The sequence below is a fragment of the Rattus norvegicus genome, chromosome 7, assembly GCF_021556685.1.
Source record: "Rattus norvegicus strain SHRSP/BbbUtx chromosome 7, alternate assembly SHRSP_T2T, whole genome shotgun sequence".
NCBI classification, from domain to species: Eukaryota; Metazoa; Chordata; class Mammalia; order Rodentia; family Muridae; genus Rattus; species Rattus norvegicus.
Genome location: NC_141540.1, coordinates 58,564,260 through 59,140,975, shown reverse-complemented (window position 1 = coordinate 59,140,975; position 576,716 = coordinate 58,564,260). Strand labels below are relative to the sequence as shown.

At 36.9% G+C, this 576,716-nt stretch overlaps 1 long non-coding RNA gene and 1 pseudogene across 1 annotated transcript; one reads left to right on the top strand and one right to left on the bottom strand.

Annotated features, from left to right (window-relative positions):
• Positions 1-13,102: 13,102 nt before the first annotated feature.
• On the bottom strand, positions 13,103-18,102 carry LOC108351454 (uncharacterized). Its single transcript, XR_015626122.1, has 3 exons — positions 17,921-18,102; positions 13,855-13,955; positions 13,103-13,461 (listed from the first exon to the last, which is right to left on the bottom strand). It is a non-coding gene; the product is annotated as an uncharacterized LOC108351454 (long non-coding RNA).
• A 26,881-nt stretch (positions 18,103-44,983) lies between these two features.
• LOC148004680 (igE-binding protein pseudogene) lies at positions 44,984-46,102 on the top strand (annotated as a pseudogene).
• Positions 46,103-576,716: the final 530,614 nt, after the last annotated feature.

The following is a 576,716-nucleotide window of genomic DNA, read 5'->3' as shown; positions in this document are numbered from 1 at the left end:
GGTTTTGTAAGCCTGGCTAACAACCCAAGTCAGGAGCAGTATTCCACTGGAGAACGTTTCTGATAACTAAGTGGGCACAGCAATAATCGATGCTTTAAATGGGCACAGCAATAATCGATGCTTTAAATGCCAACAAACAAAACCGGCTCTCAGTGTTAACCAGAGGAGTCTTTCCTACCCATATGTAGTAGCAAATGAAGAGATTCATGGACTCCCAAATGAAAAGACTATGAGACAGTTTGGGGCTCAATCCTGACCAAATCACTTATACTACACATTCCCAAGGCTCAGGAAGCACCGTGAGAGAGAAGCAGGATGCATAGAAGAGCAAGTAGAAAGGGTGATGGTCCATGAAACTTCATTCATTAGATTCTGTATAGTCCTCAAATAACAAGTGCAGTTAGCTTGTCCTGGGCCCCCATATAACCAGTTCTATCAATAATAGGTAAAGGGAAGAGACTTAGAGTTTATAGGGCCCTGCTCTTTATTTCTAAATTATTGGCTATTAATATACTTAGGGAGGAGCTAGAATCAATGTGCTTACATGTACACCCACAGGTGAGTCCATCAGGCTGCAGAATATAACCACAAAGTCAGAGTCACACAGATGATCAAGTAAGTAAATCAAGACATGTATTGCCAGGCAGTGGTGGCTCATGCCTTTCATCCCAGCACTCAGGAGGCAGAGGCAAGCAGATTTCTGTGGTCTACAGACTGAGTTCCAGGCTAATCATGGGAAAAACTGTCTTGAAAAATGGAAAAACTAAACAAACAAAACAAAAGAAAACAAAAAGACGTGTGTGTGTCAAACAAATAAAGTTGAGGGAAAAATATTTGTGGTAAGAAGGAAAGGTAAGGGGTTGGGGATTTAGTTCAGTGGTAGAGCGCTTGCCTAGCAAACACAAGGCCCTGGGTTCGGTCCCCAGCTCCGAAAAAAAGAAAAAGGAAAAAAAAAGAAGGAAAGGTAAATGTGGACTATAGAGAGGACAGGGGCATGGTCAGTATTCCTCGCATATGTGCTGAAAATTGCAAAGTGAAAATTTTAAATAATACACTTCAAGATGGCCTCAGTGATCAGCAATACTTTCCTCTATTGTTTTCTCACATGCCCAACTTTTCCCTCACCTTTTCATATTGTAAGGTGGAACAGGACTCTGAAGTTCTCCAATTCTACAAAGGTATTCTACCGAGTTCACTGTTCCCAGTGTTTCCCTCTTATTACAAGCATCAATTGTAGTGGAAGGATATATAGGGGGAATTAGAGACTAAGTACAAACTAAATCGGAGTCGTGTAAAAGAAGGATAAAGCTGTATTCCGTCTATCTAGACTTAGTTCCCAGCAGCATACTTTTATCTTCCCTAGCAGTCTGCAGTCCCCTTGAACATAGAACATTTTCTTAAGCCACAACTACAAAAGACATTTTATGGCAAATACAAAATAGTAGGTGATTTTCATTCATAGGAGTAAAACAAGCATCTATCACTTCCCTATTATCCTTAAAAATAGAGGTTTAAACAAAAATAGCCTTGAGAAAAAATAGGATGATGGATGAAGTCACTTTTCTTCTATTATTCAGGCATTCACTGATCATTGTAAGTGCTCATCGAGAAATCAAATTACAAATTAAACATTATTAAGTTTGGACCATTATCATACATTCGATGCCTGGAGTTCCCTAAGTCGTGGGTATATATCTGAAAAGAAAACACATTTTTTTTTAACTGTAAGTGATTGGCTCTTTATAGAAAAATAGATCTGGAGTAGTAGTACAAACTGAGCGGCTGAATATTCATCCCTGTGTTTCGCTAGCTCCTTGTTGTTACAACAAACTATAAGTACCATAGGAAACTTAGTAGACTAGTGAACAAAATTGTGTGTGCTTGATCTTCTTGGCAAGGGTAAGAGAGCTGTAGTAATTTTGTGGGAGTTCTATCCACTGAGAACACTGCCAATATCTTTGTCGCCTCTCAGTGATAAGTCAATGGACTTTGGCAACCACAATACACAGCTTGACAGTAAGATACTGTTCAGAACTATGAAGATTCCATATGAGGATTTTCTCTGGAGAAAACTGGAGGCCATATTGAATGAGGTAGACAAAGTGGCCTGAAAGCCAGGGCCACTTTCTTTCACTCTTTTAACTTAGATGACGCTCTTCATGCTGGCCTGCTGGCACACCTACTCTATTTTAAGGGTCTCAGAGGTTTGAGTGACTTTTTTTAGAAAGAGAAAACATTTTGCTAAGTAACCTTTATAGTGACCATTTTGAGGATTTCGCATTTGAGTTTCTTTTCCATTCTTCTTGACTTGCCTTCATTTTGACATTTTAAAATGTAAAACTGTTTCCTAGCACTGTACAACAGGCACAAGACCTTCTTCATCCTCTCTCCACCATGTTGCTAAAGCTCTCTGAAAGTGTGAGTGCCATTTAATATTGTCACTCTTTCTATTGCTAGGTGTGATGGGTTTTTTTTTCTTCTATTTTTAGTAGGCACAGAAAAAAATAACAGGGCGTTCTTGGGACAATTATATATTTGAGGGAGAGTTAGGCAATATTCTGAGACTATGACCCATATTAGTGTACTGTCCATAGCAAAGGACAATAAAAAATCTATCTTTCTATATTAGCAGGTGTTTTCATTTTGATAGTTCCACATGTTCTCTTACAGTCACAGGTAGCACTTACATTCTCTCTCATGACAGATACTCTCAGCTACAATAATAAGTATTATTTTTATTGGACAAATAGTTTTCATAATGGCAAACATTGATTCTCTTTGATTACATAGAGCTACACAATATCAGATATCTGGGATAGAAAGGTGAGTTAAATACACATTCACACACACACACAAACTATTTGGCTCTATGTTACTCACTTGTAAAGTAAATAAAAATTAAATATGAGGATATAGACATGAATAAAAAATACAAGGACAATGTGACTATAAGATATTCCAGATGTTGAATTAAATTCAAAAGTAGAATCATGTAAAAGTTATCTCTCATTTTAGTTCAGGACTGATGCAGCCTATGTCTATTAAGTCTCGGTGCTGCAAAGGAAGATACCTTAGATCTTGTACTGTCTACTCATCATTAACCTTAACTTCTTTTAAAGTCATATTACTGTTATATACTTTTCATTTGTTTATGGTCACTAAATTGAATGCCAAGAATAATGAGTTATTTCATTTTTATTTTTTTATAAATGCACGATTCCCACAACAATGGCGTAATTCAGCAAGGACTTACTCTCTGCCATCCAGTGAGAGTCTACTGTGATGGGTAAAGACTACTCCATTTAAGGAACTGTTATATTGTGGAAACATATAGCTAGCCAATCTTGTGGCATTTAAAGTGTGATTCTATTATAAAGTCCAGTAGATGGTGTTATCTGAGAGATTAGGAAAGTGCATTGTTCTTTCTTGGGACATGGAGCACGTCTATAGCAATTGCATTCACTGGACAGCAGCAACCACGTTTTATTTTCACTTGTAATTTATACACAACCTTTAAAGAAATGCCATTGAGCATCCTCATTTAGAGTGCTTAGTGGAAGTTCACTGGACACATTCCAAAATCTAATTACTTGGCTTAATTGAAAAACTTTTAGATTTGTACTAGGTGTCATTTTCCTACACTGCAGATAATAGGACACCTCCTCCCTAAACTAAGCACACACCCACAATGGGTAACTGAGCTGTGACTACCTCCTGCTTCTAATTACCAATGAAATAGAAAGAAAGAATGAAAAAATCTCCTCTGATTCTCCCACCTGCAGTTCTCCTGACGCAACACCTCGATCGATCCTGGAAAGGATAAAAGAAAAACTGCTTTCAGGAATCAGAACTAACAAATTGTCAAGATACCACAAATAAATTAAAGTAGGTTCTTACTGCATTTCAAAATATTTTAGCACTCTTTGTTAGGTCTGTTCACAAGGATAGGGTAAACCTTTGTGTGCATGTGTGTTTGTGTGTGAATTCAATACATTCATTTGATATTTAATAGGAGATACAATTAAAGTATAAGGTAGGAAGTAAACTATCTGGGTATACATGACACTAACTCTGGCTAACATTCATATTTTAATTTTAAAGTAACACTAAACTTTTTATAAGAAGGCAGGAACAGAGAAAACACGAAATTCTAACTAATTAAACATACCTTATATTTGATGGAACTTAAATCAAGCAAGAACCAAGTGCAATAGGACCACAAGTATTGATCAGTTTCACAGGCTCTTTTTGTCTAGCTTTAAGGTGATTACGAAATTTAGACTGTGCAGCTAGTGTGTTTGCATATGGATGGTGTGTAATGTTCACCACCGCCAAGCCAATTAACATAGCTTTACATACCCGGTAACTGGATTTAGTCTGAACACACCTAGGTAGTTAAGATCAATTCTCCTAGAAAATTACAACACTGTAAGGAATCACTGTTAACTAGCACCACATTGCTATGGTGCTATCTCCAAAAACTCGTTCACCTTGAAACTCTGAAATTCTGTCCACTTGACCAATGCCCCGCAAACCCCATTGTCCAACTCTCTTAGACCTTGGACCACCACTCTACATTTCACTTTTACAATGTTGAGTTGCATTTTCTTTCCTAGTTTATCCACTCCAGAAGTACTAGTCCATGGTATGGTACCACCCATGGTCAGGATGGGTGTCTTCTCCTCAGTTAACACTGAGAGATGTTTCTGTAGAACTCTATAGTAAGCCAAGTTGGTAATGAACTTTAATCTTCACATGTACTTAAAATTTTAGCTCCCAACGGTGCATTAGGAAATACTGTTTCTTGATGCTTCTGGTTGTATGGCTTGCTTTTGGATGTAATCCACTGCTGCTACCCTTAGTCATGAGAGTATCACATTCCAAACTGCTGTCCTGGCAAGAGCCCCCAATTCAAATACTGATGCACACTTTCTCCTTCAATATAAGATCTAGTCTACGGTATGTGCTTATTATACTTCAAACACAGTAGACGCAATAGCAATGAATGCTTATTTTCCTATTAGAGATTTTATTACTCAGAATAATATGCATGTGGTGCATAACATTTTATGAATCAGTAATGAACCCATCACTTTAACCTCCCTTGCAAACTCATTGTGTTATTCATAAGTAAGCATCCGTGATATTATGACCAAAAGGAAGATACTAGATATTAAGAAGTTGAGAAATGGCTGAGCAGTTAAGACTACTGTCTGCTCTTTCAGAGAATCTGGATGTGTTGGGTTCCCAGTACTCACGTCAGGTGGTTCACAACTCTCTGGAACTCCAACACAAGGATCTCTGTTGGCGTGCACACACGCGCGCGCGGGTACACACACACACACACATACACACACACATACACACACACACACACACACACACACACACACACACTTAAATAATACCAAAAATTTGTGAGGGAGGATATGGATTTAGCATGTAATACAGGAAAGCAGAGGGAAAAATCTCCCCATGCAAACTACTTTCTGAATAGCCATGCTCCTCTTGTTCCTGCTGGGGCTACTACCTGCCTTGCCAAGACTGACCTTTCTTGCTGTACTGCTGGATTTTTCATTCTATTCTAATTAGAGTAAAGGCCATTGGATTGATTTGACTATTTCTGTAAAACATAGAAAGAAAGAAAAGGAAAAGTAATCAAAGGTTTTATTATATTATTACTAACAGAATCTCTCCTAAATGTATCATATAGAATTTTCCAAGCTACTGAAAAGAAAACTTATTTCAAAATATAATGCTTCCCTGCTAGTTGTATGGAATATGTTGTTGTTGTTGTTGTTGTTGTTGTTGTTTTTCCATTCTTCCTGCTCTGTCCTAGAATCTAGAGTTGCCGTCTAGAGACAAGGGAACTGGTGAGTGAGAGGCAGCAGAAGAAATGGCTTCATCTTACAAGATAACCACTCAGAGTGGTTGCAGAAAATTCAAGTCAGCAGACAGAGGAGGTGAAATGTGCAGCTACCTACCCTCTCTCTAATCTCACACACATCCTTTGAAAATCATAGGGTTCCAACTCTTTCAACACACACAGGGGTGCAGGAAAAGGAGGAAAAGCACTTTTATAGTACATAACATAGTAAAAGAATCTGCTATAAGAGGTTATGTAATATAAAAGTAAATAAAATTATTTCTCATTTTTAGTTTCCTATACAAAATTTAGAAGGTATTCCTTGGGCCCATTTTAAAGATACGCATAGAGAGTTTACATTGCAGCCATTGCCTTCCACTGGATGAGAATTTTACAGTCTTGTCTATTATTCACTCTCTTACTATTTAAGAGCAATAAAAATAAAAAAAAAGATATGTTCCTTAGCTGTTCTTACTGTTTTATGGAAGTTGACTCTCAGATCTTTATTGAAGAAAATAACTGTCACTCAATGTGGTGATGGACACCATAAACCCAGCATGTAGGAGGCAGAGACAGGCAGATCTCATATTTCTAAGCCCGCCTTGTCTAGAGAGTGAGTTCTAAGAAATCCAGAGACATGGGGAAATCATGTCTCATAAAAAAATCTGTCTCTCAATTCTAATCAGCTATTCATTCTTGCCAGTCCTAAGCAGAGCAAGAAAAATCTCAAGTTTCCTTAATGCCATGGAGGTCTGCTCTTAAAAATAAGTCTGACGAATCCTCAAGTCTGAGCAGTTTGTAGTTACAAATATCTGGAACAAACTAAGCAGAGAAGTTTTACTTAAGAGTTGTTAGTCAATCAGAGATGTAATGTATAAACAAGCTAGAAAACAAAGCCTGAAGGATAGCTTCTGAGGCAAGGCACAGCCACCATCACCCCACAGTGGCACCATTTACCCCTTACACTTTGACAACTTCCACTGGTGCCAACATACTGCACCACCAAGCTCCCTGACAGTCACTCTGCTGGGGCCCTCCTCAATTTTACAGTATATGGTTTGCAAATCTGATTTACTTAAGTAACACTTCATTTTGGCTTTCTATATACTTTCCTGTGAAGAGCAGGTATCTTTTTGGCTTAGAGCCTAATCTCCACAATAGTTGATATACGCCTCCTCTTGTTGAACATAAAGAAGCTTGACTCACAATTTTCAGAAAGTACACCTATGTGAACATGACGTAGCTGTATAGAATATAATCAAATATTATCAGGCTTGTACATTCATGAGCATCTTATTCCTCCACCTCTTTGTTGTTCCCGGTCGTGTCAATTTTTGCTTTGCTGTTAAGCAAAATTTTCAGAAAGTTAATTTTACTGTACTATAACCTGAGAGGAATGGCTGTGAGCATTTTGGGCTTGGCTCAACCCTGCTTTCATCCAATTGTATTTCTTCAGCCTCAGTTGGCTCCATCTGTGTATATATTATGAATGATACTGTGTTGACTCCCACATTCTATTGTTATGGGAGAAGCTAGTTTGGAAAAAAAACTTCAAGCACAAAAAAGTAGGGTAGATTGAGCAATTAATACTGTACTTTTTCCCATTCTTTTTTAACTTGTTCTCCTGAGTACTGGTGAAATTGTTGAGTCTGGTTTTACTTCCTTACCATTATTACATCTTTTGTCAATTTGCATAGCACTTTAGAAGAGATGGTCCTCATGGAGATGCTTCTAGGTCATTCCTTGAAGGCCTGTGGGGTTCTTTAAATTATAGGGTCTAACTTCCTTTCCCGTGCGCACCTAGGGTCAATGGCAATTGTCTATGTTATTTGAACATTCCTGACCAACAACTCTAAAGGAAGATTCCTATGCCTGCCACTAAAGATTTTGTTGCACAGTCTTGATTGGTAAAAAAAAGCACTGTTACCACAGGCGGTGTAACTTCATTATCTATAACTATATCTTTATCTATATCTGTATCTGTATCTGTATCTGTATCTGTATCTGTATCTGTATCTGTATCTGTCTATCTATCTATCTATCTATCTATCTATCTATCTATCTATCTATCTATCTATCTATCTATCTATTTATCTCTCTCTCTCTCTCTCTCTCTATATATATATATATATATATGTATGTATATATATTGAAATGGCCCTTCTTCAAGGAATGACCTAGGAGCAGAGGACCATCTCTCCTAACGTGATTATGTGCTATGCAAGCTGCTGCCAAGAGAGGGAGGAAATCATTAATACAATCCTATCCAGATCATCCATCCGCTATGAGCTACATCATGGCCAGAATTGCAAAATATTCGAGAAAGTAGCACATACATATGCACACATGCACTCACACACATGAATGTTGCCGGATTTTCACACTTATGAACTGCTATTTTATTATTCCACACATTTTCTGTTTCCTGGGGGGTTATATTTTGTTTTGGACGTAAGCAGGTATTCCTGACCTTACTATACTTTAATCTCAGAGAAATGATTATGAGGATTCTTCAGCCCTGTGTGTGACATAAACACTGCCCCCTAAAACACACACATGATTCTTATTAACCTTAAAAAGATATGACTCATTTTGGCCTTTTCAAACATCCTTAGTGTTATTTATCTCTTATCCCTTCTTCTTCTTGTTTATTTCCCTGAATCTCCTTTCCTCCGCCAAGTTTCCCCATTTCCTCTTCCACAGCAACTTTCTATCACTATCCCACTCTTTGCTATTCCTATTCACCCACGCACAAAATATTCACTTTCTGATTTTCCTAGTATCTGATCTTTTTACTCCAGGTTGTATATTGTCATCTGAAAATATGAGGTGTCATCTACTAATAACAGAAGAAATGCAGCATTTGTCTTTCTGGGTACGAGTTATGCCACTCAATATACTGTCACTCAATGCCAGTTTTGTTTGCAAATTAAATGGTTTTACTTTTTATAGATGAATAATATTCCAGAGTCCATATTATCCATACTTTCCTTCTACATTCACAGCTGCAGGAAATTTACTTTGCCTCCATTTTCTTTCTATTGTGAATACTGCGGGAATGGACCTGGCCAAGCAGGTATCTCTGGAGCGGAATATTGAGTCTTTTGGGAGTACAGTGAGAAGTTGTATTACTGAGTCTTATGGTATTTTTAATTTTAGCCTTGTAAGGATTTTCCACATCGATTTTGAGATAGCTGTACCAGTTTGCTACCCCACCAATAGCGAATTAGAAGGTCTCCCTCTTCTCACATCCATGTGACCTTTTCTTGGACTTAGACATTCTTACTGGAGTAAGGTGGACTCTAAAAGCAGTTTTGATTTGCATTTTTCTAATTCCTAAGGATGCTGAGTAATTCTGAGATATATCTTAGCCGATTTCATTTCTTCTTTTGAGAACTCCTGTTCGAGTCTGTTTCATATTTTAATTGGGTTCCTCATTTCCCTGACTTTAGTTTTTAAATTTTATTTGGTTACAAGAAAAGGTTTCTATTCCATGGTAATCTTTACATGGCATTTTAAGCAGTACTTAGGCATAAATACATTTCCCTGTCTGTTAGTCGATTTTTCCTATAGATTAGAGCTTTCAAGATGTTTATTACTGGATAAACAGTGAGGTGAACAAGACCACAAGCTGTTTGTGTCAGGGAGATCAACAATTCTACCTCCACCTGTGAACTATCGGATCCCAGAGCATCGTCCAAACTGTTAGCTTTTGCATTATTTCACACAATAGTAATAGTAAGGTCATATAGCACATACAAAACAGTTATGTTGTTTCATGGCACATAGTTTGGCCTTCTCAACAAATTCTAGCTGTTATAGTGATAACATCGAGCACAGAAGTGCATAAAATAAACTGTGTTTTACTTAAAGCCAACATGAGCATTGGATATCAAATCACTAAAAATGAACATAGAAAAACATCTCCCTTCTTGTTCTTCTTTGTTTTTGTAACTGTGACATAAAAATTTTGAGTAAAACCAGCAGGGGTGAAGTGCTTTCTCCAGCTATTGATTATTTTCCCTCACAAAGGGGATCCAGGGAAAAGTCAAGGCAGGATGCTGGAAAAGGAAATGTAGTAGAGACCATGGAGATATGCTATACAGTGGTTCATACATCATAGCTTTCTCAGTTTGCTTTCCAATTCTACCAAGGATCACTGGCCCAGGGATAGTACTGAGCATAGTGAGTTTGTATCTCCCACATCAGTAAAATGTCCCACAAATGCTGACCTGCCAATAAAGGAAGTTTCTCAATTGATACCAGGCATCTCTAGTTTGGGTCAAGTTGGCCAACGCTAACCAGTACAATTCTCAGGAGCTCGGATTTGGACAGGAAACAAAAGTGGACATCCTAGTCCTTAATGCACTAGTGCCATTATAAGAAAGAATAAGATTAATTATCTAGGAACAGAGGGTGAATCAAAGGGACTAATTTCATGGCAGATGACATTGGTTGTCTTGTTCTTTCTTACATATTATTAACGTAGTTAATTTTTATATTTCAATGTTTTGCCTGCATGAGTGTATATGCACCCAATACATATCTTTTGGCTCAAAATGGTCAGTAGCAGACATGGGATCATCTAGAACTGTAGTCCAGGAGAGTTGTGAGCTGTCCTATTGGATCTGGTGAGTCCCATATTAAAAAAAAAAAAAAAAAAACAAGCACACTAGCCACAGATAACTTACTTTTTCATCCTTTATTCCTTTGAGAAAGGCCCTGTCACAGAACTTAGAGTTAGTCTACCAGCATCCTACCATTGAAGAAATGGAAAACAAATATCTGAACAAAACGTATTCATTTTCTGAAACAATCTGGACGTGGGGCATGTGGCACACTGTATGTTTGGTCAGTAGACATCTTGAACAAGTTGGCTGTCTTCTTTACTCATGTGTATTCTTATGATCAAACTCATGTCATTTGGCTTGGTACAAAAAGCTCTTAGCCACAGATCTTCTCTTGCTTGCACATAAGATATATTTTTACACAACACCAATGTACCCCAAGAAGGTTTATCCTCTTTTATCCTTGAAAGCAATATTTGATGTCTGGCTACATTCTTTCTAGAGTATTTCCAAATGTCTAAACATTATGTTCTCAGAATGAAATGACTTTCTATTATGATTTCTTTTTTATTTGTACTGAGGGTAAGGCATGTTTTACATATTTATTGGTTATTTCTATGCTGTGAAATGATACTTCTTTGGGCAATTTAGTATTTCAATGGTCTTTTTTTTCCTCGTTACTTGATAGGAAGCATTACCTATATTCTTAACTATTTTATTGAAGCATAATTTACATGTAGTAAAATTTACCCATTTAACAATTTTAAATATACAATGAAATATTATTATCTAATTATGTCCTGCCTTAAATTTTATAACTGTGACCACAAGCTAGTTATTTAGAAGTTTTACAAAATCCAAATGTTATAAAGCTATAATATTTTGCTACTAATAGTTTTTAAACTATTTTATACAAAGGGCAAAATCTTTAATGTAATAATACTGCATTTATTACTGTGATTTTTTTCTTTAATAAAATGACATGAATAATTGAAAGAAAATCTAATTTCTTATTCTTACATGAAACATTTTATTTATGTTCACTAAATAAGGTTTGATAATTGTCTTTTCATGACTTTCATATTCTCATTGATTTTTTTTTCAAAATTGAAGGATCATTCGAAGGAGTTGAAATAATGTAAGAGCCTGAGGATTGAGAACAGTATAGGAAAATGATGTCTCTTAGATAAGAAATTAGCTATTGGAATTCTCAACTCACTGAATTTGTTCTTATCTTCGCAGACCCTGCATAAGCCTAGGTTCCTCCATATTTCACCCTCGATAGAGGAGGGGACAATGTGGTATGATCTTCTCTGACACACCATAGACACTTAATAGAAGTTGGTAAGTAGTAGTCACTGTTAAGTTGCCTTTGTTCCAGTAAATGACCCCCAACAATTTCTGGGGTAAGAAATGCTGACTCCATTAATTGAAAAGTAAGCAGAAGGAAGACGTGAAAGTAGGTGGGGCTTTGTGGAGAAGAAAGTCGCCAAAGTGTGGAGGGAAAGGAGAGAAAGGATTGTAGAGTTGAAAATGACTAGATTTCCTTATATAAATATATGAAACAGTACAATTAAAAACTTAGTGGGCGTGTTCTAACCCAAGATGAACTTCTGATTCTGCTTGTAGTTATAATAATATTTACTTTACTTTCATTAGAGTAACATTTTCAGGTATTTAAAAAATTAGAATAGGCACACTTTTTGGGCATTTGCCAATATTTACTAACTTTTCCAATACAAACACACCCTGACTTACATTAGGACTATATCTTCCATAACTCACACTGAGATTAATGTAAAGTCAAAATGTGTTACTACATCTCACCTACAAAACATTCAGTCTTTGCCACATAGGACACTATGAAGTGTGGTTTATTCATCCTTCTTATCTTTCGGTACCAGTGTGTTACAATTTGCTGTCATCAACCAGCAGCATAGCAAATGTAGGCATAAATTGTGAGCATGAGAAAAAGTGCACAATTCAATATATTCAATGTACAGTTTCTGCAAAATGCTAATTTCTTCTGCAGTGACTTGAAAAATAAAACACTATGTCAAACCATCCTTAGTCAGAGACATCTGTATGACACATGCTCCATTATTTTTATCACATTATGTTGAACTTCGCATTTATAAATGATGCATAACTTTGCAATAATCTACCTCCAGTTTCCCAATGTTGGCATTGTCTGTTCCAAACAAGAGATAACAAGGGTTGAGGAGCAGGGTCAGTTGATGAGGTGACTGTGGTGCAAGCATGAGGTTCTGATACTTCAGACCCACAGCAACCATATAAAACCTGTAATCCCACCCTTAGGGAGACAAAATTAGGAAGACTGTTGCAGCTTATTGACCAGAAAGCTTAGCCAAATTAATGAGCTTCAGGTTGAGTGAGAAAGCTAGTCTTCAAGAAAAAGAAAAGGAAATATTTGATTACACGATTTGATTGTATTGATGATACAATGCTACCATTGGCCTCCGCATCTTTCCTTACACACATATTTACACAGATGCACACTAACCCAAGTACACCTCCCACCCACAATGAGTGAGGCTGTGCTTTGTGCTCTTTGATAGATGTGTCTTAATTAGAAATTTAAGATAATTTGTATTCTTACATGGCCAATCCTATTTAGATTTATGTTATTTAAACTTACCACTTTCCTTTGTCATTTTCTCTTATATTTTTTTCTGTTTAAAAACTAACAATATTTGTCAGTTTGGAGGTTATTCTAGGGAATGGTAACTGTGCTATTACTTTTAAAACCTTGAGCCTCTGCCATTGCAAGCCATCAGAGAGGAACTGGGAGAAGACGGCAGATCCTTACAGGCAATGAAACAGTTAATAATAATGGCAATAATTATTCAGTCTAAATGATTCACTGTACGTAGCCAGATTCCACCAATTTTCCACAAATGAAGACATTTCTTTGACTTTAAAGTAGACGGTGCTCTTCCCAGAGCACTTGCTGTGGAATCATGGAGCCTTTGACGGTGCTGTGATCAGTAAAGATAGAGTGGGTCTCTGTGACAAGAGAAAAACTTTGTAAGTGCTAGCACATGAAGACTAATAATATATTAAGAAGTTCATGAATATAGCATAAATATCCCAGCTTCTATTCTCCTCTATTGTTCTCTTCTATTTACCTAACTTCTGTTAAAGATTACCAGTGGCTTTTCAAAGGGATGCTGTGTGCTTTTGGTGAGGGATTACGCCAAGGATTTGGGCTGATGATGTCATTTATTATTTTTAAGTGATTTATGTCACCACTTCTCCTAACTTTGCATGATTGAAGTGCTATCCTAGAAACACTTGAAAACTTTAATGATTTCAATATATTTTTATTAGACAGATTTAAATTATGAAGAGAAAGAAATTTTTAAGAACAATTAATTGAAAGAAAAGATGAGATCTCACCTTGAAATATTCTTCTCGTTATTTCTTTCTTCTAAGGTTCATTATTAAAAGTTTGATTGACAGTTTTTCTCATAATAAACCCTCTCAGGACAGCATTTAGCCTGTGGAGGGAAAGATATTTTGAAGTATAAAAGCATTAAGTTCAGTGTGTTCAAACTTTCCCTAATTGAATCCTTTGTTCTTCTTGTTCTATTAATAAAAACGAGGTAGAAGAATTTTAATCCAACAACCCAGTTGCTCTGGCAAGAGATCATAACCAAAGACCTTCTAGTTCTGTGTATTATGGCTATAATAACAAACCTTTAATCCTTCTGGCTGGAATACAGACGTACCCTTAAAATACATCTATAATCCCAAACAATGGAAGTAAGGTTAGTTTACAGAAAGAAACATCCATGTTTGAAAGTATCATTTAATAGAGGGGCAGAAAAAAGTGATCCATCAGAAAAGAATTGACAAAATGAGTCAGAGTTAGGATTCACCCAGCACTCATGGGAATAATACAGAAAAGAGAGGCTCCTGAAGAGTAGCTTAGAAATTGGGAGCGAAGAGCAGAGGTTGTTGAATCAGTTCCATCAGTGTAGTTCTGGTGCAGTTGAGTTCAGCTGAGTTTTTTTTTTCCTGAGTTCCAGTCAGTTTGTACAATTTGCAAAGTGCAGGCCAGCAGAGACAGTGAAGCTCTGGGACAAGAAGGATCCAGCATTAGAGTAAATTGCTAAATTATTTTGAAGCAAAGCAGAACAGTTCAATAAGAATCTGAGAGAAGTCAGTTTGAATCAGTTAGCTTGGAGAGGTGTTTGGGCCAGCAAAGCAAATTTGAACTAGCCAATCAGAGTTCAGAAAGAACTAGAGAAGGTGAGCTTGCTTAGCAGTAAGGCTCTGCTGAAATGACAATAACTTTTACTAATTACTTTTATATAATCCAAATCAGCACTGATTTCAATTACCATATTTTAAATGCAATGTTTTTTGTCTAAAATAGCATTTATTTATGTTTTAGGAATAACCAAATAATCTAAAAATTACTAATGTCATTAGCTATGGTCATACTAATTATGAATGTTGGTGTCAAATGTAGTTTTAAATATTTGCCCTGCTATTCTGTGTTGAACTAAAGAGATCTAAAGTAATTAAGCCACCATTTCAAAGAACAAAACATAAACACTGGTCCTATTTTTATAGACTAATAACACATAAGGACACATGTAATCCAAGCAAAGTGTATGTCAATGAAAACCTTAGCTTAGTCTTAATTATTGGGAAGAATTGAATAGTTTACAATTATCAAATAATTCCCTTAGTTTGCCCTCATTTTATCAAAATTACATTTAAAAAACTACCCATTTATTAGTGAGTCATAAATTGTAATGAAATCAATCAAATGAAGTTGCAATTGAAAATCTGTATCCAGTGTGTTGACAATCTAGAAACATTAAATAATTTATCTATAATTTTAAATATATTTTTAAGTATTAACATTTTTATGTCAAGATCTTAAAGTAAATCTGATAGCAAAATTGAAATCTCTTTAAGATATGCCTTTACTCATGCCATTAAGAACTTGCTGAGAGGAGCCTGGTGTAACTGTCCACTGAGAAGCTCTACCAGCATCTGACCAATATAGATGCAGATACTCAACAACCAAACTTCAGACTGAGCCTGGGCATCCCAATGGAAGAGTTACGGGAAGGACTGAAGGGGTTTGCAACCTCTTAGGAAGAACAACAATATCAACTAACAGGACACCCAAGACTCCCATGTACTAAACCACCAACCAAAGAGTACACATGGACCAACCATGACTCTAGCTGCATATGTAGCAGAGGATTGCCTTATCTGGTCCTTGATCCTGGGAGGCTTAATAGACCAGCATAAGGGACTGCAAGAGCTGTGAGGCAGGAGTGGGTGGGTGGGTGGGTAAGGGAGTACCCACATAGAGGCAAAGGTGAGGAGGGGATAGGATAGGAGTTTTGTAGAGGGGAAACATTTAAATTGTATATAAATAAAATAACCCATAAAAAGAAAAAAAGAATTTAAAAAAAGAAAGAGGAATAGTTTGAACTTCTTTGGTTAAAGATTTCTCTTTGTCTTATCTATCCCATAAACACATACATTTTTTTATCAATTGCAAAATGCAATGTTAAACTTGTTTCAGAATTCTGGCATCCAGTGGAGGATCACTGTGTTTTGGGTCATTCTATGTCAGGCATTTTTGTTACACTACTCATAGGCACTATGTAGTTACATAAAAGCAAAAACTACAACAAAATTTGTTTGCTTCTGAGTTAAATGGCTATAAACGATGGATGGGAAAAGGGGAATGGAAATAATGTAATTACATTTTATTTTTAAATTATTAAAAACAAAAAATAAATCATTTTAAAATGATCTATATATATACATTATACGCATGATCTTTATAGAGAAAAACTGGTGTGTTACTCAGGTATTTGACCAGTGTAAAATTGATGATTAATCCACAGCAGAAAGATTGGGTATTGTTTTTCTTTTTATCTTTTATTTAATTGGAAAGGAAAACATAGAACATAGGGACTGCTGTGATTAGTGGTGCATGCCTAGAGCTTCCTATACTGATGCTGGAGTATCAAGAATTCCAACCCAGTTATAATTTTCTATATACTTCATAGTAGTGTTACATTTATTGAAGATATATTTTGATATCTTTTATGGTTTTTTTTTTTTGGAGCTGAGGCCCGAATCCAGGGCCTCGTGCTTCTGAAACAAGCACCATACCACTGAGCTAAGTCCCCAACCCCTGATATCTTTTATATATGTGTATAATTCTTTAAATTGTAGCTTATGTCTTTTTATAGACTCATTTGATGGTAAATAATATGTTATATGTGTCTTGTGACTTTTACTACTCTAACCAATATACTGAAAACTTGTACATATTCATTTGTAAAGATTCACTTTGGTCTTAGCAAAGGTTTCTATATTGATTACATAATTCACTTATTTTACATTTATTTTCTTTCTTATTTTTATTGTTGGGTATGACATCCATATTCCTTTGAATATAGGGCTTTGTGTGGGATAATTCTAGAAGTGAAACTACTGAGTACAAATGCTTGTTTAAAATTTTGATGAGTTCTGCACTAAATTGTCCTTTGAGAAGATAACAATTTACATCAACTATTTATGAACCATCCATATCTGACATTTTAAAAATATTGGCTTATTTTCCATCTCATGCATGAAAATTTTATCTCCTGTCTATTTAGTTAATTTTTCTTGTTACCCTATAAACCTGAGCATTTTTCATAGTAAAATACAAGTAATAATTTACATTGTTTTAGGATTTGGTTTTTAAATAATGAGCATCATGGACGTCAGAGAATGGAAGTAGCTATTTGAAGCGCTACATGAATTTCCATGTTTGCTTAGAATAGTTTCTTTCAATGTCTAAATCCTGGAGATAATCTTATAATTATAAGAAGATAATCCTGTATCAAAAATATTTTGGTTATTTGCCCAACAAAATCTTACAGTACAAGTACAATGAAATATTAAACATAATCATGATAGCCTACTTGCAGAGGAATGTATTAACTTTCTCTCCTTAAACTTTCTTTTTTTAAAAGTATAGAATAGAGTTTATTCAGACCATGGGGAGGGGAGTTAAGAGGGTGGTGGAGACAGAGAAAGGCAGATTGAGAGAGAAAATACAGAAGATACAGACGTAGAGAGCCACGAGCACACAGCTGGTGGAGGGGAATCGGGAGAGAGTGGGGAAGGGGCGAGGAGACAGAGCAGAAGCCAGAAGAGAAGAGCGAGAGCAAGAGAGCAAAGGAGCATCCTCAAAGGAGCATCCTCAAACGTTTATTGTATTATGCCTGCAGCGAAAATAAAATAAAAGCAATGTGGGAGAAAAAGAGAAGAGGGGTGTTTTGCCCATATCGAGAGGTTCCCACAGACATCCAGAGACCACCAGGAGTCCAACTCCTATGCAAAAGCAAAAAGTCTTTATTCATCGAGGTAGGTTCCTCCAAAATATCCACCAGAGTGTATGGTGTGGAATGTCCTGAGCTGATATAAACCCTACCTTTATCGTGGTAGCAGGGTGAGGGACTTTCCAACTTGGCAGTGACCATTGGTTGACATTTGCTTGGCCTACTCCTATTGGCTAGTAATGATTTCAGCTTGGTATGAACAATGGTCGCTGGCTTAATCAATCTGCTTTATATTGATTTTCTTAAGGACTGATTGGCTGTTGCCAGGCGTGGAATGGCTATTTGCTCAGAGGAATTGTGACTGTTGCCAGGGTGACATGACTCCTGGAACAGTTTGGCTTTTTTCTTGTGGCTGAGTTCATTCAGAGGATAGGGAATTGTAAAAGTCCATCTGAAAGTAAAACGGAGTTTAGTACTAAGCTGAGTCCTTCTAGGGGTACGAATAAAAGGAGGATACCTGGGTTAAAAATGGTGAAGAACATGCAAACCAAACCAAAAATGTAAAAGTCTTGAAACCATCACTATGAAACAAAAAGAGAAAATAAAGAAAAATTCACCAATAAATTATTATTTAGATGATAGAACCAAATCAAAATACTCACTTTGAATTAATAGGTTGGGAGATTGTAAAATTTCGAGGATCAGGGATTTTGCTGTGAAATTATATCTCCTAGTAACATCAGAATTTACACTTGTAATGTCTCACCCACCTGATAATACAAGCAGAAGCTCAACGCAGATAACACCAGTGAGTACACACTGAAGTTACAAAATCCTTCCAGGACTCTGGCAACTCTGGGCAAAAAATGATACTCAAACAAACAAACAAAACCTGAAAAACAACAACAAAACAACAGGCATCCATGTTAACTTGGAAATTGGAACAGTGACCCTCTTCAAGGAAAAACACAACTCTTTGTTGTCTGTTCCCAGATGGTCAGCCCTGAAAATATGCACACAAGTTATAAAATGTGGTTCTGAAAGTTATATTTAGGAATATAGGAATACACACACACACACACACACACACACACACACACACACACACACACATATATATATATATATACATATATATATATATTCAGTGACAATAAAATTAGAGGACATGTATTTGAAGGACAGCTGGAGGGATAGATATATGGGAGGTTTGGTTTTTCTTTAATGGAAAAATGTGTTTTCTTATGTAGTATACCCTGATTAGAGATTTCTCTCCCTGTACTCCTCCCAGAACTGCCCCACCTCTGTTGTCTTCCAGGTCTACTCCCTTTCTATCTCTAGTTAGAAAAGATAGACTCCCAAGAGATAACAACCAATCATGAAAAATAAAATAAAAGAAAATGAAGCAAACTATTATACTGAAGTTGTACATGGCAACCCAACAGGAGGAGAAACATCCAGAGAGTAGGCGTAAGAGTTGGAGATCTCTTCAGGATGAGGCCTGCCTCATGTATGTACATACAGAGGCCCTTGTGCTTGATGTAACTGTGTCTGTGAGCTCATTTTTGCCTTGCTTATTTCATTCAGAATTCCTTGTTCTTTTGGTGTCCTCTATCCCATCTGTTTTTTGCAATTTTTCCTGCCTCCTCTTCTTCCCTGAGATCTTGGGAGTGGGGATATAGAATACAGTGAGCCATGTAGACTCACTCCTACTTAATGATTGTATCGCTTCCTAATCTGCTGCCAGGGCAAGACTCTATGATGATGATTTGCTTAGATCTATGAGTATAGCAGAAAGTTGTTAGGAATCATTTTATTGACAATCGTTTTCTTAACGCCTTTGGCTCTCCCTTTCCTTCTCATTTTCTTTGCCTACCAGGCACTTCACTTTTCTGTCTGTTCTGGTGAGAGATCGGTATATCCTATCTCTGACGCTTTTTGTGAAACCTTTCCTTGATTCATCAGTTTGTCTGCTTCTCAGTCAGACTTCACTTTCAAACTTGGCTTCGTCCTTCTACAAACTAACCTTACCTTCATAGTCAAGTCTGAATTCCAGCCAGAGGGATTTAAGGTGTGTGATTCCATCAGGCTCACACAGACCTAGAAGTTGTATGGATGTACTCCCTTGCCAGAAACACCATATTGCTAGATTAAAGTCCTCTATTTAATTGCCTGAGCATATTTTTCAGGCAGAGCATATTGTAAGTCAGAGGGTTGCTGTTGGGTTGGTGTCCACATTTCTCTTTCAGTAGCCTACAAAGTACCTTCTGACACGAAAGAGATTAGAATGTAGCAGTAAAGGTTCTATATAGGTATCAGCTCAACTTCCCTATGCTCAACAAGTTCTATGAATGTTGTCTGACTCCACTGTCAGTATGAGGAGAGCAACTCTAACAGCAGTGCCCTGGGTTGTTTGGAAACTTCCGTGGGACCCATTTGGCTAACAACTAAACTGAACGCAACGTACTTCCACTTGTTTCCTCCCAGTCCACTGATAAAATATACTCTATTTCTCATTCCTAGGGAAACTCGTGTGTCTTCCCCAGAGGAGCTAGAACATTCCTCTTGACCTCACCATTCAGAGTCTAAGGATTGTAGCTTGGGCATCATTTATTTAATGACTAATATCCACTTAAAAGTGAAAATATATCATACTTATCTTTCTGGGTCTGCGTTACCTCACTCAGGATGATGTTTTCCTAGTTCCATCCATTTGCTTGCACATTTCATGATGCCTTTCTTTTTAATAGCTGAGTAATACTCCATTGTGTAATATACCACATTTTTTATCCATTCTTTAGTTGAGAAAATCAAGGCTGTTTCCAGTTGCTGGTTATTATGAATAAATGCACCATGAACAAATTTGAACAAGCGTTCTTGAGGTAACATGGAACACCCTTTGGGTATATGCCCAAGAGTGGTAGATCTGGGTCTTGAGATAGATTGATTTCCAACTTTCTGAGGAACTGCCATATTAATTTCCATAGTCACTGAACAAGCATGCATCCCATCAGAAATGGAGGGGTATTCCCCTTGCTCCTCAGCCTGACATGTCACTTCTGTTATCGATCTTAGTGTAAGTGAGTGTGTAAGAAGGAATCTTGAAGTTGTTTTGATTTGCATTTCCCAAATGGCTAAGAATGTTGAGCATCTCTTTACGTGTTTCTCAGCCATTAGAGTTTCTTCTATTGAGAATGCTGTTTAGACCTGTACCCCATATTTTAATTGGATTATTTGCTTTGTTGATATCTTGTTTATTGCGGTTTTTATATATTTAGATATCAATTTAGATACTGTAGTTCAAAAAGTATTTTCCCATTCAGTAGGCTGATGTTTTGTCCCAATGACAGTGTTCTTTGCCTTACAGAGGTTTTGAGGTCCTATGGTCAAGTAGTTTTCTGTTCCAAGAGCCACACTCAAGGCTCGTCCTCAATTTCTCTTTTATTATGTCCAGTGTATGTTGAGGTAGCACAATTTATTGAAGATGCAGTCTTTTTTCTACTATTTTTGGTTTCTTTATTAGGTATCCATAGATGTGTGGATTTGTGTTTGATTCTTGAACTCAATTCCATTGATCAAAATCTGTTGTTACGCCAATACCATGTGGTTTTGATTACTGTAGCTCTAAGTACAGCTTGAAATCGGGAATGATGACATTTCCAGCAGTTCTTTACTGGGCAGGATTGTTTTAGCTATCCTGTTTTTATAGTAGTAACTGTTTGTTTCTTTGTTTATCTTTTCATATGAAGCTGAGAATTATCCTTTCAATATCTGTAAAGAATTGAATTGGGATTGAATCTATAGATTGCTTTTGGTAAGATGAAAATTTTAAATACGTTAATCCTACTGATCCATGAGCATGGGAGATCTTATCATCTTTTGATATCTTCTTCAAAAACTTAACGTTTATATCATACAAAACTTTCACTTGTTTCATTAGAGATACTCAGAGATATTTTATACTATTTGAGGCTACTGTAAAATGTGTCATTTTCAACATTATTTAGTCCTTCTGTAATTTGTGCATAAGAAAGCTACTGAATTTTTAAAAGTAATCTTGTACCCACCCTTTTTTCTGAAAGTGTTGATCAGCTGTAGGAATTTCCTGATGCAATTTTTAGGGTTTCTTATGTATACTGTCTTATCACATGCAAATAATTATACTTTCATATCTTCATTAGCAGTTTTTATCCCCTTCATTTTCTTTTCTTTATCTAGAACTTCAAGTGTTATACTGAGTAGATGTAGAGCAAGTGGACAGTCCTGTCTTCTTCCTGATCTTAGTGCCATTGCTTTGCATTCTTCTTAATTTAATTAGGTGTTGGCTGTAGACCTCTATCTTTTGTATCCCTCATCATTCCACGAATTCCATCATGAAGGCGTGTTAAAATTTTTCAAAGTTCTTTTCTGCATTTAATGAGAATATTTCTTATTTTTTCTTCTGGTTTGTAAATATGGTGAATTACATTTATTGATTTTCATATATTGAACATGAAGAATGAACCTTAGTCAATTATGGTGGATAATCTTTTTGATACGTTCTTGGACTTCGCAAGTATTCTATTGAGTAATTTCACATCCACATTCATAGGGGAAATTGGTCAATAATTCTTTGTTGAGTCCTAATGTAGTTTATGTATCAGAGTAACTGTTCCTCATAAAGCATTCCTTCTATTTTGATTTTATGGAACAATTTAGTGGTATTAGTGCTTACTCTTCTTTGAATGTCTATTGGAATTTTGTGCCAAAACAATTTGAACATGGACATTTTTTGAGGGGGATATTTTATTGATTGTTTCTATTCACTAGGTTTTATAAGTCTATTTTAGTTATTTATCTGATCTTGTTTTATTTAACTTTAGTAAGAGGAACTTACTAGGAAAAATTGTACATTTCTATTAGATTTCTAAATTTTTGGATTAATACAGGTTTTTAAACTATGACTTTATAATTCTTGGGGTTTTTGTCAGTATCTGTTATTATTTCCTGATTTTCATTTCTGACTTTTTTCATTTGAGGAGTCTTTTTATGGATAAGTGTCTCTCTCTCTCTCTCTCTCTCTCTCTCTCTCTCTCTCTCTCTCTCTCTCTCTCTCCTTCTCCCTCTCCCTCTCCCTCTCTCTCCCTCTCTCCTGAAAGAACCAGTTACTTGTTCCATCAATTCTTTGTATAGTTCTCTCTGTAATTTATTCATTACACTATCTCATTCTTTCTTTCTGTTTACTCATTTTAGGTGAGCTTACTTCCTTTGGTTCTAGAGATTTTAGATATGCTGTTAAGTTGCTAGTATGAAGTCTTCCAAATATTTTACGGAAGCACTCAATGCAATAAAGCCACCTCTTTGGACTGCTTTCATTGTGTCCCATAAGTATGGGTAGGCTCTGTACTTGTTTTCATTGAATTCTAGAATGTCTTTAATTTTTTCTTTATGTTTTGATCCATACTTCTTTAATAAAGAGTTATTCACATTCCATGATTTTGTAAGCTTTCTGTGTTTTTTTTTTTAAATCTGGATTTAATTATGGTGGTCTGATAGGATAGAAGGAGTTATTTCACTTTTATTTTTTCTGTGGAGACTTGCTTTATGTGGTCAGTTTTGGAGAAGGTTCCATGAGTTATCTAGAAGAAGGCATATTCTTTTTCTGTTTGGATGAAAAACTCCTGTAAATATTTCTGAGTGCAATTACAATCTCAAAAATATAAAATAAATGAATATAAAAATGAACATTTTCCAAAATGATGTATCTTATTATATAAGTATACTTTTTAAAAAAGACTTGGGAAAACTGCGATGGTACTAGAACTGTATCTAAACTTAGGCAACAGTATAATTCACTGCCATTATTGAGGTATTCACTTTCCTTCACATTACCCTATGAATATCTTTTCTTCTTCTTTTCTTCCTTTTTATTGGATACTTCTTTATCTACATTTCAAATATTATCCCCTTTCAGGTTTCCCCTCCAGAAACCCCTCATCCCATCCCCTCACCCCCTGCCTCCATGAGGGTGCTCCCCCACCCACTCACTCACTCCCTCCTGCCTCCTTGCCCTGGCATTCTCCTACACTGGAGCATCAAGCCTTCACAGGACCAAATCCTCTCCTCCCACTGATGCGCAAAAAGGCCACCCTCTGCTAAGTAAGTGGCTGGAGGCTTGGATCACTCCATGTGTACTCTTTGGTTGGTGGTCTAATCCCTGGGAGCTCTGCGGTTCTGGTTGGTTGATGTTGTTATGGGGTTTCAAATGCCATCAGCTACCTCATTCTTTTATCTAACTCCTCCACTGGGGACCCCATTCTCAGGTCAATGGTTGGCTGCAAGCATCTGCCTCTGTATTTGTCAGGCTCTGGCAGAGCCTCTCAGAGGACAGCTATATCAGGCTCCTGTTAGCATTCACCTCTTGGAATCCCCAATAGGGTTTGGTGACTATATGTAGGATGGTCCCCATGTATTGCAGTCTCTAGATGGCATTTCCTTCGGTCTCTGCTCCACACTTTGTCTCTATAATTCCTCCTGTGAGTGTTTTGCTCTCACTTCTAAGAAATACTGAAGCATTCATACTTTCGTCCTTTTCTTGAGCTTCATGTGGTCTGTAAATTGTATTTTGGGTATTCTGAGCTTTTGGGTTAATTTCCATTTTGGTATACCCAAATAAATTGCTAATGATTAATCATTAAGTGGAGAACTTAGGAAACTAATGTTCTCAATGTCTGAAAAATCAGACTGAAACTAAAGTTTCAAAACTAAAGAGCCCATGACCTACTATTAAGTCCTTATTCTTGATTCAGTGCTGTAAACAGTTTTCTCAGGTCACTGGAGAGGATAACTGCTTTCTGAAGACCATTTCTTAATGGGTAAGCAATAGAAAAACCAGGGTAACTTGTGTCTCTGCAGCTATCATTCCTCATAAGTTCCAAGAAACTTAGAAAAATTTCTAAAAGTATGTTCCAGACATGCTAAATAACTTTAAATTCTATAAGAAAAAAATCCTCCAATATTCCCTCTTAATTTAACCATTAATGTGCTATTAAAAACCAAAGAGTATACATGTTTTGGGGTACGTGTGCATGCATGTTTGCTTTGGTGTATGTGTGTGTGTGTGTGTGTGTATGTGTGTGTGTATGTTTATGTGTGTGTGTGTACATGTGTCACTGTCTCTCTCTCTCTCTCATGTGTTTGTGTGTGTTAACTTTTATGTTTTTAATTTCAGAATTTCTCTATACACTTGTCTTGGGATCAAAGATAAATTTTACGATTGCAAATACCAAATACCATCTTTTAGAAATTTAGTCTTATGTTCTCATTGCATTTGTTGCTTACTTAAATAACAAATATGAGAATGTAAGTTATACTTTTTAAAAGATGAATTCAATATAGTCTCTTCTATTTCTTCTAAAAGACTGCTAATCACTCTCAAAATAGTTTATTTTCTTTGACATGTAACATAGAAAGTTTTCCTCAACTATCTCAAGAGTATTTTAGAGGGGTTGGCAAGATGAAATGGAGTGTCTGTCATTAATCAAACTGCATAAAATATAATAATTATCATCACACTCTTCATTAGTCTGTTGAAGAGGCAAGGCTTCCATTGCTTTTGCTGGCTTGCACACTCTAAGCATACTGGCCTGGGGATTTCTCAGTGATTCTCCTGTTCCCTCTTCTCATCACATTGTTGGACTGTTGGATGCTACGATTACAGACACAATCCACTGCATCTGCATTTTGTTTTTAATCTCCACCCCCCCCCATTTGACAAGCTTAAATCTTCATGCTTGTTCTTTAAGTACTTGTAGATGCTGAGCTATGTCCCAGGTCTGGGTAAAGCATTGTGAGACTTGAGTTTTATGGCAGTTTTGTCATTGGATTGCCGATTCTATTTCTTAAGTTAATCAAAACAACAATCTTTTCCTTCTTCCTAAGGAAACTTTTACTCCATTGCAGAACTTTGTAAGATGTCAGTTATCTATGTTTCAGTCCAAGGCAAACCAGACTTTCTAGACAAGTTCTATGCTCACATGTAAAAAAACTCATGTGTTTTGTAAATCTCCCTGTTTGTTTGTTTGCATTGGACACTTATAGATAGAAAATTTCAGGGCAGCAGTTCAGCTGGACACTTACAGAAAGAAAATTTCAGGGTATGGGTGCAGTTCCTTATACTTAAAAAGAAAGGGGCACAGCATCTAATTCTCCCTGTGCTACATACAAAAGTAAAATAAATAAAAAGAAAGAGACAGTTTATTTCCATGATGATATAGAAAAGAAATCCTTTGAGGATTTTATCGAAAATACTAAAATCTGGAGTGACACACTAATATGTTTTGGTTTCCTGATATGTATCCATATTGAGAATCAAAGTGTGCTTTGATTCTGTGAATCAGTCAGATGATATATTACTTAAATCTGTTATCTCTAAGATGTTGGTAGATCTAGTCAGTATACGACTGAACGGAGGCAGGATGAGTTAATATCTTATGTCTGTAGTTGGCAGCTTCTGTGTTTCAAGCTTTCTACATGAACATGTAACCAATAATTTCAGAATTTATCTATTTATGCAGCCTGAAGAGAGCAGGATTTTTTCATATCCTATTGAAAAGGAGAAGATGACATGTCCATTTTTCTCTCAATAAAACAATTAAAATTCGAATGTTAAATTTTCATACCTTTGATTGCACAAATTCCTGCTATTTGAGATATATGTCCAGAAGGAATAATCAAATGGTGAACTACAGAAAAGCTAAGCAGGTACTGCATGGCATTCATAAAATACTGAATTTCAATTATAATTGCATAATTCAGTTAAGAATTTGTAGGTTGAGTGTGGTGTAGTAGCTTATACTTTAATCACAGAACTGGGGTTGGGGGACAGAGCACACCAATCTCAGTGCATCTGGTTGCAAAGCAGCCAGAGTTACATCATCTGTCTAGTGGTTTGGATAACAACATTGTATAATAATGCACATTCTTATGAAGTGCATATAAATACATAATTATTCAAATCATTAAACAAAAATAAATCAATATTAAAAACTGTATTAAAGCTGACCTAGGAATAATTTACAGTGAACCTGAGTGGTTTTTGTCTCTTTATACTGATTGCCTTGCTGTAATTCACCCAATAAAAACTGAGGCATTGAGGTCTAATAACTTCTGTGCTTATAAAATAGTTTTTGTTTGTTTATTTTTTTGTTTTGTTTTTATTATGTTTGTTGAGATCATGTTCCACTATATAGACATTTTTGTCTGGAAACTTGAGAGATGGACAAGCTGACTCATAAAGTTGCAAAGATCCTCCTTTCTCTGCCTCCAGAGTACTGTGATTCCAGGGATATGCTACAGTCTGGCTGAACATTTTAGTTCTTTGTTCATTGTTTTGTATTTTAGATATTGTAAAAAAAAACTCCCTCATACATAACTGATTAAGGTTCTGTTGCTTTTGGATGCTGCTCTTGGGTACTAGAATAAGAAGATGAGCCCAAATGACAAAGATATATTTTATTACTGTTGCTTGCAGTCCGGTTAAAAAAGCCTTTCAGTGACTGACGGGCTATATAGTACAAACAATCGCCAGTGATTCTAGTCAGTAACCTGATCACCATGTAAGCCATAGTGACACACATCAGGAAAAGTAAACAGTCACAATTCATCCCCAGCAACTTGTTCCCTCCCATCTGTGGCAAAGGTTAGGTGCAGAATAAATGACTGACAGAAGTCAGATTGAATTGCAGAATAAAGGTGAAAGAGAAAATAGACCATGTGGCCACTCAACTTGACACTGAATATGACATTTGTACTTTTTTTTACTCTGGTAATTTCATAGCAGCATCTGTCAATACACAATTACTCTACTTCTTTGTGTGCATATGTGTGTAAATATATACATATATGAATTACGCAGATATATACATGTGAGGAGGTTTACATGTGTGTGTTGGGGGCGGTGACGTGTTTGTAGCACATACTTCACGTAAGCAGGCCACTTGTCTTATGGTCCAGGTCAATTACAAAGGATGGAGGTAGAGACAATGAATATGTGGAGTTGACATGGAGGGTGAAGGGAAACATCTTTGTTATTGGAGTTGTGATTCATTCTTTCTCAACTCTATCCTATTCCCTTTGGCTTAAGTTAAATACATCTAATGGGATATTGCCACTAAGGTAAAGCTTAAGGACTGTGGGTCTCCATGCTCGGATTGGCAATATGGCTAATTTGTTAATTAATTAGATACATCTTTGTGATAAAATATGATAGCATAAAAAATCAGCTTTTGTAGATCACCAGCCAATAGAATTTCTGACGGTATTGATTGCTCTGCCAATGCTCTCCTCTACTCTCCTAATTTGAAGGAAAGGTTCTTTGGAAAACCAACTCTGCTCTAAAGCTTAGTGGTCAAAATTTATAGCACGTACCCTTGAGCTGAATGTCTTTGAGAGGAAGTGAGGAAGCAAGTCTGGGGTAATAGGGAAGTACAATGAAGATGTTCTTCCCAGAGCCTGAGTTCAGCACTTGAGGATCTCGGAAGGTCTCGGCTTTTCACAATTTATTTCCATGGCAGGTCAATAGATTTTTGTTGTTCTGGTTGTTGACATTTTTAAGTCTTCTGAATATTATATGCCCTAGCAAAAGAAGAAAGAGAGAACACTTTTCAGCTGAAGTGATTCTTGAAGGCAATGACCTCAGAGGGAAAGGGTCTTTGGGAGGAGGTGGGTGCACATCACTGAATCCTACATGTCTCTTTTACAGAACTCTGACTCTTCTGGGATATTAAGAAGAAAACATGATGATGGACAGTAGATAATTCTAACCCTAATTTTTCTACCCATATGCTTTTTGCCAAAAGTTCTGTCCTATTCTTATTAACTTTTTTTCAAGAAACAAGGTTTGTTTTGTGAAATAAGATTCCTCTGTGTCACCCTGGGTGTCCTGGAACTAACTCTTTAGAGGAGTCTTGCCTGGAACTCAAAGAAGTGCCTACCTTCATATCCCAAGAGCTGGGAGTAATGGTGTGAGCCACCACCAATATAAAGGCTACTATAAAATTTCTTGTGATTACATATTATTTCAGAAAATATTATGTGTAAGCATACACATGCAAGTGTAGTTCAAAGAAGTAAGATAGTGCCTGTTTTACTCAAGGGTCCAGGATCAAAGCTAATAAAAGCAATTCACATTTTTGTACTGGTTAATCCATACTGGTGATTTCACTCCAATAACTCCAAGTCAATTATGCACAGAAGAGTAAACTAATATAATAATAACTATACTTTATTATTTTTGAAGTACTTGGTTTTTTAATTTTATTTTTCATGGATATGTTATGTATTTACACTTCAAATATTATCCCATTCCTCCCCTCTACCATACTCCCTTGTCCTTCCTCTGCTTTTTGAGGATGCTCTAACTCCCACCTACCTACTTTCTTATCAATGCCTTGGCATTAAACTACATTGGGGAAATGAGCCTTCACAGGACCAAGGACTTTTCTTCCTATTAATGTTGAACAATGCCATCCTTTGCTATATATGTGGCTGGAGTCATTGGTCCCTTCATGTTAGTAGTTTACTCATGGTTTACTTCATGTTAGTACTCATTGGTTAGTAGTTTAGTCCATTGGAGCTATGGTGGGGTCTGGTTGGTTGATATGGTTGTTCTTCCTATAGGTTTGCAAACCACTTCAGTTCTTTCAGTCTTTCTCTAACTCCTCCATTGGGGTTCCCATGCTCAGTCCAATCATTAGCTGCAATCCTTTTCATCTGTATTAGTAAGGTGCTGGCAGAGCCTCGCAGGAGAGATCTATATCTGGCTCCTGTCAGCAAGTACTTCTTGGCATCAGCAATAGTGTCTGGGTTTGGCTGCATATAGGAGAGATCCTCAGGTGGAGTAGTAGAATACACATGGTATAAACTTGATAAGCGATTATTAGCCCAAAAGAAAAAAAAATCACAGCCGTGTGAAGCCAAGAAGAAGGAAGACCAAAGTGTGGAGGTTTAAGTCCTTCTTAGAAGGAAGAATGAAATACTCATGGGAGAAAATACAAGGATAAAGAGTGGTGCAGGGACTAAACTTTATTTTAAAATACATTTCTTATAAGACCTACATCAGTTGGTTAGTGCTACACTGACTAGACAGAGGCCCATATATTAATGTGCTATGCAATATCAAAGTAGTCAGCAGATCTTTTGGTAGTTCATAGCTTTCTTAATAAGTATTGCTGAAAAATAAGACACAAATTACTAATGATATTGCATCATATGTAAAATTTCATAGAAGGAAGAAGACTGCTACAGAAGGCAATATTTCTATTCTTTTATTTACATTTGGCTCATGATCAGTTCAAGAATTGTAGTGAATTTTGTATTTTACATTTTGAAGCATCCACAACTAAAACAAAGTCCAAAAATAATTTCAAAACCGAGTTAGCAGGAAGAATGCTCAAAATCCTCCCTCTCCGGCTTTACTCCAGCATTCTGAATGAAGCAGATCACCTCTCCAGTGTGTGAGACAGTCTACAGCACTAGCATCAGTTTTGAACTTGGGAACAGATTTCTAGAGAGGAACTCAAACAAATCGAATTGGAAAGTTTGAGTGGGAAGTCAAATTGCCCTCACACAAACTGCCATGCTAATACATCTTAAAATATAACAACAAAGAATCTCATTACCGAGATATTTTTAGATTGATAAAATATTGATAAAAGCACGTAGTCAATACCATCCAAATTATAAGGCATTAAGGAATGCTTATGAGATGCACATGAATACAATTTGTCAGGAACATCGTCTTAAATTCACTTTCAAAGGATCCAGTCATCTTTGTAAACCTTCCAGATAGACAGGCTCTAAGTAAAACCCAGCAATAAACATGCTTGTCCACCAGGGGGCAAGAGTGGAACAACAGCCCCAAGTGTCATTGTGGCATGACAGTATATTTGTTTTCTTGGGTGTGGGTGTAACTTGGGCATTTATTCTGGCTAGAGAATTGATGTTTATTCCAAGATTTCAGTCATTTATTGATTTAGTTGATAAAAATGAGAAATGTTGGCAAAGTCCTTTTTGTTTATATTTTAATTTATGTTGTTATTGATACAGCTCTGCTTTTAGTAACTGAATAAATCATGACTGAATATTAGTAAACTTTCACAAAACATACAAATGCCAATGTAATTTATCTTTGTTTTTCCCCAGGAAATATTTAATAGTCCTTTCATTATTTTAAATGCTACACATCTAAGCTTTATGGTTTAAGTATGTGAGTAAAATAATCTCCAAATCTCTTCATCTTGACTTGAATATATTAGACTCTCTTTCATTTGAAAAATAAGATACCATTTTCTGAAATTGCTACTATCTCTTTTGGGTTGAATACTGATAGGATATGAAGGTTTTAACAAAATCATTTTTTGGTGTGAGCACATGGAATTGTGCTAAATATTAATTGAGTCATAAATATTTTCAGTAGAAAGAGTCTCATGACTTTTGGGAAGTGGAAATAAAAGGCGTCACTTTGTTTGCTGTGTTTATTTAATGAATTGTATCTTTTTTTTTTTTTTTTTGGAGCTGGGGACCGAACCCAGGGCCTAGCGCTCTACCACTGAGCTAAATCCCAACCCCTAATGAATTGTATCTTAGTGACTCCACATAAACATTATTTTTCAGCCACCATGGTCATACAGAAGAGAAAAAAATAGCAATTTTGGGTATAGAGGACTCCTCATGGTCTTTAGCTAGCCCTAAAACATCTCCCTGTTTTGTAAAACCCATGTTGCTGAAACAAGACATTCACACTGATCTGATCCCTACATGTTCCAGGGAAATTGTAGATCAATGTTTTACAATGTGTCATTATCAGGTAACACATTCTTCACAGTAGGTAATTAGCAGGTGATAATGAGAATCAAGTCCAATATTTCACATATGCCCTGGAAGCTACACTTCCAGCAGGTGGAAAGAGCTGAGAAAAGGAGTTACAGAAAATAGTTTCCCAAATATAACTTCACTAAATGCAACTTTTTAAAGATATCAAGATATCTTTAAAGATATCACACAGGTGGAAAACATTAAAAAATATGAGCCTACCCACAGATAGGTAGGAGTATAGATCATTAATATTACAGAATCTGTACCATGCAATATGTTTGGATAGAGTCATGCTAACAGAAACAAAAATGAGTAATGTTAACTGAGCACAAACAAACTACATGTCTCATTCATCTTTCTTTTCTTATGCTTCTAATTTTTCTTCCCTTTTCACATGTCAAATGTTGAGAAATTATAACTGTTGAACACGGAGCACAAATGATGCTGTTATATATGAATATTACATGTAAGGATTGAATAACATTAACATGCCCCTTAGTCCCAACAATACCTTGGAAGGTAACAGTTACTAGAAATTGAGTAACAGTCAAACCTGCTGAAGCATGCTGGATAAAATCTATGCCATGATTCTCCTAACAACGACTTTGCCTCTGAATCTCCATCATTAGATTACCAAAGCCCTCTAAGGGATATTAAATCTAGGGGAATTATAGAGACCAGAAACAAAACACTTAGGTTCAATCAGAGTGATGTGAGATTTTTAGGTTTCAGACTTTCATGCTGAGTCAAATGTTTCATGCTGTGCAATCAAAGTAGGCAAACTTTTTATCCTTACATTCATTTTTAATTAATTAATTAATTAACTTATTTACATTTCAAATATTATCCCCCTTCCCGGTTTCTCCTCCATGAACCCTTATCTCCTCCCTCTCTTCCTGTCTCCAAGAGGGTGGTCACCCACCTGCCCACCAACTCCTGCCTCAGCATAATCCTTTTGTTAAAATTTAGATATTTTATTTACTTACATTTCAAATGTTATCCACTTTCTGGAGATAGCACAGCCCCTCCACAAATCTCCTATCCCCACTCCCCCAACCCTGCTTCTGTGAGGGTATTCCCGCACCCACCGACCCTCTCCTGATTCCTTGCCCTGGCATTCGCCTACACTGGGGCATCAAGCCTTCAGAGGACCAAGGGCCTCTCCTCCCATTGATGTCTGACAAGGCCATCCTCTGCTACATATGCGGCTGGAGTCGTGGGTGGTTCCGTGTGTACTCTTTGGTTGGTGGTTTAGTTTCTGGGAGCTCTGGAGCGTGTAGTTGGTTGATATTGTTGTTCTTTCTATGGGGTTGCAAACCCCTTGAGTTCCTTCAGACCTTTCTTTAACTGCTCCACTGAGGTCCCCATGCATAGTCCAATGGTTGGCTGTGAGCATTCACCCCTGTATCGACACATGAAACTTCATAAAATTGCAAAGCTTCTGTAAGGCAAAGGATACTCTCATTAGGACAAAATGGCAACGGACAGATTGGGAAAAGATCTCTACCAATCCTAAATCTGATAGAGGGCTAATATCCAAAATATCAAAGAACTCAAGAAGGTAGACGCTAGAGAATCAAATAACCCTATTAAAAATGGGGTACAGAGCTAAACAAAGAATTCTCAATTGAGGAACGTCAAATGGCCAAGAAGCTACTAAAGCAATGTTCAGCGTAATTGTAAACTTCGACTGTCTTGCTTTGAAGACTGTGGAACAAGAGTGAGAGTCTCAAAAGGAGAGATGGAGGAACAGGGAAGAACTTAGTACAGTACTTACTATACTGCTGGGTAATGAGGACACAAAACTTTGTTTTTACTCTTACACATTTCATGATGCTTTCCCAAAGCCTTGGTGGGATTTACATACATGTCACCTTGAAATGGCAGTTGATTAAACCAAAAATGTAACCCAAAATGAATGTAGAATAGGACATTGAATTAGATAGACCTTACCTCACATGTAGGGAGATTTTAAGTTATGGAACATGGAGCAAGTTCAAGAGGAGAGTTCAGCAGGGAGTGAAGAAAATCTCACTGTACATATAAATTCCTCCAGGGCAGTGAGATCTAGATATTAAATACCTTCCATCTCTAAATGGGCTGTCAAGGATAGACTCTATGAAGGCCAGAATGTATGATGATCAACAAGGAGTGACGAATTTAGAGAAGAAACATGAAATTGTCCATATATTGATAATTGACTGATATTTATTATTTGAACAGAAAGTTCAGGTGTGTGTGTGTGTGTGTGTGTGTGTGTGTGTGTGTGTGTGTGAAAGTTCACATTTGATCATGATTTTAAGCATTCACTAGTGGTTTGGGCACACACCAGTGGATAATGGAGATACCTCTCTTCTCTCTCTCTCTCACACACACACACACACACACACACACACACACACATGTTGGTTAAAAAGGTGAGCTATGTAAATTCAATAGTCATAGGTAATATTTATGCTCTTTTTATATGGCTAGGCAGATTATTTTACTACATAACAATGAACCGTATATTTTTTAGCATATAAAAGTCCATAAATGTAACTATTTCCTTCTAGACAGCTCTTATTACTTTTGCTATAATAGATTATGACATACCCAATGAATTGCATCTATGACAAGGCAACATGACCTTCTATTGGATTCTATACTCTACCTGTGAAAGCTACAGTCCTACATTTCCCTTAATTGACCCACTATAATAATAAAAAAAGAAATAATTACCTTTTTTAGCCACTCAGATTGTTCACTATGAATGTGCAATTGTTATAGAAGCTGCCTATACTGTGATAATGCCAAAGGCATTAACAGAAATCTAGAGTTCATGAAAAGGTTCTGCTTTATTAGTCTTTGCTGTTGAGTAAAATTATGCTTAATGAGAGGGGAAACAAAGGTGGAGAGACAGTACTGTTTTTTTGCATAACTATGGAAACAGTTGCTAGGAGGCATGCACAGCTACAAATTCATTGCTGGGACTCACTTCTGCAACCTTGGCCCCAGTTGGACAGTTTGTATGGATATTCATTGCTGCAGCTGGTCGGTGAGAATTTTCGATGATGGCTATTTTCTCTCTTAAAATGTTTGAGTTTGAAGGCACATATCATTTTGACAAGACAGGCTGCTAATGAGAGAAGAGGCAGATGTTAATTTCCAGTGATATTGCTTTCTTGTGTTGAATTAAACATTCTTATTTCTTAGTGCATTTCTAGCACCTTTGACAGGACATGAAATGAAAGATTTCAAAAATAATGCAGCATATCTTCACCTATCATTCCAAGTCTATCTTTTTAACAGAGATTACAAGCAAAATTAATTTTTAAGACTAGTGAGAATCTCCTTTCCTCAAATCATTAGATTGTATGGTGCTGGATGACACACTTTGTAATAGATTGTTTCATGTTTACTCGTTCAAAAGATGCCTTTGAAAAAGGACAAAAACACATTGATAATTTAGCCAGACAACGAACAAATCTGTATTATTAATTACCACTGTCAGAAAGTAGTTTGGTACCTGATTACCAGCAATGGCTCTTGCAGAATGAATTCATGGTAATAAGATCCTCAAATCTCTGGAAACATTTCCTGACAGATTAACCAATTTGTGATTTATCCAATCAAGAGTACTCTCAGGAAGATTTGTGTGTGTGTGTGTGTGTGTGTGTGTGTGTGTGTGTATGCGCACGTGCGCACGTGTGTGTATCCATGCTTTTCTATTGTAATAACAAAGCTTACTGCTTGTAAACATGATAGGAATTTTTTAAAAATATATAAACTACTGGAAGGAACAAGTTTTGCTTACTTGGATATAATACACCAAACCACTCTCTTCAACAAAAATTTGTGAAACCAACCAACCAAGCAATCGTCAATCCAAACAACCAACCACCCAAAGGACCAATCAACCATCCAAACAACCAACCCTCAAACAACCAGCCAACCAATAAACCAACCAACCATCCAACCAACCAAACAACCAACCAACTATCCAACCAACCAACCAACCAACCAACCATCCAACCAACCAACCAACCAACCAACCAACCAACCAACCAACCAACCATCTTGGTTTTATGAAACCAAGATAGCCAATGTCTACTAATTAAAAACACTGTTCTTTTTGTCTCTTTTTTAAAAATATACTTTCTACTACATTGTGGTCACTCATAATATTCTCAACCATATCCTTTTTCTCAGGCTTACATAGTTAATAACCATCTTCTATGGGCAACCTCAGTTTTCTCTTACTGCACAATACAATGCAGTCATAGGTTCTGAGGATTAGGGGGAGGCTCTATATGGGGAACATCATGCCACATAACTCAGAATATAAACTAAAATTTCAGAGCCTATAGTGAAATTGGCATAATCATTTTCACCATGGTATACAAATATTTTTAAACGAAAGCATCAAAATCTTATTTTACTATCTTACTTTAGTAAGGTTGTCAGTACAAAATACTTGCTCACGAAAGCAATCTCTATTATTGCAATCTGATTTCTGAAAATAGATATGAGAATCTATGTGATAGAATAAGTGTTGTGCAGCAAATAAGCAAGTTACATATATTCCATATAAATATATTTATATATTATATTGTGATATATATATATTCTTTTTTGAGGATAGTGAGTGGAAAACACGTTCACAAACACACATACCTATATATGCAAACTGTAAGTTGAAAAGTTTTAGGCTAGAGATCAATTATAAAAAGTTTCAGTGGCATTTTAACAGCTATAGCTTAAGCAAAGAAGATCCTAATAGTATTATATCTAATAAATCTCTTACAATAGTCTCTAAAGTGAATGCAGTGAAAGTTAAAGGAAGTACAAATTACTTTCAGTAGTATCGTCCCTTCTTCCTTAGTGTTACCTGAGTAATGTTGCTTCCTAGTGAGAATATATTAGCTTCAGTGAAATAGCTATGACCTTTTGACAATTTAGCAATCTTACCACTCTTACAATAGCCAGGAATGTTACAAATGCATGGGAATCTTTATTCAGCATAATGCTGACAGGTGATCATAACCTTAAAAACAGCAATAGGAATAGTATCAGCTTCTCATCTTATAGGATACACTTAGGACATAACATTTCTTATTAAGTACAAAGATGAACAGTGATACAAATAAATAACTTAGATGATTCCATCACACTACATATTTGGTGCAAGAGTCACAAAAATTCTGATGTCAGAATTAACATATCTCAATAATATCCAAAAATTCATAAGTTCATAAGGAACCACAAGACCACCAATAGCCAAATCATTCCTGAGTAGAAAGAACACAGTTAAAGATATTCTAATGTCTGATCTCACTCCATTATAGAGCTTGAACAGCACAACACACAGTTACTAGTGGGTCAAATTAGAGGACTTGCAAATAAATGGAAAAAGCAATGGATCTTTAACAAAAATGACAGAAATATATAGAGGGAAAAGGTAGCCTTTTCTATAAATGGTGCTGGTGTAGCTGAACATCAATGCAGAAGACGAAACAGAGATACTATCTTTTCTTTTCACTGTCTTTAAAATATCAAGCTGAAGACATTCAAAAATTTATAACATGAAATGCCAAGGCCTTAGAGGAAAACATAGGCAATGCTCTGGAAGACAAGGAATATGCAGGGATTCCTAAGCCAAATTTCTGTAGCCCAGCAAACAGCCCCAAGAATAACAGATGAGACTGTGTGAAATTGAAATGTTTCTGCATGGAAAAATAAACTGTCAGGAGAACTCAAAGAATTGAAGGAAATCTTTATGAGTTGTATTTCAGACAGGGGATTAATATCCAGAAATATATATATATATATATATATATATATATATATATATTGCCAGCCAATACATAGGTAATGAAATGGACAGTTTAAAAGATGAAAACCAAAGGGTAAATAACTATTTTTAAAAGCTTTGACATCACTAGACTTCAGAAAGGTACATTAAAACTTTGAAGAGATACCATCTTATCTAGTCAGAATGACTGTCATCAAGAATTCTGACAACAAATGTTAGAATTATATCAGGATAGCGAACCTCTTATTCACTGCTGATGGGAATGCAGATTAATATAGCCATTATTGAAATCATTTTGCAGATTACTCACAAAAGACATTGATTGTGAAAGCCAGGTTTGATTTTTTTCTTTGCACTGATCACTAGCACATTAAGCACACGTCACTGAGTACATTTGTCACTTTGACCTATGTAGAAAATGTTAACTACTTTTTCAAATTTGTCATTTGTTAACTAAGTTTTTCTCCTCTTCTCTTGGATTTAAAAATATATCAAGCAATCCTGCACTAGTGATAATTAACTTGGGCGTTAACTTTCCATGCAAAAAGTATATCCTTAAAACAAAAATAAACCCACTAACACTATTTATTTATGGAAGGAATAGGAATGTATTTAGGATCAACGACATCTTTCTTGAGCTATAGTATGTTGATCTTAAAACAGTTTATGTTACTAAAATCAAAAGCAATTTAATTACTTTTGGTTAGATATTATTGAGCTCATTTTCTTTAAATATGTGAATGGTGATAATTAGACAATTAGATATCTACATGTCTAAAAGAAGAGCTACCAAATATGGAAGAAAAGTAATAGACCATGTGAAATTCAGTGATTTATTTTTTTAATCTAACCAAGCTAAAGAAGACATGATATTAGATTTTTCTATTTTTTAAAGGAAGATGACTTGTCTCCTTCACTGTACAAAGCAGAGTAACATAATAACTGTGATAACTTATATTAATGATTATTTAATTAATTTCAAAACAGTGTTGAAAACAATGCCCATCTCAATGATGAGAAAAAATTAAAGCAAAGCAAAAAAAAAAAAAAGACTGAACAAACATCAAAAAGACTACTGAAAGAGTGAGAGACATCTCTAAGCCTTATTTTCCTTCATATTTACAAATTTACAGGCTCAGCAATATTTCTAGGTTAAATCAAAAATTTCAGTTGAGTATGTATAGCTATGGCTTTCTTATAATTTCAACTTATTCTTTATGACTTGTCTTTTGTAATTTTGTCCCCAGATCCTAAAATGTTCAAATTCAGCTCAAATAATCTGACTAAGTCTTGTGTTTAGGGAAGTCTTCCTTAATCCTATAACATTCAACTAAGAAATAAATTTAGAGTAAGAGGATTTATTTAAGAAAGGTAAGATATGCTGGAGAGATGGCTCAGCAGTTAAGAGCACCGACTGCTCTTCCAGAGGTCGCGAGTTCAATTCCCAGCAACCACATGGTGGCTCACACCCATCTGTAATGAGATCCGATGTCCTCTTCTGGTGTGTCTGCAGACGGCGACAGTGTACTCATATAAATAATAAATAAATCTTTAAAAAAAGGTAAGATATAAGAACATGATATTAGAGACCTTAATGTGAGAGAAATTAAGTTCATTCCTCAAATAAATGCCTTTGGTTACTAAGATGGACATGGATCTACATCATAGAAGACATGTTAATTGAATGAGTATTTTATAAATTAAGTATAGACACCAGGAAGAATCCATCCAGCAGTATTAAAAAGCAGGTCAGTATATTTATGCTTTTAGAATTTTAAATCTAAGCATATTTGAGAAAAATATTAAAAGTCATGGTAGATGCCATAGTTTGTTTCTCTTTGATGTGGTAAAATATGCCAACAACAGCAACTTTACAGGAAAAGAATAATTTATCTCATAATTCCTGACTGCAATCTATCATTGGGAAAGAAGTAATATAGCAAGAACTTAAAACAACTAATCATATTACATCCACCTTCAAGAGCACACAACGATGACTCAATGCGTGAATGGTAGGTCCTCTGGCTGTCTATATTCAGCCCATGAAATGTTGAATGGAAAAACAAACAAACAGACAAAACCTCCATATCCCACAACATCTTTCTGAGTGATTGTTGTGGTCTTGCTCTTCAGTACTCATGATAACATAAAGATTGAAGGACTGTATGAGAGCATGCTGGAATCAAAAAGGGGGTGATTATTTATTAATATATTAATGCAAAGGTGCCTATGGTTTTGGCAGTTGTTACTGCTTTTTTTTTTTTTTTTATACGAACAAAACCAGTTGCAATGGAAGAGTGGTCTTTAGTTTTGTCATGGTGATAGATGAAATCAGGAAAAATAATGGATTTCTTTTTCAGTTAAAGCAATAAAAGCCCAGCTATTTAATTGATTAAAAATGTCTCAGTTTAAGAAAAGACAATAACAAATGATGCTTTGATAAGATTCCATGGGAATGAAATTATTTAATGATTCATCACCATTTATAAAATGACTTTTAATCCTAAAATTCCTAAGCAGCATTTATGTTCATCAGCATAATACGCTGCCTTCTACGCCTCTGCTTCTGCAACAGTAGGCACTCATACCTCCGAAGGTCTGCTTACCACCTCTTTACTGTGGTAATGATACTTGAAGGCATAATGTCCTTCTCTTTTGTGGAATGAAAGTTTGGAATAAATACTGGATATATTTTATATTTAAATGGACTTTAAAGCAAGGTTAATGATAAAGGCTAGTATTTTTTCCATGCAGTGACCCACATTTTTCCTTATCACATCTTATGGATCCATTCATCTAGCAATAAATTCCACACCCCAGTATTGTGATTTAAGATTCCAGTATGTTTGAGATTAATTCATTGAGAGCTCTTATTCTGTTTGATTTATCTTTCCATTTTTTCTTCACATTGGGAGATTTTATTTTATTTTTTAGAGCATTACTCTTTTTTTTTCTTTTCTTTTTCTTGGCCCTTTAATCTTTTTTTACAGTCTAGACTTGATCCCCATCCTGGTACACTATCCAACTGTTTCACATACCACACCTCCTCTCCTCTACCCATGTTTTCAAGAGGATGTCCCCACCCTCCACTCCATCACACCTCTCTCTCCCTGGGGCCCCAAGTCTTTTGAGGATTAGGTGCATCTTCTCTGACTGAACCCAGACCTGGCAGTCCTCTACTCTTTATGTGTTGGGGTCCTCATATCAGCTGGTTTAGGCTCCCTGGTTGGTGGCGCAGTGTCTGAGAGATCCCAGGGGTCCAGGTTAGTTGAGAATGCTAGCCTTCCTAAAGGGTTACCCTCCTCCTCAGCTTCTCATTGGAAGATTTTAAATAGTGAAGTGAAGTATGTATATTAATATCTAATGTCTAGTTAGGGTAATTAATTCAGTCAAATTATATAAGTATATATGGAATAAATGAATATGTAATGATTACACACACACACACACACACACACACACACATATATATATATATACACACACACATATGGAGAGAGAGATTGCATAGTAAGAAATATTGTATTGTTCTGTTGACTATAGTGTTAACAGACACGATGACTCTATATTCCTTGGGTAATTCTCTTAGCGACACATCAGGCACTGCATTCAACTCTTCCTTGTTGCTACTTGAATACTTTTCACGTCATTGTAGCCAGGGATTTTTCAACAATGTTTAGTGGCCCAAAGCGTAGGTTGGAGGATTAGGTTCCACTGAATTCACATGTTCCTTTATTTGAATATTTTAAACTCCTTTTTCTCAATTTCAAACTCTAAAATTATTTTTAGAGCATAAAATGTTTCATTAATTCTTATAAAATATGATCATGTTTGAAGGTGTATATGCATCATGAAGTGCTATCACGGGGTAATTAGCAAAGACATGAAAGTACATATTAAAGTATTTTCTAAGAAGAATATTTTAGTATTTGCTGTAGATTTGTAAAATTAATATATTGGTATTAACTGTATAAAATAAAATAAAATAGATGTTTAAACTTTGTCCTACTATGCTGGGGATTAGTTCTAATGCTTTGAATTAGTCAGGAATTTGTGTGTCCAAATGCAGAAGTTCTTAGTGTCCCATTGAGTTTTGATCAATAAGTAAAGAGCCAACGGCCAATGGCTGGGAGGGAGAGATGGGTGGAACTTTTAGATTGCACGGGCTAGGAACTGGAAGAGTGGAAAGGAGAATTGCCATGTTTAGGAAAGACATGGGTCAGATTTAGAGCTGCAAAGGAAAATATTGCAAAATGTAGGTGAGAAGGAATGTGGCTCCCCAAAAAGGGCTGCCCAAAAGCATCTTGATCAGAAAAGACTACAGGGCCAACCAGAAGGAACAGGCAGCAAATACAGATCATAGATTTAGAAGGTGTTGAGTCAGGAGTACTGCAGGGAATTCTATGATAGCCTGGCAGAAGATAGGAATTGCCCAGCCTTTGAGCTAGCTAAGATTTTTCAAAAAGAATGTTTGTGTGTGTGTGTGTGTGTGTGTGTGTGTGTGTGTGTGTGTGTGTGTGTGTGTGTGTGATTCACCGATCCAAAGAGCTTCTAGGTAGGTAGCTGGAAGCCGGTGACCCACAGGGAGACCAAACAGTGTAGCTAAACTTGCTCCTAAACTACTATTTCAATGTAGTAATGTGATATCCTTTGATCAAAATGTCCCTCTTCGAAACTTCTTAGCCCCTGGCTACAGACTTTCTTCACTCTACAACTATGAGATGTAACAACTGACATGGACTGTGAATGAAATTCTGCCACAATTATCTTTCAATATCTTATTTATGTCATTTGATATGGAACATTCCCCTTGCATCCATATTGTTTTAAGGTCCACAGAACAACTACTGAAATAATGAGAATACTGTGACTATAACTTCACTTTAAATTTTTCTCTTCCATTATATACAATAGACTCCAAACATTAAAAGTTATTCCTTCTTTCTCTGAGAAGTCTGGCTAGAAAAGACAAGGCTCACTTCACATTCTTCAACGTTTCTCCATGTTTCTCTGAGGCCCAGAATACCGTTGGAACTTCTCGGAGATTTTCTCCAGAGAGAGGTCAGACTGCATGGTAGCTACTCTGCTTGTGTTCGCTTGAGTTGTTTGTATTGTTCTCTGTACCTATCCTAATCTTCTTTTGCCTTCTCTTGAAAAAGTGTTCTGATTTATTCTCTTTTGAGCTCCCAGGAACAACAGATACTTCTTTGGAAAGGGCAACAACTTTAAGGCCCCAGTTGAAGCACCCAGGTTTCAATCCCAATACCAAAAGGAGGGGCTTTCCCTGCATTATTTTGCTCATCTATTTTTGAGCCTTGATAGGTGAATGTTTGCTCTGTTCCACAAACAACTTGTGCCTATGATTGTTTATCATGTGGTTGACAGAAAACTGGAAAAGGTAAAGTGTAAACTAAGTGCCACAGACTAAATCCCCTGGTGTAATAGACTAATAACAGTTTTTTTCTTCTTACCTTGCCCTCCCCTCCCCTCCCCTCCCCTCCCCTACCCTCCCCTCCCCTCCCCTACCCTCCCCTTCTTTTCTATTCTATTCTTTTGTTTTCCTGGTACTCTTGTCTTAGAAACAGTGTTAGGTCAGAAAATTGCCCTGGAAGAGTCCGTGAGGAAGGAAGGGTTTAGGAGTTAGTTTCCCTGAGGCAGCTCTCGCAGAGCTTAGACGTGAAGGCACACTTCATTCCCCAAAGCTACATTAGCGGTTTACCATCCATGACTTCTGTCCTACTCTCCCTTTCTCTAACTAGTTTCTGAAAGCATTCTTTAAGAAGTCACGTGGAAGGGCAAGGCCCTGGGTTCAGTCCCCAGCTCCGAAAAAAAGAACCAAAAAAAAAAAAAAAAAAAAGAAGTCACGTGTAAATTAGTCACCATCTCACAGGTTGCTTCTTGGTAATTTGAACTAATACCATGCCTTCTTGAAAATTTACTAAGATTTTTAACCTTCCAACAGAATCTGCCAGTGTTTTTTATGATTATAGTTTTTCAAAGTATTTTTGTAACTTTCATTTATTTTTATAAATTTTATCTCTCGCTCTCACCCAAGGACACACACTCAAAGAGACCCCTCTGAAATCAGGAAAAAAAATTGAAAATGTGTATATTGATTATGTCTGGCTTGACCCATAATTAGCACAATTTGTAGGGATATATTGGATATTAAGAGTTTTATATATAATAAATTAATTTGGTCCTTTTGTAGTCATAGTGAAATTGAAAACCAAGATAACAAAAACAATATTTTCCTCAGGATGGTATTAATCTGAAAAAGTCATTGATAAAATTTCACGAAAATTTACCATATACTAACTTACATAATGTTATATTTGTCAACTGTCATAAAAATAAATACTTAATTCCTTATCTTTTTAAACACATATAATAGATTCTAACTTGGAAAAATATCTGAGATTAACAGAAGAAGAAAAGTTGAAAGAATATATGTGGAAGGCATTCTAGGTACTTTATTGTAAAGGGCCGCAATAACATCCGCCACCACTAGTTGGTGCTGGCTTCCACTGCGCCCCACGTGGAAGGCCAGGTCAGACAAGATGGCGCTAGCCTTCTCCGCGCCAGCCGACTCCCTATCGGAGATTAACTGTGTGCGCATGTGCAAGAGTGCCTTCGTGCCAGGTCTTTGCCCATTCCGGGGCGTGCCTGATGAGATCATGAGTAAACAACCAATCAGGTGTGGATGCGTGCGCGAGGGTTAAATAGGCGCGCCTGGCTGAGGGTTAAATAGGCGCGCCTGGCCGGCGCGCGGGGCTTCCCCCTTAAGATAGAAATAAAGTTTTACATATAGCAAGGATTTCTATGTCCGCGTGCTTCTTTCCGGCGGGAGGTCGCGCGCGGGATATTTGGTGCCGAAACCCGGGAACAAAGGCCACACCATCGCATCGTCGGCGCTACGGGAAGCCTCCGTTTCACGGAAGAAATCCAGAAGCTATAGAACGCAGGTAAAACTCTGAGAGATCTTGTTGAGCCTTGACCTACTACGGCTCAGTCCCCTGCCGGACGCGGCAGGTGCCGCTGTGGTTGCTCTGGCAGCCCTCGGGTTGTTTCTATTGACCTTTGAGTTTCTAGTTATCGCCAAACGGTGTCAGAGGTCGCGTGGGAACTGCCCAGCCGTAACAGCAAAGCGGAGAGCGTTGGGGGTAGGGCAAGACAGTGCGTCAGAAAGAGGGTTAGATAACGAATTAAAGAGTTTTAAGGGAAAAAGTGCACTTAAGAAAGGAGACCCTCTCGAGGACTTTAGATCCGCGGGAGAGAGAGATTGGGGAAAAAACGCCCCAGGTGAGATAAAACAGAGGAAGGAGAAAGAGATCTTGAAAAGCGGAAGTCTTTATCTGGTAAAGGACTCAAAGACTTCAGAGCTTGATAGCTCAGGGAGCTTAGCTCCTCTGAGAGAGAGGATTTAGAAGATGAGGCAGCTCGCTGTGAAAAAGAAAGATGCTACCCAGATGAACAACGAGCTAACAGCTTGGGTAAACAAAAGGAAGTGGGAGGCGGAAACCATGTGGTTTCCCGGCCTATAAGCCCCAGCGCCTCTCCATCTTATATGGAGAGATTCCACTCAGATTCCTTCCTCACTAAAGAGGAACGGAAAAAGATGCAGCTGACATTCCCGGTGTTTGAGACCGCCGATGGAGACCGTGTTCACGCACCAGTAGAATATATTCAAATTAAAGAACTTGCCGAGTCGGTCCGTAACTATGGAGTTAGTGCCAATTTTACTATTGCTCAAGTCGAAAGGCTTGCTACTCTGGCCATGACTCCAGGAGACTGGCAGACAACAGTGAAGGCTGCACTCCCTAATATGGGACAATACGTGGAATGGAAAGCCTTGTGGTATGATGCCTCTCAGGCACAGGCCAAAGTCAATGCCATTGCTGAAGGCAATCAGAGAGACTAGACGCTTGATCTCTTAACAGGACAAGGGCAATATGCCAATAATCAAACTAACTATGACTGGGGAGCATACGCTCAAATTTCCGCTGCCGCCGTTAAGGCATGGAAGGCACTTTCCAAGAAGGGAGAGTCCGGGGGACATTTAACGAGAATCATACAAGCCCCCCAGGAACCATTCTCAGACTTTGTGGCTAGGATGATGGAGGCAACAGACAGGATCTTTGGAGACCCTGAACAGGCAATGCCTTTAGTGGAACAGCTGGTTTATGAGCAAGCCACACAGGAATGCAGAGCAGCTATTACACCTAGGAAGAGCAAAGGATTACAGGACTGGCTGAGAGTTTGCCGAGAACTTGGAGGCCCGCTTACTAATGCCGGCCTTGCGGCTGCTGTCCTACAGAGCCAAAAGTGCTCAGGTACAGGTGATCGCAAGGTCTGCTATAACTGTGGCAAACCAGGACATTTGAAAAAGGAGTGTCGAGCCCTCACTAGAAAGAGAGCACCAGGACTGTGTACTAAGTGTGGGAAAGGCTATCATTGGGCTAGTGAGTGTCGTTCAGTTAAAGATATCAGAGGCAGGCTTATTCAGCCCGGGCCTCCCCAGGCAGAAGAGGGTGAAAACATTCCAAAAAACGGGTATCTGGGCCCCAGGTCTCAGGGCCCCAAAACATATGGGACTCCAGCTTACAACAGACGGACACCACGGTTCGCAGAGCCACTAGAGGCTCAGCAGGAGTGGACCTCTGTTCCACCACCCAATTCATATTAATGCCACTGATGGGTGTGCAACCTGTCCCCACTAACTACAAAGGCCCCCTACCCATGGGAAGTGTTGGCCTTTTTATGGGACGGTCCTCCTTAACTTTAAAGGGACTAATTGTTCACCCTGGAATAATAGATCAAGATTACACGGGAGAACTTCAAGTTCTCTGTTCGTGCCCTCAAGGCGTTTTTTCCATTTCCCCAGGTGACAGGATTGCTCAGTTGATTATTCTTCCAAGCTTACATGATCATTTTCCTTCTTCCGGGGTCCCTAGAGGAACCGCGAAGTTTGGCTCTTCCGGGACTGATTCTGCTTATTTAATGATGGACCTTAATTCCAGACCCTCTTTAGAGTTGAATGTAGAAGGGAAAACTTTTAAGGGAATTCTAGATACAGGGGCTGATAAGAGCATTATCTCCTCTAAGTGGTGGCCTAAGGCATGGCCTGTCACTCAGTCATCCCATTCCTTACAAGGACTAGGGTATGAGGCCAGCCCCACTGTCAGCTCACGCTCCTTGATTTGGCATGCTCCAGAAGGCCAATCAGGAAGGTTTATTCCTTATGTCCTCCCTCTTCCTGTTAACATTTGGGGGAGGGATGTCTTACAGGGTCTAGGTCTGACATTGACCAACGAGTACTCTCGACAAGCTGTCGAGATTAGAAAGGGATTAGGAAAAAAGGAACAGGGAAAATTAGAACCGGTTCCACAAGAAGGTAATATAGGAAGGCAGGACCTGGGTTTTTCCTAGGTGCCATTGAGGGTTCCATGCCCATACCCTGGCTTACAGAGGAAGTGATATGGGTTCCTCAATGGCATCTATCCTCTGAAAAATTAGAAGCTGCCACTAAATTGGTTAATGAACAATTGCAGCTTGGTCATTTAGAACCGTCCATTTCACCATGGAATACTCCTATTTTTGTGATAAAGAAAAAATCAGGAAAATGGAGACTTCTCCATGATTTGAGAGCCATTAATGCACAGATGCGTTTATTTGGCTCGATCCAACGAGGCCTACCCTTACTCTCTGCTTTACCTAAGCAATGGAAGATAATAATTATAGACATTAAGGATTGTTTCTTTTCTATCCCCTTGTGTCCACAAGACAGACAGAGGTTTACATTTACTATACCAGCTATTAATCATCTTGAACCTGATAAGAGATTTCAGTGGAGGGTCCTGCCTCAAGGCATGGCCAATAGCCCCACTATTTGCCAACTATATGTACAACGAGCTCTTGAACCTATAAGGAAGCAATTTCCTTCCTTGTTGCTGGCTCATTACATGGATGACATCTTAGCATGTGGCAAAGATTTAACCACCTTACAGACCTCATATCCCATATTAATCAAAACATTGGGACAATGGGGACTACAAGTCGCTACAGAAAAGGTTCAAATTGCAGAAATTGGCTCATTTCTGGGAACGGTCATTTATCCTGAAAAAATAGTTCCCCAGAAATTAGAGATTCGTAGAGATCATTTACATACCTTAAATGATTTCCAAAAATTATTGGGAGATATAAATTGGCTGAGACCATTTTTAAAGGTTTCCTCTGCTGAGTTGAAACCTTTATTTGATATTTTGGAGGGGGACTCTCATATCTCCTCTCCGAGAGCATTGACGCCAGCTACAAACCAGGCCTTACAAGTTGTAGAGAAAGCCTTACAGGATGCTCAACTGCAGCGCATTGATGAAACCAAACCTTTTGACTTGTGTGTTTTCAAGACTATGCAATTGCCAACAGCTGTCTTATGGCAGGATGGGCCTTTATTATGGGTCCATCCCAATGCATCTCCTGCTAAGATTATTGACTGGTATCCTGATGCGGTTGCTCAGCTTGCACTCCGCGGGTTGAAGACAGCTATTACTCATTTTGGGAAAGAACCCAAAACTTTGATAGTACCATATACAGCCATTTAGGTTCAAACATTAGCTGCTACCTCAAATGCTTGGGCAGTGTTAGTTACTTCCTTTGCTGGACAGATTGATAATCATTATCCAAAACACCCGATCCTACAGTTTGCTTTAAGCCAAGCCATTGTGTTTCCACACATAATGTCTCAGAAACCACTTGTTGATGGGGTTATAGTGTATACAGATGGGTCAAAAACTGGTATAGGTGCTTATGTGGTCAATAATAAGGTAGTATCTAAGCAGTATAATGAAACCTCACCTCAAGTTGTGGAATGTTTAGTGGTGCTAGAGGTCCTCGAGACCTTCCCAGGCCCGCTTAACATTGTGTCAGATTCCTCTTATGTGGTTAACACAGTTAAGGTTCTTGAGGTGGCTGGATTAATCAAGCCTTCCAGCAAACTTGCTCAAATTTTTCAACAAATTCAATCTAACCTTCTCAGCAGGAAATCCCCTGTATTCATAACACATATTAGAGCTCACTCGGGCCTTCCTGGGCCAATGTCTCGCGGAAATGACCTAGCGGACAAAGCTACAAGAGTGATTGCAGTTGCCTTGTCCCCTCAATTAGACGTAGCAAAAGAATTTCACAGACGATTTCATGTGACGGCTAAAACTTTACGCCGCCGATTTGCTTTGACTAGAAAAGAAGCTAGGGAGATAGTTACCCAATGTCAAAATTGTTGTCAATTCCTGCCTGTACCACATGTGGGAGTTAACCCACGAGGAATCCGACCGCTACAGGTTTGGCAAATGGATGTTACTCATATCCCTTCTTTTAGAAAACTTCAGTATTTGCATGTTTCTATTGATACATGCTCTGACATTATGTTTGCTACACCTCTAACAGGAGAAAAGGCCTCACATGCAATTCAACATTGCCTCGAGGCGTAGAGTGCTTGGGGTAAACCCAAACTCCTTAAGACAGACAATGGACCAGCTTATACTTCTCAAAAATTTCAACAGTTCTGCCACCAGATGGAGGTGACTCATCTGACTGGTCTCCCGTATAATCCTCAGGGACAGGACATTATAGAACGTGCCCATCACACTCTCAAATCCTATTTAATTAAACAAAAAGAGGGAGTCGAAGAGGCTCTACCCTCAGTACCAAGAGTAGCTGTTTCCATACCACTCTTCACCCTTAATTTTTTAAATCTTGACGCCCAAGGCCATACTGCGGCCGAACGTCACTATTCAGAGCCTGATAGACCAAAAGAGATGGTAAAATGGAAAGATGTTTTGACTGGTCTATGGAAAGGCCCGGATCCTATTTTAATAAGATCCAGGGGAGCGGTTTGTGTTTTTCCACAGGAAGAAGACAATCCATTCTGGCTACCGGAACGACTGACACGGAGAATTCTGACGCCTAGAAATGACTCCCGGATGGACCCCTCGGAAACTACCTCTAGTCCTCACACTACCTCTTTGGATTTGAATTCCTAGTACTTCTAGGAATGGGTGGGGGTGGCTCTGTTTGGTGCAGCCCTATGCTGTGGATTAGTATTCATGCTATGGTTGGTTTGCAAACTCAGATCTCAACAAAAACATGACAAGGCCGTTATCACTCAAGCACTTGCAGCCATTTGAACAAGGGGCCTCCCCTAAAATTTGGTTATCTATCTTCAAAAATTAGTTGGTATCTGAGTTCTCTGCTCTTGCACCCCATGGATCTGTAGATCCATTACACTGGGATGAGAGAGACTCAAGATTCCTTTGATCAGCCCTTCTACATCGCTGAGGTTTCCTCATTGCACGCGATAGGGTGATCACGATCTTCCCACTAACTCACCTTCTGGCTGGCCTCTTTATAGAGTTTGCCCTAGGTCATTATTCAGTTACTGTCACACAGCACTGTGGTATCCAGAGACGGGCAACTTTCCTCATGCACAGACCGATCTAAGACACGGGGCCCGGTGGCGATAGGGTTACCCTTCGACGGATAAGGCTGTGACATAGAGGAACGACCTAAGACAGGAGCCACAGCAGATGGACATAACTGCGGGGACCTAGACCAGCCTAGACAATAGTTTACCGCTGTTAATAAATAAAAAGAAAAGGGGGAGATGTAAAGGGCTGCAATAACATCCGCCACCACTAGTTGGTGCTGGCTTCCACTGCGCCCCACGTGGAAGGCCAGGTCAGACAAGATGGCGCTAGCCTTCTCCGCGCCAGCCGACTCCCTATCGGGAGATTAACTGTGTGCGCATGTGCAAGAGTGCCTTCGTGCCAGGTCTTTGCCCATTCCGGGGCGTGCCTGATGAGATCATGAGTAAACAACCAATCAGGTGTGGATGCGTGCGCGAGGGTTAAATAGGCGCGCCTGGCTGAGGGTTAAATAGGCGCGCCTGGCCGGCGCGCGGGGCTTCCCCCTTAAGATAGAAATAAAGTTTTACATATAGCAAGGATTTCTATGTCTGCGTGCTTCTTTCCGTTGGGAGGTCGCGCGCGGGACACTTTATGTGAGTACTCATTCATATTTTCCATAATAAAAAGAAATATGTGAATATGTGCTCTACTTATTAACATGTAAAAAGATATAATGGATCAAGGGAGTTAATGCACTGGAGCATATATGAAATATCAGAGTAAATATTCAACTTGAATATACATTTTTAAAAAAAATATAGCTCAAAAATTAAAACTTTAGATTGTGAAAAAAGCTAGAGAAGACATACAAACTTAAAAGTTAACACAGAACCAGAATAGTCCACAAATTGATATTGTGACAATTGGGAATACATAGTTAATTGTTAATTTGTGTATATATATATATATATATATATATATATACATTTATATATATATATATATTATAAATTAGAAAAAATTGGCAATTTGCTGTGGGAGATGAAAACATGATGAAACAAAATACAGGCTATTGAGTCAAATAAATTATATAAAAGAACATGAGAGGGAAGATATGAGAAAAGACAGGAGCAATGTGGCAGAGTGAGCTGAGCCAGACTCACTCCAGCCTCATGACCCATCTCCTGCAATTTCTCTTAAGCCATTAGACCTATGCCTTGTTTTTCTCATGTGTAAAGTGTAGATGTTCTAATAATGACTTCCTTTACAAGTCTGTAGGGAGTATTAATTAGGTAATGTTGTCTATGAGCTTTGAAGATTAAAAGGCTCAAATAAGTGTTAAGTATAAATACAAAACCAAAGAGATGCAATCAGGAAGTACACAAATCAGAAAGATGAAAGCAGAAAAAATATAATAGAGGTGATAAAGTCTAGACAGACAGCGAGGAACACAGGTGACATCCTGGGGAAAACTGATCATCCAGTAAACACAAGAATCTATGTTGAAATCATAGCTTATATGGATTAATTTATGAATGCTTTAGCATTCTGAAAAAATATACATTTTTAATGTATGTTTTTATGCAGGAAACTGCATATTTTCTTTGCAAGGACACAAAAGTCACCATACTCATTGTGCCTGTCACTTCCTAAGATGTCCATTAATTCATGTCTACTCTGTTTTTAGGTATTGCATGCCTATTGAATGTGAGGTCTTTGCTTTGAGATGCCACTTCTCTCCACACAATACTTTAAGTGTATGAGATTCACAAAGTCAAACCAAAATAAGATAGATGAAACTCAGTGACCACAAAGGGCTCCAGTGAACCGTGAAACAGGGAAATGAACCAGGCTCTAGACAGGGATGATTGGGTGGACTATGAAACTAATGCCAGTTACTGTATCAAGCTTTACCCTCTGATCTCAAGACAATTAGAATTTTCAAGGAGAAAAAGAAATCATGACTCCATAAGACAGAGAATAGTAGTACTCTGAGTTGATTGCAATTCGCATGGTGAACTTAACTGAGGTATGGGTGTGAAATAGAAGGAAGATGCTTAACCAGTGACATTCAAGTTTGAAGGGGAATCAGAATATTGAATGACTACCACAAAGACAATGACCAGTCACAGCTGGTCCTTAAAACAAAACCTGGTGCATCTCCTGTGGATGCAGTCCTGAATTGTGTCAGGTGTAAAGAGAACTATAAAATTCCACAGTTTAAAGTTTAGGGACCTCCTCTGTCATAGTTTCTGCTAAATTTCATAGTCTAGTCTTTTGTGTGCTCACCCACCCTTAAGGTTCAGTGATCATTACCTGCACAGTTGTGATGTAATGTAATGACCCATATTGTAACAAAGTACCTCAGGGCTTTCTTTAAAACGTATGTTGTTTTTGTGTCAAATTACTTGCATTGAACAGATGCAATGTGACAAACCAGTTAAGTTAAGGTAAAAACGAACTGGTCAGCATTTCATTTTGTTATCAGTCTCAAATGATATCCAAGTACAAAACCCTACTGTAATTGAAACACATTAAGATGTCTTAGTAGACTTCACTGCTAAAAGGCAAAGTAGAACTTTGAAAATATATCAGCAGGGGACATAGAAGTAAGAAGTTAATATAACACTTCTCAGATAAAATTTCAAATATATCCTATATATACACTTCTCAGATAAAATTTCAAATATATCCTTAGGATAGCCTATAAATTAATATTTTAATGGCATAACTAAATTTAGTTCTAATGCTTAGGCCACCTTCTCATACCCTAGTTTCTTTCTTTCTTTCTTTCTTTCTTTCTTTCTTTCTTTTTTGTTTTTCTTTCTTTGTGTTTTCTTTCTTTTTCATGTTTACTCTATATTTTTTCTGTATTTATATAAACTCATGTTTCTAAGGTATATATAGGAAAGCACATATCAAATATGTAAGATATCACATACTTCCTATATAATATAATATATTCCTATATAGAGTACTAATAGGCAAACAAATATTTGGATAATAGAGTAAATGAAATAACAGAAATGAAAAGATATGGCCATTTTTAGGAAGTTTTGTGTTTTTAAATGTCATAAACAAATAAGAATATTGTTTATAAATAAGAATTTTCTCCTAAATAACCTCACGATGCCCACTAAATGCTAATAGGCAATCTTGTCAGTGAGGCATTGAATACATTTCAAGGTCTGAGTTCAAATATGGGCTTCTTTTTTATTTTTTTAAATCAGTTATTGTTGGCTTCTTCAGAGAAGAAATTGAGTCAAACCAGAATCTCAACTTTTTGACGGCATTTCTTTGAATGTCTTATGTTTACTACAGCTTTATCACACTTACCACACTCTCCTCACATTTTTTTGCATAAAATTGCAATGCTGGGAACATGTCTGCAGAACATTTCATTTCTTTCTTAATGCACTGCTAATAAAATTCCTCATAGTTTTTTTGGCATGTTTTTGTGGAAAGTATTATGACATATTCATTCTTCATCTTTAGTGGGAGTTCCTGGACACAGACATCTTGCAGGTTAGCATTATAGAGTCCTTCTCGTAAAGTCAGTCACCATATATCAAGCAGTAAACAGACTAAACCTACATCTACTTTGAACAAATGACTGGTAATAGTGTCACATTGATTCTAAAAGACTCCGAAAATACTTCCGTGCAAAAGTGAAAATGGCTGATCAATGTATAGTAAACTTTTAGAGGCATAAGTTACTCTGTGAACAAGAAAATTACAATTTAAACAGGAGAGAACAAATGATTTATACATTTAAACTTGGTTTGGGAATAAGGTGTTGGGTGCCAAGGGATTCTGAATTATATTACAATAAACAGAGTCAAATACTCAATTAATATATTTATCTAAACAGCTAATTTCCTCTGTAAGGAAAATGGTATTTAATTAATTTGGCTGAACAAGACTTCTAACTGTGAATTCCCAGCAATTTTGCTAAAGGAGGTCACTTGAACAACCAACTAGAAAAGAAAAACATATTGGGAGGATGAATTGGAAAATTATGTATATTAATGCCCTTTTAATTAGTATCAATTATTCTATAAAACTCATTTTCTTACATTTTATGTTATTAGATCATGTCTTTCTCCTACTTCCACACCCTCCACACCATTCCCCACCTCCTTACAAACACAATTTCATATTATATTTCCTTCTTTACAAAACCTGAGCCAATAAACAAAAAAGCAAACAAACAAACAAGCAAAACAGGATTCTTCATTGGTTGCATCCAAAAACATCAGGGATAAACCTCATTTTTGAGTAAAACAATGGAAAAAGATATGCCAAGTAAACTGACCCAAGAAACAACCTGGGGTAGCAATTTTAATATCTAACAAAATGGATTTCAAAAGAAAATGAATCTGATGAAATAAGGAGGGCACTACATACTAATCAAAGAAAATATCTGTTGAGATGATCTTACAGTTCTGAATATTTATGTACCAAACACAAGGACACCCATATTCATAAATGAAACAGTAGTACTGCTAAAAATACATATTGATTCGCAAGTTGTGACAGTTGGTGATGTTAATATGCCACTTGCCGATAAACAGGTAACCCAAAGAAAAACTGAACAGTGAAACAGTGAAGATAATGACCATACAAACCAAATGATCCTAATGGATATTCATAAAACATTTCATACTAGAGAAAAGGAATATATCTCCTTTAGAGCAGATCTTAAAATTCTCTCCATAATTCTTCAGGGATATGGATACAACGTAAATCTCAAAAGACACAAAAGAATTGAAATAACACGCTGTGTCTGATCTGCCATTCCCCAGTAAAGCTGGCTATCAACAACGACAGCTAAAAAACCCTACAGAATCATAGAAACTGCACAACTCACTACTAAGTGAAAAATGGGTTAAAACAGGAATAAAGAAAGATAATACAAACTTTCTAGAGTTGAATGAAAATAAAAACACAATGTATACAAACTTACGAGACAAAATGAATGCATTTCCAAGATGAAACTTCTTAGCACAAGTTGTCAGCAAAAAGAAAGGAAGGAAGAAAGGAAGGAAGGAAGGACAACTTGAAGAGATACTATATTACTAACTTCATAATATACCTGAGAGTTCTAGAAAAGAAAGAAAGAAAAAAAAGAAGAAAGAAAGAAAGAAGAAAGAAAGAAAGAAAGAAAGAAAGAAAGAAAGAAAGAAAGAAAGAAATCCCAAAAGGAGATATGAATAACCACATGAAGGGCTAAATTCAACAAAGTAGAAACAAACAAACAAATGAAAAGGAATGCAAAGGATCAATGGAACAAAGAGTAGGTTCTTTGAAAAAATCAGTAAGATTGGCAAACTCTAAGGGAAATGAAATAAAAGACACAAAGTGATGATTTAAAGTACCCTATATTTGAAAGGAGGGACATAACAACAGAGGCAGAGAAAATCTAGAATACCATAAGGACATAGTTTAGAAAACAGTGCTCCACCAATTTGAAAAAAATAATACAAATAGATACTTTTCTTGACATATACAATCTACTGAAAATAAATCAAAATGAAATTAGCAATTTAAACAGATTTATAACCCTTAGTTAAACAGAAAGAGTAATTCCCAGCCAAAAGAACCAGAAAGACATTCAGTTTCTGCACAGAATTATGACTTACTTTGAAAGAAGAATCAATGCCGATACTTCTCATTTTACTTTAGAAAATGAAAGAGAAAAAAAATGCTTCCTAATTCTGTCCAAGAGGCCACAGTTAACATGATACTTAAGCTCAATAAAGGGAATTATACACCCATTTCCCTTATGAACATAGATGCAAAAATTCTGAATGATAGACTTGCAAACCAAATAAAAAGAACACAAGAAAAAGATCACCCACTACTATCAAGCAGGCTTCAGAGCAGAGATGCAGGTTTGATTCAATAAGTTTAAATCAATATATGTATTCTATCATATAAACAGACTAAAAGACAAAAACTACAGGTTCATCTTATTAGGTAAAGAACAAGCCTTTTACAAAATCAAATCAGCTTCCTGATAAAAGTCCAGCAGAGACTAAAATCACAAGACACATATAATAATAATAATAATAATAATAATAATAATAATAATAATAATAATAATAACAATAATAATAATAATTTGCAACAAGCCCACAGCCAATATTAAATAAGAGACAAATTCAAAATATTTCCACTAAAACCAGTAACAAGACAAGGTTTTCTACTTTATTTATACCTACTCTATATAGTACTTGGAATCTTCAAGCAAGAAGAGAAATAAATACATGAAGGATACAAATAGAAAGTGAAGCAGTAAAAATATTGTATTTGATCTTATTTATAGATGATATGAAAATATGCATAACTGACCCTAACAATTACACCAGGATATGTCTACAGATGATAACCTTTTTAAGCAGTCCTTCAAGTTACAAAATTAATACAAAAAATATAGACAGCAAATGACCTGAGGGAAAAATACATTGGGATAATTGTAACAAAGCAAGTAAAAGTATTATATAATTAAAAGTTTAAAACATGGAAGAACAAAATTGAAGAAGATATCAAAAGATGTGAAAGATCTCCCTAGCTCATGGATTGTGAAAACCAATATACTACAATGATCCTAATAAAAGTAATCTGTATATTAAATGCAATGTCCATCAAAATACCAATACAGACCTTGAAAAGATGGATTTTAGCTTCACATGAAAACATACTCACACAGACACACAAAGAAAAGAAAAGAGAAGAAAAGAAAAGAAAAGGAAAGAAAAGAAAAGAAAAGGGAAAGAACAATAAGATATCTAAAGCAACCCTAATGAAATAAGTGCTGGATGCCACCATTGACCTCAAATTTTATGACATTTCTTTAGTAACAAGAACAGCATAATATTGGCATAAAAACAGGTATGTTGATAAATGGAATTGAAGACCTTGACATGTGTCAACATAACTATGGATATCTGATTCTTTTTAATAACAAAGCCTAAAATACACACTGGAATAAAACAGACTCTTCATCAATGGTGGTAGTCAGTGTAATTTACATCCTGTAGAAGAATGCAAATGTAGTTGTACCTATCACCTTGAAAAAACTTAAGTCCAAATGAATCAAAGATCTTGGGGATCCATCCCATATGCAGCCACCGAACCCAGTCATTAATGCTGATGCCAAGAGGTGCTGGCTGACAAGAGCCAGATATGGGTTCCTCCTGAGAGGCTCTGGCAGAACCCAAATAATACAGATGAGGTTGCTTGCAGCTAAATATTGGACTAAGAAGGGGATTCCCAATGGAAGAGTTAGAGAAAAGACTGAATAAAGGAGTTGAAGGGGTCTGCAAACCTACAGGAAGAACAAGAATATCAACCAGACAGACCCCACCAGTGCTCCCAGAGACTAAACCACCAAACAAGAGTAAACATGGAGGGACCCATGACTCCAGCCACATATGTAGCAGAGAATGAAATTGTCCAGCATCAATAGAGGTAAGAGCCCTTGGTTCCTTGAGGCTCATTTCCCCAATGTACGGGAATGCCAGGGTGTTGAGGTGGGAGTGGGTGGATGGGAGTGGAAGCATCTTCATAGAAGCAGGGAGGTGGAGGAGAGGGTACGAAAGAAGAGATAACATTTGAAATGTAAATAAATAAAATATACAAGAGTAATAAAATTTAAAAAAAGTAAAGTGAATCTGATAGAAATGAAAGTGGGGAACATCCCAGTAAAATACATTTTGCTCAGAACACCGAGAATACAAGCACGAAGGATAATAGTTAAGTGGAATCTCATGGAAAAACTTCCGAGTTGCAAAGGACACAATAATTTGGATATAACAGAAGGCTACAGAATGGAAAAATGATTCTTTATCAACAATACATTCAGTAGAGGGCTGATTACAAATCATTAAAGGTACTCACTAAAAATGAAAATCATAAAAATGCATTTTAAATATAGGATACAGCTCTAAAGAAAATATTCTCTTAAGATGAAATACAAACAGCTGATAGACACTTAAAGAAATGTCAAACGTCCTAAGTCATCAGGAAAATGCAAATCAAAATGTCTTTGAGATTTGATCTCATTAATCAAAAAAGGCCAAATCAATCAAACAAATGATAGCCCATGTTGGTGAGAATATCATACAGGAAATGCAACACTCATCCATTGATTATAGGGATGAAAACTTTTATAGCCACAAAGGTAATCAGTGCGATAGTTCCTCAAGAATCTGGGATTATTTTTGCCTCTAGATTTTATAATATTATTATTGGGCATATATCCCAAATGCCTACATTCTACTACAGAGATGCTAGCTCAAAAATATTTACTGTTTCTTTAATAGTAACGATCATATATTAGAAAAAAATCTAGATGTTCATTTATCAATGAATGGATAAAGGAAATGTGGTACATTTATATAATGATATATTACTTTGGTGTTAAAAATGACATTATGAAACTCACAGGTAAATGGACTGGGTTAGAATAAAATCATATAGAGGCAAATATGGTCTGTACTCCATAATGTATGTAGATCTTCATAGATCAGTCTTTGATAGACAGGATACAATCCATTGAATGATAGAAGGTAGGTATTAAGTAAGATACTGAAGGGGAGATTGAATATCCTAGGAAAGAAATGAAGTCGATAACTACTGGTAGGGAAGTATTCGAATACAAGGATCAAATGGGCAGGGAGAGAAAAGACTAAAGTGAAGGAGGGAATAAAAGGGAAGACAACTAAACTAAGTGCTATATGAGTTGTTGTATGTAAACCTAACAGAATAGAGGCTTCCCAAATTATATACATATATAATATTGGCCTAAATAGATTTGTCAAATAACAGGGAGAGGGAAACCCCACATGGACATCTCTTGATAGCAAATGAAAACTTTTAAGTTCAAAAAATGGTTTTCATTTAAATGAATTTTTGCCCAAATGGGCCTCGTGGGAAACACAAAACAACCCAGGGTATTGCCAAGGTTATTGGTTTTTCCCCACAACTTGATGGTAAGGTCATATTACTGAATATACCTGTAAAAGTAACTTTTATTCACCAGATATAGTTGTTGTTTCAGAGCTTTACTGCTGAATAAACTCATCCTTTCTAGCTCCTTCTGAACTCTCTGGCTGGTTTAACTCAGCTGTTCTGGTTCAAACTCCTTTCCAAGCAGCCTGATTCAAACAGGCTTCTCTCAGGTTGTGACTGAATTGCTCTGGTGCCTCCAATTAAGTCTGGCAAGCTGTTTGAATCTTCTGGCTCCTTCTTATTCTCTGGATCATTTTGTCTATACTTGCAATCTCTCTCTGTAAAACTGTCCCAGTATAATTGCATGCTCTCTCTCTCTCTCTCTCTCTCTCTCTCTCTCTCTCTCTCTCTCTCCCTCTCTCTCTCGTGCTCTCTATGGTTAACTATTTCCTGTCTGTTATCAGGAGAGTTTGGCATACTCTCTGATTCAGTCTCTCAAATCTTTCTCTGATTAGTCACTTTGTCTGCCCCTCAATTAGATGTCACATTCAAATATGTCTGCTTCCTTCTACAAACCAACTGTATCCTCTACATTTTGGATTATAGATAGACTAAAAGTATACCTGTATTCCAGCCAGAGCTATTACAGGTGTGTCAGTCAAGTCATATCACAGAGACCTAGAAGGTCTTTGGATGTGATCCCTTGTCAGTAACTGTGTTGCTGAATTCAATTTTTCTACAGATGGCAACTACACAGTAATTGAACATAGAGGATTTGAGTCACTTCCTACATAGCCCTTTCATTCCTATTGCTGATGTTAACATTACTCAAAGGTATAGTGCATGCTGTCAAAGGAGAAAGGTAAATAAATATCAACCTATCTACAAACCCTTGGATCTAATATTGTGACCTGTATTCTAAGATGAGCTGGTTCAGGAGTCGCACAAAGACTATAAGGGATAACCAACCAATATTGGGTTGGATTGAAGGCCCACTCAATGAGATGGAAACCAAGCCTGACATTTATCAGAAATCCAAGTACTTGAGACTAGATAGGCCAGGATTCTAGATGGAAAACAAACTCTATTCTTCTGCTAAAGGAACATAGCAACAAAATGACTCAAGAACACTCTGGTAGACTCATAGAGCAGTGTCATGCTCAGCTACGTCATAGAAGTTTCTTATTGCAGAAGATGAGAATAAATATATTGTCTCATGGGTGAACAATGTTTAAAGAGTGAGATGTTTAGTACACTTGCTCTTAGATGAGATGTCTCCATCAAACCGTTCAGGGAGTTCTGTGAAAGAGGTAGCAGGGTGACTATAAGAGTCAAGAAGGATGAAACACAAAAGGCCTTCTAAACCCAGGAGGACCAAGACACACAATGTCATAAAGAATGCAGCAGCCTACACAGGGCCTAGCCCTGAGATGGAGTCCCAGTGCTGAGAGTAGAAGTCGTCACAAGCCCATATCTTTATCCCAGAAGATGTATCCAGTTGATCACTACTCACAAATAAAAAATACCTTCTCAAAAAAAGATTCACTTTACGTACAAACCACTCTTAAGGCCAGGGCCCATGCCCAGAAGTAGGTAGAAAACAGAAAAGAGACTGAATGGTATTTCTGAGGGATTTTATCTGTCATCTATTTACCTAATCTATCTAATCTATTGAATCTATCAGCTCTATCTAATCTATGTCCATCTATCATCTGTTTTTTGTGTTATAATCCTTTGTTTGGTCATTGTTTTCTTTCTTTGTTCTTAAACTACATGTCTTTAACTTATATAGTATGGTTTCTACTTTTCTGCTTTTAGGGGATTAATGTGTTGGATAATACATATGTCTCTGTGTTTATATATGAGTTTTTTTGGTACTTTATCTTTCCATTTGTTTGTTTTATCTTATTCAAATTTCTTATTTCAACCATTACTATCATTTTTCTTTTCTTTTTAGATACATGCACGACTTCTAAGGAGAGAGAGCAAGAAAGACTGTGAATTTGGTTGGGTGAGGAGGTGTGGATGGGAGCTTGGGAAGAAGAAAGCATAATCAGGATATGTTGCGTGAAAAGAAGAAAACTTTTGTTATAAAAAAATAACAAAACAAACCAACCAACCAGCCAGCAAACAAAATTGTATGAAATCTGATTTGTGTTGGCCATAGTTTCTTAGCTAGGATTAGAACTTTGTATTTAGCCTCCTCAGTGGAATTTTTTATGGCTTCCACTAGAGTAGTTCTTATGCAAGCTGCCAAATTTACTATGAGTCAATGGACATAGGCAGTGTAATAGAGAAATCCTTTTATAGGTCTGAATACTCCAAAATACTCTTTCTTTCTGCACATTGTTCCGTCATGAGAATCTGTGTTAATTGCCATCTACAGCAATTCGGAAGCTTCTCTGACAAATGTCAAGCAATGCACTGATGTCAGAGCTCTTCAGTAAAGCATTAGAAGTTATTGTATTGCTAATTCTATTTAGAAGAACAATATTAGTTGGTTTGTAGCTAGGGTCTATAGTCTATCTAATCTCAGGTTTTTGTCTCCACTAATATGTCAAGTATAAATTGCATATCATATAGAATGCCTTGATCCAATAAAAAAGTGGTTTGTCACCCCCACACTATTCCCAATACTATTATTTCTGTAAGCTTGTTTTATAGAAAGGTCACTATTGTAGCTCACCAGGTTCATAGTTGGGTGAGACTGGTAATCAGTTTTCTTTCCCAATAGTATTGGTAATGACTTCTAATACTATGAATCCCTATTTGTAGGAGTGAGGCTTCTAATTAAGAACTAACTAGATTTCTCTATGTTCTATGGCATAGGTATACTGCATTTTCATCAGTAAGCTCTCTGTCATATTATGGAATGGTAATAAATAACATTGTCATAGCCTATAATGTTTGCTAGAGCCTATAGGACCCATTTGGCCAACCACTCAGCAAGATGTAGACCATTCCTGTTACTGGGAGTTTCACTTGCTAACACATGGTGATTAACTGGGGCATTGTCTCCCCCGTTATATGTTAATTACCTTTACATACATTTTATATATTAAGGATGCTTCTAGAGTAGTATGTTAAAAGAAATTATAATAGCATAGGATGGGAAAATATTAAAGAAGAGGAATAATGGGGAAGGATAAGTGACAAAAAGGCCTTGTCTTATGACTTCGCTATTGCTATGATAAGATGCAATTACCAAGGCAATTTATAACAGAAAGAGTAATTTTTAGTTTTCAGCATATGAGTTTATGACCACAATGCCAGAGAGCTTGGCACCAGGCATGAAATCATGACACAATAGCTGAGACGGAGAGCTCACCTCTCATCTACAAACATAAAATGGAGAGGAAGGGAGGGAGGGAGAGAGAGAGAGAGAGAGAGAGAGAGAGAGAGAGAGAGAGAGAGAGAGAGAGAGAGAGAATGTCAATAGGTCCAAATGGGAATGGCATAGGGTTCCAAATCTTTAAAACCTTCCCTCCTCTAACATAACTCATCTAACATGGGCATATCTCCCAATTCTTCGCAAAGAGTTCCATCAATTAGGAACTAAATATTCAAACATGTGAACCTTTGGAGCCATTCTCATTCAAACCACTATACCCCATTTGAAAAGCAACTAGCATCTTTTAATTCCTTGTTAGATTTTAGAATTATTCACTTCTTTATAATTCACTTCACTTAATTATTATTCTATAATAATTCACAAAAGCAACTAAGGGAGAAAGGGTTTACTGTAGCTCACAGTTCTGTGTTTTTTTTTTTCCATTTTGGCAAGGTGTTAAGTTTTCAGGGAACTGAAGCAGATGGTTATATACTGTCTACAACATTAAGAAATAAAAAAAAAATGATCGCATGAATTAGCATCATGGTTTATCTGTTTGTATACAGTTTAGGTCTCAAAACCAATAACTGGGTAATCTTCAATTACCATAAATAAATTTATCCTTCATAATGTCCTATCAGGAATTTCTAGATTGTTCCAATTTGACAATTAAAAGCAACAATCACAACTAGAACATGGGAAATTGTTGAAAAGAATTTGGGTTAAATGTAATATGTAATGTTGAATTATCTTGGTTTGGGAAGAACCTAATAAACCTTGGCCAACATTCACCCTACTTCTTTTACTAAATAGAGAGCACCTTACCCCTGAAACTTCTCCTTTCTTCAACAGAAAGTAATATGTGGATTTGGGTTCAGAGAAGCACAGAAACAGAAAGAAAAATCTGCTTCCGTGTTCAGGAGCTAGAGCAGTTGCTTGCTGATTGTGCCGTTTTAAAACGTTCCAGAGGGATCTTTCGAAAGTGACTGCAAGGGTTCTACTGTTATCTTAGATTGGAGCGATGCTTCACTGCCAATTTTATTGAACATCTGGATAAAGCAACATATAACATGGAAAACATTATAAATGGAATCATTCCATGTACGAAGTTGGGCTAGAGTAGCATCTATGGGTATTTCTGCCAAAGGAACGTGCTGTTTATCGATGTCTCATGGAAACATGTTCAAATTGGTTTTACAAATTCATGCCTAATTATTAGCCTGACCAATTATCTGCACTATCCTATGTTTTCTTTGGGATACTGATGCTGTTTTAATCTTATGCCACATAACATATTTTTAGAACATAATAAGAGGTTAATAATCATTAAAAGAAGTCAGGTGTTTAGTAGTGAAAGGAAGTGATGTTTTTAACATAGTAATTTGCACAAAGGGATGTTCTACCGCTATAAAACCTTATCAGCAAGCAAACAACTGGCATATTTTCCAACATCCATTATCATTTGAAGCAATAAATAGCAATATATTGTTCATCATGTGTCTAAGTGTTGTTGTGTAGGTTTAATGTTTTAATCCATTATGTAAAGTTTACTCTTGTGTTATTCAATTCTGGTTTTATGCCTTCATATCTTGTTTTAATCTGGACATGGCATTCCAATGCTCATACCAAGACTCTCTTGTTTCAAGTTTATGCAAACAACTCTTATCATTTATTCTCTGCCTTGTCAATAATACTAATCAATCAATGGCTGGGCAGAATAGAGAATAGGGTGGAACATCCACCAACCAGAGAAAAGAGAGGAGAGGAAAAGATTCCAATCAGCAAGAGCAGAGCATTTGGGATCATAAGAATGGGTACAGAGAGATCACTGAAACATCCCTGAAGTCTACAGTGACAGATAAATAATAATATGTGAGTATCACGGGATGGGGCTGGGAGGTGGCCATATTACTGTAGAAGGTAAAGCTAGATCATTTAACTGCTCAATGATTGAGATGCAGTTTTAAATAAATATCGGTTTTATGTGTGATTGTTGGAGAATATTATAAGGTGAAGAAATACAGCTGCTCGATTAATTCAGTTTGCATTTATATTAAGATTAATTCATTTACGTTGTTCTTTCACTATTCCTGTTGAAGCAACTAGAGGATATGTTTCAGGGATGTGGGGGAATAAACAGTGTTAGAGAAAAGCAGAAATTCTCAAATCAAAAAGGAGAGGGAGAGAGCAAGAGAGAGAGAGAGAGAGAGAGAGAGAGAGAGAGAGAGAGAGAGAGAGAGAGAGAATTTTGCTTATTTGTTTTAGGAGAAAAGCTAAGGTATTCTCTTATTCTCAACTTCAACTGTAGCATCTTCACACTTGGAAGTGCTCTAGTCAGACAGACAGACAGACAGACAGACAGACAGACACACACACACACACACACACACACACACACGCACACCAGAAAAAAGAAATACATGCATACAAGTGACATTGTGCTTACCTAAGTATTCTTTTTCTCCTTCAGTGCTTAACTCTAAACAATTGAGTCAGTATAATCGAAATCTGATCTGACTTTAGAAAGTGTTCTCAACATTACTTTGTTAAGGGTCAGAGTTAGCCATGGCAGTGGGCACAGAGTTCTCTAAATGTTTCTCTGATAACCATGTAAACTTACCTTCTTACCAGGTACAAATAAACATGTAAAATGAAGGAAACTGTGAAATATGAAACATGACATTTTAACCATAAGGGATATGTATGATAGTTAATGTTTATCCATTAACAATGAAAATATCTATAGTAGTGCTTGTGCTAAAATTTAAACCAATATTGGTTTAACATGCAACCCCCCTAGTAGGGAGTAGTAAGCCAAAGTGTTTGTACCTTGAGTCCTAACCGTATTAGTCATTGCTCTGTGGTGATAATCTCATGTGAGTGCTGTTATTATAAGAAAACACACATGAAAGGGAAATCATTATTATTTTTTTCTTTTTGCTTTTCAAATATGTGAATTTTAACCTATGGGATTTAAGAATTTTCCTCCATAGGAAATTTGGTAGGAGTTTACTAATTTTATTCTGTTGTAACAATGTCTTTTTGAGCATTCCCAGGAGGAGCATAATGCTGTTTTGTTTCCTTTTTTCTTTTCTTTCTCTTCTTTTTTTTTTTTTGGTTCATTTTGTTTTTTTGCAGGGGACATCTCCTGGTTGTGAATTTGTCCTGTCAGAGGTTATGGGCATCCTAGAATTGATGTTTGCATATGGTGAACTAGCTCCCTAAAAGGAATCAAAGCATAAAGTCTCCATTTTGTTCCCTTTAGACATAATGGACATGTTTACTTACAACTCATTTGCTGAGTTAAGAGTTTTAAGTATTTCCTCTGTGACCTGGATCCTTATGTTGTCATTTCAAATTCTGCTTTTTCTTGCATGCGTATCCTGAATGGAACAACCCCATTCCTCATGTGCTCACCAGTCCTCCTTATAGAAGAATAAGTGAGTGCTTTAGTTTCATGCACATTTATCTTCAGGTTCATCTCCTAGCTCCATGCTTTTTTAAAAATTCTACTCACTTAACAAATGTTTGCTGTATTAAAAATTAGGTTTAATATACGGAAAACCATCAACATAATCCATTATATTAACAAACTGAAAGAACAGAACCACATGATCATTTCATTAGACGCTGAGAAAGCATTTGACAAAATTCAACACCCCTTCATGATAAAAGTCCTGGAAAGAATAGGAATTCAAGGCCCATACATAAACATAGTAAAAGCCATATACAGCAAACCAGTTGCTAACATTAAACTAAATGGAGAGAAACTTGAAGCAATCCCACTAAAATCAGGGACTAGACAAGGCTGCCCACTCTCTCCCTACTTATTAAATATAGTTCTTGAAGTTCTAGCCAGAGCAATCAGACAACAAAAGGAGATCAAGGGGATACAGATCAGAAAAGAAGAGGTCAAAATATCACTATTTGCAGATGATATGATAGTATATTTAAGTGATCCGAAAAGTTCCACCAGAGAACTACTAAAGCTGATAATCAACTTCAGCAAAGTGGCTGGGTATAAAATTAACTCAAATAAATCAGTTGCCTTCCTCTATACAAAAGAGAAACAAGCTGAGAAAGAAATTAGGGAAACGACACCCTTCATAATAGACCCAAATAATATAAAGTACCTCGGTGTGACTTTAACCAAGCAAGTAAAAGATCTGTACAATAAGAACTTCATGACACTGAGGAAAGAAATTGAAGAAGACCTCAGAAGATGGAAAGATCTCCCATGCTCATGGATTGGCGGGATTAATATAGTAAAAATGGCCATTTTACCAAAAGCAATCTACAGATTCAATGCAATCCCCATCAAAATACCAATCCAATTCTTCAAAGAGTTAGACAGAACAATTTCCAAATTCATCTGGAATAACAAAAAACCCAGGGTAGCTAAAGCTATCCTCAACAACAAAAGGACTTCAGGGGGAATCACTATCCCTGAACTCAAGCAGTATTACAGAGCAATAGTGATAAAAACTGCATGGTATTGGTACAGAGACAGACAGATAGACCAATGGAATAGAATTGAAGACCCAGAAATGAACCCACATACCTATGGTCACTTGATTTTTGACAAAGGAGCCAAAACCATCCAATGGAAAAAAGATAACATTTTCAGCAAATGGTGCTGGTTCAACTGGAGGTCAACATGTAGAAGAATGCAGATCGATCCATGCTTATCACCCTGTACAAAGCTTAAGTCCAAGTGGATCGAGGACCTCCACATCAAACCAGACACACTCAAACTAATAGAAGAAAAACTAGGGAAGCATCTGGAACACATGGGCACTGGAAAAAATTTCCTGAACAAAACACCAATGGCTTACGCTCTAAGATCAAGAATCGACAAATGGGATCTCATAAAACTGCAAAGCTTATGTAAAGGCAAAGGACACTGTGGTTAGGACAAAACGGCGACCCACAGATTGGGATAAGATCTTTACCAATCTTACATCAGATAGAGGCCTTATATCGAAAATATAAAAAGAACTCAAGAAGTTAGACTGCTGGGAAACAAATAACCCTATTAAAAAATGGGGCTCAGCGCTAAACAAAGAATTCACAGCTGAGGAATGCCGAATGGCTGAGAAACACCTAAAGAAATGTTCAACATCTTTAGTAATAAGGGAAATGCAAATCAAAACAACCCTGAGATTTCACCTCACACCAGTGAGAATGGCTAAGATCAAAAACTCAGGTGACAGCAGATGCTGGCGAGGATGCGGAGAAAGAGGAACACTCCTCCATTGTTGGTGGGATTGCAGACTGGTAAAACCATTCTGGAAATCAGTCTGGAGGTTCCTCAGAAAATTGGACATTGAAGTGCCTGAGGATCCAGCTATACCTCTCTTGGGCATATACCCAAAAGATGCCTCAACATATAAAAGAGACACGTGCTCCACTATGTTCATCACAGCCTTATTTATAATAGCCAGAAACTGGAAAGAACCCAGATGCTCTTCAACAGAGGAATGGATACAGAAAATGTGGTACATCTACACAATGGAATATTACTCAGCTATCAAATCAACGAGTTTATGAAATTCGTAGGCAAATGGTTGGAACTGGAAAATATCATCCTGAGTGAGCTAACCCAATCACAGAAAAACACACATGGTATGCACTCATTGATAAGTGGCTATTAGCCCAAATGCTTGAATTACCCTAGATGCCTAGAACAAATGAAACTCAAGACAGATGATCAAAATGTGAATGCTTCACTCCTTCTTTAAATGAGGAAAAAGAATACCCTTGGCAGGGAAGGGAGAGGCAAAGATTAAAACAGAGACTGAAGGAACACCCATTCAGAGCCTGCCCCACATGTGGCCCATACATATACAGCCACCCAATTAGACAAGATGGATGAAGCAAAGAAGTGCAGACTGACAGGAGCCGGATGTAGATTGCTCCTGAGAGACAAAGCCAGAATACAGCAAATACAGAGGCGAATGCCAGCAGCAAACTACTGAACTGAGAATAGGACCCCCGTTGAAGGAATCAGAGAAAGAACTGGAAGAGCTTGAAGGGGCTCGAGACCCCATATGTACAACAATGCCAAGCAACGAGAGCTTCCAGGGACTAAGCCACTACCTAAAGACTATACATGGACTGACCCTGGACTCTGACCTCATAGGTAGCAATGAATATCCTAGTAAGAGCACCTGTGGAAGGAGAAGCCCTGGGTCTTGCTAAGACTGAACCCCCAGTGAACTAGACTGTGGGGGGGAGGGCGGCAATGGGGGGAGGGTTGGGAGGGGAACACCCATAAGGAAGGGGAGGGGGGAGGGGGATGTTTGCCCGGAAACCGGGAAAGGGAATAACACTCGAAATGTATATAAGAAATACTCAAGTTAATAAAAAAAATTAGCCTGGGAAAATACATGCTAATACACTGATACATGTATTGATATACGTGGATACGTATACATTGACCCACTGTTTAATGTATTTATATGTACATATAGAGTTTAATACAATGAAATGTTATTACTTCTTTAGCTTCAGCCTGAATATTATAGTTGCTTATACTGAGTTATCCAATCTAGGAAGCCTAAACCACTCCTTCTCTAAATCAGCATAGACAAGCAACACCATCTGGCTTATGCATCTCTCAATGGGAACCTTATTTGGATGGATGGATGTGGATGAGACAAAAATTTAGAGTGTACTATTAGAGAAAGCAAGTTAGGTCATCATTATTCCCTTTCTGCAGACTTTTCTTGATGTTGCCCAATAATGTTTGTCCTCCTATAAGGTTTGCTGGCTCTCCATAGCAAGGCAGAGCCTGAGCGCACCTCCTTGGCATCATCTTTGGTCTGCTCAGAGTACAACTGTGATTTCTGTAGTATTATAATTGATGGGTGACAGCTAATCCTAATGGGAAGCCAAGACTACGTTTGCTAATCCTGACACAGGAGCTGAACCACTTTCAATTTCAATCGGAAAATCCAAAATCTGATGAGTTATTTTTACTTTTATTTTTTTAGAGGAGATGCCACTCTGAATTTGATCCAAGCAACTTATCTGTGGTCAAAACATGTCACATCCTGTGCTGCGTTTGAGGGCACTTGCAGTTATTTAAAAATTTTGAAAAAAAAACAATTTTCACAGCTCTACTTATAGGTACCAAGAGAGTTATCACAAACTAATAAAAACAAGCAACTACTTCCTTACTCTATGGTGTTTCCTTTTTTTTTCATTCCTTAAATTTTTGTATTAAATTCTATTTAAATAAAGTTCATTTGTAGCTTTCAAAAGTTTTCAACAAAAGACATTATAACTAAACAAATACACAGCTATTTCCTCAAATTATCCGTGAAAGTAAGAAGGAATTGAGATTTGAAAATTTCATTTTATAAAATAATTTTTCTACATATTACAGAGAGATCTGTCAATGAGGAATTATTTTTATTAGGAAGTGAATTTGGACATGGCATATGAAATTGCCTGTTATGAACATCTTGAGCCCCCAATTTTACTGGTAAAATTAATTCATACAACAGAGATAGTGATTGTAGTTTTCTTTAAATTGACAAGCTTGAAACATGTTTGCGGTGTATAATAGAAAGGCTGAAATATTTGTACCCTTGAAGATATAAAACAGGAAAAATATTCTGCCCAATACTAATCAATGTGATTTTAAGCATTTCAAAGCACACCACTGAATCACACAACTTTCTGAAATCCCTACCAAATAAAAATGATGTAGTTAATTTAATTCCTAATACTTTGTATGAAACATGATGTGATGGTTTTCAAGCTCAACTTTACAGAGAGTACCCAGTGTTGAAAAGCAGTTTATATGCATTTTAAGTGTTCAGTTTTTTCTCATTATTTTATGTTAAATTATCATATTAAACATAAAAATAAAAATAAAATGAAGATAAAAATATCCTAACGTTGCCAACTGTCAGTATCAGATCTGCTCTATACAAAGTTAAACTTTGTTTCTTGCTGCTTCTCCCAGGATAACTAACCATAGCCTGCTACCACAATGACCACCTCTGCCAACCTGCACCATATTTACACAATTTTAGGTCAAAACAAGCCTGACTTGACACTTCTTTGTGCCACAGTAAGTCTATATATTTTTTCAAATGGTACAAGTTACTTATATATGGGGCAAGTAGACTGGGCCCCCAGACAGAAGAACTGGTAAGGTTGGCCCAACCTAAATCTCAAGAAATCTCAGAATTGAGGACAGTAGGGGTGAGGCCAGCTCCCTGCAAACCTGATCTGGAACAGATAACTGTGACACCACACTGACAAAACCATGAAAATAGGTCACTTAGCATAAAAACCGGAAGCTTTCTGCTCTACCTATCTACATAGGCCTGAGTGTTCAGTCAATGAGCTTCCCTTCCTGGACTACCCTTCTTGATAAGGGTATTTAATCCCTGGTTCACTCTGAGTAAGATGTATTCATTTACATCAGCCATCAAATGAAGCAGTTTGGACAAGCAAGGACTATCTGTTCCCTTTATAAGATTCACTGAGTGTGTGGGTACATGTCATACAGAGCTGCATCTAAATCACCTGGAGAAGGCCTGTTCTTTTCCAGTCCCTCTATTCTGTCAGCACTCAGAACCAAACTGAATTCTGTCCCCCTTCCTGGGCTCAGCTATCCTCACTCTGCCTGGCACTTCGAGGAAGTGTGGACGCACAAACCTGGTCCCAACTACCAGTGGTCCCCAGCAGCATCTGGGTACATAGGAATACAAGAACCACAGCATCTGTCAGAGATCCTGCTGTTTCTCACACAGGAAAACGCAGGCTGGACCACCTATCACAGACTATTCTGCCTCCCCTGGGCTGCTTTATGACAGTGATTGGACACCCCAGTAGTAAGGCAGATATGTAGCCCGGCATTTTTATTTGTTTATAAGTTTTTTTTTTTTTTTTTTTTTTTTGTGGGAGACATTTTCTTTTTTTTTTTTTTTTTGATTTTTTTTTTATTAACTTGAGTATTTCTTATATACATTTCGAGTGTTATTCCCTTTCCCGGTTTCCGGGCAAACATCCCCCTCCCCCCTCCCCTACCTTATGGGTGTTCCCCTCCCAACCCTCCCCCCATTGCCGCCCTCCCCCCATAGACTAGTTCACTGGGGGTTCAGTCTTAGCAGGACCCAGGGCTTCCCCTTCCACTGGTGCTCTTACTAGGATATTCATTGCTACCTATGGGGTCAGAGTCCAGGGTCAGTCCATGTATAGTCTTTAGGTAGTGGTTTATAAGTTTTAAATTCAAATTGAGCTCTTCCTTTTTCTCATGATCATCAGTCCATTTGGTGCCAAGTGAATGATGGTACTTACCTTGTATTTCCATAATACAAAATAAAATAAAAGCCATTAATATAGTCTGTTTTTTCCAAACATTTTATGAGTGTATATATGGTGCATGTGTCTGTATGTGTGTGTGTGCATTTTCCTGTGTGGGAGTGGAATGTTATGACAGGGTACGTGTGTTATGTGGAAGTGAGAGGACATCCTCAGGGTTGTTCCTCCTTAGCTACTTTGTTGGAAGCAAAGTTGATGAACTTGTGGTTCATGACTGGGTGTGGTAAGCTATCTGACCTGAATCTCTGAGGATTCTTCTTTCTCATCCAATAATATCGCTACAAGGGCACCGAGATTATAGATGTTTACTACCATTATTGGCTTCCTTCCACACATTCTGGGCATATGAACACAGGTCTTCACATTGGTGTGGGAAACACTTTACCCACTGAGCCAAGCTCCTTCCCAACATTGTCTAGTTCCCAAAAGAAGGCGTTTGATTCACATTGGCAGTTAACCACATATTTCCTTTCCAGATAGTGTTTTGTTTGTTGTTTTAAGTTTCGGTATTTGTAATGTAATGAATACCTTAAAAAGGCATTGAGGGGATGAAGCAATGGGTAAGTGCGTAAGGGTATTTGCTGCTTTTACATAAGGCCTTAATTTAGCTGGCAGCATTCATATTAGGCAGCTTACAAGAACCGTAACTCCAATTCCAGGGGCATCTGAAAGGACCCCGGTGGGCGCTCCCACCCCTACACACATAATTGCAGATATGTGTGAATAAACACATTTTATAAATCTCTTTCAAAGATTTCAATCTGCTGTCTTCAAGGGGCAAATTCCTAACTATAAATGATAGTATTTGAGATCAATATGAACACATATTCAAATTATATGATCATCTGGGAATAAATTTCAACTCTTCTTAATGCTGAAATGTATTGCCACATTTAGTTTGGTTAAGATGGGAGATGTTTAAAAGTGTAATGTCTCAAAAATTGTATGTGAGACGAGCAAAGCAGTTATAACACAGCCAAGCATGCAGAATTGATGAGGGATGAGCGTTCACTTGGTAGATCCATTAAATTGATAACAACTATCATATGTCACTTGCACAAGTAAGATTATATCATATCACGTTAAAACATGTAATTGTGATATGGCGGGACATTATCGTACTTAAAAAGATAATCCTTTTTTAAAAGTAATGTTTGATTTAAAATGTTAATGAACTGTACTAACTAAAGCAGACATCGCATAGGGACCTGGCAAGGCAATTAAAGATGACTCAGGCATCATTGATGATGAAAGGCAGAGACTGCTTATAGCAAATATTATTTCTGCATTTATTTTGTTTAAAATAATTCTTCAAAGAAACATTTCATATCCATGTGCTGTTCCACCTTAACTCTTTTTTGGTATAAAGTTTGTCTTCAACAAAATAAGTCACTTTTCATTAAAAGATTCTTTAGTTAATAGTTACTGAGGTCAAAATAGCTAACTGTTCCTTAAAGGTTACTAAAGGTGTTGTTTTAATTTGGTTTTGTCATGGAATATCTCGGCTTCTTCATCTATGGTGATTAAAAGTGTTGTTGGATATAGTAGTCTGGGCTGACATCGGTGGTCTCTTAGTGTCTGCAAGACCTCTGCTCAGGCTTTTCTAGCTTTCAGTCTAGGTAGGGGATATCGGTCCAGAAGTGGCCACTTCTCTTTGCTAGGTAAGCCCACCTATTGAGGGATAAGGACAGCAATAAACTTTCAATCCAAAATGTGGGGGTGGGGACCTAGGGGAGGGTGTAGCAGTGATAACAGCTGAGGGGTATTACCTAGAGGTGTCTTTCCCTTCTCAAAGGAGAAGGGGAGTGAGGAACAGGAGTGGGTACTGGGAAAAGATGGGGAGCTGATAATGGGATATAAAGTGAATTTTTTTAAATACAATAAATTCAACAAAATACCATTAAAAAATAAAGTAGCAAAAAAGATTAACAAAAGGAAATTAATCCTATTCTAAACATTCATGTGTAAATACATCTGATCTTGTATTGCATTTCTTTAAATAGATGCATTTGCTGTCTGTCTTTCGAACTTGTCAAATTTTCCAAAATTTTGATTTATTTACCCACGTTTTACATTTGAATGAGTAGAACAATAGTTTTATTGTAATCTTTTAGGATAATTAAATAATTTTGATTTGTGAACAATTTAAAAAGTCTATTACTTGAAATTCTTTCGATAAATAGTCATATAACCTATAATGCCTAAATAATAAGTCATATTTTAAAGCAACTTTTTGTTGTTTGCTTGTTTCCTTGTTTCTTTTTTGTGTGTAGGATATTTTGTGTTGAGGAAGAAGTGATATTTTGGATTTAATCTCTCTATCTCTCTCTGAGCTATAGCCTTGTTTATTTATCCATTGATCCATCCATCAACCTATCTACCTACCTACCTACCTACCTACCTACCTACCTACCTACCTACCTACCTATTTACCTATCTACCAAGCTTCCTACCTATCTAACTATTATTTGTTGTGACAGGACCTCACTAAGTTGCTTAGCATTATCTTTGATTAATTGTAATATCACAAGCTAGCCTTGAACTCAAGATCTTCCAACCCTAGAAATCTAACAAGGATTATAGACTATGGAATCAGAAATGGCTTAGATCATTTTTCTTTTTATTTCATCAACAAATCTGTTGTACCCTGTTTGCCACTAATGTAGGCTATTATCATACAAATGAAAATAAACATGTGTGTTTCTAATATATATATATATATATAATTACCTTGTATTATTATTTATTTATTTTACATTATTAATTAAAATATAATTATACCACTTTCTCCTTTGTTTTCCTCCTCCAACCCCCTGTCATTTCCCTCCCTCCAACCTTGCCATTGTCTCCCAACACTCTCAAATTGATAGCTTTTACATTGATAATTATTGTTACAAATATACATATAATATACACATATTATATTACACATACATATTATAAGTATGTTTATTTATACATGTACACATATAAACATATGCCTATAAACATATAAGTATATACACACATATATATGCATATATTCATATAGAAATCTATACACACATATATAATATACACAAGATACATATGTGAGCTATAGTCTATATAAATATACACATATACATGTACATATAATATATAGTTATGTATTTCATATATTTATTCCATAATAAAGTATATGTAATATAATATATACCATATACATGCAATATATGTTGCATATATTCAAATATATGTATACATATATGTATATGTACATATGTATGCATGTAAATATATACATATGTGTATATATTATATATGTGACATATATGTGTATATACATATTAACCACATCTATATGCACAAATATTTTAATATAGCCTGATGAATATAATTTATGCTTTATGTATACATTGCTTCAGAAATGACAACTTCATCCAAAGTTAACTATTATTATTAGAGTAAAAGACATTTCCAAAATTTAATATTCTAAAAAGTCAAATCAATAAAAATTTACAGTGGCCTACCAGTAGAAATTTAACATCTGAACATCAGGTGGTGGTGAGTCATCCTATTTGGTTAAAGGGATTTAGACAGAGATGTTTGCTAGACCGTATTCAGCTTGTAAGTTTAAATATTAATGTATAAATTTTGCAACCAGAAGCAAACAGAAAACCTATTGGTATTAAATCTCACAAAGCTCTCTAACCATAAGGTTTCCTCAAACTCCTTCTATTCCTGGTGTTCTGCTATACTTGTTGTGGCACATATTCTACTGTCAAGGTTCTGTACTGTGCATTAAAAAATGAAAAAAGAGAATATTTGAATGTTCTTATCAGAAAGAAATGATAATGTGTTAGAAGATGGCAGATATGCTCATTACATGTGTTTGCCATTATACATTGCTCACGTATCTCAAAAGAACACTATTTAAACATTTTTAATCTTTTTCTTAACACTCCAGATTTTATTCCTCTCACAGTCCACCCTTAACTGTTCCCCATCTCATACCTACTCCCCCACACATGCCTCTTGGTGATGTCCCCATCCCCACCCCTCTACCCTACCAGGCCTCTAAACTCTCTGTGGCCTCAGCTCTCTTGAGGGTTAGGTGCATCTTCTCTGACTGAGCCCAGACCCAGGAGTCCTCTGCTGTATATGTGTTGGGGGCCTCATATAAGCTGGTATATTCTGTCTGGTTGGTGGTCCAGTGTCAGAGATATTGGGGGTCCAGTTAAATGAAGACTGCTGGTTCTCCTACAGGGTCACACCCCTCCCCAGTTTCTTCCAGCTGTTCCCTAAATCAACCGCACATGTCATCAGCTTCTGTCTATTAGTTGGGTGAAAATATGTGCATCAGATTCTTTCAGTTGCCTGTTGGGTCTTTTGGAGGGGAGTCATGTTAGGTCTCTTTTCATGAGCCCTCCATAGCCTCAGTAGTAGTGTCAGGCCTTGGGGCCTCCCCTTGAGCTGGACCCCACTTTGGGCCGGTTGCTGTACCTCCTCAGGCTCCTATCCATTTCTATCCCTGCATTTCTCTTAGACAGGAACAATTATGGGTCAGAGTTTTGACTGTGTGATGGCAACCCTATCCCTCACTTGATGCCCTGTCTTTCTGCTGAAGATGGACTCTACAAGTCTCCTCTTCCCACTGTAGAGCATTTCATCTAAGGTTCCCAGCCTTGAGTCCTGAGAGTTTCTCAATCCCCAAATGTCTGGTACATTCAGGAGGGTCCTGGCAACCTCCTACCTCTGGAGGTTGCCTGTTTCATTCTTTCTGCTGGTCCTCAGGGCTTCAGTCTATTTCCCCACCCAATACTAGATCATGTTCTTCTCTCCACTCCCCATGTCCTCTTTCCCACCCAGATTCCTATTCTGTCCCCCGTTGTGATTGCTTTCTTCTTCTTTTTTTAACCTACAAGCAACTCCAGTTATTTTGGGGAAGAAAATTTTTATAAAATCAGTTTTTAAAACATTGAGGGCTGCTCTGTTTGTCCTGTAGAACAGAATATACTCTATCCTATTTCCCCTCTCAACTCCCTATGTATTGTTTTTATTTCATGTTCATAGAAAGAATTATGATATTTCAGCAACCACAATCATAGCTTCTGAGTTGTGCATCTCTGTCTAACTCAATTCAGTAGAGAAAAGGAACCCCAGAGTCAGTTGAGGGGAGAGTAGTTGAAATCTCATTTTTGAATGAAGACTGGCTCCCACTGACTGGGAAGGTTCTGAGTGACAGTCACACTTCCTGCTGTTCAGGTTACAGAAACACTGACATTTCCATCTCTTTGAGTCTCCTGGTTCTCTCAGAAGTTTAGATTGCGAGCCCTAGGCAGCAAGAACCTCACCTCTGTTGGCATACTGGTAACTTCAAGACTGGGCTTATCTTTTTCTTATAAAATTATGCTAGCAGTCACAAAGAAGAGAATTATCTTTGTTTTTCTAGCTTCTTCCTCTACAGCTTCATGTTCAAAAGTGTGACTCCCAATTACCCTTCGTTACTACATGATTTTCTCTAGGACAACAAATCTCTTAAGTATACCGGCATGGAATACACTTTTTTTTTTATTCCTTATGTGCAAGTCCCAAGAAAGTTTTGAACTTTGTTGAAGGCCCTGCAAGTGTTCTTCTTGTTTCATATCCTTAACAGCAGCATTCATAATAATCAGAGAAATGCGAATCAATACAACTCTGAGTTTCCATCATATACCTGTCAGAATGCCTAAGATCAAAAACTCAAGCAACCACTCTTGGTGGCAAGTGTATGGAACAAGAGGAACACTCCTTTATTGCTGGTGGGAGTGAAAATTTCTAATCCACTTTGGAAATCAATTTTGGGGTTTCTCAGAAAAGTGTGAATAGTACTACCTCAAGGCCCAGTTATTCCACTCCTGGACACATACCCAAAAGAAGCTCAACCACATCATAAGAAAGCTTGCTATTCCATGGTCATAGTTAATTTATTTTAGTAATCAGAAACTGTAAACAACCCTGATGCCCCTCAACAAAAAATGAGTAAAGAAAATGTGGCACATTTATCCAATGGAATATTACTCTGCTATTAAAAATAATGACATATTGAAATTTTCAGGCAAATGGATGGTATTAGAAAATATTCTTGAGTGATGTTACCCAGAACCAGAATTACAACCATGGTTCTTCCTCATGTATAAGTAGATTTTAGTCAGAAAGTACAGGATAACAATGCTTCAAAACACTGACCTAAAGAAGCTCAACAACAAGGAAGGAGGTTTGAATCTGAGAAGGGAAAATAAATTATATATTGGGGATGGAGGGAGGGAGAGGACTGTGTAGAGAACAGGATGTAAATGGGAACAGGAGGAAAGGGTTGGAAGAAGATAGATTGAGAGAGTACTGGGAGAGACAACTTAATTGGGTTGGGGGCATCTCTTGGATGAATTAGAGACATAGAACAATAGAAACTCCCAGGATTCTATAAGTATGATCCTAGACAAGACTTTTAGCAATGGGGCATAGGGACCCTGAACTGACTATCTCCTATAACCAGGCCTGACTTCCAAGGAAAGGGCTAGGACACAAACCCAACCACAAAACCTTACAATGTGTCTTGGCTACAAAATGTGCAAGGGTGAAAAAATAATGGAGCAGAATTTGAGGGAAGGGCCAAACAATGATTGGCCAAATTGAGAACCATGTTATGAGAGGGAGCCTACCCCTCACACTAGTAACAATATTCTGCTATAGTTGTAGACAGAAGCATAGCATAACTTTCACTAGAGAAGCCACACCCAGCAATGACTGGAAACTGATGCAGACAAACATTAAGTGGAACTTGGGGAATTCTGTTAGAGAGGAGGAGGAAAAATTGAAAATATCAGAAGGGTCAAGGACACTATAAGAATGCCTATATAATCAACTAGTCTGGGTCCTTAAGGGCTCATAGAGAATATACTTCCAACCAGAAGGCATGCATTGGATGGACATAGGCCCTGTGCACATACTTAGTTATGCAGTTGTGCACCTGTGTCTTCATTTGAGACTTGCCATGTGGGATCAGGGACTGTCTCCGACTAGATTGTCTACTTTTGAAGCCCTTTGCCCTAGTTGGGCTTCCTTGTCTTGTCTTGATAGAAGTTGTGTCTTGTCTTATTGCATTTGATTGCCAAGTGTAGTAGATATCATTCAGGTCTCTCCTTTTCTAAGGAGAAGGAGAGGAGGGGTTGATGGGAGAATGAGGTGAGAGAGAGATGGACTAGGAAGAGAGGAATCTCTATGCCCTCTGGGCCCTGATTCCAGAGAATTTATTACTCATCTTCCTTCCTTCCTTCCTTCCTTCCTTCCTTCCTTCCTTCCTTCCTTCCTTCCTTCCTTTCTTTCTTTCTTTCTTTCTTTCTTTCTTTCTTTCTTTCTTTCTTTCTTTCAAGGTATATTAACCTAATCATGAAAATCCCTCAAAATTTTACTCAGAGTCTAGACTAAGCTTAATAACCCCATGAGAACAGATGTGCCCAGAGATTTGTTTACTAAATGTTTCCAGATCTTGTAAGTTGACAATCTATACTAGTCAGAACACAAGATATATTTTTAAATTTAATTTTACTTTTATTTACTCAATTTACAATCTACTGTCTGCCCCCTCCTGGTCACCCCCTCCCACAAAGTCACTCTGCTTTTCCTATGGGCACTCCCTGGGTATGCCCCTGACTGACTTTGGCACTTAAAATCTTTGTGAGGCTAGGTGCTTCCAATCTTGAGGCCAAACAAGGCAGCCCAGCTAGAAGAATATTTCTGACACACAGGCAACAGCTTGTAGGACAGCCCATGCTCCAGTTGTTCAGGATGCACATGAAGGCAAAGCTGCACATCTGCAACATATTAGCAGGGAGGCCTCGGTCCAGCCTATATATGTTCTTTGGTTGGTAGGTCAGAGCCCCAAGGGTCCAGGTTAGTTGATACTGGTCTTCCAGTTAAGTTGCTATACCCTTTGGGTCCAAAATCTTTCTTCCTATTCTTCCATAAGAATCCTCAATCTCCATCTACCCTTTGGCTGTGGGAGTATTTATCTGTCTGAGTCAGCTGTTGGGTAGTGCCTCTCAGAGGACAACATGCTTCTGTATACAAACATAACAGAGTACCATTAATAGTGTTAGTGACTGGTGCTTGACCATGCGATGGGTCTCAAGTTAGGCCAGCTATTGGTTGGTATAAGTCAGTCTCTGCTTTGTCCCCTATGCCTGTATTATATACAGACAAGATAAATACTGGGTTGAAAGTTTTATGGGTGGGGTAATGTCTCTATCATTCCACTAGCGATCCTGTCTGGATATAGGAGGTGACCACTTCATGTTCTATATCTTCGATGCAGTAAGTCACAGTTAAAGTCCCTCCCATTGTTTCTTTAGTGTCTCCATTATCTCAGGTCTCTGTCTTATTCTGGAAATGCCTCCCACCTCCCCATCCCCATCAGTTCCCTCCCTCCATCTGCATCTTAAGACTAATGCACTCCCCCCCTTTTTTTTATTAACTTGAGTATGTCTTATATACATTTCGAGTGTTATTCCCTTTTCCAGTTATCGGGCAAACACATCCCTCCCCCCCCTTCTATATGGGTGTTCCCCTCCCCACCCTCCCCCCATTGCCGCCCTCCCCCCAACAATCTAGTTCACTGGGGGTTCAGTCTTAGCAGGACCCAGGGCTTCCCCTTCCACTGGTGCTCTTACTAGGATATTCATTGCTACCTATGAGGTCAGAGTCCAGGGTCAGTCCATGTATAGTCTTTAGGTAGTGGCTTAGTCCCTGGAAGCTCTGGTTGCTTGGCATTGTTGTACATATGGGGTCTCGAGCCCGTTCAAGCTCTTCCAGTTCTTTCTCTGATTCCTTCAATGGGGGTCCTATTCTCAGTTCAGTGGTTTGCTGCTGGCATTTGCCTCTGTGTTTGCTGTATTCTGGCTTTGTCTCTCAGGAGCGATCTACATCCGGCTCCTGTCGGCCTGCACTTCTTTGCTTCACCCATCTTGTCTAATTGGGTGGCTGTATATGTATGGGCCACATGTGGGGCAGGCTCTGAATGGGTGTTCCTTCTGTGTCTGTTTTAATGTTTGCCTCTCTATTCCCTGCCAAGGGTATTCTTGTTCCCCTTTTAAAGAAGGAGTGAAGCATTCACATTTTGATCATCTGTCTTGAGTTTCATTTGTTCTAGGCATCTAGGGTAATTCAAGCATTTGGGCTAATAGCCACTTATCAATGAGTGCACACCATGTGTGTTTTTCTGTGATTGGGTTAGCTCACTCAGGATGATATTTTCCAGTTCCAACCATTTGCCTACGAATTTCATAAAGTCATTGTTTTTGATAGCTGAGTAATATTCCATTGTGTAGATGTACCACATTTTCTGTATCCATTCCTCTGTTGAAGGGCATCTGGGTTCTTTCAAGCTTCTGGCTATTATAAATAAGGCTGTGATGAACATAGCGGAGCACGTGTCTTTTTTATATGTTGCGGCATCTTTTGGGTATATGCCCAAGAGAGGTATAGCTGGATCCTCAGGCACTTCAATGTCCAATTTTCTGAGGAACCTCCAGACTGATTTCCAGAATGGTTGTACCAGTCTGCAACCCCACCAACAATGGAGGAGTGTTCCTCTTTCTCCGCATCCTCGCCAGCATCTGCTGTCACCTGAGTTTTTGATCTTAGCCATTCTCACTGGTGTGAGGTGAAATCTCAGGGTTGTTTTGATTTGCATTTCCCTTATTACTAAAGATGTTGAACATTTTTTAGGTGTTTCTCAGCCATTCGGCATTCCTCAACGGTGAATTCTTTGTTTAGCTCTGAACCCCATTTTTAATAGGGTTATTTGTCTCCCTGCAGTCTAACTTCTTGATTTCTTTGTATATTTTGGATATAAGCCCTCTATCTGTTGTAGGATTGGTAAATATCTTTTCCCAATCTGTGGGTTGCTGTTTTGTCCTACCCACAGTGTCCTTTGCCTTACAGAAGCTTTGCAGTTTTATGAGATCCCATTTGTCGATTCTTGATCTTAGAGCATAAGCCATTTGTGTTTTGTTCAGGAAATTTTCTCTAGTGCCCATGTGTTCCAGATGCTTCCCTAGTTTTTCTTCTATTAGTTTGAGTGTATCTGGTTTGATGTGAAGGTCATTGAACCACTTGGACTTAAGCTTTGTACAGGGTGATAAGCATGGATCGATCTACATTCTTCTACATGTTGACCTCCAGTTGAACCAGCACCATTTGCTGAAAATGCTATCTTTTTTCCATTGGATGGTTTTGGCTCCTTTGTCAAAAATCAAGTGCCCATAGGTGTGTCGGTTCATTTCTGCATCTTCAATTCTGTTCCATTGGTCTGTCTGTCTGTCTCTGTACCAATACCATGCAGTTTTTATCACTATTGCTCTGTAATACTGCTTGAGTTCAGGGACAGTGATTCCCCCCTGAAGTCCTTTTATTGTTGAGGATAGTTTTAGCTATCCTGGGTTTTTTGTTATCCCAGATGAATTTACAAATTGTTCTGTCTAACTCTTTGAAGAATTGGATTGGTATTTTGATGGGGATTGCATTGAATCTGTAGATTGCTTTTGGTTAAATGGCCATTTTTACTATATTAATCCTGCCAATCCATGGGCATGGGAGATCTTTCCATCTTCTGAGGTCTTCTTCAATTCCTTTCTTCAGAGTCTTGAAGTTCTTATTGTACAGATCTTTTACTTGCTTGGTTAAAGTCACACCGAGGTACTTTATACTATTTGGGTCTATTATGAAGGGTGTCGTTTACCCAATTTTTTTCTCAGATTGTTTCTCTTTTGTGTACAGGAAGGATACTGATTTATTTGAGTTAATTTTATACCCAGCCACTTTGCTGAAGTTGTTTATCAGCTTTAGTAGTTCTCTGGTGGAACTTTTGGGATCACTTAAATATACTATCATATCATCTGCAAATAGTGATATTTTGACTTCTTCTTTTCCGATCTGTATCCCCTTGACCTCCTTTTGTTGTCTGATTGCCCTGGCTAGAACTTCAAGAACTATATTGAATAAGTAGGGAGAGAGTGGGCAGCCTTGTCTAGTCCCTGATTTTAGTGGAATTGCTTCAAGTTTCTCTCCATTTAGTTTAATGTTAGCAACTGGTTTGCTGTATATGGCTTTTACTATGTTTATGTATGGGCCTTGAATTCCTATCCTTTCCAGGACTTTTATTATGAAGGGGTGTTGAATTTTGTCAAATGCTTTCTCAGCATCTAATGAAATCATCATGTGGTTTTGTTCTTTCAGTTTGTTTATATAATGGATCACGTTGATGGTTTTCCGTATATCAAACCATCCCTGCATGCCTAGGATGAAGCCTACTTGATCATGGTGGATGATTGTTTTGATGTGCTCTTGGATTCGGTTTGCCAGCATTTTATTGAGTATTTTTGCGTCGATATTCATAAGGGAAATTGGTCTGAGGTTCTCTTTCTTTCTTGGGTCTTTGTGTGGTTTAGGTATAAGAGTAATTGTGACTTCATAGAAGGAATTCGGTAGTGCTCCACCTGTTTCAAATTTGTGGAATAGTTTGGATAGTATTGGTATGAGGTCTTCTATGAAGGTCTGATAGAATTCTGCACTAAACCCGTCTGGATCTGGGCTCTTTTTGGTTGGGAGACCTTTAATGACTGCTTCTATTTCCTTAGGAGTTATGGGGTTGTTTAACTGGTTTATCTGTTCCTGATTTAACTTCGGTACCTGGTATCTCTCTAGGAAATTGTCCATTTCCTGCAAATTTTCAAGTTTTGTTGAATATAGGCTTTTATAGTGAGATCTGATGATTTTTTGAATTTCCTCTGAATCTGTAGTTATGTCTCCCTTTTCATTTCTGATTTTGTTTATTTGGACACACTCTCTGTGTCCTCTCGTTAGTCTGGCTAAGGGTTTATCTATCTTGTTGATTTTCTCAAAGAACCAACTTTTGGTTCTATTGATTGTTTCTATGGTCCTTTTTGTTTCTACTTGGTTAATTTCAGCTCTGAGTTTGATTATTTCCTGCCTTCTACTCCTCCTGGGTGTATTTGCTTCTTTTTGTTCTAGAGCTTTTAGGTGTGCTGTCAAGCTGCTGACATATGCTCTTTCCTGTTTCTTTCTGCAGGCACTCAGCGCTATGAATTTTCCTCTTAGCACAGCTTTCATTGTGTCCCGTAAGTTTGGGTATGTTGTACCTTCATTTTCATTAAATTCTAAAAAGTCTTTAATTTCTTTCTTTATTTCTTCCTTGACCACGTTATCATTGGGTAGAGCATTGTTCAATTTCCACGTATATGTGGGCATTCTTCCCTTATTGTTATTGAAGACCAGCTTTAGGCCGTGGTGGTCTGATAGCACGCATCGGATTATTTCTATCTTTCTGTACCTGTTGAGGCCCGTTTTTTGACCAATTATATGGTCAATTTTGGAGAAAGTACCATGAGGAGCTGAGAAGAAGGTATATCCTTTTGCTTTAGGATAGAATGTTCTATAAATATCTCTTAAGTCCATTTGGCTCATGACTTCTCTTAGTCTGTCTACGTCTCTGTTTAATTTCTGTTTCCATTATCTGTCCATTGATGAGAGTGGGGTGTTGAAATCTCCTACTATTATTGTGTGAGGTGCAATGTGTGTTTTGAGCTTTAGTAAGGTTTCTTTTACGTATGTAGGTGCCCTTGTATTTGGGGCATAGATATTTAGGATTGAGAGTTCATCTTTTGGATTTTTCCTTTGATGAATATGAAATGTCCTTCCTTATCTTTTTTGATGACTTTTAGTTGAAAATTGATTTTATTTGATATTAGAATGGCTACTCCAGCTTGCTTCTTCCAACCTTTGCTTGGAAAGTTGTTTTCCAGCCTTCCACTCTGAGGTAGTGTCTGTCTTTGTCTCTGAGGTGTGTTTCCTGTAGGCAGCAGAATGCAGGGTCCTCGTTGCGTATCCAGTTTGTTAATCTATGTCTTTTTATTAGGGAGTTGAGGCCATTGATGTTGAGAGATATTAAGGAATAGTGATTATTGCTTCCTGTTATATTCATATTTGGATGTGAGGTTATGTTTGTGTGCTTTTCTTCTCTTTGTTTTGTTGCCAAGATGATTAGTTTCTTGCTTCTTCTAGGGTATAGCTTGCCTCCTTATGTTGGGCTTTACCCTTTATTATCCTTTGTAGTGCTGGATTTGTAGAAAGATATTGTGTAAATTTGGTTTTGTCTTGGAATATCTTGGTTTCTCCATTTATGTTAATTGAGAGTTTTGCAGGATACAGTAACCTGGGCTGGCACTTGTGTTCTCTTAGGGTCTGTATGACATCTGTCCAGGATCTTGTGGCCTTCATAGTTTCTGGCAAAAAGTCTGGTGTGATTCTGATAGGTCTGCCTTTATATGTTACTTGACCTTTTTCCCTTACTGCTTTTAATATTCTTTCTTTATTTTGTGCGTTTGGTGTTTTGACTATTATGTGACGGGAGGTGTTTCTTTTCTGGTCCAATCTATTTGGAGTTCTGTAGGCTTCTTGTATGCCTATGGGTATCTCTTTTCTTAGGTTAGGGAAGTTTTCTTCTATGATTTTGTTGAAGATATTTACTGGTCCTTTGAGCTGGGAGTCTCCACTCTCTTCTATACCTATTATCCTTAGATTTGATCTTCTCATTGAGTCCTGGATTTCCTGTATGTTTTGGACCAGTAGCTTTTTCCGCTTTACATTATCTTTGACAGTTGAGTCAATGATTTCTTTTTTTTTATTTTATTTATTATATATAAGTACACTCTATCTGTCTTCAGATTCACCAGAAGAGGGCATCGGATCTCTTTACAGATGGTTGTGAGCCACCATGTGGTTGCTGGGAATTGAACTCATGACCTCTGGAAGAACAGTCGGGTGTTCTTAACCACTGAGCCATCTCTCCAGCCCCGAGTCAATGATTTCTATGGAATCTCCTGCTCCTGAGATTCTCTTTTCCATCTCTTGTATTCTGTTGGTGAAGCTCGTATCTACAGCTCCTTGTCTCTTCTTTTTGTTTTCTATATCCAGTGTTGTTACCATTTGTTCTTTCTTGATTGCTTCTATTTCCATTTTTAATTCCTTCAACTGTTTGATTGTGTTTTCCTGGAATTCTTTCAGGGATTTTTGCGATTCCTCTCTGTAGGCTTCTACTTGTTTATTAATGTTTTCCTGTGTTTCTCTAAGGGAGTTCTTCATGTCTTTCTTGAAGTCCTCCAGCCTCATGATCAAATATGATTTTGAAACTAGATCTTGCTCTTCTGGTGTGTTTGGATACTCCGTGTTTGCTTTGGTGGGAGAATTGGGCTCCGGTGATGCCATGTAGTCTTGGTTTCTGTTGCTTGGGTTCCTGCGCTTGCCTTTCGCCATCAGATTATCTCTAGTGTTACTTTGTTCTGCTATTTCTGACAGTGGCTAGACTCTCCTATAAGCCTGTGTGTCAGAAGTGCTGTGGACCTGTTTTCCTGTTTTCTTTCAGCCAGTTATGGGGACAGAGTGTTCTGCTTTCGGGTGTGTAGTTTTTCCTATCTACAGGTCTTCAGCTGTTCCTGTGGGCCTTTGTCTGGAGTTCACCAGGCAGGTCATTTGCAGCAGAAAAGTTGGTCTTACCTGTGGTTCTGAGGCTAAAGTTTGCTCGTGGGGTGTTGCTTATGAGCTCTCTGCAGCGGCAGTAACTAGGAAGATCTGCGCCACCCTTTCAGGGAGCTTCCGTGCACCAGGGTTCCAGATGGCGTTTGGTGTTTTCCTCTGGCGTCAGAGATGTGTGCATTGTGCAGTCTCTTCTGGTTTCCCAGGCGTGTCTGCCTCTTTGAAGGTTTAACTCTCCTTCCCATAGAATTTGGGTGCAGAGACCTGTTTATCTGGTAGGTCTCTTCAGGTTTTGGCGGTGTCTCAGACGCAGTGGTCCTGCTGCTCCTGGGCCCTCCTCTACAGGAACCCAGAGGCTTTATACAGTTTCATCTTGGGCCAGGGATGTGGGGAGGGGTGGGCAGTGTTGGTGGTCTTTTCTGCTCTGCAGCTTCAGGAGTGCCCACCTGACCAGGCGGTGAGGTCTCTCTCCCACAGGGTTTGGGAGCAGAGAGCTGCTGCAGGCTGGGATTCACGGGTTTGGGACTCCCGGTAAACCTTCACTCCCCCTTTTAAATGAGATTGTAGCATCCTAGTTCTTGCTTGGGCCTTCCATCTTGTTTTTATTCTTTGGATCTGTGGAATGTAACATGTTTCCTCTATACTATGTCTAACATTCACTTAAAAATGAGTACATACCATGCATGTCTTTTTGGGATTGCACTACCTAACTCAAGATAGTATTTTCAAGTTCCATTCATTTGCCTGCAAAATCCATGATATTTTGTTTTTTTAAAGTTAAATAGTATTCCATTTTTTAATGTACCATATTTTCTTTATCCAATCTTCAGTTGAGGGGCTTCAAGTTTATTTCCAGTTTCTGGCTATTATGAATAAAGCTGCTATGAACATGATGGAACAAATGTCTTTAGGAGATATTGGAGTGTCTTTTGGGCATATGCCCAGGAGTACTATACCTGAGTTTTGAGGTAGAACTTTTCCCAGTTTTCTGAGAAAATGCCAAACTGATTTCCAAAGTGATTGTACAAGTTTGCATTTCCACCACTAATGGAGGATTGTTCTCCTTGTTCCACATCGTCACCTGAAAGTGCTATTTCTTGATGTTTTGATCTTAGCCATTATGATGGGTCTCAGAGTTGTTTTGATTTTCATTTCTCTGATGACTAAGAACCATGAACATTTCTTTAAGTACTTCTTAGTCATTTGAGATTCCTCTGTTAAAAATGCTCTGCTTCATCTTATAGACCATGTTTTATTTTTTATTTTTACTTTTTACTTGGATATTTTCTTTACTTATATTTCAAATGTTATCCCCTTCCCCAGTTTCCCCTGTGGAGTTCTCCTATTCCTTCCTTCATCCCTCTGCCTCTATGTGAGTGTTCTCCCACTTATTCCTGCATCCCTGGATCCCAGGGGACCCAGTAACTCTGGGTGTTTAGACAGATATTGTGTCCTCGACTTTGATCCTAGGCATATTAGAGCACCTGGATGATAGACATCCTCTGGGTGCTGCGGGAATAAGTGCAGAATCAATGCACAAGGTCTGCTCAATTTCAGACTCGAACGGACCTTTACCATTGGCTGGCTGGAGTCTCCTGTGTTTCTGAATCCTGGGGGACCCAGTTTCTTTACGAGTAGGGGCAGCTGTTGTATCCTTTTCACCTGTTTTCTTCGGCATATTAGAGCACCTGGGTGACAGGTTTCCTTTGGGTGTTGTGGGAATATGTGCGTAACCAGCACCCAAGTTCTGCTCAGGGCCCAAGTTCATACTGGATAGGACCTCCTTGGCTGCATTTAAAAAAAACAACAACAACAAAAAAAAAAAAACAAAAAAACAAAAAAAAAACTGGGTTATTCGGGTTGTTGGTGTCTAACTTCTTGAGTTCTTTGTAAATTTTGGATCCTAGCCTTTTGTCAGATGTAGGATTGGTAATGATCCTTTCCCCACAGTTGATCCTATGACAGTGTCATTTGCCTTACAAACACTTTGAAGATTCATGAGGTTACATTTTTTATTTGATCATTGAGCCTTAGCCATTGAGGTTCTGTTCAGGAGCTTGACTCCTGTACCAATTCAAGGATATTTCCCACTTTCTCTTCTATGAGATTTAGTGTGTCCGGTTTTATGTTGAGGACCTTGATACACTTGGACTTGAGTTTTATGCAGAGTGATAAATATGGATCTATTTTCATTCTTCTACATGAATCCATCCAGTTAATCCAGTGCCATTTGCTGAAGATGCTTTCATTTTTCTATTGTGTGGTTTTGACTTCTTTATCAAATATCAAGCAACCCTAGGTGTGTGGGTTTATTTCTTCATCTTTGGTTCGATTCCATTGATCATCATGTCTGTTTCTGTACCAGTACCATGTAGTTTTCAGCACTATTTCTCTATAGTACAGCTTGAGGTCTGGTATGGTGATTCCTTTCACCAAATGTCATGTGATATTTATTTCAAATCTGGGTAAGTTATATTAAAGATGGACTGAGCATCTGATTAAATCTCAACATTGATCAAAATGAAAATATACCTTATACTAATTCAAGGTGTAGAATTAAAGTAGAGATAAAATCATACTTTTCAAATGTCTAGGTTTTAACTTTCAGATTCATTACTCTTAATGATACAGAAAGCCTCATAAATGAGTCACCCAGTGTTGATTGAAATGAAACAGTTGATTACTAAGCACTGATACACTTCACCTTATATTTAATCTCCTACTTTGCCCCCAAGTCTTTGCTTTCATCCAGGTTGTATTTTAAATATACTTGTCCGTCAGAAAGGAAAACATTTTTCTTTACAACATGAATTCTTTCTTTCTTCTTAAAAAAGTTAGAAAAGAAATAATTTTACAGCCATAAATTATTTCATTTTGTGGTTTATCTCTGATTTTTTTTTTGGTATTAGACCCCTGCGTCATAATCATAGAATATCTGCCCTACAGTTTTCCTCAGATATGCATTGAAATATGTATCTCCATGCCATTAAGTGCAGCACTGAGTTATAGTAGCGGACATTTCAGGAGTTTAGACAGAAAAGATGAGACAAGCAGTAGCTATAATAGTCAGCAATCTCACTGCTCTCAACACTGGGATAGAACACATTCTTTTTAATCAAAATACTTTACATCTTGAAATGTTTCTAGCTTCTGTCATATTTTGATTCCAGGCAGATCTCTGATCTTATGCTTCTTACCTCTGATAATGTGAACATGAACATCTTTCTTGCCAGTATCTTTTTTTTATCATTAATGAATTGCATCGAATCAGATAGATATACCTTTATGTATGTTCAAACTTCTGTTTGAAAGTATCAGCTTTTAAATCCAAAGGTAAAATATTTTTCACATCTCACCTCCAGAGACCCCCTTCCTTTTTATCTAAATGCTGACAGGGTTTCATTCTGCAAAGTTAATTTTACATCTTCCAAATAATTCTAAATCAAATACTTTTTTATTCTCCTCAAGGTTTTATGTGAGATGCTCCAGAGAAAAGGGAAGATGGATTAGAGGAACAGCTCAATTACATACGTTGCTGAAATATTTTTACTTTTTTTTTTTCAGAGCTGGGAACCGAACCCAGGGCCTTGGGCTCGCTAGGCAAGCGCTCTACCACTGAGCCAAATCCCCAACCCTGAAATATTTTTATGTTGTGATTTTCACTGTTGCAATGATTACTGTACTATGGCTAAATGTAGACTAGTATTCTGCTCACAATTCTTCCTGACTATATACATATCTTAGCCTTACAACTTAGAACTATGTGACCTTGAATAATCTAATGAATCCAGAATTAACTTCTTCAGGCATAATGCAGGTATTAATAATATCTATCTTTTTTGTGCAAATGAAATGTTTTAATATATACCTGAAAGTAGAAAGCCTAGAAGATTTTCTGGAATACTTTAAGAATTCAAGAAATTTGACCCATGATCAAAAAATATTATTGTTTTGTTGTCACTGTTCTTGTTATAATCTGAGTACTGAATTTTCAGGTGCCATAAGTTATTGTGAGGAACCCCCACACTAGTGTCAAAATGAGTCATGGTATCTAGTGAATTGGTTATCATATTGGTCAATACATGAAGTATAGCCTTACAAATGTTTCCTGCCAATTTAATTCACAATTTTCAATGCTTCATTCCATCTTTAAAAGGGGAACAAGATACCCTTGGGAAGGAATAGGGAGGCAAAGTTTAGAACAGAGGCTGAAGGAACGCCCATTCAGAGCCTGCCCCACATGTGGCCCATACATATACAGCCACCAAACTAGATAAGATGGATGAAGCAAAGAAGTGCAGGCTGACAGGAACCGGATGTAGATCTCTCCTGAGAGACACAGCCAGAATACAGCAAATACATAAGCGAATGCCAGCATCAAACCACTGAACTGAGAACGGAACACCCGTTGAAGGATTCAGAGAAAGGACTGAAAGAACTTGTAGGGGCTTGGGACCCCATATGAACAACAGTGCTAACCCACCAGAGCTTCCAGGGACTAAGCCACTACCCAAAGACTGACCATGGACTGACCCTGGGCTCCAACTGCATAGGTAGCAATGATTAGCCTAGTAAGCGCACCAGTGGAAAGGGAAGCCATTGGTCCTGCCAAGACTGAACCCCCAGTGAACGTGATTGTTGAGGGGAGGGCGGTAATGGGGGGAGGATGGAGAGGGGAACACCCATATAGAAGGGGAGGGGGAAGGGCTAGGGGATGTTGGCCTGGAAACCGAGAAAGGGAATAACAATTAAAATGTAAACAAGAAATACCCAATTAAATAAAGATGGAGGGGAATAAAAAGAAAAACAACCCCAAAGACTTTGTTTTCTATATTTTCTATAATTCCACTTAATTATTTACAAGAAAGTATTGAAGCTTCCTCTTGTATAGGACTTGATTTTAAAAATCAAGTACATTATAAAAAAATCTCAACATTGGACTTTGGAAAATTTCATGATTCTCAACTTAATTAAGACTTGAGCACCTTGTGAACAAAAGACCTTCATCTAGTGGTATTCATTCTCCTTGATGAGTTAGAAGGGAAATAAACATGAAGTATCACATTATCCATCTCAAAGATGTCAATTTTTACATATTATAATACTTAGCGCCCCTGCCTTTATGTGCCCTTTATAGATGAATGTGTATTACTTCCACAAAAGTGGTATACATCATAGTATGGTTCAACGAGTGAAGAAATTGAAGGGATGCCCAGTTCAGTATGTCTTATGAAGAGAAGTGATGTACACCAAAATGGAGCTAACTAGATGGGACATTTTGGTTGGTGGGTAATTCAAAATTGTCTTTGTTACAATAAAATGCTATGGGAAAGGATATATTAAATGTATAACTGGCCATCACACCATTGAAGTTGTACATAAAAGTAAATTATAGCATCATGCAAATGATTAACTTTCTTTCCATTTTAATACAAACATTTCTATCGTGCCCACATATTTAGAAATACACTGTACTGTAGAGACTTAGCTAAGAGAAATTAAGTTTCTGCTGTTTGTTGTTATTGTTGTTTGGGTGCTTGCTTACTTCTTTCCTTGCTTTTAAATTCCTAATTCAAGAGCATTTGCATTGTCCCACAACATTGATAAAAATTCTTATTTCCCTGAAATATATATATATTAGCTATTTTCAGCCAGGAGAGGGAAGATCTCTTTTTAATTAAGGGCTTCTCCATCATTCACTGGTAAGTGGGAAGTAGACTCATGACCAAAGATAGGAGGAAGTAGAATGGCTGCATTTTTGCCATAAATTTTTGATAGCAATCTTCATTTTTACCTACTTACTACAGTATGAATTTATCTGATTTTGAAGTTTTGAGAGTAAGACATGTATGCCTAGTATAAGAACAAGATTCTATGGTGTGGAAGAAGAGTGGCTTAATGAAGAAATGGAGGATGGACTTGTTTAAAGCACTGAGCCAAGGAATGTGTGTGTGTGTGTGTGTGTGCGTGCGTGCGCGCGCGTGCGCGAGCATGCAGATATTATGGAATTAGCAGCCTCTCTGTATGCCCAGAGCCAAAATCTACCCAGAACTTTGGGAAATGATACAAAATACATATCTCAAAGACTTGTCAGAAATAAAATAGAGACATAGAGAAACTAATAGAAGTCATGAAACAAATGGACTTAACATATACTTATAGAACATGTCATAATAAAACAAAAGGATCTACCTTCTTCTTACCACCTCATGGTACGTTCTCCAAAATTGAACATATATTTGGCCACAAAACACGCGTCAACCAATACAGGAAGATAGATATAATCCCATGCATTCTATCAGATCATCATGGACTCAGACTGGTCTTCAATAACAATAAAAATAACACAAAACCAACATATACATGGAAGTCAAACAATGCTCTTCCCAATGATAACTTGGTCAAGGAAGAAATGAAGAAAGAAATTAAAGACTTTTTAGAATTTAATGAAATTGAAGGCACAACATATCCAAACTTATAGGACACAATGAAAGCAGTCCTAAGAGGAAAACTCATCTCTGAGTACCTCCAAAAAGAAACAGCATAGAGCATATGTTAGCTGCCAGACAGCACACATAAAGCTCTAGAACAAAAAGAACAAATACACTGAAGAGGATTAGAAGGCAAAAATAATCAAACTCAGGGCTGAAATCAACCAAGTAGAAACAAAAAGGACTACACAAAGAATAAAAAAAAAATAATAAAAACAAAAACAAAAAAACCCAAAAACAAAACAAAAAAACAGAAACTGGTTATTTGATGAAATCAACAAAATAGATAAAGCCTTAGACAGACATACTAGAGAGCACAGCGAGTGTATCCAAATTAACAAAATCAGAAATGAAAAGGGAGACATTACAACAGAATCTGAGGAAATTCAAAAACTCTTCAGATCCTACTACACAACATTATATTCAACCAAATTAGAGAATCTGGAGGTCAGGGAAATTTTTCAAGAAAAATACCAGGTACCAAAGTTAAATCAGGAACAGAATATCAAGCCAAAACTCCTAAAGGAATAGAAATAGTTACTGAAAGTCTCCCAATCAAAAAGAACCCAGTCCAGATGGGTTTAGTACAGAATTCTATCAGACCTTCATGGAAGACCTCATACCAATACTGTCCAAGCTATCCTACAAAATATATCAGACAGAACACTACCAAATTCCTTCTATGAAGCCACAATTGTGCTTATTCCTAAACCACACAAAAACCCAATAAAGAAAGAAAATTGCAGACCAATTTCCCTTATGAATATAGACACAAAAATACTCGATAAAATTTTCACAAATGAATGCAAGAAGAGATCAAAATGATCATCCATCATGAGCAAGTAGGTCATCCCTGGAATTCAGGGATGGTTCATTATACAGAAATCCATCAATGTAATCCACTATGTGATCAAACTAAAAAGAAAAAAAAAAACACATGATCATTTCATTAGATGGTGAGAATGCATTTGACAAATGTTGACACCCATTTCTGATAAAAGTTCTGGAAATATCAGGAATTCAAGGCCCATATCTAAACATAGTAACAGTAATATATAACAAACCAGTAGCCAACATTAAAATAAATGGAGAGAAACTTGAAGCAATCCCACTAAAACGAGGGACTAGACAATGTTGCCCACTCTCTTCCTACTTATTCAATATAGACCTTGAAGTCCTAGCCAGAGCAATCAGACAATGAGAGGAGGTCAAAGGGATGAGAATTGGAAGGGAAGAAGTCAAATTATCACTATTTGCAGATGATATGATAATATACTTAGGTTAACCCACAAGTTCCACCAGAGAACTACTAAGCCTGATAAACAACTTCAGCAAAGTGGCTGGGTATAAAATTAACTCAAACAAATCAGTAGCCTTCCTCTACTCAAAGGATAAACAGATTGAGAAAGAAATTAGGAAAATGACACCCTTCACAATAGTGCCAAATAATATAAAATATCTTGGTGTGACTTTAACCAAGAAAGTGAAAGATCTGTATGATAAGAACTTCAAGTGGCTCAAAGAGAAATTGAGAAGAGCTCAAAAGAAGGAAAGACCTCCCATGCTCATAGATTGGCAGGATTAATATAGTAAAAATGGCCATCTTGCCAAAAGCAATTATAGATTCAATTCAGTTCCCATCAAAATTCCAACTCAGTTCTTCATAGAATTGGAAAAAGGAATCTGCAAATTCATTCTGAATAACAAAAAACCAGGATAGTGAAAACTATACTCAACAGTAAAAGAACTTCTGGGGGAATCACCTTCCCTGATATCAAGCAGTTTTACACAGTAATAGTGATAAAAACAAACAAACAAACAAACAAACAAACAAAAAATGTATGGTATTGGTACAGAGACATGCAGGTAAATCAGTAGAATAGATTTGAAGACCCAGAAATGAACCCACACACCTATGTTCAATTGATCTTTGACAAAGGAGGTAAAAACCATCCAATGGAAAAAATGTAGCATTTTCAATGAATGGTGCTGGTTCAACTGGAGGTCAGAACTTAGAAGAATGCACATCAATCCATTCTTACCACCTTGTATATAGCTTAAGTCCAAGTAAGTCAAGGACCTTCACATCCAACCAGATACACTCAAAACAATAGAAGATAAATGGGGGAATGATCTCGATCACTTGGGCACTGGGGGAAATTTCCTGAACAAAATACCAATGGCTTATACTCTAAGATCAAGAATTGAAAAATGGGTCCACATAAAACTGTAAAGCTTCTGTAAGGCAAAGGACACTCACTCATTAAGACAAAACAGCAACCAACAGATTGGGAATAGGTCTTTACCAATCTTATATCTGATAGAGGGCCAATATCCAAAATATATAAAGAACTCAAGAAGTTAGACTCCAGAGAGCCAAATAACCCTATTAAATTGGGGTACAGAATTAAATTATTAATAAATAATTCTCAACTGAACAATATCTGATGGCTGAGAAGTACCTAAAGAAAATCTCAACATGCTTAGTCACCAGGAAAATGCAAATCAAAGCAACACTGAGTCACCACCTCACACCAGTCAGAATAGTTAATATCAAAACTCAGGTTACAACAGATGCTGGAGAGGATGTGGATCCTCCATTGTTGGTGGGATTGCAGACTGGTACAACAACTCTGGAAATCAGTCTGGAGATTCCTCAGAAAATTGGACATTGCACATCCCAAGGACCCAGCTATACGTCTCCAGGGTATATGCCTAAAAGGTCCTCCAAAACACAACAAGGAGACATGCTCCACTATATTCATAACAGTCTTATTTATAGGAGCCAGAGGCTGGAAATAGCCCAGATGCCCTTTTATAGAGGAATGTATACAAAAATATATGGTACATCTACACAGTGGAGTACTACTCAGCTATCAAATGCAATGGCTTCATGAAATTCATTGACAAATAGATTGAACTAGAAAATATACTGAGTGAGGTAATCCAATCACAGAAATACACAAATGCACTCACCGATAAGTGGATATTAGCCCAAAAGCTTGAATCACCCAAGATACAATCCACAGACCACATGAAGCTCAAGAAGGATGACCAAAGTTTAGATGCTTCACTCCTTAAAAGGGGGAACAATAATATTCATAGGAGGAGATATGGAGGCAAAGTTTGGAGCAGAGATAAAGGAATGGCCTTTCAGAATCTGTTCCACATGTGGCCCATACAGCCACCAAACTAGTTCAGAGTGATGAAGTTAAGAAGTGCATGCTGACAGGAACTGGATATAGATGTCTCCTGAGAGCCAGCGCATGTCAAAAACAGGGGTGAATGCTAGCAGCAAACCATTGTACTGAGAACAGAACCCTCTTTGGAGGAATTAGAGAAAGGATTGAAAGAACTGATGGGGCTTGCAACCCCTTGAGGACAACAATGCCAACCAACCGTAGCTCCAGGGACTAAACCAGTATCCAATGACTACACGGGAATTGACCCTTGGCTCCAGGCGCATATGTAGCAGAACATGGCCTTGTTGTACACCAATAGAAGAAGAAGCCCTTGATTCTGCCAAGGTTGGACCCACCGTGTCAGGAGGTGGGAAGGGGGAGTGTATGGGGAGGGGAACACCTTCATAGGGGAAGGGGAGAGGAATGGGATAGGGGGATTGTGTCTGGGAAACTGGGAAAGGGAATAACATTTGAAATGTAAATTAAAAAATAACCAAGAAAAGGAGAAAAAATAAAAATAAAAAACAAAATAACAATAAAGACAAAAAGAAAACAAACAAACTAAAACCCCCAGAGTCTTAGACCTGCTCCTACTATCAGATGTTGTTTTCCTACTGTTTGGTTGCCTTGTCCAGAATTGATATAAGGGGTGTTGCCTTGTCTTACTAAGATTTTTGTTTTTGTATATTTGGCTGGTGTCTCTTAGAAATCTGATCATTCTGAAGAGAAATGGAAAAGGAGTGCATCTGGTGGACAGGGGAGATGGGGAAGCTTGGGAGAAGGGGTGAGAGGGGGAACCTGTGGTTGGGATGTATTATATGAGAGAAGATTATTTTCAATAAGGAAAAAGAAACAAATCATACTGAGAAGTTACATATAATAAATATGTACTGGGAATGTCAAAAACAAACACATAAATAAAACAACATCAACAATCATAGTTATTTGAGTCATGGAGCACCATGACCATTTTTGCCTTTTTTTTTTCTTATGCCTTTTTTCCTTTCTACATACTTTTCCTGTCACTCTGTGGCCTTCCTTAATTACAATCTCATCAGAAATTGAACTAGAAAAATTCCAGTAACATCTCTGGCTGTTTCCAGAAGTTGAGAATAAGTGCATTGAGCACCAGAAGTGTGGGAATGTGATTGCATAAGTAAATGTGAATTTTCAGCTAAGTGCATTTTGCAGGGTTGTTATGAAATTTACAGGAGACTGGCTACTCCACGAAAAGGGGACAATAGTTTTCTGGTAAGATTTTAAAGAAGTGAGAAGTATTCTAAACAATTTGAGAATGCTTGCAAAACATGATTTAAGTCCTGGCCAGATGGAGTAGTTCACAAGGAAGAGATGGAAATGTTTCCATTAAATTCTTGTTCTTCCTTTCAGTGCACACAGTGACACACATTAATAAAATAATTATATACTAACTGAAGTGTGAATAGTATTTAATTAGGTTTACATTTCCATTTTTAATTATTAAACATTATTCTACAGATTAGTATTAAATTGCTATTTTTAAAAGCATAAGCCATAGTTATGACAAAAATATTTCTGTCATCTGAATGCAAAGTACTAAAATATTTTAACATTTTTACCTTGAAATGTAGATGGCTTGTTCCCAAATGTACATATATGGAGGTGTATAGACACACACACACACACGCACACACACACACACACACACACACGCACGCACACACACACAAAACCACACACAATATACTATTTAATTAAATAAATTTATTTTTGATAATATTATGCATTCTTTTAATGCATTATATTAGCCACATCTCATCTATATTCTCTGCCTTCCTATATGTCCCTTCCCACATTCATGTCTTGGTGCTCACTGGGTTTGACCTTGAGTGGCCTAAATGACTGTGCGTATGGGACTACCCAATGGAGTATTGTTCAGACATAACAGAAAATGACATTTTACCATCTGTCATGATATGAATAGACCTATAAGATATTATATTTAGTAAAAGTCTCAATAACAGAGAACATACATTTTATCATTCCACTTACATGACATGCTTATATGAATAAAAGGCAGAAACAAGATTTTGAAGCCAACGGTCCCTTTGTTCTGGTGAGTAGGAGGTCCAAACAAACCTGAAAACACATAGCAAAAGGGAACACTAGGAGAGAGTAGTATGTAGCTCCTTAGTCAGGTTTTACTCTGTTTGACCTACGTTAGTCATGGTTGAAAGTAATAAAATCTGTCTTTAATATTTTTTTCTTCCTTCGATTCCCCCTTTAAGCTAATTATATACTAAACCAAATAAGTCAAATTATACAGCTTTTGAGACCAATACCTATAATATGGGATCTTTTCTCTTTCCCAATTTCTTTTCATAATCACATTAATACACATAATACAGGACCTTCTAAGATTAGGATCCTTTTGATCTTGTTCCATTGAGAAACATTCTCACTTTTTATTTCAGGCCCATATGGAACCCACTATGTGAACCAGTCTGGTCACCAATGTGTGATCCTGCTGGTTTTGCCTACAAAGGGCAAAGTTTGTAAGAATACCCCAAGACACTCTCTTGGCATAATCTGCAAATCTGAAAGTCAATATTCCGTTAAAGTTTCCATTTTGTATGTAAATCTTGAATAAGATAATTCAAAATTCCACCATTAATTAAATATTGTCCAGCAGCTTTAGAGTAAGAGAACATTCTGAATTTGGTTGAGAAAAAGCACATAGAAGCCAAACCCCTATAATTCCTTAATAACTATCCCAGGGACGTCTCAGGTACTTAAATTTATTTCTAAGTATTATAAAACCCGAACCACCTTCTGCCACAACTGAAGACAAAATACATATAGTTTGGCAAATATATTCCATTGATGTCCTCTGCCATGTGGCTTTTTGAATCCAGCCTATTTTTCCTTTGATAGACTATCATCTGACCTCTTTTATTTTTCAGAATGTTCAAGATTCATATCCATTATTCTTGATAATAATACTGCCATAATACATTTAAGATAATTTAAATATCCTAAAAAATTTAATGTGTTTTTCACAAGTTAAAGAGTACTACTGGGAGATTGCATTAGCTTTCGGAGTGCCAGTCCCTCCTTACTATTACTTAGTCTTCTTTGATCTTTCCACCCTCTGCAAGACAGTAAGCAGACGCTCCTTACCCTTCTCCTTTTTGAAATTCTCTATGCAGAATTTCTTCAGAATAGATATGCCAAGACAGTATGGGACTTAGCAATTTGATGTAGTAAGTTGAGGTGGAAACATAACATTTCAGAACACAAGCTTTCTAGAGTGTACTTATTTGAAATTAACTCACCTATTGTCAAAACTGCTGGTTTATCTCAAACTACATTTTTTTCCCTTAACATTGCTGATGACTTGTTTGTCACCTGTTTATCTTTCAGCGCATGTCTAACCTCCCAAACTTCTTGCTACAGCTAATGTAAGCGTTAAACTTATTCCTCCTTAACAGATAGAATGCCTCAGCCTGACATTTCAGTTTATGTCTCCCTCCAAAATAGAGTTCCATGTAATATTCCTGTAAGTGCTGACTTCAAGTCAAAAGCAACTTCTTTATACAAATTCTGGTTCATGACAGACAAGTCCTCTGTGACTGGCCATTCAAGGAACACAGACATTCAGCCATGTTACTTGAAAAGATTATGTTCTAGGAAACAAGCTTCTTAACAAATTATTCAGAATGAATCCAAGGTCAGTGCTTTCATGATATCAGACCTTTTCTGTAAGGGGCCTTATTGTATCAGACAGTTTTCAATGGGAACTAAAATAGTCCTTTAAGTATTATGTGCTCCGTGCCAGTCTTCCTCTATCTGACAATCAGATATTAGAGATTTATGCAGTCGTGTGTCTGGAAGGGATGTGAAACTCTTTTACTTCTTTTCCCCGAATGCTTGAAAACTAAGTAGTCTCTGAAGTGAACATTTATGTTATAGGTTTTGAAATACACTGATCTTAAAATGAGAGAAAATTATTAATCTTCCTCTTCCATTTTTATCAGGTAAAACACCATCTGAAATGAAAGGATTGATCTAATTTGTTCTTTGGACAGAAGTGCATGGATTGAGGGATGTTTTCAGCAAAGGAGCAAGATGGTATTTAGTATTCTCATATAAGTATGTCAGTTTAATGACTGTATTTCTATATGATAAGTAATTAAATATTATTAATCTAGGAGCTATTGAGACTGAGACAAAAATTAAATAATACAACAGCAGTTTAATACTTTAAAAACAATTCATTTCAAAGAGACATCTATTTCAGATTAATTTTGATGATATAACTGATATTCTTATCAGACAGAAGACTGTAGCCTGAATACACACACAAACGCACACACACGCACACACACACACATGCACGTATGTGTGTATGTGTGCATGTGCTTGTGTGTGTGTGCATGTGTGTGTCTGTGCATGTGTGTGCATGTGTGCATGTGTGTGTGTGCATGTGTACGTGTATAAAACACAAGTTGTACTAGAACTGTCATACATTGATACACAGAGCAGAGAAATGTATAGCTTTTGGTCCTTTGTGTATTATGTAAAGATAAAATATAAGAATTATAATAAGACACTGTGGTTAGGACAAAACAGCAACAAACAGATTGGGAAAAGATCTTTACCAATCCTACAACAGATAGAGGGCTTATATCCAAAATATACAAAGAAATCAAGAAGTTAGACCTCAGGGAGACAAATAACACTATTAAAAATGGGGTTCAGAGCTAAACAAAGAATTCACAGCTGAGGAATGCTGAATGGCTGAGAACACCTAAAGAAATGTTCAACATCTTTAGTCATAAGGGAAATGCAAATCAAAACAACCCTGAGATTTCACCTCACACCAGTGAGAATGGCTAAGATCAAAAACTCAGGTGACAGCAAATGCTGGTGAGGATGTGGAGAAAGAGGAACACTCCTCCATTGTTGGTGGGATTGCAGACTTGTACAACCCTTCTGGAAATCAGACTGGAGGTTCCTCAGAAAATTGGACATTGAACTACCTGAGGATCCAGCTATTCCTCTCTTGGGCATATACCCAAAAGATGCCCCAACATATAAAAAAGACACGTGCTCCACTATGTTCATCGCAGCCTTATTTATAATAGCTAGAAGCTGGAAAGAACCCAGATGCCCTTCAACAGAGGAATGGATACAGAAAATGTGGTACATCTACACAATGGAATATTACTCAGCTATCAAAAACAATGACTTTATGAAATTCGTAGGCAAATGGTTGGAACTGGAAAATATCATCCTGAGTGAGGTAACCCAATCACAGAAAAACACAAATGGTATGCACTCATTGATAAGTGGCTATTAGTCCAAATGTTTGAATTACCCTAGATGCATAGAACACATGAAACTCAAGACGGATGATCAAAATGTGAATGTTTCATTCCTTCTTTAAAAGGGGAACAAGAATACCCTTGGCAGGGAATAGAGAGACAAAGATTAAAACAGACACAGAAGGAACACCCATTCAGAGCCTGTCTCACATGTGGCCCATACATATACAGCCACCCAATTGACAAGATGGATGAAGCAAAAAAGTGCAGGCTGACAGGAGCCGAATGTAGATCTCTCCTGAGAGACACAGCCAGAATACAGCAAATACAGAGGTGAATGCCAGCAGCAAACCACTGAACTGAGAATAGGACCACCGTTGAAGGAATCAGAGAAAGAACTGGAAGAGCTTGAAGGGGCTCAAGACCCCATATGTACAACAATGCCAAGCAACCAGACTTCCAGGGACTAAGCCACTACCTAAAGACTATACATGGACTGACCCTGGACTCTGACCTCATAGGTAGCATGAATATCCTAGTAAGATCACCAGTGGAAGGGGAAGCCCTTGGTCCTGCTAAGACTGAACCCCCCGTGAACATGATTGTTGGGGGGAGGGCGGCAATGGGGGGAGCATTGGGAGGGGATCACCCATAAAGAAGGGGAGGGGGGAGGGTTAAGGGGGATGTTTGCCCGGAATCCGGGAAAGGGAATGACACTCAAAATGTAAATAAGAAATACTCAAGTTAAAAAAAAGAATTATAATAATAACTTGGAAGAATTACCTTATCTTAGAGACATCCGGATATCATAAAATATATAAAATTATAATATTCTACTCATCTTGATTGAACTTTGCATGTTTCATTTAAGTATCAATGCTTAAGTATCAAATACAAGGGCATTAATTAAGAAACAATATCCTATTTAAATCAGTCAATAGGTAAATTGTCACACACATAAGGAAACGAATGCATAAACCTTATAAGAACCTATGAAAATAAACATAATAGATAATAGAAGTTTATTGTTTTGGTAGCGTAGTTCTTTGTTTATGATGTTATACGTTTTCTTTAAGCCAAATTACCTGTTGTCAATCACTTGAATACTTTGACATTCCTTATCAGGCAGACATTTTATTTAACCTTTCATAATAATATTTTTTGGGGTTGAGTGTCCCAAGTGCCAGGACAAACAATATATATTTACGATGATGCATGTCAGTGTTTGAGAGGGCAATTAGCTTACAGTTCAATCACTTTGCTAAGTAGTACCCTGCTCAGGAATGATAACGCCCATGTCTTTCCATCTTTTTCATAACTTTATCATTGTAAGTCAGAATTTCTAGAAAAATATAAAATGAAATGTGATATAGAGAGGTTGGATGTTCCTGCCCTGCAGATTATCAATTAGAAACCTAACACAACTGTGGGATGTTGTAATAATTTGAGATAAGTAGAACTCAAGCATGACTGACATGAGCATGAGCATGGGAGATCTTTCTATCTTCTGACATCTTCAATTTCTTTCTTCAGAGACTTGAAGTTCTTGTCATGCAGATCTTTCACTTGCTTGGTTAAAGTCACACCAAGATATTTTATATTATTTGGCACTATGTAAAGGGTGTCATTTCCCTGATTTCTTTCTCAGTCTGTTTATCCTTTGAGTAGAGGAAGGCTACTGATTTGTTTGAGTTTATTTTATACCCAGCCACTTTGCTGAAGTTGTTTATCAGGCTTAGTAGTTCTCAGGTAGAACTTTTGGGGTCATGTAAGTACATTATCATATCATCTGCAAATAGTGATATTTTGACTTCTTCCCTTCCAATTCAAATCTCTTTGACCTCCTTTCATTGTCTGATTGCTCTGGCTAGAACTTCAAGGACTATATTGAATAAGTAGGGAGAGAGTGGGCAGCCTAGTCTAGTCCCTGATTTTAGTCAGATTGCTTCAAGTTTCTCTCCATTTAGTTTGATGTTAGCTACTGGTTTGCTGTATATGGCTTTTACTATGTTTAGGTATGGGCTTTGAATTCCTGATCTTTCCAGGACTTTTATCATGAAGGAGTGTTGAATTTTGTCAAATGTTTGCTCAGCATCTAATGAAATGATCATGTGCTTTTTATCTTGATTTTGTTTATAGAGTGGATCACGTTGATGGATTTCCCTATATTGAAGCATCCCTGCATCCCTGGAATGAAGCCTACTTGATCATGATGGATGATCATTTTGATGTCTTCTTTGATTTGGTTTGCAAGAATTTTGTTGAGTATTTTTGTGTTGATATCCATTAGGGAATTTGATCTGAAGGTGTCTTTCTTTTTGGGTCTTTGTGTGGTTTAGGTATAAGAGTAATTGTGGCTTCATAGAAGAAATTTGGTAGTGCTCAACTGTTTCTATTTTTTGGAATAGTTTGGCCACATTGGTATGAGGTCTTCTATAAATGCCTGATAGAATTCTGCTGTAAACCCAACTGGTCTTGGGCTCCTTTTGGTTGGGATACTTTTAATAACTGCTTTTTTTCTTTATGAGTTATGAAGTTGTTTAGATGGTTTATTTGTTCGTGATTTTACTTTGGTACCTGGTGTCTGTCTAGAAAATTGTACATTTCCTCCAGATTTTCCAGTTTTGTTGAGTAGAGGCTTTTGTAGTAGGATCTGATGATTTTTGAATTTCCTCAGATTCTGTGGTTATGTATCCCTTTTCATTTCTGATTTTGTTAATTTGCATACACTCTCTGTGACCTCTGGTTAGTCTTGCTAAAGGTTTATATATCTTGTTGATTTTCTCAAAGAACCAGCTCCTGGTTTTCTTGATTCTCTGTATAGTCCTTTCTGTTTCTGATTGATTGATTTCATCCCTGAGTTTGATTATCTCCTTCCTTCTACTACTCTTGGGTGTATTTGATTCTTTTTGTTCTAGAGCTTTTACATGTGCTGTCAAACTCCTGACATATGCTTTCTCCTGTTTCTTTTTGCAGGCACTCAGATCTATGAGTTTTCCTCTTAGCACTGCTTTCATTGTGTCCCATAATTTTGGGTATGTTGTATCTTCATTTTCATTAAATTCTAAGTCTTTAATTTCTTTCTTTATTTCTTCCATGACCAAGTTGTTATTGAGTAGAACGTTGTTCAATTTCCATGTTTATGTGGGCTTTTGTCATTTTTCTTGTTATTGAAGACCAGCCCCAGTCTGTGGTGATCTGATAGCATGCATGGGATTATTTTTATCTGTCTGTATCTGTTGAGGCCTGTTTTGTGACTGATTATATGGTCAGTTTTGGAGAAGGTACCATGAGGAACTCAGAAGAAGGTATATCCTTTTGTTTTAGGATGGAGTGTTCTATAAATACCTGTGAAATCCATTTTGTTCATAACTTCTGTTAGTTTCTCTATGTCTCTGTTTAATTTCTGTTTCCATGATCTGTACATTGATGAGAATGGGGCGTTGAAATCTCCTATTATTATTGTGTGAGGTACAATGTGTCATTTGAACTTTAATAAGGTTTCTTTTAAGACTGTAGGTGCTCTTGCATTAGGAGCATAGATATTTAGGATTGAGAGTTCATCTTGGCGGACTTTGACTTTGATGAATATGACGTGTCCTTCTTTATCCTTTTTGTTTACTTTTGGTTGAATGTCAATATTATTCGATATTAGAATGGCAACTCCAGCTTGTTTCTTTGGACCATTTCCTTTGAAATTTGTGTCCATCCTTTTACTCTGAGGTAGTGTCTTGTCTTTGTCCCTGATATGTGTTTCTTGTATGTAGCAAAATTAAGGGTACTGTTTACTTCTCCTGTTTCTTTTTAAAGGTACTCAGAGCTATAGGTTCCTCTTAGTACCGCTTTCATTGTGTCCCATATGTTTGAGAATGTTGTATCTTCATTTTCATTAAATTCTAAGAAGTCTTTAATTTCTTTCTTTATTTCTTCCTTGACCAAGTTGTCATTGAGTAGAGCATTGTTCAACCTCCATGTATATGTGGGCTTTCTGTCATTATTGTTGTTATTGAAGACCGGTCTTGGTGCATGGTGATCTGAAAAGGTGCATGGGATTATTTCTATCTTCCTATATCTGTTGAGGCCTGTTTTGTTTTGTGACCAGTTATATGGTCAATTTTGGAGAAAGTTCCATGAGGTGCTCAGAAAAAGGTATATCCTTTTGATTTGGTATGGAATATTCTATAAATATCTGTTGAATCCATTTGGTTTATAACCTCTGTTAGTTTCTCTATGTCTCTGTTTAATTTCTGTTTCCATGATCTGTCTATTGATGAAAATTGGGTGTTGAAATCTCCTACTGTTATCATATGAGGTTCAATGTATGTTTTGAGCTTTAGTAAGGTTTCTTTTAAGAATGTAGGTACCCTTGCATTTGGAGCATAGATATTTAGGATTGAGAGTTCATCTTGGTGGATTTTTCCTTTGATGAATAATGAAGTGTTCTTTCTTATCTTTTTTAATGACTTTGGTTGAAAGTCAATTTTATTTGATATTAGAATGGCAACTCCAGCTTGTTTCTTTGGGCTATTTGCTTGGAAAGTTGTTTTCCAGTCATTTACTATGAGGTAGTGTCTATCTTTGCCTCTGAGGTGTGTTTCCTGCATGCAGCAAAATGCTGGGTCCTCTTTATGTATCCAGTCTGTTAGTCTATGTCTTTTTATTTGGGAATTGAATCCATCGATGTTGAGAGATAATAAGCAATAGTGATTGTTGCTTCCTGTTATTTTCATTGTTAGAGGTAGAATTATGTTGGTGGGTATTTTTCGGTTTCATTGCAAGGACATTACATTCTTGCTTTTTATATGGGGTTTCTTCCTTGTGTTGGAATTTTCCATCTATTATCCTTTTAGGGCTGGATTTGTAGAAAGCTATTATGTAAATTTGGTTTTGTCATGGAATATTTTGGTTTCTCCATCTATCTTAATTGAGAGTTTTGAAGGTGTTTTCTTATAGAAAGAAGTTTGTTTTTAGATACACATGTACAAACATACTAGAATCACAATATAATAATGAAATATAAGTAAAATCTGCCTTTCTCCAAAAAGAGAAAAAAAGTGAACAATCAATGAAATAGGAAGAGGAAGATAAAATAAATCAACCAAGAAAAGGATGAAAATCAAATCTGTTCAGCTGTCTACTATGTAGGTTGTTATGTCAGAATTCACAAACACACAGAATAAATTTACACTCTTACATTTTAAATGACAGGATTAAAAGAGGTCACTGATAGAAGAAAGACTGTACCAAAATGTAACAAGATTGTCAAATTTCTGAGAATATTTCTTCATGGCCTTAGGTCAAAACGGAATAAGCGATATTGCTCAGCTTGGCCTGTAATTATGGATGTAAAGAAATATCCTGCCTCTGCCTTCAGAGTGCTTGAGGACAGAGGTATATGTTACAAGTTCTGATCCTAAATATGTTCTATGAAGTTCTATTGTGTCATAATAATAGGCTAATATAAGAACAATTACAGACAAAAGAGGGCATGCTTCAACTGGTGAATGACTGCAAAAGAATGGTGCTGGAATTACATCGCAGAGGACCATTGGAGCCATTCCAGTTTCTTTGTGTACATCCTTCAAATCCCAGCAGCAGAAGTAATGTCCTAGTTTCTAGAGTAACTTCTCCCACCTGAGATAGTCATGACCCTCAGAGCAATAGTTTGACAAGTGTTCAGAAATATTTTAATTTTTGCTTTTGTAGTCAGTTAATCAAAAATGTAACTGTGGTTAAATGTGTGTGGTCTTCTGTATTGGTTAGCACACATATTGTCACTTAGGAGGAAGAAAAAACTTTCAAGAATTTTATGTGTCACAGAGTCTTTCTCATGTACCACTGTTTATTTAGCCACCATACTGCTATCAGAATCCACAAGTACCATTCAGAAAATGGAAGGGTAATATGTATTCTCATCCAAATGATAAAGTTTATTTTGTGTTCTCTTGTTGTTGTTGTTGTTGTTGTTGTTTTTCTTGTTGTCTTGGTCTTCTACACCATGGCTCTAGTTCATGGAAACTCTTTATTCATAAATAGTTCACCTAAAATTTTTCTTTCTAGGCTTGGTGGCATGTGCCTTTAATATCTGTACTCAGTAAGCAGAGACCAGATTCAATCTCTATTAGAATGAAACTAGCCTAACCTACTAGCAAGTCCTAGGCCAGCCAGAGTTACACAGTGAGACTTGTGAGAAATATTATTTGTTTTTGAAATTGCTAATTCATGCATTAACTTACTGAACTTATCTAAAAGTAGAAGAAATAAGACAATTACATTACAAATGTATGATAAGATAAAAATCATTAATAACAACAATAAAATAAATATTGATTTTTGTTGTGGTTGCTATGTATGAACGTTAACTGGGTTGCTGAATAAAATACTTTATTTGAAAAAAGTATAAGAAATCTACTATACTTTTATTTTCACATGTTTAAATACCTGTATCTCCTAAGATACTTATTGTCATGCAGTTATACATACAATATTAATATTACTTAGGTACAGTGTATGATAAATAATGATCTATATTATTTATAAGCCAATACATTTCAATACATTAACACAATTGAAAGGTACAATTGAAGGTATGTTAATGTTTCTCAGCCATATGTATTTAGTTTTTGAGAGTCCTGTTTAATTCTATTCCTAATTCATTAATTGCATTGTTTGAATTTGATAATCTTTGAAAACTGTTTTAAAAATCTATGAATCTAGAAATGCTAAATGACAAATATTCCTCAGCTACATCAAAACAAAACAAGACCACCTAAACCTGCTAACAGACCCCATAGGAGAAATACAGTTCATATTGTCTTTAATGGTGATTGTGATGGCACGTACTTATAATTCCTGACTCTACAGACTGATGAAGAAAAATTCCATGCTATAGACAAAAGATCATATATGACAACTTAAATTTGGAATACATATTTTGAATATTACAGAGATGATAAGAAGAAAAAATATGGAAGTGACAAAGTGTTGTTGAGTGAGCCACTTGAAGTCTGAGGCTGGACTAGGATGAACAAAAACTGTGAGAAACGCATTGCAGCCATGACAGAAGTTCTTTAAAGCATCCACTGTATAACTATCTCATAGCCGTTTGTCTGTAAATAATCAAGATAACAGAGAGCACATTCTGACTCAGAGACTGACATGGGAATGTTTGTAACAGATTTATTTGTATCAGTTGAGAACTGAAAACAACCCAAAGTGACCAACTGTTAAGTGTCAAAGTAATATTGTGAAATTCTTCCTGACAGTAAAAAGAAACTAATTTTGATAATGTGTATGTACCTTAGAAAGGTTTTGCTATGTGCATGAGTTTAGATGGAAAGAAGCATATGTGACATGAGATTCTGGATCATGTAAACAAAATCTCTAGCCTAAAAAAAATAGTAAAAGAAAATCAATGTTTATATAAGGGATGGAAGAACAGGGGAAGTGTTTCTAAAGTATCTAATAGAGTAATGTGATGATCGAAAATAGAGATCACTAAAAAACAGTGAGTACTTAACTATTAAGGGCAAAATGGCTGTTGGCTTGGGGCCAGGTAAGGGTAAGAAATGGAAGGGATTGTGTTACTTGTATTATATAGTTTTATGACAAATTGAGACAAAAAGTGTTAGTTCACAATCTCCATTGAGAAAATGTTTCTGGTGTTGTTTGACTTTGTTTGTTCTTGATTCATGATTGAGGCAGGAAAGCACAGATCACTGCATTGTGACATTGTTGCATCAGTGCACCACTGTATCACTGTGGCACTGCATTGATGCACCCTACGGGTAGGTGGTCTTGACTGCTATAAAAAAGCAGTCTGAGCAGGCCATGATGAGAAAAAGCTGTGAATGGCACTTTTCCTTGGCTTGAGCTTCAGCTCCTACCTCCAGGTTCCTGTCAGAGATCCTGCCCTGATTGATCTCAGTGATGGAGTGTTAGCTGAGATCTATTCCCTTCCAAAATTGTTTTTGTTCTTGATATTTTATCACAACAATTGAAATCCTAATTAATACACTATTTGATTTTATTTTAAACAGAATGTTACTATGTAATTCTGGCAAGCCAAACTTGGCATGTAGACCAGAATGGTCTCAAATTCACGGAAATCTGCCTGCTTCTGCCCCCATAGTGATGGATTAAAGAATACTACCACACCTGGGACCCTGGTAATTACTGTTTAAAAATCACAAACATTTTATCACCACCTTAAATTTTTGAATAATTATATATATTGAATGGTGTTAAAAATAGCTAATATTGATATTTTGGTATAAATGGAAGAAGGTGAGGCTATGATAAATAAGTTCGCTAATAATTTCTAACTTTGGTATGTAGTTTCTTATTAAAAAATCCAGGGCTTGTGTCATTATCAATTCTTGTCTGTATTTACCATGAAGGGATACTGATAGTTTAGTGATAGTCAGTGGGCTCTAGGGAAGTAAGGCATTGAAAAGCAATGACTGCTGTGATGTAGTCTTTGTATACAGAGGAAGAATTAGGGAAAATCCGTTCATAGTCAAATAGTGTTAGAGTCATTAACTGGGGCTCATTTAATGCACCTGAGGAGAAAGCTACTTTGTTAATTAAGAAAAATAGCAAGAACAATCATGGGATATGAGAAACATATAAATATCTCAATAAAATATTAAGAATACCTGACAAATGAATGAGAAATTGTTCTACTTAGGGATTTCATCTATGAGTGGAAAAAGAAAACAGAAATGAACACAATGAATAACTTTCAAAGACAAAAGGATAGTGAAGCCTTAGGGCTCATACTAGATTCAAAACTTGCACATCTATTTACATGTAAATATACACATACACGTATATTACTAATCAATGTGTCTATCATCTATCAACTTTCCATCATCTACCTATTATCTACCATCTATCACTGTCATCAGACAATGTATAAATCATTCATAATCCCATGCACAATCTATTTATCATCTATAGTCTGTCTACTATGTTTGTTTTAGCATATGCTAATTATATGTGTGACTAGATTTCCTTATGGGATTTTCATATTTATAATGTGTTTTGATCTTATTCATCCCCACTACTCTCTCTTGTTCCCTGTCCGCTCTTATTCATCCCCTTCACTTTCCACAAAGTCCTAATTCCACTTACTTGTCTCTTTCACATGAACTATGCAGCTTGATAAATTTGTTCTTCTTCATGGCCGTAGTAAAATACAAAGCATCGTAATATTATCCACACTTTAGGAATTAAAGTTGGGACAAACTGCAATGCTTATAAAGCACCTACTTCATAAAATGGCTTGACTTATCCAATAGGAAAGGATTCTAGCTCGGTAGCTCTGATTACATTAACTTCTTCCCCTTAACTTGTGGGACTGATTACCCACAATAAGGTGTCATTAAGTTGTTTCCTGAATTAATATTTGATCTTTCATTCAATAAAAAACGTGTATAATATATGTTGGTCTCTCTAAAGTCCTTTCATTTACAGGTGCCTTTCAGTTGTGATTGCTGTTCCTTAATTTCTCAGCCCCTATTATTATGTGGAAGCACATATCATTGCTGCTAGACTGGTTTCAAAGCAAGCTAGTGTTTTTCACTAAAACCTCTATAATTTAATATTGTATAAGGTGTGAAAGCTAGTGTTACGTGGCAGGGACCTCTGAGGTATTTTATAATTTAATTGGCCTTTTCTTGTCCTTTTTTTAGAATTCACTGCAGATTAAAGTAGGCATTGTGGTTTCATGGAACAAAAGAGTTATCTTAAAAACATGTCACAACTGCCTGGGAGAGCTAGTAATAAGGACCCGTTAATAAGCAGCTCAAAAGTACCTCAAAAAACCTTACCATGAACATCCTCCTTCCCTAGGCCAGCCTGCACACATCAAAGAGAATGATACAGAGGAGAATTGCATATTGATTATTACCTGCACTTTTGTTGTTGGGATCTTTTGTTGCACGCTGTTTGAGAAGCTTAATATGTATGGAAGAAGGGGACTAGCTTAAGTGTAATGAAATGTGTAATGGCATCCTGTTATTAATAAAGTGCTTCTCTCTTTATCTCATGGGCTGGGAAAGATGAGGGGATGCTTTCATCTAATTATTCTCTGTTGTTGCCAACATAAACCTAAATTTGATTAGATCTGGATAGACCTGCAGAATCCACAACATAAGAATGCCTTCCACTAACATCGCATCTGTAATAGACATATGGGGGACCTAAGGGTGTCCAACACTAACCAAATTGAAAGCATAGCAAATGTTAGTTATGCTAGGTGTCCCTGCAACAGAGATTCATCCCACCAACTTGTTCCAAAAAAAATAGATATAATCTATGGTGAAAATTATATTCTATTAGAGAGATACTAAAATTAGAAAGAAAGTTCTAAATTAGCATTATCTAACAGGTAAGCAAGTTGGTTAAGATTCAAATGTGCATACTTTAACTAACTCCTGTTTCCCAGACTGCATGCACATGGGCCCTAAACCACAAGCAGTCACTTGGAGTGAGGCCAGCCTCAGATTTCACAAATCAAAGTTTTAGTCAAGTAAAAGGGTATGAGAATTAAACATATAAGTCATAAAAAATAAGAAATTAGAGAAAAGGATCAATTAAAATTAATCTATAAGTTTACCAAAAGTCATGAATTACTCCTAAGTTGAACATTTGAGATGGAGATTATAAATAAAATGTAAAATAGAAGACATAAGGAAGAACTGCAGGATCACAAGACTATTGTGTGCAAAATGAGGAGAGTATATATGCACATATTAAATACACATAATGTATGTATGCACATATTAAATACATATAATGTATATATATGCACACATTAAATGCATATAATATATGTGTGCATATTAAAATTAACAAATAAATATAATAACAAAAATGATTTGGAGATGAGATGCCAAGGAGAGATTTCAGCTTCTTTCAAAGCCAGGGTGATCAGGGCAGTAGGGTTTGCAGTTTGAATGCTGTCAAATTAGAGTAGTTTTCTGAAAACCTTGGACCATGGTTTCAATTACAACAAAGTACAGCCAAATGAATGCAAACTCGGTATGAAAAGACAAGTTAACTAGCTGATCAGATAAAAAAATAAAGGAGATACCTAAAAATTAAAAAAAAAACTGTACAAAGTAGTACTTGGAATGACCAGAGCACAATGAAACAATGATAATGTGCTAATAAATAAGATATTATGATCACTCCTTAGGAAAACAAGACCTTGAATAAAAGCAAAAGGAAAAACTCAGATGTGTCAATTGTAGACAATCTTTGTAGAGTACGTATTCAAAATAGTGACAAAGAAAAACTATTATCTTGAAGGAATATGTTATAAACCATTAGCAGTCTGTGAAAATGAAAATTCCAGAAGAAACAAACAGATCAATAAATAAATCTACCGTATTTATCAGGGGAAAATGACATGATTGAGTAGATATAATATCAGGTTTAATAAAAGGCAATTAAGATTTCAATTAATATGGAAAATCTGTAGTAGACACTATTCCTTAAGAGTGGAGAAAATGTCATAAGAATAATGAATGGCAACAAATAGCCTTGCATTGCATTCAGCAATAGAGAGGAACAGGTACAAAGACCTATGCCCATCTATTTTGTAGACCTCGGGAAGAGGGTTAGTATTGTAGTTTAAGGACTTCACAAGAAAGGTGCAGCAGAATCAACTAGTCAGGGAATATAGGATCTCACAAACACTGAAGAGACAATCAAGGAGCCTGTATGGGTCTGACCTAGATCCTGTGTATATCTGTTACCTTTGTGGAGGTTAGCCTTCTTGGAGGACTCCTAAAAGTAGGAGTGAGGGCTGTCTTTGACTCAGTTTTCTGCCTCCTGCTAGGCTGCCTGCAGCAACCTTGACAAAAGATATGTACCTAGGCTTATTGTAACATGTTATGCCATGTTTGGTCAATATCCCAGGGAGGCCTGCCCTTTTTCTGAAGAGAAATAGCAGAGGAGTGGTACTGGAGATGTAAAAAGGTTGGGGCAGGAATTGGGAGGAGAGAACAGATGGGAAACTAAAGTTGAGATATAATATGTAAGAGAAGAATAAATAAACAAATACCTCAAATATCACATAGAATGCACATATGCATATGATTATATAATTTTAAACTAATGCTTTTTAATGTATAAAAACCCAAACATTTAGCATCTGAGGTCTACAGATTAGATTTCTACATTTTACTGTAATGCACCTCTCTGACATTGCCACCAAGGTACTTGAAAACTGTCTTGATTTATGACTTTACCTATTACTATGAAAACTTCATAAAATTGTTTCTCCATGAAAAGAGCATAGAATCTGGTGTAACATAAATCTGTGTCCCTGGGACATGGTTGCTCACCCCTATTAGACTCCTAAATAAATGTTCTCTTATCCTCCTTGAGGTAAGACCTGTGCTTTTGCACTGACCTAAGAGAAGCAGGCCCAAGCTTCTTCCTCTCAGGGATTCCAGCACTTCAGGTCCACACTTGACTCTTCTCTTTTTAAAGACAGGGTTCCTGTGGCTCAGGCTGGCTCACATACAATTTATTCTGTAACTAAAGATGACCTGAACATCTGATCCAGTTTGAAAGCCTGGCTTTTTGATCATCATGTTGAAGTTCTTAGCATTTGGGTTGGTGGAAGCTAGTAGTCTGCTAAGTTAATACATTCTAGAAGGTTTTTAATCTGCTAGTCACAGAATGTCAGGTCTGACACATAGATGGATAAGGAATGACTATTTAGGAGGCTAGCTAGTTCAAGATAATTTGTAATTAGTCTCTAGACCTGCAACGTTCCAACATTGGACCTTCCAATGTTTCAATGCCACATCATTTGTTTCTAATCTGTCAATCAGCCTTGCAGACACAGCTTTATACTGCCTGGCTTTGTGTGTCAACTTGACACAAGCTGGAGTTATCACATAGAAAGGAGCCTCCCTTGAGGAAATGCCTCCATGAGGTCCAGCTGTAAGACATTTTCTCAATTGGTGATCAAGAGGGGAGGGCCCAGCCCATTGTGGGTGGTGCCATCCCTGGGCTGGTAGTCCTGGGTTCTGTAAGAAAGCAAGCTGAGCAAGCCAGGGGAAGCAAGCCAGTAAGCAGCATCCTCCACAGCTTCTACATCTACTTCTGCCTCCAAGTTCCTACTGATGAACATAATGTGGAAGTAAAAGCTGAATAAACTTTTTCCTCCCCCCCCCAAAAAAAAAACAAAAAAAAAAAAACAAAAAAAAAACCCAAACATTTCAGAGAGTAAAGAGGGATACATTGAGTTGGGGGTTATTGAAGAGAAGAAAGGAAAGTAGTATAATTCTATAATAATTACAAAACAATAATAGAAACAACTTAAATAAAAGAAACTAAGAAAATTTGAAAAAATACTCACAGATGTTTGAACGAATACAAAATGTTCAAATATGTAGAGAATACACACAGGATAACACAATAGTAAAGAATTATGATGTGTTTTACCAACTGGGATGGAAAACATGTAGCTGAGTTTAAAAACTCAGCAAACCCCAGAAAAGAATTAACAGAGACAAACTCAAAAATAATTGGCTGAATTATTTCAGTTAAGGCCACTGGCTCCTGCTAGTGAAAAGCTAGTTAACAAGATCTCTGCTCACTTGAGTTACCAACGTTAGCAAAGCATTTTAGGAACATTGTACTCTAGTCATGTGAGTAATAATAGTCAAAGAGTAAAGAAGTTATCACGTTAAAGCCATCAAAGAAAATCAGCATGTTAATAGAGTAAATTACATAAGTTAGCATAGTGCACTGATAATGACTCTACATATTGGAAGGAGAGGAGCACTTGTTCTGATGAGAGACATTTTGATTAGATATTGTCCTGTTTTGTTGTTCAGGCTGGTATTAGCTTAGGATCATGAAATAGAAACACACCGTATTTCTACAAATGTGATAGTAAGGCTTGTACTAGCATGCCAAGTTTAGAAGTATACTAATGATACCATGTTCAGTCGTTTCTCCTTAAATTTTGAGATGAATAAAGAGATATCTGTGTTGCCAACTTTCCCTCCATTTTGAGGGAAATGACTTGATCTGTGCTATGGGAACAGTAGACATGGCAGTCTCTGAATGGCCATTCTTTCAGTCTCTGCTCCAAAATTTGTCTCCATATTTCCTCCTGTGAATATTTTTGTTTCCCCTTCTAAGAAGGACTGAAGCATCCACACTTTTGTTGTCCTTCTTCTTGAGCTTCATGCGGTCTGTGGATTGTATCATTAGGTAATTTGAGTTTTTGGCTAATATCCACTATCAGTGTGTGTGTGTGTGTGTGTGTGTGTGTGTGTGTGTGTGTGTGTGTGTGTGTTGGTGTTGTTGTTGTTGTTGTTGTTGTTGTTGTTTTTGTGATTGGGTTACCTCACTCAGATTGATATTTTCTGGGTTTTGCAACCCCATAAGAACACCAATACCAACCAACCAGAGCTCCCAGGGACTAAACCACCATCCAAAGAGTATACATGGACAGACCTATGGCTTCAGCTGCATATGTAGCAGAGGATGGCCTTGTTGGGAGGATGCCCAATGGGAGGAGAAACTCTTGGTCCAGCCAAGGCTTGACCCCCCAACCCCAATGTAAAGGAATGTCAGGGCGGGGTGGCAGGAAGGAGTGGGTTCATGGGTGGGAGAACAACCTCATAGAAGAAGGGGGAGAGGGATGGGATAGGAGGTTTATGGACAGGAAACCGAGAAAGGTATAACATTTAAATATAAATAAAAAATATCCAATAATATAAAAAAGAGTAGATATGTCAACTGAAACACTTTATTTTAAAAGTTTAACATTTTATACTTACAAATTGTAATAATTGCTTATGCCTACAATCAAACGAAGTTTAAAAACTCCTGAAACTATCATGGGACTTTAGCTAGAATAGTAGAGAGTAATTAGAGAAAACAGAATTCAGCAATAGTTGTGTCAAAAATTCATAAAATGATATATTTAATAAATTGCAAAAACTTTATTGAGTAACTGTAAGATTTGCTATAAAAATTAAAACCGTATTATATTCAGGAATCAAAAAAATATTCCCAATATTTCAGTTAACATGAATGATAAAATTGGTTTAAAGTATGAACTTAAGCATGATGTTTATGATAACAAATGAGTTGCAATTGAAGTAGATGTAGATATTTGAACTATTTTAAATAATAATAACTTTTAGCAAAAGTATTACAACATAGTGCCTGTTTTCAAGTTTCAATATTCTTCATTATGAATTTTTAATGATCAATATGTTGTTTATTTTAATTACACAGGGAAGTAAAACAAGCGAATTAGAAATTACAGAACTCTACATACATGCAAGGTACTGTTTGACAACATATAAAGCAATAACAACTAGAAAAATAATACATTCCTTCAAAAAATTTACATAAGGGGTTGGGGATTTAGCTCAGTGGTAGAGCGCTTGCCTAGCAAACGCAAGGCCCTGGGTTCGGTCCCCAGCTCCGAAAAAAAAAGAAAAAGAAAAAAAAAATTTACATAAACCTTCCTAATAACTAAACTGACAAAAGCAATTAACTTCCATATCTATTTCATGATACACATAGAAGTTTTATGAAACATGAGACAGATTAGAGAAAATGAATAAGCGAAAATTACTTAAAGAAAAAGTAGGGGATGGAGATACAGCTCAGAGGTTAAGAACACTGATGGCCTCTTCCGTAGGTCCTGAGTTCAATTCCCAGCAATCACATGGTGGCTCATGACCATCTGTAAAGGGATCTAAAATTCTCTTATAGTCTATCTGAAGACAGTGATGGTGTACTCATATGCACCAAATAAGTTTTTTTTTCTTTTTCTTTTTTTCGGAGCTGGGGATCGAACCCAGGGCCTTGCGCTTGCTAGGCAAGCACTCTACCGCTGAGCTAAATCCCCAACCCCAATAAGTTTTTTTTTTTTAAAGAAAAGGCAGAAGAATCCATCAACAAATGTGTCCATAGCTGAAATATTTGTTTTGTGTTTGTTGTCTGTTTTTTTGTTTCTTTTTTGAGAATACCTAAAATAGACCAATATTGAAAGATGAAGATATTGGAAATCATCAGGGTTAGAATATGTATTTGTTACTGAAAGCACAGATTAGCCAGTACTGTATAGACTTCGACATTTCCCACCCCCCCAAACTTGTAGAAAACAAAGCTTCTAGAACTGTCTAATGGTGATTTTCTTGATTTATAATATTTCTCTTGCTACCGGAAGCACTCTGGCTTGCTGCAGTGAGTTCAGGGCATTCCTAAACCACAGCTTGAAGGTGTCTATAGATTCTTTCCTGCCCATATGCTGCATGGCGTGGCATGCTATGAACACTGGGAATTATAGCTTTGTTAGCAAAGTGGTTTTGTACATCTTCCTTCTTCCAACCCAAGCAACACAGAATGGAGGGTAAATTCCAGCTTTCCTCAAAGAAGAAGGAAGTAGATTCCAAGTTGCTATATTGACATCACAGTCCACTTGTCCAAATGGTAAATCCTGGACCTCAACCCTCTGCGATGCTTCCTGACTGGAGACTGAGGCTTGTTGATGAAGCACTGGGGTGAGCCTAGACTCCGGATGATGCTTGATGGCCTGTGAACTATACACATACACCCTCCTGGTTCATTACCATCCACAACCACACAGGTGATAAACTCTTAGACCTGAAGCACTAGCTATTGCTGAGAGAGAGAAAGCATGCTAGCTGTAGATTTATAGCAATGTAAACTGGAGGTGTCAGGCAGGACCAAAATAGTGGAAGTAAATTCAGTAGACTCTGAGAAAGAAAGCAACCCACATAGAAATTCTGGCACACACAGAATTATATCAGAAAGATGGGCATATATACTTAGTTTTTCACTATCCCGGCATTTTACTCAAATATTGAACATTTTCAGATTCCACAGCTCTAACAGACAAAATAAGATTCCAATATTCATCTATAAATTAATACGTTTAAACTATTGCACATGGGCCTAAAATCATTAAAGATACAAATGCCATTAATAAAATATGTAGAGATATTTCTATATTTTGTTTGAAAATAACAAAGACATTGCACTAACTAAAAGCAGCAAGCAAAAATCCTTAACCTAAAAATGTGTGCTAGAAGGAAGGAAAAGAAAGCAGGAGTAATATAATTATGTTATAATCTAAAAAAATAATGAAAAAGAACCAATGAAAGAAAGGATATAAAAGGAATAAATAGAAGAACGGGTGAAACAGAGAAATAGTCAGTGACCTATACTACAGATCATGTGAAAACATTAAAAGAAAATATGATGAAAGTTAATCTCAAAAATATTTTTGTCCACAATAATATAAGTATTCAGAATAAAGCTATTCACAAAGGAAATGAAGATACAAGTGGGAGAGAAAGCTTACTGAAAACACACACACACACACACACACACACACACACACACACAGAAATGTACAAAAAGATTTCTCTCTCTCTCTCTCTGTGTGTGTGTGTATGTGTGTGTGTGTGTGTGTGTGTGTGTGTGTGTGTGTGTGTGTGTGTATGTGAAGGTGAAAGGGCTCCAGCCAGAAAAGTCAAGTTTCAACCAACTATATATTGTAATTAATCTCTAAAAAGTAAAAAAAATAAACATAATAAATGACCAAAGCTACAGTAAAATAATGGTAAGAATGTTCTATTTTCATTGAATTTCTCATTAGATAATATATAATCTACAGTGCAGGAGAGGAAAGCTTACAGAGCTCAAGGAAAATAACATTGCCAAACAATGAAACTAGACTCAGCACAGTTATCCTTTAGCTGTGAGAAAGCAAGAACAAAAGAGAGAGAGAGAGAGAGAGAGAGAGAGAGAGAGAGAGAGAGAGAGAGAGAGAGAGAGAGAGAGAGAAGCAGCTGTGGAAAGTGTCATGCTTCTACCAGATCTGTCCTGTCCTGTAGAATTATTATAGAGGATATTGGTGCAGAAGCAGGATTGTGTATAAAGTCTTCTGATGCCATGGTAATGACCAGGAAGACTCAGTAGAACCTCTTTTCTAGCTCTTTCATGGTGCCTTTGCCTGATATTATGCAACTAGGTGTAAGGCAATATACCTGACACAGGAAAATTTCCAGGGGTGAAAGGAGATTAAGAGTGAGTTTTATACGATTTCTGGCTAGCTTTTGCAGACATGAATTCTTAACAAAGTGAAGGGAGGAACGGAGCTTAGAATTGAGGAAGAAAGAGAATGACTTTGAGTTCTCAGTTTTGTTTTGTTAGTGATTTATGAGCCCAAGTATGAGTAAATTTGAAAACTCTTTAAATATTTAAATTAATTTTAAATATAAGTGTATGGTATATATTTTTAGATAAAGCTTACTACCTACCAACTTTAATGTCAATGTGTATGTATAAAAATAGTATTAACATGTGTTTATACACCGATCTATATTTTAATATTGCATTATATAACATGCTGAAATTTATAAAAAGTTTTCTCTCATTTTAGGTGCTAGTAAGATATTTAAATCTCTATTAATGAAGTTTAGACTTATCATTGCTTAGTGAACAATTTTTTTTCCTAAAAGTAGTCTTTTATTCATGTTTATTTGCTGTTATTTTCATCTTGGCTGGGGCTTTTTATGACACACGGTTTCTAATGTGAACATATTAGAACATGGAAGAGCAACTAGAAATACCCATTTTTTTCATGTCTGATATAACATCCATTCTTCAGCAGCCAAATATTTGGAAGCCACAGAGTAACAACAGCTCAAGTTTGTCCATCATATTTGTCCCTTTGGAACATGATTTCTAAATTCAAATTAGAAAGGAGATCAATTTAATAGTGTCAAATTATTTCTCTAAGGAATATAATATGATGTGATTAGTTTGTCATTGATAATTGCCATGTACTTCGGTGAGTGCTTTCCAAAGCTTGGTAAATGTTATTAAAGTATATCCATAATACTTTAATTCTGTGTCTTACAATATACGTAAGACAGGGAATAAAACAGTAATGCTATGTCGTATCTTTGTGCAAAGAAAATCATGTGATTTTTTATAGTATCAAATGAAAAGTCCCATACCCAAACTGTGATCAATTTTAGAACAGATGAGCATTTTGTTTTATAAAATATGCAGGACTATAATACAGAATTATTAAGAATAATTTTTACCCCATATTTTAAAATGTCAGGACTATTTGGTTATATCCTAAATCCCTGAGCTATCTTGTCACTGTTTCCTGGCCATTCAAAGTGTTGGGTATGGGTTACATCTCCTGGAGTAGCCCTTCTGTTAATTCAGACACTGATTGGTTACTCTCACAAGCCTTTTGTTACCATTGCCTTAGAAAATTTTGTAAGCAGTGAGTGTTGTAGATCAAAGGTATTGTGGGTGGATTATGTATACATTTCTATTTTTGTAGCCTGTGTAGAGTGCCTATCCATACCAAAGACACTAAGTCATAGGGGTTAGAGATCTATGTATGCACCATTTTGACATTTCCATGTTCAATGAGTTGCGTCAGTGTGGTCTTGAGCAATGAAGGCTTGCTGTCAATTTTTGGAGAGCAGCCTCTTGTCTCCTCTATAGCCCTTGTTGTCTGGGGATTTTAATGGGACACCTTTTGCCAATGACTCAATTGGATACAGCCCGGTAACAGTCCTGGAAGTATCATTTGATGACAAGGGATGGGATGACAAGGGATGGCCAACTGGGACTCCATCGCCTTAATTATTTGGAAACATCATTAGAACTGCCACCATATATTTCTACTACAGTGAACTTCTTTGCTAACCATTTAATGACTCTCAATTCTAGCTGTATTTTCCTGAATTTGCCTCTGCCCCCCACAGGTTCTCCCATTCCAGTCCTGCATGTACAGATCTGAACGAGGCCCTCAGTATGTTTATTATGACTTTCAGTTTAGGGTGTTTATTAGTCTCCTTAGTGCATGGATGAGTGGCCCTCTGACCCTTGTGCCTTGCCTTGGACACTTCCTTTTACCAGTTTGCCTTGTCCAAATGTGATGAGTTGCTTTTATTTTATTACATTTTAATTTTTCATATTTTGTCTTTATCTCTTTGAATTATGTTCTTTTCTAATTAGAGACAGGAAATAGTTCCTGATGAGTGGAAATGTGGGGAAGAACAGGAGGTGTAGAGGGAGAGCAAACTGTAATCAATTATTATTATTATAAGAGAAAGAATTTTATTTCTAATAAAATGGAAAATATTCAGAAAATTACTCTTAGTAGTTAACAGTTATAGACTTTAAAACAGTTTGGATCAACATACTATCTCTATTAAAACATCTCAGCAACATATCATATTCAAAACTACACAGTGAGCTTTGCTTTGCTGCATAGCATTTATAATTGACTCATTTTATAACTTACGTTTTCTCGACTTATCAGTTTTCAGAGGATCATTCTGATATTGCAAATATACTACATGCATAGTGAATCACTCTATTTCAAAAGTTAATAACTGATCTAAATTCTCTAATCTATTTAATCTGAATTATAAGGACTCCAAATTTTCATGGGTGTTATGTGCTATGTTTAAGAGATTAGAGTTTAGTACTGGAAAAATAACTGATTAAACATGAGCATCTAACAACGGGTAAATTAATCCCTAAGTCTAAAGTAAACATCGGTATAGAATATCCACAGGGCTTGTAATAATTCACACATACATAAATTAATCTGGTCACAGATATGCCTATGAATGATCATATGGCTTTCTAAACAAAAAAAATGTAGAGTTCTGACATCATTAATATTTCTACAAAATAATAAATATGAATATACTTTGTCACAGAAATAATAGCCAAAATTTATTATAGATATTTTAGGTTACATAATTTGATGTATTTTGCATGGTTTGAGAAACAGTGCAGACATTTGTACATTACACATTTTAAAATCAAGAATAATGGTTCTTTTTAGTTATTATCTCCCATATTTTATTAGAATCCCACTTGTTCTGATAGAACATCAAGCATTGTAAACATTCTATATATGATTATCTTAGAAAATTTTTTAAAAATTTAGTTTACAAATCATTACTTAGTGTCTATTTTGAGTAAGTTGATTGTATTTAATGTATTTTAAATCATATATTATTCTCATTTCTAGATCACTTCCAAAAGGCTACAGATATAACATAATATGAAACTTGAGTTTGGATAGCAATTTTCCATTCAAAAGCATGTGTGCTATGTCATTCCTGTGTTGAACAACAGAATAAGTGGGATACAGGGGACTCATTGGTTAGCTTGCCTACTCAGTTAGTGAATTCCAGCTTCAGTGAGAGACTCTGGCTCAAAAACTTATAAGAAGACACCAGAAATCAACCTCTAACCTCCATACATGTATGCAGGGGTGTATGTACCAGCACATAGAACACAAAAGCCAGACATCAATCTTTGATTCAAATATGCATTCAGTAGTATACAGAAGCACACAGCACACACATATGCATACATGCATATATTACACACATAAACTCAAAAAAATTTAATTCCTTTTTATTTCCTTTCTTTTATACTTGCCAAGCTTAACTCTCTATTCATACAGATTGTAGAGTGTTCAGTCTTGTCCTTTTTTATGTTAGTGGTTCCAGACCATGAAATAACAATTCCAAGTCGTTAATGTTGGTAATAACTGTTTTTGTGTGCCAGCTTGCCCCCCACAATCCGACAGCTGCTAGTCTTCTCATTACTACCTTTCTCGTGTTTTCATGATATAGGAGTTGGCCTACAAACCAAAAAGAATCAACCTTTTCATCAAATTTTTTGTTGGGTACTTGCCAAACACTGTGGCCCATGTTCTTTCCTTTGTGCCATTTCATGAGCTCGAATAAGCAGTGATGTGTTCTATTTAATATGTTCTGGCAGAGGTTACTGGAAATAGCTATGCAATCATCTTTCAGCAACACTCTATTCTCCATTGTGAAAGATGCCCTGATGTTCCCATATGTCCATAAGGATGGTTTAGTTTCTTTTAAGTTTTCTGCCAACTGGCTCATAATAATATTAATATATTAATATCAGGTGCATGGCTATTTCCTATGTCATCCATCTGGACCTGTCTTCTATAATAGGCGAGATTTTATGAATGGTTATAATCTGTTTTCCAAAATCTAAAATGTCCTGAATAACAATCCTAAAGGGAAGTGTATTCCCAAATTATTGAACATATTATTAAACTTGAATTTTAATATCATTTACAATACAGATGTAATCTGATAAACTTTCCAGATAAATCCAATACTTGACAATCCTTTCAGTCTATAATCATACAATTACAAAGACTATTTTCAAGTGCCTCCAGAAAGAATATGACAGCTACAGTTACTATTGTAACCTTAGTCTCCCTGGAACTAGAGAGGACACATGTGCAAAATGAGCCTTTCGGAGAACCTCAAGAGAAAAGGAATAAGAGGAGAAGTAGAAACCTGATAAAAATTCAAAGAAGAATGCAAATGTTGACTAGTGTTCAGTAAACTGTCTATGTTTACTCTGTAGACAAACTGAACCATTGTTATGTGCATGAATTTTGACCCTAAGGATCAGTGTTTCCATAGAAGTAGATCTATAGATATGACCAGTTTGAAGAATTGGACCTTTTTGTTTAACAATAACATGACTTCTGTTTGAACATCAAAAATTATTCAGAAAAGATCTGTCCTGGAGATAGCTTGGAGTTAAGAATCATAGCGACTAGCAACATGTCTGTGAGATGTGTGTGTGTGTGTATGTGTGTGTTTGTGTGTGTGTGTATACACGTGTGCATGCATGAAAGTGTGTGTGAATACTATATATGCAAGTATAAGCAAACTTATATTTTAATATATAAATTATATATAGTACATTTATAATGTAAACTATCAATGTTACTACATAATGTTTGTATATAGGACAGTTTCATATGAAGTTAAATAATGAGCTTTCTCTAAATATGCCCAATCCTTTTAAATCCCCACCAACAATTTCTGACCTACTTATTTGACTAGTCTACCTACCTTACTTTATAGAATCATAGCCTATCCCATTTTGTTAGCAGTCCTGTATTTATTAAATGTGATTTTGTTACCAAATATTTGTCATTTATTTTTAAGCAATAGCATATGTCAAAAGGAGAAACAACCATGGTTTCTAAAATACCTTCTCTAATTGTCAGAAGCTACAGTAGCATGCCTAACGTTCTGTCAGTATAGAAGAATCCGATGGCGTTTTGTGTGGATGTCATGTGTAGACACCTGCCTGACATTTCCCCAGTATACTTTTGGAGGCAAATTTTTAATTGCTACCAGGTGAAGTTTATTCTGTAGTTTCATCTGTTTTATAATATTTCTTCAGTAGACATGTTGATATATTTCACAGTAATTAAATGCATTTTCTTTTACTTTATTTTTTCTTCAACAAAGAAAACAATGATGGTAGCGAACTGGGATAATAAAAGTGTTGACGTTACTTTTAATATGCACAACATTAACAAAAATAATCAAGGAATTTCTGATATATATCTTAATCAGTAGTCATCTGACCCCTTCTCTTTCTTCCTAATCAGTCATATTTTAATATAAAAGGATTAGAAAAAAACATTGCAATCATAGGGAAAAAAACAAACTAATGATAAAAGCATCACATAATTAGTTTCATTTTATAATGAAATTAAAATTAGCAACTCAAAATATAATTTGCTTGTTTTCTTACTTCTTATTAAACGGTGCAGCTTTTCAAGGATAATCTTTAAGCAGCACATTCTCTAATCACCAAAAGTGATTTGTTTGGGTTGATTACAGAGAATAGATGCTCAGTTTTGTTCTCAGACTGGGCAGGTGTTCTTCTAAGACCTACAAGTTTTAAACACAATGCTCAGCCATGACTTATGAACCACCCAGTCTGATGAGTGCTGTCAGACTCCTTCAGTATTTGAATTTGCTGAAAGTCTCATTTCACTGCAGTCTGTGAAATGTTGCATATAGATTTTACTGTTTGCTAAAGATTTGGGGATTTCTATCTGATTACCTGTCATAATCATTCTCCGAATGAAGTGTCATGTGCATTGATTCTGGGAAAAAGATTTCTGTTAGCCTAGCTTCAAGGCAGACATCTCTTACATTTATAGATCAGTGAAATTTGACTCAGGCAAAACTGGGTCTTACAGGGTTGATAGACATGGAATAAATGCTGCAGTAAATGAAGGCCGCTTAGGGTCAGACTAAGGTGAACTGCTATGATTTTAGTCCCCACAGAGGTAGCTAGATTGGAGGCTTCTTCACATCTAGGCAACTGATGAAATCTGAGACTAGAAGAGGTGGTCTTCCCAAGGGAAGACCATGCAAATTTGTTGTCCAGAGCCAAAAGATTAGGTCAACATAGAGGTAACATTATATGGATTGAACAAGTTATGTTTGGAGTATATATGTATATACATGATCATGTATTCATGCTTGTAGAACAGTACAAAAAGAGACCACAAACTTGAAGAAGAAAGGGAAGGAGCATATGGAATTGATTAATGCAGCAGTTTTTAACCTAAGGGTGATGACTCCTTTGAGGGAGTCGAACTACTCTTTCACAGGGCTCACATATCAGATATCCTGCATATAAGATATGTACATTATGATTCATAACAACAGCAAGACTACAGTTATGCAATATCAGTGAAAGTAATTTTATGGTCATGGTGTCACCACAACGTGAGGAACTGTATTAAGGAGTTATAGCCTTAGGAAGGTTTAGAACCACTGGTTTAGAGGGAGGAAAGAGGAGTAAGTATTGTTGTAATTAAAATATAATATCAAAAATAAAAATAAGAAGCAAGAAACACTCTACTGTTTATAGATTTCAAAGGAGCACAAAGATTTCAATCTTGATAAAAGACGTCCCTTCTCCCTCTTTTACCTCCTCAATTTATTATTTCTTTTAGCAACAATTATTAATTCAAACAATTAAATTTCACTTCACATTTATAATTTATTTTTAACTTTTAAATTTTTCTAAATTTCACTCCCATTTTTTTTTATTCAATTCAGAGCCGGTTATTTTTTGTCAACTCATCATAGTCTAGATTCACCTTCAAAAGGCGATCCACAGTTGAGGGAATGACCCCATAAGAGTATCATGTACAAGCCCAAATTGGGATCCAGCTCAATGGGAGGCCAGGGCCTGACAATATTACTGAAGCTATGGTGTGCTTACAGGCAAGAGCCTAGCATGGCTGCCCTCCAAGAGGCCCAGGAAACAGCTAAAAAACTCAGATGCAGATAATTACACCCAACCAATGGAAAGAAGAAGTTGCTGAACCCTGTGGTTGAATTAGGGAAATCTGGAAGAATCTGGGGAGGGCAACTCCATAAGAAGACCAGCAGTTTCAACTAACTGGACCCCTGAGATCTCTCAGCTGCTAAGTCACCAACCAGGTAGTATACATCAGCTGATATGAAGCCACCAAAACATATACAGCAGAGGACTGCCTGGTCTGGACTCAGTGAGAAAAGATGCATCTAACCCTTAAGAGACTGGAGGCCCCAGGAAGTGGGGAGGTCTGGTGGGCTGGGGGTGAGAGGGTGGGGGCATCCTCTTGGAGATGGGAGTGTGGGGGAGGAGGTATAAGATGTGAAACATTCATGGTGCAAACTGGGAAGGGGATAAAGACTGGAATGTAAAAAAAGATTTAAAAAAATAAATGCATATTATACTTTTGTACAGTTTTAAAATAAAACATCCAAAAAATTAAAATTGTCATCTAGATATTTCTGTGGGACATTTCCTAGACTGAGACTGAGGTGAGAGAGATCACTGTGGACAAATTATCCTGAGTAGTGTAAGGGAACACAACAAGCAAGCCATGGAAAGCAAACCAGTAAGCCTTATTCCTCTGTGGTAAGTCCACGTCTTCAGATTCCCGCTTCGGTTTCATGGCCTGACTTCTTTCAGTGATGGAATTTAACCTTGGAGTTCAAATAAATCCTGTCCTTTTTAAGTTGGTTTTGTTCAATGTCTTAGTTTCTGTTTTATTTCTGTGAAGAGACACTCTGATCAAAGGAACTCTTACACAAGAAAGCATTTAATTAGGGGCTTGCTTACAGTTACAGAGGGTCAGACTATGATCATCAAAGCAGGAAACAGACAGGCAAGGCGATGGAGGTACTAGATGAGAAATTTACATCTTGATCTTCAAGCAACAGACAGAAAGACAAAGTCATATAGAGAAACATCAACGGGAGAGAGAGAGAGAGAGAGAGAGAGAGAGAGAGAGAGAGAGAGAGAGAGCCTTCAGCAAGGCCAAACCTCCTAATAATTCTCAATCATTTCACCCCCTGGTGATTAAACATACGGGAGCCATTATCATTCAACCTACCAACAGTCATAGTGCTTTGAATGCAACTAAAGGCAATAATTCAAAAGAAATCTTCTGATATCTCATGGAGTTAGCTAACAAATATTAGTCTGGTACAGTACACTTAATTACATAACTGACATATGTGTGTGTTCTATAGTGTAATTACATTTCATAGTAAAAGCACGATAATTTAAGGTTTTCATTTATTAGACAGAATGATTTATGACATATCAATATTTTATATAAAATTTGTAATAATACATATGATTTACTCTAATTGGACACACTCAATTACTTTCTTCACTACTTTTAAAAGTAAGTTTTATTAAGGTTTTGGTTCTTATTGAATGAGGTTTTTAGAACTCCTAAAATATAAAAAATATTTTTGAAATAACTGGCAAATTATTTGCTACTTGCATTAGGTTTTTTCTTTAAGTTTCATTAGATTATGCATTTGTGCACAAATGTGTGTGCATGCATGTGTGTCTGGGTGTGTACTCAATTGTGTATATGTGTGTGCCTGCATGTGCAAAAATTCACGTGAAGGTCAACTTTGGGAGCCATGTGTTCCAAGGATTGAGCTTAGATTATAAACCTTTTACCAAGTGCACTTACCCACTGAATCATATTATTTGTCTACTAATAATAAACTAAATATCCAATATGTCTTAGGTCTATACGATGTTGCATTAGACAATTATATGTTAATCTGATTTTCCAGTTTTGAGTGAGTGACCATCATGTAAAATACTTTAGTAGGTTGAGTATGATTCTATCTTCCTTTCATATGTTAGGGCATTCTGTAGCAGAACAGGCACTGTAATTATCTTTGGGAAAATATTACTTTATAGTTCCTTGGCTTTTTTGGAAAATCAGCTTAGACCTGGTGTCTCCAATTATTAAATTTTCATCCACTTGCATCCTATAATCATTATATTAATTAACCTCTTAGTTCTTTGCCATTGTTTTTATTGCGTTTCGAAGTGCCTGCTAATTCGCAAAAATAAACAACCTATGGCAGAGTAAGATTTCTCCATCGCTTTCCCCTCAAAATAAATGAAGTGTGTATATTTTATCCATTAGAGCTATATTTCCTTAATAACGATGATGATACTTACTCATAAGAATATCTTATACCAGACTCCTCATCGTCTGCCGTTCCTGTCTATGTTTTGAGAGCTCACAGTGAATGCACAGCAAAACAACCGTGCTCAGGCTGTAGGCCAACCATAAGACACTTGGCTAGCATACAGGAAATCCTGTGTTACATTCCCAGAAATTCAAATCAAAAGCCAAACTACAAAAACGTGCTTCATGATTTCCAAACAACTGTGTTTGCTTAATTCATTCTTTTGTTAATGTTAGCAATATTTATTCAGTCATGCAATCAAAAACCTTGCTTTTTATGACTCCTCCATTTGTTATCAAATGATATATATTTTGTTGTCTGAGTGCTTATTATGCCTTTTTCATTCTGTTTTTACTCATTCCACTATTTCATCTGTTGCTCTTAGAGTGTGTTAGTATTCAATTAAAAAGGCAGGTAAATCTGGGTGCAACCGTCTTAAACTTCCAATACAGAAATGCAGGTAAGAAACAGTCATCTATGGCTTATTCCCTTCCTTCTCGCTTCAGGAAAGCAGTACCATAAAATGAGCTCTGTAACAGTGATGCTTTCACGCACACAATTGTGGATCCAGTGGAGAATTCAGATATGGAGGCTTCTCTTTTCACAGGACACCGTGAATAGCTGGGGAGGTATAAGATACAAAACCGGGCCCTGTATTGAGGCTTTGAGACTTCACTTGCTAATGCTGAAATGTTTAGAAAGGTTTTTTCATGTTAGCTGGGCTGTTTATCTGCAATATTTCTGTGTGTCCTCAACACACAAACAGATTTGACCTCAGAGTAAAGCATTCAGACTTTCTTTCGCGTATTAAGTTTATTCATCATATTCCCGGGGATGCACTGTGCAAGTGGCTGGTTCTCTTAAAGACAGACACGAATGGGAACAGAATTGTTTTCTGAATTACTACCAGACAGAGCAGCTACATGGTAGTCTGGGAGCATATGGTAGAAAATTTTGAAGTCTCTTAGGAGACACATGCACCAACTCGACTGGCTCAGAATTCTGTGTATGCTTATGTTTTTGCCATGATGTCTTTAGTTCTGTAGGAATACTGCCTTTGTTTAGCCTCTCTTGCCCTCTTTTCTCGTGTTAAATTAGCTCAATAGCCAGATAACACATCTCTTCCTCTTCTTTCCACAGCTCTTTTCTTTTCATACTTCACGCTGCTCACAATAAAATCTTTGAAGTTGAGATTGTTCTATCATTGACTTTTTAAAATTAAACTACTCAAAGTTTCTGAAAAAGCTTTTATAAAAATGGTCAAATATAAGGCACCTTAGTACTTGGTATACAAAGTATTGAGTGTGTTCTATGGAGAAATCTTTCTCTATTCTTTACCTCTAATCACACACAGCCTATCCATCATCACAGTCTCCGTGTGTCATGTTGACTAATACCTACATTAAATTATTCTACCCTATATTGATATAAGGCTAAAATCCTTCCTTTTTGACTGCAATTTCGTCACATACCCTTCATGTCTAGTCATCGCCAGACTAGCTTGTGTGGCCAACTGCTTGAACTTTCAGACGTGTCAGATGATGATACCAGGGAATGTATACTCATTTTTCTATGCTATATGAGTTTCCCCTTGGAGACATTTCTCTATCATACACAATGTATAAATTATCCTTTTTTTCCCCCGCTAGAGTCCCATATTCTCTTTGTACATGTGTGCCTTTATTCCAAACTCCAGTCTTACTATTTTTCTAATTATGTGTTATCCAACCTGGAAAGACTAATGTTAATGGAGAAAAATCTTTTGTTTCTTTACATATACATCCCTAAGATCTAATGACATTCTAGGAATCCAGTCTCTCAAAGGAGCACATAGCATATGTAATGCGTTAATTGTTCAAGTAATGCTTTGTACCTGTCGGCTTATGTAACACAAACAAAATATTATGATACTACAGGTACTCCTATTCTCTCTGCTTACTCTCTGTCTTTCTCTCTTCCTCTCTGTCTTTCTCTGTGTGTGCACATTTCTCTGCCTATGCCTCTGATCCTTTCTCTCTGTCGGTGTGTTTTTGTCTATATATCTGTTTGTCTGTCTTTTGTTACTCTCTCTCTCTCTCTCTCTCTCTCTCTCTCTCTCTCTCTCACACACACACACACACACACACACACACACACACACACACACACACACACACACTGCTTGAACTGTCAGATGTGTCAGATGATGATACCAGGGAATGTATACTCATTTTTCTCTGCTGTATGTGTTTCCCCTTGGAGACATTTCTCTATCATACACAATGTATAAATTATCCTTTTCCCTCTAGAGTCCCATATTTTCTTTGTACATGTGTGCCTTTATTCCAAACTCCAGTCTTACTATTTTGCTAATTATGTGTTATCCAACCTGGAAAGACTAATGTTAATGAGAAACACACACACACACACACACACACACACACACACACACACACAAGATAAGGTCATTTGCTAGAGGTAGAGTAAGAAATGTTCATATTTTAAGTTTGACTCTTTGACATCAGACTGAGAATGTAGCCCAGTAGTTCAGGACTTCCCCAGCATGTTTAAGACTCTCAATCCATTGCACTTGTAAAAGGAAAACAAAAACAAGAAAAAAAAGCAAGAAGATAGCAGATATCTGTATATACAGATCTATGTGCACATGCTCTTATGTGTGGCTATCATGGGTGCATCATTTTTAAACGTGTAATTACCACGATTGCTTAAAATGTTAGCAAAGCATGTTTAGGCAGCACTACTTTTCACTGACACTGACTAAAATCTCGAGTAAATGGTGTCACTAAAATAAATTTGTTAGTGTTTGACCTGCTTTTGAGACCTACCTCCACTGTGGGGCTATAGCAAAAGCAACCACTTCTGCTGTGATTTCCATGGTTCCCACAGAACATGGGTCTACTCAGAATAAAGAACATGTCTTCGTTCTTAGACTGCACTTGACAAACTACTACTTCAATAGGTCCACAATATTATGAAAGATCCACTGCTCTTCAAAACTTTTATAAATCATCTTAAAATTACAGGTGACAATGGGACTATTTGGCAGAAAGAACAGAAGAAATGTGGTTTGTGGACAAAAGAAGACAGTACACATCAAAATACAAGATATTAGAGCATAGAGAATCCAGAGGAGGCCTTATTAGCATATGAGTCTATTCTAACCCGGAGATCCATAAATTGGTCACAGTTCTACAAGGAAGTAGTAAAATGAGTTTATGTTGGGAAGACTAGTAGAGTTTTCATTGTACAGAGGTATGGGATTGACCTTATTTTATATGGAAGAGGAAAAGGTACAGATATGAGAGAAGTCTGGGTATCTCTACAAAATTTTGAAATGTCACGGTAAGTGATAAGAAATAAATTGTAACAGTGTTGTTGGCAAAATGTCGTACCTTTTGACTAAGGACTAGCACAGCAGTTAGAGGAAATGGCTGACTTCTGCACATCTCCATAAGATGTTTGAAAAACAGACTCCATTGAAATGCTTTCTGGATTGTTATTTCTTCCATAAGTCACTTAAAAATGAACCACAAGATGGAATATACTATTTGATTTAGTTACCATTCATGGTTAAGAAAACTTTATTTATTTAATGTATTCTGTATATATGCATGTGGATACACAGACACACACACACTCACACACAAGGGAGATTAAAATGACTATTTAATATGTGGTAAATATGCATATATGTTGTTGTAAAAATATAAAAATAAAAAGTAGTACAGATGTCTTTTACCCGCTTGGTCTGCACCACAGTGCCCCAAGATATCTGCTAGATATCTTGATGGAAACACAGCCCAGCTGCACACTTTCCTACACTCAAACCCTCACATAAAAGAACACACAACACAATAATCTTACATCCAATTGGTAAGATATAATTGCCCACTTAAACATACAAAGCCCGGTACCATCCATCCCTTGAGAACATTAATAACAACCTGTAAATACACAGAGCAGATCTTAACATCACCTGCCATCTTGTCCTGCCACGGCTTCTCACCCTCTCTCTCTCTCTCCTGATTCTTCTTCTCTGTCCTAGTCTCCTCCTCTTCCTTCAAACTTCTCTCCCGCCCATCCTTCCTCCTCCTCCTTCTATCCTGTACCTGCCCCTCACCTGTACTTTACAAATTCAATGGGGAGAAGGTTCTGGTGAAGCCACCTGATTCCTGAGTACAAGACAGAGCAGCTGTCCTTGGGGCAGTGGAATTAGCATCAAAATACAGATAACTCCAGGGCAAACCACAACACATATATACAAATAATATATTAGACATATATTATATACTATAAACTTGCTATTCTGAAAGGGACCCCACATCACAGCTCTCTCCCTGCCTCCAGAAGTCTTTATGATGGAGGAGTCCTGGAATGAAAGTTTTATAAGTGGTTAAACGAATATGTACATATATACATATATACACATATGTGTGTGTGCTACCAGATTTATTCCATATATGGGATTCATTTATATATGTAATTTTATAACTATACTATAATCAATTAATGAAATTATTATAATTATAATGTGTTAATATAAAATGTTAATAAACAATTAAATTAAGTGCATATAAATATGAATATAAAGATTAAATATGTATAAATGAATACATATATCATATTTATAAAAATTCATTATAGGCTCCTTCCAGCTTTCCCAACAATGATTTGCACCAATGGAGTGTGAAGAATTCAATAATTGTTTAGGTCCTAACTAAGGTTGGATGCTTTAGCTGGTCTTCAGTATATTCCAGAATCCGTAAGTAGTAGGCGCTAATGCTGCTGAGGAAGAGAAGCAAGAAAGCAGAGAGAGAAAGCTTCTTTCTCTCATCTATCTTTCCTTTCTTTCTCTCTCTTCCTTCCTTTCTTCCTTTCTTCCTTCCTTTCTTCCTTCCTTTCTTCCTTCCTTCCTTCCTTCCTTTCTTTCTTTCTTCCTTCCTTCCTTTCTTTCTTTCTTTCTTTCTTTCTTTCTTTCTTTCTTTCTTTCTTTCTTTCAGGCTGCCAGCAGAAAGTGTGGCCAAGATTAAAGATGTATTTTCCCACCTCAAACATATGGATTATAGGTGGAATGTCCCACTATAAATAATTTAATAATTAAAAAACAGCTGACACGTGTGCCTATCTGCCTGAGTTAAGTTTTAGTTAATTTTAGTTTCAGTCAAGTTTACAGCCATGAACAGACAGCAGGAGCACTAAGCTCTCCGACCTGCTCAGTCACATCTCCAGGCTCATATTTATTTTTAAAGAAAACAAAACAATACAAACCAATACAATAGAATACATAACAATTATTATCATCATTGTTTAGGATTCCTTTCATTTCCAATGATTCACGGCAATCTCCTTGATTTCCTCATTTCAAACAAATTCTGCTTTGCCTCGGTTCTCACTTTCAGTCATTACCCTAAGCCATTTCATTCACCTTTGTGACTGACACATAATCAGTTATGTAAATCTTAACATTGGGTGCCCAGATTTGTATGTGCTGTTTCTTTTAACTCCTGCATTTCTCCCATATACAGAGTTTTCAAAAACCCTTCAGCCATCCTAGCACCTCCTATTTATTGACCTCTCGGTTTTCCATATCCCTATGCACATCTACACCTTCTCTTGTAGATAATGTAGTTGAAAGATAGACTGGGTGTAAGGAGGGCTTCTTATTATAATTCATTTTGCTTTTAATTATACAAATGCCTTGAACCAGATAATTTTTTTTGGTTAATAGCAAAATGTAAACAAGGGCCATAAAAGTCCCTTTTATTTATTTTTATTTGCTTTATAACCCTTGTGGCTCTATGTGTTTTCTATTCTAGTAGTGATGATGTTCATAAATTTAATTGAGGTGAAGTGTCAGCTGTCTCGCTGCTTCTAAGTTCCTAAACCACATTTTCTAAACTAGCATGTCTGATATATCTATTTAAATTTGCCTGATTTCCACATCTCTCATTTAATTAGTTCTTAATTCAAGAAGACAACAGGAGTTTAATACTGGGACCTTTCAAACTATACACATAGCAATTGCTTTGGAGTGCACTTTGGGATATCCACTTTTGCTTTTTAATTAGGGCGGTCACCTGATTTACCTTCTGAAAAATATGCATGCAATTAGTAGCACCGGCAACAATTTACTAGTTTCCAGCAACCATAGAATTTGAGTGGGCCTCAGAAGAGGCCCACTGAGTAAAACAATTCCTGAGTGAATGTCTGCTGTCTTCATGGGTACATCCATGTCAAGGATTCCAGTACATTTGCCCCATTTGTGTGACAAAGCTTCCTAGGATAAGGTTCAGGGTGAGTTTTGACAGTATATGAAAAACTTGTTACCATAAATTTCTTCTCTCCAGATATTTATAGTCTGACAACTGCTTTCCCCAAAGACTGCTCCTACTGGGATTATTTTAACCTCCCTCCTTGATTCAGCTGTATGCAATAAGCCTGCCTCCCTGTTCAACAGTAGACAATAAATGCTCTTAAATTCTGGGCTTTACATCTTCCCCCGTTTGAGGCCAATTGATTGATCCCAGCATTTCTGTGTCTGTGTGTCTGAATGTCATTTTTACATTTTCTTCCCATCTCCATCAGATCTGTTTCTTTAGCCACGCAAGAACACAAACATACCATCACCTAACTTAATATTAAATTAATTAATAATATTAAAACCCGCTTTCAAATATAGTGGACTGAAACAATGATCTTGCAATATCTCTTCATATGCGGGGTAGCTAAATAAATCTAGAATCATAGTTTTAATTATAATTATGAAAATTGTAAGATTTTTTTAATCTGGAAGTAAATTGTAGACGGATGATATATCTAATGTATAAGCCTACAGGATATATGGGCCTTGCTGTTTTCACACACCTTACATCATGTTTTGCATTATGATATTCTAACCATTTTCAGATATTTATTCCCAAGCTCAGACACTTCTTAGATCTGCATTTCCCTCAGATTGTTAGGTAATTGGACAAAACATCTCTCAGAGAAAACAAAGTTCATTAGGGGCCCCTCTGAGAAGAATGTAGAGTTGTGAGGTCACTAAAACAAATCTAGCCCAGTAAAAATCATCCACATCTGTTCTCTCCTCAACCATGTGCCCAGCATATTAAAATATACAGTCACTTCTTTAAATATTAACCCATTCAACTGAATAGGGGTGGGGATAATATCATTGGATCAGAAATAAAACCAAATGCTTTACCTTGTCATAATTATGGTTAAATAGAATTGTCTTGTGGAAAACATACATTTTATTTGGTTTTCTTTCAGCATCAAGCATTTCTTTTTAAATTCAGAGCCTCCAATAAGAGAGGAATTTGAAACACATGAATTCGTTAGGGTCCTGGAATTCTACTAGTACAGAGGTATATGGGTCAAGGCTACCTTCTCTCCTCAGAAAGGCCATCCCCAGTATGATCTTAGGACTCCTGGTTATACTCTGAGTTCTTCTAAGTTGAGGTTGATGACTTTTGTGGCTATAATCTCTTTTCTTTTAGAGTAGATTCTGGACGTTTTTACTCTGAGTTTTGTTTGTCCTTGGAGGCTCTCTGGAGCCATGGTTTTCAACTTCCTTAATGTTGCAACACATCAATCAATTCTTCACCTTGTGATGACATTTTAACCAGAGAACTACTTATTGCTACTTCATATCTGTAATTTTCCTACTGTTAGAAATAATGTTTAAATATCTGATATGCAGTATATCTAATATGTGATCCCTGAGAAAGTATCCTTAGATCTTAAAGGGATCGTACCTCACAGTTGGATATAGAATCAAATAAACTTATTTCTCCAGGAACCATGACTTTTGCCCCTTCCAAATTGAGAATATTTAAGTTATATTTCTGAAGAGGAATTTTAATACAGCAACATGGCTGCTCTGGAAAGGAGTCAGATCCAAAACCTTTTAGGCCTATGTATGATCCAGCTGGAATGATGCATTCTTATTCCCTCTGACTGGAAGATAGACATGCCCTTAGTAGCCACCTTCAATCCCAAACAATATAAGTAAATTTAGTTTGTAGGTGGAAGCAGCCATGTTTGAAAGTAACCTCTAATTGAGGAGCAGACAAATTGACAAGTCAGAGAAAGATTGGACAGAATACAATAATGTCCAGCTTTCAAAAAAGACAGGAAAGAGAGGATACTTAAGAGCAAGGCGGGGTGAGTCAGAAGGTAGGGTAGTTTAGTGAGTGCAGTTCAGATGACTTCAGGCAATGCAGTGGAGTTCAGTCGAGTTCAGTTCAGTACACTTTTGTGCAGTTCAATTGAATGCAGTTAAGTTCAGTTGAGTTCATGAAATTCAGTTCGGTTCCATTTGATTCCTGAATTCAATACAGTCAGTTAAATCAGTATGATTCAATACATGGAGACAGAAGGTAGTTTTACTTGGGAAATTTTACAGAGATTGCAGAGAACAAGCTAGACACAGGTAAAGACAGAATAAGCAAGAGAATGCGAAGGAACCAGATTAGAACAGATAGCCAAAGCTCATAATGCCAGACGGAGCATTTCAATAAGGAGCTGAGAGAATCTAGGTTCCATCAATCAGCTTGAAGAGGAAGAGCTGAGGTGAAACCGCCAGCCAGAGCTCAGAAATAACTAGGAAGTGTGAGCTTACTCAGCAACAAGTCTCAGAGGCTGAAACATTCTAGGCCTTGGTCAGTAGATGGAGGCTGTGAACTGAAGGCTTCAAGGTCCAGACTTGCAGAAGGTTAGGTTGTGTGGAACGTAGAAGCTTTTCAAGACTTGGCTTATGCATAGATAGCTAGAAACCCTCTCAACTCGGCCCAAGTCATATATTTATAAAGCTTTTGTATGGCTCTCATCTCATCCTTTACTCTGAGGAAATTAAAACAATGTTTACATTTCCCCATTCTCAGTCTGTGCAAGCTCAGTTCTGTTGTGGTTTGCCCAGCTGTTATCTGTATTTTGATGCTAATTCCACTGCCCCAAGGACAGCTGCCTAGTCACATACTCAGGAATCAGGTGACTTCACCAGAACCTTCTCCCCATTGAATTTGAAAAATACAGGTGAGGGGCAGGTACAGGATAGAAGGAGGCCTGTCATTGGAGGAGAAGGAAGGATGGGCAGGAGAGAAGTTTGAAGGAAGAGGAGGAGGAGACAGAACATAAAGGAGGAGACAGGAGAGAGAGAGGAGAGAGAGAAGCTATGGCAGGCCGATAGAGGCTGACGTAAAGATCTCGCTCTGTGTATTTACAGGTTGTTATGTTCTCAAGGGTTGGATGGTACTGGGCTTTGTATGTGTAAGTGGGCAATTATATCTTACCAATTGGGTCAAAGGTTATTGTGTTGTGTGTTCTTTTATGTGACGGTTTGAGTGTAGGAAAGTGTGTGAGCAAGAGACACTGGGCCGCCGAGGAGTTGGGATGTGTTTCTGCCAAGATACCTAGCAGATATCTTGGGGCACCACGGTGCAGACCTAGCAGGGTAAAAGACAACCATACTTTTTTATTTTTATATTTTTACAACAACACAGTTCTTTGCAACAAGCTAACAGTCTACTAATAGATATGAGACAGAAATATTAAAGACTATTTAAAATTAAATTCTGGGCATACATAAAGAGATAGAGCTTCCTACTTGATAGAGGGGTAAAAAATATATAGAAGAAATTCCCAAGTGAGTAAGTTAAATTATACTCTTTTTATATGGTGATTTCAAAATAGGTGATTTCTTTTAAGGTACAAAAGTTACTTTCCATTAATCACTTTTGATTATAACAAATTTTTGGTAGTTTTTGGTAGTTTCCCTATACTTTTAATTAATGTATTTGTTATGGTCCCAGATACAAGTAACATTTTGAAAAGGAAGAGAAATAAAGGCAAAAGGGACCACTTTATATATCTATATTCCTAAGTTAAAAGGTATCTGAACATGATAATATTCGCAAAAAGGCATACATCATTTTTAAGTTGAACAGCTAGGAGAGAATCATAAAATGCAGAAGAGACATATATATATATATGCGAGATCGAGTATGTTCTCTATGTGTAACAGAGAAGAGATGCCTTAAAATTAGTTGAAAACTTGAGGAAAAGTAAGATTAACCTGTAATAAAAATGGTTACCCAGGAATAGGGGATTGATGGATACTAGTTAGCCAACTGTAAGTGTGGAAGAAACAGATCATCTCCCCAGAAATTAGGAAACACAGTGATATTTCAAGCAGTCACAGCAAAGACAATAAGCTCCTGACAGCTTAGAGTAAGGTAAAATATCAATTACCTGTGACATTTATATCACTCACAGTACTAGTAACTCTGGGCCATTAAGTTAAATTACTTTGGGGGGGAGTTTGCAAACTTGATTCTATTTTAACATGCATAAGATGTTTTGTAAGATTGTGTAGTTTTATGACTTGAATTGTCCCAATTTAAACAATTATTAAGACTGTTAAGCACCCATAGACAAGTTTAAGGAGATTCTAGTGACTTGATTAATTTTTTCTAAATTTAAAATGAATGTATAGCTCAGACCCAGAAAAATAAATGTGATATGTATCCATGGTATGATAAATGTGGTATGTAGATATTAGCTCTCAAAAACCTGATAACCAAGCTATAATACATATACCAACAAAGGTCAGGTATAGAGGAAGGGTATATGGGAGGCCCATGGTTTCCTTGGGAGAGGTGAATACATTTGATTTTTTGGGCAGATTGGTGGCTGGAGGACTGGAAAGAAAGGATCAGGTGTGAAAGTGGAATGAATGAGGGGAGAGATAGGATTGAGGGGTATTTGGAGAAGTGGTATGGAAACTTAACATAGTGAAAACCTTCTAAAATACAAGAAGGGCATCCTAATGAAGGCTATAAATAATGAAGGAGACCAAACAAAGTTTTCAGTACTGGGACTAGGTTACATCTAATTGAGATTTGAGTTATGGAAATCCCCAAACCACACATCTCCTTGACAAGACAAACTGACAGCAAGTCCCTATTCTTGAAGACAACACTCATAGGACTCAGTGAACATGGAGAGGTCAAACTGGTATCTGCACAGAACCTTTACAACCTATGTTCTAGTTCCTATGGTGCAGGGAGTTACTCTGGAGGCTACCAACGATAAACAGTAACACCAACCCAACCAGAAAACCCTTCATAGAAAATACTGTCCCACCTGCAAAATACCTTAGGGAAATGGAGGCCCAAGTTTTGTGCAATTAGCCAACAAATGTCTTATTTGTCCTACTGCATGAGATGGAACCCACACAGGATACTGCCTGGTCAGAATCTAATTAGAGATTAGATAGCCCAAACACAAGGTAAATCCAAATTCTGCTTTTTAAGAAAAAAAAGTAATGCAAAGGTGAATTCTAATTGTGTTTTGCTATACTCAAAGATCAGCATCTAATTCAGTCATCAACAAAGAAACTTCCTCCCACGGTAGGTGAGAACAAATAGAGACTCACAGCCAGCCATTTTACACACACACACACACACACACACACACACACACACACACACACACACACACACACGCACAGAGAGAGAGAGAGAGAGAGAGAGAGAGAGAGAGAGAGAGAGAGAGAGAGACACAGAGGCACAGAGACAGAAACAGAGACAGAGACAGAGAGGTGGTGTTGGCGAGATGTTAGAATCCCCAGTTTTAAGTGGGATGTCTTCATCAAATTCTCCCCATTTAGCTCTGGGAATCCAATGGAAGAGAATGTTGAATGAATGTGTGAGCCAGAGAGGTTGGAGGACAGCTAGAAACAAGGCCTCTCATATCAAATGCATGAATCTCTTAGGAACACCCAGATACTGAAACAGAAAACACAGGGCCTGCATAGATCTCCACCAGGTCCTTGGTGTATATTTTATAGCTTTTACTTTTTCTGGAAATCCTGTGTGTATGAATTACTGGGTGTCTGATTCTTTTACCATCTCTCTTACTTATGTTGGTTCGCCTTATCCAACTCTGGGGTATGTTTTATATTATTCTATTTTAGTCATTATATTTTTATATTATCTCTTAGAAACCTGTTCTTTCTAATGAAAGATGGGAAAGGGGTGATTCAGATGGGAGAGGAGACGAGAAATAACTGGGAGGAAGAGAGGGGGGACAAAATATAATCTGGATATATATTGTATGAGAAAATAGCCTATTTTCAATAAAATGAAGAACAAAACAACAGAACTTCAGAAATATTAGTTTAACCTGTAGCTATAAATACATTGACATTTAATTGAGATATTAAAGTATAATAGTAGATGAGAATTTTGTGAATGTGGTCAATTCTGGAGTTTTGCTCAGGTTGTTTTACAAGTGATCTCCTTTCTCATGCAAATGTGAAGTGATTTGTTTTAATTTGGTAATCTCTCTCTCTCTTTCTCTCTCTCTCTCTCTCCTTCCCTCCCTTCCTCCATCTTGCTTTCTCTCTCATTCCCTCCCTTCTTCCCTACCTCCTCTTATTCTATGTAAGTCAAATCAAATCTCACAGCATGTAACGAAGTTTTTCAGCTAAAGTTCATAATTATAATTTGTAGGTTCATGAATTATTTAACTTTAATATAACATATACTTATTTCTTTCTATAATTTACCATAGTTTGAAATCATTCAAATATATTATCCTTTATGAAATTAGCATGTGAAATTTAATTCTTTATATTTTTGGTTTATACTTTTTACTTTTCTTACTAAGTTATTTTATTTACATTCCAAATATTGCCCCCATTCCCAGACCCTCTTCCCAGACTTCTTCACCCCCTCCCCCTCCCCTTTTGCCTCTGAGAGGGTGCTCCCCTACCCCCATCTCACACCCCCAGCATCCCCATTAGCTGGAGAATCAAGTCTGTACAGGGTTAGTCACATCATCTCCCACTGAGGCCAGACAAGGCAACACTATGTGCCAGGGGCCATGGACTAGCCCATGTTTGCTCTTTCATTGGTGGCTAAGCCTCTGGGAGCTTTGAGGGTTCCAGGATAGTTGATACTGTTGCAATTCCTGTGGGTTTGCCATTCCCTTCAGCTTCTTTATTCCTTCCTCTAAGTCTTCTATAGAGGTCCCTGACCTCAATCCAATGGATACCTGTAAGTGTCAGCATCTGTCTCAGTCAGATGCTTGTAGAGCTGTTCAGAGGACAGCCATGATAGGGTCCTGTCTGCAAGAAGAACATGGCATCAATAATAGTGTCTGTTTGATGCCTGCCCATGAGATGGATCCCAAGTTGGACTGGTCACTGAATGACCTTTCCTTCAGTCTCTGCTACATTTTTTTTCCTGCATTACTTTTAGACAATAACAATTCTGGATCAAAATTTTTGAGATGTGTAGGTGGCCCATCTCTTTACTGGGGTCTTTCCATCTATTTGAGATGGTCTTTTTAGGTTCCAGCTCCCTGTTGTTAGACATTTCAGCTAAGGTCATCTCCACTGAGTTCTGGGACTTGGTAAAGTTTCACCTTCTCTCCTCCCTCCTCCCCCACAGCTAAATATTTCCATTCCTTCTCCTGGCCCTCTGGGCTTCTTGAATTCCCCACTCCCTCATACCTTATCCCACCCAGGTTTCTTCCTCCTGCCTCCCATGATTCTTCACCCTTCTAAGTGGGATTGCAGCATCCTCACTTGGGCCTGCCTTCTTGTTAAACTTCATACAGCTTGTGAGTTTTATAATGGATATTCTGTACTTTTTGACTAATATCCACCTTACAGTGAGTGCACACGATGCCTGTCCTTTTAGGTCAGGGTTACCTTGCTCAAGATGATATTTTCTAGTTTGATCCATGTGCCTGCAAAATTCATGATGTCCTTGTTTTCACAGTTGAATAGTATTCCATTGTATAAGTGAAAAACATCTTTTGTATCCATTCCTGGGTTGAAGGATATCTGGATTAATTCCAGCTTCTGGATATTATGAATAAGGGTGCTATAAATATAGTGAAACACGTCTTTGTGGTATGGTGGAACATCTTTGGAGTATATGTCCAGGAGTGATATAACTGGGTCTTTGGTTAGAACTATTTCCAATTTTTGAGGAACTGCCAGATTGATTTCCAGAGGGATTGTACCAGCTTACACCTCAGCAACAATGAAGGAGTGTTCCTCTTTCTCCACATCCTCCCTAACATGTGCTGTTACTTGAGTGTTTGATCTTAGCCATTCTGACTGGTGAAAGGTAGACTCTCAGGGTTGTTTTGATTTGCACTCCCCTGATAACTAAGGATGCTGAATATTTCTTTAAGTGCTTCTTGGCCATTTGAGATTCCTCTGATGAGAATTCTCTGTTTAGCTCTGTACTCCATCTTTAATAGGGTTATTCTGCATTTTTGTTATTGTTGTTGTTGTTGTTGTTGTTTTTGAGTCTAACTTCTTGAGCTCTTTGTACATTTTGGATATTAGCCCTCTATCAGACATAGGGTTTGTAAAAATCTTTTCCCAACTGTAGGTTTCTGATTTGTTCTATTAACAGTGTCCTTTGCCTTACAGAAACTTTCAATTCCATGAGGTCCCACTTTGTAATTATTGATCTTAGAACCTGAGCCATGGGTGTGCTGTTAAGGAAACTTCCCCTGTTCCAATGTGTTCGAGGCTATTTCCAAATTGTTCTTCTATTAATCAGATTCAGTGCATCTGACTTTATGTTGAGGGCCTTGCCTTTGGGCTTGAACTTTGTACAAGGTGATAAAGACTGACCACTTTACATTCCTCTACATGTAGACTGACATTTCTTGATGCTTTCTTTTTTTGACTGTATGGTCTTGGCTCCTTTATCAGATATCAAGTGACCATAGTTGTGTGGGCTTATTTCTGGGGTCTTCAATTCTATTGCATTTACGGACCTGTCTGCTCTGTACTAATTCCATGATTTTTTTTTCAAATCACTATTGCTTTGTGATACAGCTTCAGGTCAGGGATGTTGATTCCCCTTTTATTGCTGAGAATTGTTTTCACTATCCTGGGCTTTTTGGTTTTAGATATGAAGTTAAGAATTGCTCTTTCCATGTCTGTGAAAATTTGAGTTGGAATTTTGATTAGAGTTTCATTGAATCTGTAGATTGTTTTTGTTAAGATGGCCAGTTTTACTGTGTTTATCCTACTGAACCATGAGCATGGGAGATCTTTCCATCTTCTGAAGCCTTTGATTTCTTTCTTCAGGTACTTCAAATTCTTGTCATACAGATCTTTCACTTGCTTGATTAGAATTACCCCATGGTATTTTATATTATTTGTGACTATTATGAAGGGTGTCGTTCCTTAATTTGTTTCTCAACTTGTTTATCCTTTGAGTAGGGGAAGGTTGCTGATTTGTTTGAGTTAATTTTATATTTATAGGATCATATTATCTTCAAATACTGACTCCTATCTAACTTGTATCTCATTGACCTCCTTTGTTTTCTTACTGCACTATTTAGAAATTTGAGTACTATATTAAAGAGGTAGGGAAAGAGTGGACAACCTGTCTAGTCCCTGATTTTAGTGGGATTACTTCAAGTTTCTCTCCATTTAATTTGATGTTGGTTGTTGGTTTGCTGTATATTCCTCTCATTATGTTTAGGTATGGGCAATGAATTCCTGATTTCTCCAAGACTTTTAACATGGAAAGGTGTTGTATTTGGTCAAAGGCCTTTTCAGTTTCTAATGAGATAATTATGTGATTTTTTTAATGGATTGCATTGATAGATTTTCATAAATTTTAAACCCATTTATTTATTACAACTTTGTAAATGTGTGTGTGCAGTCTCTTACATACTTCATAGAAATAGCCTAAAAGATACACATTACTATTGAAGAGAAGAATACATTTTTGATAGGAATTATACATCTCATAATCTTAGAAACCCCATCTTTTAAGTAGTGGGTAAAATAAATATTTTCCTACTCAGGATGCTTGAATGTAAAAGCAAAGACAACTTCAACTTAATGTATTCGGTCTAGAAAAACAAGGAACATCTGGATTCGGGAGCTATTACAGTTAGCAAATAAAATACATAATTGTCACTTTACAGAATTTGTGTGTTGAAATTATATTCCTATCCAAGTATTAGCTGAGTTATAATTCATCATAAAATGAATTTAGCTTAATTACATTTTGAAATGGTAAGTCATTGTAACAAATTTTAAAAGGAGAATGCTTCATTCTAAACAAACAAACACAAATAAAACAAAATGAATATTTTGGAGAATGAATGGCATAAGTCACTAAAATTATTTTTCAGTCATGCTGGCCATTGGGCACTACCAAATGATCTCAATGAGGGAAAATTGAAAATGAAGTAAGAATAATTACACATGAAAATGTTTGTAAATAAATCTTTTATTTTTTTTCACTTCTTTAATATCTACCATGAAATAACGTCTGGGATTCAGCATCAATTCTGCCAAACAATAATCAATTCATAAGTAAATAACCTGAATATATTTCTAATGTATTTATTAAATTACAAATGCAAGCATATTAAAATCCAGAGGAAATTACTTATTTATGATTTTATATTAAATGAAAACTTCCACCATATATTTATCTTTATCCAGCCATTTTAAATATTACCCTTATCACATCATTATGCCTACTGGTTACATAGACTATATTTATTTAATATAAAACTATTCATTGAAATCATTAAAATATCTTCCAGAACATTAAAGATATCTTGTCAACTTCAGATCTGGTAGACAGATTTTGTTTTATTTTTGTCAAGTTTAAGGTTTCAGTCTTCTACTGAATTTCCTCATCAATGAAATGCTGTGTTCCAAATCATCAAAATATTATTTTAAAGTAGGCAAAAGTAGACAAGCTTTCTTGAAGAAGGAAATTTAGGGGTTTTTTTAGTATTTAGTTGTATTTTTATTTATGCATGTGTATCTGCGTGTGTGTGTGTGTGTGTGTGTGTGCCTTGTACATGTTTAGCAGCTGAGGAATCCAAAAGACAGTGTCAGTTACTCTGAAGTTGGAAGTTGGATTGTTGACAACTGCCTGACACAGGTGATGACAAATGGGCTCTTCCTGGAGAGCAGTATGCACTGTTAACCAATGAACCATCTTCTCCGGTCCCATATGGGATACAGTAACTAGGCTGTGTGTCTGAGAATTTGGTTGAATCCATCCATTCATCTAAAGATTAATGCCAAAGTGTTACATTGACTTTAATAAAAGTTTATTGCAGACATTATATTGTATACTGCCAAAATTATAATGAAATGAATAGTCAATAGATGTGTGTGACTTACATGATAATTTTATAACATTTTAATTAAAAGATTCATTTGAATTTATTACTTATTTAAAAATAGCTTTCTAACCTAGTTGGCCAGGCACCATATCTATATCCACCAGGACTTTTATTATTATAGAAAATGAATCACACTCATGGAATGGTGTTATATCATTACCAGTGGATTGATTGTGCTTTGTATGTCTTGAGAATTTAATTGAATTTGCTGATTTATTTCTAACAGTATGTAGGGAATCTTCTGCGTCCATGTTCTATGTTTTGTAAGAGATGAGAAATGGACATCTCAATGATTTAACATACTCTATACTTGGGCAGATTAGGTATGCTTTGAATAAATGTGGAAAGTTTAAAACCCTTATTATACAGATTAAGAAAAAATAGTAAGTTTAAGATCAAATCGAGGGACAAAAAACATGTTCTTTCCCATTGTGTGTGTGTGTGTGTGTGTGTGTGTGTGTGTGTTTGTGTGTGTGTGTGTGTAATCATATTGTGTATACAAATATATAAACTATTTTTGGTTGTATGGTACTGATATTCTATTTTTGGAATCTTTCAAATTACCAATGTAGGTGGATATGCATCATTTTTGAAGTCTCAGTTCTTTTCTGTAGCGTTCTTCTGAAACAACAAATATTTTTTTTCCACTTCTCAAACAGCACCCTCCTTAGTCGATAACTCTTAAGTTCTACAAAACCCATTGTCCATTCCCCATCTAAAATGCCCATAAATATTAGCTTGTAGCTTTAATCAGATGATTATCTAAAATAGAATAATTCATAGTCATATCATTGCCAATTTTCTTTGCATTAACAAGATTTTTCTGAGTATTAATATTTATACTATTAGTTAATAAATGAAAATTAGAAAATAATAATCACATTTTCATTAGGTCTATAGAACTGTACATGCTAAATGCATCAAGAGATTAGAGAAATCTTTGAATAAAGAACAGTTTGAGAGAACCTCCCTAAGCAAATTATTATTAAAGACAAAACGAGTTTCCAAGAGAGGAAAATGCAGAATTCACATATTTTTAATTCAGTACATGATGGCCATTTCTTTTGAGAGACCAGAAAAATGGTACAATTCATACTAAGCTCTTATTAGTTTTGTCTACTTCAAAGGATTTTCAGTAATCCTAGGAGAAGTCCCTTTCAAAGTATATAAAGACTTGTAGAATTTTCCATTATTAATTTTTATAATTTTATATATACACAGTATTTTATTACATTATGAGAATTCCATATACTTTTATTTGTTCATGATTTTTCTATTTGTTTCATTATTACCATATTTCTAAGTCTTAACACATTACTTGGTAGGTAACAGGAAAATATTTAATATTTTCAGTGAAAATTAACATATGTATTATTTCTCAATAACTCAAAATTGACAAATAGGATGGATAGGTTCATACATAAAATAATGGGTCGATACCACATGGAATAGTGAATGCAACAGGCAGCAGTCCTTTCTCATTCACTTTCTGTTTTATGTTCAATTCAAATATGTGGGGCCAAATTTCTCTGATTATTTTCGCCAATTATTTCCCTAATCATTCCATGCTACATAGTAGTAGCATATGAGACAACAACAAAAACCGAATGATGTGTTGTCTATTTTTATGTCGTACTGACACAGGCTGATATAGCATGTAGTGTTGTCTACACCTTTTCTGGCAGTTCCCCTCTCAGAAGCTATCTGGGATCTGTGGATAGAAAACACACTGAGACCCAGTACCACAACACTCACAGAAAGAGTACTCCCAGGTGCTCTAACACACCCAGGATCACAAGTGAGGAGGCCACAACAACTGTCCCAACACTGGGAGTAACTGGGACCCCCAGGACACAGGGATGCAAGAAACCCCACTTGACTAGTGGTACAGGTTCCTTATAGTTTGTACCTGCACTCAGAGCAGACCTGGAGCGCTAGCTCTGCACCCACGCCCATAACACCCAGAGGGACGCCGACTGCCAGGTGCTCTGAAATGTGATCACAGGATCACAGAGGGAGCTCAACTCCTAGGAGATCAGATATACCCAAAAGCACTGGATATCTGACACACTCAAGATCACAGTTGAGAACACAGCATCTTTCCCAAACCCAGGGAAACGCAAATCCCTGCCCAGCCAGAGGCAGAGGTTCCTTCCACATGCATCTATGCCTTGGGCAAACCCAGGGCTCTGGGTCCCCACCCACTCCTGTAACACCCTGAGAAACCTTGACTCCCAGAGGCTCTGACAAAACAGGATTTCAGGAGCTTGGTCACACTAGGATTTCAGAAAACCAGACGCAGCTTGAATCTCAGGAGCTCTGAAAACACCCAGGATCTCAGGATTACAGGATCACAGAATCACAGGATCACAGAGACAACAGGACTCTAAGGGCTTCTGATACAACCACCATCACAGGAGGAACAGGCTCCAGTTAGAGACAGCAAGGGCAGATAGCACTAGAGATAACCAGACGGCAAGAGGCAAGCATAAGAACATAAGTAACAGAAACAAAGGTTAATTGGCATCATCAGAACCCAGTTCTCCCACTATAGCAAGTCTTGGATAGCCCATCGCACTGGAAAAGCAAGATTTGGCTTTAAAATTATATCTCACGATGGTGATAGAGGAGTTTAAGAAGGACATAATAAAGGCCATAAATAATTCCCTTAAAGAAATAGAGAAGAACACAGGTAAATAGGTAGAAGCCCTTAAAGAAAAAAAAAAAACACAAAAATCCCTTAAAGAATTACAGAAAAGCACAACCAAACAGGTCAAGGAATTCAATAAAGCCATCCAGGATCTGTAAATGGAAATTGAAACAATAAAGAAATCACAAAGCAAGACAACCCTGGAGATAGAAAACCTAGGAAAGAGATCAGGAGTCACAGATGCAAGCATCACCAACAGAATACAAGCAATTTTCTCTCAGAATAGAGAATTTCAGGGGCAGAAGATGCCATAGAAAACATTGGCAAAACAGTCAAAGAAAATGCAAAATTCAGAAAGGTCCTCATCTAAAACACCCAGGAATTCCACAGCACAATGAGAAGACCAAACCTAAGGGTAATAGGTATAGAAGAGAGCAAAGATTCCCAACATAAAGGGCCAGAAAATATCTTCAACAAAATTATAGAATAAAACTTCCCTAACCTAAAGTGATGCCCATGAATATACAAGGAGCCTACAGAACTTTAAGTAGACTGGAATAGAAAGAAACTCCTGCTGTCACACAATTATCAAAACATCAAAGGCACAAAACAAAGAAAGAATATTAAAAGCATTAAGGGAAAAAGTCAAGTGATATATATATATATATATATATATATATATATATATATATATATATATATATATATACACTTCATCAGACTATGAAAGCAAAAAGATCTGGACAGATGTCATATAGACCATAAGAGAACACAAATGCAAGACAAAGCTGCTACATCCACAACATTCTCAACTACCATAGATGGAGAAACCAAGATATTCCATGACAAAATCAAATTTACACAGTATCTTGACACAAATCCAGACATACAAAGGGTAACAGAAAATCCCAACACAAGGACAGAAAGTAAACCCTACACTGAGCAAGAAGGTGAGCGTCTTTCAATAAACCCAAAAGAATATACCCATACAAACATAATTCCACCTGTAAAAGCAAAAATAAGTGAAAGTAACAATCACTTTTCTTTAATATCTCTTGAAATCTATAGACTCAATTCTCCAATTAAACGACATAGGCTAACTGACTGAATACATAAAGAAGACCGAACATTTTGCTGCATACAAGAAATGCACCTCAGTGACAAAGACAGACACTACCACCTAGTAAAAAGCTCCAAGAAAATTTCTAAGCAAATAGTTCCAAGGATCAAGCTGGAGTAACAATTCTAATATCGAATAAAATTGACTTTGAACCAAAAGTTATCAAAAAAGATAAGGAAGGACACTTCATACCCATGAACAGAAAAATCTACCAAGATGAACTATCAGTTCTGAAGATCTATGCTGCAATGCAAGGGCACCCACATTCATAAACAAAACTTTATTAAAACTTAAACACATACTACACCTCACCCAATAATAGTGGGAAACTTCAATACCCCACTCTCATCAATGTATAGATCATGGAAACAAGCTAAACAGAGTCACAGTGAAACTAAAAGTTATGAACCAAATGGATTTAACAGATATTTACAAAACATTTCATTTATAAAACAATAGAGTAAACCTTCTCAGCCCCTCGTGGTACCCTCTGCAAAATCAACCATATAATTGGTCACAAATAAGGCCTCAACTAAGTAGAAACAAAGAGAACAATTAAAAAAATCAGTAAAACCAGGAGCTGGTTCTTTGAGAAAATCAACAATATAGATAAACCCTTAGCCAGACTAAGAAGACGGCACAGAGACAGTATCCAAATTAACAAAATCAGAAATTAAAAAAAAAAAACGGAGACATAACAAAATAATGAGAAAATTCAAAAAATTATCAGATCCTACGGCAAAAAGTCTATACTCAACAAAACTGGAAAATCTGGATAAAATGGACAATTTTCTAGACAGATAGCAAGTAACAAAGTTAAGCCATCCAAACAGTTCCATAACCCCCCTAAAGAAATAGAAGCAGTCATTAAAAGTCTCCTAATCAATTAACCCAAGGACCAGATTGGTTTAGGGCAGACTCCTAATACCAATATTCTTCAAACTATTCCACAAAATAGAAAGAGAAACAACACTGCCCAATTTGTTCTATGAAGCCACAATTAGACTTATTCCTAGACCACACAAAAACATAACAAAGAAAGAGAACTTTAGACAAATTTCTCTTATGAATATTGATCTAAAAAGTCTCTACAATATTCTTGAAAATGGTATCTAAGAACATATCAAAATGATCATTCACCATGATCAAGTAGCTTTCATTCCAGGGATGCAGGAAGTTTCAATATATAGAAATCCATCCTCATAATCTACTATATAAACAAACTTAAAGAACAAAAGACATATGACCATCTCATTAGATACTGAGAAAACATTTGACAAAATTCAACATCCCTTCATGTTGAAAGTCTTGGAAAGATCAGGAATTCAAGGCCAATATTTAAACATAGTAAAAGCAATATACAGCAAACCAGTAGTCAACATCAAACTAAATGGAGAGAAACTTGAAGCAATCCCACTAAAATCAGGGACTAGACAAGGCTGCCCACTCTCCCCCTATTTACTCAATATAGTTCTCGATATCCTAGCCAGAGAAATCAGACAACAAAAGGAGGACAAAGGGATACAAATTGGAAAGGAAGAAGTCAAAATATTTCTATTTGCAGATGATAAAGTATACTTAAGTGATCCCAAAAATTTCACCAGGGAAATCCTAAACCTGATAAACAACTTTAGCAAAGTGTCAGGATAAAAAAATAACTTAAAAAATCAGTAGCCTTCCTTTCCTCAAAGGAAAAACATACTGAGAAAGAAATTAGGGAAACAACAACCTTCACAATCATCACCAATAATATAAAATACCTTGGTGTCACTCTAACCAAGCAAGTGAAATATCTATATTGCAAGAACATCAATTCACTGAAGAAAAAATCAAAGATCTCAAAATATGGAAAAATCTCCCATGCTTATGGATTGGCAGGATGAATATAATAAAAATGAGCATCTTACCTAAAATGATCTACAGATTCAGTGCAATACACATCAAAATACAAACTACATGCTTCATAGAATTAGAAAGAGCAATTCTCAAATCCATTTGGAATGGCAAACAACCCAGGATAGATAAAACTATTCTCAACAATAAAAGAACTACGAGGGGAATAACCATTGCTAACCCCAAGCTGTATTATAGATCAATAGTGATGAAACTGTATGATATTGATACAGAGACAGGCAAGTAGATCACTTGAATAGTATTAAAGACTCAGAAATGAACCAACACACCTATGGTCACTTGTTCTTTGACAAAAGAGTTAATACCAACCATTGGAAAAAAGACAGCATTTTCAAAAAATGGTGCTCGTGTAACTGGAGGTCAGCATGAAGAAGAATGCAAATTGATCCATTTTTATCTTCTTGTACAAAGCTCAAGTCCAAGTGGATCAAGGACCTCCACATAAAACCAGATACACCGAAACAAATAAAAGTGGAAGTAGCAAATGCCTTGAGTATATTGACACTGGGGAAAATTTCCTGAACAGAACACCAAGGGTTCATGCTCTAAGATCAACAATAGAGAAATGGAACCTCATAAAATTACAAATCTTCTGTAAGGCAAAGGGGCACTTTCAATAGGACAAACCAGCAATGAACAGGTTAGGAAATGATCTTTACCAGTCCTAAATCCAATAGAGGGTTAGTACCCAATATTTCCAAAGAACTCGTGATATTAGACTCCACGAAATCAAATAACCCTATTAAAAATGGTGTGGCAAACTTAACAAAGAATTCTCAACTGAGGAATATTGAATGGTTGAGAAGCACCCAAAGAAATGTTCAACATCATTAGTCATCAGGGAAATGCACATAAAAATAACCCTGAGATTCCACCTCACACCAGGCAGAATGGCTGAACTCAAAAACTCAGGTGACAGAAGATGCTGGTGAGGATTTGGAGAAAAGGAACAGTCCTCCATTGTTGGTGGGATTGCAAGCTGGTACCATCAGTCTGGAAATCAGTATGGAGGTTACTCAGAAAATTGGACATACTGCTACATGAGGACCTAGCTATACCACTCCTGGGCATATACCCAAAAGAGGCTCGAACATACAAGACACATGCTCCACTATGTTCATAGTAACCTTATTTATAATAACCAGAAGTTGGGAAGAACCCAGATGTCCTTTGGAATGAATACAAAAATTGTGGTACATCTACACAATGGAGTAGTACTTAGCAATTAAAAACAATGACTTCATGAAATTCATAGGCAACTGGATGGAACTAGAAAATATTGGAGTAAGATAATCCAATCACAAAAGAATGAATATGGTACATACTCACTGATTAGTGAATATTAGCCCAGAAGCTCGAATTATCCAAAATACAGTCCACAGACCACATGAAGCTCAAGAAGAAGGACAGCCATAGTTCAGATGCTTCAGTCCTTAGAAGAATTAATTCAATACTCACAGGAGTAAAATATGAAGACAAATTGTGGAGCAGACACTAAAGGGAAGGCCATCCAGACACTGCTCCATCTGGGGATCCTTCCAACCTACAGACACCAAACCCAGATGCCAAGAAGTACTTGCTGACAGGAGCCTGATAGAGGTGTCTCCTGATAGGCTCTGCCAGAGCCTGACAAATACTTATGTGGATGCTTGCAGCCAACCATTGGACTGAGAATGGAGTACCAAATGGAGGAGTTAGATAAAGTATTGAAGGAACTAATGGGTTTGCAACCTCATATTAAGAACAACAATATCAACCCACCAGACCCCCCTCCCAGAGCTCCCAGGAAATAAACTACCAACCAGTGACTACATATGGAGGGACTCATGGCTCCAGCTGCATATATCATAGAGAATGGCCTTGTTGGGAATAAATGGGAGGAGAGGCCCTTGGTCCTGTAAAGGCTTGATGCCCCAGTGTAGGGGAATGCTGGGGTGGTGAGGGTGGGTGGGTGGGTAGAGGAGCACCCATATAGAAGGAGGGGGAGGAGGATGCAATAGGGGTTTCTGGATGGGAAACTGGGAAAGGGGATAGCATTTGAAATGTAAATAAAGAAAAATATCCACTAAAACACAGAGGGAGGGAGGGAGGGAGGGAGAGAGACAAAGAGAGAGAGAGAGAGAGAGAGAGAGAGAGAGAGAGAGAGAGAGAGAGAGAGAGAGAGAGAGAGAGAGAACAGTTATTCTCAATGACTGGGCACTCCTAAATCTTCCTCTTCTACGCCAGGCCCAGTCAGCAAAGTCACCAGAGCCACTTAACTGAAACTTAAATTTACAAGGCTTGTTGGCTTTTTCTTCTCCACCCCTTTGTCCTCTTCTACTCTCTCTTCCCATTCTGATTCTCACTGTGTCCTACCCTCACAATTCTCAGTGTCCCATACCATGCTGAGTAATTGACTACTGGCAACTTTATTGATAGATCAAAATATTGAGAACAAGGATCTTTACTGTCAGTAACAGCTTCTTCATCAACCCATCAGAACCACTGTCTACAGGCTGAGGGGATTTTAGAGAGTTAACCTCGTTTGAGAAAATAGCCCCACTACATTATTATATTGAGCATCCTTTGAAAGGCATTTTATGATTATAGTGGATGGGCCCATCCCAAAGCAGCCCATACCACTTCTGGTTGGGTGGTTCAGGATGAGCAAGTCATAAAGGTGAGCAAGTCTTGAGAAACAAGCCAGTAATCAACACCCCTTCATTACCTCTGCTTCAGTTCTTGTCTCCAGGAATCCTATTTGAGGTCCAACAGTGGCAAGTTTTGATGATGTCTATGAAGTGAAATTGTAAGCTGATAGCAACTTTTTTGACCCCAAGTAGCTTTTGGACATGGTCTTTAATGATAAGAATAGAAACTCCAACTAAGATAAATAATATACAACAATCAAAATCTAAATTTCACTTAAAGCTTATATCTTACACATTGTGAAAAATATATTCATTTATTTAATATGAAAAGCAGTATTAAATTACACCAATAGTTTAAAGTAGAACTACAACAATATCAAGAAAATCTACTAGTTGATTATAACTAGTAGAAATGAATATTTGTCTTCACTCTTTTATAAAAGATTTATTTATTATTATATTTATATGAATGCGCTGTAACTGTTTTCAGATACATAGAAGTGGGCATCAGATCCTGTTACAGATGGTTGTGAGCCACCTTGTGGTTGCTAGAAATTGAGCTCAGGACCTCTGGAAGAGCAGTCAGTGCTCTTAAACACAGAGCCATCTCTCCAGTTCCCTGGGTCTTTACTCTCTTGTTCATTCATATAAGAATATCTAAAAATGGGGAAAAAAAGAGCCCATCAAATTTGAAGGCATGAAGAAACTGTGATGTATTTACAAAGAAATACTATGAACACATAAAAGAATGGGGCATCCTGGTATTTGCAGGGACAGAGAACTCAAGATCGCTACCTTAATAATGAATTAGGCGAGTGTTGAAACACAAGAACTTTATGATCCCAATTCTATATGGAATCTAAAATGTTGACCTCATAGAAGTTGAGAGGATAGAGAGATTTCTAGCTGCTAGAGGAGCATGGGAGATGTATGGATGAAGAAGAATCAGTGTGCTTCATTACATTTGCAAAATACTTCGAAGAAGCTCTGATTTATTAATGTACATCAGGAAGAAGATTTTAAATACAATGCTCTAGCAATTCCATGAACTAGAATTCAGGAATCTTGGTCTTCACTATGACAAAATGATTACTGTTTAGAGAGACAAATTATGTGGAAATTTATTCAAATATTACAAATATATATATATATATATATATATGCTCAAACATGTCATGACAACATATTAATGAGTTCAGTTTAATCTGTTTTAAAATGTCATATGCAGATATATTTTATCAGGATTTTCAATTCCTCTATAGACTCATATAAGCTGGGATAGAAAAATGAAACCAGTGTTCTCGTTGACCATTGTTTCTCTTTGTGTTTCACCTTTCTCTTTCTTTTTTATTTGTTTTATTCAATTTTATGTTTTTTTACCTATTCCCACCCTGATCACTGCTCCTGTCCCAGTCACTCCCTCCCACAATTCTTCCTTTATCCCCCTTCTCCTCTGAGCTGGTGAGGGGCCCCTGGGTAATCTCTCCTACCCTGGCACTTCAAGTATCTGTGAGACTAGTTGCTTCCTCCCCCACTGAGGCCAGACAATGCAGCTCAAGTAGTAGAACATATCCCACTTATAGGTAGCAGCTTTGGGAGAACCCGTATTTCAATTGTTCAGGATCAACATGAAGGTGAAGCTACCCATCAATTACAGGTGAGCAGGTAGGCCTCGATCCAGTCCATTTATGGTGATTGGTGGTTTAGAGTCTCAAGAGTCCAGGTTAGTTGACTCTGTTGGTCCAGAGAGCTGTATGCGACCTGACACTTATTAATCAGTTTTCTGTTTGAGCTTAGAATATGTTTGAACAAGCTACACAATTCTCAATATATTAAGGAATTATTTGTGTACGAAAGAGGGTATGATATAGAGCTATTGATAATGATTTCTGTCTTGGATCATTTTTGTTTTATAAAAAAAAATTCATCTTCTGTAACTGGCTCACAGCGACTCGTGATAAAGTTTCTTCCTAAACTGTTACTCTTTCCCAGGAAGCTTTCTCTGAGAAATTTCCAACTGAAGTACTCCGGGCCATGTCTCTTCCATAGGTTCCACTTCTGATTCATGCCAAGGCATTCACCGCTATCACATTGTTTACAGAAAATGCGATAATTTATCAAATTTTAGCTATCTTTGCCTTTGGAGAGCCTCTGGGCATTTTTTAGAAGACTAAATGTTGTCTGCCTCTTTTTGAGCCTTTTGGGGCTCAGGGACAGTTATTTTAACAGCCTGCTCAAAACCTTTCCATGTTGTGAATAATTGCATATTCTTCTCCATCATTTCAGCAGTGAGCATCTCTAATTTTTCTCCTCATAGTTCTCTTATTCATGTTTCCTTTAGTCAGTTTAAGGTATTCGTCATCTCACAATTTTGTACCTAATTTTATATCTTCAGTGCTTGTTCACCGTCTGCTTCTAAATTCAGGCAGAATTGCTTCACAACATCATTTTAACATATACATATCAATACATATACATATTCACATATATACATAGATACTCATGCATATACATAAAACACACATTAAAGCATAGAATTAGGAAGAAAACTATATATAGAAGAAAAAATCTCTACGGGACCATAGTCAGGCAAAGATAACAAGATATGGTTTAAGTTTTGCATTTATTTTCTTCAAACTTGAAAGAGTCAGAAAATTATTCTCACTTATTTCTTTTGTTTTACTTGAAGTATTATTCAAATTATATACCTAAAGAGCAACCATGCCACAAAATGTCACTTTGTATAATCATTTTTAAGTATTGACTTTTATTTTCAAGTGATGATTATCCTCATTAATATATATGATAATAGGAAACTTTTAACGATTATGTTATTGACATTATATTTGTCCTAAAATGTTCAAAACATTGACTTTTGTTCTTCCATTACACTGAAGTCATAATAAAAGACCAGAGCAGTGATGGACTCAGCTTATAAATTACACTGGTGTCATAAGTAAGGTTCTATTGCTGTGAAGAGACACCAGAAAGTTCAAATATACAGCTAAAAGCTGTCTTAAAATAAAAGAGTGACTTAATTCATATTACCAGCAGGTCAAACAATATACTGAATATAATAAACTGTAATTTGCTAATTCAATTCATGATTCCTTCTCTCCTGTATTATATGAAGATAAATACTCTGTGAAGGGTCATGCAATGACAGATTTCAACAGGCAAATTCATTCATCAAAACCTTGGAGGGAAATTTTCCACTTTCCAAAGTGTTAGGGGTTCTTTCCCAATTTCTCTTCTGTTAGTTCAGTGGATCTGGTTTTATGTTGTGGTCTTTGTTCCACCTGGACTTGAACTTTGTACAAGGAGATATGAATGTAGCAATGAATATCCTAGTAAGAGCACCAGTGGAAGGGGAAGCCCTGGGTCCTGCTAAGACTGAACCCCCAGTGAACTAGACTATGGGGGGAGGGTGGCAATGGGGGGAGGGTTGGGAGGGGAACACCCATAAGGAAGGGGAAGGGGGAGGGGGATGTTTGCCCGGAAACCGGGAAAGGGAATAACACTTGAAATGTATATAAGAAATACTCAAGTTAATAAAAAAAAATGAATGTATCATTTTTTCATTATTCTACATGCTGACTGCCAGTTGAACCAGCATCATTTTTTTAAAATGATGTCTTTTTTTATTTGATGGTTTTGGCTTCTTTGTTAAATATCAAGTGAACACATATATGTGTGTGCATTCATTACTGGGTTTTCAACTCTATTCTATTGATCTATCTGCTCGTCTCTGTACCAATGCCATAGTTTTTATCCTTATTGCTTGTAATACAGCTTGAGACTAGAGATGGTGATTCCCCCAGAAGTTCTTTTATTGTTGAGAATACTTTTCACTATCCTGAGTTTTCATTACTCAAATGAATTTGCAAATTTCTCTTTCTATAAAGAATTGAGTTGGAATTTTGATGGGGATTGCATTGTATCTATAGATTGCTTTTGGCAAAATGGCCATTTTTACAATATTAAAATTACAATATTGTCAATCCATGAGCATGGGAGGTCTTTCCATTTTCTGAGAACTTCAATTTTTCTCTTCAGGGACTAGAAGTTCTTTTCATACAGATCTTTCACTTGCTTGGTTACAGTCACACCAAGGTATTTTATATTATTTGTGACTACTGTGAAGGGTGTTGTTTTCCTAATTTCTTTTTCAACCTGTTTATCCTCTGAGTAGAGGATAGTTACTGATTGGAGTTAGTTTTATATCCAGTCACTTTTCTGAAGCTGTTTATCAGGTTTAGGATTTCTTTAGTGATCTATTTATTTATTAATCTATCACTGATCTATCTAAATCTGTCTATCATCATCTCCTTTTCTATCATCTGTGTATCTAGTATATCTCTCAATCATCATCTATGTATCATCTCACTATCAACTATCTTCTATTTGTGATCAATCTATCATCTGTCTTTGATCTAATCTATTATCTATCTTTCCTTCTATAAATCTATCATGTATCCATGATCAACCTGTCATATATATTCAATCTAGTCTACCACCTATCATCTATGTATTTATCTATGTATCTATCTACCTATCATTCATTCATTAATCTATCTGTACCTATACATTGGTCAGTCTTACATATCTCTATCTTTCTACCTGTCTCTTCATCCATCTACATAATTTTTATGTCTATGACATTACTTTAATTGAGATGACAAACCTTTGAATATAGACATTTTGTCATGTAACTGTGGGTGATGAACCTTTCAAAGGAAGGAAAATGGAACACAGAGATAAAGAGTAGGGAAAGGAAATAATTGAAAAATAGAATATATAAAAAAAGTTAAAATGGATTTGCCCTTCATCATGGTACATCATCATCCAACATGTAAAATTCCATTGTGAGGAATATGTTACTTCAATTCATGTTACCAGCCTTCAACATCACCACAGCCACTGTATTTGGTTACTCTCCAGAACTTAAGGACAAGATCCCATTGTCTAAGGGTCCACTTACTAGGCTAACTTTCATTTGTGCCTAAATTGCTCTATAAATTACTGGGGGAACAAGATGAGCATCAGTCCTACAAAACTTAATATTTAGTTCTATAGTGAAACTATCCTATATTGATATTTCTATTGGTGCAATAGAGACATGAACATAGCTAGGGAGGCAGAAATGGGATGTCAAGGACAGTTTGATAGAAATGGGATCAAAATATATTATTTGAAATTCTCTTTTTTTCAAAGCATTAATATGTTATTAATTAATAATATTTACAATAATTTCTCTATATAAATATATACTGGCTGACATGCAATTTATAACACTTATGCTACAAAAATTTACTTATTTTGTAATTATAATTCATAGAACCACATATCATAAGCATAAATAAAATTCTATATATAACTATATATACAATCTTGTGATATGTAACTTAGTAATTACAGTGAATGAAGTCAGAAGACAACAGAAATGGCAAAATAAGAGTGAATATAAGTACAAAATGTGCCTCTCATCATAGGCATTTTTGTATTTTAATTAACTAACAGGAAATGATTTTAATTTTTAATTTGCACAGGAAAATGATTTTAAACCAATGCGATCATCCCTCAAAAAATGTCATACCAGAAAACCAACAACCAAAAATTACATGGAAGAAATATTGTACTATGAATTCTAGAGCTGAAAGACACTAAGTTGAGCTCTGCTTTAAAAAGCTGAAGTTGAGATCTCATGGTGCATTAACATGTATGAACACCACTTTGTGTGATAAAATTGATAGTAATTGAAGCTGGCAATACTTGAGCCAAAGAGTGAGAACTTACGCACATCGCTCTTGCTATGTTTACACTGCATTTGTGGCCTTGACTTCAATAATTGCACCATATTTACAGTTTGTAATCAAGAAAGATGCTGGATGCTTGTGATGTGAAAGGAAGAGGAACCAACAGCAACATGGCAGTTTCCCTAGATCATATTCTTACTAACCACATAAAAATACTCTATTCTATCATTACTTTGCCAACTAAATTCATCTTAAACTTTTTAAACAATACCTTCTCTTTTGTGGAAGGGCAAACAATTAAGTAAGCATGGGTCCTCCTAGGCGGTTGATTAGCCACCATGTGGAGGGAGAAAGGAGTAGAGGGTAGGTGGAAGAATATTATAGGCTAAATTAAGAAATACTTGTAAATCCTAATAAAACATTGCCTCTCTGGATAGACTCATAATTTAAACACAATACTTTCAAATTAAGCCAGCAAGAAAGGCAAAGATACATAAAAGAAATATTTTATGATGCTGGAATAAAGGGATTTTAGTAAAAGATCACAAAAGTAGAAAAGTTAAGGATTATATCTTATGAAGAATTTTCTGCCCCAATGTAGGGTGGTCACATGAGAAGAAAACTACAAAGAAGGAGAAAATATAAGCAAGTGATAGAAGTGGCAAGGGGTCAATATTTTCTTCCATGACTTGAATATTACTCAGGTCAATGATCTTGGAGTTAGCACATACAATAGTTAATATTTGTAACATGATTAAAACTGGATAATATCTCTACATAGGTATTAGTCATAAGTAGACCTAAACCTAGCCAAGAACTCATGTATGAGTGTATAAAATTCTCAAAATTGAAAATAAATAAAATTAACAATATATGAATAACTAAAAAGTATACAAACATATATCTTTGTTGAGAGAGAAGATGATCTAGATTAGAAACATGAATATATATGCAAAGGAAACAGACCAGAGAAGGAAGTAATGAAAGTTAGCTCCTTTAGAATGTATGTGTTTGGTGTTAGTAAATTAATTACCATGTGGATCCTTTTTAACATGGTGCAATTTAGCAGTTTCCTCCAAGGTAATACATTGCACCATAAAGGCAATCTCCTCAAGACTCAGCATGTTCTAAAGGGAAGTGAAATCTTGCAGACAGTTCAGTGAAGCTCAGGGAGTTTTCAAGGGTTCCTCCATAAGAATTAGCAATCGAATATCTGAGAAACCTTAGAAAAATCTTGAAATTTATCAGAAGCCCAATGCTCCCTCCCTCCATAGGTTAAATAAGGATAGAAGTCATCTTAGCCGTATGGCTGAGAGTAGCTGAGCTGCCTGAGACATTCTTAGATCTGTCAAGACACCTACAAAGTCATTCACTGACCTCCAAGTTTCTAGCTTTCATGAGTCTTCACCCATGATTCAGTGGGCTTTGGAAGATTCCATTGCCTTTATATTGTCTCTCCTATCACAATTCTTCACTCATATTACCAGAGCAAGACTAATAAACTCATGAGTTCATCAAGTTGCACTATATAATATCATACTGGTCTTTCCTAGGTTCCTTCAAAGACGAGGAGACATTTGGTTATTTCATTCAGAAAAAGTGTCAAACAACCCATGGTAAAGTCATTGCTTGATAAAAAGCATTTTCACATAGTTCACATAAAGAAAGGAATAAAATAGACATGCTATTTTATAAAGATAAATAAATTCAAACTGTATTTTAGATTTTTGACAAAGTTGATTTCAGAATAAGGATGGTTATAAGAAATAAATTTCATAAAACAAAAGAGTGAATTATCTGGGAAGACGAAATAATGATAAATACAGGGAATTTCATAGGAAGGCAGATTAATATTTTTTCTCTTTCTTTCTTTCTCTCTCTCTTTCTTTCTTTCTTTCTTTCTTTCTTTCTTTTTTCCTTCCTTCCTTCCTTTTTTTTTTTGCCTCAGAGACACAAGGCAAAAGCTGAACTGAAAGAGAAATGCATATAATAGTGCTGCAGATAGAAAAGTTAACAATTTTTTCAGTAATTGTTAGATGAAGCAGGTATGAACTCTGAAGGAGTATACATCACTTGAATAGCCTTGCCAGTCAATCTGGTCTATGTGGCATATACGGAATACATCATCACACAGAAGCATACGCATTCGTTTTAGCCTTACCTGCAACATTCACCAAGACAAACCAAACTGTGAACAGTTGTGGGTTTGGTCTAATGCTGCATGTATTATGTTAACTGTGTGTGTGTGTGTGTGTGTGTGTGTGTGTGTGTGTGTGTGCGTGCGTGCGTGCGCGCGCGCGCGCGCGCGTTTCAATCAGGTAGTGAGGAGCACAGCTGCAACCACCAGAACGATTTGAGTAGAGTTAATTGGGTTCAGCAACACTGGTCTATGTAAAATAACTGGGTCTTTTGCAGAACTCAGTATGCCATGTATATTCTCATAACAACATGAGGCCCAATTAGACAAAGATGAAGAAAAATAACTAGATAACACAAAATGCCTACAAATTATAAGTGCTTGCTGACAGGAGCCTGATATAACCGTCTCCTGAGAGCTCAACATCGTTCAGTAGGTGATCCTATTCCAAGTACATAAAGCCAAAAAGTAGACTCAATGTGTTTAAAAATCAGGAAAGTTGAAGTTGGAAGGAGAAAAATGTCCTCGCAGAATAGGAGAATTGACACTAAAAATACATACTCTTAGCTGCTGTGCCATTTCTCTAAACCCTAAATGATCTTTCCCTTAATATATATGTTTTTCCTTTTGGTGGGAACATCTCTGCTCTGCCACAGAACATTTCTCTAGGTTACTTATAAAAGTACGTTCTGTCCTTGTATCATTGTGTACGTCCTGGAAGTGAAAATAAGATCGGCAGATTGGTGACAATCGTTGTTTTCTACTGAGCCATTTTAACAGCCCAATATCAAGTTTTGAAAGTGGACAAATGATCTTTATAATATTTGTGTCTTCTTCTCAGAGCCTGTGATTGATATGGCTTTGTAGTTCTACTCGGGTCAATGATCTTGGAGTGAGTACATACAGTTTGTCCTTTGAGGAAATTTAATATAATTATTTTTATTAGTGATAGGCAGAACTGTATTTCGATTATACCTTATTGTGGAAATAGTGCAAAGTGACAAATGTTTTATTAGTCATCACTAGCTTTGAAGTTTGAAGAAGAAACCCTGACCAAGGAAGACACATGGTTCTTAAAAATTGGAAGAAGTGGTTCGCAGCATTTCATTGCAATCTTTAGAGACAATGACCCTACAACACTGTTATGGCAGATAAAGAAACAGATTTTCAATTACAGTGGCTTTTAACCATTTGTTACAGCCAAAAGTAGAAAATAAAAATATATAGGGGCACAAATATGTCAGCCTTTCCTTGATAACATAAAAGACTCATTCCTTGGATTCCAGAAATTTTGCTTTCCAAGCATTTAATATAATATACTGTAGTGTTTCCATATAACTTATTCACTACTCTACATGGCATGTCTAAGGTAATGGTAATACTACTATGTAAATACTGTAACAATAATGTTTTAATGCTCTGGAAATAATGACAAGAATAATATTTAGTAGAGATAGAATAGGTTTTCAGTATTTGAAATCATGTTGACTGAACCTGAGAAAGTGGAGACCATTAAAGTGGAGGTTCAGCTGTGAATCTGTGCATATAAATTCATATAAATTGAAGGCCTGAATGTGCAAAGGTTCTAAGTAGTTTTGATGCTATTTCATTCCATGACTTGAATAGTACAAATTTCACTATGTGATATCTAAAACTATATATGGTGGTGGTTAGGCTAGAACTGGGTGGCTCACCATAACAGGCACCTTATGTTAAAGGAGTGTTAGTATTTGCTCCAAAATTTACTACCTCATTTGTGTGTGAGATTGCAAATGGTATGTATAAATGGTGAGTGGAATAATAACTAGTATAAGTCCTTTTGTGGGAGACAAAAGACAATGATTTGATAACAATATTGCTTAATCTTTAGAGTACATGGTCATTTGTTATAATTCCCCATAATAACTCTATTCCACCTCCATGTGGGACACATATTTGGGAGTATGACTCTCAAAATCTTCCCTTTGTACATAACTGCACCAGTGTTCCTTTTACAACAAATATCAGATAGTTTTCTATACTTTATTTCTTGACACCTGCTTCTTGGAGCACTATACATTCTCAAAGCACACACACACACACACACACACACACACACACAAACATATATATATATATATGTATGTATGTATATTACATAGTATACTTTTTACTTTTGCCTCACAATTTGTGCAGGCTGTAGAATTTTGGATGCTTTGCACTGGACATATTAATTTAAAAATGAATTAAGCCTACAAGATTATTGGACACTTTCTTCAAGTCAAATTGTCATAGTTATATTTCTTTCACATTTACACTCTGATGGGTGATAGCTGGTTTTAAACATTATTTCAGTAGGACACATGATCCTACTAGAATAGAGGCTGTTGCTAGGTGTGTCAGTATGGTTGCTTTTGGAGAAGAATAATATTTGAATCTGTAGACTCAAGAAAGAGTGAGTGAATATAAATTTCAAATAAATCACTTAACTTTTTGTTTTAAAAATGCTGGCAAGGAAGCATGTATTAGCAGCAGGCTTTCCTTAAGCTTCTCTTTAGGATAGCATTTCCTATACTGCTTGGAAAATAACAAGGAGAAATACGGAATTTGAGTAGTTATACAAACTTGATTTTGAAGATAAAGATGAAAAGAAACTCTTTAGAGTAGAGTTGAAGTATGTAAATCTAGCTTCAGTCTGGAACAGAGATTCTTGTGTGTATTATCAGAGCATCAAATGTTGAAACAAGAGTTCATGTTCATTTTGGATTACATAGCAAAGACCTTAGCCTGCTTTAACTAGATTTTAAAGTCTTCAATCAAATAATACTAACAATAATAAACCAAGAAAACATAGTAAATATAGCTGTATGGGAAAAAAATCAAGATGGCTGTGGGATTATTTTGTATGTGAATTTTCTATGTATTTATTCTCAAAATCTCTTATACATGTCATAGAACTAACACTGCACAATCAATGTACATGCAATTTTCTTTATGCAAAGTCTCTTACTTTGATCATTTCACTGGATATTTTCAACTATAAAATATTACTACATTGCAACTGATTTCTATTTCATGAAATAATCTTCAGTTTGATAATTTAGAATACTATGTCCTTTTATAACATACGGTATTTGACTGAACTTAATCTAGATGTTAGACATATTTAATGTGAATTTACTATCCACTCCAAATCTGTATCCACAAAACTGACAATACAGGTATGGAGGTGATTAGTATAATTTAGTAACCTCACCCACAAAAACATCCATCCATTGTGAACCATGTTATTGAAAACTTTGAATTGGCAACTTCTATCTTCAACAATGTATATCAAGTTTATGGCCTCAAAAACAGGAGGTGTCAAGTTTATTGGCATGTGATGTTACTAGGTAATAATGTATTTTCTTCTCTGTATCCAACTTGTGGCTTGCTATCATAAGAGGCCTGGTCTATACATCAATTTCCCACAACATTTTTATAATAGCATTTCTGTTATCTCCCCCAGAGAAATGTCTTGGGGTTTTTGTTTTGTTCTTGAAAATTATTGCTTATTAGTTTAATTTTGACCTTTCAGATATATGTAGGTAGCCATAACTTTATAATATTATATAGGCATAAACAAAATAAAGCAGAAAATGTTTTTTAAAGACCATGTACATCACTCTAACTCTCAAAGCACCAAAACCAGGAAGGCTAAATATGTAACTATTTTTCTTCATTTCCTGAACTAGCACATCTCATGTGCTTTTTCCCCCACTAAGCCTTCTTAGGCTTCTATATGTCTCAAATGTTTGGTTTAGACTGAATCCCACAATTCTTATGAGAATTCTTCCAACCTTCCTGGACATATAAGTGTGAACCATAGCAATCCACTATAGAGATAAGATTTTTCTGTTATGTCTTAAGAATTGAATCATTTTCTCTATGTCCTTCTGATGGAAGAATCATCAAAATAATTTCTTAGAAAGATAATGGAAACTTCTGGATATTTATAAAATACTGTTCATATAGAGATATCCTAAAATTTTAGGCTTCTATTTCTATGCTTTTTTGAACATTTAATTTAGAAAAACATTGACAAAACATAAAATTATTATTTTGTCTTATGTTTTGTCATATTTAATATTATATAGCTTGTGATGTCTGAGCCTGAATGCAGTCTTAGTTCCCATGAGAAACTGCAGTAGTAAAAAGTAACAAGACATAGTGAACAACAAAACCAGGACCTGGTTATTTGCCAAAATAAAAAAGATAGATAGACCTTTACATGAACTAAGAAGAGGCCAGAGAGACATTATCCAAATGAACAAAATCAGAAATGAAAAAGGAGACATATAGAATAATAGAATCTGAGGAAATTAAAAAAAGTCATCAGACCCTACCACAAAAGCCTATATTTAACAAAACTGGAAAATCTGGAGGAAATGGGCAATTTTCTAGACAAATACCAGGTACCAAGTTAAATCAGGAACAGATAAAGCATCTAAACAATTCCATAATTCCAAAAGAAGTAGAAGCAGTTATTAAGTCTCCTAACCGAAAAGAGCCCAGGACCAGATGGGTTTAGTGCAGAATTCTATCAGACCTTCATAGAAATCCTCATACCAATATTGTCCAAACTATTCCACAAAATAGAAGCAGATGGAGCACTACTAAATTCCTTCTATGTAGCCACAGTTACACTTATACCTAAACCAAACAAAGATGCAACAAAGAAAGAGAACTTCAGATCATTTACCCTTACAAATATCAATGCAAAAATACTCAATAAAATTCTTGCAAACTGAATCCAAGAACACATCAAAACGATCATCCATCAAGATCAAGTAGGCTTCATCCTAGGGATGCAGGAATGGTTGAATATGTGAAAATTCATCAACATAATCCACTATGTAAACAAATTCAAAGAAAAACCCCCACATGATCATTTCATTAAATGCTCAGATAGCATTTGACAAAATTCAACAAACCTTAATGATAAAAGTTCTGGAAAGGTCAGGAATTCAAGGCCCATACCTAAACAAAGGAAAAGCAATATACAGCAAACCAGTATCTAACATTAAACTAAATGGAGAGAAACTTGAAACAATCCCACCAAAATCCGGGACTGGACAAGGCTACCCACTCTCTCCATGTTTATTCAATATAGACCTCAAGTCCTAGCCAAAGCAATCAGACAATGAAAGGAGGCCAAAGAGATACAAATAGGAAAGGAAGAAGTCAAAATATCACTACTTGCAGATGACATGATAGTATACTTGATGACCCCAAAAGTTTCATCAGAGAACTACTAAGCCTGATAAACAAGTTCAGCAAAGTGACTGGGTATAAAATTAATGGAAACAAATCAGTAACCTTCCTCTACTCAAAGGATAAACAGGCTAAGAAAGAAATTAGGGAAATGACACCCTTCACAATAGTCCCTAATAATATAAAAATCTTGGTATGACTTTAAGCAAGCAAGTGAAAGATCTGTCTGACAAGAACTTCAAATCTCTGAAGAAAGAAATTGAAGATCTCAGAAGATGGAAAGACCACCCATGCTCATAGATTGGCAGGATTAATATAGTAAAAATGGTCACTTGACCAAAAGCAACCTACAGATACAATGCAATCCACATCAAAATCCCAACTCAATTCTTCATAGAGTTAGAAAGAACAATTTGCAAATTCATTTGGAATAACAAAAAACCCAGGATAGTGAAAACTATACTCAACAATAAAAGAACATCTGGGGGAATCCCCATCCCTAACCTCAGTATTACAGAGCAATAGTCATAAAAACTGTATGGTATTGGTACAGAGACAGGCAGATAGACCAATGGAATGGAATTGAAGACCCAGAAATGAACTCACACAACTATGGTCACTTGATCTTTGGCAAAGAAGCTAAAACCATACAATGGGAAAGGGCATTTTCAACAAATGATCCTGGTTCAACTGGAGGTCAGCATGTAGAAGAATACAAATCGATCCATTCTCATCATCCTGTACAAAGCTTAAGTTCAAGTGGATCAAGGATCTTCACATCAAACCAGATACACTCAAAACAATAGAAGAAAAGGTGGGGAAGAGTCTTGATCAGCACTGGGGACAATTTCCTGAACAAATCATCAATGGCTTATGCTTTAAGATCAAGAATCAACAAATGGAACCTCAAAAAGCTGCAAAGCTTCTGTAAGGCAAAGGACAATGTCAGGAAAAAAATGGCAACCAACAGATTGGGAAAAGATCTTCATCAATCCACCATCTGATAAATGGCTAATATCCAAAATGTACAAAGAACTCAAGAAGTTAGGCCCCAGAGCCAAATAACCTTAGTAAAAAATGGGGTACAGAGCTAAACAAAGACTTCTCAGCTGAGGAATATTGATTGAGTGAGAAGTACCTAAAGAAATGCTCAACATCCTTAGTTATCAGGGAAATGCAAATCAAAACAGCCCTGAGATTCCACTTCACACCAGTCAGAATGGCTAAGATCTAATTCAGGTGACAACAGATGTTGTCGAGGATGTGGAGAAAGAGAACACTCTTCCATTGTTGGTGAGACTGCAAATTTTTACAAACACTCTGGAAATCAGTCTAGAGGTTCCTCAGAGAATGGGACATTGCACTTCCTGAGGACCCAGCTATACCTTTCCTGAGTATATACCCAAAAGATACTTCAACATACAACAAAGACACATGCTATAATATGTTCATAGTGGCCTTATTTATAGTAGCCAGAAGCTAGAAAGAACCCAGATGAATGGATAAAGAAAATGTGGTACATCTACACAATGCAGTACTACTCAGCTATAAAAAAACAATGACTTCATGAAATTCATAGGCAAATGAATTGAACTAGAAAATATAATCCTGAGTGAGGTAACCCAACCACAGAAAAGCACACATGGTATGCACTCACTGATAAGTGGATAATAGCCCAAAATCTCGAATTACCCAAGATACAATCCAGAGATCACATGAAGCTCAAGAAGGATGACCAAAATGCAGATGCTTTACTCCTTCTTAAAAGGAGTAACAAAAATATTCATAGGAGTGGATATGGAGGCAAAGTGGAGCAGAGACTGAAGGAACGGTCATTCTGAGCCTGCCCCCACATGTGGCCCATACACACACACACACACACACACACACACACACACACACACACACACACACACATACATACAAAAAGTACATAATAGTACCAAAAGTACATAATAGTGTTAAAGCTAAGAAGAGAATGCTGACAGGAACCGAATATAGGTGTCTCCTGAGAGACACAGCCAGATCATGTCAAATACAGAGGCGAATGCTAGCAGGAAACCATTAAACTGAGAGCGGGACTCCTATTGGAGGAATTAGAGAAAGGATTGAAAGAGCTGAAGGGGCTTGCAACCCCATAAGAACGACAATGCTAACACACTAGAGCTCCAAGGGACTAAACCACTACCCAAAGACTATACATGGATTAACCCATGGCTACAACTGCATATGTAGCAGATGATGGCCTTGTTTTACACCAATGGAAGGAGAATCCCTTGGTCCTGCTAAGACTGTACTCCCATTGTAGGGAAATGTCGGGGTACAGGAAGGGGGATGAATGGGGAGGAGAACACCATTATAGAAGAAGGGAGGTGGATGGGATAGGGGGCTTATGTCTGGGAAACTGAGAAAGGGAATAACATTTTAAATGTAAATAAAAAATTTACCCATTTAAAATAAAAAGTGACAGGCCACAGTGAACTCAATGGTTCTTGGGAAGAACAAGGCTAAAGAACCACATCAGGACAGAAAACAAATGGCACAGATTAACTTTCCTGAAATAAGATAAAAGATGAGGAATGTAGGAGGACTGCTCTAAAGGAATGACTAGAGTGCTGCATGAAGACTTACTAAAAATTCCAAAGCATTGTCAATAATTAATAGATTTGCAAATGGAAGCAGGGCATTAAGGATTTAAAAGTTATACTTGCTAAATCACAAGGTCAAACGTACAAGACTGATTATCTACCTATCTGTCTGTCTGTCTATCTATCTATCTATCTATCTATCTATCTATATCTATATCTATATTTATCTATCTATCTATCCATCCATCCATCTATCTATCTACATAAGAATTATGTCTATATTTCTCTTTTAAATATAAGAAATTTTAACATAAAGTGTAAAATTTGTTATTTCTTCAGTCAAAAAAATCTCAAATTATTTTTATTAAGCTCACTTCTTCTGTTTTTAAAATCTACAACCTAACATAACCAACAAAATAACACTTTCAGATCTACATTTTATAGAGAAAAAGTAATATCAGAATTTATTGAATATATTCTATTACATAACTAATGTTTTCTAGTATAAAATAATCACTCCAGAGACTCTCACATTTTCATAAACCAGTTTATAATTTATTAAAATATAAATTGTTGAATAAAAGAATGGTTGACCCAGTGAATAATGAATTTAAATGTTAAAATTTCCCTACTTGGAAGAAAATGTAGCAAGAGCTTTGACTCTGCCTTGTGAAAATAATCACCTGAAAGCCAATCATTTTACTTTAATAGTTTATTATGAAGTGATGTTAAAAGTTTTCCATCTGGAAATTAAATTTCCAGGAGAATAAAAAGTTTGTGAATTTCGATGTCCCCTCTAGAAGTTGTCTTGCTAGAGTTAAGAAACTCTAGACATTCCTGAGCCTTCTGACTTTAATGCTGGGTAGAACAATTTTATTTGTATTTAATGCATTTTTATCATCCTTACAAACAGGTCACACTCTCCCTCCTTCCTTCTGGCAAACTAATTAAGAATTCAGTTGACCAGAACAGGGATCTCTTCAAAAGAGCTCTGCGATTTTTAAAATGTTCAATGAATTCCAGACTTCAGTAAGACAACAAAAATGTGTCAGTCTCAACTCCAGCATACAGGCATAATTCATATAATTTCGAAAAACTTGCACAGTTTTCTATCCATAATCCTATTCTTCAAAGTGAGAGCTCAGCAAAAATAGATCCTATTTTCAGGAAGAGCTGTAATGATTATGGAAAGGCTTTGATTGAGTCGAACAGCTAATGCCTGGGAGTGCTCTATTACTGCATATACTCCTTCAATGAAGTCCTTTCTGTCTTTTATTTTTGAACTTAGACTTTCTTTTCCTCATAATAAAACAACAAGATTAAGCAAATTTTCCCTAAACTTGTAACCTTTGGTAGCTGACTTTACTACTGCTTCCCCAAGATGATTTATGTGAGTCAAACACCATCTCAGACTCGCACTTCATCATAAAGGATGAGAAAAGAAATTCTTCAGATCAGGTAAGGCATTAAAAATTGTCATAGTGACAAAATGGACATCTGATAAATATTTGCTGAGTGAAAATATTTTTAGTGATAAAAGATTGTGGAGACCCTGGGCTCCAACTCCAGTACAGACCTTATTGACTACCACAGTTAGTACTAGGTACATCTTGAGCAATGATGGTTTTCTAAGACAAAGGAGCAGATTCTGGAAGCAGCGATTGGTGTTTGTACAATTTAAATTAACATTAAATTTATATATATATATAAAATGGGGCATATATAAGCATGGTATTGAACATTTTACTAAATGGAGACAAGTTTTTTCTGCTTTAATCTTTATTTGTCTCATTTTCAGTTTTCCAAAAGAGTACATATGCTACCTTTCCATGACATCAAGTACAAAGAATTTCTTGAACCTACAAGAATTTAGGTTTTAAAGTAATTTTTAAGACACAATGTAGAAAAGGGGAAATAAGTTAAAAGAAATATATTTTCATTTGTTCTTGTCTCTTTTTACAGTCTAGATTTCATCCCCTACCCGGTCCACCCTCAGTCTCCAAGAGGATGTCTCCCCTGCACCACCACACCTCACTCCCTAGGGGCCCCAAGTCTCTCGAGGGTTAGGTGCGTCTTCTCTGACTGCAACTTACTTATTAAGAAAACTGATAGATTAGACAAAACAATTGTACTTAAAAACAGATTATTTATCTTAACCCATTAATGATCAATCTTGCCAAAGGATTTACCTTATTAATATTTCATCTCTATAAAGTTCAAAGTAATTAAAATTGATATTAAATCCAGTAAGTTATACAGGGGTTGCAGACCACGTGGGAATGTCACTGGCCAGTGGGGATTTAACACTGATCTTGAGACTCACGTTATTATTAAAGTCTATTAAATCTATTAATTTTGGCAACATGGTTGCTGTCTGACCAGTACCAAATAGGCAGGTATAGGAATTGGTTCTAAAACACATGAATATATCAGAATATTTGTGGCAATTCTGTTTTTTATAATCATCTTTGATTTTAACAGCCATGTATGTCAGTCTTTGTAGGCTGCCAAATGGTGTATGATGTGTGTGTGCCAAAGGTGATGGTGAAAGCTGTGTGTATGCTACCACAGAAGGGAGATTTAAGGCTAGCAATTTATTTTGACATAGTATAGGAGGCTGAAAATCCAAGATGGAGATGCCAAGAAGATTCACTCTCTGAATTTCTTGTTTATTAAAAGATGGCTGCATACTTGCAAAGACCTTTTGTGAAGGAGATTACAGGGGAATATGGAGAAAGGAAGGAGAAAAATAGACTAGTTCTACTCCCTATTTTAGTCAAAGTTCTGTTTCTTCAAGAACTACCTGTATCATTTCATTTAACCACAATTACAAGACAAGGCCCGACTGGAGATTAGAGCTTTGGTGTTTTTAATCTGAGGAGACCCATTCCTTCCATATAATTTTGTTATACATCATTAAGAGACAACTTCTGCTGCAGATTATGCTGCAGGTTCATCCCAAGGAAAAGAGAAGTTCCCAAGTGTGCTTCACTATCTGTAAATATCAAAAGTGTCTGAACTTCTATCATTAAAAGTCAGAGCAGGAGTTAACTGGAGTAGGACAAGGAGGCAGGCATAGAGTATAGGAACTTGATGAAGTCTGTGAACATATTTTGCGTCTAACAGTGCAGCCACGAAATACCTGTGTTTATATACAAAAAGTAAACTGTGTACACCTGATTGTACGAGAGTATTTTCTTAAAAAAATGTCATTTTAATACTGTCAATTATATGTTGGACTTTACTTTCATTTCTTGTAAATGAAACATGAAGTATGACCATCTTTAGATAGTGAACATTTAGGAACCTCCCTGCAATAATGCGAGCTTCCTGATTTTTCATATTTTGCAATTCAAAAAAAATGTGCAGTATCTTTTAAGAAAAAGAACCTTAAAAAATCAGTATTTCCCAATTTTTTCCTTATGACAAAATCTTATTTACAATAGAGTTGGTATAATTCTGCTAATGAAAATAAGATCAAAGTGTATACTGACATCATTGTGTACTGTACACAGGACATTGATAATATTATTTTTATATGCAAGTTAAAAGACAGCCAACTCTAATAATGATATCCGTTTCATCACAGTGAGTTTTAACAGCAGTTGTTTGCTTTGTTTGTGAGATAGGATCTCAGGTTTCCTAGTCTATCCTTGAATCTGTAAGGTAGTGGAAGATAACCTTAAAGTTCTTCCTAGTCCCCCCGTTTCTGAAGGGATGTACAAATATAGATAGTTTGGGGTAGTGATGATGCTTGAACCAGAGCTTTGTGCATGATAGACAAGAACTCTAACCACTAAACTGTCTCTCTCATCCTCATACTATGGATCATTTTTTCCTTATTTCAATATATTTCAGCTTATCTCATATGTGCTTGGATTGGAACAGTTACCTTACAATCTGATCATCAAAATAGTATGAACTGTCTCCTTACAGAGAACCTATATAATTGGTCGAAGAATGTACACACACACACACACACACACACACACACACACACACACACACACACACACGTGTGTGTGTTTGAGATGATGTTATACTTTAAGGTCTTTCTTGGCACCATCGTTTCAATTGATTTCTCTTCTCTGGTGCTTTATTTACCTTCTCTTTCAGAATGATGTCATATCTCGGTTGATCTCTTTTCTAAAGGAAATAATTCCAGGGACTGAAATCTTTGATTTGATGTAGAATTCTGTAGTGGTGGAAGTATTGTGGGTGGACCAATACTTTAGATACATAAGTGCAATCAATCTTTCTATTTTTTTTAAAGCAATGTCAAAAAGCGATAAAGGAAGAAAAAATTATAAAATCAGAGATTGTGCTAGTAATCCCTGTTTTCAACTGTATATCCTTGCTTTAGTAATGCATTCTATTGTACTTTATGGATATTGTAGTTTGTGGTTTGTCCTTGCATAGCTGTATTTCCGAATAGATTCTTAAATATTTCCCACATATTATTTCTCTGGATTATAATATACAAATGTTTCCATTAACGGAAAATGAATATAAGAATAACCAAGTCAGGACAAATAGAAAAGGGGAAATGATGGGTAAATCACAAAAAATATTAAATATATCCTTGAGAAAGTATTTCATGTTCATTGTAAGTGTTCAGTAGCTATCCCCTTGGGAAAGTGCAGTTAAATGGTGGGAACAATTTTATTTGTAAATCTTGAAGCTGATTTTTTCTTTTCAATTAGTACCAGTTATTTTAATATCTTTTCTGGTGTTAATTCTTAGGATATGTTTTGAAAAACTAACATACAAAGTCCAGAACAATAAAGGAATTTAAAAAACAAAAAAAAAAAAACACGTGTTAGCAGCATTTAGAAAAACAACATCATTAAGAAATTCAACAATGTGCCTGAAGCTGGCCATGAGTATGGTTAAGGAACAATCTCAGAAAAGGTTTGTCAACCTGAGCCTTTTGTGTAATGCTTAGCTATAACAATGATTATGGTGTTGTCAATCTAGTCTGACATCATTGTCAGCCTCTATTGACTCTGTATATCTCTACCCTTGACATGCTCTGGCACAAGCCAAGGCAGAACACAGGAATTTCAGAAAGTTTTCTGATTTCTATGGTGTCCACACATATGAACTGAAATGCAATTGAAACAGGTTAATAACTATAAAGTCAAACTTTTTTGTATTGGCTTCTTTTTCTATTATTTCATTTATTTATTTACTTATTCATTCACATTCCAAAGGTTGCTCTCCTTCCTAGTTTCCCCTCCATTAGTTCTTTCTCCCTCCCCCAGCCCTTTGCTTCAGAGAGGGTGCTCCCCCATCTACCTCCCCACTCTCACCTCACCCACTAGCATCCCCCTTCTCTGGAGCATCAAGTTTCTACAGGATTAAGCACATCCTTTCCCACTGAGGCCAGACAAGGCAGACATCTGCTATATCTGCTGCAGGGGCCAAAGACCGGCCCTTGTATACTCTGGTTGGTGTTTTTGTTTCCTGGAGTTTGGAGGAGTCTGGATTAATTGATATTTTCGTTCTTCCTATGGAGTTGTAATATCCTTCTGCAAAATTCAGGATGTCTTAGTTTTTAATAGCTGAATTTTAAATAGTATTTCATTGTGGAAATGAAGCACAGTTTCTGTATATATTCTTCCATTGTGGGACATCAGGGTTATTTCCAGCTTCTGGCTGTTACAGACAAGGTCACTATGAACATAGTAGAGCATGTGCCCCTGTGGCATGGTGGGACATCTTTTGGTATATGCTCAACAGTGGTGTAGCTGGGTCTTCAGGTAGATCTATTTCCAATTTTCAGTGGAACCTCCAGATTAATCTCCAGAGTAGTTATACCATTTTGCAATCCTACAGCAATGAAGGAGTGTTCTCTTTCTCCACATCCTCCCCAACACGTGCTGTCACTTGAGTGTTTGGTCTTATCAATTTTGATTGGTATAAGGTGGAATCTAACGGTCAATTGATTTGCATTTTCCTAATGACTAAGGATGTTGAATATTTCTTTAGGTGCTTCTCAGCCATTCGAGATTCCTTAGTTGAAAATTCTGTGTTTAGTTCTGTACCCCATTTTTAATAGGGTTATTTGTTTTTCTGGGGTCTAACTTTTTGAGTTCTTTTTGTATCTGCTTCCAAAAATAAATAAATAAAAGATTGTATTTCATTGCTATATGCCCCTAACTTTTATATATTTTATTCTGAAACCATTAGAAAGCACTAAAAGTACCATTGGCATTGGATGTGAAGTTTTGGGACAATTGAACAGTACATTTCTCCAGAAAGTTGGCATCAATGTCTTTAACTTCGCTCTGTGTTTTATAATTTGATAAATAGGGGAACATTTGGTGTGTAATAGCCCTCAAAACTTTTACTTACATTTAGATGGCAAGCCGTAACATGAAATTTTCAACAAGACTGAGTGAGATCAGTTTAAGAGTCTCCTGAGAAAAGTGTGTGCACAACTGTGTAACAGAAATAGGGTACAGTGTATCCTACCTAGAAAGTAGGTGAAAACTACCTTTTAAGGAGAGTCCTCTACTGAAAATGTAAAACCATACACACTGATTACCTGCAGATTTGGGGGCTTAGAGTAAAGGTGTATCCTTTGAAAGAGTTAGGAATTTTCTTATTTTAGAGACTATAACCCCCCAACAAATCATTAATAGGGAGCAAATTGCAAATCAGTGCTGAGTCCTAATTAAAACTCACCTCCCACAACTGTCCATCTGTTAGCTGTTCATCCTGACTACCTACTTCTCTAACATTGGCTAAAAAAACAAAGTAAAACTCTTCAGTTTGAGAGACACATCTTCCCTCTGTGTTCATATTATGATTTAACTCTGCTTTTTAAATATGGTTCAAAGATCACCTTCTCTTTGTAATTCAGTTCTCAGGGTCAGGTAGGGAATGTGCCGACCTCTCTTCTGGTCCATCTGGATGTGTATGAGGATGATCTCCCTAGAGCTCTCTACATTTATTTCTCTTCAGAAAATCTGGAATGATGTTGCTAGTCTCACTTTTCCTCCTTTTTAACTGGATATTTTATTTATTTACATTTCAAATATTATCCCCTTTCCCAGTTTCCCCTCTGGAAACCCCCTAATCCATCCCCCCTTCTTCTATTTTAAGTAAGTGACTGGAAATATTAATGATTGTTTAAAATTCACCAAATTAAAATATCAAGTGGATATGCTTTTCTTAAGATATCATAGAATGTCCAAATCTCCTTCTTTCTCACCTCTTTGTCTGTTTCTAAATATCAGCAGCTTCAAGTTATTACTCCGTCATATTAATTATGTAACTCTATGCTATAGAAGATTAGATTCAATTGTTTTAATTATTTATTTGAAAATGATTTTTTCATATGATGTATTCTTGTGAGCGTTTCCTCTTGCTCATCTACTCCTAAATCCTCCATTCTTCTCCACCCATCCAACTCGACACCTTCTTTCTCTTTCTTTAGAAACCAAACAGAAAAATTATAAAATAAATAGCTAATACAGAAACCCAAAAACAAAAACAAAAACAAAAAACCCTGGAAACTCAAACATACAAGCAAAATACCAGAAAGGTAAAAAGTGCCCAGACAAACCATTATTAGACAAAACAAAAAAATGTAATAAAACCAGCAAACAACACCTGCTAACATACAGAGAGAGCTTGCTTTGAACTAGTTATCCATTGCTGGAAACGGGGCCTGCCCTTAAATATGGTTTATATACACTGAGTCTCTTTTGTAAAAAAATGTCTTCCTTCACAAGAAGTTGTCTATTTGTGGCATCTTCCCAGGTAGCAATGGAAGACCACAGCCATTTTCCCATCTCAATGCTGGAACCTTATCTGCTTGGACCTGTCATGCTGTATCCATCTCTGTGAGATCACATAACTTCCTTGCCCTGTTTTATCTGGAAGACAATATGCTTGCTGTTTTCCACCTCCACTGACTGTTACAGTCTTTCGGTCACCTTTTCTGCCATGTTCTCTGAGCAAGCAGAGAGAGGTTTGAAGGATGCATCCCATTTAGGATTGGATGTTTCAAGGTCTTTCATTCTCTGCATATTATCTGGTTGTGACTTTCGGTATATGTTCCTTATTTACTGGAAGAAATGATGGTGGCTGATAAATAAGACACAAACATCGTAACAAAGGAGAAAGAAGTCATATTATTTGTTTGCTGCTGTTGTTTGTTCATTTGTTTTTTGGCAGAAAAATAGGTTTTGGATGTCATCTAGGTTTGTGGCCTATGAAATCTCAAATCCTTGGCCTTCTAAGCAGTGCTAGTATAGATTGCATATCATGGAACAGATGTTACATCAAATAAGTAGTTACTGGTTATCCCACACCTTTTGTGCCACTTTTGTGCCAGCATATCATACAGGATGGTCACCATTTTTGATTTAAAGTTTTGTCACTGGGTTCGTGTTTAGTTTGCTCCTCCTGGAGCATTCAGGATATTTTATAGCACTTTGAACACTAGTTAGTAAGGTTGAAGGTTCTAGTTAGTTACCAGAACAAATTCTCCATGTTTAATAAAATATATAGCCAATTAAAATGGGATATGAGTCAAACAGAAAGGTCTAAATAAATGAAACACAAATGAATGAGAAACACTTAAAGAAGGGTTCAACATCCTCACTCCTTGGGGAAAGGCAATTCAAAACCACGCTAAGCTTTCATCTTCCACCAGTGAGAATGGCTCAGATAAATAAAACAAATGTCAGCAACTGCTGGGGAGGATGTAGAGTAAGGCGAATGCCCCTTCATTTCTTGTGAGATTGCAAATTTGTACAGTCAGTATTAAAATCAGTTTGACAGTTCCTCACGAAAAAAGTTAAAGTTGGGAGCATATAAAACATATATTTTCCTCTTTAATATAGATTGGTATAAAAGCCCCAACACTAATGACTTTATGTTTTAGCGTATATTTATTCCACAATTATATCCAGGACATTCATCATGCATCATTAATTCTATTTCAGAAAATGATCAAGGTCATAAGAGTTTATGTGTATATTCTAAAAAATAAAACATTGTGTGCCATCAAAAATTATACTACACCAATAAAAGCAGCTTGGTGCTAACATAAAACAGATTCATTGATCAATGACATTTTGTTAAAGAAACATAGGCTCATCTATTTATGAACATCTGGTCACTAATACAGAATTGAGAAATACATATTGTAAAATGTCAATATCTCCAACACATGGTTTTGTTCAAACAGGTTGGATACATACAGTAGATCCATATTCATGATACTGTACAAAACACAACTCCAAATGGATCAAGGACCTCAACATAAGGTCAGATACTCTGAATCTGATAAAAGAGAAGGTGGTGTTCAAGGATTTTCAGAGAATACGAAACAGCAAGTAAACATTTTTGTATACCAAATACTTTAGTCCCAAGAAGGAGTGACACTTCATTGAGTTGCTAGCCAAAGGGTCCCTAGAGAAATATCCAAAGTCATGCGTAATAATATTCTGAAGAAAATGGGATTAATGAAATGAGATGAAATATGTGTTTAATACAATCAGGAAATAAATATATGCTAACGCTGAAGTATTATGGTATTAAGTTTTTATACAATGTATTTTAAAGAGCAAAACGTATGTTCTACTGTGCTTCCAAATTTAACTTTCTTTCAAAGAAGAGTAATGGGCTGTCAATCATGCCAAATAACATAGCCTATCACATTTGGGTAGTAAAAACTTACTTAGGCAAATGTTAAGAGTTTACTACCTGTGAATATAATCTCCAAGGACTCGTAATGATGCAAATTTGATAAACCTAGGACTTTATAAGTTCCTGGACAAACATCATGGACTGAGTCTCTGTTTTTATACGTTAGTTCTAACATTTCTGGTACACATCATACTCTATATATTCCCTTAATAAAGGAGTAAATGAAATTATATGCAAATGAAAAGCAGATTGTGAAAAACTATAAGGAAGAGAAAAGATTTGAGGGTCAGGTACTTTTGCTAATATTTCTTGTTACTCATGATTTGGTTGTGAACACTTCGATGGATGCAGTATCTGGTATGCGATATTTTGATTGATATCATTTTATTTATGTCTACATTTATTAATCTATTACAGATTTGCAAAGATTAATGCTGAAGTTTGGTTTTTGAGTAACTTTGTTGTGGACATTCCTGGTGCTATTTGTGTTTTGATGCTAATTCTGCTTCCCCAAGAGGGGCTGAGTGGGATGAGGAGTGAATCCATACTTCCTGTGACTCTTCCACTAATGAATAAAAATTTCAGAGAACCAATCACTGGACGAGGAGTAGGCTGAACTTCTGGGTCACAGAGGAAAAGAGGGACAGCGGGGGCGGGGGGAGCACTTGCTTAGGGGCAGTAGATGGTCTGGAGACAAAAATGTAGATAGGGGAGGACCCCAGTTCAGGTGGAAGATCCATTGGCATCTGTTAGCTGAAGATTTAACTCTGAATGGCTTACAATTAGGATGCTACTTACTGTGCCCACCGATTGAGTTACCTGTTGATTCTAAACCAAATTTGTGTGGTATTTTCCTTCATATGGGTGACTCAACTGAGTTCCAGAGAAGATAAGGTGGCTGGGCACCCCAGCCAGCCTTGGAAATTTGAATGCATGGCAGCAAATAGCCATGGGAACTTACTGAGTAGGGTGGAGAGATTTCAGAACTACAGGTTAGAGAGTCTGCTTAGAAGAGAACAAAAGACAGGCTGCTGCCCTGAGGCAATATTGTGGGTGCTTGGAGGCCATAGAATTTGTGAGAACAGGGGTTTAAAGAGTAGCCAGCACAGCAAACCAGTTGCTAACATTAAACTAAATGGAGAGAAACTTGAAGCAATCCCACTAAAATCAGGGACTAGACAAGGCTGCCCACTCTCTCCCTACTTATTCAATATAGTTCTTGAAGTTCTAGCCAGAGCAATCAGACAACAAAAGGAGATCAAGGGGATACAGATCGGAAAAGAAGAAGTCAAAATATCACTATTTGCAGATGACATGATAGTATATTTAAGTGATCCCAAAAGTTCCACCAGAGAACTACTAAAGCTGATAAACAACTTCAGCAAAGTGGCTGGGTATAAAATTAACTCAAATAAATCAGTTGCCTTCCTCTATACAAAAGAGAAACAAGCCGAGAAAGAAATTAGGGAAACGACACCCTTCATAATAGACCCAAATAATATAAATTACCTCGGTGTGACTTTAACCAAGCAAGTAAAAGATCTGTACAATAAGAACTTCAAGACACTGAGGAAAGAAATTGAAGAAGACCTCAGAAGATGGAAAGATCTCCCATGCTCATGGATTGGCAGGATTAATATAGTAAAAATGGCCATTTTACCAAAAGCAATCTACAGATTCAATGCAATCCCCATCAAAATACCAATCCAATTCTTCAAAGAGTTAGACAGAACAATTTGCAAATTCATCTGGAATAACAAAAAACCCAGGATAGCTAAAGCTATCCTCAACAATAAAAGGACTTCAGGGGGAATCACTATCCCTGAACTCAAGCAGTATTACAGAGCAATAGTGATAAAAACTGCATGGTATTGGTACAGAGACAGACAGATAGACCAATGGAATAGAATTGAAGACCCAGAAATGAACCCACACACCTATGGTCACTTGATTTTTGACAAAGGAGCCAAAACCATCCAATGGAAAAAAGATAGCATTTTCAGCAAATGGTGCTGGTTCAACTGGAGGGCAACATGTAGAAGAATGCAGATCGATCCATGCTTATCACCCTGTACAAAGCTTAAGTCCAAGTGGATCAAGGACCTCCACATCAAACCAGACACACTCAAACTAATAGAAGAAAAACTAGGGAAGCATCTGGAACACATGGGCACTGGAAAAAATTTCCTGAACAAAACACCAATGGCTTATGCTCTAAGATCAAGAATCGACAAATGGGATCTCATAAAACTGCAAAGCTTCTGTAAGGCAAAGGACACGGTGGTTAGGACAAAACGGCAACCAACAGATTGGGAAAAGATCTTTACCAATCCTACAACAGATAGAGGCCTTATATCCAAAATATACAAAGAACTCAAGAAGTTAGACCACAGGGAAACAAATAACCCTATTAAAAAATGGGGTTCAGAGCTAAACAAAGAATTCACAGCTGAGGAATGCCGAATGGCTGAGAAACACCTAAAGAAATGTTCAACATCTTTAGTCATAAGGGAAATGCAAATCAAAACAACCCTGAGATTTCACCTCACACCAGTGAGAATGGCTAAGATCAAAAACTCAGGTGACAGCAGATGCTGGCGAGGATGTGGAGAAAGAGGAACACTCCTCCATTGTTGGTGGGATTGCAGACTGGTAAAACCATTCTGGAAATCAGTCTGGAGGTTCCTCAGAAAATTGGACATTGAACTGCCTGAGGATCCAGCTATACCTCTCTTGGGCATATACCCAAAAGATGCCTCAACATATAAAAGAGACACGTGCTCCACTATGTTCATCGCAGCCTTATTTATAATAGCCAGAAAATGGAAAGAACCCAGATGCCCTTCAACAGAGGAATGGATACAGAAAATGTGGTACATCTACACAATGGAATATTACTCAGCTATCAAAAACAACGAGTCTATGAAATTCGTAGGCAAATGGTTGGAACTGGAAAATATCATCCTGAGTGAGCTAACCCAATCACAGAAAGACATACATGGTATGCACTCATTGATAAGTGGCTATTAGCCCAAATGCTTGAATTACCCTAGATCCCTAGAACAAACGAAACTCAAGACGGATGATCAAAATGTGAATGCTTCACTCCTTCTTTAAATGAGGAAAAAGAATACCCTTGGCTGGGAAGGGAGAGGCAAAGATTAAAACAGAGACTGAAGGAACACCCATTCAGAGCCTGCCCCACAGGTGGCCCATACATATACAGCCACCCCATTGGACAAGATGGATGAAGCAAAGAAGTGCAGACCGACAGGAGCCGGATGTAGATCGCTCCTGAGAGACACAGCCAGAATACAGCAAATACAGAGGCGAATGCCAGCAGCAAACCACTGAACTGAGAATAGGTCCCCCGTTGAAGGAATCAGAGAAAGAACTGGAAGAGCTTGAAGGGGCTCGAGACCCCAAAAGTACAACAATGTCAAGCAACCAGAGCTTCCAGGGACTAAGCCACTACCTAAAGACTATACATGGACTGACCCTGGACTCTGACCTCATAGGTAGCAATGAATATCCTAGTAAGAGCACCAGTGGAAGGGGAAGCCCTGGGTCCTGCTAAGACTGAACCCCCAGTGAACTAGACTATGGGGCGAGGGCGGCAATGGGGGGAGGGTTGGGAGGGGAACACCCATAAGGAAGGGGAGGGGGGAGGGGGATTTTGCCCGGAAACCGGGAAAGGGAATAACACTTGAAATGTATATAAGAAATACTCAAGTTAATAAAAAAAATGTTTAAAAAAAAAAAAGAGTAGGCAGAATACAGCAAACACAGAGGCGAATGCCAGTAGCAAACCACTGAACTGAGAATAGGACCCCCGTTGAAGGAATCAGAGAAAGAACTGGAAGAGCTTGAAGGGGCTCGAGACCCCATATGTACAACAATGCCAACCAACCAGAGCTCCCAGGGACTAAGCCACTACCTAAAGACTATACATGGACTGTCCCTGGACTCTGACCTCATAGGTAGCAATGAATATCCTAGTAAGAGCACCAGTGGAAGGGGAAGCTCTGGGTCCTGCTAAGACTGAACTCCCAGTGAACTAGATTTTTGGGGGGAGGGCGGCAATGGGGGGAGGATGGGGAGGGAAACACCCATAAGGAAGGGGTGGGGGGAGGGGGATGTTTGCCCGGAAACCGGGAAAGGGAATAACACTGGAAATGTATAAAAGAAATACTCAAGTTAAAAAAAAAAAAAGAGTAGCCAGAGTTAGAATTAGCAAAGATTGCTGAGTCTGTTTTAGTACTTAATGCAACAATATTTTTTGAGCAACAAGTGTTAGCAAGGGTATCTTTAGCACAATACCATTTCATCAGGTGCTTTCAGGCACAGACAGATATTTTTTATGTTCCCAATGATTGGACATTTAAGATTGAGATGTCTTCCAATTATGTTTTAGGATGTGTATACTCTGCCTCGTTTTCAGACGGTGGCATTCTGCTCCTGTGGATGGATCCAAAACCATATCTCTGTGTCTTTTGTGATAACAGCAGATGCTGTTGATGGAAACCCCAAATTCATGATATGTTTTCCAAGTATCTCCACATCAGAAATTTGAGAAATACAAATCCCATGTGGATATTTATTGGCGAAAATTCTTTTAAATCAAAGCAGAGAAGCAAAGTAAGACAACCCATGTTTATCTTAAAGCATACAACACATCTCTGAATATCTGGTATTATACAATAATATGGTTTCTGTATTAAATTTTAGAAGAAAATATTCTCAGAGCATTTAGAATCAGTCATTGCAGCATACAAGCAATACCAATTTGGTTGGATTCAAAGTCACTCAATGTCTGTTGGCATCTGCAATTGTTTTGTGTTCTTTTCAGTCCTGTCCTAGGGCTAATTTTGAGAAAACAGCAGTCGGATGTCGATATTTACATAATTTTTGTAGAAAGCGGTATTAGAACGCTGAACTAGAGGTTGAGAATGCAAATGAAAGTAAACATTCTATAATCATTCTTTAACTTTTAATGTCAATGATCTCATTTGCTTTCCACTACAGCCCATATATTTCAGTGTTCTGACATATAATAAATGTTGTCAGTCTCTTATATCTATTAACTGTTGGTTCAAGCCCGTCTCTCCAGCACTTGTAAGTACCAAAGTCAATGAATACACAAGTCTCTAATGTATATGTTGCACGCACTGTAGTCCTTTCTTTCCATGTGCTTTAAATAATCTTGATTTCATTTATAGCATTTCATTCCATGCAAACCTATAACTTTAATTGTTTGAACACAACATGCCCAATGCTATACTCTAAATTCTAGACTCCCCCACCCAAATTCCTGGAAATAAAATTATAGTTTGTATAATAGTTGACTGAATCAGTACATGCAGTACCATAACCATAAAATACCAAATGTATATTCATTCAAAAGATTGGCTCAATATGGTGTAATTTTGTAAGATACTTAAACAAAGACAGCTTTTCTATCACAAAGGATTAGACTGTTAGACATTGTACTGTGGTCTGAATTGCTTTGCAACAGAAGTGTGTTTTCAATTTCAGCCTTTAAAAATGTTTTGACATAATTGTGTTATCCATATTTTAAAATATATAAATCTTTATTCATATTTAATAGGCTATCTTGAAGATGTGATCCTCATCCAAACATAAAATTTATTAGCTTCCCGGGTACTTCTCTGTCTTTGTTTGGATCTTTATGAGAGTGAATGTATATTCTTGGTTTACATGGATTAAGTATTATTTAAGAAAATTCTTTGTAGAATCCAGGCTTCACTGTGACAATTTTCTTTTGGGTATTATGTGCATGTTCTAAATGTTTTGTTTTGTTAATGGTTTGCCTTTTGGACCTTCAGACGAAGGTTCTCCAACCAGTTGAAAAGAATGCTTAAGAATTTCATGTGAGGTATTTAAACTCTGTTCGTCTATAAAAAACTTTATTCCAATAAAAACTCTATCGACTTTTCATTTTAACACTGGAAAGCTGCTTTTTTTCTTAGGAGAAGAAGAAGTAAGCTTGCACACACAGTTTTCTCTCACAAGATCTAACAGCTCTAATTAGGATAATAATCTCTCTTCATGGAAATTGAAAAGAAAATGGGGACAATGAAGCTCCAAAGAAGTATTATTAAAACGTCAACCACAGAAAAGCCACACGTGTTAAAATCACTCAGGCTCCTTGTCTCCGCACACTTCCTCCTATTTGTCTCTCTAATAGGACTTTCTGCTGCTTATTTATAGCTGTATAATGACAGACATATGCAAATCTAATGTGTTATTTGGTCGACTTACTATTTTAAGTTCATACTTTCAGCATAAGAGGAGTGATTGACAGATGCCACATCAACATTATTGTAATGCTGATATAATATGAAGAAATAATTAATATTTCCCACGTTTGAGTATCTGCATTTACAGTAAAGAAATACAAAGAAAATGAGGTAAAAGATTTTTGAAATATACTGCTAAAGAGATAAATATAGGGAAAAGTTAAAAAAATAGTATCAGATCATTTGCAACAAAATATCACTGCATAGAACTATAGTTTCAATGTAAACAAATATACAGGGTTAACAAAATTTAATACAATTGCAAAAATTTATCACTGAGATTGGTCTAGAGAAAAGACACTTAAAAGCCAATTTTCTGAACACTTAAATGAGAGAAAAGGTAAAAATAAAAGGAGAGAATTAGCTTTGAAGTATCAGAGGGAGGGAGTATCAGGCTTCATAAATAAGATTGGTTTGAAGAGAAGATGGCTTTATACGTGAGAGTATGAGTCTCTGTCATGTATAAAAATCACTAATTTAATTACTATAATGTATGAACATCTTCCTCCTCACTCCGTTGTTGCTTCATAATGGTACTTTGCTTCTTCAATGAAGCACATGTAAATTGAGTTTTCACATAGTGATGGTAATAGGTGTTTTCTGTGAAGTGTAATTTGAATTCTCAAAGGGGTCCTAACCCATAGGTCGAGAACTTCTGATTGAAGCTATACTTCTGTATAAACTCTAATACAAAGTCCTCAAAGGAAAAACAGACAGACAGACAGACAGACACAGCATTGCATTCCTTGTCCAAGCCCTGTGACTCTCTTCCATCTCTCCCACACTTGATCTGGTATCACCTCCTTCACCTTCTCATCTTTTCTCCCCTGCGAATCCCTTTCTCCATCTGTCTCCTACACATGACTCTTTTATTCCCCCTCCTAAATGAGACTCTAACATCTGGCTTGGGCCTCCCTTCCTGTTTAGTTTCTTTGGATCTGTGGAATGTAGTGTTGTAAAGTGGCTATTATACACTTCTCAGTGAGTTCATAACATCTGTGTATTTCTGGGTGTGGGATTCCTCACTCAAGATGATATTTTTAAGTTCCATCCATTTACATGCAAAATTTATAATGTCCTTATTTTTAATAGCTGAGTCTTATTCCATTTATAAATTAACCACATTTTTTGTATCCATTCTTTGCTTGAGGGCAACTGAGGTGTTTCCAGTCACTGGCTAGAATGAAAATCATCAACTGACAGGGGTGGGAATTGGGGGAATCTTTAGGACATGCCAGAAACCTAGGAAGGGGGATGACCAGGGATGGGGGATGACCTGGGATGGGGGATGACCTGGGATGGGGGATGACCTGGGATGGGGGATGACCTGGGATGGGGGATGACCTGGGATGGAGGAGGCTCACAAGATTCTATAGTGGTGACTTTAACTGAAACACCTATCAGTGAGGATGTAGAACCTGAAGTAGGCATCTTGTAGCTAGGAAGGGCCCCCAGTGAAGGCTTAAGGACAGCAACCAACCTACAAAACTTTCAAACCAAGACGAACAAAAACAGTGTTGCTCACAATAAGGTTCTTGTCCACAAGTTGAAATTGACCTGCTTATCTGACAGTCTGAGATCAGAATTAGACAACAGATATAGTTTTCAAACAGGCCAGTTTAAATTCACTGATAAGGAACTTCTTAACACAGTAGAAGTTGCCTAAAATCCTGATAATTGTAAACCCCTTAATCTGATATTGATTTATTCACTGTTCTTTTCTTAAAATGGACTTGACATAAACTGAGCAGCCCACTCTGGGAAGGCTGTTAATGTTCTGATATTTTCTCTCTCCAGACTCCATAATTTAGAATTAAAATTAAAGCCAATTATGGTCTTTAAACTAAACAGTTACAGTTTTGGGTTTTGAGATTATCCACTCATATTCTTCTAATATAGTTCTACTGTGTATGCTCTACATTCAGACATTTAAATGAAATGCCTGAAACCAATATCTTACATGACATCTCCTAATTGATATTTTTTAAATGTCTTTCGAACCCAAGAGTTGAACAGCAAGTCATGTGAATTTCTCTTTGCAAATAAATCTACAACAATTAATGTGTTACGGACAGTAGTATAGACTACATCTAATATTATAAGGACACATAGAATACTATTCTGGTTAATTCCATTAAAACTTAATATTTGCGATTTTCAGAAATGTTTAGAACATGTAGATGGGTGAAATAAACCTGATATTATTTGTATTATATATTTATCAGCAACATCAATAGCAAAGGGAAAAATGCAATTGTTTAGGAAGTGTTTTATACCACAATGATTTTTCCTAATATATACTGAATTATACTTTTATATATTTAAAGATGCCTCTCTGAATATTGAATAGCCTTCTCCACATAATTTGTCATTTCGTCAAGTAGACTACCCAAACACACACACATATGTATATGTACATGAATATGATTATGTGTATGTGTATGTATATGTATATTTGTACCTGCATGTTCATATGTGCACAACATGTGTGCAGATGCTCACAGAGGCTGGAAGGCATTAGATCTCCCTGCAACTAGAGGTACAAAGTAAGATGCCTGATGTGGGTGCTTGGAAGCAGTTGTACGTTCTTAAAAGAACAGTATTACTAACCACTGATTTATCTCTGTAGTCTTTATATATTCATTCCTAAAAATATGTAAGTCCGTGTTTCTTAAAAGATTAAATTTTATCTTTCATTTTTATACACACATGTTAATTGAAAGTAACCACGTGTCAAACTTTCTATACATTTCTTTGAAGTAGTGGCCAGAATATTTTGATTCAAACAAAGTAAGGTTAAATAAGTATATATTAGGAGACGAATTCAGTAGTCGGATAGTATGGGTTACACATGGAATTATGTAAGTGCATAATTTACTTTTTATGGTTTTTCAAGACATTTTTCAAGTCTCTTCTTTGTATAAAAGTCCTGGCTATCTTGAAACTTGCTTTGTAGACCAGGCTGGTCTCGAATGCACAGAGATATGCCCACCTCTGTGTCCTGAGTATTGTGTTCTGGTGAAAGGCAAATACCGTTATGCCTGGCCCTAATTTTCATAAAAAGATAATTTAAAATATAAAAGACAAAAAATATCTTTTATAAAAAGATAATTTAATTGTTTTCTATGCTTTTTTGTTAATTGATTTCCTTTTTAAAAAATTTGTTAAATAACTTTCAGGACAATGTGAGCTAATGATTTGTAAATATCATGCTTTTCTTTATAGAGAGGCAAACAAACACACATGATATAAAGAAAAGCTTGCAGCTGCATGTATTAAAAGGGAAATCTCCTTTCACATGCTTCAGCCCATTTTCTGTCTGTGTCTCATGAAGGAACAAACCCCTGCTATTATTTATGTATATTTTCAAAGATATAATTTATATATAAACATATTTTAAAAGTTATGGTATTTTATTTATATCTTAAACTATAAATTATAGTAGTATATACTTTGAGAGAGTTTTGCATTTTACTCAGAAAGCAAATCTCATAAAGAGGTTATCTTAATCACTGTTCTGTTACGGTGATGAGACACCACAACCATGGCAACTTTTAAAAGGAGAGCATTAATTGTGACCTGCTTAAATTTTCAGAGGTTTAGTCAAATCCCATCATGGTGGGAAGCATGTTGTTACACGAGTAGGCTGGGTGCTGGAGAAATTGAGAGTTCTATATCCAGATCTGTCCGCCAAAGGAAGACAGGATATCTGGGCTTGGTATGGGTTTCTAATACCTTCAAGCTTACCTATAGTGACACATTTCCTACTACAAGACCACCCTTCCTAAACTTATTAAATAGTTCCTTTTCATAATGACTTCGCATTCTAACATATAATCCTTTGGTGGGGGAAATTCATATTAAAAACCACCAGAGTCTTCAATCATTTTAAATATCTGAGTATCTTTTCTTTGTATATACTTTCTTATCACAGTAATGTAGCATCAGAAACAATGAGTCAGTTTCTCCCCGTTTTAATCACATCATAGTTTAAATCTTCCCAAATAGACTCAATGTCTTCTTGTAGTCTGTGCTTGTATGTATGTTACTCTTAATGATCACAGAGTTAGTTTTGGGGACAGGTAAAACTACTCTACTGACACAGATTTGAAGATTGAGGAATTTGGAAAGTGTAGGATCACATTTTTGGTACTAAGATATCTTGTCTTGGAGTACTAAATAGTGGGACTTAAGCTTCTTTTGTTGTTCTGGTTGTTTGGTATGTTTTTTAATTGAAAACATTTTATATAATCTATTCTGAATATGGTTTCTGTTCATACAACTCCTCCCAAATCCTCCATGCTTCACTGCACACTGAAAACCATATTTTTCTTTCTTTCATTAGAATACAAACTGTCATTGAACTAATAGTTAATAATAATAATAAAGATAAAATAAAAATAGCAGAATAAACAAATAGAAGAAAAAAAAACAAAATCAAATCCATGAGAAACACATACATGTCAAGACATGCCCTTTTCACACAGGATATCAATTTAAAAAATCAGAACTCGCAATATATAAGCAAACCATCTGGAAGAAGCCCCTCATCTTAGAAAAATTTCAAAGATATTAAAGTTATTCTTCACACTGCCACGCTAGCAGGAGAAAAGTAAGCACAAATACATATTTACAACCTTCAATCTGCTATTATGATCAGCTCTGAAAATAATCAGATGCAGTAGTCACATAAAACTTATGGGAGAAACCAATTACACGACAATGTTTAAGGTCCATTACATGAGATGAAACTCATACTTGACACTGTTTGCATGGCCAAATCCCAGAGACTGCATTAGGCCATGGACCAAGGGGAAAACCAAATATTACTTTTCCGTTAAAGGAACATAACAATAAAACAGAGCCTAAGGACACTCTGTGCTACTCATAGATCAGTATTTCACTCAGCCATTATCAGAGATGGTTCCTCTTCTACTGGATAAGATCTCTCTCTCTCTCTCTCTCTCTCTCTCTCTCTCTCTCTCTCTCTCTCTCTCTCTCTCTCTCCAATGTAGACCCTATGCCCAGCAGTAGATGGGCAACACAAAAGAAATTCAATAATATCATTGAAGTTATTTTTTCCTCTTAATATTTTTTCTTTTTCATTTATAGTCACAGATCATTTCCATATAGTTTATGGTTTCAGATTTTGTGCTTTTATTGGATGTGAGTGTCTAAAGAGTAGTTTGTTTGTATCCCCAGTGAGACTCTTTCTGAGAAAACTAATTTTTCGTTGCTAAGTGGTTTTCAATTGGACATAGCTTCTGTTTAAGGATGGGAGCTTGAATCCACTCTCTTCACACTGGCCTTCTGCATGCTCCTCCATCCTCTGTGATTTGATACGTGAATTGGACCACTTGTCCAATGCTATGCTTGGGGGCCACTTGTTTCCTAGACATCTTCCAACACCTCACAGCCTTCCATTCTTTTGTCTGTTATGTAGGGTTCAAAATCCAGAGGGGGAAGGATTTGATGGAGTCCTCCAACTAAGGACCGAATGTTCCAAGGTCTCTAAGTCTCTAAGTCTCTACACATTGTCCAATTGTGGATCTCATCTGCTACAGGAGCAAGCTCTCTGATGATGGCTGAGCAAGATACTGATCAACGAGTACATCAGCACGTCATTAGGAGTCATTTTATTATATGTCCCTTTAGCAGAGGTTGTATTTGCTTTTCCACTAGCTCTATGGTCTAGCCTCAGGTTCTTGTCCACTAAAGATGGCATCATAAATAGATAACATCTCGTCGAATAGACCTCAATTCCAATCATATACTCACTACTTACTTTGTGCTACTATTGCATTAGCGCACCTTGCAGGTAAATTACAAGTGTAAATCAAACTACTGTTCATGGCTGGCTTGGTGTTTTCCTCTCTTCTTTGGTAGCAAGCACAGTGCCTTATAGTATAGTAAACAATATTCAATGGTAAGAAGGCTGTTTGTAGGAAGGCACCACCTTCACTTCTCCATGTTCAGTGAGTTCTGAAGGTGTCATCCTCACCAATAGGGCCTGATCAGCACTTTGAGCAGAGTAACCAGTAGCCTTGACCGTAGCCTGGTTTATTTGGGAGTTTCCTGTTAGCCAAGAACTTGATGTTCTAATCTATTCTTTAAGGAGACTGAAATAGTTCTATAGAAATTATTTTGTTTGGGAGGATCCAATTACCTTATAAACAACAAATTCTCTCAAGTTCTGCGTTCAAATAACAAATTGGTTAGTGCGAATGGTTTTTGCTGGTTTATAATCTCATTGTTTTCATATGAGGTTTTGATATTAATCTTTTCACACTTGTAGCTAATATGGATCTTTGACTGAAGACACTAAGAATACCTTATTCACTTTTACATAAGAATGTTAATGATTTGCATGGATTTTGTCCATTTGATGTTTACAACTCCTTGCAACTACAGATTCACGTTTGTTTGGCCCTAGAAGGTATTTTTTTATTAAACTGTAATTATCTAAGTGTTGAAAGAGCTCAAAAGTCCAGAAATCACAACTTATTGCAAATGAAGATGAAACATTGATCGTTCAGTGTTTCTTACTCCTCCAGCTACTTCTCCCTGATATGCAAGTCTACGTTGCTTGCTTTCTGCCATGGCAAATTTAATTTTAGGCAAGAAACGAAGAGTAGGAATGAATAAAACCCATATTATTTTTCAAGGAGTGCTCATTTTATTTCTTAAACTATTAATAAAATCAGGATTAGATTTTAGGCCTGGCTTCCCTTAAATATATTGTGACTGTTGACTTTACTCTAGTAAAAGGTTTTTTTTTTCTTTTGATGGTGCAATAATATTAGATGTACTTTGAGGCTAGAACAAACTGTGTTGTTTTTAAATAAAGAAAATATAGTTCTAAAAGTTACCAGAGATATCTACTTAACACCATATATATGAACAGAGTGATATATTTCCTGTCTGAGCTGCATTACAACCTGTGTTGGAGAATAGATTCAATGTGAGATTTAAAAACCTTTTCTAAAGGCATCAGAGAGAGAGAAAAATCTCATATGTAATCGTATACCTCGAGTCATGTGGGCTACCCAACACCTGAGTTTACTGAAGCCTTAGACATTACAACTTCTCCATCATTGTAGCATTAATCATGGACATAATTTTAGAAAAGATGTATCTGTTAAGTGATATGTAGTCCAATTTTATATTCTACATTGCCTAGAAGACATACATAGGTAGAATGAAATACAGCCTCAGAGTATATTATGAAAACTTGTATATAAGACAATTTTTGAAGAGCATTATAAAATTCCATATTCCAAAGCTTTGTATCAAAGTTTAAAAAACCAAATGTGTTTCTTTAACTAATAAGTAATTCAAATGAAGTTTCACCTATGTGATCCATCTGTTAATCAAATATATGCCAGTTTATATAAGGTCCTTCTTTCTTGGCTAATTTTCCATTATGTAATTGTGAATTGCCTGTTTTTTTTGTTTTTCTTGATGCACACTGTTAGTGATTAGACTCTCCACTGTTCACACTCCCACCAGTGTGGTAAGTGCACAGTTGGATCCTTCTGAGCCTGTTAACAAAGTTGACTTTAACAGACAACGGTATATATGGTCTTCACTTATGCTCTTGAATTTACATAAAAGCTTTCATTTATTTCCAGCACAAGATTTGGTAGATTTGTTAAATATATATGCCCTTGAATGCCTCCTAAGAGAAAGAATTGTTATTTCAGATATACATTCCTTCGTATTATAAGGAAAGTCGCTCTGAGTAGGCATAATGAGTTAACATCTTTTCACACATCTTATCTCTGTTAGATTTTCTTTTCCTAATAATATACAATGTTAATTAAATAAGGATTATTACTCAGAAATGATTTCATTTTATTTAATAATATACCAAAAATCTGTTCTAAGTTAATCAAAGTGGCTGTGTCCCAGTACTAAGACTATTAATGACTTAATTAGTGATTATATGTCACTTTCTAAATAAATTAGTATATGTATATAAAAATTAACCTTAAGCAAGTAAAACTATACATATAAATAAAAACTAACTAACCTCATAACTGCTACTGTTCTTTCGGCACAATTTACCAATATAGCACTAGCCTTGTTTCTTTAAATATTGTCTCTATAGAATTAATGGTCCTTCTTATCCCTGTTTAATATGCAGAACGCAGTGCAGCAGGTAAAAATAACAAACACACTAATGAGCATGCCATTTCACACCCATATTTACACTTACCCTGTATCACTTAAAATTGGCAATCTTTGCAGATATATAGTCTTCCATTATCAGCAACTATCATACATAACGTTAATTGTTTACTTCCAAATTTCTGGTTATTTTATGATTGTAACTTTGAAGAACAGTGAAGATGATATTTAACATGGCTGACCATGTGTCTTCATGCCCCTCAATCAACCTCTCAATATCTTAAATAAAATAAATATGTTTAATACACTTCTGAGATCTGACGAGATCGGGCATGTTCAAGGTGGTATGGCCATAGAATAATATACTTAACACATTGGAAACTATAGTTTACTCTATTTTAAATGGGATCTTAACACTTAACCTTAGCTCACAATTCTGTGTAATATTGTTAAGTTTACTTTATAATAATTTCCTGAATATTTTACCTATTTGATGAATATTCTGAGTAAAACAACAGTGAAGGCTACAAGGATAGAAGTTAGAGTGACTTGCCTCCACTAACCAGTCGCCATTACCATTAAAGAATATCTTAGCAGCAAACCACTGAACTGAGAATAGGACCCCCATTGAAGGAATCAGAGAAAGAACTGGAAGAGCTTGAAGGGGCTCGAGACCCCATATGAACAACAATGCCAAGCAACCAGAGCTTCCAGGGACTAAGCCACTACCTAAAGACTATACATGGACTGACCCTGGACTCTGACCACATAGGTAGCAATGAATGTCCTAGTAAGAGCACCAGTGGAAGGGGAAGCCCTGGGTCCTGCTAAGACTGAACTCCCAGTGAACTAGACTGGTGGGGGGAGGGCGGCAATGGGGGGAGGATGGGGAGGGGAACACCCATAAGGAAGGGGAGGGGGGAGGGGGATGTTTGCCCGTAAACCGGGAAAGGGAATGACACTCGAAATCTATATAAGAAATACTCAAGTTAATAAAAAAAAGAATATCCTAATGAATTAGCATAGAAAAAGAAAATGAGAAATATGGGGCAATAGTTTGGAAAAGCCAAAAATTTCAGGTATGAAGGCATGGACCCCAGCTGGTGTCATTGCTGATATGTGGTTAAATAGTGAGAGTATTATCTTCCTCAATGAATCCATTTACTGATTGGCTTAAACATGAATGGACTCTTACAAAGTGATGCCTGGATTAAGAAAGTTAGCTGAGGAGAAGGGCGACCCTTGAGGAGGACCAGCAGTCTAAATTAACCTGGCCCCCGAGATCTTCAGACCGTGGATCACCAACCAGGAAGCATACACCGGTCTGGGTTCAGTCAGAGAGGATGTATGTAACCTTCAAGAAACTGGAGCCCCAGGGAATTTAGAAGTCTGGTGGAGTGGGTAGGGTGGGAACGTCCTTGTGGAAACAGGGCGGGCAGGAAGGATGTGGAACAGTCGGAAGGTGGACTAGGATGGGTATAAAATCTGAAGTGTAAAAATAGAAAGAGAAAATAATAATAATAATGATGATGATGATGATGATGATGATGGTGATGATGATGATGGTGATGGTGATGATAATGATAATGATAATAAAGAACGTCTGTCACTAGGAATGTGACTTTGAAGAGTATAACTTGATCTTTTTATTTCTGTATCCCTCACCCGTTTCAGGCCACCATAACTACAGTGTCTTCCTGCACTATGACCTATGCCAGGATATGATGCCTCACCACAGGCTTCCACAATAGAGCCAAGTAACTGCCAATGACATCAACTGAAGAAACTCTTCTCCTTGCAACCTTTTTCTCCCCCTTGTATATTGTCACAGTGATGTAAATCTGATGAACACATGATTTTTGATATTTACTTTTATTTTCATCTTTTATTGTTATCTTGTTGGATTCATAGTCGATAAATTCGGGGCATTCTCCTTGCAAGGAACACACTTTAGCACTGACCTGCATCACTAGCATAGCCAAGTCTATGAATTATTTTTTGCTTGTTTATTTTATTTTGTTTTGTTTTGATTTTGAGCAGGTCATCTAACTATGGGCCTGTTATCTGTAAATTTCAAACTTTAGGCACATATCACATTATCTTCTGCATAGCAGATATCTATAGCAAAAAAATCCATAATGTTTCTACTATGCATTTACTGCATTTTCACCTGGAACATAGCTTTTTAAAAAATGAGAATCAATCTATTTGTGCACACATACCTATGTCCTTATCGAACATTAGTATTGAATGTATCTTCTACCTTACTAATATTGAAATTAAATACTTCTACATGTCCACTCTTCTATTTATTAAACAATTATACTTTCTCAGTATTAGTTTTAGAAGTGACCCGATTTTAGGTAATTATAAAAGTCATAGCTTTGTATAAATTGATAGACGTGGGAGAGGATGTTAGATCTATTAATCTCCAAGCATAAATAAAAGCTACAATGCATTATTGTGATCAAATTGTGGGACAGGAAATCAAACATTCTGCTCTGTACCAAACCAAAATGTGGGTAACCTCAAGGTGTGCATTTGAATCTTCACCCCAAAGATAGAAATGTTGAGTTGTCTTGGTTACATATATTTTGAGCTTATTTATTCTGCCGAAAACCTTTTCTTTTTAAGTCTCCGGGAAAATGGAAAACATTATAGTGATTACAATTGTCTTCTTTTGTACATTGATTTATTCCTCACTGAGTAGGCAATTATGAGACTCTTCATAAACAGAACTGATCCTGGAATTATGATGAATTTCTGAGTAACTTTAGAGCAAGGCAGAAGGAATTTTAAGATCAATGAATTTCAAAGATTCCAATCATTAGTGGCTATGCCCTAAATTCTTTTAACAAAGATTTCTGCACTAATCATTCTGTCATGAAATCCATATAATTTCTAGAAAATCCTTACATACAGGTGAAAGAATAAGTTAGTACATAGTCTTTTGATTCTTATGGTCTTTTTAAGAAAAATTAAATGGACTGAATTGACAGTTTTACAGATTTTAGAGGGATAATTATTTACCTATAGTTTAGTCTGTCTTCATAAGAGGTACAATAATCCATCATGTACAGTATCCCTCAATTAAAGTTCATCTTCGTATTCAAAATATAAATGATATAGCAGTAAGAAGTAAAAATGAAATTATAGTACTCTCAGTCTAGCTTGAGATATTGTCGAATGAATAATTTCTTTTTTTTTCTAATTCAAATGATTTCTTTTAAGGAAAAATTCTTCACATATGTGCCCCGCTGTGCTTGGGTTTTAGTTAATACTCAATGTAGACAAATTGATAACCAATAGTAGCCATTACATGGCCCCATTACATTTTTATTCTTCATTTATTCAACATGAGTCTTATTAATCTCTAATACATACATAAGCTAATCACCGAGAGAAGCCTTTCCTAGTTGTCTGATATATGCATTCCCAGATGGGCTCTGCTACAGCATGCAAATTATTGTTCATAGAAGTTCTTGTCAAATTGTTTCTTAAACTAAAGGACAATGAAATTGAAAATACAAAATACATAGATATGTTAGAATTACGTGAATACATTTCTTTTATTAATTAATTAATTAATTTATTAATTTATTTATTTATACACTCCGGATTTTATTCCCCTCCCAGTCCACCCTTCAACAGTTCCATATTCCATAACTTCCTCCCTTGACCCCTCAAACCCCAGTGTCCACGAAGAGGTCCCCACCCCACCCACCCCCCAGACCTCTAAACTTTCTGGGGCCTTCAGTCTCTTGAGGGTTAGGTGCATCTTCTCTGATTGAACCCAGACTTCGTAGTTTTCTGCTGTATATGTGTTGGGGGCCTCATATCAGCTCGCGTATTCTGCCTGGTTGTTGATCCAGTATGTAGATCTCAGGGGCCCAGGTTAATTGAGACTGCTGCTCCTCATACATGGTTTCTTTCCTCTTCAGCTTCCTCCAGCTTTTCCCTAGTTCAATACAGGGGTCAGCAGCTTCTGTCCATTGGTTGGGTGCACATATCTGCATCTGACTATTTCAGCTACTAGTTGAGACTTTCAGGGGGCAGTCATATTAGTTCCTTTTTTGTCAGTTCTCTACAGTATCAGTAATGGTATCAGGACTTGGAGCTTCCCCTTGAGCTGGTTTCTTTGAGCCTGTCGCTGGATCTTCTTTTCCTCACGCTCTTCTCCATTTCAATCCCTGAAGCTCTTTCTGACAGGAAGAATTATGGGTCAGAGTATTGACTATGGGATAGCAACCCCATCTCTCACTGGATGCCCTGTCTTTCTGCTGGAGGTAGGCTCTACATGTTCCCTCTGCCCACTGTAGCACATTTCATCTAAGGCCCCACCCCTTCAGTCCTAAAATTGTCTCATTTTCCAGGTCTCTGGTACATTCTGGAGAGCCCTCTAGAGGTTACCTTTTTTATTTCATTTTTTTTTCTGCTGGCCCTCAGGGCTTCCATTCTTTTCCCTATCCAATACCAGATCATGTTCCCCTCTCACTCCCATGTGCCAGTCCCCTTTCACTCCCAAGCCACTCCTTCCCTCCTCCTTCTGGTTACTTTCTTCTAGCTCTCAAGGGAGACTGAGATGTCCTCACTTAGTACCTTCAACTTGCTAAACTTTTTGAGTTCTGTGCACTGTTTTTTTAGGTGTTCTGTACTGTACTTAGCTATTTCTTGGGAGGGGGGAGGGTGCTAATATCCACTTATTAATGAGAACATACCATGCATGTCCTCTTTGGTCTGAGTTACCTCACTCAGGATGATATTGTCTAGTTCCATCCATTTGCCTGCAAAACTCTGGATGTCTTTGTTCTTAATAGCTGGATAGTATTCCATTGTGTAATTGAACCACATTTTCTGTATCCATTCTTCTGTTGGGGGACATCTGGGTTGTTTTCCAGCTTCTGGCTATCACAAATAAGGTCGTTGTGAAAATAATGGAATACATGCCCCTGTGGCATGGTGGGGCATCTTTTGGGTATATTCCCAAGGTGGTATTGCTGGGTCTTGAGTTAGATCTATTTCCAATTTTCCGAGGAAACTCCAAATTGATTTTCAAGGTAGTTGTACCAGTTTGCAATCCCACCAGCAATTGAGGAGTGTTCCTCTTTCTTCACATCCCCATCAACATGTTTTGTCACCTGAGGTCTTGATCTTAGCCATTCTGATTTGTGTAATTTTAATTAAATTAAAGTTGTTCAATTATCTTGGATGAATGTTGATATTACATTTATGTTTTATAACCAACAAATTGCATACATTATTGATCATGTAAAACAAGATGCAGTTTTAATGGTTTTTTGTCGATACGATGTGGCAGCTGTGGTAAGAATAGACTTCAGATTCCATAAGGCAGTGTTTTACCAAAAAACCTGAGATACTGTGTGGTTTTGACTATTTAAAAATGCTAAATATCCTAATGTAACTAATAGAGTGAAGGAATTGCATTCATTTTATCACTCACTGCGTATAATTACGAATGACTTTCCATACAATTCAAATGATACTTTTAGTGCATTTCATTAATCAGTGAAAGTTTTAAAACATTAAACATTTTCAAAGTATTTAGGTGACCATGTGTCTGTAAAATGACATGTGAAGAACAGGATGGCCATATGCTTATCTGGACTCTGGAATCACATGAGTTATTGTATAAACATTGTCTCATAAGTAGTTCTCTACTGAACCTGATATATCAACAAATCAGAGCAGAGTTTGTTGCTTTATTTTTTCCTAAGTAGGCAATTTGGGAAAATAAAATCTCTGGACAAATCCTTCAAAGTATTTCCAATTACTTGGTATGTCATTGATGGATTTTTTATTTCTCTCTTGAAATTAGTAACATACACAATTTGAACCAACAAATAGCCCACTCTTTATGGGAAAAGTGCCAGCCACTAAATTGAAGAATATTTATTTTACCACTTGGGGAATTGAAGAATGAACAATTAATCATGGGTCTTCCTTTCCTTCTCCTAACCTTTGATGGATGTTCTTGCATATATCATGTCATTGATGGATATTTATTCCACTTCTGTAAATAGCATTGCATAAAAGTTTAACTGCAGATTCATGTCTCTTCCACTCCATGCATAAAAATGTAATTGTCACATTGCTGAGAGATAATGGACTCTGGCACTTTAGGACCTAAGTAACTCCCCATCACTTCCTCTTTACAGACATTCATTAGCGCAAGTAACCATTGTTTTTCATGGGGAAGTACAGTGAAAACAATCAGAAGAGCTCTTTGGCCTTCATGTCATTAAGCAATTTAGAGCTTGAAAGTTGAAGTTTTGTAGTGTGTAAATATATTCCCTATATAGCTCCTGGCACCAGTATCTGCTGACTCACTGGGATGCATTGGCATCAGAAAGATTATCTGTTCATCATTTCATTTACCCACTTTTAGAATCATTTTTATGAGGTGTTTGAATAATGCATCAATGTAGACAGTTGACTTTGGACACCCAGAACCTGCTTGGGTGCATTCTTACAGTCCACATGCATTTTCATTTCAAAGTCCGTCCTTGGTTTCTGTACAGCCTATGATGTTTGATTCAGCAAGGGCCACATTAAATTCCAATCTCTGTTTTGTAATAAGAACATGCATTTTTTCTCAGTTTTTTTTCTTTTTCCTCTGCTTTTATTGTTTTACCAATACATCAGCTTGTATGTAGATAGCATCTCTTTCAATCTTAAACCACCCATTTCATTCTTAATAGTCAGTAAAACATAAAAGGTTATTCTAAAATGAGGCTTGTTTGTTAGTGTCTGCTTAAAATATTTTAACACTGATCACCTCGATGAACTCAAATTTTAGTGTATTGTAAAAATTATTGATAAAATGATCTATGAGTGTTCCTCTTCTATAAAAGCAATTCTCTTTTTTTCCAGAACTTAAAGGATTAATCAGTCAAAAATGATATTGTGAGGAAATTTATAAAAGAGTGATAAAACAGATTTTTCTAAATGAAAATAATAATAGCATTTTTCAACAAAAAGTAATACAAATTCAATGTATCAAACAATGTCATTGCGAAATGTTTACTGTCCCACCTAGCATGTGACTTGTAATCGAAATGAACACATGCTGCCAAGTATTTGAAAATATCTAAATCAAAATGGAAGCTTCATTTTTTTTCTTAAAATTAGCAAATATGATAAAATATTACCTGAGGAAACCTGTGTTCTCTTCCTAGAACTAAGGGAAAACAAAGCTATGAATGTGTATTTTAATAATGCAAATTTCTCTACTTTCATATCCTCATTCTTTACTGTGTGGTTTACTGATTTCAAAGACTCTACCACTGAAGGAAGTGATAATCTAAGGAAAAAGAATTACAGCAACATATCCTGAGGGATGTCTGCATTTCCACTAATGCCAATAAGTGACTCAGTAGCCACACTATATTAAAATCAATCATAAAATGAGCAAGTACAAGCTTGTAGCCAGAAGTGGTAAAAAGTTTGAAGAGAGCAATCTTGAAATCCTGTGACAGGTCAGATTTTAAAGAATCTGTAAAGCACACATCCTTTAATCTCCTGCTGATAGAAATCAGTCTGTCTGCCACACTTCACTGTCAAAGTCTGGAAGTTAAATATTGTTTCAATGTTCTGGGAGGATACAGACCAAATGTCAGCCATATGATTCAGAAGACATGGAAGGGAAGTGTCCCGTTCTATCAGTGTAATTTCCTTGTGTTCTTTGGAATATTTTATGTTACAAGATTTAATTTGTGAAAATTTTAGTGTCTTACAAATGATGGCTTAATATCCACAAATGACAGGGCAAAATTGGTATATTTATTGAGACATAATATGGAGGTTAATGGAATTATATATTTCTCTTTGGAGTTACTTTAAAATTGTGTGGTGTGTGTGTGGTGTGTGTGTGTGTGTGTTTGGATTATGTGGATGTGTGTAAGAGGACATATGGCTGCATATGTGTGGATATACATATAGAAGCCACGAATTAGCATTACTCATCTTTCTTTGATTAATCTTCCCCTTATATATTTAATTTTTATTATGTGCAGAGGTATTTTGCCTGCATGCACGTCTGTGTACCACATCGGTACATGGGAGGCCAGATGAGGTCATTGTATCCTTGAGAAGGAGAGTTACAAATGGTTGCGATTCACTAGGTAGGCACTAGGAATCGAATCTCAAATTCTGGAAGAGCAGCCAGTGCTGCTCTGATCTGTCTCTCCACCACTGTCCATCGTGGTTTGAGAGACAAGGTCACTGACTGAACATATAGCTCAGCAGTTCAGTTAAAACATATAGCCAGTGACTTGTGGGATCTACTTGTTTGCCTCTGTAGCTTCCTTACCTCCTCTGAGCAAGACAGTTATAAATTCCCACTGCTCTTGGTTTTAAATAGGGTTCTTAAGTCTTTATGCTTATGCAATAATTGCTTTCCCAGCTCAACCCTCTTTACAAATCTTTTGCAATTTTTCAAAAATTAAAATATTTCTAGGGATTAAGAAAAAAATGATGGCTTGTTTCAAAATGACTTTCTATTTGTTCTGAATAACAAAGACAGGGCTATTTGGATAATACATTTTTTTCTCCTTGAAAACAAATATATTCCTTGCATGGCTACCTTGCATCATCCATGAGTGTTGTAGGAATGTTTCTAAAGCATATGAAGTTCTTTCATTTTAAGCAGCACATGTTCATGACAAGTAATGGAGAAACTAAATTTAATTTGGTTGCATGTCTTATTCGGATAGGAATAAGTCATAGGGAATAAAGGTTTAAAGAGAAAATCAAGTTTAATTAGACTTCATAGGATCATAACTCTCAAAAGTTCATAGGACTTTCTGTCTTTCCATACATATTTTAAAATGTTGTCATAAAAATTATACTTATTAACATACATTAAAATGCATTATGTGGATTCACTATACTGCATATATATAGTATCTTGTATATTATATCTTGATCAGATCCATCCACCTTCCTAATATTACTCCTTTTATTTACTGCTATAATTCCTGGTACCCACCAGAGATTTTCCTCTCCTGTTTTGGAATGAACACTCATATATTTTATTAATAATTAAAATAAGCCTAAGCCTTTTTTTAATGATTTTTTTTATTTTCTATCTAAAACTGGTACAGAACATTTGAAGATATAAAATACACAATTAATTATTTATATTGTCCTAGAAAGGTATAATATTCAAATACTTTCCTTCTTTGTTCTTTGTTTTGGTTTTTCTTTCTTTTTTTTTTTCATCTTTATTAACTTGGGTATTTCTTATTTACATTTCTATTGTTATTCCCTTTCATGGTTTCCAGGCCAATATCCCCCTAACCTTTCCCCCTCCTCTTCTCTAGGGGTGTTCCCCTCCCATCAACCCCATTACCGCCCTCCCCCAACAATCACGTTCACTGGGAGTTCAGTCTTTGCAGGACCAAGGGCTTCCCCTTCCACTGGTGCTCTTACTAGGCTATTCATTGCTACCTATGATGTTGGAGCCCAGGGTCAGTCCATGTATAGTCTTTGGGTAGTGGCTTAGTCCCTGGAAGCTCTGGTTGCTTGGCATTGTTGTTCATATGGGGTCTCAAGCCTCTTCAGCTCTTTCAGTCCTTTCTCTGATTCCTTCAACGGTGATCCCGTTCTCAGTTCAGTGGTTTGCTGCTGGAATTCGCCTATGTATTTGCCGTATTCTGGCTGTGTCTCTCAAGACAGATCTACATCCGGTTCCTGTCAGTCTACACTTCTTTGCTTCATCCATCTTGTTTAATTGGGTGGCTGTATATGTATGGGCCACATGTGGGGCAGACTCTGAATGGGTGTTCCTTCTGCCTCTGTTTAAACTTTGCCTACCTATTTCCTCCCAAGGGTATTCTTGTTCCCCTTTTAAAGAAGGAGTGAAGCATTCGCATTTTGGTCATCCTTCTTGAATTTCATGTGTTCTGTGCATCTAGGGTAGGTCATTTGGGGTAATATCCACTTATCAATGAGTACATACCATGTGTGTTTTTCTGTGATTGGGTTACCTCACTCAGGATGATATTTTCCAGTTCCCTCCATTTGCCTATGAATTTCATAAAGTCATTGTTTTTGATAGCTGAGTAATATTCCATTGTGTAGATGTACCACATTTTCTGTATCCATTCCTCTTTTGAAGGGCATTTGGGTTCTTTCCAGCTTCTGGCTATTATAAATAAGACAGCCCTCATTCTTAATAGCTGAATAGTATTCCATTGAGTAAATGAACCACATTTTCTGTATCCACTCTTTGTCATGGGACTCCTGGGTTGTTTCTACTTTCTGGCTATCACAAATAAGGCTACTATGAACATAGTAGAACATGTGCCTTGTGGCATGGTGGGGCATCTTTAGGGTATATTGCCAAGAGGGCTATTTCTGTATCCTTAGGTACGTCTATTTTCAATTTTGTAAGGGACCTCCAAAATAATTTCTAGAGTGGTTATATGTCAACGAGGGGGCTGAGGGTACCTGGAAGAGAATGGGGGACAAGAGACATGAAGAAGGACGCCAAGACAAGAGTCTGATCAAGGCGACAATTTTATTTTTTCCCCAAGGCTGAATTTATACTGTAACAGGGTTAACAGAGGGAGGGGGGAAGGAGGAAACATTTATGCAGGCCGAGGACACCATATTTGTGTGGTCAGCGAATCAGCTGATGTTGACAGGATGTCAGAAAATTCACAGGTTTGTCATATCATTAGTCAGCAGGATGTTGGTTTTTCAGAAAGGTTACAGGTCATCACATTGGGTATCTTAACGTCAGATGTATTTCTCAACAAGGTCAGAGCTTTATCTTATCATTCATCCTGACCACCAGGTTTGTATTAGTCTTCTGCAGCTGGCTAGGGATTTTCCATGAACCTAGTCATACTTAATTCTAACCATAATAATAACATCAATAATGGAGGGTTTCAAGGGCATCGCTCCCAACACTTTTACCATTTTTCAATCCCACCAGCAATGGAGGAGTGTTCCACTTTTTCTACATCCTTGCCAACATGTATTGCCACCTGATGTTTTTATCTTAGCCATTCTGACTAGTATAGGGTGGAATCTCAGGGTCATTTTGATTTGCATTTCCCCAATCACTAAGGACATTGAACATTTCTTTAGATGCTTCTTAGTCATTTGAGATTCCTTTGCTGTGAACTCTTGGTTTATGTTTAAATTCTCAATTTCACCAAGGCTTTAATATTTTTAATTTAAATATAATAATATCACCCTTCACCTTACCTTCTTTTTTTCTTCCAGTCCCTCTCAGTTACTCTCTTTTGAATAACAGTTCAACATATTTTTGACATTGCAAATTGTTTGTAATCTTGATATCTGTCATCTGTTGATTTTCTGAAGTTGTGATATAAAACGTGGTTTCATATTCATATATAATTTATATTTTGCAATTAAGACAATCATTATAAAATGTAGAGAGAGTATAAATCTGAGATAACCTCCTCCAGAAGAAAGGATGACAAATTCCTGAGTGTGACAATTTTTCTTTCTCCCCTTTTCTCTTCATCGTTTTCCTTTCAATCATTTACTAGATTAGCATTTTTAGGACGGAATAGATATGAAAAATGGGAGTAAAGCCATGCTTTTGAAAATCCTCATTATTTAATAAGGTCCTTATGGGGAAGAAATCAGTACTTTCCTATAAACTCTTACTGGATATATGTCAAAATATAGTTCTTTTATATTTTTGTCAATATAATATTAAATCTAATTTATTCTCAAGAATGTCGTATACGGATACATTAGTCCATGAACATAATGTTAACATTTCCCAGTTCCAAATTCCTGCAAATATTTTTCTCCACACTGTTCTCTCCCAAATTCATGTCAGTTTTAATTACTTTAGTCATTCAATATTTTTTTTTATAATCCACTAATACCAAGTAGTACTTTCCTTATAGGCATGGCCATAATCTTTAGAGCAAGCACTATTTTCTTCACAGGCATGTCCAGAGTCTTTAATCATAGTTAATTCTGTCAACCTGTCAATAACAAGATGGTATTATTGTTTGTTTTCTATGGTACAACAGAAAATGAAGTAGAGGACAAACTGATTCTAGAACATTCAAGGATGCTGTGTCATGCAAATATGTACAGGTTTTATTTTGTAGCTGAAGGGGCTGACCTCAGAAGCTTGGGACTAAAAATAAGGTGGAGAGCTGTGTTAGGTAAACCTGGTATGATTGTTCGGTGTGTTGCGTTGAATAAGCTTGGCACAGGGAGTGGCACTAGTTGGAGGTGTTGCCTTGCTAGTGTAGGTGTGGTCTTGATGGAAGAAGTGTTTAGCCATAGTGGTGGTCTCGAAATCCTCCTTCTAGCTACCTGAGGACATCTATCTTTTCTTGTTTGGCCTCTGAACAAGAGGTAGAACTCCAGTAACTCCAGGACCACATCTACATATACATACATACATATATATATATATATATATATATATATATATATATATATATATATATATATATTCACAGTCACACTGGTCTCTTTGATTTTTCTCCCACCTGCTGGGCTAATCCATCATTTAGTATGTTTTCACTTTTCTCCAAAATACTTCACGGCTTCAGTCAACTGTCAACTTCTGGATCTAGTCTTGCTGTTAAAACATTTAACTTAAAATATCTCTGTTTCCTTTATTTTTATATTTTGTACTTTATGAAAATGTGTCTTCTCATCATATTTTCCCTATCCTATGATATACCTCCTATACCTGTTATTAACCTTTATTCCAACAGTGCTTGACAGGCATTAATGATGGACAAACTGATGGACTTACTACATGAGAATTTTGGAGGTCTGAATGGAAGATGCCTCACTACTGACAGTTCCACATGCAATAATATTTTCTTTGAATTCTATTCCCAGAAACCACACAAATCATAGATTTTAGCAGAGAATGTTGACCAGTTAGTAGGAACACTTGTTGAGCATCCTTGGTATATGGACTAAGCACTGCTTGCAATATGGGAATAAGACAGATTCACCTACTTACATGCACAAAACAGTCAGATGAGTGCAACTTTGTGCTCAAATTTGTTGATTGATGATTTGTAATTTATGATATTTTTCCTCTCCTTTTTTAAAATATGTAACAATCTATAAATGGAGCCCTGCCTTTTCCCCAGCTGTTATGGCTCTTGGGACCAAAAAAGATATTTTCTTCCTACATATTTGAATCACACTGTACTATTTCTACACTAATAAAAACAGCAGTGATGTTGATTAGCTTGACAGATGCCCACATGAGGGACTAGAAGTAGTGAAGAAATTTACTAAGAAGACAATGTGTTTAATGGTAAAAACAGTGTGTTTACAAATTGAATCTAAATTTGTAAATGACTATTTTTGAAGTTGTAGAGAAAGAAAGCAGCAGCCAGGTGAATGAGTCAATGAAGAGGCAGCAAAATGGATGGCTGGACATATATTTTCATTAATTTTTTTATAACCTCATGTTTTATTTTGTTAATATTTAATATAAGTACCATCATTTTCCATTGTAATTCTGAATGCTTTTTCCATATCTCACTGTAAAACTCATGCAGACAGCACATATAGTTATAGTGTGCTATTCTAATGTATGCAACACCATAAATAATTGAAACAAGAAAGTTCATCATCTTTGTTTTGAACACAGGCTTTTTTTCCTACTTGGATTAAATTATTATATTTCATTCTACCCAAGCATCAAGGATGAAGATGACTGCTGTGATACTTGAGATTTCCAAATGCAAAAGTGTCAAAGGACATCGTGCGTTTATCAACTTTCCCTGTTCAGACACTGGAGGCTTGCCTTTCCATCAGGTGAGCAGAGTCTTATGTAATGAGATTTGGGAGAATGTATTTGAGAAAGGGAGTGATCGGGCATTCTGTTGGCATATTCAAGTGTGGCAATATTACAGGACAGAGAGGAGATATAGTGTGAAATGAATCAACCCAGCATGTTGTTTCATAATTATATTTCTGTAAAATGTATTACTCTCCAGGGCACTGTGAGAAAATAGCTCATTTACTGTGTGTTTATTCAAGACCTCAGCCTCTGATCTCCAGATTGGCACAGGTTGTGAAGAGCTGCAGCCACTGAAATGAGGAGCAGCCCAGTGTTATTTCCAAATAGAGCTAGGACTTGAGGAGTAATAAAAGAAGTGTAATTTAAAAGGTTGTGCTATACTAGTTTCTCCTGCATTCCTTATGAATTTTAGTTATGTATATGTATATATATGTATACACACATATATACGTATGTATGTATGTACATAGGTATGTATGTATACACACATGTCTGTCTGTGAGTGTGGTTTATTTTGTTATTTATTTGGTAACAATGCCCAATTTTTTGTCTTCCTCTTTGTTGTTTTATTTTGATTTGCTTTCAATTAAACTTTCAGTGGAAAACAAAGTAACTGGGCAAAGAAATTAAACAGAATAATAATGTGTGGGAGCCTGGTGTTCCATGAAAGATTTGAGATGGAGAGGAACCATGAATCACTGAATACTAGCAGTCTGTTAAGGCTGGGAAATGCAAGTAAACAGATGCTCCCAAAAGCTCTCCCAGAATGGGTTCCTGCCCATGCCTGTCACGTAATGAATCTGATGAGGACATTTAACTGTTGAGGACTGTAAGATAGTACATCCAAATTTCTTTATACCATTTTTAACTACTATAAAGGTGACAGAAATTGTATACAGTATCATATTTTAGTAAGTGTTTCAAACTATGTTATCAATACTAAAGAGCAACAATCAAGTGGAAACATTTATTCTACTTTAAATCATTTTCACTTTACTTTAAAAATGACATGTTATTAGAGTATATTTGGGTAATAAATTTACATATAACACTTGTGCAAACCTGAAAACATACATGTGAGTATTCTACAGACTGTGGAATTCATATTTAATGATAATAACTATATATACATGAAATATATGTGTATCTACGTATACATATATATGCATATGTATATATGTATATTCATATATATATATATGAAGCTACAATTAATGAAAAAAGAGGTCATGAATTTGAAAGAAATAAAAAAGGAGTATATAAGTTCATTTCTAAGCAGGAAAGGGAAGTGTTCAATGTTGTAATTATATTATCAGAAAATGAATAGATATAAACACATTTCTCCATGTATGTAATGCAAATCAAAACAACCCTGAGATTTCACCTCGCACCAGTGAGAATGGCTAAGATCAAAAACTCAGGTGACAGCAGATGCTAGCAATGATGTGGAGAAAGAGGAACACTCCTAAACACTCCACCAACACATTGTTGGTGGGAATGCAAACTGGTACAACCACTCCAGAAATCAGTCTGAAGGTTCCTCAGAAAATTGGACATTCTACTACGTGAGGACCCAGCTATACAACTCCTGGGCATATACCCAAAAGATGCTCCAAAATACAACAAAGACACATGTTCCACTATGTTCATAGCAGCTTTATTTATAATAGCCAGAAGCTGGAAAGAACCAGATGCCCTTCAACAGAGGAATGGATTAAAAAAAATGTGGTACATTACACAATGGAGTACTACTCAGCTATCAAAAATAATGACTTCATGAAATTGATAGTCAAATGGAATGAACTAGAAAATATAATCCGGAGTGAGATAACCCAATCACAGAAAAACACACTTGGTACGTATTCATTGATAAGTGGATATTAGCCCAAAAGCTGGAACTACCCAAGATCAAGATGCAATCCACAGACCACATCAAGAAGAAGGATGACCAAAATGAAGATACTCCCACTCCTTTTTTTTTCCTTTTTCTTTCTTTTTTTCATCTTTATTTAGGTATTTCTGATTTATATTTCATATGTTATTCCCTTTCCCGGTTTCCGGTCAACAACACCCTAACCTCCCTGCCTCCCCTACTATATGGGGGTTCCCCTCATCATCCTCCCCTCATTACCACCCTCCCCCCAACAATCACGTTCACTGGGGGTCCAGCCATGGCAGGACCAAGGGCTTCCTCTTCCACTGGTGCCTTTACTAGGCTATTCATTGCTACCTATACAGTTGGAGTCCAGGGTCAGTCCATGTATAGTCTTTGGGTAGTGGCTTAGTCCCTGGAAGCTCTGGTTGGTTGGCATTGTTGTTCATATGGGGTCTCAAGCCCCTTCAGCTCTTTCAGTCCTTTCTCTGATTCCTTCAACAGGGGTTCCATTCTCAGTTCAGTGTTCATCCATCTTATCTAGTTTGGTGGCTATATATGTATGGTCCACATGTGGGGCAGGCTTTGAATGGGCGTTCCTTCAGCCTCTGTTCTAAACTTTGCCTCCCTATACCCTCCTAAGGGTATTCTTGTTCCCCTTTTAAAGAAGGAGTGAAGCATCCACATTTGGGTCATCCTTTTGAGTTTCATGTGTTCTGTGCATCTAGGATAATTCGAGCATTTGGATTAATATCCTCTTATCAATGAGTGTGTTTTTCTGCGGTTGGATTACCTCACTCAGGATGATATTTTCCAGTTCCCTCCATTTGCCTATGAATTTCATGAAGTCATTGTTTTTGATAGCTGAGTAGTATCCCATTGTGTAGATATACCACATTTTCTGTATCCATTCCTCTTTTGAAGGGCATCTGGGTTCTTTCCAGCTTCTGGCTATTATAAATAAGGCTGCTATGAACATAGTGGACCATGTGTCTTTGTTGTATTCTGGAGCATCTTTTGGGTGTAATCCCAGGAGTGGTATAGCTGGTTCCTTAGGTAGTGCAATGTTCAATTTTCTGAGGAACCTCCAGAATGATTTCCCGAATGGTTGTACCAATCTGCAATCCCACCAACAATGGAGGAGTGTTCCTCTTTCTCCACATCCTCGCCAGCATTTGCTGTCACCTGAGTTTTTGATCTTAGCCATTCTGACTCGTATGAAGTGGAATCTCAGGGTTGTTTTGATTTGCATTTCCCTTATGACTAAAGATGTTGAACATTTCTTTAGGTGTTTCTCAGCCATTTGGCATTCCTCAGTTGTGAATTCTTTGTTTAGTTCTGAACCCCATTTTTAATAGGATTATTTGTCTCCCTGCAGTCTAACTTCTTGAGTTCTTTGTATATTTTGGATATAAGCCCTCTATCAGTCATAGGATTGGTAATGATCTTTTCCCAATCTGTTGGTAGCCATTATTTCCTACCAACAGTGTCCTTTGCCTTACAGAAACTTGTAGTTTTATGAGATCCCATTTGTCGATTCTTGATCCTAGAGCTTAAGCCATTGGTGTTTTGTTCAGGAAATTTTCTCCATAACCCATGTGTTCAAGATTCTTCCCGACTTTTTCTTTTATTAGTTTGAGTGTATCTGGTTTGATGTGGAGGTCCTTGGTTCACTTGTACTTAAGCTTTGTACAGGGTGATAAGCATGGATCGATCTGCATTCTCCTACATGCTGACCTCCAGTTGAACCAGCACCATTTGCTGAAAACACTATCTTTTTTTTTCCATTGGATGGTTTTGGCTCCTTTGTCAAAAATCAATTGACCATAGGTGTGTGGGTTCATTTCTGGGTCTTCAATTCTATTCCACTTGTCCATCTGCCTGTCTCTGTAACAATACAACACAGTTTTTATCACTGTTGCTCTGTAATACTGCTTGAGTTCAAGGATAGTGATTCCCCCAGAAGTCTTTTTATTGTTGAGGATAGTTTTAGCTATCCTGTTTTTGTTTTTGTTTTTGTTTTTGTTTTGTTATTCCAAATGAATTTGCAAATTGTTCTGCCTAACTCTATGAAGAATTGGATTACAATTTTGATGGGGATTGCATTGAATCTGCAGATCGCTTTTGGTAATGGGGGGAAAATATCCATAGGAGGGGATATGGAAGCAAAATTTAGAGCAGCGATTGAAGGAACGGTCACATATGTCGCCCATATATATACAGCCACCAAAACTAGATAAGATTAATGAAGTTAAAAAATGCATGGTGAAAGGGACCGGATATAGATCTCTCCTCAGAGACACATCCAGAGCATGTGTAATACAGAAGTCAATGCTAGCAGCAAACCACTGAACTGAGAGGAAGACCCCCTTGGAGAAATTAGAGGAAGTATTGAAACAGTTAGAGGAGCTTGTAACACTATAAGTACAATATTGCCAACCAGCCAGAGCTTCCAACTATTAAACCACTACCAAAAGACTATACATGGACTGACCCAGGGCTCCAGCTGCGTATGTAGCAGAGAATAGCCTTATTGGAGCACCAGTGGAAGGGGAAGCTCTTGGTCCTGCCAAGGTTGGACCCAGAGTGCAGGGGAATATATCCCATAAAAAATAAAAATTAAAACACAGAGAAAATTACTGAATCTATATAAGACACAATGAACATAATGTATGCTACTGGCTTTCATGGTATTGTCATTAGAATAACACTGGAAAATTATAGCTTCTAATAAAATGATTAAGATAAAAATAATTGATATCATCAAGAAAGATCTAAAAATTTCCCTATAAATCCCATGTCCATTTTGTAGTAGCTCCTGATTCTATATGCTTTGTCTTAGATGGGAAATGTTCTCAGATATCTTTCTTATTTATAGGAAAAACAACATTAATGAAGCTATATAGAACTGACAGTAATTCAGATTATTTTTCGATGAATTATTTTGTACTGGTCCAATTCACATTTCTTTCTTCCTGCTTCTGCCACATTTATAAAATGTGGCCAATATGAAGCATTGCACGGCACAGGCTATATGACATATATTAGTCTATCAATTAATGTTAATGATATTTTGTCTAAGAGTTGTATACTGTTTTACAATATTTATCACTTTTTGTTGATCATCTACATAGAAGATGTTTATTGGTGGGTTTATTTTGATGAATTTACAAAAAAATCAATGAGTAATCCTTTATGCCTAAGTGTTAGATTTGTATGAAGTTATAATTACATCTAAAATATGGATATTGGTAATTGATTTGTGTAAACTGTCAACTACATAGGTTGGTATTTAAGTAAATATACATACATGTATCTGCAGGTCTAAATACAAATAAATCATTGCACATAATTTTCATTCCAAGTACACATAATATCAAACTACCAAGATTTAAATTTGCATGTGTTTAAATTCCTTGTACCATGTCCTCCCTTAGTGAAAACGAAGAGGGGGGGGGCTGGTACTTGCCTACAAAATGAAAACTCAAATTTATTTATGAGAGAATCACAGAAGATGAATAACTATCCCAGTGACATGATACTGCATTGTTGATTTCCTTAGGGTGACAGACTCACTACCATCTTATTTCATCAAGACCTAAGCCAGATTGTTCATTGTATGGACATGGGCTGGCTGTAAACTGTTCTGAACAATGTTAGACAATCTCATACACTAGACTCACAAAACAGAAAAATACCTAATGTGAAGGTAAAGCCATAAAAGCCAAGCCTTTTCTGTGTTGTAGTTTTAATTATCTACATAATTATGATAAGGTTTATTGCCTATGAGCAGAGGACACTGTTAAAGTCCTTAGGGCACCACAGTAAGTTAAATTATTTTTATGCTTGCTTTTCATTTTTATTTCTCAAGTCTTACACTTGACATTCCAAGGACATGTCCCATTCAGCTTGTCCACATGGAAGGATGTTTAAGGATGATATAAACATACCAAGCCTATTAACTTTTGTACTTGATAATTAAAGGGTAAGTAAACATGGGCTTAATCATCAGTTTGTTTATTGCTAATCCTCCCTTACACTTGCCAGGTACCTTGACATTAGGCTTTCACATAATTTGAGCAAGACATTAGACATAATCCACTAATTTAGAATTTATGGATTATATGATGACATTAGATAGATAATCATTGAAGAGTCATAAATAATATAAAACAGTGTACAGATCTTACTCAAATTCAAATTAAAATTAATTTATAGACTAATATATAGAATATAGCCTCTGAAATATAGACTTTCTATTCCATTTATAACACATACAGCAAAACATTTACAAAAGAACATTATTTAATCACCTGAAAACCTGTTGGCTACTATTTTTTAAGCAGTGGTGATCATAGTAGCCATCTTGTAGATCCTACAAAGGTCACTATTGCTATTAATATAAGGATATATATATTTACTCTGAATTTGAATGTGAAACATCTTTTTTACTGTATCAGCTCATTCCACGTTAAAAAATGATAGTTATAAAAATGGGAGCTAAACATATCTTGTTAGCGGTGAGCTACATGTTGTAGTTCAGGGTATTTGAAATGAATACTTTATCAGTGTGGGTTGCATTAATTCAAAAGACTCAAAGCACCATTTTTTCTAGTTCTAGTGGCCAAACCCTAATACTTCCTATCCTTTCTGCTACCATACTGCTTAATTAAAATGACAACTGAGTCTGGATGCTGCTCATGATGTGAGAGAGAAATGAAAACAAGACAAAATCATCTTGTTCCCCAGATAAATGCTAGCTCATATCCTGGCAGTGATTATCAATCCAAACAAATCCTTAGAAAGAAATGTGCTTCTAGCCCCTCTTGTAATTTCATGTATGTGATAGCATCTTATACTGCACAGTATGGTTTTCATACCGTGCTTAAGATATTTTATTGTGGTTGCGCAATAACATACAAATGATCTTGCCAGTGGTTTTGACAGTGACCATTATACTGTTGAAAGCATGGAAAGTTGATGTTCATAAGTAATACTTTATAAAATACTTGTTTTTGCTTTCAGACTTTACTCTATGAGCTTACACTTTATTTTTCTAGTATACTGGCCTCCCATGAAGGGAGGGAGGGAAAGGCGAGAGAATAGTTCTTAAAAAATGTTAATCTCTGTCTGTCTGTCTGTCTATCTTTCTATCTATCTAATCTATCTAGATCTATCTACCTGTTTTTTTTCTTTTTTTTTCTTTTTTTTTTCGGACCTGGGGACCGAACCCAGGGCCTTGCGCTTCCTAGGCAAGCGCTCTACCACTGAGCTAAATCCCCAACACCAATATCTACCTGTTTTTAATGAATATCAAAAAATCTGTTTTTTAAGTTAGTCATTGCAGTTATACTATGAAAATGAAACAGTGCAGATGGAGTTTAGTAGAGAAGTAAATTAAACACATTCATTGAAAACTGCCAGTTATTACACATTAAAAAAAAGGTCAAACCTAGATATTTCTTCTCTCCACTAAAGGGAAAGTACAGCTAATGGAGCTCTATGTGCTAAATTTCACTTGCAAAATTAAGTATTTTTGACAAAAATACTAAGAATGTCTATAATTGTTGATCATGGGTCATTTAACAGTATCAGAAATTATGATAGGATATAAGTGCACACATTCCGTTAACTGTCACATAAGTGAGATCACTTTATTATCTCTGCTTTAGATATTTAAAGAAATTGATTACACAGTTGATCTTAATAACTTAGACATTCAACCCACATATTACATGAATCTCACGTGTTAAACCAAGTTTGCCCACATAGGAAGATCTTGTTCGTAACTGTTGTTTTCCTTTATACTTATTACAGACATAAGTAATATGATGGTGCGGCTGAAGGTTTGTTTTTAAGAATTTACAGATTAACTGGATGTTAGAACAGTTAACACCATCTTACTTGATTAATGTAATTTAGAGTATATTCTAATTTCTATTATTTATATGTCAATAGCTTTGTATTTAATTGAATTAATATCAACAGCAATTATAAAACAGAATTAATTTAAAATGTATTTATTGTTTGATATTTTTGTAAATTTATTCCTTGCATGTATGGATATACACCACGTATGTGCCTGGTGCCAGTAGAAGTGAGAAGAGGGCATCAGGTGCTATGGAGCTAGAGTTATAAATGGTTGTGAATTACATTATTTCTGCTAATAATTAAGCCTGAGAGCTCTGTAAGAGCAACCAGTTGCCTAAACTTCTGTGACACCTATCTAACACCAGAATCATTTTGTAAGCCATGTTTTTATTTATTTGTTGACATAAACCATTGATGATGTAAACATCATAAAAGCAAAATGACTCAAACTTACACAGGTATGTACAACAGTCAATTGTTCCTCAGCTAGGAACTGAGGTTTGTGAACCCTCTCCATTTAGGGAATATTGAGTAATAACAGTGGCAGTGAGTCTATAAGGATCACGCTCCCATCCTGGTTAGAAGTCCTGCATCATCCACCTGTTGCTTCCTGTTGACTGAGATTTAGAGAACAATAGTAGGATCTATGGTCTCCCAAGCTACAGGTTTTTAACTGTACAACATTTAAAATGGTGGAATTCTGAACAATTACTCTTTTCGTTGAGAATCTGATCTCATTCATAGTAGCTTACATTGTCCTAGTTACTGTTCTCTTGTTGTCAACAGACAAGCCAAGGCAACTCTAAGAACAGAAAGCACTTAATTGAAATCTTGTGTGCAGCTTTATAGGGTGAGTGCATAATCATTACGATTGGCAATAGGAAAGTATATTACTGGAACAGTAATTGAAACTATCAGACCCTGACAGTCAGGCAAGAGACAGCTTGACTTTTAATATCTCAAAGCCCAGTGACATGCTTCCTCCAACAAGATCATTCTTACTACAACAAGGCTATACCTCCCAATCCTTTCTAAGCTGTTCCACCAACTGGAGACAGTTATTTAATTATATGAGACTATGGGGACCATTTTCATTCAAACAATTAATAAATTCATTTTAATTCTACTAGTTATAAAGTATTACCGGACGTGATCTTATTGAAACAAATTTACATTTCTTGAATACTTGACACAAGAAACTAGAAAAGTTTTGTACACATTCATAAGTATGTAGACCATTTCCATCATTAACATCTTAAATTAATGTACTGAATTTTCTTCAATAGGAAAAGAAAGTGTTGATAACTCTTGTAAACCAAAAAAATCACCATTTTGCCACTTTGTTTGAAGTGCCATCTTCACACAATCTAGAATTGTAAACGTAGCCTTTATTTGCCTGATGAGATTGTCATCTCAGAGATTTACTGATGAATAAACTTACCCTTTGTTGTTCTTTCTGAGCTACAGCTGATTGGTTCAACTCAGCTGTTTTAATTTAAACTCTTCTCCAAGCTCACTGACTCAAACTGGCTTTTCTTAGCTTCTGGCTGAATTGCTCTGCTTATGCTCAAAGTAGCTCTGTCAATCTGTACTAATCTGGTTCTATCTCATTCTCTGACTGCATCCTGCAGAACAATAGTAGGATCTATGGTCTGGCAAGCTACAGGTTTTTAACTTTACAACATTTAAAATGGTAGAATTCCGAACAATTAATGTTTGCATTGAGAATCTGATCTCATTCATAGTAGTTTACATTGTCCTAGTTACTGTTCTCTTGTTGTCAAGAGAAAAGCCAAGGCTGATAACTGAATTAAGCAGAACTAATGGACTGAACCAAACTCAATAAAAAAACTTACAAATGACCCCAACCCCACTGCACTGCACACACTGCACTCCCAACTGACTGTCTTTCTGTCCACTGCTCTTAAATAGCTTCTTTCCCCTCTGCTTTTCTTGTGAGAATAGGGTGCATCCTATCTATGACTCATTCTGTCAAATCTTGATCTGATTCATCACTCTTGTCTGCTAGGGTTATGTCTGTATTGCAACCAAAAGAATTAAATGTGTGTGTAGTGTCTTCATTCCAGACAAATCATATTTTTAGATATTATCCTTTGCCATAGCAGCCATGTTGTTGGATTAAAATCCTTCTCCACAGAATCACCAAGAGAATGTCCATAAGAATTTATCTAGATTACCTTGGTCTGTAGGAAGGCTCTGGGGAATTATCTTCATTTTACCCTGCTGTAGAAAGCCCATTGTCAATGACAAGATTCCCTAGACTGAGTCACCTAGACTGTATGGGAGTGGATCAAAATACATTAAGTCTCTCTTGTCACTTGCCTGAAGATGGGAAGTGACTAGCTGCTTGAGTTATTCCTAAATTGACTTCCCTAAAATGATGAATTGCAAAGTGAAATTTTAATCCAAATAAGCTCGCAACTGCCCTCCCCCATGCCATGTTTCTTTGTGTTAAAATATCTGTTACAGCAACAGAAATAAAACTAGGACAACTGTGTCCAGTAAGGCTTATTGGTGTGTTGTATGCTCCAGGGGTTTTATATAATGTGGACTATTTGTGGTTACCATTACAGTACCATTCAACAGAGTTTAAAAGCCCTAAAAATCCTCCCTGCTTCACTGAGCCTGCCTAACATACTCATCTTGAAGTCTGAAAACCACTGAATGATTTACTATCTCTATAGCAATTCCTTTTACCGTGCATCAAATCATCAGAATTTAAGTTAGACTTTCTTCTTTTAGCAAAATAAATCATTAAAATTACTTTAATGTTGTTTTGTTACTTCAGTTACTAACATTTGTTGAAGAATAATCCATGTGATAGACACAGTGACATTGGTTTCCTTTCTTTCTCTCTTTCTTTCTTTCTTTTTTCTTTTTTTCTTCCTTCCTTCCTTCCTTCCTTCCTTCCTTCCTTTCTTTCTTCACTCCAGATTTTATTTCCCTCCAGGTTCACCCTTCAACTGTTCCATATTCCATACCTCCTCCCCTCTCCTCCACCCCTAGTCCCATGAGAATGTCCTCACCCTCCCACCCCATCCACCCCACCAGACCTGTAAACTTTCTGGGGCCTCCACGTTCTTGAAGGTTAGGTACATCTTCTTTGACTAAACCAAGACACAGGAGACATCTGCTGTATATGTGTTGGAGGCCTCATTGCAGCTACTGTTCACTGCTTGGTTGGTGATCCAGTATCTGAGAGATTTCAGGGTCCCAGGTCAATTGAAACTGCTGATCCTCCTTCAGGGTTGCCCTCATCCTTAGCTTCCTCCAGCTTTCCCCTAATTCAACCAAAGGGGTCAGCAGCTTCTATTCATTGGTTGGATGCACATATCTGCATCTGACTCTTTCAGCTACTTGTTGGGTCTTTTGGAGGGCAATCATGATAGATCATTTTGGTTAGTGCCCCATAGACTCAGTAATGATGTCAGACCTTAGGGCCACCCTTTGAGCTGAATCATACTTTGGGCCTGTCAATGGATCTCCTTTTCCTCAGGCTCTTTTCCATTTTCATCCCTTCATCTCTTTCACATCGGAAGAATTATGGGTCAGAGTTTTGACTGTGGGATAGCAACTCCATCCCTCAGTTGATGCCCTGTTTTTCTGCTGGAGGTAGATTCAACAAGTTTTCCCTCCCTACTGTAGGGCATTTCATCTTACCCCCCCTTTAATCCAGAGAGTCTCTCACTTCCCACGTCTCTGGCACATTATGGAGGATCCTCTGAACCTCTTTCCTCCCAAGGTCACCTGTTTCTATTTTTTTTTTCTGATGGCCCTCAGTGCTTCAGTCCTTTCCCCCACCCAATACCAGATCATGTTCCTCTCTTACCCCACTCCCATCGCCTTTCACTCCTATGTCCCTCCCTCCTAATCCCTTGTGGTTGCGTTCTTCTCCCTCCCAAGTAAAACTGAGATGTCCTCACTTAGGCCCTTCAACTTGTTGGCCTTTTTGAGTTCTGAGGACTATATTTTGGGTATTCTGTACTTTTCCCCTATTTGAAGATGATATAATAGTATATATAAGTGACCCCTAAAACTCTACCAGATAACTTCTCCAACTGGTAAACAACTTCAGCAAACTGGCCAGTATAAAATTAACTCAAATCATTAACTTTCCTTTATACAAATGATAAACAGGCTGAGAAAGAGTTTAGGGAAACATCTCCCTTCACAATAGCCACAGATAATATAAAATATCTTGGGGTAACTCTAACCAAACATGTGAAAGATCTGTGTAAGAACTTCACATCTCTCAAGAAAGATATCAATAATCTCAGAAAATGGATAGATCTCCCATACTCATGGTTTGGCAGAATTGCACATAGTAAAAAGGGCCATCCTACCAAAGGCAGGCAACAGATTCAATGCAATCCTCATCAAAATCCCAACACAATTCTTCAAAGACATGGAAAGAAAAATTCTCAAATTCACATAGAAAGGCAAAAAAACCAGAATAACAAAACCAATTCTTAACTATAAAAGAATGGTTGGGGAAATCACCACCCCTGACCTCAAGCTCTACTACAGAGCAATAGTCATAAAAACCGCATGGTATTGGTACAGAGACAGACAGGTTGATCAGTGGAATAGAATTGAAGACCCAGAAATAAACCCACATTTATGCACACTTGATCTTTGACAAATAAGCGAAAAATAGATAATGGAAAAAAGAAAGCATCTTCAATAAATGGTGTTAGTCTAACTAGGTGTTTGTATGTAGAAAAATGAAAATATACCCATATTTGTCACCATACACAAAGTTCAAGTCCAAGTAGATCAAGGACCTCAACATAACCAGGTACACTGAATCTAATGGAAGATAAAGTGGGAAAGAACCTTGAACTCATTGGCACAGAGGGAAATTTCCTAAACAGAACTCTAATGATCATGCTCTAAGATCAATAATTGATTAATGGGACCTCATGAAACTAGAAAGCTTCTGCAAGACAAAGAACATGACCAATAAAACAAATCAGTAACCAAAGATTGTGGAAAACAAACTACACTAACCCCATATCTGATAGAGGCCCAATACCAAAGTATATAAAGAACTCAAGAAGCTAAGTACCAAAAAAATATCCAATCAAAAAAAAATGAGTTATACAGAATTCAGAACAGAGAAATTTCAAGTGTCTGAGAAGCACCAATGTCCTTAGTGATCAGAGAAATGCACATCAAAATGACCCTGAGATTCCACCTTACATCAGTCAGAATGGCTCACATGTTGTCAATGATGTGGAGAAAGGGGAACACTTCTTCATTGCTGGTGGGATGGTAAACTGGTACAACTACCTAGGAAATCATTTTAGAGGTTGCTCAGAGAATTGGAAATAGACCTACCTACTCATTAATACCACTCTTGGGAATTTACCCAAAAGATGCCCCATGATGTCACGGGTGCATGTGTTCCACTATGTTTACAATGACCTTATTTGTGATAGCCAGAAGCTGGAAATAACAGATGTCACACAACACAGGAATGGATACAGAATATGTGGTTCATTTATGCAATAGAATATTATGCAGCTATTAAGAACGAGGACATTCTTAGTTTTGCAGGCCAATGGATGGAACTAGAAAATGTCACCCGGAGTGAGGTAACTCAGCCCCAAATGTGACATTCATTTTCTAATTCACCCACAGAAGGTAACTTTCATATAGACATGCAACAAACATTTGTGTGAACCTATTTTTTCCAAAACATTAGGTAAATACATTAGATCATGATTCCTGGATCATATGATTAGCCAATGTTCAGTCTTATGAGAAACATCAAACTGGACTCTAAAGTGAGTGTTAGTTACTTGTCTTATTTGTCTGACAAATACCAACAAACCAAGTTAAGGAAGAAAGAATTTATGATGGCTCACATTCTGAGAGTACAAATCCATCTTAACACAGAAGACATAGTAGTAAAAGCTTGATAGTAGCTGGTTACATTGCATCTGCATTCAGATTAATTTTGATATTTGGTTCATTTGCCCTCCTTTTATTCAGTCTGAGATTTAGCCTATAAATTAATATTACCCAAACTTATTGGGTCTTCCCATATCAGTGTGTCTAGTTTTTCCTATAATACACAGACATACATAGAGAGAAGGTAGTCTCCTACATGATTCTTGATCCTGTCAAGTTGACAGTCAAATCTAAGCGTTGAAATTGAATGGTGTTTTTTATTTATTTATTGTTATTATTATTTCCACTACCAAGGAATGAGGGCTGACTCAGACCTCTCTCTCCCTCAGCTCCTGGTACAGTTGGACATTTGTTTTCTTCTAAGTAGGCCTGAACTGATATTTCATTATCGATTTAACAAGAATTCTATTACTCACAATATTTGTCATTTCTTCAGTCTACTTGCCACTCATGGGATTCCTTTGACTGTTTATAAACTTTTGGATTGTTTGACTTTTACATTGTTGGGCATTTTTATTTTTTCAGGATTTATAGTAATATTTACAATATTTTTCTTTAACCCTCCTAATTTTCAAGAGCTTTTAACTATATAAGTTTTCAGGAACATTTTTCAATCAACATATTTACGTATGTGGATGTACTTGCCAAAATTTTACCATAATACAATTTTAAATAAAAGTATTATTGTGTGATTCACATATAACCTAAAAGATATGGCTATTTTTATATCTTTTTTACATAAATCAAACATTGGGCAAATTGTACTAAACAAGATCTAAATCAATTAGTGAAATTATAGTTTCTAGTTTGTAATAGTTCTTACACCAATGATTAATAATCTCCTTAAAATATGTACTATATACATTATGTAATATATACATATATTTCTAGACAATTATGCATGCATGATGCTCTAATGTATATCAAAAGAATACCATCTTTGTTTGTCAGTTATTTGATAACCAATGAAAGAACCTAAAACACTGAAATAACTTCAACTATCTTTCAATTGTAGTGAGTCATTTGTTGTTTTGAAAACAAACTAAACAAAGTGTTGTACAGATGTGTGTCGGGTGACAATTCTTCATTCTTAAATTTCAGATCAAATTGAAACCACTGTAAAAAGACACTGATTTTTATTTTGTTCATAAAATAAATGATGCCTAATCTCTCAGACTGCAGAAATATGGTTCAGAGTCAGAATCTCAGGATTAATTATCATTGTGATTTTATACAAGTCTGTACTAGCTATGACACTCCTCTGCACTTCAAGTCCATTTACACTTAAAATGTAAAATAAAATGAGCAACTAATGGAAAGAATGCTATGAGGAATGCTGTGAAGCTGCTTTGCACCCAGTGCTAGTAATCTTATTAAATTTGTATATGACTATTAGATATACACAGCATATATTAAATAAAATAAGCATTTGATTAGTAACAGTAATCATATATATTTGAAAATAAAAGATTTTTACTTCTTTATCTTACTTATGTGGGTGATATTTTATTCTAACTTTTCTCCTGACATATATTGAGGTAGGTACATACTCTTACATACAGTAAGAATTTATAGATTTATCATTTTCATTAGATTTTTTATTTACATTTTAAATGCTATCCCCCTTTCCCTCTTCTTCTATGAGGGTGTTTTCCTACTCATCCACCCATTCCTTCTTGCCTACTCGCCCTGATATTCCCTTGCACTGGGGCATCGAGCCTTGGCTGAAACAAGGGCTTCTCCTCCCATTGGTGTCCAACAAGGCCATCCTCAGCTACATATGTACCCGGAGCCATGGGTAAGCCCATGTGTACTCTTTGGATGGTGGTTTAATTCCTGGGAGCTCTGGTTGTTTGGTATTGTTGTTCTTATGGGGCTACAAACCCCTTCAGAACCTTCGATTCTTTCTCCAACTCTTCTAATAGGGTCACCATTCTCAGTTCAATGGTTTGCTGCTAGCATTTGTCTCTGTATTTGTCATGCTCTGGAAAAGCCCCTAAGGAGACAACTATATCAGGCTCCTGACAGCATGAACTTCTTGGCATCAGCAATATTGTTTGGGTTTGTTGGCTGTCTGTATGTGGGCTGGATCCTCAGGTGGGGCAGGATTTGAATGGCTATTCCTTCAGTCTCTGCTCCAAATTTTGTCTCCATCTCTCATCCTATGGATATATTTGTTCACCCTTCTAAGAAGGACTGAAGCATCTGTACTTAGGTTGTACTTCTTCTTGAGCTTTATGTGGTCTGCAGAATGTAACTTGGATAATCCGAGCTTTTGGGCTAATATCCACTTATCAACGAGTGTACTCCATGTGTATTTTTTTTTGGATTGGGTTACTTCACTCAGGATGATATTTTCTAGCTAATCCATTAATTGCCACTGTTGTTGCAAAACAAGAGTAACACACACCTGAGAACAACAGGACATCTGACTTCTCTCCTTAGCGTTCATGAGATTTTTTCCCTCCACTGAATTACGAAAGTCAAGAAACTGAGCACCTATTGGCTTATTTAACACAATCAAAACAGAACATGTTAGGTTAATAGATAATTGGAAATACTCTTTAATCATCTATTTATATTAACATTTTACTTATTACTTGTACATAAATATATTGAAGACAATTGGTTTATGTAGTTGATAAGATTACAAGAAACTCATACCATGGCAAAGGAAGCATTACTGTATTTTTTTTCCTGTATGGGTACTGAAGTTTTGTTGCTGTTATTGTTCTTGTTGTTGTTCTTGTACTTATGATTGCTCAAACATTTGACTAGGAATTTGGATAATTTTTCCTTATTATTTTGTTTTTCTTTATTAGGCTGGTGAAGAAAATTTCAACATTTAGCATCCACTGAAGTAAATAGTGGGAGTCCATATCAGGCAATGTGAGAATCTCAAAGTTAATAAGGAGGAACAGCAAGTTTTGATTTTAGAAGAATCAAAGAAGTATCCAATATGGACCAGTGAGTTTGAAGCCTGCCAGAAGTATTGCCTTCTGCACAGAACCTTATTCTAACCCAATTCTTACCATGGACACATTTTCTTAATCATAAGCTGAGTTGTTTTAGAAATGAAGTGTCCTCTAAGTAGCTTCTAGTTTAACAGTGCATTTTATTCTGTGATTATAAATCTACTCTTAGTTTAGCATGTTAGCATTTGTAGTTCAAGTAGCTTCTCTGTATATTCCCAGCCTTCAAGCAGACATGTTTTTAACTTTTATAGAGTGAAGATAGGCAGGAGTTTGTATTATTTTACCTAATACATTACATGAGGTATCTAGATGTACACTTTAAGCAATTTTTGCAGGCAGTCTTTTTTTTTTCATTTTTATTGGCTATTTTAATCATTGACATTTCAAATGTTACCCCCATTTCTAGTCTCCCTTCCACAAACCCCCTCTCTTTTCCTCCCTGCTGCCTCTATGAGGGTGCTCCCACTCACTCCTGCCTCAGTACTGTAGCATTCCCCATTTAATATGGGAGACTTAGCTCAGGTGTACAGATACTGAATAAAGTTGCTACAAGGCAACTTTTACAGTACTACTGCCCTAAGTCTGCATATGTCAAAAAATCTGGCTCTCCAAGGCAGACAAAGAAGCAGGCACAGTGAATGAATTCATACACTATGGGAAGAAACGTTAGGAACAACTAATTCTATGGGAAAGGTTAAGGCAAAGACTTTATTAATGCTCTGCAAAGGCAATTAGCCATCAGCTACATAAACCCGCATGATTGAAATTTGTCCATGTTATCTTATTTTGAAACAAAATAATTTAGCAGAGCTAAGTAGGGTTTAGAAATGTGGTCATCATTGTTGCTCTAAATGAACAGGCAAGGGAAGCAACACACACACACCCGAAGGAAGGCAGTATTAAGACACTGGAAGAGACTAGCAAGACGAGCACCAGGATAGCCACCTGAACCTAGTATAAATATGAAATAAGTTCCCTATAGTAATTGTTCCATGGGAGCATAGACCCTTAGAATGCCAAACTTCTGCTATCTAGGACTTTTGATACATTGATTTATTCATGGCCTTCATTTGTGTTGTTTCATTAAAATAACCAGGTAATTAACACAATTTAGGTTTAGAAAAAAATATTTAGGAAAACATTTCCCCCACTTAAAAAATATAGCTTTAAATGGAAAAGAAATATTTAAATCAAATAAGGTATTAGTTACTGAATCAGAAAATGATATAATACATTTTCAATGAGATGAAATGAAACATCCAAAATATCACACAGCTTCCAGAAGTTCATAAAGCAGAGGAAGCTGAGACAAACTTCAAATTATAAACTTTTAAGTCAGAGGAAAAGCAGCTATGAATAATTGGATAAATGGTCCAGAAAACTCTAACAAACAAATGGGGAATTTCTACTGAATGGAAATGGGATTGTGGAAACCATATCATCCTGATTCAGGAAGGACTGCTCTTCAATATTGTAGAGTGGAGAGTTCTATTTTATAAGAATATTCTAACTGGCGCCCAATGCTTAGTAGAAGACTAGTGAGCGATTAACTATCTTCATTAATGATTTTATTAAACCTACTTAACAATCATGTACATTTTACTCTTCAGATACATTTTAGATATGAAAGCAAAACGAGGTCTAGAACTTTAAAATAGCATGCCTCAGGGCACCACAGCCAGGTAGAAACCAGAGTTGAAATCCAAATAGTTAATATTGAAGGTTGGATTTCTCAACTTCAACTCTCAAAGATGGCTCTGCTTAAGACTATTTGCCGCTCTTGCAGAGGACAAGTTTGGCTCTGAGCACCAATGTACGAGGCATCTAAGGCTTCTTGCCACTGTCAGCACTGTTTGTGTCTATGCATACCTATGGGATGCATAGACACAGACATAGACACAGACACAGACGTAGACAAAGACAAGACACACATTCTCTCTCTGTCTCTCTCTCTGTCTCTCTCTCTGTCTCTCTCTGTCTCTCTCTGTCTCTCTGTCTCCGTCTCTCGCTGTCTCTCTCTCTGTGTCTCTCTCTCACACACACAAACTCATATACTACAAACTTCTAATAAAAGAAAATATTTATTATATTTATTAACATAAGTTGCACAGAATCTTCTGAGTTTAATTCTAGAATACCCTTTTGTTCCTGGAGTCAGAATTACCTTTTTCAATGCTAGGACCCAGGTTTAAACATCTACTATACAGAGTCCCTCGGGAGAACGCAATCTTTCCTGATGTTGCCTACTGATATTGTGTGGATTAAGTAATTGAGAGCATATTCTTCTTGTTCAAAGTTCACTAGGAGGCTTTTACCATCTATTTCTCCTGCTCTTTTTGAGGAGCTATTTGATCCTGCAAAAATTTAAATGATAGTCGACATTAAGTCATCCTATACACTATGATGATTGCTATGCGAAGAATTTTTAGATGTAAATGATATAAAAGCAGACTCTATGGAGACAGAAACCAGTTTGTTGAGCTTACTGTATTTTGTGGCTTATTTTAAATTCTTCAACTAATCCTTTTTGTTTGTGGGCTTACTTTCTGTGTGCGTTCTATTTCCTAAAATCTTAGACAAATCATAACCCTCACTGAGCAGCATGACATCCATATTGAATAGTCAAGTGGAAACTTCTGTTCCGGATTCACTTGAGCCAGATCTTGGCTGACTTCCCATAATTTTCTTACCTGAGCTTTCTAAAGTTTATTTGTAAAAGAGGAATTTTAAAAATGCAATCCTAGAAATTGTCTCTCATCATGATTTTGATTTGATTTTACATCTTGAAAGGCCATTCACTTTTATGAGGTTTTGTAGACTAATCTGTTCTTTACTTAATCCTTACCCTACATATATCCTACATATATCCTGAGTTTAATTTATATTTTACTCTGTGGATTACCAGTAGGACCCATAAAGCAGATATTTATTTTAAAGAGAATATATTTGTTCATCGGTATTTACCTATGGTATTCCATGGTATTTAATATGCTAGTACAATTCCATTATTCTAGAATGGATCCTTGAACATTTTATGGAAACTAACATGCCAATTTAATAGGTTCAGTTTCTTTGAGCAGTGGCTTGTTAACTTCTGCTTGTAACATAGTAAGCCATCCCCTGTTAATGTCCTTCTGGGATCTCTGTAGGCCAGAGTTGTTTCACTTCTAATATACATCTGACCTGACCTGACCTGAAGCTCTGTTCCTGGTGCCCCTCGTGGCCTGTGGATGAGTCTTTGTTTGCTCTCGTTCTATCTGCCCACTTTATCTATCACTCACACTTCTGCTCTTGCCAAAGTCTTAATCTCCCTTCACCACAGCATAGAGCAAAGCCTGAAAGCATGATAGAGGTTGTTTTTCTCATCTTGCTGTAGGTAATCTTTTCTCTTACTTTAAGGTAATCTTTGAATATTATCAGGGAACTTTACGAATTTCTGAAATTAGGGCGGCACTCTGAGTTTTTCTTTTAACTTGATGCTTCCAGAGTTTTAGTGGAAGGGATGCATATTTAAGTGGCTTGTAAAAAGTTAAAAAAAAACCCACCTATTTCTTGCTGAACTTATTTTTTATGACCACCAAAAATGGAAGGACCTGGAGAAGAATCTGGATCCATGTCGGAAGTGGTTACTTCCTGCAAGCAAGAGAGGCAAATTAGATGGCTTTTGTTTGGTATTATTATGGAGTCATCATTTACGTGATGTATTACTTATAACTTGATTTGACTAGACTGTCTGGTCTCACATATGGAATATTATTTTGGCTTCTTCTTGTATTGCTGACCAAATATGCTAATGTAAACATTATGACCTGATCATGCTATGCTATGATCTCCTTTTTGTGCTAATTTGGTGTTTTCCCCTTCTGCACTGCTACATTTAGTTACATAGCATGATTCTTAGACTCCAGCTGCCTTCCTTAGTAAATTCTCATGATGGAGAGGAAGTTGTCTTCACCACTACTCAGTATGTTCTACATTCGATAAAAGACTGAAAGAGTGAAGAAAGTACTAGAAACACCTGTAGAGCATTGTATGTAACTATTCTTTTAATTTCACTGCAAGTAATCTTACCTCAAGGATTGTATAAAACTTAAGAGGCCAGTCCTCAGGAATCAAGTACAATGGTACCTTTTATAATTCCTAAAATGCTAAACTTTCTAGACCCTTTCATAATAGCAGCCTCTCATTGTCTCTGTCTTTGTCTCTCTGTCTCTGTCTTTCTCTATCTCAATATTTCTCAGTCTTTTGATCCTGTCAATTACCTAATTTTCATTAGGATTTTATTTCTTCTTTTAAAACCAAGTTTATATCTAAATGTTGTAACAAGGATTGCCTTCTTATCTAAAGAAGTCTTGAAAACACATCAACTTAGGAAATATATAACAAGAAAAGGATGGAAAATAGCATATAAGTGAGTTTCTAAAATATACAGGTTCAGAAGACCATATGATATTGATTTTGAGAATGTATTATTCATTACAGAATTACATTAGAAGGACAAGCCATACTCTCATTCCATCAGAAGGATAAGAAGGCATCAGTGCTACTTTCAAGGATTTGAAGAGTACAGGGTGGTAGTTCCCAGCACATCTCTCTTGAACTCTTATATTTGGCCTATTCAGAAGCCAAATGGCTTATGGATAATGACACTGAATATCTAAAATGAATCAAATAACGATTCCAGTCTCAGTTGCTGTACCAAATGCAGTATCCTTACTTGAACAGCTTAACACATCTCCTGGTACATGAAGTATTGATCTAACATAGGCTTTTTCAAAGTACTTGTCTATAAGGTCCATGAAAAGCAATTTAATTCAAGTTGACAATATATAACCTTTATTGTTTTACCTCAAGGGTATGGTAACTCTCCAGTCTTGTGTCAAAACTTGGTTCAAAGGGATCTTAGGACCTTGAGGATCTTTACACAAAATAGTACACTGGTCCAATATAACGATGTTATTGTTCTGATTGGATCAAGTAAGCAAGAGGTAAGAGTGGCATTATGTGCCGTGATGACATATATGCAAAATAGAGAACAATTCAAGTCCCTCTACCGTAGTGATTTTTTTTTATGATTCTTTATGTCAGAGGCATGTAGATATATTCCTTCTCAAGCGAAGGATAAGATATTGCTTCTAGTTAATTTGACCACCAAGAATGAAGTATAATGCTTAGTGAATTTATTCAGATTCTGGAGATAACACATTTTTCAACTAGGTATGTTACTGTAGTCCAAATACCAAGTGGCTCAGAAAGCTGCTAACTTTGTGTATGCCTTGGATCATGATAAGGCTCATCAGCAAGTCCAAGCTCTATTTTGGAGATGTGAGTGGGAGATTAGGATGCTCTTTGTGGCCTTTGACAGGCCACAGTAAGTGAATTTCAGGGAAGATGCTTGGGGTTTTGCAGTAAGTCTTTACCTTTATCTGAAGACTATTTACCCATACTTAATTTGAATTGTTGAAGGTATCTTACAAATTCATAATATGTCTATGCTTTTCAGAGGACATCTGGTCCATAGGGAACATATTTTCTTATTCTGTTTGAATTAGTTATTTGATTTCTTTAAGGCTCAGTTTCTCATTCTGCACAATGGAGATATTAACCTTACTTATCTCATAGGCTCGTTGGGAAAACGTTAGAAAATATTAAAATGCCATATGTATCAAACATATCATAACAATAGTTAATACTTTCTAAGAAGTTTCAGTTATGGTGGAGTCTAAATAGTAAACAAAAAAGTGACTACAGTCAAAATGCACTGCAGACTTTTATGTAGGTAGCTAGTGACACATGAAGATTTTGAGAGACATTGTACAGAAAGTGAAATACATTCTCAACTCTATAAAAATTATTAGTTAACAATAATGTTTTTATTTAGATAACATAAACTTCACTACATCCAATAAGGCTCAAAACAATAGGAAATTTTGCATTATATAACTCAGCATCCAAGAATGTATTTCATTTATAATTTGTATAAAAAGTATTAAATATCATCAAGCCACTATACTATCAAGTAAGATATTTTACATGGCATATAAAATAGTTTTGGTTATGTCCTCCTTTAAGAAAATATTTTAGTATCATATGCTATTTATATATAAGCTATAATTAATAATATACAATGCAGTAATAGTATATAGGTATATAAACATTGTAAAGAAATAATTGTATATAATAATTATACACAATAGGTTTATTATATTTCGATATATATGTATTTATTGTATTGGTATCACTCCCAATTAATCTTTCTTATCTCCTATCTCAATGTGTCTCCTTCAGCTTCTTCATGCTTTTCCTCTGATTGTTTATATCCAATTCTTCTGTTTTGTATTTGTCTATCTTCCAGAAGAGATTAAAGATCAAATATTGTTAATCTATTAATAATGTGAAAGATTTAAAAAAAAACTATCTCCTTTCAAAATACAGTTACATTTTGTAATATATGACCAAGTAGAGAATGTAGTACACAAAATTTACCTATCTGAGGTTGTGAATCTAGCACTGAAGAAAGGAAGGAGGTGATGACCCCAAAGAGAAAGAAGTCAAGCTTAATTAAATGGAGATGGGGAAACATGAACACTGAGACTTCCCATTATGAACCAATCAATTGTTAAAGATTGTAATGTTCTAACAAGGAAACTTTCTAGAGTCTATGAAGTTTTGTTGTCATCCCTTGGATTTGGGTTGCTTGGTATTTCTAATTAAGAACATATTTCTATAGGATATTGAAAAAGTCATATCTTGGCTTATGAGTAACATTAAACATTTATCTTTTAATTTGTGTCATATCTTCAAACGAAAGGTAAGGATTCTACTCTTTGATTATTTTTATGTGAATTCTATTTATTAGGAAGAAATATATTTATGTAATAAAATACAAAAATTCTAAAGAAATAAATGTGAAACCTTAGAGTAGTTTTCCAAAACTCTATGGTCAAGGGAATATACAAAATTCTAATCACATTTTCTTTGCAATAAACATTGAAGGTCTATTCTGAGGAAGGGGCTGAGAAGAGCAGCCAATGTTCATTGATCAAGCATAATAGAATAAGAAAGTTTACAAAACCTTTATTCAGCCAAGGAAGTGATCAGAAATCAAATGTTTGCAAGCAGAGGTTAGGTTTTACAATGAGTTGGACATTAACTACCAAAGACATAAACTTTACTTGTCAAAATCATTGGTCACATGGTAGACAGTAGATGTTAAAGTGACATGTGTGTTTTCATATATGAAACTTCATTCATAAAACAAAGATTTTATTTGCAATCCATGTATAACTTTGAAATAATGGGTCAGACTAAAACAACTCTATATTCGTTGCAGATACATTATAGCACTTTCAATAGGTTACCTTCTCATCATATTTAAAATGAGAAAATATATTAAGTCAGGTCATTTACAAAATCAAAGAAAGAAGATATATTTGAGTAAAAAGAAAAAAATCTGTATAGTTATTTATTGTGAGAGGGTCTAAAGTAAATATTTTATTGTTCCACAATCGTTTTGAACATTCTTTTAGACAATGGTTAATAGTGCAATACTTAAGCAGTGATTTCCCACTACTGAATTTACATTCACAAATAAGATTTTAAAATGTTGTTAACAGTAAGAACCACAAATTGACACAAATTACTAGGACATCAAGCAGCATGGGGTTTTAGCATGTAAATAATATTTAACTGACTTAATGGAAATTTTAGATGCATTAACTATAAAATAACATCCTGATAATGCAAGCAATTAATGGGCAGAAAGGAACACACTAAATGTGATTATTTAAAATAAGAGAAGTTATACTAGAGCACTTTTCCTTAGAGAAGAAATTTGCCTTCTGAGAGAACAGAACATTGGAGTCTTTTAAATAAAAACCTACTTCATTCCTTCTAGACCAAAGAAATTGACAAACTTCTAATTCGGTACTTGTTTAAAGAAAATAGTTCAATTTACTTTACTTCTCATAATGATATTTGTTTATATCTTCAGTTTTATTTGAAACAAAATACTTATTCATGCTGAAGAAATGTGCTTATAGCACACATTACTAAGTGACTAATATATTTTTTAATGTTTATTACTCCAAACTTCAGCTTCATTTGACATAACTGCTTATTAGAATGTTCTTTCAGAGTATGATTGTCTCATAGATCTAGCTAATGGCACAAAAGCTAAAACAAAGTCTACAAAAATCCTATTATCTGATATACACTTCCAATAATTTATATTTTCTACTAAAATGAGTATAGATGGCAAGTTATTACTGTCAGAACTTGAGAGCCATAAAGTAGTAAGCATAAAAATAAAGCAAATATACTATGAAAAATAGAGACAAAATCCTGTGATTATTAATGATTTGAATTTGACAAGATCTGGATGCAACCAGGAGACAAGTCTGGAGGACTCCTATGAGAGAATTTCTTGGTTTCAAAAATATATATTTCCTAAATATTGTAATTATGTGCATGTATGTGGCTGTGTTTGAGTGTAGGTGTCTGTTTGGTCTAGGAGAGTGAGTCAAACTCCTGTTGCTAATCTTCAGCCTGGCAGCTTCCTGTTGTGGATGTTTGAAGAAGGAATCCAACTTCCGGAAGATTAGAGGACCAGCCCTGACTGTAGCAGTTCTTTCCAGAGGTGTCTTAGGGATAATGAGGTTCAGGAAAATACTTTTAATCTTCCTAAATATTTTGCACACAATGTAAACATGGTGTAGATATTATCATGGAAATCTAAGAAGGAAACTTATTCTAAAATAAAGGAAAAATATACTTAATCTCAACAAATAACTATTTCTTTTTCCCCCCATCTTTATTAACTTGAGTATTCCTTATTTACATTTTCATTGTTATTCCCCTTCCCGGTTTCTGGGCCAACATCTCCCTAACCCCTCCCCTCCCATTCTATATAGGTGTTCCCCTCCCCATCCTCCCCCCATTACCGCCCTCCCTCCAACAATCACGTTCACGGGGTGGGGGGTTCAGTCTTGGCAGGACCAAGGGGTTCCCCTTCCACTATTCATTGCTACCTATGAGGTTGGAGCCCAGGGTCAGTCCAGGTATAGTCTTTGGGTAGTGACTTAGTCCCTGGAAACTCTGGTTGGTTGACATTGTTGTCATATGGGGTCTTGAGCCCCTTCAGCTCTTTCAGTACTTTCTCTGATTCCTTCAAAGGGGGTCCCGTTCTCAGTTCAGTGGTTTGCTGCTGGCATTCACCTATGTATTTGCTGTATTCTGGCTGTGTCTCTCAGGAGCGATCTACATCCAGTACCTGTTGGCCTGCACTTCTTTGCTTTATCCATCTTATCTAATTAGGTGGCTGTATATGTATGGGTCACATATAAAATAAAAAATTCACTTGTGATTGGTTTTCCTCACAGTATTTATTAAAACACTAAACTTAATGCATTAACAAGGTAATAGTATTTTCTAATTAGTAATTTTAAACTAACTTAATTTCACCAAGAAGACAAAATATATGGGGTATACATACACACACACACACACACACACACACACACACACACACATTCCAAGATATAATGGCTTTTACAGCATCTCATATTGGCTCTTACTCTTTCAGCTATGATGTTAAACATGATCAGCTAATGTATCATATTTATATATATATATATATGTGTGTGTGTATAGAGAGAGATATAAAAATAAAATATATAACATATAGCCATATGTATAACATATGAGAATATATATATATATATATATATATATGAGAGATGTTACATAACAATATTCTCTAATCTGGGACTGGGTGAATCAAGAATGCAGATTCACTTTCAGTCCTACCCAGAGGACATACATACAGATAGTGACATGAATCAAGTGATCTAGGATGCTACTGGATCCTTCAGAGTCCTCTTTGAAAGATAATACCATTGTGGCTCAGCTCCAATTGTCTTTAGTGAGAAAACACAAAGACAATATGATTGGTGCATTGCTCAGCCATTCTCAGAGAAGCTTCCTCCTGATGCAGATGGGAGAAATCACTGATACCCGCAGCCAGACATTATGCAGAAAATGGGAGATTTTTTTTTGGAAATTTTGTACATAAATATAATGCTTTTAATGAAACCGACAGACATGCATACACATACTGCACACTATTCTCTTTCCCTCCAACTGCTAGCATACACCTACTCACTCCTCCCACTGAGAAGTCAGTGTGTTTAAGAGATGCCACTCGTTATTTGGACAACATATTCATATGCTAATGGTACAGGGAGACATAAATGTCTCATATTGATACTATTGTATCAGTCTTTAGAACAGAGTCATTATTCTAGCACATAAGGAGGGAGAACAGTGGCTTTCACACTTATCTATAAACTTACTGACAATGGATGGCTTCTAGCACAGAGAAAGGTACATTTTCTCTAAAGATGAGCATTTGGAATGTTAAATATGCTCAAGTGAGTGATGACCTTTCACACATGAACATATGGGCAGCAGGAACTGGACTTAAAGTACAACTTCTACAAAAGAAAGATACATGAGTTTCAGAGGGTGGAAGGTAGGCAGAAGCTGTCCATGGATAAGAGGGCTGAACATTGTATCCATGTATGAAGTTCTCAAAGACTAACTGAAAATCTTTATATTTAATATATAGATATTTAACAGTATGCCTGGCTTCTCTCTTCAATCTCAGGAGTGCACAGAGCTATTTGACAGAGAATATCAGAAGGCATATGCTAATGTATGAGTGGGAATTCATAGTAAAGAGTAGTAAATAGTAGTAAAGAGTGTGTATTCTTGGAAGGTGGTAGTCAACGGCATTTTGAAACAGTAAATACCATAGCCATAAAATTCATAAATAAATTTATATGTCATTGGACAGATCTTGCCTTCAAATTGAATAGGCATTATTCCATCATTATGTTACTTATAAACAAAAATATTCTAAATTCATGTTATTTATAAGCAAACTGCACTTTAAAAAAGGCTCATTAAAATGACACAAAAATAGCTAGTTTTCATTACACACTGTATTTCTGCAAATGAGTTTCTAAAAGTTATTGCAACGAGAAAGTTTCCTGTGGCAAAGAGCTGTTGGAGCAACATCTGTTTAATCAACAATTTTTAAATTCCATCTTCACCTCTCTATGCATTAGCTATTCATCTGGAGGTTAAAAAAATAAAGCCCATCTGTATTTTTCCCCCTGCCCAGTACTAATTTTGTATTTCCCGATGTGCCTAACTCTACATTAATAGTTGCATGTCCTCAGAGTCACAGACTAGGTGACAGATCTTCCACTTTGCTCAGTTCTTATCACCTCTATTCCTCCTGAGAAAGCACTCTTTGAAGACACAGCCATATGGTTTCTCTCACACTCTAGGGTAGCAGATTGGCAGCTTTCATTCTGTTTCAACACTTGTTGAGTGGCTATTTCCGCTATCTCCCACAGGTTAGGATGCCAGGTATATTTATGGCCCAAAACATACACAGGAAATAACTTCTCAGTCTGTTTGTCCTCAGCAAGTCATTATGCAGAAGTCTGGCAGACTGAGTTCATGCACTGAATAACTCCTCAGTACCACAGCAATGCTTTACTACACTGCTTTATTTGCTGCAATTGAAATGGGGCCAGGAAGTCCCCTGAATTCATCATGCCACACCAATTACTTCCATTCCTTTTCTAGTGCTGGCTAGGTTGATGCAATTAGCAAGCCAGAAAAGGCACGATTTCTGAGGTCATTTTCACACTCTTGTAGCTGGAGCAATTACCACTATACCGAGCTTCAAATGAAATTCCTTCTGCTGACCTTTAGATCTCAAGTCATAGCACATTTAAAATAAAATGAAATAAAATAAAAATCTGTATCTCCTTCTACCCCGATTGCAAAACTCACAGATAACGATGCTTCAGCAGGTCTTCTTGCACTGTCAAATGTACAGCCATGCTTAGGACCTCCTGCTTCTAACCTTTCTGTCATTAGTCTTTGACTAGTTGTGCTGATCTGTTTACTTTTCGTATTGCTAAAGCTAAAATAATGTCGTAACTGTAGGAAGTCATTATGACACTTCTGCTTCTGTTGCAATGGACTTCTCAATTATAAAAAAAAATAAAAAATAAGAAGTTAAAATGTATTTATTTTGCTGACTCTTTCCGAGTTTTGTTTCACTTCAGCTTGCTCTTATGAATTGAGAGTATCATTTTCGTGCCACAGCTATTTCAAATTCTCACTTGAATGTTAACCAGGTTCAATTTGACCACTAGTCCAGATAGTTCCTTAAATAAAGAAAGGAAAATGTGTGTTGCTGGAAGTTCTCACAGGACCATCTTTTCATTCTAACGATGCCTGTATGCCCATCGTCAGATTGTATAAATGTAGACTACCTTGCATTAAGGAAAAGAAGTCTTAAAGTATTTGTTGGAAGTTATCTATCTGATTACTGGGTACCCATTTGCATTTAGGTGGAGCATTTTTGTTCAAATAAGTTCTTAGTAAAAACACAAAATGAAATAATCAATCACCAAGTGGAGAGGAAGTACAGAGATTTTGAACATGTTAAGACTCTGAGGGTAAAGTTTGCCTGATGAAAAGGAATACAGTTGGCTTTGGAAGGGAAGGGGGACTTTGCTATAATAACGGTAAGGAAAGAGATAACGCTAACCTAGAAATCTGAGTGATAGTGAGAGGAATTATCAGACCTTCTAGAATGGAAGGAAGAGTGCAGTTTCAATGATCTGGTCTCATGCGTGGAGCAGAGGACACACCTGTACCATGTTAGGCCTGATCACAGAAGAACATGAAATAATATTGAGTGTCGATTTAAGCCAGACAAGTATAAACACCTGTTTCAATCACAATATAAATTGTTTACGTTCCAAATGCTGAAAGAAGGATAAGAAGTCTCTACCATATGAAATCAGTAAGCAATGGGCACGGTGGCACTTCGAGCCATTTTTGCGTGTAGTAAAGGAAGGCTGGAACTACATCTTTGAATTGGTGTATAGATAAAAGACGAAGTGACTTGCTCATCTTCAAAGGGTATGCGAGAAGACATAGCAAGTGGTTCTGTGGTGATTATTTAAATGTAGAGACCTTAGGATAAAAATATTTAACGTGGTTGATATGGGTTTCTATGAGCATACATTATTCTTCAGTTTGTCGCAGAAAGACCAGAAATGAAAATCATGGAGCCACCATTTTTTGTTGCTGCTTTTGAAGCTGGGGAGAGAAACATGGCTTAAAATACAGGGTGAATTATGGCTCCAAGGGTATAAAACACAGAGGTACTTTATCCTGTTGTCACTTGCAGGTAAATTCTGAACACACACACACACACACACACACACACACACACACACACACACACACATCAAAAAACTAAATGGACCTGAAATAGAAAGAAGAGAGTTCACAGAACGAAAAGATTAAAAAGTCTTCTAAGGAGTAATGAGTAAAGACCATGCTCAGGATCTCAGTGTGAACAGAGGAGCAGGGTCAGCACCCTCGTTTCATGAAGTGCATCCAGAGCCATTTCTCGGTGTTCAGGATTCAGAAACTTTATCCATTTTAGGACTTATGAAAAGTTCTGAGACAGAACATGATAGTGACGGTGGATAACTGTGATCACAATTCTCTTGCTTTAAAATTAGGTCGGACCCCTGTAAGGTTCCCCTTTATAACAGCCCAGAATGAGCTACAGCTCAGAGTGTGTACATAGTGCTGTGAGGGCTGAAAGCGTGGCTGAGGTGTCGACTGAGTGCCTAACATCTGTGAGGTCATCTGCTTGACTCCTAGCATGCCCCAAACACAAAGGAAAAATGCTGCTAATACCACAATGAGATGTTAATTAGGCAAATGTTCAAGAGTTGTGGTGCCTATAATTTCTTAGCAGGACTCCAATGTAACCTAGCTGCACATGCTAATACTAGTCTTTGTTACTCTGAAACTTAAAATGGATTCATTTTTCTGAATAATTTGTATTAGATTTTTTATGTATAATTATTAAACTTCTGAAAACAGATGGGTTACTAACTTAAAAACAGTTAATCGGTATTAATGCTATGCTTTATCTGGTTGAATGTAGGAAATATTCATGTTTGTCTGCTTGGGCATTGCTCAATTTTTTGTATATATTTCACAACACACATAGGATGACTGAGATAAATATAATTTTGTAATAATGTAAAAATTATATTTTTCTTCTATTTCTTGAGGGGCTGGAACAAAATCTGGGGTCTCGTGCAAGTTAGGCCTACACTATCTATCACTGAGCTACAATGCGAGACTTTTAATTTTTGGCTTTTAGAACTAAGGAATTCACTGGATTAGCCAATTTATTTTTGAGCATTTTCTGTAGGTCAGCAAGAGTGATCCATTACAGTTGGATAGCTGAATAGCTAGGTATATAGATTTGCTTCACCAGCCTGCAAACATTCTCCTTATTTCCCAGATATAATAACCAACAGCTTCTATTTCCAGAAAATAGGAGCTAACAGATTATTATAGGTATCTAATTTTGTTATATATAATATGTATATGCATATATATTTGTGTGTGGGTGTGGGTGTGGGTGTGGGTGTGTGTGCAATGATGCCTGACATTTCAAGTCTCTGTAAAACTAGGTGCTTCCTATCCCACTGAAGCCAGACAAGGCAGCTCAGGTTCTAGAACACATCCTACATACAGGAAACAGCTGTTGGCATAGCCCCTGTTCCAATTGTTCAGGAATACATGAAGGCCAAGCGGTGCATCTGTTATATATGAGCCAGGAGGCCTAGGTCCAGCCTGTGTATGTTCTTTCATTGGTTGTTCTGACTCTGAGAGACCAGGTAGGTTGATTCTATTTGTTTTCCTATGGGGTTCCTATCAACTTCAGTGCCCACAATCCTTCCTCCATTGCTTCCCTAACAGTCCCCAAGTTCCATCCTCTGTTTGGCTGTGGGGGTCTCTATTAGTGGGAGTCAGCTGCTGGGTGAAGGCTCTCAGAGGACAACATGCTACTGCCTGTAAGCATAGCAGACGATCACTAGTAGTGTTAGGGATTGGTGCTCGCCCATGGTATACATCTCAGGTTGGGCCCGTTATTGGTTGGGCATTCCCTGAGCCTCTGTTCCCTACTATGTGCCTGCATTTGTTGTAGACATAATAAATTTTGGACTGAATGTTTTGCGGGTGGTTTGACGTCTTTATTGCCACACTGGGGTTCCCGTCTGTCTTAGAGTAGGTGGCCTCTTCAGTTTCCATATACCCAGTGTAGTGAGTAATAGCTAAGATTACCCCAATTGACTCTTAGGTGCCCCCATTATCCCATATCTCTGTCTCATCATGGAGATGCACCTACTTCCTTACTCCCATCAGTTACAGATTTCCACTCATTTTCATGTCCATCTAGCTATGACTCCTGTCCTTTCTACCCCTGATCCTGAATCCCCCCATTGCCCCTCCCATCCTCCCTCCCGCCCATATCCCTTCTTTCATCTGCCTCTTATGACTATTTCATTCCATTTTCTAATTGAGATTCAAGCTTCCTCACTTGGACCTTCCTCTCTGTTTAGCTTCTTTGGGTCTGTGAAGTGTAATATGGAACCTGTGTAGTTATTTTTTTCATGTTTTTATTGGTTATTTCACTTATTTACATTTCACATGTAATCCCTCTTCTCAGTTTCCCCCCCACAATTTCCCTATGCCCTCTTCCCTCCCCCTTCCACTATTAGAGCACTTCCACACCCTCTTGCCTCACTGCCCTAGCATTCCCCTATCCTGAATCATCAGGCCACCACAGGATCAAGGGACTCCCCTCCAAGTGATGCCAGATAAGGCAATCCTCTGCTACATATGCAGCTGGAGCCGTGGGTACCACCCATGTACTCATTGGTTGATAGTTAAGTCCTTGGGAGCTCTGAGGGTTCTGGTTGATATCTGGTTGTTCTTCCTATGAAGTTGCAAATCCCTTCAGCTCCTCTCAGGGGACAGCTATACCAGGCTTCTGTCAGTAAGCACTTCTTGGCATCAGCGATAGTGTCTGTGTTTGGTGTCAGCAGATGAGATAGATGCCTAGGTGGGGAAGTTTAGCATGACCTTTTCTTCAGGTTCTGCTCTACTCTTTGTCCCTGCATTTCCTTTTGACAGGAGTATTTTGAATTAATATTTTTGAGGTGCATGGGTAGTCCCATCCCTCAACCTCAAGCCTATCCACTCGATAAGATCTCTACAGGTTTTATCACCTCTTTGCTAGGAATTTTGGCTAATGTCCTTCCTATAGGATCCTGGGAACCTCTTTATGGCAAATATCTACTTATAAATGAGTATATGCCATGAATGTTCTTTGGGGACTGGGTTACCTCACTAAGGATGATATCTATAAGTTCCATACATTTGCCTGCAAAATTCATGATGCCTTGGTTTTTCAATAGCTGAAAAGCACTACTTGTATAGAAGTACTACATTTTCTTTATCCATTCTTCAGTTGAGGGACATCTAGGTTGTTTCCAGTTTCTGGATCTTATGAATAAAGCTGGTGTGGACATAGTTGAGCAGGTGTCTTTGTGTGATATTGCAGCATCTTTTGGGTATATGCCCAGAAGTGGTTTAGCTGGGTCTTGAGTTAGAATTGTTCTGTTTTCTGAGAAAATGCCAAATTGATTTCCAATGTAGTTATACGAGTTTGGATTCCTACCATAACAAAGAAGTGTTCGCCTCACTCCACATCCTCACCAGCATGTGCTGTCTATAGATTATCTTAGCTATTCTGATGGGTGTAAGATAGAACCTCCTAGTTGTTTTGATTTGCATCTCCCTGACAATTAAGGACTATGAACATTTCTTTACCTGCTCCTTGGCCATTCAAGATTTCTCTGTTGAGAATTATCTGTTTAGTTCTGTACCCCTTTTTTAAAATTTGGGTTATTTGGGTTGCTAAGTGTCCAAGTTCTTGAGTTCTCCGTAAATTTTCTGTATGAGCCTTCTGTCTCAAGTAAGGTTGGTGAAGATAAATTCCCAATCTGTGGGCTGTCAGTTTGTCCTATTGACAAGTGTCCATTGCTTTATAGAAGCTTTGCATTCCATGAGGTCCCATTTATCAATTGTTGATCTTAGAACCCCAGACATTGGTATTGTGTTCAGGAACTTGTCTCCTATATCAATGCATTCAAGAGTATTTCCCCTTTCTATTTTATGAAATTTGGTGTGTCCAGTTTTATGTTGAGGTCTTTAATCTACTTGTACATGAGTTTTGTACAGGATGATAAATACGAATCTATTTTTATTCTTCAATATGTGCATATCCAGTTAGTCCAGCTCCATTTGGGGAATATACTTTCACGTTTCCAGGATATAGTTTTGATTCCTTCATCAAAAATTAAGTGTGCATAGGTGTATAGTTTCCTTTTGGTGTTGTCAGTTCTAATCTGTTGATCAATGTGTCTGTTTCTCTACCAATACCTGATAGATTTTATCACTATTGCTCTGTAGTATACCTTAAAATTAGGGATGGTAATTCATCTAGAAAGTTTTTTTTTTATTTTTCAGGATTGATTCAACTCTCCTGAGATTTTAGTTTTTCAATATGATTTTGAGAATTGCTCTTTTGAGATCTATAAAATTGTGTTGGGATTGTCATAAGGATTGCATTAAATCTGTAGGTTATTATTGGTAAGATAGGAGTTTTTACTATGTTAATCCTACCTAACCATGAGCATGGAAGATCTTTCCATCTTCTGGCATATTTTTCAGTTTGTTTCTTCTCAGACATCCAGCTTATTCATGAATATTGTAAAGGGTATTTTTCCCTATTTTTCACAGCCTGTTGATCATTTGCATAAAGGATGGCTACTGATTTCTTTGAGTTAATTTTGTAATCAGACATATTACTGCATCCCTGGGATGAAGTTTTCTTGACCTTGATTGATAACGTCTTTGATGTGTTCCTTGATTTAGTTTGTGAGTATTCCATTAAGTGTTTTGCCTTCAACATTCCTAAGAGAAATTGGTCTGAATCTCTTTATTTTTTGAGTCTTTGTTTAGTTTAGGTATCACAGTGACTGGGATCTCATAGAATTAGTTGGCAGTGTTTTTTTCTGTTTCTGTTTTGTGGAATAATTTGAAAAATATTGGAATTAGGTTTTTTCTAAAGGTCTGGTAGAATTCTGCACTGAAACCATCTGGCTCTGGGCTTGCTTGCTCGCTCCTTCCTTTCTTCCTTCCTTCCTTCCCTCCCTCCCTCCCTTCCCTCCCTCCCTCCCTCCCTCCCTCCCTCCCTCCCTCCCTCCCTCCCTCCCTCCTTCCTTCCTTCCTTCTTTCCTTATGTCTCTGTCTCTGTCTGTCTGTCTCTCTCTCTGTCTGTCTCTCTCTGTCTCTGTCTCTGTTTCTCTCTCCTCTTCTCCTCCTCCTCCTCCTCCTCCTCCTCCTCCTCCTCCTCCTCCTTCTTCTTCTCTCTCTCTCTCTCTCTCTCTCTCTCTCTCTCTCTCATTTTGGAGACTTTTAATTACTGCTCTTCTAGTTCTTATGGATTATGGGGATGTTTAAATAGTTTACCTGATCTTGATTTAGCTTTGGTAAATTTTATCTGCATAGAGAAGTCATTGATTTCATTAAGATTTTCCAATTTTGTGAGTACAGGTTTTTGAAGGAAGAACTAATGATTCTTTGAATTTCTTGTCAGTTGTTATGTCCCCCTTCATTACTGATTTTGTTTACTTGGATACTGTCTCTCTACTTCTTGGTTAGATTGACTAAGGGTTTGTTAATCTTTTTTGATTTTCCTGTCAGTTGTATACTTTTAAGAGACTTTAGCCATCTGGCTGGTTTTGGTCCCTGGATACTCTTCTTTTAATAGGTATTGGGATGGGGGTAAACTTTGATGGTACTGGTGTGGAAAGTCTCTGATGGGTATTCTTGGGCTATGGTATGGTTCCAGGCCTGCAGTTCTGTATGGTTCAGGAAACTCAGGTGTGATGAAGGTGGGCAGAGAGGTGGCAGAAATATGAATGTCCCCTTGGGAGGGCAGTCTGCTTAGGGTAGTTTGGCTTGGCCTGGAGAGCTCAGAGAGCAAGTAACATATGTTGGGGAAAGGAAGCTTGCCTTTATGGTTCAGGAATCTGTTGGACCATCTTCCCTCTAATAATGGTATTATTCTTTTGGCCTGAGTTGGCATAAGATACGTGCTCAAACCCTAGTATATTGATCATGATACAGTGGATTCCCATATACTCAAGCATATTTAAGCAGCATGAAATAATAAAAATGGTGATATAACAGTAAATGTGCAAAAGCTGGGAGATCTATCTGGGAAAAATTTACAGACAGAGAAAGACAGAGACTCAGAAGACACACACACAGAGAATACAATAATAAGAGAGAATGAATACGAGAGAAGTAAACTGTTGAAATTCTGCAAGAATTGGAGAAAAAATAAAACCAAGAAGCTCTAAATGAAAAGCAATATGTAATTTCAAAAAATATATCTTTGTTCTTGAATGATGATAAAGGATGTCAAGCTTTCTGGAATTTATTCATATATAGTTATTAGTTAAAACATTGAGGAAATCATTTTTTCTAATTAGAGTTTTTAATGAATCAAAAGATTCATAAAAATCATTAGCCCAATCAAGAGTTTGAAAATTATGGCAGTATTATAGTCTGCACTTCAGATGTACTAGGGACAATCTATATGTGGTTGCTATATTTCCTTCATTGACTTAATTCATAAGATAGCAATCTTGTTAATGGCAAAATCATGAGGGTTATAAATATGAATGCATCTACAGTCTGTAGTATATGGCATTTAAAGCTAATTTTAAACTTTGTAGACTATTAATTATTTTAAAATATTTATCATTTTTGATAGGGTTTACAAGAAGTATGCAAGTATGAGAATTCTTGCTTTGATATGGTTCTTACTTCTAAAATGTTTATTCTCCAGTTTGGGGTAAAGGCTATATGATCCTGAAAACCCAGAAATTTATTATCTACTGTATTTGATTTACTGTATTACTACAGTCTTGGTAGCTCAAACAATCAATGTTCATATTTTCATAGCTATGACAACTGAACAACTTGATGTTAGGAGGGTAGCAGAGTCAGATAAGTTTGAAGCTCTTTTCCTGGATTTTCATTGGTATCATTTGGGGAAGAACAGAAGAAATAAGAGTGAAAGGAGACAGAGATTGGGGAGAACAGAAGGAGAAAGAGAAAGAGACTGTTTACTCATGTGTCTTTTCTCATCAATTCAGTAATTCCATAAGAAAAACTCTCTTGTAATGGCTTATGACCCAACTATCTGACCATGGTCCTATTGTCAAATGCTATTACTTTGGACATTAGGGCTTCAATATATGTTTTTTGGAGGATACAAACAGGTATGAAGCCATAAATTGTTTTTAAAACTCTATACCAATACAAATATAAAGTAAGAATTTCCATATAAAATTAACCTGAGTCTTCTAGGCATATATTGTTTGGATGTAAGTATATGACTTTAAAAGAAATTAAGTTTAATAAATGTTCTAGTGATGCAATGCAAATAAATTAGGTATATATATGTATATATTAGATACATATCTAAATTAAATACATATACATGTATATATGCATATACATATACATAAACATATACATATACATCATATGCACATGCATATGCATATACTGATCCATTCATTCTATGTAATGATTATGCATACATATAAGAAATTATATAATTAAATAGTATAAATTTACACATAGCATATATGCCTATGATATATAATAATATTATATATATTAATAAAATTAATGTTACTTAATATAATCTGAAGCATAACTATTTTAACTTTTCTGAAGTTATGTATTCTAAGAATTTAGAACATCCATCCACTGCTTCCAATTGCTATTTTATTTTATCTATCATCAATATAACAAAATAGCAAATGTAATCTACTTTAATAAATGGGCATTTATTACAGTACATATATTTGTATGTGAAAGGTTGATGATCTAAATGTTCTGAGGAAATTGATGGCACATTTCCATGACATGTCAGGGCACAGGAAGTGAACAAAGGCAGCAGCGTGGTGGCAGGTGTCCCTGTGGTTTGTGGTTCATTGCTCTCTCTCTCTCTCTCTCTCTCTCTCTCTCTCTCTCTCTCTCTCTCTCTCTCTCTCTCTCTGTCCTTTTTTACTGAAAACAGATTAGTTTCACATATAATATTTCCTGTAGCAATGGATATCCTAGTAAGATCACCAGTGGAAGGGGAAGCCCTTTGTCCTGCTAAGACTGAACCCCCAGTGAACGTGATTGTTGTGGGGAGGGCAGCAATGGGGGGAGGATGGGGAGGGGAACACCCATAAAGAAGGGGAGGGGGAGGGATTAGGGGGATGTTTGCCCGGAAACCGGGAAAGGGAATAACATTCGAAATGTAAATAAGAAATACTCAAGTTAATAAAAAAATTTCCTGATTATAATTTACCCTCCCTCTATTTCTCCTAATTCTTCCCCACCTCCTATTCCTTGCAGATCTAATTCCCTTCTGTCTTTCTATTTTTCTTAATGGGATAATTTTTAATTTACATTTCAAATGCTATTCCCTTTACCAGTTTCCTATTCATAAGTCCCCTGTCCATTCTCCATCCCCCTTCTTCTACAAGGGTACTCATCTCCCCACCCACCCCCCTAATACAGCCCCCCTGACATTCTCTTACACTGGAGGTCCAACCTTGGCAGGACCAAGGGCTTCTCCTTCCCTTGGTGCCCAATAAGACCATCCTCTCCTACCTATGCAGCTGGAGCCATGGATCACTCCATGTATAGTCTTTGGGTAGTGGTTTAGTCCCTGGGAGCTCTGGTTGGTTGGCATTGTTGTTCTTATGGGGTTGCAAGGCCCTTCAGCTCTTTCAATCCTTTCTCTAATTCCTCCAAGGGGAGTCGTGTTCTCAGTTCAATGGTTTGCTGCTAGCATTTGCCCCTGTGTTTGACATGCTCTGGCTGTGTCTCTAAGGAGATGTCTATATCTGGTTCCTGTCAGCATGCACTCCTTAGCTTCATCAGTCTTTCATTAGAAAAGACCATGTGGAAGTGACATGTAGCTAACCAATGTTTGTTTAAACTTGATCCCACCCTCTGAGAAGGAACCATTGCCCTCCACTTCATGGGTAACCGGGAATAAGAGCCTGGGTAGCCCAGACCTAGGGTAGAGCCTACCTACTGGCCAAAGACTGGAAAAAAAGTTAGGGAAGTGATGCTAATGATATTTTGCTATACTCATAGATTAGTATCTTCTCTGGTCGTCACCACAGAGACTTACTCAGGCAGCAAATGAGAGAGGGTGTTGAGACCCACAGCTAGATATTAGACAGAGAAAATATCTAAATTGGAGGTCTCCATAAGATCCCTCCCCCTTGAAGATAAGAGGGTTATCTTAGAAGGGAGTGGGGTGAAGACTGTAGGAGTCAGAGCGAATGAAGGAAATCAGGAGACCATTAATTCCAAAATCATTTAGCAGAGTACAAATGGGCTCACAGAGACTGAAATGGCAAGAATGGGGCCTGCATGGGTCCATAATAGGTCCTTTGCATATATTTATGGATCTTATCTAGGTGTTGTTGTGATACTCTTATCAATGGGAACAGGTACCTTTCTAACTCTTTTGACTGCTCTTGAAACATTTTCTCCTATTGACTTTTGCCTTGTCTTGCATCTCTTGTTATCCTGTTTGGTTGTCATCTCTTGGAGACCTGCTCTGTTTTGAAGAAGCAGAGGGGACATCTATCTCGGGGATAGCTAGAAGAAGTGATGGAGGAAAGATGGTATGTGTCATGTGAGAGAAAAAAATCTATTTCAATTAAAATCAAAAATAAAAATAAAGTTAAGAATGGAATATTAAAAATAATATGCAATAAGGTGAAGCAAAAACTTTCACTTTAAAGTTGGACACAGAAATCAAACATACACACAGACTACCAACCCCCCCCACCCACACACACACGAGTTCCATAAAAATACTGTCACTTTAATATATAAGGATAAACCTGTGGCAGACCCATGCAGACCTTGTTCTTCCTGCCTCATGCTCTGTGAACTCATAGACACTTTGCTTAGTTGACTCTGACGGTAGTGCTACCCTGCTGTCCTCTACTTTCTCTGACTCTTGCAATATTTCTGCTTCCTCTTCTGTGGGATTTGCGGGAGTCTGAGGTAAGGGATTTGATGAATACCTCCACCTTAGATTCTTTGTTCCCATGATGTCTGATTTTGGGTCTCTGCATCTGGTCTCATGTGCTGCTGGATGACTAGACAAGCCACAGATCTATGTGTGTAGCATATTATCATCATTTATTATTAGAAATAATTTTATTGATTTTTTTTGCCAGTAGCAGTAGGTTTATCCATTATCTTGGGATTATTTAATGCCTGACTCTTGCTTAGCAGAGCAGTATAGGGAATGGGTTCCTTCCCGTGGAGTTTGCCTTAAGTAAGTTGAGATGATCCTTGGTTAGATACACAAGTTCTATACCATAGCTGTCCTAGCATATTTTTCAGAATGTACAGATTTTAGGTCATATGTTTTGTGGCTGGGTTGGTGTCCAGGTTTATTTTACGGCCTCCTATAAAGAACCTTTCTACACCAAAAAGACTAAAAATGGAGTAAAGGCTTCATGAGTGCTCCAACTCAGTTTCTCCATGATCAATGAGTTGTGTGGTTGTTGACATTGGCAATAGAAACACACTGTCAGTTTTCAGAGAGCGACATTTTATATTAACATCAGCCTGACTTATGTTCAGATTTTCACTGAACCCCCTTGGCCAACAACTCAATTGACCGTAACCCTGACCTGGCACTGGAAACCTTGCCTGGCAATTAAAGATGGACAGTTAAAACTCCATATTCCCTTGCGATGGCTTGTATATGCCCTGCCAACAGAATGGCAGGATTAGAAGATGTGGCCTTGTTGGAGTAGGTTTGTCTAATGTGGGTGTGAGCTTAAGACCCTCACCCTAGCTATGCGGGAGCCAGTCTTCCACTAGAAGCCTTCAGATGAAGATGTAGAACTCTCACCTCCTCCTGTACTATGCCTGCCAGGATGGTGCCATGTTCCTGCCTTGTTGACACTGGACTCAACCTCTGAACTTATAAGCCAGCCCCAATTAAATGTCGTTTATATGAATTGCCTTGGTTATGGTATATGTTCACTGCAGTAAAACCCTAACTAAGACAGATTAACTAGGAATACCCATGAGAATCACTTTTATAGGAATTCTAGAAAGATTACACTGCACTGATTTTCCATACCACTTTCTAAAGAACCCCAATTACAGATGCCTTTCTCTACACTCTCTCCCTCTATCCCCACACCTGATCCCTCCCATTATGATCCCCACCAAGGCCAGTCTACCCAGAAAATTAATTCTATGTCTTCCTTACAAGGAGATTCATGTGTCATCACCCTATCACCCCATGGAACTCCCAGATGCCTCTTCGTTACCTAACCTTTCTAGGTCTATGAATTTTAGCTTGGTAATCATTTATTAAATCACTAATACACACTTTTATATATGTGGTCCATATATAACAGGTTTGCCTTTGTGAGCTTTTGTTATCTAGTTTTTGTTTTCTAGTTTTATCTATTCATCTGAGAATGCCACTATGTCAATTTGTATTAATTATTTTGTATATTTACATCCCAAATGCTGCCACCTCCTGTTTCCCCCTCACAGCTTTTCTCCCATTCCCCATCCCTTTGGCCTCTGAGATAGTGTTCCCTGGAGTATCCCCTCACTCTGGAGTATCAAGTCTCTACAGGATTAGGCACATCCTTTCCATGGAAACCAGACAAGGCAGCCCTTTGCTACATATATGCTCAGAACCTTGGACTAGCCTGTGCATACACCATAGTTTGTAGCACATATTTTTTAAGCTGTACAATACACCATTTTATAAGTGTACCACATGTTATTCATTAATTCTTCTGTTGAAAAACATCTAGCTTGTTTTCTTTTTCTAGCTATTATGAATAAGCCAGCAAAGATAATGTTGGAGCAAAAGTACTTGTAGAATAGAACATATTATCCTTCCGGAATGTGCCAAAGAATGGTTTAGCTAGTTCATAAGGTAGATAAATTTGTAATTTTCTAAGAATCTGAAATGTTGATTTCCACAGTGGCTGTACAAGTTTGCACTTCTACCAGAGTAAGAGTATTCCAGTTATTCCATATTCTTACATTATTGAACAGAGCCATTTAAACAGGGGTAAAATGAAATTTAAAAATAGTTTTGATTTGCATTTGACTGATGGCTAGTTACCGTTTTTATGTTTTATGTATGTGTGTGTATTTTAAATTAGATATATTTCTTTATTTACATTTCAAATGTTATTCCCTTTCCCAGTTTCCTGTCCATAGCTCCTCATTCCCTCCCCCTACTCCATAAGGGTCTTCCCCTCCATCCACTCCCCCTTAGTACCCATTCGACATTCCCCTGCACTGGGCGTCCAATCTTGCCAGGACCAAGGGTTTCTTTTTCCACTGGTGCCCCAACAAGGCTAGTCTCTGCTACATATGCAGTTGGAGCCCTGGGTCATTCCATGTACAGTCTTTCGGTAGTGGTTTAGTCTCTGGAAGCTCTGGTTGGTTAGTATTGTTGTTCTTATGAGGTTACAAGCCCCTTCAGCTCTTTCAATCCTTCCTCTAATTCCCGCAAAGTGGGTCCTGTTCTCAGTTCAGTGGTTTGTTGCTAGCATTTACCTCTGTATTTGACATGCTCTGGTTGTGCCTCTCAGAGAAATCTACATCCGGTCCCTATCAGTATGCACTTCTTAGTTTCATCAATTTTACCTAGTTTTGGTGGCTATATATATATATGGGCCACATGTGGGATAGGCTCTGAGTGGCCATTCCTTCAGTCTCTACTCTAAACTTTGCCTCCATATCCCCTCCTGTGGATATTTTTATTCCCCCATTTTAAGAAGGTTATTAGCCATTTGAGATTCTTCTGCTTGGAATTCACTATTTAGCTCTGTGCCCTACTTTCTAATCTTATTATTTGATTTTTTGATATCTAGTTTCTTGAGTTCTGTATATATTTTAAATATAAGTCCTTTAACATTTTTGCAGCCCGTAAAGAAAACAAACAAACAAACAAACAAACAAACAAACAAGAAAACAAAAGCCACTTTTCCCATTCGGTAGGCTGCTGTTTTGTCTAATTGATGCTTGTCACTTGCATTACAGAAGTTTTAGTTTTATGAGGTTCTTAGTGCCTGTGCTGTTCAGAAACTCATCTCCTGTGCCAATGATTATGAGGCTGTTGCCCACTTTTTTTCTTCCTGGAAAAATTTCTGCCAGGTTTTGTTAAAAATACATCCTCAGTCTTTGAGCTGAAATTCTTGTCATCCTCTGTTCTTAGGTTTGGTTCTTTCAGAGTGTCCATTTTGCTTGCACATTTTGTGTCAGGATTTCTCTCTCTCTCTCTCTCTCTCTCTCTCTCTCTCTCATTATCTTTGATAGATACATCTATTTTCTCTATCATATCTCCAATGTCACAGTTTTATTCTTCTATCTATTGCATTCTGTAGATGAATCTTGCCTCTGTAGTTCCTGTTCAAATTTCGAAAATTTTCATTTCTAGAATTCCCTCAGTTTGTAGTTTCTTTATTGCTTCTATTTCTATTTTCTGTTCTTGAACAGTATCATTGATTTCTTTCATGTGTTTGTTCATATTTTCTTGATTTTCTTTAAGGGACTTACTCATTTCCTCAAATAGTTGGTGTTTTCCTGGGTTTCTTTAAGTAATTTATTCATTCCTTTTCAAGGACCTCTGTCATCTTCAAATATTTGTCTTTTTCTTATGCTTCAACTCTGTTCGTCTATTCAGAGTCTGTTGTGGTAGGAAAACTGGGCCCTAGTGAAAACATATTTTCCAGGCCTTGATTGTGTTTTTATTCTTGTGTCTAGAAAAGTAGGTTTGGGATGGTTATATATCTAGGTACTGGTTTCTGGGTTTGTGCTTTTGGGTAGGTGTTCAGTTTCTTGGTTTCTGTTTCTACTATAGATTTCAGAGTCTGTTCACTTTAATTCAATTGCTGTGCTAGTGTGTCCACATGGAATGCCTGCTGGTAACGACAGCTGAGATTAAGTGATGAGTAGGCTAGGAATATTATGAGGGATGGTCTGTGTGATCCACAGGACATGTGGACAGGAAGGAAGTGAGGCTACAGGTGGTATTCTGTTGTAGTTCTCAGGAAAAGTCTAAAGGTTTCAGTCTGGGGAGCAGTTAGAATAGAGAAGGTCTAGTAGCAGCCTACTTGGTTTTTTACAGCCTGTGCTTGAGAAGATGGTGTCTGGTTGAGTTGGTGGCTGGGATATAGCAATGAGTTGTGAAAAACGAGTTGGAAGGGATGGTCTTTGGAATCGACAGGACATGTAAGTGGTGTTAGGGAGAATGATGGTGCAGTTGGTATGTTGCTGTTTTAGGGAGGGAGGAGACTGAGAGATTGATTTGGGAGGAACTGAGAAAGCATCAGTGGGTAGGTAGTCTACCTGGTTTTCTAGCAGGCATGACTTCCCTACTTCTTTTTACACACACACACACAGAGAGAGAGAGAGAGAGAGAGAGAGAGAGAGAGAGAGAGAGAGAGAGAGAGAGAGAGACTTAGTCATATTTAATGACTTTTATTTAATTATTTCTCAATAGTCCTAAATTTACAACCGGAGGAAGATTAAGTTTCTGTTCCCTTAATGCCTCCCAAAGCGGATTAAATTTAGCATAAACTAGAAGAAGCACCATATTCAAACATTACATTAGCTATAAAATTAACATTTATTGAATAAATGTCTCAAATTAATAAGTATGGTCATATATGCTAGCAATCCCAGAATTCAGTCGTTCAATGCTAGTCTTGATTACTCTAAAAGAAAAAGTATCTAGAAAAAGTATAGTCTTCATTTTGGGCATATTTTGCAATTTGTATTTTTCATTTGCAAAGTAATTTGGTTAATTTTTATTGAACTGTAGTATATATTGTTCACTGAAAATTTTGGAATGTCTAAACAAAACTATTAAATAAGCATACAATCTTTGATAAAATTGGACCTTACGATGTCATTAGAATGTAAACATTGGACTTATTACTAAACAAATGAATAAATATAAAATATTATCAATGAAAATATAAGCATAGGGCCCAAAGAAAATATATAATTTCTTCATTGTGAAATAAAATACTGTAATAAAAGAGAAATAAAAGCAACTATAAGGTAGACAAGGGTGGGGGACATTTCAAATTGAAGAAATGGTAAGAATTGTTAGAAGTAGCAACCAATTCTGAAATTAGTACTTGGAGTTCGTGAATAGAAAGGTCTTTAAAATGATAAACTTTGAGGATAGGGTAGTTTCAGGATACAAAGAAGTGTCAAACGTCTTGTTACAGAGATGAAAGACTAGGTATGATCTACAATAGTTGATACCACATATTCAGGAGCCAGTACCTTTCTTCTTGGAGTGATGACATAATATTCTGGTTATGTAAAGGAAAGACAGTCAATCATTGTATAAAGTAATTTTGTAGACAAAGAGCCAAAAAATTCTATATATAATTAAAACTCTGTTTTATGATACATAATTAAAGGAAGACCAAATAATAATACAATGAGTTGAAGCTACACAGGCTTATGGAGTTAATCCGTAGCTGAAGCCTTACTTCATGAGAAGGCCTATTGAACAAATTGAGACCTTGTGTTTCAGTTGGCAGTTGCATGTGATCTGTAACTAGAAAGCACATACACATGACATATTTTTTGGCAACTCAATGCTATTATTTCTGTATTGATGCAAATAACTTCTCTTTAATTTTCATGTGGAGCAAAGTAAATTCTTTTAACTTACATTGTAACTTTTCTGCTAGAATTTTTGCATAAATTATAACTTACAATAATGTGCTTAATTCTGATGTCTCCTTAGCTTTCTTCATATGGTCACATAGTTACAAGTAAGACCTTATGTATGTTTCTTCTTTATTTAATTCAAAAGTTATACAAATGTAAGAATATTCTTAAATGTTTCAAGCTATTTTACCAGAAACAGAAAGTTCAGCATCACTGCCAAATGCACAGAATGCCAATGGGCTACTATCATTTAAATTACCAGCAACACCCTCCACATCACTTTAAAAATGCCCCTAAGAGGTAGAGCCATCTGTGAAGAGCACAGATTTACTGGATCGATTTTAATTTTTAAGTTAAACTATTTAAAATTCCAATCCATTACTAAGATTGAATAATTTAATTGTCCACTTGAAAATTCTGGTAGAATTGAAGCAATAAATCTTCACCAGAGACAACCACATACTACCACCAGGCTCTTTTGAGTGTCCAGCTTCAAGTGCCCAGCCTCAGGTATTTTCTTGTGACTGCAGATACCAAATTAACATATTCTGCCTGTGTGGGGGTGATAAAATGAATCATATCTATGAAAGCTTGAAGCTCAGACGATTCTAGGAAAGAGGCCATGTCCTTCTGCATGTATGATATATTCATGGTGATGACTACATTTCATTTCCTGTGTCATTAATTATAAGGCAAAACCCATAACAATTAGGGAAAGAATTCTTATGCCAGTACCCAACTGATGTAGATGCAGTTACAGCCAATCATCAGGCTGAGCCTGGGAGCCCAGTGGAAGACTTAGGGAAAGGACTGAAGGGCTGAAGGGGATAGCAACTCTAGGAAGGACAGCAATATCAACTAACCAGACCCGACAGACCTCCCAGAGGTTAAACCACCAACCAAAGAGTACACTTGGAGGGACCCATAGCTCCAGTTGCATATGTAGCAAATAATTGTCTTATCGGGTATCGTTGGGAGGGGAGGTCCTTGGTCCTATGGAGTCTTGATTCCGCAGCACAGGAGAATGCTAGAGTGGTGAGGCAGGAGTGGGTCAGTGCATGACAGAGTACCCTCTTAGAGGTGAAGGTGAGGGGTGATGGGAGGGAAGGTTTGTAGAGGGGAGACTGGGAAGGGAGGCTATATTTGAAATGTAAATAAATAAAAAACAATAAAAAAGAATTGTAATTGATATTTAAATTAATAAGATTTCACCATACAAATTTGAAAGACATTGGCTAAACTACTTTGATAGCGCAACAGAGACATTTCAGTTCTCTTTCTCTGTGAACATTCCATACCCAGCATCATTGCCATCAGGAAAAACCTATCAGGATGTGAGTGGTTGCAAGCAGAACTTACGTACTGAGAGCAAAACTACTTCTTTATTCACCATTTTTACATTTTCTCCATTTTGCATATAGTGGTATCTTAATTGAAAATGTTTCTATTTCTATCATCTATTTATCAGTCTATCTAGCAATCTATACAGCGGTCCATCTGTCTATCAATATATCTATCCATCCATTTAAGATGGGACTTATTGGTATAGCAAGTAAGCTTCAAGTTTTCCATCTTCTGACCTCTGGCTTCTGAGTGTTGCAATTATAAGCATATGTAACCATACTTGACTAGATGTTTTGAAGATGCACCTAACCCTTGAGAGACTTGAGGCTCCTGGGAGTGGGGAGGCTTGGTGAGTTAGGAGTGGAGCGGTGAGGACATCCTCTTGGAGACAGACAAAGGAGATATGGGTTGGGGAGCATTTGAGGGGCAGACTGGGAGGGGGTTGAAGACTGAACTGTAAAACAGAATTAAAGAAAAAAATAAAAAAAGAGGAAGATTTTTACAGAGACCGTGTGTGTGTGTGTGTGTGTGTGTGTGTGTGTGTGTGTGTGTATCACATTATATGTATAGAAATGGAAATGAACATATGGGAAGTAATTCTTTCCTTCCATTATGCAAATCCAAGTTTTTAGTTCAGTTTGCCAGGTTTTAGTGACATGATTTTTTTGTTACGCACTCACCCATCTTGCTAGCCTGTAGATATGCTCATTTAAACTTATTTCAGATATTATTACAGTTGCATTACTATTACCATACTTTTTTGGGGAGCAAGTTCAGGGAGGATATATTATTTTGGTTCACCTTTTCAGTTTTTCCTAGAGTGGAAAGCATTGCAGAATGGCTTCTAAGACACGAGCAGTAGTGATATAACTTTCAAAGACCTGACCCTAAAGACACACACCTATTATAACTAATCAAATCTCAGAAAGCACCACAGCTTTCAAAATAGTACCAACATTTGTCAAGTGATTTTCCCAAGAAAGAATCTGTGGGGATATTTTATGTTAGATTTGAATTATAACATTCAGATCTGATTCTTCACACTGAAGGCTTATAGCTATCTTAATGTAAAATGCATTTAGTCTGACTTCAACCACTCTGCACACCGTTCAATTCCTCCATGGAATTCAAAATTTAAAGGTTTTATCTTACCACTCAAAAGAGGCACATACTTCCAAAACACACAAGCTGAACGTAAACATCGCCATTTCAAAATGAAGGAGAACAAGAAACAGTTGGTCCAAAGCAAGAACAAATCCTTCCATGATAGGCCTTAATTCCTGTATGTCCATGCCCCGCATGTGCATGTCTACTTATAACTCAAGAAGCCCATCTTGCTTCGCCTTTGCGTTCCTCAGCAGATATTACATGTTCCTGCAATCTTCAACATTTTCAGAATGCTGTGTCATTTAGATTGCACACGTATCTACACATATACTCTATCGAAGAGTTGGTAGCAAGGAAGAGGTCTATATAATACCTGGTCTCAGAGACATTTACCTGGTAACTTGGTGAAAGCTTCCTCACCCACAACTCTTTATTATTATGCTTTGCACATTGTTTTCTGGTCTATGGTTTTGGCTATGGAATTAGTTATTGATTAGTTCTTGATCAGCATTTTAGGGTCAGTTAATTGTTTCTGTTTGACATAGAGATTTTCACTTACTTTTCCATTCTGAGATTTGATATTATATGCTGGTTGGGATTCCTTTGAATTTATCTTTGTTGAAAATCTGAATTCACAGTAGGAAGTGAAATGTGTACTATTAAGTGGATATACTCCTGAAATGCAATTTGGAAATCATTGAACTCGTTTTTTTTTCCAAAATATTTTATGTCTGTGTTTACTAATGTTCCCCTTTCTGAAACTGGGATTATGCATGCTCTGGGTGAATAATAATCTAAAGAAAGGAGCTAAAGTCTGTTCGTTAAAAAAATGACTGGTGCTGTAATGGTTGCTCAAAAGTTACAAGCATGGGGTGCTCCTCTAGAGGACATACTTTAGAACTCCTTCACCCAGGTGGGTGATTATTTCCCACTTTAGTTCCAGGCTACCTAATGTCCTATTCTGACATCTGTAAGCACTGAACCCATGTAGTATGTAGACATATATGTTGTAAAACATCAATACACAACTAACTGATATATGATGCAAGCCAGAGAAATGATTTTCCTTAGGGAAGGACACATCAGTTGGTTATCCAATCCTTTATAGTCAACACTGCCAGCATGGGTAGCATTATATGTGTGCATGCATTTATGTATGTTTATATTTATGTACATATGTTTATATACATATATGTGCATATATGTGTATATCTAGGCATATGCATGTATTTATGTGCCAGAAAAGAAGGAAATGATATAATTATATTGTATTCTTATGTTTCAATTATTTAATAAAACACTAATACACATACAATTTGGGAAAAAATTGTGTTCATTGCATAAAACCTAGCAACAGACATGTTGACAATTCTAGAAAACTTTGAAGAAGAATTTAACAGGATACCTCATCAAATCATTCCTCAAATTGGAAAGAATGAGAAACTTTAAGCAAACAGTGGCACCAGTATTATCTCATACCAAAACGGAGCATGGAACAATAGCAAAATAAGAAAATCATGAAATTATTGATTTGATATACATGATGAAAATATGATCGATAAAATACATTCAAACCAAATTAAGATTACATTAAAAATTATACACCAGACTAAGTTTTTAGTTGTCACATCTCTAAAGAGTCACCCAATATAAAACTGGATATTCTCTCTCACAGTGCAAGCCTTCATTTTACTAGATTCAATGATCACTTAGAGAAGAAAAATTTGCCTCTTTCTTCACTGTTATTGAATATATTACACAATGATTGATACCAGTTCATCTGTCTAACTTAGTGAAGTTAGTAGGGAAAAACATATGTGTATCAGAAGAAAAAAGGAACAAAAAAATCCCCAAAGGAGACAAGTTTTAAAAGTACAGAAATCAAATTCAGCATTAATGGGGATTTAAAATGCTTTTTGGTATACGTTGGAATTTATAAGTTCATAAAAACATTCAAAGATGTGCTTATACCTTGGAAATAGTTGTGAAAGGAATACATCATTTATTTCTTGTTGACATTGAGGATTTATGTAAGGCTGGAATAATGCAGGCAAAGGGTTGTAACCTAATCTGCCTGAGCATTAAAGTTTTGTGTCAGTATACATATAGAGCCCCACAGCAGAGGATAGAAAACCATAGTTGAAGAAATTGGAAAATTATTTTCTAAGCCTTAGCTGAATTGAATGTAAACTACACAGGTCTCGTCTGGCCATCGGTAGCAAATAACACAGGCTAATCACAAGCCACTTCTCAAAAACAAACTACAATGTCCTATACATCAGTGACAGGGGTCTATGTGTAGCCATACTGTATTATGAAACATGTCCAATTTCCAGTGCAAGGCTCTAAAACAGAGAAATACACCAAAAACCTACAAAGTACATGCACTCAAAAGAAAATTGGCAACACAGAATTTTCTTCAAGTACGAAATTGTTGTACCTAATAGAAATATATTCTATTATAATATTATTAAAGAAGTAAAAGAAAGAAGTCATAACAAGTAAAAGAATATAAGGTTGCTAACTCACTGAAGAGAAAGCATTAATATTGAAATGCAAATCACTTCAAAAAAGACTAAATCGATGTTCTTATCATGAAAGATATAATAATAAAATATTTAATGGATTTAACTACAGATCTGAGTATACGGAAGACAGAATGAGAAAAATCTGAACAAATGTCAGTTGAAACTAATCGTTGTGAAAAAATGATAAGAGAATGCTAAATAGTGAATGGAATCTTGTTAATGTGTCAAGAACATGCATATGTACCAGCACAGTGAAGCAAGAATTCCACAAGTGGAATTGTGAAAAACAATGTTTAGAAATTTTTCAAATTTCGTTAAAAACATTGAATTATTTACAGTGGTCAGTAGACAAATTTAAAAGAACCATATTTAAATGTAATATAGGTACTATGAGCAATCAATTAAAATAATTAAGAGGTTTTTGAAAGCAGTAAACCAAAAGAAATGTGTAATAGATCAGTGGTCATCTCTATAGAACATCATGTGGGTTAGAAGTCAAAATGATAACTTCAAAATTTAGAAATAATTCATATATACATATTTTAAACCAAATATGCCACAAAATTCAGAAAAAAGATAGAAACCCTGTGTATGTCAAATACTCATTTTTTAAAAGACTCAGAGAAAGAACTGGGAGAGCTTGAAGGGGCTTGAGACCCCATATGTACAACAATGCCAAGCAACCAGAGCTTCCAGGGACTAAGCTACTACCTAAAGACTATACATGGACTGACCCTGGACTCTGACCTCATAGGTAGCAATGAATATCCTAGTAAGAGCACCAGTGGAAGGAGAAGCCCTGGGTCCTGCTAAGACTGAACCCCCAGTGAACTAGACTGTGGGGGGGAGGGCGGCAATGGGGGGAGGGTGGGGAGGGGAACACCCATAAGGAAGGGGAGGGGGGGGATGTTTGCCCGGAAACCGGGAAAGGGAATAACACTCGAAATCTATATAAGAAATACTCAAGTTAATAAAAAAAAAAAGAAAGAAAGAAAGAAAAAAAGACTAATTGTATAGAAAATGTATTATAACCTTTCTAAATTCTCATTTATTAATGTGTTGAGAAGTCTATTCTCTTCAAGAAACTTGAAGATAAAAATTACTTATGTGTTAATTCTTTAACTTATTGTCTTGATTGGAAAAGAGTTGATAGTCGTATCTATGATTTTATCACTTAATCTAGTCAAACAGATGGAAAACAAAACCAAAAGCAGAACAAAACAGAAACAAAGCCCTAAAGGCAGGATTATCAAAAGACCTTTAGGTTTTTTTTATTTAATATTGTTTTTGTTGTTGTTGGTATTTTTGTTGTTGGTTTTTTCTCAATGATAATAGCAGAAAAAAATGTGCCCATGTTTAAACATAGGTAGGAAACTTATTTTGTATGCTCAGCATCAGATTTTTTTTTCTTTTCTACACTGCAGATTTTGTTCACCTCCCGGTCCATGCTCTTACTGTTCCCCATCTCATACCTCCTCTCTGCCCTCTTCTCCCCATTCCCTTACCTGACAAGACTTCTTAACTCCCTGCGGCTTCCAGTCTCTTGAGGGTTAGGTGCATCTTCTCTGACTGAATCCAGAGTAGTCCTCTGCTGTATATGTGTTGGAGGCTTCATCTCAGCTGGTGTATGCCGCCTGGTTGGTGATCCCGTGTCTGAGATCACCGGGGTCCAGGTTAATTGAGACTGCTGGTCCTCCTACACAGTTGCTGTCCTCCTCAGCTTCTTCCAGCTGACGGGGTCAGCAGCTTCTGCCCATTGGTTGGGTGCAAATATCTGCATCTGACCCTTTCAGCTGCTTGTTGAGTCTTTCGGAGGGCAATCATGTTAGGTCTCTTTTTGTGGGTGCTCCATAGCCTCAGTAATAGTGTCAGGTGTTGGGGGTCTCCCACTGAGCTGGACCCCCACTTCGTGCCTGCTTCTGGACCTCTTTTTCCTCATGTTCCTCTCCATTCTATCCCTGTAGTTCTTTCAGACAGGAACAACTATGGGTCAGAGTTCCGAATGTGGGATGGCAAGCCCATCCCTCACTTGATGGAGGTGGGCTCTTCGTACTGTAGGGAGTTTCATCAAAGGTCCATCCCTTTGAGTCCTAAGAATCTCTCACCTCCCCGGCCTCTAAAGAACAAGAAATTAGACATTTCTAAGGTCACGTTTTCCTTCCTTAGGTCTCTGTGGCCTCTCCTGGTAGCTACTAAACTGGCGCCAAGGAACACCTGATTTTCATTATTTTCACATATTTTGGATCAACAAGATCTTGAAATTATGTTCTCCTCTGTAAAGCTGTGAGTTTCTTCTCACAAACTTTCCATGTTAATAGCTTAATAATAAATCATTCTTTTTTAAAGAGAATTATTTTTGGTTATTGTTGAATCACCCACTTCCTCCCTGAAGCTCAGCTTGTTTTTATTTTTGTATTCTACTGATTGGTAGAAGTATACTTTCAATTTTATATCTTTTTTCTAAATTGTGGATATTTTTTGGTCACTTCATGGTTATTGACAAATTATAGACATTATTCTTGTATGTTTTGATGACATAAGAGCCTGTTAGACTTCTTTGTATGTTGGTATTCCCTCTCGATTACTTTGAAGGTCTTTTTCTGTTACTAATTTAATAATTTCACTGCATATTAAGTAGTTCACCACTGTTTTTGCCTTATAATTCACTCACCACAATTAAAGTTTTATTTAGGAAAATATTATTCTGAAGATGCTGAAACAAGACAGGGTATTTATTTGAACAGCTTTAAGAATGAAGTACCAAGATGCTATGGAATTGAATGTTCTTTCAATAAAAACATTTAGAGCTTTATTTTGAAAATATTTTAAGTTATCCACAATTTCCAAAAATAACAGATTTTTTATGATACTTTCTGAGTCATAAATGCTAGCATCTCAGATATCCAAAATAAATTTAAGTAGAATACAATCCTCATATTGCTATGGCATTAGTGACTCAAGTATGGACATAATTTGAATTCGATAATTATCTTCTGTTAAATAGGTTTGTATTCATATTTATACTCTCATAATATTATAAGAATATACCACCCCCACACCTCTTAGATGCTACATACCCTTCAGTCTCATGCTATACCTCCCTCCCATGCCTTTGGCTAAATATAAACTTAGAAGGAAGAAAGCAAGCAAACCATAGCGGTGTACATACATTAAGTTTAGAGAAGATTATCATATGTTGTATATTACCCAAATAGAGGTTTTTCTGTGAATATTTTAAATTACTTTGGTGTCATTGAAGAATAAAAAATAGATTATATGGCAAGTGAACATCAAAAAATAAAGAATAACTATCTGATTTGATCCCTTAATAATATAATTGATTAGAAAGAAAACAACTGAAGTGGGTCATACTTTCATGCCAAAAAATAAAAAGAAACTGGTTAAATGTCCCTGATTTGTAATGCCTGGACATTTAAAGAGGGGCTTTTTGTATTTTGGTTTTGTTTTTGTGTTTTAAATGTGGAGTATCGGGACCATGCACATTATCTAGCTGGAGCAAGGTCATATAACTGTGAGATATGATTAAAGTATCACACACAAGTCAAGTTTCAGGTCTTCGGTTCATATAGATTGGTAGAAGATTTGGGAATTTTTGAAGCAATACAGCAAATCTATCCTAAGAAAGACTCTTCTTTGTAAGGGCCCTAAGCATGAAATGTGCAGATTTGCTGTTGACATTGTAGGCTGTGAGGCCTCACCATTATTAGGGGAATGGGTCTACTAAACCTTGTAGTGATCAGACACTCCTGTCCAATAAAGACTTACCTATTGACCGTCAAATTCTTTTAGATTTATAAACCCTTAGCTTCCTAAGCAATGAAACACTGAAGAGGGTAATGGCCTCCAGAAAATGCCAAGAACACTGTACTAAGAACCACTGAACTTAAGTGTCTTTGAAGTCTCTTATAGTTCCATTCTTCATGGGTCTATGAACGCAGTACTTTATAGTTATTTAAATTTTATACTTTGGTTGTTTCACTTTTAAATCCATATCCTTAATATCCTTTGCTCAGCAAAGCTCTAACCAAGAGTAAATGATCTACACTTTAGAGATTTTTTTTCTGTATCTTTCCCAAGAATTTCTAATCAGTGGCTAACACATAGGAGATTTTGAATTATCAAATATAACCTGCCTTGTGTTTTAGCTACTTACTTCATGAACATGCTATGAAAAAATATCAATTTATTTCTAAAATGTATTTTCCATGAGTTTTAAAGCCATTTTGAAAATACCTTGATTATGTAATTTTAGAGAAACTAACTTGATGTTAGCTTAACATTTGCCAGGCTAGCAATTTGTCTTTAATCAAAATTTCTGAAATAATTGTAGAAAACTCTTCTGAGACGCCAAAGTTTGTGATGAGAAAAACAACAATTTCAGATGAAAGTAATTTAAGACTAGAACTTCTCTTGCATATAGGCTATAACTTAATGAAAGAGGACTTCTAATCTGAATTTGTTTTCTCACATTAAAAGTGAATATTTTGTAAGTTTGAATAATATCCTTTGTCAGTTTTTTCTACGTATAGTCACATGATAATGAAAACTTAACTTTTCCACTTTGACAAAATGTCTCAGTTTTCATTCATACTCAGAGTGCCCTAGAAATAGTAAAGTTGATAAATTTGTAGTTTGATAATGATACATTCTTCATCATAGATTGAATAAAAATACATATGAAATAATTTAATGTTATATAGCATAGAATATTTACAAATCACTTAATATTATCACTACATAAACATAAAATATATATTCTATAATTATTTGTGCTTTTGCAGAAGAGAGAGTTTAGCAGTTAAAGTTACTTGCTGCCTTTTCAGGAGAGCTGAGTTGAATCCCCAGCATTCGTATAACAGATAGAACAGCTTACATCATGTAACGACTCTTCTTGACTTGGTGACACTAGACCTGAAGGTATTTCATAGACATATATATATATATATATATATATATATGAATGTATTATGAAGTTTTGAACAATGGGTATAATATTAGATTTGTAAACTGAATTCATATTTAAATTTATATAGGAAGTGTCCTCTTTAACCTCACATCTCTTCTCAAAACTTATGAGTTTTTCTCCCTCAGTGAACATTATATGGAACAGGAAAGAAAATAATAATAACTACATTGGTGTCCTGCACTGTTGTAAAATGCAGTGGTCTTCAGGCAGCTACCGGGTAGTAAGTGTGGCTGAGTTTCAATTAGTACTTGTGTAAATGTACATTTAGAGAATGGACAGGATTACAGAAGAGGATTTCTCTCAATTCACATGCCCTGCATGGTCTCTGGATCTAAATTCTTCAGACTGTTATTTTCTAAGTTAATTGCAATGTTCTGTGACATCCATCTATTTTAAGTCCACTTTGGCATAATTTACATGAAAATTTCTAGGACTACAAAAATGAACAATATAGGAATTGAGTTTGCCACTAAAATGTTTTTATTTTTATCTCTCCTTAGATTAAAAAGCATAATAAAGCATTTCTAAAGAGACCAGATAGCTTAGTTTGAAAATGTAAATAATTTATGACATGTTGGCATTATGTGGGGTATATGTGTTTTTTAATATAATTATCTGCATTGTTAATTCAGTATCAATAGTAAAATAAATGCATAGTTGAAAATGAATTAGTTTCACACATATTATGCATCCAGTAGAATTACTTATAATTTATCAAAATTTAATAGTACATCCTTCTGGAGATGAATTTATAGTTGTTTCTGAGCTGCTTGATGTAGGTTAGTACATGCAGGCAACTCTCTGAGTTCATGGCCAGCCTGGGCTACGAAGCAAGTTCTAGGACAGGCAGGGCTATACAGAAAAATATGTCTCAGAAAACAAGTAAAAACAGCCAACCAACCAATTAACCAACCAACCAACCAGAGTACTCCCTTTATATTGGATGTTATCACACATTAACATTTAATTCAACCAGTGTGTACTACCACCATTGACCTGATATGCCAACTCAGTGTTTTTGGTTAACTACAAAATTTACCATATCAAGTTCTTAATTAGAGTCACCGGAAATATATCTCACTTACTACCAACCTTATTCTCACTGACCCATATGTTTGGCAACCAAAAACTATTACAAATCTTTTTAAAGCTTAACACAATGGAGATGTGATGCTACTGGCGCCCTATTTCATGCCATGCTACTTTATATTCACATTTATCCACTGAAGGCCATATGATGCCCTATCAGGGAGAAAAATGAAATGGGAAGAAAATTCATTGAACTCCACTAGAGAAAAACAAGAGTGCAATTTGCTACCCAGCATGCTCTCCAATATGCACAAAGGAGAACTTGTCATAACCATCTGTAGGCCTGTTTATAAGAGCATGCAAGCAGGACAGAAACCAAAAGAAGTCTGTCTGATTTAATAAATGTGTAGGAGCTTGCAAGAAATATATCTTTAGCAGATAATGGGCCAGTCTGTTTGCAAGGGCAAGCAAACTTGAATCAACAAAACTTCCCTGGTGACTCAAGTTTGATTTCAATTTTGATGTTCAGAAACTTGCCATGACATTAAACAATGTGCCACATGGATAAAAAGTTACAGATACTGCTTACATGTTCTGTGTTTTCCAGTGATTTTATTAGGTAATAATAGTGATGATATTATGATGATGGTTTCAATTAAAAGGTGCCAACTCCTTTTCAGTCAGATTTAATGTTTATTGCTGTACATCAAGTGTTAATGTTTTTTGTTTGTTTTACAGATGAAATTGAAGTCCTTAAAGTGACATGGTTGGGACACATAAGCAGAGCTGAATGACGGGAATCAACACATTTTTGTCTAATGGTCTCTTCTAAAGGTCGAGAGTCAAGTGGCATGTCAACGAAAGAGTTCTGAGTACCATCTATACACTGTTGCTCAATCACTTACTGAGTTACAGGCAGTAAGTAAATGTAGGAAATCCGATATTAACTACTTTTAGAGAATAACAGGGCATTTAAAAAGAGTAATCTTTATAACAAATCAAGGCTAGTGTTGTTTCTACGGCCCAGAAAAATTCATGGGTATTTTATTCAGTTTATTTTTAAGTAGCAAAACATTGGTTCTTTATTGGTGGTTTCTAGAATTAGATTGTAATGTCCATGATGATAAGAAGCTACTTCCTCTCTCAGCATGACCCCTTTGTCTCCATAGTCTCTTACATTTCTATTTGGCTTCAGATGCAGGCTTCTATCACAACATCTGCACATATCTGTGGAGTGCTCTCTAATTCTAAGATCCTTTGGTTCTTAGCCCCAGCGTTTTTAGACTAGAAATTTAGTTTATAGATATTTTAGTAAAATGCTAAATACTATGATGTTTATTATATTTCTAATATCAAATGTAAAAACTGTCTAAATTTGTGTCAGATCCTGTATAATTCAAGAAGAACCTAGCCCTCTACAAAATGTCTGTTCCCACCATCTAAAATATTTTCACCACAGACAATCATTTCTTAAACTCCATGTTCATTTACATGTTTTTATCACTAAGTTTTCTATTGGATATTTTTTATTTACATTTCAAATACTATTCCCTTTCCCAGTTTCCTGTCCATAAGCCCCCTATCCCATCTCCCTTCCCTTCTTCTATAAGGGTGTTCCCCTTCCCAAACCACTCCCCATTCCCAGCACCCTGCACTGCCCTGACATTCCCCTACACTGGGGCAAATTGAATATTTTTTATTTACATTTCAAATGTTATTCATTTTCCTGGTTTCCTTCCCATAAGCCCCCTATCCCATCCCTCTCCCCTACTTCTATAAGGGTGTTCCCCTCCCAAACCATGCCTCCTTCCCGCCACCCCCTGACATTATACTACACAGGGGTTGAGTCCAGCCTTGGCAGGACAAGGGCTAATCCTCCCATTGGTGGCCCAACAAGGCCATTCTCTGCTACATATGCAGCTGAAGCCATGGGTCTCTCCATGTGTAATGGTTTAGTCACTGGGAACTCTGGTTGGTTGCTATTGTTGTTCTTATGCGGTTACAAGCCCCTTCAGCTCCTTCAATCATTTCTCTATTTTCTCCAATGGGGACTCAATTCTTTATTATTATTATTATTAACTTGAGTATTTCTTATTTAAATTTCGAGTGTTATTCAATTTCCTGGTTTCCGGGCCAACATCCCCCCTCCCCCTCCCCTTCTTTATGGGGGTTCCCCTCCCGATCCTCCCCCCATTGCCGCCCTCTCCCCAACAATCACATTCACTGGGGGTTCAGTCTTAGCAGGACCAGGGCTTCCCCTTACACTGGTGATCTTACTAGGATATTGAATGCTACCTATGAGGTCAGAGTCCAGGGTCAGTCCATGTATAACCTTTAGGTAGTGGCTTAGTCCCTGGAAGTTCTGGTTGGTTGGCATTGTTGTTCATATGGGGTCTCGAGCCCCTTCAAGCTTTCCAGTTCTTTCTCTGATTCCTTCAACGGGGGTCCTGTTCTCAGTTCAGTGGTTTGCTGCTGGCACTCACCTCTGTATTTGCTATATTCTGGCTGTGTCTCTCAGGAGAGATCTACATCCGGCTCCTGTCGGCCTGCACGTCTTTGCTTCATCCATCTTGTCAATTGGGTGGCTGTATATGTATGGGCCACATGCGGGGCAGGCTCTGAATGGGTGTTCCTTCTGCCTCTGTTTTATTCTTTGCCTCTTTATTCCATGCCAAGGGTAATCTTGTTCCCCTTTTAAAGAAGGAGTGAAGCATTCACATTTTGATCATCTGTCTTGAGTTTCATGTGTTCTAGGCATCTAGGGTAATTCAAGCCTTTGGGCTAATAGCCACTTATCAATGAGTGCATACCATGTGTGTTTTTCTGTGATTGGGTTACCTTACTCAGGATGATATTTTCCAGTTCCAACCATTTGCCTACGAATTTCATAAAGTCATTGTTTTTGATAGCTGAGTAATATTCCATTGTGTAGATGTACCACATTTTCTGTATCCATTCCTCTGTTGAAGGGCATCTGGGTTCTTTCCAGCTTCTGGCTATTATTAATAAGGCTGCTATGAACATAGTGGAGCACGTGTCTTTTTTATATGTTGGGGCATCTTTTGGGTATATGCCCAAGAGAGGTATAGCTGGATCCTCAGGCAGTTCAATGTCCAATTTTCTGAGGAACCTCTGGACTGATTTCCAGAATGGTTGTACCACTCTGCAACCCCACCAAAAATGGAGGAGTGTTCCTCTTTCTCCACAGCCTCGCCAGCATTTGCTGTCACCTGAGTTTTTGATCTTAGCCATTCTCACTGGTGTGAGGTGAAATCTCAGGGTTGTCTTGATTTGCATTTCCCTTATGACTAAAGATGTTGAACATTTCTTTAGGTGTTTCTCAGCCATTCGGCATTCCTCAGCTGTGAATTCTTTGTTTCGCTCTGAACCCCATTTTTAATAGGGTTATTTGTCTCCCTGCTGTCTAACTTCTTGAGTTCTTTGTATATTTTGGATATAAGCCCTCTATCTGTTGTAGGATTGGTAAAGATATTTTCCCAATCTGTTGGTTGCCGTTTTGTCCTAACCACAGTGTCCTTTGCCTTACAGAAGCTTTGCAGTTATATGAGATCCCATTTGTCGATTCTTGATCTTAGAGCATAAACCATTGGTGTTTTGTTCAGGAAATTTTTTCTAGTGCCCATGTGTTCGAGATGCTGCCCTAGTTTTCCTTCTATTAGTTTGAGTGTATCTGGTTTGATGTGGAGGTCCTTGATCCACTTGGACTTAAGCTTTGTACAGGGTGATAAGCATGAATCGATCTGCATTCTTCTACATGTTGACCTCCAGTTGAACCAGCACCATTTGCTGAAAATGCTATCTTTTCTCCATTGAATGGTTTTGGCTCCTTTGTCAAAAATCAAGTGACCATAGGTGTGTGGGTTCATTTCCGGGTCTTCAATTGTGTTCCATTGGTCTATCTGTCTGTCTCTGTACCAATACCATGCAGTTTTTATCACTATTGCTCTGTAATACTGCTTGAGTTCAGGGATAGTGATTCCCCCTGAAGTCCTTTTATTGTTGAAGATAGTTTTAGCTATCATGGGTTTTTTGTTATTCCAGATGAATTTCCAAATTGTTCTGTCTAACTCTTTGAAGAAATGGATTGGTAGTTTGATGGCGATTGCATTGAATCTGTAGAGCGCTTTTGGAAAATGGTCATTTTTACTATATTAATCCTGCCAATCCATGAGCATGGGAGATCTTTCCATCTTCTGAGGTCTTCTTTAATTTCTTTCTTCAGAGTCTTGAAGTTCTTATTGTACAGATCTTTTACTTGCTTGGTTAAAATCACACTGAGGTACTTTATATTATTTGGGTCTATTATGAAGGGTGTCGTTTCCCTAATTTCTTTCTTGGCTTGATTCTCTTTTGTGTAGAGGAAGGCTACTGATTTATTTGAGTTAATTTTATACCCAGCCACTTTGCTGAAGTTGTTTATCAGCTTTAGTAGTTCTCTGGTGGAACTTTTGGGATCACTTAAATATACTATCATATCATTTGCAAATAGTGATATTTTGACTTCTTCTTTTCTGATCTGTATCCCCTTGACCTCCTTTTGTTGTCTGATTGCTCTGGCTAGAACTTCAAGAACTATATTGAATAAGTAGGGAGAGAGTGGGAAGCCTTGTCTAGTCCTTGATTTTAGTGGGATTGCTTCATGTTTCTCTCCATTTACTTTAATCTTAGCAACTGGTTTGCTGTATATGGCTTTTACTATGTTTAGGTATGGGTCTTGATTTCTTATTCTTTCCAGGACTTTTATCATGAAGGGGTGTTGAATTTTGTCAAATGCTTTCTCAGCATCTAATGAAATGAACGTGTGGTTTTGTTCTTTCAGTTTGTTTATATATGGATCACATTGTTGGTTTTCCGTATATTTAACCATCCCTCCATGCCGGGGATGAAGCCTACTTGATCATGGTGGATGATTGTTTTGATGTGCTCTTGGATTCGGTTTGCCAGAATTTTATTGGGTATTTTTGCGTCGATATTCTTAAGGGAAATTGGTCTGAAGTTCACTTTCCTTGTTGGGTCTTTGTGTGGTTTAGGTATAAGAATAATTGTGGCTTCATAGAAGGAATTCGGTAGTGCTCCATCTGTTTCAGTTTTGTGGAATAGTTTGGATAATGTTGGTATGAGGTCTTCTATGAAGGTCTGATAGAATTCTGCACTAAACCCATCTGGACCTGGGCTCTTTTTGGTTGGGAGACCTTTAATGACTGCTTCTATTTCCTTAGGAGTTATGGGGTTGTTTAACTGGTTTATCTGTTCCTGATTTAACTTCGGTACCTGGTATCTGTCTAGGAAATTGTCCATTTCCTGCAGAGTTTCAAGTTTTGTTGAATATAGGCTTTTATAGTAAGATCTGCTGAGCCTCTCAGGAGACAGCTTTATCAGGCTCCCGTCAGCTTCCAATTCTTGACTTCATCCATATTGTCTAGGTTTGGTGGATATATATATATATATATATATATATATATATATATATATGTGTGTGTGTGTGTGTGTGTGTGTGTGTGTGTGTGTGTGTGTATACACACACACACACACATATATATATATATATATGTATATATATATTATTGTAAAAATATAAAAATAAAAAAGTAAAGTTGTCTTTTACCCTCTTGGTCCGCACTTCGGTGCCCCAAGATATCTGCTACATATCTTGGCGGAAACACATCCCAGCCACACACTTTCCTACACTCAAACCCTCAAGTAAAAGAACACACAAAATAATAATCTTTGACCCAATTGGTAAGATATAATTGCCCATTTAAACATACAAAGCCCGGTACTATCCATCCCTTGAGAACATTAATAACAACCTGTAAATACACAGAGCAGAATCTTAACATCACCTGCCATGGCTTCTCACCCTCTCTCTGTCTCGTCTCCCTCCTGTCTCTCCTTTCTCTGTTCTAGTCTCCTTCTCTTCCTTCAAACTTCTCTTCCAATGACAGGCCATCCTTTCTTCTCCTCCAATGACAGGCCTCCTTCTATCATGTACCTGCCCCTCACCTGTACTTTACAAATTCAATGGGGAGGCTCTGGTGAAGTCACCTGATTCCTGAGTATGTGACTAGGCAGCTGTCCTTGGGGCCGTGGAATTAGCATCAAAATACAGATAACTTCAGGGCAAACCACAACAAACATACATACATACATATATACATACATACATACATACATACATATGTGTACATATATATATATATATATATATATATATATATATCCCTTTCTCATATCTCAAATGTTATCAAAACTTTACAAGTCCTTTCCTTTCCTTTTACTTTTCTCTTTTCTTTTCTCTTTTTTTTTTTAGGTATAAAAACAGGTATATTGGGAGCAGCTCTCAAACTGGTTCACCAGTCTCAAGAAACAAAACCAGGGAAGTAACCATGCATACAGGGAGAGGGTGGGGTTTGAGGAGAGAAAGTAAAGAAACAAAGAGAGTGCAGAAAGGCAGAGAGAGAGAGAGAGAGAGAGAGAGAGAGAGAGAGAGAGGGGCAATAGAGAGAGGGAGAGGGAGATGGAGAGGAAGAGGGAGATGGAGAGGGAGAGGGAGAGGGAGAGCTACAAGTCCTTTTCTAAACTCTCTGTTTTTCTGTGTCTCTGTCTCTGCTTCTGTCTCTGTCTCTCTGTCTCTTTGTCTCCCCTGCCCCATGTGTGAATGTGTGTGTGCATATGCACACATAAATTAATCATGAAGACCTTTTATCACATATATAGCAAGTTATCTGGCTCAAGCTTTGTTGACAAACACAAAGAACCACAAAGATCTATCCCTTCATTCTTGTTCATCATTCTATTGCCATCTAAGCCTTTGAACATAATTGATGTAAAGTTTAGTTCAGGTCACAGAGACAGGTAAAGCTTGCAGCCACTTCTTTCTCATCATGAGGACAATGCCCAACACCTGTATGTGTTGGCTGAGGACATCCTTTAACTACTGGGAATCCAGTGCCCTCTCCCAGCCTATGTGAACATTCACATACATTTGCATACTCAAACACAAACACACACATTTACACATTGAAATACTACCGGGCTTCCATCTGAACCAGTGAGAGACTAGTTACAGCAGCCCTATGTTCTCATTTTCAAGTAAAGAAATTGAGGCTTTTTGAAGTGATTTTAGGACATGCAATTTATGATGGCTTTGCACAAATCACACAAGTGCACCAGAAGTAAAGCAAGTTCTTTCTGATTTATTTTTCTTTCAGTCATTATTTACTTGACTTGCCACTGTAATAGATTATTAAAAGAACATGCATTCTTTGTTAATTGATAAAATAATATATGTTTAGTTTTGAAAATAAAGAAATCACAGAGAATATAGAAAAAGAAATACTAAATGCTTTTGTTTTTAAAAAAGCAAAATTGGAACTTTATTTATTACAAAGGAAATAATATTTCTTCAGTTATTACTCAATTTAAAATTAAAATTTAAATTTAAAATTTAACAGGGTTAGAGATTAGGAACTTTAGCTTTCCAATTCTTAAAAATTAAACAAATAGCTCATATGAAAGAATGATTAACTTTGTGAACTTTCTTAGTTACAAAGACATCACTTTATTCTGTTTTCTAAAACCATTCTCCGAATTTAAGTACCTATTTCTACTAAATTATTTGGCATTTCCCTACTGGAAGTGTCTGTGATAAAAAATTAGGTAGATTACTTCTTAAACGCTACAAAAAATAACATTAATCAGTGTGGGTTCTGAGAATTGTTTACAGTTCCTCTTAGTAGCTACCTAAAGTGCCATGTAGGAATTTGCTATTGTTACTTATTAAATAAGTCTGTCGATATAAACTTACCTTTTGGAACTCTTTAGAAGGATATCTTTCTCGTGTTCTACTTTTCTAATAGAGATCCATTCATTTTGTAATAATCTATGATGCTCTCTTGCACACCCTAGAGGGGTTACAGTTTGTCACCTCTCAAGTTTTTAGCCCTTTACGTTAAAAGTACTCAGTAGTATAAAAATATTTTAAAATGGTTTAATCTTGCTTTTAAAAAATGAAGTATACATTATTATTACTATTATTTTTGTTATTAATTATTAAACCTTTTTTACAGTCCAGTCATTATCCTCCCCCTGGTCTGCACTTTTACTGTGCTTTGTCCTGTTCCTCTGCATTCCCCCTGTCTCCAAAAGGATGTCCCCACCCCCTACCCCAACTCCACCAGACCTCACCACTCCCTGGTGCCTTCAGTCTTTAGAGTATTATTTGCATCTTCTCTCACTGCGGCCAGATCAGACAGTCTTTAATTGTTACATTTTGCACATTATTTTTATTAAATGACTTAACTCATATTCCTGATTTTATTACAAGACCTTTGAATTGAAGAATGAATGAAGACCATGTCTAACTATGTAACATACAGAAGGATTTTGATAAAGCTCACATATGCATTAAAAGTTTGTCTTAGTTCGGTTTTACTGTTGTGAACAGAACCCATGACCAAGGCAAGTCTTATAAAGAACAATTAATTGGGGCTGGCTTTCAGTTTCAGAGGTTCAGTCCAGTATCATCAAGGCGGGAACATGGCAACATCTAGGCAGGCATGGTGCAGAAAGATCTGAAAGTTCTACATCTTTATCTGAAGGCTGCTAGCAGAAGACTCACTTCCAGGTAGTTAGGACAAGGGTTCTAAATCCATACTCACAGTGACACACCTACTTCAACAAGGGCACACCCCCAATTATTGCCACTCCCTGGGCCAAGCATACAAACCATGACACAGTTTTATGTCATTTTATTTTCAATGATATGCTCTTTATCACTCTAAGTAAGGATGGGCTTGATAGAGACATCCACATACTCTATTTATTAAAGAATGGAATTCTGAAGTTTATAAGTGAATGTGGCATTGGCTGACATAATGCCACTTGGAGAGACATGTGAAATTATCCTACTGTTTGTAATGAGTTTGCCACAGACTCAGACTCTGAGAGTGAGGTTTATGTGTGCAGGTCAGTTAGTGGCTATTGGATTCTGGAACAGTGAGTAAAGCCAACACCACCTGCTCGATGGAGAAGTCAGTGCCTGCCATGTGAGTGAACAATCTGTGTTGGCAGTGTGTACCTCTTATGTTAAAGTGCATATATGTCCTAAGTTGTATTATTTTCTTACATGGTGTTATGTTTATAAGCTTTTATTAAAATAGTTAAGGAATTAAAAATCTCCACATTTAACTTTCATGTATACATGAAAGATTTTTTTTCAAATTAACACAAAATAGGTTTAAGAAAATCTCATTATTTTCTATTAAAATCTTGTGAGCATTACTAGGAGTTTGGAAACGATCTGGTTTACAGAGTGAGATCTTGTGTCAGAGACACAAAAACCAGTCATTCATTAAAACAGGTAGCCAATTAATTTTAAAAATTCACATCTATTTTACATCCTTTTTTGTAAACCTTTGTTTCTAGAGCCGAAGGGTCACTACTTATCTTGGGTGAGTCTTGCTGAGCTGATATAAGCACATACTTCTCTTGAAGTCAATGTATATTATATATTTTTAAGGTATTAAGCAATATGAGATTTCAGTATATGTCAGGAATATCATTGCACAACACCATCTTAAACCATACCTTTATGTATTGTCTAAAATGAGAATCAATTTTGTCTGGTTGAAAAAGATACAATCTAAGGATAAACAAATGCAGCCTTAGGAAAAAGAGTGCTTATATACATGTGCATACATGTGCCTAGTTCTGCATGAATACATGTACTAACAGAGGCCAGAGGTAGTGGATTCCCTGAGTTCTGGAATTACAAGCAGTTGTGAGCTCTTTCATGTAGATCCCAGGAACCAAACTTGTCTCTTTTTTACCATACAATGATTTTAAATTGATGCAACAATCTAAATACATTTATATGCAAACAAAACAACTTAAGTACTCAAAATCAGATTAAGGATGACCTGTTGATAAAAAAGATATAGACAGAAAAAATGTATTCTCAGGAATTAACCTATGGGAAAAAAATATTGGGTCTTGGTTCCGGTATCTCAAGACTCTTGTGAAGCTTCCTACATAGTTTATTTTAAGAAGGAAGCATTTTACCCTCAGGCTTTTATTCTATATTGAAGTTGGAATTTCATAATATGAAGTCTCTGAGTGGCAGGGTTTTTGCCTTAGGATACTTTTTCTATTGTTCCAGTGTGACCTAGGGCATTTTTCTTGAGTTGCTGATCCATTTACCAATGGATAAATGTGTGTGGCATGCACACTTTGTTATCCGGAAATGTTCTATTCTTGTTGCTGTGATAAAATATAACGTATGAGAAAAAAAGTTTATTCTGACTGTGACTCTCCTTTTATAGGACATTATATTATGGGAGTCAAGGCATCAGGAGCTTGAAATAGGTGGTATCATTTTAAGGAAAGTGACGAATCAGAGAACAGTAACTGCTTCCTACAGCTCAGCTTATTACCCTCTTGCCAAAGTTGAGTTGCTGACAAGGCAATATAGGCCAGCCCATAGTCACATTAATTAGCATAATCAATAATCCCTCCTATATACACGCAGAGACTTATCTCTCTAGGTTTTGACAAGCAAGCAATTATCCCTAACCCCACACTTACGAATTTATATGTAATCAGAAAATGAATGAATGACTATTGTGTACAACAAATTTTTTCTAAAACTTTACACCTTTGAGGATTTTTAAATATTCTGGATGTTTTAATATAAGGTGAAACATTCTATCTTTCAGGGAAACTCTGTAAGACTCAGAAAGTACTGAAAGGAGCATCCTTAAGATGCCAAACAGACTGAACTCATAAATCTCAGGAAATTCCTGAAACTGCCCACATACACAAGGTTTGTCCAGCAATCAAGTTTATATAAGCAATAACCACTGCTTGAGAAATACCCTCAAACAAGCTCAGCTACCTGAAAACAATGCTGAGATTAAAAAAACAAACAAACAAACAAACAAACAAACAAATAAGTAAATAAATAAATGGTCGGCCTAGAGGTGATATTCTCTAAATTTTTGTGTTTCCTACAAATTATATAGCTAGATTTAGGGTACAAGCTTTCATGTACTCAAGCTGAAGTAGAGTTTCATTGATACTAGGTTATTTCTACATATAAATTACCCACAACATGTCCTAGTGTAAGTGACCTTGGTAAACAATTGACTACCTCTGTTGGAATTTGGTGATATCCTTAATTTACTGTTCCATATCTGGGATCGATATATTTCTATTCACATCTCCCTAGAAACAGTGTCAAATATCAAAGACATGTGAAGGGTTGAGTAAAAAGAGGAAGTATATATTTTAACAAAAATATAATGTTTGAAATTTAGTTGTGATTAATGTAAATTGGGCAAGGTATTTTCAGCATTTCCAAATTTAAATTTAGAGACATGCCTATTATCACAGCATTCAGGAGGCTAAAAAAGAATATTGTGAATTATATAGGAAAAAAAATTATTGGCCCGGGGAGTCAGAGACAGAGAAAAAGAGAAAAAGAAAAAGAGACAGAGAGAGTCAGAGAAAGGGGGTGAATGGAGGAGCAAGACAATGAGAACAAAATAAGGTAAAAAATAAAAAGTAAATTTCAAGTTTTACATTTATGGAATTTTATCATTGCAGCTCAATAGAAGGATGGCCAAAGTGCAGATGCTTCAGTCCTTAAAAGGGGGAAAAGTATTTATAGAGGGGATGTGGAGGCAGAGTTTGGAGCAGAGACTGAAGGAACGGCCATTCAGATCCTGCCCCATATATATACAGCCACCAAGAGTAGATAAGATTGATTAAGCTAAGAAGGGCATGCTGACAGTAGCCTGATATAGATGTCTCCTGAGAGACACAGCCAGAGCATGTCAAATACAAAGGCGAATGTTAGCAGTAAACCACTGAACTGAGAACGGGACCCCTGTTGGAGGAATTAGAGAAAGGATTAAAAGAGCTGAAGGGGCTTGCAACCCCATAAGAAGAACAATGCCAAACAATCAGAGTTTCCAGGAACTAAACCACTACCCATACATGGACTTATCCATGGCTCCAACTGCCTATGTAGCAGTGAATAGCCTTGCTGGGCACCAATGGAAGGAGAAGCCCTTGGTCCTGCCAGGTTTAGACCCCCAGTGTAGGGGAATGTCGGGTAGTCGGGAACTGAAGATGTATGGGGAGGGGAACACCCTTATAGAAAAAGGGTAGGGGGATGGGATGGGATGGGGTTCTTATGTCAGAGAAACTGGGAAAGGGAATAACATTTGAAATGTAAATAAAAAAATTAAAAAAAGAGTATTGTAAAGAATACAGATATAAAGTAAATGTAAAGAATAATAATAAATGTAAAGAATACATAAGCCAAATTTTTAAAAAGAATCAATTAATGTTACCTAATATCAAAATTATGCATTGAAATATATAATTTGAAGGCTTAGAATGATTTGCTACAGTTTGTCTTGTTATATTGAATTCAGATTTTAATTGATAAAATGAACAGTGAAAAATATTTAAAAAATCTCATTTTTCATACTTTTTTACATAGAAATATCTTTTTTAGTTTTGATGGAGCTTTAATGAACTATTTTCTTAAATTGCCAAATTTATAAAATTGCAGATCCTTACCTTGATGAGAAGAAAACATCAGCAATTACTCAAAATAACAGCATTAATCAAATTAGTAGGCTCCAAGCCCTGCTGTGAATTATATTTAAAAACGAGGCACAGATTGCCAATCTAAAAATTATTTTCTTCTAAATATCCTTTTAATAGAAACTGCATTCTGAAATTTGCAGATCCCCCAATTACTTCTATCTCCTCCCAAATGGAAGCCCTGATAATGAAGTCACCAAGGGTACTCTTTACGTATGCTTGGGTATTCTCAGTAGTTCTGCCTCACTTTTCTTCTGAATAATTAACAATCACACAGCACATTTATTGACTGGATGCTATTCCCAGGAACCATAAAGTGTGTAGTTTACAGTTGCGAGGGAGTAGGACAAAAATGTGATGAAAGTCGTCCAAGTAAACCCCAGAGTCCAAGAACAAACCTTAAATTTGGTGTGGGATCAAACAGTTCACCAGTCTGTATGTCTACATGGATGTTTTTGTAAAAGAATAAAATTGTCAGGAGAAAAAAGACAGGTGAAAAACTTGTGTCTGGAAATACATATCATACTTAGAAATACATTTGTGAGAAGGCTACACAGTGGTAGATATAAATGCATTTTCTGTGGCAAAGACCTTTTATTCAAGGTTTCTTTGCCATAGACTCCTGCCCAAATCCAAGTAGACTCTATTTTTTTTCCATCATTATTAACTTGAGTACTTCTTATTTACATTTCGATTGTTATTCCCCTTCCCGGTTTCCAGGCCAACATCCCCCTAACCCCGCCCCCTCCCCTTCTCATGGGTGTTCCCCTTCCCTTCGTCCCCCCATTACCGTCCTCCCCCCAACAATCACGTTCACTGGGGGTTCAGTCTTGTCAGGACCAAGGGCTTCCCCTTCTACTGGTGCTCTTACTAGGCTATTCATTGCTACGTATGACGTTGGAACCCGTTGGAGTCCAGGGTCAGTCCATGTGTAGTCTTTGGGTAGTGGCTTAGTCCCTGGAAGCTCTGGCTGGTTGGCATTGTTGTTCATATGGGGTCTCAAGCCCCTTCAAGCTCTATATATTTTTATCCTATTGAAAAATGCACCAAACTTCACTTTGGGGATAAAGGCAGTTAAATCAAGTGCCTGTCAGAAGACAAGTTCCTCTCTCTTCTTGGTAGCTCTTCAGGGAACATGCCCTTTCTCTATTTCAGTCTGTCTCTCTGTCTCTCTGTCTCTCTCTATCTCTGTTTTGTTTGTGTGTATGTGAGTGTGTTTTCTCAAAGAACTTTAATTGTTCTGTGCTTCATTTATCATTATACATTGATATTAGCTTTCAAATCTATTTATAAACTTGTATTTCATTTTCAAAGGTTCCCACATCACTACCCCATCTCTACCTCCTCTGTATGAACTTCCAGCCCTATAAACTATAAATATGTTTTAATTATAACTTTCATAGAGGATGGCATGCATAGCAACATGATCATAAGGTAGAAACATAAACTACTTATATTTCTGATATCAGATACTGCCTGTATGAATTAGGGGTTGAAAATGCCCACGGCCAGTTTTTGTATAGCAAATAAAGCTAAGAATCATCTCCATAGTTAAATTAATGTTTTTGTCTACATTCTGCATAATTGATTTCCATTCCGAGGTCTATTTTCATCAAATATATTACATTTAGATGTATGTCATAACAAAACAAAAGAAACTAACACTCAATACTCTTTTTTAAATATTATAGTAACTTAAATTTTATCAGAAAATATTTACAGAATTTGTCTTTATCTTACATTATATGAGTACATCTTGGCTTGGAATAAAGTACCAATCCTTCATTTTATAATGGCTGTTCAGATTCTTTCCAGAAACATGATAGTGCCTGAGCATCCTGGGTAGATAAGATGGTGACTGGATGGTTATAGCAATGGTTCTTTTGATGAAGACATTACAAGGACAACAGTTACAGGAAGAATTTAAATAATAAAGAAAAATACATATTAATAATACAATTTTTTTACAAACTCTGGCCAGTAGCAAGAGTTAAATATACATTAGTACTCTTCTTTTTTTCCTTCTCTTGATTTTTAAGATTAAATACAAATTTTAATATTGTTGTTATAATTGCATTGTTTTATTTGTTTTTTTTATTTACTTATAGCATGTGTATTTATGAGAGAAGCACAGAGAGACAGACAGAGAGAGAGAGAGAGAGAGAGAGAGAGAGAGAGAGAGAGAGAGAGTTAGTCCCTGCACATGCTTGTGCACATCCTACTGCATGCTTGTGGAATGCTGAGCATGATTTGTGAGAGCCTGTTTTTTCCTGCCATGGGAGTGCCAGGGACTGCACTCAGGTCTCTAGTTTGGGCATGTCCTGCTTTACAATTTCCCCATCACCAATGGATTTGTGATAAGGTAAGATGTTGATTCACAAAGTGCAGCACCATTCATTATTCAGGCTGCTCTAAGAGGAAGATTTATGACTCATTCAAATCGTGTCTTTTGTTAAACTCCTGAGTAAAATTGGTCTTCTGGAACTCAACAGATGAGAAAACACTCGAGCAGCTGTTTAATGACAGCAGTTTCCAGGCTTCTTTTTGTAGAGTTTAGTGATCCAGGGTAAGAATTGTTAAGTCTAAGTAAATCAGTGTCGTGTCTGTGCTGGAAGGGAGGAGAGAGATCACTCAGAGGTGAAAAGAACACACAGATCTTGCACAGGACCAGAATTTATATTCTAGCATCCAGGCTTGACAGATCCTGCCCTCCTTTAACCCCAGAAGATCGGATGCCTGCTTTTTGCCTCCTTAGCCACTACACTCATGTCTAAGTAGTCACACAAAGATACCCATATAAGAATAAAACAGATATTTAAAGCGGAAAATACATAAGCTGGATAAAAGAATTAGAGACTTGAGACACAAAGCACAGGAAGTCTACAAAGCATATATTCTGACGGATACTAGTCAGGGTCTCAGAAAAACCAAACCAAACAAACGAAAACAAACAACAACCATCACCTCTCTCTTCCAAGACTATCACACTGTGGGATGAGCATTTTATTCTTTTTGAGGACAGTGACTAGGAATGGGTTAACCTATCTTTTGTCTATACCCTTCACAAGTATAGATTTAACCCATTAAGTAGCTCCAAAATATCTGTTCAACTAATCAATTCAGACAATGCTGCTTAGAGGGATATTGTAAGAGTCATTGCCCTGAAGGGGACAGTGACCTAAATCAATGCAAAGGGAATAAGGGGAGCGTTTCCCTATCATGGAAGTTCTTGGTGATAAACTGGGGTAACTAAGTTAAGGAAGAGAGAAACATGCATTCGAGCTAGGGGCCAATGCTTTATGGAGAACAGTCACTCTTCATCAAAGACATACAGATGGGAAATAAAGGGCTACGGAAGTGTGGACGAGTGAAATACGGAAAAAGAACAAGCCACGAAAATCAAACCTAAGTGCCACAGTGCACACATTTACAGGGTGGGGGTCGTCCACCTTAAAGACTGACTTATTTCCTATTCCACCTCATCCAAACCTCTGTTTCATTTTTTTTTATTAACTTGAGTATTTCTTATGTACATTTCGAGTGTTATTCCCTTTCCCGGTTTCCGGGCAAACACCCCCTCCCCCCTCCCCTTCCTTATGGGTGTTCCCCTCCCCATCCTCCCCCCATTGCCGCCCTCCCCCCATAGTCTAGTTCACTGGGGGTTCAGTCTTAGCAGGACCCAGGGCTTCCCCTTCCACTGGTGCTCTTACTAGGATATTCATTGCTACCTATGAGGTCAGAGTCCAGGGTCAGTCCATGTATAGTCTTTAGGTAGTGGCTTAGTCCCTGGAAGCTCTGGTTGCTTGGCATTGTTGTTCATAAGGGGTCTCGAGCCCCTTCAAGCTCTTCCAGTTCTTTCTCTGATTCCTTCAAAAGGGGACCTATTCTCAGTTAGGGGTTTGCTGCTGGCATTCGCCTCTGTATTTGCTGTATTCTGGCTGTGTCTCTCAGGAGCGATCTACATCCGGCTCCTGTTGGTCTGCACTTCTTTGCTTCATCCATCTTGTCTAATTGGGTGGCTGTATATATATGGGCCACCTGTGGGGCAGGCTCTGAATGGGTGTTCCTTCAGTCTCTGTTTTAATCTTTGCCTCTCCCTTCCCAGCCAAGGGTATTCTTTTTCCTCATTTAAAGAAGGAGTGAAGCATTCACATTTTGATCATCCGTCTTGAGTTTCGTTTGTTCTAGGGATCTAGAGTAATTCAAGCATTTGGGCTAATAGCCACTTATCAATGAGTGCATACCATGTATGTCTTTCTGTGATTGGGTTAGCTCACTCAGGATGATATTTTCCAGTTCCAACCATTTGCCTACGAATTGCATAAACTCGTTGTTTTTGATAGCTGAGTAATATTCCATTGTGTAGATGTACCACATTTTCTGTATCCATTCCTCTGTTGAAGGGCATCTGGGTTCTTTCCAGCTTCTGGCTATTATAAATAAGGCTGCGATGAACATAGTGGAGCACGTGTCTCTTTTATATGTTGAGGCATCTTTTGGGTATATGCCCAAGAGAGGTATAGCTGGATCCTCAGGCAGTTCAATATCCAATTTTCTGAGGAACCTCCAGACTGATTTCCAGAATGGTTGTACCAGTCTGCAATCCCACCAACAATGGAGGAGTGTTCCTCTTTCTCCACATCCTCGCCAGCATCTGCTGTCACCTGAGTTTTTGATCTTAGCCAATCGCACTGGTGTGAGGTGAAATCTCAGGGTTGTTTTGATTTGCATTTCCCTTATGACTAAAGATGTTGAACATTTCTTTAGGTGTTTCTCAGCCATTCGGCATTCCTCAGCTGTGAATTCTTTGTTTAGCTCTGAACCCCATTTTTTAATAGGGTTATTTGTTTCCCTGCGGTCTAACTTCTTGAGTTCTTTGTATATTTTGGATATAAGGCCTCTATCTGTTGTAGGATTGGTAAAGATCTTTTCCCAATCTGTTGGTTGCCGTTTTGTCCTAACCACAGTGTCCTTTGCCTTACAGAAGCTTTGCAGTTTTATGAGATCCCATTTGTCGATTCTTGATCTTAGAGCATAAGCCATTGGTGTTTTGTTCAGGAAATTTTTTCCAGTGCCCATGTGTTCCAGATGTTTCCCTAGTTTTTCTTCTATTAGTTTGAGTGTGTCTGGTTTGATGTGGAGGTCCTTGATCCACTTGGACTTAAGCTTTGTACAGGGTGATAAGCATGGATCGATCTGCATTCTTCTACATGTTGCCCTCCAGTTGAACCAGCACCATTTGCTGAAAATGCTATCTTTTTTCCATTGGATGGTTTTGGCTCCTTTGTCAAAAATCAAGTGACCATAGGTGTGTGGGTTCATTTCTGGGTCTTCAATTCTATTCCATTGGTCTATCTGTCTGTCTCTGTACCAATAACATGCAGTTTTTATCACTATTGCTCTGTAATACTGCTTGAGTTCAGGGATAGTGATTCCCCCTGAAGCCCTTTTATTGTTGAGGATAGCTTTAGCTATCCTGGGTTTTTTGTTATTCCAGATGAATTTGCAAATTGTTCTGTCTAACTCTTTGAAGAATTGGATTGGTATTTTGATGGGGATTGCATTGAATCTGTAGATTGCTTTTGGTAAAATGGCCATTTTTACTATATTAATCCTGCCAATCCATGAGCATGGGAGATCTTTCCATCTTCTGAGGTCTTCTTTAATTTCTTTCCTCAGTGTCTTGAAGTTCTTATTGTACAGATCTTTTACTTGCTTGGTTAAAGTCACTCCGAGGTACTTTATATTATTTGGGTCTATTATGAAGGGTGTCGTTTCCCTAATTTCTTTCTCGGCTTGTTTCTCTTTTGTATAGAGGAAGGCAACTGATTTATTTGAGTTAATTTTATACCCAGCCACTTTGCTGAAGTTGTTTATCAGCTTTAGTAGTTCTCTGGTGGAACTTTTGCGATCACTTAAATATACTATCATGTCATCTGCAAATAGTGATATTTTGACCTCTTCTTTTCCGATCTGTATCCCTTTGATCTCCTTTTGTTGTCTGATTGCTCTGGCTAGAACTTCAAGAACTATATTGAATAAGTAGGGAGAGAGTGGGCAGCCTTGTCTAGTCCCTGATTTTAGTGGGATTGCTTCAAGTTTCTCTCCATTTAGTTTAATGTTAGCAACTGGTTTGCTGTATATGGCTTTTACTATGTTTAGGTATGGGCCTTGAATTCCTATTCTTTCCAGGACTTTTATCATGAAGGGGTGTTGAATTTTGTCAAATGCTTTCTCAGCATCTAATGAAATGATCATGTGGTTCTGTTCTTTCAGTTTGTTTATATAATGGATCACGCTGATAGTTTTCCGTATATTAAACCATCCCTGCATGCCTGGGATGAAGCCTACTTGATCATGGTGGATGATTGTTTTGATGTGCTCTTGAATTCGGTTTGCCAGAATTTTATTGAGTATTTTTGCGTCGATATTCATAAGGGAAATTGGTCTGAAGTTCTCTTTCTTTGTTGTGTCTTTGTGTGGTTTAGGTATAAGAGTAATTGTGGCTTCGTAGAAGGAATTCGGTAGGGCTCCATCTGTTTCAATTTTGTGGAATAGTTTGGATAATATTGGTATGAGGTCTTCTATGAAGGTTTGATAGAATTCTGCACTAAACCCGTCTGGACCTGGGCTCTTTTTGGTTGGGAGACCTTTAATGACTGCTTCTATTTCCTTAGGAGTTATGGGGTTGTTTAACTGGTTTATCTGTTCCTGATTTAACTTCGATACCTGGTATCTGTCTAGGAAATTGTCCATTTCCTGAAGATTTTCAAATTTTGTTGAATATAGGTTTTTATAGTAAGATCTGATGATTTTTTGAATTTCCTCTGAATCTGTAGTTATGTCTCCCTTTTCATTTCTGATTTTGTTAATTTGGACGCACTCTCTGTGTCCTCTCGTTAGTCTGGCTAAGGGTTTATCTATCTTGTTGATTTTCTCAAAGAACCAACTTTTGGTTCTGTTGATTCTTTCTATGGTCCTTTTTGTTTCTACTTGGTTGATTTCAGCTCTGAGTTTGATTATTTCCTGCCTTCTACTCCTCCTGGGTGTATTTGCTTCTTTTTGTTCTAGAGCTTTTAGGTGTGCTGTCAAGCTGCTGACATATGCTCTTTCCTGTTTCTTTCTGCAGGCACTCAGCGCTATGAGTTTTCCTCTTAGCACAGCTTTCATTGTGTCCCATAAGTTTGAGTATGTTGTATCTTCATTTTCATTAAATTCTAAAAAGTTTTTAATTTCTTTCTTTATTTCTTCCTTGACCAGGTTATCATTGAGTAGAGCATTGTTCAATTTCCACGTATATGTGGGCATTCTTCCCTTATTGTTATTGAAGACCAGTTTTAGGCCGTGGTGGTCCGATAGCACGCATGGGATTATTTCTATCTTTCTGTACCTGTTGAGGCCCGTTTTTTGACCAATTATATGGTCAATTTTGGAGAAAGTACCATGAGGAGCTGAGAAGAAGGTATATCCTTTTGCTTTAGGATAGAATGTTCTATAAATATCCGTTAAGTCCATTTGGCTCATGACTTCTCTTAGTGTGTCGACATCACTGTTTAATTTCTGTTTCCATGATCTGTCCATTGATGAGAGTGGGGTGTTGAAATCTCCCACTATTATTGTGTGAGGTGCAATGTGTGTTTTGAGCTTTAGTAAGGTTTCTTTTACGTATGTAGGTGCCCTTGTATTTGGGGCATAGACATTTAGGATTGAGAGTTCATCTTGGTGGATTTTTCCTTTGATGAATATGAAGTGTCCTTCCTTATCTTTTTTGATGACTTTTAGTTGGAAATTGATTTTATTTGATATTAGAATGGCTACTCCAGCTTGCTTCTTCTGACCATTTGCTTGGAAAGTTGTTTTCCAGCCTTTCACTCTGAGGTAGTGTCTGTCTTTGTCTCTGAGGTGTGTTTCCTGTAGGCAGCAGAATGCAGGGTCCTCGTCGCGTATCCAGTTTGTTAATCTATGTCTTTTTATTGGGGAGTTGAGGCCATTGATATTGAGAGATATTAAGGAATAGTGATTATTGTTTCCCTTTATATTCATATTTGGATGTGAGATTATGTTTGTGTGCTTTCATTCTCTTTGTTTTGTTGCCAAGACGATTAGTTTCTTGCTTCTTCTAGGGTATAGCTTGCCTCCTTATGTTGGGCTTTACCATTTATTATCCTTTGTAGTGCTGGATTTGTAGAAAGATATTGTGTAAATTTGGTTTTGTCATGGAATATCTTGGTTTCTCCATCAATGTTAATTGAGAGTTTTGCTGGATACAGTAACCTGGGCTGGCATTTGTGTTCTTTTAGGGTCTGTATGACATCAGTCCAGGATCTTCTGGCCTTCATAGTTTCTGGCGAGAAGTCTGGTGTGATTCTGATAGGTCTCCCTTTATATGTTACTTGACCTTTTTCCCTTACTGCTTTTAATATTCTTTCTTTATTTTGTGCGTTTGGTGTTTTGACAATTATGTGACGGGAGGTGTTTCTTTTCTGGTCCAATCTATTTGGAGTTCTGTAGGCTTCTTGTATGTCTATGGGTATCTCTTTTTTTAGGTTAGGGAAGTTTTCTTCTATGATTTTGTTGAAGATATTTACTGGTCCTTTGAGCTGGGAGTCTTCACTCTCTTCTATACCTATTATCCTTAGGTTTGATCTTCTCATTGAGTCCTGGATTTCCCGTATGATTTGGACCAGTAGCTTTTTCCGCTTTACATTATCTTTGACAGTTGAGTCAATGATTTCTATGGAATCTTCTGCTCCTGAGATTCTCTCTTCCATCTATTGTATTCTGTTGGTGAAGCTTGTATCTACAGCTCCTTGTCTCTTCTTTTGGTTTTCTATATCCAGGGTTGTTTCCATTTGTTCTTTCTTGATTGCTTCTATTTCCATTTTTAATTCCTTCAACTGTTTGATTGTGTTTTCCTGCAATTCTTTCAGGGATTTTTGCGATTCCTCTCTGTAGGCTTCTACTTGTTTATTAATGTTTTCCTGTGTTTCCCTAAGTGTGTTCATGTCTTTCTTGAAGTCCTCCAGCATCATGATCAAATATGATTTTGAAACTAGATCTTGCTTTTCTGGTGTGTTTGGATATTCCATGTTTGTTTGGGTGGGAGAATTGGGCTCCGATGATGGCATGTAGTCTTGGTTTCTATTGCTTGGGTTCCTGCGCTTGCCTCTCGCCATCAGATTATCTCTAGTGTTACTTTGTTCTGCTATTTCTGACAGTGGCTAGACTGTCCTATAAGCCTGTGTGTCAGGAGTGCTGTAGACCTGTTTTCCTCTCTTTCAGTCAGTTATGGCGACAGAGTGTTCTGCTTTCGGGTGTGTAGTTTTTCCTCTCTACAGGTCTTCAGCTGTTCCTGTGGGCCTGTGTCTTGAGTTCACCAGGCAGCTTTCTTGCAGCAGAAAATTTGGTCTTACCTGTGGTCCCGAGGCTCAGGTTTGCTCGTGGGGTGCTGTCCAGGGGCTCTCTGCAGCGGCAGCAACCAGGAAGACCTGTGCCGCCCCTTCCGGGAGCTTCAGTGCACCAGGGTTCCAGATGGTCTTTGGCTTTTTCCTCTGGCGTCCGAGATGTGTGTGCAGGGAGCAGTCTCTTCTGGTTTCCCAGGCTTGTCTGCCTCTCTGAAGGTTTAGCTCTCCCTCCCATGGGATTTGGGTTCAGAGAACTGTTTATCCGGTCTGTTTCTTTCAGGTTCCAGCGGTGTCTCAGGCAGGTGTCCTGCAGCTCCTGGGCCCTCCCCCACGGGAGCCCAGAGGCCTTATACAGATTCCTCTTGGGCCAGGGATGTGGGCAGGGGTGAGCAGTGTTGGTGGTCTCTTCTGCTCTACAGCCTCAGGAGTGCCCACCTGACCAGGTGTTTGGGTCTCTCTCTCACCGGGTCTGGGAGCAGAGAGCTGCTGCCGGCCGGGATCCGAGGGTGTGGGACTTCCACCTCTGTTTCATTTTTAAATAACTAATATAATCACATGTAGAGAGTTTCAAAACTATAGGTATATCTTTAGGTTATAATAAAATCTTGTCATATATTTAATGTATAGAGGTCATGACTACTTCTGCTGCTGAATAAGTGCAGCATATAGGTTTAGTTTATTATTTTCTTCCTGGTTAACTAAAGTTAACTTTGTCCACTATATCTCTCCTCATTTTACTTTGAAGTCTGTTTTGTCAAATATCAGCATAGAGATGTCTGTTTCCTTCCTAGACTCATTTTTCTTGGACTTCTTTTTTTTCCCTTATTTTTTATAGGATATTTTTATCTACATTTCAAATGTTATCCCCTTTCTTGGTTTCCTGTCCATAAATCCCCTATCCCATTCTCCCTCCCCCTGCTTCTACGAGGGTGTTCTCCCACCCAACCACCCACTCCTTCCCACATCCCGCCCTGACATTCTGCTACACTGGGAAATCAAACCTTGACAAAACCAAGGACATCTCCACCCATTGGTGCCCAAAAAGGCCATCTTCTGCCAGAGTAATGGGTCTGTCCATGTGTACTCTTTGGATGGTGGTTCAGTCCCCGGGAGCTCTGGTTGGTTAATATCATTGTTCTTATGGGTTTGCAAACCTCTTCAACTCTTTCAATCCTTTCTCTAAGTCCTCCAATGGTGGACCCTGTTCTCAGTTCAGTTATTAGCTGTGAGCATTCACCTCTGTATTTGTCATGTTCTTGGCAGAGACACTCAGGAGACAGCTATATCAGGTTCCTGTCAGCATGCACTTTCGGCATCAACAATATTGCTACCTATGCGGTTGGAACCCAGGGCAGGTACAGTCTTTGGGTAGTGGCTTAGTCCCTGAAAGCTCTGGTTGGTTGGCATTGTTGTTCATACGGGGTCTCAGGCCCCTTCAAGCTCTTTCAGTCCTTTCTAAGATTCTTTCAATGGGGGTCCCGTTCTCAGTTCAGTGGTTTAATGATGGCATTCGCCTATGTATTTGTTGTATTCTGGCTGTGTCTCTCAGGAGAGATCTACATCCGGTTCCTGTCGGCCTGCACTTCTTTGCTTCATCCATCTTATCTAGTTTGGTGGCTGTATATGTATGGGCCACATGTGGGGCAGGCTTTGAATGGGTGTTCTTTCTGCCTCTGTTCTAAACTTTGCCTCCCTATTCCTTTCCAAGGGTATTCTTGTTCCCCTTTTAAAGAAGGAGTGAAGCATTCACATTTTGGTCATCCTTGAGTTTCATGTGTTCTGTGCACCTAGGGTAATTCAAGCATTTGGGATAATATACTTCTTTGTGGTGTAATTCTAGAATTCTTTTCTAGTTCTAAAAGAAGTGCTACTGGTATTTAATCTAGAAAAAAATGGAAAAATACTGCCAATCCTTTCCAAAATGGATAACGAATGTAGAACACTTCAAAAGAATACTAATGAGTAACCTTACAGAATCAGTTATAAATTGATATTCATTAAAATAGCAATACTACATGGCTGCAGTACTCTATTCTGCCAAGCATTTGAAAAATAATTAATATTTTGTTTATAATTATTGTATATATTTAATCAGGAGGGAATTCTTTTGAAATTCTATGAAACAAAGATATCCTAATATCAGCAGTACAAAGGAGCATAAGAATGTCTTAGTTTGGCTTTTTATTGGCAGCATAAAGTCCTTGAATAATTTTGTGAAGGAAATTCTTTATTTATATGTCCCAGATGGGACCATCATGGAGTAAAGCTAAGGAAGGAATTCAAGGAAGTAATGAAACAGAGGTCATCAATGAATGCTACTAACTGCCTTGTTCCTCCTGGCTTGATCAGACTCTATTCTCATACTATCCAAGATGGGTGGCAGCACTCCAGGTGAGCTGGATCCTCCCCCATCAAATCTGATGTAGGTATTCTCCTGGTGGGCTGGGTCCCCCAAATAAATCATTAAGTAAGATTGAAGGACGAATTCTTTTAAATTATATTCTTCATCCCCTGTGTCAAGTTGACAAAAAACAGGAAAAGAAGAAATATGTGGGACAGTATCTCAGATGACTATAAATATAAAAATTTGTCATCAACATATTAGCAAACCAAATCTAATAGTACAGCATGAACATCAATTACTATGATCAAGTTGTATCCATACCAAAGATCAATCCGTAAGTTTTATAAATAATATTCACTAAATGGAAGACAAAGCCATGGTTATTTCAATAGATGCCAAAAATGTATTTGATAAAATCTAATTCCTTTCTTGATAACAACTGTGAAAACATGAGTTATAGAAGCAAATCCTTCAACAAAGGCCATGGTTAAAGAGAATTTTAAATGTCATACTTAAAGAGAGAAATTAAAAAAGTATTCTACTTCATGATTGTGCTAATTTGAATGAGAATAGTCCCCAAGATGAATGCTTAATTCCCAGTCAGCAGCACTATTTACAAAGGATTCAGAGGTGTGGCCCAGGAGGAGGTAGAGTAGTCACTGATTATTAAACTCTCATGGCATTCCCAGTTAACGTTCTCTACCTAGTACTTGTAGATTGAGAAATAAATTCTCAGCTACTGCTCTAGGGCTGTACCTGTCTGACAGCTGGCAAGCTCGCAGCCATGATGATCACAAACTTTAAGCATCTGAAATAGTCTGGCTAATCAGCGGTAAATACTCTTGGTCCTGGTATCTTACTATAGAGATAGTAATAAAGACAATTATCTTTTAAAATACAAAGATTCTAACTTTTATCATCTCTGTTTCCTTCCATATTAGAGTAGTCAGAATTACCAGACATTAGAAAGGAATAATTGTCCATCATATTGAGAAAGTAGAAGTCAAACTGTCACTGTTTCAGGACTGTATGAAAACATATATAACTCTAAATGAAAGATTGAAAACATAGATGAATTCAGCAAAGTCACAAGATTTAAATAAACATTAATATTAGGAAGTTTTTAATTAAAATAATTTCAAAAAATGGTCAAATCAATATAATAAATTGTGTAATTTATTTGTGTTTTGAACCACTAAAAGTTGTCATATTATCTAAGTGAACATGTTTATTGATAAACATAAAACTAAAGTATTTTTTCAAAACTAAATATGAAGCTAGCAATCTAATACATTCTATTTTATGGATATTAGGTTTATGTTGAGGAAAATTGCAGGCTTTTATGCTTACAATAACAAAACTATATTATAAATAATGGATAACTAAAATCCAAAAACTGTTTTCCAATGCTGGAATCTGGGTGGAGTCTGTCTATGTACTGTCTATGTACTTCTGGACTCTATTTTAACTGAATCTTTCTTTCTAAAACCAAAATATGAGATGTCTGCAAGAATTAATTCAAACTTGGTAACGTTCTGTTAATTAAGAGACCTTACAATCTGATCGACACCATTTTATTACTTTTGCATTGACAGAACATTCAAGGGAATTGAACTGAACCCTGCTGGGAGAGTTCTGTATGTTCAGTTAGTCTGTGATTTTAAGAGGAAAATGTTGAATTCTATCATATTAATGAATAATTAAATTTGTATCCATTAAAACTATAATCTATAGCATTTCATGTTTTACTTGTCCTTAGAGAGCTAAGGTTATATCTTAATAATACATCACTCATGGGAATCTAGCAAGCAACCCTTCAAAAACTCCAACATGAAAAGAAACTTAAGACTTTGTAGATGTGTGACTTAACCTTTGGCAAGAAAAGCTGTAATTGCTAAATAGCAATGGATCTAGCTCTCAAGAAAACAATATAATTATAAAACAATAATTTAAAGAAATTAATTTTTGAAAGAAGACCCAGCACTAATTCAAACTAACCTTGACTTTCTTGCAATCCTTTACCTTATACTCTTGAGTACATTGACTACAAGAATAAATAGTAATTTAATTTGTTCTATTATTATATAAATTTTAAGAAAACTCATTAGTAATGCTCTTTAGTCTGTTATCTATTTTTGATCATGACACTTAATAATTGTTGATCATCTATGCCAGAGTGAAAAGACCTTCATGTTAGATAGAATATTAATGAGGGATATTTTAGACATGCATAGGGAATGGCTAAATCTTTAAGACATTTTCCCAGTATTATTAAATAAAATAGTTTCAATGGTTTTTGTGGAATGTAATTTCACAAATTTCTGCATTTATGTGATGAAAAGAATACTAAAAAGCAAAAGAATGGAAAGTTTTTCTTGTCATTGCACAAATTAATCAGATTTTAGCCTTCCCTACAGAACACTTTTGATAATGATTAGCATGATATGGGTATAAAGTACAAGCATATAAGACATTATCAAAATATGTAATATAAAACTTATATAAAGGGTCTAATGGAAAATCAATGAAATGCCAGTATATTACATTTCATTTAGGGTAAACAATTAAACTTGATTATTGAGGATAAATAAACTTTTTACTTCTAAAAAGAAGTGAAGCCCATAAGAGAAAAGAAACATCATCTTAAAAGCTTAAAATTTTTGAAAGTTAATACTTTATTTTAGATAAAGGAAGTAAATGATATTAACATCAGTATCTTTTATTTCAATATAATCATGGAATTATTTTAAAATTATTTTCAAAATCTAGGCATACTACCAGTTAATATGAATTAATTTCTCCCTATTTTTCTGTTGGAAAAAGTAAATATATTCTCTGAGCTATAACAAAGACAATACAGGGAAATGCAACTGAATGGATATAATGATTCATTGGCTTATTTTTCTTTATTATTTTTACTTATTCACTTTACATTCAGCTCACTGAATCCTCCCCCCCACACACACATGCACGCATACACACGCACACACATGCATACACACACACACACACACACACACACACACACACACACACCCTTTCCTTCCATCCCCCACTCAGATTCTCCTCTGAACAAGTCTCCTTCTGGCACGTCAAGTCTCTGTGAGCTTAGGAGTCTTCTCTTCCACTGAAGACAGACAAAACAGCACAGCTAGAACATATCCCACATATAGGCAACAGCTTTTCACATAGGCCCTGCTCCAGTTGTTTGGGACCTACATGAAGACCTGGCTGCACATCTGCTACATATGTGCAGGGAGGTCTAGGTCCAGCCCAGGTTTTTGGGTAGTGGTTCAGTTATTTTCAATTCTTAGCAGTTAGAAACTATCTGAAGACTTGATTGCTAATGTAGTCCTACATAATAAAATTCCACATGCTTTCTTGTTAATGTAATTCTGTAAACTACTTTCATATTTTCATTGTTGAAATGATGTAATAAAATCAGCTACCAAATTAAAGAAACAATTCATGATTTATAATATACTTGACATAGTTAATGTAGGTTTTCATGAAAAGGAGATTTTTCATTAAATGTCAAATGAAACTAACTTTTGGAAATATAGCTTTACTTACAAGAGAGTAATTATCTTGAGGTAGTACTTTTTAAAATTATCCAAATTTTAAATGGAATAGAAGCTGAAAAAGATATCAAAAACATATATCTAGAAATTGTTTTGACAGTATGTCCAAGGTTGACAGGATTCTGGAGAGAAGTGGCATATCATTTGATGTAAAGCTGTGAGACCATTGAAAACTGTGAATTAGAGTATCATCAGGAAATCACTGAATCCATGCTTTACTCTGTCCCAGTTAATGATATTTTTTTTGAAATTGTCTCCACCATTGACTGTCCTTTCAGTATAATTGTATGCAACACATGATTGAATGAGGCCAAAGGTTTCTTATCTTTCCTTCACACTAAACTAAAAACTGTTATTTTTAAATTGTCAAAATTTAATATATGTTATAAATATATGAGGCATTTAAAAAAAACAAGAGTAAACTCCACCGATTAGACAATTACTCTAATATAATCATAGCCTGAATGTTTTTGAATGTGTAGGGAATTCTATTGTGTGACATGAGAAGCTAGAATTGAAAATCCTCAAATTTCAACAATTGACTAAAGATGACTTAATTATTCTTGAGGCCACAGAAAAATATATTTAGTGTGAAAAATCATAGTAAAACTAGTGGTGAGCCTCCTGATCACATTCCTATACTGTCTGACTGTCTAGACTCTGTCTCTCACCTATCTATCTACGTAGCTATCATCTCTGTTTCTATCTATGTATGTGTGCGTGTCTGTGTGCATCATGACTATCTATTGTATATGTCTGTCCAATCATCATCTATGGATCTCTCCTCTATCTATAGATCTCCTATTACTCATTCATCTGTCTTCACTTGTATTTTTAAGTTCCAATGGCTTTCATAACCTCTGTCACTGTTCTATAAACCTAAAGACATCTGTAATACTCATTTCACTGATCATAAAAGATAATATTTACTCTCCAGTTTACACACACAAAAAAGAAAACCACAACTAAACAAGTATAAATTGTGCAGCAGAAAACAGCTCTAAGGGCTCACACAAGCACAGAGGATTTGAAGCTAACAAACGACATGAGAACTTTTTGTCTTAAATACAGGAAAACATTTCTAATGCTGCATAGTTCATCTATGTATGAAATATGGGAACTCATGCTTATGAGTTCATCATTCATCATGGCCATCAGAATCTAACATTAATAGAATGTATGTACAATGGTCATATGTGATTAAACATTGACTTAGAATCAAAATATAAACAATATACAATGTCAGACTCACATGTGCAGTGATATTTTGCTATTTATAAGGCATGTATTTAGAAAAATATTATATGATCAACATTTTAAGTGTACCTTAAATTTGAAATCTTAAAAAAAATAAGCAAAGCTTATTTTGTCTCATGGGCCTTATAATGTGACAAACACAGCATTATGGATGTTTATACAATATGTGAAAACCAACCATACTATAATGTATTTCACGAAGTTGAGCAACATTGCAGTTTCTGTGGGCAAATTAAAGACTGAGAATATTAGGTTCTTCCTGTATAATTCTGATCCATTTTCATATTACACAGAAATTTGAGTACTTTCCACTCCATTAAATGCCTGTGCATGCCTTGCCTGTATATTTTATGATGTATATTTAGTTCACTTTGAAAAATAAAGAAATTAAAAGCATCAAATTAAAATAACAGGTTATCTTGAAATATTACATGGAATTTGAGCTCTTTACACTACATTAAATTTTCTATGCATGTCTAAACTCTTCATAATTTTGTAATCTATGCTTATTGCAGTATGAAAAAAGTATTAAAAGCATCAACTTTTAAAACAAAAGCAAGGTAATTTATAAGATTTTAGAGAAATTTAAACTTTCTATTACATTAAATTCTCATGTGTATTTAATCTGTGAATATTTTTATGATATACATTTTATAATATAAAATAAAAAATTTAATGGCATCAAAGTATACTTGTAGGTTAGTTTTAAAGCATAACAAATCTAACCTATGTCCTACCAGACAAAACAGGGATACAAAAACCGATTTTACGATTACTAGTTAATTATAATAGATCCAGGCAAATACATATTATTTAACCACAATATGAACCACAAATTAGGAGACTGCCTCAGAAGTGCACATTACTAAGTGGAAGGAGGCAATCTTAGAAATAAATAAAATTAGGGCTGCTATGGTGGTTTAGAAGATGTTTGACCTTGTTGGACTTGACATGCAGCCTAAAACCATGAGTTTGATGCCTAGGTCCCACGTCAAAATGGGAAAAGAGAATCAGCTCTATAATTTTGGTCTCTGATTTCCATATATGCACACAGCTTCATGTACACCATCATACATCTCTCTCTGTCTCTCGCTGTCTCTGTCTCTCTCTGTTTCTCTCTCTCTGTCACATACACACACACACACATACACACACACACACACACACATACACACATTTATACACCAACACACAGAAATACACAGGTATATATTTATACACAAATGCACACAAAGACACATGCAGACACAAATACACACATACGCACACACACACAGACACACAGAAAAGCACACATGCACACATTCACACACAGAGAGACATACACACTGATTACACACATGCGTACACATATGAATTCACAGACACACACATGCACACACAGAGACAAATATAAACATAAATACAACATTAATAAAAACCCCAGATATTCTAGAATTCCATGAATACAACAATGTGCAGAAGGTCTGAGTAAGTTTGGTGCTTATGAAGATTATATTAAGTAAATGGAGTGTGGTGAAATACTAACAATTATAGATATCAGGCCCCCCAAAATACTCTATGTTATACAATATGAGCATATACCTAAAACTTATAAATTGCTCAAAACTCAGATACCCCAATAAGGGTAAAATAAACCCTAAATTAAATTATGTATATTGATGATTATGATATGAATATGTGATATTGTTAACGTTAGGTAATGTTTCAACTCTACTGAGACAGACTGCATTGGGGCAGTAATTTTGTATGAGAGATTGTAACAGAACTTCAGAAATCTGTATGCTTTGTTTTCTGTCAAAATGAAACTGATCATTTTTAAGAATCCTTATATGAAATAGAAAAGTGAGTTAATATATTTATGTTTTACCAAAATTTTAGGTATATTATTTAATAAGTTTTCTCACTAAATTTTACCTTGAAAATTAGTCTAATTGAAGTTGAAAATACAAAAGATAAAGGAATGCAGCGTCTTCACAGTGTAGTCAACCACACCTGGCTTGGGAATGACCTGTCACTTCTGATTTTCAAATATTCATGTATTTGAAAAAAATCACTCTCAATACTTTCATTTTCTTTGTTCAAGATAACAAGTGAGGTATAGTGAGTGGTTTGGGATACAGCAGACAATCAATGACTGATTTCCTAAATGGATCTGAGTTAGGGTTCTAAAGCAAATGGCCTTTTTAACTTTAGATTTATAGAATTTCAGCAAGGATACTTTTATCATATTCTATTAGATCACCAGAATTCCTTCCCTTTCCCCTACCTGATTTAATTTACTTTCTCTCTCTTATAAAAGTGAAAAAAGTAGACAAAAGAAAAAGCTACTGAAAGGTATGGGCTCTAAATTGAGGTGAGCAGCTTCTCTTGAACCTGGGTCTGGGCTGTAGTTTTGTTGATAAAATAAGTATCACTCTTTTGGAGAAACATGATTTTCCTTCTCCCAGCATCTGTTATTTGGGAATATGTTCTTCCCGAGGGACTGACCTTTGCCATCTCTGCTGGGATTTTACCTGACTTAAGGAAGATTTTCACCCCTGTTATTTAATATGTGCATCAGTCCTATTCGTGTCTGATAAATGATGTCCCCTTGAAATAATCCACCACCTTTGGGTCTTAAAATTGTTCCACCCCTTAACCTAAATAGATTCTGACCCCTGATGGGGTACGTGGGGCCATGATATCCCCTTTTGAGTTAGCACTCCAATGTCTCCCAGTCTGCATGTTTCCCAGTTATACATAGCTATGTGAATTTCCCTTCTCTTCACAAAGAATCTTTTGGATATAGGTTGAGTGATACACTGACTAATGGGCATAATGATATGTTATGGGTCATTGGCCAAGTAAGTCTTTCAGGCCTTCAAACATCATGCTATTTCTAGGAACATTGGTTTACCTTCATAACCTGAAAAGAAACCCTATTGCTGAAGGTACTGTAACCTTATGATATAAAACATGGACGAATCCATTTGCTGTTCAACTGGCAGATTCACCTCTACTAGGTAGTGTTCTAATTTGTAGATGGTGCTACACTATGGGACTGAAAAACCGATTGCTGGTAATGCCATGGGTTCTAGAAGATATCTGGATGCAGACAGAGTTAAGCCAGCAAAATATTCAACTGCATTATCAATACCAATCCTTATATACACAGAAAAAGATTGCCTTTGTAGTCATCCCTCATCAGAAACTCTTCATTTTACAACAGCACCCGTTAAAGAAAGCCACATGTACTCAACACGAAGAGATCAACTGACTATGGAGTTCTTATCCCTATGTGTACAGCTACAAAGCAGTTTCTGAACGTTAGACTATTGTGGGGGTAAAATGGAGCAAAGATTCTAATAGCCAGGGAAGCAAGGTGCCTGCTGTGAGATAGTCACTTCCAGATATGACAGGGATGCAGTGGCCATGAAGTCTCAGCAACATGGCTCCCTAAACAATGTGTGAACAATCTCACCAGTTTAAAGTTTTCAAACCTGATGAGAATAAAGAAAACTTTGAAACTTTTCTATGTAATGTGATTCCATCCCATTGTCCTCAAAATACATTTTATTATACAACCTCAACTTTTCCAGTGCAAACTAAATATTCTTGCTCAAAATTCTCAGAAAAAAATAACAGACAAAACACATGATGCATACATTTCTAAAATTGTAGGAACATGCAGAAGAACAAAATGAGACAATTTAGATACAGCTTTCAAACTTTTCCTGACTACAAAGGAAATGTGCAAATTCAGAATTATAGCTTCTGAAGCAAGTCTGACACGTGAACAAAGAAGCTGCTGATTTGAGAAATTCTCCAACGACTTTGTTGGATGAACTGGATACTAAAAACTTATTGCTGTGTATTAAGGGAGTACTATGGAATGACATATCACTCTCCCAAATATAATAATATCCAAATTTGTATTACTGTTTTATTTTTAAGACACACAAGAATCCAGGAGCAATCAAAATTAATGAATGAACAAAAGTGTACTAACCCAGCCTCTTCTTTTGGAAGAACCCCAGATTCAGAAAGGAGTTACCTAGCAATAGAGCTAACGGTTCATTCTTGCTCACTAGCATAGTTACAATGTATAAGATAATTTTTTTAGTTTTCTTTCATTATGAAAAATGGGTGATAGCAACCCCATCTCACACTTGATGCCCTACTTTCTGCTGAAGGTGGACTCTGTAAGTTTCATCTCCCCACTATAGGGAATTTCATCTAAGGTCCCTCCCTCTGAGTCCTTAGAGTCTCTCACCTCCCAGGTCTCTGGTACACTCTGCAGGTTCCTCTCAACCTCCTTTCTCCAGAGAGGTCACCTGTTTCCATTCTTTCTGCTGGCCCTCAGGGTTTCAGTTGTTTTTCCCCGCCCAATACTAGATCATGTTCCCCTCCCCCATCCCCTTTCCTTTCAAGGACACTCATTCTTTCCCCCCTTCTGATTATGTTCTTCCTCTCAAATGGGACTGAGGCATCCTAACTTGGGTCCTTCAGCTTGTTGACCTTTATTTTGGGTGTTCTGTACCTTTTGTTGTTGTTGTTGTTGTTGTTGTTGATATCCACTAATTTGTGAGTATATACCATGAACATCTTTTGAATCTGAGTTACCTTACTCAGGATGATATTTTCTAGTTCCATCCATTTTTCTACAAAACTCAAGATGTCCAAGTTTTTAATAGTTGAGTAGTATTCCATTATATAAATGAACCACATTTTCTGTATTTATTCTTCTGCTGTGGTATATCTGAGATGTTTCTAGCTTCTGGCTCTCACAAATAAGGCCTCTATGAACATAGAGGAACATGTGTCCTGTGACATGGTGGGAAATCTTTTGGTTATATTCCCTAGAGTGGTACTGCTGGGTCTTCAGAAAGATCTATTTCCTATTTTCTAAGGAAACTATAATTTGATTTTCAGAGTGGTTGTACCAGTTTCCAATCCCAACAGCAGAAAGTTTTCCTCTTTCTTCATATCCTCCCCAGCATTTGCTGTCACCTGAGGTTTTGATCTTAACCATTCTGATTGGTATAAGGTGGAATCTCAGGGTCATTTTGATTTCCATTTTTCTGATGACTAAGGACTTTGAATATTTCTTTAGGTACTTCCCAGCTATTTGAGATTCCTCTCCTGTGAATTTTGGTTTAGTTCTATACCCAATTTATTGATTGGGTTGTTTGGATTTTTAATGCTTAGCTTCTTGAGTTCTTTATATATTTTGGATATTAGCCCTCTATCTGGTATGGGAATAGTGAAGAATTTTTCCCAATCTGTAGGTTGCCAATTTGTCTTATTGACAAATAAGTCCTTTACCTTACAGAAGCTTTCCAGTTTCATGAAGTCCCATTTATCAATTCTTGATCTTAGAGCATGAGCCATTAGAGTTCTGTTTAGGAATTTCCCCCCTGGGTGCCAATAAGTTCAAGGCTCTTTCCTACTTTCTCTCCTATTAGTTTGAGCATATCTGGTTTTATGTTGAAGTCCTAGATCCACTCGGACTTGAACTTTGTGCAATGTGACAGATATGGGTCTATTTTCATTTTTCTACATACAGACAGCCAGTTAGACCAGCACCATTTATTGAAGATGTTTTCTGTTTTTTATTGTATATTTTTTGCTTCTTTGTCAAAGATCAAGTGTGCATAAGTGTGTACTTTTATTTCTGGGTTTTCATTTCTATTCCATTGAACAACCTGCCTGTTTCTATACCAATACCATGCAGTTTTTATCACTAATGCTCTGTAGTAGAGCTTCAGGTCAGGGAGGGTGATTTCCCCAGCCATTATTTTATTGTTAATGTTTATGTTATTCTGTGGGGTTTTTGGTTGACTTTTGTTTGTTTGTCTTTTGTTTTGCCATTCCAGATGAATTTGATTATTGTTCTTTCCATGTCTTTGAATAATTGTGTTGGGGTTGCTATCCAACAGACAAAACTCTGACCCATAATTGTCAGATGCAGATATTTGCACATAACTAATGAACAGAGGCTGCTGAGCCCTATGATTGAATTAAAGAAAAGTTGGAAGAAGCTGAGGAGGAGGATGACCCTGTAGGAGGAAGAGTAGTCTCGATTTAACCTGGACCCTTTGAGATATCTTAGATACTTGATTACCAACCAGGCAGCATACACCAGCTGATATGAGGCCCCCAATACATGTACAGTAGAGGACTGCTGGGTCTGGGTTACATCAGAGAAGATGCACCTAACCCTCAAGAGACTGGAAGCTCCAGGTTGTTTCGAGAATTGGTGGGGTCAGGGGTGGAGGAGTGGGGACATCATCATGGAGAGAGGGTGCTGGGTAGGAATTATTGGATGTGAAACAGGTGGAGGACGGATGGAAAGGGGAATAAAATATAGAGTGGGAAATAAGTAAGTGAGGAAATAAATAAACAAACAAATAAATAAGAAAAACAGAAACATGAGATGAATTAATGATTATAGGACATTAGACCAATATAGTCAGTGGCTAATCTATCTGAAATGCCTTAGAAGAACCTACTTATATAATGAGAAGCATTCACCTCAGGTTAATTAATACTTTCTCACAAAACACTGATTCTAATCAGGGAAATGATACCAAATCACATGACATAAATATTTATTGAAAAAACACTTAAACTTTTTGCATCTATGTAGATTATAAATCCTGTTAATACTCAGGTGAAAATGACTGAATTAAATAGTTGTTTAAAAATCAAAACAGCAGGGTTGGGGATTTAGCTCAGTGGTAGAGCACTTGCCTAGCAAGCATAAGGCCCTGGGTTCGGTCCCCAGCTCTGAAAAAAAAAGAAAAGAAAAAAAAGAAAAATTTTAAGGGGTTTGGGATTTAGCTCAGCAGTAGAGCGCTTGCCTAGCGAGCGCAAGGCCCTGGGTTCGGTCCCCAGCTCCGAAAAAAAGAAAAAAAAATCAAAACAGCAAAATAGAAGGAGCCTTTTAAAATGAAAATCACTAGCCTTATATTTCTACAGTTCTGTCAGGGCTGCCATAAAGAGTCAGTTTGTGAGATGGTACCTTTTCTCTGCTATATACCTCAGTTTTAGAATGAATTGTATATTTTTTCAAGATTCATCAACAGTGTATCCAGTTCTCTGGTTGTGTTTTGAGAAAAACTAAAAAGAGTGGTTCTCGCATTTCAAACACACACACACACACACACACACACAGGTAGCCCAGACTGGCCTCAAACTTGCTATGTGATGACCTTGACAATGACCTTGAACATCTGAATCCTGTTCATTGTACTAAGATTTCAGGCAAGTATTCATGTTTCTTTCTTTAATGTTGGGTGGGCTTTATTTATTTATTTTTTGCATTTGCTTTAATTTATTAATTTGAGATTACAACATAATTCTATTTTCCTACTCTTCTTCTCTTCAAACTCTCACATGTATACCCCTTGTTTTCCCTCAAATGTATGGTCTCTCTCTCTCTCTCTCTTTCTCTCTCTCTCTCTCTCTCTCTCGTGTGTGTGTGTGTGTGTGTGTGTGTGTATGTGTGTGTATGTACACACACTAGACAAATTTTCTACCAACAGAGGTATCTCCCTCTCTTAAATCACATATTTTAAATATTCATTTAAAGCTTATATTACATGTATCTGGAGAACTGCTGAAATTGTCCTTCATTTGATTGATAAGTGTAATATTACTGAAGATAAGGTGAAAATCAGGATGTGTATGTCAAAGTATGTGATATCATTCTGGCTGTATTAAAATAAAGTAAAATATGCTTTGAATGAGGAGGTCTAGTTATGTGTGTTTTATCTTTCTTCTATTGAAATATAATTGAGAGTTAGTATAGATTGAAACATGATAGAAGCAACTTGTCATTTATCATTGTCCAGGTTTTCCATTCTCCTGAAATCCATCATCCCTCTCTTAGAAGCCTTTCAACCAAATTGAATTGGATAAATCATCTACAAAACTTGATATAGCTTGACATACAACTGCCTTTACTTAAATGTTGATAAAAATCTAACTTTTACAGCAGCCAGGTAAGTATTCTAAAAATGTCACTAAAATGAAAGCTGGAAGCTTATTTTGCTTTATAGTTAGGAAAGGGCTATCCTGTTCAGGGTTTTCTAGAATTCACTTAGAGCCCAGGTTAACCTTGAGCGTGTGATTCCCCAGCTTCTGATTCCTGACTGATTGCATTACAGATAATGCGCCAGGACACCAGGCTGTGGTTTGTTTCTGGACTGAGTATACCTACCAAGACTAAATGAGTTAAGTGTTAAGTGCAATTGTGCTGTTTAAAGGGGTATAACTTTAATCTCTGATGTTCAGAGGTGAGATCTTAAACAGGTGGTTTGTACTAAATAAGGGCATTAGATTAAATTATGGATGATTGAAATCTGCTGGCTTTATAAGAAGCAGAGGACAAAGAAGCCCTAGATACCTACATATACTTCCGGACATTGGATCAATGATGCTTCCTTCCACTTTGGACACTGCTGGCATGAAGGTCATTACTAGATATGGAGAGGGATTGTCTTAGATTTTTTTTAATCTTTAATTTACCCAGCCTGTATGTTGTTTTGTTACAACAGACAACAAAGTAATATACCTCAAAGTATATACCTCAAAGTAATATACAACAAAGTCACATACCTTTAATACTGAGTTAAACTACATATGTGGCTCCAGGCTAACATTACTACCAATTGTAACAGTTCATGAAAATACAAAATCAAACACAGTGCCATGGTTGACAAATCACTACCTATAATGTTATACTGACAAGATTTTAGCCACATAATTTTCTATAAATTGAAGAAAATTTCTTAGAAGTTAAAATGGAAAACTGCAACTTGAAGTCACTAGAATAAGAAAGTCATTGCAGAAAACAGCAAATAAACTTGGTGTTTTCTTTACCAGAAGTATATAGTATAATCTAGAAATCAAAAGGTCATATGTGGGAGTTTGATTAGATATGGCCTCCGTAGACTCATGTGTTTGAATGCTTGGCCCAAAGGGATGGGTGCTATTAGGAGGTGTTGTCTTTTTGGAGTAGGTATGGAGGAAGCGTATCATTGTGAGGGTGAACTTTGAAGTCTCCTATGCTCAAGCTATGCCCAGTGTGGCACACAGTCTCTTTCTGTTGCCTTCAGATCAAAATGTAGAACATTCAGCTCTTCTAGTACTGTGTCTACATGCATGTTGCCATCTTGCTTCCAGCCATGATGATAATGGACTAAACACAGAAACTAAAGGCAACTGCAATTAAACGTTTTCCTTTATAAAAGTTGGCTTGGTTATGGTATCTCTTCACAGCAATAAAACTCTAAGACAGTAGATACTAATAGAGAAAGAGAGAGAATAATTATATCCATGTTACTTTAGGAAAACCCTTGTGTATTTTGCACTAAAGTTTTCAGGAAGTGAAGTGAATCAGATTAAAGTCCTCATTCTGCATTATTTGTAAATGGATGCAGATTTATAGTTTTCATCAGAAGCATTTGAGACAACTAGCTCTAACTGAGAATACACCAGTGCATTTTGGGAGTTTGGGGTTTGGCAATAGAAAATCCTCTTTATGTATATAACTTCTCCATTGTCACCTCTGAGTATGTTACACATTTATTATACCATTTTCTCCCAATCCATATACATGTAACCTTACAGCCTTTTACATGTAGACTTCAGGCGATAGAGTCAAAACTGTTATGTGAGTTGGACACAGTTTGGAATGCTTCGGCTGATGTCTAAAATGTATAAATAACCAAGCAAAAACTGTTATATTTACACAAAGACTAGGAATCTTGAAAATTGTGAGTTCCAATGGCCGACATTCAAGGGCCCTGTCGTAACTTTATGAACTGCTCTTGTAGACACAAAGATGTAAGCTTGCTGATAGTCAGCAGAAGTATTTCCATAAGATAAGACATTAATAAATGATTTGTTAGGGCAGAGTATATTGCACAAGCCTTTCCCAGTGAGAACACACATAACATTTTTATTGTAGTTTGTGACACACATTACACATACATTACCGATTCTCTTTTACTCTCTGCCTTCCCGCATAAAACACGTCAATGTTGACTATAGAGCTCTTCAGTAATGACATGTATGAGACAGAGAGGTCAATTATATAGTCCAGGATATATAAATGGACTTTTTGAATGATGTTAATTTTCAGGTTAAGGACTTCTTTTAAATTGATAATATTTCCTTATTGAGGTAAGTTCGAGAACAAAAACCTACAAAATAGTCCACTTCTTAAAGCAAAGTTACAAGTATCTCCCAGAGAACTCTTCAAGTTCTTAAAGATAGTAAGGTTTTTATCTGAACTCTACTTAAAAATGATGATTAAACAAATGGAGGGAAATGTCAAGTGTAGATCTCAAAGAATAAAACGAGAGAGAAGGAGTAATCAAGAGCCCAGCAAATGTCTCTGACATATAACTGTGGGACAAACATCATGTAATGCTAAGAGCAGAAAGTGGCTTCAAAGATATACAAGGGTTCCACAAAGAGAGTCATTAAAGTCACAGGCATTTCTTCATGAACATCAGAGTAGATTTTTTTTTCAAAATAAACTCTTGATGCTAATGACTTCTAAGAATGTAGCTTTGTAAATGATCAGCTATATTAGGAATGTTTTCTAAGATTGAAAGATTGTAGACAAGGTAATAATCCAAAACTAAATGTGTATAGAAAAATAATTTAGTAAAGTTCTGATGACTCCAAGCAATTTGTGTACTTGGGACTAGCATTGTAAAGAGCAAATTCAGGAGATAGGGTAAACATGAAACAACTCAATGCAACATTGCATCTCATAGTGTTAATGTGCCAACCTCAAGTACATTTTGGGTACAAGTAAAAGTGAAATTGGTCCTCCCCCCACCCAAGCCAATGACTGGATAGAGTGAAAGCTTCTGTTTTTCCTGAGCAACATAATATTCTCAATCAGACTGCTTTTAGGTTGGAGTTGACATCAGATTACCGCGAGTTGGTTTGATAGGGCATGTAGGTGCTGATTTGGGTCTTTCAGCCTCCATTGCATTGTGAAGCATGTGTGTGTGTGTGTGTGTGTGTGTGTGTGTGTGTGTGTGTGTGTGTGTGTGTGTATTATGTTTATCTGAGGAGCATTAGTACATCAAACAAAAAACAAAAGCATGAGGTAGGGGTTTATAGCTCAGTGGTAGGGTACTTGTTTATGATACATGAATTCAATCCCCAATATTGCAAAATTAGAAGATTGAATAAATAAAGTAATTAATCAATGCAGGTTTACACTAGAGAAGAAAGAAATAATGTAAATCTGTCAGGAAGAGGGGGTTGGAGAGATTGTTTAATAGTTAAGAGCATTGACTGCTCTTCCAGAATACCATGGTTCTATCCATAGCACCTACATGGATGTTTACTACTAATTTTAAGTCCTAATTCAGGGGATCCAACATCCACTTCTTCTAGCCTCCATGTGCACTGCACATGCAGGGAATACAAGACATACATGTTAGGGAAGTATTTGTATACAGTGAGCATAAATTTAAAAAATATTTTAAGATATGAGACCACTAAAACAAACTCTCTGGAATTAATTGTATAAATACAAGGGGACCTAGAATCATCTGGAACAAAGAAGAGTTGGAGAAAAACTATTATAATTCAATTTTAGTAAATCATATTTGTAAAAAGGATTAAAATAAAAAGAAGTGTGTAGCAAGAATTAATGTGGAAAGAAGAGAACATATTTATAGTCATAAGTTATATAATATACCCAAAACAATATTAATAAAAAGCACATGACAAAGGCAATTGCACCAATATGCTAGAAAAAAGAAAGAAATATCAGAGGAAGAAAAGCATTTTATTCTTATATTTTTGAAGGAAGACCCATCTTTACAGACTAGGCTATACCATGGCCTGTGACAGTTAGAAGTATTGGCATCCTAGTGGAAAGAAGTGAAAGCATCCATATCTGCCCTTCAAAGGTACTGTAAGTCCCTTGTCCATTCCTCTCTTTCTTACACTTATAGCTTCTAAATTCCAAAATGAGTATTTCTTTCTCATAAATTAGTTATCCCAGAAATTTTATTACAGAAATACAAGAAAAATACTCATTAAACTATTACATTTGAAAAATGCTTTATTAATTCAACATTACTAAAATTTTGATAAATACATATATAAATAAATTACTACTATCATCACTTTTACTTCTGTAGTTTGATAGTTAAGGTAAAGAAATGTATACTGAACAAAAGTAGCATGGACTTTTCGAGCAAATCCTCAGTAAAGAAGGCACTTCTGAGACTTTGGCCTTGCTACTCTAGCTCTGTGGGGTGTAGTGTTCAGATGCCACTGAATGTCCTATGATGGCTGCGAGTTGAGAAAGTAAGAATGTTAAAGACTTTTGCTTCCCACTCTCTAGCTAGAGGCACTACAGATGGTGCAAGGATGGAGACTGAACCAAGGGAATCCAACAATGAAGTAGTCTTTGGTACCTTTGGCTGATATTGACTTCCCAGTATCACCTTAATACCCTGGAAAATAGGAGGGGCACTGGTCTAATCTACTATAATCTGCTTAGTCGCTATAGGTATCTTGATCCACCTGTCAAGGGCTCTAAATGCTGATGCCTAAGGGCACCTGCTGCAGTTTACCTACCACATGGATGCCAAAACGTCTAATTGAGGAACAGAGAAAGTGAATAATGAGAGAAAGATTGGGGAGGGTAAGTCAGGATTGAAGGGCAGTTCTGTAACTGTAGTTGAGTTGAGTTTAGGCAATGCACTGGAGCTCAGGCTATGTTAATAGATTTCAGTTGAGTTTAGTTCACTTTGATTCGGTACAGTTCAGTTGAGTGCAGTTGAGGTCAGAGCAGTTCAGGACAGAGAAGTTTTTGGATTACAGAGTCATTTTTTTTCTCCCAAGAAGAGCAATTCAGTTAGAAGTCAAGAAAGCCTATTTGAATCAGTCATCTAAACTTTCTGGGGCATTCAGTCTCCTTAAGCTTAGGTGCATCTTCTCTGACTGAACTCAGACCCAGCAGTCCTCTGCTGTATATGTGTTGGGGGTCTTATATAAGCTGGTGTAAGCTGCCTGGTTGGTGATCTAGTGCCTGAGAGATTCAGGAGAGTAAGTTAATTGAGACTGCTGGTCCTCCTATAGGGGAACCCTCCTCTTCAGGCTCTTAGACTTTTCCCTAGATCAACCACAGGGGTCAGCAACTGCTGTCCATTGGGAGAAATTTCTGCATCTGACTCTTTCAGCTGCTGGTTGGGTCTTTCGAAGGACAGTCATTATAGGCCCCTTTTTGTGAATGCTCCATAGCATCAGTAATGGTGTCAGGCCTCGGGGTTTCCCTTTGAGCTGGATTCCACTTTGGGCCTGTTACTGGACATTCTTTTCCTCAGGCTCCTCTCCGTTTCCATCCCTGCTATTCTTGCAGACACGAACAATTATGGGTCAGAGTTTTGACGGTGGGATGGCAAGCCTATCCTCACTTGGTACCCTGTCTATTTTCAGGAGGTGAGCTCCACAAGTGTCCTCTTTCGACTATAGACGAAACTGAGAGTTTCTCACCTCCCAGGTCTCTGGTACATTCTATAGGGTCCCCCCAACCTCCTACCTGCTGAAATTGCATGTTTCCACTCTTTCTGCTGATCCTCAGGGCTTTAGTCCTTTTCCCGCATCCAATACCAAATCATGTCCCCCGTTTCCCCCGACTCCAGTTCCCTTTCTATTCCAGGTACCTCCCTGCGTTCCTCTTTGTGATTGCTTTCTTCTACCTCCCAAGTGGGACTGAGGTGTCCTCACTTGGGCCCTGCAGCTTCTTTAACTTTTATGAATTCCGTGGATTGTATCTTGGGTATTCTGTACTTTTTTCTCTGGCTTATATCTACCTATTAGTGAGTTTTTGAGTTTTGCAGGCAAATGGGTAGAACTAGAAAATATCAGAGTGAGATAACATTTTTAAATTAATCATTTTATTCATTTACATTTCAAATGATATCCTCCTCCCTGGTTACCTTCCCACAGACCCCAATCCCATTCCCCTCCCCCTTGCTCTTTGCCTCGGAGGGTGCTCCTCCACCTACTCCTGCCTCATTATTCTAGCTTCCCCCTACTCTGGGGCATCATACCTCCACAGGACCCAAGGCTTTCCCTCCCACTGATGTCAGATAAGACCATCCTCTGCCACATAAGTATCTAGAACCATGGATTCCCTCCATGTATACTCTTTGGTTTGTGATTTATTCTCTGGGAGCTCTGGGTGGTCCAGTTGGTTGATGCTGTTCTTCCTTTGGAGTTGCAAACCCCTTCAGCTCTTTCAGTCCTTCCCCTAGCTCATCCATTGGGATCCCCAGGCTGAGTCTTGTGATTGACTCTGAGTATCTGCATCAGTACTGTTCAGGTGCAGGTAGAACCTCTCAGAAAACAGCCATAGCAGGCTCCCATCTGCAATAGCTTCTTGGTGTCAGCAATAGTGTGGGGCTTTGGTCTCTGCTGGTGCTTGTGTTTGCTTAGCTTGGTAGTCAGTGTCATAGGGACTGCAAAGGGGATTCAGTGGAGCAGACAGACACTTTACACCAAACCATTCTCCTGAAGGGTATTTCTGTCTTATAAGTCATGCATTGATTCTTTCCTTGGGTTATATCCTATAATGTAATTTCTTTCTATAAGTCACCATTTTTTTAAATGTTACACTAACTCAACCCAGCAATACTGGGATCCAAGCTTTTTCCAAGTGAGTAGAGGGTATATTCAAATCCTACCCAAACACTGGTCATCAAAATATCTATTTTATCTCATTAGTTTAGGGCAAGCATTTATTTGAACATGAATGATGAAGACAAGAAGACTCAGAGACTGAGATAAGAAAAGATTCCTCAGGCTCTCATAAATGATTTTGTCCTAATGAGAACAAGCTCTATAAATTTAGACATGTTAAAGATGTCACAATAAAGAAAGTTTATTAGGAGATTAAAGTTTTAGAAGTCTGCATTAGGGTAGGAGATTAGTAATAGTAAAATTTAGAGAATTTCATTGGCATATTGCATCAGGGGAGAAATTTAAAAAGACGCAACACGAAAAAGAAAAGTTTAAGGTTGATATAACTCAATATTGATTGTGCTGGTTATAAATTAGACTCTGTAAGCTATTACTAACCCTGTTTTAAAGTTAATGCTTTCAATCTACTTCCTGGAAAACAAACCCTAGTTTGAATCACTGGGACTTGTAGAATCATATGGGGAGAAAGCTAAATTAATTATCAGTGTTTTGGAGAAAACATCATTATACATTCTGGTCAAGGGAAACATTCAGGCTCAAAGTACAAGAAGCTAAAATCTACTCATTATTTGCAGAATAATTCCTGCTTTCAAACACATTGATGCCTATTGTCTCAAGGTAATACAACAATGTGTTACTATTGATTGTTTTTCTTTAAATCACTTTTTTTTTCAGATACAAACTTATTCTTTCAAATTCAGCTAAAGTACTAACCCAAGTAAACTAAGTCTTACGTGGGGAAATACAATTAAGAAGAGCATACAGTATTGAATTTTTTTTGCAAAGTTATGATCATAAATATTTTTCTTTGTGGCTCATGCTATTCTGTCTTTTTCACACTTCTTGGCCCTTATTATGAGAGATCTGTGGTTTGAGGTCTCATGGTAGGCAATTAAAATAGTTTTTGTACCATTAACATTGTGTTAATAAAATTCAGAGGGAGTAGGTGCATGAGACAGCTAAATATTGTGTGTGTGTGTGTGTGTGTGTGAGAGAGAGAGAGAGAGAGAGAGAGAGAGAGAGAGAGAGAGAGAGAGAGAGAGAAAGAGAGAGTATGGGCTTGCTGGACTATGAATGTATGTGATTTGGTATTATTTAATAATTCTTAACCTAGAAAATATCTAAAGTCCTTGAAAATTGTGGGTTGTGGGTCATAAAATAGTGAAATTCATTTACTGTTGGAATTGTTTTGTATCAAAGATATCTTCAACAAATAAGTGATATTAAGTGACTAGAAACACAAGAGACAAGATGCAAAGGATTACTTGATGATTCAAAAAACACTATGAATGTTCTCTATTAGAACTGTAATCTCAGCTAGTTATGAAGGTACATACCTTTAATCCCTTCCTTTTGGAAGAAGATACATCCAGCTTTCTACAAGTTCAAAGTCAACCTGGTCTACATAACATCTTCCAAGACTAACCAATCCACATAGTGAGACCCTGTCTTAAAAAGAAAACTAATCAAAACAAAAAAAGCAGGCAAACAAATAAAGAAGCAAACGAAAATAATCAGGTCATTACACCATAAAAAGGAGCATTGATTTTTGATACAAAAGCAGACAGGGATCATGAATTGTTCTCATTAATATTCTAAGAATCATAACCTTTCAGTTGGTAATAATAGGAATTGCCTTTATAAATAAAACAAAATTGTGTGATTGTATATTTTGGGTTAATATACACTTCTATGGCAAAAATTACATGACTTTATTTATATGGAATATAAACACATATGTTCATTGCTTTTTGGGAGGATAGGATGGCTTGCAATGGAGGAATATAAAGTGTTTTATTTTCAATAACTTTAGTGACATAAAATATGTTAAATATGGTATTATGTTAGTAAGGTTATTAGTGTTAAAAGACTGCTTTTTATTTAAACAACTCACATTTCGAAGTCATTGTTCTCAGATTTAGTAGTGTGTAACAAGCAAATCAAATGGAAGAATCAGAACAACTTGTTATGAAACCTAAGAGAATCATTACACAAGCATTGGCATATCCAGACTCAATCTACAAATTATTCTTTTTTTTTTTTTGGTTCATTTTTTCGGAGCTGGGGACCGAACCCAGGGCCTTGCGCTTCCTAGGTAAGCGCTCTACCACTGAGCTAAATCCCCAGCCTACAAATTATTCTTTACTGAACAACTAGACAGTTACCTAGAGAGTCTTTCATCCTTGTACATATGTAATTCAGCGATTAAAAATTCTATTTGTATACATACATTTGAACCAATTATTATTTTTCAAATATCTGACCTATTGAAAAGCATTTTTCAACATCTTTTTTTTTTAAATTCTGAAACTCTTCATGTATGACAAAGAGTCTCATATGACTAAAGTGTGATGTTTGTGACATAAAACAAAATGATTCCAAGCCAGTTGATCAAAAGACAAAAATAATGGCTGGGAAAGATAACCAGAACTCAGATCCATAGCATGGACATAAAACTGAGATGTTGTGTCATGTACCTCTTACCTCAATGCTTGGATATGTTGAGGAAGAAGAACGAGGTCCCTAATGCTGACTTGCCAGAAAGGCCAGTCCCAGATTCAGTAGAAGAGACTGACTCAAAAGTAAGAAAACACCAACATCAACTTCTGGACTCTGTTCCTGCAGCTACAAAAAATATATGTACACACATGAACATACATGCACATAAAAAAATATCAGAGAGATGGAGGGGGGAAGAGGGCTGTAGGGGGAGAGAGAGGAGAGAAATATGAATTGTCTCTATTTGTTGGTGAAGACAGAGATGACTATCTTCTCTTTGCAGAAGGCACACTTCTAGCTTTCTGTTTCATGCTTCTCTAGCCTCTGTTCTTCAATAAAGCATCACTTGTAGTTAGACATGACCATTTTAACTTTGAAAAAAGTAGTCTCCAAAGTTAATTTTTTAAATTTCACTTATTTATTATTTTTTAATTCATTTATTTCATTGCTGGGGATTGAACCCACAGCCTCTCATGTGCTAGCCTTACCACGAATTTACCGGTTCTAGCTCTACAGTGTTCTAAACTAGAGCATGCAAAATATGAGATATCATGACAGCAATTTTGAGCAAAATTCACTTTATTTTTTTAAGTTACATTTCTTAATTTTACGTAATCATATTTCACTGGTATACCTCATCATATAATTTTAACATTTATTTATTTACTTACTTATGGTTACAAGTGACCAAATATGGGGCCCTTTACATGCTAATCCAGTTCTCTACTGAGTGGACTATATTACTAGTCTCCGTGTATGTATTTTTTATTAATTATTTTATTGGTTTACATTTCAAATGCTGTCCTACTTCCCAATCTCCCTCCCTGCACACCACATACCCCCTTCGCCTCAAAGAGCATTCTTCCCCACCCACACACCCACCCACTCCCACCTCACCCCTCTAAAGTCCTCCTTCCCTGGGGCACTAAGCTTGCACAAGAACGAAAGCCTCCCCTCTCAATGACACCAGATAAGGCAGTCCTATGCTACCTATGTAGCAGGGGCCATGGGGAGATGGCTCAGAGGTTAAGAGCACTGGCTGCTTTTCCAGAGGACCTGGGTTCAATTCATAGCATCCACTCAGCAGCTCATGACTATCTATAACACCAGTTCCGGGGGATCTGACACCTCACACAGACATACAAGTGGGCAAAACACCACATTCCCCTCCCATTTTCTCTCACTGTCTTACTTCACACTCACACCCGGTCCCCTGTGTCATTTCCAGGCTGCATTTGTCTTTTTCTGTTTCTCATCTCTTTTATGCTTCCTTCATTTCTTTTCTAATTTGTTTTTTATTTGTCTAAATGTATGTATGTATGTATGTATGTATGTATATATGTATGTATGTATGTATGTATTTATATGTGCATGTATGTTTCACAAGTTAGGATCCACAATTGAGAGAAAATATGTTTTGTTCGTTCGTCTTTCTGGGTTTAGAGCACTTCTTTCAATATAATAATTTCATGATTCACTCTAGAGCTGGTAGCCTTCATCATTGTACTTCCCTTTAGAGTGCAATAAGATTCCTTTGTGCGTGTGTCCCCATCCATCATCTACTGATGGACATCTAGGGTGAATCTATTTCCGGGCTAGTGTAAGCAGCTGTCTGTAAGTGTTCACCATAAACTTTAAAACATATTTAACTAAACTAAAAATTATATGTATGAGGATAGCTTCTTCCCTAGAAGAAGAAATTATAAGTATCTGCCAATGTAATGTCTCTTGATTCTTATTTACTTCTTGACCTATCATCTGGCACTTTTTATCACTTTCTTAAATTTTCTTTTCGAGATGATAATATAATTACATTTTCTCTCCCTCTAAACCATCCTATATACCTCTCTATAATTTTAAATTCATAGCCTCCTTTGTTCCCTAACTGTTATTGCTAGAATATTAGCATACACATATATACTATTAAATTTATCTTTAGGTTTTTGTAGACGTGGCCTCATTCAGTCTAAGTAATCTTTTCTTTTTATTCCAATAGTCAAAACATCTTTATGTACTTAGAAATGAATATCAAAAGATAAATAAAGTAGGGGCTACATTGATAGGATCAAGGAATATTACATATTCTGAATAGAAACAGCAGGCAGGAATACTGAGATCTCCACAATGAGAGATTGACAGGCACAGAAAGAAAAATAATAATCTTAAAATGGGAAACACACGATCAATACGGGATTGTTTGTGTGCGGGGTAGGATAGGGCAGGCTTAATGGGAAATGCCTGGAATCAGTGCACTAGGAAAGCAGAGGCAGGGGGATTGAAATCCCCTAGAACTAGGAATCCAGTCTAGACACTCTTTTTTTTATTGGATATTTTTCTTATTTACATTTCAGATGTTATCCCTTTTCAGGTCCCCCCCCCCCAGAAACCTGCTATCACATCTCCCCTCCCCCTTCCATGAGGGTGCTTCCCCACCCCACCCCCAAATCCTTCAAACACCCATCCTGACATTCCTCTACACTGGAGCACCAAGCCTTGAAAGGACCAAGGACCTCTCATCGCACTGATGCCCTACAAGGCCATGCTCTGCTACCTATGCTGCTACCGTAGGTCTATCCCTGTGTACTCTTGAGATAGTGGTTTAGTCCCTGGGAACTCTACAGGGCCTGGTTGATTGATATTGTGATCTTCTTATGGGGTTGCAAATCCCTTCAGCTCCTTCAGCCCTTTCTCTAACTTCTCCATTGGGGACCCATTCTCAGTTCAATGGTTGGCTGCAAGCGTCCTACTCTGTATTTGTCAGGCTCTGCCAGAGCCTATCAGGAGACAGCTATATCTCCTGTTATAGGCTCCTGTTAGCATGCGCTTCATGCATCAGCAACATTATCTGAGTTTGGTGTCTGTATATGGAATGGAGTCCCAGGTAGGGCAGTCTCTGGATGGCCTTTCCTTCAGTCTCTGCTCTACACTTTGTCTCCATATTTTCTCCAGGAGTGGTATAGCTGGGTCCTCAGACAGTACTATGTCCAATTTTCTGAGAAACTGCCAGAATGATTCCAAAAGTGGTTGTACCAGTTTGCAATCCTACCAACAATGGAGGAGTGTTCCTCCTTCTCCACATCTTTGCCAGCATCTGCTATCACCTGAATTTTGGATCTTAGCCATTCTTACTCATTTGAGGAGGAATCTCTGGGTTGTTTTGATTTGCATTTCCCTGATGAGTAAGGATGTTGAACATTCCTTTAAGTGCTTCTTGGCCATTTGATATTCTTCAGTTGAGAATTCTTTGTTTATCTCTGTACACATATTTAGTAGTGTTATTTGATTCTCTGGAGTCCAACTTCTAGAGTGTAGGTACTCTTATTGAAGATGGTAATCTTAAACTGATTTTCCTGTCAATCACCTAAGATAAAATTTAGGATTCCATCCACTTGCCTCCTTGTCTAGCTAGCTATACTTCCTTCTAATAACTCAGTGAGCTGTGGAAAACTGAGAGGTACATAAAGTATGTTTATGGCTATGTGAAACATTATGTCTTAAAAGAGAAATCTCTTTCGGTCCTGTGCATTCTTTTTCTGAATATCAACATTCATGCTTAAAAAGAAAATTTTCCTACCTTTTGATTTCTTACTTTCAAAATCCATCTCCTAAAGTTTTCAATTTCTCCGTGTCTCACAGAATTAATTGTTCAAATAGTCCCACAGACCTTCTAATTAATGCCTTTTTGGATGGCTCTAGGGATTGCATGGGCAAGACAAATAATTTGAGGCTTTTTCCCTCAACACAGCTGCCTAAGCCATGCAGGTTTTACAACAAATTGAGATCTAAGAAAGATTCTTCAGTAGTTCTCTGGACACTGTGACCTCTTCCATAGCTCACTTGCTTTATGAACATCAGAACCCACTACTGTATATTGGGTTTACATAGGCTTCAGCAACTAGGCTGCTCTACAATCTGCACTGACCACAGAAACAGCTCTTCTCTTTCCTATCCAGCCACACCCATCACTTCAATTCCACATGGCAAATCTAAAATTATGATGGAAGTCTAGGAACTAGTATGTTAGCTTGCAAACAGCTTGAAACATTAGTTTCTCTACATCTGGGGAAATTTTATTTTTTTTCATTTTTTATTAGTTAATTTATGTATTTACATTTCAGATGTTATCCTCCTTCCAGGTTCCCCACTGCAAGTCCCCTCTCCCACTCACCCCTGCTTCTGTAAAGGTGATCCACCACCCACCCACCCACTCCTGCCACAGTGCCCTAGCATTCCCCTACACTGGGGCATCAAGCCTTTACAGGACCAAGGTCCTCCCCTCCCTTGATGCCAGATAAAGCCATCCTCTGCTATATATCGAGCTGGAGCCATGGCTCCCTCCATGTGTAGTCTTTGGTTGCTGGTTTAGTTCCTGGGAGCTCTGGGATGGTTTGATTGGTTTTTCTTCCTATGAGGTTGCAAAGCCCTTCAGCTCCTTCAGTTGTCTGGAGAATTTTCTAAGTATTCTGTTTATAAAGTATTCAGGTAAAATGACCTCAACATTCTAATTGATGAAGGCTGTTAGACACTTGTTGGAAGCAGAAATATCTCGAGAGCAAATAACAGGTTCTGTGTATAGTATACAATTAGCAAGAGTTTTGAGCAGTGATTCTGTAATAGTTACCTGTCTGTGCCTGAGTGGGAGTCAACCGCACATAGACACATCACACACAAAGTGGGCTCCATTACTCCACTGAAAACAGTAGCTTGACAGAACCTGCCATAGTGTACATGAAGTTTAAGCCTGAAACACATGCATGTGGATATGTGGGTAGGTAATCTCAAGGTATCTTCACAAGGAGTAGCATATTACTTAGTTCTGAACAACTGAATAGGAAAAATACAGAGGGGTGTTTTCTTTGTTGTTTTGTTTTGTTTCCTGCTCTTGTATGGCTGTTTTTCATGGTCAAGGCAACTAAAGAATGGAAGGTTTATTTGAGCTTATACTTGAGAGGAAAGGCAGCTGGACCATCATGATAAGCTGAATGATGAAATTTTAAATGATGAAAACATTCTTCCTGTCTTTTGTGGCCAGTTAGTGATAGGCAGAAAATGTCCAGAGAGACAGAATGTTACTAATCAGATACCTATACCACTTGTAGATCGGGGGGGGGGACTATACCCTCAGTAATATGACGTACAGTGTTCAACATATGTCATTCCAGCCCAATTTCTAAGTGACATGCAAAGACTCAAAGACTTTAACATGCTTATTTTTTTTCCTTTTGAAACTTTCATTCTTTGCATTTCACGAAGTCTCTTCTCTTCGTCTTGTTTTTTCTAAACCCACCACTACTTTGTCTGTACTTCATTTCCAAAGCTCATATTTGTATATTTCAAGTTTTTATCCTACATTTCCTCTTTTCCTTCTCTTCTAATATATACTTGCCAATCTTGGATTGTTTCTTTACCTCTCTTCCCTGGTCACTTTCTTTCTCTTCTCTCTTTATCTTTTTCATCTTTTTGAGAATTCATTTCATATACTTCATTTCTTTATGTTTTTTTCTCCATGTGAACACATCACTGTTTAATACTCTTATTCTTCTAATACACTGAGCAAATATCATAGATGCTGGGAATATACATACAAAACATCCATAAAGTATGTTCTCTTAAATAAATATGTATTAACTCAACATTTGAAAGAAAACAGAAATTAACTTAATGCATAGCAGCTAGAACCTAATAGATCTGAACTCTGTCTCTCTTTTCTTCACATAATGTCTATAGCACTCACTCAGGAGGTCTGTGATGTGATGGTTTGAATCAGATATATCCCATATCATTTTGAGTATTTTATTCCTGGTTGGTTTCCCAGTTTGAATAGGATTCAGAGGTGTGGCCTTGTTAGAGGAAATGTGTCAATGGAGGCAATCTTTGACAGATTTAAAAGATCATCAAGCCATTAGTTCTTATTCTAATTGCAACTAGGCATGCGAGTTTTGAACTGTTCCAGCCCTTGTGCCATGTTCCCACTGTCTAGCTGTCTAGATTCCCTACCATGATGGGCCAGCTGCCTTCCCTCTTAAAGTGTAAGCCCAAATAAACCTTCCATTCTATTAGTTGCCTTGAACATGATGTTTTATCTCAGCAACACACACACACGCACACACACACACACACACATTCTTTAGATGTGTACCTGTGTGTATAGCTTATGTGTATGCAAATATTTGTATCTGTGAATGTTTGTGTGTGGAAAGAGTATAGTAATTCTTATGGCACTGTTGGCATTAAATGAACTGAAGCATTAAAACAATTAGAACATTACTACACATCTTCTAACAGATAATTGTCAACTAGGCTTATATTTGTACATTATCTTTCAGATCATAAAAGGTTACTCCATCTCACTCATCTTTCATTTAAGTCTATAAGCTATATTTACTTTTGAATGTAAATTTGAAACACTTAGGAGTTTAAAAAGAATATTAACTATGGCTTCTCATGTGCTAAGCCCTAGTGCTCCATCTCCACTACTTTGGGAAAATATGTCTTAGTATGCATTCTAGATTGGCCTTAAAGTCAGGACCCTGACCTGTGCTTCTGGAGTACTTGGCTGCAGATATTATGTATGACAATAAGGGTTCCTCTCCAGCTCTACTCTCCTAAGCTCCAATCCCATGGCTGTTGTCTGGGTTTCTCAGTGATACCATCAAGTTAACTTTAAAGCAAATATGTTAAGAACAGCATATGTAAACCTGTGAATCTATTTTGTGTGTTATTTACTTTGAACTGAATGAACTGATCCGAGCCTCCAATTTTTAACATTGGTACCATGAGCTCCTTCTCTTTTTGTCTTCACAGAGTAACTTTTAGAGTGCGCAACCCACCCACAGTGTATGTGCTGTTACCTATCCTATTGTAATTATCTTAATCAACATTTATTAACTATAGTCATAATCTATTAAATATGTTGACTTCTGAGTTCTCAGTAGACATTTGTCATTTCCCTACTCTGCTTTTAACTAAGTAACATTTACTAAAATTTAGCATAGGATAACATTGTACATGGAGCCTCTCATATTTTGTTTCTATTTTCTAAATTACCATTTCACTACCTGTTTCTCTTTTTTGCATAAATATTTCATGTGAGAACACTAAACAACCTATACATATGTGAACTTAAAATATTCACAGGAGAATGCCTACAACTGATAAAGTAAGTAAAGTAGCAGGAGAGAAAATTAACTTAAAAGAAGCATGGCATTGGATCTGGATGGGAGGGGAAAGTGTTGGTGCAGTTTTAAAAGTGATAAGTTTTCTTTATCCTGAGTAGCTCCCAAGTAAATGAGAAAAAGACTATAAGATTTATTTATTCAAGCTTTACAGCATAATAGCTGAACAGTATTAATCTATTTTAATCCTCTAAACTAATCTACTACCTTCCAGTCAAAATCCCTGAAATACTTGCATTTTCATATTGATCTGGCTTTCTCTGCTCCAGGTGTATTCTCATGTTGGCTCCTACACCCTTTCCCCTTTCCAAATATTCCCCTACTGTCCTTTCTCCTCCTCCCTTTGCTGGGGTCATAAATTCAGCATTATTATTTCATCTGCTCATCCATGGGCTGATCAGCTTTTATTGACAAATCTCAGATAAATGGGGAGCAATATTTATGCACATTGAGGGAGGAGATACTTAGAAGAAGCTTTAAAATGACATGTCAGAATTGCAACCAGATATGGGGGCAGAGAAGTCAGCATTTGAACAATATGATAATCTTTACACAGTGCACAATAACATTATGCCAGCAGAGAAGCGGAGAGAAATTGGATATTGGGAGGGGAAACTGTAATCTGGACATACTGTGTGGAAAAAACATCTATTTCCAACAAAAGGGAGAAAATACTCCACACATACATTACCATTAACTCCCAGAGGAAAGCTAATGGTATTTTAACATATTTTCTTTAGATTGTGATAGGTATATCAAATGTTAATCAATGTAGTATGTTTTGGAAGATAGCTGAGTACTTTCATGGTTAGTAAAAGTAATTGTTAATGGATAATTCAATAGACTGCACATTTTTCTTAGATTCTATATTTATTCTTTTAATAAATTTAATTAAAATATAAGATTTCATATTAAAAGCTCTAACTTTTTCTAAGATTTCATAATAAAAGCAAAACTAAATCCTAACAAACTTCAAGTAGATACCATCCATTTTATGGGATAGACATCATTTTATAATTTTCTATGAAGTGGCCTAGAACAGGATGCTCACTTAGAGTCCTCCATGTAAACCATTTTTTTTATTATTATTAACTTGAGTATTTCCTATATACATTCCGAGTGTTATTCCCTTTCCCGCTTTCCGGGCAAATATCCCCCTCCCCCCTCCCCTTCTTTATGGGTGTTCCCCTCCCCATCCTCCCCCCATTGCCGCCCTCCCCACAACAATCTAGTTCACTGGGGGTTCAGTCTTAGCAGGACCCAGAGCTTCCCCTTCCACTGGTGCTCTTACTAGGATATTCATTGCTACCTATGAGGTCAGAGTCCAGGGTCAGTCCATGTATAGTCTTTAGGTAGTGGCTTAGTCCCTGGAAGCTCTGGTTGCTTGGCATTGTTGTACATATGGGGTCTCGAGCCCCTTCAAGCTCTCCCAGTTCTTTCTCTGATTCCTTCAACGGGGGTCCTATTCTCAGTTCAGTGGTTTGCTGCTGGCATTCGCCTCTGTATTTGATTTATTCTGGTGGTCCCTCTCAGGAGCGATCTACATCCAGCTCCTGTCGGCGTGCACTTCTTGGCTTCATCCATCTTGTCTAATTGGATGGCTGTATATGTATGGGCCACATGTGGGGCAGGCTCTGAATGGGAGTTCCTTCTGTGTCTGTTTTAATCTTTGCCTCTCTATTCCCTGCCAAGGGTATTCTTGTTCCCCTTTTAAAAAAGGAGTGAAGCATTCACATTTTGATCATCCGCCTTGAGTTTCATGTGTTCTAGGCATCTAGGGTAATTCAAGCATTTGAGCTAATAGCCACTTATCAATGAGTGCATACCATGTGTGTTTTTCTGTGATTGGGTTACCTCACTCAGGATGATATTTTCCATTTCCAAACATTTGCCTATGAATTTCATAAAGTCATTGTTTTTGATAGCTGAGTAATATTCCATTGTGTAGATGTACCACATTTTCTGTATCCATTCCTCTGTAGAAGGGCATCTGGGTTCTTTCCAGCCTCTGGCTATAATAAATAAGGCTGCGATGAACATAGTGGAGCACGTGTCTTTTTTATATGTTGGGGCATCTTGTGGGTATATGCCCAAGAGAGGTATAGCTGGATCCTCAGGCAGTTCAATGTCCAATTTTCTGAGGAACCTCCAGACTGATTTCCAGAATGGTTGTACAAGTCTGCAATCCCACCAACAATGGAGGAGTGTTCCTCTTTCTCCGCATCCTCGCCAGCATCTGCTGTAACCTGAGTTTTTGATCTTAGCCATTCTCACTAGTTTGAGGTGAAATCTCAGGGTTGTTTTGATTTGCATTTCCCTTATGACTAAAGATGTTGAACATTTCTTTAGGTGTTTCTCAGCCATTCGGTATTCCTCAGCTGAGAATTCTTTGTTTAGCTCTGAAACCCATTTTTAATAGGGTTATTTGTCTCCCTGCGGACTAACTTCTTGAGTTCTTTGTATATTTTGGATATAAGGCCTCTATCTGTTGTAGGATTGGTAAAGATCTTTTCCCAATCTGTTGGTTGCCGTTTTGTCCTAACCACAGTGTCCTTTGCCTTACAGAAGCTTTGCAGTTTTATGAGATCCCATTTGTCGATTCTTAATCTTAGAGCATAAGCCATTGGTGTTTTGTTCAGGAAATTTTTTTCCAGTGCCCATGTGTTCCAGATGCTTCCCTAGTTTTTCTTCTATTAGTTTGAGTGTGTGTGGTTTGATGTGGAGGTCCTTGATCCACTTGGACTTAAGCTTTGTACAGGGTGATAAGCATGGATCGATCTGCATTCTTCTACATGTTGACCTCCAGTTGAACCAGCACCATTTGCTTAAAATGCTATCTTTTTTCCATTGGATGGTTTCGGCTCCTTTGTTAAAAATCAAGTGACCATAGGAGTGTGGGTTCATTTCTGGCTCTTCAATTGTATTCCATTGGTCTATTTGTCTGTCTCTGTACCAATACCATGCAGTTTTTATCACTATTGCTCTGTAATACTGCTTGAGTTCAGGGATAGTGATTCCCCCTGAAGTCCTTTTATTTTTTTAACTATCCTGGGTTTTTTGTTATTCCAGATGAATTTGGAAATTGTTCTGTCTAACTCTTTGAAGAATTGGATTGGTATTTTGATGGGGATTGCATTGAATCTGTAGATCGCTCTTGGTAAAATGGCCATTTTTACTATATTAATCCTGCCAATCCATGAGCATGGGAGATCTTTCCATCTTCTAAGGTCTTCTTCAATTTCTTTCTTCAGAATCTTGAAGTTCTTATTGTACAGATCTTTTACTTGCTTGGTTAAAGTCACACCGAGGTACTTTATATATTATTTGGATCTATAATGAAGGGTGTCGTTTCCCTAATTTCTTTCTCGGCTTGTTTCTCTTTTGTGTAGAGGAAGGCTACTGATTTATTTGAGTTAATTTTATACCCAGAAACTTTGCTGAAGTTGTTTATCAGCTTTAGTAGTTCTCTGGTGGAACTTTTGGGATCACTTAAATATACTATCATATCATCTGCAAGTAGTGATATTTTGACTTCTTCTTTTCCGATCTGTATCCCCTTGACCTCCTTTTGTTGTCTGATTGCTCTGGCTAGAATTTCAATAACTATATTGAATAAGTAGGGAGAGAGTGGGCAGCCTTGTCTAGTCCCTGATTTTAGTGGGATTGCTTCAAGTTTCTCTCCATTTAGTTTAATGTTAGCAACTGGTTTGCTGTATATGGCTTTTACTATGTTTACGTATGGGCCTTGAATTCCAATTCTTTCCAGGACTTTTATCACGAAGGGGTGTTGAATTTTGTCAAATGCTTTCTCAGCATCTAATGAAATGATCATGTGGTTTTGTTCTTTCAGTTTGTTTATATAATGGATCACGTTGATGGTTTTCCGTATATTAAACCATCCCTGCATGCCTGGGATGAAGCCTACTTGATCATGGTGGATGATTGTTTTGATGTGCTCTTGGATTCGGTTTGCCAGAATATTATTGAGTATTTTTGCGTCGATATTCATAAGGGAAATTGGACTGAAGTTCTCTTTCTTTCTTGGGTCTTTGTGTGGTTTAGGTATAAGAGTAATTGTGGCTTCATAGAAGGAATTCGGGAGTGATCCATCTGTTTCAATTTTGTGGAATAGTTTGGATAATATTGGTATGAGGTCTTCTATGAAGGTCTGATAGAATTCTGCACTAAACCCGTCTGGACCTGGGCTCTTTTTGGTTGGGAGACCTTTAATGATGGCTTCTATTTCCTTAGGAGTTATGGGGTTGTTTAACTAGTTTATCTGTTCCTGATTTAACTTCGGTACCTGGTATCTGTCTAGGAAATTGTCCATTTCCTGCAGATTTTCAAGTTTTGTTGAATATAGGCTTTTATAGTAGGATCTGATGATTTTTTTAATTTCCTCTGAATCTGTAGTTATGTCTCCCTTTTCATTTCTGATTTTGTTAATTTGGACACACTCTCTGTGTCCTCTCGTTAGTCTGGCAATGGGTTTATCTCTCTTGTTGATTTTCTCTAAGAACCAACTTTTGGTTCTGTTGATTCTTTCTATGGTCCTTTTGTTTCTACTTGGTTGATTTCAGCTCTGAGTTTGATTATTTCCTGCCTTCTACTCCTCCTGGGTGTATTTGCTTCTTTTTGTTCTAGAGCTTTTAGGTGTGCTGTCAAGCTGCTGACATATGCTCTTTCCTGTTTCTTTCTGCAGACACTCAGCGCTATGAGTTTTCCTCTTAGCACAGCTTTCTTTGTGTCCCATAAGTTTGGGTTTGTTGTACCTTCATTTTCATTAAATTCTAAAAAATCTTTAATTTCTTTCTTTATTTCTTCCTTGACCAGGTTATCATTGAGTAGAGCATTGTTCAATTTCCACGTATATGTGGGCATTCTTCCCTTATTGTTATTGAAGACCAGCTTTAGGCCGTGGTGGTCTGATAGCAGGCATCGGATTATTTATATCTTTCTGTACCTGTTGAGGCCCGTTTTTTGACCAATTATATGGTCAATTTTGGAAAAGTACCATGAGGAGCTGAGAAGAAGATACATCCTTTTGCTTTAGGATAGAATGTTCTATAAATATCTGTTAAGTCCATTTGGCTCATGACTTCTCTTACTCTGTCTACGTCTCTGTTTAATTTCTGTTTCCATGATCTGTCCATTGATGAGAGAGGGGTGTTGAAATCTCCTACTATTATTGTGTGAGGTGCAATGTGTGTTTTGAGCTTTAGTAAGGTTTCTTTTACATATGTAGGTGCCCTTGTATTTAGGGCATAGATATTTAGGATTGAGAGTTCATCTTGGTGGATTTTTCCTTTGATGAATATGAAGTGTCCTTCCTTATCTTTTTTGATGACTTTTAGTTGAAAATTGATTTTATTTGATATTAGAATGGCTACTCCAGCTTGCTTCTTCTGACCATTTGCTTGGAAAGTTGTTTTCCAGCCTTTCATTCTGAGGTTGTTTCTGTCTTTGTCTCTGAGGTGTGTTTCCTGTAGGCCGCAGAATGCAGGGTCCTCGTTGCGTATCCAGTTTGTTAATCTATGTCTTTTTATTGGGGAGTTGAGGCCATTGATGTTGAGAGATATTAAGGAATAGTAATTATTGCTTCCTGTTATATTCATATTTGGATATGAGGTTATGTTTGTGTGCTTTTCTTTTCTTTGTTTTGTTGTCAAGACAATTAGTTTCTTGCTTCTTCTAGGGTATAGCTTGCCTCCTTATGTTGGGCGTTACCATTTATTATACTTTGTAGTGCTGGATTTGTAGAAAGATATTGTGTAAATTTGATTTTGTCATGGAATATCTTGGTTTCTCCATCTATGTTAATTGAGAGTTTTGCAGGATACAGTAACCTGGGCTGGCATTTGTGTTCCCTTAGGGTCTTTATGACATCTGTCCAGGATCTTCTGGCTTTCATAGTTTCTGGCGAAAAGTCTGGTGTGATTCTGATAGGTCTGCCTTTATATGTTACTTGACCTTTTTCCCTTACTGCTTTTACTATTATTTCTTCATTTTGTGCATTTGGTGTTTTGACTATTATGTGACGGGCGGTGTTTCTTTTCTGGTCCAATCTATTTGGAGTTCCGTAGGCTTCTTGTATGCCTATGGGTATCTCTTTTTTTAGGTTAAGGAAGTTTTCTTCTATGATTTTGTTGAAGATATTTACTGGTCCTTTGAGCTGGGAGTCTTCACTCTCTTCTATACCTATTATCCTTAGGTTTGATCTTCTCATTGAGTCCTGGATTTCCTGTATGTTTTGGACCAGTAGCTTTTTCCGCTTTACATTATCTTTGACAGTTGATTCAATGATTTCTATGGAATCTTCTGCTCCTGAGATTCTCTCTTCCATCTCTTGTATTCTGTTGGTGAAGCTCGGATCTACAGCTCCTTGTCTCTTCTTTTGGTTTTGTATAACCAGGGTTGTTTCCATGTGTTCTTTCTTGATGCTTCTATTTCCATTTTTAATTCCTTCAACTGTTTGATTGTGTTTTCCTGGAATTCTTTCAGGGATTTTTGTGATTCCTCTCTGTAGGCTTCTACTTGTTTATTTATGTTTTCCTGTGTTTCTGTAAGGGAGTTCTTCATGTCTTTCTTGAAGTCCTCCAGCATCATGATCAAATATGATTTTGAAACTAGATTTTGCTTTTCTGGTGTGTTTGGATATTCTGTGTTTGTTTGGTGGGAGAATTGGGCTCCGATGATGCCATGTAGTCTTGGTTTCTGTTGCTTGGGTTCCTGCGCTTGCCTCTCGCCATCAGATTATCTATAGTGTTACTTTGTTCTGCTATTTCTGACAGTGGCTAGACTGTCCTATAAGCCTGTGTGTCAGGAGTGCTGTAGACCTGTTTTCCTGTTTTCTTTCAGCCAGTTATGGGGACAGAGTGTTCTGCTTTCGGACTTGTAGTTTTTCCTATCTACAGGTCTTCAGCTGTTCCTGTGGGCCTATGTCTGGAGGCGTGTCTGCCTCTCCGAACGTTTAGCTCTCCCTCCCTCGGGATTTGGGTGCAGAGAACTGTTTATCCTGTAGGTTCCTTCAGGTTCTGGCAGTGTCTCCGACGCAGGGGTCCTGCTGCTCCTGGGCCCTCCTCTACAGGAACCTAGAGGCCTTATATAGTTTCCTCTTGGGCCAGGGATGTGGGCAGGGGTGGGCAGTGTTGGTGGTCTCTTCTGCTCTGCAGCCTCAGGAGTGCCCACCTGACCAGGCGGTGAAGTCTCTCTCCCATGGGGTTTGGGAGCAGAGGGCTGCTGCGGGCCGGAATCCGCAGATTTGGGACTCCTGGTAAACACAGGAAGTGCCCGATCCTAGAGGAATTTTGCCTCTGTGTGTCCTGAGTTCACCAGGCAGGTCTCTTGCAGCAGAAAAGTTGGTCTTACCTGTGGTCCCGAGGCTCAAGTTTGCTCTTGGGCTGCTGCCTACGAGCTCTCCGCAGCAGCAGCAACCAGGAAGCCATGTAAACCATTCTTTCAGGGTTCAGGAGGGGACATATCATCTCAGTGAGGTACACAACAGTATGCTTAAGACTCAGATACTAGATTTAGATTTCAGATAGAGTTCTGCTTTATACTGAAAGTTAAAGGCGGTCAGGTAAGATTGTCATTGAAATTAAAACACAGAATAAAAAGATTTTTAACTGGGTCTTGCTAAGACTGAACCCCCAGTGAACTAGATTGTTGGGGGGAGGGTGGCAATGGGGGGAGGATGGGGACGGGAACACCCATAAAGAAGGGGAGGTGGAGGGATTAGGGGGATGTTTGCCCGGAAACCGGGAAAGGGAATAACACTCGAAATGTAAATAAGAAATACTCAAGTTAATAAAAAAAAAGAAAAGATTATTAACAAGGCTTGGCAGATGCCTTAGTGGGTAAAAGTGGTAAGCTAAAAACATGACAACCTGAGTTTGATCCCAGGAATCAACATAAAAAGCTAGATGTTGTAGGATGGTCCTACAATTCTGGCATTCACTGCTTTAGCCTGATGGAGGTGGAAAATCAGACAATCAACCAGAATCCAGTGATTGCTTAACATCAGAATTAAGAGAGAATTCTGCCACAAGGTAGAAAGCAACACCTGATCCTAAAGTTGTCTTCCGATGTTTTCACATGTGCAATAGCATACCTATATTAACACAAACATACACACACACACACACACACACACACACACACAGACAGACATGCTGATACACACATACATACACAGACAGAGACACACTCATACAAACACACATACACACACACATGCACACACACACACACACAGACATGCTGATACACACATACATACACAGACAGTGACACACTCATACAAACACACATACACACACACACACACACACACACACACACTTCACAATGATACTCTCCCATACTGGTATATAAATGCTTCTCTACTCACAAAGGTTTTGTATTATTCTTAGTTACCTTGCTCACCTGCCCTTTTCAGTTATTTTAAATGTCATTTTAAAATATAATCTGTGAGCTCCTTTTGCCTCTGAACATTTGGCCTTCTAATGTTTCTAATTTGTATTTAAACTGTTTTATTCTTGACTTTTCTCCAGGGAGCAATTGGATAGTTGCAGGGAGAGGGGGGAGGTACCACTATAGTCATTAAGAACACAAAAGAGACAACAACCACAAAATAGCTTTAAGTTTTCATGTAATAAAGAAGATAAAATGTCATAGATAATGGTGTTAATACTAGATTAAGTATGGACTAATAATCATATAGTAACAGACACAACAATGCAGTTAATTGAGATAGTGTTGATATATGAACACGATGTCACTAAAGGGAAAAGAATGATGATGTGTCTTAAGAAATCAACCCAAATATATTTAATACAATGAAAATTTCACATAGCTCGTTTCAAATTCCATATCTTGCCGTGTTACTTCAGATCTTATATTAGCTACTTTAATTTTTTTTATATTTTTTTTATTAACTTGAGTATTTCTTATATACATTTCGAGTGTTATTCCCTTTCCCGGTTTCCGGGCAAACATCCCCCTCCCCCCTCCCCTTCCTTATGGGTGTTCCCCTCCCAACCCTCCCCCCATTGCCGCCCTCCCCCCATAGACTAGTTCACTGGGGGTTCAGTCTTAGCAGGACTTTAATTTTAAAGGAACATTTAGGTACTGGCAGAGCCTCTCAGAGGACAGCCATGGCAGGCCCTTGTCTGTAAGCCCATCTTGGCATCATCAATAGTGTTAGGGTTGGGTATCTGTGCATGGGATAGATCCCAAGGTAGGGTGGTCTCTGGACAACCTTTCCTTCCGTCTCTGCTCCACTCTTTGTCCCTGTATTTCTGTCAGATGGGTGGGTGTCCCCATCTCTCAACTGGGGGACCATGTTTATCCTTAGGAGGTGGTTTCTTCAGGTTCTGTCTCCCCTCTGTAGGGCATTTCAGCTGATGTCATCCCTGTTGCATACTAGAAGCCTCCCGCATCCATGGTGTCTGATACTTTCTAGTGGTTCCCCCTGTACCCCCATCCACACTTTTGCATATATCTATTCATTGTCCTGATCCTTTAGGCTTTCCTCCTGTCTCCCCCCATACCTGATCCTGCCTTTGCCCTCCTCTTTCCCACCCATTTCCTTCCCTTCCTCTTCCTCTCATGATTATTTTGTTCCCCGCTTTGAACTGAATTGAAACATCCACACTTTGTATTTCCTCCTTGTTAAGCTTCATATGAGTTGTATTGTGAGTATTCTGAGCTTTTGGGCTAATATCCACTTAGTGAGTACATACTATGTATATACTTTTGAGTCTGCATTACCTCACTCAGGATGTTATTTTCTAGTTCTACTCATTAGCCTGCAAAATTCCTGAAGGACTCATTTTTAATAGCTGAGTAGTATTAATTGTGCAAACATACCACATTTTCTGTATCCATTCTTTTGTTGAGAGACATCTGAGTTGTTTCTAACTTCTGACTATTATAAATAATACTGCTACAACTGTAGTGGAAGACATATCCTTGTGATATGGTAGAGCATCTTTTGGTTATATGCCCAAATGTGGTACAGCTGGGTCTTCAAGTAGAACTATTTTTAATTTTCGAAAGAAACACCAGATTGATTTCCATAGTGGTTGTACCAGCTTGCTAAGATGTAGATACTTATAGCTAACCACTGGACTGAGCCCAGGACCTCGCTGGAAGAATCAGGGGAAGGAGTGAAGGAGCCAAAGGGAATTGCCACTCCAAAGGAAGAACAACAGTATCAACTAACTGGACACTTCAGAGCTACCAGGGACTTGACAACTTTCTTACCTCTACTTACATGCTCTGGTATGTGCATCCCAATCTACACATCTTGCATCACAGACAATAATAAGGCATTTCAAATTTAAAAAATCATTTACAAAAATGTACTATTTTCATTTCACTGAATCTCCAGTAAGTATACATGTGGAATAAACCAAAAATGAATTAGAGAATATAATTAATGATATTTTTACCCATCCACAAATCACCTATCCCATCTCACTCTCCCCTCTCCCCTCTCCCCTTTGCCCCTATGTGGGTGCTCCTACTCCTACTTACCCACTCCTGCCTCACCTGCCGAGCATCCCCTATGCTGGGGCATCAAACCTCCACAGGGTCAACGTCCTCCCCTTCCATTGATGTCAGATAAGACGATTCTCTACTACCTATGTATCTAGAGCCATGGATTCCTACATGGATACTCTTTGGTTAGTGGTTTTAACTCCCCACATTATTGCTGATGCCAAGAAGCCTTTGCTGACAGGAGCCCAGTATGGCTGTTCCCTTAGAAGTTTTACCAGCACCTGACCAATACAGATGCAGATACTCATAGCCACCCAACGGACTGAGCGTGGAGACCCCAATGGAAGAGCTAGGGAAAGGACTGAAGGAGCTGAAAGAGATTGCACATAGAAAGAACAATATTATTTAATTTGTTATTTAATTAATGATCTTTTAAAAGCATTTATGATATACATGTGAGAATATTTCTCCAGTATTCTTTTACTGAACTTAGTGATATAAATTTAACAATTAGTATTCAAATATGTAGTAGATAAGATTTAATTAGCCAAGTCAACTAACATGTATGTCTCTTATTCTATAATATAATTACTTAAAATCAACCCTCAATAGTCTATTAGCTATGAAGTTGATTCCAAAGTTATTATCAAAAATCTTAGTATTAATTGCTAATAAAATGTATATACCAGAATTCTATAAGGTATTTTACATATTATAATATATTAATATTAGATATATTAGATAACAGTTAATAAACTACTGCATTAAATCAACAAATTGCAATAAATTTTATAGAGGATTACTAAACCAGTGAATTGCAAGGCATTAGGGTGATGCTTTTAGTCATTTTTGAAGGATGTGTTATTAGATTAAATGTGGAAATTCCAAGACGGTTTGAATAATTCAAAACCTCTAGTTGGTTTAAGGGAACGTTAAATTCAATCAAAATTTCTCTGAAACTTATGTCCTTACAAAGGATTCCATCTTATTTTAAATTCAGTGCAGATATGCAAGTTTTAATTAGAAAACCCTGACAGAATAGTGTAATCCTGCTCCCAAGTAAGATGAAAATGGCGGTTTATTCATGCCTAAGTACACATATGGCCCGATATGAAAATATCTTAGGATACATGTAGCAAGTGTTGAGTTCAGATTCAGCTGACTTAGAACCATTTCATTTTGTTTCTTTATAATGGTCCTTTGTGGATCTTATATATTCTAAATAATATTCATCCTACTTTTTCATTCCTCCTACAGCCATCACACTTGCCTACCCATCCAATTATGCAAGTTTTTACCATACTACTTTTAATTTCTTAACCCATAGAGTATAAAGAGTTGGTACTACCCGTGTACTCTTGGATTAGCATATTTTCACTGAAGCAAGCGTCCATTCACCCTGGGCTACCTCCTTAAAGAAATGTGACTCACAACCTCCCAGAATCCAAAAATGAACCAGAAGAGAATAAGTTAAAATCAGAGTGTAAAAATATTTTTACAAAATAGACAAAATTGGAAAATATGGGTTTTTTTTCAGAATAAAAAAGCTGATTCTATTTATTTAGCATCACAGAGGACCATTATATAGTCACCTATGATTCAATGACAAAAGTAACTCCTATGTCAGAATATGTAGTTGTTGAATTAAAGAAATGATCATTAATACTTAAATGATTATTGAAATACTTTTTGGTAGTTTGGTACTGAAAGACCCCTGGAGCAGGGAGACCCTCACTCAAATCTCGGGATGACGCGACCCCCCAAACACTCATGTAAGACTGTCCTTGCTGTAATTTACAGGAGGTTTATTGATAGGAACCACTGCACTGCGGTCGAGACTCATATCCCACGCAGAGGCAGTAAAGTTCGACTACCAGTAGCTAAGAGAAGGGGAATTTAAAGGAAGAGACCACAACCCAAGGGGGTAGGGAGGGCATCATTGGAAAATGTCAAGAATACCAGTGAAAAATCACAAGGAGGAGCTTCCTGTTTCTCAAGATTGTTTAACTTTATGGTCCCTTAGTTCCTGGGAGAAGCTTCCAGCTTCTCAAGGTTGCTCTCTAAGATTTTAATCTAACTTTATAGTCAGCTAATTCCTTGGAGAGAGTTGTCAAACCAGCTGGTATAATTGCAGTTCCAGGGCCTGACCAGTTTCTTTCTTCTGCTCTAAACTTTTGTCTAGGGGGGCAACCTTAAAATTTCTACCTTTCAGTACCAACATCAGTGTTAGAGTATTGTCTATTCAAAAGGTGCACTTATCAGTGTTGACTATTTCTCTTTAAATTTAGAAGTGTTTTATGAACTATTTGTATAACACCTCACTCAGCACCCAGGTAAAGATGGATCAACCAGGTCAAATCCCTTAATAGAGAAAAGATGAGAAACTAAGAAACAAAGATGAGGTTCATCTTGGACAAGGAAAATAGTAAATGTGTCTATGGTTTGATATGTAAACATGGCAGCCGGATGTAGATCGCTCCTGAGAGACACAGCCAGAATACAGCAAATACAGAGGCGAATGCCAGCAGCAAACCACTGAGCTGAGAATAGGTTCCCCGTTGAAGGAATCAGAGAAAGAACTGGAAGAGCTTGAAGGGGCTCGCGACCCCAAAAGTACAACAATGTCAAGCAACCAGAGCTTCCAGGGACTAAGCCACTACCTAAAGACTATACATGGACTGACCCTGGACTCTGACCCCATAGGTAGCAATGAATATCCTAGTAAGAGCACCAGTGGAAGGGGAAGCCCTGGGTCCTGCTAAGACTGAACCCCCAGTGAACTAGTCTATGGGGGGAGGGCGGCAATGGGGGGAGGGTTGGGAGGGGAACACCCATAAGGAAGGGGAGGGGGGAGGGGGATTTTGCCCGGAAACCGGGAAAGGGAATAACACTTGAAATGTATATAAGAAATACTCAAGTTAATAAAAAAAAAAAAATGGCAGGGCTCCATTGGCAGTGTTTGATGCTGGACTTCCGGAAGTCTTTCTGAATGTTTGCCTTATAGCCTTCAGAATAGGAAAATGTACAATACCAGACAGGTGGGACACAGAGTAAGAGCCACCTGTAGGGGATTGCTTTGCTGCTGTTGTATTTTGATGCTAATCCTGCCGCTGATGAGGAGATGATCATGGGATTCCAGGTGAACCTGCTACCCAATTTAACTGGCCAATTAAAGGCTAGAGCCTGTGATTGGGCAGTGGAAGGGAAAGGTGGGGCTGGAAGTTTTGGAGAAAGGAGAGAAGAAGGAAGAAGAGGTCTATGAAATTGGGTGATGGAAAGAGAAGAAGATGGAGGAAGAGGAGGTAAAAGACGGAGCAGCCCCATGTGGCCTGGAGGAGCCACAAAGGAACTAATGATCTTACCGCTGGAGTGTAGTGGTAGATCTACCCAATCTAGGCGTGCAGCTTATCAATATTATAGCTGAGTTGTGTGCTCTTCGCATGGGCATATTGGTGTTAGAGATTTACTGATATAAATCTGGCTGGTATAAATATAAAATTTCCATTCATTGAGTGAGACCAGGTCAATCGTTGGTGTTCTACAGAACAGCCTTGGGGGTGGATGGTCTGCGGAATGCAAGCAGTAGCTTCTGGCTCATGTTTGGTCGGCTTAGCAGGCCAGGCTCGGGAGCCATGGCCAGACCGCCAATTGTGGCACAGGGAAAGCAGCAAGCAGAGAACTGGAGAGCTAGAGTGGGAGCTAGTGCGACCAGGGCCACTGCTGTTCCTAGAGCCTAGCTGGAGTTAGCTTGCATTTTTAAAATTACACGCAACAACCACCTAACATAGACCTCTATAAAATGAGTCAAGATAACATTTTAAAGTCCCATGAGAAGATTCCTGCTTATGGCAAAGATAAGGCTGAAGAAGGTGTTTACATGAACATAGAGCAATTTCCCTGAAAGTTAGACACAGAATGACAGTTGAAAGCAGTATTTTAAATAGCATGCATGAATTATCTCATTCTTCATTACCACATAAAATAAATGCTACCATGAATTTAACATAAGAGGATTTTGAAGCATAGATGTTAAGTCACATATCCCAGGGCCAAGACTGGAGACAAACTGGATATTCTCGACATTTGAATTCCCATTTTCAGCTCCTTCTCTCCTAGCCATGCTATCTAAAGAGTGACTATGTTACAGAGGTGTGTGGACTACCCAGATATAAGTGCATCTCTGCACGGAAACATGCCCTGTGTCTCCGAAGTCTTTGTCAATCCAGACTTATAGAAGAAACGGTAAATCCCACCACAGGCATTTCCTGCTTTGCTAGTTCTAACACTGCGTTCTGATTCTTCAGCATGACTTGGGTTAATAATACAATTATGTACCCTACCTGAACTTAATTAGAACAGATGCTTATATATTCTTCTGAGACATGAATATTTTAACCAGTGTAATTCACGGTCTGCTTCAAATTTGGTAATATACCTGATGCTTCTGAGATCAAGAAAGTCATTTCTAAGTGACCATCAGGAGCCTAATTCAAGTCATCCCACTGCTAATAATATTAATGTGGAACGTTAAGCAAATGAACCCATTAAGCATATTGAAAACCCGGCAATCATCTCTAAGTAGATGAATAATGCGATGGGCTAATTCATCCAATCTTTTATTCTGGTAAATTTAATTAGGCATCTCACTAAAAATTTACACAATTCTGTTTAATATTCTCTTACCTATTGAGTAGTGCAAATGAGTATGTTCCAATGTAAGATCAAATAAAGAACTTTACTTACCAGGTTTCTGCTTTTTATAGATGATGCTTCACTTTATAAAAATCTATTCTTAGGCTAGAGTTTGTTTAAGGTCCCTAAAAGCTTCTGTTAACCTGAAATCATACTGCATCCCGTTTCTTTACAATACAAAATAAATAAATAAAAGCTAAGAAGTATACATACACATGTAATAAAGAAAGGACAAAAAACATCCATCAAGTATAGCAAAATGAGTAAAAGCTAGTAGAGGTATGGAAACTGAGTAAGTTGAAATATTTCTGTTCATAGTGCCTGGTCTAATGTTCTCTCCAGCAAGCAGAAAGGCCACTTTATTGATATCATCCAGAAAACTCTCTCCACTTATCCTTATCTGTAAGTCATGCAAAGATGGTGGTCTGATCACATTATTCATATCTTTGTAGAGAGCAAGTTTTCTGCAAGCAAAGTTGTTTTAAAAACCAGGAAAGTCTTTATTGTTCTTTTGCATTGTATATCATTTCATTTTGTAGAACTATTTTCAACTAGATTGTATTTCATAAAATGGCATGTTTTCATGTTTATTTTTAGTGTTTAATAATTTATCCCTGATAGGACTTAAAGACTGTACACTGTGGTACTTTGAATGGAAATGCTTCCCATCAACTCAGATAATAGCCCTCTAGGGAGGTGTGTTCTTGTTGGAGTATGTGTGATCTTGTTGGTTGAGGTGTATCACTGTGGGACCTGCTTGGGGTTTCAGATGCCTGAGCCAAGCTCAATGTCTCAATCCTTTCTTGTTTCCTGCCAATAAGTACATAGAACTCTCAACTCCCTCTCCAGCACCATGTCTGCCTGCTTGCCACTATGCATCCTGCCATGATGAAAATGCTGAAGTATAAGCTAGCCTCAATCAAATATTTCCTAATAAGAGTTGTTGTGGTCATGTTGTCTTATAGTAATAGAAATCATAACTGAGACATCCAGTTATTTTGAATATCAGTTACCGAATCATTCGGAGTTTATTGTATAGTTTGGATATGTTTGTACTGTCAAAGCATTTGTAATTGGAAATATAATCCCATTAAACATATGTCTAAAATTGTTTATGACTTTAAATGTAATGAAAAAGGTATTTAAATAATTTTGTAAGGTGTATTTCTTCTTGTGTTTTATTGTAGCTTATTTATCCTACTATTTAATTATTTAAAAGATTTGAATTAAATTTTTATTTTTAGATTTAGTGATTTGTTTTTAGGTGTATGGCTGATAGAATATATATATATATATACATATATATATATATATATATCTTTGGTGTGTGTGTGTGTGTGTGTGTGTGTGTGTGTGTGTGTGTGTTTCTGCAGAGTATAAATTTCTGACCTGGGGTTATGAATGACAGTTTGCAACACGTAGGTGTATATGTGCACATTAGAGCACTCATACATATGCCAATCTGTGGTATCTAAAGCTGAAAATAATAACAATGACCTGATGCAATTAAATATCATTATCTGCCAACAGAATAGATATTAGGACTGTGATTAATTGTATGGTACAAACTACGGGGCACATAAAAACTTCATAAAAGACTGCTTGTTCATATTGATAGTGTGCTTACCAGCGTAACTAGCTATGAGCATTAAAAACTGGACATACTATCAAGTGCAAAGAATTTCCATTAATGTAGAAAAAATATAACTGGGAAAGACAAGTGTTCTTGAAGTGATCACCAAATGACCGAGTCTTTTGTCATAGTGGAACACTGAATAGGATTCTATAGGGAATAGCAATTTTTATGAATTTGGGAAAAGTAACTTTGGGGGAAAAGTGAAACAAAAAAAAAGCTGCTGGAGTCTGGAGAGATTGTTGAGCAATTAAGAGAAGCTTCTGCTTTTCCAGGACTTGTGTTCGGTTCCCATCAACCTATAGTTTCAGCTCTAGGGAAAGAAGCCCTCTTTCTATCTTTGTGGATATTGTGGTTTTGAAGAGAATGGCTCCCATAAGCCCAAAAGCTTGAATACTTGATTCCCAGAATATGGAACTGTTTGAATATTACTGGAAGTGTGAATTTGTTAAAGATGTCACTGGGGATAAACTTTGAGGTTTCAAAAGACTTATGTCATTTCTCAGTGTCTGTTTCTGCCTTGTGGTTGTGCATCGAAATGGAGCTGTTTCCCACTGCCCCAGACACCTGCCTACCTGCGGCCATACTTGTAGCCATGATGTTCACAAACTCTAACCTGACATTATAGATCCGCAATGAATTATGTTTCTCTACAAGTTTCTTATCATCTCAATAGAAAAGAAACTAATACATTTGGTGTCTATACTCCTAAGAGTATATTTAAATACTAGGTACATAAAAAGAGATAGATAAAAACTGAGTATAAATCTTTCAACAAGTCTCTTTGTATCTTTTTTTGTATTTAATTACAAAATAATATTATTTAAATTATTGATATCTTAATTAAAAGAACCTCTTAAATTATAAAGCTTTGCCTTATCACTGAATTCATTTTTATAGGAGTTTGTAATTTATCTTCAATATTGACCTTCCATACATTGCTAGAATATTTTAAGTAATATCTGATGCTTTGTGTTTTATGGAAAATTTAATAAAATATTTAATTTCATTAGCAGGATACAAACAGGAAATGACATTAATCAAACAATTCTAACAAATACACAAATAGACTTCTACTTTGTGTAGTTTGAGATTCTCTTCCTTTGTAAATAAAGACCTTATCTTCACCAATCATTTTTTCATGTTTTATATATACAGAGAAAGCTCGGCAATAAAGATAATGAAAATAATTTAAACAAAGGGGCAGTTTTTTATAAAAATATATACATATATGGAATAAATATTGTACATGCAGCTTTTTCAGCATAATAGGTATAAAATCTTTCATTAGGAAACTCTGTCTTCTCAAATTCAATGCAAATGTCAATACTTCTTTGTCACACATTTTATATTTTATGCAGTCATTGATGTCATTGAGTGTTCTGTCATGAATGAAATTAGCCTTCTTATATATCAGGTATTTACTATACGCAATTTTTAAAAATAAAGTATGAAATTTAGTTGGTAATTTTAATGATGCTTTAAATAACTATGGAAATATAAAGTATATTTTTATATTTCTAAAACAATATAAAACACTCCAAGTACTTTTGATTTGATCCCCCAAGTTAGTTCTCAGTGTTGCTTTGAGTAAAGAATTCCTTGTCCAACTTTCTCACCATTTCTATGTGTATCTATCTTCTGTTGACTGCAGGCATGAGCCTGGTATTTCAAACCGTATGAAAGGAAGAAGTTTGGCAATGAATGTGTTTAGCTTGGTCTGAGAAGACAGTTGCATTTTTCAGAACTGTTAGATCAGGCTGTGGAAATGGCTCACTGGAGATAGTGTGTGCTGCTCAAATATGAAGTTCTGAGTCTGATTTGCCAGCACTAGTTAAGCCCAGACATGACAGCAGTCCTCTGTGATCCTACCAGTGGTGGGGTGGTGATAGGCAGATCACAGGCATTCTCTGGCCAGGCAGTATATCTTGAAAGTTGTGCTTCTCTGGTTTAGAGAGTGATGCTGTTTCAAAAAGTAAAATGGAGAGTCATAGAAGAAGATATTAGGTACACAAACCTTAGGCCTTCATTACTGTACACACACACACACACACACACACACACACACACACACACTAGTAGAATTGTTCAGAAAGAGCACCCATACACAGAAATATAAGGTTTAGTTAATTATTTTACAGTGGGTTATTGGAGGTTTATTTTGTTTGTTTGTTTGTTTCATTGCATGATCTATTGCCAGTGTGAGGTTCTTCACCCTGAATTTGTATGGTTCTCTCAGTATTTGCAATATAACCATGGAGGTACGAAGTGTGGCTGTTGGCTGCTAAATGGAAGCGGCTCATTAGTTTGGAATACCCCCATCATTATTCCAAGGTATTAAAAGCACATTTTTGTGACTGCATCTGCTAAGATCCCTAAGTACTGCGATCAGGCTAACGGTGATTGTTGGGCAGTATTGGGCAGAATATAAAATGAAGAATGCACTCTCGTTGGTCTGTTAGTACCTCCAACTGAAAGAAGAAGGAATTGCTGTCCCTTGCACATGTAATTCATGGCTTCTAACATGGGTCACGGTGGAGATTAAGAAGATAGCGTGACTGCACTCAGAAACTCTCACCTGTATAACCACCATGACAAGGTGGAAAGGACAGATAAAAAACAGTATGATCACTTTAGTTCTGTGTGGGTATAAATATAATTATTTAGCCTGCAGTTCAAAGTATTAACTGTTTAGTGTGGTGTCCATAGCCATTGCTCTTCTAGGTTCAGTGGCTTCACAGGCCAGGTGTATTTGACTAGGTTTACAGTTTCTGACATTATTTCTTTCCTACTGGGTAGGCTGTAAATCCAACTAGATAGCCATTGGTTACTTCTAAGATGTTAGTGCCACTATTGTATGTCCCAAGATATATAAGTATTATGGGCATTGCTTTCCACAGCTAGAGGAGCTGGGCATAATTACTGATTTTTATAAAAATAAATACATTTCATTTCTTCCTTGGCCACTTTCATGGCTCCTTCTGATACTGTATAAGTTCTTGCTCAAAAAGGTGGCTTCCAGGTCAGCTCCAGATTGATTTTTTGAAGTCCTCCTTGTGAAATATTTTATGCCTTCGAAACAATATGGTTTTGCCTTCTGTATTTGGAAGGCAACACAAGGCAATGACAATATTCCTTCCTGTTTTGGAAGGATCTTGAAATCTCACAACCGACCACTTTAAAGGAGAATACCTATGCCTGGCCCAAGGGTGTTTGTTAAATATTTATATGATTTATGTGGGAAGCATTGTCACCCAAAATGGCCTAATTTCCTATAGATGCATTTATATGTGTAACTTTACATGGACAAAGAGTACTGTGATTTTCTATGGTCTTTCCATACCTATTTAGTATTACTTATTCCACCTTCTTTACCCTCCCACCTGCCCTTGTAGTCTCCACTCAGTCTTCTACTTCTCCAATAATAGACCTGTGTCCTCATGTTCTACTCTTTAGAACATCTGTCTACTTCTCTAATACTCATGGTCCCACTTTCCTTGTATGATCTCTGGGGTTGAGTCAGGGTTTTTACTCACAACTAAGAACTTTTATTTAGGTGCCACAAAGAAGTGCAAACAGGTGGTGTTTGTCTTTCTTGGTCAGTATTAGGTCACTCAGTAAATTTTTTAGTTCCATCTATTTACCAGCAAATAGAATATTTAATTTTTCTTTTCAGCCAAATAGTATTCCATTTTACATATGTAGCCAACTTTTCAATATCCATTTATTTCTCCTCATATCAATTAAGCTAATTATTGGACAATCTGAAAGTACTACTTTATTCTGTCACATCCAGTTTTATCAGCTTTCCTGCTACTGTTTGTAATATGCTCAGATCAATGCTGAACTTTTCTCTAGTCTTTTGTTTTTTCACTTTTTATTTTTTTCTCTTTCTTTAATAAGGTGTGCCTCAGAACCATTTTGGGAAAACTGGAAACTTAGCCTAAGACTACCACACTCACTTAAGAGTTAGTAATATTGGCCCTTCAGTTCATTTCATCTTCTCCTTACATTATTTCTGTCTATCAATATTAAACATTTCATTTTGGAGTATTAACATGGCTTACATGGGAAAAAATCGCCATGGTAATATGCCTCTGGGTGTTTAGTCCTTGGAACATATGCAAGTGTGGTTAGAGAAAATTAACTCTACACATTTGTGTGCTAATCACCACGCATGAGCTGGGGAGCATGCACACACAGATGTACATGTGTGATGATCATGAGGAGGAGGATGAGTGTATAGATGATGATGAGTTTGATGATTGAAAGCATCATTTGATGAGAATTTCAGAGAACAAAGCACATAACAAAGATACAGAGCTTTGTTGAGTTTAAAATATTATGTCACATTTTTTCAAAAATAATATTATAAAAGTAGGCATATGATATCATATGTCTACTTATGAGAAAACGAAAAATAACTGGTTATAATGTAGTGTATTTCTATTCACTGTCTTTCCTCCTCAATCCTTGGGTCAGTCACTTAAGTCGTTGGTTCCATTTTGTTTCTTGTGTTACTCATCTGTCCTGATATTTGTTGAGAAAAGTACCCCAGATTCAGTCAGATAGCAGTGAGCAAACCTCTATTGACCTGTTCCAGGGATGTTCTGTGGTCTTTAATAAAATGTTGCATTCTCATTACTGTTTATTTCCTGCCTCAAAAACACAAAATTTGAATAGGTTATAGGGAGCAAATTTACAGCCTGGATTAAGTGAAAGAAGGAGCAGTGTTGAATAATACAAATATTAACTAAAACATAGCATTCTTTAAAATATTAGAACCCTGATTAGCAGAAGGAAAATGCAAGTATTTAGGCCAATGGCAGCAAGAGAAAGTTTCTTAATGATGATGGCTTCTTAATGATGATGAGTGTCTAACAGCCTCTCCAGAGGGGAGGGAAAGGTTACCCTTTACAATCTCTCTAACTTAACTGGGCAACCCACTAGCTGATATCATTTTGGGTAAATACCATGAATTGGCAAATATAGTGAGATCTCCACCAATTAAAATGCAAAATAAATTATGACACTTTTTGTGCAATTATTGTATACATAAAATTAAAGAGACATTGAGTTTCCTGAATGATAATAAAAATATCCAACTAAAATTGCCTCTTTCAGCATAAATGAATAATGAACACAGCAAGTTTATCTTCAGGAGGAGAATTTCTCAACAGCTTTCTTACCTGAAATATTTTACTATGGCATTGCTGATAGTTTCCACATTCTTTTTCAAAATATGTTTCTTTTATTGAAAACAGGAAGTTTTTTATGTCATGATGTATCCTGATTGCCATTTCCCAATCCCTTTATCAGTCCCAGTTCATGTCTACCTCCTTCACTTCTAGATCCACCTCCATTGTCTCAGGTTGGAAAGAAAACTGACTTCTAAAGGATACTTATATATAATATAATATAATATAATATAATATAATATAAATCTAATACATTGGATATGACAAAATAAGCAGAAGGAAAAGAGTCAAAGACAGGGCACAAGTATCAGAGAACGACTTGTTTGCCCACCAAAAAGAACACTAAACTTAAAGCCATAAGACATATGAAGAAGATCTGGAGGGTGAAATGAAAGGAGAGTGTGTGTGTGTGTATGAGAGAGAGAGAGAGAGAGGGAGAGAGAGAGAGAGAGAGAGAGAGAGAGAGAGAGAGAGAGAGAGAGAGAATGTCTTTATTTTCTTTAAAAAATAAAAAGAAAGGAAAAGGAATCACCCATATATGAAATTATTAAACAAGGCACTCTCAAGATGCCATATGTAATTGTGTTCATTTTCTGGTGGCTATATTCTGCTTGGCATTCAGCCTACCCTTAAAAACAGTTTGATTCTCTGATGAGACTACATTTACAGAACAAAATTTTTAATTGCAATTAGTTACCTACTAAATATCTTGTGGGTTAGTGATGGAGGCATGTTTCCTTGTCACGAGCCATCATAAGACAAGCTAATAACTAGCAAGTGATCTTACTGAGATGACCACCTTAGATCAACCTCTAAGACTTCTCCAATAGGCAAGACACGGGAAAAATTTATTTTAACAAGGATTCCTGCTATTAATATGCTTTTTCTGTTGTTGTTGTTGTTGTTGTTGTTGTTGTTGTTGTTAAGCCTATATGATGGGCCTTAGGTATTAGCCCACCCTTTAGAGTCTCTACACATCTACAAAGAAATACTGTCTTTTAGGGGTGCTCTATAGACAAATAGATGACTTCTTAATTCTTATTGATGTTCACATAAGATCCTAAAATTGTATCAGTATTTATTAAATTCTTTTATAGTAGGACTGCTATTAGGTCTCTTCTGAAAGTCAAAACTGCAAAGAGAACTGTTAGTCTCCCATGTATCACCAGTTACTTGCTTCTAGAAGGAACCAGACTGTCTACTACTCAGAGCACACTCCAGGAGATTGTAAAACCAGTAACCAAAGGTCATAAAAAGGGAACTAATGGTTTATTATAGGTGCTAGAACAGAAGATAAACTATTGACTGGGTTTACCCATACAAAACTTCACTAATTACTTAGTTATGTTTTTTAATTTATTTATTTAATTTCACACTCCAGATTTTATTCTCTGGTCCACCCCCTCTCAGGGTTTCACATCCCGTACCTCCCCCAATCCCACAGTACCTTCCCTGGCCCCACAAATACAACCCCACCCCACCCACCCCACCAGACCTCTAAACTTCCTGGAGCCTCCAATCTCTTGAGTATTAGATGCATCTTCTTTAACTGAACAGAGACCCGGGAGGCCAGTGCTGTATATGTTTTGGAGGCCTCATCTCAGGGTATGCTGCCTGGTTGGTGATCCAGTGTCTGAAGTATCTCAGGGGTCCAGGTAAATTGAGACTGCTGGTCCACCTACAGGGTTGTACTCCTGCTTAGCTTCCTCTGCTTTTCCCTAATTCAACCAGAGGTTCAGCAGCTTCTGATCATTTGTTGGGTGTAAATATCTACATCTGACTCTATCAGCTGCTTGTTGGGTCTTTTGGAGAACAGTCACAGTAGGTCCCTTTTTGTGAACTCCCCATGCTACAGTAATGGTGTCAGGTCTTGGAACCTCCCTTTGAGCTGGAATCCACTATGAACCTGTTGCTGGAACTTCTTTTCCTCAGGCTTTTCTCCATTTCCATCCCTGCATTTGTCTGTGGGATAGCAACCCTCACTTGATACCCAGTCTTTCTGGTGGAGGTGGATTTAATAAGTTCCGTCTCCCCACTGTAGTGCCTTTCATTTAGCCCCCACCCCCTGCCACCACCTCCCTGAAAATCTCTCACTTTCCAGGTCTCTGGTATATTCTAGAGGGTCTTCCCAACCTCCTTCCTACCAAGGTCACCTGTTTCCATTCTTTCTGCTGTCCCTCAAATCTTCAGTCCTTTTCCCCTACCTAGTACCAGATCATGTTCCCCTCTCCCCACACCCTCATCCCCTTTCCCTCCCATGTCCCTCCATCCTTCTTCCCTTGTAGTTGTGGTGGCACAGGCCAGTAGAATTTGCTGAAGGAGGCAGAGGCAGGAGGATCACCAGTTCAAGGCCAGCCTAGGCTACACATTTTTTACCTTCTGTAGTTGTGGCTGGGTGGTTAAGATGATGGACTAAGTTATGGTTTTTAACTTTCAATAAACCTGTGGAGCTGTGACAGGTGAGAGAGTTTAGCCGGTTTATTACTCCTAATGGATATGCATACAAGCATCCACTGTTATTAACTTATTTGATTTATGATTTCATTTTATGTAAACTTGTGACGAACTTTACCACATGATCATGTATTCTGAAAGATGTACTGAGGACAGAGAGAACATGAGAAAATTTTTCCTTGCCCCTCTTAGAATTTTTCAGTTTTTCCTCTTTATCTTAAGATCTTTCATGGGTAATTTTTCACAACTTAGAAATAAATGCTATAATCACTTTTCAAAGTGTCCCTTTTACTTCCTGAGACTTCTACTAGCAGACTGAAAGTCAGAGCCACACAATTCCTGCAGAGATAGAGCAAAGGCCACATTACTTAATCCTCAGGTGTCAATTGCCTAAAGTAGCAGCTTTTTATGCTCAGGAAGAGCAAGAGAGTTTTTAGGACTTTTTAGAAGATATCATCTGCATTGTAGTATAGGTAGAGAGCTAGAATGTCTGGGGACGATCATTATTTAAAGTCTCACCAGAGTCCTTCTCTGTGTCTCATCTCAGCCCTTCCCATGTCAGAAGGCTCCCAGCATTTCCTCCTCTTCTTTCAGCTCTAGGACTCAATCTGTTAAAGACCCAAGTGTACACTGTGCACGCAGCTTCCATCACCGAGTTCATCTCAGCTATAATTATGTTAATTTAGAGAGCCTTGTATTTCTGTTTTTCTCCAGCCCATCTGGCTCTTACACTATCTCTGCCTCCTTATCCACTGAGTCCCCTGAGCCCTGAGACTAGGGATTTGGCATCACATTTAAGGCTGCATAATGTTTGGCTGTGGTCTCTGTATCTGTCCCCATCTGCTGCAGGAGGAAGCTTCTCTGATGATGGCTGAACAAGGCACTGATGTAGGAGCATAAGAGAAGGTCATAAGAAATTTCATTGTTACTTGTTTTAAAACAGCATAGTTTCATGATAGATCTCTGGGCTATCTAATCTCACTCAGGTACTTGGTCCCTCAAGCAGTGTCAGGTATGGTGGCATCTCGTGGAGAGGACCTCTGGTAAAATCAGATATTATTTAGTTACTCTAACAAACTTTTGTGCAACCATTGCATTAGTATATCTGGTAGGTAGGTCAAAGGTTGCCAGATAGGTCACCACTGTAGGTCAAAGGATTTGTGGTTCTTTTTGTGTTTATGTTAATCCTTTGATAGCATTCAAATTACCATTCTGTAACAGTCCAGTACAAAGTAATTAAGGATCTACATAGATACCAGCTCAACTTCCGCATGTTCAATGTTATATAAACATTGTCTTCAGCAATGGGGCCTTGCCCTCAATGTATAGAGAACAACCTATATTTTGGCAACAACTTTTTTGTCTACTTGTTTGTTTGCTTTTTCTTGATTTTTTTTATTTCATATTTCCATGGCTAACAACTTAATCAGATGTAACCCAATTCCAGAACTCGAAGCTTCATTTGGTATCAAGAGATGTCCAATTTGGGATCTGTCTTCACTAGAGGCCTTTGATACATTGAGTTGCTTTGAAAGCTACCAAATGAGAAGTATAATCACCAACCCAGTCGCAAACTCTTTAATATACAATGGTGTCCTGCTCATATAATATTCTAATATAATGGTGGCATGAATTTTGTGGGGGTAAGTAATATCAAATTTGACTGAATCCCCACTCCACAAAGTGAAAACTGTACCTGACATTGCTTGAGTGAACAAAAACCTAACACTGACTAATCCAGGGATCTAGGAATACAACAAAATACTATTTTTCTAAGCATTCACACACACACACACACACACACACACACACACACACAAACGCACATGCACATGCACACACAAACACACGCATGCACATGCATATGCACACACATGTATGCACTCATACAATACAATGATTCATATTAACATTCTGCTATAGATCATTGACTTGCACAGACATTATCTGAGAAACTTTCTCCTGCAGCAGATCCTCAAACAGACAGACAGACAGACAGACACACAGAGAATGAGAGGCTTTGGAAAACTCAGACCTTAACAGGATCTTTCAATAAAATTCCTCCCTCCATGAGTCAGGGAACCAAGTGGAAGATGAGGCAAAAGGAATTTAGTAGCCAGACAAGATGGAGAACATATGTTGCTGTTAAGTCAATGGCAACCAACATATAGTCCATAGAATCAAAGATTTGTCAGAGGTTTGGAGGGACAGATAGATGTGCATAGGGGAAATGAAATAGATAGTTATGGATGTTTGGTGTATGTATTACTGGAATGGGTGATTGAAGTGAAAAGAGGAATGATAAGGGGTACAAGGAAGGAATATGGGGAGAGACAGTTTTGCCTTCTTATACAAAGACATATCAAAGACTGTAAAACTACTGTGTTTCTTGGAAGAAACCTGCAAGTCCTGAGCCAAGTCAATTAATAATGTACTAAAAGTCAACCATTAATATTTTGGGTCACACGAATAGTATATTCCATCAATTATTCTTAATAGAGTGTAAAGCAAATAAATTATGTTAAGATTTTATACAATATGTTGATTTCAGCAAAAGTACTTATGTTGTGTTCTTTGACTATGAACAATAAGAAAATTCCAGGGACCTAATATAAAACAAGCTAGTTTTTCTGTTGAAAGCCTTTTTGGGAGCCAAGGCTATAGTTAGGCAGGAACAGAGCAACATATAATTTTACAGAATTCTATTATCGCTTTGACACATAGTGAGGAAATATACTAGAAATGATTTCCTGCAAAATAGAGTATATATGCATCACAAGGTTTTGCTCTGATAAATTCTCTCTTTTTTTCCTGCAGACCAATGTTCCCTGGAAGCTTGCAAGCTGATATTCCTGTCATAGTTTCTTCCTTCATACAGGTGTCCCAGAGGGAAGTAGAGAAGAAATAAATAAGCTGCACACACACACACACACACACACATACACACACACACACACTCACACTCACACACACACACTCACACACACACACACACACACACACACACACACACACACACTCCACAACACACACAAACAATAACAAAACAAACCAAAGCCCCCAAAACAGATGGCCTCGGTTTATAAGTTTGTGAGGTAACTTACATTAGAAGAGGTAACATTACTTTTCATTATGATTGAACAGGAATTCTTCCAGCATAGGTGTTTTCTGACAAAAGGATATAATTTAATCGGTTAATTTAAAGATGATTGAGTAAAACATATTTTTTAAGATTTGTCAAATCAATAACAGCCAGAGATGCCATCTTTATTGTATATGGCAATCTTGGGACACGCAGACTGATGACTTCATACTAAAACTAAAACTTAATATCGAGATCATCTAGAGAATAACATCATGTTGACTCAGTATTCTCTCATATCTTCAACAGGCTTTCCCATTGTATCGGACATTCATAAAGAAAAGTATAAAAGTTAAGTATTCATTTTTCCTAGGTGATAGTTATTACACAAATACAGTACTAATTAAATTTACATGACCCAAAGTAGTTATATTGTTATTAGACATTAAATTATTTATTAGTATGTTTTAGTAGAATATTGTTGTTATATGGGTAATCTGATGGTCATAGATTTTAGCTTCAATAATTATGAATAGTATAACCCAATATTTATACAGTTTTTTTAACTGATGTTGATTTGAGCCTATGTTATTGTTTGTGGTAACGTTTGTGTAACACAAGCAGGTGTTGAACTCTCACTACATATACGAGTCCAGTCTCAAAATCTTAAGTGCTGTGGTGCAGCTTCTTTAGTTAAATTCAGCACAAACTGGCTTCAGACTGAAATTTGATCCAAACAATTGAAATTTTCTGGTGAAAATTTGTTTTCCTGGTTAATATCTTTATTGTATGAAATTGATCTAAAATTCCCTTGATCATACAAACTATTTCTCATATTATTTTTAGTTTCTATTAGGTTAGAAAACTGGTGCAACTCAGAATGTGCAGTGCAAATAATTTTTCAGGGTAAAATGGATTTTTCTCTACTTGTGGTAGCAATGCTTATAAAGAAACTGTAGCTTGTGATTAAATTGCTATCTGAATAATTAAAATCATTAGATTTATATAGGAATTCTACTAAACATCTATTAATTTTTCCTCAATATGCCATCAGAGTAAAATTTGAAGTATCATCTATTAGCTTGCTTAGTGTACGAATGCCTTAAGATTCCATCAATAGGCAGAAAATCTTCCACACTCTGAGGTCAGTTTTGACATAAACACAGATATATTTAGATCATACTTTGGAACAGGTAATGTGTTCTGTATTCCTTAATCCCTTCTCACACTCAGAGTCTGCCAGCAGGCAAGGCAGGATTTATTTGAATTTCACTTTCTACTTCGCTTTCTCACTCAGTAGCATTAAGGTGAAAGTCCCACAAGATAACAACAAGCTAAGATGAGCTCATCTAAATGCAACCCCGCCATTCGGGCATAGATAACAGGCACTGCCAAGATAATTTATAGTCTTCGGTGTTTGTTAGCACTGCTACCAAAGGAGGCCTTTTGCGACTATATTAAGTCAAGAGTCAACGTAGATGCGATGTAATTTGCACAGGCTGAAAAAGGAGAGTCACAAAAACTTTAATAATGTAAGTTTTATGTGAACTTTGCTATCCCCCTAGTTTATAGAAGTTAATTCCTCCCCTCAGTTTGAAAGGACAAAGATTAATTGGCCCTCCTTATCTGAGTGCTCTTTGATTAGAAATGTGCTTTTCTCACCTCTATCTTCCATCATAGATGGTGGATGCTCAATAAAAAGATGTGCCCCGAGCCAATACATCCATTTTTCAGAAGAGCAATATGTGGCCACAGGTTACTGCTTTTGTAGCGCTATTACTTTTACTGTCAAAATGACTGCTGCCCCAAGATGTCTCATTAGGTATAATAAATTGGCACAAACAAACCCAACATCCGTCCAGACAATGTATCCCTCCCCAAAATATCTACTGTGGTGACATAAAATAAATTAAAAAAAAAACTTCTGCTATAAAACATTTTAATGGGAAAATACAATGGGGTTAACCATTAAGAGAAGCTTTAAGAAATGTATTGTTGAATGAGGGCAGAAGAAATGTCACAAGATGCTGGTTATTACCCTGAAGTCAGAAAACGAGTGCGCTTTCCTTCCGTAGGTAATTACAACATGGAAATGTGACAGGCAAGTTTTGCAATCATAGAAAGACAAAACAAAAATTTACACTTTGCAAAGGTAACTGATTTGTTTATGAAAAACCATTTGCCTGTCTGATACATTTACTTAAACTATAATTCCTGAAGGTGTGCAAATGAAAACAGGGATTGAGCCCAAATCAAAGTTTAAGTCTCTGCTGACATGTATAATAGCAGAGTGTTCAAAACTCTTAAAATGGAGAGTCAAAGTTTGTGTAAACTAGAGAGTTGAAACAAGCCTAGGAGAGTTAACTTAAAAATTTCTAGCTAACATTAATTAATCACTTATATTTAGGAAGAGCCACAGAATGAACCAAACACTAACTCTTATCTTAGACAATATCTTTTTATTCTTTAAAACTTTAACTACACAAGTAACTTAATTTGATACTGCTATACGGCAATTTCTTAAGTATTGGAATGAGGGGACACCCTTTAAGACTCAGGAAGTTCCAAATTGAAATACTCCCAATTATAAAGAGCCTCATTGATTTAAGTTGTAGAAAGCAAACAACTTACAAGTCTAAGAAAGTCCACAGAACTTAGAAAATTCAGAATGCCCTTCACCAAGCTTTAATAAGCAGTAAGGCCTATTGGAGAGAATGAAAATTTCCATATTATTGTTTCTGCCTGCAACTCATGCATGAAGGTCTGGGGATACAGACCTGGCTAGGCTTTTCCAATGTTGTAACTGTATTTGGGCCATTCATTCTCCTTTAAGTAGCTCCTTCAATTGTTTCTTACCCACATTTCTGTAGGCCAGTCTCTGAACTTATTGTTTCTTCAGGATGAACTTGGATGGAATCATTTCTTTGATCTCTCATTGATTCCCTACATAAGGAAAGGAATCCAATGTTTCTGTCCCATTATCATGTTGTATACATGATAATTTCAAATCAACCTAATAGAGCTGCAGGTCACATTTTGAGGTCAGTACTCTTGGTTTCTATGTAATTATATGGGCACACATTATATGAAATTTTCAAAGAACTCATATTTTTAAAATATGGCCATGTGATCCAGAGATAGAAAGAATTCCATGTGATAATTGTCACTGTGCCTGAAATTATGTTGCTGAAAATTAAGGTATGACAAGAGTTTCCAGGCACAGCAGAACTGAGAATAAGATCAGGATCAAACCCTCCTTTAGAACCTTCCATGTAGCCGACCTGTCAGTTACCCACTGCTGGATCTATAACCTCTACAAGGCTAAGACAAGGCAATGGCATCCCACCATAAGTAGATATTGGTCAAGCCAATTTGTGGGACCTTTGTTACAACAGCTTTAGCAAACAAATACAACATGCTTCGAAAGTGATTTTTTAATTGTGGAATGATCCATATGCATAATCTTAGTCTGTTTTACAAACATATTTGGCCTCAAGTCAAGCTCTGAATAATTGAGATGTTTCTGAGACTTTCCAGAACGTCCCAAGCCATGTAAAAGCTAAGACGTATTTGTCATGAAACAAGATCATGTTTACTTCCTAAGTTATAATAAACATTTAGGCTCACTTAATAATCTACCTGATCATTCAAGTATAAGGAAGACATCTGTGTGAGTTGAGTACCTAAATGGCTTCAGTGTGCCTGTTTAGAAAGACTGATGAATAACTATAAAAGTAGCACAGTTACAAGAAGTAATTGTTGTCTCCGAGGCTTACTGCTAAAGAAGCTCACACTTTTTGTTGTTCTGAGCTCTAGCTGCCTGCTTCCACTCTGCTGTTCTAGCTCAAACGCTTTTCCTTTCTTTCTTTCTTTCCTTCTTTCTTTCTTTCTTTCTTTCTTTCTTTCTTTCTTTCTTTCTTTCTTTCTTTCTTTCTTTCTTTCTTTCAGTTTATGTGTGCTTATAATTCCAGAAAGAGTTCACCATGATGGACACACAGCAGGCATAGGAGTTGAAGTAACAAGTTGAAACCTTGCATCTGGAATCATAAGCAGGCAGCAGAGAACACAAATTCAAATTGGCACCAGTATTTAAACTCTCAAAGCCTGCCTCTATCAAGGGTCTGGGAGACATATCTCATCCAACAAGGCCACATGTAATAAGCCTCCACAAACAGTGCCAGTAACTGGGATCAAATATTCAAATGTCCAAGATAATAGAGATCATGTCCTTCAAACTTCTACAGTAGCTAAGAAAATTTTATCTCACTCTAAAGAGATCTTATAAATATTGGATGAGATAATCTACAATAGTGGGGGGTATGTTTGGGTCTTAGAGTATCAAAATAATTTATTTGGGTTACAAAAGTACTCATGTGAGGCATTTACACGTACAGAAATTAATTTGCTAAGTGGCACATGACAATCTCTGAAGGCAGACAGATCATATCAAGTTAACCACCCATCTAGTAACTGGAAATCTTTTATTTCTCATAGGTCTTACATAAGTAATAACAGCATCTGTCTCTAGTAGGACTTTACAAATTTAAGGACAGAGTTATAAAAAATCAATAAAAATGGGATAGACTTTTATCTTCAACATTTATAAGCTGACATCCTTTTGACTTCTTACAACTTCATTTGAACTTAAGCTTGATAGCAATACAATCATAGTAACAAATTGAATTGTAAGTTTTGGCTGAAATTGGTGAAATAACTCATGAAATACACAAGTACTAACACTCCATAAATGATAATTTCATGTCCATTATTAACCAGCATTTCCAAATATGAATTTATGTGAATGGTACTTTACGAACCAGTCCTTAGAAGTAAATGAGTACAAAAAATAACTATTATTACTTTGCTGATAAATGCTTTTCTCTTTAAACTGATTGATTCAAACTGGTTTCTCTCAGCTTCTCAACGAATTGTTCTGTTTGGCCTCAAACTAACTCTTAAATTTGTTCTAATCTCTGGCTCCTTCTTATTCTCTGGTTTGTTCTGTCTTCTCCTGTATCTAGCTTGTTCTCTCTGCACCCTATCTCAGTACAACTACCCCCTTAAAAACTGCTCGTGAACTGAACTCTACCAAACTCAATTGACTTCATTGACAGCACAAACTACAGAACTGCAGAAACTCAACTGAACTCAACTGAACTGCACTCAACTGAACTGCTCCAAACTGAACTGACTCTCTAAACGGTTCTGAAATAGTCTAGCTTTCCTGTCTGTTCTCATAAGAGAATAGTCTAGCTTTCCTGTCTGTTCTCATGAGAGAATAGTCTAGCTTTCCTGTCTGTTCTCATGAGAGAATAGTCTAGCTTTCCTGTCTGTTCTCATAAGAGAATAGTCTAGCTTTCCTGTCCTCATGAGAGCTGAGTGCATCCCATTTCTGACTCATTTTGACACATCTAGCTCTGATTCTTCACTTATTGTTTGGGATAAAGGTTGGGTATTAAAGGCATATCTGTATTTAATACAGAATAAAAGATATGTAAGGTATGTTATCTAGTCTATGATATGTAAGGTATGTTATCTAGTCTGATCATACAAACCCTAGGCTTTGGATGTGATACCTTGCAAGAGTAGCCATGTCACTGGATTAAAATTCTTCTACAAATAACACAATAGGCCAGAAGTATTTTTAAAGTCTATGTATGATTCTGGTACACAAAGTATTAAACCAATAGACTACTAGCCTCAAACTTTGGGAAGACTAAATGATGTTACAGAGTGCCATGCAAGGTGTCCAGTAGAACAAAGATAACTATAGCGGCTGCTTGGTCACTGTCCTATTCCTGGGGAGAGACACCATAACCAAGGCAACAGTTGTGAAATAAGACATTTAATGGGAAGCTTGTTCACAGATTCAGAAGTTTTATTATTATAACAACGAAGGGGTTCAGCAGAATGCAGACAGGAGATGTAACTGTATCTCAGAGGTACATCCTGATTCATTGGCAGAGAAAGACAGAATGGGACTAGGAAGTTCTCTTATGAAGATCAAATCTTATCCCCAGTGACACATTATCTCCAAAAAAGCCAGACCTCTTAATCCTTGTAACGACCCCATCAATAATCTAACTCCCATGAGAGGAATTATTTAAATATACGAGCCTATGGGGAACAGTTTTATTTGACCATCCATAGAGACATGTTGTGGAATTTGATTCAGTTTGTGAATAGAGTCATAACAATCTGACCAATGCAAAAAGGGCTTAGACAGTATATTTCAATACATGATTCCCTAATATATTGAACATTATAAGGGTCTATAACTTGCCAAAGAATGATACCTCAGGTTCAAATAGTATACAAAAGCAAAGAGAGTTTTTAGTTTTGCAGAATTCCAGCATTTGGGAATCTACCATCTACCAAGATGTAGATACCCAGGTGAGCTGGCAGGCCCCATGTAAAGCAGATTAAGGAATCCCAAGGAGGGTAGGTGCCCCTTATTTTGATTGGTTGGCTTGGTCTCTAAGGGTATAGGTATCTTTGGGACTGGCTAGGGCTCTGGAGACATTTCAGAACCCTTGCTGCAGGGGCCTGAAAACTGTTGTGACTTACTGTTCCTGCTTCAGGCCAGGTAGCTGGGCAGCTTCTGACCCCCTCTTCCCCAGGTCTGTCTTGTTTTATGTTTTTTGTTTGTTTGTTTGTTTGTTTGTTTGTCTGTTTGTTTATTAACTGACTTGCCCAGTTTTGGAAAACAGAAATCTAGGCCTAGTCCCCTGAACTCTTAAAGTCCCCTGAACTCTTAGGAAGTTTGTCATAGAGAAGCATGTCTCAGGACTCTCAACATAAAAGTTATCTAAAAATAAAATGTAATTCTGAGCCCCATTGATTACTTAGGTATAGATATCTCAGACTTTATATCTCTGCTCACTACTACACTGAAAATCTCTAGAGCCAAACCTATAAAATAAATCCAGATGTAGGCAGCAGGAGACAAAGCCCTAGAGAATGCCTTTCCTTAAAGACACAAGCTAAGTGACTCCTCTAGTTCCTCATTACTGACAGACCCCAAGTGAGACTCAGTCTTGCCCAGGACAGATTTCACAGGCATATGGTCATCTAAGCCTCCAAAGACAAATTGTTTGATTTTTATTGTATGCTTCTGCCTGTGGCCCCATATAGCGATTCCCTGTCCTTTCAAGTATACACTCAGTTTCTTGACTCTAACTACCCTTTATGCTTCTGTTGTCTTTCAGCATCCATCTTGTTTCTGTAATTTGTACTAACAGGATCATCATAGCCAAGTGCACTGGTCCGGCTGGTATAAAGTCGAGCAGTCCTCTGACGGGGGTGGGGGGTGGTGGGAGTGAGGATGATTCTAGGAAAAATAGAAAAGAAGACTCAGAGACAAAGATTAAAAATCAGAAGAGCTGTTCAGTCAGTGCTGAAGCAGCCTTGATTTTAATTCTCTTAGAGAAACCATACAAAGTCACAGCCCAGCAGAGAAAATGGCTGAGGTACATCCCATATCTGTACCCATCCAGAGTCCTCCCTGTTCTTTCCTCCAAGATTAACAGAACATTCAGTCCCTCGCCTTGAGCTCCAAGTGTATCCCGTTACTGTTTCATGTCTCAGAAGGCCAGGAAATCAGCCAGTAGACTCTAGTCTGACATGACTCTGCCTGACAAGCAGTCTGTCACAGAAGCAGGCAAAATGGCTCCGGAAAACTAACACAGCAGAAGACTATTCACATTTCTGTACTGAATCTACACCAAATATTTTGCAGGGATATTATACTGCATCGCTTACAAATGTTTGTCTGTATTAAAGACATTTTATTCCCCTTTCTATAGCTAAAGTGCTATGTCCCCTGGAATGTTACCTGTAGTTGAGTGTGAAGCCACCCTTACTCCTCCCATGGTTCCCTGTAGATGGTAGCTCATTATTTGTCATCTTGTCTTTCCCTTGGCGTCAGAGTCAGGAGCCTCACTCAGCACATGCTTTCACTGTGAGCTAGGAATAATTGCTCTGGAGAAAGTTCTAGAGTCTAATTAAATTTGACATTAATTGCTTTCTAATTCTGGAATTGTTATAAATGAAGGTGAACTGCACATGAAATAATTGAGATTTCGGGGGAGAATTACATTGTAGTTGTTTCTACAAGTCTGACATCATATAACAGAATAAAAATGGTGAAACATGAAACCATGACTAAAAGCAAGTAAAGTATAAAACCATAAAATGAAATACCTACCTAAACCTCTCTCTCTATTCCATATATATATATTCATATAATATAATATTAATATTTATAAATTATTTACAGTTAGCGAACATTTATTCAAAAATATATAAGTCAAGAGCTTTTAGTAGTTAAATAAATTTAAAGAGAAATGTTTATGTTTTGAGAATAGAGACTTTAGTATGCAGCATAAAGGACATATATGAAACATTAGTAAGTGTCCTAGTGACTACTCTGACACAAATTACTCAGAAAATAAAAACAAATATTTTAGACTCGACTAGACTTGGCAAAAGGGGTTATGTAATCTTCCTAAAACTGATGATTATATAAGGCTGGGCTTCTTAATTTGCAGAAGGCAATGGGAAATAGCCAAGCAGAGACAGAAAAATAAGTAGACTTTATACATTTTAAAAATAATGAGTAGAATTATAGTTATGACCTTAGAAAACTCTAGCTAAGCATTATGATTTGTCAGAAATATAAGAATGAAAATAACAAAAGTCAATATAAACTGTGCTTGAACCAAACACTGACAACAGCAACAAAAATATCAAACAGGAACCAAGTTGCCAGTAGAAATATGGAAAAGAGATTGTAATGTCTTATTTTCAAAAGTGAAAAGATAATCTATCATTATAAATGATAATATAACATATTACTTAAGTTGATAGAGTTTAAGGGGAAGAAATGCGAATGCCTGACAGACTTGACATCTCAGAAAGACAATTCTGGACTATTGGCTGGAGATTAAGAAATTCCTAAAAGTCACATCACATATCTGAAATATCAACTAGCTTCTATGCTCAAATCCCTATTTCCTGAACAAAACACCAATGGCTTATGCTCTAAGATCAAGAATCAACAAACGGGACCTCATAAAATTTCAAAGCTTCTGTAAGGCAAAGGACACTATCATTAGGACAAAACAGCAACCAACAGATTGGGAAAAGAACTTTACCAATCCTACATCCAATAGAGGGCTAATAGCCAATATCTACAAGGAACCCAAGAAGATAAGATTCAAGAGAGCCAAATAATCCTATTCATAAATGGGGTACAGAGCTAAACAAAGAATTCTCAACTGAGGAATATCCAATGGCCAAGAAGCACCTAAAGAAATGTTCAACATCCTTAGTCATTAGGGAAATGCAAATCAAAACAAACCTGAGGTTCCACCTCACACCAGTCAGAATGGCTAACATCAGAAACTCAGGTGACAGCAGATGTTGGTGAGGATGTGGAGAAAGAGGAACACTCCTCCATTGTTGGTGGGATTGCAAGCTGGTACAACTACTCTGAAAATCAGTCTGGAGGTTACCCAAAAGATTTGACAGAGTACTACCTGAGGACCCAGCTATACCACTACTGGGCATATATGCAAAAGATGCTCCAGAATACAACAAAGACACATGCTCCACTATGTTCATAGTAGCATTATTTATAATAGCCAGGAGCTGGAAAGAACCAAGATGCCCTTCAACAGAATGGATACAGAAAATGTGGTACATTTACACAATGGAGTGCTACTACTCAGCTATTAAAACAACAACTTCATGAAATTCATAGCCAAATGGAGGGAACTAGAAAATATCATCCTATGTGAGGTAACCCAATCACAGAAAAACACACATGGTATGTACTCACTGATAAGTTGATATTAGTCCAAAAGCACAGATTAACCAATGTACAGTCCACAGACTCCGTGAAGCTGAAGAAAAGGGATGACTAAACAGTGGATAGTTCAATCCTTCTTAAAAGGGAGAGCAAAAATATTCATAGGAGGGGGGGTGGGGATTTAGCTCAGTGGTAGAGCGCTTGCCTAGCAAGCGCAAGGCCCTGGGTTCAGTCCCCAGCTCCGAAAAAAAGTAAAAAAGAAAAAAAAATATTCATAGGAGGGAATAATATGGAGGGAAAATTTGGAGCAGAGATTGAAGGAATGGTCATTCAGAGCCTGCCCCACATTGATACACAGCCCATATACATATGTATGTATCCACCAAAAATAGATAAGAAGTTCATGCTGATAGGACCCTTATCTAGCTGTCTCCTGAGAGGCACAGCCAGAGCATGTCAAATACAGAGGGAAATGCTAGCAGGAAACCATTGAACTGAGAATGGGACCCCAGTTGGAAGAACTAGAGAGAGGATTGGAAGAGCTGAAGGGGCTTGAAACCCCATAAGATGCCAACCAACCAGAGCTCCCAGGGACTGAAGCACTACCCAATGACTATACATGGACAGACCCATGGTTCCAGCTGCATATGTAGCAGAGGATGGCCTTGTTGGGCACCAATGGAAGGAGAGGCTCTTGATCCTGCCAAGGCTGGACCACCCAATATAGGGAAATGTCAGGGCAGGGAGGTAGGAAGGGGTGGGTGGTTGGGTGGGTAACACCCTTATAGAAGAAGGGGGAGAGAGGATGGGATAGGGGGTTATGGACGGGAAACCAGGAAAGGGAATAACATTTGAAACATAAATAAAAAAATCCAGTTCAAAAAGAGAAATATTATTCAATATTTTCTTAGTACAGGATCTCTCCATCAATCCAAATCTTTATTCTTGTAGGGCTCAATTGAAGCCCCATTTCATTGTACTGATGTACTGACCTCGTTTTTTCTATGAAGACATTCCATCTCCTAAAGCACATACCACAAATACATAGTTAAAGAAACTAAACTTAGAGTATTACAGGAAAAAATATACATAATCAACATGCAAATTTTTAAAATTCTCTCAAAATAGAAAATAATTTAAAAAGGTAAATTATGTATCTGTTGTCTTATTTAATTTGAAATTATTGTGATGACATAATTTCCAAGGTACTTTACATATGAGAATGTTTGTTGGGGGAATGTTTGTGGTATTAGAAGGTTAATCCATGACTTCTATGGTAGGGATCATAGCAGCAGGAGAGTAACTATGTTTATAGAACAGTAGAGGAAGACTTAAATGTTGACATAACATTGTGGCAAAGAGAAGTCAACTAGAATAGGTGGCATGAGCTTCCTCTTTTGTGTATGTATGTATGTCTCTCTGTGTCTGTACGTACATGTGTGTGTGTGTTGTTGTTGTTGTTTATACATGTATACATATGTACTACCTGCTTTCATATACACATATATTTGATGCTTATACTTTAATTATTCACAAAACTATTAATTGGAATGGTAGTTAATTGTTCACCTCTGGGAATGTTTTTGGTTGTGTTTCTTTGTCTTCTCTATTATTATTTATTTTAAAATTCACTGTTTAAGTTTTCTTTAACTAGTGATATGACACAGCCTAGAATCCTTCCAGAAGTCAGAAAACATATCAGACTGGTCTATAGACATGAAGTTTGGGAGATTGTCTAATTTTTAACTTATGGAGTAGTGCCTAGTTTACTGCGGGCAACAATATTCATTAGGCACATGATTCTAAACTCTTTAAAAAAAATCTAACCAATTGTGAACATGGGAGTAAGCAGCCAGAATGTGCTTGTTGAAATGTGCAATGCCACTCCTTTGAATGAAACTCATTTTCTCCTTCCTGGCATTTATCAGTTGCCAACATTTTTTGTCTATTTTTCTTTCTATTGGTAGGATTTCGTTTGGCTTGAATTTAGGTAGGTCTTTACAATTCTTGTGAGCTCTGGTGTGTGTCAGACCTGCAGTGTCTTTGGGATATTCTGTTTCCTTAGAATGACCTTAGTCTCTGGCTTTTACAGTCTTTTGGCCTCCTCTTCCCTATAAATTCTAGAGCACTAAGGTGCTGATTTTGAAACAATTGTCACATTTAGAACTGCGTTTTCATGGCCTAACACTGTTTTCTCATGCCCTAGTTGTGGATTTCTGTGTCAATTAGCATCTACTGCAAGTTCCTTTTCTGGTAAGTGTTGAGTGAATCTATGGGTATAACAATGTCATTAGGGGCTATTTTACTGTTAAGTGCATTTACTGGGATAGTAGTAGGTTTTCCCCTAGGGCCCATGACCCAGCTAGTCTCAAGTTCTTAGCCTCATTAAAAGTGTCAAATGTGAACTCTAGCTGATGGAGTGGGCCTTACATCTACTCCAAAAGTAGTTGGTTACTCCTGTTAGGTCACCATTCCACCAGTATGTCTTCCAGAAAAGTCAGTGTTGTAGGTACATGCTTTGTAACTGGGTGAGACTGATCATTCTATTTCTCTTCCTGTAGCATGTGTAGTAACATGCAGCACTGTAAATACCAGTCAGTAGTGGTGAAGGTTCTAGTGGGGCACCAGATTACGTTATGACCCTTTGTCGTATGACAGAGGGTTATCCATAGTAATGGCAATAGCCTATAATGTTTAGGGCTGTGTGGGAAAACTCTTTAGCCCAAACTCAACAATCTGTTTCTCACCCATTCCTGGTACTGAGTGTTCTATATGGTAGTTTATGGTATCTAGTTCAGGCATTGTGTTTCCAATTATGTGATAACGTCACTTAAATTCCTTTGTAGAGGAGTTAAAAGTCTTTTGAAAAGCATAAAAATCCACTGACCACTGTAGATTTAAATATGAGAGAGAGAGAGAGCTGAGAAAAAAATGAGTTTTGTAAATAAGTGTGCAAACAGCAACAAAAAAATTCAAAAATTTTTGGAAGAATATTTTATATAAAATAATATATATATTTATTGTCCAGGTAAATGTCTCAAAAATATATAGTAATACTTATGAGAAAAACAGTTTAAATAAAATGTAAATAAAGCAGCTTTTGAGTCTGTATATAAAATTATAACTAATTAATAGTGTTACTAAATCCAGGTCATTATTTAAGTATCTCTCTTAAAGAATCAGTTAGAACATATAAATTTCAAATCTTTAATAAGACATATTAAAACCAGGATTCCAGATATTTAAATCTGAGAAATTTAAAATATGACATTTTCTAGTACTTAGTAGATAACATCTGAGTTTGACCTGAGAGAGAAAAACTTGGGAAGACATAATTCATCCTTTGTAACTGTCAGACCTTGACTTTACTATGTTTTCAGCTTCAGTTCATTCTCTTAATAGCATTTTAAAGGAATCAGTTATCTAGAAACGTGAAGCAGTATTAAATACCATGCACAGAGCGAGCAATGTCATGCCTCTCCATAATTACCTATCAGACGTCTCAATTCCAGACACAAGATACCAGCTTCAAGTAATACAAGTGAAATGTTGACTAGACAGGAGTGTTTTGCTGCTGGAATGTGTGTACTTCCTGTTCTTTTTCTTTATTTGATTAATTCTACTTTTAAAATGTTCTCAGGAAGAATGAGAATAGAAACTAGCAGATGCAGAACATCAAACTTATAACTCTCAGGCAACTTGTCATGATATATGACTATAATTTTGACTATTTTTCGCTACTACATATAATGTTTATGAAAGATTCATTATATATTGATTTTTTCAGTCTTGTCAGGTAAGTGCTTATTAGGAAAATATGAATTAAATTAACATTTAATGATTTTGATAAAAAAATATATTTTTGGCTACACAACAATTGATAGTCTTAGCATGCATAGTCCCTAGCCTCCCATGGTAATTTCCCCAAAAGCAACATGTTTTAACTCATATTTTCAATTATGCTAGCCCAAACTATGTAATAATACCTTTTGTATTTATCCCATGGCCTTTTGAATATTTGTGTAGGGAACAGGAAGTTTACTATTCAATGAAGACACATACATTGGTACTATAACATTCATACAAGTTCACATGGACATTAAGTTTTCACTTCAGGATATAGTCTATTTTCTAATCACTATAAATAACAAGAAATTGTGACTCCAGTCATTACTTTCATCAGTGTTTCGGCTCCCGTTCAAAACACACAGTCATTAGATCATTTTCCTCCGCAGAGAATAACCAAAATATTCTCTTTCATATCTTTAGTTTGGAGATGGGAAATGTGACTAATCATAGAATGTCTTTGACAGCCATTCCTAGCATGTTTCTCTGACTCTAGTTGTTCAAACTTAAATCTCCAAACAGGTCAGATTCCAAGAATCAAGGCCTGAGATGGTTGATAGAACAGTTTCAGCTAAAACATACACTCATCCTTATATTTTATAGTTCTAGGATTCCGTAGGAAAGATCTAGAATGTCCTTGGTCTTAGAATCTTTAGTGAATAGCTTCAAGGACGACAAGTAGAGTTATTTAATTTTATATATGTTTTCTTAAGGTAACTGTTTCTAAATCCAAATTTTAAGTTACACTTACTTTTAAATCTGTATATGTAAAGTAAAGGAATAAAAGATTGTCTTGCACTATGCAATGGACACGTAATTTTCATTAATTAGAACAACTCAAAAGTTCTCAGTCTGTGGCTTCTACTTCCAGTTCATAAATTGGAGACAATTTACAATGAGAAAAGGGCAGGGGTTCTTGCTTTAATTTGTTTTTCAATAAAAGAACCATCTAAAGTACTTTAGAATTTTGTTTTTGTTTGAACTGAGTTATCCACTTTCTGCTAATGAAATAGTCATAGTAAGCTTTGAGCTCTTTGCCTTCAATAGTGAATGGAAATTCCAGGAACACTATTACATTTTTTCTTCAACAATCAAATAATTCTCCAACAGCTTTGACCCTCACCTCTCATTAGTTCTTTTCTTCATTTGTTCTTTCTTAACCAAAGAACCAAAGAGTAACAGTGTTCCCCTCACATTACTTTCCCTTACTAACCACATCCATTGCATACAGTCATTTATTAAAATTTTCACATATAGCTAGAATACTTCATAAACAATAATTATTAAAATAATTACTAATAAAATAATAAAAGTCTTAGTTTATTGGAATCGCTCACTCAAATAGTGCACTTAATAAAGAAATGGGGCTTGTTAAATATGTATAAAGGTATGCATGTATGTACACACGGATACTTACATGTGTGTATACATTTGCGCACAGGTAGGCATGACTACCTATGCTTCACACTATTACTGCTGTTTCAGTTAGGTCCAGTCTTTATAAGCTGGACCTTTCCAGAAATATAGAATAAGTTTAAATTAATGAGAAACAGTGTAATAATTTCAATCCTTTGCAATCAGCTTTATATTTATTATGAATTTTATTATTTTATATTTATTGAATCTACCCATCTCATCCCAAACTTCTTTAAAATCATTAGACTTGAGTGAACAACGATTTAGAAATATTTAATTCTTACAGCAATTAGACTGTACATACAACTATGCTTTTTACATTTTTCTCTCAGTTATTTATTAGACTAACATATTGACTTGCAGTGTGTTCTGTGTTTGAGTTGCATACAGCTCATTTACCATATGCATGTCAATTAGGAAATACTGTTCATTCATATGTCATCAGAAATATTCCTTACAAAATGGCCTTCTGTTTTAAAATCATGGCCAGAAAGTTCCAAGTTTCTCTTGGAATTTTTTCCAAGCAGCTAATGACAATGTTGAAGAAAGGGCTTTCAACTGATTCAGAAGCATCATAGCTATTCTAAAACTCTACCCATATTTGAATTCTAATTTCTTCCGAATATAATGTAGATCCTTTTACTACGGAGCCTTTAAATTACTTTCTGGATTTTATAAACATCCTCTAGCCTTTTTATTGTAATTTTGAAATGGCAATGTGAGGCCATGTAAAAGTTAATTTACCTTACTTTTCCTGTCAAATATTTCTATTGTATCCTGGCATTCTTTGAACACAGCTTGGAACCCAAAAGAGCAGTAGTCTTTTATAAAAGTCAGTCTTCCTGCATAATGTCTCATGGTTAGATTTATTCCCTGAGGAAGGATATAAATCCATTGTAAATGATACTTTAATGGGCCTAGCATTTTATTGTCATGCAAAGAGATCCAAATGGATGTGGAGGCCAGCAGCAATTCTTATGGGAAGCTGTGCGAGGACGTGAAGCAAGTGATCTTGTCAGAAATAAGTAAATAAACACTTCTAGATTTTTCCATTTTAACAATTTTATCCCATCTAAAAACATATAACATGATTTACATGTAATTGATAATCTTTCTTAAAAAGACTTTGTTTGCATTTATTGTTATAGATCTGACAGGCATTTTATTTATGATATGCTGAAGAAAACATTAGCTCTTACAAAGTGGCAACTTGCTCAGAAGTGAATATGCATTCATTTACTTTATACAAATGACATCTTCTATCACCCTATGTTAGGTTAATTTGTTGGGTGTCTTCTCTAAAACACGGTATGCTACCTTTTTTTATAGATAGGGTGCTTTATATTACATCATAAATTATAATAAAAATACCAAAAGCTTTAAGGAAATTGATAGAGTTTTGAGGCTGGGGAAAAATAAAAATGAAGAAGCAATGTGGTGAGAAATGAAGAGAATTCTTGTTACAATTCATGTCAGTGAAGATATGACAGTACTCTTCACATGATCATATTGCTGTTATCATGATGATGATGATGATTATGAGGAGGAGGAGGAGAAGGAGGAGGAGGAGGCAGAGGATGATGACAATGATGACCATCACTTTACTTAACTATTAAATTAAAACAGAGGTTAAGTAGGGGTTAGTGATTTTACTGGGAGTTATTTGAAAAAGACATAGGCATGACTAATCCACAAATATGGTAATTCACTTACTCTAAAACTGAATTACTGAAGGGATGGTGTGGTACGCTGTTATCATAATCAAAGGTCAGAGAAGGTCTGTAAAAATTTCGCATGATTCCAATGCCCTTCTCTGAAAGGAACACAGGGTCAACTCTTCATGGATTTATGAAAAAACTGATTAGGGTTAACATTATCTTGAGAAGACAGAAGTAATTTCCATGAGAAGTATCAAATTTAATGAGATCCCAAGTAGTTCCAATAGGAAATAACTGTTGCTTCACATTGGGGCTAATCTTTCCAATGGTAGTTTCATCACAGAAATTTGCTATGGTGTCTGTTTATTTAATTTCTGCTTTATTATGATGTATTTGATCTTTATAGAAAGGCACATAAAACAGATATATATATATATAATTTATAGTGTAATTATATTGAAAATGTATAATATCATACAATCATACAGGTTAAGAAATGGGATACCATGGATATGTCAGATACCTCCTGCCTATAACAACATTCTTTCTTTGGAATTAACCAACATTGTGATAGTTGAATCATTCATAATTTCTCCCTACCTATGTTTTTGTCATTGTGTGTAAAATAATTTATAATTAATATAATTTAGTAGGTTTGTGTTGTTCTCATATGTTGTGTACAGCTACAATTGCCCCAACTTTATTATTGTTGAGAATATTTTTGTGTATCAAGATTAAAATGATTGTCTAGCAAACATATCCTTTGGAAATTAAATAAAACTTAAGGCATCAATGGGTGAAGGAAAAGTAGGAGACACTGAATATAAATAAAAGAGTAGTGAACATAACTTTTTCAAACATAAGGAGAATGAAAAAAGAAGACACATTTGAACATCAGAAATGGAGAACTTTAATAGTAAGTAATGTTTTTCTCTTCAACGAAACCTACAATTATTTCGTTCTAAAATTAACAAATATAACTCTTTTATTTTCCCACATGATATAAAAATGCTAGAATATGTCAGTTCTCTCCTCCTCAATTCAAACATAATGGTGATTCTATGTCTAAATCTATAGCTCAGTAGAGAAATATTTCCCTAGTATGCATAAGGCATTGATTCCAATCACCAGTACAGCAACAAAAAAATTTTAAAATGACAGTTTTGTATTATATTAATTATTAAGCTTTGTAATTATGTAAAATACAACAGCATTTGCTTCAGTTTTAAGTTTTTCCTATAAAGTTACATCGATATTTAATTCTTTTACATGTTTAGTATTTTCTTGCTTATATACCCTCATTTCATAGGAATACTTGAGACTGTCTGGACTCCATTTTCTGATAACATAATTATTTAGTATACTTTCTTATGTGTAAGGAAGTGTCTTTTTTATCTTATTCTTATTCCTAAGAGATACTATTCTTAACATAAAATTTCAGGTAGAAATGGCATTATTATCTCCAGCCATATAAAATTAATTTCAAACAATTAATATTTCACTGCATTTTCAGTAGCTTCTATCTGTCAGAGTGTTGAGGGGACAAGTTTAAAATATCAAAGAGTAATATTTAAAGCTCATTTTGAGCAGAAGTTCTCTTCTCATCACATTTACCTAGGAGTTAAAGTTGATAGAGATGTTCTCTTGACACAGAATTATTACCTTGACAATGGTGGAAAGAACAAGTGAGTTACTTAACTGCTGTGAAAGAGTTGATCCAACATATTATATGTGAGTTCTCTTCAAGGTTTCATAGCCAAAAACAGGTCATTTAAAGAGAGACAATAATAAGCAATTCAATCATATAGACAGAATGGCAGCATGGATAACAAGCATCCAAAGGGAAAAAGAGAAATTATCATATTCATTTGCCTGAGTAAAGAGTGAAAGCAAAAAAGGCAGAAACAAAAATCCTCATGCCAAACAAAGCAGGGGTAGAGAAGCATATATGATGAAACTATTAAAACCCTGAGACGTAAACTGAAGACTTTAGGAGATGAAATGACTTCTCAAATCCATGGTTTGGAAGAATTAATTTTGTAGAATCCCTATGCTGTCAAAACCAGCTACAGATTCAGTACAACCCTTACCAATCAATAACTGATTTGACATAAGGCCCACTTCCCAAGATGGAACCCATATCTGACACTCCTTGGGTGATGAAGACTCTGGAACTAGAAAACCCAAGGATCAAGGGGATATCAAAGCATCACTGATCTAAGAAAGACAAAAAAAATGAAGTGATAAAATGATTCATTCTCATAGAGCAGTGACACTTTTAGCTATTATTAGATAATTTTCCTCTAGCAGCAAATTAGAACACATATAACTGCCCATAGACAGATATTATGCAGAGTGAGATAGCTTGGAACACTCATCCTTAGATGGGAAGTCTCTATCAAGTCCCTCCTCTCAGAGATCAGTGAACCCCAAGGAAGAGAAACTAGAAATCATATTAGATTCAGACAAAGAGGAGGACACCAAGAAAACAAGACCCTCTAAATCAATATGAACAAAACTCTTAGAAACTCCCAGAGACAGAAATAGCATGCAGAAGGCTTACATGGATTATCTCCAAGTCTTCTGATTATGGATTATGGCTTCCTGTTTAATTTTTTTACCAGATTCCTTGGTGTGACAATGAATGGGCCTTTGATTCTTGAACCTTCTATTAGGCTCTTTTCCTTTTGTTGGCTTGTCTTTTCCAATTTAGATGCAATAACATTTATTTTATCTCATTAAACTTTACTTTAGTATATTTTAAAATTTTTCTTCAGTTGTATACCCACAGACAGTCTTACCAATTTTGGACAGTTTCAAAATCATGCTCACACAAACCACGATTGAAAACAGGGATCAGAAAATAGGAAAAAAAAAAGACGTGAGTATGAAAAAGAAAATTCATAGAAGGTAAATGAAAGAATGTGGGTGAGAACAGCCAAATGATAGCCAAACTGCATTATATGCAAGCATGTAACTATCAGGAAACAAAGTCAACCCAAATTCTAATTTATAAACTACTTGCTTGCTCAACTTGTGATTTGTGACCCCTTTGTCAAATCTCTATGTCCAAAAGTATTTGAATTACAATTCATAACAATAGCAAAGTTATAGTTAAGAAATAATGGAAACCAGCAACTTTAGGAGGTAGAATGTACCAGAGATCTGGTAGGTGACAGAGTAGCAGGAATCAGAGGGAGGGACATTAGATGAAATGTCCAAGAGGGGGGAGAGGGAACTTGTAAAGTCCTCCTCCAGTAGAAAGACAGGGCATCAAGTGGACGGATGGGGTTACCATCCCACAGTCAAAAACTCTAAACCAGAATTGTCCCAATCTAAGAAATCTGCAAGGAAAAATAGAGAAGAGACTGAGGGAGAGGTCTAGTAAAGGTTCCAAATTGGAATCCAGTTCAAGGGGATGCTTCAAGGTCTGACACCATAACTGATGCTGTGGTGTACTTACAGGAGGCCCAATAAGCAGCTAAAAGAGGCAGATGCAGAAACACCCAACCAATAGACAGAAACTGGGGAAGCCTTTGGTTGAATTAGGGAAAGGCTGGAAGAAGGTGAAGGGAGGACAAAGCCATAGGAAGTCCAGCGGTCTCAACTTACCTGGACCCCGAGATCTCTTAGACACTGAACAGCCAACTAAGCAGCATACACTAGCTGATATGAGGCCCCGACACATACAAAGCAGAGGACTGCCTGGTCTGGCCTCAGTAAGAAAAGATGCACCTAATCCTCAAGAGAACCGGGAGTCAGGAGGTCTGATGTGGGCTGGGGATGGGAACATCTTTTTGAAGACAGGGGAGGAGGAATGGAATAAGAAACAGTTGGAGGTCAGACCTGGAAGGGGATAAAGAGTGGACAGTAAAATAAATTTAAAAAAAAAGATTGGGGTTGGGGATTTAGCTCAGTGGTAGAGCGCTTGCCTAGCAAGCACAAGGCCCTGGGTTCGGTCCCCAGCTGTGAAAAAAAGAAAAAAGATAAAAGAAGAAAAAAAAGATTAAAGAATTTAAAACAATAAACAAAAAGTAGCAAGAAAAATAATTTTACAGTTGGTGGTCATCACAACATGGGGAAATAAACTAAAGGATCACAGAATTAGCAAAGATGAGAACCAGTGCTCTAGAACATCATAAACAGATAACTGAATTCCCATTTCTTCAGTTGTTCCTCTTCAACTATTTCTAAGTTTCAGTAGTTAGTCTAAGTCCCTGAAAATGAAACAGCACAAATAAATAGAAAAAGTGAAATTCATCACAAGGGACTCAGCAATTTACCACCCAATGAGCAGCACTGAAAACTACTTTTCTGTCTTCAACAAAAGAAAATTAGGTGTTGAACTCAGTTCTAACACAATGAGCTTTGAGTGTCTTTCAACAATATGAAATAGAAAAGACACTTGCTATAGGGTTGTTTTTTTAACATTATTGTAAAAGAATCCTCATTTTTATTGAGAATACAAATAACTTTGCAGTGTCTTAAAATCCAATGATGAACTGCAATATTTGATGACTGATTCCAATAATAACTTTTCAGGTTAAAATTTGGTATTATCTTAAGTTTGCATAAGCATTTATATGCTAGACCTTTAAATATATATTTTTACATACGTGTGTGCCTGTGTGCTTGTGCGTGTGTGTTGATCCTTCAGTTCTAATGATTGTATTGATCAGTATATAAAACCAATCTCATTGCTTTTATTTGGCTTTTAATATTTAAATCATCTCTATGTCTCTAGCTTTAGAAGAATAGACTATAAGCTACAAAGGTAACATTCCAGAATGATCATGTTTTTCTGTAAATTTCAAAAGAGTCCAAGAATCATGCCAATAACTATCTCAGTCCTTTTTCTCTTCAGTAATTGTTTTATTCTGATCTTATTGGTTGCATGAAAATAATATCCTGCTCTAACCAGTAACAGTGTGAGGCACATGTTGGCATGCCTACCTATATGAATATGTATGTAGAGATATAAGTATTTGTGTGTACATACATGCATACATTTAAATATTTTTTTTCTTTTTTTTTATTAACCTGAGTATTTCTTATATACATTTCGAGTGTTATTCCCTTTCCTGGTATCCGGGCAAACATCCTCCTCCCCCCTCCCCTTCCTTATGGGTGTTCCACTCCCGACCCTCCCCCCATTGCCGCCCTCCCCCCACCAGTCTAGTTCACTGGGGGTTCAGTCTTAGCAGGACCCAGGGCTTCCCCTTCCACTGGTGCTCTTACTAGGATATCCATTGCTACCTATGAGGTCAGAGTCCAGGGTCAGTCCATGTATAGTCTTTAGGTAGTGGCTTAGTCCCTGGAAGCTCTGGTTGCTTAGCATTGTTGTACATATGGGGTCTCGAGCCCCTTCAAGCTCTTCCAGTTCTTTCTCTGATTCCTTCAATGGGGGTCCTATTCTCAGTTCAGTGGTTTGCTGCTGGCATTCGCCTCTGTATTTGCTGTATTCTGGCTGTGTCTCTCAGGAGCGATCTACATCCGGCTCCTGTCGGTCTGCACTTCTTTGCTTCATCCATCTTGTCTAATTGTGTTGCTGTATATGTATGGGCCACATGTGGGGCAGGCTCTGAATGGGTGTTCATTCAGTCTCTGTTTTAATCTTTGCCTCTCTCTTCCCTGCCAAGGGTATTCTTGTTCCCCTTTTAAAGAAGGAGTGAAGCATTCACATTTTGATCATCCGTCTTGAGTTTCATTTGTTCTAGACATCTAGGGTAATTCAAGCATTTGGGCTAATAGCCACTTATCAATGAGTGCATACCATGTATGTCTTTCTGTGATTGGGTTAGCTCACTCAGGATGATGTTTTCCAGTTCCAAGCATTTGCCTACGAATTTCATAAAGTCGTTCTTTTTGATAGCTGAGTAATATTCCATTGTGTAGATGTACCACATTTTCTGTATCCATTCCTCTGTTGAAGGGCATCTGGGTTCTTTCCAGCTTCTGACTATTATGAATAAGGCTGCAATGAACATAGTGGAGCACGTGTCTTTTTTATATGTTGGGGCATCTTTTGGGTATATGCCCAAGAGAGATATAGCTGGATCCTCAGGCAGTTCAATGTCCAATTTTCTGAGGATCCTCCAGACTGATTTCCAGAATGGTTGTACCAGTTTGCAACCCCACCAACAATGGAGGAGTGTTCCTCTTTCTCCACATCCTCGCAGCATCTGTTGTCCCCTGAGTTTTTGATCATAGCCATTCTCACTGGTGTGAGGTGAAATCTCAGGGTTGTTTTGATTTGCATTTCCCTTATGACTAAAGATGTTGAACATTTCTTTAGGTGTTTCTCAGCCATTTGGCATTCCTCAGCTGTGAATTCTTTGTTTAGCTCTGAACCCCATTTTTTAGTAGGGTTATTTGTTTCCCTGTGGTCTAACTTCTTGAGTTCTTTGTATATTTTGGATAAAAGGCCTCTATCTGTTGTAGGATTGGTAAAGATCTTTTCCCAATCTGTTGGTTGCCGTTTTGTCCTAACCACAGTGTCCTTTGCCTTACAGAAGCTTTGCAGTTTTATGAGATCCCATTTGTCGATTCTTGATCTTAGAGCGTAAGCCATTGGTGTTTTGTTTAGGAAATTTTTTCCAGTGCCCATGTGTTCCAGATGCTTCCCTAGTTTTTCTTCTATTAGTTTGAGTGTGTCTGGTTTGATGTGGAGGTCCTTGATCCACTTGGACTTAAGCTTTGTACAGGGTGATAAGCAGATCCATGCTTTTTTTTTTTTTTATTAACTTGAGTATTTCTTATATACATTTCGAGTGTTATTCCCTTTCCCGGTTTCTGGGCAAATACTTATTTAACAAGCCCCATTTCTTTATGAAAGAGTGAGCTATTCCAACATCTTATTTATTTATTTATTTATTTATTTATTTATTTATTTATTTATTTATATCCCAAATTCTGCCTCACCTCCATTTCACACCCTCCTACAATCCTCCCTCCATTCCCACTCCACTTCTACTCTGAGAGGGTGCCCCTCCCCTCCAGAATTCCCTCTATTCTGGCACATCAAGACTCTGTCGTCTTTCATCTTTGATGCGACTTCTTCTACTGTGGCCAGACAGGACAGCTATGGAGACTGAACTGCATGTTTGCTACATGTGTGCGAGGCGGCTTATTCCAGCCATGTATGTTCTTTGGCTAGTGGCTCAGTCTCTGAGAGTTCCTAGGAATCCATGTTAGTTGGCTCCTATGGCCTTCTTGTGGGGTTCCATACCCCTCATGACCTTTAATCCTGCTGTCAACTCTTCCATAAGAGTCCCTGACCTCCCTCCAATGTTTGGCAATGAGTATGCATCTGTTTCAGTCCACTGCTAGGTAGAGCCTTTCAGAGAACAGTGATGTTAGGCTTTTGTCTGTGTCTTAGCCCAGGTTTGTATTCATGCATGAAACATCATGACCAGGAAGCAAGTTGGGGAGGAAAGGATTTATTCAGCTTACACTTCCACACTGCTGTTCATCAGCAAAGGAAATCAGGACTGGAACTCAAGCAGGTCAGGAAGCAGAAGCTGATTAAGGGGTCATGGAGGGGTGCTACTTACTGACTTCCTCCCTTGGCTTGCTCAGCTTGCTTTTTTATAGAACTCAGGACTACCAGCCCAGGAAGAGCACTACCCATATTGGGCTGGGCCCTCCCCCATTGATCACTAATTAAGAAAATGTCTTACAGCTGGATCTTTTGGAGGCGTTTCCTCAAGGGAGGTTCCTTTCTCTGTTATAATGCCAGCTTATGTCAAGTTGACACACAAAAGCAGCCATTACAGTCTGTAATCATAACAGATTATCATTAATAATGTTAGAGCTTGGGGCTTGCCCACGGGATGGATTTCTAGTTTGGCCAGTTATTGTTAATTTGTTAGCTATTCCTTCAGTCTCTGTTCCATTTATGTCCCTGCACTTCTTTTACACATGACAAATTTTGGGTCAAAAGTATTTGGGTGGGTTGGTGTCCCTATCCCTACCCTGGAGGTCCTGACTGGGTATAAGAAGTGGCTTCTTTAGTTTTCATATGCCCACTGTTAGGCATCTTAGCTAAAAATTGCCTGGGGTAGGGAGCCTATCCTACCCCAGGTCTCTGGGACTTCCTAGAGATTCTCCCACCACCACCCCTAGCATCTGCGGATGTCTATCCACTATTCTGTCCCTTTGGGCCTCTCTCCTGTCCCTACCCATATCTGATGCTGCCTCTCATTCTCTTCCCCCTTTTCTCTCCCATACTTTTTCCTTCATCTCTTTGCCTCCTATGACTATTTTATATCCCCTTCTAAATGTGATTCAAGCATCCTTGCTTGAGCCCTCTTGTTTTACTTCTTTGGGTCTGTGGAGTATATCATGGGTATTCTGTAATTTATGGCTAATATACACTTATCAGTGAGTACATAGCACATATGTTCTTTAAGGTTCTGGGTTACTTCACTCAGGGTGATATTTTCTAGTTCCATACATTTGCCTGCAAAATTCATGATGTCTTTGTTTTTTATAGATGAATAATATTCCATTGTATAAATGGAAATTAATTTATAATTTCTCAGAAATATTATAAATAGTTCTACCTGAAAACCCAGTTATACTGCTCCTCAACAGATGCCCAAAAGATTCTCCACCATAGCATAGGGACGCGTGCTCCACTATGTTCATAGCCGCTTAGTCATTATGGCTAGAAATTAGAAACAATCCAGATGTAACTCTACCAAAGAATAGATACAGAAAATGTGGTTTATTTCCACATACTATTCTTAAATTATTCTTTAGCTTTCCTGAATGAAAGCATAATCTAACTCAGTTATAATACAGTTAGGGATTTCATTATGATACTATTATAAATCTCTTTTTTCCCTGAGATGGAAAACACTGCTATAGGTGAGTGCTTGTTTTCTTCTGCAATGAATTTATATTCTTCCTTCCTTCTCTTCTTTCTTTATTTCTTCCTTCCTTCCTTCCCTCTTTCTCTCTCTCTTTCTTTCTTTCTTTCTTTCTTTCTTTCCTTCTTTCTTTCTTTCTTTCTTGTTACAGTCCAGATTTTATTACCCTTCTGGCATACTTCCTGAGGGTTCCACAACCCATACATCCTCCCCACTACTCCACCCTCCCTGTTCAGGTCTCCATGAGGAGGTCCCCATACCACCCACCACACCAGATCTCTAAACTTCCTGTGGCCTCCAGTCTCTTAACGATTAGGTGCATCTTCTCTGACTGAACACAGACCCGGGGATCCTCTGTTGTGTATGTGTTAGAGGCCTCATCTCAGCTGGTATATGCTGCCTGGTTGGTGATCCAGTGTCTAAGAGATATCAAGAGTCCAGGTTAATTGAGACTGTTAGTCCTCCTACAGGGTCACTTTCCTCCTCAGCTTCCCCCAGCTTTTCCCTAATTCAACCAGAGGGGTCAACAGCATCTGTTCGTTGGTTGGGTGCTCATATCTGCATCTCACTCTTGGCAGCTGCTTGTAGGGTCTTTTGGAGAGCAGTCATGATAGGACCCTTTTTGTGGTTGCCCCATAGCTTCAGTAATGGTGTCAGGCCTTGGGGCCTCCCCTTGAGCTGGAACCCAATTTGGGCCTGTCACTGGACCTTCTTTCCCTCAGTCTCTTCTCCATTTCAATCCCTGTATTTCTTTCAGACAGGAAGAATTATGGATCAGAGCTTTGACTGTGGGATAGCAACCCCATCCCTCACTTAGTGCCCAGTCTTTCTGCTGGAGGCAAATTCAATAAGTTTCCTCTTTCCACTGTAGGGTCTTTCATCTAGGGTCCCCACCCACTTTGAGTCCTCAGAGTCTCTCACTTCCCAGGTTTCTGATACATTCTAGAGGGTCTTCCCAACCTCCTTCCTCTCGAGGTTGCCTTTTTCCATTCTTTTATAAGAATTTATATTCTTAATGCCAAGGATTATGCATAGAAGATAATATGTCTCCAAAACAGATAACCGTTGATGGCATGCAGGGATGGCTAAGTATACTACTAAACACAAGCTATTTATCCTGTGTAGAGCACTTCCCTCTGCCCCTCCCTATCTGCATTTTGCTTTTACTTCCATTTCATCTCTCCAATCTCATCTTGTGAATTGATGACTTGAATATCTCTCTGAACTACATTTTCATTTAAGAGCCCCTCCATGTACTATACTTGGTTTGTTACTTTAATTTTGTCATTAGCACATTAACAACGTTGTATGCTTTTCCTGTTGTTTTGCTTGTCTCTGAGTGTCTAAGTGCAGAAACCCCATTTCTTAGCAAAGCTACTGGAATAGCATTGATCGAAAGGATAAGGTTTTTCATAATTTCATAAATAATGTTCTCAACTTCATTGAATTTAATCACTTCATGTAAGCCACCACATTAGTTTTAGATGACAAATTTAATTTATTTTATAATGATATAAAAATTAATTCATTTAGCTGAGAAAATAAGATACAGTCAGATAATAATGGAGTTTAAGAAAAAAATTAGGGAGAGAGGAGTGAGGAAATAGCAAGAAAGCAGAGAATATTGTGTTGCATAGACGAAGTAGTCATTTTCTTACTTCTTCTCATCTACAAGGAGTCCTACTTCAGTAATTCCAAGTTTCGTGAGTTTTGTTAGATCAGAGGTCTAAGTACAGTACAACATGTAAATATCAAGAAATGCTATAATAATTTGAGTAACCCACTACAAAATTGCAAAATCCAAAAAACAGAGATTTCTTGCAGGTTATGGCTCCAAATTTATCAAGGTTTGTAGTCATTCAATGGAGCCATGTCTCTGGATTTTGGATAATTTCACTTTTATAGAAACAACTGTGGCTTGAATATATGGGTATGTGTGTGCCTGTGTATATATATATATATATATTCTAAAATTGATTTGCTAATGGCATTATAAATTACTTGTAAGGTATTTAATCTAGCTTAAATTGTGTAAAATACATTGGTGGCAGTCATCAGTAAAATGCAATAAAATAAAATTCTTTTAAAATAAAAGAATTACACACATTTTTCTTTGTTTAGCATATACTATGACAAATCAAGTATATTATATGATGTTAAATTATGCAACTTAGAATTTTAATGTGAAACAAGATAATGTTTTCAGAACATAATTTAGGTATAGCTAAAACATAAAATTGCTTATATGCATGTATATGATGAGTTGATTTGCATGTCCATTGTGAAATATACAATACAATCACAGCAATCAAATAAGTTGTACCTTAGAGTTGTCATTTTGTGTATACCTAAGATCTACTCAACAAAAATACAGTATAAAATAGGAAATGATGCTATCTATAAGACTCCCAAATCATTTGTCAGCTATAACGGGAAGTCTTTGTCCTTGTCCACATCCATAAATGCCTGGTACCTGGGAAACACAACTCCTCTCTGTTTATAGGGAACCTTATTTGCAAAATATAATGTCATTGTTGATTGCAATGAGGTACAAAACAGTATTTCTTCACTGATGGCAATAATGCTTCTCTCTAACACTCTGTCAACTATAGAACAATGGAAAAATAAAAGGAAACAATTCATGGTTTATGGTGAGATTATTGGTAAGGTTTAAGGGTTAAAATCCTATGCTAACTCTTATTAGTTTTTCATTTTTATTAGTTATTTTATTCATTTATATTTCAAATGTTATCCCCTTTTTCAGTTTCCCCTCCACAAACTCCCCTAACCCCTACCTCTTACCGTTGCTTCTATGAGGGTGCTCCCTATTAATTTTTAAAATTGTTGTATTTATTTATATCTCAAACCTTGTCCCCTTTCCTGATACCGCCTCCAAGTGTTCTTCACACAATCCCCCTCCCTTTTGCCTCTGAGTAGCTGCTTCTCCACTCCCCACACAACTGCGCATCCACCCAGTCACCCCCACATCAGTCCCCCACCACATCCCTCTCTCCTGAGGCATCAAGTTTCTACAGAATTAGGAACATTCTCTCCCACATGTGTCAGACAAAAGAGTCATCGGCTACATATGTGCCAGGAGCCATGGACCAGTCCATGTATGCTCTTTGGTTGGTGGCTTAGACTCGCGGAGCTCCCAGGGGTCCAGGTTTTTTGACACTGTTGGTCTTCCTCTGGGTTTGCCATGCCCTTCAGCTCCTTCATTCATTCTTCTATCTCTTCCAAAGAAATCCCTGATGTCAGTCCAATGGCTGTCTGTAAGTATCTGTCTCAGTTAGCTGCTGGTTGAGTTTTTAAGAGGACAACCATGCTAGGCTCCTGTCAGCAAGCACAGCATGGTATTACTAATAATATCAGGGTTTGGTGCTCATACATGGGATGGATCCCAAGTTGGGCCAGTCACTGAGTGGTCTTTCCATCAATCTTTACTTCTTTTACTCCCACGTTTCTTTTTACAGGACCAATTTTAAATCAAAAAAATTTAAAGGAATGTTGGTGACCCATCTCTGCACTGGGAGCCCTGTCTACCTACTAGATCTGGTATCTTTAGGCTCTAATCCCTCACTGTTGGACATTTTGGCTAAGGCCATGCCCACTGACTTATGGGAGCTGCTCACACCTCAGGTCTTTGGATTTCTAGAGGTTTCTACCATCTCCCAACTTCTGCAGCTGTGTATTTCAATTCATGTCCTGACCTTCTGAACTCCTTCCATGTTTCCCCCTCAATTGACCCTGCTCCCCTTTCTCATCACCCTCTTCTCTCACACCCACATCACTACATCCCTCTGCCTCCCATGAGTTTTAAGAGCTGAATAGTTTTCTATTGTGTAAATGAACCACATTTTCTGAAATTTTCTTCAGTTGAGGCATATGTAGGCTGTTTCCAGCTTCTGGTTGTTCCCAATAAAGCTGCAATGAACATAGTGGAGCACAGATGAAAACAGACTAAGAAAAAAACTAAAGGATATAACACCTTTCACAATAGCCACAAATGATATAAAATATCTTGATGTAACTCTAACCAAGCAAGTGAAAGATCCCTTCGATGAGAATTTCAAATCTCCGAAGACAGAAATAAAAGAAGATAGAAAGATCTTACATGCTCATGGATCAATAAGATTAACATAGGAAAAATTGCCATTTTACCAAAAGCAATTTACAGATTCAATACAAACCCCATCAAAATTCTAACACAATTTTTCACAGACATTGAAAGAGTAACCCTCAACTTCATATGGAAAAACAAAAATCCAGGATAATGAAAACAATTCTCAACAATAAAGGAACTCCTGGGAGAATCATCATCCACAACCTCAAGCTCTAATACAGGGCAATAATGATAAAAAAAAAAAACATCATGGTATTGGTACATAGACAGGTTGATCAGTGAATAGAATTGGGAGACCCAGAAATAAATCCACACATCTATGCACATGTGATCTTTTAAAAAGAAGCCAAAACCAAACAGTAGAAAAAAAAAGAGAAAGCATCTTCAGTAAATGGTTCTGGTTAAACTGTCAGTGTACTTGTAGAAGAATGCAAATTGATCAATATGTATCATCTTGTATAAAGTTCAAGTCCAAGAAGATCAAGGACAACAACATAAAACCAAGTAACCTGAATTTCATAAAAGAGAAAGTGGGAAATAGCCTCAAATGCATTGGTACAGGGAACATTTTCTGGACAGAAGACCAATGGCTCAGGCTCTAAGATCAACAATTGACAAATGGAACCTCATTAAACTGTAAAGCATATGACAAAGGACACTGTCAATAGGACAAAACAAGAACCTAGAGACTGGAAACACAATTTTATTAATCCTACATCTGAGAGAGGGCTAATATTCAAAATATATAGCCCGGCACACAGCTCCCTGTTCCCAAACTCCATGGGAGAGAGACCTCACTGCCCAGACAGGTGGGCACTCCTGAGACTGCAGGGCAGGAGAGACCGCCAATACTACCCACCCTTGTCCACATCCCTGGTCCAAAATGAAACTGTATAGGGCCTCTGGGAACAGGAACATAGGGGCACTCAAGCAGCAGCTCCCCTGAGGTTTAGACACAACCCAGATCTGAAGGGACCTGGTCAACAGCTCCCTACACACAAATCCTGTGGGAGAAAGAATTCACCACCCAGAAAGGTGGGCACTCCTGAGACTGCAGGGCAGGAGAGACTGCAAATACTGCTCACTCATGCCCACATCCCTGGCCCAAGAGGAAACTGTATAAGGCCTCTGGGAACAGGAAGATAGGGGTACTGAAGTGGCAGCTCCCCTGTGATCCAGACACAGCCCTGATCTCAAGGGACCCAGTCAACAGCTCCCTGCACGCAAATCCCTTGGGAGGGAGAGCTAAACCTTCAGAGGGGAAGACACATCTGGGAAGACAGATGAGACTACATTCTGCCCACATTTCTGACTCCAGAGGAAAACACCTAGCACCATCTGAACCCCCTGTGCACAGAGACTCGAGAAAAGACAGGGCAGGCCCTTCTAGTTGCTGCTCTCGCAGAGAGCTGAAAGGCAGTCACCAAGGAGTGACTTCAGGCCTGAGATCAGAGGTAGGACCAACTTTTCTGCTCCAAGTGAACTGCCTGGTGTACACAGGGCACATGCCCACAGGAATAACTGAAGACCAGTAGACAGGAAAGACTACACGCATGAAAGCAGAACACTCTCTTCCCTTAACTGGCTGAAAGAAAACTGGAAGATAGGTCTACAACACTCCTGAAACACAGGCCTATAGGACTGTCAAGCCACTGTCAGAAATAGCAGAACAAAGTAACACCAGAGACAACCTGATGGCAAGAGGCAAGCACAGGAACCCAAACAACAGAAACCAAGACTACATGGCATCATCGAAGCCCAATTCTCCCACCAAAGCAAACACTGAAAATCCAAACACACCAGAAAAGCAAGATCTTGATTTTAAATCACATTTGATCATGATGATGGAGGAGTTCAAGAAAGACATAAAGAAGTCCCTTAGAGAAACACAGGAAAACAAATAAACAAATAGAAATCTATAGAGAGGAATCACAAAAATCCCTGAAAGAATTATAGGAAAACACAATCACACAGGTGAGGGAAATAAAAATGGAAATAGAAGCAATATAGAAGAAAACACAAAGGGCTGGAGAGATGGCTCAGAGGTAAAGAGCACTGACTGCTCTTTCAGAGATCCTGAGTTCAAATCCCAGCAACCACATGGTGGCTCATAACCATCTGTAATGGGATCTGATGCCCTTTTCTGGTGTGTCCAAAGACAGTGATAGTGTACTTATATACATAAAATAAATGAGATTTAAAAAGAAAAAAAAGCACAGAGGGAAACAACAATGGATATAAAAAACCAAAGTAAGAGACAAGGAGCCGTAGATACGAGCATCATGAAGAGAATATAGGAGATAGAAGAGAGAATCTAAGGAGCAGAAGACTCCATAGAAATTATGGAAACAACGGTTAAAGATAATGTAAAATGGAAAAAACTACTGGTTCAAAACATACAGGAAATCCAGGACACAATGAGATCAAACCTAAGGATAATAGGTATAGAAGAGAGTGAAGATTCCCACCTCAAAGGACCAAAAAATATCTTCAACAAAATCATAGAACAAAACTTCCCTAACCTAAAGAAAGAGATGCCAATAAATATACAAGAAGCCTACAGAACTCAAAATATATTGGACCAGAAACGAAACTCCTCCTGTCACATAGTAGTCAAAATACCAAATGCACAATACAAAGAAAGAATATTAAAAGCAGTAAGGGAAAAAGTCAAGTAACATATACAGGCAGACCTATCAGAATTACACCAAACTTCTCACCAGAGACTATGAAAGCCAGAAGATCCTGGACAGATATCATACAGACCCTAAAGAAACACAAATGCCAGCCCAGGTTACTGTATCCAGCAAAACTCTCAATTAACATAGATGGAGAAACCAAGATATTCCATGACAAAACCAAATTTACACAATATCATTTTACAAATCCAGATCTACAAAGGATAATAGATGGAAAAGCCCAACATAAGGAGGCAAGCTAGACCCTAGAAAAAGCAAGAAACTAATCATCTTGCAACAAAACAAAGAGAAGAAAAGCACACAAACATAATCTCACATCCAAATATGAATATAACAGGAAACAACAATCACTATTCCTTAATATCTCTCAACATCAATGGCCTCAACTCCCCAATAAAAAGACATAGATTAACAAACTGGATAGGCAATGAGGACCCTGCATTCTGATGCCTAAAGGAAACACACCTCAGAGACAAAGACAGACAGTACCTCAGAGTGAAAGGCTGGAAAACAACTTTCCAAGCAAATGGTCTGAAGAAGAAAGCTGGAGTAGCCATTCTAATATCAAATAAAATCAATTTTCAACTAAAATTCATCAAAAAATATAAGGAAGGACATGTCATATTCATCAAAGGTAAAAACCACCAAGATGAACTCTCAATCCTAAATATCTACATACATAAAAGGGCACCTACATACATAAAAGAAACCTTATTAAAGCTTAAAGCACACATTGCACCTCACACAATAATAGTAAGAGATTTCAACACCCACTCTCATCAATGGACAGATCATGGAAACAGAAAATAAACAGAGACAGAGACAGAATAAGAGAAGTCATGAACCAAACGGACTTAACAGATATTTATAGAACATTCTATCCTAAAACAAAAGGATATATCTTCTTCTCACCACCTCATGGTACTTTCTCCAAAATTGACCATATAATTGGTCATAAAACAGGACTCAACAGATACAGAAAGACAGAAATTATCCCATGATATCCTATCAGACCATCACGGGCTAAAGCTGGCCTTCAATTACAATGAGGGAAGAACGCCCACATATACATGGAAGTTGAACAACGCTCTACTCAATGATAACCTGGTCAAAGAAGAAATAACAAAGAAATTAAAGACTTCTTAGAATTTAATGAAAATGAAGGTTCAACATACCCAAACTTATGGGACACACTGAAAGCTGTGTTAAATAGAAAACTCATAGCTCTGAGTGCCTGCAGAAAGAAACAGGATACAGCATATATCAGCAGCTTGACAGCATACCTAACAGCTCTAGAACAAAAAGAAAGAAATACACCCAGGAGGAGTAGAAGGCAGGAAATAATCAAACTCAGAGCTGAAATCAACCAAGTAGAAACAAAAAGGACTATACAAAGAATCAACAGAACCAAAAGATGGTTCTTTGAGAAAATCAACAAAATAGATAAACCCTTACCCAGACTAATGAGAGGACACAGAGAGTGTGTCGAAATTAACAAAATCAGAAATGAAAAGGGAGACATAACTACAGATTCAGAGGGAATTCAAAAAAATCATCTGATCCTACTACAAAAGCCTATATTCAGCAAAACGTGAAAATCTGCAGGAAATGGGCAATTTCCTAGACAGATGCCAGGTATCAAAGTTAAATCAGGATACCACTTAAACAACCCCATAACTCCTAAAGAAATAGAAGCAGTCATTAAAAGTCTCCAACCAAAAAGAGCCGAAGTCCAGATGGGTTCAGGGCAGAATTCTATCAGACCTTCATAGAAGACCTTATACGAATACTATCCAAACTATTCCACAAAATTGAAACAGATGGAGCACTACCGAATTCCTTCTATGAAGCCACAATTACTCTTATACCTAAACCACACAAAGACCCAAGAAAGAAAGAGAACTTCAGTCCAATTTCCCTTATGATATCGACACTAAAATACTCAATAAAATACTTGCAAACCGAATCCAAGAGCACATCAAAACAATCATCCACCATGATAAAGTAGGCTTCATCCCAGGCTTCCACGGATGTTTTAATATACGGAAAACCATCAACATGATCCATTATATAAACAAACTGAAAGATAAAAAGAACATGATCATTTCATTAGATGCTGAAAAAGCATTTGACAAAATTCAATACCCCTTCATGACAAAAGTCCTTGAAAGAATAGGAATTCCAGGCCCATACCTAAACATAGTAAAAGCCATATACAGCAAACTAGTAGCTAACATTAAACTTAATGGAGAGAAACTTGAAGCAATCCCACTAAAATCAGGGACTAGACAAGGGTGCCCACTCTCTCCCTACTTATTCAATATAGTTCTTGAGGTTCTAGTCAGAGCAATCAGACAACAAAAAGAGATCAAAGGGATACAGATTGAAAGGAAGAAGTCAAAATATCACCATTTGCAGATGATATGATAGTATATTTAAGTGACCCCAAAAGTTCCCACAGAGAACTACTAAACCTGATAAACACCTTCAGCAAAGTGGCTGGGTATAAAATTAACTCAAATAAATCAGTAGCCTTCCTCTACACAAAAGAGAAACAAGCCGAGAAAGAAATTAGGGAAACGACACCCTTCATAATAGTCCCAAATGATATAAAATACCTCGGTGTGACTCTAACCAAGCAAGTGAAAGATCTGTATGATAAGAACTTCAAGCCTCTGAAGAAGGAAATTGAAGATCACAGAAGATGGAAAGCTCTCCCATGCTCATGGATTGGCAGGATTAATATAGTAAAAATGGCCATTTTACGAAAAGCGATCTACATATTCAATGCAATTCCCATCAAAATACCAATCCAATTCCTCAGAGAGTCAGACAGAACAATTTGCAAATCCATATGGAATAACAAAAAACCCAGGATATCTAAAACTATCCTGAACAATAAAAGGACTTCCAGGTGAATCACTATCCCTGAACTCAAGCAGTATTAGAGAGCAATAGTGATTAAATAGTGATAAAATTTCCTGAACAAAACACCAGTGGCTTATGCTCTAAGATTAAGAATCGACAAATTGGATCTCATAAAACTGCAAAGCTTCTGTAAGGCAAAGGACATTGTTGTTAGGAAAAAATGGCAACCAACAGATTGGGAAAAGATGTTTACCAATCCTACAACTGATAGAGGGCTTATTTCCAAAATATACAAAGAACTCAAGAACTTAGACCGCAGGGAGACAATTAACTCTATTAAAAAATGGGGTTCAGAGATAAACAAATAATTCACAGTTGAGGAATGCCGAATGGCTGAGAAACACCTAAAAAAATGTTCAACATCTTTAGTCATAAGGGAAATACAAATCAAAACAACCCTGAGATTCCACCTCAAACCAGTGAGAATGGCTAAGATCAAAATCTCCGGTGACAGCAGATGCTGGCGAGGATGCAGAGAAAGAGGAACACTCCTCCATTGTTGGTGGGATTGCAGACTGGTACAACCATTCTATAAATCAGTCTGGGGGTTCCTTAGAAAAGTGGACATTGATCTTCCTGAGGAACCAACTATACCGCTCTTGGGCATATACCCACAAGATGCCCCAACATATAACAAAGACATATCCTCCACTATGTTCATAGCAGCCTTATTTATAATAGCCAGAAGCTGGAAAGAACCCAGATGCCCTTCAACATAGGATGGATACAGAAAATGTGGTACATCTACACAATGGGATACTACTCAGCTATCAAAACAATGAATTTATGTAATTGATAGGCAAATGGATGGAACTGGAAAATATCATCCTGAGTGAGGTAACTCAATTACATAAAAACACACATGGTATGCAGTCATTGATAAGTGGCCATTAACCCAAATGCTCAAATTATCCTAGATGCAGAGAATACCTGAAACTCAAGAAGGATGACCAAAATGTGAATGCTTCACTCCCCCTTTAAAAGGGGAACAAGAATAACCTTGGGAGGGAATAGGGAGGCAAAGTTTAGTACAGAGATTGAAGCAATGCCCTTTCAGAGCCTGCCCCACATGTGCCCCATACATTTACATCCACCAAACTAGATAAGATGGATGAAGCAAAGAAGTGCAGGCTGACAGGAATCCAGTATAGATCTCTCCTGAGAGACACAGCCAGAATACAGTAAATACATAGGCGAATGCCAGCAGCAAACCACGGAACTGAGAATGGGACCCCCGTTGAAGGAATCAGAGAAAAGACTGAAAGAGCTGAAGGGTCTTTTGACCCCATATGAACAACAATGCCAACCAACCATAGCTTCCAGGGAGTGAGCCACTACCCAAAGACTATACCTAGGACTGACTCTAGGCTCCAACTGCATAGGTCGCAATGAATAGCCTAGTAAGGGCACCAGTGGAAGGCGAAGCCCTTGGTCCTGCCAAGGCTGGACCCCTAGTCAACGGGATTCTTATGGGGAGGGCCGTAATGGGAGGACGATTGGGAGGGGAACATCCATAGAGAATGGGAGGGGTTGGGGGATGTTGGCATTGAAACTGGGAAAGGGAATAACATTTAACATGTAAATAAGAAATGCCTGATTTAATAAAGATGGAAAAATAAAAAAGAGGAACCCTCCTCCACTGTTGGTGGGAATGCAAACTGATTCAACAACTTCACCAATCAGTCTGGTGCTTCCTTAGAAAATTGGAAATAGTTCTGTCTCAATACCCAGCTATACTCCTCCTGGGTATATATCCAAATAATGTTCCACCGTACCGCAAGGACAAGTGCTGTGCTAACATTCCTCAGCTATTAGGACCTATATTGATTAACTGTGTGCATATCACATAATATATCTAAAGATGATATTGGGAAACACACTATCCTCGTGGTATCAGAAAAGATGTGAAAATCAAAAGAGAAATACACTTATTCATGTCTGATTTATGGAATTTGAAGCAAGAATGTTTACACATTAATGTGTTTGTGATTTAAAAGAATCACAAATTATAGTCATAACATAGCTGTTCAGTGTTTCTTTGTTTTGTTAGGGAAGAGTGCAGAATTTGTGTCGGGAATTGCTCTTCTTAAAATATATATTAAGGTGTCAGTGTCAAATGCCTTGTGCTAAGATAAATAATTTAATATTTACTACTTTTATTCAGAGGTGTTAAATGAATAAAATATTACCATTTTAGGTATCTGAGAAGTCATAAAATATGTTCAAAAACAGCAGTAATTTTACTATTCTTATCTATATATTTTAAATGATCCAACACTATATTTTCCTCAACAGAAAATTTATTGCTAGTATTTCCGCACATACTATATATTTTTGTTTCTTCTACAGTCTCTTCCTTTCTCTAATGAATTCAATTCAGAAACAATGTTTAATGAATTTCTATACTTACTGATTTTGTTTCCTCATAATTTTCCAAAACCTGAGTATACATAATACCTCATATCTTTAAAATACAGATATTATACTAAGAAGTAGACACAGCTCACAGGCGTTCCCTAAAGGAGCTGAATGAACTATAGGACATCCTAGGACACCTTTTTTTAACACACACACATTAAGAAAATAATTTTAAAAATTAATTTTATAAAGAATTTCATAATGGATACAGTGAACTTGATCATGTTCTCATCCCCTACCCCTGTTCCAAACCCCTCCCACTTGCATTTTCCCAACTTCATACCATATATTTTTTTCTTTTATAGTCCAGTGGTTTTAGTTTGAATGTTGGGTCATACATTGAAGTATGGTGAGCCTACCAGGGCCACAGTCCTAGAGATTATTGAGTCTCCCTCCCTCAGAAGCCATTAACTGTCACTAGCTCCCAAGCTGGAAATGGGGACTTGAGTCTATGGGTAGGGAGGTACGAATTTAGAGGGAAGATAAACATGTATCTTTTATTTTGTGTGTGAATGTGGAACACCCTTGTGTGTTGGTCAGTGTGCAGTCAAATGCATGAATGGGAGGACATCTTTGATTTTAAACTTTGGGGATAACATATTTACTTTACATCTCTAGGAGATTATTTCCTTCCTGGAATGTAGGACTCTAGATTTCTGATTCCATTGTTAAGGATTATTCATTCTAAAAATGCATCTCTCTAAACTATAAGGTTATTAGTATTTCTCTTTTAGATTTAGTTAGTTCCTATTACGTGGGAGTTGGTAGATGCTTTTTACTGTGGCGTCTCAGAAGTGTGAACAGTGATAAAAGGAAACCCAAACATCTATTAACTCGTAGTAAATGATACCCATTTAGATACAGAAACCTCATGTCTAAATTTAGGGTAAGATTAACAGACATATAAATGTACTCTGCGTTTTAGATAGGTATTTTTATTGTGATTTTATTAGTCCATTTCTTAGTAAAATAACACATATTCTATGAAATAGATATAACTTAATATCAGCTTGTCTCAGATATAGTTGGATAGTTAGGGATTGCTACATTATTCTTATCTCAAAATGAGCTAACTTAAAAAAATACCTATTGTTTAGCCAATATTTTATAGAGTCTTGAAGGAGGAAAAGGGAAAATGAAAGAAAGTTTTGACCTTCATGCACATTGTTCTGTAGTGAAAAAGAAAGGGGTAATTTCAGTGAAATTATATAAGGGCATTGCCTGCTTTACAGAGAGCAAGATGAACCGCTCTGTACTTAACAACTTTCTGGAAAATAATGCACACAGTATTTAATATTCTGATTTGAGAACAGCATCACTGAAAGACTATAATTTTAATTAGTAAATGCTTTATACAAAATGATCACTCTTTCCTAAATAATCATGATTTAAAAAACATGTTCTTCAAATTAATTTTAAAAGTTCTGAAATAGATGAATGGGGCTGTTAGGATAGCATTGTTTTATAAATCTGGCAGAGGGGTCAAGTGAGTATGCACTCATGAAATTTTTATATTGCATGTGCGTGGAATTAAAAGTGTGTATGACTTCAGTGTAATGGTTCATACGCTTACATTTCAATAGACGACAGTGTGAACTTCCAAATGGGCCCTTCTCCAGATCAGAATTGCCCTTGAATAGTTTAATTACCATCTCTGGAACCACATTCTATCTATTAATTTCTTGAACAGCTCCCAAATCATATCACCAGCCATTATTTTTAATTTTAATGTGGCCGAATATTTACCTGTAGGGATCTATTAAGAAAGAGGAAAAAATTATTCATTTAGCTAGATGACTTTTAAGTCAGTGGTCACACATTGTCTAGGCCAGGTACTAATGCATTTATCTAGAGAGAGTAGAAATACGAAAGTGTATTTGATTCGCAACCAACAATTAAAGAGATGCTGGTCGTACTGTAGGACTCAGTGTTGAAATCAGCAATCAAAATATGTTTATTCCTTTATTCTACAAACTTAATATGTAGGTTACTCACTGCCCTCTACCTTGTGTATTACACATAAAAAGAAGAAGAGGAATGCTTTATAAAGACCCTAATTACTTTCATTAGTCAAGTGTGTCAGGTGCCTGCCTAGCTCTCAGAGGTTCTGGCAAAAGCATCTCTTTTAGCTGAGAATATGGCTATGTCATACATATGATTACTCCTATATTAAGAAAGAGTAAGACACTGATGTTACTGGACAAACAATTAAATAATATAAAATGAAATTACTAACTTCTCAGAGCTGGTAAATTATGGTTATATAAAATTTATATCTCATCAAAATATTTTTGAATACCATGCAGTTTAATTTGTCTAGTACTCACCCCTCACCACGTTTAAGGATATGTATTTATGCATTAAAATATTAAAAGCTATTCAGTGGGAATCATTCCTCCAACAATACATGATTTTAAAGTAACTCAAGTAATCTTCATATGATCACTCAGGTTTCAAATGAGGAATAAAAGGACTATATGTAGATATTGAATTCTCCACTCTTAATATACTTGTTTGGACACTGAAGAGATTTAAAAAACAACAACAACAACAAAAAAAAAAAACCAGCAAGGCAGAAAGGATCAAAGGCCGGGAGGAAACAGGAAATGGTACTTTCTTCACAATGTCCAACTGGTACTACTTTCTTATTACTTTTTCCAAAATCCTTGTTTTATTCTGAAGAAAATATATCTTTTAATGTTCATTCAGTTCTGTCCTTAAACACTAAAGGGGGTTTTATAGTAGGTTCACTGTATATTTTAATTTTGTTGAGGTATACAGAACTTCATGGCTACAGATGCTACAGAATTTCATGTTTATATTGATAAGTAAGATGATGTTTCCTTTTTCATTAGTCTTATTAAAGAATAGAACAGAACAAGCCATCCATTTTATAACTCTGTAATAAAAATATAAGAACTGCCTGGATAAATATTCACAAGAGCAAATAAGGTAAATAATCTGCTTGTTCTCTTTCCATTTCTTTAATAAATGATAAAATTAAAATCTCATTACTAAATAATTTCTTAAATTAAGGTCTCTGAAAACAGAGGAAGGACCAGAATGAAGTTTGCTGGTATTAATCTTTAAATTAGTGCTTGACATATGATTTCCAGCACCTGCAACATTTTCATCTATCCTGACTCCAAAGTTAAATAAGACAAGGAACATTCATGCAGGCATATAAAATTGAGAATATTTTCACACTCACACAGATGGGTGAGAGTACAAGGGCATTATCTATGCAAAGAAGGAGATCAATGATGGATAAAGTGGAAGGAAGGAGTATGGTGAGGAAAGATTGGGAACAAGGAACAATGCTATATTTATGAATATAATAAATTTAGTATTTACCTGAAAATATTATTGTTGTCATTCTAGCTGGCCTAAAATTGAGGCAAGCTAAAGTCTCATGCAATAGTAAACTTCAGTCAGGACATTAGACATTTTGTATTCTAGGTGTTGGGCAAAGTCACATGAGCAAAGCTCACTTCAGCTCCATCTGGATATAGGCCAAAGGGCAAGGTCACATGAGTTTAGGCTGCATACAGTCAGGAGGACAACTCCTACTTGGAAAAAAAATCATCCTATATAATAATAGGTAACATGATGTGTAATCTTCAGTAAATCCATTCCTATTTATTCTATCTGGGAGGAACACACATTTAAAGAATAATGCATGCTATGGAGAAACATGGGTTACAAAAGTTTTGCCTTATTTCCTTAGAGTTATCTCTCCACAAGCTCTCAGAGTTCTCCACACTTAGCTTCATTCATAGATGGATCCTAATAATCACATTTATTTATTTATTTATTTATTTATTTATTTATATGTATTATATACATGTATATTATATGTCTCTCTATATAAAGTATGTATAATATACATGGTAAATGAGCAATACATAAATATATAGGTTATAATACACATGTATAATATAGTACATATTGTAGATATGTATAAAAAGTAAAAAAAAAAATTCCCCCCCATAAGTTTGAGAATATATATACGTGTGTATGTCCTCTGTCTCTTTCTTTAGAAAAAGCTCATTGTCTGCATGAAGACAGAAATCCTTCTCAGAGGAGCAATTACTTCACTTACATAGTTTCTGTGCATATAGGGAATAAATGCAAACACATATAAATGAAAGCTTACTGAGTAATTGAGAGAATTCAAACTTCATTTCAAGTATTATCAATTATCTTTAATATTTTTGTTACAGTCCAGCTCTTATTCCCCTCCCAGTCTGCCCTCTCATAGTTCCTCATCCTATTACTTCTTCTCCAAGAGGATGCCCCCACCCCACCCCATCATGCCAGACTTCCCCACTCCCTGGGGTCGCAAGTTTCTGGAGAGTTAGGTGTGCCTTCTCTCACTGAGGCCTGACCAGGAAGTCCTCTGCTGTATATGTGTCAGGGGCCTCATAGCTCTAGTGTATGCTGCCTGGCTGGTGGCTCAGTGTCTGAGAGAGCTCGGGTATTCAGCTTAGTTAAGACTGCTGGTTTAAGTCCTTTTCTTCTTGTCTGTCCTCATGCCAGTTGGGCATATCCTATCTCTGACTCATTCTGTCAAACCATCCTCTGATTAGTCACTTTGCCCCCCAACTAAAAGTCACCTAGAAACATGGCTGTTTCCTTCTACAAACTAACTTTATCTTCATTATTTGGAATTGAAGGTAGGCACTAAGGATATGTCTGTATCCCAAGCAGAGAGATTAAAGGAATATCATTCCAGTCAGATCACACAGACCTAGAATTTCATTACATGTGACCTCTTGTCAGAGCAGCCATCTTACTGGGTGAAACATTTCTCTATATCTTACCTCTTTCTGTTTAAGCTAAAAATCATATACAGTTTAACTATTACAATAGAAACAATCAGGATTCCCACAATCTAGCAGTCTTTAAGTCCTTATGAAGATCTGTTGACGCTATGATCCTTCACAGCTGCAGTCTGATCATCTGTCCTTCAGCAAACACGTTTTCAGCACCGAGGTTTTCCAATCTGATAATCTGAGGAACTATCTGTCTCTTTTCAGTCAGTTTGATAAGCTGTCTCAATGTAAGGGGCTTCGGCATTCTGAATTGTATGCACTACTGTCTTTCTGCTTCCCTTTTTTTTTCTTGAGTTGTACCTTTCATGTGGAAGCTTCACTTATTCATACCAGAGCTTTATTAATCTTTATGAAACCCATAGTCTTTCATCAACTGTGAAAATATAAATAAAACCTCTTCCCCAACGTAACACATTCCTTGACTTTCATTATGATGTTAAATCATCTACACAGTGCACAGGATGAACAAATTCAATAGTTCCTTGTGTGTGTGTGTGTGTGTGTGTGTGTGTGTGTGTGTGTGTGTGTGGTGTGCTTGTTTGCTTGTTTTTCTTATAATCCAGTATTTTTCAGCACTCTTGCTCCTGGCTCACTGACATTCAAAATATTTAAAGTTTATAAAGTATTGGTCAGTGTATTTCTGTGAGTTCTTATTCCCATTTTAGTTCATTAAGCATCTCATTTAAAGTACAATTAAATCTTTCTATAATTGCTCGGTCTTTTGGATTGTATGGTATACTTGTAATATATGTTTTATATTATACTATGAAAAGAATTTCATCGTAATTTGTCAGGATACCTCCAAGGATAGTGATAAGTTTCAACAAATGTGCAATTACAGAATTGGCCTTTTCAGAACTCAAAGCCCAACATCGTTGAAATCCTGAAAGTGAAACAATAGTGTAATATGGTAATTTTAGTTTTCCAAATTCTGCAAAATGAAATGAATCCATCTGCCAAATTTCATTTTTTTTTGGTTCTTTTTTTCGGAGCTGGGGATCGAACCCAGGGCCTTGCGCTTCCTAGGTAAGCGCTCTACCACTGAGCTAAATCCCCAGCCCCCAAATTTCATTTTTTAACCATTCCTTTGTTCCAAGTAAAGAAAAAGCTTCCTTTTAAACATTTGGTGAAACATGATTTTTTAATGAAATTCCGAGGCTTCTAACATATTTCCTCTTGATAATTGTTAATTCTCTTCATTTCCTTGTGACAATGGACTAGGCAATGCTGTATGATGTTGAATATGAGTGAAATATAATGAATAATTTCTGTTTTGAATTGTATATTATAGTTGTATAGATGATGCTGTTAATTCTGAATTATAAGGACTAAGTCCAGCAGTTTCTATGAGTAAAACAGTCCTCTCTGCATATTTTGAGTCGTATTATCATGACAGGTTCAGAAAAGCCTAATAAAACTGTAAGATATAATATATATATATATATATATACACACATATATATATATATATCCCCTATTTTGAACTGAAGCTTATGGGCTTTGAATTACTTTACTTATATTTCCTTTACTTTTATTCTCTTGTTTCTGATTTATTTGCACTGGTAAAAACATGTAGGAGCTTCAGAAATTAGAGTATCTTTTACTCTATGGGAGAAAATACAATTAGATCAGCTGTAAAAGAATTTTAATGCAGCAACATGGATTCTGGTAAGGGATGACATCCAAAGAACTCCTAGGTCTATATGATCTGGCTGGAATAACAAACTTTTAATTATTCTGACTAGAATACAAGCCTGCCCCTAATACACACCTCTAATCCCAAAGAAGGAAGATAAACTTAGTGTGTAGAAGAAAGCAGCCATTCTTGAAAATGACTTGTAATTGAGGGGCAGAGAAAGTGACTAATCAGCGAATGACTTGACAGAATGAGTCAGTAATAGAGTATACCCAATTCACAGGAGGAAAGACAGGACAGGGAGCACTTAAGAGTGACACAAGTAGTGACAGTCAGTCAGTTTATCAGGTAAATGCAGTTTACATGAACCAGTTCAGTCAGCATAGTTCATGAAGCAGAGGAAGTTGAAGCCAGAGAGTGAGAGGGAGCCAGAAGATTAGAAGAAATTACAAAGTTAGCATGAGAGCAAGCAGAGCAATTCAGTCATAAGCTGAGAGAAGCCAGACTGAATCAGTCAACTTGGATAGGAGTTTGAACCAGAGCAGCCAAGTTGAACTAGGGAACCTCATTTTAGAAAGATCTAGAAAGTGTGACCTTATTCAGCAGTAAACATCTGAGATTGCATTTACTTCTGGCACATAAAAACTTAAGTGTTTATTTTTCCTTTATTTCATTTTTATTTTTCAAGAATTTCTACATTTGAATAACTATTATATATTAAGATGATTGCTATAAGACAATTTCAGTTTTTGAGGTAAAGAAACAAAACTGAGCCCTCTCTTTTTTGTTAATGAACATCATATATAAAGAAAATTCTTATGCTAAGTAAGAGAAAAACATGAAATTAAACCACTCCATTTCCCTTCAGTTAAGAGATTCCTTTTGGGCTAGGAATAGAACTTAAGAAAGTGTTTAATCTAGTATGCAGGACTCTTTATATGAATCAGGACTTGAAAGGAGAGGGAAAAGGGAGATAGGGAGACCTATTTTATTTGGTAAAATGTACATTTATATACCATTGCCACTTATATATTTTTTCATATTGGATACTCTTATTATATTAATTTATCTATATTCCTGCTGTCAAATAGAGCTATTTTCATGCTATTTTCTTAAGTAAGATATAAAGATTAAAATAATCCTGTTTGTAATTTATAACATATTTATATTGAGTTTTATAAACATTCATGTCTTTCCATTTTTAAACGTACATTGTGTGTGTGTGTCTGTCTGTCTATCTCCTTATCTTATCTAAGTGTGACATTATTAATCTAGTAAAGGCATATTGGTCTGTATTATATCCTATCAATATCCATTGAAACTATTTTTGGCAGTCATATAAAGGCCAGAAAACTTTGAAGTTTCTTTTTTGTAGATATGCATTACATATATATATATATATATATATATATATATATATATATATATCCCTGTGGGTACTTGTGTGCATATATATATATATATGTGTGTGTGTGTGTGTGTGTGTGTGTGTGTGTGTGTAGCTGCATGTGTGTGCATGTGGAAGTCAGTAACTGATAACAGATATCCTTCTCAATCACTCTCTACCTTAATTTTTGATATATTCTATCAATTATCCAGATTTTATTAATTTGTCTTGGCCTGCAGTCCTTTTGGGCTTGAGGAACCCACCTATCTGTATGTTCCCAGCACTGAAATTACAAATGTGCTACCACTGAAAATCTGAACTCAGAGCCTTTCCCAAGCATCCAATATCCCAAAAATCTCACCACCTCCATTTTTACATTTTTAAGCCAGTAAAGATTATTTCTTTCCTTTAGTGTTAGATAATACAAAGAAGGCAACACAAATGGATTTCCCTCATAATGATAGTCAGGAAAGAATAATTAGAAAGGCATCAGAATCTTCTGAACATGGATAACAAAATGGAACTTTCATTTAAGGCTTTCTGAAAAGAACCAATAAAAGGTTAGAATTAGAAGAAATCAAAGAAACAGCAATGGCTGTGGTAATGTCGCAAGCGTGATACAGACTGGTCCGAGATTAAAAACAAAAGCAAGGATATATCATACACAAGAATTCTGTTATTATTAACTCAGTTGGATATATACTCAGTTCTAAACTGGAATGCACCGACCAAATGGCTTAATTTCAAATATGGGCTCTCTGCACTGTTGAGAACTGGGAGTGAAAGTAGGAGACTACCTAGGGTATAAAAAGTTATGACTACAGAGAGTGGTTTACATTTAGAATGATGTGAGGTCAGAGTTCATAGAAATTGCTCTGAGATTGTATTAAAATTTGAAAAAAGGAGAACAATCAAAGACACCACCAAATAATTTGCGTATGTGTGACTGAATATTTCATACCATACTTAGCTGTGGTGATCTAGAGAACTAAGAAGATATTACCTCCAGAGAATATTAATCATTAGATAGAGCAGGAAGTCATAACAAGGTTGCTGAGCTACTGAAATTATTCCGTGCTTTAATGCAATATATTATAAAGACATCTTCATCTGCACATTCAAGAGGCATAATTGCCTCACAAAATTTTCAGAGCACATCTTACCCAGGATATATTTTAAAGACAAATTAATAAAAAACTTAATATCCCAATTGGGAGCCTTTGTATATGGCACACTCAGTGTTTTTACAAGCAAAGATTAATTACTGCCATTTTTCATAAATTGAAGTAAGGACCCTGAATTTTTAAATATTATTAAACATCCTCTGACTTTAAATAACTTATATTTATTTATTTTCCCCTGAGTTCTAAATTTTTGCATGTCTAGATAAAATTATTCATTCATTTTGTGCTTTAAAATAAAATTGGTGTTTATGGAACATTAATTTGAAAGGTAATATAATATATTGAAGCAGGAATATTTCGTGCAATGTGCAAATTCACCTGTCAATAAAAGGCTGTAGTTATGTGAGCTTAGGCAAGAAATAGGGACATGTAAGTTCCAGTACAGATAGAGAGGATTTCCGGGAGAGAGTTGGAGGGGCGGGAGATTTAAGCAGAAAGCTGAAGAAGTTGGTCATATGAAAATGAAGGGAGGAAACAAGCCACAGGGCAGGTCTTCTAATAAAACAGATAGGTAATTAAGTTATGAGCTATTTGGGGAACAAGCAAAAGATACCCGCTTAGACATTTACTCATATGTATTTCAGTCTAGAGTCATGAGAAGGAAAATAATATTATGTTTAAACTATATAATTATTAACATATTTCATTTCCTGTTTTAAAATTCCAATCATGTTTTAAAGATTTAGTTGCTATTTATTTTAGATTTATTTATTTATTATATATACATTGTTATTTCTACATATATGCCTGCAGGCTAGAAGAGGGCACCAGATTTCCTGATACATGGTCATGAGCCACCATGTCATTTCTGTGAATTGAACTCAGGATCACTGGAGCAACAGCCAATGCTTTTAAATTCTGAGCCATATTTCTGCCTGAGTGTCTTCTAATTTATGACATAACACTTGGTCAAATTTATATATTTACCTAACTCCAAAATTTAACTGTAATATTATTCCTATTTAATATTAGGTAATAAACATGATGAAGAAAAAATTTAATGTACTCAATCAAGAGCATTTCCCTTGATCAAAATTAAAAGTACATATGTCAGCAGCTCCTATTATGTGATTCTCGGGGAATAGGCATCTTCTAAAAGCACATGCAATAAATGCGAAAGAAAATGACTTGTCCTTACAACTATTGCTAAGAAACCAAGGATATCTTTAATTTTTATTAAACTATGTTTTTGGAGTGTGTGTGTGTGTGTGTGTGTGTGTGTGTGTGTGTGTGTGTGTGCGCGCGTGCATGTTTACATGATATGAATGGATGCAAGAGTTCTGGTGCAACCACTTCTGAATGTTCATGCCAGGAGAAGGGCATGAATATTCCGGTCTCCCTCTCTCTGCATCTTGTTGCCTTGAGACAGGATCTCCTTTTTAACCCTAAGTTCACTGTTTTTGGTGAGACTACATGACAAGGAAGCTCTGGGATCTATCTGCCTCTGCTCCCCAACACTAGGTTTACAGATATGTGAAGCCATGTGGATTTTCAGACGGGTGCTGATAATTCAAACTTGGGTTCTCATGTTTGCTGAGTCAGTATTCTCATACACTGAATATCTTCCCACCTCCATAAAGGTTGACTACAAGCAACTACTGAGATATTTTGGAAAATTACATGATGACTCGCCATTTTCAAAAGAGCATCTTAAAAATCAGTCTTCTTATGAAATTGAAAATCTACAAGCAATCATTCAGAGTTGGCAATAAATGGAGGTGGTGAACTATAAATCTTGAGGAACAGTTATTTTTGAAGTGAAGTTTTATTATCAACTGTTCAGATGGTAAAATTTTACAGAAATATAGTCTGGCCCTCAACACTCTCAGATCTTTTGAAAAATTTCTTGAATCATTTACCATCAGACAAGGTCTCACGCACACACACACACACACACACACACACACACACACACACACACACACCATGATTAAACAATAGAGGTGATGTTGATACAATGAGTGCAGTTGTAGGCAGTTTAATAAGGGGAAAAGCAAGGCTGAGTGTGAGAAAAGTGTGTGCTATGAGAGAAAGGCTACTTTTTAGTGAAAGGATAATTTAGAAATGAATGCTAATTCTTTAAAGAAGAATCCTAACATGAGTCCTCTATTAAAAATTATCTATTCAATGTATACATTTTAAAATCAAGCTCTTATATTCCAACTCAGATTCATCCCTTCTTATAAATTGCCTTCTAGTGAAAGACGATTAAGACCTCACCAGTACTTCAAGACTGAATAAAGGAGCATGAAGGCAGAAGCGTTGAACAGATGCTAGAAGAGCTTCCGAAGAGCCATAAGGATGTGGATGCCCTTTCTGTTTCAGACAGAGTAGTTGTTTTAGTGCTCTGTAGTTATGGTTTCCTTTGAATGTCAGGGAGTAAATAGCATAATACATAAGCTTTTGGAGTGGGAGAGTTTATAGAATTTGACCTTGACTGATGAGTTCCCTAATGCTTGAATTGTTATAATTTCCCTATGTTATATTTCCAGTTTGAACTCATAACATCAGCTGTTTCCTGAGAAGTTCTAGCACCACCTGACCAATACAGATGCAGATATAACAGCCAACCATTGGACTGAGCCCAGGGACCCCCAATGGAAGAGCTAGGGGAAGGACTGAAGGAGCTGAAATGTAGACACCAGAAAGTCAAAGATATTAGGAAAGCAAAAGGCTCCCAGGACCCAAAAGGCATGAGATTAGCTGAAATCCTCAACAAAGGGAGGGAGAGACCATATAAAGAGGTTAAGCAAGGCCTGGGTTGAGGGATGCGGTCACCCACTTGTAGAATGATGTCTTTATGCGGCAAGGCAGGTTCAGGATAAGGTGAAGCCTATCATTAGTTGAGAAGGAAGGGGAATCGGGAAGGGGTGAGGGAGAGAGAGGGGAGAGGGAGGGAGGGAGGGAAGGAGGGGGAGAGAGAGAGAGAGAGAGAGAGAGAGAGAGAGAGAGAGAGAGAGAGAGAGAAGTGGGAGAATCAAGAAGGAGAAAGGGAAGGATGACCCCAATCCAGTGTTCTTGAATTGTCAAGATAGATGGGATGGATTTCTGTAGGCAAATTTATCTTATCTACGTGGGTAGTTTATATCCTTATCAATTCATTGTAAACTCATTGTGTGGATGTATTGTGGATTGAGAATTTAACATATAAATCTGATTGTTAAACTACAAGTTTCTGGACTTTTATTTTACCAGGCTAAAGAGGATAGTGTGTGATAGATGGTTGAGAGGCAATTGGAACATGCAGATCTGGTTCTGTAGCTTACAGGGAGTGAGAACACACAGGGCCTGCAGAATGGGATGTGTGTGTGTATGTTGTGTGCCAAGCATGGTAACTACTGCGTAGGGGACTACATGGAAAGGGCAGCTAAAAGGGAGACAGCCAGGACAGGGCTGCTAGCGGACCACTTGACAGAGTAGCAGCCGGAGCAAGCAGATCGGATTCGTGAAAACGGATAAATAACTATCTTTTTTATTTTTACTGCCACACCCACTCATCCCCAAATTTTAACCAAGAATTGCTGCTGTGTATGGAACATATGGGGGGAAAGTTCAGAGTAGAGACCAAAGGAAAAGCCATCTAGAGACGGCCCCACCTGGGGATCCATCCCATATACAGACACCAAACCCAGACATTATTGCAGATGCCAAGATATGCTAGCTGACAGAAGCCTGATATAGCTGTTTCCTGAGAGGCTGTGCCAGAGCCCGACAAATACACAGGTAGATGCTCACAGCCAACCATTGGACTGAACATGGAGACCCTTGTTTGGGATCTAGAGGAACGACTGAAGGAGCCGAAGTGGATTGTAACCCCACAGGAAGAACAACACTATCAACCAACCATACCCCTCCAGAGCTCCCAGGGACTAAACCAGAACCAAAAAGTACACATGGAGGAACCCATGGCACCAGCCACATATGTAGCAGAGAATAGCCTTATCTGAAATCAATAGGAGGGGAGGGATACTGGATGACCCAGTGTAGGGGGATGCTAGAGAGGTGAGGTGGGAGGGATGAATGATGGAGAAGCACCTTCATAGAGGCAAAGGGGAAGGGGGTGCGATGGGGGTTTATAGAGGGATAACCAGGAAGTGGGATATCATTTGAAATGTAAATGAATAAAATGATTAATAATAAAAAGAGCATAGTGTGTGCTTTATCCAGTGTGATGCATTTCATTTTTAATTCATATAATAATCTAGGCACATTTAGTAAAAGAGGTACAATATCTCATATTAATATATGCAGTTTCTACTTTAAATATTTATTTGATTATTTTTATTCTTTGCTTTTCTGTTAATAAACATGTATTTGTGAATGGGATGGAGATGAAGACAGTGTCTGGGAAGCTGATGTGCACTGTGACAGAGTCAGGTGAGCTTCTTCAGAGAGGGGTAAGCAGCAAACCCACCCTTCTTACACACCAATGTTGTGGAAATGTCACAGTGTTGGATGCACCATTGAAAGCACAACCACCCTGCAGTGAGGCTTACAGATAATAAATGGGGTCGATTCATGACATCATCCTATTTAAAGGTTTTCTGTTAGCTACCCTTGGTATTGTAACAAAATTGAAGGAATTCATTAGGAAAAGTAAATATATTTGCTCCTTAAAGTTAAATGACCTTAAACTCGTGATCATCTTGGCCCTGCCTCTTTCAGCAAATCTTACTGGCTTGTGCCACCATAACAGTCAACAGATAAAATTCAATCCCCATCAAAATTCCAACTAAATTCTTCACACAGATAGAAAAATCAGTTCTCAAATTCATTTGGAAAAACAAAAACCCAGGAGAGTGAAAACTGTTCTCAACAGTAAGAGTACTTCTTGGGGAATCACCATCCCTGACCTCAATCTGTATTACAGGGTTATCGTGATAAAACCTCCATGGTACTGGTACAGAAACAGGCAGGTAGATCAATGGAATAGAATTGAAGATCCAGAAATGAACGCACTCACCTACGGTCACTTGATCTTTGACAAAGGAGCTAATACCATCCAATGGAAAAAAGGTAGCATTTTCAACAAATGGTGCATATAGAAGAATGAGGAGTTGGGGATTTAGCTCGGTGGTAGAGCACTTGCCTAGCAAGCGCAAGGCCCTGGGTTCGGTCCTCAGCTCCGAAAAAAAAAAAAAAAAGAATGAAAATTGATCCATTCTGGTCTCCTTGTACAAAGCTCAAATTCAAGTGTATCAAGGACCCTGACATAAACCAGATACACTGAATCTGATAAAAGAAAAGTGAGGAAGAGCCTTGAACACATGGGCACAGGGGAAACTTTCCAGAACAGAATACTAATAGCTTATGCTCTGAGATCAACAATAAACCAATCAGACCTTATAATATTGCAAAGCTTCTTTAAGGCAAAGGACATTGTCACTGTCAATAGGACAAACAGCAACCAACAGATTGGGAGAAGTTCTTTACCAATCCTACATCTGATAGAGGACTAATATCCAATATATACAAAGAACTCAAGTAGTTAGACTCTAGAGAGCCAAATAACCCTATTAATAAATGGAGTACAGGGCTAAACAAAGAATTCTCAACTGAAGAATATCAACTGGACGAGAAACACCTAAAGAAATGTTCCACATCCTTAGTCATCATGTAAAAATAAATCAAAACAACCCTGAGATTCCACCTCACACTAGTCAAATGACTAAGTTCAAAAACTCAGGTGAGAGCAGATGTTTATGAGGATGTGGTGAAAGAGGAACACTCCTCCATTGTTGGTGGGATTGCAAGCTGGTACAACCACTCTGAGAATCAGTCTGGGGGTTCCTCAGAAAATTGGACATTGCCCTACTTGAGGACCTAGCTATACCTCTCCTTGACATATACCCAACATATAATGTATAACATATAACAAGGACACATGCTCCAGTATGTTTATAGCAGTCTTATTTATAATAGCCAGAAGCTGGAAAAAAACCAGTTGTCCATCAACAGAAGAATGGATACAGAAAAAGTGGGACATTTATACAGTGGAGTACTACTCAGCTATTAAAACAATGACATCATGAAATTCACAGGCAAATGGATGGAACTAGAAAATACCATCCTGGGTGATATAACCCAGTCATAAAGAATATGCATGGTATGCACTCACTGATAAGTGAATATTAGGCAAAACATTCGCAATACCCATGATACAACTCACAGACTATATGAATGTCAACAAGAAGGAAGACCAAAGTATGGATGTTTAAATTTTTCTTAGAAGGGGGAACAAAATACTCACAGGAGGTAGAGGGCGGTAGAGACTTGGGAGGAAGAGAAGAGGGGGAAACACAATGGGAGCAGACTGGGATGAGATACAGAGAGTCGGGAAACTGAACAGAGATGTATAGCAGTTGGGGATGGAGAACTGGGGGTAACCAACAGAAAGTCCCAGATACCAGGAAAGCAAAAGGCTCCCAGGACCCAAAAGTGATAAGATTAGCTGAAATGACCAAAAAAGGGGAGGGAGAAACTGTTGAGACCATATGCAGAGGTTAGGAAAAACCTGGTTTAAGGAATGGAGCCACACACTAATCTCCAAATTTTTAACCATGAAATGCTCCTGTTTGAGGGAAATACAGGAATAAAGTATGCAGCAGACACTGAAGGAAAGGCCATCCAGAGCCTGCCCCACATGGAAATCCATCCCAAACCCAGACACTATTGCTGATGCCAAGAAGTGTTAGCTGACAGAAGCCCAATACAGCTGTCTCCTGAGAAGCTCTGTCAGAGCCTAGAAACACAGAGGTGAATGCTTGCAGCCAACCACTGGAATGAGCACAGGTACTACAGTGGAAGAGCTAAGGGAAGGACTGAAGGAGCCAAAGTGGATTGCAACCCCATAGGAAGAGCTAAAATATCAACCAACCAGACCCTTCAGACCTCCCTAGGACTAAACCACCAACCAAAGAGCACACGTGGAGGGACCCATGGCTCCAGTTGCATACTTAGCAGAGGATGGCCTTATCTGGCATCTGTGGGAGGATGTTGAAGGTTCATTGCCCCAGTGGAGGTGAATGCCAGGGCAGTAGAGTGGGAGTGTGTTTGTGGATGGGAGAGCACCCTCACTGAAGCAGGGTGTGGGGAGAGGGGATAGGGTTTTTCTGGAGGGGAAACTGGGAAAGGGGATAACATTTGAAATGTGAATAAAGAAAATATCCAGTAAAGAAAAGAAGATGATTTTCCTCTGTTTTCAGAATTGTAACATAAGTCCACATCTCACATAAGACTGCTATTCACTTGGCTGAGAGAAGAGAAGACAGATGTACCAGGAACTAAAATACCCTAAAAGCTTCTCTTTTTTCAAGATAAAGTATTATTCTGTGGTGAGAGTTGCCATTCTAGTGCACGGTGGTCTCAATTCCATGAACTTTCTATCATCCCTTCTCATATTACAGAGATGAGTGATTCTTAAATACAGTATGTACTGATTACTCGGGGCCCCATTGTTCAAAGCATATATCACCTTTAGATCATTACTAGAAACAGATCCTGCAAAATCTCCATCAAACAAAGGAATGGAAGGTAGAAAGGAAAAATGTTCTGTAACTGTTTATTTTTTTTTTATTATTAACTTGAGTATTTCTTATATACATTTCGAGTGTTATTCCCTTTCCCGGTTTCCGGGCAAACATCCCCCTCGCCCTCCCCTTCCTTATGGGTGTTCCCCTCCCAACCCTCCCCCCATTGCCGCCCTCTCCCCAACAGTCTAGTTCACTGGGGGTTCAGTCTTAGCAGGACCCAGGGCTTCCCCTTCCACTGCTGCTCTTACTAGGATATTCATTGCTACCTATGAGGTCAGAGTCCAGGGTCAGTCCATGTATAGTCCTTAGGTAGTGGCTTAGTCCCTGGAAGCTCTGGTTGCTTGGCATTGTTGTACATATGGGGTCTCGAGCCCTTCAAACTCTTCCAGTTCTTTCTCTGATTCCTTCAACGGGGGTCCTATTCTCAGTTCAGTGGTTTGCTGCTGGCATTCGCCTCTGTATTTGCTGTATTCTGGCTGTGTCTCTCAGGAGCGATCTACATCCGGCTCCTGTCGGTCTGCACTTCTTTGCTTCATCCATCTTGTCTAATTGGGTGGCTGTATATGTATGGGCCACATGTGGGGCAGGCTCTGAATGGGTGTTCCTTCAGTCTCTGTTTTAATCTTTGCCTCTCTCTTCCCTGCCAAGAGTATTCTTGTTCCCCTTTTAAAGAAGGAGTGAAGCATTCACATTTTGATCATCCGTCTTGAGTTTCATTTGTTCTAGACATCTAGGGTAATTCAAGCATTTGGGCTAATAGCCACTTATCAATGAGTGCATACCATGTATGTCTTTCTGTGATTGGGTTAGCTCACTCAGAATGATATTTTCCAGTTCCAAGCATTTGCCTACGAATTTCATAAAGTCGTTGTTTTTGATAGCTGAGTAATATTCCATTGTGTAGATGTACCACATTTTCTGTATCCATTCCTCTGTTGAAGGGCATCTGGGTTCTTTCCAGCTTCTGGCTATTATGAATAAGGCTTCAATGAACATAGTGGAGCACATGTCTTTTTATATGTTGGGGCATCTTTTGGGTATATGCCCAAGAGAGGTATAGCTGGATCCTCAGGCAGTTCAATGTCCAATTTTCTGAGGAACCTCCAGACTGATTTCCAGAATGGTTGTACCAGTCTGCAATCCCACCAACAATGGAGGAGTGTTCCTCTTTCTCCGCGTCCTCGACAGCATCTGCTGTCACCTAAGTTTTTGATCTTAGCCATTCTCACTGGTGTAAGGTGAAATCTCAGGGTTGTTTTGATTTGCATTTCCCTTATGACTTAAGATGTTGAACATTTCTTTAGGTGTTTCTCAGCCATTCGGCATTCCTCAGCTGTGAATTGTTTGTTTAGCTCTGAACCCAATTTATAATAGGGTTATTTGTCTCCCTGCGGTCTAACTTCTTGAGTTCTTTGTATATTTTGAATATAAGGCCTCTATCTGTTGTAGGATTGGTAAAGATCTTTTCCCAATCTGTTGGTTGCCGTTTTGTCCTAGCCACAGTGTCCTTTGCCTTACAGAAGCTTTGCAGTTTTATGAGATCCCATTTGTTGATTCTTGATCTTAGGGTATAAGCCATTGGTGTTTTGTTCAGGAAATTTTTTCCAGTGCCCATGTGTTCCAGATGCTTCCCTAGTTTTCCTTCTATTAATTTGAGGGTGTCTGGTTTGATGTGGAGGTCCTCGATCCACTTGGACTTAAGCTTTGTACAGGGCGATAGGCATGGATTGATCTGCATTTTTCTACATATTGACTTCCAGTTGAACCAGCACCATTTGCTGAAAATGCTATCTTTTTTCCATTGGATGGTTTTGGCTCCTTTGTCAAAAATCAAGTGACCATAGGTGTGTGGGTTCATTTCTGGGTCTTCAATTCTGTTCCATTGGTCTATCTGTCTGTGTCTGTACCAATACCATGCAGTTTTTATCACTATTGCTCTGTAATACTGCTTGAGTTCAGGGATAGTGATTCCCCCTGAAGGCCTTTTATTGTTGAGGAGAGTTTTAGCTATCCTGGGTTTTTTGTTATTCCAGATGAATTTGGAAATTGTTCTGTCTAACTCTTTGAAGAATTGGATTGGTATTTTGATGGGGATTGCATTGATCTGTAGATCGCTTTTGGTAGAATGGCCATTTTTACTATATTAATCCTGCCAGTCCATGAGCATGGGAGATCTTTCATCTTCTGAGGTGTTCTTCAATTTCTTTCTTCAGTGTCTTGGAGTTCTTATTGTACAGCTCTTTTACTTGCTTGGTTAAAGTCACACCGAGGTACTTTATATTATTTGGGTCTATTATGAAGGGTGTCATTTCCTAATTTCTTTCTCGGCTTGTTTCTCTTTTGTGTAGAGGAAGGCTACTGATTTATTTGAGTTAATTTTATAACCAGCCACTTTGCTGAAGTTCTTTATCAGCTTTAGTAGTTCTCTGGTGGAACTTTTGGGATCACTTAAATATACTATTGTATTATCTGCAAATAGTGATATTTTGACTTCTTCTTTTCAGATCTGTATCCCCTTGACCTCCTTTTGTTATCTGATTGCTCTGGCTAGAATTTCAAGAACTATATTGAATAGGTAGGGAGAGAGTGGGCAGCCTTGTCTAGTCCCTGATTTTAGTGGGATTGCTTCAAGTTTCTCTCCATTTAGTTTAATGTTAGCAACTGGTTTGCTGTATATGGCTTTTACTATGTTTAGGTATGGGCCTTGAATTCCTATTCTTTCCAGGACTTTTATCATGAAGGGGTGTTGAATTTTGTCAAATGCTTTCTCAGCATCTAATGAAATGATCATGTTGTTTTGTTCTTTCAGTTTGTTTATATAATGGATCACGTTGATGGTTTTCCGTATATTAAACCATCCCTGCATGCCTGGGATGAAGCCTACTTGATCATGGTGGATGATTGTTTTGATGTGCTCTTGGATTCAGTTTGCCAGAATTTTATTGAGTATTTTTGCGTCGATATTCATAAGCGAAATTGGTCTGAAGTTCTCTTTCTTTCTTGGGTCTTTGTGCGGTTTAGGTATAAGAGTAATTGTGGCTTCATAGAAGGAATTCGGTAGTGCTCCATCTGTTTCAATTTTGTGGAATATTTTGTATAATATTGGTATGAGGTCTTCTATGAAGGTCTGATAGAATTCTGCACTAAACCTGTCTGGACCTGGGCTCTTTTTGGTTGGGAGACCTTTAATGACTGCTTCTATTTCCTTAGGAGTTATGGGGTTGTTTAACTGGTTTATTTGTTCCTGATTTAAATCCGGTACCTGTATCTGTCTAGGAAATTGTCCATTTCCTGCAGATTTTCAAGTTTTGTTGAATATAGGCTTTTATAGTAAGATCTGATGATTTTTTGAATTTCCTCTGAATCTGTAGTTATGTCTCCCTTTTCATTTCTGATTTTGTTAATTTGGACACACTCTCTGTGTCCTCTCGTTAGTCTGGCTAAGGGTTTATCTATCTCGTTGATTTTCTCAAAGAACCAACTTTTGGTTCTATTGATTGTTTCTATGGTCCTTTTTGTTTCTACTTGGTTAATTTCAGCTCTGAGTTTGATTATTTCCTGCCTTCTACTCCTCCTGGGTGTATTTGCTTCTTTTTGTTCTAGAGCTTTTAGGTGTGCTGTCAAGCTGCTGACATATGCTCTTTCCTGTTTCTTTCTGCAGGCACTCAGCGCTATGAGTTTTCCTCTTAGCACAGCTTTCATTGTGTCCCATAAGTTTGGGTATGTTGTACCTTCATTTTCATTAAATTCTAAAAAGTTTTTAATTTCTTTCTTTATTTCTTCCTTGACCAGGTTATCATTGAGTAGAGCATTGTTCAATTTCCACGTATATGTGGGCATTCTTCCCTTATGGTAATTGAAGACTAGTTTTAGGCCTTGGTGTTCCGATAGCACGCATGGGATTATTTCTATCTTTCTGTACCTGTTGAGGCCCGTTTTTTGACCAATTATATGGTCAATTTTGGAGAAAGTACCATGAGGAGCTGAGAAGAAGGTATATCCTTTTGCTTTAGGATAGAATGTTCTATAAATATCCGTTAAGTCCATTTGGCTCATGACTTCTCTTATTCTGTCGACATCACTGTTTAATTTCTGTTTCCATGATCTGTCCATTGATGAGAGTGGGGTGTTGAAACCTCCTACTATTATTGTGTGAGGTGCAATGTGTGTTTTGAGCTTTAGTAAGGTTTCTTTTACATTTGTAGGTGCCCTTGTATTTGGGGCATAGATATTTAGGATTGAGAGTTCATCTTGGTGGATTTTTCCTTTGATGAATATGAAGTGTCCTTCCTTATCTTTTTTGATGACTTTTAGTTGAAAATTGATTTTATTTGATATTAGAATGGCTACTCCAGCTTGCTTCTTCCAACCATTTGCTTGGAAAGTTGTTTTCCAACCTTTCACTCTGAGGTAGTGTCTGTCGTTGTCTCTGAGGTGTGTTTCCTGTAGGCAGCAGAATGCAGGGTCCTCGTTGCATATCCAGTTTGTTAATCTATGTCTTTTTATTGGGTAGTTGAGGCCATTGATGTTGAGAGATATTAAGGAATAGTGATTATTGCTTCCTCTTATATTCATATTTGGACGTGAGGTTATGTTTGTGTGCTTTTCTTCTCTTTGTTTTGTTGCCAAGACGATTAGTTTCTTGCTTCTTCTAGGGTCTAGCTTGCCTCCTTATGTTGGGCTTTACCCTTTGTTATCCTTTGTAGTGCTGGATTTGTAGAAAGATATTGTGTAAATTTGGTTTTGTCATGGAATATCTTGGTTTCTCCATCTATGTTAATTGTGAGTTTTGCAGGATACAGTAACCTGGGCTGGCATTTGTGCTCTCTTAGGGTCTGTATGACATCAGTCCAGGATCTTCTGGCCTTCATAGTTTCTGGCGAAAAGTCTGGTGTGATTCTGATAGGTCTGCCTTTATATGTTACTTGACCTTTTTCCCTTACTGCTTTTAATATTCTTTCTTTATTTTGTGCGTTTGGTGTTTTGACTATTATGTGACGGGAGGTGTTTCTTTTCTGGTCCAATCTATTTGGGGTTCTGTAGGCTTCTTGTATGCCTATGGGTATCTCTTTTTTTAGGTTAGAAATGTTTTCTTCTATGATTTTGTTGAAGATATTTCTGGTCCTTTGAGCTGGGAGTCTTCGCTCTCTTCTATACCTATTATCCTTAGGTTTGATCTTCTCATTGAGTCCTGGATTTCCTGTATGTTTTGGACCAGTAGCTTTTTCTGCTTTACATTATCTTTGTCAGTTGAGTCAATGATTTCTATGGAATCTTCTGCTCCTGAGATTCTTTTTTCCATCTCCTGTATTCTGTTGGTGAAGCTTGTATCTACAGCTCCTTGTCTCTTCTTTTGGTTTTCTATATCCAGGGTTGTTTCCATGTGTTCTTTCTTGATTGCTTCTATTTCCATTTTTAATTCCTTCAACTGTTTGATTGTGTTTTCCTGGAATTCTTTCAGGCATTTTTGTGATTCCTCTCTGTAGGCTTCTACTTGTTCTCTAAGGGAGTTCTTCACGTCTTTCTTGAACTCCTCCAGCATCATGATCAAATATGATTTTGAAACTAGATCTTGCTTTTCTGGTGTGTTTGGATATTCCATGTTTGTTTTGGTGGGAGAATTGGGCTCCGATGATGCCATGTAGTCTTGGTTTCTGTTGCTTGGATTCCTGTGCTTGCCTCTCGCCATCAGATTATCTCTAGTGTTACTTTGTTCTGCTATTTCTGACAGTGGCTAGACTGCCCTATAAGCCTGTGTGTCAGGAGTGCTGTAGACCTGTTTTCCTGTTTTCTTTCAGCCCGTTATGGCGACAGAGTGTTCTGCTTTCGGGCATGTAGTTTTTCCTCTCTACAGGTCTTCAGCTGTTCCTGTGGGCCTGTGTCTTGAGTTCACCAGGCAGGTCACTTGCAGCAGAAAAGTTGGTCTTACCTGTGGTCCCGAGGCTCAAGTTTGCTCGTGGGGTGCTGCCCAAGAGCTCTCTGCGGGGGCAGCAACCAGGAAGATCTGTGCCGCCGTTTCCGGGAGCTTCAGTGCACCAGGGTTCCAGATGGTGTCTGGTGTTTTCCTCTGGCGTCCTAGATGTGTGTGCAGAGTGCAGTCTCTTCTGGTTTCCCAGGCGTGTCTGCCTCTCTGAGGGTTTAGCTCTCCCTCCCACGGGATTTGGGTGCAGAGAACTCTGTAACTGTTATTAGACAAAACATAAATGGTTAATTGGGGAGGGACACTTGAAGAAAATAATGGAATTTATTATCTATGTCAGAAAACAGGATCGCGATTTGATCAGATATTCGTTAATTCATTCAGTGACTATTAAATTCTTATTCTATGCACATAAATAATATATCAATTTTATTCATCAAATAACATAATTATAAAGAATGATTTTAATAATTATGTAGTTAATATACTTTTTAGTAAGTATAGATTGGTGTTTACATTGAAGGTAAAGATTTTTTTTAAAAAAAGTCTAACATATTTGAATATTGAGAATGAAAAATAATGGTAATTCGACTTGCATTGGAAGCGAATGTGTTCTCTCTCTCTATCTCTCTCTCTGTCTCTCTCTGACACACACACATACACACACACACATGAACATACGCACACACACACACAAACACACATGAACATACACACACACACACATGACATGCATTTAAAATAATTTGAGGTTTCACAAAATATATCAGTAGTAGATCAGAGTTTCCTTCTAAGCTAAATTGTGCCAGTCGCTGTCTTTAACTGATGCAGAGCTCCAATAAAAGGTGGTCCACATATGTGTGACATATGTGTGAGTGTGTGTGTGTGTGTGTGTGTGTGTGTGTGAATGCATGTGTGTGTCTGTGTGCATGAGTGTCTGTGAATGTGTCCATATGAATGTGTGCTCCCATGTGCACACACACAAATGCTTGAGTGTGTTTAATATGTTTTCAAATTCTATGAATAAAACTGTATATTTTTGTATGCTTCCTATTTTATCTGTCCTATATTTTCTGTGCTATAGAATCAATCATACGATATGCTTTAATCAGTAAAATTTCTCCCAATGCTGTAGACTTTCTTTGTCTTTTTCTAGTCAAATCTGCATATACATGTACACTTTACTTACGATTCAGAGTAATGAAGTTTCCATTTGAATTGAGATGGCTGTCTAAGATAAAGTGTTTACTGTACTGGCCTGTTGCTTTGGTTTAGCTGGTTTTAGGGATTTTAGTAAGTACTTTGAGACTTTAAGGATGATTAAGCCTTTTTGAAATGTGTTAGCCAATGGTTTTCTCAATACAGAAGAGATAGAGTTAGTATAAGTTGAACTCGAAACTGGTAAGATCTTTATTGGTCATCTTTGTAGTCATTGCTTGCATGAATTATTAGATTTGAACTTTCAAAATTACCTGGCGACATTTCACCTCTGGGTCATTAACTCCTTAATAACTTTAGTCATTCTGGCCACAGCTTGTCTTTCCACACCAGAGTTCACCGGGTCAAGTCGAAGTTTCAAAGACAGCTAATTTATGTTTCTACGAAAGTGAATATTTAATAGATAACTTTTGTTCAGTAGAATACCTTAGGAAAAATAAAATATTTAGTGTTTCTCCCTGTTTACTCCATAGTAAACATCTCCCCTTACTAATTTATGATGAATGTGAAGCTGATCATGAGAACTAAGAGAATTGTAAGCACTCCTGTCCTGAGTTGAATACTAGGGCATATAAAACCTCACTGTAAATTTCTTGATTGAATTTTCCACATTGCTCACAATTGCCTTTTTGTGATTTAAATATTTATTGCCAGTGGCAAAGAGCAAATGTAATTTAACATCTGGTTCTTAGTGTTACATTAATAGCCCAGTTAAATAAGACAAGGTGTGTAAAGTTTATGAAGTCCTCACTATGTAATATAACCTTGTTCCTAAATGAAACATGATTTGGTATTTCTAACACTATTTCCATTAATTGAGAATTAATACACTGAAAACAGTTATTTCTTAGGACATTCATTTGATAGAATAACCCTACCTGAACCATGCTTGTTCATTTGCTCTTATGAATTAAGGATGTCATCTGGTTTCTAAGCCAAGAAAGAACGCTGGCCACTATCATCTATGGAAATTTAACATTCACATCTCCAACTATGAATGATTTTGTTTAAGTATTTGAGCTGATTCTAACACTGGGTTAAAAAGGCTTTTAAAATTTTAGTGAAGTAGTCTCTTAGTTTGCCCAGAGCAAGATGGATATGCATATCTTGTATATCTATAAATGAGAGTCATGTTGTCAATGAATTCCTGTATTTATTTGTTCAAAACATTAATTTAATTGAAGGAAGAGACAGTTCCATTTTTTGCTATAAATGTCATATCCAAGAAGTAACTCATTAACAAATGAAATGCATATTTGCATAGAGGCATTTATAAAATCTATGTAAATGAACACTATGTTGAATTCTTTGAAATATTATTCTTTAGCTTTCAACAATTTAAATGTAAATGGGCCTCCTTCAATTGACTACTATGATTCCATTAATTCTACTACAGCCAATAATTTAAATTAATTTATTTTACTTAATTTTGTACTTTGTGTTATGCACTTTATAATTAATTATAATGCAATCGGTATGTTTATATCAGTTTGCCATAATTTTAAGAAACAACACATTATCAGTCTTGTCAGATTTCACTAAATGGAATTTAGTTCATACATATTAATTCACTTTGTAATACATAACAGAATTTTACAATGTAATGATGGAAGGTACTTCCTACAAATATACATGTTGTTCAAATGAGGAATTTGAACATGATAATGAAATAAACATGAGATCCTCTAACATTCTAGAAAACTCTACCATTTCTAATAGCATTCATGAATCTGGAGTCCTTGAGGTTTCAGCGAAGTGAAATATGCAAGACATAGAAACACCAACATTACAAGCTCTCATATGTATGCAGGACTACCCCAAAATAACAAATGAATAACAAATAAATAAGCAGAAAAAAATAAACAGAAAAAAAAAACAGCTAAAGCAAGGCACACAGTGCAGAGATACAGACACTGTGTGTACATAGAAAGCCCATAAATGCCATAAGTGCACAAAATCATAAAAGCTAATAGGTGCATGAGGTGGTTTGAATATGGTTTGCACTATTCTTAGGTGTGGCCTTGGTGGAGGAAGTGTGGCATTGCTGGAGTAGGCTTTGAGAGATTCCTCCTAGCTGCCTGAGGATGTCAGTCTGCTCCTCTTTGTCTTCAGAACAAGATGTGGAACTCTCAGCTCCCAGCACCATGTCTGCCTGCATGCTGCCATGCTTCTTGCCATGATGGTAATGGACTGTACCTCTAAACCTGTAAGCCAGCCCCAGTTAAATATTGTCTTTTATAAAAAGAAAATTCACAGACCATATGCTTCATTCCTTCTTAGAAGGGAGAACAAAATACTCACAGGAGGAATTGCAGGGACAAAGTGTGGAGCAGAGATTGAAAGAAAGTCCATCATGAGACTGCCCCACCAGGGGATCCATCCCATATACAGCCACCAAACTTAGACACTACTGCTGATGTCAAGAAGTGCTTGATGACAAGAACCAGATATGGGTGTCTCCAGAGAGGCTCTGCCAGAGCCCTACTGATACAGATAGGGATGGTTGCAGCTAACCATTGGACTGAACAAGGGGACACCAATGGAGGTGTTCGAGAAAAGACCATCAACCAATGAGTGCACATGGAGGGATTCATGACTCTAGCCACGTATGTAGCAGAGCATTGTCCAGAATCAATAGGAAGAAAAGCTCTTGGTCCTGTGAACGCTTGTTTTCCTAATATAGTTGGGTTTTCGTTTCCCCTATTATTTGGTGATTCCATTTTAGATATTTTTCATATATATGTGTGATGACCGAGAATCAGTGTAGGAAGATGTAGATGCCTTTGGGTATATTGAAAGAATGTTAAAGTCAGATCTATTTTTAGGTTTCTGGGGCCTAAAGAAACATGTAATTGTTTCTTATTTTCTGCCTCTTGGCCAGTCATGAAACTGTACTAATCCCCATATACTGCAAATAGAGCATCCCAGATAGAGAATGAGATATGCCTTGATCGCTGTTTTTAATTATAAGTCATTCAATATCATTTAATTCTATTTCCATTAAGAAAATTAAAACTAGTAGTTTTTTTCTCTAAGTCCTATATTCTAGTCACAGCTCTTGTTAGACAATGATGCAATAAGGTTTTCATCTTATAGAACATGACATCAATTGAATCAGAAATTTGGTTCTATCAAACTGTTACTCTCAGGATTCTCCTGCCAACTTATATCAATGAACATGGTCATTTTATATCTCACGATGTCCACATCGACCTGTGATTGATGGCTATCATTCTCCTCTTATTAGATACCTTCCAAACAGGATACCTTCCAGAACTACTAAATCTAAACAATAAGGATAGTTTTCATTTCAGCACTAGTCTGACTTCTCTATTTTCTATGACTTTCAACTATGTTATGTTTGCAGGAATGTCTTGCCATCAATTCATGCTCAATAACCAAAAGAAATGTCAATACCATGTAAGGTTTGAGAAGTTATGTTAACTCAATGACCAATGACTCATTTTTGGCTCTGGGTTATATTTTAACCTTGGTACTCTACATATTTATTTCTTTTTAAATTTTTATTTATTTATCTATCTATTTATTTATTATTTTTACACTTCAGAATTTATTCCCCTACCGGTCCACCTCCCAAGAGTTTTGTATCCTATACCTCCTCCCTGCTTGTCCCCCGAATTCTTCCTCCCCAATCTCTACAAGGATGTCCCCAGCCCACCCACCCTACCAGACCTCTAAATGTCCTGGGGCCTTCAGTCTCTTAAGCACTAAGTGCATCTTCTCTGACTGAACCCAGACCTGGTAGTCCTCTGCTGTATATGTGTTGGAGGCCTCATCTCAGTTGATGTGTGCTGATCACTGGTTGGCGATCCAGTGTCTAAGAGATCTCAGAGGTTGAGGTTAATTGAGACTGCTGGTCCTCCTACAGGGTCACCCTCCTCCTTAGCTTCCTCTAGCTTTTCTCTAATTCAGCCAGAAGGGTCAGAAGCTTCTGTTCACTGGTTGGGTGCAAATATCTACATCTGACTCTATCAGCTGCTTGTTGAGTCTTTTGGAGAGCAGACATGATAGGTCCCTTTTTGTGGTTGCCTCATAGCTTCAGTAATGGTGTCAGGTCTTGGGGCCTCCCCTTGAGGTGGAACCTATTTTGGGCCTGTCACTGGACCTTTTTTCCCTCAGGCTCTTCTCCAATTCCTTCTCTGAATTTCTGTCAGATAGGAAGAATTATAGGTCAGAGCTTTGGCTATGGGATAACAACCTCATCCCTCATTTGATGCCCTGTCTTTCTGCTGGAGGTGAATTTAATAAGTTCCCTCTCCCCACTGTAGGGCCTTTCATCTACCACTCTTAAAAAATCAAGAGTCTCTCACTGCCCAGGTCTCTGGTATAATCTTGAGGGTTTTCCCAACCTCCTTCCTCCCAAGGTCTCCTGTTTCCATTCTTTCTGCTGGCCCTCAGGGTTTCAGTCCTTTCCCCATACCCAATACCAAATCATGTTCCCCTTTCTCCCTAAAACCATCCCCTTTCCCTCCCATGTCCCTCTCTCCCTCCCACCTTGTGGTTATTTTCTTCTCCCTCCCAAGTTGAACTGAAGTGTCCTAACTTGGTCCACTCAGCTTGTTGAGCTTTTGGGGTCCTGTGGACTCTATCTTGGGCATTGTGTACATTTTTTTATTTGGTTTTAGGCTAATATCCACTTATTAGTGAGAATATACCATGCATGTCCTTTTGGGTCTGAGTTACCTCACTCAGGGTGACATTTTCTAATTCCATCCATGTGCCTGCAAAACTCAGGATGTCCTCGTTCTTAATAGCTGAGTAGCATTCAATTGTATAAATGAACCACATTTTCTGTATCCATTCTTCTGTGGTGGAACATCTGGGATTTTTCCACCTTCTGGCTATCACAAATAAGGCTGCTATGAACATACTGGAATATGTGACCCTTTGGCATAGTGGGACATCTTTGGGGTATATTTCCAAGAGTAGTATTTCTGGATCTTTAGGTAGGTCTATTTCTAATTTTCTGAGGAACCTCTAAATTAATCTCCAGAGTGCTTGTAGCAGTTTGCAATTCCATCAGCAATGGAGGAATGTTTTTCTTTTTCTATATCCTTATATTGTCACCTGAGGATTTAGCCATTCTGACTGGTGTGAGGTGGAATCGCAGGGTTGTTTTGATTTGCATTTCTCTGATCACTAAGGATGTTGAACATTTCTTTAGATACTTCTTAGCCATTCATGATTCCTCTCTTGTGAATTCTCAGTTTAGTTCTATAGCCCATTTTTTGATTGGGTTGTTTAGTTTTGTGGAAGTTAGCATCTTGTTTTCTTTATATATTTTGTATACTAGCCCTCTATCAGATGTGGGATTAGTGAACATTTTTCCTAAACTGTAGGATGTTGAATTTTCTTATAGTCTATGTCTTTGCCTTATAGAAGCTTTCCAGTTTCATGACGTTCCATTTATCAATTCTTTCTCTTAAAGAGTGGGCCATTGGAGTTCTGTTTGGGAAATTTCTGCCTATGATGATGATTTCAAGGCTCTTTTCCATTTTCTCTTCTATTAGATTCAGTGTATCTGGTTTTATGTTGAAGTCCTTGATCCACTTGTTCTTGAGCTTTGTTCATGGTGACAAATAGGGGTCTATGTTCATTTTTCTACATACAGACATCCAGTTCAAACAGCACCATTTATTGAAGATGCTTTCTTTTCTCCATTGTATAGTTTTGGCTTCTTTGTCAAACATAAGTGTGCATAAGTGTGTGGTTTCATTTCTGGGTCTTGAATTCTACTCCATTGAGTAAGCTGTTTGTCTCTGTCCCAATACCATGCAGTTTTTTTGTCACTATTGCTCCATAGTAGAGCATGAGGTCAGGGCTGGTGATTCCTCCAGCTGTTCATTTTATTTTATTTTTTATTGTTAAGAATTGTTTTCACTCTTCTGGGTTTTTTGCCTTTCCAGATGAATTTGAGAATTGCTCTTTCCATGTCCTTGAAGAATTGTGTTGGGATTTTGATGGGGATTGCATTGCATCTATAGCTTGCCTTTGGTAGGATGTCCATTTTTACTATGCTAACTCTGCCAATCCCTGAGGATGGGAAATCTCTCCATTTTCTGAGATACTCTTTCTTCAGAGACTTGAAGTTCTTATGATAAAGGTCTTTCATTTGTTTGGTTAGAGTTACTCCAAGATATTTTGCATTATCTGCTATACATTTATTTCATATGAACTTAATCATTTCCTGATCATTAGTCCCTTTTTGTCTCTTATACATGTGTTCTACCTTTACTCATTTGAAAATATTTTCTGAAGGGCACATAGTAATTATCTGACCTTTTGTGTATTTCAATAGAAAATCAAATATTAATGTTGACTTTCATTGAAATGGTATTTAGGCAGTATATCGACACTGCACATATGCACATACACACACAGACACAGACACACACACACACACACACACACACACACACTTACATATATATGTACAGATCTTTAATTTTTACTTACCTCTACTAGCTTTTGTCTGGTACTCTCTGACTTTGTTAAGAGGTCCGCTCCAATACGATCAGCATCCTTCAGCTCTGTATTCCCATTGTGATACTAAAGTGAAAGGAAAAAAGGAGACTTCAATACATTTCCACTAACCACCAAACTTGTAGAACATCTGCATCCATGATTTTAACATTTGTAAGTACAACATTCCTCCCACTGTCCCTTACTCATTTTCTCCATTGCAACATTTTAAGTTTTGTTGAAAGCTTGTGTGGATTTCCCCAAGTTGCTTGAGGTACAAATGCTGGAAGGGACTGTACTGATGTTGGAGATATGAAGGTTCCCAAAATCTTTTCCTGAAACAACCTTTGGTTTGCAAATAGTCCTCAGGCTCGTTTTATAACTGTTACTCTTCCTTCCTCCTTAACTTACAAAGACAGCCTTCAATAGGAAAACCAATTATAGTTTTTACATGTACCATTGAAAGTTGAAGGCTGTCAAGAGTACATTGTTCAGACTCTGATCCACCTATAATCTTCAGCAATTAGGTTAAATTATAATTTTGTCTCTTAGATTTAGCCCCTAGTCCTCTAAGAGCAGCCAGCAACTGTGAAGCAAACCTAGATAAGAATTTGTAACCATCAGGCCATCATAGGAGTCCTTAAATTAACTTTTCAAATAAAAATAGGCAAATAAACATTAAAAGGCAAATACCTAGGTCAGAGGAAGACCACAAACTAGATAAATGTATATCCAGATCAAAATGACAATCTGTTTAGCTTTTCCTTTTTTTGAAGAAGGTTACACCGTTACATACCACACATGGTACTGGGAATTAAGATTTAATTAAAATCTATATTTAATGAGTGCTCTGCTTGTTTGCGCTGTGTTTGTTTGTGGTGCTGAGGATGGAAACCACACCTTGCCCATGCTAACGAAGCAGACTCCCACTGAGTTGCATTCCTGTCTCCTAAACTAATTTTGTTATTATGAAAATTAATTCAGGGACTGATGAGATGACCTGAAGGTCTTACCTTGTTTTTCTTCAGAGCATCCACATAGCTTACAACCGCCTTCCACTCCAGAATCAATTCTGTCCACTGTAGACTCTACCAAATAAACAGTGCTCTTATACATATGTATGTTATGTATACATAACATAAAGTTTACAAATAAAAATGTATATTAAAAACAAGTCCATATTGTGATATTAAGTCAAAAAGCAAGATAACATGGCACATGAAGGTATATAAACACCTTTTTAAAAAATATAATGCCATTACTGTAGAAAGATTTAACAAATTATGAATCATTTTGGATTGATGGCATTTTAGTTCTCACCTTCTATTCTTAAAAATAAATTTGTTTCTTCAAGATCACAATTATACATTATGGATGGGGTGTGTGTGTGTGTGTGTGTGTGTGTGTGTGTGTGTGTTTGTGTATGCTATTAATCGATCCAGTAACAGCAAAATATTTCAACAAGTAAACTAGTTTGGTGTAATCACAGTCACCTTTGTAATAAAATATTTTAAATATGTGACTAAATTCCATTTATTAATTACCACAATTTACCAGTCATTAGTCAACAAATAGTTATTAATGAAGCAGGAGCTGAGACATTTGAATTATGATGTTAGAAGCAGGCCCTTTATGTTTGAATGAAAATAAAATTAAAATTTGTAAATAAATATGTCTACATAAATATATTTATGCAAAATATACACTAAAGTGTTTTGTATTAAGGTGAATAGCTATTTGTTCAAGTAGAACAAAAGAAACTTAACAACCCTGCATCTGAATACTGTCTCTGAATTATTATAGAGAGGTCATTAGGAACACAGTTACTCCTTCTCCTTAAGCACTTGTCAGTACATTTTCATAACACACCCCACTCCTACAGTGCCCCATAATTTATGGCACTTAACTAGCTGTCATACATAATAAGAAGAGATTGTTCAATATTTCTCACAATAATTCAGCAAGTTGTCAAAGTATATTATCAGCTCCATTAAAATCCAATCAGACTCAATAAATGACATGCTTGACTAATTTTCCCATATGGTAGATGTAGTTTGACCTTTCTCTCTCTCTCTCTCTCTCTCTCTCTCTCTCTCTCTCTCTCTCTCTCTCTCTCTGGGTGTGTGTGTGTTTGTGTGTGTGTATGTGTGTGCATGTATGTTACTCTTTTACTCTGTGACACAAGATAGTCCAGAAAAAGGTACTTTTGATCATTGACTTCTTTGTCCAGAATTCTAAAACATACATTTATTTTTGGAAAAATTACACACCTTGATATATTATTTAGTTTCTCGAGTACAGATTAGTTTCTCGAGTACAGATTATACCAACACACACACACACACACACACACACACACACACACACACACACACTTGCTCATGCACTTGCACACACATGGAGGCATAAACATAAATGCATGCAGAAACACATACATATACACATCACACATGCAGTGTTTCATTTTAACCTGAAAACAACATTGACAGACTAAATTTCTTATCTATGACAGAAAATAATAAGTTTTCTTTGTGTATCTATAAAATAAGTGTCTTACATATATATTAGATCTTCTGACACAGCCAAGTGAGACATACAACATCTGTTTTTTTCAGAATAGAAGTAGATTTTGTGGTTAGAAAAGGGTGACTGAGTGAAATATCACTTTTAACGGCACTATTCAATAATTTTTGAGAGTGACTTCATCAGTATGAGGTTTTATTAGCTTTGGTTTAGTTTTGTCTAATTTATACAAAGGTGACCTTTGGGGATGGATTTGTCTTAGATTTTTGATATTGTCACAAAAGAGGATTTTAGCCTCATTACATGAAATGTGTCTTTTCCATGTAATATTACAAGAAACGGTGTCAGAAGAACTGAGCTCATACTCAAGTTGTTCCCTTTATTAATTCTTTCAGATTTGAGGTTTGATTTGAGATGTGAGTCCATGCTGTAGTTCAGGCCAGTTTTGAACTTAAAGCAATCCTTTTGCACTAACTGCCAGAGTGCAGATGATCTAGGCATATAAAATAGTCCTGGCTTCTCTCTGAGCTTTAACTGTCTCATCAGTAAATTGCCTTACTGTATGCCACATTGTTCCTCTGTGTATAGTAAGTAAATCATAACATTAAGTGTCTAAATAATGTGCAAACTCAGAGTGGAAAGGATAGCAGTAGTTTCATTACTCCTCTATGGTTAAGGCATCAAAAACACAATAAGGGATTCAACATATTTTCTCTTATTTAGTAGTATATGAGATTGTGCACGTAGATTAAAGAAAATTATTACATCTGTCATCGTGGCTCATCAATTTGTGTCATTCCTGCAGAGAATGAACATGGCCTCACATCTCATGTCCGTTCTTGACCTGATGCAAAGTGAGTTGATTTCCTTCAACACAAAAACATTAAAAAAGAGTTGCTTTATATGTTTGAGTGCCTTGCTGGGGATGAGAATGTACATGTTTTAGTTGAATTAATTTATTGAAACACAGCATTAGGCATTCCTGCTTTTCATCCTAAGTTTACAAACACAGAAAGTGAGGCATAGAACAATGAAATGCTTTTCTGCTTCAGTCATCTGCAAATACGAAAGGCATGGCTGGATCTTCAACCTAAGATCTGATGGGTTAAGATGCAGGTGAAAAGGTTCACATATTTGTTCTCTGATTTTCATACCTTTTTTTGATAAAAGAGTAATACTGGGATCACATGGACTCTTAACCATGTAACAAACAATGGGCTGGGCTGTGTGAAGCATAGATTGTTTTCTCACTATACCGCACATTGTGGAATTCGAAAAAGGTAAAAATGCATATGAGCTTTGTGACAAAATTCATCAGCGGAGGAAAATTTGTAAGGTAATTTTTAAAGTGAGCTGTATTTTAAAGAGTACTTCTAAAGGTTCCCATATATTGAGAGAGGTCTGAGAAGCCTAGCTCAATATCTGGTTTTAAGATATAATGCAGGAAGATTTAGATTCATGGTGCTTTTTTGTGCCTACTGCAGAAGAGTATTCTCAGAACAGAAAATGAAATCCAACGTATGAGTAGGCTTCCAAAGCTTTAAAATGATATAACATGGAATAATTTACTCTGCCTGGAAAATGATGTATAGGTGAGGTTTAGCAGAGGTTTGTTAGAACTTGGGACCAAATTGCCCTTATTAAAGAAAGCAATGATTGTAATGGAATAGGATGCAGAGTGCCAAGAAATACGGTGGCTTCAAAGGCATATGGGAATCAGCATCGGGATATTAATTTAAATCAGGTTGGAAGGCATAGCTACTGCATGGTCCATTGATACTCTATAAAGGCAAAAGGAATGCTTTTCAAACACAAACATCTCACAGCACTGGTAACAGATCGAACTGATCCTGTCCTATAAAGTGTCTCTGGGTTGCTTCCAAAGCACTGTACATGGAATTTTTCCAACAGGAATACTCAACAAGAATGTCTAGAGTAGAGCACCTTTGTAGTCCCAGCACTCAGAAAGCTGAGGCAGGAGGATCAAATGTTCAAGTTTAGCAAGAGACACATAGCAAGTCCTATTTCTAAAATAAATAGGAAAGTAAATAAATATGAAGAAAGAGACATGTGCTGTGTGTTCTGTCATCTATGAACTAAAGTAGGCTCCGTGATTATACAATGCTCTTAGTAAAATAAATAAATAAATAAAAGAAATATGCAAACCTTCATCTTCCAAAAATTATTTCAGTGAAGAATATTGTATGATAGTCATATACTCCATGGTATGGGGAGAGAAGTGAGTTGAAAGGCTGTAAGAGGTTGGGCAAGCAGCTGTCAGAACTGTTTAGTCCTAGAAATAGTTAGGAAAAGGACATACAGAAAGACCTGATGTAGCACCTCTAACCTAGCTTTTTAAAATTTATTTATTTTACTTTACATAAAAATTACAGATCCCCTCCCTCTCTTCCCACTCCCAACCTCATACATCTTTCCCCTAATTAATCCCTTCCATTCTCCTCAAGGAAAGGGAGCAGCCCTAAGACTACAAACCCACCCTGCTACATCATCTCTCAGCAGGATTAAGTGCATCCTCTTCCATTGAGGCCAGACAAGGCAACCCACCTAGATGAAGGGATCCAAAGGCAGGCAGCAGAGTGAGAGATGGCTTCTGCTCCAGTTATTAGGGGACCCATATGAAGACCAAGCTGCACATCTGCTACAAATATGTAGGGATCCTGTGTCCAGCTGTGTTGTGGTTTGCCCGGAAGTTATCTGTATTTTGATGCTAATTCCACTGCCCCAAGGACAGCTGCCTAGTCAAGGACTCAGAACTCAGGTGACTTCACCAGAACCACCTCTCTATTGAATTTGTAAAGTACTGGTGAGGGGCAGGTACAGGATAGAAGGAGGCCTGTCATTGGAGGAGAAGGAAGGATGGGTGGGAGAGAAGTTTGAAGGAAGAGAAGGAGACAAAGGGAGAGAGGAAGAGAAATAGAGACAGAGAGGGGGGAGAAGCCATGGCAGGACAAGATGCCAGGTGATGTTAAGATTCTGCTCTGTGTATTTACAGGTTGTTATTAATGTTCTCAAGATATGGATGGTACCGGGCTTTGTATGTTTAAGTGAGCAATTATATCTTATCAATTGGATCTAAGATTAGTTTGTTGTGTGTTCTTTTATGTGAGGGTTTGAGTGTAAGAAAGTGTGCGGCTGGGATGTGTTTCTGCCAAGATATCTAGCAGATATCTTGGGGCACCGAGGTGTAGACCCAACGGGGTAAAAGACCATCAATATTTTTTTTATTTTTATATTTTTACAACAACACAGCTGATACATGCTCTTAGGTATTTTAGTCTCTGTAAGCTACCATGGCCAGGTTAGTTGACATTGTAGATCTTCTTATGGTGTCCTTTTTGGGTCTACACTCAATCCTGCTACTGGTTGTGGAAGAGACACTGCTCAGGAGGTGGAAAAATGCAGCCTAGGATGTGGGAGGCTGAAGCGCTGCCGGAAATCCCGCACAGAGGAGTCAGGAACAAAGAATTCGGGGCCCACTGACCTGCAACAAGGCCGGGACTGGGTGCTCCCAAACTCCTGGTTATCCAGATGCAACTGAGTTCAGCGATGAGTATTAAGGTCAAGTCTGGGCAAGGGGAATGGGAACTCCAGCTTAGCTCATCAGCGATTGTCCTTTGCTTGGTGATAGTTGTCTGCGAATACAGAGGGGGCCTTTTGTGGGAGGCTTAGGCTGTGGCTCAGTGATGGAAGTTTTTTTCCATGCTCCCCATGGTGGTTCTTGATGAAAGGATCAATCCATATTTATCCATATTCTTTTTTTTAATTTTACATAGTATTTTTATTATTAGACCTTCCATAACAACCCAGAGAGTAAGTTATTAAATGGTGTATCATTAAACTGACATGGACTTGGTGTTTAAGATACGGTTTCTTAAATAACAGTTACAAGTATCAACCAGGGGTCACTAAGTCATTTATCACTATTTCTTTTTTTTCTAATTTTTTATTACTTTTTTTTATTAACTTAAGTATTTCTTATTTACATTTCGAGTGTTATTCCCTTTCCAGGTTTCCAGGCCAACATCCCCCTAACCCTTCCCCCTCCCCTTCTTTATGGGTTCATATGGTGTCTTCCAGTCTTTCACTCTGAGGTAGTGTCTGTCTTTGTCTCTGAGGTGTGTTTCCTGTAGGCAGCAGAATGCAGGGTCCTCATTGCGTATCCAGTTTGTTAATCTATGCCTTTTTATTGGGGAGTTGAGACTATTGATGTTGAGAGATATTAAGGACTAGTGATTAATGCTTCCTGTTATATTCATATTTGGATGTGAGGTTATGTTTGTGTGCTTTCCTTCTCTTGGTTTTGTTGCCAAGACGATTAGTTTCTTGCTTTTTCTAGGGTGTAGCTTGCCTCCTTATGATTCTATGGAATCTTCTGCTCCTGAGATTCTCTCTTCTATCTCTTTTGTTGAAGATATTTACTGGTCCTTTGAGCTGGGAGTCTTCACTCTCTTCTATACCTATTATCCTTAGGTTTGATCTTCTCATTGAGTCCTGGATTTCCTGTATGTTTTGGACCAGTAGCTTTTTCCGCTTTACATTATCTTTGACTGTGTTGAGTCGATGATTTCTATGGAATCTTCTGCTCCTGAGATTCTCTCTTCCATCTCTTGTCTGGCTAAGGGTTTATCTCTTGTATTCTGTTGGTGATGCTTCTATCTACGGCTCCTTGTCTCTTCCTTTGGTTTTCTATATCCAGGGTTGTTTCCATGTGTTCTTTCTTGATTGCTTCTATTTCCATTTTTAATTCCTTCAACTGTTTGATTGTGTTTTCCTGGAATTCTTTCAGGGATTTTTTTGATTCCTCTCTGTAGGCTTCTACTTGTTTATTTATGTTTTCCTGCGTTTCTCTAAGGGAGTTCTTCATGTCTTTCTTGAAGTCCTCCAGCATCATGATCAATATTGATCATGATCAAATTTTGAAACTAGATCTTGCCTTTCCTTCTTCATATCCCCAGTTGCTGGAATCTCAGCAAGGATGACTTCTATAAATTCATAAGAGCTTCACTCATCTTAGGTGAGGCTCATCCTAAAGATGTCCCTCCCCAACTGATTTTCTTTCTCTCTTGTTCCCCTCTTTCCCTGATTGCCATCCTTGTTCCCTTCCCCACCCCATATCTCACCCAGTTACCTTACTCCATCCACCTTGGATGTGTATTGTATATCACATTCTGAGGGAGATTCAAGCATCTTCCCTTGAACTTTCCCTGTTATATAGCTTCCTTTGTTCTGTGGATCGTGTCATGGTTATCTGTACTTTACGGCTAATATCCACTTAAAAGTTAACAGATAACAAGGGTGTCTTTCTGGCTCTTAGCTACCTCACTTGGGAAATGCAAATCAAAATGATTCCGAGATTTTATCTTGCACCTGTCAGAATGGCTAAACTCAACTGACAGCCCATACTCTGGCAAGGATGTGGACAAAGAACAGTTCTATACTGCTGGTGGCAGTGTATATTTGTAAAAGAACTTTGGAAATCAACTTATCAATTCTGCAGAAAACAGAATAGTTCTATCTCAAGACCCAACTTTATCACTCTCAGGGACATACTCAAAGTATGTTCCACCCTACCAAAAGGGTACTTGCCTAACTTGCATTTATTAGAAAAATGTTGAGCAGACTTGAGATCTAAGTGTGTGCACACAGGCAGAAATAGACACAGTAACTCAGAGAACAAGAGGTAAGATTTACACCTCAGGGGCTGGACACATGGCTCAGTGGTTAGGAACACTGACTGCTCTTCCAGAGGTCCTGAGTTCAATTCCCAGCAACCACATGATGGCTCGCAACCATCTGTAATGGGATCTGATGCCATCTTCTGGTGTGTCTGAAGAGAGTATATATATATATATATATATATATATATATATATATATATATATATATATATAATCAAAATACATCACACTTAGGTGACGTTTCTATTGCTATGCTAAAGACTATGATCATGGCAGCAACACCAGGAAGGAAAGGTTCACCTCATGTTACAATGCTCAGGTTCACTTCATGAGAAGGAAGTCAGGGTAGTAATTCAAGACAGGAACCTGGATCTAGGAGCTAATACAGAGACCATGATGGAGTGCTGCTTACTGGCTTGCTCAGCATCTGTTTTTGTAAAACACAGGACCAACAACCAATATAGGTTTGGTGCTGCTATTAACTTGAACTCTCCCATACCAACCATTAATTTAAAAATTGCCTGACAGACTAGCCTATAGCCTCTGTAGGGGAAACTTGGACAAGGAGAATGTTGAAAACTGTACAGAGGCCTACTGTATGAAGTTACAGAAGGAATTAAAGACACTATCAGAACTCTTTATGGTGACTCCTTCTTGTACCCTGCCAGAACCCCAGCTACATATGTGCGTTGTTGAGGAATAAGGCATGAAGATTGATCTCAGGTGTTCATTTCTAGCTAAAACAACATATTTAAATTAAACAAACCAAAGTCATAGTTTGATAGTTTGCAATAACTTTAAAAAGATATATGATTATATGTATATATGTGTGTGTGTGTGTGATATTTTAACACTGCACTTTGTTTCTTTTTCTAGAATATCTATACCTCATGCCAGTGCTCTAGACTCTGTCTCTTATATTCTATTTCATAAATTGCAAATGTTTATGTTTTTGCTTTCAGTTCTCCTGTGCCATCAATACTTTTCATTTTCTCAATTTTCATTTGCTTGCAATAATTGCTCTGTTCAATAGAAATATCTTAATTTCATAGCTGTTCATGTTTACTAGTCAAATTTTGGTAGCTTCTTTTTAATTTGTTTTCATTTATATACCTGTGTCAGAATTATGAATATGAATATGAGTTCTGTATGAGTTTCTGTTCTTTTTCTCCTCTTTATTTTTCTAAGCAACTGGTAGATCTTTGATACTTTGTTTTACATAGGAATGAAGCCGTTGGTTTATTAATTTGTGTAGTTTTTTGGATTTGTTCTGTTTATATATTAAGTTAACTTAACCAGAATGCTATCCCTGGATTCATCTGCAGCATGATGCCCTATGTTTTACTTTAGGATTAAAATAAACTTACATAGTCTCAATTCAAAACCATCACTAAACAAGGCATCAAATAGAGCAGTGACCAAACAGTGAGACCTTCAATAAACCAAATTTCAGTTTTGCTAGAAGAAACTTTCTTGATTTTTATTTCAAACATTTTAAGTATTTTGTTATTGTGTCTGTGTAGGGTGTGAGATTAGGTGAGTTTTTAACACTGTGCAAATGCAGTAGTCCTTATGAAACTTACTCGAATCTATTCTATTCTTCCACCATTGCTATTGCGTGTTTCTAGAATCAGACTAAGGTCATCAAACTTGTGTGACAAGTAGTTTATCTAATGAGACACTTTGTCTATTTACCTAGATTTTCTCCTATAGAAAGAGACTTCAATATATTCATTCAAGGGATAGGTATGGTTCTGGAGACAGCATGAGGGTGAATGAAAATTACTGAAGAAAATTTAGAACTTTGAATGAGCTGATATCTCCCCATCTCTCTCTTCCTGAAACAGCAACACAAAATGGACTTTATATTTTCTTTCCCATCGATACAGATAATGGATCATCTTTCTTTATGTAAAACTTCTGCAAGAAAATTCCTAAAACCAACAATTATCAATAATACACTAGAGAAAATTGCTTACATTATTATATATGCAGTATTTGTTATTGTTCTCCAAACTGTCAATGTACAACAGCTGATTGAGTATTTGTATGTTTGTTGTGAGAGAAGAAGACAGATGGGATTTGAGATAGAGATCATCATAGAAGAAATAGAGGAAGTTTGAAAATGATAGAAAAGGGGAATACCATATTGTTGTATTGTTGGAAGAAAGCAAATAGACAAGTTAGGAATATGTTAAATAGCCCACATACTCACACTCACACACACACACGCACTCATACACACACATTCACATACTCACACTCACACACACACACTCAATATGGAGGCACAAAGGTTAATGAAGAAAGTTACTGTGATTGTCAAGGTACATTTGCTGTGTGAATTAAATTTCACTTTGAGTTAAAAAATATTCCAATCTAATTTTGTTCATTGGCATTTTCTCACTATACAGAGGTTTTAGCAGTGTCTTAGTCAGGGTTTTTATTTCTGTACAAACATCATGACCAAAAAGCAGGTTGTGGAGAAAAGGGTTTATTCAGCTTACATGTCCACACTGCTGTTTATCACCAAAGGAAGTCAGGACTGGAACTCAAGCAGGTCAGGAAGCAGGAGCTGATGCAGAGGCCATGGAGGGACATTACTTACTGGCTTGCTTCCCCTGGCTTGCTCAGCTTGCTCTCTTATAGAATCCAAGACCACCAGCCCAGGGACAGCAACACCCACAATGGGCTGGGTCCTCTCCCCTTTATCCCTCATTGAGAAAATGCTTTACAGCTGGATCTCATGGAGGCATTTCCTCAACTGAGGCTCTTTTCTCTGTGATAACTCAAGCTTGTGTCAAGTTAACACACAAAACCAGCCAGTCCAAGCAGTGTTTCCTGTCTTCCTTTCAGTTAATAAAAATATTTAAATATATATATATATATATATATACATACATTTAGGACAAGAATGGACATTCATGAGATCTGCAAAACTGCAAAGCTAAAATTTAATTTAAAAATAAAATAGATGCCAGCTGACTTTGTTGAAATAGTCTGCTCTACTAAGGACAGATGTAGAGCAGATTTCAGGATCACATTTGAAGATTGTGATTCTTCTCTAAAGAAAAGCAAGCTTAATTGATGGATGAGAGGTCTCCATTCATGATCCTCTCCATATTGTCCTTAGTGGAGGTGCTATGATGCACAACATGAAAATATTGGAGCAGTGAGCATTTGACGTAAAGGGTCTTTCCATGTAACAGCTTCTTTCACACTTGACCTCTACCCGATATTGGCTTCTCATTTTTTTTCCATAATAGCCACACCTTACAAGTGACTTAAAATATACTTAATGTGTTTTAATATATATGTATTTGCCGAACCAATAAGTTATAATTACATTCTTTAGATAATCCGAGTTTATTTATAACAGTTAAAAACTTTTTAAAAATTTGTATTTCTTGAATATTTTATATATTTACATTTAAGTGTTACCCCCTTCCCTCCTTTCCCATATCTCCACCCCTCCCCCTGCTTCTATGAAGATGCTCTCACTCCTAACCACCTACTCCCACCTCAATGCCCTAGCAGTCTCCTACACTGGGGAAATGAGCCTTCCCAGGACAAAGGGCTTCTCCTCCCATTGATGCTGGACAGTTCCATCCTTTGCTAAATATGCAGCTGGAGCCGTGGGTCCCTCCATGTGTACTTAATTTGTTGGTCGTTCATTCTCTGAGAGCTCTGGTGGGGTCTGGTTGTTTGATATTATTGTTCTTCCTGTGGTGTTGCAAACCCCTTCACCTCCTTCAGTCTTTTCTCTAACTCGTCCATTAGGGTCCCCTTGTTTAGTCCAATGCTTAGCTGCAAGCATCCTCATCTGTGTCAGTTTAATTACAATTTTTAGATTATAAAAAACTCATTGTTTGTTTTGTTTTCAGACTTTTGTTGTTGTTGCTGCTGTTGTCATTTGTTGTTGTTGCTGTTTTGTTTTGTTTTGTTTTTTTCATCTAAAAGTATATACTCTTGCTGGCTCTATGCTTAACACTCTGTAGATACCCAAAATTAACAATTCAGGAAGGTGTATGGTCAAAGTAGTTGAGAGAAGTAATCATTTTATATAATTTAAGTCTTTATTAGGCATACCTTTAAATATTTAAGAAGAAAACCAAACAACCAAACAAACTTATATATGCATTAATACTTTTATCTTCCACAAAGGTAAGCTGAGAGATTGGGATCAAAGGCCACGTCCTTGACAGTTCTAAGTATGTTGTAACCAGAACTGGGCTTAGCTCTGGGAGGAATGAGAAAAGAATTTGTGAGGTACAGCTGTTGTCCTTAGCCCAAAACAACTTCCACAAAATGCCACAATCCTTGACTTGTGAACGTATTGATTTTATACACCACTTTGTGTGCATAGAATCAAGCCTGATTGCTGAATTCAATTAGAGAAACGTCCAGCATCCATACATCGGATATAAGACTGAAGTATTTCTGTAAAGACTGCTGGCTGCTGTCTTTCCATTTATCCCAATTGACATTCACTTCCAGCATATCTAATTTATCAGCATGATCTCCATATTTACATAGATAAGCAGGCGTATGAGGAGTGCAGGAAATGGGACAGACCTTGTCAGGTGGTTTCATATTGTGGAACTCTAGAGTAAATAGTAGGTATTTTTGGCTAAAATGTGGAACTGTCCTTGACCAAATGATAGAAGTATTAATGCCGAAATGTCAATGGGTATACTCTGGTCACGGGCAAAGGGTTCTCAAAAGATGGTTTGGTTTCTTACTCTCTCTCTCTTTTCCCAAATGAGCCTCTCTGCATAAGAACCCTGTTAGGACATTATCAAAACTCAGTATCATTTGGATGTCACAGTGTGGTCAGACCAACTAGATTAAACAGTTCTTTATCCAATAAAGCTTTTCCGGTTCTAAAATAGGGATCCTCAATGGTATTCCATTTTCTGGGACCCACCCCAGCTATAAAGAAACTGTCTACTTTTTTCTCTTATACACCAACCTACATAAATCCATATGAAAATGTCTTTCTAAAGTGTATCATCTGTGATCTGTAAATTTTATTCTTTAATTCGTGAGGTAGGAATACTGATGCCAAATGACTTAGTGAAATTTTGTGAGTTTGTTTATGTCCAGTACCCTGAAGCCCAGTTAAAGCCCTGGTATTACGAAGCCTCTGTTCAAATCAAGGGCACTCCACTGATCCTGAATTGTTTTCATGTATTATTGATGCTGTAATTGTTATGAGAGTTTGACCTTGGCTGTTATGATATCATTTGGATTCCTTCTTTTCCTATGGTAATTCTCACTTTGTAACTTCTTTTATATTTCTAGCTCTTCTCTCTGATTTGTTCCTTCTGATCATTTCAACCATCAGCTATATTACAACAGAAATCTGTCACTAAGAATCAGTATATACGTCTTCTTAAAGGACATTTGGAACTGTATGCCTGTGGATCATATGATATCAATGACTCTAAGTACCAAAACAGTAAAGATATTTATATAATTCCCTAAAGATCTTGTTACAAACCATTCAGTATTATTTGCAAGAAATTCTCAAAAGATTTCTATTAAAATTTGTAATATCTCTTCTTCAATGGGCAGATGCTTCAGTCCTTTTAAGAAAGGGGAACTAAAATATTCACGGGGGAAATATGAAGACAAAGTTTGGAGCAGATACTGAAGGAAAGGCCATTCAGAGACTGCCACACATGGGGATTTGGCCCATATACAGACATCAAACCCAGACAATAGTGCTGATGCCAAGAAGTGCAAGCTGACTGGAGCCCGATATAGCTGTCTCCTGAGAGGCTCTGCCAGAGCATGACAAATACAGAGGCTGATGCTCGCAGCCAACCATTGAACTGAGAACAGGGTCCCCATTGGAGGAATTAGAGAAAGGATTGAAGGAGCTGAGGGGGTTTGCAACCCCAAAAGAACAACAATATCAACCAACCAGAGTTCTCACGGACTAAACCACCATCCAAAGAGTGTACACGTGGTCAGACCCATGGCTCCAGCTGAATATGTAACAGAGGATGGCCTTGTTGGGCACCAATGGGAGGAGAAGACCTTGGTCCTGCCAAGGCTCGACACCCTCACCCACCCCCAGTATAGGGGAATGTCATTGCGGGGAGGTGGTAAGGGGTGGGTGGGTGCGGGAACACCCTCATAGAAGAGGGAGGATTTATGGACGGGTTTATGGACGGGAAACTGTGAAAGGGAATAACATTTGAAGTGTTAAAAAAAGTCTAATAAAAATTATTTTCAGACATTAAAAAAAAAGAAATTTGATACAAATATGCACAACAACCTCTTTGTTTAAGAGAAAAAATTCAGAAGTGACCCTGAGATTATTAAAACTGATCAGGATATGCAAGCCTGCGCAAGTAATAATACTGAATTTGGTTTTCTTAATAAAAAACAATTCAGAAGTTAGATATCTATGCTTTTGCATTTGTGTCACACCATATTTTTATTATTATTATCATTATTATTATTATTATTATCATTATTATTATTTACAGTCAGGTCGTTATTCCTTTCCTGGTCTTCTCTGTCACAGTTCCTCGTCCCATTCCTCCTCCCCTGGTCTCTAGGAGGATGTCCCCATATCCCAAACCCACCAAACCTCCCTACTCCCTGGGGCATCAAGTTTCTCCAGGGTTAGGTGCTTCTCTCGCTGAGGCCAAACCAGGCAGAAGATTAAAACAAAAGCACAATTCTTATACAAAGAACTGACCAGATGATGGGAATAGATAGAAATAAAGAGATTTTGTAGTAGAATGTCTTGTTTTGTTTTCTTTTTGTATAAGGCTCAAAGTTCTTCTAGTACTTACCTATAATCAATGACTCTAAGGTTTTGATTACTAAAAATACTTTTTTTTCTTTTCCTCCCAAGCCCCCACTTTCTTTTCAAAATTCAACTGGCAGTCTAAACAAATATTTCTCATTAAAACAGAACAATTGGGTGTTTTTCTAAATTCTTCCTTAACTATGTTTACATAAGGCATTTGGGGTTTTTGAATTTATTACATGTATAATAAACACCATTTGTGAGACTGAATATTATTTTCATGATTAACAAGGAATGAAACTTTGCATTATTTTCATATGACTCCAAATATAATCAGTGACAAATTTATTTGGAGTTTGGGAATGGAGAAAAAAATACATAGAGATAAGGGGAACTAATACTGGAAAATAATTTGATATGATCAGATTCATACATATACAGATTTTTTCTTAGTTACTACACTTCTAGTATTAAAAATGAAATTGGAGCAAATCTATCTTATAGATACTTAGTAAAGTATGATAATATTTATTTATAGATTTATAGTTTCATTACAGAGACCTATTAGAAAACTTATAGCACAGTTAATGTCGTGATTATGCTGAACTATAAACAATGATTTCACAGAAGAGTAAATAGAAATTATAAAAATGAACTTCTAGAAATAATGTGAGTTTAGTATTTCTAAATTGTATTGTGATTAATATGATTGTCAAGTTTATTTGGACTGCTAATTTTAGATTACTAACATATTTCTGAAAAGTGCAACAAGCTTCCCCTACTGGAGATAAAACAGGAGAAATTTCCCAGGTGTATCACACAAAAGCACCTGTCTACCCTGATTCTTGCTTTTCTAGGCAATGTATTTATTTTATGTCTTTGGGAACGTATCTCAAGGTACGAAGAGGTGATTGCTTATATGAGACTTTCTTCTGTACAAGTAGATCTCTTCTCCTTATTATTTAACTAGTGAGTGAAATTTTATACTTTATCTATCAAAAGTGATCCAAGAGCACAGTAATGAAGCCCTCACGGCTGTGTAGTAACACATCTCAGAAGTGTTCTGACTTCAAAGAGGTTATTTATGTCACTCAGAACATGTTTGCAATTCATAGTGCTAAAGAATAAAGAACATGTCAAAATTCCTAGACTAATTAGTTATCTAATATCGCACTAAGTGCAGCAGTGGGGTGGCTGGTGTAGTTGCTAAATAACTAATAATACAGGGGCTCAGGTTCCTTTCCTTTCTAGTGTGTCAGCTGAGCCTGATTTATTGTGATGCTGGGCAGCATTTGTCACAGCTGCAGGGATGACATTTTAGCAAAGTATTCCAATCAGTGAAAATGGATCCTCTTCCTCCAACAGTTTTCAGGATCCCATTTTCACCATAAGTAATGATAAACTTTCCCAGAATTCTCCCAACAGGTGCTATATTTAAAAAGAAATGGGAAACAACTTTGAATTATTTATGGACAAATCATTTGAGAAATCAGATTGCTGAGACTGAAACACATGGTTATTCACAAAAGTTAGATTTATCCTAATTAGGATGTTATATGGCCATTGAAGTGAAAGGAAAAGGGTTGTGTTTTCCAATGAGTGCAATGCATAGCTGTGAATGAGCCAGGTCTCGACATTTTACACCAATAAGTGAATTGTTAAAAGATACAATCACTGCTTCCTTTTGAAGAATTTAATATTCTTTAAAAAAGTACATAAGGATATTAAATTATGCAGAGACAATATATACATGAGCCAAAAAATAAATATTAACCATGAACATCTCCTAATGTAAAGTTAGCTAATTTCATTCATGAATTTTTATTTAATAATATGTATCTCCAAAATTTTATTGCAATACACAATCAAGGTTCTAAATTACTATTATACAATCTTTATTTCTCTACTTAAGTGTTGAAAATACAGTCTGTAATTGCACATAATTCCAGATTTTAAATACTTAGTTATGTGTGATAAAGTCTCCGGCCAGTAACTACCTACTATGTCAGACAGTTCAGTAAGCTTTTCGTGTTGTAAAAATAGGACAAATTAATGCTAGTTCTCTCTCACTCTTCAGAAATTGTATTTGTTAAAAATGATGCAGGTATTAAAGTGACCTATGAGTCGCCAACCTTTCTCCTGATGGGTAGTCTTGGAGAAATTATTTTTTCCTTACAAGGCCTCAGTATAGCAGAAAAACAACCTGGTAACAACATGGGCAAGTCGAACTTTTCAATATTGTGACAGTATCTGAGAGAAAAAATACCAAATATTAACTCAGGCGCGTGGATGGACAGCTCCACTTTTGTAGGACTCTGGCGGAGCAATTAATAGCAGGGTAGGTGTGAGGCAGAAACTGAACATGTCTTGGATCACAGACTTCCTGTATCTTCCTTTTTCTGTTTCATCCATGATCCTAAGACATTGCACAATGCTGCCATATTCAAGGGCACACTTGAGTCAGTCAATCTTCTCCATAAACACCCTCATGGACACACGCAAACACTCATTTCTAATCTCCTGGGTATTTCTCCATCCAAGCAAGTTTAGCATCAAGAGTAAGCAACAGCTAGTGTTAGTTGTTGAAAATGCATACAGTAGTTGCTATGAGCATTTAGCAAATGAAAACAGATGAAGCACAAGACATCATAGCCAGTAATATGATCCCAATAATAAAAAGATATGACAGTAAATAGATAAAATTAACTGTTAAAAGTAGATTAAATTCTACTAATTTTTAATTTTATTTATCTTTTCCAAAAGAATCTTACTATTTACATACGCATCCATAGTAGAACACTAACGTTACTCCCAGGGACTAACTTTGAGCTCCTTATATTGAATATTTTAAACTCTGCTCCATATATAGTACCCAATTTGACAATGAATGTGTTCAATTCTGAATATAGTCTTAATTTATTAATTATCAGACATGCTGGTACTTCCTATAAACTGTTTCCTACTTTATTTTGATCGAGAAGCTCATATTTTAAAAGAAATAAGAGTATACTCCTTAGTCCCACATAATCAGCTCAGTATGTTAATGTAGTGGTAACTCCCGGCACTCAAGTAGTTTAGAACACTTGATAAATTTGATGCAAAAGTGACACTAAGAACTAGGTAAGTGCTCTACCACTGAGCTAAATCCCCAACCCCTGACACTAAGAACTAGTAGTGATTTTGAAGATAGTACCAATGATATATGTATACTAGATTCAATAGCTCAGGTCTAATGTCATTGAAAATCTAATGATTTAAATAGAGAATTTCACTCTTGGTGGCACTAGGTGATCTGTGAACCTTCCAGACAAAATACAGTAACACCAGTTTTAACTGTTATGTCTTTAGGCAACAGAATGGTTAGAAATAAACAGACAAAGCTTATAGAATGTGTTCTTACTTTTATAATGTAGATTTAAAGACATGACAGAATGTTTGATGGCAGTTCAGGGAAAAATTTAAACACATCAAGCTCAGAAATCTTGCTGTCACTTCATTTAAAGAGTACTGATTGTGTAATTAGTGCTATGGAAAAGGAACTCCCTTAAATATTTTGTCAAAATTACTTCTTTACAATCAATCAAATCGCATGCATCAAATGATCTATTTGTAGGTGGACAAGCATTAATTTAATACAAATGGAGTCTTTATATTTTATTCAGTTCTTTTACAAATAATTATTATTTTTATAGAGACACATTGCTCGCATGCAGAAGTTGACAGGGTATGAAACACATGCTGTAATTGATAGAGAAACAAATAGAGAGTTTCCTGAAAACTTGTTGCAGTAAGGTGCATCATATCGTGTATGCTAGATAAAATTATCATAAGACTATAAAATACTGCAAAAATTATACCAAAGTGCAATGAAGAGGTCATTTACTATATACTTATCTTTTGGTGGGGTGTTTATTTTTTTATGCAGTAGTCCCTAAACAGGGTTGCCTCTTTTTGCAATGCTTCGGTTTCTTAATTTGTCCCTCCTCATTATGCAGAAAATGAAGCATGCATAGATTTGTGTCTGATTGGCCATGACAAAATTAAAGAAACTTTCAGCCTCCAAAAATTATTAGGGCTATTAAGGCTGAAGCAGGATATAGAAAATAAATGGTCCCCTTCCAAAGTAATTTTAGGGCATCAAAGAAAGGAGTTGGATTTGTAGGACAGAGAAAATTAAGCCAAAAATTAAGGTCATGTGTAAAAGTCTGTTGACTAGGAAGGAATGATGGAGGTCCTCTCCAGCTCTTCATCTGCCCCGTGCGTTTGATCTTAGTTCCTCAATAATTAAAATATCCAAATATGTACACATAAGTTATTAAGAACTATCAGAACATTTCTGATTAAGAAACCAGAGAGAACTGAGTAAAACCACCTGTGATTTTTATTGACAAGAAAGAATACAGTGAATTAATTAGTTTTTCAGTCTTGCTTGCCAAGAGCTCAGAGAGAACTACAATTCCACTGTCTTGAGATTATTATAACTTTTCCATTTTACTATTTTTGCAATGATTCCATTCACTAGATTGTCCCAAATTACGCATTATATTGTTATATAGTCCTACCATTTATTCAATGTATTGTTTATGATTCGGATCACACCCACAGTGACAGGATCTAGTCAATTCACAGAATACTTGAGTTGATAGCATACTCTGGTAAAATAAGGACAATTTAAAATTTACTAATGAGGTTTTTGATCAAATGGTCTATGTTCTCCAAGCCATTAGGGAGGAGGTAAACTAATTTGTTAGTGATTATTAGAAGCACATGTGTATGAGACATTAATTAAGCCCAAAGGAAAGAAAATTAGTTTGTTTAGATTCTCTCATATGCGACTTAATTATTTGTTTCAACTTTCAATAGAATTTACTGATTGTTTTCTTTACTCTCCTGTGGTCATTTATTTCATTGTCAAGAGGTTTGCATAACACATATTGCCAAGTAACCTGAATACATCATGTTTCCTCTTTCATGCAAAATCCATGTGAAATAAGTAGAGAAAAACTTGTCTAACAATTTGTTTGCTGTTAATGAAAAGGCTACTTAGTCTATTTTTATAAAATCCCTTGACTATTCAGGAAAGCATTTAGAACAAACCATGGGGCTTCATATGTTCAAACTTCACACATGTTATAAAATTTATGTCCAATAAGTGAAAGTTATACATTTATTAGTTTTATTTTGAATTTTGGGAGCCACTCATAATTTCAAAGCTCTATTAATGAATAGGAGAAGAGACCTTTAAATTAGGACTTAAAATTCATTCAGAAGTAGATATTTTTGCTATCATTTTTGTTATTTTCAACAAAGCACAACTAAGATATACCATGTGTGTGTGTGTTGTGTGTGTGAGTGTGTGTATGAAACAACACAAACTAATGTGATACAGGAATAGCAAGCTAAATTTCTTTTTTATTAAATCATTTATTTATTTTCACACTCTGACTTGAATTTTTATCTTTCAATCTAATATTTCTAAAGTTTCTAATAGACTACTGTAATATTTCTCCTTAGAAAAACAAAAAATATGTGATTTAGAAATTTAAGGAAATTATATATGAGAAAGCACTTGTAGATACTAGAAAGACTATCAAGAACTAAATTGTAATTTATCTCTCCACTAGTAGTAGCAATTACTAATATAATTTCAACCTCATATCAAATATGCAATATTTTTCATTCATATTTTATTATTTACTTTTGTATCTCTTTATCCATAAATATTTATATCATTTTATATCCATGTGCATCAACACCATTATTTACCTAGAACAAAATTTACATATTAAAACATGATTTTTTAATATTATCTCTTTCATTTGGAGTGACATTATGAAAATATTTCCATATACTCACTTTTTCAAATACAAAAATTATACTTTTTATTTTGGAAAAATATTAATATGATATACACTTCAGTATAGGTATTCCATAATGGCTGATATTTGTTTCTTTGATCAATTGTTGATTCTATAATACTATTTTGTTTTTTTCAATATATCATGGACTATATCCTCATTATTATCTTCCCATATCTGAATTTTTCTTTTTTCTAGAGGAAATCAAACAGTAACTTATACCCGTATTTTCTAAAAATATAGTTCTTTGAAGACTGTTTCTGTTGCTACAAGTCATTTCATTAACTAGTATCGACTCCATTGCCTTCATTACAACAAACTTAACTGTCTTAGCATACTCCAATTACATTAGCAAAACACATCCCAAAGGTAGGGCCTGAACACTCATTAGTCTCTACCTTAATTTCCATGGGGGCTCTCTTAGCTCTAAACAGCTGAAACAGCTGTAAATATATCTGTGTTTATATTGGAGATAGGGTCTTTAATAATATAATTAAGATTTGGTAAATTGAAAGGATAGGCTACAATCTGTTATGTTTTACTATTTTGACTTAGGGAAAAATGATATACTAGACTCCTGTCTTTATTAACTAGGGAAAGGCATGGCAAAAGCAAAGCTATTTAGGTGAGGGGAGATAGCCTTCACCAAAAGCAAAAACCCCTCAGAACCTCGACCTTGGGCATGGCTGGTTCTAGAAGTAGAGAAATCAATATCAGTCACTGGAATTTTGTAATAGTGACCCAATCAAATTAAGAATTGGGATGTAGAGATGTAGGATTCCTTTTTTAATGTAAGAAATTCCTGAAAATGTGGCTTGGACCTGAGGAAGTAGCAAGGCTATACTGGTTTTTGAGCTTCAGTCCAGGAACATGGATACTATAGGAAATGTTGCTGACATATCAAGTGTATATGAAGGAAAGGAAGATAGAACCTACATTTGTAATTATATTTTGTTGTTCCATGAAAAGCACAATTTAGAAGAAATGAATTATCTAGAGCAAATCACCGAATTTGAAACATGGGCCATTTTTCTGCCCACAGTAAGCGTGACAGGAGAAAAATGAATGAAAAAGGCAATTGTTTGATGAATGGGACCTAGAACTTGAAGAATTTGTTTATATATATATGTATATATATATATATGTATATATATATACACATATATATATATATATATTTAGTTTATTTTACAAAATGAATGGAAAACGTGTTCTAGAATATAAAAATAGGTTTGCTCAGTTTTTGAATAAAGGCCACAAGTTTAGAACAAAGACTTGTGGCTGTGCTCCAGTCATTCTGATTCATGAATCATAGAAGTCTTTGCTCTGCAGCTGGATCCTGTTACTATAGGATCTTATAAGAGTGTGACTAATGCCCTGCACAGCCATAGAACCAGGTCACATCCTTGGGAGAGTCCAGAGGTCTAGAAGGCAAGGTGTTGTGACAGATGAAATTATTTTTTTATGTTCAAAATGGGCTTTGTAATAGTATACTAGGTTTTAGATTCCTCTTGATTTCATCCTTTTATATCTTGTCCTTCCTTTTATTATTCTTTGCTTCCTTCCTTTCTTTTTTCTCCTCTGTTCCTTGCTCTAACTTTTTTCTCACTATCTTGTGCTCTCTTCATTTGTCCCTCCATTGGGCAGTGAGATTGGGTGGTCCCAACATTGTATTTCTGAAGTACATACCTGGTATGATGTCATATTTTTTTGAACTGGAGAATTTGTCTTAAATAAAGTGAGATGTTTTGGCCCTTAACAAATAACAAAGTAGTATAACTTCGCAACTTATAGTTTACACTATGATGCATTAAGAGTTGGGGTTTTGTGGTCTATAGAGATGACTCAGTGGTTAAATGTATGTGTGATTCCTATAGGGGACCTGAATTCAATTCCCTGTGACATCAGTTACTCACAACTCTCTGTAACTTTAGATCTGGGGACATCTCACTCCATCTGACCTCTATCATCTCCCAGACATGTGGCACATAATTAACACACACACACACACACACACACACACACACACACTCACACACTCACACACACAAATACACACAGAGAGATAAAATAAACAATTTATAAAAGACTTTGGGTTGTTGAAATGGAATAAACTAATTAGATATGTGATAAAACATGACTTTGAAAGGGAAGCAGGAATAATAAGAGTGTGGCAGGAGGATTTGGTCTTGTTAAAATTCCCTCTTATGACTACTGATTTTAGGTAGTTATCCTCATGTTTCAGATCGTATCTGTTTGTTGGAGGTGGGAGGACTAAAGGTCTATGCATTTATAAAATGAGAAATGACAGCAGAACTTTTTATTCTGCCAAGAAGGAAAGAGAAATATGACTATAAACAGCATAGAACAACAGCATTATTTCCTGTAAAATGTGTCCGTGGGCAATTTTGTTATTTTGCAAAGCATCACAAAATAGGTTTACACTACTCAAATAACCAGATCCTGCTGTATTTTGGGGCTTCATGTGACCATGCCATCCTAAATATATGGTGGGCTTTTGACAAAAACATACATCAAAATTTTCTCTATTAGTTCTGACTTCAATGATCCTTGAATAAAGCAATCACATATTAATTTTTATTATTCAATTATGTTAATTAAAATATTGAAAATGAAGACAATTATATATGAATGATATATGTCATAACCAAACCATAAGAAAGACGAATTTACATTATGTACATTCCTAAGATATTACAAAACAGCATATTAGTCTGTTTAAAAATAGCATTTCTTTCTCAGAAAAATGGCCTAGTAGGAAGAAGTTTGATTTCAAATGTCTGACTACCTGGGCGTGCACCTAGTTCGATCCCACAGTGCAAGGATAAAACCAATTCCTCAAAATTATCTTCTAACTTCTACAAGCCAACCTTGGCATACATGTGTCCATAATCACATGCATTCACTAAATACAAACGCATGAAGTACTACATCTGCTGCTGTTGTTGGTGCTGCTGTTGCTGCTGCTGCTCGTTCTAATAATAATAGTACACAAGAAGTAAATGTACAAAAGCATTTATCATTATATATTAACGTAAATGAAATGTGTGTGGTTCTGACAAATTGAAGCATGATTCTATAAGATACCTGAGAGTAAGAGGCTAGAAAACAACTTTCCAAGCAAATGGTCAGAAGAAAAAAGCTGGGGTAGATATTCTAATATCGAATAAAATCGATGTTCAATCAAAAGTCATCAAAAAAGATAAGGAAGGACACTTCATATTCATCAAAGGAAAAATCCACCAAGATGAACTCTCAATCCTAAATATCTATACTCCAAATGCAAGGACACCTACATTCACAAAAGAGACCTTACTAAAGCACACATCGTTCCTCACACAATAATGGTAGGACATTTCAGCAACCCATTCTCATCAATGAGCAGATTATGGAAACAGAAATTAAACAGATATATAAAGGAAGTAACAGAAGTTATGAAACAAATGACTTAACAGACACTTATTGAGTATTTCATCCTAAAACAAAAGAATATAACTTCTTCTCAGTAACTCATGATACCTTCTCCAAAATTGATCAGGTCTCAACAGATAGAAGAAGTTTGAAATAATTCCATGCATCCTATCAGATCACCACGGACGAAGACTGGTCTTTAATAACAGCAGTAAGGACAGAAAGCCCATATGTACATGGAAGTTTAACGATGCTTTATTCAGTGATAACTTGGTCAAGGATGAAATAAAGAAAGAAATTAAAGCCTTTTTAGCATTGAATGAAAATGAAGGCACAACGTACCCAAACTTATGGGACACAATGAAAGCAGTGCTAAAAGAAAAATCTTAGCTCTGAGTGACTCCAAAAGGAAACAGGAGAGAGTATACACTAGCAGCTTGACAACACACCTAAAAGCTCTAAAACAAAATGAATCAAAAACACGAAAGAGTGGTAGAAGACAGGAAATAAACCCAGGGCTGAAGTCAACCAAGTAGAAACAAAACACAGTATACAAAGAATCAAATAAACCAAGATCCCGTTCTTTGAGAAAATCAACAAGATAGATAAACCCTTTCCACACTAACCAGAGGACAAGGAGACAGTATCCAAATTAACAAAATCAGAAATGAGAAGGGAGAGATTACAACAGAATCTGAGGAAATTCAAAAGATCATCAGATGCCACTACAAAAGTCTATATTCAAGAAAACTGTATAATCTGGAGGAAATGGACAATTTTCTGGACAAATATGAGTTATCAAAGTTAAATCAGGATGAGATAAACCATCTGAAAAACCGTATAACTCCTAAAGAAATTGAAGCAGTTATTAAAAGTCTCCCAACCAAAAAGGGCCCAGGAGCTGATGAGTTTAGTGCAGAATTCTATCAGACCGTCATAGAAGACCTCATACCAATACTGTCCAAAGCATTCCAAAAAATAGAAACAGAAGGAGCACTGCACCATTCCTTCTATGAAGCCACAATTATGCTTATACTTAAACCACACAAAGACACACAAAGAAAGAGAACTTCAGACCAATTTCCCTTAAGAATATTGATGCAAAAATACTCAATAAAATTCTTGCAAACTGAATCCAAGAACACATCAAAATAATCATCCACCATGATCAAGTAGGCTTCATCCCAGGGATGCAGGGATGATTCATTATACGGAAATCCTTCAACATAATCCATGATACAAACTCAAAGAAAAAAATGATCATTTCATTAGATGTTGAGAAAACATTTGAAAAAAATTCAACATCCCTTCAGGATAAAAGATTTGGGAAGGCTAGGAATTCAAGGTGCATACTTAAACATAATAAAATCAATATACAGGAAAACTGTAGCTAACATCAAACTAAATGGAGAGAAACTTGAAGCAATTCAACTAAGTTAAGTAATAGACAAGGTTGCTCACTCTCTCCCTACTTATTCAATATAGTAATTTAAGTCCTAGTCAGAAAAAACACACAACAAAAGGAGGTTAAAAGGATACAAATTGGAAAGAAAGAAGTCAAAACGTCACTATTTGCAGATGATATGATAGTATACTTAAGTGATCCTAAAGTTCTACCAGAGAACTACTATGCTTGATAAACAATTCACCACAGTGTCTGGGTATAAAATTAACTCAAACAATTCAGTAGCCTTCCTCTACTCAAAGGATAAACAGGCTGAGAAGAAATTAAGGAAATGACACACACCCTTCACAATAGTTCCAAATAATATAAAATATCTTGGTGTGACTTTCACCAAGAAAGTGAAAGAACTGTATGACAAAAACTTCAAGACTCTGAAGAAAGAAATTGAGAAAGATCTCAGAAGATGGAAAGATCTTCCATGCTCATGGATTGGCAGGATTAATATAATAAATATGGCCAATTTTGCCCAAAGCAATCTACAGATTCAATGCAATCCCCATCAAAATTCCTACTCAATTCTTTATAGAGATAGAAAGAACAATTTGCAAATTCATTTGGAATAACAAAAAACCCATGATAGCAAAAACTACACTAAACATTAAAAGAAATTCTGGGGGAATCACCATCCCTGACCGCAAGCAGTATTATAGAGCAATAGTGATAAAATCTGTATGGTATTGGTACAGAGAAAGCAGATAGATCAGTGGAATAGAAGACCCAGAAATGAACCCACACACCTATGATCTTTAACAAAGGAGCCAAAACCATCCAATGGAAAAAAGATAGCATTTTCTTTTTTTTCTTTTTCTTTCTTTTTTTCTTTTTTTTTTTTTGTGCCCTTGTTATTCTTGCATAAAACCTGGGTTTGGTTCTCAGCACCCACACAGTGGCTCACAAATCATTGTAACTCTGGTTCCGGAGCATCTGTTGTCCTCTTCTTCCCTTGGGTGCTGCATTCCTGTGGTGCACTTACATACTTACACACAGGTAAAACAAGTATATTCCATGGCTATAACAGAGAGACCTAGTCTCAAAAAACACACCCAAAAATTAAAAGTTAATAAAAGTAACTTTAAAATGGTGCTGGTTCAACTGGAGGTCAACATGTAGAAGAATGCAGATCGATCCATGCTTATCACCCTGTACAAAGCTTAAGCCCAAGTGGATCAAGGACCTCCACATCAAACCAGGCACATTCAAAGTAATAGAAGAAAAAGTGGGGGAGAGTCTCAATCACATACACACTGGGGAAAATTTCCTGAATACAACACCACTGGTTTATGCTCTAAGATCAAGAATCAACTATTGGGACTGCATAAAACTGCAAAGCTTCTATAAGGCAAAGGACACTGTTATTAGAACAAAATAGCAACCGACACCTTGGGATAACATCTTTACCAATCCTACATCTGATAGAGGGCTAATATACAAAATATGCAAAGAATTCAAGAAGTTAGACTTCAGAGAACTAAATAACCCTATTAAAATGCGGTACAGAGCTAAACAAAGAATTCTCAGCTGAGTAATATCGAATGGTAGAGAAGTACCTAAAGAAATGCTCGAAATCCTTAGTCATCAGGGAAGTACAAATCAAAACAACCCTGAGATTCCACCTCACACCAGTCAGAATGGCTAAGCCAAAAAACTCAGGTGACAACACATACTGGTGAGCATGTGGGAAAGAGGAACACGCCTCCATTGTTGGTGGGATTGCAAACTGGTACAAGCACTCTGGAAATCAATCTGGTGGTTCCTCAAAAAATTGCACATTTCATAGCCAGAGTACACAGCTCTACCTCTCCTGGGCATATACCGAAAAGATGTTCCAACATACAGCAAGGAGACATGCTCCACTATGTTCATCGCAGCCTTATTTATAATAGCCAGAACCTAGAAAGAACCCAGAAGCCCTTCAACAGAGGTATGGATGCAGAAAATGTGGTACATCTACACAATGGAATATTACTCAGCTATCAAAAACAATGACTTCATGAAATTTATAAGCAAGTGGATTGGACTAGAAAATATCATCCTGAGTGATGTAACCCAATAACAGAAAAATACACATGGTATGCACTCATTCATAAGTAGATATTAACCCAGAACTCGAATTACCCAACATACACTCCACAGACCACATGAAGCTCAAGAAGAAGTATGACCAAAGTGCGGATGCTTCACTCCTTCTTAAAAGGGGGAACAAAAATATTCATAAGAGGGGATATGGAGGCAAAGTTTGGAGCAGAAACTGAAGGATCAGCCCTTCAGAGCCTGTCCCACATGTGGCCTGTATATACAGAGACACCAAAACTAGGTAAGATTGATGAAGTTAAGAAATGCCTGCTGACAGGAATCTGATATAGATGTCTCCTGGAAGATACAGCCAGATATGTCAAATACAGAGGTGAAAGCAACAAACCATTGAACTGAGAATGGGGCCCCCTTTGAAGGAATTAGAGAAATGAATGAAGGATCTGAAGGAGCTGGCAACTCCATAAGAACAACAGTGTCAACCAACCAGAGCTCCCAGGGACTAAACCACTACCCAAGACTATATACATGGACTGACCACTATATGGCTCCAGCTGCATATATAGCAGAGGATGGCTTTGTTGGGCACCAATGTAAGGAGAAGCTCTTGGTCCTGCCAAGGTTGGATGGACCCCCTTTAGGGGAATGTATGGAGGGGGCGAGAAAGGAAGGTGCATGGGGAGGGGAACACCCTTATAGAAGAAGGGTTGTAGGATAGGAGGCTTATGTCCCAGAAACTGGGAAAGGGAATGACATTTGAAATGTAAAAAATATATATATATATATCCAATAAAAACAAAAAGAATTTCGTTCTACCTCTTAACTCTAGGACAACACTGCTAAAATATGGGAGATGGAGTAAAAATGTACAGAAATTTTCTCCATTTCACGAGTCATATAACTAATTTAAAACTCCACTAGAAGTACAACATCTGTGGCCCTACGGAAAAATATACTCGGACCTCAATTTGTAAGTGGGAACTCCCAGGAGAAACACATGAACCACATGCACATAGGTGAAATCAAGTATGCTAAAGATGAGTCCAATTAAAAGCATTTAAATATATAATAAAATCATTAACAGGAGTTAGCAATTTCAATATGCAAACTTAATTTCTTAAAATAGGTACGCACCTAAATAATTGTTGAAAGAAAATGCTTATTTTCAATAATTTCATCAGGTTTATCATTTTATTCTTTTATGCTTTGAAGTTTTCACCTGTGCCCTGAGATGTTGTTGTTGTTGTTGTTGTTGTTGTGTTAATTTGAAAACTTGCCAAGTCTGTGCTTTTCCTCCAGGAAGGGATTTTTAATGCTGTGGTTATACTCTTAGTTTTGTTATATTGTCCTTGTCACCATCGTTCTCCTATAACTTCCATACATTATAGGTAGCCTTGCATGATTTTGAGAATTTGTAAATTCTTGTTTTAATTCATAGGATCAAGATACACATTCTTCTGTTTCTGAGTCAGCAATGTTTCTTTTTCTTTTTTCTTTCTTTTCCTCTTTTCCTTTTCTTTCTTTTTTCTCTTTATCTTTACAGAACACGTGCAGCTTTGACATTCATTTATTTGTCAAACTAATCTGCATGTTGCTGCTTTATGTAAACAGATATGAAGAATGGTTTAGAATCCCCCAAATAGGAGCAGCAATGGGGACAAATACAGAGATGCACATCCACACACTACAAAGAGAGGGAAAGACATTTGTATGTGCGGCTCTCAATGGGCCTCTTCACCAAGTCCCACCCCTCAGAGCCCAGGGAATGCCATAGAAGAGGAAGGAGAAAGAGTGTAAGTATCCGGGGAATGGGAAACATGGAAAACAACTGAGCAAAGCTCACAGGAAGTCAGAGAGACTAAAGTGGCGGGCACTGACTTCATAGGTCTGCACTATGTCCTCTGCATATATACTATGGTTTTCTGTTTAGCGTTTTTATAGTAGTCATGAGTGTGTAAATGAGTAGGTCTTTGACGTTTGTGCCTTCTCTTAGAATCTTTTCCTTCCATTGGTTTGTCTTGTCTAATTGCAATGTGATAGGCTTTATTGTATGCTGTGCTATCCCTCAGATGTCTGTTTTTCTAATGAAACACAGAAAGGGCATGGATCTGTTGGGAAGTGGAGGTAGGCAAGAACTGAGAGGTGCAGAGGGAGTGAAGAGTATAATCAGCATACATTATATGAGAAAAAGAGAACGTTTTCAATTTAAAAAGAAAGGGCAAAAGAACTGTTTGAAAAAGACAAGTCTAGAATTGGTTCTCGGATCTAAATGTGTAACTAATGCGTGTAAAATTCTGGAATAACTTCTCTCTTTGAATCTACCTGTGTGTAACTTTCTATTACTGCTTTGGCTTAAAATTTTCTATTAATATTCTGTAGAAATATTTGAAATGCCATTGTCTCTTTTTGGTAAGAAAGCTCACATTTCTAATGCTTCTGCCATGCTCTTGAGATTAAATTAATCATTTCCATTAATGTGCTAATTACTAATGATTTATTTGAAAGGAAGATAAAACTCCTAAATTCTAGACTATGCAATTGTATGGAAAGAGACTTACCAGAATATCTGTGTTAATCACAATTATACTGGAAGCTTCCATTCTGTACCACAATCCCGTGAGAATAATAAATTTAAATGAAAATGGAGACTTATAAAGGAAGGGAAATTTTCAATAGACCAAAGTTGCAGACCCACAGACCCACAATAGAGAAAAGTTATCTAAGTTCTTAGTTGCTTAAGAACTGAATTTTTTAAATTGAGAATTATGCAGCATGAATATTTTATGGAACTCTTCTGAGGAAAATTAATTTCAAGATATGATCCCCATTTACACTACCCTGTTAACACTACAAAGCATAAACTTTGAGGTAAAACAAGATTAAAACCAAAATAGAAAATACACAAACCATCAAAAATGGAAATTATCTATAAGTACAATGTAAAGTAGAATTATAATGGGTTCTCGTGGGTCAGTGCCTCAGATATTCTGTGGTATCTACTATTCATTTACACATTGGCAATTGTTTTACAATGTCTCATGTTTAGGGAACTTGGAATCCTCTTCTATGAAAACCTGTCACAATGCTATCTGTTAATTTCTTGCCAAAGAAAATAACACGTGATCCCTGAAAAAACCTAAGAAGAGATTATGCAAGTTGTCACTCATGGTTTAATCATTATTTTTATGACCGTAAACCTTACGCTAATGGGCTGTGTTTCACTTAAAGAATATATGGCAATCAAAGTATACATCACACCATGAAGCCCAAATAGCCAGATCCTATAAAAGTCATGCACATCATTAGGCTGGAATCTAATTTAAGTAGAACATTAACTGAGTAAGCTGCAGCCATAGCTAAATAAATGAAAATATAAAATATAAGAATATAGCCCTTGAGTTAGGCTGGTATAAAACATTTTTAATATATAAATAATAGATGATTAATCAAAATAACATTTTAACATTATGTGAAATAGAGAGTTAGAGAGATGGTTCAATGATTAGAAGGACTTAACGCTGTTGCAGAGGGACCAGGCCTGGGCTAAACTACCCATGCAGCAACCCATAACCATCTGTAACTCCAGGGACAGAGAATCCAATGCCCTCTTCTGACTTCTGCAAGCTCTTGCATGGATATAGTGTTACACACATACACACTTATGTACACACACATACATACAAAATATTAATTTGATGATTCAATACATTAACAAAATATAGAAAAGAAATGAGAGTAATAAAATCTTACCTCATTCATAGCAAATCACTCTCAGGTTGATATCACTATTTCCAGCCACCTGGATTAAACTCTTTGCTGCACATCATTCTCTAATGATGTGATGTTCATCCACTATTTCCTTCATCTATGGCTCAAGTGCAACGTGAACTTCTGAGAAGCAGAGACACTGTCACGTGGCCCTCCTAATTCTTAGAGTTAGAACAGGTCCTATCACAAACTGTGTGAAAAATAACTAGTCCACAAATAAATATATGCACGTACATAAATGGCTAAGCTATTCAAAGTGAAAATTAAGAATAATTGTAAATAAAACAAAAATAACGAAAATAAAATTATGTTTCTATTTGCAAACACACATACTTAAAATTATAATTAGTAAATTATTAGAATAATTAAATTGCTTTCCTAAATATCTGAGGACAGTTGATCCTATTGGTTAGAACATTTAGAGCAAAAGTTTGAAATGTTTTCCCAGATTACATTTAGATAAAAAGGCAATTCTAGTAACAACTTTAACAGGAGTATATATTTACATAGATTAAACAGTGGCTGAAAGTGTAAAATAATACTTGCAAGAAGTGTAGTGGCTTTTCATTTTCAAATATAACACTTCTAACAAAATAATTACATTTATTTGATATAAAGGAAATAGGAAAATGAAAATAGCCATGTGTACTAGTAATTTTAAAATAACTTATAAAATGCAAGTAACTTTACATCCATTTTCACACCCACAATATTCTAAGATTATGATAATACAAGTGAAATTGAATAAAAGCTGGCGGCAAAACTGATTATAACTAGTAAATAAGATATGCTTACAGTCATACATTTTAATACATATGTAAAAGAACTTCACATTGGCTAGATATGGCTTTTTAATAGGATTCTAAGTTTTAATGTGACTTAGAAGTACATTTTGTTTTATGCCTATATAGGGAAGTAGAAGTAATTTATTTTTGACACTGAAGTTGATAAAATGGATAAAGGTATGGATAGTAACCCTATTCACTATATAAAGAATAAAACCTCTATGGAAAGTGACAAAGAGAAAAATAGGCCAAAATAGGATAAACATATACTATTAGATATCAAACCCTTGTGAATGCTGAACCTCATTTGTGTATCTATGAATCAGTGTGTCTGTAAGTCCTCATGCATTTGTGGGTGTTTGTGTGTGAATTCTATGTGTGTGTATGTATGTGAAAAACAAAGGGTAGAGACTGATCATATTTCCAGTAATTATCGACAAATATATGACATTGAACATTATGGTTTTCACTAATTTGATAAATAAAGCAATAGGTTTTTATAACTATGGGCACAATAGGCAATTAGTTTGAATATGATTATTCACTTATTAAAACAAGTTTTGCCCCTTGTAAGTATAAAAGAGTAGCAGAGGATAATAAAATACATTTGGAGAAAGAGCAGATGAGATTTGGGCTTTTATTTAAACAAGATATCTTCACTAGATAACGAGGACTTCATTTGCTAGAGACTTAGATCACTAGATATTTTCTTATCGCGATGATAATCATGGACATTGCATGTCTCTTTTGACAGGTAATATAAAGGAATTGGTGAGGACAGAAACATATGTCATGTCTGGCATACATAGCACAGCCAAGTGTAATCAAGAATGAGAATACATAACATTAGTGGTTATGATAGATGAATGAAGGATTGGGAGAAGTAAGTCCTTTCCATTTTAATAGGGTGTTTCTTTTAAATGATGAAATGGTCAAATTCATACTTTATCTCTTTATGAGGAATAAATACACAATATGAATAAGTTACAGAGGACAACGTCCATACAACTCACTAAACATGAAGAAGTCAAGTGAGAGGATACAAAGACTTTACCATTCCATTCTAATTTTTGTATAGTAAAGGACTCTGCAGACCAAAAAATAGAAATGTAAACACCAACAGATTAAAAAAAACCTTCATGTACACTCTATCCTCCCTCTAAATGTACTAGAGCATGGTGGTACAAAGCTTGTGGGACTCACCAACCAATAACTGATTTGACTTAATGCCTACTCCTGGAGATGGACCCTTTATGGAACATTGCCTAAGCAACCAGGATTCGGGGACTGAATAGGCCAGAGACCCATGGTCAAAGCACATACTAAATAGAGAAAGTAACAATAAATGACCCTTAGAGATAGAAGCAGGTGAGTCTGGGCAAGAGGGAGCTGGGGAAAAGTAAAATGTAGAGGAATTTTAATCCTTCACCATGACTGCCCTGGCAAGGGATAATCTTCAAAGTCCTTGGTCTGTGAGATCCAGCTGGTCTGTAGCCATGCCAGACACTTTTCATCCCTCCTGCTAGAATACAGATATGTCCTGGTACACACCTTTCATCCAAAACAATGAAGGTAAAGTTAGTTTGTCAAAGAATACAGTCATGTTTGAAAGTGACATCTAATTGAGGGCAGAAAAGTTCATTAATGACAGAAGGGTTGGACAGAATGAGTCAGACATAGGATATGCCCAACTATCACAAGAACATCATGGGGAAGAGAGGCTACTTAACAGAACAACTGATACAGAGAGAGAGAGAGAGAGAGAGAGAGAGAGAGAGAGAGAGAGAGAGGGAGACAGAGACAGAGACAGAGACAGACAGAGACAGACAGACAGACAGAGAGGGAGACAGACAGAGATAAAAAGGGAGAGAAAGAGACGGGGGAGATGGAGACAGAGAGACAGAGAGACAGAGAGACAGAGACAGAGATAGAGAGGTTTTACTGGGACAGTTACATAGTGACAGGTTGCAGGTGAAAATAGAACAAGATGGAGAATGAGGAGGAGCCAGAAGTTTAGAACAAATTGCCAGAGTTTGAAGTCAAGCACAGCAATTCAGTTAGAAGCTGAGAGAAGCCAGTTTGAGTCAGTCATTTTGGAGAGGATTTGGCCTGAAGAGCTGAGTTGAACCAGCTAGCCAGAATTCAGAAAGAACTAGAGAAGGTAAGCTTATTTAGTTGTACCCTTCCTAAATGACAATTATACCTGAAATTCAAAGTTACTGTTACAGGAAGCTGTAGCCAGGCTTATAGCTTAAGAAAAAAATCTATTTTTAATAAAAGGAAAAAAATGCAAATTTGATTATAATCTTAGCCTAATAACCAATCTCTGGAATGATCGTTATGTATTAGTGAGAGAACTTTTCTATTTTACTCTGAGATTACAATATATTTACAAAATTTTTAGACGTGATACATAGTAGATTTTAAAAACTTCATAATAATTTTGGTCAGATTCTTTTTGCTGCCATTTTCCAAACTTCCCTTTTCTCTTCCCATCCAACTTCGTATTTCTTCGTATTTCTTCTTTCTGTTCAATGAAAGAGTAGGAGCGCATAAGATTGTGTGTGCGCGCACACTTGTGTGTGTGTGCACGTGCGCGCACACATACACACACACATACACACAAATCTGACAATAACATTAATAAATAATCAAAGATGGAGCCCCTTTTGTGTTGCCAACTTTTACTCACTCCCCTATGCTGCAGTTGGCTGGTACACTCAGTAAGACTAACTGATACCTTGCCCCAAGAAGCTATCAATTGCAAATAGGTAATGGTTAACTGAGGGACTATGTTCCTATCCTCTTCTACTTTCTGAGAATTTTTAGTGACTTGAACTTTTGCAGGTCTCCTGTTTGGGTTCACAGTCTGTGAGTTTATATGTGCATGAGCCCTGCTGTCTCAGGAAAACAATTTTCTTGGAGTCAACCATCCCCTCTGGTTCTTAACATTCTTTCTGCCTTCTGACTGTGAAGCAACAACCTCTTCCTGATACTAAGTTGCCTCACAAGTAAAGGGCAGAGAAACAAAGAGAAACCTCAGAAATTAATTCAAATGACTGTGGTTAACTGGTGTTTCTGCATATAAAAATAAGTATCAAAATGAACAAAACACCCCACACCATGTTCAAAACATGTCTTTTCCCCTTATGAATTAAACAGCATCCAAAATATCTATTTCATAAAATATTCAAAGGAAAAATCTCTTTGAATTGCAAAGAAGTTACCCCAGGCCCATTCTCAACTATTCAAAGAAATTTGATTAGTTGTAACCCAAGAACTGGTTTATTTCAGTCAGTGGACACTTGCCTCTGTGAATTCATGCCTTAATGAATATTTGAGAAAAAACAAATTTCTGTTCATTTTCTCTGAATATGTCCTTTGCATATCATTTAAGTGACACCACTATGTTTTAGATTTTTTTCTACTTTTGTAACTGCTGATGTGGATTAATTTTTTGCTAATTGAACCCAATTAAATTACATTATATGTATAGATTCTTTCAGATAAGTTGAAAAATAATAAATGCTTAAAACTATAAAGAAAATTAATTATAAGAAACTACTCTTTATAATTTTATATTTTGCTTTATAAAACAAACTTATCCCATGGTTTTAAACGTATTTCTCTGCATATGAAATAATGGATTTCATCATGACATTTTAAAAAATATTTATCATTCTACTTTACTCATTTTTAAACTCCCCTTTGCTTTCCTGGAGGACCACTTCTTGAGGGTCCTCATCATTTAAAAACAATTACACTTCTTTTTATAGAAGTTGCTATCCTTCTTCATATTGATAAATAAATCTTGACGGTTATACACAGCTATAATTCCATCCTATATTTTCTACCATTTATTATACATTATATATTTGATACATATAGCATCCTGTTTTCTGGCCATCAGGGACAAATCCCTCCTCTTGTAGAGCTCCACAACAATGGAAATACTGGCTAAAAGTATATGAAAATGAAATGTATTTTTTTCAGATGTCAAGTAATAGGCAGAAAAGTAAAACAGCGAAGGAGTGCCACCCGTACTGAAAGGCAGAAGAACTTCAAGCTGCAATAGGATGAGAGACGTGCTGCCTGAGGAAACAGAATCAGAGGTGAAGCAAGGACTGTGACTGCGAAGATGACCAAGCAACTTTCCTCACCAGGACAGTCTAGAACACTGGAGCAGATACAGCAAGGGAGCATAAAGTATGGATGAAACAGATGCATGTGACTTAGGTTCTGTAAGGCATTTTAGTTTATTTGAAAACAGCTTCTCAGATAACTCCGGCTGTTCTCGAACTTGATATATAGCCAGGGAGAGCCTTGAACTCCCAATCTTTTGGCCAATGTCTTTATTGAACTTGCAAGCTTGCTCGCACCATGGGGTTTCTTGTAAACCAATTTAATTTTGTTGACTTCGAACGTCTTGGATGCAATTTCGAAGCCACGATCTGACACACAATGACAGAAACAGGAGGCTTCCTTTTGAAAATAAATTCAAAGAGAAGAGCGAACTAAGCGCAATTAAGAGACTTTTGCAATTAACTATACATTGCTAATGAAGCCAAAGTTTATTAAATATTTATCAATTAAAATCTGTGTGTTTTAAAATTTTATCACATCACAAATCTCATTAAATATCAGAGAAAGATTCAAGTCATTGTAGTTGTAGAGTAAATGAGCACAGTCATCTTCACTTCACTGGTGTCCATTTTCTTCATCTATGTGGGTCTCTAGGTTGCTTCCACCCCATTGCATTCCATTCCTAATTAGCAAGGTTCACTTTGGATCTCTCTTTGGAATTCTATCATGAAAAGTTAAGTTTATCCTTCTGCCCTCCATGCCATGCAGCATATAGGTACACCAATCTGTGATTGTTTGGATGAGAAAGTCCCCCAAGTATTTTATAACTTGGTTCCCTGTTGGTAGAACTGTTTGGGCATGCCTAGGAGGTGTCATGATCTTGAAGGAAAAGTGTCATGGGCCCAAGTTGAGACATCTGAATCCTCTCAGCTTCCTCCATATCTGCTTCTTGCTTGCGGTTAAAGATGTGAGTTTGTGAGTTTTCCAGTTCACTATTACAATTGCTCCAGCATCATGGTTTCAAAATATCTGAAACTGCTTGGTCCCACTGTCTAATCAAAGCAATAGAAAAATATTAATGTATCTTACAATATGCATGCATCCGTAAAGCCACTCTCCTTTAGCCCTGTCAGTTTAGTGAGCTTTGACTAGACTGACACATTGCCTTAAAATTTTGTCATTCAATAAAATTATCTTGTGTTCAGACAAGTGATGTATCATGTGTTTATTCCATTCTGAATGAAAAAAAATTTCAAACATTTTATATGCTTAGAGTTTTCTGAGTTTATTCCTCAAATATTTGTTGAAATGTAAAATATTTATTGACACACATCTTGGTTTATTAGATCATTTCTGTATGTTATGAATCTTTCTGGTTTTACCATAGTAAGAGATAAATCTAAAACATTCAGTGCCTAAAGTTCTCAATTTGATAATCTGCTACAATGCACAGAACACATGAAATTCAAGAAGGATGACCAAAATGCAGATGCTTCACTCCTTCTTTAAAAGGGGAACAAGAACACCCTTGGGAGTTGGATAAGGCGGCAGAGTTTAGAACAGAGGCAGAAGGAACACCCATTCACAGCCTGCCCCACATGTGGCCCATACATATACAGCCACCAAACTAGATGAGATGGATGGAGCAAAGAGGTGCAGACTGACAGGAACTGGATGTAGATCACTCCTGAGAGACACAGCCAGAATACGCACATACATAGACGAATGCCAGCAGCAAACCACTGAACTGAGAACGGGACCCCTGTTGAAGGAATCAGAGAAAGGACTGAAAGAGCTGAAGGGGATTGAGACCCCATATGAACAACAATGCCAAGCAACCAGAGCTTCCAGGGACTAAGCCACTACCTAAAGACTATACATGGACTGACCCTGGGCTGCAGCCTCATAGGTAGCAATGAATAGCCTAGTAAGGGCACCAATGGAAGGGGAAACCCTTGGTTCTGCTAAGGCTAGACCTTCAGTGAACAGGATTCTTGTGGGAAGGGCTCAATGGGGAGAGGAGTGGAAGGGCAACACCCATATAGAATGGGAGGGGAGGGGTTAGGGGGATGTTGGCATGGAAACTGGGAAGGGAATAACATTTGAAATGTAAATAAGAAATTCCCAATTTAATAAAGATGAAAAAATAAAAAAGAAAAAAGAAAAAAAATAAAATTTGCTATAGGTAAGCATTTGCTGATATGTACTCCAGTTAACCATGTATAGCAGAATCTGTGTTCAAATTTGGATCTTTTAAAAATTATTTTCAATAATAAGATATTTTATAAATTCATTGAGAATTTCTTACAATATACCTTTTTTCTGTTTTAATCAAGTCTTTATTGTTATTGCTTCTCTTGCCTTCACCTTCACAGCACTGCCTACGGGTGTGTGTCAACACATCCAGTTTCTGCACTGGTGGGTATTGCACTCAGGACTTTGTCTGTGCTAAGCAAATACTCTACAAAACCAGGTACAACTCCACTCCTACATAGTTTTAAGTTTTACATTAGACACTGTTTGAGTCAGGCTTTTACTGCTGCGTACAGACACCATCTCCAAGACAACTCTTATAAGGACAAAATTGAATTGGGGCTAGCTTACAGGTTCAGAATTTTAGTCCGTAATCATCAAGGCAAGAACATGACAGCATCCAGGCAGGCATGGTGTGGGAGGAGGTGAGAGTTCTACATCTTGTTCTGAAGGTAAGCAGAAGACTGGCTTCCAGACATCTCGGACTGACGTATCAAAGCCTACATCCACAGTTACACACCTGCTCCAACACCTGAAATAGGTGTCATTCCCCTAACCAAGCATGTTCAAACTACCACAGACATAGACACTTATATTTAATTATTATCTTAATTATTTCTTTCTCCTCACTTGTGTATGTAAACTCCCTTTATTTTTGTTTTAATATGTATATATTCCTTCTGCATGGTTTTGGCTTTTATTTCATATGTTTTTATGTGAATGTGGTGTGTGTGCCTTTATGCATCTTTGCATGTGTGGGGCCTCATATGTTGAGATGCACAAACACATATGTATATATGTCATGGATACCTGAATGTGGTATGGCCTATCTTCCTCCATTACTCTCCACGGTATGCATGGAGTTTTGAGCTCTGTTACTGTGGCTAGCTATGCTGCTTTGAGCATTCCCTGTCTCTACCTCGTAAACATGTGATTAGACTGTCAACCACACGCACTTTTTGGGGGTTCTGATAATTTAAACTCCAGTCTACACACATGGGTATCAATATTTTCCTCTGAGTTCTCTTCACTCTCTCTCTATTTTCACCTGCAACCTGTCACTATATAACTGTCCCAGTAAAATCTCTCTATCTCTGTCTCTCTGTCTCTCTGTCTCCCTGTCTCCCTCTGTCTCTCTCTGTCTCCCTCTCCCTCTCCCCCACCTCTTTCCTCCCTTTTTATCTCTGTCTCCCTCTCTGTATCTCTCTCTCTCTCTTCATTTTTAATAGTACTCTATATCTATCTGAAATTTATTGTGATATAATATATGAAGTAATTAACTTTATATCTTTAAAATTGCCTTCCCATCAGTATTTATTGAGTGATCTATCATTTCTCCAGTGATTTAAAGTGTTAACATTATTATATTCTGTGTTACCATACTAATTGGATCACTCTATGTTTTCTTGACTCATCTTAACAATTCATTCGTGTGCTGACACCACAGTTTTGCAAGAATATTAGGTTTATAATACAATTTCCTGTCTAATTGTTTGAGGTACTTTTTATTATCACTTTATTCTGATATATCTTTGCAATTTTTCCTAGGGTTTTCTTTTTTGTAGTGATAGTATGCTAGCCTAGTTTTCAAATAATGTCATAAATTCTTGAAATATATAAACCAGCCTACTGTATTGACCTTATTTGAACAGTATCTTCCATTTGGCCATAAATTGCTTAAATTATTATTTTTGTGTAGTTTAATATTATGTAATTCTAGAAATACATTTTCAAATGTCAACAATTAGCTATATTTCCAAGAATTCTGTTATTTTAGTTCCATTTTGATTTTTTTCTATGCATTTACATCTACTGCAGTACCTATTAGTGTATTTTTTGTTTACATACATACTATAACAATTCACATATTTAATTATGCTGCCATATTTAAAATGCAAACTAGAAAAAGGTTTACTTAATTAACTGTGCTTTTCTATGTCTGAAATAATGATATTTTAAGTAATTTTCTGTCCTTTATATTGCTTCTTTCCTTTTGATCTTTTATTTTGAAACATATCCTTATGTTTTTAATGACTTTTCACTGACAAAGATACCAATGGTAATTATTTATTATTTTGAGTTAAAATGTAATCCATTATATTTATTTATTTCATATTTTGATCTAGTCATTCTAGCCAAAATTGTATTTAAGTTTAGGTCATTTGTTTGGAAATATCATTTGGGTTTCACTACAAAATAGTTGGTTTTATTGGCTAACTTATCAGAGTTCACATGGCAGCTACAGGAAGAAAGAGTAAATTTTCTTCAGGATTTACACACCTCTAAGTTCCCCATACCTCTGTAGTTCACTTTACAACCATTTACATATGGTTAGGACTAATGAGCTCACTGTGCTAAAAATATAAAAAGCTACAAACTATTAATGGAAGATTTGAAATTGTGAGAGAGATTCAATGAAAATGGTGGAAGAAGTTGGAAGGAGTGGTGAAGGATGGGTATGATCAAGGTACATTGTATTCATGTGTGAAAATTGCAAAGACTAAAATTTACTTAGGAAAAACATTGCTTTTCGCTGTGTCTGAGGACATTTCTGGAAAAGATCCACATTTAAATCAATAGAGAGATAAAGAAGATCTACCTTCACCAAAGTGAAAAGCCATTGTCCAAATTATTGAAGTGAGGAGGCAAGGCACAGATGAGAGAAGAGGCAGGACAAAAAGGACCAAGACTATATTCTATGTTTCTGTCTGTCTGTCTGTCTATCTATCTATCTACCTACCTGTCATTTATCTACCATTCATATCTATCACTGTATCACATATCCATCTAGCTATCATCTATCTGTTATTTATATCTATCTATCTATTATCTATATATCATCTATCTACCTTTTATGATCAATCTACCATCAATCTATCTCGTCTATCTATCTATCTATCTATCTATCTATCTATCTATCCATCTATCTATCATACCTTTATCCACCTATGATCTACCTATGATCAGGTACGTGATTTATCATATATATATATATATATATGTATATGTATATGTATATCATCTATTATCATCTCTGTATCCATCTATTACTATTTATAATCTCTACCTATATTTATATCTATATTATTTATGTTTATAATCGATCACTCGATCTACCCATTATCTTTCTATTATCTCTTTATCATCTATCATTTATCTACGATCATCTATCTATGTATCTATCATCTATTACTATCTCTCTAGAACACTCAATGTTACAGCTCCCTGAAATATCAGTATTCTTGGGTTTTTGGACCCCACTGAATTTGATGGTATAAGAGTAGATATTATAGGATTCTTTGTCCCCATACACACCTGTCTGGATCCTGTGTAAAATCGCTGTATGTATTTATATATGATATTTTTATTTATATGAGGCAGACTTTCTTCATGATTTTTATCCTCATATTCTCAGTTACAAATTATGTGAGTCCCTTTAAAGATATGTATTCTTATAGATATCTCTTCAAATCTACCTATCTATACTTAGTCAGGATACGCATTCTTATAAATATCTATTCAAATCTACCTTTCTATACTTAGTCAATATTCTATCATAAACTCAACTAAACTATTGGTAGGCTGCTATTAAATTTGTTGACTCATATGTATTTTTGATAAAACCCCGTTTAACATTATGACAAATGCTAAGTTTGGGGAAATCCCCTACCATGTAATGTTTAAATTAATTATCATGTCATATTTTCAGTATCTTGCTTTCTCAAAATTATTGGAATAGCTTAGCACAGTGCTTCATTCTTACTAACTCAGCACTTAATATCTTGAGTGAGGAGGTTTTCTGTAAATCTAGCAGGCTGGGCTTCATAGTGAGTCTTAGAAAATCGTGAGCTACAGAAAGAATCATGTTTCATAAACATGCAAACGAAAGGTTGAAACGAAGGTTAATGAATACATATTTATCCATTATGTGCAACCATTGCCTTGTTCATGATTCAAAGAAGAAAAAATGGAATTAAAAGAAAACACAATGTAACCATCACTGTATGATTCCTTTTTTATACTCCAACATGATTATATTAATTTTCAGACTGGTTAGCACTATTAATACATGCTGCTATTTTCTTTTTTTAGTAAGAAATAGCACTTTAGTGATATAGCTCACAAGTAACACATATTAGGTCCTTCATTCAACATCCGTATTTCCACATCTTTGGAAATAAAAGTTATCCAAATTTAGCATTTTCATATATATTTTATAAAAATATACTTTTATTAATTTTATGATATTTATTATCTTGATTTTCCAAAGCTTCCATGATAATCTAAATCAACATTTCTGGAAGGAATATTGGCTTTAGCATACAGAGTAGAAATGACATTAGGCTGACTCAGAGCATATGCCAAATCTATAGTGTTGAAACTATTACTAGCTAAGGCTTCCGTATGGATCTGAGGAACAAATGTTCCATGTAATCACAAATACATTGTAAAATAATGATCAGTTTCAGGAGGAATTGTTCACATGATCAACATGATGTAAGACATCGAGGAACAAAAAAATTCAAAGAAGAATGAATTGAGATATGATAAATATTGAATCCTCTCTTTGATAATATACAAAAACAATTCCCAAATAGTGCAAATATGCTTTATTCTAAGGCTTTTTGTTTTTCTCTTTTAGGAGATTTGATTTTCAGGTGGGAAAAATGGCAAACTACTCTAATTATTTCCACGTGTATTGTTATGAATGTTAGCAAATGCCCAGACTGGTGTGATTACAGGGTACTCTTAAAAGTGATTTTTTTTCTGAATAAATCATGGTCAAAATATGACAAGAAAATATGGGGCTCTCATAAATGAACTGTGATAAATCATGTTTCTACTATGAAATGGAAAAACAGTGTCATCCTCTCCCCTTTACAAGGAAAGTGTAGCACTTATTTCATGAGAAAAGTAATTACCTTGGTGACATTAAGGGCCCATTATAATATTCTTTCGAATCTTTCTTTAGGTCTTTTCTAGCTGTGTTCCATTTGCTGCTTTTCATCCATTCAAACACTGAAATAGGACTTACGTTAGGTGGCATGGAATTCTCATTTTATTTTATATTGTCCTTGACAAATTTTCCTGTCTGTGCACAAAGGCTATATGACAGATGTGTTAATTGTGTATATCTTCAAACTAACTCCTAGATCAGGTTTCAGTGATCATTTTCTTTGCTCCGTTTGCTTGAAAAGGCAAGCACCTTAGTTGTCACGTTCATATTCATATGGTGCTTTTTGAAAAGCAACATTTCAAAAAACACATATCAAAACTAGGTATTGTTTCAATGTGCAGAAGTATTATTTTAAATTGATGTTGTGCTCATACATAGAGAGACAAATGAGACTCCAATGCCACTCTTTTAACTAAACAGCTAGTGTGTTTTCAGATCCACAGGCTAAGGACTTTAAAGGGAAAATTTTTACTTATGAACACAGTGAAATAATTTCTTACAAATTTACTCTGCCTTCCCATTCCTGTCAATTGATCCATGCCTGCACAGATGCTCTCCAAGTTTCTAATCACAAAAGCCATGAACACGCTACCATACATGCCTTGCTAATGCTCATGTGTAACAAAACCAGAATGATGGTTGAGTTTAATTGTCAATTTGATGAAGTCTAGAACCATTTGTGAGACTAATTTCTGGGCATGCCTGTGGGAGATTTTCTTATGCTTGCAAAACTAGTACCCTCTGGGTGGGAAGCACTCCTTGGATGAGATCCTTTACAGCACAAAATGAAAAAAAAAAACGATAATTGAGCAAACGTTTATTTTCCCTCATTCTGATTATAGAAAATATATAAACAACTCTTTCAAGATCTTGCTACCGTAATTTCCTTCTATGGTGGACAGTTTGACCAAATTCTTGTGGTTTGAACTCCAATATTCCCATCAGACTTCCCTTTGGCTCTTTTCCAATGTTTCTGGTCTGGTATTCCTTATTCCATTTCTCAAACTAGATAGGAAATAAAAGCAAGGTCAGGTGTGGGAGGAGACAGGGAGAAGTACAGAGGGTCAGGAAGTTTAACAGAGATGTGCAGCAGTGGGGGATGCGGAACTTGGTTTAGCTACTAGAAAGTCCCAGATCCCAGTGAAGCAAGAGGTTCTCAGGACCCAACAGGGTTGTTATTAGTCCAAATACTCCACAAAGCAGAGGGAGATCCTGTAGAGACCATATCCAGTGGATAGGTATGGCCACTGATTGAGAGATGGGCCACTTACCCATCTCAAAATGCTTAATTCAGAGTGGTTCCTGTCTAAAGGAAATGCAGGGACAAAGAGTGAAGCAGAGATAAAAGGAAAGGGCATCCAGAGACTGCCACACCTAGGAATCCATCCCATATACAGACACCAAACCCAGACACTATTGCTGATGCCAAGAAGTGCTTGCTCACCAGAGCCTGATACAGCTGTCCTCTGAGAGACTCTTCCAGGGCCTGAACAATAGAGATACAGATGCTCATAGCCAGTCAATGGGCTGAGAACAGGGACCCAGTTGAAGAGTTAGGGGATGGACTGAAGAAGCTGAAGGGGTTTGCAACCCCATAGGAAGAACTGCAATAACAACTAACCAGAACCCCCAGAGCTCCCAGGAACTAAATCACCAACCAAAGTGGACACATGGAGGGACCCATGGCTCCAGCTGCATATGTAGCAGAGGGTGGCCTTTTCTGGCATCAAAGGGAGGGGAGGCCCTTTGTCCTGTGGAGGTTCAAAGCCCTGGTGTAGGGGAATGCTTGGGCAGTGACTGAGGCAGAGTGGGTGGGTGGGTTGGGGCACAGCCTCATAGAAACAGGGGGCAGTGGGGACGGATTAGGGAATTTGCGGAGAGGAAACCGGGAATGGGGGACAACAACTTGACATGTAAATAAATAAAATAACCAATTAAACAAACAATTGAAAAGAGATGACATCAGAATGTTGTTACTGTTGTTGTTGTTTGCCTATCTAACACAAAAAGTAGAATGTGAAAACCAAGCAAACAACTAAATGAGCCAAGAACAAAAAAACAAAACAAAACAACAAAACAAAACAAAACAAAACAAAAAAGCAGACAAAATATTTGAGAAAAGGAGTCTCCAAGAGAGAATAAATTTGTCTCAGTTAGAGAAAAACAAATTTGGAGATAGGATGTAGGGAGAGCCAACCTTGAAAGTTCGAATGAACATAAATCTCTGAAAAGAACTCTTTGAACTACTTCAGGTGGCACTGGAGGGCTGTATCTCCTGCCGCCTCCGAGAATCTCCAGGATCTATAAATATATCCACTTTCACTTTATCTATGTCACTTTTTTTCAACATGACATAGAGTCTGGACAAGTTTGTTGTTGGTCTTGCTGATGATAAATGCAAGCTTTCTCACTAAAGTACAACTAATAAGTCAGAAGCAGAATCCAGCACCATATAGGGAAAATGTATATGATTATTCAATTGTTATTATTCTTTTCTATTATTCATAATACTCTTTTGGATTTTGTAATGCTATTTATGATAGCACTCCCATTAATATAGCTATTTGTATGGTTTCTTAGCACTTCCTTCCCTGTAGAGTTAATAAGTTTTAAAATTGCCGGCCAGTTCTATTAATCTTTATTGCATCTTTATTACATAAAACGGGAGACACAGACATGGATATGCAATTAAATTGCAGCAACGTGAACTTCTCTGATTTAATTGCAAAACCTGCTCCTTATGAAAGAAATATTGAAAACACTCTCCCAAGATAATAAGTTACTGGGAGAAGAAAAGTAATAATTGAGAAAAGAATATTCATGTGATCCAGCAACACATCTCAGGGAGAAAACCTCTTTGATGGGTCAAAACTAGGTTCAGGTTTTCTGTGTCTCTTGAAGCCTTCTGAAAATTAGCTAGTTAAAATTATCTCTTGGCATGCCACAGTTCCTCTGTGTTATTCTTCAACTATACTAGAAATTCTAGATCATCAAATTTATCTTAGTGATGCTTGGTATGGCAGTTTACATATAATGAGGTAGTTACTAATATTTCTTGGAAGAGGAAGGGATGGACTAAGGAAGGGAGGAAAATAAAGCTATAAAAAGATAGAGATAGGTAAATGATGAATTAAGAGTGATAGATGATGAAGAGAGATAGGAGACAGAGAGAGAGAGAGAGAGAGAGAGAGAGAGAGAGAGAGAGAGAGAGAGAGAGAGAGAGAGAGAATCAAAGCCAGATTGTTCTGGCCTTTATGTTTCCGTTTCAACAACATGGTCTTGTTTCACAGGATGTAGTATCCCCTCCCACAGGCCCAAGGTTCAGCAGAGAACATCCAATTTTGTAAACAATTAAGATTCAGAAAGTAAAGAGAAAATGAATTCAAGGATTCTTGGAGTCCTTGAATCATTTCCTTTCCCACACTGGCCATGTAGCAATCAACATAAATGGGTTTAATAAAAGATGTATGAAGAAGTAGCTTTAAAAAATCTAAGAAAGTTTCCCTTTTTCACTTCTCTGACATGCATACCACTCAAAGGGCCTAATTTTAAACTTAGAACACTTACTTCTCTTTCAGTAAGTGATTTGTCCAAAGCAGACACAATCACTTACCCACAATGCTTTGGCAAATATCTCTCTGCTTTTATGTATGGATTTTATCTTATATAGTAGCAAGATTTACTATAATTTAACATTAACATTCTACTAAAACTCATGAATTCTTATTTTATAAAATTTAGAACACATGCAGGAACAAAATGAAAATTAAAAAACAGAAAAAGCAACTCAAATCAGACACCCATAGGAGAGTATAAAATATTATAAAGTATAAAATATTACAGAGAATAAAATATTAACTGTAGAAACAGAGACATAAAGTCACAATGTATATGAGCTTGTATTTTTCACATACTGACACTGTTTTGTAACAGATTGAAAACAAATGTTAGGATAATAATCATTGCTAAGTTTAGTCTCATGGGCTTCTAAAATTGTTTACAAAATCAACTGCCATAGACGAGGTAGCTTAAACACAATTCTCATGCCTCTATATTCTGTGAATTTCAAAAGCAAGGTGCAAGAAGACTCAGTCCCTTAAGAGAGCCTGCTTCTTTGTTTGAAAATGTTTTTCTTCTTTTGTGGTCTAATGTGGCAAAAGGCATCTATTTATTTGGTTGAGAAAGCACTGATGTAATTATGGGGAACTCAGCACATGATTTTTATCCAAACCTAGTGATACTCCAAATAAATTACCTCAAATGTCATGGTTATGGTCTTAAATATATGAACAACTAAGTATATTGTAGCCACTCCATTTTAAAATGAGATATAGATTTGAGGATACATTTGTCATACTTTCCTCTTGGGTCTATAATGAAGCTATTCAGGAGATTAAGGCAGAAAGATCACAAAGCTCAGGGGTCGTCTCAGTAACTTGTAAAGACCCATCTTAAAATTTAAGATGCAAACCAATAAATAGTCAGGGCTGGAGACATATCTCAGTGGTAGACCAATTTTTGCAACATACATAAGTTCTAGATTCAGTCCTAGTGCTAGGTGTGTGTGTTCCTTGGTAGAAAAGGTTTATTGTGCCAGTTAGATAGTCAGGCCAATATCTCAAGCAAGCAGTTCCATGTATGAGTTGATACTGTAAAGTGATAGAGTTATAGATGCTTATGTAAAATTAACATGAGCATATTAGAAAAAGGAATTTATATTTCAGTTTATTTACATGTTGCCATTTTATTTCTTGTAAAATAGGAGTCCATAAATTACTCAGTTGCTTTTCTCAGCATATTGTAATCCCTCTTCTTTTACAGTTATCATATTTTGAAAAAATGACATGCTTACGTTTTAATGCTAGTGAATGAATTCTGACAAATCTAGCTTATGTATAAACATACTGCATTGATATATTCAAGAGAAACACAAAGAGTAGATGTTTTAGAGCAATTATTTTCCTAATTATTAAAAACAAATGTTAACGTAATAATTCATTTGTACATATCACATATCGCTCAGCCTAAGAAAATGAGTATTGTGTTAAATTTTACTTGGTTACTAAGGTAACTGATACCTATAAAGTTCTGTAAATTAACTGTGAAAGTAATAATTCACCATGCATTAGGGAACACTAAGATACCTTAGAGAAATAAAATTAACTCAGTGTTATTAGCTTGCTTTATCTTTTCTAAAGAGATGGACTGTCTTAGTTATGTTTCTATTGATGTAATAAAACACCATGACCAAAAGCACCTTGGGGAAAGGAAGAGTTCATTGCAGCCTAGAGTCCCACATTGTTGTCGGTCGCTGAAGAAAGCTGGGCAAGAAGTGAAGGCAAAAATATATGCAGAGGCTATGGAGGAATGTGGCTTACTGGTTTGTTCCTGGTGGCTTGAGTATTCTATTTTCTTATACCCTCCAGGGACATATACCCATCTAGGTGATCTAGATGTGGAGAAATCCACAATTGTTTGAGCCCTACCACATCAAGCATTAATCAAGACAGTATCCCACAGCTTTCCTATAGACCAATTTCATGAATTTTCTCAAAACATTTATTGGCATGCTATGGGGTTTGGGTTGCCTCCCAGGGAAGGATAAATGAAATATATAATTATGGAGATACAGAATGTAGGTTGGACAAGAATAGGAGAATTAAATGGGGAGGAAAAGGAAAGAATGTTTAGGGAGGGAATATGGTGAGGGAGAACTACTAATAAAGGCAATTTGAAGGGTCATATGGAAATCTATGTAGGTGCTTCTTAAAATATGTATGTACAAGAAATTTACCTAAAGGGAGGTCAGCAAATAAAGGGAGAGACAATACCCAACTAGAAATCTCTCACAACCCACAGAAACAAATCTTCTGACCAGAATTGGGTCCATATAATTTAGTTGTTGGCCAAAATGCCCAATAGATATATCCCGAAACAACTCAGGCTACCGTCATGGCACACCATAAACTTATGTTAACTCTCTCTTTATGATTATGACATTAACATATGTCAGTGAACACAGAAAAGCCAATCTTCTGACTACCTAGAGTCTTCAATCCTGTTAACTAAAATTCTTGGTACTGGAAGGCACTGTGCCTGCTACGCGAGAAGAAAAGTAAACACCAATCCAATACAATCCTTTGGTCTACAATAGTGACCTGCTTGTATGACATATTGGTGCAATAATATAATTTGATTCTATTTATCTGCATACTACATTCAACTAATTCAAGATCCACCTCTCATCTCTGTACTACCTCCAGAATTTTTTCTGTTTTATTTTTTAATAATTTGGAGAATCCAATTTTATGGTTTATATGCTCAGAGGTACTGAATGTGTCATACTCAATACTGTTAAAAGAGGATTAACCCTTTCCCTACCAGAAATTAACAGTCAACTTTTCTTCAGCTAAGGGTGGGACATAGATCATTGAACACATTCCCTTTGGCATAGAGTGTTGACTGATTGGTAATTATGTTAATCTTTTGTAGGTAATCTCATTTGATATGAATGATTCTATCTTATCCAGAAGACACCATTTGGCTCTGGATTCTTTGAACTCTGGATCTTATAGTGTTTTTGACTCTGTCACCTGCAGTTTCCTTTGGATCTTGGGATGTACTTGCCCATTAATGGCTAAATATTACTCTGTGTATTCTCATCAATTATCCTTTGTAAATTTCTTTATTAACTGCCATCTACTGCACAAAGATGATATCAGAAAGTGACAATGATCTAGCTGTATAAGACACAAAATTTACCTGGAAATTTGACAATATGCTTATTTAGTAAAATAATAATATATTCATCCACACGATCTATGAAATGGCCCATCATTATTTCTTGGGCTGATTCACAGTAGCATTCCTGTGTTCCCTCATATTTCAGTTTTCAATCTAACCAGAAAGCATCTGGTTATCCTAGTCACTTTATGTCACTATTACATATAGGCATATGTTGCCATATTGACTGTTGTAACTATTTAGCTTGGATGAAGATTGTCAATGAGTTTTCCTTCAACCCATTGCTAGATGAAAACTAGTCAGTAGGGGAGATGTGTCCAAGTTTATTTTCTCCATGTGCTGAGAAACAACTGTGCATTGTCATAGTAATAGAGAATTGTCATCAAATTCTTATGAGCAACCAAGAGCAGTAACAATGGCCTGTATTGTTTTCATGGTCTCCGGACTCCCCTGACCTCTATGTTTTGGCATTGGGAATTTTATTAGCAATCTATAGCTTTTCAGGTAATGTATTTCCTATACAAGGTAACTGAACTAAACTCTTTTACATTAACAAATATTTATATTCCAGGAGAGTATTCAATAATTAATTTCCATAATTTTAAACATCTTTATCTGGTAGACCACAAGATCCATTTGTTAAAATTATTATCAATATAGTTGTATCATTGGGCACCTTATGATAAAATGAATCCTATAACAAGATTTGTTACCCTTAATTACCAATTTGCAGGTGTTTGTGCAGAAGTGGCTTTCTTTCCCCTTTTGCTTTTTTGACTGTATCTAATTTGCGGCTGTTTGATGATGTCATACCCGTGTCTGTGATATCCGCATTGATCGCTGAGGGGGAAAAAGTAACCATGGTAAAAAGTGTGCATAGCAGACTCAGGGCAGTCTGCTGATTACACAGAAGAAAATTTCTATTTACATGCAAATATCTCTGTAATCAGCAGTGCTCGAAAAGGAAATACATGAAAGTCTACAGCCTTGAGGTTCATAAGCAATCCAACTTTCCCTAAACCTCTCTCTCCGAAAATGTCTTTGGATCTCAGTGATAAGAGTTTGTTCACTGATCAAAATTTTAGCTTTATTTCCCTTGAAAGAAGGCACACTAACAGATCTTATCTCTTCTTAATTCTTTCTCACTGTGCTTCTAGCAATAACAAATTATCTTAAGCTAGTTAGTTTCTGATCAATATTTTAGTTTAGTTCAATACTTTTAAAGGTAATACGTGTTTGAAGATCATCGTTCTAAGGCTGTATAATACTGACTGAATAGATCATTCCTAGTTTTAAATAAAGTAGTATGCATCTTAATTTTACATATATCGAAATTGTAATAAAACAGTGTAGATAAAGGAGAAAAAAATTTTAAATGTGAGGCCAAGCAGATCTATATAGTCAGTCTCTGAACAGCTAGGGAGACATATGGAGAGTCTGTCTTCAAAAACATTCAGTCTTAGGCCCTTGGCAGAAAATTTACTATTGTTATTTAAGTAAATTGACATGGTGCCAAACTGTCTTTAAATATTTATGTTTATACTCTGAGACAAATGCTACTCTTAGCTTCAATCAGAGAAGTTTCTCTTTACAATGAATGAAGGTGATTGCAGAGATTCGTGACACAGAGTACAAGATACTGACAATGAATGACAGCTGCATCCTCAGACCAAAACAGAATATGTATACCACCATTTCTAAGGCTCAGAGAACATTGTGAAGAGAGTTAGAAGGAATGTAGGAGCCAGATGATAAGTAAGAGGGCTGTGAAACACCATTTTCTTCACATGACATATTCGTTGCAACAATGACTTCACAGGACTGAAATTCATTTTACTAGGCCTGTTCAAGACTAAGCATGTTATCAGTCGATCATAGATAGTGGATGGGCACATGGGACCACACTTAACTACCTTCACCTATTGGTGGAGATAGATCCTACAGAAGAGGTCGATTTATCTTCAGTTATGGACTTATGGATCAATCCACCAGTCTCCAATGTGCAGTTTCATATCTATTCATAGGAAATATCTCAGTTTAACTAAGTGTGTCAAAACGAAGAAGGAAGATATGAATGTGGGGAAGAGACTTGGAGGGAGGAGTCGATTTGATGAGGAGGGGAGGAGTATGGAAGATGCTGGAGATCATAGGAAACAACATATTATACACATGTGTGAAGTTTTCAAAGGAAAAATTAATAAAATATTGGAAGTTAAGTTATTCTGTTAACACCTGAATGTCTTTCTCTCTGTCTCTCTCTCTGTCTCTCTCTGTCTCTCTCTCTGTCTCTCTCTCTCTCTCTCTCTCTCTCTCACATACATACTTACAAGAAGTCTGTAAGATATAATACATTTTATAATAATAATAAACTCAACACTTTCTCCTGACTAGATATCTACATGTAAACATGCAAGTTTAAACAGCTGTTACACAGTACTCTCAAAGTATTTCAAGTGGATCATGAAAATAAATGAAAGAGCTAAAATCTAGCTCAAACAAACACATAAGGGAAATCTGGAAGAACAAGTAATCTTTTGGCTATGATAATAATAAAGCCACAAATAATAAAAGATAAGTTTTTGGATGAACTTAACCATGATATTAGTCATTTGTTTTCCCAACTTCATCATCAAAAATGTAGAAAGGTATTCAACATTTTAAAGAACTGTTTCTTCTTCCAAATGACCCAATATTTGTTGTCAGTATGTACCCCAGACAATAGTCAACCACCCATAACTAAAGACTCCAGGATCCCCTTGCTTTTACCCACAAAGAGTACCTAGCTTCCTCTCTATATAGAATAATATGAATCTTTACAGAATATAAAACTAAAGACAGAAACAGTGACTATATATCTCACACAGGGCAGTATTAGTCAAATTTCTCAGAAAAACAATACAATTTTCCATATGGAGAATTAAATTTATTTTTTAAAATTGCTTACATTATACAAAAGGGAGGTAAGTCCAAATCCACAAAGTAGGCTGGAGTGGACATAGGAATTGTAGTTTGAGGCCAAAGACCATGATGAAATTTTATTTCTAAGCTTAATTCTGTCACTGGAAAGTTTTGAGTTAAACTTCTTTGTCACTGTGTCTTAGCTTATGGACTGTTCAAGTATAATTTTAAATTTTGTAAGGATACTGAAATTGAAATTCAGTAATTTTTTAGTTTTAATTGGTCCACTTTTCATTATGTAATTTGGATAGCCTCAACATAAAGATAGTTGATATAACTGCTATTAATAGTTGTTGATACCATTTTCTTTCATTCAAATCTATGGCGATTCTGCCTAAAAACCCCAAGTTTTACTTGTGGTGTCAAAATGGTTAAACCAATATCAGCTTCCATGGCTTTAGCACAAAATAAAGTTTAAAGTACTTTGTTAAATTTAAGCATCATAAAGGCTGAAAACCTCCCCTTATAACAATCTCAAGAATACACCCAATCCAAATGACATAGTCATCATCTTTCTGTTTCTTTTAAACAATTTAATATTTGAGATTATAGTATAATTATAACATTCACCCTTTCTTTTCCTCCCTCCAAACATCCTCATAAACTACTCCTTGATATCTTATTTGTGTTCACACGCACATGCGTGCACACACACACACACACACACACACACACACATAAATATAACCTACTTTGTCTTTACAGTGCTACCACCATGTATGTTTTTAGAGCTGACCATATTGGTATTGCATAATCAATTGCTGTGCTGTTCCCTGGGAAGAATATTTCCCTTGTTCTTTCAGCTTCCCTTAGTTGCCTGTACTTCTTTGTGCACAGATGACATGTACGAAAACTCCACAGACAACACTATTTGTGTTAAGGATGAGTTCATGATTTTATTTTAAGTATTCCATGATTAAGAAAAGACTTTGGAATGTGCACCAATTATGTGTCCTAATTTGGAGCTATTGGACTTTCAATTCTAGCCAGGTTGACTAGAGAAATAGATTGTAAATTGACAATTAAACCTTTCTTATTGTGAGACAATATTCTGAATATTCCTTGGCTGCCTCTTTAGGACTACACAGTGGCCACACCTGATTGTTCTGGCAAACAAATAGAAAGACATAGCCAGAAGTATTTCATAGCATCTGTATCTGGATTTTTGCTATTATAGCCTTTGTAAACTATTGATGATCATGAAGCCATTTCCAAGAAGGCCTGGGGCTGGGGATGCATTTTCACTGGGAGAACTTCTGTGAAGGGTGTTAAGGAGAAATGGTATGATTGGTTCAATCATAAACTTACATTTGGTTGAGTATTATGTTGTGATTACTGTTAAGACAAACCTTCATTGGCTACTGAGCTACTCTGGTTTTGTAAGTGTGCTGCTGAGGCTCATTTGGAGAGTTGGCTGGGAGCTATCCCATGTCGCTTCCCATGGTGATGCAAAATTAAGTCTTACTTGACTTCTTTTAGTATTGTGAGTGGAGTTGGTTACCAAAACTATGGCCAGTGGTAGGCTAAACCAGGAGGCATCTGGGCAGATACAGAGCCAGGTTGAACCAGAGGGAGGAGGGGGAGATATAAATGAAGAAGATATACTGATAAGGCAGAAGGATAATAGCAGGATTTAAAGAGAAAGAAAAGTCAAAGTGCAGGTCTTGGTCACTGAAAAGCTCTAAAGATCTGTGAAGCCTCTAGAGCCAAGGGTCTTAGACACAGGACCAGAACCTCTAACACTGGCCACTTCATTGCCTGAAGATTTCCACATCTAGGCCTACACAGATTTTTATCTTGTACTATATCTACCTATTAAAAGTAGAGAACAAAGATTCAGAAAACTAAAGAAGCCCTCTAAATTTATATTTTTCTTTCGCTCAGATTTTTTTATACATTTAACTGCAGAGATGATGAACTTTTGTGTCTCTTTTAAGTGCTGAACCTGAGGCATAGAGCACAGAGTAGAGCCTTTATATGTATGACTTAAGAAAACCTGTAATATGCAAATGCTTAGGGCATTAGGAAAAGTCAAAGAGAGTTGTGTATTGCTGTAAATCAATTAGGGCTTATATGGGGACTACTCATAAAAGAAGCACTAAGTAATGGGTTGAGTAATCACAAATTATGTAATTATGCAATTACAATTGCATAAATAATAGATTGGTGGCTCTGAGTATGCCAGAAAACTGAATGGTAGATATAAGTATAAAAGATGAAACATAGTCTAAAAAGACATTACATGTTCAGTGTAGATATTATATAATTAGATGAGAAAGATAGAAGTTTTTTGGTAGGCAAGCCATGGATCAGGCCCTTCAGAAAGAGAATTGCTTGAGACCCTAGGGAGTGTAGAGGTTGGCAAGGTGGGGTGGGGTGTGGGTGGGGATGGAGACATTCTCTTAGAGATGGGGAGAAGGAATGGGATGAGGAATTGTCAGAGGGCAGACTGACAGGGGATAACGACTGGACTGTAAAAAAGATTAAGGCTTATTGAAAACAGTCAAAAACAAAACAGAATAATAATGCACCTTTAAAAAGAGAGAATTGCTTATATTCTAATGGTTCAAAAGTCATAGTAGAAAGATATATGGAATTAATGTACCAAATTTACTATAAAAGGCATAATTGTATTCATTCCTCATTATTGAATGTGTAATACATGGAATATACAAAGCTTTTATTTTTACTGATGTCTCTTGTCATACATGACATTAGTCTACAAAGTTTTATACTAAAGAGCCATACTCTGTTTATGTGACTTAGAACTGTATGGAATTCTTGGCTAATTTCCTTGAAGGTATTGACCATTCTTTCAAACAATAACACCATATTTATTGGTGAATAACTGAAGAAGTATTTCCTATCCCTACCTGTTTTGTGTTTCATGAACTTTATCAAACAGATACTTTAAAGATTTATTTCTCTTTGATAAACAGTGCAACTGTGCATACAAAATGATTCCATATAATCCTTGGCTCTTAAAAGCTCATACCAAATAATTGCTTGTCCCACTGATTAGATGCATAATTAATAAAACACTAACATGTTTAGTTAAAACAAGTAAATTCTGCTTCAATGTCCATTTCTAGCACTAATAGCTTATCTAAACTAAAAATTAAGCACTAAAATTCAAAAGAGCACACTGGAAGAATTTCTCCTTTAAATGTATTCAAAATGAATATTATTTTATAATATTAAAATGTTTCCAAATACAATGTATAAAAATTGTTATATGGTTATGCAAATGTGTACATATATACTTAGCAAGCTTCAGGAAATGTAATTCTCTTATAGAATTAGAATAAGAATCCTAGAAAATATTTTCCAATTTATATGACATATATTTAAATTTAGTTGTCAGCAAACTACTTGTAAAGAGCTAATACTCAGTTTTATTTTCATCTTTCTTCTTAATTTTTCCACATATGTCACATTCTGATGTATCAATTCACACTAGACCTAATATACGCATCAACTCTTTTAACCCAGTATTCACTTTCATGTAATTTATTGTGGTCCAGCAAAACTCTCATGGTTTTTAATGTGTTTTTGTCTACTTGATTGTAAAAGTTTTGCTTTTAATTAGTTTATTCCATTCACAACTGTTTTTTAGGAAATATTAAAGAGATTGTATTTCCATCTTTATAAGATAAGAAGCAATTTTGTTTATGAAAGAAGTAAAACAGTAATGATTTGTGGTTTATGAGGGACTGAAAAGCTAAAGCTCATTTCATGAAAGCCAAAGGAATTTGAGTTTGAATAGTAAATAACTGAAATATATGATGTATTAGAAAAATTCTAATCGTAAAAGATTTTTTACTCTCCCTTTGTCTGTCTGTATGTATGTGTATATGTTGAATATGTATGCACACAGAGGAAAGTAATGGCATAACTGGATATCCTGAATCTGAAATAACAGTATGTTATGATCTCCTTGACAAAGGTGCTTCGAAACAAACCCAGGTCCTCTGAAAGAGCAGCCAACACTCTAAGTCCCTGATCCATTTCTCTAGAACCAATGTAGATTTTCTTATGTCTACATAGATAGTAACTTCCAAATCACACATTAACCCTCTGATTCAGGGTTTCAAGGATCTTTCCTATCAAGATCATTCTGGAACTAGAAACAGTGTTGCATTTGTTTACAGAGGATCCAGTTCCTGATGTGTAATGAACTCTCCTATAACAGAAAGGACACATGTTTACAATACAGCTAATAAGTCTAGGTGACTCCTAAACAATATACCTTCATCTCAGCACCTAATGGTACCTTCTCCAAAAAAACTGACCATGTAATCAGTCACAACACAGGCCATAACAGATACAAGAATATTGAAATAGTCCTATGCATTTTACCAGATCACCATGGACTAAGGCTGGTCTTCAATAACAATAAGGACAGAAAGCCCACATATAAATGGAAGATGAACGATGTTCTTTCTATTCAATGATAACTTGGTCAAGGAAGAAATAAAGAAAGAAATTAAAGACTTTTTAGAAAATGAAGGCACAACATACCCAAACTTATGGGTCACAATGAAAGCTGTGCTAAGAAGAAAATTCATAGTTTGGAGTGCCTAAAAAAAGAAACAGGAGATAGAGTACATTAGCAGCTTGACATCACACCTAAAAGCTCTAGAACGAAAAGAAGCAAATACACCCAAGAGGAGAACACAGCACAAAATAATCAAATTCAGGGATGAAATCAACCAGTAGAAACAAAAAGAACTATACAAAGAATCAATAAAACCAGGAGCTGGTCTTTTAAGAAAATCAAGAAAATAGATAATCCTTTAGGAAGACTAACCAGAGGGCACAGAGACAATATCAAAACTAAGAAAAATCAGAAATGAAAAGGGAGAAATAACAACAGAATCTGAGGAAATAAAAAAAAATCATCAGATTTACTACAAAAGCCTATATTCAGCAAAGCTGGAATGTCTGGAAGAAATGGACAATTTCCTAGACAGATACCAGGTACCAAAGTTAAATCAGGATCAGATAAACCATCTAAACAATCCCGTAAATTCTAAAGAAATAGAAGCAGTTATTAAAAGTCTTCCAACCAAAAAGAGCCCAGGACCAAATGGATTTAGTACAAAATTCTGTCAGACCATCATAGAAGGCCTCATACAAATACTATCCAAACTATTCCACAAAAGAAGGAGCACTTCCCAATTCCTACTTTGAAGCCACAATTACACTTATACCTAAACCACACAAAGAAAGACCCAACAAAGAAAGAGAACTTGAGAACAATTTCCCTTATGAATATCGATGCAAAAATACTCAATTAAATTCTTGCAAACTGAATCTAAGAACACATCAAAATGATCATCCATCATGATCAAGTAGGCTTCATCCCAGGTATGGTGGGATCATTCAATATATGGAAATCCATCAACAGAATCCACTATGTAAACAAACTCAAAGAGAATAACCACATGATCATTTCATTAGATGCTGAGGAAAAATTTGACAAAATTCAATACTCCTTCATGATAAAAGTCCTGGAAAGATCAGGAATTCAAGGCCCATACCTAAACATAGTAAAAGCAATATACAGAAAACCAGTAGCCAACGTTAAAGTAAATGGAGAGAAACAAAGCAATCCCATTAAAATCAGGACCTCTCTCCCTATTTATTCAATATACTACTCAAAGTCCTAGCCAGAGCAATCTGACAACAAAAGGAGGTCAAAAAGCTACAAATTGGAAAGGAAGAAGCCAAAATATCACTATTTGCAGATGATAAGATAGTATACTTAAGTAAACCCAAAAGTTCCACCAGAGAACTACTAAGTCTAATAAACAACTTCCTCAAAGTTTCTGGGTATAAAATTAACTCAAACAAATCAGGAGCATTCCTCTACTCAAAGGATAAATAAGCTGAGGAAGAATTAGAGAAATGATACCCTTCAGAATAGTCACAAATAACATAAAATATCTAGGTGTGACACTAAACAAGATATATAGGACAAGAATGCTAAGCCTCTGAGAAAAGAAATTGAAGAAGATCTCAGAAGACTGAAAACCCTCAACTGCTCATGGATTGGCAGGATTAATATAGTAAAAATGGCCATTTTGCCAAAAGCAATCTACAGATTCAATGCAATCCCCATCAAAATTCTAACTCAATTCTTCACAGAATTAGGAAGAGCAATTTGCAAATTCATTTGGAATAACAAAAACCCAGGATAGCTAAAACTATTCTCAACAATAAAAGAATTTCTGGGAGAATCAGCATCCCTGACTTTTGGCAGTATTACAGAGCAATAGTGATAAAAACTGTATGGTATTGGTGCAGAGAAAGGCATATAGATCAGTGGAATAGAATTGAAGGCACATAAATAAACTCACACACCGATGGTCACTTGATTTTGACAATGGAGGAAAAACCATCCAATGGAAAAAAGATAGCATTTTTAACAAGTGGTGCTGGTTCAACTGGAAGTCAGCATGTAGAAGAATGCAGATTGATCCATTCTTATCGCCCTACAAAGCTTAAGTACAACTGGATCAAAGACATTCACAAAAAACTAGATACACTTAATCTAATAGAAGAAAAATGGGGAAGAGGCTGGAACACAAGTCAACTGGGGAAATTTTCCTGAACAAAACACCAATGGCTTAGGCTCTAAGGTCAAGAATTGACAAATGGGATATCATAAAGCTGCAAAGCTTCTATAAGACAACAACACTGTCATTAGGAAAATATGGCAACCAACAACAGATTAGGAAAAATCTTTACCAATTCCACATCCAATAGAGGGACAATATCCAAAATATACAAAGAACTCAAGAAGTTAGACTCCATAAAGCCAAATAATCCTCTTAAAAATGAGGTACTGAGCTAAACAAAAGTTTCTCAACTGAGGAATATCAAATGGCTGAGGAATACCTAAAGAAATGCTCAACATCCTTAGTCATTGGGGAAATACAAATCAAAACAACCCAGAGATTCCACCTCACACCAGTCAGAATGGATAAGATCAAAAACTCAAGAGACAGCAGATGCTGGCGAGGATTTGGAGAAAGAGGAACACTCCTCCAGTGGTGTTCAAGCTGGTACAACCACTCTGTAAATCAGTCTGGAGGTTCCTCAGAAAATTGGATATAGTACTACCTGAGAACCCAGCTATACCTCTCCTGGGCATATACCCAAATGATTCTCTAACATACAACTAGGACACATGCTCCACCATATTAATTGTAGCCTTATTTATAATTGTCAGATGCTGGAAAGAACCCAGATGCCCTTCAACAGAGGAATGGATACAAAAACATGGTACATCTACACAATGGATTACTCAGCTATTAAAAACAATGACTTCGTGAAATTCACGGGCAAATGGATGGAACTAGAAAATATCATCCTGAGTGAGGTAACCCAACCACACAAAAAAAGAAAAAAACACATACATGGTATGCACTCACTGATAATTAGATATTAGTCCAAAAGCTTGAATTACCCAAAGTAAAATCCACAGACCACATGAAGCTCAAGGAGAAGGATGACCAAAGTGTGGATGCTTTAGTCCTTCTTAAAGGGAAGAAAAAAATATTCACAGGAGGGAATATGGAGACCAAGTCTGGAGCAGAGACTGAAGGAATGGCCATTCAGAGCCTACAAACCTAAGAATATAGCATATATATATATATATATATATATATATATATATATATATATATATATATATATATATATATCTCCACCAAAACTAAATAATATTGAAGCCAAGAAGTGCATGCTGACAGGAGGCTGGTACAGCTGTGTCCTGAGGGACTCAACCAGAGTATGTCAAATACAGAGGCGAATGATTTCAGCAAACCATTGAACTGAGAATCAGGTCCCCATTGGAGGAAGTAGGAAAGGATTGAAGGAGCTGAAGGGGCTTGAGACCCCATAAGAACAACAATACCAACCAACCAGAGCTCCCAGGGACTAAACCACCACCCAAAGACTACACATGGACAGACCCATGGCTCCAGCTGCATATGTAGCAGAGGATGGCTTTTTTGTCACCAAGGGGAAGAAGCTCTTGGTCCTGCTAAGGCTGGACTCCCCAATGCAGGGGAATGTGGGAGGATCCGGAAGCGGGTGACTGGGGAGGGGGAACACCCTTATAGAGGAAGGGGAGAAGGCTGGAAAAGCGGGAAAGGAAATAACATTTGAAATATAAATAAAAACTATCCAAGTAAACTAAGTAAAAAAGAATGTATAAATATACACATATAATTTAAAAAGTCTAGCTGACTCTGATCACATTAATTTTGTCTCTCCGAAGGTAGCATAATTTTTATGTAAGATAATCAGTTTTGCTCAGTTTAAACAGAAATATTAACGTAGATCAGCCAGACTCAATTATGTCTGTTTTCAAAGCAAACTCAATGTGAGGTATTGTGGGTAATTCTGTTCAAATTGTGACACTGGCAAAGAAACTGAGGTTTCCACTGTACCTACTGGCACAAACTGAATGTGCTCGCTTAGATTATCAAGGAGAAGCATGCGTATGTGGTGATTTCTCTCTTACGTGGTTTATCAAAGCCATGCAGCTGATGTCCTCATCAAATAACTGAGTCATTTTAGCTGTCACAGTAATATTTTGAGGTTTTATTATAAATAATACACTTATCACTTCAAAATATGGAAACAATTTGTCATTTTATGAACTTCAGCCATAGTCAAAGACAGCATCTTTATTTTTCCCTCCATTGCCAGTGCAAAATGCTTAGCACGAAGAGGGATACCCCTCCTCTAACCTCATTAAAGTAACCATAGACACCGTCTTCAGTGAATTGCAGCTGTTTACCAATTAATGTATACATGTGATATGGTTTGACTCTTGTCATACTGACATGTTAATGTCTATTCATACAGCAAAATTATACAAAATTACTATCTGTCCCAAATTATTTCCAACCACAACGCAATATCTTTTTATTTTACTATTGCGATGTCTATCATAATAAAAAGATATTGATTTAAAGGAAACCTGTGTTCTTTTCATTGTATTATTATTATTGTTACTAAGTATTAATTTTATTTATGTTCAAAAATAGGGTCTTGTATATAAAGGCCAAAGGTCAACTTTAAGTAGAATCCAAATATCAAAATTTGCTTTCAGTCAATAAATGCATATGTCTACTTGAACCATCTCTCCATTATTCAAAGGTTTAGATGTATATTAGTTTTATGTTTTTGTATACTAGCTTTGTAAGCATGTATGTTTATGCATGTGTACATTTGTACATGTAAGTAGAGATCAGTGACAATCTAAGTGTCTGAATTCTTTCGTCCTCATGTTGTTTATGGTTGTCTGGTAGGGTGAAAGTATTTCTCTCTGACATTTCATGTCATCTGCGTAAAGCTTTTCATATATTAATAAATGGAAAAGGTTTTAAAATAATTATGTCTGATAATAAGTTATAATCCTCATGCCATGTAATATATATATATATGTGTGTATATTTAAATAAACATGTACATTAGATGCATAAGCTTTGTAATAAAATAAATGTTACTTTTATACATTATATAATTTACCTATATATTAGTCTGAATGAATATATCCTGCTTTGGCATGTGTATTTGAGGAATTGATTCTCAATTGGTGTCATTGTTTGAGAGATTTTGATATTTTAGGAAGTCTGCCTTGCTTGGGGAAGAATACTACTGCAGCTGAATTAGAGATATCATCCGGCCCTGCTTCCAGACACTCTGATCTTTTTGTAAGTAATAGTTGTCTGGTCTCTCTGCTTTTGATTCTGGCTTCCAGCAACATTTCTTCCCCTCCCGTATGGACATCTAGCTTTCTGTAACTGTAAGGTAAAATTAATTATTAATCAACTATTTTTATTGTAACAACCAAAGGTAATTAACACAGAAGTTGGTATCGGAGAACCAGTTTCTTCATTTCTATCTAGCCATTTTATTCTTTAAAAAAATATTTTATCTATTTTTATACTCCAGATTTTATCCCCCTCCAGTTTCACTCTCTGACTGTTCCACATCCATTTCTCCTCCCTTTCCCCACGCTGTCTCCATGAGGATGTCCTTTTATTCACTAGTAAGTGGTTATTAGCCCCAAAAGTACAGAGTACCCAGGATGCACTCCATAGAACTCAGAAAGGTTAAAAAATTGAAGGGCCCAAGTGAGAATGCCTCAATCCCACTTGGGAGGGGAAGAAAGCCATTACAGGAGGGGGGAGGGAGAGAGGATCCTGGGTGGAAATCCCATTCCTTCTTATGACAGCCCTGATTTGTAGTGTGTTTGAGGATCCTTTTAATTAGATTAGGTATTGGATCTTTATTGTGCCGACACTAATGGGATACATATCAGGGTTCCTTATGTGAAAGGAATACCTATATTATAAACTAGATTTCATCATCGAAAAGTCATAATTTGTATCACATGTGAGTGGATGAGTGTGTAGAGAGTGAGTGAGAAAGCATGCATGGTCAAAAGAAGATATCCTGAGGAAGTCGTATCCACATTTTATGTAAATGGTATAAGGAAGCATGTTCCCAAAGGGAAATTCTGGGAAATTCACAGATGATAATGAATAAAATAGTAGACATGTTCAAAATAATAGAAAAGGGGTCGGTTTGTGTCTACATAGGAGAAGAATGAAACGTCATTCTATGTGGATATAATAAATGTATATTCTGAAAGCATTTAAGAAGAAAATTGCTCCCTTCTTGGTTTTACAGTTCTCAAAGCAATTACCCAGTCATATCTCACTTGAAATGACATAGTCCATCGTTGGGCATACACGTATTGAGAACACACCATTTTACATTCTGTTAATCTTTAATATAACTGGTGGAGATTGTCTTCTTTGTTAGATGAATGCAAATTAGATTTCTACTAAGGTCATTTTAAACTCAATTACCAAGCATAGTTCAATTTCCCAGATTTCATAGAAAAAATAATTCAAAGCAGAAGCAAATATTCTATAAAGAGTTGATTAAAGACAATTCTCAGTTAATATTTTAAGACTTAGAAATTGTGGGCATACCAATGTGCTATGTATCTCCACTTCAGAACTCTTAAGACTCCACCAATAAGATCAAGCTAATCAGTTATGTATATAATGTAGATGTTCCCCTTAGATTTCAGTCTACTAGAAATAGAATAAGGTGAATCTGTGATCATCACTATACTTACTACTTATCAATTTAAAATTTAGTATTAGTTTTAAATAAATTTATTTTGATTTTATTCAATTTAAATTTCAGAGTATAATTTCAGTGAAAGCAATTAAAACATAAGGTTAGACTATTAATAGCATTCCTTTGTTAAAAATTGTCCTGAAAAAGTAGGAGCCTATTGTGTCATTATTTAACATTAAAGAAAATCACCAAAAGGTGTAATTATCAAAGGTGTTATTTGATTAAAACTCAGAAGTATCTTTAAAAAATTATAGATTTTTCATAAGTTTGATAAAAGGATAGATTTGAATTGTGCATGCATTCTTACTATAGAATTCTGTAACGCTCTTTGCTGCAATTCATGTTTAATTGGAAACAAAGCCATTTAATATTGGCTGTACTATAATCCAATATGTATTAACATACACATTAATGCATATATTAGTAATCGATATGTCCATGCAGAAAACAGTAGAGGAGGAATTTGTCCACAAAATAATAAATAAAATGAATAAAATAGGAAAATCTTACATCAAAAATATGCATGATCCTATGGTGTTACAAGCTTTTGTTCCCAGCACTTGGGAAACAGAGGCAAAGGCAAGAGAACTAAAAACTCATCCTTGGCTACTGAATTTGTGGTACACAGTACTGTCTCAAAAAGCTATGAAAGTAAACAAGAAGGAAAAAAATGAATGAATAATTTTTATTTGAGCAAGTTATTTGAATAATTTTAGCTTTATAAACATCTGTATTGATAGAGAGTACATTCATTAGTACATTCGTCATAAATTGAAGAAGACTGTGCACATAGGATTCACATTTACAACCATCCTTGACACTAGTGAATTAGCAGAGGAGAATGTTACATGTTCCATACGACATAACAGTTGGGAAATCTCATGTAATATGAGCATCCCTTAAAGCGCCTACTTTACATGTAGTTCCTCCATTAATTATCTCAAAATTCACCTATCATCTTACAACAAACTATTTGTTTTTACCCACTGGACTTTCGCTCAAATACATCCCTATTCATGCACAAATATACTTATCCACTTACCAAATGAAGGGCACCCTGTTAGCCATCAGCTTTTGATGACTGTAAGTGTAGATACCATTGGTATTTGGATATAATTTTACAAATGTATAGAAATGAGTCAAGAACAACAGCTGCTTGTTCATAACTGACAATGTTTGGCTTTTTGAAATTAGCTCTTATAGCATTTTAGTGATATTAGGTAAACATGTATTAACTTGATATTGATGGCTATATCAAAAATCTAGTGTTAGTTCTATCTTCCACGTCTTTCTTTCTGCATTGTCATTCTTTTGAGGTTGGGCTCTTTTCCCTTGGCTCTCTCAGCAGTGGGAATATAGACAGGCTCCATTAAGCCCACTCAAAGTGGCTCTTATAACATTTATTTTCTCAAAACCTTCTAGAGGATTAGAACTTTTCTCTTACATTTTTATATAAGTCCCTAGTGACACTATCTGAGGATAATATTTTATATTCTTCAAAGTTTACTAACATAATTACTACATTTCAAGATAGTTTTATCCAGATGATCTATTCCCCCCTCACATCCATTTTTGGTATCTGTCTGTGAAGAACTAGATTAAATATATTTAAAGTATTGGAGCAGTGGGGCACACCATTTTTGTAATCCTTCGTTCACCATATAACCTCCATGGTCTCCTTAGTTCTAGTGTACAGAGGTTTCCATTTTGGTGCACTGTGTAAAAGAATGCACATTTTTCTTATTAATTTTAGCCATTGTTTTCCTTAGCTTGTCTTTTAGTATTTGCTTTTTTTCTCTATTTTTCTAAAACAAGTTTTCCTCCATAATTTTTTTCTAATTGGAAGAATTAAATAATATTTAGACTTTTGTTTTTAATCTAAGCATTCAATGCTCAAATATTCTTCTAAGTGTGAGTTTTACTGACATCACAAACTTTGATAAGTTATATTTTCATTTAAGCAAGACTATAATATTTTAATTTCACATGAAACCTTTTTTGACTCTTAATCAATTCATAAATTTGACTTTTAACCCCTAAGCACTGTGGAATTATATAGCTTTTAAAAATGCTTAGATTAATTATACTAAACTATCATAATTTTTATATAATTTCCTTTCTGTTAAGTTTTATGACTAATGCTTTATAGAGTGGAATTAGAGCTCATTTTGTGAATTATAAGAGCTAGTAAAGAATATTCTTTTTGGTATTGAGGGGCAGAGACTGTTTGCTGCTGTTGGGTCAGGTTGATTGATTGAGTAGTTTCTACCCGCATGAGTTGTCAGGTACTGACAGCCATATGCTACAGCCAGCATCTACGGCAGTAGGTGGGTTTTTTTCTATTCGTAGTATGTCCATTTCTAGCTGCATGTTTTGATATTTTATTGATAGGCTCAGATATATTTAAGTTTATTTTCAGTATATTATATAATTACTGCATGTCCTTATGTAATGTTCCAGTGACACATCATAATTTTCCCAGTTGGATATTAAAACTTTCTGTAATCAATAGACTTATTCCAGCTTTATTTTGGATAAGGTCATTAATGATATAATAGTATATATTTTCAATTCTTTCATGTTTTAACCATGTAATTCTTGTATATAAGTAGATGTTCTACATATAAATATGAATGCAAATTGATCCATTCTTATTGCCCTGTACAAAGCTCAAGTCCAAATTGATCAAGGACCTCCACATAAAACCAGATAACACTCAAACTACTAGAAGAAAAAGTGGCAAAGAGTCTCAAACACATGGGCACTGGGAAAAATTTCCTCAATAGAACACCAATGGCATAACTGAAAGACCCGGAAGGGGTTGCGACCCCATAAGAACAATTAAACCACTACCCAGAGACTATACGTGGACTGACCCTGGGCTCCAACTGCATAGATAGCAGTGAATAGCTTTGTTGGTGCACCAGTGGAAGGGGAAGCCCTTGGTCCTGCCAGGTTTGGACATCCAGTGTAGGGGATTGTTGGCAGGGGCCGGGAAGCGGTAATGGGTGGTGGATGGGGAGGGGAGCACCCATATAGAAGGGGAAGGGGAAGGGTTAGGGGGCTGACGGACGGGAAATGGGGAAAGGGAATAACATTTGAAGTGTAAATAAGAAATACACAATTTAATAAAAATGGAAGAAGAAAAAATAGTAGACAAATGGGACTTCATAAAATTGTAAAGCTTCAGTAAAGGCAAAGGACACTGTCATTAGGACAAAATGGCAATGAATAGATTGGGAAAAGATCTTTACCAATCCTACATCTGAAAGAGGGCTGATATCCAATATATACAAGAACTCAATAAGTTAGACTCCAGAAAATCAAATAACCCTAGTTAAAAAAAAATGGTTTATAGAGCTAAACAAAGAATTCTCAACAGGAATATTGAATGGCTGAGAAGCACCTAAAAGATGCTCCAACCTATAACAAGGACACATGCTCCACTATGTTCATAGCAGCCTTATTTATAATAGCCAGAAGCTGGAAAGAACCCAGATGTCCTTCAACAGAGGAATGGATACAGAAAATGTGCTACATTTACACAATGAAGTAGTACTCAGCTATTAAAAACAATGACTTCCTGAAATTCACAGGCAAATGGATGGAACTAGAAAATATCATCCTGAGTGAGGTAACCCAACCACAAAAAAAAAAAAACACACATGGTATGCACTCACTGATAAGTAGATATTAGCCCAAAAGCTGGAACTACCCAAGATACAATCCACAGACCACATGAAGCTCAAGCAGAAATAGTACCAAAGTGTGGATGCTTCAGTCCTTCTTAGGAGGAGGAACAAAAATATTCATAGGAGGATATATGGAGACAAAGTTTAGAGACTAAACTGAAGGAATGGCCAGTCAAAACCTGCCCTACGTGGGGATCTAGCTCATATACATACAGTCACCAAAACCAGACAATATTGCTGATGCCAAGAAGTGCATGCTGACAGGATCCTGATATAACTGTCTCCTGAGACAAATTCAGTGGTGGGCATTTGTAGCCAACCATCGAACTGTGAATGGGGTCCCCAGTGGAGGAGTTAAGAGAAAGAGTTGAAGGTGCTGAAAGGGTTTGTAACCCCACAAAAACAACAATACCAACCAACTAGAGCTCCCATGGAGTAAACCACCACCCAAAGAGTACACATGGACAGACCCATGGCTCCAACTGCATATATATAGCAGAGGATGGCCTCGTTGGGCACCAATGGGAGGAGAAGCCTTTCATCTTGCCAGGGCTTGACCCCCCATTGTAGGGGAATATCAGGGCAGGGAGGCAGGAAGGAATGGGTGGATGGGTCGGGGAACACCTTCATAGAAGTAGGGGGCGGGGGTATTGGATAAGGGATTCAGGGATGGGAAGCCGTGAAAGGGGTTAACATTTGAAATGCAATTAAATAAAAATATACAATAAAACATATGTAAAAAAGAAATATATATTTACTATATATTTACATCATACTTTGAAAACTATAAATTTCAAATATTTATTCAGCACTTATAAGTAATTATTAGTGTATGATTTAACATGTACAGTGTTTATAATGTCCCTTTTATTCTTGTCATCAAGTTTTCTTTCAACTTTTAAGAGATTTGTAATTGATTTTTTTTGTCAACCCTTATTTATCCTGAGATGATTTAAACCTAAAAGGAAATGCTTTACAGATAAGAATAATAAATTTTATTTTTAATTATTTTAAGATTATAATATAATTAGTTCATTTTCTCCTTCCACATCCTGTCTCACATGAAATGTCCCAAGATGTCTACTTCCTTACTTTCTTTCAAATTGATCACCTATTTCTTAAGAAGCAGTCATTAAATATTTATTAATGTAACAGTGTGCTCACGCTTTCCTCTATTCCTTGCACTGTGGTGTGTTTTTACAGATCATCTTTTGGCGTGCTCTTCCCCACTCTCAGCTTTCCTTACTTGCCTGTAGCTCTTTGTCTAGAGCTGAGGTCTCTAGAGGTTCCTCCTTCCATGTTAGCATGTGTTTTTATATAATGCTTGTTCAGATCACGCCTAAGGAGCTATGTTGGAGTGATTTAATATGTGTAACTTCTCTGACATTTCTAGGAGATTCAATCTCACAGACAAATTCTTATTCCTCTGATTCACCACATCTTTCTGCATGCCCTCTTCTACAATGTTAGAAAATCTAGAGCTCTTGCAGGAAGATTGTCATAAGACATTTTCATTTATGTGGTATATAAATGCCTTAGGTGTTATAGTTAGTTTTAGGTATATATTTTGTAGTGTGGTTCCTTATTACTGTTGTAGACATATCCACTGACATTTTCCCTCTGACATACATAAGTATTTTACTCTAACTTACTCCCTAAATTATAGTACCTCTATTTAGTTCTCTTATGAGGTCTATTTCAATCTGTTTATTTATTTCTCTTTTTACTTTTCTGATATCCGCCATTACTCCAGGGTAAGTATTCACATCTGAAGATTTTGAGTTATGGACTTCAGATGAGAATGAACATGCAATGTTTGTCTTCCTGGATCTGGATTACCTTGTTCAATATGATCATTTCTGGATCCATCTATCTGCCGCATGATTTAATTTTATATTGCTAAAATAAACTATTACACAGTGTATATATCAATCTGCTGGGGGACATGTAGCTTTCTTCCACTTGCCATTCTCTTTTGATTTGGATATTTTATGTATTTACATTTCAAATGTTATCCTCCCCCACTCCCATCCATTTGCCATTCTTAGAGAGCTAAGATGACATCTCAAATTTCTTTTGTTCTCTAGTTCCCTACTTAGTAGATTCAATAAACACCATTTTCTATGAATTATTTAGTCATTTTTAATTCTTCTTTTGAAAACTCTCCATTTAGTTTAATGTTAGCAACTGGTTTGCTGTATATGGCTTTTACAATGTTTAGGTATGGACCTTGAATTCCTATTCTTTCCAGGACTTTTATCATGAAGGGGTGTTGAATTTTGTCAATGCTTTCTCAGCATCTAATGAAATGATCATGTGGTTTTGTTCTTTCAGTTTGTTTATATAATGGATCACGTTGATGGTTTTCCGTATATTAAACCATCCCTGCATGGCTACTTGATCATGGTGGATGATTGTTTTGATGTGCTCTTGGATTCGGTTTGCCAGAATTGTATTGAGTATATTTGTGTTGATATTCATAAGGGAAATTGGTCTGAAGTTCACTTTTTTTGTTGGGTCTTTGTGTGGTTTAGGTATAAGAGTAATTGTGGCTTCATAGAAGGAATTCGGGAGTGATCCATCTGTTTCAATTTTGTGGAATAGTTTGGATAATATTGGTATGAGGTCCTCTATGAAGGTCTGATAGAATTCTGCACTAAACCCGTCTGGACATGGGCTCTTTTTGGTGGGAGACCTTTAATGACAGCTTCTATTTCCTTAGGAGTTATGGGGTTGTTTAACTGGTTTATCTGTTCCTGATTTAACTTCGGTACCTGGTAGTTGTCTAGGAAATTATCCATTTCCTGTAGATTTTCAAGTTTTGTTGAATATAGGCTTTTATAGTAAGATCTGATGATTTTTTGAATTTCTTCTGAATTTGTAGTTATGTCTCCCTTTTCATTTCTGATTTTGTTAATTTGGACACATTCTCTGGGTCCTCTCGTTAGTCTGGCTAAGGGTTTATCTATCTTGTTGATTTTCTCAAAGAACCAACTTATGGTTCTGTTGATTCTTTCTATGGTCCTTTTTGTTTCTACTTGGTTGATTTCAGCTCTGAGTTTGATTATTTCCTGCCTTCTACTCCTCCTGGGTGTATTTGCTTCTTTTTGCTCTAGAGCTTTTAGGTGTGCTGTCAAGCTGCTGACATATGCTCTTTCCTGTTTCTTTCTGCAGGCACTCAGCGCTATGAGTTTTCCTCTTAGCACAGCTTTCATTGTGTCCCATAAGTTTGGGTATGTTGTACCTTCATTTTCATTAAATTCTAAAAAATTTTTAATTTCTTTCTTTATTTCTTCCTTGACTAGGTTATCATTGAGTAGAGCATTGTTCAATTTCCACGTATATGTGGGCATTCTTCCCTTATTGTTATTGAAGTCCAGTTTTAGGCCGTGGTGGTCTGATAGCAGGCATGGGATTATTTCTATCTTTCTTTACCTGTTGAGGCCCGTTTTTTGACCAATTATATGGTCAATTTTGGAGAAAGTACCATGAGGAGCTGAGAAGAAGGTATATCCTTTTGCTTTAGGATAGAATGTTCTATAAATATCCGTTAAGTCCATTTGGCTCATGACTTCTCTTAGTCTGTCTATGTCTCTGTTTAATTTCTGTTTCCATGATCTGTCCATTGATGAGAGTGGGGTGTTGAAATCTCCCACTATTATTGTGTGAGGTGCAATGTGTGTTTTGAGCTTAGTAAGGTTTCTTTTACGTATGTAGGTGCCCTTGTATTTGGGGCATAGATATTTAGGATCGAGAGTTCATCTTGGTGGATTTTTCCTTTGATGTATATGAAGTGTCCTTCCTTATCTTTTTTGATGACTTTTAATTGAAATTTGATTTTATTTGATATTAGAATGGCTACTCCAGCTTGCTTCTTCTGACCATTTGCTTGGAAAGTTGTTTTCCAGCCTTTCACTCTGAGGTAGTGTCTGTCTTTGTCTCTGAGGTGTGTTTCCTGTAGGCAGCAGAATGCAGGGTCCTCGTTGCGTATCCAGTGTGTTAATCTATGTCTTTTTATTGGGGAGTTGAGGCCATTGATGTTGAGAGATATTAAGGAATAGTAATTATTGCTTCCTGTTACATTCATATTTGGATGTGAGGTTATGTTTGTGTGCCTTTCTTCTCTTTGTTTTGTTGCCAAGACGATTAGTTTCTTGCTTCTTCTAGGGTATAGCTTGCCTCCTTATGTTGGGCTTTACCCTTTGTTATCCTTTGTAGTGCTGGATTTGTAAAAAGATATTGTGTGAATTTGGTTTTGTCATGGAATATCTTGGTTTCTCCATCTATGTTAATTGAGAGTTTTGCAGGATACAGTAACCTGGGCTGGCATTTGTGTTCTCTTAGGGTCTGTATGACATCTGTCCAGGATCTTCTGGCCTTCATAGTTTCTGGCGAGAAGTCTGGTGTGATTCTGATAGGTCTGTCTTTATATGTTACTTGACCTTTTTCCCTTACTGCTTTTAATATTCTTTCTTTATTTTGTGCGTTTGGTGTTTTGACTATTATGTGACAGGAGGTGTTTCTTTTCTGGTCCAATCTATTTGGAGTTCTGTAAGCTTCTTGTATGCCTATGGGTATCTCTTTTTATTAGGTTAGGGAAGTTTTCTTCTGTGATTTTGTTGAAGATATTTACTGGTCCTTTGAGCTGGGAGTCTTCACTCTCTTCTATACCTATTATCCTTAGGTTTGATCTTCTCATTGAGTCCTGGATTTCCTGTATGTTTTGGACCAGTAGCTTTTTCTGCTTTACATTATCTTTGACAGTGGTGTCAATGATTTCTATGGAATCTTCTGCTCCCGAGATTCTCTCTTCCATCTCTTGTATTCTGTTGGTGAAGCTTGTATCTACAGCTCCTTGTCTCTTCTTTTGATTTTCTATATCCAGGGTTGTTTCCATGTGTTCTTTCTTGATTGCTTCTATTTCCATTTTTAATTCCTTCAACTGTTTGATTGTGTTTTCCTGGAATTCTTTCAAGGATTTTTGTGTCTCCTCTCTATGGGTTTCTACTTGTTTATTTATGTTTTCCTGGAATTCTTTCAGGCATTTTTGCGATTCCTCTCTGTAGGCTTCTACTTGTTCTCTAAGGGAGTTCTTCACGTCTTTCTTGAAGTCCTCCAGCATCAGGATCAAATATGATTTTGAAACTAGATCTTGCTTTTCTGGTGTGTTTGGATATTCCATGTTTATTTTGGTGGGAGAATTGGGCTCCGATGATGCCATGTAGTCTTGGTTTCTGTTGCTTGGGTTCCCGCGCTTGCCTCTCGCCATCAGATTATCTCTAGTGTTACTTTGTTCTGCTATTTCTGACAGTGGCTAGACTAACATTAAACTAAATGGAGAGAAACTTGAAGCAATCCCACTAAAATAAGGGACTAGACAAGGCTGCCCACTCTCTCCCTACTTATTCAATAAAGTTCTTGAAGTTCTAGCCAGAGCAATCAGACAACAAAAGGAGGTCAAGGGGATACAGATCGGAAAAGAAGTCAAAATATCACTATTTGCAGATGATATGATAGTTTATTTAAGTGATCCCAAAAATTCCACCAGAGAACTACTAAAGCTGATAAACAACTTCAGCAAAGTGGCTGGGCATAAAATTAACTCAAATAAATAAGTAGACTTCCTCTACACAAAAGAGAAAGAAGCCGAGAAAGAAATTAGGGAAACGACACCCTTCATAATAGACCCAAATAATATAAAGTACCTCGGTGTGAATTTAACCAAGCAAGTAAAAGATCTGTACAATAAGAACTTCAAGACACTGAAGAAAGAAATTGAAGAAGACCTCAGAAGATGGAAAGATCTCCCATGCTCATGGATTGGCAGGATTAATATAGTAAAAATGGCCATTTTACCAAAAGCGATCTACAGATTCAATGCAATCCCCATCAAAATACCAATCCAATTCTTCAAAGAGTTAGACAGAACAATTTGCAAATTCATCTGGAATAACAAAAAACCCAGGATAGCTAAAACTATCCTCAACAATAAAAGGACTTCTAGGAGAATCACTATCCCTGAACGCAAGCAGTATTACAGAGCAATAGTGATAAAAACTGCATGGTATTGGTACAGAGACAGACAGATAGACCAATGGAATAAAATTGAAGACCCAGAAATGAACCCACACACCTATGGTCACTTGATTTTTGACAAAGGAGCCAAAACCATCCAAATGAAAAAAGACAGCATTTTCAGCAAATGGTGCTGGTTCAACTGGAGGGCAACATGTAGAAGAATGCAGATCGATCCATGCTTATCACCCTGTACAAAGCTTAAGTCCAAGTGGATCGAGGACCTCCACATCATACCAGACACACTCAAATTAATAGAAAAAAATTCTAGGGAAGCATCTGGAACACATGGGCACTGGAAAAAATTTCCTGAACAAAACACCAATGGCTTATGTTCTAAGATCAAGAATCAACAAATGGGATCTCATAAAACTGCAAAGCTTCTGTAAGGCAAAGGACACTGTGATTAGGACAAATCGGCAACCAACAGATTGGGAAAATATCTTTACCAATCCTACAACAGATAGAGGCCTTATATCCAAAATATAAAAAGAACTCAAGATGTTAGACCGCAGGGAGACAAATAACCCTATTAAAAAATGGGGTTCAGAGCTAAACAAAGAATTCACAGCTGAGGAATGCCGAATGGCAGAGAAATACCTAACGAAATGTTCAACATCTTTAGACATAAGGGAAATGCAAATCAAAACAACCCTGAGATTTCACCTCACACCAGTGAGAATGGCTAAGATCAAAAACTCAGGTGACAGCAGTTGCTGGCGAGGATGTGGAGAAAGAGGAACAGTCCTCCATTGTTGGTGGGATTGCAGACTGGTACAACCATTCTGGAAATCAGTCTGGAGGTTCCTCAGAAAATTGGACATTGAACTGCCTGAGGATCCAGCTATACCTCTTTTGGGCGTATACCCAAAAGGTGCCCCAACATATAAAAAAGACACGTGCTCCACTACGTTCATAGCTGCCTTATTTATAATAGCCAGGAGCTGGAAAGAACCCAGATGCCCTTCAACAGAGGAATGGATACAGAAAATGTGGTACATCTACACAATGGAATATTACTTAGCTATCAAAAACAACGGCTTTATAAAATTCGTAGGCAAATGGTTGGAACTGGAAAATATCATCCTGAGTGAGCTAACCCAATCACAGAAAGACATACATGGTATGTACTCACTGATAAGTGGCTATTAGCTCAAATGCTTGAATACCCTAGATGCCTAGAACAAATGAAACTCAAGACGGCTGATCAAAGTGTGAATGCTTCACTCCTTCTCTAAAAGGGAACAAGAATACCCTTGGCAGGGAAGGGAGAGGCAAAGATTAAAACAGAAACTGAAGGAACACCCATTCAGAGCCTGCCCCACATGTGGCCCATACATATACAGCCACCCAATTAGACAAGATGGATGAAGCAAAGAAGTGCAGACTGACAGGAGCCGGATGTAGATCGCTCCTGAGAGACACAGCCAGAATACAGCAAATACAGAGGCGAATGCCAGCAGCAAACCACTGAACTGAGAATAGAACCCCCGTTGAAGGAATCAGAGAAAGAACTGGAAGAGCTTGAAGGGGCTCAAGACCCCATATGTACAACAATGCCAAGCAACCAGAGCTTCCAGGGACTAAGCCACTACCTAAAGACTATACATGGACTGACCCTGGACTCTGACCTCATAGGTAGCAATGAATATCCTAGTAAGAGCACCAGTGGAAGGGGAAGCCCTGGGTCCTGCTAAGACTGAACCCCCAGTGAACTAGACTGTTGGGGGAGGGGGGCAATGGGGGGAGGGTTGGGAGGGGAACACCCATAAGGAAGGAGAGGGGGGAGGGGGATGTTTGCCCGGAAACCAAAGAATTATTATTAAGTATTAAATAAATTAAAAAAAAGAAAACTCCATATCCAAAGCACATTTTTGAATGGGTTATTTTTTTTCTTATTTTTGAGTTATTCAAGTATTTTGGATATAAGTCTTTTGTCAGATATATAGCTAGCAGATATTCGCACCAACTCTTAGCTTTCTTTTTTTTTTTATTTGAGTTTTTGTTGCCTGTGTAGAAGCTTTTTAGTTTTAAAAAGACCTACTTTTCTGGCATGTCCTTGAGTTCAGCAAATGGAGTCTTCTTCAGAAACTTTTTCCACACTTTTATCATGTAGAGTATATTGCCTATGTTTTCTTCTAACATAAATGCTTTCAACATTTCAGAATTCACATTTAGTTGCTTGACACCCTTGAAGTTAGATTTTGTACAAGGTTATAGATAACGGCCCTCTGCACAAAACACAGTATTCTCAGCACTATTTCTTGAAGTTCTTTTCTACTTAGCAGTTTGTGTTATGTCATATTTGTTCACTTATATTGCCCAGTTACTTGTGCAGAAGCTTGGGATTTTCACTTTTTATTCAATCTGTTTACATGTTTGTTTTTATCTCTGTGCCAAATTGTCTTTGTTACTATGACTCTGTAATATATCTGAAGATCTGGAATGGCAAATTTTCAAAGATTATTTTTTTGGATAAGGATTGTTTTCTCTATCCAGAATCTTTTGAAGTTTCTTTGTTGTTTTGTATGAATTTGTAGAATAGACTTTTTTTCTAATTATGTGAAGAAGTGGGTTGATATTTGGTTTGGGATTGTATCAAGTCTGTGATTTTTTTTGTAGAATGGTTATCATTACAATATGAATTCTATCAATTCATGAACATGTAATGTCTTTCTATTTTCTAGTATTTATCTCTATATCTTTCTTTAAATGTTTAAAGATTTCATTTTAGAGGTCTTTTAACTCCTCTGTTGTGGTTATTAATAGTTAATTTTTGTTGTTGCTATTGTTCTTGATCTCCTTGTTCATGTTGCAACTATTATAAGTGGGAGTGTGATCATAGTTATTGATTCCATGTATTTGTTGTTGATGTATACTAAAGCATTTAATTTATCCAAGTAAGTGATTTTGTATCTTGCCCTGTTGCTGAAATTGGTTACCATTTTGAGGAGTTTTCTTATAGAGTTTTACAAGCTCTTGTGTATAATATCACGTCATCTGAAAATATGAAGAAATTAATTCTTCTTTTTCTTTCTGTAACTTTTACATTTTCACCATCCCCCTTGTTGCTGTTTCTAATGCTTCAAGTACAACTTGAAAATGGGCAGAAGTGGACTAATGGGCAATGACTTAAGTTTTTCTCTAATTGGATTGACCTTTACTGTGGGTTTCTTATTTAGCTTTTGTTATACCGGGACACATTCTATGTAGTCCTATTCTGTCTAAAATGAGACTTGTATCATGAAGACATGAAACATTTTATCATGACTTTCTGGATCTATAGTGATGATCACTTTGATTTTCATCTTTAAGTCAACATATGTTTTTGCTACATTTTTAACTTGCATATGTTCAATTTTTCCTTGAAATCGTTTTCAGATTTACTGATATCAAGTTGATGAATATTTACTCTGAAGATGTTACTCAAGTTCATATTTAATGTCTCTGTGTAACCCATCTAGATTCTGCTATTTGTAAGCAACCCCTTCAGGATTTGGACTTGCAAATCTTCTTAGAGATTCAGGGTTAAGTTCTCTAATAAGTGTAGAAAGTTACAGTGATATTTTAATTATTAATATCATTTAAAAATTATGGCAGTGATGACTTCTAATCACTTTACATGACTCATTAAATAAGGTTAATACTTATTTTATGTTAATATAAAATTATTAATTATTAATGTCAATAATTACTAATACACCTAATTAATATACAAATTATATAAAGGGTCTGTACTTAGCATACCAAAGCAGACACATTTTACCCATCACATAAGTGTACTATTCTCTACATTACATAAAAATTTACAAGCCACAAAAAAATTCTATTCATAATATAGTCAGTCTTTTGAAGATGGAATTATTGCCCTTGAGTATACAACTGTGAGGATGACGTTTGCATGGTCCTGACGGGTTAAGATAACAGCATGCCCTATGTGTAAGGAAAGCTGATGGAAGCAAACTATATACAGTGAACTCCGCACATGCATGACCAGAAGCCATGGATTTGTTGAACGTGTGCTGTGGTTCAGAAGAAGTCAGCAATAACCTGCTCTAAGGGGAGAGTTTTACCTTATAACATAAAACAAAAATTGTATATGGGATACCTAATCACAATCAAATTTGGGTCAGTGTTCAAAAACCATTGGAGATAGACCAAAGAGCTATCCCAATCAAGGATCTTGAACTGAGGGGAAAAAAAATTCAAGTGTTGAGAGAGAGAACTAAAAAATTCTTCATATTGTTGCCTTGCAATTTAAAAGTAAGCCAGTGGCAGATAAACTTGTAACTCTCACTGTGTTAGCCATGAGCCAAAATGTGGAAGTTTTACAGTGGCCTTGAAGCCACAAAGTAAGTATGTTGATAAATTTTTTTAGCTAATCCTTATATCATTCAAGCCCTGTGCTGTAGGCCATGTATTAAAACCTTGTATTATATATACTCAAAGGTAAACCCCAAAGAAAGAGAACATACTAATATCTTTAGTTGGCCCAAGAAAATGTAATACACATTTCTATTAAAGGTGCAATTTATCTTGGGCACAGTATATTTTTCAGTTACACCAATAAAACCTAAAACAATTGTTGTATACAGATATTCTTTATATTTTGATATGTCCACTATGTTGCTCAAAGATATATCTTGTGCTCTAATTATTTTAACATTATCTATCAATCATTTATTTTTTGTGTGCAAAGTATGAAAGTGGGTGCACATGCATATATATTGTGTGTGTGTGTGTGTGTGTGTGTGTGTGTGTGTGTGTGTGTGTGTGTGTTTGTACAATCCACAGTATGCTTGGCTTTTAGAAGTAGCAGCAATTGACAGGGATTCGGTTCTATACTTCTACCACTCAAGTCTGAGCATGGAACTTTAGTCATTATCCTTGGTCACAAGAAAAATCACTAAGCCATCTAACTGGCCCCATTGTTACTTTATTAATAACTCATTTGTTTTCCTTTCAAGATCCTCCCTCAGACTTTAGGAAAGTGAGATACGAGAAATATGTCTAACATTAAGATCAAGACCAGCCAAGTTTGAAAGCACAGTGTGATGTTATCCACCGAAAAGGAGAATGCAGCTTAGTGACTAGATATCTAAAACTATTAGTTCAGAGATTCTCTTATATATACAGAGAGTCTGTCTACCTCTTTTAGAGTTAGACTTGTTCTCCAGTAAAAGTTGAAAGAGCATTTTCTAACTGTAATTTTTCTGTTATTTGCAGGGTGTTTCTAATTTTATTTTGTTTTGTTCTACTTTTTTAGTGTTTAATTCAATTTTCATGAACTTAAGCATTTCAATTCACTCTTATTTCATTATTTTATTTAATAATTCTACTTTGACATGTTTAGAATTTAGATAAACAGCTGATGGGCATGTTTGCTTTGGTTTCACTCATATTTGGCAGGACAATTTGTGAAGATTATGAGAGGTTAGATTTGAGCTGTGTTCTTCCCAAGACACAGTCAGATTTCTAGAACAATTATGATACAAAAAATAGTTGCATATTTACTGTGTGGTACTGTTTATTTATAAATTTCAGGAAAAATATCAAACAAACATCTTGTCAGGAAAAAGTTGACTTCTCAATGAACACAAATACATACATATTTCATAAAATCTGTTGGTCCCATTTTAAGTTTTGAATGGATATTATAGGTATATTCAAATACAGAAGAAGTTTTTAGCAAATTGACTTTAAGGGGTTTTCTCAATTTCAAATTGAAACATTTCTTTTTATTTCCTTTATTCCTATTTTTATTGGTTATTTTATTTAGTTACATTTCAAGTGTTATTCCCCTTCTGGTATTCCTTCCGAAAACCCCTATCCCCTCCCTCTTCCCCTCCCACTGGTTCTATGATGGAACTCCCCCATCCACCAGAACACTCCCTCCTCACCACTCTAGCATCCCCATTTGTTGGGGCATCTAGTCTAAAAGAACCAAGGTCTCCACTTCCATTGATGCAATCCTCTGCTACATATGCAGCTGAAGGCATGTGTCTCTCCATTGTGTACTCTTTGGTTGGTGTTTTAGTCGCTGGGAGCTCTGGAGGGGTCTGGTTGCTTGATGTTGTATTTCTTGCTATGGGGCTGCAAAACTTTCAGCTTCTTCAGTCCTTCCCCTAACTTCTCTATGGTGTCCACATGCTCAGTCCTATAGTTGGCTGCAAGTGTTCTCATTTGTATTAGTTAAGCTCTGGCAGAGCCTCTCAGGAGACAGCTATATCAGGCTCCTCTCAGCAAGCACTCCTTGGCATCACAAATAGTATATGGTTTGGGTGTATGCAGATGGGATGGATTCCTAGGTGGGACAGTCTATAAATGGCCATTCCTTCAGTCTCTACCCCACTCTTTGTCCCTGCATTTCCTTTAGACAGGAACAATTCCGTGTTCATAATTATTAGATGGGTGGGTGGACCCATCCCTCAACTGAAGGCTGTGCCTAAATCTGGACATGTTCTCTCTACAGATTCTCTCTCCTCTGTGTTGGGTATCACTCCCATTGGGTCCTGGGAGCCTCTAGGACTTTCTAGTGACTACCTGCAGTTCCCTATCCCTCACTGTTACAAACCTCTGTTCAGTTGCTTGACCCTCTGTACTTTTTCCCCTCTCCTCCCACCTGTAATATTGATGTCCATTTCCCTCCTCTTCTGCCTCCCACACCCCTTCCTCCTTCTGCCTCACATGATTATTTTGTTTCCCCTTCTAAGTAGCACTGGAGCTTCCACGTTTTGGTCTTCCTACTTTTTGAGTGTTTTATGGTCTGTGAAATGTTTCTTAAGTATTCTATCCACTTATCAGCGAGTTCATACCATGTGTGTTTTTAAGTGATTGGGTTACCTCATTCAGGGTGATAATTTCTAGTTCATACCTAAGAATTTCACAAAGTCATTGTTTTTAATAGCTGAGTAGTATTCCATTGTGTAGATGTACCCTATTTTCTTTATCTATTTTTCTGTTGAGGACATCTAGGTTGTTTCCAGCCTTTGACTATTATAAATAAGAGTGCTATGAACATAGTAGAGCATGTGTCTTTGTTATAAGTTGGTATGTCCAGGAGTATTATTGCTGGGTGCTCAAGTAGTATTATGTTCAACTTTCTGAGAAACCATCAGACTATTTCCATAGTGGTTGTATCAATCTTGCCCTCCCACCAGCAATAGAGCAGTATTCCTCTTTCTCCACATCCACACCAGCATCTGCTGTCTTCTGAGATTTTAAATTTAGCCAATCTGACTAGTATGAGGTGGTATCTCAGGGTCATTTTGATTTGCTTTTCCCTGATGAATAAGGATGTTGAATGTTTTCTTGGGTGTCTCAATGCCATTCAAGATTCCCCAGTTGAGAATGGCATTGTTTAGCTCTGTACCCAATTTTTAATAGGGTTATTTGGTTCTCTGGAGTCTAACTTCTTGAGCTTCTGTATATTTTAGATATAAGCCCTCCATTAGATGTAGGCTTGGTAAAGATCTTTTTCAACTTTGTACATTGCCATTTTGTCCTGTTGACAATTTCCTTTGCCTTGCAGGGACTTTTCAATTTTATGAAATCCCACTTATCTAATAGTTGATCTTAGAGTCTGAGACTTAGGAGTTCTATTCATGAAAATTTCCCCGGTGCTGATATATTCAAGGCTCTTTTCCACTTTCTCTTCTGTGAGATTCAACATATCTGGTTTTATGTGGAGGTCCTTGATCCAGTTGGACTTGAACTTTGTATAAGGCAATATGAATGGATCAACTTGCATTCTTCTATACCTCCATTTTTTGAATGTGCTGTCTTTTTTCCACTGCCTGGTTTTGGCTTCGTTGTCAAAGATCAGGTGACCATAGATCGTTGGGTTTAATTCTGGGTCTTTAATTTTATTCAATTGATCTACCTATCTCTGTACTAATACCATGTGGTTTTTATCACTATAGCTCTGTAGTACAGCTTGAGGTCAGGGATGGTGATTCACCCAGATGTTTTCTTATTGTTGGTATTAATCTTCACAATACTGGGATTTTTTGTTATTCTAGAAGAATTAGAAAATTGTTCTTTATATCTTTGTGAAGAATTGAATTGGAATTTAATGGGAATTTTATTGAATCTGTAGACTGTTTTTGCTAAAATGGCAATTTTTACTATGTTAATCCTGCCAATCCATGAATATGGGAGATTTTTCCATCTTCTTTAATTTCTCTCTTCAGAGACTTGAAGTCCTTGTCATACAGACTTTCCATCTTCTTTAATTTCTCTTTTCAGAGACTTGAAGTTCTTATACAGATATTTCACTTGATTGATTAGAAACATTTCATGATTTAAAGTTGTATATTCTGTTTCAAAACATCCTTTAAGTACTTTGTGATAAAGGTTGGCAAATGCCCTCGGGGCAATTTTGATATTACTTTGTTCCTTTATACTTCAATTCTCTCTCTTCAGAATGGTAGCTTTTGTTTAGATTTTGGGAACATTTTTTAGATTTAATTATACAACTAGAGTTTAAAAATAATTTTATTTATTTTTTCCATTTTATATCCCTTTATACATTTGCTTATTGCTAAATTCAAAACTTAAAACTGTAAATTTAGTATTTTATAAATGATTATATGCATAGTAAGCATTGATTCTATGTATACTGAGCATAAAAATAACCTGTGTTGCTAGTGAGATGCTGTCATTGATGCGGCTTCCAATCGTCTGAACATAAGCTGGTTTTGTAACTATAACATATAAATTTTATTAATAGTATAGCTATTTTAGCTTAATTAATAGTCTTTTAAATGACATTTCTTAATAATTTGCTTTTGCTATGGTTTACTTGAAACTGTGACATTTTCATTTAAATTCTGTGTAGATACTTTTAAGATGTAGTTCAAAATGGCAATATTGAGTTAATATTCACATGTACCATAGTGAGGAAGTGGTGGAATTTAAAGTACAAATACATATAATAAATTCAATTGTTAGTATAAAGCAGTTGAAACATAATGCGTGCCTTTGCTTACAAAGCAGAAATTAAATGGACATTAGTCTTTTAAAGAAAATGTTATTGTAGATGGTTTAGTATGTTGTGCTGAATAAGTATAAATAACACATTTATTGTATTATAACTATCTGATTTTTTCCACCTACATAAAGAATGCATCTATCTTGGTATTTTTAATAAACCTATATTAAAACTTAACAGGGAATTTACTATCTGTACAATATTTACTTGCATCTTAATTAGAAGTCAGGGAAAATGTGATAAAACACTGTGTTCTCTGAAGAAATATTTTCCACATACACTGTGACTTTATTTGCACATATAAATCCTTTAGCAGTGTAACCCAAGGCAAACATGCTCTCATTCTTAGAGAGACAGATGAAGGACTCTTGAGTCTGAAATGATGGTTCTGCTCACCACGAGAAAGATTATAAGACTTTCCTTTATATATCAGCACTACAGCCTGAACAAACATCTTGTACAACTTTAAACTCGACTACAAAGTGTTTTATAAGCTTCTCTATAGCCTTTGCAAGTTATTGAGGTTAATGGTCAATGCAATTGCCATCTCTTATGTAATAAACTACTTTATTTCGCCTGGGAGTTCTCTAAGGAGTAACACAAGCATAGAGGGTGTATTCAGAATACATGAAATATAACCCTATTAGAGTAGCCAACTAAATTACAGAATCTTCGAAGCAGAAAAGCTGCCAACTCCAGAAAGTGATGATCTTTCTATTGTCGAATGAAATGAAATGATCAGCCCACTGATTTCAACAGAAAGAATTTGAATGAAAACTTCAGAGTCACACAAAATGAAGCTAATAAAATTGGGATGACAGTACACATAATCTAGTTGATGAGTGCGTTGAGAGAATAAAGGAGAGTGGTAAGAATGGTTATGGTTACACCAGCATAATTTTTTTTAAAAAATGATTGGGGAATAATAGCAGATATAAACTACTTAATCTCAATCTTTACTCCTTCAAACCCACTGTTAAAATTGGTACCATTGCATTTATCACAGTCAAATATTTATCACAGTTATTAAAGAGAGTTGTAGGTTCAGATTGAAAGTGCTGTATTTTTAGCTAGAGATACAAGTATATAACGTTAAGTCATTTAATTAATAATAAAAGAGAAATTTTGCCACTTGAATTTTGTTTAATGGCTGACAGTGTTGTTTATTTTGGAGTTGGAGCACTTATAGCTTTTATATAATTTTTATTCTGTATACTTGCTAGTTATTTAGCACTCCCTTTATTATATAATTTACATTACAAAATTTTTTCTTGATGCTTTTCTATGCTTATAAGCTGGTAATTCCCAATTAAGTCAAACTAAAAAACTAATACTTCATTGTATTCAGATAATAATGAATTTTATGGACAAAAAGAAGTAAGCTCCGAGATAAGACCTTGGGAAACACACCAGTTTTTGATATTTTCTACTGTATTTTGTGAAGTTCAATTTGTAAACACAATGTTTCTTGATGAATAAACTACAGTTTGTCAATTATTTAACTATCTTTGTAGACAACAGTAAAAGAATATTTTCAGAGTGAGATATATATGATTATATATATATATAATTCATATAATCATATATAGAATTTTCCAACCTCATACAAATATTAATGAACTACATTTATAGGCCAAAGGTCTAGAATTGCAATGTATTCCAATACCCACATTTTACAAAATAAAGCAAAAGATAACATTTCTTAAAGATGAAAATTAGCATATTTTTTACTGGGACAATTATAAAAAATGTGACAAAATCTTTAAAATATTTTAGAGTATTGCTAGGTCAATTATTAGCTAATAATACCTCATTTCTTTAGGAATAACCTTATGTACTGCATACATGTCGTAAGATGCATGTCATGATGATGTCCAAGTTTCCTCTTACCAGAAAACTATATTAAGAGACATAAGGCGACTTTAATTCATTTATGATTATATAATATCTTAAGTATATATGCACAAATCTGATATAAAAAAGACTAAATGCTAGAGTGCTAGAGAACTGTGTACCAGATATTGCCTGAGAAAATAAATGAGTTATGTTACTGATATCATTTTCATTATAACCATAAAGATTAATTAAACCTTTAGATATTTAGAGGGTCAAAGAGACAGCTCAGCAGTTAAGTGCGCCTGTTGTTCTTACAGAGCAGTTGGATTTTATTCCTAGATCCCACATTATGTCTCTAGGAATGTTCCTAAGTGTGACATAGAAACCAAAAGATAGAAAAATGAGTATTTACCTTGCTGTACTGTGAATTCTAAGCTTTGGTTAGGGAAAATATTGTGTTATGAATAAATATCAAAAATAATTTACATAAGTAAATGACTAAATAAATAAGTTTGTTTTAAGAGAGTGTTTATTGGAATATAAGGGATGAGGGAACAATGAAGAAACATAGATGTCACAGAGAAAATGTAGATAACTCAGTGTTTTACATCTGCAACCAAGTAAGTCGGAGCCACACGATAGAGTACAATTTTGATGGAAGCCTGGTGAAGTATTTGTGTTCACCCCTGACCTTCCCCTGGCAATCAATGTTTTCTTCTTCTTTGACACTATGGTCATTTTTGAACATTTCACAATCTTCTGCCTTAATCACAGTGAGGAATCAGATTTAGAAATACAGTATTTTGTAATATACCCTGCAATCCCCAAATCAAATACACTGCTTATAAGGTTAGTCAACATAACAAATGCAATGTCTTCTCTGGAGGAAGGAAGGACTCGTATTGTGTGTGTGTGTGTTTACATTCTGCTCCAAGTCACTCTGTATCTGTATATAACACTGCATCCTAAAGCATAGTGAAGTATACCCAAAGAGGTGCATTCGTCATGTTGAAGAAGGTCCTTTGCTGAAGCACAACTGAGCTTAGATATGAAGAACCTAGTGAAATGGGAAATGAATAAAAAACATCCCAAAGATTGAAAATAAAAGAAGTTATACACGACCATAAAGCAAGTCTCACAGGTAGCCCATTACCACCACTGTTCATCTCCAAGATTCTTCTCAGATCTACTCTTTAAATTCTAGACCAAAGGCTCTTCTGTAGTCTTTTATTCTCCCAGATTTAGCCACTGACATTTGTAACCATTGTGCACAATATTATATCTGATTCCCTTAAGGCATTGTCTCTAACAACCTAGTGCACTGATCCTACACAAGATCCTATCCCTGATAATGTCTTGATGTCCTATTCTAAATAAAAATTTGAGTATTTCAGTTTTTTAATACTTTGGATCTATTTATATCTAATAAATTTGATGTATGCATGTTTTTCTGCATGCATTGTGTGTGTACCATGTGGATGTTTATGAAGAATTTAAAAGCCAACTGATTAATATTTATACTCAGAAATTAAGAAACCCACAGGGAGGGGCTGGGGATTTAGCTCAGTGGTAGAGCGCTTACCTAGGAAGCGCAAGGCCCTGGGTTCGGTCCCCAGCTCCGAAAAAAAGAACCAAAAAAAAAAAAAAAAAAGAAACCCACAGGGAATACACTGACACGGTGTTGTTATTGAGATACCATGAAAATACAATCTTAATTTTATCAAAAACACTCCCACAAGCACAACAAAGAAACCATTCTTTTTTAGACATCAGTCATTTGTACCTTTTCCCCTACTTATTGTAGTCATTTTTAAAATAAATACTCAGAGGTCATTTTAGACAGAACAAAATTCAGCAACTGATATGTTTTATGAACTAGTTTCACACTTCCATATTCTTGAGGCAATTAACCAACAGTTGTTACCATTTGAATGCTTTAAGGAAAATGTGTGAATTCTCACTTCTTACATCATTATCAATCTGCATTTTAAAATCATCAATAGATGTGTGAGACTCTGCATATTTTCTTTGTCGTGAAGCTAAATGGGAGATCCATTTAGTTTCCAGAGATATGATGTTTATATAAGACGGTTTTGAAAATTCAACCACAGACAAAAGCCTTCTGTCTGAATAAGCTTTATGACTTCTTCTCAACATGCAAGACCTTTGGAATAAATTGAACACTGAACTACAGGATGGAGCAAACGAATTTATGAAAGAATCATAGAGTATAAAAGAAACAAAAAGCAAAAACAGGGATTCAGTTTTACATCTCAAGTCTTCCCTTCTCTCCAACTCATCACTCATTATTATAATGGTTTACCCTTGCTGTGTTCCAACATGCTTACCGTAAAAGGAAACTTACCAGTAAATTTAGAAACACAGAAGCCTAATATTTGTTGTTTATTTTTCTGATGCCACTTGCTTAGGTCAAATGGCTGCATCTACTGCTTTGGCTTTACTGGTTATACCTGTTAAAAGCACAGGAACAGTAAGCTGAATAAGTGATGAATCTTTAATCTTTGGAACTGGCTCCAGCTTTAGGTATTGTTGTTATTTTCTTGGATGTTAATGAATATGGATCATCTCCTTTCTTGAATTCAGTCATGAGGATTCAAGAAAGCATAGAAGAAAAAGTACAGGGCTGGTTGTTTGTCCAGTTAGAGAAATGGAGTAGAAGACATATTTGGGGTTGCTCTCACAGCAGGTGACAGAAGTAATCATTACAGGCTGCCTTGGAGGGTTGACCTGAATTCTGCCAAGCCTTAGAAGGCTTCTGAAATCGTGTCTACTGCAGTTTTCCATCTGCTTTTAAACTTGTTCTTTAACCTACCATCTTGACCTGTTACCTAGTAGTATCACAGTTAAAAAGAGGAAAAATGAAAATGAATAAAAATCAAAAGAGCATATCAATATTTTTGCATCCCCCTCTCTGTCAAAGAAACAGGTTAAGTACAAAACAGCTTCAGCTTCTCTAGGCAACAGCAATTCAATTGATATGAGAATAGGAACTGTTGTGTTTGAATGGGAAGAGGAACCACTTCTACCTGAACTTTCCCTTATACCTTATTTGTAATTCATTTTAAAATATGATTTTCTACTAAGTCTAATATTATGAAGCAGTAGTGAATGATGAAAAGCAAAATATTTTATTACTTTAAATAGGTGACTCTTCACAAGTCCCTCACATGTCATAAGTGGTTGAAATTGAATAACTGGTTTTAGATTACCCAGATTTAACTCCTGCTTTTGCTACTCTTCTGTTATGTGATATAGGATTTGGGTTTTTTAAAAAATCATTTTATTTGGAGTGTGTGTGTGTGTGTGTGTGTGTGTGTGTGTGTGTGTGGTATATTATATGTATATGTGAATGTATGTGTGTGTGTGAATGTGTCGGTGTGTGAATGTATTAGAGGCCAAGGTTGAAGCTGAGTATCTTTTTCTATTTCTACTACTACTACTACTACTACTACTACTGCTGCTGCTGCTGCTGCTGCTGCTGCTGCTGCTGCTGCTGCTGCTGCTGCTGCTAAATACATAGTAGTATTTATTACTATTATGAAGCAAAGTCTCTCGATGAACTTGAAGCTCACTAATTTACTTCGACAGGCATTTATCAATTCTCAGAACCTCCCGGGATCCCCATATATAGAACTAGGTTTAAAGTAATGTAACACCCTGCCAGACTACAAGGTTGCTGAGTATCCCAATTCAGATCAAATGGTTATATACTCTTCATTCGTGTTACCTGTCTCTTTAAAATATAATGTTAGGTATTTTAAATATATAAGTTTCATTCTATGAATATGGTTTTTAAAGGAATCAGCAGAAGTCAGTCTAAACACAAATAAGTTATTTCAAAACGGGAATTACCTTTCTTTGGTTATTCTATTACTTTTGTCTGTTTTTATTTATCTTTTTTTAATTGGATATTTTATTTATTTACATTTCAGAGCGTTTCCCCTCTGCAAACCCCATATCCCATCCCCCTTTACTTGCTTCTATGAGGGTTCTCCTCTACCCTCCCCCCCACTCCTGCCTCACTGCCCTAATATTCCTCTACACTGGGTATCAAACCTTCACAGGACCAAGAGCCTCTCCTCCCATTGAAGCCAGATAAGACTCCTTCAACTCCTTAAGTCCTTCCTCTACCTCCTACATTGAGATCAACTCCCTGTGATCAGTCCGATGGTTGCTTTGAGCTTTGGCATCTGTATTGGTCAGGATCTGGGAGAGCCTCTAAGGAGACACCTGTATCAGGCTCCTGTCAGCAAGAGTTTTATGACATCAGCAATAGTATTTGGGTTTGGTATTTGCATGTGGGATGAATCCTCAGGTTGGGCAGTCTCCGCATGGCCGTTCCTTCAGTCTCTGCTTCACTCTTTGTCCCTGTACTTCCTTTATACATGAGCAATTCTGGATTAAAATTTTGGAGACGGGTGGGCAGCCCCATCTCTCAACTGGTAGGCTATACCTAAACCCTGGATATGGTCTAAACCGGTTATCCCTTCCCTTTAGGGGTATTTCAGCTAATGTCATCCCTGTGGGGTCCCAGGAGGCTCTTGCTTTTCCAGCATCTGGTACTTTGTGATTGCTATGCCCAGTTTCACATGTCCCATTGCTATATATCTATGTTCAATTTCCTGATCCTCTGTACATCTTGTCAATCTCCTCCTATACCTGATTCGACCCACCTTCTACCCTCCCCCTTCTTTCTTCCTCAAAAATCCCCCCCACCTTCCACTTCCCTTGATTATTTTGTCCCCTCTTCTAAGTAGGACTGAAACATCCACTCTTTGGTCTTCCTTCCTCTTGAGCTTCATGTGATCTGTGAGTTGTACCTTGGATATTCCAAGCTCTTTGCCTAATATCCATATATCAATGAGTATATGCCATGTGTGTTCTTTTGTGATGGTTACCTCACTCAGGATGATATTTTCTCGATCCACCCATTTGCCGAGGAATTTCATGAAGTGATTGTTTTTAATAGGTGAGTGGTATTCAATTGTGCAAATATACCACAAATTCTGTACCCATTCTACTGTTGAGGGACATCAGGGTTGTTTTAACTTTCTGGCTATTATAAAAATGGCTGCTATGAACATAGTGGAATTATATCCTTATTACATGTTGGAGCATCTTTTAGACATATGCCCAGGAATGACATAGATGTGTCCTTAGGTAGGAAAAATATTTTGTCACATTTTCTGAGGAGCTGCTAGACTGATTTCCACAGTGGTTATACCAGATTTCAATCCCACCAGCAATGCAGGAGTATTTCTTTTTTTCCACACCCTTACCAACCTCTGATGTAACCTGAGTTTTTCATCTTAGACAATCTGCCTGATATGAAGTGGAATCTCAGCATCATTTTGATTTGCATTTCCCTGATGCCTAAGGATGTTGGACGTTTCATTAGGTGATTTTTCTGCCATACAAGTTTCCTCCGTTGAGAAGATTCTGTTTAGCTCCATTTCCATTTTTTTTCTGTTTTTCTTTATTACATTGAGTATTTCTTATGTACATTTTGAATGTTATTCCCTTTCCCGATTTCCAGGCCAACATCCCCCTAACCCCTCCCCCTCCCCTTGTATGTGGGTGTTCCCCTCCCCATCCTCCCCCCATTACTGCCCTCCCCCCAACAATCACGTTCACTGGGGTTCAGTCTTAGCAGGACCAAGGGCTTCCCCTTCCACTGGTGCTCTTACTAGGCTATTCATTGCTACCTATGAGGTCAGAGTCCAGGGTCAGTCCATGTATAGACTTTGGGTAGTGGCTTAGTCCCTGGAAGCTCTGGTTGGTTGGCATTGTTGTTCATATGGTGTCTCAAGCCCCTTCAAGGTCGTTTAGTCCTTTCTCTGATTCCTTCAACGGGGGTCCCGTTCTCAGTTCAGTGGTTTGCTGCTGGCATTCGCCTCTGTATTTGTTGTATTCTGACTCTGTCTCTCAGGAGAGATCTACAACCGGTTCCTGTAGGCCTGCACTTCTTTGCTTCATCTATCTTCTCTAATTGAGTGGCTGTATATGTATGGGCCACATGTGGGGCAGGCCCTGAATGGGTGTTCCTTCTGCCTCTGTTTTAATCTTTGCCTCCCTATTCCCTGCTAAGGGTATTCTTGTTCCCCTTTTAAAGAAGAAGTGAAGCATTCTCAATTTGATCATCCGTCTTGAGTTTCATGTGTTCTGTGCATCTAGGGTAATTCAAGCATTTGGGCTAATAGGCACTTATCAATGAGTGCTTACCGTGTATGTTTTACTGTGATTGGGTTACCTCACTCAGGATGATATTTCCCAGTTCCCTCCATTTGCCTATGAATTTCATAAAGTCATTGTTTTTGATAGCTGAGTAATATTCCATTGTGTAGATGTACCACATTTTCTGTATCCATTGCTCTCTTGAAGGACATCTGGGTTCTTTCCAGCTTCTGGCTATTATAAATAAGGCAGCTATGAACATAGTGGAGCACGTGTCTTTTTTATTTGTTGGGGCATCTTGTGGGTATATGCCCAAGAGAGGTATAGCTGAATCCTCAGGCAGATCAATGTCCAATTTTCTGAGGAACCTCCAGACTGATGTCCAGAATGGTTTTACCAGTCCGCAATCCCACCAACAATGGAGGAGTGTTCCTCTTTCTCCACATCCTCGCCAGCATTTGCTGTCACCTGAGTTTTTGAGATTAGCCATTCTCACTCTTATGAGGTGAAATCTCAGTGTTGTTTTGATTTGCATTTCCCTTATGACTAAAGATGTTGAACATTTCTTTAGGTGTTTCTCAGCCATTTGGCATTCCTCAACTATGAATTCTTTGTTTTGCTGTGAACCCCATTTTTAATAGAGTTATTTGTCTCCCTGTGGTCTAACTTCTTGAGTTCTTTGTATATTTTGGATATAAGGCCTCTATCTGTTGTAGGATTGGTAAAGATCTTTTCCCAATCTGTTGGTTGCCGTTTTGTCCTAACCACAGTGTCCTTTGCCTTACAGAAGCTTTGCAGTTTTATGAGATCCCATTTGTTGATTCTTGATCTTAGAGCATAAGCCATTGGTGTTTTGTTCAGGAAATTTTCTCCAGTGCCTATGTGTTCGAGATGCTTCCCTAGTTTTTCTTCTATTAGTTTGAGTGTATCCGGTTTGATGTGGAGGTCCTTGATCCACTTGGACTTAAGCTTTGTACAGGGAGATAAGCATGGATCGATCTGCATTCTTCTACATGTTGACCTCCAGTTGAACCAGCACCATTTGCTGAAAATGCTATCTTTTTTCCATTGGATGTTTTTGGCTCCTTTGTCAAAAATCAAATGACCATGGGTGTGTTGCTTCATTTCAGGGTCTTCAATTCTATTCCATTGGTCTATCTATCTGTCTCTGTACCAATACCGTGCAGTTTTTTATCACTATTGCTCTGTAATACTGTTTGAGTTCAGGGATAGTGATTCTCCTAGAAGTCCTTTTATTGTTGAGGATAGTTTTAGCTATCCTGGGTTTTTTGTCATTCCAAATGAATTTGCAAATTGTTCTGTCTAACTCTTTGAAGAATTGAATTGGAATTTTGATGGGGATTGCATTGAATCTGTAGATCGCTTTTGGTAAAATGGCCATTTTTACTATATTAATCCTGCCAATCCATAAGCATGGGAGATCTTTCCATCTTCTGAGGTCTTCTTCAATTTCTTTCTTCAGATGCTTGAAGTTCTTATTGTACAGATATTTTACCTGCTTGGTTAAAGTCACACCGAGGTACTTTATATTGTTTGGGACTATTATGAAGGGTGTCATTTCCCTAATTTCTTTCTCGGCTTAATTCTCTTTTGTGTAGAGGAAGGCTACTGATTTATTTGAGTTAATTTTATACCCAGCCACTTTGCTGAAGTTGTTTATCAGCTTTAGTAGTTCTCTGGTGGAACTTTTGGGATCACGTAAATATACTATCATGTCGTCTGCAAATAGTGATATTTTGACCTCTTCTTTTCCGATCTGTATCCCCTTGATCTCCTTTTGTTGTCTGATTGCTCTGGCTAGAACTTCAAGAACTATATTGAATAAGTAGGGAGAGAGTGGGCAGCCTTGTCTAGTCCCTGATTTTAGTGGGATTGCTTCAAGTTTCTCTCCATTTAATTTAATGTTAGCAACTGGTTTGCTGTATATGGCTTTTACTATGTTTAGGTATGGGCCTTGAATTCCTATTCTTTCCAGGACATTTATCATGAAGTGGTGTTGAATTTTGTCAAATGCTTTCTCAGCCACTAATGAAATGATCATGTGGTTTTGTTCTTTCATTTTGTTTATATAATGGATCACGTTGATTTTTTTTCCGTATATTAAACCATCCCTGCATGCCTGGGATGAAGCCTACTTGATCATGGTGGATGATTGTTTTGATGTGCTCTTGGATTCGGTTTGCCCGAATTTTATTGAATATTTTTGTGTCTATATTCGTAAGGAAATTGGTCTGAAGTTCTTCTTCTTTGTTGGGTCTTTGTGTGGTTTAGGTATAAGAGTAATTGTGGCTTCATAGAAGGAATTAGGTAGTGCTCCATCTGTTTCAATTTTGTGGAATAGTTTGGATAGTATTGGTATGAGGTCTTCTATGAAGGTCTGATAGAATTCTGCACTAAATCTGTCTGGACCTGGGCTCTTTTTGGTTGGGAGACCTTTAATGACTGCTTCTATTTCGTTAGGAGCTATGGAGTGGTTTAAATGGTTTATCTGTTCCTGATTTAACTTTGGTACCTGGTATCTGTCTAGGAAATTGTCCACTTCCTGTATATTTTCAAGTTTTGTTGAGTATAGGCTTTTGTGTTAGGATCTGATGATTTTTTGAATTTCCTCTGATTCTGTAGTTATGTCTCACTTTCCATTTCTGATTTTATTAATTTGGACACACTCTCTGTGTCCTCTAGTTAGTCTGGCTAAGGGTTTATCTATCTTGTTGATTTTCTCAAAGAACCAATTTTTGGTTCTGTTGATTCTTTCTATGGTCCTTTTTGTTTCTACTTGGTTGATTTTAGCTCTGACTTTGATTATTTCCTGCCTTCTACTCCTCCTGGGTGTTCCTGCGCTTGTCTCTTGCCATCAGATTATCCCTGGTGTTACTTTGTTCTGTTATTTCTGACAGTGGCTAGACTGTCCTATAAGCCTGTGTGTCAGGAGTGCTGTAGACCTGTTTTCCTGTTTTCTTTCAGCCAGTTATGGGAGCAAAATGTTCTGCTTTCGGGTGTGTAGTTTTTCCTGTCTACAGGTTTTCAGCTCTTCCTGTGGGCCTGTGACCTGAGTTCACCAGGCAGGTCACTTGGAGCAGAAAAGTTGGTCTTACCTGTGGTCCCGAGGCTCAAGTTTGCTCGTGGGGTGTTGCTTATGAGCTCTCCGTGAGGGCAGCAACCAGCAGGACCTGCACTGCCCTTTCTGGGCGTCCCTGTGCATGAGGGTCCCAGATGGTGTTTGGTGTTTTCCTCTGGAATCAGAAATGTTTGCAAAGTGTAGTCTCTTCCGGCTTCCCAGGCATGTCTGCCTCTCTGAAGGTTTAGCTCTCCCTCCCACGGGATTTGGGTGCAGAAAACTGTTGATCTGGTCACTTCAGGTTCTGGTGGTGTCTTGGGCGCAGGGGACCTGTGGCTCCAGTCCCCCTATCTACCGGTTCCCAGAGGCCGTATACCTATTTATCTTTTTCTGTTATTTATTTTTCACTCTGCATTTTGTACTTTGAGCATCAAAGATGTTATGCCAGATTTGCTGCCTGACGAGACAACCTATCACAGAAGGAATTTTTAGTTGAGAGATGTCTATAAGCATCTGAGAGAGGTCTATAAGTAAATATGACTTACTTTATGAGAAATGGGTAATGAATTGCCTATATGTTTAAAATATTTCAAAGTAACATGGTAGGAAGTTTAGTGACCATTTTGACAGAGAAAGAAGAGCCTCTTAAAATAGAGAAATACTGAAAAGCTGTATAATGTGCTCATAATGTTTTTGGCATGCACTACTGAAGAACAGGCTCACACTAATTAGAAAATATATTTCTCTATGTGTCAGTCAGTCTTCCTCCTAGACATGCTGGTGCTTGCTGTGCTCTCCCACCTACAAATGTGAACTATGAATCCAGATGGAGACTATCTATAGCACAGCTTTCCTTTTAGTATTAGGCTGCTCCTAAGAGGACTAATTTTAGCGAAGAACTAGAAATGGGCCTAATGTTTGTGAGTGAGTGTGTGTGTGTGTGTGTGTGTGTGTGTGTGTGTGTGTATGTGTGTGTCAAAATTCCTATTTCTCCTTTTTGTATTCCTTCTTACTTTGGACACTTGACATATAATTCTGTGTTCTGTAGCTGTTTCTGCTATAAGGCCGTTATACCAATATGATCATAAAATGTGGAGAAAAGGAGTATTCTACAATTCTGATGCATTCAAGGTCTTGACAACCTGTGTTTGAGGATGTCTTTTGAAGGTATTTTTGTGTCTTCTACAGTAGTGTACCTCTCCCATGTCCTAGGACTACTCATTTTCGCAGTGACATTCTCGACCTACTCATTTGATACTCCTGCCTTTTTACATGCAAGTCAACAGAAAGGTTGGTGCATGTTAGAGTCCACAATGTTCTTACCCTAGTTTTGGTATCATCAGCCAATGACAGATTTTCCAATGACAGACTATATGGACTGCTATAAAATGTTACATACTTGTATTAGATATAATACTAATATTTTAACAATCATGTCCCCATTTTTCTTCTTTCCTACAGAATGTAAATATATCACTTATATATGTGGGCTTTTTTTTGACTTGAGAAATAACTGTTTTCCTTGATCTTTTTAGGTGATAGTGTGATAATTTTCTCTAGAAGACTTTAATCTTGCCTGCAAATTTCTATCAGAAACCATGAAAAGTGTTTACTCCCTTTTTGAAGCTTCTATCAAAAGTACTAAAAACAACAGTGTGGCATCCTAAAAAAATCAATAAAACATTTGATCTGAATCTTTGCAATGTCACTTTCTCACCCGGAGCTGAAGATGCCTTGAAGACTGGAACTGGGAAAGTTTCTTTCTTCCTTCCATTCTTTTGTCTTTTCCTTTCTTTTTTCCTTACAATTTTGTTTTTGTTTCTTGAGGGTATATTGATCCTAATCAATATGCTGGCATGCCTTTTGGTTTGTTTGACAGGGTAGCTGCTTCTCTTGAACACTGGAAATATACCTCATTTCATATAAAATGCTACATTTATTCTTGCACTGAGCTGGAACCAAAGGTGTAATGAAACCCACATGTGAGAGTAATTAGTACTGAGTTAAATGGTAAAAAAGAGCAATCAGAAAACCCGAGAAAGCAGCTCTGGTTCCTCAGATAAGATAGTGGATGCCTGTGAAGTAGTCACCCATACCAGCACACACAATTAGCTTAGGCATTTCTCTGATTATACAAATACATAGATCGAGAATCATATATTTACAAGACTCAACTCTAGAAGATGAGAATATGGAGACAGACAGCAAAGGCAAGATTCTTGCATACTAGATTTTACCACAGGAGGAAGATTAAAATGTGTGTGTGGTGGTGGGGGGAAGACCTATCAGATAAGATAATTTTACTAAAAGATTAAAGCCTGGGAGTACAAAGGAGATACCAGGTCAAGTGGTCTAAATGAACAAGTATCAGCCATCCCAAAACAGGAGAAATATCTGGTGGAAATAAAATTGGAAAGTTTGACTGATGAAGAAGACTTTTTTAAAATCTCAACAAATATAATTTGGAAGAGTATTGAGGAAAGTATAGAAGTGAGGTTACTAAGGATCTGGAAGTAAGACAAGAATCTTGAATTTTTTTCAAAGTGTGATTTGAAACTATTGATAAATTTCTTCTTAAGACCAAGAACTATATGCCTCTTGTATGTGAATGCTGAAACATGTCCTTTATTTAGTAAAATTAATGGCTACATTTGCTTTGGAATGTAAGTTTCTCTCTTTAAAAGCATTTTTTTTCTATTTAAAGACTAAAATTCATACATATTTTAAAGTGAGATAAAATACTTCAAACTTCTTTTACTCTAATAATTTTATCATGTCTAAATCATCTAATTCTTTTGATTATGAGAAGAATTCAATTATGGTTTATAAAATGATTGTCTTAAATTATTGAATCAGATGGTGTAGACATGAGATCTCAGCCTGGGTTTTCAGGAACTAAGTAGTATATTTAGCTTTTAGTAACAAGCACATAATTCATCCATGCAAGAAAGGAACTGCCAGTACACAAATGTATCTCCATGTTAAAAGTGGGCGCACCTCTAAGCATGTTTTAAACACTCTATTAATTGACTTTTAAGATTATTTCAATGCTTTGCATACATTTATTTTATCAATGACTTATTTGTAAAGAATATACTTTTTCGGGTTGGGGATTTAGCTCAGTGGTAGAGCGCTTACCTAGCAACCGCAAGGCCCTGGGTTCGGTCCCCAGCTCCGGAAAAAAAAAAAAAAGAAAAAAGAAAAGACAAAAAAAAAAAAGAATATACTTTTTCTTGTTCTGCCATTTCTAGTTCTTCTTGAATTCATTCATTCATACACTGAGCTTTAAGTTTGAAGGTTTTCAAGTATAACAAGTACACACATTTCCCCCTCTGCTCCCTTCTCTTCTTCTCCCCCTCCCTTGCTCTGTCTTCCCAACCTTCTTATCTCTCTCCCTCCCTCCTTCCTTCTCTCTCTCCTTCTCTCCCTTGTTCTATTTCTTGTCTTTTTTCTTGTTCCTTCTTTTTAGTGATTTACTGCTATAGTTGTTATTTTTTTTTTGGAATATGTGCTTTCCACAAAATATACATGGAAATTCTGATTGTATAAGTGATATCACTAGGAAGGGTGGCCTTTGAAGAATTATTACATCATAAAGGCTGAACACAGGAAGAGGATTTTTGCCTTTATTACAGAGGCCTGAGAGAGTCCGTTGTCTCACATGAACTAGGAATATGGACCAGAAGTGATTCCACATGTGCTGATGCCTTGGTTTTAGACTTAATCCATTCCAGAACCATGAGAAATGGATTGATGTTGTTCAAAGCTGGTTCAGGCCTATTTCTTATAGCAGTGTGACTGGGTATAGATATTAAGCACATTAAAAACTTATGTTAATTCAAATATTATTTCCCTGTCTATTTTTCACATGATTATAAACTAATAATTTTCCATAAAAATATGCATTCATTATCTAGTCCCTGTGAAAACTCCAGAGATGTTAATTGGTCTAAGTCCTTAAATATTTATGATTTATTACCAGGTATCAGACACTTGCCAGGTATTGGGGAAATGATAGCAAAGAAGATGTCTGGTGTTGAAATTGCAGATATGTTTGCAGGTAGAAAGTGCTTGCAGACAACTTCGATGTGTGATTCCCATTCTCTACCATAGGCATACCTGTGGCAGAATGAAATACACTTTGCCTCAAGTACTAGAAATCAGGATTTTTAAATAAGAAACTAAATTACTTAAAACCTTATGGCTGTTATCGTTCTGTCTGCATATATTTATAAGATACTCCCAAGACCTCTTTACCTCACTTCACGGCTGCTGAGGCTTTACAGAGATGAAAAGCTCAGGCAAAGTAGAAAGAAGAAAGCTGAGAGAGACACATCGTGTTCATGTGCCTCAGAAGAAATCCTTCATTGCTGTCCACACTGCTGATGAGTTGAGGATAGATAAAGCTATCCCTGTATGGTTAAAACATTAGGTTTTGTTTTTCATATTTTACTCTCCCTATCTATCTATCTATCTATCTATCTATCTATCTATCTATCTATCTATCTATCTATCTATCTATCTATCTCCCTCTGTGTATGTGTATGTGTAATTGAGAGGGGAAGGACAGACAGAGACAGAGACAGAGAGAGATGAAATAAGTAGAGACAGAGATAAAGAGAGAGAAGGAATTGTACTTGGGTATCATGCATGCTCTAAAGATGAGCAATATTGAGAATATTATTTTTCACATGTTTTAAAGACAATGTCTCAGAAGGTTGTCACACTAGCCTTGAACTCAGTTTGCAGGCTGGGTCCTTGAACTGTAATCAGATACTCTTGCCTCTGCTTCTGAAGCAACTGTGGTTACAGGCTTCTCCCACTTGGTCTGGCAAAACTGTTTCCCCTACACGAGAGAGACAGAGAGAGAGAGAGAGAGAGAGAGAGAGAGAGACAGAGACAGAGACAGAGAGAGACAGAGACAGAGAGAGACAGAGAGAGGCCTTTTTCCTTTTTATTGAAAAATTACAGAGCATCCTCAGAAAAGCAGACATTTATATTAAAATTAAAAGGACCTAAAAAGAAGTCAGTATATTTAGCTACACAGTGGGACCTGAAACAATACAGAATTTTAATGTGTAGCCCAAATTCTAATGTTTGTCTGTGTAATTTGACTGTGAGAAGAAAATACTATCTATTTTACTATTTATCTTCTAAACATAAGAATTATCGTGATAATTGTCTGAAAACATGAAAGTGCTTTCAATTGGCATTCATTTAGCTTTCTTAGCTGCGACACTGGGAAGGATATTGATTGTCAGTGATCTTGTCAGAGGATTTGAATGCAGTAGTAATAGCATCATCAATCATCGATGACTGTAAGAATCACAAAGTGAAGGATCTTAGTTATATGAATAGATATCTGTCACGAAGTATACAAGAGTTAGTTTTACATATCTCATATTCCAAAGTTTGTTTTTGTAAATAAGTCAGAGATACAATGTATTCCCTAGGGAAAGAGAGGGAAGTTGGTTTTAAATAAAAATAATGAATTATAATAACTAAATTGAAAGAAAATGTCTTACTTCTCAGTACTTGATTCATTCATGTATAAAACAAGTAAAATATGTTCATTTTAGTATTACTGTGATGCCCAAATGAGATAATATAGATACTTTTATAATGAACATGAATAAATTTCATGTAATTTAATCACTATTACTAAATTAGCACTAGTTGATATTTTTAGGACTCTGAGAATATTTGAGTTTGATATAATTTTTAACAATTTAAGTAGATTTTAAGGTAGGCTAAATTGCATGCACAAATTGTACCCCATAGTTCATACACTTTAGAACATACGCTGTATTAGCTGATTTATGACATATCACATGCAAAATTTCCAAACAACGTCTTGTTGTGCCATAACTTCCTCCAAATTGAACATACAATCTTGATAAAAAGCCCTCAAAGATATGGGATGCTCTACTGGCATCTGAAACATTCCGTCCTTCAGCTTGTTAACCTAAGGAAGTCAGAAATCCAAAACTTCAGGAGTTTCCTGATCTGGACGGATACCCTAGACTTCTCCCTTCTGACATGTATAAAAGCTGAAAGGACAATTGAAAGACAGTCTCAGACCAGCCAAGCCACCTGACTGAGACAGAAGCAAGAGTGCCTACAAGTCTCTCAGAGTAACTGTGTGTCTATAAGAGGTTTGGACCAACTGTAAAGGAGCACACACCCCGCCCACTGTTGAGATGGTAGTAGGCCACACCATGCACTCCAGGTTCCCGTCTTTGATAAGCCATCACTAATTTGATCTCTTATTGATTCCCTATGTTGGATGAATAGATGCTCATGTAATACCCCAAATTGTGTCAAACAAAGCAGTGGTGGTGCATACCCTTTCTCGAAGTAATTAGGAGGTAGAGACAGGCAGATCTCATGAGTTCAAGGTCACCCTGGTCTACAGAGCAAGGTGTTTAAGAACAGCCAGGGCTACACAGAGAAAAATTGCAGAAAAAATAAAAAGCAGAACAGATTTTTGCTTCTCTTTTTTTTATGGAGAGGAATGGAGCATAGACTGAGGAAATGACCATCCAAGAACTGGCACACCTTGAGACCAGTCCCTGACACTTCTAATGATACTACTCTTTTATGCATAAAGTCTAGCATGACTTTTGTAGGGGAAACATGGGGCTGGACCTAGCCCCCCCCATATGTAGTACATGTACAGCTTGGTCTTCATGTGAGTCCCCAACTTGTGGATCAGGGACTATCCCAAAAGCTGATGCTTATATATGGAATATGTACTTGTAGCTGGCTTGCCTTGTCTGACCTCAGTGGGAGAGGATATGCCTAACCCTGCAGATGCTTTATGTGCCAAGGTGGAAGAGAATCTGGGTGGGGTTTACCCACTCAGAAGGGAAAGGAGGGCGATGGAGTAAAGGATTGTGGGACGGGGAGACCAGCCGGACAGCAGAGTGTGGGATATAAAGTCAATAGGTAAAGATAAATAAAAGAGTTAGATTGTTAAAAAAAAAAGCACAACAGAGAACAGATAAATGTCTACTCCCCTTCTATCATTACTATAGTATAAGAAGAAAACATGTCATATGAGCTAGCAAAAGTTAAGATCGATGGGAGAGCTGAGAAATAGTTCTAGGATTATTTGTCAAATTGCGACCCGATTACTGCATTTATAGAAATGGGAAATGGTTGGGAATTGTGGGTTAAATTCTTAACGTATGCAATAAATTTGAGATTTTAATAGAAAAACTGGGGGGTGAGGTGGATTCTCATAGTAAATACCATTTCTTTTTTATAAGCTCATTGTAAATATTCAATACCAAGAAAATATGTCATTCATTGAAAAAGAAGCTAAACATAATAGTGAATGTAAGTACAGAAGAGGGAAACATATGGCCTGGTAGCCTACTTTGTAGCAGGTTTTGTTGTTGTACATTTTTATCTGTGTGTGCACTTGGCTGTGCAGGGAAGAGATCAGCAGTACATGCTATCTTCAAACATTTTGCATGTTATCTTTTGTGATATAATCTTTCTCAATCCAGTTAACCCAAGGCTAGAAAGCTAGAAAGCCAGCTCCAAGTCCCTGTTGTTTCTCTTTTATTAGGGTTCTTGGGGACCTGAAGTCAGATCTTTATGTTTGCACAGCAAACAGTTTACTGCGTTGTCATCTCCTTATGTACCAATCTTTTAATATTCTGAAAGTTAGAATTTCAGGAAAGAAGAAGAGTATTTAAACGAACTGAAGGAAAGAAAGAGTTTATAAATAAACCTAAGATCAGGGTGTTCCTGAAGACAAAATTCAGAATGTGCTAATAGAGAGGAGGGGGAGAAGGGCCGATATATCCAACCCTGATGGAAAGACTGGCTGACAAGACCAACTGAGGAGAACTGAGCTAACGTTAGCTTTGGTGAGATGAAATGTTGATGCTGCTGCTCTGAATTGGTTCCATGGATGCTGTTAATGCTTTTAAGAAACACTTCAATTTTTTGTTGCTTCTTTTATTTGTTTACATTTCAAATGTTATCCCTCTTCCCGGTTTCTTCTGCACAAACCCTCTATCTCATTCCTCCTCCCCCCTGTTCTAAAAGGGTGCTCCCCTATCCACCCACCCACTGCCACCTCACTGCCCTAGCATTCTCCTATGCTGTGGCACAGAGCCTTCACAGGACTAAGAGCCTCCCCTCCCACTGATGCCAGATAAGGCCATCCTCTGCTACAAACGGGGCTGGAGACATGAGTCTGTCCATGTTTACTCTTTAGTTGGTGGTCCAGTCCCTGGGAGCTCTGGGGTGTCTGGTTGGTTGATATTGTTCTTTCTATGGGATTGCAATCCTCTTCAGCTCCTTCAGTCCTTCCCCTAACTCCTCCACTGGGGTCCCCGTGCTCAGTTGGAAGGTTGGATTTGAGCATCTGCAGTGGTTTTGTTCAGACTCTGGCAGAGCCTGTTAATAGAGGCAAAAAATGGTTCAGTTGTAATCAATCACGATTTCCTATTTGCTTCAAATAAATACATTAATACAGGTATATGTTGTTGAAAATAAAAGAAACCTGGGCAAATGGGAAAAAGAACATAATTTTACACACAAATTTGTTTATTAAAAAAGAAAATATTCACAATGGAGGTAAAGTTTATACATTTGCTTAGAGGTGAGCAAGGAAAAAACCATCCTGCTATAATAAGGATGGAGACATTATATATTGGTAGTAACTTAGAGAAAATTATGAATTTGAACATGGAAAAAGAAACTGTAACCTTTCCATTGTTGGACTTCTAAACTTTGGGGGAAGAAAGCAGATTATTTAAACAGAAAATGGGATAAAACTTTGGATCTTCCTAGTGGTAGAGGGAGGAAGGAATCTGGGAGGGAGGGGGGGAAAGATCATGGGTGGGAAGAGAAGGGAAGAAGTACAGAGGGTCAGGCAATTGAACAGAGGGTTGTAGCAGTGGGAGATGGAGAACTAGGGGTGGCCACTAGAAAGTCCTAGATACCAGTAAAGCAAGAGATTCTCAGGACCTAACGGGGGTGACATTAGCTGAAATACCCAACAAAGGGGAGAGAGAATCTGTAGAGACCATATCCAGACTTGAGGGATGGGTTCACCCACCCATCTAAAAACTAACACAGAATTGTTCCTGTCTAAAGGAAATGCAGGGACAAAGATTAGACCAGAGACAGTGAAATGATTATCATGAATAAATATCGAAATGAAGAGATTGAAAATATAGAAAAAAAAAGAAAATAGAATGAGTCACTGAAATTTATGTTTACAGATCCAAATTAAGATAAGCCAGCAATTTTACAAATTTTCTTCTGGCATATTGTAGTTGTTCCTCTAAATATATACATATATACATATATATATATATATATATATATATATCATATATGTGATACATTTATATACATGTGTGTCTGTGTGTGTGGTGTTGCATCACATATAATTGGCTATGAATGTGAGTGGGAACTGGGAAGGTTATACAGGAGGGCTTAAAAAGAGGAAAATGTAGGTATAAATTTTGTAATAATATTATCATCTCAAAAAGTTTTAAAATCTGTTTAAAGAATCACAAAGTACAGGTTGGCCTTGGATATAAGGAGGTTAGAAACATTGATAAGGATTACTTGTGTCTAGTACATTGAGTATGATGGAAAGGAAATGAAACAGTTCACTGGATTTTATATCCAAAATTTATATATAGTAATATTTCATGGAACCAAGCCACAAAATCATGGAATGGAAAGGAAGAGAGAAAGGAATTTGTGATTCGTGAGTATCAAGAAGTTCTAATGAAGTTCATTTCCCCATCTGGACAAAGCTCTTTCAGACAGGTCAGTCAACTTGAATGAAATAGAACAGTGGAAGTTCACATTAAAGACTAGCACTGAGAAGCCCATTTTGGTACTTGCTTCAAATAGCATTCATTTTCACTGCCAGCTGTTACCAGTGGGAATGGGTCCCTAAGGCAGCCTGAAGTAAATGTCATAGGAAGTGAATAATTCACTGGCCAGAGCAACAGAGGGGTTTGAAAGGTCATGTATACAGATGATATACATTCTCACAGTGGGAAGGACTAGGGAAGTAACGGATGAATGTTTATAGACCATGCATTACGTCCATGGCAGCAGACTGGCAGGCAGTTTACACCAAGAAGTAACAGAGAGACAGAAAATCTGCCTCTTTATACGGACACAATTCTGAACAGGAGGAAAGAAAAGAATGGAAGAATCAAAAACACAAATCGAGTTTCTGCATCTGCATGAGAATAAGGCAGGGAGAGAACAAACCACAGGGAAGTGAAAAACTACTAATCAAACCAAAGTCCTAAGAGTCATGATTGGGGCTCAGGGAGTCTCAGAGAGGAAGAACCAATTTCAGCATCATGTTAGTTAATATACAGTATCCAAATAGAAGACATACCATATCATAATGGGTGATTGTGGAACATTTTAGTAATTTATTAAATAAACATATTATATATCATGGGATTAGTACTATACAATAGTTTCTTTAGGGAAATTAGATTATCATTACGAACTATAGATTCCCATTTAATGTTAATGTATTAAACGTTTTTTAATCTAACTTGTTTTTTAATTGTATACTTTTTATTTACATTTCAAATGTTATTCCTTTTCCCAGTTTCCCATCCATAAGCCCCCTATGCCTGACCCTTCTTCTACAGGGGTGTTCTCCCTCCCATGCCACCCCTGCTTCCTGCCTACCCACCCTGACATTTCCCTACACTGGTTGGTCCAGCCTTGGCAGGACTAAGGGCTTCTCCTCCCATTGGTGCCCAACAAGGCCAACCTCTGTTACATATGTATTCTTTCCATGTGTAATCTTTGGGTAGTGGTTTAATTCTGATTGAGCTCTGATTGGTTGGTATTGTTCTTATGTGGTTGTAAGCCCCTTCAGCTCCTTCAACCTTTTCTCTAACTCCTCCAATGGGGACAGTGTTCTCAGTGCAATGATTTGCTGCTCTCCTCATAATTGTGATTCTCCTCTGTATATGTCATGCTCTGGCTGAGCCTCTCAGGACACAGCTATTAAACAGTTGTTAAGTAGATAGCAAGCACAAAGACCAAAGGAGAGGCAGTCTACACAAATTATGCAATGCTCTGTAAATATCTTTATTTCTTGCTCAGGAGTGTCTATATATACAGGAACAGTGGTAGGGAAGGTTTAAATTTCAAATGTTGTCTTAAAATTCTAGAATGGGATGAAGTATCAGTAGAGAAGAAGATATGAGAAGGACATTCCCATAAATAGTTAAAAACAAATAATGACATTTTCTCCATTTAACACTCTAGAGTTAGTATTAACTTTTATTATATGATTTTGTACACAAACCCATGAATATGTGCTCTAACACAAAGCTCTGTTCTTAGATGAGAGGAAAAATGTTCATGAAATATATACATACATACATATATATATATATATACATACATATATATATATTAAAATCCTCAAGGTAAGAGCACACACTTTGCTCAGATAAGTGAAATGATTTTAGTTAACAGCTAGTAAACTCTAAGAATATCCCAAAAGGGGAACAAAATGTGGCCAATAAATAGAGATGGATGCTATTGTCTCAGAGAGTGTCATTGGAAATAAATGTTAATTAACAGTATTGTATCCTTTAAATCTGGCAACTCTGTCATTTTCAGACATGTACAGTTTCCCATGTCTCTACTCATATTTTTCTTGTAATGGCCGAATGTCTCATTCTTTACTAATAGAAAAAAAACACTACCCCAATAAGCTAAAGAGAAAACAATAGACAAATGTTCCTATCCAATTGTAACATGTATCATGATTAAACTGTAGCTTAGGAAGTCTTAAAAATACATTGCAAAGGCAGTTTTTATCTTTCTCATTGTTCTCCAAGACAAAGTACCTGCAGAGTAAATTTGTATCATGCTTTGATGCTAAAACACCATGTATGACCAAATCAACTTGTGAATGAAGGAGTTTATTTGAACTTAAGGTGCTAGGGGACTAAGAGTCTGTCATAGTGGGGGGGGGTGCATAGCAGGGGGGAAAAGGGCATTGTTTCCAAAACAGGAAGCAGAGAGCATACTGTACCTTTAACTGAAAACACTAAGCAGAGAAATCCAACTAGAATTCATGGAGGCTTTGTAATCTCAAAGTTCACTGTATAATGACAGAGCTAATCTACAGAGGAATGCTGCACCTCTCTAGACAACACCATCAACTGTAGAGATGCTTCAGATTACGGGGAACATTACTTAACCACAGTATATACACTTCAGAATGTTTAAATAAGTTTCAGGATTTTCCTCCCCTCCTCTAAGATAAAAATCTTATTTTTTACTACCACACACAGAGATAGATACCCATGGAAAAAGAGGCAGGATTTTCAATCATCCTTTTGTTTCTGTCTTGCTTATTCTATATGTTCATCAAAAATAGCACTTATGGAGAAATATTCTCCATGTTTGATAGGATTCGTGTGTATATTATTATTTTATCTTTTTTCTTACTCAAATGATTTTAGTTAAGACACCATTCTGTAAAGTATGCCCCACTCCACAATAGCACAGGCTATCCACATGATTCTCTCCTTGTTACTTCTTTCCAAGTGAGAGCCTTATCCATAAATATCAGTACTCAAGAATAGTAAGCATATCATAAGTGGCACAGGAAGTAATGTTGATTGTTTTCCTTCTGCAAACCATGTACTATGACTCTGGTAGAAGATGTTAAAAACATAGTATGAATAATTACCAAAATTGACCTTCCTAAATGGTGATTGTGCATGTTCTAACATGAATATTCAATAAGTGTGTTTTAAGGTGTGAATTAATCTGTTTTATCTTGAATGTCAATTTACTTCTTTATTAAATTATCTGATTTTCTTAGTTTTCATTTCCTCTCAGTTTCATAGAAATTCTTAACTAAATTTGGTATCTTGGCCTTTTTATTTGAAATATTATGCTAAAATTAATTAATTTGGTACCACATGGAGATAATTTAAAATAAAATGCAAAAGTGGTGATTATATGAATCTATTGCACTTTATCTAACCTTATTATTTATTTCCCAAACGCTTGGGAAAAATTATTGCTTCTAATATTGAATAAATAATTTGATGGGCATAAAAGAATAAAACCAATTTTGTACAAATGCGAAAAGTTTTGTGCTGTCCTATAATTAATTGCTATATAAAGTGGAAAATAAATAAATTATAGACATTTATAAAAGAGCAACATTGTTAATAATATTCAAGTATGTTAAACTTTCCACACAAAACATGCTGAGCACAATTATTCTGAAAGGCATGCAGGGAATATCATTCTACACCATGGTTAATTTGGAGACAAACATCTGAGAGAGATTCAGAACTACTCCATCATGCTTGGGTTTTCTGTTAGCCTCAATCAATACCTATGTCTGGTCCTATCAGTTCATTCATCATTACATAGTGTTTTATAAACTTAAAATTGGCCTGGGCATTATTTAATCTAGCATCATCAGGCATCCTTCTCCATCATTCCTTATTCTTTCCCCCGTGCTATTAGAAACATCCATTCTGTTATCAAAACGTTCCACAACAGTCGTGTTTCTAAATATTTGCAGTGACTTCATGTATCCATTCCTGTCATTTCCCAACACACCCAGTGTCTCTCCTGTAGCAGTGTTATGTGTAGTGAAACTCATTGAACTGATCCTCTTGCTCAAACCAAAATTATGAACCATGTTGATTTTTGTGTTTTCTTTATTTTTTTTCATTGGTGATTATTTTCTCCTCTACCTCCAAACCATATTCAAAACCCTTCACAGCTCCCTATTGGGTGGGTTACCATGATCCTGTTCAGAGCGTCATTATTTCTCAGCACATTTTGCCACTAGCCCTCCCTCTGGTTCTAATGTGTTTTCAACTCTTCAAGCAACAGTCAGACAGAATATCCAAATAAACCATCATTTAGTAATGAACAATACTTAGTGGCTTATTTTAGTAACAACCCAAAATTTTGTAGTTATTTGGTGTCTGCTTTCTCTCAAAACTCACTTATTTTGCCACTGGGACACGGTGACCTAGACACTCTAGCTCTTTCAGATAGCTCTCAGAAAGTGTCACCTCTCCTTATCAGCTGAAATTACCTATTTCATGTCTGTGAATAGTTTAGATCCTCTATGATCATGCTCATGCCTCATCTACAGCTGTCCCCCATTAAAGATTCCCCTCAGGACAATAATTTGAAAGTACTTCCCATTGCTTTTCATTTAGTGTTTTATTTTTACTATAGAAAGTGTCATAGTCTTAACCAACATTGATTAGATGTGTTTTCTTTATAGTTATTATTGTTGTTGTGGTGCACATAAGTACATTTTTTGTTTATTCAATATCAATAACAATATTTTGAGTATTCTTTATGACTGTATTTATAACCACTCCTTGGATTTGCAGTTTTTTGTTCCATTATGATTTTAAAATATAGTAGAACTCTAATATTCAAGGGGCATGTTATTAGATACATGTCACTATAATGAGAAAAAGTCTTCATTCTGCATGAATCTTAAACTTTCTTATTTTTTTAGAAAATAGATTATTTCCTCGTACAATATATCCTGATTATAGTTTACCCTCCTCCTATTCATCCCAGTTCCTACCCACCTCCCTTTTTACTCAGATCCACCACCTTTCATTCTGTATTAGATGAAGCTTCTAAATATTAACAACAAAACATAACATAATAAAATATGATGGTATAAAACAAAAACAAAGATCACTTGATTAAGGCAAGTAAACAGAATGATAAAAGTCAACAAGAAGACACAAGTATCAGAGACTCACTTTTTTATACCCTCAGGAGTCCCATAAAAATAATAAGCTGAAATCTATAAATATGTGCAGAATACATGGTGCAGACCTGTGTTAACCCTATACTTGCTGCTTCGGCTTCTGTGGGTTCTTACAAGCCTTGCTCAATTGATTCAGAGGGCCTTGTTCTGCTGATGTCACCCCTTCTGACCCTTATGCCCCTTTCTGCCTCCTCTTCTTCAGGGTTCTGTGACCCCTGAGTGATGGATTTAAATTCTCCAGTTCTCACCTTCTCTTTCATAGACTGCTTACTACATAGAATTGGAGATGTAGTCTGAGGAATTCCTATCACTCTTCATGTAAGCTATTAAAATATAAGACGCACAAGGGGAGACTTTAGAATCCTAATAATAAGAATAAATTTGAATTTGTGACTGATGTGTAAAATGTCGGACACACTTTGCCTTGAGCATGTTTCATTTCTGTTTAAAAGTTTTATATAAAAAGATCTCTCAATAAAAGAAGTATCTCTCTAGATTAGCTTCACCCTATCTCTTTTCCTGTTTGCTTGAAAATCTCCTTTTGGTCAGAAGAAACCACAAACAAGTTTCCAAGCTGCCAGGAATAAGGGTGTTGTGGGTGTTTTTCTTCTCTGGCCTGTTAGTTTCTCTCATTTTTCCCCCATTCCAAGCATATATACATAAAATATTAATTACTGCATTCATAAATGTAGTCTTCCCTACACTGAGAACATGGCATAGTAGATAACTAATGATATATTGTTGGACATGTGCAAAAACAAGACTAAATAAGTATTGTTGAAAATAAATTAGAACTATAAGATAAGTTAGCTTTCTACACATTTTAGTACTCTAATTTTAGCATTTATCTACAAAATAAAACAAGTTATTCCAAACCATTATGAGTATCTTTTTTACCATTCTTGCCAATGGTAAAAAAAAATAGTGACTATCAGAATGGTAAACAAGCATCTTTAGTAGAAAAGGAAATGAGTAAATGAATGAGTCAGAAGTTCATTTCCAACTGCTGTAATTACAAAGTTGCTGGCAGACATTGAAAATGTAAGAAGGTTAAAAGAAAAATAGATCCAGTTTTAGAAATCATTTGTTTTTCAATTTTAAGGATGTGGGAAAGGAGTAAGTTTACTGACAAAGCAGAAAATAAAGCAACTTCATTAACCACGTGAATTGAGATCTCTATAAAATACCAAACGATATTTTATTACTTTTTCAATTACAATTAATCTATTTCTGAAGTTCTAATTAAATGCATGAATGAAAAAAGTTCCTGTTCTTCCTTCTTAGGATGAATTTCTAGTTGCTTCACTAACAGAATGATGGTCATGAATTGAAGTCATTCTTGGATTCACTTCTAGAAATTCAGGTTCTCAGAGATAATGTACTAAGTAACTTGTAAGCATAATGGTATGCCAAAATACGGTGCTTAAAATTATTGAAATATACATTTCAGTTAAAGAATCCATGTTTAAATTGGGAGCCTGACAAAGGGTGGTTATTAGCAATTGTTCATAGTCTTAATTATTACTACAAAGCACCACTTTGTTTCATCCAGAGTATCACTGGATCAATCATGATTTGCCTGGCCATTTCTATGTCTTCTAGAATTCATTTGTTCCATGGAAGGCTACTTGTTTTCCTTCTAATGCCTTCATTAGAGATGAATTTGTAGATAGAGATCGCTTAAATTGTGTTTTAATAATGAAATGTCTTATTTCCACTATTGTGATTGGAAGGTTTGCTGGGTATAGTATTATGGGCTGAAATCTGGGGTCTTAGAGGTTTTAGGACCCCTCTGACTTTTAGGCTCTCCACTAAAAAGTTAGGTGTTACTAAATAGGTATGCCTCTATGTGTTCCTTGGTCTTCCTCCTCTTCCTCTTCCTCCTCCCCCTCTTCTTCTTCCTCTTCCTCCTCCTCCTCCTCCTCCTCCTCCTTCATATCCTTTAATGTTTTTTTTTTCTTTGTCCTGGATATTTAGTGTTCTGATTATTATGTGCTGAGAAATAATTCTTTTTGGGTTCAGTTTATTTGGTGTTCTGTAGCCTTCTTTTACTTTGATAGGCATCTGCTTCTTTTTGTGCAAAAGGCTTTCTTCTGTGATTTTTAAAAAGCGTATTTTCTGCACGTTCAAGCTGGGTTTTCCCTTTATGCTACTGCCATTCTTATTTGATTTGATCTTTTCATAGTTTCTCAGATTCTTGGATTATCTTTTGTGTCAGGATCATTCTAAATGTAACATTTGATTTTACTAAGGAATCCTCTACTTCTATCTGTATCTTCAATGCCTGAGATTCTGTCTTCTGTATTTTGTAATCTGTGGGTGAGGATTTCCTCTGAGTTTCCTGTTTCTGGGTTGACGTTATGTAGGTAGCTTACCTGCATCCCTGACTGGAGTGGCCTGAGGTTCAAATGGAGTGCCTGCTTGAGTTAGGAATGAAGACAAAGCAATAGATTAGGGGAAGGAAGTTTGGAGTAGAAAATCTGTGTGATTGACTGTAGACCCAGGTGAGTGGTCTGGAGATCTAGTTTCTTCCAGCTTAAACAGATTAAACAATACTCCAATAGTTGGCAACATATGTCACATAAAATTTGTATAGACGAAGTCCCACACCCGCGGATCCCGGCCCGCAGCAGCTCTCTGCTCCCAGACCCGGTGAGAGAGAGACCCAACCGCCTGGTCAGGTGGGCACTCCTGAGGCTGCAGAGCGGAAGAGACCACCAACTCTGCTCACCCCTGCCCACATCCCTGGCCCAAGAGGAAACTGTATAAGGCCTCTGGGCTCCCGTGGGGAAGGGCCCAGGAGCGGCAGGACCCCTGTGCCTGAGACACCGCCAGAACCTGAAAGAAACAGACCGGATAAACAGTTCTCTGCACCCAAATCCCGTGGGAGGGAGAGCTAAACCTTCAGAGAGGTAGACAAGCCTGGGAAACCAGAAGTGACTGCTCCCTGCACACACATCTCAGACGCCAGAGGAAAAAGCCAAAGACCATCTGGAACCCTGGTGCACTGAAGTTCCCGGAAGGGGCGGCACAGGTCTTCCTGGTTGCTGCCGCTGCAGAGAGCCCGTGGGCAGCACCCCACGAGCGAACCTGAGCCTCGGGACCACAGGTAAGACCAAATTTTCTGCTGCAAGAAAGCTGCCTGGTGAACTTAAGACACAGGCCCACAGGAACAGCTGAAGACCTGTAGAGAGGAAAAACTACACGCCGGAAAGCAGAACACTCTGTCCCCATAACTGACTGAAAGAGAGGAAAACAGGTCTACAGCACTCCTGTCACACAGGCTTATAGGACAGTCTAGCCACTGTCAGAAATAGCAGAACAAAGTAACACTAGAGATAATCTGATGGCGAGAGGCAAGCGCAGGAACCCAAGCAACAGAAACCAAGACTACATGCCATCATCGGAGCCCAATTCTCCCACCAAAACAAACATGGAATATCCAAACACACCAGAAAAGCAAGATCTAGTTACAAAATCATATTTGATCATGATGCTGGAGGACTTCAAGAAAGACATGAACACACTTAGGGAAGCACAGGAAAACATTAATAAACAAGTAAAAGCCTACAGAGAGGAATCGCAAAAATCCCTGAAAGAATTCCAGGAAAACACAATCAAACAGTTGAAGGAATTAAAAATGGAAATAGAAGCAATCAAGAAAGAACACATGGAAACAACCCTGGATATAGAAAACCAAAAGAAGAGACAAGGAGCTGTAGATACAAGCCTCACCAACAGAATTCAAGAGATGGAAGAGAGAATCTCAGGAGCAGAAGATTCCATAGAAATCATTGATTCAACTGTCAAAGATAATGTAAAGCGGAAAAAGCTACTGGTCCAAAACATACAGGAAATCCAGGACTCAATGAGAAGATCAAACCTAAGGATAATAGGTATAGAAGAGAGTGAAGACTCCCAGCTCAAAGGACCAGTAAATATCTTCAACAAAATCATAGAAGAAAACTTCCCTAACCTAAAAAAAGAGATACCCATAGACATACAAGAAGCTTACAGAACTCCAAATAGATTGGACCAGAAAAGAAACACCTCCCGTCACATAATTGTCAAAACACCAAACGCACAAAATAAAGAAAGAATATTAAAAGCAGTAAGGGAAAAAGGTCAAGTAACATATAAAGGGAGACCTATCAGAATCACACCAGACTTCTCGCCAGAAACTATGAAGGCCAGAAGATCCTGGACTGATGTCATACAGACCCTAAGAGAACACAAATGCCAGCCCAGGTTACTGTATCCAGCAAAACTCTCAATTAACATTGATGGAGAAACCAAGATATTCCATGACAAAACCAAATTTACACAATATCTTTCTACAAATCCAGCACTACAAAGGATAATAAATGGTAAAGCCCAACATAAGGAGGCAAGCTATACCTAGAAGAAGCAAGAAACTAATCGTCTTGGCAACAAAACAAAGAGAATGAAAGCACACAAACATAACCTCACATCCAAATATGAATATAAAGGGAAGCAATAATCACTATTCCTTAATATCTCTCAATATCAATGGCCTCAACTCCCCAATAAAAAGACATAGATTAACAAACTGGATACGCAATGAGGACCCTGCATTCTGCTGCCTACAGGAAACACACCTCAGAGACAAAGACAGACACTACCTCAGAGTGAAAGGCTGGAAAACAACGTTCCAAGCAAATGGTCAGAAGAAGCAAGCTGGAGTAGCCATTCTAATATCAAATAAAATCAATTTCCAACTAAAAGTCATCAAAAAAGATAAGGAAGGACACTTCATATTCATCAAAGGAAAAATCCACCAAGATGAACTCTCAATCCTAAATATCTATGCCCCAAATACAAGGGCACCTACATACGTAAAAGAAACCTTACTAAAGCTCAAAACACACATTGCACCTCACACAATAATAGTGGGAGACTTCAACACCCCACTCTCATCAATGGACAGATCATGGAAACAGAAATTAAACAGTGATGTCGAAAGACTAATAGAAGTCATGAGCCAAATGGACTTAACGGATATTTATAGAACATTCTATCCTAAAGCAAAAGGATATACCTTCTTCTCAGCTCCTCATGGTACTTTCTCCAAAATTGACCATATAATTGGTCAAAAAACGGGCCTCAACAGGTACAGAAAGATAGAAATAATCCCATGCGTGTTATCGGACCACCACGGCCTAAAACTGGTCTTCAATAACAATAAGGGAAGAATGCCCACATATACGTGGAAATTGAACAATGCTCTACTCAATGATAACCTGGTCAAGGAAGAAATAAAGAAAGAAATTAAAAACTTTTTAGAATTTAATGAAAATGAAGATACAACATACCCAAACTTATGGGACACAATGAAAGCTGTGCTAAGAGGAAAACTCATAGCGCTGAGTGCCTGCAGAAAGAAACAGGAAAGAGCATATGTCAGCAGCTTGACAGCACACCTAAAAGCTCTAGAACAAAAAGAAGCAAATACACCCAGGAGGAGTAGAAGGCAGGAAATAATCAAACTCAGAGCTGAAATCAACCAAGTAGAAACAAAAAGGACCATAGAAAGAATCAACAGAACCAAAAGTTGGTTCTTTGAGAAAATCAACAAGATAGATAAACCCTTAGCCAGACTAACGAGAGGACACAGAGAGTGCGTCCAAATTAACAAAATTAGAAATGAAAAGGGAGACATAACTACAGATTCAGAGGAAATTCAAAAAATCATCAGATCTTACTATAAAAACCTATATTCAACAAAATTTGAAAATCTTCAGCAAATGGACAATTTCCTAGACAGATACCAGGTATCGAAGTTAAATCAGGAACAGATAAACCAGTTAAACAACCCCATAACTCCTAAGGAAATAGAAGCAGTCATTAAAGGTCTTCCAACCAAAAAGAGCCCAGGTCCAGACGGGTTTAGTGCAGAATTCTATCAAACCTTCATAGAAGACCTCATACCAATATTATCCAAACTATTCCACAAAATTGAAACAGATGGAGCACTACCGAATTCCTTCTACGAAGCCACAATTACTCTTATACCTAAACCACACAAAGACACAACAAAGAAAGAGAACTTCAGACCAATTTCCCTTATGAATATCGACGCAAAAATACTCAATAAAATTCTGGCAAACCGAATTCAAGAGCACATCAAAGCAATCATCCACCATGATCAAGTAGGCTTCATCCCAGGCATGCAGGGATGGTTTAATATACGGAAAACCATCAACGTGATCCATCATATAAACAAACTGAAAGAACAAAACCACATGATCATTTCATTAGATGCTGAGAAAGCATTTAACAAAATTCAACACCCCTTCATGATAAAAGTCCTGGAAAGAATAGGAATTCAAGGTCCATACCTAAACATAGTAAAAGCCATATACAGCAAACCAGTTGCTAACATTAAACTAAATGGAGAGAAACTCGAAGCAATCCCACTAAAATCAGGGACTAGACAAGGCTGCCCACTCTCTCCCTACTTATTCAATATAGTTCTTGAAGTTCTAGCCAGAGCAATCAGACAACAAAAGGAGATCAAGGGGATACAGATCGGAAAAGAAGAAGTCAAAATATCACTATTTGCAGATGACATGATAGTATATTTAAGTGATCCCAAAAGTTCCACCAGAGAACTACTAAAGCTGATAAACAACTTCAGCAAAGTGGCTGGGTATAAAATTAACTCAAATAAATCAGTTGCCTTCCTCTATACAAAAGAGAAAGAAGCCGAGAAAGAAATTAGGGAAACGACACCCTTCATAATAGACCCAAATAATATAAAGTACCTCGGTGTGACTTTAACCAAGCAAGTAAAAGATCTGTACAATAAGAACTTCAAGACACTGAGGAAAGAAATTGAAGAAGACCTCAGAAGATGGAAAGATCTCCCATGCTCATGGATTGGCAGGATTAATATAGTAAAAATGGCCATTTTACCAAAAGCAATCTACAGATTCAATGCAATCCCCATCAAAATACCAATCCAATTCTTCAAAGAGTTAGACAGAACAATTTGCAAATTCATCTGGAATAACAAAAAACCCAGGATAGCTAAAGCTATCCTCAACAATAAAAGGACTTCAGGGGGAATCACTATCCCTGAACTCAAGCAGTATTACAGAGCAATAGTGATAAAAACTGCATGGTATTGGTACAGAGACAGACAGATAGACCAATGGAATAGAATTGAAGACCCAGAAATGAACCCACACACCTATGGTCACTTGATTTTTGACAAAGGAGCCAAAACCATCCAATGGAAAAAAGATAGCATTTTCAGTAAATGGTACTGGTCAACTGGAGGTCAACATGTAGAAGAATGCAGATCGATCCATGCTTATCACCCTGTACAAAGCTTAAGTCCAAGTGGATCAAGGACCTCCACATCAAACCAGACACACTCAAACTAATAGAAGAAAAACTAGGGAAGCATCTGGAACACATGGGCACTGGACAAAATTTCCTGAACAAAACACCAATGGCTTATGCTCTAAGATCAAGAATCGACAAATGGGATCTCATAAAACTGCAAAGCTTCTGTAAGGCAAAGGACACGGTGGTTAGGACAAAACGGCAACCAACAGATTGGGAAAAGATCTTTACCAATCCTACAACAGATAGAGGCCTTATATCCAAAATATACAAAGAACTCAAGAAGTTAGACCGCAGGGAAACAAATAACCCTATTAAAAAATGGGGTTCAGAGCTAAACAAAGAATTCACAGCTGAGGAATGCCGAATGGCTGAGAAACACCTAAAGAAATGTTCAACATCTTTAGTCATAAGGGAAATGCAAATCAAAACAACCCTGAGATTTCACCTCACACCAGTGCGATTGGCTAAGATCAAAAACTCAGGTGACAGCAGATGCTGGCGAGGATGTGGAGAAAGAGGAACACTCCTCCATTGTTGGTGGGATTGCAGACTGGTAAAACCATTCTGGAAATCAGTCTGGAGGTTCCTTAGAAAATTGGACATTGAACTGCCTGAGGATCCAGCTATACCTCTCTTGGGCATATACCCAAAAGATGCCTCAACATATAAAAGAGACACGTGCTCCACTATGTTCATCGCAGCCTTATTTATAATAGCCAGAAAATGGAAAGAACGGAGATGCCCTTCAACAGAGGAATGGATACAGAAAATGTGGTACATCTACACAATGGAATATTACTCAGCTATCAAAAACAACGAGTCTATGAAATTCGTAGGCAAATGGTTGGAACTGGAAAATATCATCCTGAGTGAGCTAACCCAATCACAGAAAGACATACATGGTATGCACTCATTGATAAGTGGCTATTAGCCCAAATGCTTGAATTACCCTAGATCCCTAGAACAAACGAAACTCAAGACGGATGATCAAAATGTGAATGCTTCACTCCTTCTTTAAATGAGGAAAAAGAATACCCTTGGCTGGGAAGGGAGAGGCAAAGATTAAAACAGAGACTGAAGGAACACCCATTCAGAGCCTGCCCCACAGGTGGCCCATACATATACAGCCACCCAATTGGACAAGATGGATGAAGCAAAGAAGTGCAGACCGATAGGAGCCGGATGTAGATCGCTCCTGAGAGACACAGCCAGAATACAGCAAATACAGAGGCGAATGCCAGCAGCAAACCACTGAGCTGAGAATAGGTCCCCCGTTGAAGGAATCAGAGAAAGAACTGGAAGAGCTTGAAGGGGCTCGAGACCCCAAAAGTACAACAATGTCAAGCAACCAGAGCTTCCAGGGACTAAGCCACTACCTAAAGACTATATATGGACTGACCCTGGACTCTGACCCCATAGGTAGCAATGAATATCCTAGTAAGAGCACCAGTGGAAGGGGAAGCCCTGGGTCCTGCTAAGACTGAACCCCCAGTGAACTAGACTATGGGGGGAGGGCGGCAATGGTGGGAGGGTTGGGAGGGGAACACCCATAAGGAAGGGGAGGGGGGAGGGGGATTTTGCCCGGAAACCGGGAAAGGGAATAACACTTGAAATGTATATAAGAAATACTCAAGTTAATAAAAAAAAAAAAAAAAAAAAAAAAAAAACTAGGTAAGGAAAAAAATGTCTCACTGAAAAAAATAAATGCTAAATATAGAGAAAAAAAAAAAAGAACAACAATACCAACCAACCAGAGCTCCCAGGGACTAAACCACCATCCAAAGAGTATACATGGACAGACCCATGTTTCCAGCTGCACATGTAGCAGAGGATGGCCTTTTGGGCATCAATGGGATGGTAGGCCCTTGGTCTTGCCAAGGCTTGATGCCCTGTGTAGGGTGATGTCATGGCAGGAAGGTGGGAGGGAGAGTGTGAGTGGTTGGGGGAACACCCCCCATAGAAGCAAGTGGAGTGTTTATGGAGATAGGGTGTTTATGGAGGGGAAACCAGGAAGGGGATAACATTTGAAATGTAAATAAAAAATATCCAATAAAAAAAATAACAGAAGCCAAAAAAAAAAAATTTGTATAGACAATTTCATGCTTGATAGTCCTTCTAGTAAGGATCGGAGGCTGCAATGAGCCCTTCTTCCCATGCTACAATATTAATTAGCTTTACCTTGTACAAACCTGTTCAGGGAACCAGTTGCTGTGAGCTTTTGAATACAGTAGCAATTCCATGTCCAGAAAGCTCTGTTAACCTTTGGTCCTCACCTATCCCTGGCTCTGACAATTTTATGCTCCCTTTGCAAACTTGATGTTTGTGAGTCCTGAGGAGGAGCAAATTCAGGGGTGAGATGGTCAATATTCTTTAACAGTATGGCTCTGGTGAGCTGACCATTCTCTAGTGAACGGCTACAATTTAACTTGTTAAATTTCTGAAGGCAGTTATGGAAATTAGTTTTACATATCCCATATAATGGATACAGCTGTGAATTTTATGCTTGTCCTCCTAATTAATTATAAAGTGCATCTCTCCTAGACCTACACGCAAATATTTGTGGAGTATAAATGGTTGTAACAGAGACGGGAGAATTTTTTGGAGTTCTCAAAAACGAAGAAATCCCAATATTTTGATACATAATGTATTGTTTCACTATTGAAAGTTATTACATCACATAAACACCCACATAGAATCTCCTATACATTGACTGTTTTGCTTTTTAAATTGGCTTTTCTTCTCTGAAAATATCTAAAAGTAAGGCCTAAGGCAGGAGAATATTAACTCAATAATACAGAAGCATTCTGACTCCATCATCGTTTATGGGTTTGAACCAATTATCTAGTGTGCATTGCTTTCTGGATAACCTTTTGCTTATTTTTAAGAGTCAAAGTACCAACTCCTTACCTCATGTACCTTAGTCCATATCACCAACTTGGTTGTCTGAAATGGATTTGATACCCTCACCATATGGCGGCTAATCAATTTTCTCCTTCCCAAATGATCCTACTCAAATATGCCTCCTATCTCCTTTCTACCAGAAACGGAAGATAAAATGAGGCAAGGTTTCCATTAAAACAAATAATTTGTTTAAAGTGGATGGGAATGCTAATTGTGACATAGGACCTAACATTTAATAAACTGTGACAGTGCCGCTCTTTTAATAAACGAGCTATTTAGTTGGAAAGGCATATTAATGGGCACTTTAAAATATAACCTAGGGTATATAAGGATCCTCTTATTATTTCTCTGCCCATTGAAGTCCTAAACTAATATTCAGCTCATTACCCAGATACTTCTATGCCTCATTTCTCATTTTTCATTAGGAAGGAAAATCAAAATAGGATCAGTTAAATAGAATTAGAATCATTTAATTTTGCAAGAAACAGGACGCACATAGAAACATAATAAAGTCCCAGAAATGAAGGAAAATAATGCGGAGAATTTCGAGGACCACGTTTTATTGTCTAGGATATAAAAAGTGTGTAAGCTTTCAAGAGGAGAGTTGCTAGTCCCTAAAATAGTTTCTCGTGTGATTGCAAAGCAAGGCAGTTTTCCATCTGTATCTCAAATTAATAACATCTGGGAAAAGAAATTGAATACAAAATGGTTTTGCTGCTCAGCATTGTGGACATAGATGTATTAGCTACCCCGGGCTACCACCCAGAAGCAAAGTGCATTGCATGAAACACTGGTGAGTGAGAAAACTTTTGTGATCCACACAAGGAAGATGGAAAGTTGTATATATAGGAAACTGAGCACCCTAGTAAATACTGGTGAGTTCTGCAGGGAACAAATTGAAGAATTCACTAGCTTGTCACCCTCCTACTGACCTTAATAATTCCTTTACAGTATCTTGGTTTTTAGATTTGATGATATTTGCAAGAGAGAATGAATTTAGTGTAGGATGAAGAGATCCAGAAAATGTCAAGAAAAATGAAAACCTTTGTGGAAACCCTGACAGTAGCATGAGTGGTAGAAATAAAAAGAAAATGAAAAAGCCAAACAAAATAAACAATCGGAGGAAAAGAAATAATCCTGCCATCCTTAAAAGTAGGGCTAAAGCAACATAAACAGTTTTTTTTGTGTGACATAAACTCTTAAGTTCTAGAGAAATGCTGAATATAATGTATTTAATTGAAAAAAGTATCAGGTTAAACATTTCATCAGAATTTTAGACTGAGACGACAAAGTGTGGCTTAATGGCTCTGTTTACATATGTGTATCACCAGAAACTATCCTGTTTTCAGAAGAAAAAAACCCTTGCACATTATTTTAATAACTTGAAAATTATTCAAAGAAGCATATTTCCTTATCTTACCAATTCACAGAAGCCAAGATCTGTATATGAAATTACAAAGCCCCTTGACTTTTTTCTTTCTTTTTTTTGAATTTTTTTTATTTATTTTTCAAATGTTATTCCCTTTCCCAGTTTCCTGGACATAAGCTCCCATCCCATCCCCCTCCCTTTCTTCTATGAGGGCATTCCCCTCCCCAACCAACCCCCTTCCCCCCAGCATTTCCTATTATAACGAATTTTCAATCTAAATAAAAATGACTTCTAAGGAATTATTTTGTAAGACCTGAACATAATAATACAAATTGCTTTATTCATCATTTTTATTCTTACCAAGAAATTTTGTAGGAAAATCTCCAGTTCAATAATACATGTAACTCAACACCAATACGATTTTATGTTAAATCTCTGCGCACATCCTACAAAAAGAAATGTGGTTTGATAAGTGATATTTTAAGGAGCTACAAATGCCTACTTAATATTCAAGAGAAAATAATTTTCAGAAGCTTTACTTGTTTTAAATCTTATATAATCTTTAGCGTAATCTATATACTAGGCCCTGTGAAGAATGTCAATATTTTTATTTCTTCCTTATGATTATAAATTGGTTATGCAGCATTAAGAAAAATTAATGCACCTATGAGAACTGAATAATCCCTTAATGCTTCATAGCTGCTCAGTAAGTAAGACATGTTGTTATTGAATGTGCTACCTCAATCACAATGCAATTATATGTAAAGCTTCTTTGATAATCTATCCCTGAATACAAAATTCTACTATTTATCACTTACTTAGAAGACCAACTTATATAAGCTTTTATCATTTTACTTAAAATTAGAGACTAATACAGTTTATCAGTTTAGATAGGAAGATTTTAATAGTCCATCTCTGGATTTAACTGAATGCTGGCTAAATTCAATAAAATTCTCAGCAATACTTCATAAAATACAAAGGCGAAACTCAATGTGTTCTGGCGTTATGTCCTATGTGTGCTCTTATAGAAAGGTTCCCTCGCTTAAAAAATGCAAGCTTTTTGAACAATATTCAGTACTCTCAAAACTGTTCCACATATTGATTTTTTTCTATAGATACCAAGATCTTGAAGGTCCCTGAGCATATACTCTTTTCACATCACTGAACTTTCTTAATCATTTCCTTTTGCCTATACTATTAGTATTTCTAATTTCCCTACCTTCTTCAACAAACAGCTGTAAATATATCTTAGACCTTTGCTTAACCTTGCTGACAACCTCATCCTGCTCTGAATAGGTGTTTGTAATGATCAGATTGGCTGGAGCATTGTAATAAAGGAAAATGAGTGCTCATATTTACTGATAATTCATGACATGATTGTGTAGAACTAACTACTTGTTGTACTTGGTCCCAACACTGAAATAAAGCACTTGAAAACTATTATCTTATACATTTTTATTTATATACACTGATCATTACCTAACATTATAAAGTATCTGCTATATACAATCTAATGTTCTAACTTCTTGACATATTTTTAAATTATATAACTTTTTAAACATTAAGTGATTTAGTATCTTTTTCTTGTAGATAAAACAAGCATAAACTACTAAGGACCCTCACTGGTACCATATTTTGAACATGTGTCTGTAACAGGTTTATCAGAGGTCTCAGGTTCAAGACTCTGCTCTTTGAAGATGTCTAAAATTATTTAAATACCTCTTTGTATTCGAAGAAAATATATGTACTAAATGTCATTCACTTACATTCCTACTTTTGAACTTTTTTCATTAATACTTTGTGATTTTCACACCATGAACTCCAATCCTATTCATCGTCCCATCCATCTATTTCTGTTCTTCACCCATACAACCTCCTTTATAAAACAAAACAACAAACAAACAAATAATGAAAATCTCACCTTGGGAGCTTTGGTGTGTCACAGTGTGGCCCACAGTATACCACTTGTCCATTCATCTTCAGTTGCTTGCAACTGTTCACTGCCCTGAGTCACTGGTCTGAGTTGAGGTCTCTGGCTTCTGCTATACCAACAATACTCTATCCTCACTTGGGCTCCTCTCAGATACTCAGATGCCTTCTGTTGCCCTGTGTCATGGAGATGCTGAAGCTTTTGTTCTACAAGTCTGACCCCTTCACATGCTGCAGTGGTTCATTGATGGAATAGATGTTGGAGTAGGCTAAGTCAAAGTTCTGGATCTGGGCCTGGGTGATAGTTGGTCACCTGCACCCATGAGACCAGAGGCAGCTCTCCTACACTGGCAAGGAGAAGGGCAAAGCCAGTTTTCTCAAGCCCTAAAGAATGGATCTGCGTTTATTAAATTACCACATGTTTTGCAGGCATGCTAATGAAGTTTTCTTTTAAAATTAGTGTTGGGGGGAGGGCGGCAATGGGGGGAGGGTTGGGAGGGGAACACTCATAAGGAAGGGGAGGGGGGAGGGGGATGTTTGCCCGGAAACCGGGAAAGGGAATAACACTCGAAATGTATATAAGAAATACTCAAGTTAATAATAAAAAAAAGTACAAAACAATAAAAAAACAAAAAAATTAGTATTGCTATCATTATTATATTGACCACTTATATTTGAACATGTTTGTACTTTTTGAAAACAATAGTTATTTCTGTTTATGGTAAATTCATTTGTTAATAAATCATACATGGAGGCAATTGAATTAAATAGTCCCTAATTGTCTTTTTATTAATCACCTTTTCCTTAGACAGATGATGAATACTTATTCCTGTCACGCAGTCTTTTAGTCACAGACACACACACATACACACACATGGGGTTTTGTTTTTTTCTCCCATTTCTAAAAAATATCTCCTAATTACAGTTTCTCATTCTTCTCCCTCTCATATTTCTCCTTTATATCCCACCCCTTCCAAATGCACTTCCTTTGAGCCTCTCATTAGGAAAAAGACAGGCTTTTAAAATATAAAAACAAAATACAACCATATATAAGATAAGATAAAAGCAAAACCACCACATCGAAGTTGGACAGGGAAAATAAAACAACAACAACAACAACAATAAGAATACTCAGAGCAGTCACACAAAAATCAGAGACCCACTCTTTCACGTACTCAGGTGTCCCACAAAGAACATTACACTGGAAGCCATAATGTATACACAGAGTACCTAGTGCAGACCTAGCTATGTTCTGTGTTTGATGTTTCAGTCTCCATGAGTTCATATGACCTTTGCTCAGTTGATATAAGAGGTGTCCATAAGAGGTTCATCCAGGTGTCCTCTGTCACTCCTGACTCTTACCTTCTTTCCTTCTTCTCTTTCATGGGTTCCCTGAGAGCTGTGGCTTGGGATGCATACATAACATTTAGAGCTGTGTGAAGTGGAAACTTCTGGTTCTTTGGAAAGTTAGTTATATATTCACACAGGTGAATGATGTCTTGCTAACACGAACAAGTGAAAGACTGTTTGCCTGAAGCAGACACAGGTGAAAGGATGTTTTGATATAGCGTACACATGAAAGCATGCTTGATGAAGGAGTTTAAATATATCCCCCCACCCCCACCCAGACCTTGGGAGACGAGCACTGAGGGATGGTTTGTTTTGCTCCACCTCTTTATTCTCATTAATGACAGGCATGTATTGGTTCACCTTACATAGTGTTGTTGAGCTCAACTTGTGGTAATGCTACCATTTAGAGAAACCTGCCCAAGAACTGCTTATGAGGTTCCTGAGGCAGCTTGCAGATTCCTGGGCCTCACCTCAGGCCAGTTGGCAAGCCTGGAGGTTTCTTCAGGATTGAACTATAGCTGCCTGGTGAAAGGACTGGACTGTAGCTGCTGGTTTCTGTCTGGTGTCTGCCTGCCTAGAGGACTGGTCTTCAACTGCTCAGTCATATTTGTTGTTTGCTATGGTACTGAACTGCTGCCCAGGAAGGTCAAGCTTGCCTCCAAACAACTATTGGTGAACAGGTCCACTTCCCTCATCTTAATAACTTTTCTCTCTCACTACCTCTGCTGGGCTGTGGGCTAGAGGAGAGGTTGAACCCTTATTAAAAGTAGGTGGCATAAAGTTTATGCCTACAGCTATGTGTTTCACAGTCCTTCTCTTTGGGTCTCTAAATTTCCTTCCCATCTGTTGCAGGAGAAAAGTTCTCTGATGATGGCCAAATAAAGCACCTATCTATGAATAAAGAGAACTGTCATTGGGAGTTATTTCTAAATTGATACATTTAGTTTTAAATTAAAAATAGTTTTATCAGAAGTGTTTGCTCCATTCTGTCTTTGGTTCTGAGAGGGGTATAGTTAGATCTCGGTGTAGATTGAAGCCCATCTTTCTGAGGAACTTCTATGCTGATTTCCATGGTGAATGTACACATTTGCAGTCCCACACACGTCTTCAGTTCCTGTCAGGGATTCAGATCCTAAAAGGCTGCCCATGCTTCAGAGGGGGCTCCACACCTATGAATGTACCAACAACACTAAGAATGGGTTAGTAATGAAAAGCAGTAGGTATAATAAGGAAGTAGTTGGAAGGGAGACTGGTGACCTAAAATACATTATAGGCATATATGGAATGATCAATAAAACCATAAAATTTAAAATAAATTAGCTAGCACGAGGTTCACCCGTAATCCCCAGAAGTAATATTTGTAAAAGAAGACATGAATTTGAAAGAGAACACAGAGTAGTATGAGAGAGAATTTGAGGGTGGAAAGAGAAAGGGAAAAAATGTAATTATATTATAATCTCAAAAATAAATAAAATAACCTGTCACTGCCAAACTTACAATGGGCTTGTATAAAATAAAAATTTTTAAATGGATCTTAAACAGCTTTATTTATTTATCTTTTTAAAAAAGGTTCCTTTATCATCTGGAAGATTGAAAAGAAGTTTTTATAATTCTCTGCCCACTATGTTGTATATTCTATAATCGAAACATTTATTTACTTTTCCACTTACCTCTTCGTTTTGTTTGTTGTTTGAAACCTGCTTCACCTGTGTATAGCAGACTGTCCAGACACTCACTTTGCAGGCAGGCTGGCCTCCGACTTAGAGATTCCCCTGCCACTGCCTCCCACATGATTGGGATTAAAGACATGTGCCAACATGTCCGGATAAAGGTGTAGTCTCCCCAGTCAAATCACATTGAACAGACTTGTGTGTTGGAAAAAGGTTGATGTTGTGGATCAAGAAATGCGACATGACAAAGTGGAATATAAGACCACTGAAGGCTTGAAGGCTTGAAGACCCAAGACTGTCAGAAACTGTGGTCAGTCTGAAGACAGTTCATTAGTTATATACGCAACACTGTATGTATTCCATGCTTTCAGTTTTTCCTTCACATTTAATTTGTGTTATTCAGTTCTAAGTAATAAAAGTCTTAATAACTGTACACATATTTTAAATACATATTGGGTTTAAAGTAGTAATAAAATATAATTAATGGGGGTTGGGGATTTGGCTCAGTGGCAGAGCGCTTGCCTAGGAAGCGCAAGGCCCTGGGTTCGGTCCCCAGCTCCGAAAAAAAAAAAAAAAAAAAAAAAAAGAACCAAAAATATAATTAATGGTATTTATCATGTTCAAATTTCATAGGTGTTTTTATTAATGGCTTTAAACTGATTATTATAATAAATAATTAGGCTATATTTTCTATTTTTATCAGAGCCTATTTACTTCATACATATAAATACACATCAGATTTTGAAAAAACTTAGGCAATTGGAAGTAAACAAAAGTATCTGGACCCCGTGAGCAAACTTGAGCCTCGGGACCACAGGTAAGACCAACTTGTCTGTTGCAAGAAGGCTGCCTGGTGAAATCGGGACACACAGAGGCAGAATTCCTCTAGAACCGGGCACGTCCTGTGTTTACCGGAAGTGTCCCACACTCGCGGATCCCGGCCCGCAGCAGCTCTCTGCTCCCAGACCCCGTGGGAGAGAGACCCGACCGCCTGGTCAGGTGGGCACTCCTGAGGCTGCAGAGCAGAAGAGACCACCAACACTGCCCACCCCTGCCCACATCCCTGGCCCAAGAAGAAACTGTATAAGGCCTCTGGGCCCCCCGTGGGGGAGGGCCCAGGAGTGGCAGGACCCCGGCCTGAGACACCGCCGGAACCTGAAGGAAACAGACCGGATAAACAGTTCTCTGCACCCAAATCCCATGGGAGGGAGAGCTAAACCTTCAGAGAGGCAGACAAGCCTGGGAAACCAGAAGAGACTGCTCTCTGTACATACATCTCAGACGCCAGAAGAAAACACCAAAGGCCATCTGGAACCCTGGTGCACTGAAGCTCCCGGAAGGGGCGGCACAGGTCTTCCTGGTTGCTGCCGCCGCAGAGAGTCCTTGGGCAGCACCCAGGGAGCAAACTTGAGCCTCAGGACGACAGGTAAGACAAACTTGTCTGTTGCAAGAAGGCTGCCTGGTGAAATCGGGACACACAGAGTCAGAATTCCTCTAGAACTGGGCACGTCCTGAGTTTACCGGAGGTCCCACACTCTCAGATCCCGGCACGCAGCAGCTCTCTGATCCCAGACCCCGTGGGAAAGAGACCTCTCCGCCTGGTCAGGTGGGCACTCCTGAGGCTGCATAAGCTCCCGGAAGGGGCGGCACAGGTCTTCCTGGTTGCTGCCTCCGCAAAGAGCCAGTGGGCAGCACCCCGCGAGCGAACTTGAGCCTCGGGACCACAGGTAAGACCAACTTTTCTGCTGCAAGAAAGCTGCCTGGTGAACTCAAGACACAGGCCCACAGGAACAGCTGAAGACCTGTAGAGAGGAAAAACTACACGCCGGAAAGCAGAACACTCTGTCCCCATAACTGACTGATAGAGAGGAAATCAGGTCTACAGCACTCCTGACACACAGGCTTATAGGACAGTCTAGCCACTGTCAGAAATAGCAGAACAAAAGCAGATTATCTAGAGATAATCTGATGGCGAGAGGCAAGCGCAGGAACACAAGCAACAGAAACCAAGACTACATGGCATCATCGGAGCCCAATTCTCCCACCAAAACAAACATGGAATATCCAAACACACCAGAAAAGTAAGATCTAGTTTCAAAATCATATTTGATCATGATGCTGGAGGACTTCAAGAAAGACGTGAAGAACTCCCTTAGGGAAACACAGGAAAACATTAATAAACAAGTAGAAGCCTACAGAGAGGAATCGCAAAAATCCCTGAAAGAATGGCAAAAATCCCTGAAAGAATTCCAGGAAAACACAATCAAACAGTTGAAGGAATTAAAAATGGAAATAGAAGCAATCAAGAAAGAACACATGGAAACAACCCTGGATATAGAAAACCAAATGAAGAGACAAGGAGCTGTAGATACAAGCTTCACCAACAGAATACAAGAGATGGAAGAGAGAATCTCAGGAGCAGAAGATTCCATAGAAATCATTGACTCAACTGTCAAAGATAATGTAAAGCGGAAAAAGCTACTGGTCCAAAACATACAGGAAATCCAGGACTCAATGAGAAGATCAAACCTAAGGATAATAGGTATAGAAGAGAGTGAAGACTCCCAGCTCAAAGGACCAGTAAATATCTTCAACAAAATCATAGAAGAAAACTTCCCTAACCTAAAAAAAGAGATACCCACAGACATACAAGAAGCCTACAGAACTCCAAATAGATTGGACCAGAAAAGAAACACCTCCCGTCACATAATTGTCAAAACACCAAACGCACAAAATAAAGAAAGAATATTAAAAGCAGTAAGGGAAAAAGGTCAAGAAACATATAAAGGCAGACCTACCAGAATCACACCAGACTTCTCGCCAGAAACTATGAAGGCCAGAAGATCCTGGACTGATGTCATACAGACCCTAAGAGAACACAAATGCCAGCCCAGGTTACTGTATCCTGCAAAACTCTCAATTAACATTGATGGAGAAACCAAGATATTCCATGACAAAACCAAATTTACACAATATCTTTCTACAAATCCAGCGCTACAAAGGATAATAAATGGTAAAGCCCAACATAAGGAGGCAAGTATACCCTAGAAGAAGCAAGAAACTAATCGTCTTGGCAACAAAACAAAGAGAGTGAAAGCACACAAACATAACCTCACATCCAAATATGAATATAACGGGAAGCAATAATCACTTTTCCTTAATATCTCTCAACATCAATGGCCTCAACTCCCCAATAAAAAGACATAGATTAACAAACTGGATACGCAACGAGGACCCTGCATTCTGCTGCCTACAGGAAACACACCTCAGAGACAAAGACAGACACTACCTCAGAGTGAAAGGCTGGAAAACAACTTTCCAAGCAAATGGTCAGAAGAAGCAAGCTGGAGTAGCCATTCTAATATCAAATAAAATCAATTTTCAACTAAAAGTCATCAAAAAAGATAAGGAAGGACACTTCATATTCATCAAAGGAAAAATCCACCAAGATGAACTCTCAATCCTAAATATCTATGCCCCAAATACAAGGGCACTTACATACGTAAAAGAAACCTTACTAAAGCTCAAAACACACATTGCACCTCACACAATAATAGTGGGAGATTTCAACACCCCACTCTCATCAATGGACAGATCATGGAAACAGAAATTAAACAGTGATGTCGACAGACTAAGAGAAGTCATGAGCCAAATGGACTTAACGGATATTTATAGAACATTCTATCCTAAAGCAAAAGGATATACCTTCTTCTCAGCTCCTCATGGTACTTTCTCCAAAATTGACCATATAATTGGTCAAAAAACGGGCCTCAACAGGTACAGAAAGATAGAAATAATCCCATGCGTGCTATCAGACCACCACGGTCTAAAACTGGTCTTCAATAACAATAAGGGAAGAATGCCCACATATACGTGGAAATTGAACAATGCTCTACTCAATGATAACCTGGTCAAGGAAGAAATAAAGAAAGAAATTAAAAACTTTTTAGAATTTAATGAAAATGAAGGTACAACATACCCAAACTTATGGGACACAATGAAAGCTGTGCTAAGAGGAAAACTCATAGCGCTGAGTGCCTGCAGAAAGAAACAGGAAAGAGCATATGTCAGCAGCTTGACAGCACACCTAAAAGCTCTAGAACAAAAAGAAGCAAATACACCCAGGAGGAATAGAAGGCAGGAAATAATCAAACTCAGAGCTGAAATCAACCAAGTAGAAACAAAAAGGACCATAGAAAGAATCAACAGAACCAAAAGTTGGTTCTTTGAGAAAATCAAGAAGATAGATAAACCCTTAGCCACACTAACGAGAGGACACAGAGAGTGCATCCAAATTAACAAAATCAGAAATGAAAAGGGAGACATAACAACAGATTCAGAGGAAATTCAAAAAATCATCAGATCTTACTATAAAAACCTATATTCAACAAAACTTGAAAGTCTTCAGGAAATGGACAATTTCCTAGACAGATACCAGGTACCGAAGTTAAATCAGGAACAGATAAACTAGTTAAACAACCCCATAACTCCTAAGGAAATAGAAGCAGTCATTAAAGGTCTCCCAACCAAAAAGAGCCCAGGTCCAGATGGGTTTAGTACAGAATTCTATCAAACCTTCATAGAAGACCTCATACCAATATTATCCAAACTATTCCACAAAATTGAAACAGATGGAGCACTACCGAATACCTTCTACGAAGCCACAATTACTCTTATACCTAAACCACACAAAGACACAACAAAGAAAGAGAACTTCAGACCAATTTCCCTTATGAATATCGACGCAAAAATACTCAACAAAATTCTTGCAATCCCACCAACAATGGAGGAGTGTTCCTCTTTCTCCACATACTTTTCTTTTTCTCCCTTTTTGTTTCTGATTTTCTTAACTTGGATACTCTCTCTGTGCCCTCTGGTTAGTTTGTCTAAAGATTTATCTATTTTATTGATTTTCACAAAGAACCAGCTTCTTGTTTTGTAGATTCTTTGTATAGTTCTTTTTGTTTCTACTTGGTTGATTTCAGCCACAAATTTGATTATTTCCTGCCTGCTACTCCTCCTTCTATTTGCTTTATAGATTTTAGGTGTGCTGTCAAGCTGCGAGTCTATGCTCTCTCCAGTTTGTTTTTGGAGGTACTCAGAGCTGTGAGTTTTCCTCTTAGCACTGCTTTCATTGTGTCACATAAGTTTGGGTATTTCATTTTCATTAAATTCTAAAACTTTTTAATTTCTTTCTTTATTTCTTCCTTGACCAAGTTATCATTGAGTAGAATGTTGTTCAACGTCCATGTGTATGTTGGCTTTCTGTCGTTTTTCTTGTTATTGAGGACCAACCTTAGTCTGTGGTGATCTGATATGATGCGTGGGATTATTTCAATTTTCTTGTATCAGTTCAGGCCTGTTTTGTGACCGATTTTGCGGTCAATTTTGGAGATGGTACCATGAGGTGATGAGAAGAGGTTATATTCTTTTGTTTTAGGATGAAATGTTATATAAATATCTGTTAAATTCATTTGGTTCATAACTTCTGTTAGTCTGTTAATGTCTCTGTTTAATTTCTGTTTCCATGATCTGTCCATTGATGAGAGTGGGGTGTTGAAATGTCCAACTATGATTGTGTGAGGCGCAATGTGTGCTTTGAGCTTTAGTAAGGTTTCTTTTATGTATGCAACTTCCCTTGCATTTAGGGAGTATATATCCTGGGTTGAGAGTTCATCTGGGTGGAATTTTCCTTTGATGAATATGAAGTGTCCTTCTGTATCTTTTTTTAATAACTTTTGTTTGAAAGTAGATTTTATTCGATATTAAAATGGTTTCTTGTGATCATTTACTTGGAAAATTGTTTTCAAGCCTTTTCCTCCCAGGTAGTGTCTATCTTTGTCACTGATATGTGTTTTCTGTATCCAACAAAATGCTGGCTCCTCTTTATGTATCCATTTTGTTAGTCTATGTCTTTTCATTGTAGAATTGAGTCCCCACTGATGTTAAGAGATATTAAGGGGGGTTGGGGATTTAGCTCAGCGGTAGAGCGCTTGCCTAGGAAGCGCAAGGCCCTGGGTTCGGTCCCCAGCTCCGAAAAAAAGAACAACGACAACAACAAAAAAAAGAGAGATTAAGGAATAGTGATTGTTGTTATTTTTGTTGTTAGAGGTGGAATTATGTTTGTGTAGTTATCTTCTTCTTGTTTTGTTGCAAGATTATTTTCTTGCCTTTTTTTAGGGTTTAGTTTCCCTCCTTGTGTTGTAGTTTTCCATCTATTATCCTTTGTAGGACTGAATTTGTAGATATTGTGCAAACTTTGTTTTGTCATAGAATATCTTGGTTTCTCCATCTATGTTAATTGAGAGTTTTGGTGGATATAGTACCCTGGGGTTGAATTTTTGATCTCTTAGTGTCTGCATGACATCTACCCAGGATCTTCTGGCTTTCATAGTCTCTGTGGTGAAGTCTGGTGTAATTAGGATATATCTGCCTTTATATGTTTCTAGACATTTTCCCCTTACTGCTTATAATATTCTTTCTTTGTTTTGTATTTTTTTGTGTCTTGACTATTATGTGACAGGAAGAACTTCTTTTCTGTTCCAATCTATTTCAAGTTCTGTAGGCTTCTTGTATGTTTATGGGCATCTCTTTCTTTAGGTTAGGGAAGTTTTCTTCTATAATCTTGTTGAAGATATTTACTGGCCCTTAAAGTTGGGAGTCTTCACTCTCTTCTATACTTATTATTCTTAGGTTTAATCTTCTCAATGTGTCCTGGATTTCCTGTGTATTTTGGGTTAGGCGCTTTTTGCGTTTTACATTTTCTCTGATGGTTGTGTCTGTGGTACCTTCTGCGCCTGAGATTCTCTCTTCTATTTCTTGTATTCTGTTGGTGAGGCTCATATCTGTGACTCCTGATCTTTTTCCTAGGATTTCTGTCTCCAGGGTTGTCTCCCTTTGTGATTTCTTTTTTGTTTCTATTTCCATTTTTAAGTTCTGGATGGTTTTGTTCAACTCCATCACCTTTTTGGTTGCCTTTTCCTGATATTCTTTAAGGAATTTTTGTGTTTCCTCTTTAAGAGCTTCCACTTGTTTACCTGTGTTGTTCTGTATTACTTTAAGGGAGTTATTTATGTCCTTCTTACAGTCCTTTATCATCATCATGAGATGTGATTTTAAATACAAATCTTGCTTTTCCAGTGTGTTAAGATATCCAGTATTTGCTGTGGTGGGAGAACTGGGCTCTGATGATGCCAAGTAGTCTTGGTTTCTGTTGCTTAGGTTCTTGTGCTTGCCTCTCACCATCAGGTTTTCTCTGATGTTAGCTGGTCTTGCTGTCTCTGACAGTGGCTTGACCCTCCTGTAATTCTGCGTGTCAGCAATCCTGGAGACTGACTTTCTGCCAGCAGGATCTGGGTAAAGAGAGCTGTGGGACCAAGTCTGGATGCAGACAGAAACTGAAAGGGTCCTGTCCCAGGCTGAGAGTTGGTATTACCTCTGCTCTCAAATATGTCATTGCTCCTGGGTGCCAAAAACCAAATGTTTACTGTCCCTGACTGTTCCTAGGTTCCTGTGTTCAGAGGGCACTAGGTGGGTTCCTCTTGGGCCAGGAATGTGAGCAGAAGTGGTAGTCTCCTCTGAGCTCTCAGGATTGTTTGCACTTCTGAGAGTCCAGCTCTCTTTCCCACGGGATTTGGGTACAGAGAACTGTGGGCCGCCTCAGCTCTGGGCACAGGCAAAAACCAGGAGTGTCCTGACCCAGACTTCTCCCTGATTTGTGTGTCCTGAAGGCTCCAGGAGAGTCACTTGGAGCAGAAGTCAAGTATCTACATTTAATAGACATTGAGAGTTCATATTGCAAGAAAAAAATCTATTGATTCTGGAGTACAGTAAATAGAATATAGAATATATTGACAAATATATTTGTGGAAAATATTTTACAAATCTTAAAATTACGCATTACTAAATAAAAATAGGTTCTAGTGTTAACTGAAGTGCACTAGAATAATGACACATACATATAATGAGAACATTGAGCAGTGGAGACAAAAAGAGTTTAAGGTCATTCACAAGGATAGGAAGTCAAAGATTCCCCTGGACAATGAGACCTCATCTAAAAAAATAGTATTTGTATTTATCAATTTATCTTCACGAGGCTTTGAACTATCCAGAGGAGCAATCTATTATTTCATATTTGCTATACATTTTTAAACTTAACATATACTAGAAAAGGAATTTGATATTTTATAGCTATGACAGCTAAATCTCTATTGTATATCATCTATCATCTATCAAGTAATACTTTTATAGTTTAAACATATATGTTTATACATTAATCATAATCATGTATTTGTTTACATTTCAAATGCTATCCCTCATCCTGGTCTCCCCTCCCCAAATCCCCAATACACTATCTCCCTTCCCTTTGCCTCTAAAAGGGTGCTCCCCTATCTACACACTAACTCCTGCCTCACTCCTCTGGCACCTTCCTACGCTGGGGCAACAAGCCTCCCCAGGACCAAGTGCCTCCCCTCCTATTAATGCCAGATAAGGCAGTCCTCTGCTACACATAAAGCTGAAGCCATGGACCAGTCCATATAAGTTGGTGGATTAGCTCCTCCTGGGAGCTCTAGTAAGTCTGATTAGTTGATATTGTTGTTCTTCCTATGGGGTTGCAATATCCATTAGCTCCTTCAGCCCTTCCCATAATTCTTCTATTGGGGTACCTGGCATTAGTCTAATAGCTAGCTGTGAGTATCTGCATCTGTCATAGTCAGGAACTGGCAAAGCCTCTCAGAGGGCATCTGAGCAAGCTGTCTTGGCACCAGTCTATCTATCTATCTCTCTACCCACCTATCTATATACATGTCTCTTGCCTGTATGTCTGCTTGTCTGTCTGTCATTTAGCAATCTATTCATCTAACTAGTCAGTCTATGTGGCTGGGACTCCCTTACATCATCCAGATGGAAATCCTGAACAGGCAAATTATCACTCAGCATTGGTAGACCTGTGGGAAGAATGTTGCAGGTACATGTTAGATATGGTAGTTACAGCTCTAGGTAATGAATAGTAGAGGCTTATGAGGCTTATAACTTGATGAATTAGAAGGCAAGGAGGGAAAGCTATGAGAGAGTTTAGAGAGGAGAGAAAGAGAAGGAAGAAATGTCAAAATGTCAAAACAAAGGAAATTAAAGATTTACATGTGAGACTCTCATGTCAGAGTAATTCAGCTACTGAGTTGTGGGTAATGAGATCATCTATTGCTGGAATTTGGTAACTCCCTGGTATCCTTATAGTAACTGGGATGAATAAGCTCTGGTTACATTTTTACTATACCAACTACATGGGTAGGATGGCACAGCATCTGTGTCCATATGAGTGTGCATCCAGTTGTGCTTACAAGGCCTTGTTATCTTGGTGTTCTCCATCAACTCTAGATCTTGAAAAATCTACCTTTCCATCTCCTTCTGGTTTGCTGAACCTCAAAGTGGGGGATTTTATTGAGACATCCCATTTAGGACCAAGTGTTTCTCACTCTGTGTTTGTCCCCATCTACAGCAGAAGGGAGCTTTGCTGAGGATGGTTGAACAAAGCACTGATCTATGAAGAGAGCAGAGCATCATTAGTGGTCACTTTATTGCTACCGTCAGGTCACTTCTTAATTCAATTGAGAAACACACTCAGTTGCTACTGCTACATGGTGTTACAATATAAAGCCAATTAAGAAAATTCAGAGTGAACTTTCGTCTATGTATGGCTTTTCTTATGGACAGAACGTCACAGGTGACTATGAAGTCTTCAGAGCATTTTCAGTAGTAGCTCAAGTGTTAAGTTGATTTGCCTTGGAGATTAAGAAAAGCAGCAGTTAAAGAAATAATAGATGGCTAGGGAAGTGGAGAGGTGAGTGTATACATGGAGGCGAACATATAGATAGAGAACCAATATAGCAGAAAGCAGGAATCTATAAAGACTTGAGAGTAAAAACATATTCATCCCAGTCACTGGAAAAATGTTAGGGAGTTACCAAATTCTGCAGACTGAGGATCTCATTACCCAGCACTTGACAGCTGAAGCACCAATTCCAACTGGATGTCTCTCAGTACCATCACCTGCCATTCCTGGAAAGTGTGGTAACTGCATAGTATTTGCCCAGTAAAATTAGCAAAATTTAAAAAAAGAAGATATCCATTTACACACACATACACACACACACACACACACACACACACACACACACACATCTTTCCATTGTAAATCTGGACATTTCTGACAATTCAAATTAAATACGGTTCTGTCTTTTCCTATGAATTAAAAACCTGTGTGAACACATACGTACAACATTATAGAAACACTTCATATATGGATATATAATGCATGCCTCTCTATTTGACTATTTCTACGACAAGGTCAAATGAAGTAACAATACCCAACTTTTAATAAAGCCATGCTTCAGAAAAGGCACCCAGCTTTATGGCTCTTTCCTTGTAGGAATCATTTTTCTTAGCTACAGTTCAGCAAGTCTCTTCCTGCACCAAGCTGAACTTTGCTAACCTTGGATGGGTTTGGCTCTGTTGGGCCCGCAGGTAGGCTGTAGGTCACACAGCACCTCTGATTCACAACTCTTCATTGAAAGACTCAATTTGAAAGAATATACTGTTTGAAATCTTGTCAGGGAAAAGGCCAAGTGGTTAGGATCAAACAGAAACTTACAGAATCTTTAAAACTCTCAGCCACGAAATGGCCTGTCATCATGTCTTTTTAGATTTTCTTTTTGGTCAATATATAACATAAAAATTTCGAAGTCAGTGGAGTCTGGACTGCCTGCTAATTCTGAACTGTGGTGAATCCCGGGGACAGTACATGATGATTGGAAGCATGGTAATTTCTGTTCTAACAGACACTAGGCAATAATTAACTGAAGATGTTTTAAAATATTTTCTTTATCACAAAGACAGCCTAAAGATGTGCTTTATATTATGTATTGTCTTCACTCATCAATGAAGTCCCAATGGAGTATAAGTAGAATATTCATAATTGATTTCAGTGCTTATAACTACCTCTTGAGGTACTAAACTTTGATATCCAGATGTTGAAGTAGTTATCTGGTAAGATGATAAATTATTTCAGCAATCTTCCAACTCACAATTTAATCTCTCAGTATCATTTTTTAACTTTTCTTAGTTTTATTTTTGAGAGGCCTCCCCAACTCATTGTCAACACTTGTCTTATACACAATGTTTACATCCCCACTTGTCTTTATAGCAAAGAATAACTTGATCACATCCAGCATTAAAAAACAATAAAAATGAGCTAAACTGTATATATCTCACAATTCTATAACACTGATTCTGCTCCAAACTGATCTTCTATTTCCTATTTATTGTAGGGTTTCTACTGCTGTGATAAAACATCATGGACAATGTAACTTGGAAAGGAAGGGATTTATTTGCCTTACACTTCAACATCACTGTTCATTAAAGGAAGTCACACAGGGACTCGAGCAATACTGATGCAAAGACCATGGAGGGGTTCTGCTCACTGGCATGCTCAACATGGCTTGTTCAGGCTGCTTTCTTATAGAACCTAGGACCACAAGCCCAGGAATGGGACTACCCACAATGGGCTGGAGACTCATCCATTAATCCAATCATCAATTAAGAAAATACACTGCAAATGGGTTTTGTGTGAATATGCTACAAATTCCTTGAGGAGGAATTTCTTCAACTGAGGTTCACTGCATTCAGATGAAGCTAGCTTCTGTAACTTTGACATAAAACTAGCTTGAACACACTTGTTTTTCCGAAACCTAGCCAGAGCTTTATTGCTCCATTTTGTTGCCAAAATACCCAAAAAGAGAAAGAGGGGGGGAATTTATATATTTTTTAAAAATATGTTGATTATCTTGATATCAATCCATACATTCCACTGTTGCCTGTGCAACTTGACCTTTGGACACCAGTCAAATACGACTAAAGTATCCGAAAAGATTATTGAAGTTAACTTTTCAAACTTTATATTTCCTATTCATCTCTCAGTATTACACTAAAGATGATCATTTACCATTCATGTTACACAGAATTTCCTATTTTCTTTGATATCTCCCTGTTTGCTTGATTTCCACAGCAACAATGAGGCTTTATTTTTTTCTAAAACAACATATCACTTAAAAAAAACCCACAAGTTTTTGGTTGTTATGATTGTTTTTATATTTATGAACCATAAGCTTGGTCAATTAGAATATGTAGCATATTTCTGAAATTCTTCATTAACATTTCTTTTGTTATCCAAAAATATATTTGATTCTGTATTGCTTGTTTGTTTCCAATTCCTTAATATTATATTGTATTTTAGTCATATTCCTTTGATCCATTTCTCTTCTTAGTCCTCAAATATCATTAAATACATTATCCAATTTAAGAATATTTTGTTTCTGAATTCTACCTCATTTATTTTCTCATTATGATATAATTTGTCTATTTGCTTCCCATGTTTTCCACACAACTGCACTTTCTCATTTGCTTTAAATCAAATCTATTATAAGCATAAAAGAGAAGAAAATGTGGGAAAAATCAAGAAAATTGTGTTGTCCCTTTGTATCTCTCCAAGTTCAGTGTTCTCAAAGACTGTCTACTCTTTATTAATCAGCACTTGCTATAAATTCCCTCCCTCTGCATCCACACTCATTGAAACCCTTTCCATTTAGAGAATGTTTACTAAAGACATAGTTTTCAAGTCACCCAAAAATTTACTGTTAAGCATTCACTCCCTGACATACTATCTTTTACATGTTATTTTAAACATTTTATATTTTAATCATACAATCTGCAGAAGACAAGTTTAAATGAAATAAAGAGCACTTTAAGCAAAAGACAAAGACCTAAATACTATTTTAAATAAAGTCTCTATTTTATAAACACCAATAATCTGACAACTATCTTGATATTTTTCTGAACTCAGGCTGGGATTAAAATTGACTTGTTATTGAATGGAGGAGCTCATAGTTATTTTCCATGAAATAATATTCTTTGAAACAGGGAACATTGTGATATAAGGGTCGGTTTTATTATTCAACATTGAGAAACATCTTAGTATTTTCTTTCTCTTTTTTTATAAGCCAGGTCTTTTACTTTCTTATATCTTCTTGGCGTTTAATAATTTTTCATGACAAACTCTCATAGAATATATTTAAACATTTTAATAAGTTATTAAATATTAGATACAGCAATAAGTATTTCTTATACAAATCTAATGCTAAGTTAATTATGACATTGTTACCAAGATAGAGTCCAATCACAGTATTATTTTGTATTTATAAAAATGATTCAATATATATTGGTGTCATTTAAAAAATTTCAGAAAGTGATGTTTTCTCTTTTATTTGTCCATTACTATCTTTTAAGAATAATAATGATCATTTTCTCACTGCACAGTATTCTTCAAGGACGTTGTCTTATTTATTGTTCTATTTATGTCATTAGCCTCATGAAAACAACATGTAACAGAAATATTTTTGGATGTTTTATAGTATAAAGTGTTTGGTTCCATGACCATCATAAGGTATCAAAAAGGCAGGCATGATTCTGATGCAGTAGCAGAGATATTATAGCTTGTGAAGCTGCAAAGACACACACACACACACACACACACACACAGAGAGAGAGAGAGAGAGAGAGAGAGAGAGAGAGAGAGAGACAGAGAGACAGAGACAGAGAGAGACAAAGAGAGAGAGACAAAGAGAGAGAGACAGAGTCTGGCAATGGCTTAAGTCTTTTGAAACCTCAAAGCAAACTCACAGTGTCATTCTCCAAGGCCACACCTTCTCATTTTCCCCAAAGAATAATACAACTCAAGACCCATTAACCTTATGAGGTTATTCAAACACATTAACCTTATGAGAACCATTCTTACTTAAACCACCAAAATCACTGAGACTTATACGGGTGTATATTTTCTATTGCTAACATTAAACTGAATGGAGAGAAACTTGAAGCAATCCCACTAAAATCAGGGACTAGACAAGGCTGCCCACTCTCTCCCTACTTATTCAATATAGTTCTTGAAGTTCTAGCCAGAGCAATCAGACAACAAAAGGAGATCAAAGGGATACAGATCGGAAAAGAAGAAGTCAAATATCACTATTTGCAGATGACATGATAGTATATTTAAGTGATCCCAAAAGTTCCACCAGAGAACTACTAAAGCTGATAAACAACTTCGGCAAAGTGGCTGGGTATAAAATTAACTCAAATAAATCAGTAGCCTTCCTCTATACAAAAGAGAAACAAGCCGAGAAAGTAATTAGGGAAACGACACCCTTCATAATAGATCCAAAAAATATATAAAGTACCTTGGTGTCACTGTAACCAAGCAAGTAAAAGATCTGTACAATAAGAACTTCAAGCCTCTGAAGAAAGAAATTGAAGAAGACCTCAGAAGATGGAAAGATCTCCCATGCTCATGGATTGGCAGGATTAATATAGTAAAAATGGCCATTTTACCAAAAGCAATCTACAGATTCAATGCAATCCCCATCAAAATACCAATCCAATTCTTCAAAGAGTTAGACAGAACAATTTGCAAATTCATCTGGAATAACAAAAAACCCAGGATAGCTAAAGCTATCCTCAACAATAAAAGGACTTCAGGGGGAATCACTATCCCTGAACTCAAGCAGTATTACAGAGCAATAGTGATAAAAAAAATGCATGGTATTGGTACAGAGACAGACAGATAGACCAATGGAACAGAATTGAAGACCCAGAAATGAACCCGCACACCTATGGACACTTGAATTTTGACAAAGGAGCCAAAACCATTCAATGGAAAAAAGATAGCATTTTCAGCAAATGGTGCTGGTTCAACTGGAGGTCAGCATGTAGAAGAATGCAAATCGATCCATGCTTATCACCCTGTACAAAGCTTAAGTCCAAGTGGATCAAGGACCTCCACATCAAACCAGATACACTCAAACTAATAGAAGGAAAACTAGGGCAGCATCTCAAATACATGGGCACTGGAAAAAATTTCCTGAACAAAACACCAATGGCTTATGCTCTAAGATCAAGAATCGACAAATGGGATCTCATAAAACTGCAAAGCTTCTGTAAGGCAAAGGACACTGTGGTTAGGACAAAATGGCAAGCAACAGATTGGGAAAAGATCTTTACCAATCCTACAACAGATAGAGGCCTTATATCCAAAATATACAAAGAACTCAAGAAGTTAGACCACAGGGAGACAAATAACCCTATTAAAAATGGGGTTCAGAGCTAAACAAAGAATTCACAGCTGAGGAAAATGAATGACTGAGAAACACCTAAAGAAATGTTCAACATCTTTAGTCATAAGGGAAATGCAAATCAAAACAACCCTGAGATTTCACCTCACACCAGTGAGAATGGCTAAGATCAAAAACTCAGGTGACAACAAATGCTGGTGAGGATGTAGAGAAAGAGGAACACTCCTCCATTGTTGGTGGGATTCCAGACTGGTACAACCATTCTGGAAATCAGTCTGGAGGTTCCTTAGAAAATTGGACATTGAACTACCTGAGGATCCAGCTATACCTCTCTTGGGCATATACCCACAAGATGCCCCAACATATAAAAAAGACACGTGCTCCACTATGTTCATCGCAGCCTTATTTATAATAGCCAGAAGCTGGAAAGAACCCAGATGCCCTTCAACAGAGGAATGGATACAGAAAATGTTGTACATCTACACAATGGAATATTACTCAGCTATCAAAAACAATGCCTGTATGAAATTCATAGACAAATGGTTGGAACTGGAAAATATCATCCTGAGTGAGGTAACTCAATCACAGAAAAACACACATGGTATGCACTCATTGATAAGTGCCTATTAGCCCAAATGCTTGAATCACCCTAGATGCATAGAACACATGAAACTCAAGACAGATGATCAAAATGTGAATGCTTCACTCCTTCTTTAAAAGGGGAATCAGAATACCCTTGGCAGGGAATAGGGAGGCAAAGATTAAAACAGAGACAGAAGGAACACCTTCAGAGCCTGCCCCACATGTGGCCCATACATATACAGCCACCCAATTAGACAAGATGGATGAAGCAAAGAAGTGCAGGCAGACAGGAGCCAGATGTAGATCTCTCCTGAGAGACACAGCCAGAATACAGAAAATACAGAGGCAAATTCCAGCAGCAAACCAATGAACTGAGAATAGGACCCCTGTTGAAGGAATCAGAGAAAGTACTGGAAGAGCTTGAAGGGGCTCGAGACCCCTTATGAACAACAATGCCAAGCAACCAGAGCTTCCAGGGACTAAGCCACTACCTAAAGACTATACATAGACTGACCCTGGACTCTGACCTCATAGGTAGCAATGAATATCCTAGTAAGATCACCAGTGGAAGGGGAAGTTCTTGGTCCTGCTAAGACTGAATCACCAGTGAATGTGATTGTTGGGGGAGGGTGGCAATGAGGGGAGGGTGGGGAGGGGAACACCCATAAAGAAGGGGAGGGAGAGGGATTAGGGGGATATTTGCCTGGAAACCGGGAAAGGGAATTACATTTGAAATGTAAATAAGACATACTCAAGTTAATAAAAAAATTAGCAAAGTAAGAAAAAAATCATTCCAGTGTTAATGTCTGGAAGACTTATTCATGCTATTTATGAGGAAATTAACATGTGAGTTGTAACCTTTACTACATATAAATGATCATTTCATTGAGTTTAAAAAAATTAAGGTACTATGGATACCCCGCTATTTTCTTTTCTATTCAATTTAGAGATTAATTTTCATGTTGAATAATGACTTTTAGTACTTTCTATAAAAGATTTTATTTAATATATATGAACTGGAGTAGAAAAAGATTTATTTTTTAAAGTATTAAATATAGGATAAAGATTTTAAACAATTTCCAGAATAGTCTCTAATCCTCAAGCAAATGTGTATAAATCAAATTAACTGTGTCTGTGCAATTGGCCCTATGTCACCTAGTGTTGAATACAAAGATAATAGAGATACTTTGAATGTTCACTCAAATTTTTAGTAATTTTTTTTATTATTGGAGAATGACAGAATTTGTATTCATTGAACTTCAAGGCCAAATTCTTCTGGAGAAGTAATAGTATTTTCAACCAAGGGTGTGGGATAGTCTAATTATCTTTTTTTTGTCATATCTTATTTATCTATAAACCTCTTGAATGGTGATCATTTATGGCTCAATATTTCCTGTGACAAAACTACTCTGAAAGAAATCTTAAGAGAGAAACGATTTATTTTAGCTCACAACTCAGTTTACAATACATTCTGTCAGAGTGCAGACTTCAAGGATGTTGGAGCCTGGAGCAACTGGTACTCAGCATCTGCCTTTAGGAAGAAAGGGGAGAATAAATAAGTGTTGCTGTCTCATTCCCTGTGCGTGCGTGTGTGTGTATGTGTGTGTGTGTGTGTGTGTGTGTGTGTGTGTGTGTGTATGTGTGTGTGTGTATTTCAAGATCTGCTGCTGTGACATTATATATATATACATATATATATATATGATTATATATATATAATGTGATGGTGAATATTACTCATAATGCATGGTGCCCTCTATCTTTATTAATATAATTAAGAAAACCCTACAGACTGAGGCTCAATGGCCCCATTTTTCAGGTGTTTCTAGATTCTGTAGCATCAATGACAGATAAGACCATCAACAAAAATGCTTTGATGCTCACTCAGCAAACATTCTTTCAAGGTGTATTCAATTAATTAAATGTTTAAGAGCAGTAATTATTTATTCAACTCTGACTGTACTGCCCTTATGTCCCATAGATCTCTTGTAGCAGGAACACTAATGCAAGTCTAACCATTTCAATTGATGGAATTTCCCAATATCCCTTAGCAGAGGGTCATCAGCTGACAGCATTTTGGTAAAGACTGTCATAAACAGAAGTACAGGCCACTGAGTACCCATACTGCTACTAACTACACGAGTTCTATTGGAAATTGTAGCTAGAGCCAAGACTGTATCCATGTAGTGAGAGGTAGACATGTTCTTCAAATTTCAATTTATTCTTCTCCAAAATCAAGCTAAATCTTTATTAATTTGCTCTTCTACCAAACTTGTCTTATAGAATGCATCTGCACAAAAATAAAGTGCACATCTTGTTGATTCTCTCTACATATATCTTAATCCATTTAATCTCTATCTCCATCGACAAAATTCTGGTGACTTTCACCCTATCTAGGCCTTTCCTGTTATTGACAAAATCCCTGATCTTAACTTTAGAATTCATACTCTTCACAATGTCCAGATTAACTATTTAAAATTGAGTTGCATCGTATACCTGCCTTGTCTTAGATTTGTATGGTTTCCTATTAAATGTGGAATAAAATTTAAGAGTAAACAAACCTTGCAGCTTCCCCATAGGATTCTGCAGTTGCTACTCTTGCTTTTGCACAAGACATTTGGCAGTTTTAGAAGTATCATTAAGACTTTCTCATTTCTAGATTAAAACCAATCCAAATTTAGGTTTATTCCTTTGGCCATGGTAGTACAGATATATTTTCTGGATAAGAGTAAATGATCCAGCTCTGAAAAAAAAGAGTAAATGATAGTAATTTGCCCATTTGTTTAAACAAACACCCACTTAGTACAAAGTTCACAACTGACAGTGGTCCCAATGTTCTTCTTCATTTTGCCAAACATGATGTGGTCCTGAGCATTTAGATTATTTATTAACTTTTAAAAATTTATAGTATCACCCTTGAACAAAGAGATAGTTATGCCTAGCACATGGAGATATCAAAGGAGACTCATAGTTTGATAACCATGATTAACTTTTGAGTCGAAATCTGATTCTACTTTATTTTTATTTTCAATTAATAAATACTCTGTAATTTGATTTAGTGGTAGTTGAATTTTCATTCTCATAAGACCTTCTTACATTTTTAAACAGTTAAACATATGTTATTTACAAATGGAGGTGAAATATTGTGATTCTATGGGAGTGTTTAAAAATCACCTAATTTTTAGGTCACCATATATTTAGGACATGTTCAATGTTAGTTAAGCATTTACTGGAAAGTTACTTACACAACAGCACAGTCATTTTATTCCAGTTCTAAACTATGGAAAGAACAATCCTCTGGATGAGTTTTTAAAAGAATTAGATGTAATCACAATGCGGTGCTCAGTACAAAGCAACCCACAACAAATTGCTCCTATCAGCAATTACAATTGGAAAACACTATGATGAAGGACGGCTCAATATTGCTTAAGAAGTTATATGAGTCAGAAAAAAACAATTCAGTTAATTGTCCTTTTTCTCCATTATTTTCCAGTGTCAACAGCTTAATTTACCACTTTGTTGCATCTGAAGAGGCTTTTCCTTAACTCAGAGAACTTTCATACAATAAATAAATGCATGTAAGTCCGGAATCTGAAAATACACTCCTAAGATTGGTTTCCTTGCAACCACATAATTACAACTGTCAATTCCTATTTCTCCAGTGTTAAGTGCAAGCTCACTGGTAATGACCCCTACTGGTGAGTAATTAACTCCCTCTGATCTAGGTGTCAGAATTTCTGGCTGGTGTGTGCTAATGCGAAATTCACTACTACAAAAGATGTAGCAAAGTCAAAACACAAACAGACTCTTCAGAGAACAAAATCCCAGCAGGCTGAAGTTTTAAAATAATTTACCTGCTGGCAGATCCAATAAACCTGCTGATTATTGGCCACTCTCCCCAAAGCCTGCTGTGGCTTACCTACTCATCTGAGCAGGCTGCTGTTCTAAGTGATTGCTAATAGCACATGGCAAGGATATAGAAGCCTGGTTTATTATTGCTATCAGAAAAATGATGAGAGCACTTACTACTTGCCCAGAAATAACAGGAAGAATCAGAATATAATTTCAAACGTACTGTTTTCTGTACAAGAGAAAGCCTAAAGCATATGGATTCATATTTATTTACTATTATTTCACGGTAAATAATTTGTTGTTTAGGTTTCTCTTCTAGCAATGTATTTAAACCATTTTTTAAAATATGCTGTTAATTCTTTGCTTGGGGAATGTGCTCTCCATGCCTGGATCTCATAGAGTGCATTACTGATAAGCAGAAAGATTGTTAACAGATTTTTGAGGTTAAATACTTTATAATATATACTCTTGTTAACCACAGCCATGAAAGTTGTAGAAATATGAGGACATATTGATAACTATTTTATTAGATTATAGTGTTATGTGTTATTAACGTGCTAGTATTCTTATAAAGTAGACTGTAGAATGATCCCTGTCTCTTTGTGTGTTCACAATGACAACAGTGGCAGGGGAAGTTTGTCTTGAAACTCCTTACTTCAAGATAATATTGTATTTTCTCCATTCAAAGTCAGTTTCCTATTGATATTCATTTGAAAAGATGTGATGAACAGGTTCATAAAGCTTCTCTGACATAAATGATACTCAGTGCTTGACATAGGAATATTGTGAAATTGGGTGTTAAGAAGCCTTCTAAAGCATAAGGATTTTGGAGTTTTCTCTCTACAATGGCATGGGAATGAAAAACATGGGCTAGCCTTGATATGTAGGGTTGTGCTCCATCAGTGTCCCTTCATGATATACATCATGTCACCCATCTAACGTTTCTGCTTTCCCAGATAAACACCGTGGTGGAAGAGCCTAGGAGTCTTGTTAAGGACAAGTACTCACCTTCAGTTATGATATGAATCCAGTTGTTGCATTTCCATGCTTAGCCCCTTCTATAGAACTCACATTGCAGTACTTATACACAATGAGCTCACAGCAGCCTTAGAGCAAACTCATAAAATGTCTATATTAGACAATGGATAACTGAGCATCAGAGGGAAGTAAACTGACCAGATCCTTAAATTTGAAGAATTTTAGAGAAATAATTCAAACCCAGGAAGACCTGATGTGGGTTTCTGTGTGAAGTCTACTTTAAAAGTAAGATCAAGGGGTTGGGGACTTAGCTCAGTGGTAGAGCGCTTGCCTAGCAAGCGCAAGTCCCTGGGTTCGGTCCCCAGCTCCAAAAAAAGAAAAGAAAAAAAAAAGTAAGATCAAAAACAAACAACAGCAACAAACTTTAACATAATGATTGAATAAATTCTACTAGAGATCTAAGCACTTTCTGTACAGTTGTTCTTATTTATAGCTTTCAGTTTTCTATATGAATCTCAGTAGAACTAAACATTGCTTGAAGACTCTTGTTGTTGCTGAAGACTGACCTATAATAATTTTGCCAGGTTCTCCCCAGATAGTGGCTGGCATTGCCTTATGTTAATTTAGGTTGAGTATCAAATGCCGTCCACTATTTTTCCAAGGAGGTTACATAATTTTGAAATTTGCTTCTGTTTACTCTTTGGTAAGTCAGTAAGACTTATCTAGATGATTCTTATTCAGTCCCTGCCTTTTAATCATCCACAGCCATTGTGCTCAGTTATGGCCTATGCATATTGTTGAAATAAGTCAAAACTAACATTCTCATTTTAAAAAACATAACTCAGAGGCTTGGAGACCTGGTCATCTTGATTACCTAAAAGAGCTTAGGATGCAGCTTCATGCTGAGGTACCTTCTGTTATTGGAGATGACAGTGGTGTATCCATAAAATGTCTTTTCCTTACTACTTGATCTTAGGGAGAACAGCAGGTCCGCCTCTATGTAAATGCTGGGAACCTCTCAGCCACAAAAGCATCTCCTGCAGGAGGACTTGAATGAGAACTGCCTTTGAAACCAAGAATTGCTGGTGATGACAATGCCAGCCAATCAGAAACTTCTGTTTAAAAGAGATGCTTTCCTGGGACCATTGGAGGCACAGGAGGAGAGTCTTAAAGGAGCTTACAGGAGAGTTCAGAGAGCTCAGTGTGGTATTTCTCATTTATCAGAATCTGTGTCACCTCAGCACCACCTCTCCTCCATCCCCCAAGGGCAGGTAGGGTCGGGTGGCAAGTAGTCCCTGATTAGGCAACACTTGATTTTCATAACTATTTATACTTTTTTAACCTATTCCAAAATTATAGAAAACTATTAATACACTCTAAATGTTACATGAAGAAAATTCCTGTGATCATCAACATAACTTATACATCTATAGTCACATACAGTACCATATATATCTATCTATACACACATAAGTATAGATATTAAAATGTTGCTTTTATTTATAAAGAGTTGTAAGAAATTCTATCATTCCATGAAAATAAATTTGAAGATATAGTAGATATAGATTGATAAACATATACAAAATTTAATGTTGATACAAATTTGCTACATATCATTTGTTAGCGAGCCATTAATCTATGTTTTATTTGATTTTATGTTTCTTTTTCTTAAAGATTTATTTATTGTATATAAGTACACTGTAGCTGTCTTCAGACACACCAGAAGAGGGCATCAGATCCCATTACAGATGGTTGTAAGCCACCATATGGTTGCTGGGATTTGAACTCAGGACCTCTGGAAGAGAAGCCAGTGCTCTTAGCCACTGAGCCATCTCTGATTTTATGTTTCTAATTTATTAAACTCACTCACTTCTCTCTCCCCCTTCTTTTTCTCTCTCTCATGTGTACGAGTACATGTGTGTGTGTGTAGTGTTTATATGCAAATGCAGTCATGTAGAGGTCATAAGACGTCTATGTGGAGCTAGTTGTCTCCCTCCACAATGTGTGGATAAGCTATTAAAATAAGGTCATCAGGCCTGAAGATAAGGGCCAGACTTATATCTGCTTTTTTTTCTTTCCTTTTATTAGATAATTTTATATTTACATTTCAAATATTATCCTCTTTTCCCGGGTTTTTCCTGCAGAAACTCCCTATCCCATCCCCCTTCTACCTGCTTCTATGAGGGTGCTCTCCCACTCAACCACCCACACCCTCCCACCTCCCTGCCCTGCCATTCCCCTACACTGGGGCATCAAGCCCTCACAGGACCAAGGGGCTCTCCTCCCATTGATGCCCACAAGACCATTCTCTGCTACATATGCAGATGGAGCCATGGGTTAATCCCTGTGTACTCTTTGATTGGTGCTTTAGTACCTAGGAGCTCTGGGGTGCCTGGTTGGTTGATATTGTTGTTCTTTTAAATCATTCAGAAAACACTGCTTGTCCTTCTATCTGGATCATCTACATGTCTCTGCTTATATGCTGAATCCCATGCAGTCCTGGGTCCTTCTTCTCCATCATACTTACCCTACATTGCCAGGAAGCCTGTCTTTCATCTCACTACAATATTAAGCACCCTTGTAACAAGCTAGTCTTCAAACACCCACTGGGCTTCGAGTCTAAGCTTTATCATTAACCCCTGATTGTGAGCTGTCTATTTGTCTAATGACCATTGCGCCCTATGGTTTCTGCTTGCCCCAGTAGGACTGTCTTGAAAATGACTCTAATTGCATATCCTCAAGGCCTCCCATTTATGTCATAAACATTTTTAAGTTGTATATTTTTAGTTTTGTTATTTATTGAACATAGTTTCTTCTATGTCAAATAGGAAAAAGAAATTTGTGAACTTTCTGTTTTCGCTAACATTGCATGATGTGAGAATTCTCAATGCCTGTGAAGATGAGGCTGTCAGGGTCTTCTGGGCAGTGGGAGATTGATGAGAAATGAAAGATATGTGAGAGATACATTTTTTCTCCTTTTATGTAGGCTAAAGGCAATTAGCTAAGGTAATCTTTTATGGCTCAGTTACCCTGTCATGGATTGAGGAGAGAAAATAATTGGGAATATGTGCTGAGACTTTTACCCTTAATCCTCTTGCCTCACAATCTGCAACCAAATTTGAAACACAACACAGGGTCTGGTGGACATCTTTCACATCCATCAATCACAGCTCCTGCTGGTGAGGAGGCAGAGTAAGGCGAGACTTCAATTTGTAAGAACAGTGTAGAAATCAGTGTGGTGATTCCTCAGGAAACAGGAATAGATGTACCTCAAAAATCTGACTATATCGCTGTTGGTATATACCTGAAGGGCACTTCATCCTACCACAGAGAAAACTGTTCAGCCACATTCATTGCTGCTCTAGTAAGAGAAAGAAACGGGAAACAACTAAGGTGCCCCTCAACAGTTGAAGGGTAAAGGGCATATAATACATTTACACAGTGAAATATGACTCTGTTGTTTAAAAAGTAAAATAGTAAAGTTTGCAGGTAAATAGGTGGAACTAGGGGGAAAAATCCTGAGGAAGATATTCCAGACTCAAAGAGACAGATATTGTATTTATTTGCTTACATATGCATATTAGATATTAAAACAATGATGTGCAAGCTACAATCCAAAGAACCACAACAGATATTGAGTAAGAGAGTAGGAGACGACATATAGATTGCACTAGGAAAAGGATGATGGTTGACTGGAATGAGAGGATCATGTGAGAAAGGGGAGAAGGTGAATGGGGGAGAGAGTACAGGGAGAGACAGCTAAATGTAACAGCCATTTGAGGGGTAGTTTAGGAACCTAATACAGTAATTATTTACACATAGTCATAAACTGCTTAATAATGTACAGAGCCCAAATGGCTATCTCTTGTCACCCAATGAAACAACTCTCAAACAACCCAGGCTGTTGCCAAAATTATAGATTGCTCTCCTCAATCTGACCACAAGGGCCTTCTTCTTATTTCTTCACTCCCAAGATATATATTGTAATAATATTAAACAAGGAAAAGTAATAAAATGATGCTGATATTTGGACAAGAAAAAAATATCAAAGCAGTAACTCAACTAAGAATCATTTTAAAAAGCACAGAATATGGCAAACTGAAGGTTAACCATATCAAGAATGGTGCCTCACACCTGCAATCATAGTGCTTTGGGTATGAGGGAAATTTATCCTAAATTTTGTCAATATAACAACCTTCTAACATCAGCAAGAAAAAACAGTAATTAATCAAGAAAAAGAAAAGAATTTCAAAAGAATCTAGAGTGAATTTTGAAATAATCTAAACCATCATAAACAGAGAGTAAACAGTTATGGGTAATTGTCCTTTTATGTATTAGAACATAACATGTCTAGGCTTACAATATAAATAAAATGAGAAACGTTTACCCTTGTAAGTCAGTGAGAAAGATGAAGAGCTTTATTTCTAAGATGAAACTTAAAGACAACATTTCAGGAACATAAAAAAAAATACATCATGGTATTTTCCTTTCCTGGCTGTAATATTAAAATTCAACCCCTCAACATCACAATACGAGCCTGTAATAAAGGCAACTATTTAACATAAGAAAGTCAACGGAATGATTGCTTTACTTATAGGTTAGTGTCTAGCTCCAATTTCAACAGACGGGCATCATCCAGCAAATGATGGGATCAGATACAGAGATCCACAACCACACACTAGGCAGACCCAGAAGAAAACCCACAGAAGAATAGGAGAAAAGATTATAAGAGAGGGGTCAAAGTTACCAGAAGAACATGGCCTACAGAATCAATTAAGCAGGGCTCATAGGGGCTCACAGAGACTGAAGATACAGACACGGACCCTGTATGGCTCTGAGCTGGGTTCGCTGCCTGTACCTCAGTGTTTTGTAGTTGGGTGTTGCTGAGACTCCCAACAGCAGGAAGGACAATTTTTAACTGGAATTGGCATCCTTTACCTCCTATTAGATTTCCAAACAGAGCTGCGATATGAGGGTCTGTCTCCATTCTCACTGAGCCATCTCTCCAGCCTTGGAAAAATACTTCTAACGCAGAATAGAGTTGTCTTCAGCTCTATTTTCTGTAACAGACAGATAGCTTTTACAGTTGAACCCAAAAGGTATTTGTAAACTTAGGAAGAGGGTTACAGAGAGACAATAGATAGATTGTTAAATAATGTATTGTTACTTTATTGTCAACTGCTTTTATTTAGCATAATATAAAAACCAGATACATAAATAACACAAGTAAGTATATTAACATGGGGATATGTGTGTGAAATGTATAGCTCCTATTTATTTGATACTTCTTTCTCTGTCACTTTGGACACATTTCATGTGGCCTAAAAAATAATTATAGATGTCAGAAGTTTAATTTTAGCATTTTATTAGTTGATTCATGTTTTGATATGGTTCAATGAACTTGTTTAAATTTAAAAATATTGTCAAAGAGGCAATCACATACATCCTTAAATCAGACTAACAAACTTCTGCTTCTTATTTACTAGATGTTTTTCCTCAAGCAAAAGCAATCTCAGTGGAATTTGCTTTTCTCATTTTTTAAACTGAGATAAAAATAGCATTTCCTTTATGAAATTCCTTGAAGAAAATTAATAAATATAAAGCAATTAGTGCAGTTCGTGGTGAAAGACAAGTTCTCTACCAGCAATAATTGCTGTTGTACCTACAAGAAGATATTTTTAAAGTATAACAATGAAAACATTTTAATTTGTATTTTTAGCTTATTGTTTTAATGCAAGATCCTAGGTCCTTTATTAAGGGAGACATGTTTATGTAATTTAAATGTAATCATTTCAGATTTTGAGTAACCCTAGATTAGCTCTCCTTTGATATTACATTTAAATAATAGTGGGTTAAGAGGACTATCTTTGTTTTTAAATTTGACAATTTAATGCTGTTTTTTTATTAATCAGATATTTTATTTATTTGCATTTCAAATGTTATCCTCTTTCCCAGTTTCCCTTCTGTCGGCTGCCTGACAAGGCCATCCTCTGTATACAGGCAGCTGGAGCCATGGGTTCCTCCATGTGTACACTGGTTGGTGGTTTAGTCCCTGGGAGCTCTGGGGATTCTGGTTGGTTGATATTGTTGTTCCTCCTATGGGGTTTCAAACCCCTTCAGCTCCTTCAGTCCTTTCTCTAACTCCTCCATTGGAGTCCTCATGCTGAGTCTGATGGTTAGTTGCAAGCATCCTCATCTGTATCACTAAGGACGTCTCAGGAGACAGCTATATCAGCTGTCAGCTCCTGATATAGCTCCTGTCAGCTAGCACTTCTTGGCATCTGCAATAGTGTCTGTGCTTGGTGGTTGTATATGGCATGGATCCCCAGGTGGGGTAGTCTCTGGATGTCCTTTCCTTTGTCTCCATATTTCCTCCTGTGAGTATTTTGTTCCGCTTTCTTTTTTTTTTGTTGTTCTTTTTTTTTTTTTTTCGGAGCTGGGGACCGAACCCAGGGCCTTGCGCTTCCTAGGTAAGCGCTCTACCACTGAGCTAAATCCCCAGCCCCTTTGTTCCGCTTTCTAAGAAGGAGTGAAACGTGCAAACTTCGATCTTCCTTCTTGAGCTTCATGTGCTCTATAAATTGTATCTTGGGTAATCTGAGTTTTGGGGCTATATTCACTTATTAGTGAGTGCATACCATGTGTGTTATTTTGTGACTGGGTTACCTCACTCAGGATGATATTTTCTAGTTCCGTAATTTGCCTAAGAATTTCATGAAGTCATTGTTTTTAATAGCTAATAGCTAATGATACATTGTACAAATGTATTGTTGAAAATTTCCTTCCCTTATTTGATTCTGATTACTGTCCGTCCTTACTCTCCTTTACTCTCCCACCCCTGTCAAGCTCTCCTCCTTTAAATTTCTTCTTATAGTAGTTTGGCTTGTGACCCATTGAGTTCAGCTAGGGTCTACTGTGTAACATCTGGGTTGGGAATTATCCAAAACACCCTGGTAAGCTCACAGTTTAATCCATCACTAATCACAATGACTCCTATCTGTCTATAGCCAAGATTTAAGCATACAACCCTTTGATAAACCCCGACATTCATGACTGACTTTTATCGGTTGATTTGTACATGTCCACACATGCTATTGTAACTGTTGTGACTCCAGAATTGCAATACTATGTCATATCAGAGAGACATATTGTAGCTTTCCCCCATAACTTGCAGCTCTTATACTTTTTCCACCCTTTTCAAAATGCTCTCTCAGGCTTTGAGGTGGTAGATGGTATAAATGCCTTCTATGAGCTGTACACTTAAATGCCCCTTATTCTCAGCTCCACAGGTAGAGTAAGTTTCTGTAGTCACCCCTATTCATTGCTAAGAGACACTTCAGTAAAGTGTCTCTTCAGTGTGACAGGAGTTATCATCTCTAAGTGTAAACATTTTGCTATATAACACTAATATCCTCACCCTCGTCCTCTAGAGTCCTCGGCCTGCATGGTTGACTGGATTTACAATACCTGGCATGAATTCTTTCCAATAGAACACTTCTCAAATTTGGTCTTAGAGAAATTGGTTGGCTCCATATCCTTATTGTTACTAGTGAAGAAGTGGGCACAGCTCTCCTGGCAGATTAGCATTGTAGTACATAGGTTTCACAGCTACATAATACTTCTGATGCTCTTTACCCTCCAGAAGCCTTCAGAAGGCCTTCTGATATTTTGAAAGTCAGCCAGCAGGGAGGAAATTCCCAACAGGACCAGTTTCTCTATGTCTTAACCAAGATAGGTAGCATCTCCGACATTATAGCTTCATTACCTAGTATTTGTGAACATCCGAGAGTAATGACACGAGCCTGAATCATATGGGAAGCTTTACCTATGAATGGCTGAGAAGGAGATGTCTTGATCATAGTATTGGGACGTTTTGTGTTTGTTTGTTTGTCTTTGTTTTTTAATAACACGTGGTTTCTAGAAGCAGCATTATTTGGCAATGAAAAATGTCTCTTTAACCTTTTTTGACATATTTTAAATAAAGATTTCTAAAAATGTGATGTTGCTATAAGATGATCAACAAAAATGTACGTGCACAGTGGCTCGAGCTTTGCATTGGCTCCTATTGGGTAAAATCTTGGCTATTGAATCACAGTCCCACGGGATTATAATTATGAAGCAATAGGAGAGATACCATTCTCAAATAAAGAAAATATTTAATCAGTTGTTCTGGCACAGCTAAACTGCCCCAGTATAAAATTTGGTTCTGTTTAATATGGATAAATTTATTTAATTTTTGTCCCAAATGAGTGAAATAAAGCGATGTTTGTCTAACACTCATTTGTTGTATTAACTATGTCAGATTCCCTCCTAGATATTTCATAATTTACGTACAGATGTACAAAGTCTGAATTATCGACACATTATATTAAATAGAAGTACAAGAGTGAATGGAAAATTGTTGAATTAGTCAATAACAATATGCATAAATAATAAACTAAATAAAAAAGAGATTCTTAAATTTGTCCTTCTGATAGTGATCATGTGACTATTTGTATGTATGTATGTATGTATGTATGTAGGTATTTGTATGTATCTTTCTGCACACTATTATGTAGTGAATATTTGTGTCTCCATATTCAAATGTTGAAGCCAAAATTCTCCATAAGGTGTAGGCTAGGAAGCAGAAAGAGAGAGTAGTAGTGAAGACATGATGCTAGGGCCATCAAGAGCAAGGTAAGGTTATTGTAAGAGACTGTGATGGTTTTGCCTGCTCTCTATCCATTCATTGAGTGAGCAGATGAGACTCTGCTTCTGAGAAAATGCTAACAATGTGATCCCACTGCCTGTATCTACACTTTCAGCATCCAGACTGAGAGAAAAATATTTCCAAGCCATGTTGCTTAATGAACTGACAAAGACAATAATCTATCCCATATTATATGCAATATCATATGCCCTTCTCCAGTAAGGAATTAGTAAACCTGACATCTGGAAGAATTTTGTTTCCAGGGTGATTTTTTACCTCCAGACTGGTCTTCCTATATAATCATTAAAGATTCAAATTCTTTTCATAAATTTATGTTCCATCTTTTTTGGTGGTTGTGAAGAGATCATCTTTCAGAGTCCTTTTAGACATAGACAAAGGCTAAGTGAGCAGACTCTAGTAAAAAATGAAGCATCTACAATTTTGTATGCAACTTTCTAAAAGACCACGTCTGTGCAAAACAACAAATGCCTCCAGTCTTACTACTTAATTTAATAGCATGTTCACTCTTAGAAGGATATCTGTGCGTTACCAAGTTCGTCTATAGGTAAAGTAGAATTGTAGACAACTCTTTTCTTGAGTAGCAATGCTTCCTAATGCCTTCGGTTTTGGAGCTTCCTTCTGGTGCCTGCTGGGATGTGAATCTGGCACAGGCCTAAGGGGAGGGGTTTGAGAGTAACAAAGAAAACCTATAAGAAATCAGTTGCATTCCTAGACACTTCCTCAAATGAGGGAAACTTACTTCTGTAAATAGAAAACTAGGTTATTTCTACTTGCAAAATATAATCTGCAGGAAATAAGGACTCGTCTCTTAGCTCTCCGAAATTGCCAGTATGGCCCATATTTCGGTTTTCAAGATCCTTTGAGTTCTCAACCAAAGGACTGATTTTATCTAAAGTGGCGCTGGGGAGTAGAGAACTAAATTTGCATTTTAATTAAGGCAGCTGCACCATTAGACTTTTAGTTCAGTTTTCAGAAATCTCAGTTCCCCAACTAAAGAAGACATGTTCCATTGGGGACAGTAAGCTGTCTGGCCACTCATTTAAACCTAACGCTGTCAAAGTGTGTATCTTTCCCTCTATTTCTTCAGTGTACTGAAAACCAGTCAATAAGGTCCCCTGTGATAGGTACTCTCTCTATATATGCAACTATGAATTCTGTTTGATTGTCTGTATGTATGTACCCATGACAAATTTATCTATCTATCTATCTATCTATCTATCTATCTATCTATCTATCTATCATCAATCTACCTTGTGTCATTATCTATCATGCATCTCCCCATCTATGTATCTATCTACAGATTTATAGATAAGTAAAAATAGTCATGTCTTGTTGTCTCTTTCACTCAATCACTCATAGATACACACAAACACACATGTGCACACACACATGTGCACACACACATGTACACACACACACACACACACAATTCCTCAGATATATATCCTAAACTAGACTGGTCTAACTATATTGTGATTTTAAAATCATGGTATTACTCCAGCCCCAGCCTCATAAGTTGAGAATAGAGACGAATACTACCAAGAACAGCTAGGAATAATTTGTTTTTCTGCTATAAGGTCAAATAAACTTCTCAATCTTCAATAAACTCTCTAACCCTTGGTTAAAGATGACTACAGAAGACAATCTAAACAGCTGTTGTCAGGACCTAGCTGTACCCCTTTTACAAGTATATGGAGATTTATTATTGTTGGTAGAATAGATCACCTCAATCAAATTCAAATAAGTAGTAATCATATCGGAAAAATGCCATTGTGTTTATTTTATAGAAGAAAAAATAAGCCACACTTTCAAGGTGCTCGTTGCGTTTGCCAATTTTCATAGTTCTAATTTTTTTAAAACAACCTTTGTTACAAATCCCATGTTAAATATAAAGTTGTTAATCATTCTCTTCTAGGGCCAAGGCCATATTTACCTTTTAATTTTGACCATGTAATCGAAAAAGGAAATAATTTTGATATTAATAAGATACAATCTATGTATCTTATGGCCTTTGGTGCCATATCTAGAAATGGTTGGTTTAATTTTGAGTTGTGATATTTTTCTCCTGCATTTTGTAAATATTTTATAATTTCATATAATATAACTAAGTTTTTATCAAACATTCAATTTTGAAAGATATTGTTTTAGGACTCTCTTTCTCTCTCTCTCTCTCTCTCTCTATCTATCTATCTCTATCTCTCTCTCTCTCTTTCTCTGTCTCTCTGAGTGGTGTGTGTGTAAATTTAAAGACCCATCATGAGTTAATTTTATTTTGTTTATATTTTAAAGACATAGATATTTAAAAACCTATTCCAGTAATATTAGTGTTAATTCATCCACATCTTCATAAATACATGTAGTAATTTGGAATATTCATTAGTCATAATTTCTCCTTTTCACTTGCAAACACATAATAGGAGAGAATAGCATTACTTGAATAATTTTCTGCTGGTTGATTATGCTTAAATGTATAAACAAAATCTTTTGCTAGTATACTTTAACTTTTATTCTTTTAAAAGTTTGTCTCATAGGTTGACAAGATATTGTTAAAGAATTTTGCATTCATGTCACTTTATTTTTAACAAAATAATAAAAAAAGATCAAGAACACTTCTCACTAACCACTTTTGTCTATAACTTCTTTTGAGTCACCATCCAAGTCTCAGATCAAAAAATTCCTCAGTAAACAGGCTCCTAACAGTTGTGAACTCTCTTTTCTTATTCTTATTGTACTCTTCCCTTCTCTTTCTTCCTTTTCTGTTCCCCTTGTTCATTTACTCTTTTCTACATGTAAGAATTATGATTGCAATATCTAAATAGAAGAAACCTTTATGTATCTTTATGTCAATATATATTAATCAGATAAGAGAGTGCTTACTTGAATGTGGTTGGTTGAATGATTTTTTTTTGAAAGATAACACAAACACAGATAGATTCTTCACAGCTAGGAATATATGAGAGAGCACTGCAAAACCTCAAGAAAATCCACCAAATGATTTCAGATGCAGCTTGCCTATGGTGATGGAATATTACCACAAATGTTAGATGACATGGCTATATCAGTGATATATGTAACAATTAAGTTGGGAAACTCATTTTTTCACCTCCAATTCCTCATGTCCTTTCTCCTCTGAAAAGGCAAGTCCACTGGAATCCCCACCCACCCCCACATACATACCATACATCAAGCAACTAAAAGACCATGCATATCCTCTTCACTGAGGCTCGACAAGTAGGGGAACAGGATCCACAGACAATCAACAGATTCAAGTACAGCCCCTTGGGACCCACATGAAGACCAAGCTGTATATCTGCTGCATATGTTCAGGAGCTTTAGGTCTGTCTCATGTTCACACTTTGGTTGGTGGTTTAGTCTCTGGAAGGCCCTAAGGGTCTTGGTTATTTGACTCTGCTGGTCTTTGTATAAATTTCCTACTCCCTCTTGGTCTCTCAATGCTTCCTTCAACACTTCCAGAAGACTCCCAGAGCTCCACTTAATGCTTGGCTGTGGGTCTCTATGTCTCTTTCCATTGGCTGCTGGGTGGAGCCTCTCGGTGGACAGTTATGCTAGGCTCATCTCTGCAAGCATAACAGAGTATCACTAATAGTGTCAGGGATTGGATCTTGACCATGGGACTCAATTTGAACCGTATTGGTTGGCCATTTCCCCCATTTCTGGAAGGTGTTCTGGGTGAGATGCTGTTCTTTATCCCTCCTCTGGGTTTACTCCCGGGTGACAGTCATTGCCCACTTCAGGATCCATATTCCCCACTGATAAGAGTCTCAGCTGCAGTCACTCCCATGACCCTGGGGCCTTCCCTGTCCAAAGTCCTAGAGATGTTCCCACCCCCATCTACCACCAATTTCTGTTCTATCTCCTATGATCTCCTGCACTTGCTCTCCTTACCTCAACCCCCGTTCCCTCCCCTCTCTCTCCAAGTTTCCTCTCTCCATCCAGCTAGGCTATATATTTTTATTTCCTGTTCTGAGAAAGATTCCACTATCCTCCATTAGTCCCTCCTTGTCTTCTTTGGGTCTGTGAGTTGCAACATGTTTATCTTGTACTTTATAGCTAATATCCACTTATAATGAGTACATACCATGCATGTCCTTTTGGGTTTGGGTTTTCTCACTCAAGATGATGTTTTCTAGTTCCATCCTCTTCCCTGCAAAATTCATTTTGTCCTTGTTTTTATTAGCTGAATAGTGAACACTATTGTATTCCAGTGTGTAAATGAACCATATTTTTTATCCATTTGTAGGTGAAGGACATCTAGGTTGTTTCCAGTTTCTGACTGTTATGAGTAAAGTTGATATGAACCTAATTGACCAAGTGTACTTATGGGATGGTGAAATATCTTTTTGTGTGTATGTCCAGGAGTGGTATTAGTTGGTCTTGAGGTAGAAATATTCCCAATTTCCTGAGAAATTACCAAAGTGATTTCCATTGTGGTTGTACAAATTTTCAATCCCACTGGGAATATAGGAGTTTCCATTTATGGCATTGGTTTATGTGTCAAAATTCAAGTGTCCACAGGTATCTACAGGTCCCTTGTTCCATATCCTCCCCAGAATGTGCTGTTGCTTGAGTTTTTGAACTTAGCCATTCTGATTGGTATAAGGTGGAATCTCGGAGTTGTTTTGATTCACATTTCCCTGATAACTAAGGATATGAAACATTTCTTTAAGTATTTCTTGTCCATTAGAGATTCCACTGTTGAAAATCCTGTATTTAGCCCTGAACTCAAGTTGTTAATTAGGTTATTTGATTTTTTGGTTTCTAACTTCTTGAGAACTTTATATATTTTAGATATTAGGCCTCTGTCAGATGTACAATTGTTGATGATCTTTTTCCAATCTATATACTTTTGTTTTGTACTATTGATGGTGTCCTTTGACTACAGAAGCTTTTCAGTTTCATGTGGTCCCAATTATTAATTATTTTTCTTGGTAAGGAAGTTGTCTTCCATTCCAATGATTACCTGGTTATTCCTCGTTTTCTGTTCTATTAAATTAAGTGTATCTGGTTTTACATTGGTGGCTTTCATCCACTTGGACTTGAGTTTTAGTCAGGGTGATAAATATGAATCTGTTTATATTCTTTTACAAGCAGACATCAAGTTAGAGCAATACCATTTATTGAAGATTCTCTCCCCTTTTCCTTTTTATGGCTTTATCTTCTTTGCTAATAATAAGAGGTCCATTGGTGTGTGTGTGAGTATTTCTAGGTCTTCAATTCTATTACTATGATAAACCTGTCTGTTTCCATACCTATATCATACAGTTTTTATTACTATTGCTCTGTAGCTTGACGTCAGGGGTGGCGATACCGCCAGAAGTTCTTCTATTGTACAGGATTGTGTTAGCTATCCTTTGTGTCTTGTTTTTCCATAAGTTACAAATTTCTCTTTTTGTAATTTTTTGTAAAAAAATTGTATTGGAAGTCTGATGTGAATTGCACTGAATGTGTAGACTGCTTTTGGTAACATGGCCATTTTCACTGTGTTAATCCTCCATACCCATGAGTATGGGAGGCCTTTCCACCTTCTGCAATCATCTTAGGTTCCTTTATTCAGAGACTTGAAGTTCTTGTCATTCCGGTCTCTTACTTGCTTGGTTAGAGTTATACCCAGATATTTTACATTGTTTTTGGCTATTGTGAAGGGGGTTATGTTGCTAAATTCTTCTCAGACAGTTATAATCGTGAAAACTCTTTACAGCTCATTTAAGTTGCCAGCCATTAATGAGATATTGTACATCAGAATTTTAAGTTAAGAAGGCAGTTAAACGTATTCTCTGTTCCTGTGTCTGATGAAAGTTGTAAGAACTCTGTTAAATACATTTTTAAGAGAAAATTGCATTTTTTTGATTGCTTAGACTGTACTCAAAATGGAATTTCAAAAGTGCACTGTCATCACAGAAAACAAAAGCAGCCACAAACTTTTTAATGATTTTCTGTCATGTTATTACTTTCTGAACAAATGGAGCAACCTAAAGAGTTGAAAGTTTCCTGCCAGATGCCCACAGTCTCTTCTTACTGAGCTGCTGTAATAATGCATTCGGCACCTATTTAGATTAATTATGATTAAATTTAAAAGCTGAGTTGCTTGAATTGCTTCATCATTTAATTAAGATGGAGACAAATTAATTGTTTTTATGTGCTTGCTTTTTGAAAGCCTGTGAGTTTCTGATGATTAGCTAAGTTTGGGAGTACTAAGAATTAGGATTTTGAATTCGAAGTAGAAAATGTAACTGCTTCCTGATATTAGGAACTATCTTTTGTAAGATGAAACGTTACCTGTTTCAATCCATTTGAGGTATGCAAGAGATGGCGTATGTATTTCAGAGGCAAACATTTTCTTTTTTAGGGTAGAACCATTCACAGTCCCTTCATACCACCACTGGTACCCATGCCCACAATCAGACACAATCTGTCACATAGATTAAATCTGTTTCTTTGATGTATTTCTCTGTGTTTATTTGAATGGGATGTGGTAAAATATAGATGGACACTAATCAACAGTGGTGAGGAACATAGAAATGTCGGGGACTGGACTGCGGGACTAGGCAAAGCTAGAGCCCTGCCCTGAGCAGATTCCTGAGAAGGGCTTGACCTTTTCAAAGAAAGAACAGATTCCCGGAAGACTGTTGCCTCGTTGTCTAAGAAGATTATCTTGCGGTTTAGAGATTCACCCCATGTCCTTGGGCTATTCCCAGTACTCTCCCCGCCCTAAGCTTCAGTTCCTGCTTCAATTCCTGCTTCAGAGCTTTAAATGCTGTACATTCCTCTCAATAAACAGACCTTGACAAGGACACTGCTTGGTCTCGCTCCTCTTTCTCACCCATTCTCCTGCAGGTATGGGCCCCCCTCGACTCCCACGAATAACTGGGTCCCTGCTGGCGGGGGCATAGAAACACAAGTGGGGGGGAGATATGAAAAAAGTGGTTATGAATGTACCATGGACGGGAGGAGAAGTTAATAATAGTCACAGATGTATTAGCAGTGATAGAAGCTAGCAAAGACAGGCCACTGACAAGAGGATAGTGAAATCCATGCTTGGATATTTTCTGAAATATATTTGGCGTGGTGTGTTTTGAAATAAAATTATGAAAGCCATTTTTTCTATTTGCAATTACATCATAAATCATCGAGAACATGACTCCTACAGATACTCAGTATTCATCCCATCCCTTCAGAGAATAGTACAGCAATTATTTGGGGCAGAAGAGGGAAGAGTTTGTTTCTTTACTCTCTTCATCTTTTTAGATTTAGCTTCCTCCTTCTCCAGCCATAGTTTCTTCAAGCACACATGATTTTGCATTGCCAGATAGAAATATCCCACCACAGTCCCAAATTCTGACTTGGCAAATAAATGTCTTTTTGGAAGTATTTATCTCAGTTCCTCAGGAATGGACCTGCTTTTGTTTTTTGTCTTTCTGGAAACCCCTCCCATAGTATCCAAAAATATAATCTGCTTGAAATTTACACCCCCAACCAGTCAAAGGTTACAATTTACTCCTACAAATGGTTTTATGCTTACTAATCCCCAGCCATGGAGAATCTAAATGGAAAATTCCATCAAATCTCTTTTCTCAAACCTCAGGGAATAAGCAGAAGGCAGGTTGAAAGAGTCTAAGAGCCAGTGGGGATGAAAGCCTCAAGAACAAGGCCCTCTGAATAAACTAAACAGGGACCTTTTGAATTCACTGAGACTGAAGAGGTAAACACGGGGTCTACATGGCTAGGTCTTCTGCATGTACATCATAGCTTCCAATTTAGTGTTTTTAATGGGGACCCAGATTATGTAAATGAGCAGGACCCTGCCTCTTGTAGCCGCTCTTGGGACTCTTTTTCTTCTGTTAGATTGTTGTGTCAGACTTCCACATGATGGTTTCTGCTTTATCTTTTCACATTTTATTTTGTCATATGTGTTTTTTTTTAATCTCTTACAAGACTTTTCTAATGGGAGACAGCCACAGTGGATATAGACTGAAGGGGACATGGGAAGGATATCCCATGAGGTGGGATAAAGGGAGTGGAAACTATAAGCACAGTTTATTGTATAAAATGGTTCTGTTTTCAATAAAAGGAAAAAGTATTACATATCTAGTGTTCATAGTTTCTCTTTCACTTCTAGATTCACTTCCCCATATCACTATACTCAGTCACTTAAAATGCTTCAATTCGAGCACGAGGGAGGCAGAGGCAGGTGGATCTCTTTGAGTTTAAGGCCACCTGGTCTGCAGAATGGATTCTAGGACAGCTACATACACAAAGAAACCCTGTCTCAAAAAAAACAAACAAACAAACAAACAAAAACAGGAAATATGATAAAAGTAGCTTTACTATCTTTATTTAGCTTTTGAAAATAATAAATGCTTTTGAGCAAGTCCTTCAGACTACAGGTAACAGCTAGAGAAACCTTTTCTCAATGTCTCCAAAGGATCGCCTATT